This window comes from Condylostylus longicornis, unplaced genomic scaffold (genome assembly GCF_029603195.1).
Source record: "Condylostylus longicornis isolate FDR11 unplaced genomic scaffold, ASM2960319v2 ptg000037l, whole genome shotgun sequence".
NCBI classification, from domain to species: Eukaryota; Metazoa; Arthropoda; class Insecta; order Diptera; family Dolichopodidae; genus Condylostylus; species Condylostylus longicornis.
In genome coordinates, this window is record NW_026578006.1 from 343379 (window position 1) to 920094 (window position 576716).

At 24.1% G+C, this 576716-nt stretch overlaps 17 protein-coding genes across 40 annotated transcripts in view; 7 read left to right on the forward strand and 10 right to left on the reverse strand.

Annotated features, from left to right (window-relative positions):
- Positions 1–41530: 41530 nt before the first annotated feature.
- On the forward strand, positions 41531–49732 carry LOC129608883 (protein Wnt-4). The gene is made up of 4 exons (XM_055520651.1): positions 41531–41803; positions 45885–46395; positions 48378–48596; positions 49230–49732. The coding sequence occupies exons 1-4, from the start codon at positions 41733–41735 to the stop codon at positions 49464–49466; spliced, it is 1038 nt and encodes a 345-aa protein (XP_055376626.1). The 5' UTR covers positions 41531–41732; the 3' UTR covers positions 49467–49732.
- Positions 49733–77668: 27936 nt separating this feature from the next.
- Positions 77669–205092, forward strand: LOC129608899 (electrogenic sodium bicarbonate cotransporter 1). 15 transcript variants are annotated; one of them, XM_055520671.1, is made up of 15 exons: positions 77669–77679; positions 169908–169999; positions 171720–171854; positions 175554–175628; positions 178073–178555; positions 180504–180635; positions 186190–186348; positions 188813–189044; positions 189134–189947; positions 190608–190745; positions 190819–191318; positions 191502–191814; positions 191886–192137; positions 197537–197823; positions 199935–200278. In XM_055520671.1, the coding sequence occupies exons 2-15, from the start codon at positions 169918–169920 to the stop codon at positions 200101–200103; spliced, it is 3771 nt and encodes a 1256-aa protein (XP_055376646.1). In that variant the 5' UTR covers positions 77669–77679; positions 169908–169917; the 3' UTR covers positions 200104–200278. The 15 variants fall into 15 exon arrangements, with proteins under 15 accessions (XP_055376646.1, XP_055376644.1, XP_055376647.1 ...); XM_055520669.1 differs by lacking the exon at positions 77669–77679 and adding an exon at positions 114706–114725; XM_055520672.1 differs by lacking the exon at positions 77669–77679 and adding an exon at positions 123404–123435.
- Positions 205093–208420: 3328 nt separating this feature from the next.
- On the forward strand, positions 208421–209614 carry LOC129608904 (triosephosphate isomerase). 2 transcript variants are annotated; one of them, XM_055520688.1, is made up of 4 exons: positions 208421–208491; positions 208590–208857; positions 208915–209208; positions 209263–209614. In XM_055520688.1, the coding sequence occupies exons 2-4, from the start codon at positions 208615–208617 to the stop codon at positions 209467–209469; spliced, it is 744 nt and encodes a 247-aa protein (XP_055376663.1). In that variant the 5' UTR covers positions 208421–208491; positions 208590–208614; the 3' UTR covers positions 209470–209614. The 2 variants fall into 2 exon arrangements, with proteins under 2 accessions (XP_055376663.1, XP_055376664.1); XM_055520689.1 differs by having other exon boundaries at positions 208439–208534.
- LOC129608902 (elongation factor G, mitochondrial) lies at positions 209506–212429 on the reverse strand. Its single transcript, XM_055520686.1, has 4 exons — positions 212257–212429; positions 210778–212173; positions 210081–210702; positions 209506–210018 (listed from the first exon to the last, which is right to left on the reverse strand). Exons 1-4 carry the CDS (start codon positions 212323–212325, stop codon positions 209877–209879), a joined length of 2229 nt encoding a protein of 742 aa, XP_055376661.1. The 5' UTR covers positions 212326–212429; the 3' UTR covers positions 209506–209876.
- A 1253-nt stretch (positions 212430–213682) lies between these two features.
- LOC129608905 (translationally-controlled tumor protein homolog) lies at positions 213683–214436 on the reverse strand. Its single transcript, XM_055520690.1, has one exon. The coding sequence runs from the start codon at positions 214333–214335 to the stop codon at positions 213817–213819; it is 519 nt and encodes a 172-aa protein (XP_055376665.1). The 5' UTR covers positions 214336–214436; the 3' UTR covers positions 213683–213816.
- Positions 214437–216668: 2232 nt separating this feature from the next.
- Positions 216669–274185, reverse strand: LOC129608903 (frizzled-4). The gene is made up of 3 exons (XM_055520687.1): positions 273203–274185; positions 226238–226494; positions 216669–217483 (listed from the first exon to the last, which is right to left on the reverse strand). The coding sequence occupies exons 1-3, from the start codon at positions 274054–274056 to the stop codon at positions 216723–216725; spliced, it is 1872 nt and encodes a 623-aa protein (XP_055376662.1). The 5' UTR covers positions 274057–274185; the 3' UTR covers positions 216669–216722.
- Positions 274186–279909: 5724 nt separating this feature from the next.
- Positions 279910–281768, forward strand: LOC129608889 (oocyte zinc finger protein XlCOF6-like). Its single transcript, XM_055520659.1, has 6 exons — positions 279910–280158; positions 280215–280617; positions 280675–280755; positions 280814–281161; positions 281232–281381; positions 281443–281768. The coding sequence occupies exons 1-6, from the start codon at positions 280003–280005 to the stop codon at positions 281646–281648; spliced, it is 1344 nt and encodes a 447-aa protein (XP_055376634.1). The 5' UTR covers positions 279910–280002; the 3' UTR covers positions 281649–281768.
- Positions 281769–281894: 126 nt separating this feature from the next.
- Positions 281895–282764, reverse strand: LOC129608887 (U1 small nuclear ribonucleoprotein A). Its single transcript, XM_055520657.1, has one exon. The coding sequence runs from the start codon at positions 282608–282610 to the stop codon at positions 281954–281956; it is 657 nt and encodes a 218-aa protein (XP_055376632.1). The 5' UTR covers positions 282611–282764; the 3' UTR covers positions 281895–281953.
- A 1166-nt stretch (positions 282765–283930) lies between these two features.
- Positions 283931–285022, forward strand: LOC129608863 (replication termination factor 2). Its single transcript, XM_055520621.1, has 2 exons — positions 283931–284163; positions 284222–285022. The coding sequence occupies exons 1-2, from the start codon at positions 284095–284097 to the stop codon at positions 285020–285022; spliced, it is 870 nt and encodes a 289-aa protein (XP_055376596.1). The 5' UTR covers positions 283931–284094.
- A 47-nt stretch (positions 285023–285069) lies between these two features.
- Positions 285070–285856, reverse strand: LOC129608864 (uncharacterized). The gene is made up of 2 exons (XM_055520622.1): positions 285683–285856; positions 285070–285620 (listed from the first exon to the last, which is right to left on the reverse strand). Exons 1-2 carry the CDS (start codon positions 285711–285713, stop codon positions 285070–285072), a joined length of 582 nt encoding a protein of 193 aa, XP_055376597.1. The 5' UTR covers positions 285714–285856.
- Positions 285857–287201: 1345 nt separating this feature from the next.
- Positions 287202–288493, forward strand: LOC129608891 (F-box/LRR-repeat protein 15). Its single transcript, XM_055520662.1, has 4 exons — positions 287202–287406; positions 287478–287732; positions 287801–288106; positions 288171–288493. Exons 1-4 carry the CDS (start codon positions 287285–287287, stop codon positions 288337–288339), a joined length of 852 nt encoding a protein of 283 aa, XP_055376637.1. The 5' UTR covers positions 287202–287284; the 3' UTR covers positions 288340–288493.
- A 1654-nt stretch (positions 288494–290147) lies between these two features.
- Positions 290148–297295, reverse strand: LOC129608848 (mitochondrial carrier protein Rim2). The gene is made up of 7 exons (XM_055520602.1): positions 296478–297295; positions 291733–291934; positions 291604–291671; positions 291361–291492; positions 290957–291230; positions 290676–290893; positions 290148–290621 (listed from the first exon to the last, which is right to left on the reverse strand). The coding sequence occupies exons 1-7, from the start codon at positions 296522–296524 to the stop codon at positions 290501–290503; spliced, it is 1062 nt and encodes a 353-aa protein (XP_055376577.1). The 5' UTR covers positions 296525–297295; the 3' UTR covers positions 290148–290500.
- Positions 297296–303536: 6241 nt separating this feature from the next.
- Positions 303537–408058, reverse strand: LOC129608829 (rho GTPase-activating protein gacF). Of its 5 annotated transcripts, XR_008696915.1 has the most exons (13): positions 332316–332379; positions 330820–330896; positions 321513–322018; positions 320792–320905; positions 320294–320467; positions 312373–312580; positions 312075–312305; positions 311432–311613; positions 311045–311246; positions 309561–309686; positions 309266–309420; positions 308741–308858; positions 306794–306922 (listed from the first exon to the last, which is right to left on the reverse strand). XR_008696915.1 is itself a non-coding variant. In XM_055520569.1 (12 exons), the coding sequence occupies exons 2-12, from the start codon at positions 330823–330825 to the stop codon at positions 305029–305031; spliced, it is 3798 nt and encodes a 1265-aa protein (XP_055376544.1). In that variant the 5' UTR covers positions 330826–330896; positions 332316–332379; the 3' UTR covers positions 303537–305028. The 5 variants fall into 5 exon arrangements, 4 of the variants coding, with proteins under 4 accessions (XP_055376544.1, XP_055376545.1, XP_055376547.1 ...); XM_055520569.1 differs by lacking the exon at positions 308741–308858 and having other exon boundaries at positions 303537–306922; XM_055520570.1 differs by lacking the exons at positions 308741–308858; positions 320294–320467 and having other exon boundaries at positions 303537–306922.
- Positions 408059–425214: 17156 nt separating this feature from the next.
- Positions 425215–448258, reverse strand: LOC129608901 (bone morphogenetic protein receptor type-1B). Of its 2 annotated transcripts, none has more exons than XM_055520684.1 (4): positions 448047–448258; positions 427073–427257; positions 425932–426682; positions 425215–425865 (listed from the first exon to the last, which is right to left on the reverse strand). In XM_055520684.1, exons 1-4 carry the CDS (start codon positions 448078–448080, stop codon positions 425306–425308), a joined length of 1530 nt encoding a protein of 509 aa, XP_055376659.1. In that variant the 5' UTR covers positions 448081–448258; the 3' UTR covers positions 425215–425305. The 2 variants fall into 2 exon arrangements, with proteins under 2 accessions (XP_055376659.1, XP_055376658.1); XM_055520683.1 differs by having other exon boundaries at positions 427064–427257.
- Positions 448259–549685: 101427 nt separating this feature from the next.
- LOC129608854 (intraflagellar transport protein 57 homolog) lies at positions 549686–551215 on the reverse strand. The gene is made up of 5 exons (XM_055520609.1): positions 550883–551215; positions 550714–550818; positions 550282–550653; positions 549923–550202; positions 549686–549849 (listed from the first exon to the last, which is right to left on the reverse strand). The coding sequence occupies exons 1-5, from the start codon at positions 551213–551215 to the stop codon at positions 549686–549688; spliced, it is 1254 nt and encodes a 417-aa protein (XP_055376584.1).
- Positions 551216–557125: 5910 nt separating this feature from the next.
- Positions 557126–558371, reverse strand: LOC129608855 (serine protease inhibitor dipetalogastin-like). The gene is made up of 2 exons (XM_055520610.1): positions 558218–558371; positions 557126–557352 (listed from the first exon to the last, which is right to left on the reverse strand). Exons 1-2 carry the CDS (start codon positions 558369–558371, stop codon positions 557126–557128), a joined length of 381 nt encoding a protein of 126 aa, XP_055376585.1.
- A 2691-nt stretch (positions 558372–561062) lies between these two features.
- The window catches only part of LOC129608849 (uncharacterized), a 16745-nt gene continuing 1091 nt past the window's right edge, over positions 561063–576716 (forward strand). The window contains exons 1-9 of one of the 4 annotated variants that reach the window (XM_055520603.1): positions 567244–567504; positions 567655–567760; positions 573245–573860; positions 574550–574859; positions 575050–575522; positions 575596–575717; positions 575781–575896; positions 575961–576078; positions 576176–576716. The exon at positions 576176–576716 is cut by the window's right edge and continues 1091 nt beyond it. In XM_055520603.1, the coding sequence (XP_055376578.1) occupies positions 573542–573860; positions 574550–574859; positions 575050–575522; positions 575596–575717; positions 575781–575896; positions 575961–576078; positions 576176–576716 (1999 nt within the window). In that variant the 5' untranslated portion in view covers positions 567244–567504; positions 567655–567760; positions 573245–573541. Of the gene's footprint in view, positions 561159–564038; positions 564126–567243; positions 567505–567654; positions 567761–573244; positions 573861–574549; positions 574860–575049; positions 575523–575595; positions 575718–575780; positions 575897–575960; positions 576079–576175 lie in introns of those variants that run through there. The other 3 variants (XM_055520604.1, XM_055520606.1, XM_055520605.1) reach the window with 3 other exon arrangements.

A 576716-nucleotide genomic window follows, 5' to 3' on the forward strand; every position in this document is an offset into this window, starting at 1 on the left:
GAGAAAATTGAAAATTTTCTTAATGTTTGGTCAATTTTTAAAAGCCAGATTAGATAAAAATGAAAAACATAAATATATTAAAATTGAAAAAATTTAAAAATTATGTTAGAGTAAATGAATGAATCTTTGCTAAACACGATTTTTAGATTTTTTTTTTTAGTTGAAATTTGTAAAGAAAAAACATGTTGATTTCGTAAACATATGCAACTCAACGATATAGTATAATAATTTACAAAGTATATCGTATATAATAGAGTGTATATTAACATTTTAATCATATATGAATGTAAGACTATCATACTATAGAGGAGCTTGAATTCAATGGAACGTAATGCTGATATGTATTTGAAATTTATTGATCACATTTTTTCTATTCCATTTGTATATTAAATGTTGTTTGTTTAAATTAAGTTTTATGATTTTGTAATTTGTAAACACAAATGACACCGATGTATGTATGTTGATATGTTCTGATAGATTTTGAAAAAAAAAATATTTTGCCATTTTAATTTCATCAATTGCGCAAGACCTTGAAAATTTTTGGAAAATTTTGCAAACTTTTTCACATGCACTTTAAAATTTTTTAAAAAGATTAATATAATTTAATGTTAAGTACAAATTATAAATTAATAATGAATATTATTACACGAAACTTGATAACGTGGAGTTTCTTTTTAGCATTATTAAAAGAATAAGCTAAAGAATCCCAAATTTATCCAAAATACGTTGAATACGGGCAATTTATTCAAACGTTTTTTAACTTTTTGAAATTGAATGATTTTCTAATTGGATATAAGTGCATAGGTTATGTTAGGTAAGAATGACGCGACTGCCTTAAGGTAGACCTACATCAGATAGGCCCGTTCTGATACCCTTACTATTTTGATGATTTTATAAACTATGATCATTTGAGAACCAAGGCAATAGCATTCATCAAGCCGTAACTCAGAAAAACATATCCGTTTTTAAGGAATAACTTCCTTCTCTTTTCCACAACTGTACATGGATAAGCAGATGAACTATCGTTTCCTCCTCCTACTCCTCCCCAGCTCCTATAAGTATCGCTCACGAGACTGCATGTTTACTAACAAGGCAATTCTCCGTTATAATTGCTTTTACTGTTCTAATGTCTCTATGGTATGGAGATGTCTGATCCCCCGTTGCGACAGACATGTCGTTTCATTTCCTGTTGGTTTGCTTTAATGCCGCATTACATAGAATAACTTATACATGCTCAGACGAAGCTCAAACTACGTTCTTGGTAAGTAATCATTACAAAAATGTGTTGACTCTTAAGCAGCTAAAAGGTGTTTGATCGAATAGTTAAGATTTCCGGTGGAATTTCATAGAAGATATTCAATAAAAAATCATGTTAGAATATCAGCTTTTTTACACGGAGTTTCTGATTGAAAATGAAAATCACTTATAATTTAAAATTGAAACGTTGATGATTACTATTTTCTAATGAATTAAAAAGGAAATATTGTTCTCTTAATTGCGATAATCAAGTTTAAATAAATTCAACATTTTGGTGTTAAAAATTACAAGTTTTATTGAGAAAGAAATAAAATAAATAATAAATTTAAAAACTTTCGATTTAAATAAAAAGCCAGTTCTGGATTTTTTCTTAATTTTTTTTTTTCTGTGCTGAATTTAGTAATTTGTATGGAATTTCCGATAAATATCTATCAAATCTCTGATAATTATAATGGAAGTTTTATTTAGTTGAGATTTTTAAGAATTGATAAATAATTTTTTGAACTTGTTTTTCTTTGTTTTGATATTTATTATGATTTTAATGCGGTCAAATATTATTCATACAAAACATTAAAAGTTAGTGCTTCAAATGTAAATTTTTATCTCTTAAAATTAAATTATAAATTAAATTATGTGGGGCTGTGCAAAACATAGACTACTTAAAACAACGAATTAATGTAAGGTCTTTGATTTAATTACCAGAATAAGAATTAAGTAAGTTAGGCAAATCAACTTATGAAAATAATATATTTGTGTTATTATTTATAAGCTTACGATTGGCCTAATCACATACACTTTAATATCAACATTCAATTAATCCAAATCATTCAATCAATTCAAATAATCTTCAATTCAGAACGTAATCATAAAATTAAATAATTATTCTTATTTCAACTATATTAATAAATAAAAATTTAGGCATTCCAAAATTCAATATCTCTGTTATGACTCGTGGCAACAACATGGTTGTCATATCTTAAAAATTCATGCTTTTAATTCAATTGCTAACAATAATAGTTTTCAAAATGAGAACCTAAAAATTTTGTAATATAATTTATTAACACATAAAATCTTACCGCAGAACAAAAAAACACAAGAAAAATTCGTGAAAATTCCAAAATAAAAAAAGTCAAATTTTTCCCTTCGACAATACCTCTTTTGGATCAATAATGAGGGCGACTGCAAGCATGAGAATTAAAGTACCCACCCTGAAATGGATCGTGGCCGTGCTGGGCTGCCGAAATATTACGGCCAGTGTGGGGTCGCCATGCATGATTGCCCGCAAGGGGGGGTTCTGTCTCCTTTGCGCTGGTGCATGGTGATGGACCGGCTCCTGTAAAGGTATAATGTACAGGGCTACGCTGATGATCTGATCGTTAGTGTGAGGGGCCAGCACAATGACGTCGTAGCCTTGGCATTAACCCGGGAAAAGCAGTTATTGTACCATTTACGAGGCGAAGGAAATTTAGTTTGTACCCGTTACTCCTCGGGGGCAGAAGCATTGGGCCTTCCAAGGAGGTCAAATATCTGGGAGTAATCTTAGATCAACGACTAAACCTCATGTTGATGGAGTCATGGTTAGGGCTGCCCGAGTTCTATGGGCTTCGACGAGGCTATATGGAAAAACGTGGGGTTTTTATACGTAAAATGGTCTACTGGACCTACACTACAATTATTCTACCAATTGTAACTTACTCTTCTCAAATAGTGGCAGAAAGATGAGCAGGCGACGACGCGGGTTGCTCTCACCCGATTGCAGTGCCTCGCATGCCTTGGCATAACGGGTGCCCAACGGCCTCGATGGAGGCTCAATGAGGCTTGGCCCCGCTTCGTATTCACCTAAAGGGAGAGGCTATGAAGGGCCACTGTGGATAAAGCAATACAGGGAGCCAACATGACATGGCGATTCCCTTGGACTTTGGTCTGAGGGGAAAAACATAGTAATGCCATACGTTGTGAATCCAAATGCATTGTCTAAACGCATTGACACCCTGGGCGTCCTGACTAGGCACAACAAATTAACCTTGATGTGGGTGCCAGGCCGCTACTGAGTGGACGGGAATGAAAGAGCTGATGGTCTTGCCAGGGAGGGAGCGGCGGCTCTTTTCATTGGGTCGGAGCTATGCTTTGGGGTGCCCAGGACAACGGTCTTGCGCGCCCTGAATGAATGGGACGAGCGGGCCAAGGTTAAACACTGGAATGGGTGCCTGGGCTTGTCGCACTCTAAGAAATTTGTGCCTCCCCTGAGACTAGCGGGACGGGGTCTGATCAAGTCCAGTCGTCCAAATTTGAGGACATTAGTGGGTGTTCTTACTGGACACTGCCTCTCGGGCGTCCATCTGAAAAGGATGGGCGAGGTGGCGGATGAAGTCTGCCGTTTATGCCTGGAGGAGGACGTAACCATGGAGCACTTACTGTGTGAGTGCGAGGCGGTTGCTCGTCTGTGACTTAGAAGCTTCGGGGGGGGGGGGGTGATCCCGTGGAGGATCTCGCAGCTTGATTTGGCTGCTGTACTGCGGTTTGTCAGGGGCTAGGTATAAAGCTAATGTAAGGGGAGATGGGAATCACAAAAGATCCAATGAGTCGAACGAAAAAGTCAAATTTTAAACTTAATTCTGGGGAATAAAACGAATTCAAACGTTGGTTTGTACCATAGCACTTCATCGTAGCAAAATTTTAATTTTTGTTTTTGATTTTTTGTGAGAAACAAGAGAATGACCATTTTTAGATTTTTTTCAAGATATCCATGATTTACGATTGAAGAAAAAAAAGAACGTAAAAAAAAATTTCACATGCCAATAAAATTGTAAAGAGAACGGCAGCACCTACTTAATACTTATTTTTCGAAACAACAATTTTATTTTTTTCAACAATTTTATTAATTTAAATGAGCCACCTCCATAGTAGGTTGGTTCACTTACATGACTGTCGCACTAACTTAAATGGGGCTCAAATTGCTCTGCAAAATATTTAATCTGGCATATTTCGTATAATTATTTTCTTTGCTTCATTTCCTGCTCGGATATTCGGAAAATAAAACCATTTCTTTAACACCGATAAACATGTGAACGAAAATGGACAATATACTCGTAAACGGGAAAAAGGTTTTATAATATTTTTAAGAATATTACGGAATGTCCGTCTGCGTATAGAATATTTGTGCACAAATAATCAAAAAAAATTTGAGAAGAAATAAAAATTTTGTTAAGAATACGCAAGGAGAATAATCTTTCCGCTTTATATCCGCTTCCCTCTTCAAATGTACATTGTACAATCAGCACCTTGAACATCATTTTAATAACAATATAAACACATACACCTAAGTATTAATATGATACTATCTTAATATATGCGTGCTTATATAAAACAAAATAATATAATGTAAATATATGTATATCTGCACATACATTTATACATTTAAATAATTTTGAAATTTAATACACACTTAAGCAACAGGAGATGACCTCAAGATATTTAGTGAGATATTGAGATTTTTACTAAAACATTTTTATTAGTCTACCGTACGTTCAATTTTTTTTTTGTATTTGTTATTTTTTTATTTTTTTTATTTTTATGTTTAACATAGATACATTTATGTGAGAACAAAATATAGTAAAGCAGTAGAGTTTCGATATTAAGGATAAGAAAATTTTCATCAACTGACATTCTAGTAATTTATGCCAGGTTTTTGAACTATTAATGGTTAAATAATTTATATGAAAAATTCAGGACGACGAACATACTTGATAACACCACTACTTTGTGGAAGAGTTGAGAGAAGAGACTACACACTTTTATTTCGGTGTTGGAAAATTTTAGAACTACTTGCATCACAACCACTCTGGTAATGTCATCTTAGTGTAGAATTTCATATAACACATTAAGTTCAGATTTTTCAGTGAAATGCTCTCAAGAAATATAACTGAAACTAATTTGGGTCTACTCTAGGTTATCTCCCCCCTTAATTAGAATCAGCCCGAGTTCCTCAGAAATCAGCCAAGTTCTCTAGCATTTACATTCATTAGGTCCGTAGTCCGCTGAAAAAAGTAGTGGGGCAGGTGGGTCACTGTTTCCTTCTCTTCCTCCTCACAGCAGCTCCTACAGAGATGGTTTAGTGAGGCGGTCCATCCTCCTGGAATGATCCCCAATCAGACAGTGTCCAGTTAAAACTCCTAGCTTAGGCGACAATTTCCTTCCTGAGGTTAGTAGGTTCCACCGCTGCATTGCCTATCAGCAAAAGAGCGCGGCTTCTATTCTAAAAAGATTTAAAAATATTCATCACAATAACGCATTATACGTATAACTATCATTTACTGTATTTGATGAAAAACAAAAATAAAATTTCTATAGCATATCACTTTTACCTTTATTTTATCGGGACTGCTGTGAGCTACTTCAATCTATTATCAAATAAAGAAAAATAAAAATAAATGTTTTTGTTTTGTCTTCATTCTTCAGTTTTGTTGTCTTTAAGTTGTTTTTTTCCTGTGTTTATTTTTTTCCCTATATATACTCATTAAATTGTAAGAGGCGAATTAATAAGTCGTATCACACACAATGAAATTTTAAAAGATGCCGAACATCATAGCACCCTTTGTCGGTGTGTAATGTCAGTGATGAATCCAGAATGCGTGAGGGTGGTCATTTTATATGTTTTAGATCACTGTTTTTTTTTCTTTTTATTGTTTTTTGTGTCATGTTCTTATTGTTGTTGTTTTTTTATATACAAATGGGTTTAGTCAATACGACTGATTCAATCTGAGAAGAAATTTTCTTTTGTTTTATTAATATTTTTGTTTTTTATTTGTTTCTTTCTTTTTTTAATTTCGTCTGGTATACTTCAGACGATCAACAACTATTTTATTCGTTAATAGAATAATATAGAATTCACAGGTATGAAATCAAGTATTACCAATGTAGAACTAGAATTGAAGGTAGAAAATTGACCAAATAAAAAATTAATTAAATAATGATAATGGATAAATGAATATAAGTAAGTTAATTGTGAGAAATTTAGAGCTTTCAGGTCGACAGTGGATGATTTTATTGTAAACAAGCAAATGATTGTGCAAATAATTTTATTGCACTCAGGTAGTCAGATGCTTATCGAAGACGTAATAACAAAAAATATTTTGCAAAATTTGGTAATTATTTTACAAGATAATAGAATAACGTAAACATAACAAAGAAATATACAATATATAATTTTTATTTGGTAATATGAACCAGTGAGGCCCAAATATTAACTATATATTTTTGATATACTCAAAGATACTTTGTGCTAGTAAGAATCTCAGAATCCAGACTATCCTCGAATACAAAAATTTAAAGTTTAAAATACTTGAAAGATGAAAACTCTTCAGGAAATATTTGTTTCCTGAAGAACTTATATAGATATTGGTTATAAAATAATAGCTTAGTTTTAACTCTCAATTTCATGAGAGTCTATATTGCAGCTGAATAAACTGAATTATTCCACTCAACAATAAAATAGCATAAAAATGGTTGAAAACGAGCTTTAACATTTAATTACATTTTGGGGAGTGTGAGTCAATTTAGCATCTTATTTTCGCAAACCATTCTCTATGATTTAAAAGAGAAGAATTAGTTTTTTCATACTTTAGAGTTCCGATCCGAACGCAACTGAGAGGAAATGAGAACTTGTAATTTTTGTGAGTTATCACGGATGTTTTGATCGAAAATCGAAAATAGCAAATTAATTAATGATTTTTCCTCAACTTTACTAAAATTCGAATTTTTTACATATCTTTTTTTTGTAATCTGGTAAATTTTTAATTTGGTATCTGGTAATACTTTCCAATTGTATTAAAATTTATGCATAAATATTTTTACAGAAAGAACTATTACGACTGTGGGCAATAAAAAACAGTAAGAATAAACAGTTATTGTATTATTAAAGCTACGATTTTACTGGTTCTTTCTACACATAAAACGAATTTTACTTAATTTAATTTCAATAGAAAACCAAATAATAATCACAAAAAAAAAATTTAGATAATCAAATTAAGTCATAAATGATGACAGTTAAAATTATTCGTAAAAATGATGGGATGGGAAATATGTATAGTAATTAAAACCGGATCAAAGAAAGAAAAATTATTTTAAAATTTTTAAAAAGCAAATACAAAAGAGACAAAACAAGTAAAATTGAATTTTGATGGATGGTTGGTTAAAAATTTTAGAGGAGGGAGCTTATCTTATCAGAATTGAATTTAATAGTCCTCGAATGGACTACAATAGAACTTAATTTAAATAATTTTTAATTTTCTTACGAAATATTTCATTAGAACAGTGGCTTTATATATAAATTTTATTATACGAGTACCTATCTTCTATAGCCGTTTTTATATTTAACAAAAGATCCATTTTTTTTTATAAGTTATAAAGCCAAAAAATGATTCATATTTTATGTAAATGAAAATTTAGAATGATTTCAAGGTATAGCTATCATTCTTGTTTTAATTATTTTAATAAATAAAAATGGTAGATAACTATTATTTTCGAAAAAAGAATGGACTACGCTTCTTTGTATTAGGATGAACTTAATGATATTGAACGAATGACTTTGCTCAATGTAGATTAAGTTGAAGTTTAGGTTACTGTAATTTTAACTTAAAAATATATGTATTATTGTGCAGATAATTGAGTTTTTAAATATGTAAGATCTTGTAGTTTCACAAACATTTTGCAACTTTTGCATTTATTTTATATAATTTTAACCCGAGACCGTTCTGTTAAAAGACCAGCGCAATAACCATTGCACCATTGGTCAGGTCTTGATCAGGTCATTACATTTGTTTCTTTAATAAAAACAAATGTACTTAACTATTAATTGCCTGGTTTGTGGAGTCTCTAAGAACACACATTAGTTCAACTAACTATAAAATTACAATAAGTTCCAAAAAAACAGTAATCTAATACTTGGAATTCGCGTAAACACACTTTAAGAAGAAAAGAGAAGCCGGACATTAAAGAAATCTCTTGGTTGTTAAAATATTTTTATGTTTACATTTTTTCCTACCTCTCTAATAATTTTAATATCTTTTAATATCCGGCAACTTGGTGAAGAGTATGAAAATTTTATTTGAATAGCTGCACTGGCTCGGGTAGCTGTCATACAACTCCAAAACCTAGTTTTAAATATTTAGCAAAATAATAAAGTTAGATTCATGAAACTTGGCAGTCAAGTATCCAATTTCAGGTCACATATATTCATGAAATTTTGATGGAATGGCTTAACAGGTTTGGTTAGTTGCCACAGATTGCTAAAGCTAATCTCAAAATTTGGAAGAATAATAAAGTTAGGTTCATGAAACTTGGCAGTCATGTGTCCAATTTCACGTCAGACATATCTATGTAGTTCGTATAAAGTGGTTTGACACGGTCAAGTAATTGGCATACAATAATGAAAGCTAATTCTAAATATTTGAAAAACAAGTTTTTATACTAAGATTGTCAGTGTACAGGGTACAATTCAGTCAGTTTACGAAAATTAAACGGAATTCAAATCAAACTCGTTGAATTGAGTTGAAATATGTCATTTTATATCCTTAACCTCACTAAATTATATTTGACTTTATCCTATAATGTAATAAATGTAAATAGGTGTAAATAGGTGTAATGTACATCTTGAAGTCTGTTCAAGTTCCAATAAATATTTACTTAATTTAAATTTTATATTTCATAATCAATATACGTATAGACAGACCACTATAATTATTTTATCACCTATAAATATACCCTTCTAAAAATCCATTTAAAACAAAATTACAAAGAAAACTGCAAATTCAAATCAAGATTTTTATATTGTGCCGGTGTGTATGTTCAATTTAGTATAATTTAAATGAAAAAATGCATATTTCAAAAGAATTTAAAAATGGGAACTAAGCGAAACTAAAAAATTCTTTAAGTATATTATTAAAATTCAAATTATATTCAATCGAAGTCAGTTTTAATGTACATCAACCACGTTTCTATACAATATGAACAAATTATCAATATTTATATTTTAAAATATTTTGTTTAAAATTTTTGTGAAATATGCAAATATATAGATTTTACCCGACTGTTTGGCAAAACACACTATTTAAAACATATTTTCATGTCACTCAGATTCGCTTTATGTTTATTATTAACGCCCTCGGTATTATGCCGATACCCGCGACATTATCAGTATCATTCTACATAATATTGCTCCAAAATGTATGCAATTTTTATTTCAATCCATTATTTTTAAAAAATTACTAAATAAACCAATTTTCTAAAGAAATTACAATAAAATCTAAAGATACTTTTATTCTATAACGACATAGCCATATATGGACATAGATTTCAATATGGGAAATGTGCTTATTTATTAACTTGTCCTAAAATTTGTTATTACATGTAATTTTTCCTATATGTATTCCATTTATATATATATTAATTTTAGATGAGTATTGGCAGCGACACGGATCAGTATCCTCGTCTTTCTTAAAAATATAAAATCGAATTTTCAAGGGTCATAAGATTAAATGATCAGATAAGACATTTTCAGATTTTTTCCTTTATTTTTTACATTTTAGGTAACATTGATAATTTTTATTGAGTTCCTTTTATATATGTGCCCCATTCGAATTCTTTTAAATTATAATAAAATGTAATGAACAATCGAAATCACAAAAAAAAAAACAAAAACGAAGGAATATGTTTCTTTTGTTTTTTTTTTATAAAATTCCAGCAACATGAATAACTCTCTAAAATCTGTTAAATCTGTTAAAAAAAAAAGAAACAGAATTAAAAGTAGGAAAAAAAAGTCCCTATCAAAATAAATTTTGATCATTGCGTTCATTCAGTTCAGCTCCTTTTTTATGCGCTTGTTGTTGTTACTTTTACGAAACCTTTTCTTGTTTTAAGCGCCATATAATTTTTTAATGTACTATTCTTTTTCCTCTCTTCTTTATATGAGACATAAGTAAAATCTCATATGTTCACCATCCAAAATCCATTCAATTTTAACCATTTAGTGAAGAAATGTTCATTATTAAAATATTCGGTGGGAAATTATAATACGAAGTTAAGTGTCTGTATGAAAATATATAACCATATATGATCAACATGATCATGTTATTCAAAGTGGCAGTAATTTTGTGCTCAATGAAATTAAAAACACAAAAGTGAAAGAAGAAAAAAAAAATCGAAAAAAGCCTTAAAATAATTTTTGATCTCTAATGATTACAAACGATACAAAATGTATACATTTTTAGTGGCTACACATACAAATGTATAAAAAATATAATAATCCTAAATGTATGGGTAGAAAATAAAACTGTTATTAATAAAGGTAACAAATTCCTTTTTTTATAACTTGTATAGAAAATAACATTGAATAAGAAAAAGACAAAAAAAAAAAGGATTTCAGTTTATAAAACACTTAATTACTATGTTGTTCCAGGCTCAATTATATTAGATCAAATACTAATGGTATAACACTTTATCAGCTCAGGTGATCTTTTACATATGTCTACATAATGTATGCATTACTCGTATATACCAAATTTTATATTTTTTCTTTCGTTTAAGAAAAAAATAGTTTTCTCGATTTTAATGAATTATGTATTTTACAAAAATTGTATAAAGCATTCATGGAATATAAAAAACTGTTATATTAGGATTTTACTTTTGATAAATAAATACTTTAGAGTATTTGGGAGTGGTTTGCGCAATATATAAGAAATACTGCTATTGCATTTAGCGGTAACTTTAAAATTTATAATTGAAAATGTCATTTATATTATTATTTAAAGCAGGTAAAGAAGAGAGTATTAATATTATTTAGAGTATATGGCTCTATTATAGTCTGGCTATATATAAACTCTTTTTGTCAATTGAAAATGCTAAGCCAATTCCTGGGATAAATTCGCCTTCCTTCTTTGTTTCCAATTATTTCTTTATAAAGACTGATAAAGTTAAGAATAATATAGTTAACGACTGACATCTTAAGTGCTATTAACCCAAAATGTCTAACACCTAAATTGTTATACACCTAAAGTTTTATAAATATAAACTGTTATACAACTAAACTGTTATACAACTGAACTGTTATACAGGAGAAGTGTTATACACGTAAAGTTTCATGAAAATAAAAAGTTTTACACCTACAGTGTTATACAATCGCTTTTAGAGTTATATACTCGTAAATAAAGCAGTAAAACTAATATAAATAGTATGATAACTGAAATGGTACTCGTATAACACAAAGAGAGATATTTGTGCGCAAACATCTAACTTAAACTGTTATTCTACGCCATAAAAAGTAATTTAAAATAAAACAAAGAATCAAAAAAAAGGTGCCAATTAAATACAGTATAAAGCTTTTACTAAAAATCAAAAGAAAATAAAAATTTTTAGTGATTTTAGTCAAGAAAATTACTACCTTTTAAAAAAAAATATGGGCGCAGGTATAGAAATTATAATTTTTTTTCTTTTTATTTTATGCAGTAGACAATGATGTACTACGATATCATATGTACATAAGTGTGTGTGTGTGTGTGTGTAAAGGTACATTCATTTATGTGTAAGATGTTAATTATTAATAGCTCGCATTTAAAAGTAAATATATAAGAATAATGGAATTTTTTTTCGGGTTGCGGTAATATTAATTTGTCTAAAATTAAATTATTAAAAAGTAAAATTAAGAAGAACTTAAAAAATTCTTAGGTGTAGGTTATAAAATGTTAAATATAAATGAAAGAACAGGTATATAGGCGTATATAGGCATTTGAAATTGCTTCTTCAATATTTTTATGTTGAAGGCGTTAAAATTTTCACTTCATTTTTATGGTTTTATCGTTCTTCCTCGTTTTCTTTTTTTTTTTTTTTTTTGAACTAAATTATTCCATTAATGCACCTTAATTGTATTCTTGGATATATAATTAAATTAATTGGTATACTAAAGAATATTCATTTAATTAAAAATAATTGTTCATAAATTTAAAAATATTTTAATTCTTATATTTCATTGAAATAATTTCATTTTAGATGATATTGGTAACGAAAAATGAAAATAAAAGTTGAATGGTTTAAATTGTTATTAATAGGCTATTTTGTTAGATCAAAAATTGTTTGAATAATAGAAGTGGTACAGAATTGTAAATTCAATAAACAATAAAATTGGGAAATGTACTTTGCATGATAAAAAGAAAACAGTAGGAGGGTTTTAATTGAAATATGTCTTAATTTCATAACAAATGCAGTTTCAACCCCATATACTAATAATATTAATAATAATAATAATAATATAAAAGAAGCTATTTGAAATACATCTTTAAATTAAAATAATTCATGAAAAATTAAAGTATACTTAATAAATAAAACTGTACTCAAAGTGGTACATCTTAATAGGATATTCAATTAAATACTAAGATGTAGAGAGAGGGTACTTAATTTGTGTTATAATCAAGTGACAATATTTTGTGACAAATTTTAATTTTCTTACGGTTATAGAATTGAGCATAAAGAATATATCTTCTGATTCATCTCGTAAAGCTTCCAAATTCATAGGTTAATAATTAAAAATACCATTTTTGTGCCATATACGGTTTCCAATTCAATTTGTAACTTCAATTACTTTTGCACTTTATTCATTTACAAATTTTTGAACCATGAATTTTATTCATTCAATGTAAAATAAATATTCTTATGATCTATTGCTATTCTATTATTAAAATTAAATTAATCTTCTTCTAATACATAATCAATGTCGTATTCATTTTTACAGAATTATTCAGTCCCCTTCTTATACATAGTCTTGAATATAAGAAGAAATATAGAAAACTAAAAGGTTATTTCCATTGTTTTCACAATATTTTTTTTGAAAATTAAGCATTTGACAAAATATTTTTCGAATTAAAACAAATACAAGTACTTTAATGTATGTATAATAGTTTATAATAGTTTTACATAAGTAATCTTATCTTTTTAAAACGGAGATCTAGTCTTTTAAGATAAAAAAATTTGAAAAGGTTTTTTTTCTTTGAAAATTAGAACAAAACACAAGAAAGGTAATAATTTTCTAATCGGGTGCTCTTTACAATATTATGTTAAGTTAATCACTGGAAAATGTTTATTTTTTAAATTCTGTTTGAAAATAGATACAATTTACAATTTTAATACTAAAAAACAGAAAGCAAATAAAAAAAAAAGGATAATAAAATCCTGTTAATAGTTTTTATTCTATTGTTTCTTGTGATTTTACATTTTATACTTTTTACTTATTTTTTTTCTATAGATCACTATTTATTTAATTTTTTCTTCTGTAATACCTTCTCAAAGATTCCATCAAATATTTCTTTTATGAAAGATTGAAAATTTTAAGAAACTCTAATAGTTTTCAAAATAATTCAAATATTTTTTTTTTTGCATGAATGAATTTCGTCTTACTATTTAGAAATAATTGTTAACAAATTAAATTAAACTACATAGCTATATTTTGGAATGATTTCGATCATTTAAAGAAATGGAAAGGTAATGGAGGGAATGTTAATTTTAAATAATCTCGACCAAGAATGTCAAAGAGAATACAATTTTTTCTTAAATATTTTACAATAGGTAAATATAATTTTGTGTTCACCAGTTGCATTCCTATATTCTAAAACATTTTCTATATTATATGTTTATGATTTTTCGTGCAAAAAGATTTCAAATAAATGATATGAAAATTTTTTGACATGAGTTTATTCATCACCTTTTTCATATTCTATTATGATTTAATATTATATAATTAAAAAGGATCATAATCCCATTTAATAATATTAAATTTCAAAGAGGGCGAAATTTTTATTAAGTGAAAATATCTAAATTATATTTGTATTTTAATTAAATAATCAGAAAGGAAACAACATTAAAAAAACAAAAGAAATCTAAAACATTTCAAAATTTAAGATGAAGGCAAAGTATGTTTTTTTTTATTTAGTAATGTGAAGTCCTTTATATTGTGTTTTGGATGAAAATAGGAAAAAAGTGAACAATTTAGTTATATTTGAAATATTTAGGTAAAATGAGGAAATTTCAAATTAAAATGAACATTTAATAATTTTAATAATTAAAAAATTGTTCAAATAAATTGATTTCTAAAGGGACAAATTTTCATATTTCAACGATTTCTCAAATAAAAAATCACGTTCCGAAAAGGTTTCGTTTCATATTTTAGCTAAATTTTTAATAAACTGCATTCCAGACAGACATTTCATCATATATCTTTCTAAATAAATTCAATGATTTTTTTCACAAAAAAATTATGCTTCAGAAACACAGAAATTTTAATAATTTAACAAGTCTCCAAAGAATTTAAGGAATTTAATTATTTATAATTGTATAAATTAAATTCTAAAATAGAAATAAAAAGAAAACTATAGAATTTTCGAAAATTTATTAAGTACGTATTTTAAAATAAACAGAATCGATTTTCTTTCGAGAATTATAAATGAATTGTTTTACAACAATTATTATTAGTGTAAACAGTGTGTAGGTACAAATTGTTTATACTCTTTCTCAATACAGTTTAATATTTTTTGTATATTTTTCTCTTCTTCATACTCGTATACCCATAACTGTAATGCATTATGTATTTTATATGATTTTATATAATTTATATTCATAAATATGTCTTTATTAAAATATTTATGTACATACATAAAATTCCAATTTATTAAAAAAAAAATTCTAAAACACCTGTCTAACCTAATAGTCGCCATATTAATTAAATACTTAATTACTTAGTCATATATTTATTCTAATAATTATTATGATATTATGTGAATTTTAAAATATTCTTACAAAATTTCTAAACATAATAATTATGTATATATATATAATATATTAAAACTATTTCCACATACCTTTTACAGTCTGTATAGATTACAATTTTTTCATAATAACATTATCAATAATTGACTATATATACGAGTACAAAAGCAGAGACTATAAAATGACATAGAAAGTAAAATTAGTAATTTGAATGTATACACATATACATATATACATGTACGAAGTTATTTCAATTCAAATTACATAAAAATATTTATAAACAAGAAGAGTTTTCCCCCAAATAACTAAAGAATTTATTATATGGAATTTCAATCCTTTGTAAAGAGAAAATGTTGAAATTTTAATACCAAAATTTTGTCTAACACAATCTATACAAATAAAGTGATTAGTGTTGTCATATTTTAAAAAGTAAATCTAAACAATATATGAATTTTTTCAATATGATTTTAGTAATCATAAAATTTTATTTTTATGAATTTTTAGAATATAAAAATCTTGTACCTTACATCCAAATTTATATTAATAAACATTATATTTTAAGCCATTTTATATGTATTTTATAATATTTTCGAAAATAGACCTATTTAATTATTATATCGTATAATTATACGATATATTTTAATGGGTTTGAAATTTTTTATAAATTATTTAAGTTTAAGTGTTATGGATAATTTCAAAAATTAATAGGTTTTCAAAAAAAATTACTCTATATATCGTATATAATTGCCTAAAGAATTGCAATCGTTTCGAAATCGCATAAATTTTTATATTATTATTATAATTTCATTTTATGCAAATTGATTTAATTTTATATTAAAAAATTTTTATTATTCTTAATTATAGTGTCTAAAACTTGTAATTATTTCATAGTAAGAAAGTACACAATATATTTATTAAAATCAAAATTGTTTATGTGTATAATGAAATTCTTTTGTAATTTTTTCATTAAAATGGAATTTTTGAGCCCTCCATTAGCATAATATTTGCAGCTAAATCCAAGTTTAAAAATCAGGCATATACAACCCATACAAGTCAATTAGAAAGTGCAAAGAATGTATTGACCGGGGTACACTAAAATATATTATAAAACTTCCTAGTTATTTAATAAAAAAGAAATAATGGTACCTTAAAGGCTAGTGCTTCCCTTCTGCCACATAGCTCTTGTTAATTTACAAGTTTGCACGCCATCCAAAATCAAGTCGTTCTAATTTTAATTTCCACATCTATAGTGTTTCCCAACTCCCAGAAGTCCTTTGTCATAATGTCGGCCAACCTCCTTCCTACCTTTCCAGTTCGTTGACCTTTTCATTTACTCTGACGTTGCTGTGCTGCGGAACCCGGCATAAAATTACCCTTTATGTTGTTCGCTATAAAATTCGGCCGCTTAAGTTTAAATATCTGCAATCCTATACCAATCTATATTCCTATTTCTACTATAAATGTAATCCTTAGTCTTCAGAATGAAGTCCACACCGCATGAGATTTTAGACCAACTATCGATAAAATTAATATAAAGTAGACCGTTCGGTTTCGTGACCGAACATCGATCAGCCGAAAAATTTTTTTAAGATTTTTAAAGTGACTAATATTGTGATTTATTTATCTTTAGATCAAAAATATACACAACTCTTCGATTGGTAAGAAACAAAAAGAAAAATAATTTTGGCCTTATTACGCTAAACAAACACATGTAACTACATGGTATACTAACGGATAAAGAGTATCTTACAGGATTGGAGTATTTGAACTATGCAACAAGTATTTCAAAACTGTCGTAGATGCATTGAATTAAGTGAAGATGTGATACCTATGCCACGAAGAAGATAGAACTTAACAAGGAGACGATTTACTGCGAATGTGATAAAGTACAGTCGTGCTCTAATAAAAAGTTTAAACTAGTATCAAATCTCTTTTCCACTCGTATGGGACTGTTTTCGTGGATTCAACCGAAAGGGTCAAAATAGCAAAACCATATAGGACTGATTGCTAGCATACCTGAAAAAAAGTAAAAAATTTCGCTTGCACATCGTTTTCTTGAAGAAGATTAAGAATTATTTGTTTCTTTACTAGTGTTTTGAAAAGGATCTTAAAACTAATATTCCAGATTCGATGATATTTTTTTGAAAAATTTTCGTGAATAATTTGGTTGTGCATATCTGGTCTACATATTAGATACTTTCATTATAATATTAAATGAAGTACCTATTACGTGTACCTTATTTACCTTTATGATGTAGATATTACATTATGTGATAGGCTATTAACAAAAATGTCATGCCACCATGATGCACACTATCTACTTATATCTATGAAAAAATTATATTAATTTTTCTCTTATTCTTATTATTCTAATTGATAATTTACTATATTAACGTAACAATTTCATTTCTCCTTCTTTTCCATTTTAATCATAACTTTAAAATTTGTCATTCTGTATTTATTATGAATGAATGGGAAGCACACGCATATAAACGCATATATTAAATTAAGAATACCTCCATATTTAAACATATTTAACCCCTAATGGACTTATATGATAAAAGAAAATTGATATCACCACATAACCAAGTTCATATTACAAAATACGGTAGGTACACCTGCTTCATTCTTATCGAAATTACTATATAAAAAGCAAAATCAAACAAAAACAGAATGACACAAAAATGAAAAACATACTCGTAAAGGAATTTGGACATTAAACAAAAAATTTACGATATAAATACATAGAATGTTTATGTACGCAAACATGTAAATATTCGAATGGACCGTAAGAAACAACCAAATTCCATTTCATTTCAAATTTTTACATTATAGTGCATATACTCTTATGTACAATGTAAGAAGTTTTGGTTATGAAATAATTTGAATTTTAAAAAGTGTGTGAAATTTACAAAAAAGGGGCGCTTATTTTTTTGTGGAACGTAAATAATGTGAAAAAAGTAAATTTGGTGTCAGTGATATAGTTTCACTCGAAGAAATCATAATAACATAGGATGATGATATCAATTGGAATAGAGAAATTATAAAGGAGTACATGTAAGATCAAGGAGAGACGTAAATTCTAAGAAAACGTAATATTCTACGAATTCTTTAATGTTCTTGTGTGAAAGCTACTATGGTTAGAATCTAAAAATTAAGATTAACTTCTGTGAACAAAACCTTAAAGGAATTCAGTAAAATCCCATTGGAGACTAATTTGATGTTAACATAAACTACGCTTTCTCGAATATTTTATACAATTACGGCGCGTATGTATAATATGTTTGTATAGTGTGTAATTTTACGAAATTTTAGATCAAAATTAGATCAATGAATTTTTGTCATTCATATTTAGAGAAATTAGAGAGTTTTTTTGGGTTACTTGCTACAGAAACTAAAACAAATCCTTAAGACTGGAGCAGAATCATTTTTGAATTCCAAATAAAAGTGATAAGGCGCCTTACGTAATTAAATGTATACCCACACACAATTTCACAAATTGATAAAAAAGAACTTTTAAATTTTTTTTTGTATTTACAAAATTCAATCTGGAACAAATGAAAGTAATAGAAATCAGAATAAAAATAATAAAAATTATAATCTCTTAAAATAATAAAAATTTTATAAGATATTGAATTAAAAAATTCACCATTATATTTAACATTAATATACTTAAAACTTGATGATGAAGCGGCAACATTGAATATAAGAGTTTTTCTTTTTTTCCATATAGCAGTAGCCAAACAACTTCTTTTTAATTTCTTGAAAAGATTACAAAATTAATAATCTTATTGAATCATTAAATGACATTTAAGCATGAGACCTTTATGTATCATATGCAAGACTATACATTGCTAACACCGATGCAGTTAAAATAAATAAAGTAGAACAAAAAAAAACACTTAAGGAAATTTAAGGAAATGAAATTTTTAATTTTTCCTTTACATTTATTTTGACGTTATGAAAAAATTTATTTCCGTAGCAGAAAACTTTTACGCATCTCGCCCCTCTAAAAGTTATAGCCTCCCAAAAACCTAAAAATGCCAATTTTTGACAATTTATTGTAACGACACCACACTTATTTTTTAAATGCTGCAAACGCAGAAAGGTATTGTCTAGATTCTTCACATAGAATATTTGTTCTTTAAAAAATCTAAAAATCGGTTCTAAACGACAACATGTAGAAGCCTGAAATTTCAGCACATTTTAGATATTAGTAAATAGATTAAAATTGCCTCTCGAAATTGTAAAATTTAAATGTTCGACATCTTATATTTCCGAAACTGCAAGCTTTTTCAAGTTTTTATAAATGCAGAATGCATTTCCGAGAAATTCTGTACTATCAAAAATATAATTATTTTTCTAAATTCATGTAATTAGCCTTTAAATTCGAGCTTTCAAATTTAATCTTACCTTATCCTAAATGTATGCAATTTTTGATATATTATGGTATATGAATGAAGGTAATTTTAATAAAATAGATTGTTTTTAAATGCAATATTTTCAATTGCTGAAAAGAAAAGTGCTGCTTTACAAACAATTCGTTTGATTCAACAACTTTATTATGTATGTATAGAATTCATAATTTTTTCTCTAAGAAATTCTACACTTTTTATATAGCTAAAAGCTTTATATTACAAGGATTAATTCATTATTTTCGTAATAACTATTCAAAGCCTCTAAAAAGCAGTGTCGTGCCGCCGATATTGGTCAATTAGTGAATTTCGAACTGATGACATTTTATCATTCACTTGCTTAATATACCATCTTTTGCTTGTTGAAATTCTACAGCATGTGTTGATTAGTACTCGTATTTTTATTTTACCTACCACCCATTCCAATTCTAATTCAATAATTACTTTAAAACCGAATATTCTGTCAACCACGCTGTAATTGAATTTTTAGTACATTTTCCATTTCTGAATTTTAACTATATGTCTGCATGATCTCCAGGTATTTGTTTTAAATTATCGATAAGGCAAATGCAATTCAGTTCTAATTAATCTCTCAAACAGCAGCTTTCCCAAATCTGGTATGCAATGGGAATTATTTAACACATTTTTCTTCAATATTTCGGGATTACACTTTAGTATCCATCACGAATTTCAAATTAATATTACAAAAATGGCATGATTCCATAATACTTTTACAAATTTGAAGATGATAAGAAAAATCCAATCGTATATGATATAAATTGAATTGCAGAAACGAAAGAAAAATATAAGATGAAAATAAATTAATTACTTAAATTGAATCAGAGAAGATCACCTTTTATTGATGCTCGCTAAGTGTTTCAAAGTGTAGGCGAGTGCTGATAGCTGAATTTCTCATCTGAAATACTAAACTTTTTAATTTAAATAAAATTTCATTTAATTTTTGATTTTTTCTTTTAATATGACTGTAATATTTATATGATTTGTTTGATAATAATTTTAAGAAAATTTTAATTAACGGTGGAATGAGTTGTATTGGATACAATGTAAGTATATTTACACATGTAATTATTATAATCATTTATTTCCTTTTTTTTATGTATAGAAGTGCTCTTTATTTACGATATTGGATTTATTAAAGGAGGTATTGTTTTAATATTAAAACTTGTCGTATCTTAATAGATGTCGAGATCTTAATAAATTTCATATAGCATTTTAGGTGTCAGTATAAGCTCAGAAAACAAAGAATTAATAAAAATCTTTCTAGTAACAAATTTCTTATTTTACAGTTTGCCGCACTAAAATCTACGAAAACGGCTACTTTGAATGCGTTTAGTCTGATTGGGTTCTGAAATTATTATTAATTACTGTTTTGAATATTATAAGATTCGATCGATCATGTGTTGTTCATATCAAATTTTTATAATACATTTTTTATTCAATTATATATTACCATTTAATTGCATACCACTTAAAAGGAAAAAATTTGAGATTCAAAATATTTTCTTATTACTTTTTTATTATACTCGTACGAACGTATGTTCAAAGGGTATACTAAATTTGCCTTACCGTTTGTAACGCTAAGAAATAATGCTCTGAGATATAGGCTCAAGTGTATGTTTTTAATCAGCGTCAAATTCTGAGTCGATTTAGCTTTGTCTGTTTGTCCGTCCGTTCGTTCGTCACAACGATAACTAAAAGACTAATTGAACTAAGTACACCAAATTTTCACAAATCATTTATTATAGTAAATGCCACAACCCTATTTAAATTGGTTATGATCGAGGTTCTGGTTCGAGTAGCTGTCATACAACTTCCAAATTTATTTAGCTATATGAAATTTCACACAAGCAAATATATTAGTAAGGCCAATGTGTCAATGGCAGCTGAAATACAACTTGAAAAGTTATTTGTCATTATCTCAGAAATTATTAGGATTATAATATAGATATTTCGTAAAAACAAGTGCATTATATTGTTGAAATTTCTTGACTCCTTGTGGTAGCTGCCATACAACTTCAACAGTAATTTACAATCTCTACAATTGTATTTAAATTTACCGATTAATTTGCAAGATGATCATTTTTATGTGCCTTCAGGAAAAACTTCACAACCTAATTATTTCTTCCTGGATTATCTTTTAGAGATTAATCCTGTCTTCGAAATATATTATCAAATTATAATATAAGTTTAGGAACTGAATTGCCCCTATATAAGAGATGAAATTTTTAAAATTATTTAATAATGAAATTAATGGTAAAAAATTAATAAACGTTAGTCAAATTTAATTACGATAAAATTTAATAATAAATTCATTAAAACAGTATTTTTCTCTTTTTGTTCATCTTAAGGTTATTTGAATTGTAAAAACAAGACGTGTAGGAATTTTTAGAAAGGTGTTTTCCAGCTGAGAAAAATTGAATACAAATGCAATTTTTTCTTTATTTTATTCAAAATCATATTGTACAATATTACGTAAATATCTTAATTAAAAGAAATGAATTAATTTTAAGATTAAAAATATTTTATAAATTAACTAGGTTAGTGAAACAAAAACAAAATCTGTAATGATTTTTTTATAAAATTTTACATTTATGGTTAAGAATTTGCACACTTTTTTGTTTGGAAAACGTGCAGAACCAATACAATATTTTCAAGTTTGAATGATTTGTTCATACAACCCTGCATATGGTAATGTAAGACCTTCAACAATAACCAAATTTTATATATACCTGCATGTCTATATTTATATCCGTACAAACGTATGGTCGAAGGGTATACTATTTTTGCCCTACCGTTTGTAACGCTAAAAAATGAAGGTCTGAAATATAAACTAATGCTTAAGTTTTTGATTATAGTCGAATTCTGAATCGATTTAGCTTTGTCTGTCCGCCCGACCGTCCTTGTGCCCGTCCGTCCGTCAATCCGTCCACCGTCCCAACGATAACTCAAAAATGCCCATAGTCCGTTATGGCATATTTACTTACACAAATAACATAAAATTTGTACAGCTATCACAGACTTAACGTGGTCAACTCTATTTTTTCTCGTTTTTGACTTTAAATACATTTGGATTTCTATGTCTTCAAACATCATTCAGTCTTCATTGAAACAAAAATTTGCTGTGTAACGAAACCCAAAGAATTCACCGCAGTCTCTTTTCTTCCCATAGTCCCATTATGGGAAGCCCATATGTTCTACAATTTGAAGAACCAAAACGCAAAAAATTAGAGTTTACAAGACGGAATATTATTGTTTAAGTATCTAACATTTACTTTAATGTATAAATATCAATTTATTGCTCAAAAATCAGGTTTCTATAAAACTTAAATTAAGTATTATTTTATTAAACACTTTTATAAATATTATAATTTAGTATAATAAAGTGTTCACTACTTATTTGTTTTCATAAGGAATTCAGTATTGGTAAAATTTATTTAACTTTAATTCTATAGCCCAAATATGACTAATTTTTAATATTTCACATAACTTATACTCTGATAATTTAAATTTTAATTCAATTATACAATCAGTCTTATAAGGATTCTTAAAATACCAAAGCGGATACGCGATAACTTATCACCTTTATACCAAAAATAGAAGTTAACCACAGAAAAAAAACAAACAAAATTAATTAATTCTCTTAATAAATATTTACTTTTCTTATATTTTATTTTTAAAATATAAAATTTTAAAAATTTAATAATATAAATATAAAATGAAAAGATAAAAATAATTTAGATAAAATTTTTGCAAATACGAGTGTATATAAACAGGTAAAATTGATTTACATAATGGCACTATGAATATTCATAGTTTTATACCCACATCAATTGGACCACCCCAAAATCGAATATAAAATTAAGATATATTAACTATTCATATCTATTTAATTAAATTATATTATTATATTTTTATTTGTATGAAATATAATCTTGACCTTTATTAACTTGACTTATAAATTTTAAATTAGCAAAAACGCATAATCAGTAAAACCTCAAGTCAATAATGTTGCCTATATACAATCCATACACTTATAATACCAACAGCCTCAAACACCTCATTCTATTAAATCTACATAATTACATATATTTTATGCATATACACATAAAATTTCGTATTAAGAGTTGATGGAATGCTTAAACTAAAATACCTAAAATCGATATAATATTATATACAACTATAATCTAGCTAGACTTAGAAAATTATAATATTCGATCAAAATGAAGATAAAATAAAAAAAAAGGAGAAGAAGAAGAAGAAAAAAATGGGAAAAATGGTTTTTATCTATTATAGCAAAAATTATCACATCTTATAATGTTAATAACTTAACCAAACAAAAGTATGACCAATGGAGAATCACTCGACTGCCATCTAATTTACCACAAAAATCAAGAAAAAATTAAAAATTGAAATTTAAAATTTATTGAATAATTAGTAATAAGCCACATTCCTCTCAGAAAACCATTTTTTTTTATTTTTGTTTTGCATAAAGCTTTAGTAATGAATTTGTCAATCGATAATTAATAGACCACCAAAGTTGTTCTAATTTTAAAAAATATATGAAAATTATTTTTTCAAAAAAATTTTTTGCGCTTTTGTAATTGTCAAATTTTAAAGAAAAAATCTACTTTGACACTCTGTAATTATTTATCAAGAGCCGTGTAAAATGATTATTAAGGTTGAGGGCTGAGGCAGACATGCAATATTTAGTTTTGCAACTATTTTATTGCTTATTTGTATTCCAAAGATTTTTATTCAAGTGCGCATACATGCAACTGTATGATCACATGCAATTAAGCAATCAAACAGTAATTTTTAAAAAACAGATTGCAATTTTTAGCTAGCACACTTAATTTAAATTGACGGAATACTTTAGTTGCTAAGATATGTACGCAACGATTTTGCAATCAAGAAGTAATTGCAGAACTAAAATTGCATGTCTTCCTCATACTTTATAAAACTTTTAAATCAAACATGTTCGAAACTAATTTATGAATTATTTATTTAGCAACCTAACATATATTGTAATAATTTTCTCTAGTTTGTATGAGCAAAAGTTAGCTAATTATAAAGATAGACAAATATTTTAAAATAAGTAGATTCGAAATAAAAAAAAACTTAAAAAAGAAGAAAATATTAATGAGAATACCAAAAAATATTTTTAATAATTTTATCAATATGGAATTTAATTTTTAATGCTACCTAAAACAAATATTAAAAACAAAACGAATATTAAAACAAAAATTTAACAGTCTTTATTATAACAGTATTTAGCATAATTTGGTGATTCAATTTTTGATTTAATTAATTACGAAATTTTTATATTAAAAAGAAAAAAAAACTCCCGGTAACTAAAAAATCTTACGAAAAAGAAAATCTAAAAAGTAAAATGAATAAAAAATAAAAGTTGATGATAAAATTTTCTAATTTGCATCATTAGGTTGGAAATATACATATGTATGCATACATGTTTGATTTATTCTATATATATTAATGACAGAAACTGAACCGGAACAGTCATTGTAAGATTGGTTGTTTTATCTATTAATGTTATTGTATAAAATTAGCAGAGAATTCTTGTTAGTGGCAATTAATTTTCATATTGTGGATTTTTTGGAGAAGTAATCTTGCATCGAAACCCATATATTTCAAATGCTTCAGAAATCAGAAATTTTTCATAACAAATTGAAATTCATAAAAAAATCTTAGAAAAATTTCAATATGAATTTTAATGACCACAGAATTTCATTCTTATTATGGTAATTGCATTACTTGATGGGGTGTTTTTTGATTTTGTATAACATTTTGTCAGCAAATTTTGACTATTAGAAGCGCAATTGATACATTTAAAATTTTTTATCTTGTAATAAATTTTAAAAACTTTTCTAATCTGGATGAGCTTATGAAATCAAAAGCTAATAAAATTATAAGCTATTAAAATAAAATTAAACAATAACAAGTTAGAACTCACTTTACACGACTACACTAATTTAACCTACACTTGGTCTATTTTTATCCCCGTCTTACACTTTAACACCTTGAACACTTTTTAATGGCTGGGATGGATAGACAGTATCATCCCAAATATGGTATAAAAAATCAGGTTCTGTGGCTCTAAAAAGCTTTTAAAATCTGTCTAACGTTGGGCTATGTATCTGAGTCTCGTAGGCGTGTTGTAGTCATGTTCATCCCAAAAATGGGGAAAAAAAGTCATGAAATCCCAAAGACTTCAATCGTATTGGTCTACTGACTTCTTTTGTATTGAAAACGCTTGAGCGTGTCATTGAGTTGAGACTGTGGAATGGGTTGGAAAGCGGTCGTAGTTCAATTTCCCAGCATGCCTACAGCAAAACACATCTACCAAATTCGTACTACAAGATGTGCTGCATATCACACCATTTCATAACAATAACATATTGAAAATTACATAAAAATAATATATTATGAAAGCTGCTTTGGTGCGTACATTCACTTGGTCAGTCGAATCTTAATTGAAACAAATATCTACTAGGGAACTTTTTTTTATTCTAATATTCAAAAAAATTTACTTAACACAGCAAACCATGACCCTTGGTCCATACCTTTTTTCATACACGTGATTTTAAGATTGATATGTCAACACGTAACATAATAGTAAATTAAAGTCAATAAAATGGCATATCCCAACCGAGACTAAATCAATATCATTGTGTATCCAATTACCTTTTAACTACCCATCCAATAATTGACTTAACATTACAATAACAGTTTCATATAGCTACTCATTTTAATAGATTATTAAGTTCAAATGTCTTGATTTTCCAACTTTCCTATATATAAATGCATACATACATATAGGAGGTGTATAGAAATAGATAGATGCCTGTCACATATTAATCGTAAAAGCCAACTAAACTTGAAGTAATTTTCAAATTTAATTATTTATTTTCTATTTTTTCGTTTTTCTTCTTCTTTTCAAGCAATCCATCATTTTCACATCATTCCACCAATTTTATTTGATTATATAAGTATATTGTGCGTATGTCATATATGTTGATATATCAGTAATCACCTGTTGCTATTTATTACCTTCTTCTTTTCTTTTATTTCACCAATATATTCTAGAAGGCATAAAAGCAGGTGATTTTTAAATATACAAATCTGTTAATGTTTTTATTCTTCTTCTGTTCCTTTAATTTTTTTTTTCGTTTTTCTTTTATTTTTAATGCTCACAACAAGAGTGTTTTAATTTACTCTAGGATGCCGATTTGTTTACACATAAATTGTTAATCTTTTTCAGTTTTTTTTTTTTTTTTGGTTTTTAAGATATCGCGTTAATAGTTAAATATGCCGGTAAAAGCGCAGTTAAGACAAAAATAAAATCAAAGAAAAAGTATTATAAAATACAAATAAGAGGAACAAAAAGCGAATGAAAGATGCATGGAATTCAAAGCAAATTTAAACATTACAAAGTGCGTCCAAATTTTTTGTTTTCTTCTTTACTTCTATTCCTTTTTTTTTATTTGCTTTTTTTTTAATTTGATATTCGCTTATGGTGTGATTGAGTAAAATGTTGTCTAAATTTTGGAATGACGATTGGAATAAGAATTCAAAAACAAATGTCAAAAAATCTTCGATTAACTTCATACGAGTAGAAGTAAACTAAAAAGCAAACCTTCTTAAACAATAAGACAAAGTTTAGTAAAATTGTTCTGTTCCTGTTACTCAATGAAACAATAAAACACTAAAATATACCGAAGCTCCCACACTTGATATAAGTATAAATGAAAAACTATTCTGTAGTACGGCTCTGGTATTTGAGTTTCCGTTTTAAACCTAAATTCATTTAACCAGCATTGTTGATGTAATGATTCTTCAATGTTCGTAGCATTCGCCTAACAGTTATAAAAACTAGGGCAATCGTAATTACGACTCATTACCATTTACTAAAATAGTAAAATATTTATATATCAAATTTTCAAGCTAACTTTAATTTCTTTAGACTACTATTCCAAAAATTTGCGATTAGATGTAAAAATTAATAAAATTGCATACTATTAATTTGGCTTTAAATCATTTTAGTAATTTTAAAGAACTTTCACCTTTTCTAACAACAAAGGCCCATGACACACAATTTTTATGAAAAAAACTTTTTAAATTATAAAAAAATCTACCCTATAGTTAACATGGAAATTTTTATATTTTTATTTACTTAAGAATGCTTTTGCTTAAATTTAAACATTGGCTGACTCACAGATATCCCACATAACTTACAAGAATTTTATATTCTATATAAATGTAGGTACATACATACGTACTTATATGTAAAAAATATAAAAGGATGGGAGGGAATCATGAATTGATATTGAAATTGTGTTTAATATTTATGAAGAATGTAGGGAGATTCTTTTAGTCTTTTATAAAAATAAATAATAATATTCAATATTATACTCATATATTTTGTCTTTTAATATAAAAATGTCATTTTTATGTGAGAATTAATTTGAAGTTCCCACGAATGTTTTAATTTTCAAAAAGCAAATATAAAATACCATTTAAAATGAAAAAAAAAAAAAAACAAAAAACGTAAAAATTTTTAATTTTTATTCTTGTTGTTTACACAAATCATTTCATAGATGGATTCATCGAAGCATTTTATTCCTGTGTTCCATGCATTTAATGCAACAAATTCATGATAAATTTGTAAGAAAGAGACCGATAATATTGATATAGAAAATATTGAGTCAGGTTCTTGCTTTTGTGTTATCAGTTGCGCGGTGAATCTTTGAGAAAATGGAATTTTTTTTTGGTTTCCATTCTTTATATTTAACTTTTCTATTTGATTTCTAAGAAAAATTGAATAAAAAGAATAGTTTAAATAATCCATTAGACACTTAACTTTAATGTGTTATAAGAGAAGGTTATTGTTGTATATTGGTAGCATGTGACAAAACGTTTGCCTATATTATAATTAGATAGGCAAATGTATCGTGTTTTATATTTAATTTATTGTTTTTTTTTTTGTAAATATTTAAATACCTATATACATATATATTTTTTTTAAATAATAGTTGTATATATGCGTAATATTTAAAAGTGGTTAAGAATCTTATGATTGTCTTCAATTGTATTGTTGTGTAATATCGTTGATTACTCTACACATATTATGTCAATTGGTGAATATTGTGATGAAAGGTCGTTTTTTGGATAAGATGAGAAAAAATTGGGTGTTTATTATGAATTTACCCAATACAACATGTAGTTTATTGGATGTTTGTCCCTTTGGCGCCTGACAATGCTGTCGACAAAAATATTGTGTCTGTTCAGTAATTAAACTGCGCTCTGTAGAAGTTTTCCTTGCTCATAACGAATGAAAAATTCAAAGCGCATATTAAAACGTTCCCTTCGGAGGTTTGAATATGCGGTTTATGTTTAATGCATGCATGTACGTATATGTACATAAAAATTGGAAAATTAAAAATTTTATTACTTTTTCAAATGAAAGATCAATAGAAGTCTTAGAGTCACGAATCAAATTCACCTAGCAGCTTTAATTAACACTTATTTTGTTATAATTTCGCAGATTTATAATTTTAATTAACACATTGGAAGTTTAATACCTAATTTGATTTCTTCTTATAAAATTTATTCATTGTCTCTCTTTGATAATAAAAATTTAAGTATGCCTTCTTTTATTTTCAATTTTTTCGATTCCATCACATGTTTTCTTTAAAGGCAGAGTTCTACTTATTAAATACCAGTTTAGAGACTACAGACACATGCATTGAATATAAAAAACTTCAATATTCAATTGGAAAATACACGCGTTCCATTTATGTTAACGATTAACGACCAATTACTTATATAAAAGCAATTAAAAATTTTAAAATTTATGTTATGAGTGCCAAAAAATATGTTATATAATTTTTTAATATTATATACAACGCAGATATGCAAATTTAATGCAATATAAAATGAAAATTACTACTTAAATTTGTAAAATTTTTCGTCATAATCGTAAATATTCTAATTAAAAAATAATTTCAATAAAATTTACAAATGTGTAACTGTTCATTTCAATCTTTGATAATTTTTGCTTCCGGATCAGAATAACATTAAAAATCATAAAAACGACTCAAAGGGGAAAAAAGTAACAAAACATTTCCATTGCACATTTCAAAATTTCTTTATTAAAAATCAAATGTGCTTATGTGAAAATTTTTCATTCAATTGGAAAAGGTACAAAAGCTTATAATGAAAAAAGGTAAACTGTGAATTTTTTTTTTTAAGCGCTAAAAAGTAGCACATAAGTAGCAAATAAAATAAAAAAATTCTGTAAAAAAAAAAAACTTCCAAATTACCAAATAAAAATTTTTTTACAGCTGTATCACTGGTGTATGCTTTTATGTACATGGATCTACCACATCATTGTAAAGTATGGTACATTTGACATAATGTTTAGAAGGGTGAAAATGTTTCCAACAATAATTTATAATAACTTGTGGAATTCGATTATGTTAAACTGGGAATGAGGTAAATTTGCACGGTAATCCATATTAAGCTAATGGTCTCCCCCGTCTAAGTGCAACACATAATCTATAGCACTCTTTCGACATGCATCATCCTAATCAACTCGAGCAGTTTGTAGTCTTTTCCCATCTCCCTCCTTCTTTTGGCTCAAATCAAGGCTACAGACTTACAAAGAAGGTTTACCGTGGTTTTCTGCACCTCCCCATAGAAGCTACAAGCGCTGTTGTCCTCTATATTTAAGGAATTAACTGGGTGTAATATTATGGAAAGTCATATGCAAGAATCGAATTCTAAAATAATTCAACAATAATTTTAACTAACGATAATTTTCTCAATATTAAGGGAGTATACATATTACAGAACAAACAATAATGCTGACCTGTTGGTATGGTTAATGTTTAACAATTTGCCTGATTCAGCCTTACTGCACAAATTTATCCGAGAAAACGTCTGAACAAACTTTGTTCTCTTTCTTTTTCCTCTCCTTTTGATTGTGAATTAATTTCTTTTTTGTAAATATTTATTGAAATAAAAAAAAAATAAATAAAGAAAACAGAGTCACAAATGGCCTATGCAAATTAGTTGTTGTCATTAACGTTTAATCCGCGGATAATTTAATCGATTAAAAATAAAGAAAAAAAAATAAATAAATAAAAAATAAAGCTCTTTAACTTCTGATCTTATATTTTGTATTTTTTATTTTTTTTTTTTTTGCTTCGATATTTCGTTAGTTTATTTTTTAATGTGCTGACTAAAGGCACATACACAAACCGGTTCAATATATATACATAACATATTGGCCGGTTTAAATTCCATTGATTTTACCAAATGGTGGCCTACAATCACTAACATAAGATTAGGTTCATGAAATTTCAAGAAGAAAAAGAACGAGCAATAAAACACCCACAAATTTCTTAGCAAATTCTGAAAATTTAGAAAGAATTATTTATATATCCAATAGTTAAATGTTAATATAGTTTTACAAAAATTTTTAGGATTAAACGCTGTCTTCCTTGTTATTTTACTTTCTGGCGAACAATCGAAGAAGTAGAACGAAACAAAGCTTTATGAAATAAAACAAAATAAGTTTTCAAAATGCACATTTTTCACAAACAATTTAAATAGTTAAAATTAAGTTTTCTTATTGCATACATTTAGGGGCATAATGATATCGTCTATGAGTTCGTTATGGTTCAAAATATCGACCAGTTTCAAAAAATTGTTTTATCGATGAATATGCTTATCTTTGATTACAAGAAAAAAGCCGTTTTCTGGCGCTTTTGGAATTGAAAACTTCCGCATGATTTTGACTCTTCAAGTTGTCCGAAAACCGTTATGTTTAAGAATTTCATCGATTATAATGTCATGAGTAAAAATTATGCTAGTATAATGTCAAAAAATACTGCCGTTCAGACTAGTGTCTTCTTGTTACAATTTTTTCCTAGTTGCAAAGTGATTGAGCTTCGTTCAGCCGTATATAGTGTTGGTGATCCTATTCAAATGCATAAAATTAACAATGAATTTCCTATATACTTTTATAAGATTAGACTGTGTATTTGGTTTGTTGCTTTCTTTTTTTTTTGATATTCATTTACATGGTGGTCATATTATGTTATCGACAAGAAAACTCTCTATTAAAGTTGCTAACCTGATAATTTATTTTATTAACATTTAACAAAAAAAAAAAAACAATAACAACAAGAATAACAAAATCTTTTTTAATTTCTTTATTAACTTGACTCTTATTTTATTTTGTTGTATACATTTTTTGTTAACATTTTATAAACACACATGTCTTTGTTTGTATGTATATGAATATTCGTATATGAGTGAATAAATTTTAATTGAGTATTTTGAAAGCTTATAATATTTCTCCAAGAGTAGTGTTTACCTTTTACTCAGGTAGACTGTAGGTCGACATCGCTAATAATTCATATTTTTATGTTTTTATTTAATTTTTATTTTTCTTATATGATTTTATTTTGTAATTTTAATAGTGTTTTTTGTTATCTTTTCTACTCGTTGTTGTGGTTATTCTTTTTATTATTATTTACAATGAACGAACATATTGTGGGCGGAAAACCTGGTATAGAAAATTTTCACAAATATATTTAAAAAAATAATTTCCTTTTTTAAAATATTTTATAGAAAATTCATTGTAGGTCTTATAATAAAAAAAAAAAATTTAATTAAGAAAATTTATTATAGCAAAAAAAGAAAAATAGAAAGAATTTCAGGAAGAAAATTCCTGATAATAAGTTTCGCAACGAAAATAACGAAAATTGACACAAAGACGTATGCAATTTTAATTAAAATTAAGAAAGAAAGGAAGAAAGAAAAAACAAATCTTGTATACACATACTTGCTATTAAATTTAATTCCAATTTGAAACATGAAATTTTCTTATTAAAACATTACCAAAGAGAATTTTTATGCCAAAACCAATTATCCAGGCTGTATAATAATTGTTCGCTCAATTAACTCAAGATTATTAACTATTGATTTTGTTGTAAAAGAATTGTGCCACCCATATTAAAATTTTTAAATGATAACGGTATATTTAAAAAATATCTTTTTCTCATTAATTTTATCTATTTTTAGTTTGCTAAAAAATTTTTACCCAATTAATCGCAGTTGATTTTTTTAGAATTTGAAATTCTTTTAATTTATTGATTTTTTTTAGTATTGTGAGTTATTTCGTCTGGAAACTTGACAAGCATTTTAATAATGACTTTTATCTCGGTTCAATTTTTAAGTAATACAGTAATGGCTATTACTCAGTTGTTATGTTCAAGACGTCAAATATTCCTGGTGTATCAGCATAAACCAATGAATTACTTTATTATTTAGAGAAAATAAAATAATTGAAACTTCTCATATTGTACATGATACTCATATTGTACTCTAAATTACCGGTTGCGGTTGTCTTAAGTCACGCAACATCACTAGTGCAATCACATTCATATACAGCACGTAGTATATGAGCTACAGCAATAAGGTTCGATATGGCTTTGTTAGCATGAAAATTTAATAAAATAGTAGCACTTTTACGAATGTAATAACGATAATATAACACAAGCGAATCAGCGACAAATATTTTATATAATTAATTTTGAAAACTTGAGTTGCATTTTATGAACATAATGGCTTATTGTAAAAAAATGAAGTAATTGCTCAATTGTTAAAAAATGGCAGCTCATTTAACATAGTCGAAAAATGTGTCATATTTCTAAGTTTCGAAACTAATTTTTAGGAGTGAATTATTCAGACTTGCTGTCTAAACTAATATTATTATGAATTGAACAATAGCTTTAATTTTGCATAAGGATTTAAAGGACTTATATTATACGTACAAAAATCCTGAAATTTAATTTTAAATTTTTATTTTTAAAAAACAAAAAAAATATTCTTGGCCCTCACCAAAAATTATTTGATTCCTCTTATATTTCCATATCCATATAATATTTTCATGGTGACCTCCAACAATAACATTAAATGTAGAAATTCCGTATAAACCATCTACAATATTATAAATTATTATTAAGTAATGGACAACATTTTATGACTGCTTACTACACTTTCATATGTCTACCACTACGTTTTTTTCCCAAAATTCAATTAAATTTAGAATAAGAATAGCAAAAATATTTTTTTGAATTTTCAATATAAAAAATTATTTTTTCTATTCTGACCAAATAACCTTCTTTTATGACATTCACTTTTATAATATTTATGATTGTGTGGGTGGGGGCATTAACCATACACATTCATATAAACATATTTTAATATTTTTTTATCCAAAAATGCAAGTATTTATTTTTTTTTTTTTCTATTTATACCAATAAAATTTCATAGTAACTCTCTAAGGACATCTTTGAAAAATTATATATAATTTAACAACGTCAGCTTTTATTATGGTTGCTTATATGTTCTTTTTGGATTTTTTTGATTTTTTTGTTATGACTATATAAGTTGTCATCAACATCGCTAACATCAGTGTTGCAGTAATAAAATATTTTATTATTTTTACTTACAATTTTTTTGCTTTTTGTGTTTTTGATTATCCTAGCATAAATATAAAAATTCTCCCCTTTTGTTTTTTTACTTTGTGATAACAATAATATGCTACGTTAGCAGCTATCGAGAGAGAAGCCTTTTATTTCAATAAATTTTTATACTAACATATGTATAGAAAAGAGAAGAAACAAAATAAGAAAAGAAAACCATTTAATTGAATAGGTTGTAAAGTTGACTCTAGATTTTCGTGTTATTGATCTCATTTCTAACATTTTATTACACAAATATTATATATATGTATATAGATTCTTAACTTATTAAAGCTTATAATCTATGGAATTCACTCATACCTTTAAATTATAATGCACTCTTTCTTGTATGTAAAAAATATTTAATTTTGTTTTTGTTTTTTTTTTATTACATAAACACGTGTCAAAAAATATGTTTTGTTACTCAACTGAATTTTTTATATATTTAAGTTTATTTTGTTCTTTGGTTTTTGGTTAAGTCTAATTGAATTAGCATTTAGTATGTAGAGAGAGAGAGAGACATTGAAATTCAATTTGGCTTCTTACCTATAATATATATGAATAAAATTTGTCAAAATAATGACTGTTTTCAATGCAATAAATAATGCTTGACTTATGTAAAATGATAGATTTTTGTAATTTTTAAAAATGAAAGTGGCCTTAATTAAAACCACAATGACACAAAATAATAAATTGTTATTTACTTATACAAATTAAATTACAAAATAATATTTTATAAATATATTTTTAATTAAATTATTAAAATAGAATTGCTTTAGACCAGAGTGTAAATTGTTCAATAACCACTTCCCTGTTTAAGAGTTTAAGGGAGCATGTAGAAAGTGTAAACGTCTTAGCGATTAAATTTTTAATTCACTAACATGTTTGAATAGTGGAGAAACAGTAAAGTCTGAGAAAATTGAACGCTTGTAAATTGAAATTTGAAATCATGCTGTAGTATTTTTTCAAATTTTAAATGTGACTAATTGGGGTTTTGCGATAGTTAATCAACACTATTGAAGTTACCCCACTGAGTTTATAAAAACAATATACTTTAATTTCGAATCATGTAACTTAATTAAGAATTATAAAATCTTAATATTTTAATATTGCCAAAAATTTCCCCTACATATACCCTCTCTCGCAGTGTCAACTAATACTTATACATGTACATATATGTATACTTACAAAAAAATATTAAATTATCAACATAAATTTAATCATAATTTTTATGACTTTCATAAAATTGTATGAAAAATAAATTCAGATTAAATATTAAATATATAATGTAATTATTATTATATACTTGTATATATTATGTACATATATTTCTTATATGAAATTAAGTTAAGGATAAAGGAATATAAAATTGAATGAAATTTAATTATAGACATTAAAAATTGATAATAATGCACTCACTCATACAAACAATACACACATAATTTAACAATGTTTGTATTATAAAATTTAACCATTAATTTTTATGATCTCATATATATTATATAATCGTATCAAATACCGTAAAAGATCTAAATATAGAATATTTGAAAATATTATTTTTAAATTAAAGAGAAAAAGAAAAAAAACAGTGTGTTGGACATATTAGATATATAAAATATATTTAATGTGCATTAACAATAGAAGAAAATATTAATAAAAATTAAATTTCAACTTTTTACTACATTGAACACAATAAATACATATATGCAACATATTGAATAGAAACGCGCCATCATATATAAATTTGTTATATAAATACGTTAAAATTAATGTGTTATATCTATTAAAAAAATAAGAAAATCGCATTTAATATAACTTAGTGGATCTCATTCAATTTATCAGTTGCTCTTTATTTCACCTCCTTTCAGTCATATATTAAATTTTTTGCATTTAAAATTTAACAATCAATGAAAATTTTTATCCTTTTTACAATAAAAACAACAATATAATTTGCTTTCATTCAAGTTTAAGAGTATGTGTACGTGAATACATATCTATATATATACATAAATGTAAGTATATAATAGATGTAATTTCTTACAGTTTGAATTATTTTTATGAGAAATTTTTGTTTTGTTTGATTTTTTGAAACATAAAAATTTATAAATATACACATATATATATTTTTAATATATGCATATGTATATACATAGAATAATCCTTTTTATAATATTATGCATTAAAATTTTTACTTAAAATAAAAATTATATAACAAAAATGTCATTAAAACACGCAATAAAATTTAATTACTTTATGTACAGAAGCTTTTATATAACTGAACAGTTTTTATCTACTAATTTTTACTCATTTATTTTTTTGTTTTTTTTTTGAGTATATTGAAATGATTTTATTTGATTGAGGGAGAGAGAGAGAGAGTGGATTAATTTCTTTGTGCAAATAGAAATTATTTTTATGTTTTAAATTTTTCTTCGTATTTGTATAAAAGTAAATGAATGGGGCAAATTGCAACTCTGGGCATTTTCTCTTAAAATTTTCAAATCTTAGAAATTCCTTTTCGGTTTTTCTGTTTTTTTTTTTTTTTTTGAAAATATATAAACAAAAATATGCAAAGAAAAACATTCCTCTATCAACAAAATATGATAAAATTAAAAATGCATTAACAAAGAAAAGTAAAGATGTATTCAAAAAGCAAAGAAAAAAAATTAAAACAAAAAGAAAATAAATTCCAGTGTCTCTTAAACTTCCTCTAGAAATTAAAGAAAAATTAATTAGAATTTTTTTAATTAGAATGAAATTAAAAATTTTACACAGATAGAAAAATTATGTTTGTTTCATATAAAAAATTCAATAACAAAAATTTCGTATTGGAATTTTCATTTATGACAAATGTTTTAATTTCTCCATTTCAAGTTCCAATAGGAAATTTATTTAGAATCCAGTTGGAAGTTAGTAGTACGTAAATTGGAATTACCATAGTTGATTTGATTCCTAGGTAGTAAAAATAATATGATTTAGGTAAGTTCATAAAATTTCTAAACTGAGACCAAACGGATTCTAAACAATTTTATCTGATGTAATTAAAAACTGAATTTACTGACTGACCGGCTCTAAATGTGCATCTTTTGTGTAATCGAATTTCAATTCAATGTCCTGTTCATTTATTACCTTTGAGTCTATATAATGACTAAGACAATATTGTTGTTGATGTTAATTCCTGATATTTCAGATCTAAGTATTTCATTTTCATTTCTTAAAACAATATTTTCATATATCCTTTTATAGGACAACTTATTTTCAATGATGCTTAATTTTTTTTAGATCTGAAAATTTGCTTGCGTGGAATGCACGTTACAAAATAATTTTATCCAACTTATATGGGAGAAGTGACTATTATTTTCATCTATTTCTGAAGTACTGATCACAGGTAAGCTCAGTGTCGAATGTAGTCCGATCGATTTGTTTTTCTGGTGCTTTTTATGATACAGATTACAAAACCAAAATTTGTCCACAGTTTCTTGAATTCATAGAATTCTTCAATGGATGTACCGCCGCATATGTAATGAAACCATTTCTGACAATCACTATCACATTTTATTATTTTATATTTTATTTGTATTCAAAAATTTTATTATATTTTCCAAAAATTTATTTTATTAGCCCCTTTGACAATTACGAGGGCTGTCCCAGAATTAAGTAACCTAACCAAAGAAAACACAAAAATTTTGAAAAAAAAATAAGCCTGGCAGAAAGCTCTATCATTTTAAGGATTAACTGTCACACTTTTACTTTTTTTTTTTCTTTTCAGATTACCGACTATTAATAGTGAAGCTTTTCAGTAAATTTTTAATAAGGATGAAATTGGCTATCGTTATGTCATTCAATATTTTTATTTGAAAGGTCTTAGTCCAGCCGGTATCAAAAGTTAACTAGATTCTACACTAGAGGAGTTTACTCCCTCATATGCAATGATTAAAAATTGGGTACCGCAGTTTAAACGTGGCCGTACGAGCTGTGAAGATGAACATTGCACTGGTCGACCAAATGAGGTCACCACGCCAGAATCGGTTAAAAAAATCCACAAAATTATACTAGACGACGGTCGATTAAAAGTGCGTCAGTTAGCTGATATAGTAGGCTTATTAAAAAGTTCTGTGCATCATATATTGACTCGTACCTATATTACTCAATAAAATTGTTATACAATTAATACATTTTATAAAAAAAATCATAAAATTCCCAAATATAATTTAGTTTAATAATTTTATAAATATTGCATACTTTTAGGGTACTGATAAAATATATCTAATACAAAGCGTAGAATTAATAGAAAATAGCTTATAAATAGTATCCATATAGGAAGAAAATAAGAATTAATACTTAAAAAATGTTTTCTAATAAGCCTCAACTTCAATATTTATATTTCTATTCTGCTTAATTTAAGATGAAAATGAGAGAGTAAATTCTCATTATTTAATTTGAAATTAATCCGTTCTATGTCCAGGAATGATAGTAATTATTTACTACTAATATCGAAATCTGAAATATTATAATATTCAAAATTTCGTGTAATTTTCGAAAATTGCTCTTTAGTTAACACTACACTATTCAAAAAAAAGATTGGGAATATCTTCTTTAAAAACTTAATTGTAAAAATATTATTGTTTTACTTCAAAGAAAAATTCCTTATAATTTATAACATTTACATTAAATATATATTTAGCATATTATAAATGAAATATATATTTTATATAAATTTAAATTTACAATTATGCTTACATACATATACATTATATTATAAAAGGTGTATTGATTTCTTTTGAAGTTTTAATTGTAAATATCAAAGTAACAAATAAGAAATACGTGAAATAATTTCTCTTATTCTGTGCACTTATAAATTAAAATTTATCCATTTTTTTTCATCATTACACTTGTAAATGGGCAAATTTGAATGGAAATTGTATAGAAAAACAAAATCAAAAATTGCCATTTACAGAATAATATTAATGTTATACTAGTACTCGTAGTAAATTTATACTAACTGTTTCCAAATATTTACTACTATCGCTCAAAAAGCGCAATCTAACAATCTAAAATCAAGTAAATTTTACGTATATACGGATATTTACAACATATTCAGATATTAATGGTAATGGAATCTGTAAGTTTTAGCTAGTTTTTTGAGACAATACACAACTAGGTGTGCAAGAATTAATATCATCTAAGGGAGGGAATATGTACAAGGACGCAATGGAAAAATCCATGTCCAGTTAAATTTTCCAATTTTCATTCATCTTTTAAAGTTGCTTTATTATTTTATAGTTTCTCTGGGTCGATTTTAGCACCTTGCTTCCTAAATATTATTGAGTCTAAGATATCCTGTAAATAGATTCAATTGCAATTCATATTCCTACCTTAATATTTAATCATTATTTAGTATAATTTTTTTCTTTATTATTTTAGGAGTGTACATTACATCCATTTACTTTAATATTACATTTTTAAGGAATAACAACAAGAATAAAAGAGAAAATAATCAAAATAAATAATCTTATATGCAGCAATAGACTAACTTTGGTAAATTAAAGGCGCACCCCTTATGAACCAAACATAACAAACCAATAAAGTAAAAAGAACCAAAACTCAATTCAATTTTTTTACCTTTTAAAGTAAAACATGTGTAAATATATTTTTGTATTTAAGTAATGTACATACATATATGTATATTTTAGTTGATTTTTTAAGTTTCGAGCAAAAGGGCTATAAACCACAAATATTCCAACTTTTTTTTTTTTGTTTTTTTTTTTTGTAAATTCTTCTTCTTTGGTTTTGTTTTTTTCTTTTACTTTTTTTAATATGTTTTGATTTTTCATACATAATATTACCATTTATATCCCATCCATCCATCCATCCATCCATCTATTTAACCATCATCATACTCACCATACTATGTACATATAAAATATCGTGTATAAAAATATAATAATAAGAACAAAAAAAAAAAAAAATATTATGACTAAAATAAAATCCGAATAAAAGGCGAACTGAACTGATACATCAAGAATGCACACACATAAAAATAACAACAACAACAATAAAAAAAATAATAGTAATAATAATAGTACCTATAATAACTAAGTATTATATGGACCCCAAGTTAAAATTGTTAAAACATACCATTGCATATATACAAGATACTCAGAATGAGTTTATACGTGTGTGCATTGTACTCGTATATATATGTATATACTATAAGCAACAATGTATACATTTTACAAATATTTAAGTTAAAAAAAAAATATTGAAATTGGTAATCATTATATGCATATGTACAATATTAACATATATATATATATGTATATGTAATTGTATACTAGACATTTTTGTTTACATTTACGACTATCATAAAGTTCGCATTAGGTTTATGTCATTTTATACTTGAATCAACGAAACAAACATAATATTATACAAAAAACAAAAAAAAAAATAATAAGAAAAATCAAAAATAATAAAACAAAAATATATATTACATATATGTATGTAACGACATATTTAAGTATATATAGATGTATGTACATATAGATATATTAAAACAAATATGTAATAATAACGATAATAACAACAACAAATATCACAACAACAACAGCCATGAAAAAAATATTCATTGGGTTTTACAGTTTCAATTTTCTTTTTGTTACTGTTAGTTCGACACAAAACTCCGTTACGAATAGTCCATGCATTTTTATTTTTGTTTTTGTAATTATTGTTGTTCTTGTGCTTTTTATTTCATTTAACAAATTGCGATTAACACGAAAATATTAACAAAACAATTTTTCATAAATTACATTTATTTTACAAAATTAAAATACAAAAAAAAAAATTAAAATTAATTTAATAATATTTTAATGAATAAAGAAGAGAAAGAGTACGGAAACAAAATTGTAAAGAGAATCGGAAAAAGAGAAAAAATAAAAATTTTCCGGCTTTTCACCATTCATTTATTATTCATTTTTTTTTTTTTATTTCTTCTCTTATTTTTAATATTTTCACATTATTTTTGTGTTTAACAATTTATAGAGTGAAAAACAAAAATTTCTTAACAATTTTTTGCCACAAGTTTTTTACGTGCCCAAATTTTAATCAAAAGTGCAAAACAGTTTTAGAATAAACCTAGTAAATCTCGCACATTTTGCAAAAACAAAAAATTAATAATTAATACAGAAGTGCAATACCAAAATAAATAAATAGAAAAAAAAATTACTAAGCAAAATCTAGTAAACAAAATGAAAATTTTCAATTTGAAAAAATAAAAAAATTGGTTCATTAACTTAGAAAAATAAATAAACAAAATACTTAAAGAATCGTCAAAAAAAATAAAAACAAAAATATACCCTTTCGGTTTTTACCGTAACAAATTGAATAAAATAAATATTTACACAAAATATAAAAGCACATAAAGGAAAATAAAAAAAATTAAATATATAAAGCTAAGCTTTATAAGCTAAGCTCATAATTGGATTTTGTTTATATACATACATACAAACATATTATACACATGCATACACGTATAGAATAGAAGAAAAGCAGCAGTAGTAGTATAAGAAAAATTTGCAAAAAAAAAAAAATATAAAACAAAACATAGGAAAAACTATCAGAGAATAAAGAAAATAAAGATAAAGGCAGAATACAAAATAGAGAAAAAAAAAAATAAAAATTAAAAATGTATTTGTGGATGTTTTATATTGCAAGTATAACATTAAGTTCAATTGTATGTGATGACGTCACAAATGGGTAAGAATTTATCAATTTTAATTTTCTTTAATGAGATAAATTAAATAAAATTAATTTGATTCTATTAAACAGTAGAACTTTAATAATTCGAATCATTCTAAATATTAGAAACTATTTTTGAATATCAGAAAGAAAGTCAATTATTTGAGATTAATGTTATGAACGTTTAACTAAAAAATCAATTAAAATTCTTGTTGTAAAATTGGATGTCAAATTTTCTGTACTGTTTCTTTGATACAGAACATTCTGTCTGCGCTTAATTCCTTGTTGACGAAGGATTTCTAGAGTTTTTTTTAGAATTAATATTAAAAATCCTTAATACCATGTTAAGGACCAATTTCACCTAAAAACATATGCCTATTAATAAAATTCCAAAATGGTTCAATAATGATCGCAATTGCAATGCATAGCAAAATAATCTACTAATAATTTCTTTTTTCGTTTATAGAAACTTGGCTGGTAGAGGATTTGTCTAGAAAACGGTCACTGGTTTCCATTCAATTCGAGAAGAAAAGTAATTTAATTTTTCTCTCATAACTTCCATTAAATCATGTCATCCTTTTGTTTTGCAGTTGAATGAAGGAAGTTTTATTGTTTAGTTCTTAAAAATCTTATAAAACATGACTTTTTTTTAAATTATTTAAATTACAAAATTTCTATTATAAATTATACATGTAGTTAGTATGAAAAATAAGGGAATAAATAAAAATTAGCAATAAAAATACTCAATATAAAATTGAATAATAAATTACAAACTGCAGCTGTTATGAACATAGGTCCTTAATTAGCATTCTAGAAAAAAATTTTTGTTTAATTAATACCAAGTACCAATCGCCTCCAAAAATGAAATTGCGACAATATCTTCAATTGGTCTAATAAAATGCAAGAATTTTAAATCAATCAATCAAGAACAGCTAATTTTCGTTCAAATGTGTGTGTAGATATCAGAGAAAGCCGAATTCAAATACAGAAATAATATTTGAAGCATTTAATTGTAAGTATTCGGAGCGAATCTCAATATTTTATACGTGTAATTGGTTACAATCCATTATCACGATAATCGAAACTTAAACCATTCAAATTAGTGATCCTTTAACGACAAACAATCGTCAATAGTATTTCTCAATTTCCTTTTATATTTACTCTGCATACATTTTCCATATACTTGCTATTTAATCCTTATATGCAACCAGAACAATTTTTGTTCATTTGAAAACTCTCTTATTCACTTTTGCAAATTTCAAATCCCATTGAAAATTAGTATATTTTACTTAAAATATTAGGCACTTCATTTAAAATTTTCAAAGCAACTCCAACTTTTTTCCGTTTCTTCTTCTTAATTAAATTAAAATTTTTTAAAAAATAAATAGTTTCGACCTCATAATTGTATAATGATAAACAAGTGCGATAGTAAAAAAAAATTTTTTTGGGTCTTTTACACCTCTAAAAACAAACAAAAATATTTAATTATTTAATTTATTATTTTTTATTTTCAATTGTTTAAAATATTTATGAAAAATTTTCTCATCTTTGAAATTTTCCTTCATATTCCTTCAAATTTTAATTTTTATATCTTTTTCTTTTTTGTTTTATTGTGAAATTTTATTGACAAAAAAAAAAAGATATGAAATTATGATAACTAAAATGTAATCTGGAAAAAGTAAACATAAATTTTTGTATACATAACCTTCCCTTCTTGAAAAGTATTTTAGGAGTGGTTTTTGTTTTTTAAATAAAAGTAAATTTTAAAATGGTATAAAAAAATTATCAGCCATGTAGGCCTAACTATGATATTTAAAGCATGGGAAAATAATGAAAATTTTAATAGATTTCCAAAATTAATTTTGAAATTTAGAGTTAAGCGTGAATAAATGCTTGTACTATAATATTTCATATCGTAGAGATGTTTGCATTCTTAAATTAATGGATCGTTTAAAATGGTTATTCAGAAGTTTACAACAGCAAATATTAAATTTAATTAGGATTTAGTTGGGCAGAGGCAAAATTCAAATAAGTTTACTGCAATGTGCCGTAACATTATATAATTTATAAAGCCTTCATCAGATCAACATTTCTAACAAGTCGATAGATCTGTCCAAACATCAATTACCCAAGTCCGAAACCAAATTCCAAATCCAAATTTCCGTCTAAGCTATTGTTTCAAATTTTTGTTCTACTTGTAATTTCTAGTAAAAATACTAGCTACAATTTCGAACTTCCCGCTATAACACGGTATCCATCTTTTTGTAAGAACGACGGAAAGTGAAAAATCATATTTGCTGCAAATTTAGCCCACGCATTAACATAGCATCCTTAATATTATTAATTTCCTCTTTCTTAAATATCTTTCGGGAATTTACATCATTTTGCCTTCTCCGTTCTAATTGAGGGCGGACGAACAAGTACAGATTCAATATCAATTTTACCAATGTTCAGTAATTGTATTTTACTGTATTACTGTATAATCAAGTATGTCATAGGTCTAAGGTATGTGCTGATTGACAAACTTTGGGTAACTTGAGTTTGATAAATTTTATAACAATTACTTTGCAAAGATTTATTGTTGTTTTCAAATTTTCCATCACTTTTAGTTTTTTGTCATGATTGTATTTGAAGTTTTGAAATGCCTAAATATTTTAGAATTAATATCCTTTCCTTTGCTGGACGATGAAGTGCGTATAAAATAAAGAAGATAACATTTTTTTAAAAAATTTTAATTTGGAAATTTATAAATAGAAACAAAAATATTTTATGTCAAAAAACGTTCTGAAGAATTATTGCATATGGTGCGCACCTACTCACATACTTATGCATTCTTTATTCTTCTCTTTTTTTTTTCAAATTGTTGTTTTCAAACTAAACGACTTTTTATAATTTACCGTTATAGCTTTTTACACATGCATACAATCATTAATATTAATTAACTATTATTATAGCTGACCAACATATTTTTTCAACATAACTACTGAAGCGCTATATCGGTATTTTTTGTAAACACCACACAATATAATGTGATTAAACTGCAATGTTATTCATACGTCCTAATCATATTGATTATAAAAGATTTCTGTTTAAATTTTTTGAGAACAATTTTCATATTATAATTAGTATGAAGCGTGAAAATTAAAGTTCAAATACTGAAATTTTTTACAATTATTGCTTTAATTAATCACAACTGCAAAACATTTCTTAAACTTTTTAAACAACAATGTGCACAACAAATGAATATTAGTCAAACCATAGTAATAAAATTAGACATTTAATTTCGTCAGCACCACCTATGGGAATTTATTATAAAATATAATTAAATTATTAATATTTTAATTTCGCACGGTTTGAGTCTCTGATTGCGTTTTTTAAATTCACCATTAATATTTAGTACATAAAAGTATCGTACTAATACAAAATTTAAGTTTTCCACCATTAATAATGTCATGTTTGATTTAGGCACGTTAAATTAAAATTTAAATAGAATTAAAATAGCTTCAAAGCGTTAATTCAAATTGAGTTTTCATGAGAAACAAATTTATTTTATCAATATATTTTTGAGTATTACCGACAAATTTGTAAAAAATGGTTATACTCGTAAGTATAAAATTTGGTATAAAAATGTGTATAATATTTCACAAATGTGATTGGATGAGATGATTGAATTAGCGAAAACATGAAGGTCATTTGAACCTTTATTTTGCCACAAATATGAAAATCCCATGAATTTAATCAAAAATAAAAATGTTTTTCAAATAAAACATTTTGTAGAGAAAAGAATGAGCCATATTTTTGTGAACTTACATACTGTTGATTATACACATAAGAACGTATGTTCTAAGGGGTATCTTTAAATAACTTCGTGTTATTTGGCTAGATCTCGAAAAATATAGAATCTACAGGATTTAAATTTCCCAAAATCAAATATTTTATTTAGAATCTTATGTTTGTTAAAACTAGTTGAAATTGCTTGAATTGTGATGGTAGCTGTTGACAAGGTCATTTCTACATATTCTCGTTTTACTTAAAAGAAACCATTTTTCATTTCATTTTGTGCCATATACTTTAACATTTTATCATATTTCTTTTATAGCGAACAATATATATCAAAGCATACTGTGATGGCTGTATTTAGTCCAATGATACGTAGCCCTGGCCCATGTAAATATTTTCCAGCAACAAGAAAACAAAAACATCAATGTGGAAAAGATTATTTTTTAGCTGAAGCTATTAAAGAGGCAAGAACATTAGCTGTAACACATTGTGAACAACAATTTGCTTATGATCGTTGGAATTGTTCAATTGAAACAAGAGGAAAACGAAATATTTTTAAAAAATTATATAGAGAAACAGCATTTGTACATGCATTAACAGCAGCTGCAATGACATATTCAATATCAAGAGCATGTGCTGAAGGTCGAATGTTACGATGTAAATGTGGTGGTGATTCATTAAGAGCACCAATGAATTCGGTTCAAAATAATTTTCGTTATGGTGGTTGCAATGATAATATAAAACATGGTAAAAGAGCAACAAGAGCATTTCTAGAATTAAAAAAATCTGATGGAGATGAAGTATCAGAATTGTTAAGGCATGATTCTGAGGTAATTTTTTTTTTTGTAAAGTATTTAAATAAACTATTTTGAATATTTTCAATTGCTATTCAAGTGTAGTCCAAAAATTAGGTACAGCAAAATTTTAAATTTAAGTATTAGCTGGAAAATGCAATGTTACACTATATTTTCGTAATTTCCATAATACGAGTAACAAATTTAAAAGGAAATTTCCGACACTAATGTTTAAATTTGCAATCGAAATCAAATTTGCATTTAATATTTTTTTTCTTTTACGAACAATTTAAGAAATTCAATAAATTTTCATTTCTATTGACAATGCAATTTATTAGAAAATTACAGTAAAATTGTTAAGTGCGCTACTATATAAATGAAATTATGTGTACACAATATTATAATCCCGTAAAATCAATAACGCCTCATTGCATTGTTCCATTCATCATATTTTGCGCGGAAAACACGTTTATTTGTATTTATTTAAGTAGTTAGAAAACTACTTCTTAGGTGACAGCTTTTTTAACTATAATATAAATGATATTGTAAATATTTATTTAAATTATTTAAAAATAAATATAAACAAAAAATGAAAATTAAATAGAAAATTAAAATTAAAAATCGTAATATTTAAGGTTTTCTAGTATCTACAATATTTGTTAGCATTTCTAATATTTATATGAAAATTTAACATATTGCTACTTTTACGGAAGCTGTTGAGAAAATTAATATTGTGAATAAATTAAAAAATAAAATCAGTAAATCAATTAATTAAAAACAAATACCATTTTCTCTTAAATACTTCAAATAAATCAAAAAAATTCTTCCCGCTCGCTTAAATCGCTAATTTTTAATTTTTAATTTTTTTTAAATATTTTAAATTTTATTGAAAAATTCCAATGCCTCTTAACTTATTTAAGGACTCTATATTATACGACATAAATATTTTTATTAATATTAATTTGTGTTTTCTAAAATTTTAATTGTAATTTAATTATATTAAACGCTTTAAGAAAAATAATTTAATTTCCATAGTCCTTTTCTTCTTTTAATAAAAGTAAATTTTCCGGATTTTTATTAAAAGAATAAAAACCATAGTAAGAAAAGAAAATTCAATTTAGCATTTTTCTTCCATTCAAAATCTCATTCCTATATTTAAATTTGTACATAGTATGTGTATTATTAATAATATTGTAAGTACCAAGTGTAACGTAATAAAATACTTTAATAAAAACAAGAGATGGAATTGAAGGCTATAAATATATGAACTACATATATTTGATAAAATAACAGCTTTTATACTAGTAATACTAGAATACATACTTTTATATAAGTAATCATTCTCAAGCGTTTCTCAGAATTATTCATTCTCAATCCTCAGAAATATTGTAAAAATGAATAAAACTATTACAAAAATAATCAAAAGAAACTCTACTATAAAGTATTGTACTGTAACAAGCTGATTAAATTTGACCCCTATCTGTGCAGAATCTGCAAGGTAGTTACGAGATTCCAATACAAATTTTGTTTAACATTTCGGTATTGCGTTTTGAAAAACAGGCTAGCAAAAAATTTCAAATTTTTGAATTAAAATCTTAACTTACCACATGAACAGCAAAAATATAGCAAAAATCTGCTTGTATGGAGTCCGTATCCTATTCGAAATGTATATTGGCTCATCAACAACACATCCAATACCATATTTTTAAATGTCTTCTGGTTTTGTTGCATAATTTTACAATTAAGATCTCGATTTTCTTCTATCCATATTTCCATAATGCTATTTATTCTATAATAGAACAACTTGTACAATATATAACATAATTTCTGTTACTTTTACACTTTCTAAGAATCACCATTATTATCATCATTATATTTTATATACGTTCAACAATATTTTCTTTATATTTTTTAACTAAATTATAAATTCTTTCTCTATTATATAGTTTCTTCTTTGTATATATTTGAATATTTTCTAGTAAAAGATAATTTAAAAGAAAAACTTTCATTTTATGTAGGTGGGTATTGAAGTTGTTGCATCTACAATGAAAGAGAAATGTAAATGTCATGGTGTATCAGGTTCCTGTTCAATGAAAACATGTTGGAAAAAACTTTCTGATTTCAATACAACAGCTGTCATATTAAGACAAAAATATCATGAAGCAATACGTAAACCACCATCAAATAGAGCATCTAGACGTGAAGCACCACTAATAAAACGACCTAAAAGAAAAAAGGTTATTTTTTTTTTAAATTGTAATATTTACATATAACAAATGCATAGCTTTATGTATAAAGTTTTAATATAAGATGTTTGACAATTTTTTTAATAGTGACTTTAAATATTAAAATTAAAATTCAAAAAGTTAAAAAGGATAAAAATTATTTCTGTGTTGGAATAAGCTATCAATGCTTGATTAGGAGATAAACTTATATTTGGGGTCGTTATTCGTGTTGCGTTTTTATTTGGAAAAAATAGGAAAATTTTTTGATATTGGTTATACGTAGCAATAGATTTTAGTGGGAGTAGGTCTGTGGAAAGATTAGGTAGTAAGAGTAGGTCTGTGAGCTTCTAATTTAACTGCTTTCCTTATTTTACGCGTACAACTTTAAAACCTTAGATTGCATTAGTAGTATAATGTTTGTAATCTTAAATTATAATTTATTTTAAGATTTTCCTAAATCTAGATTAAAAACCCATACCTGTGACAGTCAATTATTCTAACAGAAAGATTATTTCATTATCTTAAAATTTTATTTTTAATGCTTTGCTGCATTTATAGCTAGAAATTAAATTAATCTAAACAATCGTCTGACATCTTTTAAATCAATTTTTTAGCATAATTATAAATTTTTTATTGTTTTTTTAGGAAAATGAATATTCTACATTATATTATATGGAGACATCACCAACATTTTGTGCAGTAACACGTGGTAGACGTTGTTTACATCCTGAAAATTGTTCAACATTATGCTGTGGTCGAGGTTATGAAACAATGGTAGTTAAACAAATAGAAAAATGTAAATGTAGATTTAAAGATGGACGTTGCTGTCAAGTGATATGCGACTATTGTCTTCGATATGAGGATAGATATTTTTGTAAATAAATTGATATTGATAAATAATTTTAGAAATGTGGAAAGGAAAGATTTAATTGAACTTAATGAAGAAAGAAGAAAAAAATTCAAAAATTTCATTTTAAATGTATTTAATAATATTTTTTAATTAAATTTAATTATTATAATAACTAAATGTAGATATATGTGTATGAATACTTTATGTAAAACAAATTTTAAATGGAGAATTATTCAAAAGTTTCAGAACTTTTTTAATATTTTAAACTGGAAACTAATGATATTAATAGGGATGTGGAATCCAGTTACTTTGTGGCATTCATGAATACTCGTTGATTCACTCATTAATACCCGTTACTTTTTACTCGTTACTAAAGTACTTCAAAAAATTTTTTTAAGGCTCTGTAATAAGACTTTGTTTCATGTGAACTAGAAACCAGACATGATTTTAAAAACTTATTCCTGGCTATTGATAAAAAACATCAATTTGCGAAGAATTAAAGCAGCTCGACTTTTCCTAAAAAATATAGTCCAAAAAAAATTGTGCCACTTTTGGGACTATTTTAATTTTTTGTCGTTTTTGTAGCTTCTATTACAGGATCGGGAAGTACCTTTTTTGAATTAATCCTTGAGTTTAATTGATCTATGGTTCCCAAGATTTCAGAACTTTTTTAATAAGAGCATATTGAAGTTCTTTATCAAAATCGAGTAATAGGTTTGGTGAATCATATTTATATATATATTTACACTTGCATTTATATACATTAATAATTGAATTCGAAAAAAATCCGTAAATTCTCTCCACTTATACATAAGTACAATATTTTAATGTAATTAACATCACACTGTAATAACCGCATCTATACAACAACAACAACCACACATGAATCAATCCAAATACGAATCTGATACATTCTGATTATCCCATTAACTATATCAAAAATATAATCAAAAAAATACTGTGATTATGTGCGAATATTGAGTAATGAGTATTCTTGATCTATGCGGAACCACTTACTTGGAATTCTGGAAGTAACGAGTATTAAAATAAAGTGTAGTTAGTATTTGCACGCCACTAAATATTAAATGTAATTGAAGGTTCATAAATCAAATCGAGAATCAATTTTTTTTTCTTTAAAATAATTTTAATTAACATTGAACGCTTATTTGTATTTAACTATTTAAATACAATAATAAATTTAAAAAATAATACAATTAATAAATAAATTCTGAAACTTTTGAATAAAAATCGTATAAGTCCAATGTTGCAAAATTTTTCATTTAGCTCAATATAAGCCAATTAACCAACTAACAAAAGTTATTCTTACTTTTACAGATATTTTGAATTTAATGAACACTCCATGCATCAATTCCATTAAAATTTTTGTAAAAATCCTACATGAAATATCAATTTTATTGAATTATCAGATTATTGACTGCAATAAAATATACATACTAGCTATATATATACTCGTATATATACTTTTTTTGTACATATTCATATTTAAATAATATAAAAATAAAATGAAGCCATTAGAGACCCGAAAAAAAAAACGAAATTTATTAAATTAAAAATTTATAAGCAAATAACTTGTATTAAGATCCATTTAATTTTTTTTCTACCATTTAATTTTTTTGTTAAATTTTTTCTTTGTCATACAAAAATATTGTCCTATATTTATATTTTATTGAAATCCTCTTAATCATTTATTCCGTTTTATAATAAGTTGTTTTACACATGTATACATATAAAAAAATATTTTAATATACAAAACTGTAAACCATACATCATATATTTATGTATGTGTGACATAATTCAGTGTATTAAAATTAGTTGAGATTTTCCGGAAAAAAAATTTGAGTTGCTTATTAATAATTGTAACCAAAACAAAAAAAATTTTCATTAATTTTAAAAATATTTTTCAAAATTACTTAAAGCTACATAGCCCTATAATTAAAAATGTTTTATTCAATACCAAATCTCAATAGAGTAAACACATAGGAAAATAATAATGTCTATTTAGCCATAACACAAACCCATCAGTATATGACATTAATTAATCTCCGTAATTATAATTTTGCAGGCAAGTTCGGGTAATTTTCCTATAAAAAAAATTTTGAATATCAAAGCCGAATTTTGAATATAAATGCAGATATTGAAAAAAAATTTGAACATGCTTCAGGAATTTACTCAAGCCAACATTTTTGCTCTTTCATCAATGTTATATATATATATATATATATCACTATAATATATATATATACACTTTATATGTCATTATAACTTAATTTTAAGATTATTTTTAAGTCAATGTATTATTATTAATTAAGTTATTCTATATATATATACACAAAAAATATATAAATTTAATATTGTAATAAAATGTTATACTTGTATTTATTTAAAAAAAATTATAATAACAAACGATATACATAATACATACATACATATATGTAAGGATGTAAATTTACATATTTTAAAATTTTATATTTAATAATAAGTAATATTATATTAAATTTCCTTTCAAATATCCTATATCATAATATCATATAATATGACGGATTATATTACTGTCTAAATAAAATGGTGTTTAATACACACATATATATACAAAAATATCCTTTTTATGTCAAAATGCATAATACCGAACATTCAGTTTGCATATACAAAAAAAAAAAAATTTAAAATTATTGATTTCATTTGCATTTTTTACAAGAATTTTATTCAATTTAAAATTTTATGTACACGTATTTGAGGTAAGAGAAGAAATAAAATATAATTTAATAGTTTTTTATTATAAATAATAGAGGGAACTTTAGAAAAATAAGTAAATTCAATACAAAATGAGAACTGGATGAGTTAAGGGTTCAAAATCAGATGAAATTTTTCTTGAAGTTTCAATGACAATTTCAAGAAAACGGTAGTTCTAATATTATATTTGTTGACAAGATATTTCAGTAGATATTCTAAGTTCAACCATTTCTGAGTTACTGTCAAATTACTTTTATAATTTCGTAGAAGCTATCATTAAAGAAATTTGAGCAATATAATTATTAAACTTTGTTTATCATAAATTTGAGACGCATGACAGAAGTCGCGTCAATTCGGGGACAGTCCTAATAGACTGCCATAGTCGGAAATATTGAAATTTCCTAAAATTAACAATTATTCTCACTCTCGTAAGACTGGTTTTTGTTAATCATTTCCTATAATTTTTTCTACAAATAATCCACAGTATTTTGTTTAAAAATTATTCAAAGTGCTAACTCATCTCTTAACTTTTCTTATTACAACAATTTTAAATCTCTTTACATATAATTAATATTTTATATTCTCACTTTCATACATAGAAATCACGTCAAATGATTTAGAAAAAGGGTTAATTTATTCTTAAAATACGTGTAAGAAATCCTTTTATATTTCATATAATTTATAAGATGCTCTAACGATTTCTAGATAATTAAACTTACATTACTTATATTTATTCTCTTGATGAAAATCCAATGATCAACTCAAAAATATGAAATATCCTTGTACGAAATCTTAGAAAATAGGATCCAAAAACAAAAATTTACAAAATAGCCGTAATTTTTTTAAGTAAATCAATACTCTCATACCTAACAAATACAAGCACATAATAAAAAATATTTCTCATTATTTTATAGAAAAAAAGAGAAAAAATTTGTCATGCACAAAAAAAAAAATGGTTTTTTTTTTGATGTACTTGAAAAATATTTGACTAGTTCAAGTTTATCTTTAAAATAAACTCAAGGATTAAATGGTTTGTTAAGATGAAAAATAAGAAAGATGGAATAAAATTTTTTTATTCAGCAACAAAAAATTATCCTTTCTCACAATAGATAAAAAAAAGTTCGTATCCTTTAGAAAAACAAAAAAAAAAAAGAATAAAGCGAAAATCTTAAATTTCATATTTCATACTCTTAATAATAATTACATAGGATCACAACAAGTTAAATTAGGTCAAAAGTCAGCAATAAATCAATTAACCGGCTTGTCAAGCTATACAAAACATGATACTCAAATTTCACTGATTTCAATTTCTGTTAAGGTTATTAGTATAGAATGCTCTCATTTTTTTCTAAGAATTCTGAAGAAAAGTAAAAATGTGAAATAGTGAAAAGGGAAAATGTCATGTTTATTTAGGTATTAAAACCTTATCGCAATTCTTTTAGTTTCAGAACTAACACAGAATAATTTCTACATCTGTCAGTTTATTAAATTCAAGCTTTTTTTTCTCCAAAATTTTAACTTGTTGACAGACATCCCGGATTTTCCCACAATAAATTATTTTTCATTTTTTAATTTGAAAAGTCAATTTAATTTACTAATCGACTTACGTACAGAATTTTAATTTCATAAACTTAATAGCTATTTTAAATGATGGAACGTCATTACGATTCCGAAGTTTCAAGCACTTGAAATGGCTTGTGTCAAGCTTTTTAATTTAAGAAATTTTACTTCTTATTTAAATTATTGGACTTTAACTATAGTTTCTTATTAATTCAATTTAATTTGGTTGTAAAGGAAAATTTCTGAAATATTCTGACTAGCCAAAGTAAGAATACTGATTTTTTGAATAGATACACCAAATAAAACTGTGATTCATTACAACTCTTCCATTATACGCAGTCAGAGCCTCTATATTAACAGAGGCCTCCTCTCTCTATATTAAGATAGGAAATTTTTGTGTTTAGATAATCTTATACTATATTACCTAACAAAAACGAAAGTCATACTTACATAAAATGTTTAGGAACATCGAATATTAACAAGCAGATGTGGGTTGACATAAACATATATGTACAGTATATACACATGTACATAAATGAATATAGATCCTTGAAAATCTCAAATATCCTTCTTTATTTTCATCTTCTTTTTTTTTTCCTATTGAAAAATTTTTACAATAAGAAAAACTTAAATTATTTGCCCTTTCAAACCAACAAACAACAAATTTTTCATGTAATAGAAGTTATCATTTCTTCATACATATAAACACATAGAACATGTTCTGGCAAACAAATAACAAATTAAGGCAAAAAACAAAACAAAAGAGAAGGGAAATATTTTTGTCAATATTTTGTAAAAAGAGCCACAAATACCATACATAATTATTCACAACTCATTTAAATTGTTATTGGGTAGCTAATAAAGTCTACAAGTATATACATAGGTACTACATGGATTCGCATTCCAATATATGGCATTGTGTTACATGTTGTATGTTGTGCGTTTTTGCATTATTTTTTTGTATTCTGAACACTTGAAAATTCCTAAAAGTCTATTCATATTAGTTAGACAAAAGAATTGCATAAGATTGTAAAAATACCTTGGATATTTTCTTGGCTCCGATTTTCCTGGAAAGTTTTTTTTTCACCAAACGGGACCCGAATATTTTAATTGTTTTAAATTTAAAAAATTTGTTGTTTAATATCTTGGATATTGTCAAATATGTAAAATAGCCGCATTTCAAATATATTAATCAATTATAATCGAAATCTCGAACGCAAACTAAAATATGTATATTAACTTAAATTAAATCAGCCGAAATATAGAAGACCTAGGGTACAAAATAAACCGACAAATCTATATCTGATTGAGAAAATTTTATTTATGTCTAAAATGGTATAAGAAAATTACGGTACGATCACAAAATCTCCCTTATTTCTTAAAATTTAAATGCATAATACACCCAATTTTATGCCACCCTATCGTGAGAGTAGTTGAAAGGAGTGATTACGCAAATGTATTCTAGCTAGGGGCTTGAAATTTTTATGTTGTAAATAAACGTCAAATACTTAGTATTTAAATTAATAATTTAGTTTTCACGACTATACTACATGATTTCAATAAAAAATAGTTTTCTATTCGCAAACTATTTTCGGGAGCTTCTGGACAATATTATATTCCTTTAAGAGTCACGTAAGAATTGTGACAGCCTTCTCATTATTGAAAACATAAATATGAATATTTCGCGCTGTTATTGTGACGATCTTTTTTCAGGTTACAAATTTAGAATTTATTTGATTTTCCATTTCTAAATTTCATATACGAATTAAAAGTGTCAAAGTTGAAGATTAATTATTTAATTCTCCATTTCATAATACTCGTAAATCCTTTTTGAATAGTTGACATAAAAATTTTCATTTCATTTTAACGTAGTTGTAGCAACGTTGAATTATTTTTTAAATTGTTATAATGGAATACTATACTAAAGTACTAAATTGAATAAATTTCAAACATTAATTATAAAAAATGTAGGCGTTAAAGAACACATAAAACTGAGAGAAAAGTTAAAAATTAGTTTTACTTTTTAAAATATTTTCAGATGTTCATTAAAAATTTTTCGCATTGAATTTTTTTTTTTATTATGATTATTATGTTTTTATAACAAGAATAAGCAGTTCTTTATTTTTATTATTACTGAATATTTTATAATAAATAAATTTACATAATTTATTGCATATTTTAATAATTAAATAATTACAAAGAATCCAATATTATACAGACAGACATTACAATGTTAATGAGGCTGTTTAACATTTCATATTTTGATTTTCATAATTATAATTAAAACAAAAACAAAAGTATTTAAATTATTGTTTTCCTTATACAAATGAATATACATATCTACATATAGATTATTATTAATTCAACGAAATTAAATTTGTATTTAGGTAAAGGATTCTTATGTAAATTGGCGTTTATTATTTGTATTCTACGAAGAAATCAGTGAGTATATGGTTCATGAAATTTTAAGTGATATGGCATTGAAACCGTTCTGGCATAATTTTATATTTTGAACTAATACATACACATACATACATGTGTATATACAAGAATAATATTAATCGAATTTGCATATTGACATTTTTAATTAATTTAAAAACAATTTTTGTTAGTGCAAACATTTCGATGTCATATCAAATTGGGAATCGTGAAATTAACGGAACTCACTATTAATAATTCAAATGATCAAATGGAAATATACTCCCATTTGATTCCAAAACCTACGGCCATCAAACTTCGGCGTATATAAAACCAAAAACAATTTAGATTTTATTCTATTTAGAAATTATTATATTATGTGAAGTACGGCTCACTTGAATTCTTTTGTTTTTAAAAATTTTTATTACAAATTTAAAAAAAAAAAAATATTTTATTAAGAATAATTTAAAAGAAAGCACAGTCGTCTACATACTTACATCTTATAATAAAAATATGTATAAAAAGTTAAGTATGTTATAATTACAATGACATTTTCATCATAAGCTTTTTAATTTCCTCTTCAACAACAGCAAAATTATAATTAAACAATCAACAACGAGCTTATTAAAATAATATTTCACTTATTTTTATTCCACACCCCTTATTTTTTCCCCCATAATATTAATTATTTTTTGCAATCTTTATTTGAAACTTGAACCTTGGAATTAAGAAAATTTGTACAAGAGTTTATTGAAAAAAAAAAGTTATAATTATTCAGTCACGTTTGGAAAACAAAAATCATAAACTATTTCATAAAAGTTATTTGAGTGTCAGAATTTCAATTGACACGTTTACAATATTTTGTTATATTAATGGAACAATAAGAATTAATAAGAATTAAAATTATAATGCAACAGATCACATAAACTTATAACTGGAATTTAATACTTTTGATCAGAGTTGCCACTTATGTAAATGCATACAACATTTCACAGCTCTTAATTATTATATTTTTTTATTTATGAATCAATTAATTAAATTTTAGCAGAATGAGCCTGACATTGGCTTTGGCTATAATAATTATAATTTGACTATTATGAAATCATATGAACTCACCAAGTATTTATTAATTAGATCTAATCAATGAAATAATTAACTAATATTAATAATAAATTTCTTTTAGTTGCAATAATTTTATAATAAATTAATATTATTTATGTATGTGCTAAATCGTCGTCACTTCTTTAATTATTATGTCATACAAAATGTACTTAATAACTAAATTATCATACAAATAAAATTTATGTGTGTACTCACACAAGCTTACAAATATATATACAGCGTTATTGTAATACAACAAATATTTTTATTATAATTCTTTGTTAAAATATTTAAAGTACCGTTATAATGACAATATATTAGTATTTTCATTTGACAAATATACATATAATACGTATATAATTTATTAAATGTAAATAAATTTGGTATTATAAACATTGTAAGAATACAGGATGATTACGAATTTTTATTTCCTAAAACATTCATAAATATTTTATTATTAAGTGATATTTCACTTTTAAGGTACAATCGTGGATCCTGCTAATTTACTCACCAAATGAGAAGAAGCTGAATGACTGTCATGTTAGTATATTTAATAGAATTTTGAAATGGGAAAATTTTTTCCGTATTGTGTATCTTATTTTTTCTAAAATTTATATGAAATTTAATTATTATTTTTATTCACTTTGTTTTTGAAGATTTTGAGTGATATAACCTACTAATTAATTTACATACAGCTTTTTTTGTGTATATACTCGTAAGAGAGAATGATACTTGGTGTAAATGTTGAAGTGATTTGTGTTATTACGCATATTACTATCGCATTTCTTACGGCTACTTCCGTAATACCACGTTTCATATCAGTAATTTAAGTTTCAATAACTATTTCCATTCTAAATTATACGTGGAGTAATTTATAATGACATTATAATGAATGTGCTCAAAAATTTACAATAACTTCAAAAATTTTTGTTTAAAAAATATTCAAATTACCCTGTACTATTTTCGATTAATTGAATTTTTTGGGGGTAAAAATCTCTTTTTTAATATTGTAATAATATTAGGTTAAGTTATATACAAGTAGTTATGTATATTTATATGTATGCATGTTTTAATATATAACATATGGAAATGTTAAATACGAACAAAATGCACATAAGTACATAATATGCCCAATATACGCATAAGTGTTTAAGCATATTAATAATTTTTACGATGAATAAATATTTGAATACATACATACATAAATAATTGTACATACACATAAATTATCAAGAATAATAAACAGAGTAATTTAAAAATAATAGTTAGTATTAAGAAACCAGAAAATTTAATATTATTAAATGAGATAAATTATTAATATTATTATGTAATATTGGTTCCAGCAACAATATTTGTATAAATTATATTGTTATATGTATGTATTTGTAATATGGAATTCTTTTCCGCCAAATAATTTTACTTATTTTAACTTAAAACACAATATGATATGTATATGTATGTATATATGTACAAATATTAAGTGAGGAATAATTTTATTATATAATCATACAATGTAAATTTAAATTTATATTTTAATTATTTTCTCATTTTATATAACATTTTTTTTATATTACAAATATAATCTTACGAAATTTGTAGATCAGTGTCCAAAATAAATACAAACTGAAAATTTATTATCTCTTCCTTTTAACAAATTTTTACTCAAATATACATAACTTTATTATATATGCATGTAAATGTATGTACATGCTATATATACATATGTAGGTTCAAATAACGGGAATAAAAAATAAAGAATAATTTTATTAAGGTATTCATAAACCTCACCTAAACTAAAAATATATTGTATTTATGTATTTTAAAATTCGTGTGTTTTATGGATTAAGAAATGAAATATTCCAAATTAATGGAGTCCTACTTACAGTTTACAAAATAGTTTAATGCGTGAATTCGCTCTGTTAAGCTTATTAGCATTAACGTTAGAGTTGTCTATTTGTTCTCTCTTCCATATTATTCAAATGAGTATTTTTATTAGTATAAAACTTGATTGTGGGATTGTTTATCATGAAAAAAATTTTAAGTATAAGTTATTATATAGTTGAACTTTCAATTGCATTAAATATAAAAATACGCATTATTAAAGCTTTGTAGCTGAACAAGTTTAGAATTTTCCGTATCAATCCAAGGCGCAACTAATATCATTGCCAAACGATCCAATATATACATATGTAGCTTCTACCTACCAAGAAATTTATTCAAAGTCCTAAGCAAATTTCATTGAGGTTTCACATTTACCATGATATTAGTTAACATTGAAAATTTCTCACGGAAGTCAATTCAAATGTATACCCTAATTTTTGCGTTAACTTTAAAATTAATTTTTTCCATGTATATTAAATGCACTAGTAAATTATTGTTCACGAGGAAACTATATTCAGACTTTTCTGAAAATTCTTTAATTCTCTTTCTGAAAATTCAAATAACATTAGGCACTTAATTAAAATTCCAAAGTTTTTGTATGAATGTTAACACAATAACAGTTTAGTTGCTTGTATTTTCTTGTTCAAACTCTGTAAAATGAAACCAACTAATAAATTAATTTTAATAAATTTTAAATTTAAGAGCATTCTAATATAACTATTCTTATATTCCATAAGTACCACATATGTACGTAGAAACAAATATATTCACATGAATTGATAATTATTTATTTAAAAAATTTTATGTTTCATAAATTCCCATCGAAATCTAAAAAAAGGCGAAAACGAAAAATTATCTTTAATAAACAAATAAAACAAAACAATAAAAGAAAAAGGATGCTGATGAAACTGCTGAAAGGCTACTAAAATTAATCACATAGTATTAAAATAAGCTTTTCTCTGTATAATATAGCATTTTCTTTTTTTTTATGGAATTTTCTTCCGGCATGAAAATGGAAAACTTTTAAAACAAAAAACAAGCAACCAAAAATAAAATAAAAGTTCTCTCTCTGGAAATAAATGAAAATTTTCACGGCGAATTCAAAAGCACTGAATCCATTATAAAAAATACTCATATTTTTTTCTATAAAAATTTTCTCTCTATATTTAAATTTGGAATTCGCTTTGGTAATTGACTGTCATCAGAATAATATTGACAACCGGTAAGTATGTATATTAAATATTCATGCATGTATCAATTTACAGATAGTACCAACATACATAATATTATCATGTATATTTTTGACTTTATAATATAAGGTTATAACGTTTTTATTTTTTATAGTATTAGAAGTAGACGTTGTTGACCCACAAAATAAGTAAAAATAAATTTTTATTGAAATATTTTGAATTGAATGGAATTCAGTGTTGAGGTAAAAATCTATTGATTTTGATAAAGGTAAATTATGTTTTATTGTTGACTATTTTATATATAATATTTCTTAGAATTATTGATTTTAACTCTTCTTTTTATTTACCATATAAATTTAATTATTTAAATATCATTTCATAATTATTTGAGCGATTATTATTTGAGTCTCCAAGGATGCTGAGCATAGCACGAGCTCTACGAAACATTTTCAATTTGCCCTCTGGTAATACATTGGAACTTAACATGGTCAAAATAATTATAGATCTAAATATATCTGTGATTTCCAAGAAAATATGAGATTTAAGATATGAGTTCATTAATATCTAAATTTATAATTTAAAGAAAACATTATTAAACTCAAGTCAGGAAATATTGTTATTGACAGCCAAAGAATTATTTTAGAAAATTTAAGATCAACAATAGAGAACTAAATTTTTTTTTCGAATCTGTTCAACTACATAATTTTTCTAGTTATATTACATACATACATGCTATGTAATAAATACATATATTATTTTTGGCACATGTTATTGAGTTATTACAAACATACAACTTATGTAGCATTGCGTCTTACATTTTTCACTTTGTCAATTAAGTATGACTACCGATCTAACAATTTTAATTTCAGATTTTAACAACAATTACTAACCAAATTTTCTAGTCGCATATTTTATTGTTTACATCAACTTCCATTACTAAAACTTGACATATGTATGTATATATAATAAGGAAAAAAATAAACCAAAATATCAAATTGAAATACATCAAATTTTATATACACATACATACATACATGTGCATAAATCAGTTTTAGTTTATATACATACATATGTACAAGCATTTCGTGCACAATTATTTTTCCCTTATTATCACAATTAAAAATAAATAGGTAAAAAAAAAACTGCAAAATACAATAAAAAAAACAGAAAAAAAATGTTATTTATTTGTTACACATGCACCTTTAATTAAATATTTATACATACACACAAATATACTTATGTATGTATATGCTAATAATATATAAAACTCATATATTTTGATTATTATTGTTATTATAAGTTTGTGTGCAATATTATATTCGATAATGTAGGTTTATGAATACAACAATATACTCAATATTATAATATTATGAAAACATGTGGGTTATACGCATAAATGAGTATGTCAAGTGTTTCCAGCGCACTCAGTGAGTGAATCTTAAAAAATTTTCATTTAATTTTACCTACCATAAACAATAATATACATATATTTATCATTATATCTGTGTGTATGTATATTCTATGTATAATAAATTGATAAAATTCGCCGAAATTTCTTTTTTTTGTTATGCCTATACTTTTTGAAATACAATCATATTTTACCGTTATTTCTATTTATAAAATATTCACATATAAAGCGAAAAAATTTTAATTATTATATATGTGTGCATAATACTCGTATGTACATATGTGATGTGAATCTTCTTAATAAAAAATTTTTCCAAAAAAATTCTTATTGTATATAATGAATATTATATATGTACATACATATATATATATTTTATACACGAACAATATATTTTAAGAATAATACATAATTATATTTTAACAAACCGAAAAAAGGAGGCTAGAATATTGAGGAAAATAATAAAAACAAATAAGTTTTGCTTTTTCATTTTAAGCTACAATTTTAAATATACATGCATCCATATTTATTTTTATATACATATATACATATTTAAATAATACTCATATAATTGTGTTCTGTTCTACTGTGCTGTGTATAACATCTAAATGGAGTGAGCGTATGAGCGAATTGAAATTCTCATTTCTACTTTCAGTCCAGTTTCAGCTTTCTAGCAATCTGCTTTACAATAAATATTGAATTTTTTTTTTGTTTTAATTTTTCATAAAATTTAAAATAGACAAAAATAAAATTTATAAAGGGAAAAATAAAATTTTATTTCGATTTTTCCCTTTTGTTGTTGTTATTGTTATTATTAGTGTTGTATTTTTTCTATATACACAAAACATACAAGTGATTTTGCGTTTTTTTTCCCTCGATAATTTAAGTGTTATTTTTGTTTTATTTTTTTGTTCGTCTTCACGTTATCAGCGTTTTTTTTTTTCTTTCCTTTTAATCGATAAAAATTTTCTTGAGGAAAAACTTTAAAAATTTCCCTAAAAAAAGAAAAAGTTTTTAAAAAGTGCAATTTTTTTTTTTCACGTCCAAAATTTTGAATCGGACCGAATTTAAATTTTTAAAAGGAAAGTGATTTAAAAAAATAATTAATTTTTATGAACACTACCCTAACAATTTTATAAGAAAATAAAAATATTTTTTTGTGTAAAATGTTGTCAAAGTTAAAAATTTTATTATTGAGAGAAGAGAAGTGTTCTGTTACAAAAGAATAATTAAAAGAAAAAAAAAGAAGGAAACAAAAAGGTTCTGTTTAAATTTTTATTGTTGATTTTTTTTTTTTTTGCGTTGACCCAATTAAATTCAGAATAAGTGTTATTATTTAATTTAGAATCAGAGAAAGAAAGAGGAAATTTTATAATTTGTTTTTAATTGTTTTTTGGAATTCTTTGCTCCACTAGCATTTACATTTGATATTGATAATAGAAAAAAAAAATTTCAAAAAAAAAAAATATTTTATTAAAAAGAGTTAAAATTTTTTTTTTACCTGAACCTTATTTCAATAAACAAAAGAAAAGGAAATTTTATTTATTTTAAATTGTTGTTTAAAAATAAAGTATTCTTTATTTAAAATATACAGTTATACATAACATTATTATCTATATACATATTTAATAATATATATAAAAAATATTTTTTGTTATTGAAATTTACTACAGCACTATAGAGTGAAAAATATTTTAAGTTTTTTCTACATACATATACATATACATACCTACAATCAGTATTATTGGAAATTTGTGTGTTTGACAAGGTCATATTAAGGAAATTTTGTTAATAATAAAAATTGTGTTAATAAGCCAAAAACTAATAATAGTAAAAATATTTAAAGTAATAATAAGATGAAGAAATTATTATAATTATATTATAAATTATAATAATTTATAAATAAATTTCATTTATTGAATATATTGGCGGAAAATCATTAATTTTATAATTCAAATAAAATTGTGTGTTAGTATATCGAATTTATATATATAACCGCATTTAAAAAATGCATTTAAGATACATAATTATTATCTACATAAATATTATGTGCATATGGGATTCGAATTAATAATGAAATATTTAATTTGAACTGAAAAATTGCAAAATAAATAATTAACAATAATTCCCATAATAAATAATTATTCCAATTTATACTATTCACAATAAGGAAATTTTTGATTTATTAATAATAGTTATTATACCCGTACGAACGTATGTTCGAAGGGTATACTAAATTTGCCTTACCGTTTGTAACGCTAAGAAATAACGGTGTTAGATATAGACTCAAGTGTATGTTTTTGATCAGCGTCAAATTCTGAGTTGATTTAGCTTTGTCTGTCCGTCCGTCCGTCCGTCCGTCCGTCCGTCCGTCCGTCCGTCCGTCCGTCCGTCCGTCCGTCCGTCCGTCCGTCCGTCCGTCCGTCCGTCCGTCCGTCCGTCCGAACGATAACTCAAAAACAAATTGAGCTAAATTCACCAAATTTTCACAAATGATTTATTGTAGTAAGTGCCAGAACCCTATTTAAATTGGACGTGATCGGGGCACCGGTTCGGGTAGCTGCCATGCAACTTCAAAATTTATTTGGCTATATCTCAGAAACTATAAAAGTTATGGTATTGAAATTTCACACAAACGAATATATTAATAGGGCCAATGTGTATCATAAAAGTCGTTGAAATTACTCGGCTCCTTCTGGTACCTGCCATACAACTTCAAAAGTTATTTGACTATATTTTAGAAACTATTAAAGCTATGGTATTGAAATTTCACACGAACGAACATATTAGTAGGGCCAATGTGTGTAATAAAAGTCGTTGAAATTACTTGGCTCCTTCTGATACCTGCCATACAACTTCAAAAGTTATTTGACTATATTTCAGAAACTATTAAAGCTAGGGTATTGAAATTTCACAAAAACGAATATGTTAGTAGGGCCAATGTATCTCATAAAAATCGTTGAAATTACTTGGCTCCTTCTGGTACCTGCCATACAACTTCAAAAGTTATTTGACTATATTTCAGAAACTATTAAAATTATGGTATTGAAATTTCACACGAACGAATATATTAGTAGGGCCAATGTGTCTCATAAAAGTTGTTGAAATTACTTGGCTCCTTCTGGTACCTGCCATACAACTTCAAAAGTTATTTGGCTATATCTCAGAAACTATAAAAGCTGTGATATTGAGATTTCACACAAGTGAATATATTAGTAGGGCCGATGTGCTTGATAAAATTCGCTAAAATTTCTTGGCTCTTTCTGGTAGCTGCCATACAACTTCAATAGTAGTTTGGCACAACCAGTATTTTGAAAAACACATAGTACTGAAATTTTGCATAAATTAATATGGTAATACGGCAATTTAAAGTCATAGTCTGCCCCATAGTTAGTTATGGCACATTAGTTATTCGCACATAGGACAACAAATTCGTGCGGGTATCACAGAGTTGACAAAGTCAACTCTACTTTTTTTCACCTTTTTAATAATAATTTTAATAATAATTATAAATTTATATTAAATTATTTATATATAAATAAATAATTATTTTTGTTTCATTAATAAAATTTAAAATCCTGTATGCTTTATGATTAATAATATTTTCTGTATGATTATTAATTTTTAAATTTTTTTTAAAATATTCATTTTAAATAATAAAATTATTTTACATTTTAATTAAATTTAATTTTTAATCTTTTAATAATTTAATTAATTGTTTTAAATATTTATTTCTAAAAAAGTTTTCTAAAAATATAATTAAATAACTTTTAATTAATTAATATAATATTTTGAAAAATTAAAATGTAAAAATTATAAAAGCAAACAAATATTATAAAATTAAAATCAATATTATTAAATAATATTGAAAAATATAAAAAGAAATGGAATAAATTTAAATGTTCAACCTTTATAGAAAAGAAAAATGCAAAATACTTATATATAAATATAATACATATTATATTATGTATATGTTATATTGATATACTTGTATATTTTTATATTATCACTCTTCTATTTAAAATGAAGAAAATAAACTATAATAATTGTATTTTTTTATTTTATTTATAATTGACATGTTTTTTATTTTAAATACTATTGTATATTGTTTATAATGCGCTCAGGGCCGGGAATAACGAGGCCTGAAAGGGTTAACTAAGAAATTACTGTTATAGATTAGGGACTTCATTAAACTATGCCGGTTGTTACGGAAAAATTGTTCTTATATTTATTAGTTTACGTTTTATATTATTTCTTATTACGTTTCGAATGAAAAAAATCCAAAATTTTTTAAACTCAATTGCGTATAGAGCTTTATTATTAAATATTTTATTATCTTTAACTTTGATAAAACCCTAGAGTGACTAATTTCAAGAGTAACTTTTGATTATTCTCAGCAAAAGCTAATCTTAAATTTTCTTTTTACGAATATATTATTATTAATTTGCTTATTAAATTGCAAACAATTCAATTATCAATTCAATACAATTTTGTATATTCACTTTAACCTCATATTATTATACTAATGTTTTACTTTTAAAAGAATCTATTGAATTATTTTGAAAACATAAGAGCTTCCCCTTCTGGAGCCGACCCCGTACAAACCAACTATATGTGTCATTTATATTTATTTGACACTTTCTTTTTTCCATTCTATTAAATACCAATACATATACAATCTAACACTATATGCATTAAATAAGAGATATTTTTTTATATTATTTTATAAATTTATCTTTATTTCATTTATATTATTCAACAATTCTTTTTAACCTGTAATTAAACTAGCATATATGTATGTATAAGTACTTAACTCAGTTAATAATACCAAAAACAAAATAAAAATTAAAGTGAAAATAAATTAAATCTTTTCTGTAACTACCATTAAAACACCTAATCAAATATTTTGTGTCACGATATATGACAATTTTTCCACATGTTACCCTATTTAATTTCTATATGCTTCTTATTTTCTTTATATACCTGATACATGCGACATGTTTTTCTTTTATTTTTTTAAATTTATTCAGAAAAATAAATGAAACATACAAAAAAAAATCATTTTATTTATTTATTTACAAAAACAATAGAAATAGGTATTAAAAGTACAAAATTAATAAAAATAAACTAAAAACCAATAAAAACTAGAAAACAAGAGAGAAAAAAGTAATAAGAAAAAAAATTCTCATATATTTTAAAAATTTCTTGCCATTCACCATCACCACCAAAATATTTTTCTCCACTGCCAACTTGCAACCACTTTAAAAAATTAATTACCAAAAAAAAATAATAACTTCAAAAGGAATAAAATTCTGAAATTAAAGGCAAGAAACGAAATTTTAAAAAAGGATAAAGGATGCATGGAAATAATTGGTTAAAATTAAAAAAAAATTGAAAGCGCTATTAGTTTGCAGTGAAAGAACGTTAGAAATATTTCAAAGATCTTTAACAGAAGGAATTATAAATTATATCCAGAAACTATTTAAATATTCTTCTTTTCAACCCATTTGAAGGGAGCGAAAAAAACCGAATTATCAGTTTAATTACTTGATCCGATCACATAAAATCATTATTTCCCTATAACGAAAAATCGAATACTGGTAAGTAATTTTTTATATTTAAAATCATATTAATATATTTATCTATTTTACTTATTCCCCTAGTAATTTGAACAAATTTTTAACACATTTATTCTAGGTGAATAAAAGTGCCAAAGAAAATGTGCGAAAAGAAAACCAGCCTTTTTCCTTAAAGGAGGGTAACACTTTTTTGTCCTCATCTTTTATAATGTATGTAAAATACTACTTTATTTCAAAAATGTAAAATCAGTTTTAAGTAAAGGTCCGTCTATTGAGTAAACCTACCCTATCCTAAAAATTGATCGAGTCGCATGGCCAAAATAAAATTAGATACAAATTTTCAACAAAAACCGTTCAATCGAAATTTAAATTCATACACGAACATTGACAAAACGGACAGAACGACATCTCTCTAAAAATAGTATTTTTACGCTTCTCTAGCATGAAGAATTGCATTTCCGTCAAAAACTCGATATTTTTAACTCAACATTTTATGATTGTTATACATACGTGCTTCTGTATTTCGTATATAGCATACTTTAGTTCTGAATTAATTTTGTATATTTTTACATTGACATCGAATTCCAATTTTCATATTTTTTTCAATTTTTCATATTTTTTTCAATACATACTCGTAAATGTGTATACGAGTATATGTATAACAAATTTAATCATAGGTCATTTGCTTATGTAGGTACGTAGTATAGGTCAGTGTTTTGCTTGCAAAATTAAAAATCCTTATAATACTTCTAACTACTTTTTCACTTTATAGATTTCAATTAAAACATTAGAATTCTTTGTAAATTAGATTATAATCTGTCAGAATTAATAATTATAAAACTTTTTTTGTAAAATTTTTGCGCATATAGAAGGCATATTTTGTATAAATATTTAAATTTTCTATATAAAATTTTTATCTTTTTTTTTTGTATGTAGAACAAAAGTGTTTTGGTTGAACACTTATCTGATTATGTCAGGAGATAAAAAGAGAAAAACTTATTTGTTGTTTTTGTTGTATTAATTCAAAAAATATGGAATATAATATAGTGCTCTTGTTTCAGTTTTTAAAATATTTTCAAGAGTTTTAAGAGATTTATTTATAATAAACGAAGACAATATGATGTTAAAAGAACACAGCGCTTGTATGTTTGCACAAAGAAAACGAATTTTAAAATTAAATTAGCTCTTGAAATCAATTGTTGTAAAAAATATTGCGTTCTGGTAGACATACTGTACATTTTAGATATAGAGATAACATGGCTTTTCAAGCTGAAAAAATTCATTTAATTCGACAAATTTTTATACTGACATTTTTAGACTTTGTTTAATCTTAAACATCCCTTCAAACTATGCAAATTTCTTCACAATTTCATCTTTAATTTTTTCAAATTGAATTTTTCATTTGAATGGAATCTAGTAGATAATGATAACATTGAAGCTAAGGCAAATCTTAGAATTTTATAATCTATAACTATGAGCAATAACTGCCGAAATCTAGTTAAGTAGTGCTTTATCTTACAATTAATTTCAATTTCTAATAATTTAATTCAAATTCTATCCAATTTTGATTAGAGTACCTCACATTAGAACAGATTTTTAATTTTTTGTAAATTAAGTAAGGATTTTAAAATTTTTAAAGCTTGCCATTTTTTCCGTCAAGTTTATACTATATATAGCGTTGTACATAAATCAGGATTTTTATTTAGGTACTTATGTGTAAATGTATGTATACAAGGATGACAGTTGCTTATGTATGGTATAGAAGGAACAGTCTACATTTCATATAGATTTTGTATATCATTTTGATATACAAATTCTAGAATGAATTTGAATTGTAGGTTTAGAAGATAAAAAGTGTATAAGAAAGTAGTGTAAACCAGGAAGTTTTTTTTTTTCATTTTATTTTTTATTTTAAATTATTTTCAATGTGTTTTAATTTTTCTTCCAAATCATATCGATTTTTTTGCTTTTCATTTCGTACACAATATTCATTAGAAGTCTACGTATATATTTTTTCGCTCATATATTATATATGTAGATATATAGAGGGATACAATTCCAATGGTATCCAATAAGGTTTGTCTTAACCGAATCACTTTTTTTTTAATTTCCTTATATTGTTGACGTTGTTTTATTGAACATTATGTACAAATATATAATATTATATTATATACAATAAATAGGCAAATTTTATGCTTATACAGTGTGAATATTTACATACATTTATATATATATACGTTTTACAATTGACATTTTTGTAGGTAACCTAGATTATGTAAAGATTTTTTTCATAAAATTAAATTATTTTGTATTCCGGTATTTAATAAAAACGTACAGAGAACACAAATTATATTTATATAAAAATAAGAAACTATTATAATATTATAACAGTTTTCTAATATATTCGAGGTGAAACTAAATTTCAATTCTAAATTAAATTTTCTTTTTTTTTGAAACATTATATTTAAAGGATTACAATAACGATAGAAAGGAAATGAAAATAATTTATTTTGGAATTGATTATATATATACATATATATATATAATATATTCATGTTAATTAGTTTTAATGTTGTGCGCATTTATTTATATATGTAAAACTGTATAAATTTTATTTCTAAATTTAAACTTAATTGAAATTTTCTTATTTGAAAAGTAATTGAAATTTGCATGTAATACAAAATGCGGTTCTATTCCCACAATACTTCCTGGATAGTACAATATAGCTTTCAGACTTGAATCATTTTTAGGGATGAAAAATTTGCAAGTTTGCATAAATTTTAAGAGTACCTGTAGGGTAAATAATAATTTTAAAATTGTACTAATATAAGTATTCTACAATATTAGCAAAATTTTAAGATTCAGTCCTATAAATGGTTAATTCGCCTCTTATATATAATTTACATACATAAGTGTGTATAAATTACCATAATCCATACAATAATACTTCTATAACAATTCATCTTCCTGTCAAAAAATTTTTCTCATTTTTATGGTTTTCGTTCATCTAAGATTCGATTATAATAATTTATTCATTCTATGCATTCAAGAAATTAAATTCCACTGAAAATTAATTCTGTTCCCATTTTCAGAGTTTCCCATTTTTCTAGTATGGTTATTATTAAAAATTATGATGCCAAAACATTCATATTTTACTAATAGTCTTACATATTTGCTTTATGTATTTACAATTATCAACTTTCTCAATATTAAATCAAAAAAATTTTCATTTAAATAATAACAAAATACAAATTTAAATTATTCCGAAAATTGTCATTATATCTTATTATCGTATTAACCAAAAATTTTTGCTAATAAAGTACTTTTAAGATATTATTAAAGATGCCGAAGAGTTTTTGTATATATATATGTATATACTTATAAATTAATTTACACCACACATGTTAATGGCAATTTATTAATGATAATTAACTATAGAATTAATTGAATTATTCAATTACATATTCACAACAATAAAATTCAATTTATTTTCCAAGTAAAATAATAAAATAGATGAATGTTTAATTATAATACAAAATGTATAAAATTTAATGATTTGTATATTATAATATAGGGTGATTTTTTTGCTGCTAGTAACTTCATCAAACAGACGTCAAATCGACTCAGTTTAATTTTACTAGATCACAATTGAACGAATTTAACAAATACAAATTATTAAAATGGCTTTGTTGCGAACTACCGAAATCTTATGATTCAAACCAGCTCCATTTCCTTGTTATATCGAACATCTAGCTCGATATATGACACTTCGAATAATCGACCATAATTAGCACAAGCTTTTCGAATTAAAAATCAGTGTAAGAATAATTAATAAATTTTATAATGAATTAGAATAAGTTTTTGAACCACTCTGTTCTCCTATACAATTTGTTTTGTTATAACAATGTATATATAAAAAAATTACATTTACATACACTAGATATATTCCCATTTAATTCAAACCATACATTTTCTTTCATTATAATTAGAAAATTATTCAGATAAATTAATAATTCCAGAACATTTATTTAACATAAATTACCAACATACAAGAGTGTATTGTGGGGGTTTCAGAACTAAATGTACTTGAACAATTTACAAGCATATAATACATATGTATATATATGTATGAATGTACGTACATTTTAGAAATTCATAAAATCTATTTAAAAATGTTTTTATTTTACATAAATTTAATGAAAAATTTCATTATTTTTACGATCAGTTTTTCTTAAAGAATGAAGATTAAAAAATAAAAAATACAAAACAAAGAAAACCAATAACAATTTCAACATGGAAATTTCAAGAATTTTATAATTAAGAAATATTTTCTAAAATCTTTGACAAGCAGATTAAAATCTCCTTTTGTATCCCTTTTGTATACATATAAAAAATTTTATGCGAATATTTTTAAAATAAACTTTAAATTAATAATTAAAAAAAAAATTTTTTTTTAAACAAAAACACCGGAAGCTAATTTTATGTCAATTTCAAGAAAATGACAAAAAACAATTAATTTTTCCGGTTTCCAATTTTTTTTTTTAATAAAATTAACAATACTATGATTTAATTAAATATGGACCCATTCTTATTCCACGGATTAGCAATTTTAATTTAAATTGACTGAATAAAAGGACGACAAACGAATGGATGACTGGTGGCTTTCATTAGCAGATTCGTAATTTAGATTTTTCATCACGGGTTCTAATTTATAAATGGTATCAAACTTTTCCAGTTGAAATTTAATATTTATTCCAGTTATTAATAATTACTGATTTTTGATCGGTCGAACTACATAATTATTTAAATGTAGAGCTTGTAGTTAAAGGTTAAATCGGTGCAGAAATACATAATAATAATTAAGTACAATTCAATGAAAAAACACTTTATATTTAAATTTCCTATTAGTTATATTTGAAATTTTGTTGTAAACCTCTTCAATGATGCACTATATAAAATGTATAAATCCAAGCAAATTAAATTTTATTTAAAAAAATTCCTTTAAATACATTATGTATTTATTTTATTGATAGCATCTTTAATAACGTGTTAAATTAATTATACGAAAATATACTATAATAAGAATTTTTTTTCACCTTTAAATATACATTTTTAATATACATTTAAGTTGAGTCAAACCAATGATTTGTAGTGTAGCACTTTTCTCTTCAACAAGTAAAAATACAAGGATTACATTCATTTCGAATGAACGCGATTTATTCCGTCTTTAAAATAAAGAAAATATAAATGTAAACAAGTGTTAACATAATGCTGAATTTTAAGGGTTGATTTCGTGAGATAAGAAAAATAATTATTCTTTTTAATGGCATGATATTTACTGTTAGGGGAAGGTAGGTAAAAATTTTCATTTACGGAAATGAGTTTCTAGTAAGGATCAATGTACACAAAAAATTTCAACTTTCTATCTTCAAGAATGTAGAAGTTTTGTATGCGTGTCCACGGACGAACAGAGTGAGGCTAACAAGCATTTTTTTCAAAAATTTGTTTGGAAAAGTACTAAAAATTAAATCAGTTTATATCTTATATAATATTTCGCGGGAAATATTAAATGAAAACCCAAATATATATATACACACATTATACTCTCACGTACATCTCCTTGATACATAATATATATGTAAGTATTAAATTTATAGTTAAGTATTTATTAAATTTACAGTATATACCATTAAAATAAAGATAAACTTTTGTTTTTTTTTTTGTAAGAAACTTTATTATTATTCTGAACATCTGTACCATAAATATTTGTTGAAAATGATATGGTCTTATAATGAAGTAGATGAAAATTTATATGTACGTAAAATGTACATATATAATATTATCTGCAAGAATAAATTAAAATTTTATAAAAACGATATACCAATGTACGATTTTTATTATTCTCTATATGAGAATTTCACATTTTACATTTAAAATTATCGTTTCTTTTATATATACACTATATTATATACGTACATGAATAAATTATTAAGAAGCGCATAAATAAATATACAAGTATGTACTTTAGAAAAGCCAAATCCATAAAAATATAAAATTTTACTAAAAAATCGGTTTAAATTTTAATGAAAATTTTAGTTTTCCTTTAAATAAAAAATTAAATCAATAATTTTAAAATATTCTTATATTTTCTGTGGCAATAAGGCAAAGTAATTCAAGTCTACTTAGAACAAAATTGCATTCAATTGAATGCTATCTATATATACAAAAAAATTTCGCCAAATCTGGAATTTTAATGATTTTCGACATTTCAATATCTTCATTTAACTTTTAAAGCTTTAAAATTTAAAACTGAAATGTTGTAGACACTTTTATATGGTATTCGAAAATAAGAGTTACTAACAGATTTCTTATTACCCGAGTTAGAGGAATTAACAGAATTTTTTACAAATTCTGTTTTAATTCGACTTCTTCAACTTTTTTTCAAAAATGACTTTAAATATTTGAATTGGGTTAATTTGAGGCTAATAGTTTTATCTTAGGTAGTTTTGCCTTATTACCACCGACTTTATTTCTAATACTATTCCACTTTCAAATTTAAATTTATATATATATATATAGGTATATCACAATATAAGTACGTCATAATTAAATTTTAAAATAAATTTTAAAATTTAAAGAAATTGCATTTAAAATTCACTGTCATTTTTAATGCAAAATTTTTTTTTTATTGCACGCAAAAAAATTTTTATGCTTTATGATTTATTAATGAATAATATTTTACACATACTTGGGCTTGTACTGCTGTACTAAATATAGAACTCGTAATTGATATAGGTAAATTATTTGATTGAGAATGATTTTAGGATTACTGTTACATACAACATAATAATTCAAAATGCAGTAAAGCATTAATTTATCCTGCAATACAAGACTTTACTGCAGTAAACCTGTTGTGAGGTTTACCCGAAAAACTTTCCATTAATAAAGCATAGAGATAACAGTGCTGCATGTGTTTGAGAATTCAATTTCAATATTTTCAAAAGATATAGCCCGAAAAATTACTGCTATATCGCCAATAGGACTTTTTTACAAATCCCAATTCTAATAAACCCCACTCTCAAAATTGATAAAATAAAATTTTTTGTTTATTTTTTTTCCTTCCGGTATTATAAAACTTTTTATCCAATTTTCTTCCATGTGAAAACTTAAAAACATTATTTTGTCATATGAGCAAACAATTGTCATAATTTCACTTCTGATCTACAATATCAAGATTTAATGACTTATTATATTTCATATTTTTATTGCTTTTTTATTGCTTTTATTAAAATAATTTTCAACTTTTCTCAAAAATTAATATTTATGGGAATTAAACATAAATCATGATGATACCATTTGAGAATGCTCATTTGAAATATTTAATGCATTTAATATGCAAAAATTTTTTTTTGCATTTTTGGACTATTGAATCCTATTGCATCAATTGCATCGTTAGAAGTCATATAGGAAAAAAAACTATTTTTTAAAGTGTTTTTTCATTAACTAATCAATTCCACATGACTTTTGTCATTTTGATTTATGAATTTTAATAATCATTCAGATTCATATTAGATGAATCATTAAAATGAAAATGGTTCAGGAAAAGTTAACACTTAATAAAAATTCAAACTAATTTTAAAGACATTAAAAAATTTATTTCATATCGAGCCATAAAATAAATGTTTTTATTAAAAAAGTTACAATATATAAGACCATTATTGTAACCTATGGATGTGAGTCCTGGACACTTACTATAAAAGACGAAAATAACTTACGTATATTTGAAAGAGAAATACTCAGCAAAATATTTGGTGCAAAAAGACTAGATGATGGCGAATACCAAAGAAGAACAAATGAAGAATTACATAATACAATGAAAAACGAAGATATCGTAAGATTTATAAAAGCACAACGATTAAGATGGGCAGGTCATCTAATACTCGTACATATGAATGAAAATCGAGCGCAAATTAAAATATTCAACGGGAAACCATTATATAGCCGAGCTAAAGATAGACCGAGAGTAAGGTGGAAAGACAATATTGAGGATGACACCAGAAAAATTGCTATACAAAATTGGCAACATTGCCTTTGCACAATGTTCGAATTGTCTGTAGAAATATTGTGAAGAAGGCTAAAGCTCACCCCGAGCTGTAAAAAAATTTCGAATTTTATAAAAAACTCATTTGCACCGGAAACGTCTTTCTGTAAAACCCTTTTTCGGGACCTGGGACCTCACAGCATTTAAAACATTTAACATTTTTATATTGAAAAATTCTTCAAAAATTTGTTATGAAACAATTTCTCTTAAAAACTTTTCTTATTATAGCGCTTTTAATTAATTCCATAGCAATCATTTAAACTAATTTGGAAGTGTTCAAAAAATTTTATTTAAAAATTAATATTTTTCATTATGGCACCTTTTTAACATGTCGGTATTTTTAGTTTTGAATTTTTTCATAATTAATAATTTAAAAGGGAAAAACATTCGTTCGTTTTTTTATCACCTCTAAGAAGAAATTTATTTTAATATTTTACAATAATTTTAAATGAAAATGCATATATATATACATATATAGTAAAAGGAAATCATACAGAATGTTTCGGAACAAAGGGCCTTATATTAGGCTTGTTTGTATGAAATTCAAATAATACAGTTTGAACGAGTTTCGAATGTGCTTTAGATTTGGATTTGAGTTGATTTCAACAATCATCTTAAGATCACGCAACCTTTTTTCTTCAAATAAACATGTCTTTCAACTAGGTCTTGTTATCAAATCTTTTTATGCAAAATTTAATTACCGATTAAATACTGGGCCTGAGTTGCTGTGAATAGACATGCATTTCTATAAAAACCCATGTCTCTAATTCGTAACGTCTCGTTAAAGGATTGGTAAATTTAAAATATCCTTTCCTTAATTTAATATATCATTTTTAAAACGATTTTGGTATTCAAGGGCCCAAATGTGACTGCCTTAAATTTATTAATGTAGTGTTTGAACGATATTGTGCTTAACTATTAATCATAATGTTCAAATACATCAAACAATGAAATTTCAATCTTGAATCAATTCAAGGTTTCCTTTTAGATTAATTTTTTTCCAGAAAAACTTTTCTTTATTTATTTAAAAAAAACACCTTGAAAAGAAAATTATGATTAAATGAAAATCAAATTTAATATTTAGATTTTAATGAAATTATATTATATAGTATGGAATCCACTGTTGCATGTGAAGTTTTCCCCAACTAATTTGCTGGAAAATAGAAATCCTTATAAGAAATTTTCAATGGCAAGATATAAGTAAATGTTATTTTTGAATTCAAGGCAATATTGATTTTTTCATTTTATTGTTAAACATAATTTCAATTTGCTACTTAAGTTACAATATAAGCGGTTTATAAAAGTCTTTAATATTTTACTTTAATATTTACAAAGATCATATAACAGCTAATTTCTTCGAAATACAACATTTTCCATTATAATGTAAAATAAATACATAATAATCCATAAATCTACAATAATATCCTAGGAAACTTGACCTCATCCTTATCAAAATATTTATAAGCTTTAGTACATAAATGTTGGGATATCTTGTATTTACTTAAAGTACAAAAAATATTTTGTACATTAGTTTTATTTTTTTCATTGAAGTTTTCCTTTTTATAAAAAAAAAAAATATTTTTTTAAGGTACCTTTAATATTTTTCAGGTTGCATCATTTGGGTGGGATTTCGTAATATCAATTCGAATGTCGACCCTTAAAAATTTGTGCATTTTATGAATAATTTTGTTATATCATTGGATTGCTGAATTTTTGGGGGTACAGTGTTTTATATATATTTTCTGCTGAATAATCGATTATTGTCATGCTTATTTTCTTCAGAACCAAATTTGGTGTTATAAATAACAATTTTAGGACACAGATGGCAGGAAAATGTTTTCAGAGCTTGTCTATTGGTGATGATTTAAAATAAGGAGTAATTTATCGGATCTTGCGATAAATTTCAGTAGGTTGAATATAGGTTTTACAAATTTACAAATCTAAAAAATTGAAAACTCAATTCTTTGGGAAAATCAAAAAATAAATTTTTTCACCGAAATAGTCAATAATATTTTTGAGGAAATCGCCTTGAAAGGAGTCTGAAAACAAAATTGTCAAATTTCTTTTTGGTTTTCTTTCAAAAATTTAATGTGTTTTTCATATATTTTCTAAATTATTAACACGTCTCAAACGTAGAATATTAAAACGTAATCAGAAATCTTTGGAACACCCGGTAAAAAGCATAAAGATAGCGCATATATAAGCAATTCAAAATATTATAGGTGGCCTACTGTATTTGAGGAAAATAACAAATCAAAAGTAAAATTTTTAACATTTATTTTTATCCTTATTAACAAAATATGAAAATTATTTTATAAGTTTTTTATTCTTCCTCTTTAATAAAAGTTTATGAATTAAATTATGAAAGTGTAGTTAAATTTTCCTTAAAATATAAAAAATAACATTTTATTAATCTATATATAAGAATTTTATTTTAATATAAGAATTAAACTATATTTAATTGTCTTCAATACCGTTGTGAATAAAAATGCACTAAAAAAATTATTTCCATTATTAAATTCCTTTATCATCAATCATCATTAAGTTGTTCTAATGAATTTTAATTGTAGTTTGGCGTAAAATAATTGAAAAATTGCTGAAAGGAAAAAATCTATTGAAAATTAGCTTGAAATTAAGTCGTGAGAAAACAAGATATGGGCTCCAAACCTTAGAAAATTCGTTCAAATTTTTAATATTCTCATATTTCTTCAAATTTGAAAATTTTATATTTTAATACAATTGAGGTTTATAAATTTTTTCTAAACTTAACTTAATTAACGATAATTTTTTTATATAGATTTTCCATTAGATTTCAAATTTATCTTGAATTTTTCGGAATATACGTGATTAATTTCAATATTATTTTAGTATAGATTCCTTAAAAATATGATATGTATATAAATTTTTAATTTTTTACCAAAGAATATCATCGAATGTCTAACAGAAATGCTAACAAAAATTTTACAAATTTGCAATTCTAAAATTTTTATTGAACTTTAAAAAAAACTCACTTTAAATAAAAGAAAAGTTTTTATTAGAAAAATATAAAATATGCCTACCTAATATAAAGATGATATTAATTTTATAACAAAATGGAGGCAAAAAAAAAACACCCACATTATATTCTATACAAATAATTCAAATTTCAAGTTTCTCAATAAAAACCAAATGAAAATATTTTAAGAATTGAATAAATAAGGAGTCCAATTTAAAATATTATTAAAAAAATTGAAAGAAATTATAAAATAATAGAAATTTTGTATTTCTTTATTTTTTTATAAATTTTAAGAAATACTCAAATGAATTATTTTTCAAAATAAAAGACTAAAATTAATATAGAAAATGAGAATTGCTGAACCGAAAATATAAAAAATGTTGGGGTTATTGTATGTATAAGTAAAAATAATTTCTCATTTAAATATTTTGTGTATTTTTTTAAAGGTTATGTTAGGATAAATATAAAAAGAAATAACAAAATGCCTACAGTAAAAATAAAAATCTGATGTGATCAGCACATAACCGACCGCAATGTGTATTGCCTAGTTTAGTGACAGTGTTACAGAAGATTACGAAAATGCCTTTTTAACATTTCGTTTTACTTTTAAGGAAGTTACCAAGCTAACATACCTAGAAATTTGGCTGTTAGTAGAATTTCGTTTTATGCCATCCGAATTAACTGAAAAGTTCACCAGTTAGTATCTTTAACAACCACAACTCAAATATCAAATTTCAAAAAAAATCCATCAATCCGTTCGGTAGATGTGGTAAAAAATATAAAATCGGCACACAAAAAAGTCCAGTTCTCGGGTTTAATAAATACCAAATGTTGATCAACCCGTATCACAGCCAAAATAAACTTACATATAAAATTTTATCAAAATCGATTTAGCCGAACCTCAGATATACCCGTGCACATACAGACCGACAGATCGGTTTAAGTAAAAAGTATTTTATTTACGCTTCTCTATTGTGGAGAAGTGCGTTCCCACCGACATCTAAAATTTGATGCCATCACATAACCTACCTTATTTTATACAATGCTGTCGGTAAAAAGGTTATCTTTATGAGCAAAAAGTTGATGATGTTTTTTCTTACAGATCATTTCATTCTCCTGTATACGAAAAGAAAAACAAGATAAAATAAGATTTCGAACATCAACGTATAGTGATTTTAATATTATGGTTTGGAGTCTTTTGTTCTAAAAGCGAAAATTAAACTTGGAATCATTTGTTCTTTAGAAACAGTTAGAGCAATTTCATGTTAATTATATAGCAATATTCATTAAAGTTGATTTGACTATATTTCGCCGTATTTGAGCCCTAATATTTTGAATTGATTTTCTCTCAATCATTTCGTCCGAAATCGTTTAATTTCTGACGAAGTTTAGTTCTGCATCTTTTAAAGAAAATAATTTAGAAATTGGTGTTTAATACACATGTGAATGTGGCCGGGATTTGTAATTATATTGGCCGTTTGACGTTAATACAAAATCGAATCCCCTATTTCTTTTTAAAGATTTTGATTATTATAACAAATTTTTTTGCAACATCGAAGTAGTAAGCCTTCAAAGAAAATGTATTTTGAATTTTAATTTAATAAATTTTGATAAAAGCCAATATTCGAATCAAGAGGATTTTCATTTAAAAAAAATTTTTGAACACGTCCCATAAAAACGAATAAGAAAATTTGAAAAAAATTCTAACAATAAACAAAAAAACCAACCAAATTCAATACCTTAACCTTATAAGCTACACGTTTTTCTCATGAACATTATAAAAAAAAATTTTCCATAAATATTTTTACACCTTTTTTTTTCCTGTATTAAATTTTTTTTTATATTTTATTTACTATTTTACCATTTTATGTAATACTACATTATATTTTACATATTATACTTATTTTACATGAAACCTACTAGAAATTTTCTTTATGAAATTGTTTATGAAATATTGTAAATTTTGAAACAAAGTATAAAATACTTATTGAATATGAAAAATTGATTTTGAATGACTACGCAAATTAGCAAAAATCGATATGATATTGTTGGCCTACATACATAAGTTGTGGAATGGATTTAAGATTTATGAAAGAAATTATTGCAATTAAGTGTTAAATTTACTACTACTTTAATTAGAAAATGAAATTTTTCAGAATAGAAATTTAAGCGTATAGAGATTGTGTTCCGCCTATTTATCAACACGGAATTCTTGTACGGCTTGTTAAATCATTAGGAGTCAAATTTTTTGTTAAACATTATTTCAAAGTTTAAATTTTAATAAACTGAAATTGCATGAACTTCGTGCGAACGTATGTGCTCCACGAGTAATTACTATAGCGGTAAATAATTTTATATTATTTTACTTAAAATTTTCTTAAGAATTTTTAAAAGTGTCAATTTAAGAATATTTTTTCATTTATGCAATAAGTTTAATTTTAAAAATTTTTCATGTGTATGAATAAACTTTCAAATTTCCAATACTTATTGATATTCCAAAATTTTTAATTATTAAATTTGCAAGAACAGCATGATTTGTTAAAAATTCTAAGTATATATAACAAATTATAATTTATAATTTTTATATACTTAGCCTATTTACAAGCAGATTGTATAAAACTGGATAATATAACCGAAACAGAGTAAAAAACAATCAAAGGTTTAAAACCTAGTTTATAATTTAAGTTTTTGCAAACTGGAGAGCTGTATGTCAGCTGCAGGAACCTGTCCAACAAAGCAGTCCAACGGACAGTCCGTCTGACATATCTAAACCAGCGTAGAATTTCACTCTGAACAAGAATGAATGTATACGTTTATAAGAGGGGCGATCTTTTCAAATGATTACATGCTTCATACCAAAGTTAATACCACCTTCAGCGTATAATAATAGCGGATATTTTTTTTCGCTTTTTTATATAAAATATTCGATCTCAAGGGTGGGCTTTATGAAAAGCATCGTTTTTAACATTAAATCTCGTTGATATGTTTTTGAAATGAAAATTTTCAATTGGCTCTTAAGCCGATTCTTAAATCGGCTCTATTTATTATGTTTTATAAACAAAATGTAGACAAAAGAAGATATAGACTTTCAGAAAAACAAACTTAGGGCGCGAAACAAACTTTTTCTTTACCTTCACAAAGAAAGGCAGAAAGTGAAAATTATCTTCCATTATTTTTTGTTCATCTGAGTACGTCCTTAATATTATCCTACCTCAAGAATACAATTTAACCAGGAGCACTTTATGTAAAAAATGATTTGCATTAAATTTCGGAAAATTTAAAAATTGCACTCCCACAATTGCATTATTACAAACACTCAACCTTATATGTACTGAATATTCACGTAAATCTAAAAAATGTTATAGATGAAAAAACTATGTACATCTCAATAAGAAAATTTTTTAACTCATCAACCATCATAACACTAATAAAAATATTGTAATTTCAATTTCTAAGTAGAAAAAAAAGGTAAGTACTAAGAAAAAAAAAATTCAATTGAAACAGGAAACATGTGTGCTTTAAATATAAAAATTTTCTATATAAAAACTTTTTTTTTATTGCTTATTGCAAATGGAGTTTTAATGCAAATATTTTCTCTATAATAGAAGAAAGTTTCCTTCCATCCAAGAGAGTGTTGCTGGTTTTCTATCTTTTCCATTTTTAAACCGATTATACTTATACAAATATCTTATATCTGTTATACATTGTTGTAAACTCTAGTGTATACAAAAATTAAAAAGGATTTTTTTTTATATTGAAATCTCTAAGATAGTTTTTATACTTAAATTATTATTCTGTCATGTAACATGTTGCCATGTATAGAAGTCTAGCTCTATGGGAATAATTTATTATTAATGTTTATTCCCAGCTGTTTCGTGACTATTCTAGTATTATACTTTTCAGATTTTTTAGAGTTCGTAAAACTTAATATACATATATATTATGTTATGTATGTTTACATATAAAAATATTTTATTAATTTTTATTATGATTATAAGTAGAAAATAATGGTTTAAAAGAATGAAAATTTTAAAATGTAACATTTAAAAATATTACAATAATACAAAGTTACTTAATTATGTATATACACATTACAGATATACTTACATACGTGTGTGATATAGAGTTTAACATTATACAACTTATTCAATTTATGTTCCCTTGGAATAATATTTAATCGATCTCCTATCAAATATTTAAAATCACTTTCTTTGTAAGAAATACCAATGTTATTAGCATAAAAATTTTGAAAATTTATAAGAGATCTCTGTTATGCAAATAGTTTTAATTTACACGTCCATTTTGAATAATTGAAGGCAAACCAATGGTTCGTAAATTAGCAAGTCAAAATACTGCTTTTAAAAACAAACTGTGTATACTACACTATTAAGATTAGTAATTCGAATTGAAGGATTTATAGAAATTTGGAAAAGCCTGCACTTTCGGAAATATGAGACGTCAAATATTTAAATTTTACAAATTTCGAGAAGTAATAACTTGAGAAAGGGTGAACTTCTCAAGTTATTACTTCTCTTAAAAATTTTCGTTTAACATAATGAACTATTTATTACTAATTTATCTAAATTTATCTAAAAGCAGCTAAAATTTCGGACTCCTATAAGCTGTGGTCTTGAAGAAAAACGATATCAAATATTTGGGAAAAACGGATTTCACATAGCAATAAATTTTAACGGCTATTTTGTTTTTTTAAAATTCAAGTATGGCATGTCGCAGTGGGAGAAGCCAGTAACTGCTGTTCTACTTTTGCAAAATTTGAAAAACACTTAAAGTTTCGCTGCAATAAATAGTTAAAAAATAACACATTTTCTTCTACGGAAATAAGTTTCTAGTAACGATCTATATAATCAAATTTCAGCTTTCTATCTTCAAGTATGCAGAAGTTTTGCAAACATGTCCATGGAGAGATAAACGGACGGGCGGGGCAGAGTGAAATTAATAATTTTTCCAAAAATCTTTGTGAAAAAAGTGCCAAAAATGGAGGTATCGATTTGTGTTTTCATCTGAAGTGACGTGTACCCCGTGTGAATTAAATATACCTAATCTAAATTTATTAACATATTGTAAAAATAATAAAAGTTTTAAAGCAGCCCTTTATAACTTGTTTTATAAATTCTTTATCTTACTGCTAATTCAAAATAAAAAAATAAAGTGTTTTTCTCCGATTTGTTCGCGTACATGAAATCTTGACTCAAAAAAATATTAAAACCTTAAATACAAAATAAAAAATACTTTTTCAAATTTTCAAATTCGTAAAGCCGCAGGAATTTTTCTTAAAATTTTTCATAAAATGCATATTTATTATACAATAAAGGAATATTAAGTACACACACATTACTCATTTCTCATTATCAATTTATTATTCACGTACATCGTATTCTTTACTGATTATATTTTTCCTGTTTTCCATAAATTATATAACATAACTTATTTATTATAATGTATATGAGCTTGTGTGTTTCACTTCCTAAACATAAAAATTCATAAAAATTATAACGTGTAATGGTTTTATTTAGTGGTCGAAAATATTTTATTAACTTAAAATCTTATATAAATCTTAACAATAAAATTTAAAAGAATGCCTCTGTTTCGGTATTATTTTTATGTACCTAGATAACATATGAATATTTCTAAATTCTGATTTTTAAGTTCAAATTGCACGTTAATATTAGAAAAAAAAATAATTTATTGTATATGAAAAGAATTTAATATTAAATTATTTAAACCTTGAAGGCTAATCACATTTCAAATTTTGACAAATTTGCGAAAACCATTATTCAACTATTATTTTCTATTCATTATGCTATAATGCTTTGTTAAATTAATTTATTTAAATTTTTGAACAATATAGATTTTACAAAAAAAAATTATGCTATTATATAAAATTTAAATTATTTCAAGTTCAAGCGGTCGTATATATTATTGCATTGTGCTCACATAATTGCAACAATGTGGGAATTTCAAATAGAAATTATTAAATGTTTTATATCCATTATAAGTGCGATGAATACCTTAGAAATCTTGAAGGACATAAAATTGCAATTTATTTAACTTCAAGAAAGTTATTAAACAATTTATCTTCATTTGATTACAAGAACATTAACCGTTAATCCATATTTATAATAACCAACCAAACCTTATGTCCGAATACCGAATATACATTATACCGAATGCCATATTTCATTATATAACCTGAACTTGTTCTAAAAATGTTTATTGTGTCATTTATTAAGTTAACTATTGCACTATTAAATTTTTACCAACCAAATTTAATATAATATTGACGACCTGTATTAATGCGAGATTCGACTGACATGTATACTTTTCGAGAAAATCGGGAAGTAAATATTATGTTGCCAAAAAATTTCATCTTTGAATTCGGTTTGGCAAAATAAATTAACGAATATATAAATTTTCCAAGAAAACCGGATTCCGGAAGTAAACCTGTAGATTTCTGAAGGAGATGTGAATAACAGGAATATATTCCATTCAACCACCGCAGACTGGAATGGCTTTTTGTAGTTTTCCTACAACCCTATCTTTGCTTCCTCGATCCCGAGGAAGTACCTGAAAATATCCTCAAAGATAATGTTACGTTTGCCTCAATAGTAAAAAAGGTCCACACAAACCATCAATGCCTCCTGGCGACTGGAGCAGAATAGCCAAACAATTTATTTATGAGGGTTTTTTATACTGTCTTCTAAAAGCACGAAACTCATTTCGATTCATCCCATTCGAATGATTGCAGTCTCTAGTGAAGGTTCGATTCCCTCCCACACAGAATATCAAATCAAACCTGCAGAATGATTATGCAGAACAGCAAAAATAGAGTTTCAAACCTGTTTTACACTGACACAGCAGTTATTTTTTTGCCCCTATGCCTACTATGTCCCGGAACCATATTAAGCATCACTCTGTTTACTGATACAATTTCAACCAGTGTAAGTACACAGATCCACTCCATCTTAATATAGGTAAAATTGTTTTTTTTGGTTTGAGTATCAACTTAAACCGATTAGAGTATCAAGAAAATTGTCCTTCTTTCGATATCACATACATGACACAATTTCTATAATAATTTTCTAAAGTTCGAGACCTGTACTAGGAACAAATTCACATTGCAACACATATTTACTTGAAATTTTAACTTTCCTAAATTTATGAAATAGTTATAGCTATAGCCAGAGTGTATTTTCCCAATCCTGTACACCCTTATGCCGATGACATCGTCTTAGTTTTTTAAATAATAATTATATGCGAACTAATTTATTCAGTTCTAATTTGATTTTAATCCTTACACATACATTTTCTTGATATTTTACTAAATGTCAAACATGTTTGCCAAATCCCCCATTTCATTCATATGTTGTATTTAAAACAAAAAAAAAATACAAAACATAAATCAGACCTTATCAATTTTATTTATCAAAAGTACTTATCAGTAAAAATTAAGTTTTATTGTCCTTCTTTCGTATTAAGCTGTTATGAAAAATACATTAGATATTTAATCTAATTGTCAGTTGTTCCGTTTTCAGTTTAATGTTCATCAGTTAGTAGTTCTGCACTCTCTATGTTCAAAGATATGTAATAAAATTCTCTATCTTATCTAATTGATCAATTAATATTTTAATTTGATTTTTATATATACATTGAACTTAATATTGACAAAAATGTCAATTCATAATCGAAGACAATTTTATTAAACTCATCAATACCCAACACATACATATATATACAAGTACTTTGAATTTAAAATTTTTTTAAAAATATTAAGAAACAAAAAAATAAATAAATTGTCATCCTAAGCCCTGGAATTATACAAAAACAAAAATTATTCAGCTTTACATTATCAACTGCCTACAAAAAATTCACATACTTGTAAAATTTTTATTATATTCAATAAAAAAAAAACACACACAGGAAATAAAAATGAAAAATTCAATATTTTTAGCGGAAAACAACAAAAAAATATTATTGTGTCCTTGTGACATACAGAATAACAAAACAGTAAAAAAAAAAATTCTTATGTTATAATTTTATCACATCACAACTATAAATCATTTGGGATTTGAATAATTTCACTTTATATATGTATACATACACATATATAATCCCCTATAAATATGCAATACAAAATAATATTCTTGTTTTTCATTTTTTCTCTTTTGTTGCTTGTCTTCATTTCAATAATTTTTTCTTTGTATAATTTATACTACGCAAAATTTCAATATATTTTTATTATTGGGCACTCTGTACAAAATATTATTGATTTTTGTACATTGATATTTCGAAAAATTTTTGATATATAGAAGCAACAATATAACAATAGCCCAATAGCACTACGAAAAAAAAAATAGGAACAAAAAATTTCTTACATATTTCTTAAATGAAGCGAAACAAAAAAAAAACAAATACCATGCTATCATTTCATCTCTATCCTCCCATATTCTTTTATTCAGATTTTATAAAATGTGTTATATAACACTCTCATTTCACTTTTGCCATCATATTTGTAATACATTTAATATATAAATTATATTTTTTATATGTGTGTGCGTGTGAGAGAGTATTTTATACGCTTCTATTGTGATATTGTTATGTTTTTGTTTCATTAAAGGAAAACAAAGTTCTAGATAAAAGTTTTAAGATTATTATTTTTCTGTCTCTTCTTATCTCTCCTTCTCTTTTGCTTCCTCTCTCTGTCTTTATTTGTATTTTATTAATCCTTGGCAAAAAAAAAATTCAAATATTACATTTTTCTCTAATTTGATATTTTGATAGAATTTTTTTTTGTTCTTTTTTTTTACGAGGATGTTAAGGTAAAAATAAGAAAATTGGATATTTTTATTATCTTATATAATATGGAAAATGGCATTACCTGAAAATTAGTTGCCAAGAGTTGTGAAAAGTAATCAATTTATTTATATAAATAGCTATGTATGTTCATCATTCTTTTTTATACAAATTAATTTATAATACACTAGTCTACCGCACCACAAATAGCGCAAATTTCTGCCCCACGGCCAGTGTCCCGTGTAGACTAGCCTCATGAGACATCGTCAAGAGCCCGTACGATTTCTTAAAGTCTTAAAGTTGACAAATTTTTTTTGCTGTCCAGATGGTGACCGACGCGCTATAGATAATACCTATATATATTAATTTCAACTGTGTTGATGGGAACTAAAACCCGTTCCGCCCCGGAAATGTTCATAACTGAGCCACTGGCTGTTGATCACTGTTGCGACATTAACAGCCACAACAGGTTGAGCTCCAGAATCTCTTATGATTTCAGTATGGCGAATGTTTCAGCCTGAAAGACACTCGAATCGTTAGGAAACCTATATAATTCAGATACTCTATGTGCACTCTATTCAGAACTATAATTCGGCAAAGCAGTTTATAATTCGGATGAATCCAGTGTAATTTTTAAGATTTTTGGTTTCAACTTCTGAATCCGTATACAACAGTCTTATTCCGTATCTACCACTGTTTTTAATTTATGATAAAAGGTATTGTTGAGATTTTTTTCAATCACCTCATAGGATTATGTCACTTTTCGTAAATTTATTAACTTTTATTTTTGGTAAAAGCACATGTTATGTTTAGATTTTTGGAAAAAATTATTTTAAAAAATAATTTCCCAAAACATGGGCGTTATTTTATTTTTATTAAGTTTGTTCATATTCTTTTTTTTGCAATAATTAAATTTTTTACTTATTTTCGATTCAAGAAACTTTGAATATTGTTCATGCATAAAATTAAAGTTCAACTCTGTAAAGCACAAAAATTAAAACTTATGCCTGAAATCTTATGTAATAATACTCAATATTTCATACTTTTATTAATTGTTATACCTTTTTTACATATACATACATTCTATATTTTTTACATATACATCCACATTCTAAATAATATTTACTAAAAAAGATTTTTACACATTGTTAGAAAGAAATTTAACCTACATATTTTGTGTTTAAAAGGATTCTGAATTTTCACTAACAAGAATAAAAACACAAAATATTTGTTGTTGCTTTTATATTGGACAAGTATTACATTTTTCAATTGAATATCAAGAATTCTTCGAACCTACTTGTTTGGTACTTAGTCTTTTTTATATAATACACAATATGTATCAAATTTCTAAAGATAATTAATTAGGTTTTCAATACATGAAAGTAATTAATATCAAATCAATTAGATTTTTTTCTTTAGAAAACTAATAATGTAAATTTTCAAATTGATTTTAATTGGAAACCTATTAAATTTAGTTTTATATTAAAAAATTTTTGCATATATTCATTTAATTTTAATGAAATTTCATCTTTCTTCTGCTAAAATAAACAAAAATCTTTCAGTCAGGTTGAGGTAAGAGTAAGGGTTGGAGTAGGACTTGAAGTACGGAGGGATTAAATTTTATATCGAGTTTGAACCAAGACTTAAGCTGGAGTTCGACTTTTATATCGAGTCGAGATCGGGGTTCATGCCCCTGAAACCAAATTTGAAATTAGAATTAGATAAAAATTAAATTAAACTATTGAAAATATAATTAACCTTCTATTTAATTTTTCAATCGACTTTGTATTCTCAATTGTATCGTATGTCAAAGAAGTTTTTATGTATACAGTTTTTATTTTATGAAATTTCATAATATTTGCTACGTTAAAAAACTTGAACAATTATCAAAATATTGTTATTCAATTAAAGAAGTTGTTTAGCTTTTCATGCTGCGAACAATTTCGTTGAATAATCTTTCACAGAATGATTTTCACCATTCATACAAGAATTTTCATAATATTTATCCGAGACAGAGACAGAAACAGAGTTTTTCCATTAAATTTCCATTAACATGCTATTTAAAAATATTATTTAAAGCTAAATAGTATAATATTATTTTACTTTAGCTAATCATTTTACAGCAAGAGTTTTATATCCTGATAATCTTCTAATTTGTTCATCAAATTTTATTTTAATCACACATTACAGATTTCTCATAGCTGCTCATTTAATAAAAATGTATTTTAGTAGGATTAAAACTCATTTGAATTAAATTTGACTCCGCTTTTCAATATGTATAACACAAAAATAATCATCTTAAATTGAGTACAATAAAATATATAAAATATTTGATATATTCTAATATTTTCTTTAAATAAAAATTTATATAAGAGAATCAAAATCCTTACCAAAATTAATATGGGATTTGAATGTAAAAATCAATAAAAAATAAAAATTTAAAATCTCTTGTCGCTCGCATCCTCTCTATATTCTCGGATTATAAAAAAATATATGTCGCAATAAAAATTATAAATAAGTTCCTTTTCACATCGCACATACACATAATGTTACGTTGTATATTTCATTTGAAGGAAATCCTTTGACCCGAAAAATAGGATCTTTTATTTTTATAAACAAAAAAATATTTTTAAAAATAAAATTTCAGCAATTTTTTTTTTCTAGCTAAATATAGAATTTATATTTTAATTTTAAAATATTTCCTATTATGTCCGTTATGTCAAATTAATCAAAAATCTAAAATGTTGATATTTCTAAATTTTTAATAATGATACTTATGTACATCCATACAACGCAACATACTTTGTTTAATAATAAAACTTTTTGTTTACATTATTTGTGAGCAATATTTCTGACTCTATGTGCATATATAAACATACCTATTCATAATATACCTATATAGTGTATAGGTATACATATGTATATTCACATGCACATGTTCGTGCCTAATATTAATTTCCAATTGAATGCTTTTCGCATTCTTAAAAAATTCATTGTATGTGTGTATATTCGGTCGCTTGAATATGTTCCGAAAGAGTTATTAATAAATATTTTTGAAAATTACAGGGAAAAGATGTGTAAATCGTGTTATTTTTGAAGTATGTTTCATAAAACTGTAATTTAGAATTCTTGTTTTCACAATATGTAAGAATATAAGAATATTAACTGAACTTGTTACCTGCTAAAACAGACCAACTAAAATTTGCATACTTCGGCCAATATTTTTGAAGAAAATTCATAAAATTCTTTGAATTTAAGAAATACCGAATGGTTACCAATTTTGATTCCTTAGTTACATAAGACCGTCATTTAATAATTGAAGACTATAATTTATTGAACAAGACTATCGATGTTTTCCTTATTTAATAGAAATAGAAAATTTGTGCTTTATATTAGGTGTTATACGAATTTCTAATTTTTAGAAATCAAGATTTAATTATTAAGAAATCAAGATTAAAATATTTAATATATTCAAAATTGAACTTGTTTTAATTTAAATTTAACATGAGTATTAAATGAGAGTCGCAGTGCTTCAAAATAAAGCTATAAGTGTTCGATATGCAAACAAATGAATATTTTTAAATTGACTAGTAAATCAAATATTTACACTTACAATTTCGTTGAACGTACAAAATTAATTTCTAAGCTTATAATGACATTATATTAAATAAAAAAAATTATGGCTTCTATTCCCAAAACCAATGCAAACAAAAAAAGAGGGAAAAAAAACGGTAAATAAAAATTATGTAACTTATTTGTATTTTAAATTCTTTTTGTATCCTGAAAGATCCTTAATAAAATAATGTTATACACATTACATAATGCGAAATACAACAATTTGTGCATAGGTGTGTGTAACTAAACAAAAATTATGTAATAAATTTATTTTCATGGTTAAATTTTTCATAATATAAAATTAAATAAGTTAATGAGTATTTGTGCTTTTCTTTTTTTTTTATTAAAATGAGAAAGGATAAATAGGCATCCTGAGATTATCCTTTTTTGATATATTTAATCTTTACATGCGCCCCGCCCCACCTGTATCTTAGATCTGATACTTTTTATATTTTATGGTTTGCACTTTTAACACAATGGGTATGAAATTAAATATTTCTTTATTAAAACTGTTTTTTTTAAGGGAAGAAGTAATTTCAGCATAATGAACAATATTATATTATATGATCGTGGGCAGATATTCTTCTATTTGTTAAGTATAAAATGACTGATTATATGTGAGTATCCTACGCAAATCAAAAAAAAAAAAACACGAAAATATTTCATGTTTTCATTTAATTTTAAATTAAGACTTTGTTCTAGCTTGTAAAGAGGAATAAATACACGAATAATGTATAGCAAGCTTGTATGCCATCTGTTATTCAAAATGATCCTAATGCATATTTAAATAATAAGAAAAAATTATATTGGATTTTTTATTACAGCACCTCAGTTATCGAATTGAACCGAATACTTTATCATATTCCACTACAATACATTAAGAATCATGCCTTAAGAACCTTGAAATTCAACTCTTTCTTCATTAAGCTCAAAAACAAAATTATCGCAAAATTTTAACATTTCTAATTTTTTTATTTAAAATTCTATAGTACAAGATTAATTAGATAGCATTTCTGAAGGTTGAAAAATTTGAAATAAAATAAAAGAAAAATAAATAAAAAAATAATTTCTTAAAGTTACTTTGCCTTAATGAAATTTCTTAAAAAAGAATAAACAAGAGAAAAAAAAGAAAAATGAAAACAATTTTCCACTTTCAAATTTTGAACTTTTAATAAAAAATTATTTGTTTTTAGAACAATTGTCTAAAATTCTTTTAAATGAAGGAGAGAAAAATTTTTTACATTCCACGCAACTTGGTTTGAAGTTAACATGTTGAATTCTTTTATGCTACTTTTTTTTTAATATTTCACATTTTTACTACACAAATTATATAATATGTATATTAATTGCTTTTATTAAAATTGAGAGCAATCCTACATCGAAATTTTTGTACATTTCTAGCGAGAAAATTGGTCTTCAAAATAAAAAAAAAAATAAAATTTTAATTTTGTTGACTGTTTGGCAGAATACCAGCCTCAAGACTTAAAAGCACAAAAATTCAAGACTTTTTTTACACTGTCATGAAATCAATTTGTGACGAATAAGTTCCAGTCAGCTTATCTAGCTCAATTACAGTGACTAATTTCATGCATATATGACAACATAATTTTTTGTCGGATAAATGTTTGAAAACAGACAATTATTCTGTCATATATTCTGTTATACATTCTGTTATACATACTGTTATACAAACTGTTATACAAACTGTTATTCGAAATTAAATCAAAATAATATTGTTTGATTATATACTCTTTATATTTCAAAAATTTACTACTTAACATCTACTAAAAAATATTGTTTTAGAAATTCAAAAAAGAAGCTGTTTCTCCTTACATCAATTACTTTGAACAATCATTTTATCAACTAGACTTATTAACAATATTTAAGTAAATTTTAAAAGTTACAACTCTCATTTGCAATTTAATTTTAAGAAAAATATAAACTAAAAACTTCCACAAATTCATAATATTTTATACGAAGCAGTTAAAAATCGTAGGAGGTGAAAAGTTTCTAGGAGGTCCCGAAATTATTAAAAACTTCACATACAGCAACCATATAAATTTGGACAAAATTATTTTTTCTGCCCTTCTGTTATTATTTTCATATAATAAATTCTTATTCGCATTCATATTTTATATTAAAATAATAAATTGTAATATAAACATAATTTTCCGGCATTTTAATAAAAGGAGAGTTTCATTATTTAAGATTCTTCTTATATATATATGAGTAAGAAAAAAAATTTTTTTCACATACGTTGTGCTTGTTTGCGTATATTTTTGTTTTCTCCTTTTCTTCTGTTTGCTGCAACATAAAAATTATTATTTTCTTTTCAAAAATAAATAATATTATAAAACCGAATATTTTTCATATTTTATTAGATAATTGGGGGTTTACAAGAATGAGTGTTGCAAACAAAAAACGAAAAAAATAAGAAAAACTTTTGTATATTTTTTTCATTTCATTTTACGAATGCTATTTTGTTGAAAATTTGGTTTTCTTTGTATGAAATTCAAATTTTTTATGCTTATTGCAATTTAGACAAAATATTTCAATTTTCATTTATGTTAAATACTTAAATATTTTGAATACAAAGAATTTTTTGCATATTAAAATTTTAAATGATTCCAAAAACATTCTCAAGATATAGTTTTGATAGAACAATTTTTAAAAAAATTTTAGAATGTTTGGAAGAAATAGCAAAAAGAAAGATAATGGCACTAAAATGCAAGTTATTTACGATTTTTAATATTACATACTTATATTGTTAAAACCACAACTTGAGGCAAGTCTCCACTCTTCAAAAATAATTTTTCTATTAAGAAAGAAAGAAAATCAAAGTTTATTTTTCTCTTGTAATATTTTTTATACAAACAAAAATTATTATAATGTATTCAAGTGGACAACAAAATTTTGTTTTATGTCGAATGAGAGCTACAGTACTGCCGCTTTCACATATTTTATACATACAATGCTGCTCTCACGTGTTATTATTTCGTTCTCAGGACCTCGCTCTGACAAATTTGCAGAGTTAGTTATTTTCATTTTCATTAGAAAAGGTTTACCTCGTTGCTTGGTAACAGAACGAGTTGGGATCCCGGATTTTTGAGTTACCTGGTGGAGTCTCACACGATCAGGTGGTACTGTCTTGTGAAACTCAATGAATTGGGTACGCACAACCGGGTCACTTTATGCTGGGTGCCAGGCCATGTGGGAGGAAATAAAAAGCATATGCGCTAACGAGGAGGGGGGCTAACACACCTCTCCTAGGGCCGGAGCCCTTATGCGTCATCCGACAACATACTATTCGTTGAGAACTAAGAAAGGAATCAAAGAGGAGGCGGTCGGAACGCTGGATAAATCTTCCGTACTTTAATTAATTACGATCTCCCTTTTAAATACTATTGAAAAATTACAATTACTATAAAACATCTTCTAACATGCATTTAAAATTTAAAATATTTGAATTAATTCCTCAAATTTAAAAAATCAGTATTTCCCACAAAAGAAAATGTAAAATTGTAAAATTGATTATGCAAAAGCATTATTATATATATATTTACAACCTATCATACAACAGTAGTTTAAATTATAAATTTAATTATTTATTGATTAATTTATTGAAAAATTTAATAAAAAAATAAAACGTTCCCTAAAAAACTAATATTAATCTCATAATACCAAATTATAAATACAATAATTAATTTACTACATAGCCACAATCAATATATATTTTTACATATATTTTTACATATTAAACAGGTAATTAATATTTATATATTATTTAATAACAAAAAAACATACATGTTTAGCTAAATACTTCACGATTTCATGGCAAATAAAATATTCGTTTAAAGAACATTGTAATTAAATATTTTATTTATTCAATCATAATACTTTGTAATTTAATTCAACTGATTTATATTTGAATATCGCATTTAATTATAATAAAGAAATTAATTATAGTAAATGAAAAATTTATTAATTTTCGCAATTAGCATCACATTGTAAAGTTAAAAACCCGTGATATACAATGTATAAATTTAAATTTATTGCATTAAATTCTTAATAATTAAATAGATCGTGATTTGATTTTTCAATACGTGCATATGTTGAAAATAATAACAGGTTTTTTAAGTAGAAAATAATTTAAATTTTCAAGTAATTACCAAACTTTAATTAAAAAAATATTAAAGTAAATACTTTGGAAATTTTAAATTTCTTTCAAAATTTCATTAAATTAATTTATTAAACTACAACCGGAAACAAAACCATATTCAATGCTCCTGTACCTTGCTCCTTATATTAAATAAGATATTAAAAAAAAATGTCACAATGCCACATTGAGATTTATTCCATTTCGAGAAGAGACTGAGAAAAAGTGGTCTGAAATGAGAACATACTCTAATTGTCCTTTCTCGAAATTGTAAACTAATTCGTCTGCTCGTCCGACCTACAGATAACAGCAAAATTATTATTAAATGACAATTTCACTTCTTTCTGAAAACAATATTAATTAAGCTTTAATTTATCAAATTTCCACAATTGAATTATCAAATTAAATGCCAAAACCATATTTGGTTTAAAATCGAAACAAGAAAATGATCTAAGTGGCTGTCGCATAAACGCCATTTTAATTTCAAATACAACCTTGAGATTAATTAAAATTTTATATAAAGAGTCTGGTTTAGTGCAAATCTGGTGAAATAAACCAAAATTTAGTAATCATCCGTTCGTTTTTGTTTCAAAATGTAATTTATTGAACTATAACATTAAATTCGTAATATTTTTTTAAAAAATTTAATTTTAATCCAATTTTTTTTTTCTTTCGCAATTTGAATTAGTTGGGAGAGGAAATGACATACTTAAAATTATATTTAGTAATCTAGTAAAATTATTTTTAAAATTTTTAATTCATCTTTTCAATGGGAAAAATTTCAGAAATATTGATTGAAATAGTGTGGAATTGTACAATATTATAATTAGATTAGAAATTTGATCGTTTTTCAATTCAATATCATAGCGTGGTGATATTGTCTTCATCCAACCTCCCACACTTTTAATATTTTATTATACATACAATATAAATAAGAATATATGCGTATCTATACTTTTTTTCTAAATAAACATCTTTATAAAATTATATTTTTATTTTTTTCATCGCTATAAACATAATAGCTATTACACTTTTTTTCGTAATAAGAAAAATAAACAATTTGTTAGTTTATACTTAATATATAATCTTGTATATTTTTAGTATATAAAAATATGTACACATTGTAGTGGCATTATGTTTACAGAAAACATTAATTTCCTGGATGTCGCGCGCTTCAATTATATTATATTATTTTATTTCAATAGCGAGCATTCAATGTACAATATATACAATTTAAATAAAGAGCTCTATAAGTATAAGTTAATTTCATTGCTTCAATAAAAAAATATATACGTACCTAGATAAATGTATATTTCATTAAAATATACTCATTCAAATATACGTGTAAGTCGCATAAGAAGAATAATAATAATGATATGAAGATCATTACAATAATTATATTATTATATCACTTCTTCATTCTTGAATTATATACTACACAATTCCTTCCATAAATTAGAGAAATAAAATATTTCATGAGATTTATGACACAATAATGTAGATATGGACGATATTCTTATAAAAAGACTTTAAATTATAACAGTAAAACAGAATATCTCACACTCTTTTATACAATTACATATACATATATCTATATATATATATAGGATAGGTAATTGAATTTTCACTTTTCATTTTTATATAAGTACGTATTCTTTTCAAAATGCAAAAAAAAATTTTATAAAAAGTGTGTACGCATGAAAATGTAAAACATTTATAGTTAAGAAAGTAATTGTAGGATACTTTGTAGAAAAAACAGAAACTTGAATATTGGTAAACTATTTTATAAAAATATATACAATTTCATTTAGACTTTGATAATTTGAATCAAAAACTAAGATTTCTAGTAAAGATTTCTAAGGGTAACAAAAATAGAGTAACCGAGAGGTAAGCGAAATTCCCGAAAAGTCTGAATAAATTTTGGGCCTAATCGTCTATTTCGCTGTTTTACTCGGAAAGTGAGAAGAAAGTGAGTAATTATTATTTATATACTTGTGTAATGTATTTATTGAGTGAGAAGAATTATTTGGTATTTGGTAACACTTTGTTTTTGAAAGTTGATTTAGTTGATTCAGTTGATAATTTAAAAAAAAATGCAAAAATCCAATTGAAAAAATAAGTAATCTTATTGGAAAAGTGAAAGGTCCATTCGAAAATACTGAGAGTTCTGATTTGAAAGTGAATAAACGGTGAATAAAAAAGCGAGATACACAATCCTGCGCTTAACATTTTTATAAAATATTCATTTTTCCAAATTGGTTTTGGGAAGAAAAGCACAGTGGTTTTGAAAACAAAAGCACAGAAGAATGAATACAGGGATGAACAGGCCAACAGGCGCAAAATTATTGATTTTTTAAATTTTGACAATTTTAGATAAGCGACTGATATACTGAGTGTACATACAACTATTTTTATATGTATATTATTATAAATAATTCTACTTTTCATTGATTTTCAACAACAATTCGCAATTTTACTAAAATTTCGACCTTTAGACGGAATTTTTAAAAATTTTTTTAGAACTTTTTAAAAATTTCATAATAAAGTTAATCGATACAAAATTTGTAATAAATTACATTATAAATAATCCGTTTATATTTAACATTTATTCACCGAAATTTTCACTTATATAATTTTTATTTGCAATCTAAAATTTAATGATTCGTATAACATAAAGCCGTGAAATTCTCACATAATTGCGACATTACAAGGATTATAAAAAAAAATTATAAAATTTAATTTTATTGCATTTTATTTTTTTTTATTAACACCTATAAATCCAGGAAACCAATTTTAAAATAATAAAAAAATGCATATGTGATTGATATGTGATTCTTTTTTATTAAATAATACAACACTAATAAATTAACAAGCTACAAATTGTAAGAGATATTCTCGGAGTTCAAAACGGACATACAAATTTATTATAGTTTTAAATTTTAAATTTTTATGAGAGTATAAAAATAATAAGGCTACAATGATTCATACTTGAAAAGAAAATAAAAGTTACACTATTTCTATTAATGTGTGTAAATGTTAGTGAACGTATTTAAATTTTAAGCTATCCAAACAGCAATAATTGAATGAATAAATAAGTGAATTAAATGGAATCTTTGGAGACTTTAATATGACTTTTATCACTGCTATTTTTTGTGAGTTTTTTGAAAATGTTATTTATATAAATATAATTCAATTAAGTTATTATTAAAGTCAAATATCATTAAATTTTTTCTATATTCTATTCCTTATGGAATTTGACAGTGCGATGAAACAGTCTAATACTTAGCGACGTCATAGTTAAAGAATTATTTTTCATTTCAAATGAATATGGTATAATTAAATTCAAAAGTAGATTTTAGAAGGTATTGTTGTCCCGCTTTCAGAAAAATGAAGGATCAGGATAAACGTTCGCACACTTGCTCTCTAGCTATAACTTTGTTTCGTTTGGCTCGCTGTTTAGAAACACTCCTATGATAACTAGATGACATACGATTCCACAAACAAATTCAATCTCTTACATATATTTTTTGATTTTATCCTACAATCCATTGACTAATCAGTACATGATAATAACAATCACCAAATATTTTATAATTTTTTATTAAATTTCTTAAAATTTTAAATAATAACTTAATGTTATCCACTTTCATCTACTTTTAATACTATAATTAGCTACCAACAACAACGAAAAGCAAAAAAAATTTCACTATGAAACAAAAACCTTCAACCATGAAATTAAAAATAAAATTTCATTCATTTTTTGATGGCAATTTGTCCCTTAAGTAACCTTGATAATATGCTTGCATACTGACATCTCATTAATTTTATATACTTATGTACTTATATTATATAGTTACTCCCATGTTTTCATAATGTTGGACATTAAAAATAAAATGAATAATTTAATTATAAAAGAAAGTGTAAAGAAATTTCGAAAAAAAGACGATTACAAAATTAAACAAAGAAAGAAGAATTTTATTAAAATTTTTTTTTTATGTTTTAATTTAGTTTTAGTGCTCTTATATCTTATATCATTAAGGGAAGGCAAAATTAAGGACACTCTTTAAATAATTAGCACTTTTCCAAAAAATTTTTTGAAAAAAGTGCTTATTAGTTTCACTCTGTCCGTCCGTCCGTCCGTCCGTCCGTCCGTCCGTCCGTCCGTCCGTGGACACTTTTTTTGTTTACAAAACTTCTACACCCTTGAAGATAGAAAGCTGAAATTTTATATGTACATAGATCTTTACTAGAAACTTACTTCCGTAGAACAAAATTTTTACCTATCTCCCCCCCTCTAGAAGTTATACCCCCCCAAAACCTTAAAAATGGCCTTTTTTAACTTTTTGTTGCAATGAAACCATAAGCATTTTTGAAATTTTGCAAACGCAGAAAGGCAGTGGCTTGCTTCCCCTAGCGCGGTATGCTATAGTCAAAATTTAGAAAAACAAAATGGCCGTTCAAATTTACCGTTATCTAAAGTCCTTTTTTTCCAAATTTTTGATGTCATTTTTCTTCTAGACCCCAGCCTGTAGAAGCTTGAAATTTTAGTGGCTTATAGACATTTAAAAATAATTTATTTCGTTAGAAGAAAATTTTTTTCCATCTCCACTCCCTTTCAAGTTATCGCCCCTTGAAATTTGTAAAATTTGAATTTTTGACACCTTATATTTCCGAAATCGTACGTTTTTTCAAATTTCTATAAACGCAAAAAGCTAACGGTAAATTCCATGACATTAAAAAATATAATTATTTTCCTTAACTCACACAATTAACCCTTAAAATCGAGCATTATGTTAACCCCTGTTTATATTAATTTTTGCTTTATTTCAAAGACTGCATAAATGGTTCATCCTAAATATATGCAATGCTAGAAATAGTTTCGTTTATAAATGAAAATAATTTTAATAGTGTGGTGGATATACATAGACTGTATTTAAAAGCAGAATTTTCACTTGTTGAAGGGAAAAGTGCTACAATACAAACCATTGGTTTGACCCAACTTTTTTTGAAATCGAAACAATCTTGTACTTGCATAATTCTTACTACATATTAAATGCACACAATTTGTATATAAAATATTGGAATGGTTCGTGACCAGAATATTATAACAGTTTTAATTAAAATTTAATAATTTTTATTAAAATAGTTTTTTGAATAAACATGAAAAAATCATAGATAATAATAAAAATAATAAATAGCATAGATAATAAATTCAGACTAAACAAAATGGGGTTTTATTGCATACGTCAAGGAGAACAACTTAACGTTAAATTAATAAAGTTGGGTCAAACCAATGGTTTGTATTGTAGCACTTTTCCCTTCAGCAAGTGAAAATTCTGCTTTTAAATACAGTCTATGTATACCTATTACACATTCTAAAAATTATTTTCATTCATTTACAAAACTTTTTCTAGGATTGCATATATTTAGGATCAACGATTTATGCAGTCTTTGAAATAAAGCAAAAATTAATATAAAGTGGGGTTAACATAATGCTCGATTTTAAGATTTAATTATGCGAGTTAAGAAAAATAATTATATTTTTTAATGTCATGGAATTTACCGTTAGCTTTTCGTGTTTATAGAAATTTGAAAAAGCTTGCGGTTTCGGAAATATAAGGTGTCAAAAATTCAAATTTCACAAATTTCAAGAGGCAATAACTTGAGAGGGGAAGGAGATGGAAAAAAATTTTCTTCCAACGAAATGAACTATTTGTTAATGTCTAAAAGCCCATAAAATTTCAAGCCTCTACAGGTTGGGGTCTAGAAAATAAACGACATCAAAAATTTGGAAAAAACGGACTTTAGATAACGGTAAATTTGAGCGGCCATTTTGTTTTTCTAAAGTTAACCTTTAATATACCCCGCTAGGGGAAGCAAGCCACTGCCTTTCGGCGTTTGCAAAATATCAAAAATGCTTATGGTCTAGAGGGGGGGAGATAGGTAAAAATTTTGTTCTACGAAAATAAGTTTCTAGTAAAGATCTATGTACGTATTAAATTTCAGCTTTCTATCTTCAAAGGTGTAGAAGTTTTGTAAACAAAAAAGTGTCCACGGACGGACGGACGGACGGACGGACGGACAGAGTGAAACTAATAAGCACTTTTTTTCAAATTTTTTTTGGAAAAGTGCTAAAAATTAACGGTATAATGGAATTTTAGTGATTAACTAGAACGTTTTAAAAATATTATAGAATTCGCTAATAAAAAGAAATTTATAATCACTTCTTTGCACTTATAAAAAATTTTTGTTCAATCCCGAAATGCTACCGAATTTTGTGTCGCACTATATAAGTTTTCTTTAAATGCACATACACACAAAAATAAATAAAAACTAAAAGATTTTTAAACTTTTAACTTTTATGCTTTATGCACTCCAAAAATTTCTTTAATTAAAAAATATTTTCAACTTTTCACTAATTGTTTTTCCACGCACAACATTTAGTGCAAAATTAAAATGAGAAAATCGCATGAAACAAAGAAAATTCTTTAAAAGCTTTTTTTGTTAATTGAAAATTTAACAAAAAAAACTAAATGTTCCAAGTTGTCTGAATATATGCAGTGAAACTTTTTAACAAAGTTAAATTTAAACATGAAATTACAAAAAAAATAACACTTATTTATTTCAATATTTAAAAAATTTTATAACAAGGATCAAAAAAAATTTTATGTATAGCTTTTAAATGAACATCTGAAAATTTTTTAAGAAAAAAACGAAAATGTCAGCTTAATAAGATTCTTTTGAATTTCAATCCGCCTGTTCCGTATGACTTATTCTGATCCTTTTTTAAATTTTTTTTTTTCTTCGTTATAAATCAAAAAAATCACATACACGAATAGAGAGAAAAAAATGCTATCCTTTTTAAAAAATTATTTTATCACCATATCTGACTTTTAAATGTTATTTACGATATAAACGTTATACTTTTTATTTCGATCTTTAATTAAAAGAATTTTTAAAAAAGTTGGGTCAAACCAATCCAGCACTTTTCCTTTTAATAATTGAAAATACTGGTTTTAAATAAATCTAGCGCTATGGAATATATTTAAAAAATTACATACATTTGGGATGAACAATGTATGCAATCTTTGAAAAAAAAACGATAACTTGAGTGGGGGGTGAAGATGGGAAAAAAATTTTTTCCAACAAAATAAACCATTTATTAGTTTCTAAAAGCCGATAAAATTCAAGGCCTAAGTTCTAGAAGAAATACGAAATCAGAAATTTGGACAAAACAGATAACGATCAATTTTAACGGCTTTTTTTTTTTAAAGTTCAAATATGGTATGTCTCAGTAGAAGATAGCCATAGCGACTAGCTTTTCTGCAAAAATTTGAAAAATGCTTTTTATCTTCAAAGGTGTAGAAGTCTTATAAATACGTCCATCGACGGACGGACAAAATGAAACTAATGAGAACTTTTTTTCAAAATTTTTTTTGAAAAAAGTGCTAAAAACGAAAAATTTAAAAAGGAAAACCATTCGTGTAAGTCACTGGAATAATAGAAGGGGATAGGTACATAATAAGTACTATAGAGAAGTGAAATGAGTAAGTTGATTTTACTGAATCCTCTTTGAATTAAAAATAAATTTGTTAAAATAAAGGCTAAACCCAAAAATTAAGGACAGCTTACATTTTCTTTTCTTCTTTTTTTTTTTCAATTTTCTTTCCCCATTTTTTGCTTACTAATTTAATTTGTTTTTTTTATTTATATTTTCCTTGGAATTATGAAATGGTACCAACTAAAATGAGAAAAAAAAAGTTAAATTTAGCTTAGATTTTTAAATTTTTTATATTTTTCAATTTTAATAATTAATAATAATGAAAAAAAGGTCTAATATTGGTATAAAAATGAAATAATTTTTTTTTCAGTGTAGAGGCATTCAAAAAAAACATTTCGTTTAACTGAGTAAATTTAAAATTAATAAATTACAGTTTATTCTTGTTACGAACCATTTTAGTCGCTTAATAATATCAATTTACTTCAACTTTTTTAAAATTTACGAAATTTGATGTAGGAATTGCACCTGATCATATAAATATAATTTAAATATTTCTCAACTTCTCAAATTTTCTGAGTACAAATTGAAAAAGTTTTAAATTCGAACCGACTGGACAGACCATTTTAAATAGATCGAGTATATTGGTCTAAGCGAAATGTGAAAAAACATGCCCGTTTTTAATATATGTAAAGGCATAGTACATAATTTTCGGGATTCTAAAATTTTAAGCAAATAGAAGAAAACCGAGAAAAAATAGAGTTTACCGCATAAACTCTGTGATACTCGTACGAATTTATTGTGCTATATGCGAATTTGTTATGCTATAGCTGACTATGGGACAGACTACGACTTTAAGTTGTCCATAATAATTAATGCAAAATTTCAGCACTGTGTTTTCAATATTTTCTTAAATATGGCCAAACTACTATTGAAGTTGTATGGCTGACTACCATAACGAGTCAAGACATTTATCAAACACATTGGCCCTACTTATTAATTTACTTGTGCGAAATTTTTAATATCATAGCGTTTACAGCCAAATAAATTTTGAAGTTGTATGGCAAGTACCCGAACCAGTACCCCGATCATACCCAATTTAAATAGGGTTCTCGCATTTACTATAATAAATCATTTGTCAAAATTTGATGATCATTCCTTTACATTTCTCTATAATCCTCTCTCAATAAACATAAACATTATTTTTAACAAAATTAATTTTTTTCATAATTTATCACTATTTTTCTCTCATAATTATTTTCTTTATAAAATTAATTTTAAATTTTAATTTTAGAAAAGCTTTTCAAAAAATATAAAATATAAAATTTAAATTTCTTCCATTATAAGCCATAGAAGCAATTTTAAAAGTGTTATATTTTCTAATTATAAAGTTACTGTTGTAAAATATTCTAATGCAATAGAATTGTTTGAAAAATTCTTAAAGAATTGCATCAGCAAACAGGAAACATTTTGTATACATTAACCGGCGTGTGTCTATTGCAACAAATACATGTATTATGTGTGAAAACAATAAACAATGTACGCAAAATTATTTCATTGTATAGCTCTAACTAAAATTGAGGAAAAAAATTGAAAACTAAATTTAGTCGCCATGTTATTTTTCATTCTAAAACAATCTAACTATTTAATTGTCACTCTGTTTATTCCAATTAGATATGTTTTTTAAAGTTTTTATATTGCACTGAGCGTATGGGAAAATTACAAATATCAGTGATATTCAAAATAAATCCCGTATATTTCACTATGGGTAGCAGACTTTGTAAACACATGACGAATGCGATAGTAAAATATAACAGTAAATTATTAAATCAAAATTTCAATAATTGAGCTTAAATATGCATATATTGTGTAAATTATAAACACTTGTTAACAAAAAACAAATTGGAAGCACTGCAATAATTATATTTTTCCACTAAATAATGGGTGCGTTCTTATTATAAACATTTTTATATATTTTTATATAATTACAAATTTAGTATTTTAAACTACTTTCACACTAATTGGGAATAAATGGTATACATTAAAAGTTCCTTATCGAACTCCATATGACATTTCATTGTTTAACAAGTATTTTTCGCACAAAAAAATTTAAAGGCATCTACAGGAATAAATCTGCAGTATTATACAGTATTTTTAATGATCATCTTAACCCTCCTTAACTAATCTGGTGCAGTTGGGAGGACATTATGCTTGAATTGTTATACTATTGAATTCTTAAATATTATGACCCCGAATGGAACACAGATGTAAATAATAAATTGGATAATTTAAAAAAAGACTTATGGCTACAAACGTATTACTGTTGAACACCGCTGGTATATTGTATGAAATATGTGATTGTGCAGTAACTATAAAGTGTTTAAAGTATACAAAATTTAGAAGAAAAAAAAATAGCTTGTCACTTGATTATTATCTTTATTTTAGCATGGGTTCAAAATGTTTATAATTGACATGATCAGCTGTTTTAATTAAATTTTTATTACCTTGACTTATAATTTATATTGCATATGACATTTAATTACGCAGCAGTATAGTATACTTACTGTAAAAAAATTTTTAATATTGTACTTTTCTATACCTTTTAAAAACTGGTTTTAAAATAATAAAATAGAATTTGAAAGAAAAAATTGTAAAATAAAAATATTTGCATTGATTTATTTTATTTCCTTTTCTGCTTTTCTTTTTTGTTTTGTATATTTTCACCAATTATTTTAGTGTTAATGCTAAGTACCTGACCAGGGATAGGAAATGTAATACTTTTGTATCATTAATAATATGTATGTAATTGAAAAATAATTTTGAAGCTGAGGCAACCCTGAACAATTTTGCAGCTTAAGATTTTTGACATTTTTCATATTGAAGTCACTTGCTACCATTTTTATTCGTCTAAATAAATTATATAACCTGTTTTAAAACTGACATTGAGTTGTGAACACATTGCACACTTATATATGAATATCATTGAAATAATATAGTGAATTGAAAAAGCAAAACACTCCATGTATCACACTAAAAATTTTTGAATTTCCACCACTATTGTATAATAAAATTGTGAGAATTTTCAATGGAATGTGATTGTAAATATAAATATTAAACGTTTTTAATACTTTCTCATAAAATAATTATTGCATTTTTTACACTTTACCGTGTAGTAATTGTTATTAATTAAATTTTATGAATAAACATTTTGCATGAAATTTGTTCATAATATTATTGAAGATTAAGAATGATATGTTTAATTATATTATATTGTGGCAGATCAAGTTTTAATTCTATTTACAATACCTTTAAGTCTTCTAAAAATTCCAATTTCAAATTCGTAAACTAAATTCGAAAAAATTACATATCCAAACTTCCATATTTTAAGTGGACAAATTGTTTTATGAAATTCATTAACTTCAGATATTCCATAATCGGCACAGCATCCCCAGCTCAAAATACATTAGAAAAAATTCTTATTATACCTTATAATGAACAGTAAATCTTTTATATGCAATCTTTGCAATGGCATTACCATTTAACGATAATATGCAGTAAATATTTTTTCTGGCAATAAAGGTGTCATAAAAGATTTTTTTTGTTTTTCTGCATAACTAACGAAACAAAAAAAAAAAATCATAAGATTTTTCAATAATGTTGCTTGTGAAAAATCTAGTCAATTACACTGGATATTTTTATCTTAACTATAATATAAGTTGACATTCAATAAGCTACTTGTTGTTGTTAAATAAAAAAGAAATGATTATAAAGTGTGTAGGGAAGAAAATTGTTTTTTTTTTCTTCTGTTTCTGTTTAATGTGTAAAACTACTTAAATGCTCATGTGATAAATAGAAAAAATCAAGGTTAAAAAACTGTTTACAGCTATTCAAAAAATACTTTCTTAAACACTATAACTGCATACATAATATGTACATATGTATATACAAATAAAATTTGTTCACATAACATGTATATTAAAAATTCTTTTGTAAATGTTCCCAGTTGGCAAAAATTCAAACAAAATATTAATCACAATGAATTTTAATATTGATAAATTGGCATTGAAAGTTCACTCCGGTATAACCAATGTGTAAATTTGAAATTTTGACCCAGTCTTTATACTATGTATAAATATTTAAAGCTCTTACATGAATTAATCCTCAGCATTTAGTAATAATTTGTTAAGTTTTTGAGATAGATTTTGTTTTATTTTTTTCTTGTGTTTTGGCCTTCCTGGGAGCTTTTAAGAAAATTATTTTATAGTTGTGTGTTCCTATATTTAGTGTATCTTAAAAATTTTTATATCGTATTTTTTATGTATGCACAATGTGTGCGTTGTATATATCAGTTTTAAATTTATTTACTTTTAACCCAGTGACAGCATTGATACTTAATATGCTCACTTATATTTCATATTGAAGGTGTATCCTACTTTTTACGACACAAGACGCGATGATTGTACAACTTGCAGGAGCTTTATTCAGATTTACGAGTATACGCCAAGAGGCAAGAATTTCAGTCCAATGAAGTTAATTATAATTTATCGCAGAATAAATTGATCTGAAACCATAAATTATTGGTAAATTCACAAATTATTGCCATTGTTATATTTTAAAAATATTTCTAAAGAATTTTTTAACTAAAAATCTTATCCAACGAAAACGAACATTTATTTTAAAAATAATATCATTTTTATATTTTAGCGCTGAATGGGTTAAACGAACTCTCTTTATTAGTATATATACATTGATTTATAAAAAACAACCACGTTGTTCCTAAAATTATAACACGATTTCATACACAGCATGACAACATATTTTCCCCTTCTGTATATATTACGATATAGGCAACCAATAAAAGCAAAACAAACGAAAATAAAAAAGTTACTGCTTTATGTGGATAATTCAAACATTTAAGTTCTAATATTAGCCAGTCAGTTTTTATACACTGAAATGTTGTACAAAAAACTTATTTAAGAGTTTTTATTTATGAACAGTACACTATAGGTATAGATACTCGTATATTGGTATATACAGCACTGTGTACAGTATATCTCAGTAGCAATGATATAAACTGTAGAATGTAGAATGTAGTGTAGAATGTTTAACTTAAAAAAATGCCTTTAAAGCTTTGCTACCCCGTTGGGTCTCATTATAATTTTTTTTTTCTATTTCATTCCCTTCAATACTGTGTCTATTGTATATATTTTGATCTATGTAACTGTATATATTCTTAAAATAAAGCAAAAGAGAAAAGTAAAATAGGAAAATTGCTTAGAAAAATTGTGTACACGTACATTAAGATTTTATCATAAAATATCTAAAACATTAGCCATGATTTTTCAATTCCTACTGAATAAAAAAAAAACAAATTTTGTATTTTTTTTTTTTCAAAATATAACTATGTACATGAATATTCATTAAGATACAAACAATATGCAGCACATAATACAAATCATTCGCGAGAATGGCGCCTATTTTTCATATTTTCAAGGAAAAATTGGAAAAACTTGCACTTAATTTAAAAAAAAAAAATTAATATGCAAGTATTAAACATAAAGCAGACATACCATAAAATTTAAATAATGACAGTAATAAAAATTAAATTTACATTTTAACTGTAAGGTATGGAAATTTCGAATAATAAAAATCTAAGTTAGTAATTTTAATAAATGATTTACAAGAATAAATTATTTGTTTTTCCAAAACTTTGATATGCTGGAAAATTTTAAAAATTCTTTGAAAAAGTAGAAAAAAAAACTAATTGAAATGTCCTTTAAATTGACTGTAAAATATTGCAGATAACAAGGATATAAAAGAAACATTGAAAAAATGATCACCGGCCCAAATAAATGATGAAATTGTTAGCCGATCTTTACAATCTGGGTCAATTATAAACATAATTAAATCCATAGAGCTAAAGTTTAAAAAAAAAATTAGAGAAAAATTTTTATTGAAACTAAACATGTAAAAAGTACCACATATAGCTGAGGAAAAAATTGTAATGCCTATGTACTTAAATTTAAGTCCTTTCAAAATTCTAATAAATTTGTATATGGAAGTGATTCTTAAAATTCATATACATGATCTAGAATTCAACTGGAGTACTCTTAAAAATAATAAAAATGTCAAAAAGTCCTTCATTACAAAATATTAAAAAACAATTTTTTTTCTTTCATCAATTCTCAAATAAACAGAATTTCATATTCTAAAAATTTTTCAATTAAAATTATCAAATCATACGCAAATAAGTGTAAAATTGAAATAAAATCATTTTCAATAAATTCAAGTTAATCAATAAACACACATATGAATATAAATAAATTGAAATATATATATAGACTATATGCTTTACATGAATACCACATGAACATTGTATTGACAGGAGTAAATGGGAGAACTTGTAATCTCATGATATAGAAAAACATTCTAATCAAAATATTTTCAATTTTGAATTTAATTTCAAATTTACATCAAGTAAAGCAAGCATTATATCAATACAACATCCTTTGTATTCATAGACAAGTTTTTTTTGGATACATCGAACTAATTAACGATGCTGTTATAATTTACGTATATATATCTAACATAAACTGATAGATTTAACTTTGTGTACAGTGTCAAACCAAAAGAAGCAGTAAAATATCTAAGGACAAACTATAGATACAGAATTTACATAATGAAAGCATCTCCAGTAAGCGATTAATAAAGTCACAGGAGTCAAGAACAGTTAACTAAATAAACTAATATCTGCGGCGCTGCTTTTTCTAAGACATGGGTAAAAATGGTACCAGATACATTCAGAACGAAATATTGCAAGAAATGCTTAGTATTTGTTCAATTTGCAGGATCTTTCACATACTAAAAATTAGATTGTATTCAAAACATTTTTCCGAATAATTAAATACTTCATTTAAAATCCGATACAATTTTCTAGGTGAATTGAAATTTAACCTTGTTTTTCATTGGTATTTAATTTACACTTATTAATATATACAATATATATATGTATATGTACATATGTATATTTAATTTTTTTTGTTAAATTTTAGAGATGATTTTTAAAATTTTCCATATAATATGTAAAGTGGGATTTGGCCTAATATCACATTTTATCAAACCAAGTATTACGAATATCCTTTTGAACTCGTATCAAATTTTATGAATATATTTTTATATTTCTTATAAATATCCTTGACATTTTCTACACAATAAAATAAAAATTTTTTTTTTTTTAGAAACAGAAACGACATTGAGATCAATTATATTATACCATGTTGTTGTACAACACAAGAACATACACATATATTATATACAAATACTCATAAATATAAGTATTAAGTTGCATACATACATATTTTATGTAGACCTATAATTACAATATTTTTATATATTTTAGAGAATTGCTACCGTTTTATTAAAAATAAAAAAGTGTTCTAAAAATCAATATGAGAAAAATAAAAAAAAAAAGTTACTAAAGTTCATGAGTAATTTTCAGCCTATATGTATACAGAAATGTATTAAACAAGTATAGTTATACACTGCAAACCCTACTATACACATTCTTATTATTCACTGGTATGAGCCTTGGCAGTGAACTTTTACTAAATTACTATACTTTTAATAATAAATTACCACAATAAAGTTAAAATTAAATATAGGCATTGCAGCATTTCTTTATTTTTATTTTCGATATTTAAACTTTCAAATACACATCGCTAAAATATACGATATGAAACATACGATATTTAATAATGTACAAATAATCAAGAATTTTTAATTACAAACTCGCTAGAATTGTAAAACTCGTAAAATTGTAGTAAAAACAAAAAACTTTTTTTTTATTTTAATGAAGAATTTTTCAGATATATAGATCAGATATGTAGTTTTTAGAATTAAATAATTTCACGCCAATATTTAAACTGGAAAGAAATTACGTTTTTATTTAAATAAATCTTCATACGATTTGTGATGTAGTTGACATTATAAGTGGCATACATTTCCGAACAACGAAAATTAATTGCTCCTTTAGAAGACGATGAATAAACATCAAAGTAACGTAAAAAAATTATCTACCAAACTTCGTTTCTTTATTTCTAATACTCATTTGCTAGGTATCTTGTCTTCTGAAACACAAAATGTATTGGACTGAACTATATAACTAATGTCAGAATTTGTGGAGCGGCAGATTATTACTCTCTTTTCTTATGTCATTCCCTACTTTTTTCAATTGAGATTTTGCCATCAAAAACAATAAGCTGTTGTTATTTAGTCAAATAATAGATGGACTTACGGTTTACAACTATAGGGTTGTGCCAAGCAAACACACATCAAACAAAATCAAACCTTCCAGAATAAGGGCCTTCGTAACATGGTGGATTTTGGTGTTTCCCAGAAATAAGTTAAGAAATAAGGAACTGTGCCATGAAATATTAGACACGTTTGGAATAACATATAAAAATTAATTCTTTATGTAGACACAAAAACACTATCGAGTATAATATAGTCTCTTTGACCAGTTTTAGGAGTTTATGACTATCCAGGTGCGTTTTAGGTTGGCAGCCTTATTCTCAACCAAATAAGTTTATTTCGTCTTTTCAATACACATTGTGTGTATTACTGAACCCATTTTTGAATTTAAACAAGATCGAAATACATCCTATTCTAAGGGAACTTTCTTAATTACATAAAACTTAATTACGGTCAAGGTCGGAAAATGACAGAATTTTTAAATATATTAAATTTAAACTTTTCTAATTTTTTATGCCTACATCACACCAAAATGAAGGAATTGTTTTAAAAATCTTCTTAGAAAAAATTTCTTTCACTCCTGAAAATATGCAAAGTTTAATTTCACTTATAAATTTTTGTGTAAATTGGAAAGTTTTTTAAATATTTTATTTTTTAAGTTTTCTCTTATTTTTTATTGATTAATTTTGTTTACTTTTAATAATTTAACTATCTGACTGACTTTTTTAGAAGAAATGAAAAATATGTATATGAATGTAAGAACAATGAAATAAATTTTTAAGATTATTCATAAAGACAAAAAGGGTTTTACTTAATTTATATTTTTTGTCTTTGTGAAGTAATTTAGTATTAAGTAGATGGTATTGAAACGAATGTTTTAGTAAAATTCAATATTATTGAATTTCATATATGCAAAATACTTGTAAAACAATCTAAAGTCTAGACTAGACATTTATAAACTAAAAAAAAAATAGTACCCATAAAATTAGAAAAATATAAATTTCTTTATATTTAGGAAATATTTATATAAATTCATTTTAATTTTTCAAATTTATTCTATACAAGACGATTTTAAAAACAAAAATGTTGTAGAATTTTTAGATTCCTGCTCCACCCCTCCAAAACTATAGTTTTAATAACTTTATTTAACAACAAATTTATTGCTCGGCATTCTGCATTTATTAATGAATAAATTTATTAAATTGTTTTTATTTAATTTATCATAAAATATGACTTTAAAACTAGATCGTCACAGTTCTTCAAAAGATATTAAAAACTAAAGAATAATTATGGGAAATTAATCAGATTTTAAAAATTTCACATCATTTACATTTCTTATTAAAATGTATTGAAAAAATTATTTGTACTTTCTCTTTATTCCATCCTAACATTCGATTACATAAAAATATATTGAATATAGCTATCGAGAAGGCAAGCAAACCCATAATTACAAAATAATATATTACATATTGTGTGGGATTAACAATATACCTGCGAATTAACTCACAATATATGCACTAATAGAATAATATTTTGCAAATTTGTATACTAATAATAAACACTTTTTGGTAAATATATACATACATAAGATAAAAATATTAAATATATATGTATGTATGGATTTGCAAACAAAAAAAAAACATTTCTAAAATTTTATAAACTTTATTGTGTACACAAAATTTGAAAATAACCTTCGGAAAATTCAATTTTTAAGAATGATTTATTTAATGACGCAGGTATTTAAATATTTAATGACATACATATACATAAATAGGTAAAAATACATAAAAAATTAAAATTTATTGGTAAATTTATTTTCATTTGTTTTTTGTTTTCATTTTTGTTATGGTGCACAATAAGCACAAAAAAATTCATATTGTAAATTCGTATATGCTCACCTGAGCTGAAATCCGGTCAATCAATTTTCCGATTGTTTTTGATCTCTATTATTTGTTTTTCTCTTTTTTTCTATCGGTAAACACAAATATTTTTACAAATATTCTAAGCTTCGTTTTTTTTCATAGAATTTTTTTGTTTAACAATAGTTATAGAACTGTCACTATAAATTCATTTAAAATCCCATTAACTTTTGTTCCTCATAAATAATAAAAGTATTCACACCTATTCAAAAATGACATTCCATCATATTTTTAATTTATTACCAAGAATTTTGTGTTTTTATTTTTTTTTTCCTCTGAAATCATTACGTATAATTTTAATTATATTTGTAGATTCTAATTGTGTAGCTTTAAAAAAATAAAGAGACTTTTAAATTTAAAAAAGTCAAAATTTTATTTAAAAATGCCTCATTTGTTTGTGCCAATTTGAAGGTGGTTCACCTTATTAAATGTTATAAAATTGAAAGTAGACATCTTTTCTTATTAGTTATATGCGATTTTTGGAAATTAAGAATTTTATGATGCAGAACAAGATTTTATAAAAATAAATCCAAAATTAATTTAAATTATCACCGGCACTCCCAAAATTTTTATTGTATTAATTTATATTATTTTAATTATAAAAATATCCCATCATTTTTTTTTATTTTTCAATAAAATTTATAAATTATTAATTATAAAATAAAATTTTATTAAAAGCTATTAAAAATTATTACTTAAATTTGAGTTTCTATATGAAATCGTTATAACAAAATTAATTTTAATATTTAAATTTGTAGAACTTTATTCGAATCAGTTATTGTCAACCTATATAATAATTTATTATATACAATATTTTAACCCTTTATGTCCTTAAATTTTGAAAAAATTAGAGAACGAATTTTTAAAATTCTCTTTTACCAAATGCAACTCCCGACTTACAATATAAGAATATACGTGCGCGTTAGACCTCAATGACAATAGATTAAGTTGAGACGTGTAAGGTTAAAATTCATAATTTTTAAAATTAAACTTGCAATATACTTATTTTAGGAAAGAAAAAATGTAAGGCCAATATGCAAGACTCCAGTTGTATATATACTATAGATTGTAGATTTTTAAGGGAACTGAGTGTAACAGTGGTATCCTCCGGGCCACCGCAGTCGCAGTCAATCGCGACTTATTGTAGCCTCCCCATGCCCCCAGCTACAATATCTCCGTTCCAAGTATGAAACTGGAGTTGTAAATATACTACTATAATAGTAGTTATAACTATAAATTGTGATTCATTTTACGGTATATGTTACGGCAATAAAATTATTACGAAATTTTTGAATATCAATCGATTTTGACTAAAACTAATTAAGTATTTGTAAAATTTAAATTTCAATAGAACCTAAAAGAAAATAAAATAAACAAAATTAAAATGTTTTAAAATTTTAGAACAATATTAATAATAAGATCATAAACAACAATTCACATAAAATTAAATGAATAATCCTAATCCATCAAAAATTTTAACCTTGAAATCAAAAATGCTTTCAAATGCAACCACCACCGCATAACTTTAATTAATCAAAATAATTTAAACATGATATTTTTGCCTTAAAATTCTCAACAAAATTCCACTCCATTAAATGAATTTTACTGTTTTTTTTTTTGGTTCATTTTATTTTCCAATTACATAACATTTGGTGATTGTTAGTACACGTACTTATGTATATAACATTTATTCGCTTATATAAATTATATAATAATAAAATTTAATTAAAATTGGTTCATACTTTCCTTAACATTAACCCAATAATTAATTTTTTTTTTCAGTTGATTTCGAGAAAATTAAAAGTAAAATAATAAAATATAAAAATTAATTGTACAGCCAACAGTTTTTAATATTAATCAAAATATATGTATATACTCGTATATATAATATAGTATACCTTAAGTATTAAAATCACCTAAGTCACCTATACCAATTATTTACATCACTATTGTTATTATTATTTGTGTGTAGTAAATAAATTCACAGAGCATAAAAGCACGCCAAAAAACAAACAAGAAGTAAAACAAAATTTCGCAATTCTCATAAAAATCTCAACAAAAGTAAGTTGAAAAAAAAATTTTTTTTTTTATCATTTTAACAATAAAAGTTATCATTCATTTATCTTTCCACTTGAACAGCGTAGAAATATAAAAACTAAAAACGCTGAAGTATAGAAAAAAAAATTGCGAAAAAAAAAGAGTGCGGTCTTACACAAACACTTTATGCGATTTCCAATTTTAGTGGTTTCTTTTTTGTTTTCAATTTAATTCAATTCTGAATGATATTTATTTTTTTTTTTGTCGCGTTTCTTCTTTTAGGTGCGATTACCAAATTGCCAAAACAGGTATCAAAAATTTACCTACGTAAATTATGTTCATTGTTAATCTGTTTTGTCTCATTTCAATAAAAAAAAAATTTTTTTTTGTTAAAATTTTTTTTTAACATTAAGTAAATTGATTTAGGCTACATATTGAAACTAATGGTATTTATTCCCCAAATTTTCTAAAAAAAAAAAACAAAAAAAAAATAATTTCCCACAAAGTACAAAAAAAAATATTTTTGCCAAATTCAGTGTTGCCTTAATTTAAAAATATTTTCTCAAAAATTGCAATTTGAACTTGAATATTATTGTGAATAATTTATAAATTTGGTTTTCCGCTAAAGTGTGCGTAATATACTCAAATTATACACTAATTTATTACACAATTCAAAAAATTTTTATATTTGCCTAAATTTTCCTTTAATCAATAAATTTTTTGAGTATATTTACAAAAATAACTGGTGATTTTGACATTTCACGTACAATTCGTATTAAAGCTTTAAACGTCAATTCAAACGATTTTGGTAATTTAGAACATATACGCTTTATAAGTATAACTCTTCTAAATTATTAATATCGAACAAATACTAAGTGGGAAAATGTTTAGGTCATTCATTTTACATTTTAAACCTGTATTAATGGTTCGCCCAGTTCATATGATTTAACGCCTCTAAGTACTTCTTTTCTAAATACCGTTTTTGGTATACATAAAATCTCTTGTTATATCAAACAATACTATAAACTTGCGGTTTAAATAACAATAACACATGAATTACAAATTTTTCTGTGTTTTTCTGTAAACTTAAAAATCGAATACTTAAAAAAATCAACAGATTTTTTGTGGGAATTGATTAAACCGCTGCTTATTATCAAATTACTATATAATTATGCAATATACACCCTGATTTAAAATTTTAAGTTTTGTTTAAAAAATTCTTCTTCTTTCGATTCATGGTTGCTAAAACCAAAATTTACATATTTTACCTACAACGTACAATTTTAGTAGTTAATTAAGTAATAATATTATTATATAAGATTTTGTAATCAATTTTTATTTGACCTTAAATTTAAAATTTTTACCAATTTTATAAGATTCAATTAAATTTTATTGATTTTATTAAATTTTGAGTATACAATTAAATCAAAATAAAATATACATATAATATGTAGTACGTCATAACAAATAAAATATTATATCAGAATTGAATAATATTGGCCATTAAACCAACTGGAAAATATTATATTAGTAAATGTGCAGATTAATTGAATATATTTTCGATCAGTACGGATTGTGTTGACTATCAGCATCGAAGACGAGTTTTTCAATAAAATTATCGAGTGACGAATGAATAATTAAATTATTTTAATATTTTTGGAATTAACTTTTAACCCAAGAAAATTATACCAAAACTTATTTCGGTTTATCCTATTTGAAAAGAATCATAAATATTCGCCAACAATAGCCTCTGTTAGCTTACAACGCAAAATAAAATTAAATGAAGATGGAAATTTTTCAAAAACTCAAAAACTTACACTATGTCCTATACATATAGCTATAAATTTTGAATTATACTCACAAAAACAAAAGGTCATTTGAACTTTATGAAATGTCAACAACCAAATATCGTGTATCAAATTAATAATATAATAAAAAATATTAACATGTAAATTATTTAATTATACCAAAACTTATCATTAAAATTTCTCAAAAAAAAAAATTTTTAAATTTATTTTCCAATTCTCTAATTTTGGCATAATAGACAATTATTATCTGTTAAATTTATGATTATGGGAATATAAGTATATGATGGTTTTTGCTAAATTTTAAAGTTAATTTCAGGTTTCAAAGTTAAATTTATTCGAACGTTTCATGTCCTCAATGACATGTTCAGGTTTCATGTTCAAATTAGTATAGTCTACGGTATTTATGGCCAATATATTTAATAAAAACTGTATCTCAAAAATTTTTAGTTAGTTTAACCCTTAAATAAATAAATTTAAGTTAATTTAACCCTTAACTGAATAGCTTTTTGTTAAGGGTTAAATTATCTAACATTCTAAATTTTATTTAATATAAACCATATAGCAGAAAATTATTAGGTATATTTCCAATAAAAAAAAATTTTCAAAGTCAATTTCATCATATTTTTTTCCAACAGCCATTTATTTAATATATAGGTAATAATTTTATAGAATAATATTATAGAAATTAAAAATGACAAAGAAATCTATTAAATATTATTTAATGTCATCGTATTTTGGTGAAAAAATTAATAAGTTGTTGGTTTTATTAAGAAGTAATAAAACCAACAAATTATCGTAAAAATATGCTTATTAGTTTAATTTTGTTTGTCTGTTTTTTAATTGGTTTGGTTAAAAACAGCAGGATTCAAAAATAATTAAATTACAATAGCAAATTTTTTACATATACCGTTCACATATATCCAGTTTCAGTTAAAATTCCAGTTTTTGACAACAAACTCACAAAATAAATTGATGCTCTAAATCAAAAATGATTACTTTAAGTATTCTACCTAAAAGTATGCAACTATACGCTATATTAATTGAAAATAATTTTAATAATATATTGTTCAAGATCGTAACTTATTAAGTTAATTTTTTTTCCTTCTTCACTCCTAGTACGAGTATAAGGCTAGTGAATGACACCAAAGATTGTTATGTCCCAGTTTTATTGTATCATATAGTTTTAACTAGGTCGGGGACTGGAGTGTCGTAGCTTTTTTTTTTAATTTAAACATTTAAGGTTTTAATATTTATTGTTAATTTTTCTTAGTTTGAATCCGACGCACTTCGATTAAAAGACCACTGCACCAATGGTCAGGCAACTTATCAAGTACGTGCCCTTAATTTATTTAACTGAAATGTGCTATTTTACAAAACACAACTATAATCAACAGCATTTTTGAAATTCAATATACATTTTTGTATCTTGTGTAGAAATACGAGTATATAGGTATGCATAACAATATAGATATTAAAATTATTTATTGATACATAATCAAATTTTGTTACCTTATTATTATATTTCTTAGAAATATACCATTAAAATTATTTATTTTAGTTAAAAAATACTTTAATTATTCATAAAACGATTTAGAATATCCGTCTCCAAAATGGTAAATATTTTTTCTTTTTATTTGCGATTAACTAATCGTATAATAGATTTTTAAGAGAGGGAAACAGATGTAGTAAATACACAAAAAAATTTTTGATTATCATTTAGCCACTTAGAAATTTAGTCACATCTTGAATACTAAAATAAGGATTATATTTAATATCGAGTTTATTTTAACCTAAAGCTGATTAAAATCAATAATCAGCTAATTTATATTTGATATGACATAAAGTAGTTGAACATGATTTTACTTCTTTTGAATAAGATTTTATAAGAAAAACTTGATCTTTATTTATGGGTGTATAACAATATGTATAATACATATGGTTGACCTTACTTAATAAATTTTGAAATATTGACATTAAATGATTGTGCAAATGCTAAGTACTTAAACAATGTAAATAGAAAATTAATTTTAATTATATAAGTAAGTATATCCAGTTACATATACAGATATAATATTTTTTCGCGATGTCCGAAACCTAATGGTGGTCCTTGAGCAAAAGTAATAAACCTGTATTAAGACAAAATGATGTAGTGTGGAACTTTCTTCGAGAACCTACTTCCTGAAAATTGTCTGCAATAATTTTTCTCCTAATATACCATATAAACAACTCCTTCGAGAAAATAAGAGCCCGAATACCTGTCAAAATCGTTACCCACATCAAAAGCAAATAATCGTTTACTCAATAAATTCAAACTGAATTTATCGTTGATCTCGTGTTGATAACTTAATTTATCCACTCGAACTGGATAAAACCGAACGTGTATAACCGAATGTGTATAAAAGTAAATTAACCAATAAATTATTTACTAAATATTTTTATTATATTGTTATACAACTAAAAACAGATCATTTTAATTTAATAAAAAAATCTAATTTAATTCAATTCGATACACAATCGCACGCATTAAAGCCTTAAAAGTCAATTTAATCTACTAAATGAGTGAGGAAGACAGAACCCAATAAAATCTCAAATCGCTACAAAAGTAAAACAAATACCTATACAACATTAATTTTGCAAAATTTTGCCATATCTAAATAAATAATGATTGTTCATTCCATATTTGTACAAGTCAGAAGTGTTGGATTTATTTCTTAACCTAGGTAGCTACCTTGAATTTCTTTTTCACAAATCATTTTTCATTAATTTAAAACTTTATTTGTTTATTCATTTTTTTTTCTTATTTTTGTTGTATTGAACATCAAAGAAAAACAAAGTTTCTATACCTATCTTCTACCCACATAATTATGTTTTTGGTTTGATACTTCAAACATTTAAATTATTTTCGATATAAAATTTTCACTTCAGTCTTTAAACTTTCTCTGAAATCCAACAAAATCAACAACAAAATATAGAATAAGAAAAGAGAAATAAAGAAACTAAAATACCGCAAATAACGTAAATAATACAAAATATGACATTATATTATGCGGTTACACACATTTACAAATACATAATATGAAAAAAATCAAAAGAATACATCATTCTTTTATGTGAAATTTTACTGTACTTTGCAGCATGGAACCATGATTCATATAATAATAATAAAATTTCTGCCAGTTCTGAAATGAAATGTTGTATGCAGTCGTATGACTTTTGATTTGTATGATTGCATATCGATTGTACTTGTATGATTTAAAAAAAATACTGTGATTTTTTACGATTTATATTCTTGTTTTATACAAATTGTAGTTGGAATTGTGAAAGGCATTTATACTCGACTTAATTAAAATTTGTATAATGCAGTAATCTTAAAGGACTTTTACCTCTTTGTTGTTCACAAACTTTTAAAAGTAATTGTTATTGCTAATTATAACTTTTTTAAACAAAAATTTTTAGAAAATTATTCTTATAAGTAATCATTCGTAAAGATTGATTAATATTGCCTGTGTTGGACCCTTAAATATAGAATATAATTTGGTTGGGGTGCTGGTGTGAAAAAAAATAGAAATCAGCATATTCCCGAATCTGCAAGCTCTAGTGGAGTTTTAAGAAGATTAAACTTACCCTATCATGAAGACCCCATTGTTCTTCTTATGATATATGGCAACTTGGACTGCTATATACATAAACTAGGGTTGGCAGCGAACTATTTGTGTATCCTACACTTCATTAAGGCCGAAAGTATAGCTTTCAAATCTTTCATATGGGGTGACTTCGATATACATATCTTCAATATACCTATACATATATGAAAGAGAAAGTTTTGTTAAGAGTTGGATGCTTACTACAAGCTTTTATGGTTGGATTCGACTGCTATTAAAGCTTGCTATATTTGAGTTTGGTCAAAATATTAATATTATGGGTACACGGTGCTATTTATGAACAAAATTATTAAAAATTATCATTTAAATTTACTCAAAATATTTTTCATATTAAATTTTACAACCGTTCAAACATAATCTAACATTTTTCTTTCTTTTTTTTTCAGGTAAGTTCGACAAGAGGATATATTTATAACTTGTGGAATAAGTAAATTAGAATTAATCAATTGAAGTTAGTATGAATTTATGATATTATAAAAAATTTTCTTTAGTCCGATTAAATTTTAGCCTAGAGTTATCAAAAATTCTGAAAACACAGTGTGTATCTCATCCAAAGTATGAAAAATAGAAATTTTGTTTTTAGCTTCTCTTAACAATCTGACTGAACACTTGCATTGGAAAACTATATAATTATTAAAAGTTTCGAATATTAATCGACAAATACGTAACATTAAATGGCAAAAAAGTGACGAACATTCTGTTGAAAATAAAAAAAATTGTGTTAATGTTGACGCAGCGTCTTAAATTGTTTAAGTGCATAAAGTATAAAGAACTAATTAAAAAATATTCGCTTAAATGATTTTTTAATAAAAATTTAACATTACTTACATACTTTTAATTATCTTTATTTGTATCCTTTTTGATAAAAAAAATTTGATATAATATCCATGCATATATGTATAATTAGTATATGTAATGCTATTGTTTGTAAAAGGATGCCTTGCATTTTGTATTCTATTTACGCTCTTTAAAATTGAACATTGTTTGAAATGTTCACATATCGCTAAAGAGAAACTTATCAATCAATACTGGTAGTTTTACGTAAATAATTTTTAATTTAATACATAGATCGTCTATATATACAAAATTTACTTTTATATCAAAAATTCTAATTACATACGTATACGAAAGGTAAAACATTGTAATTAAAAATAGATTTAAATGAATGCTTCCTTTATAAAGAATACCTTTATAAAAAAGAATATAAATTTTTTTTTACGTATATATAAGCTATCCCAAATTTATTGTCATACGAATTATTAATTCAATGAGACTCGTGAAAACAACCACTTGAATTTTATTATTTACACTGTTTTCTAAAATTGTGACCTTGTTTATATAGTAACAGTTGCTGTTAAAATAATTTTTAGCAAGTATATTCAAACAACTGTTTCGATTGCATCCAAATCAAGTAAAATCTAAGAATTTACTTTTTTAAACCGTACTAGTATTTGAAAAAAATTTATTGAGCAAAGCTCAATTAGTTGTTAAGCAGTTCAATTAATTGTTGAGCAGCTCAATTATTTGTTGAGCAACTAAATTATTTGTTGAGCAGCTCAATTAGTTGTCAAGCTATCTCTAAACTGAATCGTAAACATAATTAAATCGTTTATAAATTTGACATTAACGAACGTAGTTAATACGAGTATACTACGTAATTTTTTTTTATTTTATTGGAAATTCTAGGAGTAATAAATATATACCTTTAAATAAATAATAATATACACTAGGCATGATATGTGTATGTACATGGTTTAACGAATCGAAAAAATTACAAAAATTCCAAAGTATTATTTTTTTTTGTTAGAAAATTTTATTTTGCTTATTCATATATTTTCCCTGCAAGGGTTATTTTTCCTAATCATCCATCCCTATTCTAACAATTATTGAAACAATACCCACATATTTCAAATTGTTTTTAAAATTCTATTTTCAATTTCTTTGTTTCTTTATTTATACATACATATACACATACTTAATTTTGCTGATATCCTCAAAGTATTTGTCATACAATATATTTTATTGCTGTAGACAAAGTACCGTACTACTATCATAGTACACATATTTGTATTAGACAAAAGTAATAAAAAGAAAAGGAATTTTAACATTCGATATGCTGGACATTGAATAAAATCTATAGTAAATTTTGATTTTTGTTGCATTTGCTTACAACTTCATCGAACAAATTTGAAACGAACAAACTGTCCATATTATAATAATAATTTATTGCTGTAGATAAAAGAAGTGAAAAAGTTGAATAGGAAAAAACAAAAAGAACAAAAAAAAAAATGCCGTTTTTATTTTTCTTTTATTGTTTCTCTTTTTTTTCATTATGCTTTCTTTGCAGTGTTCATAATAAATTTTAGTCTACCACGCGATATTCTTGTGATAACATCGTTCGTGTTCAAATTTAAAAGTTTTACTGTTATCACACAGTATTAAATTTTTCGACTTCTTTTATTTTTTTTTCTATTTTTTTTTATTTTCCTCTTTATAATTTTTTTGTGTTTTTTTCATAATATACAAGTAATTCTGTAAATTGTTTGTGCTTTTTATAAAAAAAAAAAACCGTTTATTTTTTGTATACATTTTTTGTTTTCCTATAACAAAGAAATGGATTAATTAAGAGAAAAAAAAAAGTGAAAAGAAAAAAATAGAACAAAACAAATGTAGCAAATCGATTAAAAATTAGTCATAGTAATTAAAAATTTTAGCGATATGCTTAATTTTACCTACTATACTTAAATGTTTAATAAAAATTTTGTTATATGAATGTATAAAATAAATCCAAAAATGATTATTTAAAATATAATTTTAATGTGTGTTAAAAAATATGAGATAAGAAAATCGTGAAACCACAGCAAAAAAAAAATTATTAAAATCATTTAAAAAAGTGAAAACAAAAAATAAATTTATTTTATTAAATAAGATTATTATATATTTCCTTTTGAGATTAATTTACACACCATAAGTAATTTATATATAAATGTGTAAATAATTGTAGTAAAAAATTTAAAAAAAAATTTAATATTTTTTGTATACTTACCACCATTGATTAGTTATTCTGTTTTCGTCTTCAGACTCTGTAGTACACAAAATGTATGTGTATATAAATGTGTATAAATATAATCAACATCCTAGCATATTATTATAATCGCTTAGATATGTAAACAAAATCTGGTCGTCATATGAAAAATATAAAAGTAAATCTACTTAGGAAATAATTTAAAAACAACAAATAAATAATTTATACTTATATTATATGTAGGTATAAAAGAAAATTTATATGGAATTTTTAAAAAAAAAAAATATTCATTATATTTTGTGACAAAAATACAAATGATGTATATTCATACATAGTATAATATACATACATACATATACATACATACATACTTAATCTATCGAAAAATCTTTTGTTGTCTACAAAATAAAATGTGAACTAAAATGATTTTAGAAAAAAAATTTAATATAATCTTTTATTTCGGATTATTTAAAGAGGCTCATTCTAAATAATGTATATATACACAATAATAGTATTCAACAAAATGAAATTAATAAATAAAAAATTATAATACAAATTTATTAATTAAAATTTAATATTTTTAAAATTAAAAAAAAAAAATTTAAATTCTTTAAAAAAATATAATGAATGAAATCTAAAAACGATTTACAAAAAAGAAGTAAATAATGCTTTAATAGTAATTAAAATAATTAATATAACAGTTAATATTTTAATAAGTATATTTTGTACCCTATTCGATTTACATATATACACACATATTCACAATAATAAACAGAATTTTGTTATAAATTATAGAACTATAGGTAGTACACTTGAATCCAGTTGCAGGAGAATAAATGTTTTTGTAATTAGAAATTCGTTTTGTTGTTTACCCCACTCATATGTTCTGTAACTGCGTAAAGGGTTAGTCTTTGTCTATTTCTAATATAGCCAAAAGATCCTAAATAGCAACAAAAAAAAATAATATGTATAAGAAATTTTACAAAAAGTTTAATAATAAAAAAATATAAAGCAAATTGAAATAAAAAGTAAATATGCAGAGAAATGTATATACATTAATGTGTAATAACAAAATCATATGTATATAAATTCAGTGTTACCAAATAAAAAATGAGGATTAAACCCCATTAGAGATCAAGTTTTATTTTTCATGAAAAATGTATATTAATATACATTTATTAGCTATTAAAATAGTTTTAGAAATTTGATTTTTACTATATGGTAATACTATTTCAATGATTATTTAACTTAAATTTTTAGTGCATTTGTAAATTACAGATTTACACTTTTCGTTCAAAAATTTAATTAAAAATGATATCCAAAATTCTAATTTAGATACTTAATTTAAGAATTCATAAAATTTACACGCAATAATATAAAAATTTTATTTATTAAAAATATTCAAATGTTATACCTACATAAGTATACAAATATAAACTGTGAGAAACGTACCCACATACATATATGTACGTATATATCATGAATATGAATTTGAAATTATATTCTTAATTAAATGAGTTTAATAGCAGAAACACTCCTGTTTTTACATACTTTCCATACTTTCATATAGGCTTATGAATGAATACGTTCTGTACATATTTAAAAATTTAAAATTTCTGTAAAATAAAATGAATTTTATTTAATTGGATTGCTAATGAAACAATATTTTTAGTACTTACCTATATAATATTATATAATATCTGTTTTGACATCATTTTAGATATGCATTATTATATGTATGTACACATATTTATAGATACATACATATATATAATAAGAATATATACTTACTTGTATCCATTTTAATTCTTTAATAACTCAATAGGAAATGAAAATTTGTATTTGTCAACACAATTTTTTAATATTAATAATAATGCCTATATTATTTTGCCTGTATACATATTGTACTTACATATGTATATGTATGTATGTATAATAAAATATATATGTACATAAAATTTTTTAAATATATATAGGTATACAAATAAGTATAATGTAGAAAATAATATTGATGAAAATAATATACTAAGTATGTACAACAAAATAAAATAAAAAAAAAACAAAATTTTATTTTACTTGTTTACAGTTTTTTTGAAGAATTAAAAGAAAAAAATTTAAAACAATAAAAATTTTAATTTTCTATTTTTTTATTTTTTGTATTTAATTTCTAAAAAAGCACATTTTATAATATTAATATCTTTCAATATTATACTACATGCACATAAATATAAAGCAAAAAAAAAATGGAGCAAAAATAAAAATAATAAAAATTCTAAATAAAAATAAAATAACAGAAAAAAAAATAATAAGAAAAAGAACAACATCATAACAAATATTATCTTTGTTATGGGTCAATAACATTACAGAGTCGCGCACAGTTGCCACAGTACAGTAATATTAATATTTATCATCTGGTTTAGCTGGCTGAACGTTTAAAAAACTGAAAATAAGAAGAGTACTATATAAGACCAGAATGTATAAAAGAGCAATCAGTAATCACTCAAAATAAAGTAATATAAACACAGAAGAAAAATAAAATTTTAAAATGAGGAGCAGAGCAACAGAAAGCAAAAAAAAAAAACAGATTAAACAAGCAAAAATAAAGAAACACTCTACATTTCTTCTCTCTCTCTCTTCATACTCCTCTGTTGTCTGTTATCATAAAACATACAGACTTTATTCATAATATACAGTTGTTCTACTCTAAAATCTACTCCATATTATTCATATTGTTCATATTTTCAAATTGAATGTAGTGTGTTCGTATGTTTTTTAATTCTTTCAATTTTTTTCTTTTTTTTTTCTTCTCATTTTTATTTTTGCTATATAAGTACATTATAGTTACATACATATTAAATGTATATGTACATATATATATATATTATAATTGAATATGCATTTAAAAACGACTATAAATATTAGTAATAAGAAAAAAATGAAAACAAACGAAGAAAAAGGGAGGTCAACAGAACAGCAATAGCGAAAATTTCAATCCTACGGGATAAAAACAAAAATATATGTATGTATATATGAGTATAACTATGTATATGGTGTGCGTGTATAAATGTTCAATGTATGTTGATATGTTTATTCTTCTGACAATTTTAATTTCTGTTTTATGTTATATTTCTTGTGGTAAGAGTTGCCAAATGTCCTTGAACTACAAAATAAACATAAATGTGTCTTATTAATATTATTTTTTTTTCCGTTCTTTTTTTTTTGTTTTATTATGATCTAATATGTTTGACCTCTGAAAAATATTAAAAAAGAGAATAAAAACTTTCTAAATTTTTATAAATGTTAAATGGAACGAAAAAAAATTTTTTTTTTAATTTTCATGAGAATTTTTTTATGTACAAACATACTCAAAAACATTATAGCCTAATTTGTACAACATTTAAATAATAAAAGAAAATTATCATTACATACATATGTGTGTTTAACCAGACAAAAAAAAATTTAATAAATATTTATTTAAAATTGAGACAATATAAAAAGTTTGATCAATTACCTTACTTAAATTTTAATTTTTTACAAGGATGTACACATATTATAACTAAATAAAAACCAATTATTAAAACCTTAATTAAATATTAATGAAAATTATTGAAAAAAATTATCTTACAAATAATTTCAGGTGAATTAATTAAGTATTATAAAAAATATTGTAACTTTTCATTATTTAAATTGAAAATGTTGTCGGTCAAACCCATGCTTTATAAATTTGCACTTTCTCTTTAATGTCTAATTTTAACAATGTCAATTTATGTTTTTTAGAGTTTGTTCTGTTTTTTGAAATAATTTTCTCATATATTACAACAGAAATTTACAAAAATTTAGGAGTAGCATTAAAGCAATTATTTTCGACAATTTGTACAATTATTGCTGATTGGATTATAGTTAATTTGAGGGATTAATTTGATAGCCCGATATTTTCTTATAATATTTTACAACAGAAGAAATAAATTCGTACGTTTTTGTGTTTTTGAAAATTTATTAATTTTTCTGATTTACTTTCACATAACTGTAAACTGAAATCATACAATTGATTTTGCTTAACATTGTAAACTAGTATAATGTAAATGTCGTCAGTTCACTTCAGTTTACCTGCGGTATCGATGTTTATATTTTAAAGTTATGATCTAAAAATATTTTATATTAATAATGTTAAATTATAATTATTTATTAATATATTGGTTGTATAAAAGTTTTCTTGAAAACAAACTTACGTAGCGGCAGCGGCTGTATTTGTAAGTTATTCTTAATTACACCTTTTACACCAAATTGTTATTCTGTTAAGAAAATCCTAAAAACAAAAATGGTTTATTTACTTATACAAATATAGTCCTAAATTTTTTTATAAATTCGAATTCTCCATAGTTCTATCAAAATTCTGTCGAAATGCTGCAAAGAATAACAAATTGTATAGTATATAAGAATATCTTAATATTATATTTTGATGTAGTAATAAACAAAGAATACTTCGAAATAATAGACATTCGGCTCTCTTATTATTATATGCAGCAAATATAGGAGCCCATTTTTACTGCTTCTTTCATCAAAAGTTAATTTTATGATTCTTCTTTTCTTCACATACCCACACGCACATTATGTGTGCACACTTTATTTTTACTTGCTTAAAAAATTTAAATAGAAAACTCCTTCTTTCTCTTTTTTGTGCAGATCCAGAAAATATAATGAAAGTTTAAGAACATTTTCTTTTTTATGGTTTTTCTTTTCTATTTATAACTTTCTTTCTTTCTTTCTTTCTTGCTTATATAATTTTCTTAATATTCCTTTTATTCTTCATCTTCTTGAGTTTAAAATGCATAATAATTATGTTATATATGGAGGTACTTTTTAAATTATTTTGCTTTAATAAGCACAAATTTTGGTCCCGCAAAAAGCATATTTTCTTTTGATCAATGTAATATTAAAAATGGTTCATATATATAAATACTATGTACATATGTATGGATGTATAAAATTTAAAAAGCTATGTTTCTATCCTAAAACAAAGTTCTTAAGACCAAATACATTCATACATACGTTTGTAGGTACATACAAGTATAAAAACAGGTGAAAACTGTTACAAATGGCATGTTAGTTGATGTTTTTGTATTAGGTGAAGAATATTATAAAGTAAACGTTTTGACAGATGATATAATGTTGAAATATAACGGTTTTACATCTATATAGACGAGTATATTTTTGTATACATAATACACATGGAAGCAAAGTATTCAAAATGATAGAAATATTCCATAAAAATTAAAAGCGCATGCGTTATAAAACGTGCAGAGCACTGCTGTTTCGTTGATTTAGTTTATTGTTTTTGTTTTTATTTTGATTTACGATTTTTTTGTTTTATTTTCATTTTTGATATTTCAATTTTCCTATAATGTACTCCGGGATTTTGTTTCATTTTGATTGAAATTTCAATCCGTTTACCATTTTTAATAATCATATGGTTTTTCCCAATTCTGTTTTCTTTTTAATGTTTTCTACTGAAATCAAACAGTATGAAAGCTCATATATTTAAATGTAACATATGTATGTATATTATCATAAATATACGCACGGCTTTAGTTAATAATTCATTTTAGGAAAAAAAAATTAATCTGTGAACTCAGAAATGATAGATTTCCTAAAGAAATGTACGATATGTAGTCGTCTATATAAGAGTAACACTGTTTATATAATTCTCTTATATTGAAAAGTACTGCTGAGCTAAGTGATAGTTGCTATAAACATTTAGGCTGTGAACATCACGGCATATTTACATATACATAAATTTTATATTTCCATTTCCTATGAAGATATGCCATATGCAAATAAATATATGGGTTACTGTTAGTAGCTTTAGTGTTTAGTATGTACAAATGCAAAAACAAGAAAAAAAACTAATTTAAAATAATTTAATTAGTGATTTTCCGGCATTGTTTTATTTATTTGCTTTTTATTTTCTTTTTGAAAACGTTCAGTACATTATAAAGAATTGAAATCATATGGTAAATTATTGTCGACATATTCGTATACGTAAAGTATTGCGATATCTACGTATCACGTAAAACTAGCTTTTCAAAATATAATTAGATCTGGCCAAAAGATATTTTCCGGTAAATCAAAATGGTTTAATAAATCCACTAGGAGTATAATATTTAATTTTCTCGAATACTCAATATTTTAAAGAGTTAGTAAAGTAACTGTATTTTACGAAAACAATATTCTTGGGACTTCATTTATATATCTAAACTCTAAATTGTACTTGATAAGAACTTACCAAATCTAAAACAAACGTATTCAAAATTAGATTTAATCTTTGAGTACTTTTCTGCTTAATCATATGAGTATGTTCAAAAATTCAGAGTTACAAACATAAATCCGGAATTCAAACATTAACTTTTACGATAAAACTGATTAATTTAAAACGTAAATACCAAACTAACAGCAAGTTATTATCATTATGTCAAAATGCTTTGAGCTACTTTTTTTAGTATTACTTATATAACAATTACAAAAAAGAAAATTTTACTTAATGGACTAATCTGTGAATCACGTGATTATCATTATTCAAAATTCTTGTTGTTTTTATAAAACACAAAAAAAAAAACTGGTCAAAAATATTCGAATTTTCTAAATCACGTTCTCAAAAATCATATTTTGAATCAGAGGCTTTTAAATATATACAACACAATAATACACAACAATATAATACATAATTTTCAAATTTATTTAGATTATCTTAAGAAGTAAGTTTTGTAAATCTTGAGTATTTAAGATACTTGATTACTTGAGTGTCTCAGATTTGATATTTTAAAAATTGTACTACATAAGTAGTTCTTAGTTGAATATCGATTTCAGTACTAAACGATGTTCATATTGTGGAAATTTTATTTTCAATATATATATAAACTTTTACAATAAGGTGCTACAAAATTTATTGTGGAAGGTCAATCATAAGAATAATTTTTTGAGATGATAACTATAAACTAAAAGTTCCTTTCTTTGATATTAAAATTGATTTCTTTGATTTAATTCAAATTCTTTTATAATTTTCATTATTCAAAAATTATTCATATAATTTTATTAAAGTGATCAATAAAACTTATTATAGAACACCGATTTTGATCATACACTAAGTTGGAAATTGTTTGACTCAAACCCAGACTTTTAAAATTGTACTTTTAACTATAGTGTATAAACTTGTAATTTAAGTGTAGAATTTGTATAACTTTAGAATTCAGAGGCTTAAATTTATAAAAATGTTCAATTGAAATAATTTTGTTATCAGAAAATTTTGCATAAAACTTGGAATAATCTCAAATAATTAAAAAAAAAATCTAATACCTACTAGCATACTAGATCAAAATACATATAGTGCTAATTGAATAATTTAAGAGATGTCGGTATAATGTTAGATATGAGTAGGATTACTGCCGCTTCTTGTTTTTATAAAACTTGTTCTGTGGATCGTAATGTCGTGGGGACATAGAGGACCAAAAATTTTCAAAATTTTAGTTCAATTCGGGTTGACGCATTAAAAAAAAAAAATAATTTCAAATATTTGCCTGCAAAATTTTAGTTTTCTATTACAGACCATATTACATGTTTTACTAATAGTTAGAGAAGGAAAATAATTTTTAACCTCAGTTTTTTGTGGTTTTCTAAATAAGTAAATAAATTTTAAAACATGTCAAATTTATTATTCGCTTTTTATCAAATTTTTTGCACTATGCATGTAATCTTTTCAACCAAATAATTCCCGTTCTCATTATGAAGGAAAAGATGGAAATTAAAATTCTTAACACCTTCTTGTCAATATTTTTATTGCACTTACTTTTATTGTCAGCTATATCCATAAAAATACTTAAGTATTTGCTTATAACAATATCATAATACAATATTGGCCAATTTAAAACCAAAAAAAAAACAAAATGATAAGACGTCTATGAAAAGATATTAAACTCCTTAAGAATAAAAAAAAAAATTATATTTTCAATTGTTGATAAAAAAAAAATAAATAAATAAATTAATGATTAAAATGAAAGCATAATTATAAAAGCAAAACCTTCAAAAATCTGTCATATTATCGGTTATTTATACATACATACACAATATTTATTTATTCAGCATTTTATTAACAGAAAAAGAGACAATAAAATCCCAAATAAAAAAAAAAGAGAAAAAAAAACAAAAACAATAAAAAAAACGAAAAAATTTCTTACAATATACAAAAAGAAAAAAAAACAAAACTTTTGAACTGTTTTGATAAGAGTTGAAAACCATCATAAAACTTTTTTTTTTGTTCTTGTGCTCACTTGCTCACTTACTTACTTACTTACTAAGTTTATAGTCAGTCATCAGTGTTGTTAATTAAGAACAAGAAATTCTATATTTTTTTTTAAATTATTATTAAAATATTAAAAAAAAAATAGTTAATATCATTTTAACTGTCGTCCGTTTCGGTTTAATTACACATTTAAAAAATATTTAAAAAAAAAGTTTTATTATAATTTTGCAAAAATTAATTTTATTTTTTTTTTTTTTTAATTTTTCAAAATTTTAATATTATAAGTTGATGTTTTTTTTTTCATTTTATCACAATTTTATATAAATAATTTTTTTTCTTAAATATGTAAATTTAATTATTTAAATATATTCAATAAACAAGTTTTTCAAAACACACAGAAAAAAAAAAATAAATCAATTAAGTGTAATTAAAGTATATAAGTTTCAAGAAAATATAAAAATAATAAAACAATAATTGAACTATAATACTAAAATATTAATTTTACATTGATTTTTGTTTTTATAATAAATTCAAATAATTTTATAAAATGAGGTGTTCATATTCATATTCGTATATGCCACTGTAAGTTATAATCTAAATTAATAATATAGTAATAATGATAATAATAATTGTTATTATGCTTAATATGACATACTTGCTTTTACATTGTATATAAGTAATTTAAATTATTCAAGTATTTTTAAATTAAAGTGTCGTAATTAAAGATTTATTAGTTTAAAATTTTTTTAAATTTTTATTATAATAAATGAGTAATTGTTAATTGATATTAATATTTAAAAATTGATAATCTATATTTTATGTGTATATATATATGTATAAGGTTATAATAATAGCAATTATAATAATAATTTGATTGGATAAGCACTTTTTAAGAGGATCATAAAATTTTATAATATTTTTACTTATAATGTTTTATTTTAAAGTTTATAAAAAAAAATTCATATACTTACTTATATTTTTGTTTTATGATATACATATGTATATATGTATGTATGTAAAGTTATAATTCTTATAAAAAATAATTAAATTTTTTTATGATGTTTTTTTCTTTTATTTTAGGATGCTTTTTATTTGAAAGCAATTTTTGTGACCAAAAAATTTTTTTAATATTTCGAAATTATACACGTTCTATACTTTACTTTTAATAAAAATTAAAATATGATAAATTTGATATATATGTATAATAAACTGTACGATCTATTCCAAATTCTATAATATTTTTGAAAGTTGAAAACTGGGAATAATTTTTAATAAACTATACCATGGATAATATTATATGTATATGTATATTCCTTTCAATCTTTTTTTTAAATAATAAGTTCATATAAAATCGAAAACGTGATATCATTAAATTTTTACCAATTTTATAAATTTATATAAGTAATATATTAGTGAAAATCAGATAAAAAAAAATATAAGTTTAATATATTTTATAAAATTTTATAGCTCTCAGCCATCTTCTTTAAGAGTTACTTATACATATACATACCTATATAATGTACATATATATGTATGTAATTTTGAAATTCATTCTGGAAAAAAAAAATTATTATTTGCGATTTGTATTCAGAGACATTTTAAATGAGACAACTTTTATATTAATAATTTTTTAATATTTTATTTATATTATAAACAAACTGTCATGCATATTAAACGTGAACAAAGCAAAATCTTATATTTGCGTATTTTGAAAAATAAGGGTTTTACTCTTCTAAAATGAGTATATATATATATTTATAGGAATCACGACAACGCTACAGGAACAATTTTATATATATATATATATATATATATATATATAAGAATATATTAAGTAACTTTGGCTGATATACTTAACGTGAAATTTTAGGACAGATTATTTTCTTTCATATATATAACCATCCAGCAATGAATGATGAAATTTTTAGCAGAACAGTTGAGCGGATTATAGTTACGAACCCTTATTCCGATAGGTATCTCTGTACTTTTATACTAGTAATACTAGAAAGTAAACACAAAAAATAATGTCTATAGTGACATGCTATGAAACACAAAAAATATGATTTTATATGATTTTTTTACAACACAAATTTGGTTTTTCAGTGGCAATTCTATAATATTTTATAGAAGATTATTTGACTGACAGACAATTGTCTATAAGACAATTGTCTGTCAGTCAAATAAAAACATAAGTCAATGTTTTTATTTAAATATGCTCATATAAATATAAGCTTTTTTTTTTATAACCGGACAGAATTTCCTATTCATTCTGATTAGATAATATTATATTATTTTTTGAAAATTTTGAAATTTTTTGTTTCTGGTTTAAAACCGAAAATACTAAAATATACTTGTAAAAACTACTTTGTATATATTATATATAAATATATACTTAATTATTATAATAATTAAGAACTTAATTAAAAACTTAAATAGACAATTCGTTTTAAGCTCTAGGTATACCAGTTTTAACAATAATTAAAGAGACCAATATAATAATCTTCAAATTTTTAATGTCACAAAGTCACATTATTATGTTATCTGACCTATTTTATTATAATACTCGTATACTTTAAATTTATTAAAAACTTGTTTCAATAAACATATAGTTCAATAACATCAATATCTAGATTTTTTTTATGAAAATTCTTAATTGATAATATGAGACTGATAAAACAGACGAAAAAAAAGGCATGACAATAACCTTCTTAAATTTCAAAATAAACACAAATCATAAGTATGTTCATATATGTTATGTTTACTTGTATGGTTAAAGAAATATGGTAACCTTGAAATATTTAAAAAGTTGTAAGACAAAATAAATAAAGCTATCATAAACTTATAAGTTGATATGTGTGTGTATGTACATAAACTTTCTTAACCTTCATTCCGTTCAAGTATTTTGTATATTATTAATTAAAAATCTTAAAAAGTCTTTTCTTGATAACAACTTGTTATACAACCTTTTTGAAGTATCTATGTAATGTTAATAGTAATGTCGACCTATATAGTTATGATATTGACCTTATAATATGAAATAAAACTTCAATATTCTAATAATATTACTAAATAAGTGCTTATAAATTCTGGAAGCCAGAGGCCAAAAAATTCTAAAATTTAGCTTAAGGATTTCATATCAAGAAACTTGTTTTTAACTGTAAGAACTGAAAAATTCTTCTTAATTATAAAAACAAAACAAACTAATATTAAGAGTAATTCGAAAATTTCAGATCTCTAGAAAATTTCGGAATTTTGTTAAAATCCTAATTTAACAACATAAGAACTAACCTATATTTTAATTTCACACTCTTCCAAATAGTTAATTTAACAACTCTTAAATATTACAAAAAAATTTGAATTTTAGAACAAAATCAAATACATATTTAAACAATATGTGTACCTAAAGCATAGTACATACTGACATAGCGTAATCTATACATATATGTATGCATTATGTGCACGAGTAGAAAGAACGTATACGGGAAATAATAAAACCAATTTAATTTTATTGTGAAATTTTCATTTTTTTTTTTAAAGTAAAAATTTTAAATTAATTTTAACTATACAACAGCACAATATGCATTTCAAGTTCTAGATCATGTCTGGTTCTTTTTATTTTTATAATAATAATGATTGAAAAGCATTGACCGAGGTAATGGAATATGCAAATTAATTGAAATGACCATATACTTATATTATAAATATAAAATACAACATAAATATTAAACTGTAAAACTTTTGAAAAGGGGACAAAATAAATTATTTCGTAATCAACCTTTTTATTGAAACCGTATTAAAAAAGAGTGCATTTTTATTTAAATCAGAACTATTTTATTGTACGTGTATGAAAACTGGTATAATTATGTACAAAATAAGTGATGGGAGTTTTCTCCTTCTTATTTGCTTTCCTTATTTTTTATTTAATACTACGGTGGTGGAATTTGATATTTTTCAACATGATTAATTCGTTAATGTCAGAACTATTTTGGACAGTTTTTTTCTGACAGATGTCAATTTTATTTGAAAAATTCAAGTACCAATCTTTTTTTAATTTCATGCTTTCTAATCATACTTCCCTTCGCCTTGCATTTCCCAAAATGTGTTGTTTAATATTTAGTAGAATGAACTTTTGACATATTATGGTGCATTGGGAAGGTAAAATCGTCGTTCCAGTTCTAAAAGGTGCCATACTTATATAATTATAGTTTCTGGTCTCACTTGTTACTCCTGACACTGTCGTCAGAATCAAAATGACCCACATTCCCCTATTTTGAAAGCTTTCTAAATCTTTGCAGGAAGTGTTGATGTTACTTTCATAGATTGATCCAATTGCTAAATATGGAGACTTGTACATGCAGATGTTATTGTTTCCTCAATTTTATAATAATTTTTTATATTGTACCTATACTACATTAAGTTTAACAACAAAACAGAATCAGGAAGTTTGACAAATAACCTTGAATATATAAAACACCTTTAGTTTTTTTCTAAATCTGGTGTTATTTATTTGAACATTACGTTAAGATAATCGCCCATATACAAAATCAAAATATGTCAGAAATCATAAAAATTATTTCGGAAAAAGATATTAACGCGCATATACTCGTAGAACAAAGAATTCATTTGTAGATCCTAACCAGACAGTAAAATTATGAAATTTTTTTATAACAAAATTTTTACAGTATATAAGAATTTTTAAGTGTGAAAAACATATGTGCAAAATAAATAAGCATTCCGTTTTTTTGATGTTTGCTTTTTTCTTTTTTTTAATTTTAATGTTTACTTCACAATCAGAGCATAGTTCATGACTTATTCATTCTTTTTTAACATTAGTTCATTCTGACGTAGCGTATAGCTAATACGAAAAAAAAAGAAAAAAATTTTTATCAATTTTTATTTCTGTTCGATGAATAAAGAAAAACAAAGCACAAGGGCAACAACATTTTATCCAACAAAGTCACCCAAATAAACGGCACGATTAATATTTACAAATATTTTCTTATCTTAGTGATAAATAAATAACTCGTTATGTACTTTAATATTAATATTTTATTATAAATAAATTGATATACAGAAGTTTACATAAATCAGAAAGCATGTTCAGTACGAATGGTTTACGTACACATAACATCAGGATGACAAGATAATAATATTCTAATTTTATATTAACATATGTATATATTTATATTATAAAATATTCAGATCTATACATTGAGAACATATGAAAAACATTATTCTATATAAAATTTATTCAGTGAAGTTTTACTTTAAATTTTATTTCTTTAGTTTACTGTACTTTTCGAAGGCAATGGCAGAGTAACCGCCTTATTATAACAACTTACCCGCCTAGTGACAACATGTAAACCGAAAGAATTAAAAATATTGGCAGAAGAAATTAAAAACAAAATCATATCCGTTATTATGTGGGTTTTTGAAAATCGAGAACTATACATTGACAGTTCTTAGTTCGAACTAAGAAATGTAAGACTGAAGTAATCAAAAAAAAAAAACAAAGACCAAAATTTATTTTAAATATTTATAACCAATTTTGTAAATATTTATTAAATTTAATACTTTTTGTATTTAGTCAAAAAGTAAACTCTACACCCACTTGTGTATTAAATAATCAATACGGGCCAAGTGAAAAATTTACTCTTTAAATCGACTAATAAAATATTATCGTAATGCACGCAACTAACGTACTTAACATTATTTATAATTTAAAAGATATTAGTGAATTAAGAGATTTTATTAAATTTTGAAAAATATTATTTAGCTATTATTGAACTATTATAATAGGTTTGAAATAGTTGTTACTTTATGAAATACAAAAAATAAGTTACAATATACTAAAAACAGAGCTACATATTATATGAGCTGTATCTAGTAGAATTAAATATAAAATAACATAATTTTATTTTCACAATTTTAGTGTTAAACATAATTTTACTTTATCAAGTGTTCAATGAATATAAGTGTTATACTTTAGTAACTATTAAATAGAATCGATATGAAACCTTACCTGAATATAAACTTCACTTCATCGCCGGCACATTTTATTTTTTATTTTAATCGTATCACAGTATACTATTTCTATACACACACTATATTTTTTCAATTTCCAATGAACTTATTTGCAAAAATTTTGATTCATATGTGTATGTACTCTACACATATTAGATATATTCTTATAGAAAGATAACATAAATGCAATTTTTCCACATATAAGTTGATCATATAAATTCCACTTGCATTATCAGAATATTTGTCCCTTCTAGATAATTATGAATTCTTAAAAAATAAATACAGTTTTTAATAATTTATAAAAAAATAAACAAGAAAAAAAAGAAATTGTAAATAAATTTTATCAAACTTATAACAAATATGTAACTACTAAAGCAAAAGATACAAATGAGTATATGTACTCGAGTACTAGTATATGTAAGGCGCTACTATGTTATATTCAGATACTTATGTATGTTACGTATCAACTTAACCAATAAAAATGTGCGTAAATAAGCCAGATGAAGTTATGAAATATTTAGTTAATATTTTAGTTTCTTCCTCTTGTATAACACTACCTCTATGTATTTCACTATTACATTTGGCTTATTCTGATTACCTCTCACATCTTCTGACGAAGTGTGTTTTTGTATACTAGTAGTGGTAGTTAGAGAAAGGGCCCGCCTGGGACAACACTCAAATTAAAACACCACAACCCCAACGCAATAAAAACGCATAAAAAAACATATATCAGAGCCAATTAAACTCGTTGCTGAATCACAAAAGTTGAACCAAATACTCCACTGACAGGTTCTCCAGGCAATTACAAAAGAAAGCCCCCAGGATATGCTTCCTCTTTCACATCAGAGACGGACAGACACAAAGAACCCCATATCCCCCTTAATAATATGTACAAGACAGACCATATAGTCATACTTTCCACATGTTAATTAAGAATTTTTTATTTTACATGAAATTTAAATTGAGACATTTCAATCAAATCGCAAAAAAGAAAATATTTTTTATAATTTCCTTGTCACTTTTGTTATTGTCTGCAGTGTTAAAAATCGATTAATAATCGAAAATGTTTTTTTTTTCGATTTTATTTTTAACTTAATTCAAGAATTCTATTGTGAACTTTCTACAATATCCCCTTAGCTTTATTGTCAGTTTCATTTAGTTTAATATAATTTTTTATATATACATGTGTATATAAAACAAAATGGATCCGATAAAATTAAAAGCTGTTGGAGCGCAATTTATTTTCATTAATATTAAATTTATTTAAGAATCAAATTCTAATTTATGCCCGAAACCATTACAAAACTCAAAAATAAATAATCGAAATTTAAATAATCTTCTTATTTGTTTTCTCTTTCTTTTTTCATATTTTATTTTTTAGTTTAAATGAATATTTTCTTTTTGCTTATATTTTTTTATATACTTGTATTTATGTATACGTACACATTTCAACTTAACACTATTACATGCTTAGTTTATATAGAATAATAAAAGAATCCAATTGCTAACAGTATTAATAAAGAAAAATGGAAGTAAACATGAAAAAGGATCAAAATAAAGAAAATAAAATTGACACAAAAGTAAATGTCTTTTTTTGCGACATTTTTCCCAATTTAATTTTTCAGTTTTCCTTTTTTGATTTCCGAAAAAAAAAATTTGCAATAATTCAATTCGTCTGTCCTGAAACTTAATAAAAAGCTAAAACTTTAGCTTTTACGAGTGTATTGATTTAGAAAATCCCTAGCATGAATTCTATCATAACTTCGGGTATCGATCGATGTGTTTTAAGAAAACTCCCTCAGGGATACATAGAAGTTGTGATAACGCAGTCAGAATGGGGCTGCTATAACGAAGAGAAGAAGGAAACGGTACCTGATCTCCAATGCTTATGGACCGATCCGGCAAAGGCGGGAATTCCTTTGATCACTATAATTGCTTATTTTCATAAAATTACTTCCAAACGTATGCAATAAATGTGTCACAAGTTTTCAATCAAATCACGCAAATGAAACGTGCTATTTTATAAACTATAATTGAATCCACAATTCTTTACTTTTCATTATCCTTTTTTTCATTTCCACTTAGTATTTTATGGTTTTTCATTTGATGAAAAACAGATTAAGGATAAAATATATATAAAGAAAAAGTAAGAAACCAAATTTAAATTTTTTTGTTGTAAAATAAAAAACAGAAAATAGCCCTTAATATAATATGAGAACTTTTGATTTTCCTTAAATTAACTCATTTTAAGTATTTTTATAACCTTGAATAAAATATTTCCTTAAGGCTATGAATACAAAATTAAAAACCTCTTTTTTGCATACTCATTGCATATCATTTTGATTTTCAATAAACTGATCCTATTTAAATTGATGAACTATTCACAATACAATTATTTAGATTTATCGAAAAATAAGGATCATTTTGTGTTCCTATAAGAAATAATACCACATTCTTCTAAGTAAATAGTTACTTATGGGAAAATTTAAAATTCTTTGATAATTTTTAAAATTAAAAGAAAAAATTTGGTGGGTCCACCTATGTACATATATATACATATACCAAATTCTGTATACTACTGTTAGTTTTCTTCTATATTGTTTTACATATTTACTTTGAAAGCATATCTTTTTGGGTTGCAATTCGGAAATTATAACATTCTATAAAACATATTCACATAGGCGAATCCTCGTTCTACTCCGTTCAAAATCTCAAATCTTCCTTATGTTATACATAATCATTTGCACTTCACCCTGTGTATGTAGTATAGAATCAGAATAGAATTAAAAAAAAAAATCAACTACAAAAGCATATCAAAAATTAGTTTTAATTGTTCACTAAAGATTATAATTATAAGCTGTATACAATTGACTTGATCAATAAATCAGTTATTGTTCTGAATGTACATGTATAGGCACATATATGATGATTGCTGATAATACACTTGAAAATAGATTAAAATTTTTATTATTAAGTGAGCAAAAAAACCATTTGTGACCCACTTGATCTATTTTAATTCCTTATATTTAGCATATGACACAAATTTTAATAATGATATCAGATCATAAGAAAATATTTCGCCATTAAAATTTAAGTAGTACAATTTTATTAGCAAAAATTTTTAGAATTAAAGTATAAAATTCGTTTTTTATTATAGAAAAAATAATGTTTAAATTTTTTATTATTTCTATGGCTATCTTTTGCATAAGTAGTGAAGAACTTTTGGGAATTTTCATTTTTTTTTTAATATTTAGCGTATTGGGTTATATATGAGTACTTCTTATGATAGTTAACGCAAAAAAATTTAATGAACAAAACACATAGCTAACAACACATTGAAAGTATGATTTACAATTCAAGTTTAATAAGTTTCATCATAAGAACATCTGAATTTTATATTGAACATATTAAGAATTCGAGCGCAAATTTCAATTCATTATACTAATACCTACATTTATTAATGTTATAAAATTACCAATTCTTAAAAGACATTTGTTCTACAATTATCAAATTATAAATTGTGAACACATATTTACTCAATTAAATGTTCTTCAATAAAAACATTTAAAAGTATGCATATAATTATCATTTTAAAAATCACCTAACAAAAGTTTTTCGAAAATTTATAAGCAGTTGGTTACCAAGAATATCTTAAATTCTACGCGATTCTTAATGGGATACGGATTTGTACGATGTATGGATTCAAATGAGTATACAATAATTTCGATTAATTCAATTAATTAAATATTCTTATCAAAAAACCAGAAAAGCAATTTTTTTTGTAAAACATTTTATAGTCATTACGAAAATTGCATAAATTTTATCAGTCAGATATAAAAATTTTTAAATAAAATTAGAAACTATTTAAAGACATAAGAGGATATATTCTATAATATTGCCGTATTTCAAAATAAGATGAGAACGCAAACATAATTTTCAGTTGTCATAATTTTCAAGGCGAAATTAATTAAAAATTATCCTAAATCGATTTTCTTCCGCTCTATTTAAGAAATTTTGGAGGTAGTAACGATATAATAGCAAATAGAATTAGTAATCGGTAATATACGATAAAATTCTGTAATGTAAAATGCTACATATTAAATTTATAATTTCTTCTCTACAAACAAAATTTAATACTTACTATACGCTAGAGCACCAGTAATAAATAAAATACAGATTTCAAATTTGAATTGATTGATTCTTATAGTTAAAATTCAATTGTTTCCTCTTAAGAAACCAAAAAGCTTATTATTACCTATTCGCTTACTTCTACCAATGACTTATTGGTTATTTCGTATAAGTCGAATCGTTAGTTTCAAATTCAAACCATATACGAATTTTGTGTATGTAAGAAAGACAAAATAATATAATATTTCAGAAAGTATGCAATTGTATTATAAATTGCATACTTTTTGGAAAATTAATTTTGAAAAGTTGAAAAATTTTTCTTTTACTTATTTAACCTAATTTCTAAAAATTTCACATTAAAAATTCACATATGTATTACTCAACCTGTTTCCCTTTTTTTCTGAAATTGATAATAATTTCGAAAAATATTTTATCAGCATGAAATTTTGTTGCATTAAATAAGTAATTACGAGTATACCGGAAATAAAAATAAAAAAGCACAAGTTTTAAAGATAACCCATCTTCTTTCAATTGAATCGTTTTCATTTACAATTCGCTTATTTTCATTCAAATAATATAAAGTCAATAAAAATTTAAAATTGTTTTTAAATCTATCTATCAAATGCTAACTGAATATTTAATTATTTTTAAATTTATAAAAAAAAATCCAACAAATATAAAAATAAAATTTATAGGTATTTAAATATAAAAATTCACATATATTTTATTGTGCAAAGAAATGAGTATGTTAATGAAATTCGTGTCATCATCTCCCGATTTCATTTCATTTGCTTATGGTTTAGCCTCTATTATTATAATAAAAAAAAAGTAAATCAAGAAAATAAAATAATCGCAACCCAAAATTGTAAGGAAAAGAAATTGATATTATAAATTTTTATGCCACTTTCTTTTAAATTTATTCTTTTGTTTATTTGCTTTTCTTTTTTTTATTTTTAGTTAATTTTGCATTTGTTGTATTATCAATTCAATAGGCAATCATTATCATAAAATAGACGTCAACTAAATTCGTGGGCTAATAAATGAATGATTACAACAGACAAAAAGAAAAAAAAAACAAATGAAATGTTTTCATTAATTTTGCGGCTCACCAAAACACAATAAAAAAGAGTAAAATATGCGACAACAAAAAAAAAACACAAATCTTTTGACAAGCTTCAATTTATTTTTTCACTTCTCTTTTACAATATACATAGATATGTACATATTTTATTGGCTGGAAAAGATGGATTATGTGACGTCAACAGTTAAGTCATTTCCAAACTTCCTCTTATTTTCTAGAGTTCATAAATTTTAATCATAAATTTTGATGTAAAGAATTTATAATTTTCACTTTAAAATGTAAAAAAAAAAGGTGGCTGTTAATTTCACTCTGTTCGTCTAATAGATTCATTAAGCTGTTCGTCTAACTTTAAAATTTATAAAACATTTTTATATGATTCAAATGTGAACAGCATTCAAGCATATCACATTGCTTAAGGTGTCAATACACGCGGTCATAAATGGAATTAATCGGCCGATACTTTAGCGGTTTAAGGAGCTGCTCACTCGCAAACGATTCGAAGAAAATTGAAGAAGATATTAGACAGAGCGCGCTTGCACCGCTGTAGTGACGAAACTTCATCATACCTCCTGTGTAATTGTGGAGTAGTGAGATATGTACTAAGGAATAACAGACTCACGAGAGCAAAACAACGATCTGCTAAATAATTCTATTATTTAATCCCAACAGTTTTTTTAATTTAAGACTCATCCTAAAAGTAGGCAATAACACGAAAATTTGGAATGTCAACCCAATAATATTAATAGAACATCGTTTGAAAAAATAAAAACGTTATTTCCACGTGTTTGAGGGAAATGTGCTTCTTTAAACGGCATTGAGTTGTTTCAAATTTATTTACATTTCACAAGCATATGTATATATTTTAGAAAATATTAAACTTAAAATATAACATATAATTATTGTGTTATATATACTTTGATACATACATCTGTAATATCCACGTGTGTATCTGAATGATATACATTTTATATTGTTTAAATAAATTATGAAACTTTTACTTTCCCGACACTTGAGTCGTCAAGTCTAAGGTAATTTACTTTTTTCTATGTTACTTAATTCAAGTTCACTACAACACTGGGTGTAGCACTGTTGAAAACTATTTTTCTACATTACTATTATTATTTTTATAGTCGTTGCTGTTTCCGTTACCTTCCTGTTGCTGTTGGCTCAACTTTTGTCGTCAAATGTTGTAAGACATAATTTTAAACGAAGCAAAGTAAATTCAAGTACTAAACGGCCGAGAAAATTACGTAATTCATTTTTTTTTTCATATACTTGTTTTTATGAATAACTATAATGATTTAGCGTCTGCTAGACTACAAAATATCAAAATAATATAAAATACATATACGTATTCGAATAATATTTTGTCGCTTCAATATTATAATTTATATTTTTGTTAGATGATAACTATGATTAATAAAATAATGTCAATATTCGGTTCAAAATCGACCTTCAGACTTTTTGAATTTTATTTTTTTAGTAAGTAATAAAAAACATTCATTTTGTATAAACTTATACATATATAAAATATTTAATAATATGGTTTTTGAATAAATCAGATTTCTACTTAAGTTACATAAAAATATTAAAATGCTAATAGTATTTTCGTACATTGGAAATTTAGAATTTTTATAAGCTTTATTTATAATAAATAAACAGACGTACTAAATATTAATATTAAAAGTGTAACGTACTTGTTTCGGTACTACAAAAAATAACAATAATTCTCAAAAATTGTATTCAAATATAAAAGTGTATAAAAGCGAGAAAATTTTTTCACTAACTACGGCAACATTATTTGTTTAAAGATTCAAATTTTAATTTGCAACTTACCATATAAGTATTGGATTACAAACAATTGATCTACTTCTTCATAATTTTTAATTGTTTCAAAAAATCACGAACTGTATAACAATTTTTATTTTAAGAATTTTATTTATTTGCTTGCGTATAAACCAAAACGAATAACAAATTTGAATCAACAGAAGCGTTTATTTCATAACATTAAAATTTTTCAAATTTAATTCTTAAAAAACACACAAAGCAAGTACATACATATATACATATAGCTAATTGAATTAAAGATTTATGAATTTTGATACAGTGCAGGATTGTGTGTTAAGGATTTTGTGCTTTATTTTTAACAACCGCCAATATTAATTCAAGTTAGTTTGGTTTACAATTTCATTATATAGTGTGACTAGCGCCCGGCCAATATTTTTAAGTTAATAATATTTAGCAAATACTTATTACCGAGTCGACTTATACTAATTTTATTTTTTAATTTTTGTTTCACAGTCATTGAAAATTAGGAATCATTTATTTTGCAACTGCTTTTAGCCTTTATTTGAATAACATTTATAAATTTTATCTATAAATTTAATATGTGTACCCGAAACAGCATTAACAGAGTTTCCATTTTTTAAATATTGTATATCACAATAAAATAACGGCAAATTTCTAAAATAAGTGTTAATTCAATTGAAATAAAAAATAGAGCTATTAAACAAAACGACTATTATCTGACATTTATAATCTATATTTTCTCAATTTTTATTAACTTAATCAAAAATAAAAACAATATACTCAGCGCCAATATGATAGACCTTGATCTCATCCCTTGGTATCGATCTTTAATATAATAAATTTTTTTATTTATTAACTAACAAAAGTATAAAAATAAAAACAAAATTTGAGTTCTTTTTCTATAGACTTTCCAAAATAACAATAAAAAAAAAAATAGGACAAATATTATAAAAATTTTAAATTGATTTTCTGAAATAAGCAAAAAATAATGAAATCAGAATGAAAAATGACTGAAAACAATTCATTCAGTAAATAAAAGGGAGGACCACAAAAGCTATGCTGCTATATAGTAACAAAGAGAAAAATAATTTAAAATATTTTAAAACCCAATAAGTATAAAGACATAATTTTTTATTAATTAAATATACACAAAAAAATGAAAATATTGTATTGCAAATATAATTTTATAAATGTAGTAAAATCACTACAATAATTGTGGAATCGAAATTCATATAAAACTATCAAAAAAAATTTGTTTAAGAAAATTTTTCGTTATAGGGACACAAACTTTGTTTTCCAAATTCCACAACAAATAAAGTTAATGAAGTGAGTGGTAAAAAAGTAATTTTGCATCTTCGGTTACTAATTAAGAATTTCAACTGCTTACTTTATTAACACTTGGGTATTCTTGAGAAAAATTTCTCAGAAATATACTGTGCGTTTGATGATAACAACTTTATGCTAATTCTATTAATTACCATTCATGATTATACTACATAATAAAATTTATTAACGTCAATACTGTGAAGTAATCGGCTTTATAAACGTAAAATACAAAGAAAATAATTAAAATCGTTTTGAGGCAGCATAAAGAGGGCAGCGAATTTTTTTTTTCACCAAAAATTTATGTGATTTATTCAGTTTACTTAAAATTGTCGTCATTCTAAATATTTTTTGCTTTTTTTTAGAAAATTAAATATTCGTTTTATGATAATTGAATGATCTTAAATATATGGAAAAAGAAAAATATTTTATTAGATTTAAAAGAAATCCAATTAAAAATTAAATTTTTGGAAAGAAATCGAAATCGCTTACGTCTACTCTTTTTGTAAGGAAATTTTTGTGATATTTCTTTATACATATATTAAATATAAAATTTAAATTTTATATTTTTATATATTTATGATATGTAGTACTTTAAAAAAGTATGTTAAATTTTTCTGCATCTGTTCTAAGTCTGGTTTCTCTTACAATGAGACCGATCGTGAAATATTTCATTACTATATAGTGACTTTAAAGTTTAACTAGAACTAGTGTGGAACTATCTTTCAGCCCAACATATACACCAAATAGAAATTTCTATTCCGTCTATTAAGTACTATATTCCTAATTTAGAATTTTTAGATTATAACTTTTCTTTTTTTTCAAATTCTAAGAAACAAATTGAAATTACCAATTCATAACAAGCTTAAATCTAAAAAATCGGCAATTCTCAACTTTTATTATTGATTTTATTTTATTTTTCTAAACCTCACACATACACACTTACTTAAATCAATTGAAATTTTATAACATATGTACACATATACTTATTAAATATTTCCAAGAAAAATTTAATCTCTTCACTTCAAAAATTATACATTTATGAACTTATAACATAAGACTTTTAACATTGACATCTTTTACTCCTCAAGAGGCCACATTTATAATATGTATATAATATATTAAATTATCAAGTGACTTTATTGATGCCTTGAAGATAAATTTAAACTGTTGTGTTCTTAATGATCATAAAATTATATCCTCTGTTAAGCATGTGTTTTAGTATGAAAAGTACACAGAATGTACATATTTATATATAATAATATCTTCATTTTATCAGCATGTAAAAATTTTTTGTTAAGTACTAATTTATTCTTATAGTTTTATTATATCTGACACATTTTAACATTTTTAATCGATTTTAAGAGATTTAAACTTTATACGCGAAATATTAATTCTAATCACTCTAAATCTAACCAATTTCGGCATTTCTCAGCCGAAAGAATGTCGGTTTTTAACCTCGGTCAAATCACTAACATTGTTACCGAAAATCTGAAAAATTTAATGGAATGTAGAGCTTGCAGAGATAAAAAGTACTAAATTATCAAAAAATTTATAAATCAGCTGACAGATGACGTCTCTCAACAAATATCAAACATCCACGTAGGATTCGAGACTACGTAGACTTACAAATCGTGTGATAAAAATTTTTTTGAATTACCCATCTTCAGGCGCTAAGACCACACCAACAGCAAACATAAATTCCTTTAACGACATAGGTATGTTGTTTTTACTATAAAAGTTGTTAGTAATAGTTACGGTATACCATCATCTCTAATTTCAATAACACATAATATTAGGCTATGCAACTGCTATATGTATTCTTATTAGCGGTAGAGAAGATAAAAACAAAAATACAAATCAATACTTTAATATTAACTTGTGATTCAGAAAAAACTGCAAAAAATCGTAAAAAATCATAACAAAAACCGCAACATATTTCATTCATTCATCCATATTTTGACATCGAACTAAAAATCAATTTTGTTTAAAGTTATTTTGAAAGCTTTTATTCTTTATTACAATTTATATTGAATAATTTTTAGTATTTATTTCTATAATAACACAGTTTATGATTTTTTTTACCAACTATAGAATATTAATGGTTATTCCACAATTAAATTCAAAATAATTCCCGTATAGATTATTATTACTTACATAATACATGGTTTCCATTGTTTAAGAACGCAACTTTTAATAATAAATTTTCATTTTTGGTGGGCTTTCTGTGTCCAGTCAACAACAACTAACATTCAACAGTAAATTAATTAACCTAAATTATTATCAGTAACATTGCATATATATATGCAATGTTATATGTCTGATATATATATGCAAGGGGTATTCATTTTAGTGAATTAAAATTTTTTATTCCCCATTTCTTTATTCAGTTAATTTTGTGTATATAATTTATAGTCATATGTATCCCACAATATTTTTAAAATTATATTTATAAAATTATACACAAATTATAAAAATTTTTAACAAATTAAAATTCTTCAAATTTCAAAATTCATAATGTCTTATGATAAAATATGTATGACAAAAAATTATTAAATATATTTTCAGCTTAAGGCTAAATAAGTAAATATAAACATAAACCTAAACCTAAAAAACAAAACAAACAAAAGAAGAAAATACTAAAAAAGAATCCCCTACTTCACTTCAATATTAAGAATATCCCGTTTTTGTTAGTATAATATTCTGCCTTTTCTATGTACTTAATATTATATTCAAAAACTATATTGAAATAATTTCTTTCGGACACAAAATTCTCAATCTTTTCTAAAATTCCAAATAAAATCTATAAGAAATGTATATTATATATATGTATACATATGTGTATAAAATTTTGTCATATATATAAATTTATATATTTATACATACTTACATTTCATAAAATATATTTTTTCTACAAAAACCTTCTATATACTTATTTTATAAATGACCCTTATCAAAATTTTATGCCATAAATGAAAATTTGCAGTTCAAATTTATATAAATTTTGAATGATTCTATATAAGATCAGACTAAACAACAGAAACATCCCATACAACAAAAACGTTCCATATACTTACATACATTATACAAAATGTATGTAATATATATGTATGTATGTATATTGATCCAAATTCTTTTTATTAAATTTATTAAATTTCAAATTTAAAAGAATATTGAACCTCAATTATATTTTCTAATGCAATACGAATATATAGTAAAATCAATACAATATAATGTACAGAACGTTATACCGTTATATATATACATAACGTGTGTATATACATATAAATTTTGTTAAAATATTAAAATGGATTAAGAAACTTTTAGATAATATAAATTTAATATTTTGTATGGGTGTCAATGTAATTTTATTGGATTAAAAAATTTTTCAATACCCACAGGTAAAAAATATTGCATGTAGTTTCAATAGAAATATTGTATATCAACACATACATTATAAAACGGTTTAAATATGGTTTGAAAATTATGATATTAAGTTAAATATATTAAATATCAATTAAAATATCTTGAAATGAGGTAAAATATAGAGCTAACTGTGTCAACTTTTATGTTTGCGCAAATATTTTGTAAATTAAAGAACTATACTTGAGTCTCTGTATCGTTTGAATGTAAATAACCCCGGCTGTTCCTGATTTCTAATTTTCACCAAATTTATTTTTGAGCTATCGCTGAAACTGTCTGATGGAGAGGTATTTTAAAGTCAACGCAGAATTAAATATGACAATTAACAATGCCAAATTATTATGGTAAAAAATATTCCCATTCATTTTACATAACATGCTTACTTAAAAATGAACAGTTCCATAAACCGTTAAAACTGAAACTAGCAAGAATATAGACAAAAAAATATATTCATATTTAGTCCGATTTGATAGCCACAAAACAAAAAAAAATTGAAAATTTTGATATCCTGTAATACATTTATTAACATTGTTACTTTTTATACGAGTATAAAGTATGTGTGTAAATATGAATGGACAAAAATCAATAAGAAATTTATACTATTACACATGTATAGTTTAAATACCTTAAATTCTCAATTCTATACAATAATAGAAAATAAAATCCCCTACAGTGAATTACCATTTCCTTTGATTTCTTATTGGATATCAGATTTTAGACTACAAAGTAATTTGAACCATTAAATTTAATTGAATCAGAATTCCTAGGGGATTCTTAAAATCCTAAGTTTTTTCATTTACCATTCAAAAGGTATGAACTTAAATTTAAGTTTTACTTATTTTTGCTTCGTTTTTCTCTCGCTCCCTCAATATCTCATTCTTTCTTTTCTTTATGTCTTTCTTTCTCTTCTTATATTTATTTTTATCTTTTCTTTTTTAATATACTTTAAAATTTTATTTATTTTAGTTTTTTTTTCTTTATTTATTTTTATTATTTTTTTTTCATTTTCATTTGACTTTAAGTATCCTTTTGAAATTCTGAGGTTTTTGAAAATTTCATGGATACCTAATGCTGTGAGCACTCATCATTTTCATTTCCATTTTCTTCTTCAAACACTCTATATAGAAAAACGCGGAGACCGAAATAGAGATATATAACTTGATTTTAATTTTACTTATAAACATATAGCTATTTAGAAAATAATTTTTAATAAATTTCCTGAAAATTAAAAATAAAATGATATTATGATAAAAAAAAATAAGGCAAAATAATTTCTTTATAGGTTTAATTAGATGCGAATCACGTTATTTATAGTATACACTTTAAAAGTACTTGTTTATAAAATTATAAACAGATAATATTAATTGAGTAATTCAATAAATTAAAAAATATAAATTAAAAATTTATTATTATTTGAAATTACGGGCCAAATATTTCAATTGTAATTTTGAATTGATCATGTAAATAACATAATTAATAATTTTATTTTCAAAAATTTTTAAAATTCTTATGTATTTGTGGGAATTTTGAATGAGAATTTTCAATAATTAAAATGAAAGTTTTTAAATTCGAAAATATACGCAAAAAGTAAAATTTTAATGCTTGTAAGTAAATAATTTCAAAAAAATTAAGGAGTCAAACGCATTATACAAAATCCCCTACCATAAATCTACATTTGATTTTGGAAAATACACCATAAGTCTCAGCAAAAAACAGTGCCTTCTCATAAATTGAATAACAAGAATAGGACAGAAACTTGCAGGGGAACATATTCTTGACAAAAATTTTGTTTATATACACAAAACCCAATTTAACTTGGCCGTAAATTTACTTAACCATATACTGAATTTTGATCAATTTTGGATCTATGAAATCATTAAATAAAAAATTTAAATTTAAAACCACAATCTTCCTTACAAATTCTTTAAAAAAATTTAGTTGATTGTAATATTTTACATACTATCATATCTAACTTTTCATTGTAATAAAAAATTTTTACAGTACATAAATGTTGTCATAAGCCCTCATAAGTTGATCTTAAGGCATCACATAGAAACGATATCTTTTTTCTAAAAAAAAGTTCTTATTAAAAACTTTATTTTATTATAGTTCAATATTCGATTCTCTTATATGACAAAGTTTTACAAATTATATCTCAAAAAAAAACTTTAAATTAGTTTTAGAAAACCTTTGTCTCTTATAATATTGAAAATTTTTTCCTTTAAATCTTTATCATCTTGAACATATATGTATATAAGTATATTGCACTTATAAATGCATAACAAGGCAAATATTTTGTACAAAAAAGGAGCTATTTTAAATTTTAAAAAAGAATGTCAAAGGTTTATTATTCAGTTAAAGTTGAAATTGTATTTTATAAAATGCACTCTTCTAATAATTTGAAAAATGAAATAAATTTAACTAAGTTTATGTCGAGTTATGTCGAGACCTTCTACTTTATTAGTCTTAAATTTCTTTGGAGAATCTATGTTTGCTGTGAAACAATTTCTATTTGAGAGCCGATTTCTACAAAGTGTTCTCTCAGGTGTTCGTTGCAGTTGTTCAGATATGGAAGTCGATAAGCTACCATTTTTGTCTTTAATCGCCGCTCATTTTTGATGTTGTTCTTGTCGAGCTTTTTTATTTTATTATAGAAGGCGTGCATTTTATTTTGTTCGGCTGCTGCTTAGGCTTTAGAGGCAATGTTGTTGTAGTATTTGCGTTTGTCTTGTCTGACAGACTTCTTAACTTCTTTCGCAATGGTGTTGTATTGTGCTTTTAATGCGGGTGTGGGACGTGTTAGTACTTCAATTTTGAGTTCACTACGTCGCTTAAATTTTATCCATGTATCATTAGAGATTCAAACTTTTCTTTCAGGTTCCAGGGTTCCTAACAATTTTTCACCTATTTGTTTTATACATGATTGAATATTTTCTAGGTTTGTTGTCCCTCGAAGTCCTGGATTTTCCATGGAAATTCCTGTTTTGTAGGTTCCAATCTTAGTGCCTTATATTAGAAAACTCAGTCTTAATCTTAAGTCTGCTATTGTGATTATGTAGTCGCTCTGTATTCCTGCTTCTCACCGGGTTTGTAAATCTAATAGCCATTTGATGCCAATGTATTTATTGTCTGGAGACTTCCAATCCATTCAACCTTAAAATCTAATTTTAAATATGATTATAATTAGATTTTCAAGGTGCAGGGTATAATTCAGTTTAATAACAAATTTTACAAAGTGTACTCTATATATTCTTGTTTAATATAGAAAATGATATAACCCGAAAATAACATTTTTTTAATTACAACAGAAAACAATAGAAATGCAAAAAATACACTTCGAATTTCAATTTTTTTCATTGAAAATCTACACTTAACTTATTATATTTTATTCAATTTAGTTTCTAACAAAAATTATCAAAATTCCATTAAAATGTCAAATTTCAGCATATCAATGTACTAAGTTTCCTTTATAAACATTATTAATATTTAAGAAAATTTTATGACTCATAACTTTGTAGAAAAAATTTTATATGACTTCTTGGGACTTTTTTTTTAATAATTATGTTTGTCACAAAATGACACCATTTCATACAAAATTATACACAGATACATTCATTACAAAAAATTACATTTTTTCCTTTCAAGGTTCCGACATTGGAAAATATCAAGTTTTTCACCACAAAGAAAATGTAAAAAACTCATAACGTAGAATAATTCTCAAAATAATTTCATTTTGGTTTTTCCCACTTTTTAAAAATAAGTAAATGTTTAACGATTTAAAGCAAGTGTTTGTAACATGCATATTATATGTATAACAAGTTAATACAAGTGATGAAAAAAATAGAGTAAATTGTAGCCTACAATCATGAAAGAATTCTATTTAAATTTCTTAAATTTCAAATAATTTTTCAAGGTCAAAAAACTTAAATTTCGAATTTATTACACTACCAGTCGAATCTCTAAGTAATACTTAACGAACATTCTTTCTATTTCATTAACATTTTTTATTTTAAAAACTGTTAATTTTTATTACGAAATCTTAGAACAGTTTTTGATATATTCATGGATACATTCATGATATATTCATGATACAAAAAATCCTTGTGATTAAAATATTAAAAGCAATAATTTAATCTTCAAATATCTCATACTTCTTCAAATAATTTGTTCAAATTGTAACAATTTCAATTGGGCGTAAGAAATTTTTAAACGTATATTGAGAAAGCAAACTATTAAATCCGATTTAATAGTTAGATAAATAAGTTAACAGTAAAATAAGTATACAGGCTGGTTTAGTGGCATCATCTAATGGCAGTGGCATATAAAATGGAATTTTAATTTTTTTTTTAATTTTCATTTTAAAGCTGCTATAAATAAAATTATTCCAGAATTAGTCTTGTTTCAAATTCTTACATATTTCCTCTTTTTAAAGCTTTCATCTTCACTAAATTTTACAAATTTCCACGAATCATATTTTGTATGTTATATAGTCACGGTAACTTTTCTTGTTTGGAAAATTGTTTTGAAAAATTCATTATAAAAATATAATATTACAATTGATATTTTATTTAATCCTCAACAACTTGTAATTTAATAAAATTATATAAAATATTAAATTTTTTTTTTCTTTGCAATTGAAACGTCTCCTCGTTCTATATAATATAATTGATATATTATTATATAAGTTTTATGGAAATTTTTTCACAATACAACTTGTTGATATATAAGAAAAATTTTCTGTTTTCATATAAAATTTTTAATAAACTGAATATAAATTTAAGAGATTAATAAAATTTTATAAATTTTTTACTTAATTTCAACAAATTTAACTATTTTATTAAATATTTAATTTATTTTGAGTTGTTAATAAATTGTTTTTGAACCAGAATTTTAAATAATTCGATTTCAACAAATTGCAGTGCACAATCAATTCTGATATTTCTGATTATCTGAGACAAACAAAAATATTTAATCAAAACTTTCTTAACTGCTCGACACTCTGACACAAAAGAGACCAACACTCCACATGCTCAACTAACAACTACATAACACAAGTTTCAACAATTAAACACACTAATTTTTTCTAATTCCGAAAATATCTATGAAAAAATATATTGTTTTCTTTTTCTAAAGAAATTTTTATATAAAAAGTTTTCATGATCTCAACAAAATCAATCAACATAAAAAAGGTTTTATGAGCTCAACTTCCAAAAAACAAAATTTATATAATTTACATGATTTTGTAATAATTACAATAACAATCTAAAGCAATCATCAATAAAATAAAAAATTTTAAGCAATACGGCATAAAAAAATAATTTTTAAGTACATATTTTTTAAAATGACTTCCAGTGAATTGTTTTTCACATATATATATACAAAAGAACCTTATAAAATATATATATATTTTCGTTTTTAACCTTAAAAATGTTACATTTATATTATGTATTTTGCATTTATTACAATATCTTATACAATATCATGTCCTGTAGGTAAATTATAATGAAAATTTTTCTCAAAAAATAAATCTTCTTTTAAGAACAACAAATATAGTAACACAAAAGAATAATATGTATATGGAGTTCTTATACATATACATATTTATTTGTTTGTATAATATTTGAATGAGTTTTAGAACTTTTTCTCCAAAAAATTTTAAATATAATGTTAAAATGTATTATTTATATAATCGCAGTACCCCTAAACATATTTTCAAGTAATTTATATTTTCAAGTAATCCATTTTTATTTTTAGATTTTTTAACAAAAAGTAATCCTTGTATCCTTGTAATAAATATGCATTATACATGTACTTATACATATATATTATGCTAATTTCAAAGTTAAGTTGATAACATGTGCATACATAACAAAATGCATTTTAGTTACTACCAGATTTCCAATGAATTTGAGGAAAAAACGAGAAAGAATAGAGTTGACCTTGTCAACTCTGTGATACCCGTATGAATTTGTTATCCTTTGTGCGAATAAATATGCCATAACTGACTATGGGACAGACTATGACTTTAAGTTGCAGTATTACCATATTAATTTATACAAAACTTCAGTACTGTATTTTTCAAAATACTGTGTGTGCCAAACTACTATTGAAGTTGTATGGCAGCTACCACAAAGAGCCAAGAAATTTTAACGACTTTTATCAGACACATTGGCCCTACTAATATATTCGTTTGTGGGAAATTTCAATATCACAGCTTTTATAGTTTCTGAGATATAGCCAAATAAATTTTGAAGTTGTATGGTAGCTACCCGAACCGGTACCCCCGATTATGCCCAATTTAAATAGGGTTCTGGTACTTACTACAATAAATCATTTGTGAAAATTTGGTGAACTTAGCTCAATTAGTTTTTGAGTTATCGTTTGGACGAACAGACAAAGCTAAATCAACTCAGAATTTGACGCTGATCAAACACATACACTTGAATCTATAGCTAATACCGTTATTTCTTAGCGTTACAAACGGTAAGGCAAATTTAAAATACCCTTCGAACATACGTTCGCACAGGTATAAAAATAGCATATTAGTGTAATTCTGTCCGTTCTCTAAGTTCGTTGTGTGCTTGCAAAACAATTCGTTCATTCAAAACCAACATTCAATCATTTAATCTCATAATAAAAATTTTGGAAATTTTTTTAACCAACAATACTTAACAACTGTTTTCCGCCCTCACCTAATTTTCAATCATTATTCTCATTAAAATATCATTATATAGATGTTTTTGAAAGGAAACCACAAATAACAATCAAGCTGCTTCTTCTATCGAGAAATAGCAAAAGCAAGCCTCTCTATGACAATATACCTGCTAGAAATTTTAAGAATTTGTAGTCATTCAAACATTTTAATTTACTGCAAATGAATAAAATCTTGCCCTAAAAGTATGCAATATTAACACATTTTACAATCGCAATAAAACATAAAATGGCTGTTCTTGTTATTTTCCACTTTATTAAAATTCGGGCAACAAGATACATATACATACTAATAGCAATACTTTTTCCAAAATTCAAATTGTCTGTTATACATACATACATACAAATTTTATACCTGAAAGTATAAAAAGCAAAAGGTCTTTAGATAAAAAATTTTATTCTTTTTCAAAAATTAGTTTACAAAAAATATGCCAAAATTGAAAATGATTGAAGTCTGTCAAATTATTTAAATGATTTTATTATTCAATTTTAAAATATTTTCAAAAATTAAATTTTAAGTTTTTTTTTTATTTTGAAGTAGATTTATTATTTATGTTTATTTCTCACCAAAACTGTATGAGTAATAATATTAAATGTGTGCATACAAAATGAACCAAATAACATTGACGTATTCTAAAGATTTCAAACACGAAAATTTGAAATATTTAAATTAAAATTGTAATTAAAATGCTACGTTCTCTATTTCACGTGTAAAATATATTTTGCAAAATTTTTATGGCCTTCAACAATTTGATCTAGAATCCAAATTTTTCAAAAAAAATTTTATATCCATGGTATTTTTTCCTATAAATGTTCCCAAGGTTGCAGGGCTTGGTTAATTCGAGAAAATGTAATATTGTTTAAAATATTTTCCACAGTTTTCCGGCATTTGAAATAATTGATCTTCAAGCGGGCTATTTACGAATCACTAAAACTGTTAATACAATTTGAAGCAGAAATTTGAAAATTTTAATCAAATTTTCTAAAAATATGACTAAATAGAAAATTTTAAATATCAGAATAGAACTTTAAATATTATTTTATGAAAATAATTTATTTAACCAGATAAAACATGCAAACATCATCTGTAAATGACAATTTCCACTTTAATCATTTCTGTCATAATGACCTCTTTAGCCAATTTAAAACTTTCTCATTATTATGCATTTTTTTTCTATTATTTACTAATCCACCTACATTTATGTCAAAATTCTATTTCAAACATATTATATTTGTGACATAAACGTCTTCATTGAATTTTAAAAAAATTAACATCATTATACAAAAATTTGCTGTAAAAATAGCACACTATAAAAGATAATTAATTCAATGTTAAAGTTGTTTTATGTATATTGAATATATGCAATATACGAGTACTTATATAGAAAACTAAACATTCGAAAATTAAAAATATAATTAGTTCGGTATTTCTCTCCAATTCCTAAATTAAAGTACTCGTATGTACTCCTAAAGTACTGATAAGCACATTTAGTGGGCATTCAGTAGTCAATTTATAAAAATTTAAAAAAAAATTGTTGCGAATTGAAAGCAATTGTGTCAATAGTTTTGTGGCAACAAAAAGAATATGCAACTTCTTACGATAAATATCACTATAACAACTCACTTTTCCAGAATAAACCATATTGACAACAAATTTTGTTAAAGTGATATCTAGTGTAAAATGATAATGAATTTATCTTCGTACTAAAGTTTTTCCGAATCAGGTGCACGAAAATTTTAAGTTCATCGCTGGCAGGACAAGAGAATATTGTACTAAATACGTTAAGTAATATACGGTAAAAAATATCACTCATATTATATCAGTCAAAATCAAGAAAATATAGTATATTTATACATTGTTGTCATATTGTCAATGTTAAATATATAGATAATTTCAAAATTTTAATTACATTGGGTAACAATATTGCCAACTATAAATAATATTATAAAATATTTTTCATAAAAAATGCATTAGAAAAGTACAATATTATATTTTTAATTGAAAATTCAAATGGCATACTGGAAATTTTCCATTTACAAATTATGTATATACACATAAATATATAATTTACATAGGTAATTGATGGTTACACTTCTGCATAAGAGAGATAATATATGCATCCAGTGCCGGATCTACCATATACGAAAAGTAAACATTTGAGCGCCGAAAAATTTGGGGCGCCATTCAAAAACTTAGTTTTGATAAATAAAATTTTTTTCCAGTTTCAGTATGTGTTTTTCAAAAATTGTATATTGTTCACTGCTTTGAAATGCGGAAGAGGCGTGGATCGGGGGGCGCTGGCACGACTTTTCGAAATCATGTAGGGCGTCGAACAATTTAGAACCTGGCCTGCACGTACTGATATATATATATATATATATACATAGGTGTAAAATTTATATTATTATAATTGGATGCAGTAAATATGAGGCATGCAACACGGTAATTGAAATTTATTTGCTGAAATTATGACGAAGAAAATTTCATGCTCTCAAATAGCTCATTAGGATTTTTATTTTTTTTTTTGCTTTTTATTCTTCTACTATTTATATCGTGACATTGCTTTAGTATTATTAAGATAAATGATCATTGATGCTTTTATCATAATATCCGAAAAGCGACTTTTTTGCAATTAGAATATAAGTTGTTTTTTTTTTTCCTTTTTTTTTTAGTAAAATCATTATAATAAGGTTGAAATAGAAATGAATTCTAACTATATCTACATTCATATATAGAAACGAATGTATTTTATATAAAATGCAAATTAATTTTAATTTTTATGTGAATTTAATGAAATATGTCATTATTTTAAATTAAAGGGTTGTTATTTGTCAATGAAAATTTGAAGGATAACATACTACAAACATGCATATATATAACATAATACATACTTAGAAATATGATAATCAAAGCATTATTGGAATTAAATCTAGGTCGCAATATTTATTGGGGGATTTACTATCTTTAAATTTAGTGTGAATGCACGCAATCTTCTTATCTAACAAGAGCGAGGATGATTCAACAAAATCTTTGGTTATTATTTTGAATAATAAAAAATATTCATTTGCAAAGTTAACTGGGATTCAGAATAGATAGTGAATATATCATATATTCTATGATAGTGGCAGGTAAAATTGTTTTTCTTGCAGAAATTCACTTTACTATGGCTTTTATATAGATCTGCATATATGAAAGTGATTTAGATTGAAATTGACAGCGCACCACTCAGCCAAGTTGACATGGGTTATCGGAAACCGCGTTATCGGAATTTATTAGGTTCTATGTCTATATTACTTTTATCATTATGCGAGCTATTATTCTTTTTCTCCTTCAGATTAATCCATTTATCTTTTTCAGTGAGCTATTTCTCATTTGGAGAAAATTAAAATATAAAAATAAATATTTTATCTTTTAATTTTCAGAATTTCTATTGAAAGAAATTAAAAATAGAAAATATAAATTTACCTTTACTTTTACGTTTTGTTTTCTTTACTGATTTAATTTATTTTTAATAAATTGTGTATATATAAAGAACAGGGGTTAAGAACTAAATGCTCAATAGCTGAGAACTTTTAATATATTACTGATTTTATAATGAATTTTTAATAAACCTTTAAACGATTTCTACGTATAATGCAGCAGAGACTTTTCTCTAAATACTTGTGGTTATATAAGCACATATACTTGCACTATTGTCAGCAATCCTTCTTTCATAAGACTTTTAATATCTGGTTTTTGATTGTCTCATCAGAATTATTTCCACTTAGAATTTTATTATTTAATTTTTAATCTGTTGTGATTCCACTTTGAAGTTTATTTTTCGTTGTATTTGCATAATAAATTCTTAAGAAAATTATACGTATTAAATTCAATGATCATTCGCCTTAAAATATCCCCATTTTGTAATTTAATCATATACTGTTACAAAAATCAGTATTATTAATTTAAATATTATAGTTTTTATAAAATGTTATGTATGTCCTTGAAAATAAAGAAACGGCATCTGAAGGATATTCACAACGTATATAAATATACACTGCCGCATATATGAAATATAAAGTAAAAATTAAAATTCATTTATGCAGTAACGTGCATATTTTACTTATATTCAAAATTCTGTTATACTTTCTTATTGTTCTTTGTTTAAAAATATCATGACGTAATAATTTTTATATTATATTCGTATATTTAAATTTTATAAAGTAATAAAAGTCTGAAATGAGAAACGTGCCTAATATACTTGCTTTAATTTGGCACGTTACTGAAATTTTTCTTATGCTTTAACTATTAATAAAGAAGATATAAAAAGTCTTACTTTATGATTTACATAATGTATACATGTACGTTATTATATAAAGAATATTTTTACGCATTTATATTTATATGAATAATTTATTCAATAAACTTAACTTTATTTACAAGAACAATTAATAAAACAGTTATGTTAGTATACTAAATTTATTAAATTTAAAAATTTTTTTAGCAATTTCATATACAGACTATTTTTAAGCATGATCGTATGAAATATCAGAATTATTGTATTATAAATATTTTTTTGATTAAATTAGGGATATTTAACTATTGCAATAATTCACTATTATTATAAAAATTACTTTTAAGTTAAATTTATATTTAATATTTACTCTACAACGGCGTAACATTTTTGTCCTTTTCAAATTTTAAATTAATCCGTATAAACTTTATTTTAATTAAAAATTTGTAGTTTTGATATTCTTTAAAATAAATTCCCTAGAACATTCACTGAAAAATAATTTCTCTTTAATTTTAATTTTAGTCAAAAAAAAATTATTCTGGGAAAAATAATAATTGAATAAACAGAATCATGTCGGCAATGGTATAGTGGCAATGGAATATTTTTCTATAAATTCTCTTGAATAAAGGATAACGCTCACAAATAGAAGTAATTCTATAACACGGACAAAGGGATTTTTTTAATTTTGAATGTTTTTTAAAACTACCTTCATTTTCAATATTATTGTTCATTGCAAGCAAAGATTTGCTTACTAATAAAATATTTGCAACTGGTGTCACGCATGTTTCATTCAGCGGTATTGCCATATTTTATTTTATAGCGGTATTGCATGTTATATTCACCGATATTGTCATTACATTGACATTATCCTGTTTATAGATTAACTTTATGAATTTTAAACTTTATGACTTCTTGGAACTTAAATAATTTCCGATGGCACATTTACAAGAAATTGTAAACTGTAGTTCAAATAAAAAAAAAAATAATTTGTTAACATCAAAATCAATGATCAACAAGTTATTCAATTATTAATTAGATTTAGAAAATATTTAGAATATTTGCTATTAATTTTTCGAGCGGCCACCGATCTCCATTAATTTAATTTTTATTAATGAGAATAATATGAATTAAATTGAAATTATGCAAATGTTTTCACACATTTAATTGTCAATTTAGGTGTTGAACTGTGAAATAAATTATTCTACTTTCAAAAATACTTATAAAAAAAAACAAAATATTTCTAAGTTCTTTATTCGTTGTGTTCATTCCCAAACAATACAACAAACAAACCAAAATAATTATACAAAAAAAAAAAGATTTTCCAAATTTCTCCACAGATTCATGAAATTGCTTTTAATTTTTCTCTTAATAAATTTAAATTTAGAAAAAAAATTCTCTTCATTATATTGACATTGACATTTGAAAAATGAAAATAGTTAATCTCAATGTCACATTACAAGGTCACATCACATTACTTTTTTTTTCTGTTATATATGTAAAATAAATTTTTCAATTTTAAAAAAAGCAAGGCTCATTGTATTACACAAATTGTACATGTATTGCAATTTTCTGATTACATTTTCCAATTTTTTTTCTTTTTATCCTCAATTTCATATCTAAATACTGAGAAAAAAAAGAAAATTGTGAGCATATGTAAGTATATTCAATTATTCTTATAAATTTACGTATAACAATTAAAATATGCATGTAGGAAGTCAAATGCTAACAGAATAGCATGGGAGCACAATCATGTCGTGAATGCAAATTGAAGAAATAGTTTTAAATAAAATGTCATAGTTATAAATAAGTACGACCAAAAAAACAATGTAGAAAAATACAATGCTTTATACCTGTCATCATTTTCAAACACACAATTGAACATTTTAATTTGTAAAACCAACAATAAATTTCTGTTTTTGTTGCAAAACAAAAACAACAAATAGCCGTGCATTGTCAGATTTCTTATTATTTTCATTTAATTGTACTGTAAATATACAAGAATTTGTAGTGCAATGCATTGTTAAATTGTTAAAAAAATATAACAGAATATTATGATCAAATTGCGTTATAATTTTATATAGTGACGAAATTGCAATCTGTCTGTCCGAAACGAAATTTTGGGGAATAAAGATGTACTCTGAAATATTTTTTGCTAGAGATTTTTATTATTTTTATCACTGAAACCTTATGAGCGATTCATGAGGTCAGAGGTTATATAATTTCACGTTTCTAAACCATTTTCTTTGCTGTGGAAGGGAGGCGGGGTACGCCAAATCTTTTTACTAGACCAATCAACATCTAACGTAGCTTTAGATGGAATATCGGCTGTAGTATCGAATGAAATTTTGGAATAGACGGATTATCCAAAATGATCTATAATCAAAATATTTGCCTATAAATATGCAAATCGTCTTATAAGTTCACGTTGTGTACCTAAATTGTACAATATAAAAGCAATCAATTATACGAAATGTATTGAAAAAGGATAAAATATATTTTTAATTAATTTTTTCCAAAAAGGAAATTAAAAATATTAGAATTACCGGAACAAGGAGATTAATTGTAGCAATTGAATTTCAATCAAATATTCTCTATAACGAATAAAGAGCACATATTTAATTTACGAACACCTGTTACAAATTAATGTGAACAATTAAGAATGCAATGAAATGTCATATAAATTACAAAATACTTAAATGTTCACCATTCGCTTTTTTTTTATACTATATAGCATAGTAATTCTTAATTTATATTGCTAGTAATTATAGGTAATTCGTATTACAACGTCGTTCCTTTCCCTTTCACTGAATTCATTCAAAAGAAAAGTTCAGAAAATCAGAATTACGCTACAAAAAAAATAATTTTTAATATAATATTTTTCTTTGATCAACGACTACTTAAAAAAACCAATGTGTGCTTTATTATTTTTTTAATTATTTTAAAAGAAAGTGAATTTTTTTATGTGCATATATAAAAATTAATTGCACAAGAAAATATAATTGCATAAGGAACAGATACGAATATTATTTAAAAATTTTCATATTTCATCAAAGTAATAAAATAAAGGTAAAACATGCTTGGAATAAATTTAAAATTTTTGTTCTATATTTGAAATTATGAATTAAATTGTGTATATATTTTTCACGTGTTATAAGTATAATTTAAATTTGTGTTTGAATGGGTTGCTGTTTTTAATTTATAGAAGATATTATTTAAATATTAACTATTTTTTCAATGAATGAAAATAACCCGTTAATGAAAATAAGCTGTCGAAGATTTCTTTATCTTTTGTTGTACATCAGATCACTTTCACCTTCTTGCTTTACGATTTCCCTCCGGATTCTATCTGGTACTTGCTGCGTTATTTTAATTTGTAGTCTTCTTAAACCAGTATTCTGTGAGGAGATGGGGTTGAAGCTATCTGTTAGGCTGCCGGATTACAGTAGCGTATTTCAGGCTGAAGTGCGGTGGCGAACGGTGTAATTGGGGCGCTGAGTTCTTGCACTGTCAAATCTAAATTGGTGCGGAGGTGAGGGGTCTTATGCGGGCTATGTAGGGTGACCTTGTGCTGGGATCCGAGACATAGTGGTGTCGAAGGGAATGAGGTGGTCGACGAGTTGGCCAGATCGGGGCGGCGGCCGACACTGTGGCAATGGACTAGTAGGTGATTCCGCTCTTAGGGAGTTGAAGAACAGTATAGATGACGAAACTAGAAGGAGGAGAGACTTGCTTTGGTGTAGATCTTGCCCCAAGATGTTGGGGTGATGGAGAATGTGCATCATGTTCTGTGCGAGTGCCCCTCTTTATTCGGAGGAGGGATCGCTTTTTGGGAGGATATCGGTTCGATTGTTGGAGGAGCTCTCGGAGGTGTCTCTGAGTGATCTGCTTGGCTTTTTCAAGAGAATTCAATGGATGCCGATGGCCTTTTGCTGGCCTAGTGCTGGGGCTGCCACCTTCCCTCTCTAAACTAAACTGAGCCAGCTAAAATTTTTGCTTCCAATTAGTATCGTCACGAGTTCTTTAGTTATAAGTTGTAAATACAATAACTGCTCTTCAGTAACAATAACACATACTTTTGTTACAATTAATGACTAGAATATCCTGCATATTTTCCAACCAGACACTTAAATTCCCTTATATATAAGGTTTATTTGAATCTTGTTCACATTTTCCTGTCGTCAAAATTTTTTAACTCTAAATAAGTCAGCTCTCTGATGATCTAGAAAGCTGGTAAACAGCAAATTAGAAAGGTCTCTCATTTATTAATCCCCGAAGCGAGTGAACTAATACATACATATAAAATGCCTTTCAATAATATAAATATACACATAAAGGTAAACTTATATTCAGAAAGTGAACAACTTTAACATCACTTTGAAACAATTTTACATTTTTTCGTTTCTTTATATCTGCATCATTTGATCTTTTAATTATTATTTACGGAAATACTTAAAATAATTGAGTTTGAATTCGAACATTAAAAGTGAATATAATCAAAATTTAGATTTGTATGTTTTTAATTATTTTCGTTAATTAAAATATTCCCAACAGTACAATGCCATTGCCATTCAAAAAAAAAATTTTTTTTGTTTGAATTAAAATTGAGCAAAAATTCTCAGGAACACTATTATAAGGTTAATTATAATAACAAAATGCACAAAATAATTAATAGTTACATAATGTTTGTTTTAAATAAAGTTTCTGTAGAAGAAAAGCAAGAAAATTTTTTTTTAAAGTCGACAATATTTAATTTTTTCATTATTTATTTTCCTTATTAATAAAAACACATAAATTAAGATGTGTCAATTAAGATCATACATCATAATTCACAAACGTAAATTATCAACAGGAAATTTTATTAAATTGGTAAAATCACGAAATTTTATAAAATTTTTAAACTACTTTATGAAAAATTATACATATTCATATAACATATATACATATATACATATGGGTATATGTAATAATTATAAGAATATGTTACAAATTTTTATTCATTTTCTTTGCAGTTTGTAAATATACAATTAGTTTTCCGGTCGAAAATATTTTAAGATTTAATGTTTGTTTAGCCTTAAATGTGTGATACCTTAATGTATTCAAACATGCACGCAATAATTACAATTAATTTTTATTTTTTCACACACATATATATAGTAACATCAAGGAAATACAAGATCATAACATTAAACAATACTGAATTAATAATAGAATTATACAATATTGTTTAAAACATTATTTGTTAGCAAGGCACATACGTGTACAAGTGAACTTCCTTTATTTCTAAGTACTTTTAACTAAGTGGTTCCCTTAGGTATTGACTAAGTGAAAACATGAAAAATTGTAAGTCTAATATTCGTTGCGAATTGTGCCGAAATACAACGTAATGACGTTTAAAAAAATCCATTCTTGCAACATTTACTGCAGTCAATATGAGTTTTCTAATTCTAATATTTTCCAACACAGTTATGGTAAACTAAAACATCTAAAATCCAAAATTGAATTTGTTTTTCAAAATAACTCTTACGTAATCCTTACAACAAAATTTTTTTGTATCACAACAAAATAATCTTAAGAACTTCCTCTTATTTTTTCTATATAAATTCACTGCATTACAAAAAAATACAATATAAAAATTTAATTAAATTTCAATATTAATATTAAATTTACATATAATAAAAATTTAATTCACATAAATAGAACAATTAATATCGAAAGCATACAATTTAAAAAAAATATTATGTTATTAAATATTTAAAATATTCTTTTTAATATTGTATGTGTATGAGGTGCATAATATACTATAGTACTTATAACAAATTTGATACATACAATTAGTATAACAAGGAAATAATGAGAATTCAAATAATGATTATGTGACCATATAATTATACAATTATTTTAATAACAGTATTTTATTGTGTATATAAATTTTTAAAGAGCCCCTTTTAATTATATTCCAAATAATAATTAACAATAAAGTCATTAATATTACTGATTTTATAAAAAAAAAATTAAAGTAAATAACAAAAAAAAATAAATTCACATAATATTGAAATTATTGCGAATTACGAATTTTATTTTTAGGTTTATTCAAATTGGATTTTATAAATTGGATTTTTCAGAAATTGCAAAATAAAAACGAAATCAGTTTATTTACGAAATTTGTGGACTTTGTAGGAATGGTTTACAAAAATCAATTAATTTTATAATATTATAATTAAAAAAAATATATAAATTTAAAATTGAATATAAATGAAAATTTTTAAAGAGTGCCTAAAACAATGAGTTGATAACTATAATTAACAAAATGCCATAAATAATTTAAACAATTTTTAAATTTATAAAAAAAAAACACGTGCAATATCTTATTTGAAATTATTTAGTAAAATTTAAAATAAAAAAAAAAGTTTTAAATAAAATATTAAAAAAAAATATTTTAATTAAAAATCATTTAATTATGAAAATTCGAACAAATTATAATTAAAAATAAATAAAAAAAATTATTTAAAAAAAAATTTAATTTAATTAATGTTTTTGTTTTATTTTAAAAATAAATATTTTATTTTATTTTGTGATATTTTCTAAAAAGAAAAAATGTGTTCTATTCAATAAGTATATAAGTTAATAAGCATATAACATAATAATATTAATTTCTCTTATATATATGAAATTCAACATTAGTTCCTTTTTGTTATATAAAATTAATTCAATATTTAACAAAGTATACATTCATATTGTGAACTTAAAACGCTCTATATAAATTTATTGTTTCCGTTTTGTATTAAAAATACTCTGAGATATTCAGTTACATACCAACATAAATACATATATATCCAAAATACACATACTTAATATATAAAATTTATTAAGTTTTTTCTATAATATGCTAGTTATTATTTAAATTGGAATAATTTCTAATTAAATAAGAAGAGCAAATAAGACAGAGAACAAAGTTTATAGTGAAGATCATTGTGAATTAAAATAATAAATTAAGAACAAGAATAGAAAAACAAAAAAACAAAAAAAAAACGAAAAATTAGGAAAATATAAAAAATGGAGTCTAAGTATGTTTTTAATTATTTGTAAAATTTTATATAGAGTATGATTGAATATAAAATATTATTGTCTATAAATGTGCATGTGTTACAAGTAGTTTACAATTCTTCTATAAATTAACTCTTTCTAATTTAAAGTATTTACTAAAAAAAATTACAAATTGTGACAAACATTCAAAGACATTGTGTATTCAAAAAATTTTTTTTTCAATGGTTAATAATTTTTCCGAAATATAATTGTTTTTTTTTTTATTGGTGTGAGAAGAAAACTTCTTTTTATTCGGAATAAAATACTTTTTATTTTTCGCTAATATATTTCGTGCGCTACATACGCACTTTATCAAAGCTGATTTTCTTCTAATTAAGACAACAAACAATAAAAATTGAAATCTATTAAAATTAGGAATATTATACCTGACTTAATCTAGAATTTGATTATTTATTTATTTATTTTTTTTTTTTTGTTATTATTTACAAACTAAATTTATACCTGTTTTAAACCTTAAAACTGGTCAAATAATTAATTTAAAGAGCCAAGTAGCCGCGTTACCTTCGTCCGTGTTTAGTAGGCAGTCCTTGTTTGATTTGTATATCTGCATGCTTTCATGAACTTCTCTCCTGTGTTTTCCTTTTACCTCTTTTAATACCTTTAAGTTATCTTCCGTGATTGTGTGATCCGTTTCATAAATGTGTTTTGCAACCATAGAATCGCAAATCCGGTTAAATCCTACTCTCCTTGCACGTTTTATTTCACTTAAATGTTCCTGCTTGCATAAACATTGTGTATGTTTACGTATAGAACAGACTACAAGACCTTGCGTATTTTAGTAGAAAAACTGATTTGTAAGATTTTCATTAATTATACGTTACCTATAAATTGGTAGCTATAAATTAAAATATAAATTGAGAAAATTTTGCTTCATAAAGCATAACAATTAATATGTTAATATTTTAAAATAACGACCTTTATCATTTAAATTAATTTGTTGACTGTATAAAACTACAAAATATTACAACATACCATATTTTAGAACTTTAAAGTCCTATAGGAAAATTCAGACAAAAAAATTTCACAATCTATCAATTTTTATAGATTTTTAAATAGATTAAATTATGGCAAATAGAAACTAATCTGCAAAAACTGCAACTATTCGTATTTTATTCTGGCCCTTTTTAGAACTAAGAAAGTCAAATAACAGTTCCTCAATACCGAATAAATTTTATTCAAAATATTAGACAGTTACAAAAGATATATTATAGGAGTTCGGTCATTACATTCATACGAAATTCAAACAATAGGAATCAAAGAAAAATGAGAACTCGATATCTACCCAACACAAACATTTTCAAAGAGAATTTCCATAAGTATAGAAAATATAATAGTATATGTCGACGCCGTTCCATATCTCACCTGTAAATGTCGGAAGGAATGAAGAAAATGCGCTTAATAACCTTCACGTTAGCTCATAAATTATTGCTTTGTACCCAAATCGATTGTGAACAGTCACTCAAATGAACGTACATAACTTGAATTTAACTTGTGCCGACCACTGTACCGAAAAAGCACTTTCAAAAGGTATAGCGTCTACACCACCTCTGTAGTGTTATCGTTTGTATGATGGTCAAAAATATTATAACCTAAGTACGAGTCAGATTCCAATGCAGGATTTGACGGACATCATGTATTACTGAATCGTAAACTGTACCCGATTTCGTTTTGAACCTACAAGTGCAACTAAATCAGAATAGGGAAACTTTATTTAATTTCTAATTAATTACATACATATATGCAAACTTTTCATATTGGTTCATCTATATATAATAGATAACCGCATTATGTCAGTCTATCAATCAAGTATAATTTATACAGATTTTTAAAATTTACCTCGTAATAAATAAAACACTACTTAATATTGAACAACCTGCTCCTCACTCATAATTCTATGACAGAAATTAAAAAAATCAAATGCATGTGTTTGAAATGAAAAGTTAAATATTACCAATTCAAAAGGAAGTCTATTTTCTTTTTTTTTTTGCTTAATGTACATAACAATAAATCACTTAAATCTATTACATCATAAGTCATATTATTTTTCAAAGACTGATCACTCGGAATTTTTTCTATATTTTTCATATTATCTTTAAAAATAATCTTGATTTTCTTTAAAATCTTATTACAGTCAATTACTCTTAAACAATAACAGTGTGTATAATTTATTTAAAAACAATTTTTTTAATAACAAATATTTTACAAAATGTTTTAATTCATGAATCGTAGAAAATTATAATTAAGATAATTTACATAAAAATATAACTATTAAGAATAAAATTAATTTGTTTTCAAAATTATTTGTGAGAATATAAGAATAAAGATTCAAAACAATAGGTATGCAAGTTCTTCCCCTTTTCTTACAAAACTATTACAGATTGTAACATTTTACATAAATTATATACTTAATTAGAAAAAAACAGGAAATATAAAGTAGAGAATTACTTTTCCTATTTTAAATTAAAATTTAATTAATAACTTAATAAATAATAATATGAGCTAATTATTTACTTGTTTTGTTTTTTTCTTAATTTTTTCTAGACCGTGGACAATGCATTCACATTCAACAGACGATGAGGCCCCCAAAGATCCGGGGAAATATCTTCCAGGTTTTACGGAACAAGATATTGAAGGTAAGATATCAGCCTGTAAAGGTTTAACAGTGAATATAAATGAGATAAATTTTAGTCAGCAATTTGTAATTAATGATAATGTTTGAGTTCTAAAAATATTCTCCTTAAAACAACAAAAACTTTAGACCTAATCCCAATGTTCTGAATTCTGGACAATTAAGTGTTCTTTAGGAAAATTCAAGATTTATTATTTTTATGAATTTGTTAAAAAAATAAGAATACAATTCTTGAAGTCAGCAAAAAAATCGTCAATTTTCCCGCAACAAAATTAAAGCATAACCTTGAATTTAAGTACACAAATTTGTTAAATTGTTAAAATCAGATAAACTGCTAAATATCACCAAGTTACCGGCTATACGCTATTTAACAAAGGCATAAAGAACCAAAATTACAAAATAACAATAAAAAATAACCAATTTCCTAAGTAAATTTTATTCTTATATTATGTCATGAATTTTAGTAGCTGGCACGTTTTTTTCCCAATCTACTATTTATACTTTTTTATCCTACCAAAATTAACTCTGTTTTAAACCTGTATAAGTATATCATATACTTATGTATGAATTATTTGCGTGTGCTATCAAAATAAAATGCCAAGAGAAAAGAAGTCAAAAATAAAATTAAAGGACATTTTGAAGGACAATTGCTGAAAATATTCAGTTTTTTTTAAATATAACAATTTATGACCTATATTAATTATTTACTTCGTGCTAATCGACTTATTAATTTCACTCTTCTTTTATTATTTACGTAGCAAAGAATATTCCGGATAGTATGTTTTTTTGTAGACGTACTTAGTTCTATGCATAAAAATACTAAATGGTCTCATTTAATAACAATTTTTAAAAACAAGTATCTGACAACCAACTGTACAACTATAAAAAACATACAATTTTTATAGTGAATCCGAAATAGTGATTAATAGGAAATCTTATCGACAAAAGGGCCCAATCGCTCCAAAGTATGTAAACACTTACATTCCTATCTTCATACACTCTCTCTTATGCTTATTAAAGTGTTAAGAAGACACTTTCAAATGTTAGCGTATTTAAGGCTAACTTATATTCACTGCCCCCAAGAACATCTTACAATCCAATCTATTGCGAAATCTATAAAGCAAATCCTATTGTTTAAGGTAAGAGGGTTTTCATAGTTTTAAAAACTTTCAACACCACCCAGCATTTAGAAGATGAAACCAAAGCAATCCTTTGTTGGCAGTTATCTCGAAGTACCATAGAACTCTTCTCAATAAATCCGCACAGAATATTCTAAAATTTTAATTATTTCACTCGCTTATTATAAATTATGGGATATGAGCTTGACTCATTTTATTTGGTTTAACAAATATTTTCAATTATATAAAATCATACAAAAGATCAAAAAAGATATAATGTCCTTTAAAAAAGGAAGTATAAAAAGAGATCCCCTTTTAATTTTTTTTAATTTCATTTTGTTATGTGTTTTTTCTTTGTTAATTTCAATTTGACATGGAAACAAGTCTTAAAATTTTTAATTATAAAAATTGTGGGAGTATTTTTTTGTTTAAACTCTTTTGTATATAATTTTTTTTTTTCATTTTAATTGCATTTTTTATTTATTTTCTACAAATATATAAAAAAAATTAATAATAATATGTGTATGTTTTTGTTTTTATTCTATTACCTTCTTGAAATTCAATATTTAAATTTAATTTAAAAAAAAATATTATTTCCAATTTAAGGACATCGAGCACATACAGTATTCGTAGGAGTTCACATTCCAGGTAGCAGAAGACATTCACATAGACGGCATAAATCACATCAGGCACGTAATGGAGAAGGTGGTGATAAAAACCTACCGGAAACAGAAAGACCAAGTAAATATTTTTTTTTATTAATTTTTAAATATATTTCTTAAAGAGATTTTTTTTACTGTAATATGGTATAGAAATTATGGGTCAATCCTTCAACCCCTTAAAGCCTGCCAAACCTGTTGAAATTAAAAGAAGAAAAACGTTGTTCTTTACCGGGAAATCCGGAAACATTTAATATGATTAATGATATTCAAAGTTGCAAGTTTTTATCCTTCTGTTATTATTTTCGACCCCTCATTAAGATAAATTAGACCAAATTCGGCAGAAAACAAATTATATATAAAGACTTCAAATTTTTTATAAAGTTAAACAAAAATATAAATTTGACCTATAGGCATAAATAACGTATAAAACAGAACATTTTCAAAAATTTTCGACAAGTTTTTCCTATACAAATAAATGTTAATCAAAATAAAATCCTTTTAATATTACCCTATAATTCTATTAAAACCTTTCTGGAAAATCATCAAATTGGCATACATACATACTAATTTCCAGCACCCTTTCAAAATTTATAACCAATTTCTCATATTTGATTTTCGCATTTCATATTCAAATTTTCAATTTAATTAGTTTTTGAATTTTTAATTTTTTTATAATTAAATTAAACTTATATAGTTTATAATGAACTTTATCTACAAAAAAATTAATTTAAAAGTAAAGCAAACCTGAATTACGTATGGACATAAGCATATGTTCATTATATTCACAAAATAATTACATACATATTATGTAAATTGGGGTAGTTATAGAAATTTTCAAATAAATATTATGTAAATTTGAAAAATTATTTTGTTCATGATTTATAAAGAATTTGTTTCCACACATACATACATATTATGTAGTTAAAAAATATAAAAATAAAAAAATTCTCATAATTAGTTTTTCTCAGTAGTTCTCTGATATCCCACTGTTTTATAAAATAAACTATTTATTCTTGGTTTATTTAAGAAGACAAAAAAAAATTTTACTTTTTAGTCATAAGCGAATACATTTTGAACTATGTATATAATTTTCTATATAGTGTTCTATAGTTAAATATGTAGTGTAAATGAGAATTAAAGACAATTTATTCCACTTTTCAAAGTTTCAAAAATTTGTGAGAGTTCAGATTTTTTCATCATAATGAAGTTCAGCTTTTCTCTTATGGAAAATTTACGGAGCGATTTAATTACATGTTTTCAAAACAAAATTATACCGTTGCCCAAAAACAAATTCTCTATGTACACAAAAAAATTTTGAGTCTTTTTGCCTGAGAGCTGTATATAGATCTGAATAGATATTTCATTGCAATATAAGTACCTACTTCTAGAATCTAGAGTATAGAGCTGAAAAATCAAGAATTCAAATTTTTTACAGATTTTTCTTCTCATTTGCCCAAAAACTCTTTCAACAATTGTTTAATTTTGTTATTAACAGATTTGTTTGACTTTGATTTTCATTTATACACTTACGAGTATTTGTATATATAATATAAATATATAGAAATGTGGCATATTGTAAAATAAATTTTCCATTTTATATATTTTCATCTTTTCATTATTAAATAAACATAATATACTTTATATAATATTATTTAAAATTGAATCTTGTCATATACATATGTATAAATACATAAAATTTAGATTTCATTCTTCCAAAATCTTATTTAATAGCTTTAAAGCAGAAAATATAATTAGTGTCACATAAAATTCACGAAAAAAAAAATTTCGTGTATTTATTTGTAAAATAAGGACTTCTCCTTGTAGAGAAAATTCTATAATTTCATAAATTTTATATATAAAAGAAAAATAGTTAAAAATTAGATCATTGAGCATTTTCTGACCATTTTGAAAAAATTCCATAGAAAATTATTTGACAATGAACTTAAACTTGATTAGACGCACTAATTAGTTTATTTTGAGAAAATTTATTTGCGATTATAAGAAATAGAAAAATTAGAATGCAATTTATTTACTTTAATCTTATCATTAACTATAAATTAAGATTATAGTTTTCGATATACATAGAATTTGACGGGTCACGCAATATATCTACTAAATTAGTTTGTATATATATTTTAGAAATATCATCATTAACCGAAAATTATACGTATACACTTTAAGTAAATTTCTTATGATTAAAAATTCAAAATATTCATACTTATGTGTATTAAAAAATGTCTAGACAATATAAAAAAAAAAATTTCATAAAAACATTTTTTTTTTCAAACTTTTCTAATTTCTTTAACTTATAATTTTAATTCAATAAATTTAGTTTAAAGAAAATTAAATAGAATACCATTTATTCCAATAAAATAGTTAAAGAAAATTAATTTTTCCTAACTATCTCCAATGTTTGATCTCTAATAAATCGGATTAGTTTTATTACTATTAGTCTTATTGATATTGTACTTTTATTATAGTGAAGAGCAGACAGATAAAATTTTTATTGTATTTACAAAGTAAAATATATAATTTGATTGGGATGAATTAAAAAATAAAATTAAAAACAAAGTTAATAATATTATCCCTTCAAAATATTTTTAATTGAAGTTCTATTGTAAAAGTATATTTGCACATAAAATTGTAATACTTAAAAAGTTATTCTTGCAAATAAAAAAATTTTAATTATTATAATTAGTTTTACTTGGAGAATTTCTTAAGAAGATTAAATTTAATTGTTTTCCGAATTCACAAGTTGTTTATAAATAAATCAAAAGATGAAGATTGTGTTAATAATTTTTAATAAAATACTTTTAAAATTTAAAAGAGAACGAATAATTTAAAATTAACAATAATAACGAATCAGAAAATATGTAGTGCAGATAGCTTCTGATATAAGATCCATTTTCGATCGCCATACTGCATTCAACGTGTTTTTTCGAGAATTTTTGACGGTTTTTAATTATTTAATAACTGCAATAATGTGAACTTTTGCAGCATCCATGATATTCAAATTTTTTTCTAGCAGTCTTCCTCTTATAATACGTGCATTCATATTCAAATTTAATTTAGGTTTTATTAAGGGATGACTCAACGATAAAATGAAACGATTTTTGTGTTCTTTTTAGCGCCTTATATCCCATCCCTTCTGTTCCTTATCCAACTGCATTAAATTTAGGTCCTTTAATTATTTTTTTTCTAATATTTCTTTGAAATTCATCTTTATTTTGGAATGTTAATACCTTTGTTCCCTATTTTGTTGTATAATGAGTAACTAGTCCATTCCGAATCGATATTTCACATAAAACTTAAAATAAAATTTTGAAAAATAAACTCAAAAAATATTTTAATAAACTCAACCGAAAATTTTCTTCACTCGATATTTTTAATATTTAACACATTGGTTTTATTTTACAGACCACTAAAAATATTAATTTTATGTAATAAAATAATACTTATCTTCAATACATAAAGTGCAAATAGTGTTTTTTCCCCAAAATTATTTATGATACCATATTAATTACTCTTACTTTTTGGGAACAATAGTGATGCCTACATGCTATTAAAAATAAGTTGCGTGAACAAATATAATATGAAGGTAGGTGACTATATTTCTATGGCCACCACTGTATATATATAGATTTTTTCATATTTAAGAAATAATTGAAACACAATACTATTTTCTATATAATTTAATATTTGTACATACATATATATACAAATATTATGCATATATATCAAAAAATTATTAAAAAAAAAATTGTTTTTAATTTCACTGGTATTGAAATTAAAGGGCCACCACCCATTATATCAAGACGACGCATTAGTTTAGCACCTGATGATGGGGACAATTGTAAGCACACATTTTGTAATATTATAAATTATTAGTTTATTTTCTATTTTGCGTAGATTTTTTTATCACCTATATAAAATAGTTTTAAAAAGTAGTTTAGTTTAAACTTTGTTCCATAAATTTTATTTATTACAAATATATAATTAAAATTATTGCCAAAGCGTCTTATAAATAATTTTATTTAATTGAATTATACTTTTTACACTTTTGAATGATTCATTATAAATATTTTACATATTGGTACTTCTCTTAATAATCAAATTGCAAATAATATATTAAACACGGAGTAAATCGAAATTTATAATTGGTTTAGCAACATGTTGCTAACAAAAAATTTTGCGTCAATTTTGCCCAAATTGTGAATAAAAATTTTGACAATTTAGAGAAGTACCATTATTTATTATTGAAAAGTATTTTTAAATAAAATTAAAGCTGACAAATAAATTAAAAATTTAATACCGAATTGCATGTTTTAAGCGTAAAAAAATTTATTAAAAATTGGTTATTAAACTTTGTAATTTTGAAAAACATAATTTTTTATTAAATTTTTTACTACTCGTATGTAAGGCTAGCGTTACTCAAAAAGCGAATTATTATTTCAAAACTGCTTGGCATTGTTAATATAATTTAAAAAAAACATACACCTAGTTTTTATTTTAGAAAACAATAATTGGTTTTTGTCAAATCAACCAAATGTAATTCATGTAAACTGCAAATTTAGCAGTAAAATTTTAATGCTTTTTCATTTATTTAAACTTAAAATACCACAATTTTAATATTTTTTTTTGTTTTGTATATAAGTTAATGCAATTTGCTTAAAATTTCTATTTTTATAAAATTCAAACAATTTTTTTATACAAAAAAAAATTTTATTTTTAAAACGCCAATATCATTATTTTCAAAACATATTAATGTAAAATTAACATACATGCATATACACATATATACATATTATTTTGCAAAAATTTTGTTTGTATATATAGATACACATACATACATACAACACACTGTTTAACATAAACACATTAAAAAAATAATATAAACCCACTTAGGAAATTAAGTGAAAATTATATTTGGATTTTTAACCTTGAAGAACACACCACCGTTTTTGTGGCTCTCCTTATATATTTATTTATTTATTTATTAATTATGTAGAAGTTCATTGAATTTATTTGTGTATTATAATACACGCACATCTATACTTTTTGTTTAAATATTTTGCAAAGCATCTCTTACAGAAAAGTAAACAAATAAAAAATTCATTAATTGTACAAAAAAAAAAAAAAAAATTATAAATAATTATTAATTATATGAAAATATTTAGGAGGAAAAAAGAAAAATAACAAGATACTCAAGACTAAATAATGAAAATTTTTAAAATAATATAGAATGACATTGAATTTAATTTTTTTTTTTCGAAAAGTATTTTTAGGTTTTAAAAATTTGTTATAAGACAATATTTATTTAAATAAACTTCCGCTATAATGAGCCGTAACTTTCCTATTAAATCAGTAATAAACGTAACATTTATATTTACAAACTATGGCTATTTGAGCCACATATAAAATTGATGATTGAGCAAATATTTAAAAAACCAGCAGTCTCATATAAGTTCGCGATTTCTCATGCGGAAAACATGACATTTTGAATTTTAGAATTTTCTTATGCTGCTAAGCAAATTTTAAGATTTTATCCCCTAAAAGGATATCGTCATACGAAACCCCTTAACGCTCGCACAAGTTCTAGAATACAATTTCCTTAATTTTTTAGGAAGTTAAATTCCACACCCATAAAAATGTAAATTTAATGACAGTATAGCGAAAAGGTAATTTGGTAACGGTAAATCATTTTAAGGATGACATAGGAATAATATGTCATACCTTCAGTCAATAAAATTAATAAATTAACGATATACAAATTATAAAATTTAATATTTTTATATTAACATATTATACATTTTGAATGCAATAAATTTTTTTTAAACTACACTTAATAGTTTGCATTTATTTATTTGTTTTCGAATTATTCTTGAAATGCATGTTCGTTTTAAATTGGAAATTAAACTCCAAAACAATATGCATTAATATAAATTATAAAAAAACAACTATAATAAACAAATTGGCTTGAGACAGTTGATAATATTTATTTTATAAAATGATTTTTCTTAATTTAAAAAGTAATATAATTTATTCTTTAAATATTATGCTAAGAACTGTGGAATTTAATATTATAAAAAATTATTCAAAATTTTATATTACAGGGAATCTGTAATTTGTGACGTACATATGTCTAAAAAAAAAAAATATTAAATTTTCACAGACTACAAATTTTTTAATTCAATTTTGTTGTCATTTTATAGAAATTAAATAATTTTATTATTTATGCAAAATCGATATTCAATACAATTTTAAATATTTTAATTTTCTTATTTATAAAAATTAAAGTTACCCCACCGGCTCAACGAGTTCAATTTATACTTGGAGAAGATATTGATGATAGACAACATGAATCCCATCCATTATTTTCTGAAATGGAAACACTTGTTAAAGAAGGTGATGAACTTGAATGGAAAGAAACAGCACGTTGGATTAAATTTGAAGAAGATGTTGAAGAAGGTGGTAATCGTTGGTCAAAACCACATGTAGCAACATTATCATTACATTCATTATTCGAATTACGTAGTTTAATATTGAATGGTTCTGTAATATTAGATATGGAAGCAAATACAATTGAAACATTAGCTGATTTAGTATGTGAAAATATGGTCAATTCTGGTACATTACCAAGGGAATCACGTGATAAAGTACGTGAAGCATTATTAAGACGTCATCGACATCAAAATGAAAATCATTTAAAAAAAAATATGAGTATGCTTCCAATAATTAGATCATTAGCTGAAATTGGTAGAAATCATTCATCGAATAAAAGTGAGTATACACGTACATACATATACATATATATAAAAATTTTAAATTTAATTAATTTTAAAAATCAAATTATTTTAATATTGTTAAACATTTGAAATGAAAAAAAAAGCATAGGTAAAAGAATAACGTTCAATTTACTCTAAAATGAAATATAAATTTTTTTTTTAATATTTTCATTTCCTTAATTTTTTTTTTTTAATATTTTTGTATTAATTTTTTTTGTGTAAAAAAAAATGTTTTTTTTTTTTTTTAAATTTTAAAAGCAAATTTATATAATGAAATCATTAAGTTTTGTGGTTGTGGATCAAAAATACAATATTCATTTTGTACTCTTATATTAAATATCTACGTCATCATTATTTATTTTTATAAATAGAAAAAATTCATTATAAAATTGGGACTTTATATTTAAATGTGTCAAAAATAAGTTACAAAACAACAAAAAAAAAAACAAAAGAAAGTTTCCAGAAAATTAGGAAATTGTTAAAATTTAAATATTATAAAATTTATTACGAATTACTGAAATGCTTAATCTTGAATTCTTTACTCAATTTCACCTTGTTTTGAGTTCCAACAAAATTTAATGTATGTATATGTATATAAGTTATATATGTTTTGCATATCTAGCATAATGATATTTTAACAGAATATAAAGCACATTTTTGTATTCTTTGTAATGTAATGACAAAAAATCATTGAAATATTTTATATTTACCCAATCCGTATGTATACACTAGTCCTCGTCTTCTTTTATTTCTTGAATTGTCACACTACGTTTCGTTTCTCTTTCCAAATATACTAAATTTGTAGTTTTGTAGTTATGCAATTTCTATCTTCTTTTTTGAATCCAAAATTTCTTGAGGAACATTTGAATCTACTCAAACAGATTCAAAAATAAAAATTTTGTTTGGTCTCAGTCAATAAATTTCACTCAATTTACTGCTATTTAAACTAACGATTACAAATTAATAAATTATTTTTTTTGTATTTAAAAACAATATTAAAAATTTTAACAAGGTTTTCCAAAATAAATCTAACTGTATTTTTTAAAAAAAATCTCAATATTTTTAAATTTACAATTTTTTCACGTTTTTGTCCATAATTGCGGAACATATACATAGTCCGAACTGAACAACTGAACAACATTAATCGAATTTAATTTAAAATACAATTAAAAATTTTAAAATTTATCTTTATATTTATAAAAATAACTCCATTTAATATTTTTATTCAAAATAGAATTTCGATTAGAACATTTCAGTAATTTACCAAAAACTCAAGCGTAATTCGTTTTCTACAATTAGGCAAATTTTAAAAAATTTTTAAATTTTCTTTTTTACAATATTGTTATTTATTTTTAATTTATTTTTGTTTTCTTTATATTAATGGTTATTTCAAAAATTCCCCATTATAATGTAAATTCACAAGTAAATCGTATATATATACATTTAAATATATATATATATATATGTATATTTATAATAATATGTTTCACATCGAACATCGATTATAAAAAAAATAATCCGCATTATCACTTTTTGTGTCAATCGAATTACATAATAAAAGAATATATAATATCATATATCCCCATACATCATATTATATTATATATATATACATATACATTTGAAAAAAATATAAGTGTCCTATAAAAGTTGTGTTTTTTTTTTAATATTCAATGTATTTTTTTTTCTATGTCTTTTATTATTAAATTTTAATTAAGCATAATACAATTTTTATATCAATTGTGAATTAAGTTATAAAATACTTGTTTATAATATATATATATATACCATATTTTTCAATTTTTTCTATACATATATATTATATGTAATATATAAATATGAATTTACCGGCAAAATCAAAAATGAAAATAAAAAATAAAAAAATATAAACAATATGTATATATATATATACATATATATATATAAAATAACTAAATAAATAGATTTACACCACCAAGCACGTGCGACTTCAACACATTCATTGCATGGATTCGATGATAGATATTCACCTCAACTTTCTTATTATAGTCAATCTTATCCAGAACAACATGGTTTTCTTTCGGTACCAAAACCAGGTATTTTTAATTGTGTGATTCCATAAATAATATGTATATATATATATATATATACAAAAGAAATGAATATTACAATTACAATTGAAAGTAACAAGTTCAAAAAAAATCATTTAACAATATTTTGTTACATTTTCGAGAAAAAGAAAAGTGTATATGAATAGCAAAATACATACATATATTCTAGATAAACATACATAGTATATTTAGAATAATATTCTTACTGGATTGTAGTACACATATTATACATTTTATCATTGTATAATATTTAGAAAATTTAGTGACTTTTATGCTAAACATTACGTGTGTTTCATATATCACAGCTGGTTTTCTAATAATATATCATCTACATCTTTGAATCCAAATCTGCATTTGCATATTATGTAATCTTAAAAAATGAGAATAAAAATAAAATATGAATAATTTTTTGACTGCTATTTTAATTCATAAAAATTGTTAAAGAAATTATTTTTTTTTTGCATAAAATTGTGATATAGGTTAGGTTAGGCCGACGCGGCTACCCGAAGGTACACATAGACCAGTAAGGCTTATTGTGATACCAATTGTGATATATGGACAACATATAATCTCATTTAAAATACGATTCTCCATATACATAAAGATATTTCAATGCGATAATAATGAAAGCTACGTGTTTTGCAATCCGTTAATTCCAGTTTTTTTCGATGTGAATTTGAACAAGAGCTGTATGTAATATATTACTGGAATCCGAAACTTATGTCCTCTAAAAATGTTCACAAAAATATAAAATTTAAATAACTTTAGAAAAATAAGCTCAGAAATTTTCAGAATCATAGAATGGAATTTTACAACATAAAATATTTAATTTAGATTAGAATATAAAATTTCGCATCATTGAATTATTTAAGAAGAAATGCAGAAAATAGTCGAACAATATGAAAATATTAAATATATATATAATTTAGTTAATCAAGTGGAAAAATTATTTTAATATATGTTATAAAATGGAAAATATAACAAATATAATCACTATTCAATGTTAACAAAAATATAAAATTGAAATTCTTAACCACAATTATTATTCAAGCGATTAACTTTTTATGGATATGACAATATGTGTGGGGAATGGTGCTTTTAAATAATAATTTCAATTATCGAAATATAAAATGGATTTTTCTTTTTAGAAGAAATAAATAATAATAATAAAATATAATTGATATAACCAAGATATTTTAAAAACGATATAATTTTCAAAATCTAGATAGAATATTCAAAATGTTAAATGGCTTCTTTTCAAAACAAGGACAAGACAAGAACATTTAATGATCCGACATTTTTAATGCATACTGTAATAATATTAATAATAATAATAATTATGTTTCATATACCTTCTCTATTATATCAAGGTAGTTTCAAATTATTTGAAAAATTCTTTTGAAAACTAGAATTTAAGAATTTCAGTTTGGTCCCGAGATAATGTTCTATAAATTACAAAGTTCAAATCAAGAATAACACAATTAATAAGAAAAATTAATATTTCATAAAATACTATACATAATTTAATTGAAAACTTTACTTTTCGAACAATATAACAATTAAAATTGTAATTAAATTCTTTAAAATAAATGAAAATAAAATATTTGATACGAGTACATAAACTTTTTAAAGCATCTGTTTCAAGGGAAAATAATAGGAAATTATTAAAAATTAATACGAAATGGAATTCGTATACTTGGCATACTACATTTCATAAATTGATTTGAGTAAATGTTAACTTTAAAATTTCTTTTATTGTTAAAACATATTTATTGGATCTTATTTCAGGTCTCTGAAGTCATCAAAGTGTATAAAAGACATAATAAAAGCCTAATTGATATCAAACAGTCCACAACCACTTTTTTTTTTTAAATATAATCCTCTTTAGATTTTTGCTTCTTCTATTATTAAATTTCTTTTCATTCAAACACTATTTATTTTTTATTATAAATATTAATTTCATTTCTACAATTTCTAATTTCTACAATTTCCTTTGTTCTTTTTCTCACAACAAATTTTTCGTCAATTTCATCAAAAAATTTTTTTTAAATTGAATAGTTTTCATTAACTTGCAAATTAAATTCTAAATTTAATCAAATACAAATGACCCAATATAGAAACTAATTTTGATGAAATTGGAACACACTTTCTCTTTTTCTGTTCTCTTTTTTATTTTTGTACTATCTTTAAATTTTGAACTTCTAAATAGACTTTATTTTTTTATATAATTATTATAGTACCAAAAATACAGTGTTAAATGAAATTAATTATTAGTTTTACAAAGCTATTCGGGCGTTGTTCTTACGATTGACTGCAAAAATCAAAAACTGCACACCGGAAATCTTCCATTAATATTAAACAAATGGTGTGGAATAATTTTAATAATTTTAAAACAAGTGCCCTGTGGTTAACAGAATACTTTTAAATCATTATTATTTAATATTACATGTAAATATTAAAAAAGGTTCGGGTTTATTTCGGAAGAATTCAGTCTAGAATATTTCTTCTACTTGTGCTCAGCTTGTAGACTCGTAAACTTAAGTTTTAAATTACTCATAATTCGTATAAAAATTTTTTAAATTAGCCCATATACGAATTTCGTGATTGGTTTGATTGTGCTTTATTGCAGAAGCTTTTCTTTCTTTTATTTGCTGATATCTACATACGTCTAATCAATGCCAATTTACAACCCTGCTTTTTGATTAGTATTTAGTTGCGTGTTACAGATATTAAATTTTTTTTTTTTATATAACATAAGCACATTTGTATGTATAGTCAACGACTGTAAAAAAACTAAACATTTTTTTTGTCACTTATAGTTTTCATTTCATTAAGCAAGTAAGGTCTGCCAAGAAAAGGATACTAAGGCATTAAGTGTTGATGTTTAGACAGAAATTTTTTAACTTTTATAATTCTTTAAAATTTGTTTTAATTATTCTACTTCAATTAAAAAGTAAATCAAAGTATATTAAATTTCCCCAAGCTCCAAAATTTTTGAAATTTTGTGCTGTACTAAATGTTCGATTATAGACATTTTGTTCATAAAGTTTTTATATCGTATAAAAACATTGTAAAATAAAAATTCTTAAAATAATTTTATACATTTTTGTCACTCTATCTTTATTTTATATTACAAAAAAAAAAATAAATCAGCAAATTTATCAAAATTTATAGATGAAGATTTATCGTCTGGTACAACATCGACATCACATATTGGTGGAATCGGCGTAACAACATGGTTTCATGCAGGAGCTCCATCGTGTAATATACCTTGTAGCTCCTCTTCAGCTCCAGTTAAAGGTTTTTTTACCTTATGAACTATGAAAAATAACAAATTATATTTTGGAAAAATTAACAAAATTTATTAAGAAGAAAAAGAATAACAATATCGTTTTCCTTATAAATGTGTTTTCTTTTTTTCTTTGACTTTTTGGTGTTTTTTTTTTCTCGTATTTTTGCTCTATGTTTCAAATCACAAAATTTTTTTGTTTTATTGTGTATTACGCCCATTAATGATACAAGCTTTATAAAAATATTTTCTCTGCGAATTCCACAAAAAATTGCATATTTTTAGGTTATAAAATGCAAAGTGAAAAATTTCCAAAAAATTACATATGTACACTTCTTCGATTAATTTTAAATATTTCTTTGATTATATTTTTTAATATTTTAAATTTTCTATCTATCTTAAAAAACTATGAATTTTTAGAAAATTTTACTCCTTCCCTATTTTTATTCAAAAAATTAAATACACCCTTCATTCAATGTACATTCATTGTACATATTATAATATAAACTCTTAATAAATGTTTCTTATATACTTTTAAACGACTAGCAAAATATGTTTGCATTTTTTTTAAAAATAAAAAAAATTTTTAAATTACTCTTCTAAACACGCAATTCTTCATTATAAAATTTTAATTTTTGATGATTTTATAAAAGCTTTATTTGGTAAATATTTTCAATTTTTAATATTTCAATAACTTCTTCTCTATCTAATTATTATTATTGCTATTTGTTGTACCAAAAAAAAAAAAAAAAAAAAAACAATTTGTTTTTATTTTATTTCTTATATTAATGTATATTTTAATAAAAATTAAATTATTTCATTTAAAATGAACATTTAAATTTAAATTGAAAATTAAATTTAATTTTAAAAGTATATTATATAAAATAAATAAAAATTATAATACTGATTGATAAAAACAAACACTTATATAAAAAATTAAAAAAAAAAATTCTGGTATTTTCAAAAAAAAAATATGCTGGACTTAGCTTGCTTTGATACTCCCTGGTAATATTAATCCTAAAGACCACACGAATCAAATGATTGATATTATTTATGATTTATCTCTCATTATGTCAATTAAATTAATTTATAAACGAATCTTATCCTCTCCAGAATCTAAAACATTGGTCTTAAATTATAATTCCAGTATTTTATAAAAAGCAAAAATTGTTTGTCCAATCAGTTGAATTAAAACGTTTTAACATTTTCTAACTCGGATCGTGTAATTTTAACTTAACATTTGTCTAATGGCCTTGCAATAAAATTTAACTCTAAATTCTTAGCGATATAATCATTACATACGGTTAATTGTAAGAGAGAGAGAAGTTATATAATTTCCCTATTTATCACATTTTTATTGATAAAGTAAAGCAAAAAGTATCGACTAATTGCAAAAACATTAAAAAACTTTATTTAATACTATATTTAAACGCATAAATATTGTCGAGTTTCACTTAAATTTATCTTTTAATTAACCCAAATTTTATTGAATTCAAATTCTCTTGTTTTCAAATATAAAAATCTTTGATTTTGTTTCATAATTTATTTAAATAAGTAATTATTTAAATAAGTAAAAAAAACCTCCATTTCAAATTTATTTATCACATTCAGAAGGATGAAAGCTGTTAATATCGAGTTATCGAATTCCACCATTATTGAATTCCACCATTCTTATACATATTATATATTGTTGTACAGAAAATTTAATTTTTTTTTAGATAATTTTCTTAAATTTAAGAAATAAGTTATGTAAAAGGTGAAATCAAAATAATAAGACAAAAATATTTAATATAAAATAAATTTAAAATAAAAAACCTACTTAAAATTAAATAATGAAAACAAAAAATCATAAAATGATGAAAAAAACCAAAATATTCAAAATCTGGATTCATTTTAAGAATTTCTTTAAAAAAATATTTATTGCACTCATTTTAATAAATTTCAAAAAAAAAAAATTCACCACAACACAATCACAATTTTTATCGATAGTACAAGAATTTTGAGTTTTTCATGTTTTCATTAAATGAAAACTTTTTCTGTTTTTTTGTTTTTTGTTTTGTTATTAGATTTTCATTTTACATAAAATTTTTGTATTTAAATGTTTTTTTTTTTTGTTTATTTTGCATTTGTTTTATTTTTGTTTTCTTTTTCATTTTTTTGTTTTCTCTTTTTATTTTTTTTTTTTCTTCATAAACCAAAAAAAAAAAAAAACAAAACAAAAAAATATTCTTCTAATAATAAAAATTGCAGTGGATGATCATTCAGCAAGTACACCTGGCTTAACCCCATCATCATTTGCATTATCCAGTAGTATCAATAAATCATCCGGAAATAATGACAATGGCAATGGAAAATTTTTAACAGTGCCTGGAAAAATTACTACTTCGTCATTAGTACCAAATCCTTCTGGTAAAATTGATTTCATTCACATACAAAATACAAAACAAAAACTAAAAATTAAAAAAAAAAAATTATCCTTTCCTGAGCAAATAGAAATTTCTTTTTTTTTTTTGGTTTAACAAAAAAAAAAATATTTTTTTTTGAAATTTTCTTTTTAAAATATTTTTATCAAGAAGTAAATTATTTAATTTTCATAGTTTTTATTTTACAAATATTTTGAAGTCTTTATACAAGCTCATATAAAACTTTTAAATTTATGAAAATCTTCGTTATACAAAACTGTAAACCACTTAAGTCCCTTTTCTTAAATACGAAAAAATTATGGTTTTTTGAAAATGAAAATAAATTTGTATTCAATTTAATTTAATATTTTTCCTTAAAAAAAAAATTAATTATGTATAAATTAAAAAAAAAACTTTAATAATTTTTTTTTATAAAAAAAAAAAATCAAATAAAATTGCTGCGTTAAACGTTCCGAATATTAAATGCAATAATTCTCTTGTAATATTTCTGTTTCTTTTTTTTTAACATTATAAATCTACTTAATTATTGCATACAGCATGTTTTAAAAATTTCAATTCATTAAAATTTCATTTTGTATGTTCTTTTTATATATACATATATATTATAGTTAATGCTTTATTATTTATGTCATAAAATTATATTGTCTATATAAACATTTATACATTATATATATGAAATATGTACAAAAAAAAAACATAATATACGTTTTATGTATAGCACACGTCTTTTTTTTGTTTTGTAGTAAAATAAAATATAATGTGTAAAAAATCAATGAAATCAAATAAACATACACATTAATATTAAATCATTTCATATGATATACATAGTATATAAAGAGGTATAAATACATGTATATATAAACAGTATTATATTATTAATAATTATTATTAAAAATGTGTTGAGAATGCAATTTACAAAGAAAAACAAAATATACACATATTGTAAAAATAAAACAAAAATGATTCTCAATACTTCATTTTAAAAGCCAGAATATAAAAATCTATATTTAATAGACTAAAAAAGAGTAAAATGTTTTTCGTCATTTACATAATATTATTGTCCTGTTCGAACAAAAACAAAAAAAAAAATAAATTAATGCATGTTTATATAGCTATACATAATATTTGTATATTTTTAATTATATAATAATAATAATTTAACGTTTGTTTGTAAATAATATTGTATTTTTTTCTCATTTTATATATTTTTGTTTTTTTTTTTTTTAAATATCTTTAATTATAGAAACAATATTGAATAAGAAACTTTTAATTAGCATGTACAATATTTACAACAAAATTTAGTTTTATTAATTTTTTATGTAAATGCACCTTTAAAAAAAAACTAATATGATGTAAAATATTAAGTTCAAATACACTAACATTATATTGGCGTTCCTTTATACTTTGAGAATGTCAATATAAAACTTTAAACCTCATATCACACTCTTAAGCTGATATATAGAGAAGTGCCTGAAACGAGTATACAAACTACACGGATATATATTTTTTCCAGTATATTTCTTATTAATTTGAAAATTAGCAGATTAATTTTTACTTCTGTATAAATTCTGTTATACAGAAGTATAACAGAATTTGTCTGTACAAATTTTGACCCGTATGTACTTCTGTATAAATTTTGACCCGATATTTCACTATAACAGTACTTATGTATAACAAAATTTATGGATATTAAAATTTTCGTATAACAGAATTTTCATGCATTAGAATTTTCGTATAACAGAAAAATGTATGAATATTTGGTAGTGTTATATACAAAGATAATACAAACTTTGAAACAAAGCTATTACTTACATAAATAGTATAACAGTCCATTCTTAAGTAGTTTGTTCACATTTATCCTTCTTTTTAGAAATTTAAAATTATTTACCTAAATAAACCAAATAAAAAATTAATTAAAAAAAGAAAAAAATTTACCAAAATAAATGTACTAACTTCACGTCTCAACTTCTCTTTGTCTGAGTCGACGTTACTGGGAGAGTTATTCATATGGTGTATTCTACGTTTAAAATGTTACATACACTTTAGGAAAAGTTGTTTCGTAAATACAACAGCACTAATGTAGACTCTACTTGGAATAAATTGACCTGATGTTTTGACCGTTTTCTATGATTCCATGTTTTTTCCTATTCCGGATCTTTATTTTTACAAGAAGTGTAAAAGATTTCTATTAAGAAATTATCTATTTTTTGATTAAATAATGAGTTGATGTCATTCATAATCCATTAAAGTCAAACTTTTGATCAATATACTAAACCAAAAAAAATTTTATAAAAAAGAGCAAATTTTTTTAAAGGTGTATTTACAAATATATAACAAATTTTTGATTTTTTTTTTTGTTTTTGAGTGTAGCTAATTAAGTTTTTTTATTATTTAAAAATTTATTTTATTTTTCTATTTTATTAAAAATTACTTATTTATTTTATATAAAGAAAAAATGATAAGCAGTCCCAGTTCACAATCAATGCATAGAAATACCAGTGACAGTAATTTAAATGATCAAAAACATAATTTAAATTTTATGCGTAAAATACCACCTGGTGCGGAAGCAAGCAATATTTTAGTTGGTGAAGTTGATTTTCTTGAAAAGACATTATCTGCATTTATTCGCTTAAGACAAGCTACAGTAATGGGAAATTTAACCGAAGTTCCAGTTCCGACAAGGTAAATAATATCAAATTAGTGCAATTTTTTTTTTCAAAAATTTTGAAGTATTTGTATACTAAAACTGACTTTTGTTTTTGTTATTTAAGGTTTCTTTTCATTTTACTTGGACCACCTGGTAGTCATACAAGTTTTCATGAAATAGGTCGAGCAATGGCAACACTTATGTCCGATGAAATATTTCATGAAGTTGCATATCGTGCAAAACGTCGTGATCATTTATTAGCTGGTATTGATGAATTTCTTGATGCTGTAACAGTATTACCACCCGGTGAATGGGATCCTACAATAAGAATTGAACCACCTGCAGCAATACCATCACAAGAGGTACGTAAACGTCCACCAGAAAAACCAAAAAAAGAAGAAGAAGATGAAGAGGAAGAAGAACAGAGATTACGTGAAGAATCTGGTTTATCAAGAACTGGTCGTTTATTTGGTGGTTTAATTAACGATGTTAAACGTAAAGCGCCATGGTATTTTAGTGATTTTAAAGATGCATTAGCATTACAATGTATTGCTTCGTGGATATTTTTATATTTTGCTTGTTTATCACCAATTATTACTTTTGGGGGTTTGCTAAGTTCAGCAACTGGTAAAAATATGGCTGCTATGGAGTCACTTGTTTCAGGATTTGTTTGTGGTATTGGTTATGGATTTTTTTCTGGTCAACCATTAACGATACTGGGTTCAACCGGACCTGTTTTAGTTTTTGAAACAATAGTTTTTGAATTTTGTAAAGGACAAGGTCTAGATTATATGTCATTTAGATTTTGGATTGGAACATGGATTGCAATTATTTTATTAATATTGGTAGCAATTGACGCTAGCGCATTGGTTTGTTATATAACACGATTTACGGAAGAAAATTTTGCGACATTAATTGCTTTCATTTTTATATATAAGGTAATTTGATTTATTTCGCATAATATTTACAACTTATTTATAGTTACATCTTACATTAACCATTTTTTGCAATAGATTTCTATAATTTTCTTAAATAAATCTTAATATTATAAAAAAATTTAGCCTATATAATATTACAAATTCATAATAATCAAAATCTAATAAAATTCATTCATACACCCCCATGTATATGCAAAGTTTTTGACCTACAAAATCAGATATTTTAAGATCCCTCAGAAATTAAAATATAACTATACATACAATACTCTTTGATTAATATATTGAAGGTCTTCTTAACCTCAATTCTAAAAAAAAAAATACCAAAAAGGAAAAATTTTATATTTTTAAATCCTTTTGTTCTCTTTACACCTTTGACTTTTTCTATTCTTATTGATATTTTACAATGCCCTAGAATCCTAGATAAAAGATTTTAAACACCCTTTAAAATTTCAAATTTGTCTACAATAAAATATTGATTTTAGAAAATTGTTGTCAATGGAGAAATAAAAAAATAATTTTATTCGATGTATTTTCAAATTTAGCATTTATTTTTAAGTAAAACAGTAGTTTAAGTTTATTTTTATGTAATACACAAGAGTTTAAAGTTTTGATATTTATTTTATTGTTAAAATTTAGTTTTTAAAAATATCTAAATTATAGGCTGTAGAAAACGTTTTGGAAATTGGTAAAACAGCGCCTATACATCCTAAACAAGTTTATGACTGTTTATGTACACCGCCTCACAATGGTAATGGCACCGAACTAGATTGGGCAAAATATAACAAAGAACAATGCTTGGTAAGGATTTTGTTAAAAACATAAACAAAATAAAAAAAAATTATTTAATAATAAAACAATTTTTTTTTTGTAGTTTTATAATGGTACTTTAGTTGGAAAAGATTGCCATTTACCATTAAGCGCAAATGTATTTCTTATGTCTATAATATTATTTTTGGGAACATTTGTAACGTCAATTATATTAAAAGATTTTAAAAACGCATTATTTTTTCCATCAGCTGTACGACAATTTATAAGTGATTTTTCTGTAATAATTGCTATACTTAGTATGACAGTACTTGATTTTACGATTGATGTAGCTACACCAAAATTAGAAGTTCCAAGTAAATTTCAACCAACATTAGAAACACGTACGTGGATAATACCACCATTTAATGGAAATCCATTTTATACATGTATAATAGCTGTTTTCCCGGCATTATTAGGAACAATATTAATATTTATGGATCAACAAATAACAGCTGTAATTATTAATCGTAAAGAGAATAAATTGAAAAAAGGATGCGGTTATCATTTGGATTTATTCATTTTAGCAATATTAATACAAATTTGTTCAATTATGGGTTTACCATGGTAAAAAAATTAATATATTAACAATTATGTTGTAACATAAATTAAAATCAATAATCTAAATATAATCAGTATTCATTATAAATAAATTATTTAATATTTTTCAATAATTTATATATGAATTCGATAAAAACTAATTAAATATTCTTTCTTTATCTCTTACATATGCATTATATATATATACAGGTTTGTTGCTGCAACAGTTTTAAGTATTAATCATGTGAATTCATTAAAAGTTGAATCTGAATGTGCTGCTCCAGGTGAAAAACCACAATTTTTAGGTGTTAGAGAACAAAGAGTTACACATATTCTTATATTCTTAATGATTGGTTTATCTGTTTTATTAACACCATTATTATGTCATATTCCTATGCCAGTACTATATGGCGTTTTCTTATATATGGGAGTCTCTTCTTTAAAGGGTCTTCAATTTTTTGATAGAATTTTAATAATGTTTATGCCAATAAAATATCAACCAGATTATATGTTTTTAAGACAAGTAAGTAAAAAAATTTTTATTTAATTTCGTATATATTTCTAATTTTGTTTTTTTTTTTTCTAATTTAATAGGTTCCAATTAAACGTGTGCATTTATTTACAATAATACAATTGGCATGTTTAGCTGTATTATGGATAATAAAATCATTTAAACAGACATCAATATTATTTCCATTAATGTTAGTTGTTATGATTGGTATAAGGAAAGCATTAGATTTTGTATTTACAAGACGTGAATTAAAAATACTTGATGATATTATGCCAGAAATAATAAAACGTCAGCAACATGATGATTTACATCGTTTAGAGGATGGTACAACTGAGGTGGGATTTTACAACAGATTTTACAACAGATTTATCGCTTGTTGCATTGGCGGAAAACAGAATCGTTTTGAGAAAAAAGTAGTTGCAAATTAAATTGGTTTTTATTATTTTGATTTTTTTCTTTTTAATTATTTTTATTTAAGTTTTCTTTTCTTATTTTTTATTTACTTATCTATATTTTCTATACTTTATTTTTTATCATTTCAATAATGTATATTTTAATTTTTAATTTATTATTTGAATTAGATTTTTTTAATTTTAATTTTACCATTATTTTTAAAATTTAATTTTATAAAATGATACTTTATTTAAGCTCTTCCTTTTTTCATACTCTTTAAATTATAATTTTGCTTTATATTTTATGTAAAATAATAACTTTCATTTCTATATATTTATTAATTTTAATTATGAGATTTTTTTTATATTTATTTATATAAAAAATAACATTTTAATTTTTAACATTATAATATAATTTTCTTTTTTTTAGTTTATATCATAATTAAATACATTTCAATATTAATATCATGGTGTCTAGTTTACTATTTTTATTATAATTATGTTAAAAGTTCGATCAACATGTATGTATTTATCAGTATTTTTGACTAACATGTTTTTATGTTTTTTTTTTGTTTTGTTATTGAATGATTTTCAAAAAAAAAATTATTTTTTAAAACTTATATTATCATAACATATTCTTTTATATTATCAATCATTTACAATAAATTTGAAAATAAAAACAATTCACATAGCAAAATTATTTAAAAAATGTTATCTAATATAATATAACAAATATCCTTTTGTATCCTTTTTATATTTAAATGTATAATAAACTTATAATTCAGTAAAAGATTATTATTACAAAATGATATTGTATTATTTTATCGTATTTTATTAATCGCATGGTGTGGGTTCATAATATTATTATATACCTTTAAAGAAAAAAATAACATAAGAAGTAAAAAGAAAAAACACACACGCTATATACCTACTTTTATTGTTTTTTCCTGTAAAATACACAATTTATAACAAAAAAAACAAACATGCACTTATTGAATTAAATTATATTATATAATTTATATTATATTTTTATTTTAAGAAAAGTTGTAAAACAAAAAAAAATTTTTTTAAGTTAGAATTCTGTTTTAAAGAAAAAAAATTAAACTATTTTTATTTGTTTTAATTTTAAATTTACTAATTTACCCTTAAATTTTTATTTTAAAGTATTAATTAGTTTAATATTGGAAAAAAAATTAAAAATAAATTTAATTTTTAAACATTAAAAATTTATTTTACTTTTATATGTGAATTATTTTTAGTTTTGTACATTTTATGTTATATACGTGAATAAAAATTCACATATATAACATAAAAAATGTTATATGTGAATAAAAATTCATATTATATGTATAAAAATTTAGTTAAATTTATATTATGTGTATTCTAGTTAAATATAATATTATATTTAATAAAATATAATATTATATACAAAACAATTCATCATCTCTTTTTAATTAACAATATTATAGTATATACATAATAAATATATTATGTATATAAAATATACTTTTTTTAAAATTTATTTACAAAACTGTTAATAATTTAAAATAATTATTATTTTTTTAGTTGAATATACAAAATTGAGCGCACATCTTATATTATATAATTAGAAAAAAAAAAACTCCACCATAAGTTATTATAAATTTTGTGTCAAAATATATTAATAACATTTTATTATTATTATTAATTTTCATTTACATACATAATATTAATAATTTTCAAAATAAAATAATAATTATATTAATTACTATTATTTTATTGTAAAAATTAAATGTATATATAATATAATAGTTATTTAATAGAAGTTGTAATTTAAATCGACGCCAATAAAAATAAATATAATATTATATGCTTACTCAAATAAACAATACCCCAACGAAATTTCTTATTATAATTAAAAAAATATATAATTTTTTATATTATGTACAATATTCACTTTGAATTATAATAAAATAGATTTTATTTCAAATTTTCACCAATATTAAAATATAAAATCATTTAATAAAATATGATTTCATATATTAATTAATTATTTTGCTATTTAAACAAAAATATTAAAATTATTTTAATAATATTATTTTGAAATCATAAATATTGCATTAAAAATATTAATGATATTCCTATATCTAAATATAATAATAATTATAAAATATTGTAAATATACTGGAAAATTGAAACTAAATACCTACCAACAAAAAATAAATAAATTTTATTTTTGAAATATGAAAAAATTAAAATTTTAGAACATAAATTTATATATTTGGGCGAAAGGAGTCGTAAAAAACTCAAATTTACTTAGTTAAAAAAAATATGTTGTATATATATATATATATATATTGATACATAATTATAATATTGGAAATTATTAATATTAATTAAAAATAAACGCATACATATATAGCAAATGTATATTCATATTAAAATTGCATAGAAAAAAAATTTTATCTTATAAACGAAATATTAATTGAAAATTAATAAAAATAATTTTTGGTGTAAAAAATTTTTTTATATTAAAAATGAGAAAATGTATAGCGAACTTTGTGTTGTAATTTATAAACACCCTGAGATATTTTAAATATCATCACAATTATGTTAAAATACAAAAATTAAATACTTTTAATCAATTGTCAATAATTACATAATTAAACAATACAGAAATTAATGTATTATAAATCAAAATAAAATTTTTAATTTTGTAATCCAAAAATTAAATATTAATGTCGAAATTTTTAAATAATCATCATGGTTTCATAAACTCTTAAAACATCTGTACTTCAAAACATTCAATATCAATAATCAATACTGGTTTCATGCGTCTTAATAAATTCATGTACACTTTTTCAATTCTAATAATTATTCAAATAAATTTAGATGAAATTCTAAAATTTAATTTTGCATGCAGAATGAATTTAATTTCAATAAATATACATAAATTATGATATGCACATTATAATAAAAATTTCGAAACCAAACCTTTAACATTCTTGTGCCTTCAATTATATTTCCAAAATATTTATATTAATAAAGTGTTAAGAAAATATATAAATACAACACAAAATTCACTAATTTTTGATTCTTTATTCTATAAAAATTTAATTTTTTTTTGAAAAAGTTTAATACCAGGGGTGTTGGTAAACAAATTCACTTCATAAATTTTTTTTTATTACATAACACTGAATTAAAATCTGCAAAACTGTTTTATAGTGTTAAAAATTTTATTTAATTGAATTAATAATTTTAATTTACTTTTTTCTATTTTTACTTTCCCATAGAAAAATTTTGCTCATAAATAATAATAATAATTAAAGATTAGAAAATACAAAAGATTAAAAAAAATTGTATTAATTTAATTAAATAAACAATAAATATAGAATTGGCTTTTATATGTTACTATATTTGAATAAACAAACAAAACGTAGAATATAAGAATAGAAAAACAGAAATAGATAATATAATTATTTACATAAGTAAAAAAAATAAATACCCAAAATAAGGAACATCATTCCATAACAATTAAAAACAAAATTTAAGAGAAAAATAATTTAAATAAAGAAAAAAATAATTTTTTGTAAATTTAATCTAGAAAAATAGTAATCAAATAATTGCAATGAAAATATAATATATATACATTAAGTTTCGATTTAGTTTTGTTTCATTTTCGATACATACTTGATTTTTCGATATATATTTTTTTCTTAGAACAAATCGCATTTAAATTTCAGAGCACTATATGAAAAAAAAAAATCGATAAATTTCGTTCAATAGAAAACTATTAATTAACGCTAGATGGCAATTATGTACAATTTTATGACAATTATAATGGTGACATTTTTGGCAAGATTTTTTTTTTAAATATTTTTATAAATCATGTTCGCAGCTTTATTGTTTTATTTTAATATTTTCTTTTAAAATTTCATACTTTAAAAAAATTTTAATATTATTTATTAAATTTTTATTTAATACTTTTTTTTTTCAATTTATAAATTTTGTATATATAGTTTATTTATTTTTTTATTTTAGAAAAATTTGACTCAAAATTTTTTATGAATAAAATTTACAATACAATGCAAAACTAACTTTTTTCTTGAACTAAAAAAAAAAAAGAAAAAAAAAAAGGATTTCCAAAGAGAAGGAAATTTGCAAAATTTATTTATATTACAAAACATTTTATTTTTTCAGAAAATTATTTATTATATATTATGTACAAATTTTTATCAGCACTTTAAATAGGTTTATAGGGTATTTTTTTTTTTGAATAAATTTTACACTTAAGCTTAATAATCAAAGTCTGAAAGTATTTTTTGAATTGCACAAAGGGAAAGGTTTTTACTTTGATTTTTTTCTCGTTTTCTATAATTTTGGAAAAGGAGAATTTTTACCCGAAATTATACATATACTCGTATAATATACAGCTTTATAAAAGCATTGATAGTGTATATATTTTTTATGTGGCACTATGGGAGGAAATGGAATATTTGTAGAAATACAATCTGTAATTGATTCAAGCAACTTCGTGTAATATAATTATTTAATAAATAATATTTATTAAATTCAAATTTTGTTCAATTAAATTAACAAAAAATTATGTGGGTCATAAGAAACGAAAATATTCTGAAATGAATTGACTAAAAGTATATATACAAGTAGTAATATAAATTATGTTGGTCGGGTTAAAATTGTTCAATAAATATGAATTGAACGAGAAATGTACAAGCAAAGAAGTGGAAAGTAACAAACTTTATATTGAGCTCTAACCAAAAGTATTACTAATTTAATACCACAAAAAATTGTTAAGGGATTTCGTCTGATGAAATTCGGGTAGTGTTCTATTACTTTTTTCACAATATTCTTAATGTGCAAACCAAAACTAAAGGTCATTTAATTCTTGACTCCAATACTTATACTATTTATTGTCTAACATGCAAAAAGACGTTTACTATTACATTTTCACTTAAAGAAAAAAGAACACAGTATGAATGTTAATTGTCAGCAATGAACCTCTTACATAAAAATTTAATTACTTAACAACTATATCAATTACAGAAATATTTAATTTTTTCTGGTATATTAATATACTAACATTATTAACATTTCAAATTAATAAAAATTTTAATAAATTCTTAATCTACTTCTAAATATTTCTTTTTTATTTCCTTTCTTCTTTCTATATCTTCTCCTTTTTTTTATTATTTAAATAATCTTTACTTGAAAATCGTAAACTGAAATACTATATTACTATCATTATTATATTGTCTCTATTATACTTAAATCAAAAACAAACAAAAATTAAAAAAAAAAACAAAATTATTATGAAAAAATTTCAATTCGGAAACATTCAAAAGGATAATGGACATCATGTGAATAATGCGTATCTGGCATCAAATAGTAATATTCATATTGCTGTAACATTAGCTAATGGTGCAATAACACAAACTCCTATTAACATATCTGAAGAAGTTAATAAAACAACAATATGGAAACAAGTGAATAAAGATAATCAAAAAGCACAGTATAAATTAAGTAACGATTATGCTGGAGAATCAGGAAATAAAACGGTAACGTCATCATCATCAACATTGGCAACAACTGCAACGGAAACTATTTCAGTTCCAAGCTCTATGAAAGTTCAGTAAGTGAAAGCAATTCAAAAATAAGAAAAAAAAACCAATTTTAAATTATTTTAAATTTTGAGGAAATGAAATTATGCCCGCAATTTAAATTTTATCTTTTAAAAAATGCTATTGTTCATTTTATCTTATTTCGAATTTTTAAAAGAAAATCACAATATTTTAATACTTAATATTATTTTTGTTTTTAACTTAAGGTTCAATATTTTATAAAATGCTTTGCTTTACTTTTTAAAAAAATAATTATAATTATAAATTTTTTTTGATTTTTTTTTTTGAATTTAAGAAATTTATATTTGACAATTCAGTATCACAAATCCTTACACAATATATCCTTTATATACAAGTTTTTATTAAAAAAAAAATGACTTCAGTAAGCATATAAATTCATAAAACTTGCTACATGGTTTATAATTTATCCCACAATCATCATTTGAAACACATGCATCGCTGTATAGTTTTGCCTAAACAACAAAAATTGTTTCGCGTAAAAAACAATTTTTCCTTAGTGGCTACCTCATTTAATAGCTGTTTCTATATCTGCTTGGCGTTATTTGTAATGACATACGATTACTCCCCCGTATCACTTTTGAATACCTAAAATAAATATAAAATTATTTATCATATATTAAAATTTTAAGTCATTTAAAAAATTTTGAATGAAATTGCAGCATGTTTATTATCCAATAGCTAAATCTTAAATGAAAACAAATCAAATTTAATACAAAAAATTAAACAAATCACAAATTGATTTTATGTCCGATTCTATAACATCTATTTCTAAATCTACAATTTACAATTCAACTTCATTTTAACTCATAACGAATTACAATACGACATGATATTAAATTTATATTTACGTATCAAAGAATATCCGTAGATGTGAGATCTCATTAAATTATTTAACTTTAATTTATCAAACCAGAAATTCTTGATACTGAATCACATATTTTATTTTTTTAATTCTATGCATAATTTTAATTATTCGTTTTGCTTTTCTATTGTTATATTTACATTAAAACGTTACATAGTATAGAAACTGTTAAACTTTATATTTAAATAAAATAAAAACCAAATAAGTATTTTTAATAAGTAGATAAATATTTTTGATTGTTAATAATGCTAAATAATTATTGTTTCCATTTAATTAAAATTTAAATTGAAAACTTTTTAAATTATCATGAAATACAAAAAACGATTAATTATTAGAAAGTATATGTAGAATTTTATATTACAATTATGAATTTTTTTTATTGATGATTTTTTTATATATTTATCGCTTAAAAATTTTGTTTATAATTTAGACCAAATTATAAAATTTAATAATTTTATTATTCACAGAATATAATGTTACAAACTTGCTTTGAAAAATGGCTTGTAAAGAAATAAATTTTGTTTTTTAATTAAAACGGTTTACAGTCCATTTAAAAAAGACTCTCTTAGAAACAAATTGCTTGTGAGAACCTAAATCTGGTATATTTTATTTATAATATGTATAACTTAGTTTAAATGATATTGCCGCAGTTCGTTTTGTTTATAAGATTTTGTAATTTTAAATAAATGTAGTACTATAGAACTATAAAAAAATGTAGTACTGTAGAACTATAAAACATCGTGTTTAAAATAGAAAATATTTTTAATATTATTATAAAAATTGGAATTTATATTCCAATTTTTGTTTTTTCAACTAAATATAGTTTCATATTGACCTACAGTAAATGTAAATCCATTTCATGAAGATGTGGTAAATTTTTAGTTTTAACAATTATTTTTTAATAAATTTCAATATTTCTTCAATAATTTAATACAATGAAATTTCAAAATGTATATAATCTATTTATATATATATAACATCTATTTAGTAAAAAATTAGGTCTTATTTTCTACGAAATATGCTTTTATATAAGAAAATGTTTTTTTTTTGACAATAGGTTAAATTTTTTTTGTTATTTTTCTTTTTTTTTTTGGTTATTAAAGTTATTTGTAAAATATAAAAATTAAACTAAAGAAAAAAAAAAAGAATTTACAAAAATGACTATACAACAAAGTCTTACATACCTATATGAAAAAATAATGAAAATATAAAAACAAAAAAACCATAAAATTATTGCAGAAGTTCGAGTGAGTTAAAAAAATCTTCAGAAACAACTGGAACTAGCCAACTCTCGGCAATGACTGAAGAAGACTTTGAAGAATCTTCAAATTTTGAAGATATTGATGAAAATAGCATTACAGATTCTCAACAATATTCAACTAGTAATAATACAGACTTAAATAATTAAAATATATCATTAAGAAAAAAAATAAGCATATAACAAATCTATAAATGTAAAAAAAAAAAATAAATATTATTTTATTAATTTTTGTTATTCCCTTTCTTTTAAATTTGTGATCAAAAATTATAATGTTACAAAATAGAGAAATTTGTACATGAATTTAAATTAGAATTAAAACAAAAAAAAACAATTGTTGTACTTAATAATGTCAAATTAAAACAAATTAAAACAATTTTAAAATTCCAAAAGACAAAATATTAAATAACATTTATATACATAATTAACTAAAAAACAAAAAAATTCCATTTAAAAATGAAAATATAATAGAATATACAAAAATTAATAAGCCATCCAAACTTTACCAGCCAAAATTTAACAAAAAATACTTAAATTACAATTAAAATCAAAATGTTTGTAGTCAATTAAACTGTAAGCGATTTTCTTCTGTAAATGAAAATAAATAAAAAAATTAAAGATAAAAAAAACTGATATTCAAATTTTCTTATAAAATCAAACGAATACCCTAAAATTTATTGATAATTGATGACTAATTCGTTAAGTTTATCTTTTTTTTAAATATATTGATAATCAAAAATATTACAAATTTAAATTGTTAAAAATCTTTTAATACCTATTCTTATTAATTATAAAGATTTTATATAAATTTCTTCTTATTTTTTATTATAATATAGAAAATATTTTACAACTTTTACAAAAAATTTACTTTAATTTAAATATTTGAATAATATTATATCCTAAATGCATATATTTATACACAATTTATATTCGAAGCACTATAATTTTTATTAATAGATTTTTTTTCAAAATTCTGATTTCATTGCAAGATCAAAAACAAATTAATATACCTGACCCTGCATAATTATTTTTCATATTTTTCATGTTCCCAACAAATATTGCTCGATAATCTCTATAGGAACACTTTAAAATATATTCTTGCTAAAACATAAAATTTAAAGATTATTTTTTATTGCAAAAGTTGCCAATTATTGATTATTAATTCTTTTTGAAATTAACAATTTAATAAAGTTAAGACCAATAATCACAGCTTTCTTCACTAAAAAAAAAAACTTTATAATAAATTGATAGCAAATATAAAAACAAAATTTTATTTCCATTACCTTTTCATCAATGCAGCTCATTATTTCACTTATTGAAAAATTTCCTTGATAAAATTAAAAATATTTTAAAAACTTTCATTTATATTGTATTTTTTATGATTCATATTTTATGTTTAATTCATATTTTGTTTGGAGCTGAACATATTTTTCCCAAATATGATATGACATTAATGGCCAGTTACATTTATGGTCACTCGATGCAGTATATTTTTTCAATCAGTCAACTTAATCATCTTTCAATCATTAAAAGCTATTAAAATTTATGATATCTTCAATTCAGGTTATGCTACTTTGCAGTTAACTTATAAATTATATTTTCCAACTATAGGCTAGGAATGTTGTTAATCATATTACATCATTGTTGGTGTATTTTTATTACAATTCCATTTTCAAAATTGAAACATTTGTTTCTTTTCCATACAATGAATTTTTAAGGGTTCGTTATACTATTTAAAATAGAATAATTTAAATTTTTATTCTAGCAACCTTAACTAAAATCTGCATTATAAATTTTTTTGTAAATTCTTCAATTTTTACTCTGCAATTTATTGCATTAACTTTTACGAATTCAAAATATATCCGTGAGATGGTAACATAATAGTTCGGTATCCACCTATTACTAAAAAAAAAAACGAAAAAAAAACCACCTTTTAATTATCTATATTAAATATATAAATTAAATATTTATAAACAATAATAATATACAATATTATATTACTAATTCATCTCTTCAATTTTATAAAATACATTTTTATTTTTGAATATTTTCGAATCATTAAATTCGGTAGTTTCAATAATCAAAATTGTAGCAATTTTTTTTCTAATTTAAACCCATATAATATGTAAATTGTTAATGAAGTTAATTATAATTAATAATTATTTAATTATTATCTTTTTTCAATTTTTATTTTTCAATAATTTAATAAATATACAAACTTATTTTAATATTCAAATAATATTTGATATAATTGTAATACAATTTAATTTTCAAAAACATACATAAATTTATTTTTTTTATAGTTCTTAAGTATAATATAATTAATTATTAAGGCTTATATAGAAAAAGCACTATAGCTAAAAATTTATAATAGATGTATGTATGAAAAATTAATGACATTTAATACAAAAAATACTAAAAATATGAAAATTCTGGTATTTGTTTTAGAATTATTATTTTACCATTATTTAAAATTAAAACACACTTAAAAGTTATTATTATACTTAAAACAGTTTTCTTTCATTTAACCTATTAAATTTAATAATATGAATTTTAAAATTATCTACCAGCTATTCAAAAAATTAAAATAAAATAAAATTTTTTTTTGTTTTCCTATCCAAATTAATAATGATGAATCTATATGAGATAGATGAGTTACAAATTTTTATACATCTGTATAAGAAAAAAAAAGAAACGAATAAGCTTCCATTTATTTAAAAATGTGAAAAACTTTTTTTTGACAAAAAGAGTATACGCAATATGAGCGTTAAATATTAACGTTTTGAACTCTTATATAGTCAATTGAAAATCTAGTATCTGTACTTTTGTATCTAAATTATAAAAAAGAGTATTTTAGTTTCCTATAGTAACCATAATTATTATTTAATTATAGAAATAGTATTTTTCATCATTTTAATATTTTTGAAGTATTATCAAAAACAAAAAATCGTAAAGTAAGCTATAGAGAAACACATTAATCGCAATACATCTCATATCCTCTTTAATTCATAAGATACTACATATTTTGTTTTTTTATTAAATTATAAAATACATTTTTTTTTTATATATTTTTCTTTGTATATTATAATTAATATCACCCTGTACAATTTAATAGGTATATATAATATATTATATTATTATTTTTAACAAAATTATTTTAGAAACTACATCATGCGATGATAGTATATACGCTTGATTTTATACTTATATACATTATTTTAAATTGAATTAAATTTAAATATACAATTGAAGAATATAAATAATATTATTTGTCTTATAAAAATATGTTTTTTTTTATATGTATTCATATTTTATAATTATTTAAACATTAAATAAAATGCATATATATATATATATATATTATACATACATGCAAAAGGAATGAAAAAGGTATATAAAACATAAATATTATTTTAATATGGTAATTAATTTTTTATTAAATTTTTTTTTTCATGTTTTCTGACTGCCAATGCAAACCAAGAACTTATTTAAAATTAAATTATATTATATTGATTTATATATTATGTACATAAATGTATATTTATATTTATGTATGTGTATGTTTTAATTTTTTTTTGGTTTTTTAAAAACACTGTTTTACAATAAATAATAATTACAATAATAATTATTTATTAATACACGATTGTTTTGAATTAATATTAAAACGAAAATGCTTTGCAATTTAAAAAAGAAATTATTTTGGATTTCTATTGAATCTTTGTTCCATTAACAATTAAATTTTTTTGTTTACATATGTAAATCATTTTCAACAAATATTTCGTAAATACTAAAAATATAATAAACGAAATCTAGAAAATTTGTACGTCAATTTGAAATCAATCTTAAAATAATATTATTATATTCGCTTCAATTCATAAACTTCAGAAAATTTTATTTAAAAATTATAAAAATATTTTCTAATTCTTTGATTTTAATTCTATATTGTTAATTACATACTTACATATGTAAACATTGGTAATATGATTAATCAATAAATCAAACAAAAAAAATTTTAAATTTTTGGAAAAAAATCCAAATAATTAAATTTTGCTTTGCATTTATTTGAAGTGTGCGTATAATAATGTAATTTTTAATTAAATTGAAAAATATAAAAGAAAAATGATTATCTACTAAATAATATTTGTTGTATTTTTTTTTCTCATATTTTATATAAAATTAAAATAAAAATTAATATTTATATTTCATTTCAAAAGCACGTATGTATGTATGTTTTTCTTATTCATTAAAATATCAATTTTTAAAATATTTTTCTTTTACATTTTATTTATTTTTTTTTTTATGTAAACTCTTAATGTAAATGAATTACAAAATCATATATGCATAGCATTTAACCTACATACATAAATTTTGTAAATCGAAAGAATAATTAAAAAAAATCTTTTTTTCACAATTAATTGGATGCGATTATCCTGTTGTTTTTTTTTTTACATATACATACATATATACATTTATATGTACAATCTACATGTTTGTATTTTGCTGTTAGAATCAACACCACAATAAAATTTGAAAAAAATTCAAATATCCCTTGTATATGTAGTGCCTTATTGCAATGAAAATCTCTTAGTTAATAATTATATTAATCAAATTAAAACCAAAATATTAATGTATTTAAACAATAACAAAAAAATCGAAAAATTTCTTTTTTGTCAACTATTTCAAAAAAAAAAACTTTCCTAAAAATTTTCAGAAAAAAACAAACAATAGTAAAGCAAAGGAATTCTGGTGTGGATATAACACTAATAAGAAAGGAATTGGACTCTCAAATGAAACAACAGTGTGAATCTCATGAATCTTTAATTTAATTTAAAATTATTCAAAAAATATATAATAAAATTTTTTAATAATTATTTTAAAAATTGTGTAAATTTTCTTTTATTTATTTATTTTAAGATTAGATTATTTATAATACAAATGTACATAATATACACATAGAATATATAATTATTATATTATGTATTTTAATATTTTTTAATAAAATATCAATATTATAATCGGAATCCACAATTATTTATGAAATTAACAAAACAAAAATAAAACAAAACTAAAAATAAACTAAATTCAATTAATTTGATTTTAATTGTCGTAATAATTATTTCAAATACAAATTATATGATATAAAAACAATTAAAAATTACAATTAAATTAATTAATAAATTGTTATAATAATAACAATTCCGTAAGAAATAAATAAAGTTTTTAAAAACGAAATTTTTTTACACAATTAATATGCGAACGTCATAAGTCTGAAAAAATAAAAATTTTAACAAAATAAAACAAATTAAAAATAATAAGAATTTTATTTTACCATATCAAAAACCAAAAAAAAAAAAAATTAAAATTACTAAATAATATAAATAGCACTAAATTTTAAATTAAAATTTCAAATATTTATTTTTTAAAGCAATTCAAATGTGTTTTCTTATGAAAAATACATAAAAGTAATTACATAATATAAATTATATAAATATTTACTATAAAAATTAAATAAAAAAGAAAATGTGTATACGTGTACAATACACGAGCTTGTAGTGCTAATATTTATAAATGTGCATCTATGTATACCTATATATATACATATATTTAATATATGATAATTTATTAAAATTAAAAATATAAAATAATTTTAATAATTATGTAGGTATTCCCATTTAGAACTTTTATAACTTTTCTATATACTTATATATTTTACAGTTTAATATGACAATCATTCATTAAATAATTTAGAAAATTTATACTAAACATGTTTATTTTTTTTAATTATTATACCTAAAATAATTTTCAAAATCATTTCAGATTCAATAATCATATAATTAATATTAAAAAAAAATTAAATATTTATCCTTTTAATTTTAAATACAAAATACTTGTAATAGAAATTTTTGAATGTAGGCTATTAAAGAAAAGTTCCCATTATTCGGAATCGAATATATGATCGAATTTCTGCTAGTAATAAATACTCGATTCCGAATAAAGGATGGTTTTCTTTTAATACATTAAAAAATTTTTACAATTTCGAAAAAATTTTAACTTTTTCAATAAACATTTTTAATAATAGTAGTAAAATTTTTCCAACAGTTTTAGTATTTAAAATATATATTGTTCATAATTAGGTGTTCCGGATTTCAAAAAAAAATTTCCATAGCATGTACCATAACATATTCTTAGGAAACAATAATTTAAATCGCTGTCTTTTGAAATATAATTAATAATAAATATAAATTGCCTAAAATTTCATATTTTCGCTTTTTAAATAATTTCAACCAATTAGAATAGCAATAGAAAAAATAATATAATAACATCATAATATGCACTATTCTGGAAAAATTGAATTTAGATACTTATACTACTTTAAACAAAATTTAAGATTTTAATAGTCTACTAATTGGTAAAATTAATAAAAATTTTTTAAATTTAAATACCTATATAGTTTATAAATTTTATTTTTAACTCGGTTATATTGTTAAAAATAATATAATATAAAAATATTATAAATTGAACAGGGTGATTCATTACTAATAAAAATATGTATTCATTTAGTCATATTACCTATATACAATATTTAATTTTTTAATTTTTAACATTTTTAATATTTTTACCATGATTTAAAATTATTTTTATATTCATTAATAATTCATATGTATATTATAAAGAAGATGCTATTTACATCTAAAGAAGCTTTCTTGCTCAATCCTCATATTAAATAATAATAATAATTACATAATTACTTACATATTGTATAATGAAAATTAGTTGTATTTTATATACAAAATGTTAATCCAAAATAGAACGTCTATTATTAAATTGTAATCTAAAACAAAAAAAAAATACAAAATAAAAATCTAAAAATTTATAAAAGAAGTCATTTAAATATGCATACATACATACCTACTTAATGTAAATGTAAATTATTATTTAAATTTAAATTAATTTATTATCGCTAATTAAATTAGTCAAGGAAAGAAATTAATTTAAAAAAAAAAAATGAAAAGTGTAATAAAAATATAAAAGGTTCTATATTTAATAATGTAATCATTGTAAACTAGTTTTTAATCTATAAATGTGTTTAAATATTAATTGTTATTGACAATGTAATTATAGTTTTATTTTTATTAATGTATAAATTATTATAATTTCAAAAATATTTTTTAAGTAATTCTGTCAATTTTCTTAGTTTTAATCATTTTAATTTTAAGTATAAAAATAGGTACCATATATACAAAAACCGAATAAAAAATATATAAAAATATTACAACAAAACAATGAACAAGACTTTTTATTGAGACTTTAAGTAAATATTTAATTTGACTTAATTGATTTCAGTGAATTCTCTGATCAAAATATTAAATTATTATTTACTTGCAAATGCTGAAAAATTATAAACAACTAATTATTTACCTAGATATTATACCGATTAGTTACTAGTGATTTGACACGAAGTAATAACTACCAAAATAAATGGCAGGCTATACAGGATTTCTCACGTCTCATGTTACGATAATGAAATCATTAAAAAATTTATTTTATCATAATCAACCATAATATTACAAAAGTAATAAAAACGTTTAAGTAAAACTATTTTCTAAAACATAAAAACAAAAAAAAACTGTCAAAACCCGATGACAAGCGGTTTCATATCAAAAGATTTATTCGGACGTCAAAAGCATAAATTCTCCATTTTCGTTATAAGTATATTTGCTGTTAAATTTTTGAATAGCTAAAACGGCTGACAGAAATGATATTTTGTAATGTCAAGAGTCAACTACCAACTGATTTTTATTCCTCTGACATACATATATGTATAATTGAACATGTTTGATAAAAAACGTTATTACAACTCTTGACAAAAAATCTGTGCTTCATCTTATAATCAAAGTATACGATGAAGCACAGATCAATCAAATCGAATCTAACTTTCTAATAAAGTTCATTATTACATTAGCAGCTTAAAACAGAAACATAAGTGAGAAAAACATGAGAAAAATTTTATTCTAAATCGTTAATGATATTTTGAAATTATTATTAAAATCTTATCAAAAAATTCATGACGTGAGCAAAAGAATCGCAGTACTCTTAAAAGAAACTTCAAATGTAATATCTTTATTTTGAAATGTTTAATATTTTCTTTAAGATTTTTTCTGAGTTTGATGGAGTTGTATATGTAAACATTTCTTGACATCAGGCTTTGTTCAGTTATACAACTAGAAAAATAACTTAAAATATTAACAAATCTTTTCGGATCTTTTATTTACAAATAAAACGACATTTATTTACAAAAAAAAATATATTCAGATCATACAAAATTACTGTCAAATTTACAGCGAACTTTCATTTACGAATTGGCTTCATACAAATTGCACTAATTGATAGCAAATTAGCTCGTCATATCAAAAAGAATGAATATGTCAAATAAAACGTCAGCATATGATATCAAATATGTCAAACGAAGGTCATTGAAAGGTGAGTTAAAATTCCTCCGAGAGTCACATCTAAGAGACCATTGATAAGATTATACAAGTAATTTATCACAAAAATTTATTTTTTAAATCTCAGACCATCAGTAAAGTCAGAAATTTTATTTCTGTTAATTTTGTTTTTCATTACTGTTTTTTTAGCTAAACTTCATTAACTACAATAAAAATGGGTCGTAAATTTTGTGTTGGTGGAAACTGGAAAATGAATGGTGACAAGGCCAGTATTACAGAGTTATGTAAAATTTTATCTGCCGGACCATTAGATCCAAATACTGAAGTTGTAGTTGGATGTCCATCATTATACATCACATTTGCCAAACCACTTCTTCCAGCAACTATTGGAGTAGCTGCTCAAAATTGTTATAAAGTACCTAAAGGTGCTTTTACCGGTGAAATTTCACCAGCTATGGTAAACTTGAATTTTTTCATTACAAATACGGTCAAAGAAACCTATTCAATATTTTAGTTAAAAGATGTTGGTGCAGATTGGGTTATTCTTGGCCATTCAGAACGTCGTGCAATTTTCAAAGAAAGCGATGAGTTAGTAGGAGAAAAAGTTGAACATGCTCTTGCTGAAGGTTTGAAGGTAATCGCATGCATTGGCGAAACCTTGGAAGAACGTGAAGCTGGTAAGACTGAAGAAGTTGTATTCAGACAAACTGGTGTGATTGCCAAGTATGTTAAAGATTGGACAAATGTTGTGTTAGCATATGAACCAGTTTGGGCTATTGGTACAGGAAAAACAGCAACACCACAACAGGTAATATTTTAAGCTGTAATACTTTTCGGAAAAATAACTCAATAACAATTTTAGGCACAAGAAGTCCACGCCGCACTCAGAAAATGGTTGGCAGAAAAAGTCTCAAAAGATGTTTCTGATAATTTAAGAATACAATATGGTGGCTCTGTAACAGCTGCCAATTGTAAAGAATTAGCATCTCAACCTGACATTGATGGTTTCTTAGTAGGAGGAGCATCACTAAAACCAGAATTTGTTCAAATTGTTAATGCTAAACAGTAAAAACTTGAACCTTATATGTATTTATTTTTTAAAAAAAAAAATTACTCATAATAATTTTACCTGACCATAAAATGTTTTCGTTAAAATTTAAATTCAGTTTATATTTGGAAAGACTAAATAAAGTGTTATAAAATTTCTAAATTTAGCCACCTTTTTACATGCATGCACATTACATACTCTCAATGCCTTGAATAAAATACATATTTAATTTTGAAAGGCAAAACTAAGATCAACATTTTTGTTTATTTTAAATAAAATAAGTTAAAATAAAAAAAAAATTTAATTTCGATTTGTTTAATTTACTTTTATAGATGTAACTTATTGTTCAAAATTTATCACAGTGGTATAAAACTGATTATAAGAAATTCTAAAATTTAGACTTAAATATTATAATCATAAACTATTTATTAATTTTTCTTTTTCTTCTTTTCTTCCGTCAACCCTTGTGATTCTTGATATTCTCTAATCAAGCGATCTTGAATGTCCGGTAGGCATGGTGAATATCGGCTATATTCCATTGAGAATTCTCCTTTACCTTGCGTACTCGATCTGAAATATAGATAAGTTAAATTGATTTTCCATTTTATTTTTGTTTTACCGAAAGCACCCACCTTAATTCTCCAGCATATCCAAACATGTCGTTCAATGGAACTTCAGCATAAACTGTAAACCAACCATCTGCACCATCGGTTCCAGTAATAATTCCATGCCTTTTATTTAACTGACCAATAACTGTGCCTTGATATTCTTCGGGAGCAGTAACTTCAACAAACATTATTGGTTCCAAAATTTGCCAAGATCCTGCTTGAAAAACTTCTTTTACAGCACCATGTGTAGCTAACATAAAAGCCAGTTCACTGGAATCTACTATGTGATGACCACCATCTTGAAGTCTAAATTTAATTCCTGATAATTTATTTCCAGTCAATAGCCCTTTCTCGGCCATTTCTCGAAAACCCTTCTCAACACCAGGGACGAATTGCTTGGGAACATTAGTTCCCATAGTTTCGTCAGAAAATTCTAGTAAAGTGTTTTTGTTTGGAGGTAGGGGTTCCATAATACCAATAATTCGAGCATATTGCCCCTGACCACCAGATTGTTTCTTGTGCAAGTAATCAAATTCACAAGGAGCAACTAAAGTTTCTCGAAAAGCTACTTTTGGTTTCCCTAAAATAACCGCACATCCATATTCGCGTTCCATACGTTGAGCATAAATTTCTAAATGCAATTCACCTGAAAACGGAAAAATAAGATTTTTCATCATATTTGGCATCATTATTTACATATATTGATTTGCACAACCCTTACCCATTCCGGAAACTAGTGTCTCCTTAATGTCTGGATCATATTCGAATCTAAACGTAGGATCTTCTTTTGTGAAACGAGCAATAGCTTTTGCAAAATTATCACGATCTTTGGAATTACTGGGTTTAATTGACATGGAAACAACTGGTTCAGGTACAAACATTGATTCCATTGTTAATTGTAGTTTAGGATCTGTCACAAATGTATCACCGCTCGCACAATCAACCCCAAAAAGCGCAAATATGTCTCCTGCAAATACTTCATTTACATCTTCCATTTGATTAGAATGTAAACGTACAAGGCGAGCCACTCTCACTTTTTTTAAAGTTCTTGCGTTGTAAATGGTATCTCCCTTTTTGAGCATTCCCTGATAACAACGTAAATAAGTAAGTTGTCCAAACCTGCCAGCTTCCAATTTAAATGCAAGTGACATAAAAGGGCTTTTACCATCTCGTGCTGGATTCAAATTAACTTTCTCTATTTCATCTGCTGTTTTTTCTAATAAACCATAATTAGTTACTTCTCCTGGATTTGGTAAATAATCTAATACGGCGTCCAATAAGGGTTGAACACCCTTATTTTTTAAAGCTGTACCCACTAGCACTGGTGTGAAAGTACGCTTAATGCAGGTTCGCCTAATTGCCGCTTTTATATCGTTTTCTGTTAAACCTTTTTCTTCCAAAAACAATTCTCCAAAAGTTTCATCAACGTTAGATAAATGTTCGATTAGCTCTTGTCGCCGATCTTTTGATTCTGCTTCCATGCCCTTTGGTATTTGGTCATACTTAAGCTCTGTACCTAACATTCCTTCGAAATAAATCGCTTTTTCAGAAATTAAATCTACAATTCCTTTGCAATTGTTTTCTGTTCCTATAGGAATTTGAATGAATGCAGCATTATGATTTAGTTTTGATCTCATTTGGGATAATACGCGGTAAGGATTTGCTCCTTGCCTATCTAATTTATTAATAAAAGCTAAACAAGGTACGCTATAGCGTTTCATTTGTCTATTTACAGTAAGTGTTTGACTTTGAACACCACCGACAGAACACAGTACCAAAATTGCTCCATCTAATACCCGAAGAGCTCTCTCAACCTCTACTGTAAAATCCACATGTCCTGGAGTATCAATAATATTAATATTATGATCTTTCCATATAGTGTATGTTGCAGCCGATTGAATTGTTATACCCCGTTGCCTTTCTAATTCCATCGAATCCATTGTTGCACCAACATTATCTTTACCTTTAACCTCGTGCATTTCTGCAATTCTACCGGTATAAAACAATATACGTTCTGTAAGAGTTGTTTTTCCACTATCGATATGGGCAGATATTCCTATATTTCTTATTTTTTCAATAGGCTTATGTTCCGCAAACTTGGTATGAGATGAGAATGCCTGAAAAGACCAATATACTTTTTATCATCTTAAACATATGTATGTATCTTACATAATGGATTATACTCATCTTAAACACTTACATATTTGATATTTCGTAATGGAATTGAATTGAAAATATTTCTGCCACGGATTATTGAATAAATTGTCATTTTAATAAGTAAATTTTTATTAAGGTACAAGAAAAAAGTGAGAAGAATTTGAATCTAAATTAAACTAAACTTTAGTCAATTAAACTATTTTTGACAGATAGCTGCACGAGGATACCGAGGATTAAGAATTAATCGAAAAATCTAAATGTCAGGGGCTAGAGTATCACAATTTGTCAAACGAGTGTGAAATATTCGATACTCGTTCGTGGCCAAAAATTTATTCTAAATTCCTAATAAGGGAATGTTATGTAGTACGGTATGTATGGTACAGTTCCATGATATTGTTTAATCTTCTTTCCAGATTGATTTTTGAACAACATACATATTAGTGATTTGACTCAACTCCCATAACTCAATTAGGATTTATTTGATGACATATTTTATAAAAATTTTAGATTGCAATGAGCATTCAACAAATCTTTCATTCTACAAAATTCTTTCATTTAACTTTTAATTTTTCTTAGAAATCATAGTATTAATTGACAAGGGTTAAGTTAAAAATCAGGGAAGATGCTTGTTTGGTGTTGTGACACTAAACGTTAAAAGGATTTTAATATTCAAACATGCTGAATAGCATTCAAACATGTTCATTCATAATTGTGTGTGTAGGCCGTAATCTATTTATTATATTTCGCACCTGAAGCAAACACCAAAAGTTTCACTAACAGATTCCCTCATTCCTCATTTTAGTTATCAAATTTTAAGTTGCATAAATTTGTTTTTCTGGTAAAGGTTGCGTAGAGTATTGGAAAGCTTTACGTTATCACAGAAATAAAATCTAGATCATCTAAACTATTGATGCATTAGAATGCAATATGTACGTATGCAAAATTTTCTTTCAGATATACTCGTTTTCACATACTAAACTCACATAAGTATGGAATTATATATGTATGTATGTATATAAACGAGCATTCTCGTAGCAACAGCATCAAATTCAACACATAATTTCATATACTCGTTTTCATGTACATATGTATATGCATTACAAGTACTAAATACTCAAATCGCGTTGGTTAAACAAGAATCTATCCAAACTTAAAAACTAAGCCATTAGAATGGGTAATTATTTTTAATGAATTACAAAGAACCAATTCTACTGCAATATTGACGTAATTTAGATAAAACTGTTTTTATAGGTCAGTGAACTAATTCTTGCAATCTTCTTGCAGTAGGTTAAGGTAAAGATATGTATATACATTTGTGCGGTATGTATGTATGTATATACATGAAATTTTTTCATGAGTCATACACTTTTGTATAAAGATTATTGGGTCATTAAAATCATTACAGTTTCAAAGACAACCAAACCCAACTTCTTCAAAACTAATAAAAATATATTAACAAATAAGACGAATTTGGATACAAAATGAAATGATCGTTTTTAATATAAATTTTTAGAACAAAATATAATATTGGTAAATACAGTATTTTATTTAGACAATTAGTTTACAGCATAAATTATGTGGTGCTTAAATGATTATGTAGCAATTAGCATTTTTCTTCTTCTAAGCCGTGTTTGAAGAACATGAATACAGGTACACTTTTACCATCAATTTCTCTATATTCACACATAGCTACCATTGCGTCGCAGTCCATTGATTCACCAGTAAAAAATTGCAAATCCTTAAATCTGCCAAGAATATCCTTCATTACTTTATTCATGTTAGATTTGAATGAGTCAACTTGGTCTGGAGATTTCTCTTCCAATTTTGAAATTAATTTTTTCATATAATCTTTAAGATAGAGTGTAAATGCTTTTTTATCTCCAAATGCAAACGATTCTTGTAGACGATGATTTAAAACGATATCTACTCCTGATTCTGTTGCCTCATCTGTACCTTCATCCGCTTCTTCAGCAGAGGGGTTTGCCCCAGTTAAGACAATATCGTCCAAACGCCTCGACACTACTCTCCCATATACTTCATAAAGGACATCATCGATCAACTTCATTTTATATGTATCTGAGAACATTTCATCCCCAGAGATAAGATCCTTGTAAATAATCATTTTGAACAAATAATTTCGATATTTGTAGACACCACAAAATTAAAATTGCTAACGCGACGACAATGGCTACCAGAAAGGACACGAGGCGGAAAAGAAGAAAAGAAAATATCTAAAAGAATGACATTTGATTCTGAAATTGACATTCCGTTGACATTAGAGTGACATTCGCTTAATCGAGCCGACTAAGATTAGTTGCAATACAAATATCTAGGGTTGTATAACAAATGGAAAGTACCAATGTTTTCCATCAGAGGTCGCGTTTTACTTAAAAACTTAGTTTAAAATATAAATATTCCAATATATTAAATAAAAACTTAATGATAATCAGTAAAACTGATTGATCACATTGCATATTGTGTGATATCGTTGCATCAAGCATATTAAGATCCTAAACTAAATTTGTAATGTATTTATTATGTATGAACTTAATTAACTTTATATGCTCTGGGTGGATTTTTTAGAAAAAAATATTAGAAATATTTATTATAAACACAAACCTACAAATTGTTGTCCACAATAAAATTTCGAAAATTTTTACGATTTATTAGTTTATCGAATAGACAGGTTCGGAATAATTTTCAATCAAACTATTGTAAACACAAACCACAATCAATATTTAATTTAATAAAAATTGAACAAACAACGCGCCATCTATCCATGAGGAGGAAAAAGTTTTTTTTTCGTAACGCAAAAATATCTTTTAGCCAACAGAGGTCTCTTGAAAATATTAAAACTCTGTTTAAGTTTGTGTTAATGTTGAAAAATATAATAAATTTTTTTTTATAAAATTTTGATTTATTGCTTCTACTTTTCATTAACTAATTTAAAGTATTTAATATGGCTTAAATATGTTAGCATAAATCATTTTAATATTAATATGGTAAAATATGTATTATTATTAAAAAATTTTCAAAAATCTATTGAAACCAATTGTTTCGAAATGGAATTTTTGAATAAGTGCAAAATATAACGCCATCTTCAAGCTAATAGGGGCGAACAAACATATTGTCCTCGTTAAATAATTAAAACCCGTTTGTATTAAATTTTTTTCTTAATTTTGGGATTATTTTCGTTGCAATGAAAGTTGTTTTCAAAAATTATTTAAAAATTAAATATTTTTAAATGGCTTACATTGTTGAGCAAAATAAAAATCAGGCGAAAAGATTATTAATTACGGATATTTTACTATCAGTTTAAGATATATACATACCTAATTTGGAACCTCATTAATAATTGAACAACTATATAAAAAAAAGTTAGGAAAACTCGTAAATTCGAATTTTTTAAATATTCAAAAAAGCGAAAATTCAACCCCAATACAAAATATTTAAATTCTAATATAAAAATACAAGATTCCTTTTTATTTCCTAATATTTTACAATATTTTAAGAAAAATTAAAAAAGTTTTAATTTTTTTTTTTTATTTATTTTTAATTTTATTTCGAATATTAATGTAATATCACAAAATAAAAGTGTATTTTAAAAATTAAATTTACAATTTAAAATTTTTATGCATTTTCTTTTTATAGCAGTATGTATGGTATATGTATATATTAAGTAGTAAACATACAAAATATACGCAGATATACATTAAAATTTGTGTGTGATTGTATGTATGTATATTTATGATACTTTTTTTAATAATTTAATTAATAATTCTGTTAATAAGATAAAAAGTGCGATTGTACTATTTTTACTTAATATATTTTTTTGCAATTTCCAAATTAACAATCATTTATGTAAATTCAAAAAAAAAAATTGTGATTGCCAATAAATTGATATTATTTTTAATTATTATGTAAATACATAAAGTATGTAATATTAACTACAAAATAGATTTAGAAATATTTTTTAGTTGTTCATTAAATGGCACTGGTGCTCTTATTTTTAAATACCTACACACAATTATATTAATTTTTGTTTTTTTGTTTTTAAAGTAAAAGTAATAAATAATTATCCAAAATAAAAAATATTTTTACAACATATATTCATATTTATAAATTTAAAATCACTAGATACTAAAAGGAAATCAATTTAAAATTAAAATCAATTGATAATCTTTACAAGATAACAGTTTTTATGCATAATAGTAAGTTTTAAAAAATTTTTTTATATAAGCTATTTAAATTAACCAATACATACATAATTATATATAATATGATATTTTAATATTACAACATATACAATAAATGCGCTTAAAAGAAATTATCACAAATAACTTAAAATAAAAATTAAGACAATTTTGTAATCTTATTTTATATATTAATCCTGAATAAATTTATATATACATAAATATATAATAAATATGTATGTATAAATTTACACAGTTATGTATAACACGTACATATATATATGTATATATGCTAAAGAAATGTATAACTAGAATTTTACAAAACTGTTTCATTTCCATAATGACTTAAATTTTGTGAAAATTTATAATTTCCATTTGATCTTGTTTTATTACGTGCCGGTGGATGTGGTAATGCCATTTGTGGATATTTTCTTGTTGATGGATATCTAATTGGTATTTTATCAGATGTCATTATTGTTGCCGATTGACATACTGTTTGATATGATGCTGTACTATATGCTGTTGATGATGGATATTTTGATGTTGGTGTCTGTTTATATTTTGGACCAAAACGTGTTTTATATAATGTTGAAATACGTGGACCAAGTACCCATGCTGATGATATAACACCTAATAATAATTCCATAAATGCACGTGTCATAAATGACCACATTGATGCTTTTATTGGTAATGTTGGTTCATTACTTGGTTCTGGTAAATTTAACCATATATCACTATTTGCAAATTCATATATTACTGAAATTAATAATAATGCACTTGGTATACAATAAATAAATAGAAATTGTCCAACACCATTCATATCAATTGCCATACACGATGATGACGATAATGATGATGGTGATGATGATGATGGAACTGATGATGATGATAATGGTAAAATATTTGAATGATTTGTATTTGTTGATGATGTTATTGGACCAGTTAATGTTTTATTACGACGATAAACTAAATAACCAGCAAATAAATTAACAGATCCAAAAATCCAATAACAAAATAATGGTGTCGCAACTAATAATCGTAATGCTTTATCAGATTGATTACCAACATAACAGGTACCTGTAATATAAATATAATAGAAAATATATAAATTATTTTTAAATTAATAATTAAATAACTATGTATATATAATTAATATTGTAAAATTAATAAATTTTTATGAATAGCTGATATGAGAATACAATTTCGAAAATTTTGACCAAAGAAAATATAGGTTGAGAACAAAGAAGAAGAGTGAAATAAATAACGTTATTATAAGTTTAAATTAATGTCAAAGATTCTAAATGTCAATAGTAAATAAAGCGAAAAATCGTTTTACAGTATTGCCAGTTTGTATTAATTGGAAATCAATTGAATTTCAATTTAAAAGCATAATTAATTAATTTATAGATATCGTTGTAGTATAGATGTTATATCATACTATAGAAATAAATAAAGTTGAAGAATTAAGGTAATATTAAAAAATTTTTTTTTTAACATTGAAGTACATACAATTACTCCATACCATCTACATACAATTTTTACAGCATTTATAATGCAATCTAATAAAACAACCTCAATATGTTTTAATTAAAATATTTTTCTTTTTTTAATAAAAGGAATAAAAAAGAGTAATTCTTACACAGTTAATTAAAGTGCGTTATGAATTCTCAATTTAATTAGATTTTTTTTTCTCTTTTAAATCTTGTACTAATTATTAAAATGCGTGTTTTTTTTCACTTCTCATTTTAAAAGGATACCAGTTGAATATAAAAAACTTTTTGTTATTATTCATTCATTCACTACCCTAATTTTACTTTTTAATGCCATAATAATTTCAGAATTCTTACATTTTAAAAATTATTTCCTTTTTTTGATTGGAATGCTTTTTGTATGCTTTTGCACGCATTGATATTATATAAGAATGTTTTTATGTGTACGATTTCATACCTTTCAGAATTATATAATGAATACGATAATATAGGGAGACCACAATGTTAATATGTAAATATAAGTAGGCATATAAATTCCATTAGAATAAGTATACATTACATGTAAATAAGTATATACACACGTTATTATTTAAATGTAAAATATGTAACTCCCATTTGTTACATAACTGTTTGGTATGTATAAGAATATTGTTTTAAATTATGAATGGCACTCTTTATCAAAAGTTCAAGTAGATTCTTTAAAAAAAAAATTGTTTATTTTTTTTTATTTGATGGAATTCATGGTTTGATAATAAAAACGCAAGGAAAATATATTTCTTCAATTATTTTATTCTGTTTACTTTTTGTTTTGTTTTTTTTTGAAATTCTGTTACAAAACATTAAACCAGAAAAGAAAAAAAATTGCATTTCTGAGTTTTGCTCAAGTTGAAATGCAATTATTCGTGGATTTATGTAGGGAGCCCTCTTTCTTTTTTTTTGTTAAGAATATGAATGCATGAATGCAATCCAATGCTTGCTTACACATAAGAAAAAAAAATTTGTGTATGAGTTATTTTCATAAAGGATCCAAAGTTACTGTGGAAATTTATGTATGTTTTATTTATTGTAAATGTGTTGTTTGTGTAAATATTGTAAGAATGAAGTATTTGATTTTCTATCAAAATTCATTTTATTAACCGCGCGCATTATGCGATTATAAAATTTTGTTTCTTAAACTCTATTTTTAATACCACATTGAATTTGTTGGTTTATATGGTAAATTAAAATTTATAAAAAAAAATGACAAAGGCCAAAATATAAAAGTCTTTTTTCATATTAAAAAAAAAAAATAGATTTTTCTTAATAAATATTTGCGAATTTTGTATTTACTTAAATGCATAGTATGTATATGTATGTATCTAGTGTAATAATACACCGATTATTAAAAGATTCTATTAAAATATTTGACGAATGTTTGGTGCCAACATTTTTAAAATAAATATAAATGAGAAGCACAATAGATGGCCCTTAAAATGTTTTTTTTTGCAATAAATGTCAATGTCAAAATTTTGCAACCTTAAAAACTTTGCACTTTCAAAAAAATTTCAACAACCCGTTTTTACACTTTTTACACAACACAGGCAGTATTAACTTAAACTAAGAACCTCAAGGGGTTTTTGATTAATTTTGAAAAATTTAGATTTTTGGAAATAAATTTTCCAAATCAAGTTTTTTTTTTTAAAATCACAAATGCAGTTGTCAAATTTTTTTTTTTAAATTTTTATAAAAAAAAAATTTTATTTTCATTTTGATTTTTAAATAAATTTTATATGACGATGAAATTTAATGAAATATGATATTTTCTTTCAAGTATCTTGTAAGAAAAAAAACCAATTTATTAATGATGGTGAACAATGAACATATGTTGTAATCACATAAATTATAATTATACAAACAAACATACATATATACATAATTTTGATTTTAAAAAAAAATTCTTTAATGATTTTATTAATTCACCCATTTAAAAATTAATCATCAGAGAATGAATTAATTATCAATATGAAAAAAAAATAAGCAAATATATATATATGGAAATACTAAATGAAATATTTAAAAACTAATTTCAAGCTTAATTTAAATACTCCACAAAATCATTAATTTTTAATTAAAAAATTATAAATATTTGGTCTAAGTAATTAAATAAAAATTTCATAAGATTATAAAAAATGTTGTATATCACTTTAATGTATTTATTAAAAGAAATATTATATCCGTTCTCCCCCGTTCATTAATTTCCATTGAAATTTAACAATGTCAATTGAGTACTGAGCTTAAGTTTAAATGTTAAAGTGATTCGGTTTTCAATTTAGTGCTAGTATGGCGGTATGACGCCATGGCAGTCACGTTCACGGCAGTCATACTATACATTATACCATTCAGTTTGTACAAATATTACAGAACTATCGATATATGATATGTTACGATAATTTTGCAACGATATATCGAAAACATTGATCAATAGTTCTCCAACACTAGTCGAAATTCAAAAAACTATAACAAAAAACTACAATATTTGATACGATTATAATTTTCATGAAGCTACCATCAACCTAATTTTCACTACCACTAAAATAAAGTAATAATGTTTATAATTTATGTACAAATGTCAAAAATTGACTCAATTCCCAAACGGACAGTTCTGCTGTTTACTTTTTAACAAATTTTTTAATTAATTTTTCGTTTATATTTTAATAATTAAATTTGATATTAATAAAGTTTTTTTCCTTTTTTTTTAATTTTGAACGTAATTTAATCTTATTTTGAATTTTGAGAATAAAAGGAAAGGATTTTCAAGGAAAAATTTAAACTATATTTTGTTTTTTTTTAAAACAAAAATATCAAATTACTTGAGTTTATACACAAATTTTATAAGGTCCGAAGAACACTTAAAGACAGGAAGAAGACAAATTTGTTTTTTTTTTATGCTTTTTTACGGTAAAAATATAAGATTTAAGTTTATATGGCTGGAAAAGTAAATGAAGCAAAAAACAAAAGAAAAATAGTCGTGTTTGTTTAGGTACATGCTATACACACACAGTGTGCATAAACATATAATTAAACAATTTGCAATCAATTCATAATTACATGTATACTTACTATTATATATGTTTCTTAAACACATATGTATATACGATTTCGAGGTTGGCGTTAATGAAATTAAATATATTTTGTTCAATTAATGTTATACCAAATTGTCCTTGAAGACAATATGTCATTCCGGATTTGTAGAAAATTTGATTCTTTGTAGGTATTTATGTCTTATGTGAATTGAAATAGTTTTAAATTTTTGAAATATTCAAATTTATTTTAAAATGTAATATAGATGTTTTAAAAATTATTACTAAAAATTATTTCAGTTACGTTCAATGTCAACTCAATGTTACATAATTTTGAAGAACTAAAACAATAAATGTATTGGGTTGGAGAGAACAGCACTTGGTATAGATTTTTGGGCGGTTTGAACACTTCGACATCAAGCAATAAGGACGAAAAAGTACTACTTTGAGACTGTAACATAAAGACACAACAAATAATTTGCATTGTCTTTTGAAAAGGTGGCTAGATATCAGCAAAATATACAGGCCCTGAAAGGTAATTGAATATTAAAGAAGAAATGAAAGAGGTATCTGAATGTATTGCCAGAAAAAAAATTGTATATTGAGTGTATAAATATTGTGTATATACATGCCATGGTTCACAATCACATGGAGAAAACGATAATAAAAAGACATGTCCCATTGAAGTAATGTCCAAAACCAGAGAGCTAAATTGGAGTTGAAATTTGAAGTTCTTGATTTTTGTTTTTTAATTATATAACAATATTGTAAATTAATGATTTTTTCATTAATTATACAATTATGAATTTCATTATTATTTTGGCATATAGTCATTGACTTGTGCAGACAAACACTTTTTTTTTGTAAATTGTTAAAAGAATCCTTAAAAAATTTTTTAATTTTTACATAAATACTTTGTTTTTTTCTATGGTGTTATGTTAAGCTTGAGCCAGACGACAATTTTAATCGGATTTTCATTCTTCTATGTTTTTATTCGCAAATATGTACATATGTATATGGTTGGTGTAGGAGTTATTTAAGTTTAATTTTACTTTTTGTATTGTAGTGTTTCATTTCATTTGTAAAGTATTAAGAATTTAAAGTTGTAAAAATTATTCATTTGTTAAATAAATTTATATAGAGTAGATATTATTAAAATATTAATTTTCACATGTGTACTAAATAATCAAAATAGTTACGCATGGAAGTCTTAACATATTCGACAAATGGTTTATCTAGGGAAATTTATAGCGTATATGTGACTTAATAAATAAAATACTCTTATATTTCAATTGCATTATACAATTTCGAGAATGTTTTTTGTAAAAAAATTTAGTTTGAAATTGTTTTAATTCATATTATAGGAATACAATCTATGTATTGTGCTAGGTGTTTCCAAAGTGTTCTAAATGAATTCTGTATATAAACTCTTGATATACATTAATAAATATTAGAGTGGTCTTCTAGGCTCAAGAATACTTTCAAATTCTTATGTCAGCATTTCTTTAACATACGAATTTTAACGCACTTAGGCACTTTTAGTTTCATGTGAAGAAGATATTTTTTTTCTGTTCTAGTTTGCCTAAAACAAATTTTTGGTTGTTATCGTACCAAATAAAATGTCTTGTATTTTATTAAATCTTAGTACTTGAATTTATTCATGTAAACGTAATTTAATATGAAGTCTACGTTTTCATATTGAAATTATTCTTATTTTGTTCGAGAATTACCGAATTTATTCAAATATTTAATTGTAATTTTTTGCAAAAAAAAATCAAATACAAAATGTTTTTGAGCCTTTTATATTATTAGGTTAATTTTCTTAAATAAAAATTTATTCGACTGATTTATGTGTAACATACTGACCTGTTTCTTTTTCTGGTGAATATACATATATGTATGTTTTCACATTTTATTTACTTAATATTCATATTCAAAATACTATACTTTATTTTTTGTAAATAATTTCAATTACTTTCATATATAAGTAAAATTACACTATAAAATTGTACATATATGTATACATATATATTTAATAAATATCTTGGGGTAAATTAATCAAGGGGTTTAAGAATATACAATTTGAAAGTGTTCCTTTCATAATACTATAGAAATAATGTTCCATTTACATGTTATATTTTTGTTGTAAATTGTTATTCTAAATTGTTCCACTTTATTCGATTCCTTAAAAATAAATTTATGCAATTCAACTATAAACTAAAAACAGGATAAAATTATTTATAAGTATACCTAGGCTTACATAAAATATTTAACTTATTCATCAATATCAAGTATAGTAGTAAAATAATAGTAAAATGACGATTATATATAAAATGAAGATCGTGTTTAAGTGTAATTTTCAAAATGAATACATTAAAACATATCAGCAAAATAAAGTACATAGTGGTGGAATTTCTAAACTAAACGGAATTAAGGTGACAATAAAAAACTAATGTGACATCATTTAATCAGTTACATCTACTTACATATATATGCACATTCCTCCTTTACAAATAAATGAATGATATTTGAAAAAAAATAGAGAGTTGCGTTAACAAAACTAATAATCCCGATTTTTTCAAAAAACATTAATTTTTTCATATACTTTACGGTAAAAAAAAAACAGAAAATTGGAAAATTTGGAAAAGGAAAATTCATTTAATAGCAATATATAGTATTTGGTTTTTTGTGTGTAGAAACAGCAGATGGAAAATATGTAAATAAAATAAATAAGATATGGGGGGCTATCAAATATTATTTTTGTCACGGAATTTTGTTTTATTTTTTAAATATATAGGTCAGAAAATAAGATGCATAATATCATTTCCCGTTACTATAACGTTATAAAAAACCACTAATATTTAATGTTAAACAAGATTTTTGAACGATTTTAAATTCTGCCCAAAAATTTGTTAAACAATTTGTAGACATTTTACAATACAAATAATTTGAGTGCACGGTTTAATAGTTTGATTCCTATAAGTATAACTAAAAATTTTGTAATATATAGGTACTCGTATCTATTTTGTAAAAAAAAAAAATTCAAATTTTTAGTATTTTGGTTTACAGGAACTTTATAAAATTTTATTAAACAATTTTTTTAAACATAGCTTTTTAACATAATTTTAAAAACCGTACAAAAATTTTAATTTAAAATTTGTTTGCCAGAACGCAACTTATTCTCTGACCACTTGACTAAGTTCGGAATTTTCTAAAACAATTGAAAACCTAACAACTTAAAGCAAAACTTACTGGAAATTTCATAGAAAATTTCTTGCAAATACAATATATTATTGCTAAAAGTTCTAAGAAATTTCTGTCATAGATTTTATGTATATTTTGGTACTCGTATAACGAAATATTATTGTAATTGAATCAATCAACATTCTCACTAAAACAACAATTTTAAGCCCTTTTTGTCATCAGTCAAAAATACCTGAAAAAATGAACTAAGAAATTGTTTTAAGAAAAAACTTCAACCAGACAAAGAGCTATTCGAAAATTACCGCGTCAGTCATTCTTGGAATGTATACATTTACTATTTTGAGAGACTAACAGTTATTATAGATAAGTCGGGAAAAATTTCGACGGTGAAACGGGATTGTTCTGATTTTTAGAAACCTGTTAAAATGGTACTTGTAAATGTTTTTTGTTATACTAAAAATGGTCGCGGTGGCGGGAACCATTTTAATAACTTTTGTTTTGTCACCATTGTTGACAGTAACGTGTCGGGCCTTTTTTGACTGACATGATGGTGAAAATGTTAAAAATAAAACGACTTCTGAGTCAGAAATTAATTAAAAGTATGTAGTATATGTGTATGTTTACATAAAAATTTTACAATCTCTCTTTCTTCTTCTTATCAACTAAAATAGAGAATTGTTTCCTTCACACAGTTTTTATGCCCTTCACATTCAATTATTATTTTCCTCTCTTTTATAATCTATTAATTTTTATTATTTGTGGAAAAGGATTTGATATTTCATTAGATAAAAAATTTTGTTTTTAATTTATTCATAATTTATATTTAAAATCCAAGTTTATATATACTTATTTTTTTAGAAGACCAACCTTAATATTTTTTTATTACAAAATAGAAAATCAATTAAGGATCGCTCAATATTTTTTAAAGGACATTTTTATGTTATAATATTTTAGATTACGGAAATTTCTGTGTATTGAGAAAATAAAAACAGGAATGGGGATTTCTGACACCAGGGTTACAGTGTAACGCGATCATGTATATGTAAGAATGCCCAAAAAAAATAGCTCGAAGTCCACCCAGCAGTAAAATAAATAGCAGTATATTGTGCCACATAAATACTCAACAGCGGTTTAAAATCATTTTGTTAAACTGCCTTGCTTTCATAGAATTGGCAAACATATTGGCATATCTACCACGTTATTTTTTACCAGTATTGTGTTGATAAAAATCTGTAATATTTCAATCTGTGTGTGAGTGTGGATCTCTTATTTCTGACATTATCCTCGCTACTGTATTACCATAATACTAAATATATTTAGTAATATTAGACATTTACAAGCCTAATTGGGTAATAATACAGTATTACTACTACAATTACCATATTAGTTGCAAGGTAAATTATCTCTTTTAAGAAAATACACTTAAATAAAGAGCAATAATATCCTGCAACAAAATTTTTGTTTACAGAATATTTTTCATAATATAAAACAATTTCTCGCTTTTAACCCTTTAATGTTATTGTTTAATTTAATTTTTTAATTTTTTTTTTATATAATCCAGATAATTTAATTATTTTTGTTTTTTTGACAAAATAAACACAAATCTATAATAATGTTGTTTGCTGCCGTATTTGTATACTTGTTGCAATTAAATTTATTTCAGAAATAATTAATTTTCAAAATGCTTGTTTTTTCTTTAAAATATTTTGAAAAATTATACATACATGCATTTCAAAAGATCAAATATTATTTGCTTATTGCATTATTTGTAATTTTGTTACATTATTCAAAGATCAAGGGATGGGCAACCATTTATATTAAATAAATATTAATTAAATATCTTGTAATACCTCCATAATGTTAAATATAAGAATAAAAAATGTAAATTGAGTTATGTATATGTACATAACATACTATATGTTTATGTTTAAATAATTTAATATACATTATTTTCCTAAAAAATATTTTGTAATCACACAGTAGGATAAAAGGTACCTACATATACCATATGTAGTATAGCTCCAAAATTATGTATGGAATTTTTTTTTTTTGAAAAGAAAATAAAATTATATGCTTACCTAATAATTCATCGGCATCAACTAATCTTGTTACTAAAACAGCTCCAGTTTGTAATGCTGGTAAACCCCATGCAGCCAATTGTGCTAAATTACTAAAAGTTTCCTTATTTCTGATATTTTTCTTATTAGTAATAGTACCATTATTTATTTTATTATTAACATTATTATTTGTATTGGTAGCATTGACTACTGGTTCATTAGAATCTAAACGTGAACTCCGTATACCACGATGCCATTTCAAACATAATATAGACCACCTATAACAAGAGAAAACAAAAACAAAAAAAAATAAATAAATAAACAAGAATCTTATTTAAATTTCTTTTCTAAATTTTATTCTTTTTTTTTTTGAAAAATGTAAACAAAATTATTACTTTTTCTTATTACTATTTTTTTTTACAAGTTCAGTACGAAAACAAAAAATCAATGTTTTTTAAATAATTCATGTACATTTGTACTTATAAGTATGTAATTGCATACATACATTCTCGCATATTGTGTATATTAAAGGGTAAACATACACGCATATTTCAACGAACGTAGTATGATTCCAATTAAGATTTTAAATATTTGAAAATATCACATACATACATACATGTATAACATATATATATATATATGCTTACCTAAGTATATTATGTATATAATATCAAATGTTTCTAATACACGAAAATATGGGGATAAAAAAATAAGATAAAATAAAACGATTAGTTTACTTTAACCAAAATAAGAAAAAGCTAAGAAAATAAGAAAATTTTAAACAAAAATTTAAAATAAATCAACATTAACATAGATCTTAAACACTAATAAAGAAGACAAAAAAAAAAAAACATTAATAAGAAAATAAAATCAACCGCGATATAAAACATATTATAAAAATATATATTTACGTTTACAAAAAAAAAACATACATAGGTTCCTATACGTGTACCCATGAATCATTTTGAATTTGCCATAAATTTCTAAATGGCGGCGCATACCTAACCGAAAACATAAACAGTTTTATCAAATAAAACAAAAATAAAATAAAAATATATTTAAGAGAATTTTACAGTACTATACAAAATTGCAATCAAAAATCTTAGTAAAAATTAATTATGCGCCCGAAAGTATGCAAAAATTATACTGTTTTTCGATATCGTACACTTAAAGTGTGAAAATATTTTGTTTTTAAAAATATTTGAAATAAATTGCTGAAATAACCGCATCATATCAAAAGAACATAAAGAATACGAAAATGGAATTTTTAAATATCGGTAAAAAGTGCATAAATTAGAAAACAAGTAAAGTGCAAATCCATTAAAATCTGATGGTACATTTTCATACCCTGCATCGAGAATTTCAGAAAACCGTATTGGACGGTTCTGTAGAAAAGAAACAAAGAAAAAAGGACGGACCGTATTGTAATTGGACTAATTCGGATAACGGTTTCGGATAACTGCTATGCAACTCAAAAAAAATTTTTTGAATATTTCTAAAACTAGTAAAAATATTTATACGAAATTTTAAAAACATGTGTCTAATTACATTTTACATAATAAATTTCGAAAAATTTTAATGGAATGTTTGTATTGGTTCAGGTAGCTGCCATACGATTTCAAAAGTTAATTTTAAATATTCGGAAAAATAACAAAGCTAGATTTACGAAACTTGGCAGTTGTGTGCCCAATAATAAGTCAAATATGTCCGTGAAGCTTTTATGGCTATACAATAATGAAAGCTAATTCTAAATATTTCAAAAATTTTTTATATTGTCATTATTTTCAGCTCATTATTAAAATGTAAGAAATCAATCCAAAAATTTTTCCACTTCACTGTGTACATATTTAAAATATTTGAAAGTTTGTATAATACACATTTAAGATCATAAGTAAAACTGGTACACAAATAATTATTACCAAATATACAATATGTTATTATGTCGGTAAGTATATTTATGTATATATACATGGATATGTATGTAAAAAAAGCTGTTTGTTGGTTAAATTTGTTTACTCAGAAAATAATGATTTTTGTTTTCTCAAATATACAAATAAATTTTAGTGTAGTAAAACATAAAGTTGCTCATAAACAACAACGAGGTAAAATAAAAAAAAAAACAACACTTTTTTCCTTCCTTTTATGTTTATAGATCTATACAATATGTATGTATGTATTTGTATTATGTTTGTATATAAATATTTTAAATTCAGTACAGCTATTAAAGTTTTCAAAAAACAAAACTCTCGAAAAAATATTAAATGTTGTAATTGATTGAAAAAATTTTGAATAACTTATTAAAATTTGAAAAATTTTGTAACTTATAACTTCCAATAGATTTTTAGCATAAAACTATTTTCAACATAACTCTATTTTTTCAATTAAATAAAATCTACAGACGTTTACTGATTAAATTTCGTTCAAACTTCAATTAGAACAAGTGAAAGCCTATATAAATTTTTAATATGCACATTTATTGCTAAAAAAGATTAGATCACATCTAGATTTAGGCAAATGGAAACTATTTTATAATATTCTTTCGAATGCTAACGTTTTTTAACGTTGATTTAGACAAATTTGGAATTCCTTTAATACTTATTAGTAGTAATATCCAGAAATACCACAAAATACCACAAATCATTTGAATAATATTAAAGTTACATTCAAAATTAATCATTTTTAAATCTAGTTTTGATTCTACAAGAGTACACATGAACTTAATCATTATAACAAAAGCCACAAACATTTTTATATTGCTACTGATGACTGTATTTAAAAACCACATTTGAATAAAAATTATATAGAAAACTTAAATTTTATGAGTTTGTGGTATAAATACAATGTAGCAATTGTTTCTTTTTCTTTGAAATTTCATAAAATTTTAGGATTGCCCCAAAATAATAATTTAATATAATTACAATGTTGAAAAGCAACCTGATAAAAAAAATCACTAATTGAGTATTCACTGCTCAAAATTCATTTTATTACACTAAATTTTTGTTTCTGTACTTCAAATACCACCATAAAAACGCGTACATCTAACAAAATCATAATATTTTGGTTTAAATGGTAATTATTTGCATATCTAAATGCTTTCATATTCCTCGCATATACTTACATGTACAAATATTCAAGAATTATGAGTATAGAATTTTAAATATTTTAAAATCATTAAAATACAAAAAAAAAAGAAAATTAAAATTATTTATTATTTTTCTACAGTCGAAACGATTGAATTTTGATTACGATCTTATTGATTTAAAAAGAAAAAAATTTCGTTGACAACTTGATTGAATTTTTATTTTTTTGTTCACCCCTTTTTTCTTTTTCTTCTTTTTTTTTTTGACAAATACAAATTAAGATACAAGTGATAAAAAAAAAAAGAAATTAAAAATTTTAAACTCGTAATTGAAATTTAATCTGAATTATTTTTGATTTATCGTATTTAATTCATTAAAAAAATTTTAATCACTTAAAATAAAAAAAAAATCAAATTCCAATTATTTTATTTTATTTTTTTAATTATGGTATTATAACTTTTGTATTCAGTTTGTAATTATAGTTTATGTGTTCTTTAAAGAACTAAAATCAATTTATGTCTTATTTGCTGTAACGTAGTCGTGCTTCGTGGCACACAAAATTAAGTATTACTTTTCCAACAAATCAAACTTCATTAATGTATAATGTAATCATAATAACCATTTACTGCCGCAAAATTTAAATTTAATTGTCATGTCAATAAACTGTCAAGTGAAGGTTAATAATTTTATATTTTAATTTTGAATTAATGTCTCAAAATTATGTTTCAACATTGGAAGTTAATATCGTTTCCGTGATTTTGAATTCTTGTTTTGATATTATAAACAAAAGTAATGATAGAACAAAAATATAATTAATTCAAACGAATTTTATGTATATGTAATGTAAAACCAACGCGAGAATAATATCCAATATTTTGCTGACACCATTTAATAACCAATAATATCGAAAAAAGGTTAATATAACCCCACATTTTGGGTATTATTTATCGATCATTTGGTATTATTTATGGAATCGTGTACCCTCAATAAAAGTATCAATAGAATAAAGGATAAAATTCTAGTTTCAGTGTACGAGATTATAAGATTATAAGCAATAAAAAAACTCAGAGAGAAATTGGCGAAAATATCGTAAAAAATATGCAGAATGAAATTTTCTTCAAAAAACTGGATTTTAAAAAATAACAATGATAAATTTATATTCAGAAATGCTGTGCTAAACAAGACCAAAACTAGTATATACATATGGGCTTAAAAACATGAATGGGACTGGATTTAATAATGTAAAACTCAGGACGAGCTAACATATATCAGATACCACAGCACCTTTAAAGAAATTTTTTTTGCAATAAATTAATAAAATATGTAAAACATTTGACTTACAGGGAACAACTTGTATTATTGCGATATTATAAAAATGTAGTTGGATACAAATCGTGTTGAGAAATGCAATCTATTGTAAACAAGATACTTCAACTTATTCTAATTTTAACTTATTATATATATTCAAAATTATATATATGTGATTTCAATTCTCTTTCATAATTTTACTATTTAGTCTATAGTAATTTTATGTTGCCAAACCTTTTAACATATTTCCAAAATATTATGTTGAAAATATAAAAAAAAATTTTTGAAATTTTTCCCATATATGTACATATGCATAAACCATACTATTTAGATTTGCGGTTCAAAATTTAAATTAAATTTAATGAACAATATTCAATACATATATATGTACAAAATATCTCAATTCTACTACTTAAGAAATTTCAAAAGTTCATCCGAATACAATTTTCCATTTGTGATCTTATATAATATCATAATACATATTATGTACAAAATATATTAATGAATAAATTGTATAGATGGCGTATAAAGCATATTTTGAGCAAAACCACTTCTGCAACAAGAAACATTACTCTAATTAAAATATTCAACAATTAGTTTCCGAAATGTGGTTAGGCAATGTTAAATAGATTACTTTTTATGCAACATTTTATTCTGCAAAAAGGAAATTTCAAAGTATGTTTGTATGTGTGTATAAACATTCCATATTATGATTTTGATTAATCATTTTAACATCGGATGATTATTGCTGTTATTAGCATGATGAAAGGATATTGCAATATTTTATATAACATATTCGTATTATGTAAATTACTTAAACGTTATAGCTTACTAATAAATTTTAAATATTAAAAGGAAGAAGAGTCTATACGTTTATCGTAAATGTTTTTTAATACTCTAAAAATATAATCTATATGAATAAGAAATATATTAAAAATTTTTATAGTAAATCAAAATCCAAATTGAAATGATCACGAAGTGTTCAATTTATTCTCGTCACACAATAAAAAAAATAAAAATAGTAAATAAGAAAAAAAAAATTTTTTCTATATATTTAAAAGGCGACTTTAAAATTCATTTCATTTTAGATAAAAATATTTAATATGGGTTTAACATCATAATTTTTTTTTTCTCTATTTAAAAAGAAAAAGTTTATTAACCATTTTTAGAATCATTCATTTAAGACAGTAAGAAATTATGTAAAAGCACGTGCTTCTATGTAAGTATCTACTTATATAAGTGTAGGTATAAATGAAGTGTTTGAAAATCTTGATTTTGATTTTGCGATAACTCGTGAAACGAATATAAAATCGCATTGCTTATTATTAGATTTAAACAATAATAATAATAAGTTTAATTTAAAAAAAAATCAAATCTATAAAAGTACAGCCATATATAGTCTTAATCCCAATAGAAAAACTATGCATATAAGATTTTCGAAGATAATACGAAAAAATATATTAAACTAGAGCTGTTATTGTTATTATTACAAGGTTGAACTACTTATACTGTAACAGGTTGATATGATTTTTCTGTTAAGGAATTCCGACATAGAATTTATTTTCAATAAGGCTTCATTTTCATTTTAATTTAGTTAAGAAAGTCATATTTATTTATTTTTAAAAAATGTTTGCAAAATTTTAATATAATAATAAAAGAACAAGAATGCATTGAAAGAATAAGATATCAAATAATAATATGCAGAAGTCTTAATTCATACTCCTGATTATCATAGTTTGTAGTGAAAGATAACACTATATTGACTTTTATAATATAACACTTATTTTTCTTTTCAAAAATTTAAATTTTTCGATTTTCGAATCGTGCGTCAGTTGATAGACTACGTATATTTGAATCGGATTCAGCTAATCTAATATTATTCAAGCTTTCACTATATTTATTTAAAAATTTTTTTATTTTCGGAATAGAACGTAATTTTCTACAAATAACATTCGAAATTTTTCTGTTTTAATTTTTCAAATATTATAGAAAATAATGAAAATGAAAATCTTCATGTTGACTGGAAAGAAAATTTTATAATATTTTAAAGAAGAGCTCTACTATATTTTCATCCGAATAAATCACATGTACAAGTATAACTACAAAGCAATAGCAGATTATTTTTTCTAACATAATATTTTATTTTATAAAATTTATGACCTTTAAGAAAAAAAATTTGTACTTGTACAATTGCCTATGTACATATATACATATGTATGTAAATAATTAGTTACCATATTTATTTTAACAATTTATAATGAAAGTTTCCGATGTACCATCATCCTCAACTTTTATCCTCAAAACATTAAAAATTTAATAAATGTTTTTGTTTTCGATTCATTACATATTTACATACGCTTATTACATAAAACTTTATGTTATTTTTTTTTGTTTTTGAATTCTTTTAAAAAATTTAAACAAATAAATTCACTTGATTAATTTTTAAAGGAAAGAAAAAAATAAATTAATTATTTCATTATAACATAGTGAAATGTGTACAAATTGATGATCGTAAATAAATATTTTTACTAAAAATGTAAACAATAATTGTAAAAAAAAATCTTGAATAATTTCTAAAATTAAATTTTTTTTTTCCGAAATTAAAAAACAAAAAAAAAATGTACTTATGATATTTGCTTTTGCTCTTGTATTCCAGTCATAAACAAAAACTCAAAGTGTATTAAGAATTTCGATTTCCTTTTACTTTGCGATTCGTTTACGACTGTGTAATTGTATTAATTTACCCCCCATCCCTAATTTTACAAATTCTATATAAAACATTCGAATTCCTAATTTTCTAAGTACAAGTGAAAGTAATTAAATGTTAAGAAAAATATTTTCAACTAGGCCGTTCGAGTTGAGCTTTTTCTTTTGAAAATTTATAAATTTGCGTTTTAAAAGTGCAGATAAAAATTCTTCTAATATTTAACTACCGCCACTATAAATATAATTTAAGATTAAATTTACAACTGAACATAATTGAGTGAAACTAAAATTTTTGATTACTTTTTAAGAATAAATTCAAAAGGAACGGAAGTGATATTAGAATTAATAAATATACTTATATTGAAGACCAGTTATGCACTTTATAGGCTTGAAATAAAGTTATTTCAATAAAAATTGTAAAAATTAAATAGGTAATTTTAAACCTTATCGATATAACAATATGTGCAATATACTGTATTTGTCTATTACAATTAAAAAATATTTTAAATAATAAAATTTCTGTGCTCGAAAATTTATAATAAGAAAGCAGTAAGAGCATGGTATTTTCGATAATTCAATTCTCGTTCGATAAATTAAAATTGCAAAATCTGCAAAATTAGCATATGTCCGAAAATATAGTTGTGATAGTTGCGCTTATTATTATTCTAAAGGAATTTTTAAGTATTTTTTTTATAACTACTGAAAAATATTATAAATTAAAAGAGAATAACTGAAAAATTGTGGATATTGGAAAATTACTCGAGTATGTTACAAATTTACAAAAGTATAAAGTATTCAGTTTTTGCAGGTTTGTAAATGGAAAGACTTTTAAAATTTGATTTAGAACTTTCAGTGCATGTTTGAATTATCGAAAATAAACTATGGTATGCTTATTTCGCCTCATCATTTATAATTGTATAAAAGTTAACTGACTAAAAAAGCTTATACTTAGAAGATCCAGTTACAACTACAATTAGTGCTTCTCATTTTTTGAAATTGGCAAAAAAGGAAAATCAATTAATTGGGCCAATAATAGCCCTATCTAAAAACTGCTCTCATTTCATTTTTTTTTTATTAGAATTTCAAGGAAAAGCATAAAAAATTTTATTGCTAGAGCAGGAAAACAAGCAGAAAAAGCGTAGTTTGGCGGTGAAAGAATTGTTTTTGGATTTTTTGTTTTTTGATTTATTTATTGTTTTTCCCTATAATTTTCTTTAACACTTACAAATAATTAAATGAAGAATTACGCTAAAATCTTCAATATTTGTTTTCCTGTTTTTTATTTAAACAAAATCTCATTTTTTTCTAAAATTTTTAGTTTTTCTTCAAAATAAATACTTGAACAATTTCTTTTGTTTTTTTTTTTGCTTTTTTTTAAAAGTTTTTATCCGACAAATTTTGGATTATTGTCGGATTAGATATTTATTAAAGAGGATCGGATTATAAAATAATTTAGAATTTCATAAAAACAAAAAAAAAATTAACAAAAATAAAAAAATTATAAAAAATTTGTGAAGAAAAGAAAAAGGGCGGCGGTAATTAACAAAGGGAATTAGGTAATAATCTATATTGCGAAATGTATGTATATATATTAGTGAATGTATGTGTACGTGTATGTATATAGAATATGTATAAGAGTAGATAAAATTTTAATGAAATTTTTCTAATGTGGTTTTAAAATTTTTTTGATTAAAAATTTATTTTTAAAACTAAAACAAATAGGAAAAAATTAAAAATTTTTTTTATTTAGATTAAAAATTATTCGTTTGACTGTCTTAGAATTGGAAATCTTTTAATTGAAAATTGAAGGTAATTGAATTTTAATTATGCCATACATAATTTATATAAAAAAATTTAAAACTAAAATTTTATAAAAATTATAGTTAAATAAATACTTTTAAAATTCATTTAAAATAAATAATTTTCAATTTATTTTAGTGGGTTCAAACTATGGTTGCATTCAAAGTTTAATTCAAGACAAACGAAGTTTCAAAAGTTTCAAATATCACTGGCAGTACTATAAGAATCAAATTCAAAGTTTATTGTTTGAATGGTGCGATACTGGTCAGAAATTATATTACGAGTAGCTTGGTGAAAGTGTTGCTATATATTTGTCAAAATGTGATTGGGACTTATTCAGTATTGTGTTGTGTATTCGATTTTTGGGACAAATTCAAATCAAAAATTCGGAATAAAATAAATCGGTATAATAATTAGCAAATTAAGAAGAGAAGGTTTAAAAAATTAAGAAATTTTTTTAAATTTTAAAACCTATATAAATAGTAAATAGGTTAGGGTAGGTTGTTTTAATGGAAACTTGGAATTTCTCTATTATACATCGATTAATCCATGTACGAGTACATGCCGTTAATATTTAGTTAATATGCATCGATACATTCCGAATCTTTGCATATTAGTACAAAAACTGCCGTTTTATTTTACAATTTATTCCTAACTCTCGCAATCAAATTTAATTTCGCAAATTCTTTCTACATAAAAAATTTTTGAACCACAGATCTTTACATTGTACTACATAGTACAGTTATATTTATTCAATTTTATTATAAAGTATTGCAATTAAATTATTTCAAAATAAAATAAAAAAGCACAGAAATACAAGAATTAATTCAATTTTTGCTTTTTCTATTTTAAAATTTACAATCAACTCAAAAAAAAAAAAACATTTTATTATTATTTACTTGCTATAGTTCCATATAAACATGTACATATCTAATATGCTCATAATTTACCTTAATTAAAGTTCTTTAATTAAGAATCAATTGAGTTCAAGAAAAAATACACGAAAATGCAAAAAAATAATAAAAAAGAAAGACATAATAATTTAATTTTTCATGTTTTACATTTAATTTTTTCCATAAAATAATTATTGCATATCTGTATATGTACATATATGTAGATATGTTCTATGTAAGTAAATATTTTGCAGGCGCTCGCAATAAAATATCTAAAATTAAATTTAAAGTCTACATAAGTAATTTGGCGACAATTTTTTTTTGAATATTTTTGTATATATGTACGCATTCTTTACTATGTGTTTATACAAAGAAATTAATATTTGCAGGGCGTTAGAGTCTGTACTCTTATAGTGAGGGGATCGAATGATATTAGACGAGCAAGAACTTTATATACTCATTTTGAAGCTCATAAAACTCTTCTTTACTTCTATAGTTGTCAATCAAAATTTAAAAATTAAACAGTCTTCAGAAATTCCAAACTTTGGTGCAACATAACTTGAGAAATAGGGCCCAAAAAGCAAAGTGTTAGTAAGCGTTTCTTGCTCGTCTAAAGTCATTCAATTTCCCTATTGCGAGAGTACATTTCAGTTTCGGACACCCTGAATTTATGTACATATGTATACATGATCTCATAGTCAAATACTCAAATATATAACAAAATTTCTACTCATTATATATATACCCTATAAAGTGCGGCATAAAAATATTATGTACGTATACATAATTAACGTATATATACCAACATTGAAGATGATTATAATTTTCTATCAAAATAATTGCATATGTTCAAGTTGTTTTCTCTTATACAAGCACTGTATTATGTAGATTATATTTATAATAGCATTTAAATAAATATTATACTGTATAAGTATATTTTTAATGTGTATATATGATGATGTTCATGATCAAATTATATTCAGATATTTTCTTTAAAATTTTGAATTTTTTTTTTTACTCTTAAAATACACTTACATATAGCAAGCTAGCAAGTAAGAGGAAATTGTGATGCAAATTCACTATGTTTAAAATAAATAAATGGACTTGATACAACCTACACATCACGGTTCGTGATCTTTTTATTTTGGTTTTGGAAAAGCAGAAATTTCATCTCTATAATATTCATTATATATTGGTTGTGCTTTGTCTTCAGCTGCTATATAAATACGAGTATATATGTATGTATAGTGATGAAAACGCTTCTGCTATTTTTGCTGTCAACAATAAAGTCAAAGTTACATTTCGTTTTGTATGGTTAGCACTGTCTTATTATGTAAAACTGGGGAATTTTTTTTTGTTTTCTTGCTTTGTTTTTTTTTAATGTTTTTACTTTAGGTGCAATCAATTCTTTTTAGCAATGGTTAGATAGGTACTTGTTATGGCTATTTACATGATTCCTTACATATATAAACTAGAGGTATATTTTTATTTATTTATATTGTATTCACATACACAAGTGAATATATAAAGCATATTTTTTTTTCTAAAGATTGTTTAAGGAAAAATGCAATTTTCTTTAAAGTTTTCATTGCATTTCATTCAATATTGTGTACAATAATTGTTATTATTGTTGCTCTTTTCTTATTTTAAGTTCACGTTATTATGTTTTTTGAAAAATAATTCGATGGTCGGATTGGAGCCGATGAAGGGTACATACAAAAATTTTACCATTTTTCAATTCACATTTTGGGTGATGGTTTTTTTGTTTTTTTTTTCCCCTCTCTTTTTTTTAGTTATGTTTTTTTTATTATGCTTTTGCCGATCTTGTTTTTTATGGATCATTATCCTTTTGCAAAAATTATTTGATATTCAGCTCGTTTGTTAGAGCCATTATCGTTGCCTTGTTTAAAAAATGACCAACAAGTAATATAATGCAGAAAAAAAAAGGAAAAAGAAAAACAAAAGAAAAAAAACAAAGGGAAATAATGAGAATAAAAATGTTGTTAATCGAGTGTTATAAAAACACACGAATAGATTCAAAAAAATACTTTGAACTTATGTGAGCATATTATGGGAATTGCGGGAAATTAAAAATTTTACATATTTATAGGATCATTTTCAAATTGAATTTTTACGCCATTCTTTATTATAAATTTATAATTAACCCTTTCCAGTCTAATGTCGAGTGTCATTCGACACTGATTTTGTTCCACTAGCTCCACTGTCGAGTGATACACGACATGGTGTAATACCTGTCAAATGTAAAAAATTTTATCGATACTACATAATAAAACTAGTTGTTATCGCACCGTTATATGTTCGCAACGTAAACAACTTATCTCTGTGCTTCATCTGTTAGCGTGGAGCAGGTGGAATAAAAACAACAACAGCCTTGCAGTGGAAGGGGTTACATTTTTTTGAGTCATATCAAAATTTTTTTTTCAAATATGTACTTGATTAGATTTGATATATTTAATGCAAATATGTTACAAAAAAATCTTCAAATATTGTCTGGTATAAAAGGGCAAAAAACGGGAACACAGATGAAACCGCATACATATAATCGATTGAATAGTGTTGGGAACAAAAGCAAATTTTGGCGTTCGAAACCCTGAACAGTTTTCAAGGTATTTTATTTAGGCTTGTGAATACTGAAAGAGATTTACAGTGATGTGTCAATGAGACTATTGTCATGGGGCGGTTGACCGTTTTATTAATCACTTTATCTATATATAACAGTAAATATTTCTAAAATCAAAAAAGTTATTAGTTCTTGATAATTTTAAATAAAAGCAGATTTATTTAGAGATTGGTTAGTCCGCTATAGATTTTTAAAATTACGATTAACGGTTTACAATGCAATTGGAAAAACGAAGTACAGAAAGTGTGTATTATACGGAATATGTTTGCTCTTTTTAAAAAATTTATTATTATTGTGATATATTCGGCGTCATGTTATATATAGAATCAAAAAAAGGTAAACATTTTTACTTCCGACCACAACTAAGTTACATTTCAAAACACCCTCTTCAAAAATTTATAACATACATAAATTTTTCTTTAACGTTAAAATGTACAAGAATCAAAAAGCCAAACCTTGCATATTAAAAAAAAAAAAACAATAAAAAACTTAACAGCAATCTATTCTTTTCTTTAACCATTATTATTTTATTTTTTTTTTGTTTTGGTTCTTATTATTTTGCAGCATAATCATTATTATTATTATTTTCATTATTATTATACGTTTTGTTCTTTTATTCTCTTTTAACAATAATAATAGTAAGTTTATAGTGTATAGGCTATGATCAAAACTGATGATTTCTTTCGATATACATAAAAGGAATATGAGAACTAACGAATAAATAATAATAATGTAATTTATTATAAATACATATATAAATATAATATTTATATATAGATATATACGTATATGATTACAAGTGAAGCTGTATATTTTTCTTTGACGCGTTTACATATATATATATATAGTTCAATAAAGTGAGAATCAACAAGTTACACCCATATAAGATATCCAGTTATAATTATCTGAAAAAAAGCGATTAAAAAAACCTAAACAAGATACGTTTTAAAAAAAAAAAATAATTTATATATATATATATGTATATAGGTATGAATACGTAAAATGAGATAAAAATATATAGAGAATAGGATATTGATATATTCAATACACGTATATGTATATGATTGAGTATATATTTATAAATATTTTTAAGTACTTATCAACTTTATCAATTTTAAATATATTAAACAAGATGCATCACTTATTTATAATAGATCTAGTAAAATATTTTAGGATTTTATCCAGGACCTGTTATAACAAGTGATTGAACTAGTATTAAAATTAATTTTATAAAATTTAGTATAGAGAGATCAGATCTTTAATCGCTCAACCGCAATTAAACGCAAATAAAAGGTTTTTAAATTTAAAAACAAAATCAACTGTTTTACTAGAGCTACCCCTTTCAGATTGCAAATTTCTCGTGTCGTAGCCTTCTTCTCGTAAGAAAATAAGCTGCATGTTAATCGAATACTAACATTTTATATTTCACTTGCATTTTGTTTACAGTTGTAAAACTTCAACACTTAAGGTTATTAACATTCGATGTGATCGCATTTGTGATTAAATGTTTACAATACTTAATATTAAAGTACGGTAAGAGGGAAAACTTTACATATGAAATTTAGATTTAGTTTTAAAAAACTTGTCAAACAAATTTATTTGAAAATTTCATATTCAAAAACACTTTTTATTTTTTAAATTTTTTAAAAAGCTTTTTTAAAAAATAGTTATCTCCCATTTTTCGTTAAGGCAAATTTTCCGGAATGTCTCGTTAAACTGACCGCACTGAATTGACCGCACTTTTCTTCTTTGATTATGGCCTTGGCACGTACGAATGCTAGGAAATATAATCGGTTTGTAAAAAGTTTAGGCTAGTTGAGTGAGAACCTAAGCTATAAGTCGAAAGTTATATTTGGTTAATGCATCTTTGGTAATATTTTAATATTTAGGAAGATAATTCGACTAATAATGTTAAGTTTTTTAATATTTAAATTTAATGTTTGGAAAATTTTGAATATTTTGCCTAGTTTTTAATTTATTTGTTTTTCTTTTTTGTAAACTTTTAATAGCTAACATTTTTGGTCAGTTAAATTAAATTGATTTTATTGAATGAAACACCCTATAAAACTATGCTGTCCATTTATATCTACAACAACATGCCATATAAAAACACTTATTTTTTTTTTTTGGTTTTTGAGAAAATTTACAAGTTTCTCCATTATCATTATTAAAAACTATTATTTTTCTCATTATTATGAATCTATGTACATTTTTCTATTTCTTCAAGTTTTTTATTACTTTTCATAAATTTTATTTATATTTTTCATAGGAATGTTGTAATTTTTTTTTTTTATTTTTTTCATTCTATAATTTATTACTATATATTCAACTCTTAGAGCGACTTATAAAGAGTTCCTAACTTATGTTTCTTTTCCAATTACTGTCTATAACTTTTTTTTTGTTTAAGAGAACTTGTTATGTACTTGAAAACATGAAAAAAGAGGCAAAACAAAAACAAAAATAAATAAAACAACATTATAGAAATACCAAATTGGAATTCTATCATTTTAAGAAATCAAAGATTAATCATAAGAAGAAAATCTTAAAAATGAAAATTACATTTTATTTCCTTTTCCTTATTTAACATATGAATTTGAAGAGAACGGCAAAATACAATCAAGAATGTTTGTGTCCAAGTATTTACATGTGTACAAACAAACTTATTTTGTTTTAATAATCTAAAAGCATATAGAAAGGAAATACAATATTAATTTTTTTTTTTTAATTTTTTTTTAATATTATTATTAAAAATATAGATAAAAGTTAATAAACCCTTTATTATTTTGAACAATGCAAAGTACAATGTAAAAATGTACAAGGAGTTAAAAATAAGCTAAAATTCAATAAGTAAGCCAGTAAGTTCCAAATTGCACATTTGCGAAAACAATGACTAAGTAAAAATGCAGAGTCGCAAACTTGCTTTTATTACTATTATACTTTAATATGTAAAGCTTTTCTGTAAAAAATAATATAGAAATATATCAACATTTTTTAACCCTTCGACAGTAATTTACAATCGGCTATAAATACCTTAAATTCCGGAAGTCAAAATTATATATTTGAGTTGTGTTGTTATTCTTACTATGTGCGAAATATTATCAAAGAATGCCCTATGAACCAGAAAAATTATATTGAGTTTTCTTTAAGATACATAATGTTCTCAAGTGAGTACTTTATTAGGGTATCACGTGGATTACATTGAAAAGAACTTTAATCATAGCTGAATTGAAAATTTGAAAGTCAAGTTTGAACCAGCTAGCAGATGAGCTATCCTTAAAGTTAAACCTTTTGTTCCATAAGTTTTACATTTTTTTAATTTCATCCGTAAACCAAAATGCAAATGACAACATGTTGTATTTAAAAATATAAACTTATACATTGAAAACTATTTTTTTTTTATTTTAAACTTAACTCGTCATAATTTCTTTGAAATTTTGCATTTTCTAGTGTTTTTCGCACTCACGTTATTCGACAATAAGAATACTATCTTCCAAACGATGTGACAGCGATAACAATAAATGTCTCATAAGTGACGCGACAATCAGAATAAGGCCCGTTATTCATTATTGCTGTAGCGATGTTAATATTTAAATAAGGCATATTATTTATTTAATTGTACTGTTATTATTATAACAAAATACTTTGCATACCGTTTCAAACTACAATGAAATAATAAGGGTGCTATGTCACTGCCATATATATCCAAAAGAGTTAAAAAAACTCAAACTCATATAAGACTGGACCAAAGTCTTATTATTTTAAGGATACCATCAAACCATTAAAAGAAATACTTGCATACATATATGAAAAAAATTCTAAACCTTAAAATTATAAGAATCAAATTGAAAATATTTATCACGATTCTAAGAAGATGTGCTATACCTGAACATTTGTCTTACCTTATTTTTTTTTTTTGTTGTTCTTATACTAACAATACGCAGCAGGTTTTTGTTTTCCTTAATTTTTTATTCCTTTTACGCATTTTTTATTTTTTTTTTTTAGTATTTTTAAGGTTTTAAAATTGTTTTGAAAATGGAATAATCAATTTCTTTTCAACTTGTTGATAGGACCTTTTGGGCTTCTTTAATATAATTTTGTTTCTCTTTTTTTTTATAAATATACCTTATTTCAATTGTATGTATGATTGTGTATGTGTCATCATCAGAAGATTTCAATGTATGCGTTTATGTAAAAAGATATAAAGATACCGGCAAAAATAAAATAAATGCAAGTTTCGTTTTTTGTTGCCTTTCCTTTTCATTTTCATTTTCTCAATGTTTATGCTAATAAGGTGCGATGCAAAGGTATAAAAGACGGTACTGTCTTTCTACAACAATAATATTGTGCATTAAAATGAATATTATGCGAGTCATAAGACTGCATACGAGTATACTCATAGGTATTTGTATATAAAAACAAATTTGAGATATATGTATTTACGCTGCATGTACCTTCTAGGTCCGTGCTAAAAACAAAAGAATATAATATAAAATCTAAAAAAAAAAATACTCATATAAAATTATAAAAAGGTTATCCTTTTTTTTCTCTCTCCTTTGAACATACTTTTATTCCCAGAAGATTTCTAGTGATGCTTTTAAAATAAACTTTTTGGTTTCAGAAACTTATATAATAAAATATATATATATGGATTTACTTCATATTTTATATGTATATATAAAGCAATGATGCAAAAATTGTTTGAAATATTCTAGCCTGGTTTGCACGGCCTGATATACATTATGGGTATTATGATGATTAAGAATAAAATATAAGAAAGCATGATGCAACTGAAGGCACATAAAATTTAGCCATAAATAACGATTGTAATATGAATTGAGAAGAAAATGAGATAACAAAAAAATACGATAATTTTTTTTTCCCTTATTCAGCCGAATATAGTAGTAAGAATGTGAGTATCAATGTAAAAAAAAAATTATTGAAACCTCTTTAAAATTTACTTTTCTTTGGTTAAGATTTTATTCTCATTATTCTCATCTCATAAAATGAAATTAAACTGAAAATAAAAAAAAACAGATTTTTGAATAAATTGGAAAAGTTGGAACATGGTACGATGTAAAATATTTTACTTTTTTTAAACAAGATGCAGACAAATCTCATTTTTATGATTATTCATTATTTCCTAGAGTGTTTTAAAAAAATAAAAAAAAATTTATAATATAGTTGGGCAACAAAGAAAAATATAGAAAGAACGAATCTCCATACAAATTTTTATTAATTTTGAAAATCAAATCTGAGCATATTAATTGAGCATAATATACTATATAGTTTTGCCAGAAACAGGGTTTTGGATGTTAAGGTTGACAGTGTACGCATCCCAAATACCTGAGAGGAGCAAATCAGAGTCGATCATTGGAACAAATGTCCGGGATTCTCTCAGTTCAAAAAATTAATTCCAAACTCAAGATGCGGGGGCCGGAAACTGATCATGCTGGGTTTTTATTTTTGTGAGTGTTCGCACAAGACATTGTCTGCCGTCTTTGCCTGAAAGAGGACGAGACGGTGAAATATCTATGGCGCGATTGCGAGGCGGTGACTGAGATGTTTCGGCTTTAATTTTTTGTATACTCTAAACTAAGTATGTGGAGTTTTCTAAACCATTTAACATTTTGTAAACAAGCTTGTATTTTTTTTTTCATTTTTGATCATTTTAAAAGACGATTAAAATTATTATTAACAATTTATTTTTTTTCCCTATTTCTAAATATTTGTATATACATATATATATACATAAATATATATATGGGTATATGAAAGTAAAATAAATTGCATCTCTTGATGCACGTAAAATATTATCCAAAGTTCATATGATAATAATAACATGCTGCGATTTTACAGCTTTTTAAAGTTATAACTTCTATCTTTAACTGACATTACACATTTATATTGATAAATTGTTAGTATCAGACAACCTAGAGTAATAATTTTTATTTTTTTTTCTTATTCTACATATTATATTTTATTATATATACCATTTTCTTTTTCTATCTTTTAATTCTTTAATTTTTTTTGTTGTATTGGAAGATATATTTAGATGATTTCAGAAAAAGAAATCTTATTTGTCAGTTTTTGTCCGTCTCATCTAAAAATAGTATATCTTTAACAACACCTTTTATGACATTCCCAATTAGTGGAAAAAAGAAAGGAAAAAGCTGACTAACATCTTGCGCTGTAAGCTCTTTTTCTGAAACGTAAGGAAGATAAGGCCTCCTTTCTTTGAGGATAAGGCCTCCTCTCTTTAAGAGCAGAGTTTGTTTAAAAAAACGAAAAGTTATAAATAATTATGAATTTAATATTTACTTTATTCAAAGCGCACTAAATATTTTAAAGTGCCAGACCAATTATGTAGGGGCATGAAATCTCCAATCTTTAATACATTGGAATATAATTTTAAAGTTGCAATATAACATTTTCTTTGAAACTTTATTGGAAATTTATATTACGATAACATTTTTGGGTTACAAGAACCTTTAATTTCCCCATAAAGAAAAAACCAAGTCTTATACATCAATAAAGCTATAAAAAGAATTTTTATAAATATAACGTTAAAATAAAATAATAAAAAAAAAATTTTTATCTTCGATTTTGATGTTTTACAAGTATGTATATATATTGTACGAGTATGCGAAAAACAGTAGATAAAAAATTGGTGAAAAAGAGTTGTAAAATTATAAATCAAGAAAACATCAAATTATTAACCTTTCCCGAGATTTAAAAAATAAAGAACAGCAACATATACATACAATACAAACGATAAAAACAATTTTCTATGCACACAGCACACCTTACAAAATATGAATGTATATGGATGTATTGTTGAATTTTAATACTAAAAGAATTTGACGCATACTTGTCATAATTAACGATCATCTGTCTTAAGAATTTACTGTGCGGCTTCTGTTAATTGCTCTTTCTATATACATTGTTTTCCTAATACTAAAATTATTTAAATATACAAAGGCAAAATTATATTTAATTTAAATGTTTCGCAAACGAAAAGTATGAAAATTTTCTAAGAAATTTTTGGTAAATAACTTATTCGTATATTAAAATTATACACACACATAAACGTATTTATAATTTGTTTGAAATTAGATTTGAATTATGGAATAAATTTATATGAGAAGTTTTCCTACCTAAAATTTCCTAGAAAAAATATGTGATTTTTAAGAAAATATATGTAAGAATATTTAAAGATTTTTTATGAATGGACTTGTAAATAAATCTACTAATAGTTTTGTGTTTTGCGTCTATTTACTAATATTTACATATTCGATTATCATATAAGAGAAATTCCATTATCATATATATACATAAACCAGCCTTAAGATAATCTAAAACGTGATATTGAAAATCATTAACATAATTTACATAAATAAAAAAGCAACAAAACCATACTTGTAATTTTAAAAATTTTATAAATGCTTATTGAAAATGCTAAACAAAATATTAGCAATAATTGTCGCTAATTTGCGGTATTATTATTTAAAATTTATTTTTAATGAGGTTTTATGGTTTTCTATTTTTCTTATATAATTTGATATGGTATATGAAAATTTTAAATTATTTTTAAAGGAATTTAAAACTGAGTATGGAATAAAATTACTTTACGTCTTTATTTTCTAAGCATATGAATATGTTTAAGAGAAATTTAAAATTTTTTTAACAGGTGGCATATGTTTTAAATAGTATTACATCACTCATCTGTCACAGTATACGATCGCCTTAATTTTTTTACCATAATAACGTAATACATGTCTAACATTTCATTACACAGATATTTAAATTACACAATGTAACAGAATAATAATTAGGTACTGCTTATAAAATGTGATAAGAAAATTTTATTCTGATTTATGAATTAAATTGATATATCAATTAAATATTTAAATTTTATGATTTATTGAGTTATAATATAAAGATATTTCAAAAAAATTAGTATAGAATGGATTTGTGAAAAACATTAACTAATTTTGCGAAAATTAGCCAATTCTTCAAACCAGATTGCCCATTTAAGAATGGCAATAGAATTAGCTAAAAAGGTATGGAAGCGATTTTAGGGCGGAAACAGCACCTTTATTTTTTTTCCAAAGATAACATTTTGGATTTAAATTTGTAGATTTACTAAAAAATGTTTTCTCAAAACGTATACCGCATTTTATAATTCAAATTTTAAGTGAGTTCTAATGAATAAGTAATATTTAAGTAAATTATACACATATTTTAATTCATAAATTCTTAAAGCAAATTACAGAGACTTGAAAAACAAGTCGCTGTATAAAATTCATTTTTTTCTCTATAGAAAGATTCTTTGCATGTTTAATAACAAGAAAATCTAATAAAACAAAATTATATAATAAAAAATTAAATGTTAAAAAAAGAAGAATTAATAAATTTTCAAATTAATTGAATTCAAATATTTTACAAGAGATTCTTTAAAGTACTAACATGCATATATTTACATATTAGAGATGCATGTGTTAAGAATGAAATTGTAATTAGATATCTTTAAAATATTCACGCTATTTAAAAATTTCCTGTACACAACTATATAATTACTTGTACTTAATGTATAAATAAAGAACAGGAAACAATTTAAAATAATTTTCAGTAAAAATTAATCGACGTAAGTATTTTTAATACACACATACATATTATTTTCTATAAAATGTTCTACTTAATATCAAAATTTACATATGAAAATAGAATGCATATAGTTAAAGGTGACTTAAACGATCTTCGGAATATCATGAATGATATTTTAAATAATAACTTATGAAGGTTTCTATACAACAAGAATATTTACTTAATTTAGATAAAAATAAATGTACCTATAATACATAATTTTGAAAAATATCTGAGAATTTATTGCTGGATTTAAAAATAATTTTTAAATATTTAAACATGTCTTAAGCATGCATTGCTCTGAGGTACAACAATATTATTTGCATAAATAATGTACGATAATAATTGAAATTTATGTTGTATATGCAGTAATAACGTGTTTTTTATACATTTATAACTCTTTCTCTTTGCAATTTTTTATTACTTTTGCAAAGAAAAACCCTAATTTCTCGTACTTTGCAATTTAAAAATAAAAAATCGAAACTTTCAATGTTATATAAAAAAATTTTTGCGGCACTTTGACTTTTTAAAAACTTGTTAATTGTAAGAAAAAAAATATTTTTTTAAAAAGCTCTCAGCGTACTGCTTTTATTTGTTGTATAGACCCTTATGAATTTATGGGTAAAACTTTTGTATGGAGTTAAAGTTTGCATATTAATTAGTTCTGAGATACTATTGCTTGGTCAATTTACGTGACTTTAGTTTACGATTGTTAACGAACAAGTCTAATAAATTTGCATCAATCCCGAACCTTTGACGTGATAGTCAATTTGAGAATAATTTGATAAAATATGATGTGTAAATGAAAATATTTCCCTTTTCTTTATTGTAAGAATGACACGGTTTATGCATGACTTCTCCCTTATTCAGAAGTCTAATTTTTAATATATACATATTTACATATATTTGCTATATTAACAAGCAGTCATAAAACAAGTACAATTATATAAAATATTTTCGACAAGAGTTTATTTAAAATTTTTAATACCTATCAATCCAATTAAAAATTTAAATACATATTTCATATTAAAAAACATATGCAAATAATTTTTTTCTTAAAAAATGAAGTTGAAAAATTAACAAACTTGAAAAAATAATTAATATTTTGTGTATCAAAAAAAAAAAAAATTTGGACATGGTTTTTAACAAACATTATCATTACATAATTTGTATATATATATTATACATTGTTATACATTCATACATGTACATTTGTATTGTATACCCATATAAAATATGAATTGTGTTATACTTTAAATACTTCTTATGCGCACATGTATTATACTTTAATTCAAGTGTGCTCATATTTAATAATATTATATACATATATACATACACATTAACATACGTATATAATTACATATTATATTATTATTATATATTTGATCTCGTTTTATTTAAACATAGCATGATAACTTTGCATACCCTTTCAAAACACCTTTATACCAATTAAATTAATTTTTTTGTATTTTTTTCTACTCTTTTTTTTTGGTTCTTGTTCGTGCTTTTTCAATTTTCATTTCTTGTTTGTTCCTTGATATTTACTTTGAATTCTTTTTTTCGAGATAGTTCAGTATGTAAATACAAATATATATATATACTGTATATGATGCATATTTATATATACAAGCATATATTTTGAGCTCGTTAAAGGTATGAAAGATAATCTGCATACTTGTAGATACAAGAGTATTTATTATTGTTATTATTTTACTTCTTATATTTTCCTTATATTCACTTCATAATAAATGCAATTCATTTTAACATTACGTCTACTTATATGTATATAATATTATAATATGTAATTTAACATTAAAAAATGTTTGTATGTATATAATAAAATAAAATAAATATAAGAGAGTCAAAAAAAAAAAAAAGAAAACATTAAAAATTTAAAAAAGGAGAAAACAAGAAGTAAAAACTCGACAATAATTAGTGGTATGTTATCGTCGCCATTCATGTTAACGCATAATATGTGACCAGAGCATATTTTTTTCCCCCCTGTTTTAATGCTGTTATTTATTTTCTTTCATTTATTTAATGAAACAGGCATAACATGAGAATAAAATAAATTTTTTGTATTGAAATTTTTTGAAAGGGTTATGCATACCTATAGGATATTTTTGAATAATGTGTTTTAAATTTTGGGGATATCAAAAATTTTTAATGTAAGAACTCTGAATATAGGTAAAAAGTAATAGACAAAACTAATTTAATTGTGTTAAAAACATAATTATCTTAATTATACGAGCTTTTTAAAATTTAAAAATTAAGAATGATTATTAAAAACATTCACGTTTATTTATAGTATGAAATTGCGATGTTACATGCCTCAAGAGCCTTGGAACATCAAGAATATGTTTCTTTGATATGGAAGAGTGTACGGTCCTGTAATAACCATTACATATTCATGTAATAACCACATATGAATGTTTAATTGAATTTCGAATCTATATAGCAAGGATTACAAGAACATTTTGTGTTCAAAACCAGAATTCTGTATGTATATGAAACTAAAAGCAAATTATATCTTCGTCATTATAGTTAATAATATTGAAATCATCATAATAAAAAAATTTCTATTATAATTTCCAAATCTTTTAATATTCTTATAAAAGTTAAATTCATAATACCAAAATACAAATTCATTTATTCCGAACAAACCTAAAAGCATAGAAGAAAACATAAAATAAATATCAAGAAAATTAATTGCTATCATTCTTTGTGTCCGAATTTGGAATTGAAAATAAACAAAATTTTTGCTTAGCTGTTGTTGTTTTTTTCTTAATGTACGTACAATATAAGATGTGTATACCGTTGTAAATAAATTAAAAAAAAATACAAATTTATATACATAAATTTATACACACATACACACATTTGATTGAAGATAATTATTTTACCTTATATTGGTAGATTTTTTTGTTTTCTTTTTTTTTTGTTAAATATTCCCTTCTAACCAATTTTGATTCTTACATTATTTCTCATTAATTTTGTTTTTTTTTAATTTAAAAATCTTAAAGTTTTTTGAAAAAGGCAAAATTTATAAATTTTCATGTATGTAGGTACCTTAAAAAAAGGAGAAGCAAAAAAAAAAAGCGAAATGCAATTTTTTTTTATTCCTTTTTCATTCGTTTTGAATAATGGACGACTAACGAGCTACAAAATGAAGACCTGTAGAAAGATACTTAACATCTCATATACAATAAATATATTCAACATTCTTAGATACATACATACTTATACGAATCCGCATCGCATTATTATGGAGAATACTTGCAATAAAAAAAAATTTACTGGCATCAATATCGTCATTATCATCTTCATTATTTTAATCAAAATCATCATCATAATCATCAGTTGGTAATATCTTTGATATACGCAATCCAATAGAATGTGTTATGTTTACGTCGGAGCCAAAAAGTTTTTTTTTTTTTTGATAAATAAATTTGAGAACATTTTTTATTCTTTTTAACATTTTTAATTTTTATCTTTTTTGTTTTTTTTTATTTATATTCAACAGATCAGGAGGTGATCAACAGAGGAAATAAATTATGCTTGCAACAGGAAAACATATTTGTAATGCTCTCCAATTTTTGGATATATGAATGTACATGAAAATTAACAGACACACACACATACATATATAATTAATAATTATGTGGCCGCATAAACATTAAAATGTATAACATAGGTGTATCTGTATCTTGTCTTAACAATTTTGAATTGTTTTCTTTAATTTTTACTTTTTCATTTTATACACATTTCATTAGACTAACTGCTGTACTTTTATACATTACATATTTATACATATATATAATTCTTCCATATATGAATAAATATAATATTCAGAAAGTTTAAGATCCGGTAAATATTTTTTTACACACTGTTCCTTTTCAATTCTTTAAAAAAAAAAGAACATTTTGAAAAATAACAAATGAGATATTGAACATCAACAAGAATTTCATTGCATTAGACGTAGGACAGATATAACAAATATTTATGCATAGGCATATATACATACAGCTTGATTCATAAAATAATTACACAAGTATATATTATTATGTTGAATATGTACGCAGAATGTCTAATAATGTTATATTGAATTTTCCGTAGTTTGAACAATTTAAATTTTCAATGCGGGTACTCTACATATTTTCATACTTAAAATACGTATAACAAATATAATATAATTATACTCATAACAATTATTATAGTCATAATCACATACTTATTAAATATTATATATAAATATAATTATAGTTATTACTAATATACTATTGTATATTAAAAAAATTTTTACAAAATTTTTACATAATATTACTATACTCTACTTACTTATATACTCTATGTAATTTGAAATCTTGGTAAATTACATAGATCAACAGTTAACATGCAGTTAACAAGAATTCAACTAGGTACATATAAAATACCTACTATACCTAAGAGACAAAAATGCGATTATATAATAATGTATTTTAGTGTTGCATACATCTAGGAGCAAAACTATAATATGTTTTATATGTACATATTAGCAATACAATGATATTTGAACGCAAAAACGTTAAAAGAAATCAGTTTGACAGCTTAATAATATAATAATTATAATAATAACAATACACAATTGAATTGTGTCCCTATAATGTCATGGTACAACTCTATATTATTCAATGTTTGCTCCTTACATTATAGGTATACACTGCCTCTTTTCTTTCATGTACGTTATTCTTATAGTTACTTACAGTCTACAGATACATGTAATGTTGTTTGTGATGTTCTCTATAAAGAATAGATTGTAAATTTTACAACATTCTTCTTGTTCTTTTTCTCTTATTTATTTTGTTGTTATTTTTTTTTAGTAGGTAATAAATTATTCCGTAAATGTATTGAACGATATTTTTAAAAATCGTTTTCACAACATTATTTCCTACAATTAATAATAATTTTAAAAAAATAAGAAAAATAATAATAAAAAAAAAATAGAAGACTAAACCAGAAAAAAAAATTTCAACTTGCATCATTTGATTGAAATGGTGCTGAAAAATTAATTTTCATTTTTTTGTTTTTATTTTTACAATAATTTCTATAGTGTCATGAAAATAATTTAATAAATAAAAATTTTATTTATATTTCAAATAAATATTGTGTAGAAACTGCATCAGAAAATAAGAAAATATTTAGGAAGAAATTCATCAGAAACAACAGATGGTTCATAAATTATATCAGTAGTCTTGGTTGGATTGGTTGGATCTTATTTAATGTGGCCATACATAAAATATATGTTTATTAGTAAGTAAATTTTATGAACATGTTGTTTTGTACTATGACATATGTGGTTATAAATTTTTCTTTTTTAACTTCTTGCTTTTAATTCAATTAATCATTTTCATTACAGGTTAATGAATTGAGAAAAAGTTTAGAAAAACCTGTATAGTTGTAAATATATATACATGAACATTAATGCTATATAAACAAAAAATATTAAATTATGTTAATGTAAGTTATTTTATTATACTTGTACATGGAGGCTCAATATTTAACATATAAAATTTATTAAATTTCCTATAATAGTTGAATAATTCTTTAAGTTTATAATGGGTTCATTACATATACACTCTACAGAATTTTACAGAATTACAAAATTCACAGTAGTAAGAAGAGAAAATCCTAATTTGCAAGTGTACATGCATACAACAATTTGCAAAAAAACAAATTCAAAAATTATGAAATTGAACTGAATTACCAATTGTATGGCAAAGGGTACATTTTGTTCAAAGCCCTTGACTTTTATTTCATTATTTATCATTATTTAAAGTTTAACTTTAAAACATCATTCCAACTCATTCAATTGACTGAAATCCTATAATATAAAAGTTCGAAACCAATTTCGTTCAATAATTTTGTGAGCTAATATTAAATAAATTAAAGTTTTTTTAAGGTTGTAATATTATAGAGCAACAATAATCATAAAAAGAAGTCATAAAAAGTTTTAGTGTATCATCAAAAAATCTTGTTTATTTACGACCTCATACGTATATCTACATATATTATGTATGTATGTAGTGAGATTGATATAAGTAGAATGCATATTATAGTGATTTGTAATGGACAATATCTTTTCAGGAATTTAATGCATAAATTTTAAAGTAGAACAAGGTTAATTTCAATTTTATTTTAATACTAAATAAAAATAAAAAATTCATTTCCAAAATTTTTTATTTACTTTTTTCGAATATTTTACTTAAATATATATGAAATATAGTGGGTGTTAAAAGATCTTAGTTATATAGCGCATTTAAAGACCTTAATAGATAGGTTAAAAAAAAATAAAATTTTATTTATAATTTTTACTAAAGTAATTTTAAAAAACTATGACATTATGATATACTTTTAAAATTTATGTGTAATTTTATGGAAAAATTGGGTAAGTTAAAAAACCGAATTTCGAGTACACCAAATTTTTTCGAAAATTGCAGTAATAATTTACGTACTGCTTTAAAAATTAAGATAAAAGACATAGTAATTGCTAAACTGTATGCCTATAATAATAAGCACCAGTTGAATTTCAGAGGTTTCATATTTCTTCCCTTATAACTTCTGAACGAGACAATCATATTATTCAAAATATTCAAAATTGATTTAGCACTTCTATTTTACATTTTTGTCTATTACTTCTAAACTAGTTTGAGCTATGTTGCGCAAATTTTAATATTATATAAATTAAGTATGGAACAAAGAATTTAAATTTCCAATCAAATTCATAGCTATCTAAATTCACTTAGTCAGTTTTTGCTTCTTACTCAATTTTTATAATATCGTAACAAAAATATATTGAGTAAAAATTATAATAAATTGCATTTCTAATAATTTTATTGATTTTATTTGAATGAAATACATTAGCATATACGTACATACATGTGTATATATGCATAAAATTTAAAATTTATTATATTGTTAAAGAGTTCAAATTTAAACACTGAAAAAAATATTAAATATTTTGTTCTTAATTAGTTTTGTATTTTCATCTCTTTCTTTTTAATTGCAGACATATTTAAATTTATAAAGAAATGAAAAATAAAAAAAAATAAAAAATTGTTTTTATGGCATTACTAATGAATTTGAAAAATACAAAAGATCAGAATTTTATAACCAATATTTTTAAAATTAAGAATACATTAAAAAAAATTTATATTAAAGACATTTATTTAAAAAAATAAAAAAATTAAATTAAAATTGTGTCTTCGTATTTTTTATTTATTTTATTCAAAACAACTTTCAAAGAAAATTGAATGAAAATAAACTTTAAATAAATTTTGTCTGCCTATTTGATTCCTAAAATGAAAATGCATAAAAAATAAAGCAGACAAAAATCGTTTTAAAAAAATGTTTTCTTTGTGTTCTTGAAAAAATGAGAAAACAACATTAGACTACTTTAACAATTCTACATGCAATATACGCTTCGATATACTCATACCTACATACATACATATACATGCACATGATACCTATCTAACCTACACCATAATACCATCATCATCAAGATCTCATCATGAATTGTTTTTCTCTTTCTTTTTAATTTTTTAATTTTCTTTTTTTTTTTACAAGTCATTTTTTAACTGATTTTATGCTCCAACCTTTGTTAACAATATAGTAAAGAAAAAAAAAAACAAATAAAACTTAAGTATACTGAAAAAATTGGAAGAAAAAAAAATATAAAAACAAGCAACCTTAATTTTTTCTCTGTGTTTTTTATTATTTTTGGTCTTTTTCTTACGTTCTAGAAAAAATTATAAAGGTTGAAAACGAGATTATGGTTAAAAAGTTAGATTGAAATCTGGATGCAACAGAATTAACTATTATAATATTTAAGAAAAAAAAAATCATCTGCAGGTTATAAATATTCACTTTATTTTTATGGAAGCCGATATTATATTTTCGATACTTTGTTAAATATTGCTGAAAAAAAAAGAAATTCACAGAGAAAAATTTTTATCATATAAGCATTTAATTATTATAATATTGTTCTTTATATATGGTGTTAATTGTATTACGAAAAGATTTTATAATAATTTTGAAGAAAATTAAATTGTTATACAATAGGATAATGGTTATTTGGAAATTATATTTGTATAACAGTATATGCAAAGAATGGAGAATATGTAAGGTATAAATACGGTATTTCTATAATGTATAGTTTCCGGTAACGTACTATAACGTTTAACAGTATAACAGTATAAAATAATTTCCCTTTAATAAATTAAATTTAGATATTTTATATTATTAATTAAATGATATTTGTATGCATCCATAGCTTAAGGTTTAAATAATTTAAACTATCCCCACGCATATCGCAATAACTTTTTTATTACATGATAATGTTGCATATATTTAGGAGAAATCTTTTTAAATTTCAATGATACATTTGCATAATTTAAAATTAAAACTATCTGAAAATTGCAATTATTTATATAACAAAAATTATTTTATTTTAATATTTTTTGAATAAAATAATAGAAGTTTGAAATACTTTGCGTCAAATTGCATATTACAATTGTACTGCTTAATATTATTCTAAGCATAATTAACGGATTGTACTAAAAACAAACAGTTCATTGTACTTGAAAAAGCTATACCTGACTATGAAATGGAATTCAAATAATATTTAAGGTTTTTTCTTTTAGTGTATATTTTTAGCTGTTTTAATAAAAAAAAATATGCTTAAGAATACCATATGCATAAATTCAAGGAACGCCGAAAAAGAAAATAAAAACAAAAAAAAACCACATACACAATAACAATAAAAAAAATATTTTTGTTTTCCAACATCTTTTCTTGGTTCTCCGCTGGGATTCAATATTTTTATATGTTCGATTTGAATCTCAAAATGCATACCTATTATTTCCTTTTTCTTCCAATTTTCATGTTCATGTATATTTTATTCCCCAATTTTTTTCTTATTTTATTTCTAAAGAACATTTTTATAACAAAAGCTTCATTAAAAAAAAAAACAAACTAATGCACAGGTTAGCATATTTTTATAGTTTTCGTGTTTTTTTTTTTTATTTTTTTATTTATTGAACATTCGGTGGAGAATGAAAATTTTATTCTTTCGGTTTCCCTAAATTTGTTTCTCCATTGATCGCAGCACCGAGTTACTTTTTTTGATTCCTTCAATACATACACCTTTTTGCTTTTATAATTTTTATAAGAAGAAAGTATAAATTTTAAAATAATTGTCTTATAAAGGTAAGAAAACATGAATTCTGGAACATTCAAAAAGATAAGATTATATTATTATATACTTATTTACCATCAAGGTTATATAATTTTCGATTTAAAGAAAAAGATAATAAATAAAACCAAGAAAAGACTAAAATGAATTTTTTGATTGTGAAGAATATAATAATGTATAAAATTATTATAATTTTAATAAACAAGGCAGAATGTAGCAGTTACAACTTGGCTCCTAGAATGTACATGTCCATGTATTTTTGCAGTTATATTTCTATATATCATAATATAAAGTATGAACCTATAAATAATACTTAAATATGAGTGTTTAAATGGACAATTGACATGTTAATGCTCTTGTCTCTCATTTCTCTTTCTTAATTTTAAAAATTATTAATTATTTTGAATTCACAATTTCTTAACACACCTTTAAATACGCCATTAGGTATATTAAATGTCAAGATAATTTAATGTAGCAAGCTAACTAATGTGAAGTTGGAATAAGCATAAGGTTTCTTGAACCCATTTAAAATGTAAAACACTATAATGTTTCAATATATTGCTATAAAGAAATTTTGTAATTACAAAAAGTTTAAATTTTAATATCACAGTAAAATATTTACTAATAGTGCATATTGCAAATTCTTATAAAAAAATTCTGAAGAACACACTGTATAAACGCGGTTTATAGTTTAGAAATAAAATCAAATTAATGTAAATGTACGATTCTCTTTTTTTATTTTATTAAAATTACATATTATGTACCTATACATTAAATAAATTAAAATTATATTGAAAATCATGATTAACATTTATATGCCCAACTTTAATCAATTCCGATTTCTTGACTTTAAATCGTTTACATTTCATTGCAATAGATAATTTCCATGATGTAGCGAAATCAATTTTTACAATTTTAAAAAAATGCAGGCAAATTTTGTAAATAATTGCCTTTTATCAGCTTTTGTATTTTATTTCTGTATTGAAATCTTTATACATTTGAAAAGTAATTTATTTGATTCTTAATTCAGTTTAATTTAAAAATTTTGCGTATATCCTTCAAGAATAGGATATAAGGTTGTTGTATTCTGCCGACTTTTAATATAGAATGAATTATTTTTAAAACTTTTCTCGCTCAAGTTTTAGGTATGTATAAGATTATAACATGTATATAAGAGAGGTATTTTACAAGGTTTAAATGTTTGGTACGTATGAAAAAATTATTAAGTTAAAATTTTGAGCGCGAAAAATTCAAAATCTTAAGTAACAACGAAAAATCTTATCAAAATTTTCTTATATTGGGTTTTAAGTACATATATACATTAACTTAAAATAATATTCAACTTCAAAAAATACTCTTTCACTTTAAAAATCTAAAAAAAAATTAGTTTCTAATTCGAACCGCGTACGCATTTTTTATTTCCAAATTTAGAAATTCTTAAAGAGAATAATTTTACATTTTACTAATGACACCTCTATATAATTGTTGTCTGTATTAAGAAAAAAAAAAAACTTATCTATGAAATTCTTTGAAATTTTTAATAAACGTGCGATATTTATTGTGCCTAACAATATATTAAAAATAATGATCCATAATAGATCTCAGGTAATATAACAATAATAAACAGCAACACAATGCCGTCTTAAATCAAACAAAAGAATAAATAAAAATCCAAAATATCAAACAAAAAAAAAAGTAACAAAAAAAATTTTTTTTTAGTTATCAAAGTCTGCCATCTTTATCAAAACAAAAAAAAAATATACCGCAAATTTGAAATAAATATTAAGAAAATATTTGAATAGTTGAATCATCTTATATTAGGATATAATATGTTCTATAATCTAATCTGTTTTATGACAAGTGTATTTGTTTCGATTAGCTTTACTAAAAAAAACGAAATCAGATTATAATTTAAGAATTTCGGCTTAAACAAATGACATAATTTTTAACATTATATGATTTAATTCTGTTATATATGTACATAACTAAAGCTTGTTATACGTATATTATAGTTTCGCTTTCTCATAAAACAAAAATTAAAATTATATGGGATCTGTTCTGTAAGAAAGCAATAATTTATATTGGATTCTGTTTCTTTTTGTGCTCGCAATGTGATTATTTTAATGTTTAAAACGAAAAGCCAGTTTTGAAAACCCGTTATTTATTTTATGAATTTTGTTGTATAAAACGTAGCGTCAAGAAATAAATGTTATGAGGCTTACATGTTTCATAAATATTTTTGTTCCTATAACTTGCCAACTCTATTACTTTACATAAATGTTTTTTTACTTTATTTGGATTTTTGACTCTGTTGTTGATGTTTTTTTTTTGGGATGCTTTAAATCACCTCATCAAATGGCTTTGAAATTTCGACTACAAAAGAATGTTTTTTTTCTTATTCTTGCTTTTACTATTTTTTGTTTTCAATTTTAAAATTTTGAAAATAGTGTCGCAAAACATCAAAAACATTTTTTTTTTCCTTTTTATTTGTAAATTAAAACTAATAAAATTTTTTTTATTTAATAATATTAAAAACATAATAATATTTGATATATTTTTATACACATACATTTAATTTAGTAATTCATTATATATACAATATATTATATACACGTAAATGTACATATACCTTTATATATACAAATTCCAAAATTAATATGAAACTAGTTAATATTTATTATTTTAATAAAAAAAAAATGTATTTATGTTTATTAATATAAAAAGCAGTAATAAAATATAAGATTTTTTTCTTTTATACTTTTTTTTATAATAAATTATTAATAAAATAGATTTCACATAATTTTCCCATATTTATCGATTGTTAAGTGCTTTAATATAGTATGCTTATATATAATAGTATGCTTATATACATACATATTATTATACGTGGATTTTAATGTTATACAATATTTATAAAATGTCTAAAACTACAGTATTATATTAAAATTAATCTGACTTTAATTATTATTTATGTAAATTTGCAATTAGGCAAAAAATAAACATTATCTAGCAATTATGATTTCTCTTTCTTATGTAATTTTTTGTCTTATTACATGTATGTATGTCATATTTCTACTTGTTGTATAACATTGAATTTTATAAAAGAAGATAGAGATTAAAGAACTGTGTACATAATATGTACACATATACTACATAATGTGTATATGCCACATTCCATACATTCCTTTAAATACTTCGAAACAAAATAAAAATTTTAATTCAAATTATTATTTTAAAAATCTGAGATTTATAATAATTTATTTGTAATAGAGTAGAATTAAAGAAATTATAGATTCAAACCGATAATCGGGTAAATTTCCGTAATCATTTATCTCCAAATTATTATATCTAAAAATCATTAAAAATTTGTTCATTATATCAATTAACATTTAATCAACTAATATTGTTTTATTTTAAATACTTCTCCTAACGTAATTACTTTTTTTTATAAGTAATGCAGTCTCTGCCGAGGGCTTTTTTTCATTTTGGCCCCAGGTGCCATTTCTTAACTTTTATCTTGTATTTTAAATTATGAAGTAAAATTCTAAAAAGAACTACAAAGGACCTGTAGAACTTATTCTTGAATGTAATCATCATAATCATCTGAAAAATAGTTGTCACTTGATGAGTTAACAGTGTCAAAAAAATCTCCTAAATATTTTTCTTCTGTATCTTGATGGTTACCCATTTTTTTTATCAAAAACTCCATCAATTGAACACGAATAAATTTAATTTGCTTAAATAATATCTCAGTGTACACAAAATTTACAGGAAATTTCTTAAAAATAAACAAAAATAGAAATTCGAGCCTTAAACAAACTTTAATCTCGAAAAACTGAGCACTACTAAATTTTATAAAATTCCATTCCAAAATTGCATAAAATTCCATTCCAGAACAAAATAAATTTTCGGGACTTTCACTTTATGCTTGAACTAAAAAAATTTTCTTTCAAGTAAAATGAACTTATTCCTGTGCCAAAGTACAAAAATAAATTAATTTAGCTGTGCCATATTGATTTTAAGTAGAAGTAACATTCCTGGTTTTAACTACGAGATATCTCGTAGCTGGCAGTGAATGCGTTAAATACAGTCAGAAATGTTATACGGTTGAAAAGTGATTAGTTTTAACTGTTATACATATACACATTCTTGAAATTCAAATTCAATACATATAAAAATTTTAAAAATGAATGTGAAATTTAATTGTTTAAATTTATAAAATAATTAATTTAAATAATAATTAATTTTTATCCATTATCTAAAAAAAACCTACCAAAAATTACTTTTAAATTGTTATCCCTCATTCAAAAATGTGAGGAAACGATATAAAATATGTATACTAAAATATATCAACCCTTTTAAAAGCATACACAAATCTGCATAACTATTAACTACTACTTTTAATTACTTCTTTGAATATGCTGGGGTTGGAGAGAATATTATATGGTGTTATACGTTTACAGTGTTATATGCTTTTAGTATCTTACCCTGTTAACAACCATAATAATTATAGCTGTTATGACCTATGACACAATTTTGAATTTGTATCAAAAGACAAGTGTCGTTCCAATTTTAATATTGTTGAATTTTTAATTTTAAGAAATATTTTAAGGAAAATCAAAACTAGAAAAACAATTTTTATGAAAATCGTTAAACGCGCAATAATTTAATATTAATTTCTAAACAAAAATCAATAAATTTATATATATATATGTATATATACAAAATTATTTTAATTAATTAATATTATATTACTTTAGGGGTCTAAGTTCAACTCAAACTGTCGCAACATTAAAATTTATTATTTTAATTTACTTATAATTTATTTTAATATTTTATTTTTTTTCTTATTTTTTAGTATATCATAAAATTTTCAAAAAAAAAAAAATTTTAGGACACAAAATAACAAATAAAAAAAAAACAAAGGAATAAAATATATGATGAAATAATATAGAGTTGAAATCAAAGAATAGCGAAAAAATTATGGTGACACTTGATACGTGTGTTATATAAACCATGATGTACACAATGCGGCTATAATCAAACTATTATAAATATTTAACAAAAAAAAACTATATTATAAATTTTAAGCAGAAAATTACCAAAAAATTTAAAATATCAATAGAAATAATAATGAAAAATATAAAAATATTTTTATGAGTTTTTAAATTTTTTATTGTATAAAAAAAATTTTTTTTCAATAATTCTAAAAAAAAAAAACAAAAAATGAGCAAAAAAAAAATTAATTTTTATGAGCCATTTTAAAACTAAACTTAATTTTAAAATATTTTTCGAATTTCGATTAAACTATAAATTCATTTTATTTGTGTATGTATAAATGTAAATCGTTAAATAATTTTATTATGTTTTTTCTAAAGCTGTGGTTTTGTATTCCGTCATTTTGTTTGCAATAAAATTTCTTTTATTTAAATATTGTATATACATTAACTAACGCGAAACAAAATTTTGTTGATTCAGAAAGAATGTTGAATTTCATTAATTAAAAAATATTTAATATCCTGCACAATTTTAAAGCCACATATACATATGTAAGGATTAAACATAACATCTTGTATATAATATAGTATCAAAGATTTTGAAAATTTTAGAATATATTAGCTGCTGTATGAAATAATCAGTTTAGCTCATGAAAATTCTATATTGATCGCTTTAGTGGTTAGTGCAAGAGGACGTGTAAAGATGTATTGATATAAGAGCAAACCTTTGCACTACTATATTACTAAGAATTTATATGTAAAAAAAAATTTCGTCAGCGAAAACGTAGCGTATACTATTTTTTCCTAGAATAAAATCATGCACCGGTTGGAGAAATATTATTTTTTTTTCCTTTTTTTTTGTACCTATTTAAACGTCAAAGAATAAATTTTATCAAAAATTTTCATTTTATTTTTTAGAATTTAATTATTTCCTATTTAACCCGGTTGTATAAAATTTCTTTGCAATTCATAAAAAATTTGAAAATTTAAACTTTATATAAAAAATAAGACAATATTATTTTTCTGGTCAAATTGTTATAAAAATAAAAGGTGTTAAATTGGAAAAAAAAGAGTCTTGAGCCCAGTTTTCTATTACAAACAAAAATTTTCTCTCAAAAAAATTTTAGAATTTTTACGGTGTTGACTATTATTAACTAGCGACATATGATCAAAAAAACATAAAAGTGACTATATTTTTTTCGTCGAATTTGTTGATATTAATTTTTTAGAGGGGACCCCTTTTTTTGTCGAAAAAAAAAATTCAAATACTCAAATACCTTATTCAAACTGAGCTGACGATTTTATTACTTTGATGAAGATTAAATCTTATACGATATTTTATACAAGATATAGAATCTATCAAAACGCCATTATAATCTCACCCATGATAATTTATAATCTAATATTAAAAAAAAAAAAAAAGGTAGAAAAAAATGAAAACAAAAACAAATAAATGAAAAATAACTATATTTTTTTTAACCTATACAATAATGAAAGAAAAATCTGAAAGATAAAAAAAAACTTTATTTATGGAATGGAATTTGAATTTTTTTCTTATTTTTTCAGTTTTTTTTTTTAAATATTATAATACAATAAAGCAAAAAATATCCAAAAATATTGCCTACATGTTTTTAGTATTTTTTTCTTCAAAGCTATCAAAATTTTGTAATTTTTCCTTCCCCACGGTTTTTTGTTATTTATTTTATTTTTTTGGGTGATCATAAAATTTTTTTTTGCTTTATGTTCATAGTATTTTTGGGTAATAATGCGATTTGATAACGTTATTTTGGTATTTTTGTTAAAATATTTAAATAAAATTTATTATTTCAAATTGTGAATTTGAAATTACCAAGAATTACATAATATGCATTACAATTATAACTTACAAGCAAATATACTCTACTCTTCAATTCAAATATAAGTTATGTCAATTTACTATACTCTATATATACATTTAAGAATTTTCATATTCGAAAAACTAGTTTTTTCTTAAGAAATTCCATTACGAAAGATCTGATAAATTGACAAAGCTTTTTGTCTAAATTGACATTTAGATATGTAAGTATTGAAATCGTAGTAGACTTAGAAAGTTGCTCTACTCTGCAGTTCTATAGTATGAGATCTATACTATAAACCAAAATTAATTAAGACCCTTTTATTTATTAATTTATTTTCTCAAAAGTTTCCAAAAACTTTCTTCTTTCAATTGTAATAAGGCAAGCCAACAGTTGGAATTACCAAATATTAAGGAAGCAGTAAAAGATATTGAAGCTGACAAAAAAAAAATACTTTTTTTAGAATTCTGAGGAAATTTTTATTATATTTTCCATATTTTTAATTGAAAATTGGTTAAAAATTGTAAAATCTAGTTTTCAATTTCAAATAGATGAAATATAGTTTCTATTTTAAAAACTGTTAATTATACATTCTATAAGTCTAACATTTATAAATTGACTAACCTCAATATAAGATTGCCCACTAAAATTTTGCCTAACCAAATTTTACATTTAAATATAATGAATTTCCTTTCCATTATTTTAAATTATTTGTTTACAAAATAAAAATTGAAAACCAAATTTGCCACTATTACATGTACTAAATACTTATCTTACTACTAAATAATGTGAATCTATATGTATATGTATGAGTGTATATAGAAAAATAAAAATTTTTGAAAAAAAAAAAAAAACAAATTACAAATTGAAAAATAGCAGTATTGTTTGTATTGAGATTTGAGAAGCTTTTTCTTTTAAGCTTCTGTTATTTATCAAAATATTATATATACATATTTGAAATTTTAAATTTTCAAGATGAAAATTTATTTTAAGAAGATTATTAATTTTAAATAATATACAAGTTATGGTATCTATACTACAACACAATGCTATATACGTTAATAACGTGGAGATTGGATAGATGAAAATATTTGCTTCTTATTTTATTTTTTTTTATTTTTTTTTTGGTAATGTGTTTTCTCTTTTATTGAATGAAAATAAAGATGAAAAGATCATAATAAACAATAGAATTTATAGTGAGTTTTATATATATACATAAGTATATAAATACATATGTATGCTGAATTGTAACACCATATGATTAATTTTATATTATAACCATTTAACCTAATTTGAACTGTATATAGGCATATTTTAACATTTCAATAATTTTTATAAATATTTTATTTCCTTAAGAGTTTAATATTATTAAAAATAAGCTTCTGACTGATTTTAAAATAAATTTAAAATTTCTGAAATTATCTTTCAACACAATATCTATGTAAATTCAAGATGATTAGGTATAAACACATAATATAGTAAAAATAAAAAAGCAAAACATTTTTTTAACAAAATTTTGTTTTTTAAGAAAGTAAACAAGTTCTCAATTCATTAAGTAAGCGCAGCTAGTTATTAAAATTTTCAATATTATATCAATTTTACATAATAGCTTCTTCATTTTCCATAATCTTTAATCATTTTCATGAATTGTGGTAAAATTGAATTTTTTCTATTGTTGTTAAATGACTTTGAGATTACATATTTTTTTTTAACCTTTAATTTTTTTTGTATGTCAGATTTAAGAACATTTTATACTAAGAGTTTATAGACTTATAATTGTATAAATTGACAAAACTATGAGAAATTTTCGAAAAATATCCTATTTTTTAAAACAAATTTAAAAAAAATTATTCAAAATTCTCAATTTGAGTAGCTTTTGCTCGAAAACTAAAAGTCAGATATAATTGACTGTAAGTACAAAAATAAAGATATATCAATTATCTTTAAAACAAGTATCTAATGGTTACTTCATGTTGCACGATTCCGATGTTATTAGCATTTATTTATATGAAGGAAAAATTTGAGACCCATTTTTTCAATAGACTGTAGTTTAAAAATGAGTATATCTCCACTCTCCTTTCATGTGGCACAATTTTTTCTATAATTTTAATTCAGTACTGAATATTTAATTCAAATAATATTCTTTATACTTAATAAAAAAATTATACTAATTATCTTTAGTATAAATACTTTTAGCAAAGATAGTGATTTTGGCTAACATAATTTGAAATTTACAAATATACTTCCATATGATAACTTATATCTTGAACAAATATTGGTATACATAATATATAAAAATTTTGATTAAAACCCTATAAATTGCCCAATTTTTAATTTGTTAGAATAATGAAAAAAAAATCATTATAAAGTAATAAAATTGGTATTTGGTGTTATACTTTTTTTTTTTTTACTGAATAATCATAGAAACTCTGAAGTTACTATTGTAATAAAGTAAATAATGTTTTATACATATACATACAAATATAGTTACCATATAATATTAGATAAGTATGCTTTGAATCAATATTTATCTTTTCAATCGCAGAGCTGATAATTAACTAATATTCTTGAATTTTTCAAAATTATCATGTACTGTTACTGTATGTTATCTATACCGTTTCTTTTTTTCATTCTTTGAAAATGTTGTTAATTTGTTATATAATATATATATATATATCTATATACTATAATAAACCTTAACTCTTAACTATTATTCAGGTAATATATGTACAATAAGCTTTATTTTCTTATCAAATTGTTTGCTTTAAATCGATTGAGTTTTTCTTTAATTTATGGCATTTGATATAGTTATATTTGTATATGCAATTTTTTTTTTAATTATAATATATAATAAACATTTAAGATATTAATTTTTTGTCTGTCTCTCTATAGTATTATAAATTGTTTGAAACTTTTCTAAAAAATATTCTTACAATTAAATTTTCGGACAGAATAGTTTACCAAAGCCTATAATCAAAGGGTAATAAAACTTAATAATTTTGTTTAAACAATTAATTTTTTTTTTAAATATTTAATCTTAGTGCATAGCTCTTAACTATATTGTTTAACCAATTAAATAAAATGTATTATGATTAAATTAAAAAAAAAAAAAAATTGCATACTTTTATTGGATACAGTCTTAGTTAATGTTATTAATATTATAATATTAAAAATGTTATCAGAATCCAATAACAAATTAATAAGTGTTTTATTTTAACTTTAAAAACAAAAAAATGGTTTAAACCAACCCACAATTCACAATCAGTCAAATATTTATTAAATATAATATTAAAGATACCAAATATTGAAATGGAATCGAGTTGATACAAGGAGAAACAAAGTTTATGTGAAGAATCAAGTTGGTATAACAGAAGTAAGCAGTTTTTTTTTAAAATAAATGTAATGCAGATTAATGTTTTCGAGCACTTGCCGTCAATCAAATACGTTTTCATTCGAACTTGCTCGCCCTATATAATATTTTGAATATTTAAGTCGCAGTAAGTAGTCCTCAATTTCTTTAATAATAGAAAACTTCAAATCTTAAATTAAAAAAATAATTAGCACATTATTAAAAATTCATTACAGACAATTGATTTTACAATTGATGGTTTTAAATTTTTATAAATTTTTTTTATACAAAATGTATTCTCTTTTTACTTTATTAATAGAAGTCTAAATAAACAAAATTCAGAATTTTATCATCCATTGATAATTATTTATCTATAATTTACCAAATTTTTTAATAATTAGAAAAAAAAAAATATAAAAAATTCAAATAACTGTTTATCTTTTCTTTTTTTCTTTTATATATTTATTTATGTATATATGGAATATCATAAGATACAAGACATTAGGTAACACAATCTCTAATATAAACTATTGAATATATATATATGTAAGTATACTTGATATTTGATGTATAAAATCATGAATAAACAGTCTATAAAGGTGTATAAAAGGTAAAATACAAACTAATAACTTTTGCGATAATATGAAAATTAAATATTTATTAGCTGATTATATGATGAAGGGGGAAAATATAAATTTTCGTTGTTATTTTTCAATAAAATGATAAAAATAATCTGGATTTGCTTAAAAAAAAATTTTTTTTTTTGTTTGTAGGTAATGGGTGGTTTGTTTATTTTGTCGATTTTATACATACAAAGTTATTTGTACATATATATTTTTCTGTTTTTGGTAGCATTAATTTTTTTTTTTATTTAAATCAAATATAAGTTAACAAAAAAAAATATTTTAATTTTAAATTAAATTAGATTTACATAATTTAAGGTTTAAGTTTTGTAATGAGTTTTATTAGTGAAATTAAAAATTATAAATATTTTTTTATATTTCATAAATATGTAGGCCAATTCCATCGTACTTACAATATACTTATATATATCAAACTATTTCGATTATAAGGTTTCGTATTATGACCTATTTTACTTATCTTTTGTATCAGCTATAAAAAATAGATACTAAAACTAATCTATAATTAACTAAATATTAATTATGTTTTATTACCAAATTGCAGAATTTAAAAAATAAGTTAAATAAATTTAAATTACTTAGTGCATAGCATTCACTTGATAAGAAAATTATTGTAATTATTTTAATATCACAAACGTAAAGCTTTCAACCGATCTATGCAATCATCGAAATTCATAATGCGTAAAAATTTTCTTAATTCATAGTGTATAATTACATGTTCGAGAGTTGAAAAGCAATCTGTGCACTTATCGCCAAAGACACAATTGCATAGAATGTGTACACCACCATTTTCTCTTCAACAATTTCGACAACAACAAAAGCTTAGTTGGTACGGAACACAACGATACTTAAATATTACCAATCGAAACTCTTCTCCGCTGAAATAAAAATCATTCAATTTCGGTTCATTTTTCAAAATGATCCCGAGCTCCAACGCATTAGTAAACATGCTTTACGTATATATATACGTCTATAATACTATATAATATAAGAAGTTTTAAAAGGGTGCTTTTGCCCTAATTCCTAAAGAAGTTATTTAAAGAATTATTGTGTGTATATAATATATACACAATGCATATGTCAGCAATATATACTTATAATGCAAAAGTGATGCTTTAAAGCAATTAAAATTAAATAAAAAGCTCACACATATAGAAATTTTATTTTTATATAGATAAAATTGATTGTGAAAATAGAAGCTGTTTTGATATCAATATAGATGTATTATAAATATAACAGAATTATTTGTTCCCCTTAACACCTGCATTTATTTAATACAATATTTTTGTAATACTTATAACAATCGTTCTAAAATGAATAAATTAACTTAACTTTTGTTTTCTCTTATTTAAATTCTTTCACCATATTATTATACACCGTTCTATTAAAATTAAAATGTATTTGAACTGTTATATTTAAAAAATAAAGAAAAAACACACATATGTATACTACATTATTATTTGTTTATTGCACACATTACTTTTAAAACATTACTTCCAGTTTGTTATTTTACCACAAATAGTCTACTATTTATACGTTATACAATATCTATCATTTGTATATTCCTATATATTCCTATATTTAGTTATATTATGTATATTGGTTTCTTTATAATATCAATGTCAAATATAATTGGGGTAACCAATCGTCCGCTCTTAAGAAAAAAAAAACAGATTTTCTACAATAAATTCATATTAAAGCAGATTTTTATGTAACACTGCACTTTTTAGTGTTATGAATTAGATTGACACAAGTGTCATGTAAAATGACTGAAAATTCGACCATGAAAATTATTTAGCTGTGTTATATACCCCAATTTGAGTTGAACCTGGATTTGAATTGAAATATAAGTTTTACTACTTTAACATGCCACATGTCAGTGCTTGCAGCTTGGATTTACAATCTTAAATTAACTAAAAAACTTAAGTGACACAAATATACTTAAGGAATTCAAAACAACTGAACTTAAATATGAGTTAGGCTGTTTTTTCTCTTGTAAATATGGTTTAAATTGGCATCCCCACACATGCCTATACAATGTGCTCATATATATATATATATGTATATCAATTCTTTGATACACAATGATTGTTTGCAAAATATTTACTTTAAAATTGTTTGAGCAGTCGTTTTAAATTTAAATATTATTTATGTATGTTAATAACTTTCTAGAACAATATTATATTTGTATAATATACTATATGTAACTGCAATATGAGTAAATGATCGCCTACTTAAAACACACCTTTAAGGCAATTTAGGCGTATTATTTTTCAATTCTTATGATCAACTACTTAATGTAAAGTATAACATAAACGTATGTATGTATGTATGTATATAAGTTATATATATATGCAATTCTGAAACTGTTAAGATCTTTTGTAAATATACAAGGTATGTGAAGTGTATTGCAAAAACTGAGAATTTTCATTAAGTAAATTAAATAAAAAAAAAATACCACAACAACTATAATAAAAATAAAAATTGTTGTAATATAACAATAACAGTAGTGCTCTCGCAAAATGCACCGGTAATTATACATATTTACAACTGGATACATTAAAATTTATGTACATAATAATTATATGCGTAAATATTTATTCAAATGTTTATTTTAGATGAAGATATTTCTAAAAGAATGTATCTTTGAAGTTGATTATCATATTTTTGAATTGACTTTTCTTTTACACTATTGAAAATTTATTTTTAAATTTTGAAAAAGAATTGAGATTTTTTTATTGTAAGCATATTTATAAATTTAATTAAGAACCCTCTATCTTTTATTCAAGAAATTGAAAACTATTATTAAAGGTTATAAATTATATTTTCTAGTATGTTTGTAGTTAGTTAAATTTTCATATTGCAATAATTATAACATAATTTTAAAATGTAAAAAATTTAGTATCGATATAAGCTCATAGTGTTCGATTCTTAAAATGGCGCTATGAGCAGCACCGATAAATGATTAAGTAGTTTAGTTGGTTTGAATTTTTCTATTTTTCAAAATTAAAATTAGTTCAATAAAATATATAATATTACATTTATGCAGATACATACACTCATATATAAGTTAACACCAAAAATGCAAACATTCCATAACTCACGTTGCACTGCCACATGATCACGCGTAACAAATAAAACATTCCAAAATATTTTCCCACAATAATGTTCACAAGAATGTTGCAATAGGCAAATATGCTTATTTAGCATATTTACGTTATAAATATTAGTACCTAAGATTTAAACATTGTTAATCGTCGGTTAATCGTCAGTTAATCGTAAAGTAATAACAGTTAGCATAACATCTTATTATTCTGTTGTATAGTGTAATTTAAATACAGAAAAAATAAAAATAAATTAGAATTAAAATTAAATTTGTGTTTTTTTTATAAAATAACACAGTAATAATTTTAATTTATATAAGAGTCGAATTTACTTTAAGATCCATATAGATTTTTTTATTCATCGTCCATATAGATTTCAGTCTTAGTCCAATATATAGATTTAGAACATTTGCACAGAGTTCGCAACCATTTCAAAGGTAATACTTTGGGGCATTAAGAACTCAGTTTTATTGAAAATAAAACTAAAAATGAATTTTCGGTATTCAGCGTTATTGTACTGGCGGAAACTTAAGTTGTAGCTTGTTTAACTCACCCTGTTCGTATTTAGATTTAAATATTTAAATGGCAAAATACTGTTACATAAAACTTTATTAAATATTTTCGAAAAAAAAAAAAAATTAATTTTTCCGGTGTAACAATATTCTCAAAATTATTGCATCTAGCCTTAATTATTATTTTTCTTAAAATAGAATTAAATTTTGATTTTTGAATGTCTGAAGTCAAAATAAACATATACTTATATAAAAATTTAGAAAAATCAAATTAAAAACAACGCATGACCACATTCAAGGGAATATTTGTCATTTCAGTTTATAGTTGAATAAGATCTTCGCCGGTTTTCAAAACTGTTTATTTATCGAATTCAAATTTTAGTATATATCATTGCATTAATTTACCTTATTGATCTGAATGTAATCAATATCGTATTTAGTTTGTAACAACTTTCATTAACACAATATATATGTATATTAACTCTAATTAAAATCGCAGCTGCTAGATGATTTTGACATTATATAATACTTGGGATAGCTATCGATAAATTTTTATCGATGCTTTGACAATCACTTTTTTTGTTTTTACTTTACATAGTCTCCACATATTTAATCCAAAATTTGATATAAATATGAAAACAATGCATTTAGGATCAACAAACTGTCTTGGAATTTGATAACATTGTAAATTTTTAATCTAAATCCTGAAGCACTATAAAAATTCATTATTTTTATAAACAATATATGCAATTAGAATGAAGTCTTTAAAAGAGGTGATGTACATATATATATATATGAATATGTGTGTAAATGTGAAGGAACGAAACTAACACTTCATGTACCTCTTTGTAGCGAATTACACACATTTGTTCAATATGCGGAGTGATACAAAAAAAAAAAGACTCAAGAAAAGAAAATGTTGAGATATGACGATTTTGTTGATTTTAAATTTCAAGTAGAGAAAAAAGTAGCTGACTGATTCGAAATTTTAGATTCGAAAAGTTTTAGATAGGAAAAATATACAAACAAAATTTTTAATTCAAGCTCAACTATGAGAAAATATAACAAAAAAAATAGCTACATTGAAATAAATTTGATATTTTGTATTATAATACGAAAATATATGATTATGCAAACAAAAAAATATTATTACTTAGTTAATTGTGCTAAAAATAAATTTAACTCGCATTTTGTTCTATTTCAGGGCACGCGGTAAGTACTCCAAACTACTACAGAGTAATTGAAAATAGTTTGATAAATCTATTACTATTTCGACAATTTACAGGTTACTATTTTGACAAAATTTAGAGGTCGTCAAAAATAATGTGCGAAATTACCGCAAATTTTACTGCTGTAGAGGAAAATGTTATGCTCGTAAAGTGATATATGTTTAAAGTATTACATATTTCCAAATGGAAGGCAAATAGTATTTGTCCATAAAATAAAAAGAATTTTTAAATAATATTTAGATTTAAAGCCAAATTTTTAAACTCTTTTGTAATAAATTCAATTTTGAATTCTCGATTTAATAAAAAGGATGTTACAAACGTTAAAAGATTGCTATACTGAGCATATATACGTTCATATTAAAATCAAATAAATTTATATATAATACAAATACAAATAAGTACATATATTTTACAAAGAATCGATATTAATGAAATTTGATCAAACCAGATGTGGTCGACATTCTGATTTTAATATACTATAATAAACAGTAATATGACACGGCCATCATTATAATAACAATACCAGTATATAACAATAGCAGTTTAGTTCTTTAAAAATTATTTAATTTTTGTTTTAAGTACAGAGGGCTTCTTTCATTTTCTTTAGTGATACCTATATTTAGTTTAAAATACTAAAAAGTAGGGTATATACAGTATGGAACATTGCATTTGGGTAAGGCATACATAGAAAGTAAAAATTCAAAACAATAATATTTCTTTAGAGTTAATAAAATTCAATTTTTTTATAAGTAGAATAATAAAAGTTACAAATTTCGTGTGAAATAACTATGCAAACGTAAGAATTCTCATGCTTCTTATTAATTAGAGAAGAAATTATTAATTTAAAATGCAAATTTTAATTAAATATAAAATAATTTAAATTTGGTATAAACTTGTAATTATTTCCATTAATTAGATAATAATTATATAAGAATCTCAGAATTTATATTAATTGAAAAAATTTCTCAAATATTTTGTAGAATTAAAATTGTAATTTATACAAAACGTTTACTTACCATATTCCAGCTGACATTCCAAAATAATATCGCAATAAAAATGTTGCAGCACATGAAGCATTCGATAATCCATCAATTAATAATAATTGTACTGTTGGTATTTGTGGATCATAACCACATGATGATGCTATTCTACCAACAACAAAACGTACAGTCCATCCAATAGCTACTAAAGTATGACATGCGACTAATGGTGTTAAAATTTTATCCCATTTTGTATCAGTAAATATTAAACATAATATTGCAATTATTGATGTTCCTAAAGTTGCATAACTCCATGCTGTTACCCATATTTCAGCTAAATGTTTTTCACGTTGATCAAATAATATATCAGCTTCACATAGCGGTGCACAACGACCAGAACGATTTAATCTTATATATAAATGACTTTTAGCTAAACCAGAACAGCTTGTTTGATGTATTGAAGTTATTTTTGATATTGGTGTTATAACATTAACACCATTCATAATTGTACCAGTAGAACCAACATTTGTTGATATTCCATTATTATTATTATTATTTATATTACCATTTGGTCCTGAATTTGGTTCACCATAACCTTCCATACACATATGTTCATGATTATTTTCAGCTGGAAAACGATTACAATCCAATGCTGGTGGCCATGGAAAACCAAAACTTTGTAATACTGGTACACAAAGTGTACGAACTGTTTCACATAAACTACGGCATGGTCCAATTGGAACTGATACTTTCGGTGTACACATTGGTACATAAGCTGAACATAAAAAGAAATTTAATTGTGTACTACATCCATATTGAATTAATGGTGCAAATGTTTGTAATGTAAAATCAACATCAGCTTGTACTTCATGTCCTAACATATTCGGCATTGATGTTTCATTATAACCTATACGGCGACATAAATCAATACGTATTGGTTCACATTGTCTTGAATTTGTATTTACTAAATCACAATTTATTAAATTAAATAAATTGAATAGAATTATTAAAGAAATATTATTGATTATTAATTCTATGTAAATCATAATTAATTTTTTTTTTGAAAATTCACTGTCATAAATACTTATTAAATATTAATTATAAAATTTAAGTGATTTCTTAAATTATTAAATGAACTTTTAATTTCATTGTGATTAATATAATTACACAAATAAATTTTATTTGTTTTTATTAATGAATTTCGTTTATTTTAAATTATTAAAAATCAGGTTTTTAATTAAAATTAATTTAATTAATAATCTGTTAATAAACTGAGAATTATATAATTTTTAAAAATTAATTGGTTAATGACATTTATTTGTTTTTTTTTTCTTTTGTTTTATAATGAAATATCAATTTTCACCTTTAATATTTTTAACAACACACAACATATTTAATTATTTACTTATTATTATACTTATATGTGATGATCAAATTGAATAAAAAATTTCTTCAAAAATCTCATCCAATACTCTCATAAATATTTTCATATTACAATCTTGAATTAAAATAAAAAAAAACAGGTATGAAATAATTCAAATATGTTTTCAATTTGTACTTATTTATATTTTATACTCGCGCAAATATTTACACACATTATTATATTATTAAAAATGATTTCGTTCAAAAAAAAAATTTCCGAAAAAAGTAACAAATATCTTAAACAATCCGCGATTGTCTACCTTCTCATTAACCGTCTATTACTATACTGACTGACTTAAGTTTCTTAGTTCAGTTATTTGGCTGTCTGATTCTTCTATCAATGAACATACAAATACAAGAAAAAAATTTAAAATCTCCGAATTGTTGGCTCAAATCGACTATAACGCAAACGCATAGTAAATATAATATAAAATAATCCAAAAATGTATGAATAAATGTATGTAAGCACGTTGTACGATATGCTACCTATGTATGTATATTTTTCTTTTCTTACAATATTTTATTTGTGTTTGTGTTTATTTTTTTCTTTGTTTTTTTTTATATGACTTTTTATTTTAGGTTTTTATCTTTTAATGAAAACACGATTATTTCGTGATAAAATAATGAGAATCTAAAGATATGAGAACCATATGGTATCGGTTCAGTATCCGTATATAAATGAAATGACTATGGGAATGGATTGGATATGCAATACATATGCAAGACAATAATTTTGTATTAAATAAATAATTTATATCCGTTCTATATAGGTATATGGTGATATTTTAAAAATACAAATTGAGTAGTTTCACAGTATAAAAAGAGAAAAATTTGGAAAAACGAGTAGACTTTGGTTTGGGTACAAATGTACAATGTAGTTATGTTAAGACAAAATCCTATTTACTTAAAGAAAAATACTATTATAGAAAATATACATATACAATAATTACTCCAATTAATTATTCTATGGAGAGAAGAGAGAACGTAGAAGAGAGTTACTACATCTCTTCATATAAGCAAAAAACACTTATTTTCAACAAAAACACTGATACAGTTATAGCTTTCTTTGATAAAATAAAATGTTGAATAAACAGAAATTGACAAACACAATTGGATTAGTTTAGGTAATTATCGATAGCTTCGCGTCAGACAAATGCAGAGTTCAAAAGACACTACAGTGATCCGGTGAACGGAACAAAAACTCAGCATCCAATTGTTGAGAATAGACTAACCTACGACTATAAAATTTACCAAAATTCTTCCATGACATAACGCATTTGAAGTAACAATTAAAAATAAAGATAATACGTCCTAGATATAATGAAATTTACTTTTTGGTTCTAAATTTCGTAAAGCACGATCCACTGTAGTGTTAAAAATCAACTGAAACCTTTATAAAAAGTAAGAAAGTAATCATTTTTTTAAGAGTTAACCTATTTATTGTTAATTTTTTCGAGATTTTGAATTTCTTCATTTTGTACACACAATATAATGTAAAGTATTAAATGTAAAAAACCACAGAGAGAGCAAGAGAGTTGAAAATATCTACATATTGTTAATAATTTTGAGATACAATAAGAGAAGAAGTATACATATGTAGAAGCACATATGTTATATACATATAGATTTTTTCCGTGAACGGTAAAAAATCCTTTAGCTTAGAGCAAATGGAAGTGGATATCAAAAAATGAATCTTGTAGTAAAATTAATGAGAATCGTTATGTTAACTTATGCTAAAGAAATGCATTTTCTTTCATTTTCTTGCCTATTCTGATTTTTTTCAGTCTTTTTATTCGTTTTGCTTTTTGTTTTTTTTTGATACAATAATCAAGTTCTCTTAAATATGTACACAAAATATGTACTATAATCACAACACAGACAAATTTTAAAGGAATCTGATGATGGGAGCATATTTAAAAAAAAATTACACTAACTATTTGCTTTTGGAACTGCTTTAAGAGTATATTCGCTATTTTGTTTTCGAATTGATTTTTAAATTATTTAGCTTTTAATTATAAAGATATTAACATCTAATCATCAATATAATGTTCTATTGAAAGAATTATTTTATCAGTATATCACATTGCATATGTTTCGGAGAAGTTGTAAAAAAAAAAATTTTAAATTTTATAAATTTAATTAACATCATGCACATCGAATGAGATTGTTGATTAGCGTAATTGTGCATAAACGTATATTTTGGAATAAGAAGACGTTTACTGTTAATGTTGTTCTTGAGATGTTCGTTAATGCTTGTTGTGTCGAAAAAATGTCTAACCAAAAATTGAAATTTCGCAAGATTTTAGGGTTAATAATTTAAGAGAGGCAAAATGTTAAAAAAAAATTTATTCTTGCAAAAAATTTTTCTTAAGAAAATGTAGTTAATAAAATTTTAAAATTTTAGGCTACTTTGTCATACAAAGTTATCATGATAATAACGTGCATTAACAGAGGGAAAGATAAACTATCAGACAGGAAGAGTAAAACTAAAAAATTTTTGGAATCTTTTGGTAATAAGAAACAAAATATACTATATAGCTACTATACTCAGTGTCTTTAACCACATTGTAAGAACTGTTAAGGTAAATTTACTCTAAATCAAAGAAATTCAAGTTCTTTCTCGCTTTTACATATACATATTAGTATTTAGATTAAATATTAATGGCAGGAATTCTAAGAGCGCAAAGAGTTAATAAGTGTGCTTATTATATGGCAAGTATATGTGTATGTTTGAATGCATACAATATATTATATATATAATACTGCAATACATATAATATTGAACATATTTTATAATATAACGTATAACGTATTATACATATTTTCTTATTTATTAACGAACTAAATAGAAAATAAAAGAACATCATATATGTATGTATATATGTATGTATGTATGTAGTCACCTATGTTTAGTATTGAAACATAATAAAGAACGTTGGGAAAAAACCTGTAATGTTGATGATGATTGTGAATTTTAACTGAAAACAAGACACTTGGCTAACGAGATGATAATATTTGTGTGGCGCATTGCCATAGCATAAAGTAATACATATATGCAGTAAAATGAAGAAAACAAAAGGGAATTTAGAAAAAGGGCTACATGAAGAAATACAATACAATAAAAAACTAAAAAATTCAAAAATAAAAGAAGTAAATCGGTTGTCATTGCATTTTAAAACGATAATGTAGTTTCTAAGAATAATAATAACCGTGGTAGAGTTTCAAAATCTATATAAAACAAACAGTAATTAATTTTTACAGGTTATTAAATACTAAATAGACAAATTAATTGTTATTGTTAACTTCATAAAATGTGTACATAATTCACATTAGTGACAATATGGAATGAATCACGAGAAAAATCATAACTAATCATAACATTTATTTTGTGGAGCAGGAATAAGCGAATTGTCTATACTGCATTTTAAAACATCGACACTAGTGAGTTGATGAATTCCAAATTTTTCTTAATCCTATGATTATTTTACTCTTTTCGAAAGTGGTATAACTTTTGTAAACTTTATTTTAATCCTTTGTGTTATAATGAAAAAATCCTATAAAGTCTTATTTCAAATGCGTGTAATATTAAACCCATATTTTTTTTTTGATATTTAAGAAGTTTCTGTTGTAAAAAGTTAATATTCATATAGTAAGAAGCTAATATTATGTTTTTAATTTTATTTTTTTTGTTGTCTTGTTGAGCTGTCCGCCTCCTCGTACCAATATTGAAATAAAAAATAAAATGACTTTAACACTTAACAAACGCATTAACTCAACGCTGACTTTGGAAATGTATGTATGTAGTTTAACTTTTTATACATCTACCTGTACATAGGTCAACTTTTTAATTATTTAGCAACATTTTTGAATACATAAAAACGTTACCATAAATTTATTAATTATTATAGCGTATAGCGATGCATCTACATTTATAATTTTACATAACCACAAGGATTTCTTTTATACTAAAGGAGGTAGTTGTCCGTGAATGTTGGTAAGTATACAACCAATTCGATTTGTGTTACCTAAACTCTATCCTTAACACTTTCGAACAACTTCTTGTATGTAATTCCCTTTGCTTTAACTTGATGTAGAACAAAACTTTTTTAAATATGTATACATATAAGATTAATTTCATCAGAATCTTAGATTTGTAAACATCATCTGAAAGAAGAAGCGAGAGAATCTGTGACTTCAATAATGCTTTAAAAAAGATTTAAGTACGGTATTAATACGGTTGTAGTACCGTCTCAGAGCTTTCAATACCTTTACATTGTAAAAAAAACTACTAAAGCTTTTCGTACATTTTGGAATACAATTTTTACCATATCAATACAACTTTCACGTTTATTTGAAAATTTCAATTTGAAGTTCGGTTCAAATGTTAATTTTTATAAAACGTTACCACATCATTAAAAACATAGCATTTTTATGCTGCATTTTAGGAAAAAAAAATTGATACAATTGATATTATTGAAGTCATTGAATGTCTGAGAAGTCAAGATTCAAATACATAAATATGTTTATGAATCCACATAATGGAATTTTTCCAAGGTTGCAAGCTTCCTAATCACTCAAAAAACACAGAATAATAAGAACTCATAAATAAATATATAGTTATAAGTAGATTTTTATTGTGTTCTCTTAATACATACGATTATTTTGAAATTTATTTCTTCCCTTCAATAATTATTATTTGGAATTTGGATTTTAACTCTGCGGAAGTTCTTAATTTCGATGAACACGCCACAAACATAATACATTTGTCAAACACGAATTTATTTGCCATTATGCGTTTTGTCCAACAAGGCATAAAACTTTTTGAAAACAAAATGGTATTCCAGATTTATTCGAGATATTGTTGATCTAACAGCCTTGTATTTCCTACATTTTTCAGGATTTAAAAAGCTTTATATAGTCTTATATTTTAAAAGCTTTAACAATCTTACCTAACCTTGCTTTTTGTTAGTTTTGAACAATCTTACTTAGCCTTGTAAAGTCTTAAATACTAACAATTTGTATTCTTACTGCCTCTCATGACCGTAGAATTGAGCATTCCATTGAGTGAACAATGATTTAAAATTATGAAAAATCATTAGTCACTTGGACTATGACCATCATTAGTCACTTGTACATTTAAATGTGATGAAATTTAAAATAGAAAATTTTGAACACGACCTGTCAATCTTTAAAAGCATCGATTCTCTTTTTTTTTTTTAAATAAGTTAAGAAAAACAATAACAATCGATTTATTTGATTCTTATTATTTGACATTGCCATCTTTTATAGACACCTATAAAGCTCAAAATAAAATACAGAAATCAGAATTTCTTTCAACACCTTATAATTTCAAAATTATTGTTTGTGTATAATTAAATATAATATGTAAAATTATTCAAATTCGACTTCAAAATATGTCGTATGATACAACAGCAAAACTATATCTGACTTGTAGGGTTTGCGCAAATTTATTCCGGAATTCTACGCTAGTCCCGCTGTATTTTCCAGTTAATTTAAATGAAGAATTGCCTATTAATATTATTGAAAGATATATTAACGATATATTTCAAGTTGGGTATAAAAAAGGTTTAAAAGATAATTATTATCAATTTAAATTTTATTTTAGATAAGTGAAAATGATAGCCTGCCGCAACAAATTTGTCATGGTTGTTTGAAAAAGTTCGTCATTATTAACAAATTTATAACAAATACCCTTATTGCTCAAGAACGTTTACAAAATTATTTTCATCCAGAAGATTTAAAGGAAACTTTTGGGTCAGAATTATGGGATTCCGAGATAATTCATGAAGACAATCTTATATTACCTGATGAAACAAGGTCAAACGAATCCAGAAACACAGAACGTTCAAGTTACATGTCTTCCGAAGCAGATAATCCAGAAGATTTTAGGTTTGTTTGCCACATATGTAATTTAGAGGTTGGAACTTCGATAAAATTGGATAGACATCTTGCTAAAGATCACAAAATTAAGATAGGCGACTTTATTTTGTGTGAACATTGTGGTGAAAGTAAAATAATTTTTGTTTAAAGCATATGAGAAATTTCAATGTTTTATTATTTTTTAGATATTCCAAAGAAATCTTATGGCCGTCATCAAAAATGTTTAAAAAGTGATAAGTCTTATTATTGCAAATATTGTAGCGAAAGTACATACTCATTGGAAAAATTTCATACTGGAATTAATGATTAACTTGTTATTTTTAGAGTTTTCTACTCGAAGAAACTTATGTCAACACTATAATCAAAAGCATGCGGATGAGGTAAATAAGAAAAAGGAATATTTATATTCCTGTCCTAAATGTAGAAGAAATTTCAAGACTTTAGTTCACTTGCAAAAACATCAAATTACTAGCCACAATCCAAAAAGGGAACAGAATCCAAGGTACAAGCCTCACACTTGTATTCACTGTGGCAGAGTTTACGGAAGATCTGATCATTTGCAAATTCATATTAAACGCGTTCACTTAAGGCAAATGGATTATAAATGCAATTACTGCGGGAAAAGTTACGTACAGCGCTTTCAATTGAATCATCATATAAAAATATCACATAGTAAGATAACATAAAAGAACCAAGGAAAATTTAGATATACACATATATATAACGCTTAATAAAATTATAGGCGAAAAACAAATTTACGCATGCGAACATTGTTCCAAAACGTATATTAATTTTAAGAGATTTAAAGAGCATATATCAGAACATAGCAGCGAACCAAAGTTTGAATGTATTTTATGCGGGTTATTCTTTCAAAAAATACAAGAATTAAAAAGTGGGTTAAAATTACAAGTACATTTTTCTTTCACTCGACTACAAAATTTCTTTGTTTTTAGAGCATGAAGATCATCATAATAGTGAAAGTGAACGTTGCTTAAAGTTGGAAATAGAAGTTGGATATCAGAATGATGTGCCCAATGATATTTCCGACACTCAGAGCGATTTACTTGAAATTATCACAGCACAAGGATCTTATAATTTAAATAACACATTGGAAAATTCTGAAGATGAAATTTCACTAAAAATTAGTGATGCAAATTGATTTAGGCAAAGAAATATAGGTTAATCCGTTTTAGTGCATTATTGTAATTTTGAAACTAAGAACTTATACAAATGTTAAATAATATTTTCATATAAAAAACACATACAGTATTGATTTGAAGTTAAACTTTGATTTTTAAATAATTTATTTCCGATGTATTAAGGTAGTGAGAAGGGTTATGCTGCACATTATCAATTAATATTTATTATATTTAATTTTGACGCAATTCTTTTTAATTATTGTAGATTTTATTAATGTTCTTTTTATTTTCATATAACTAAAATACTTAAATACTCGAAAATTTTTCATTTTTTAGCAAACGTAATTTTCATTGCATGTGACGGTGTTATTTTGAAACCCTGTAAAGCTTCTTTAGCTGCACTACTTTGTAATTCAGTTGAAAATTCCACAAAAGCGATATCATGCCTATTTGGTACCAGTCTGACTTCTTTAAAACCAGGAAATTGATTAAACAACATAGAAAGCATCATTTCGTTTGTCTCTTCAGGTAGATTTGTTAAGAAAAGAATTTGATTCGGTGGTTGTTCAACATTATTGCTGTTATTTGAAACATCAGAATTAGCGCTTTTCTTTTTCTTTTCTTTTTTCTCTTCTGTATTTGGAGCTTTAACCATTTTCGGTTTCTTCGGCCTCTCTTTGAATGTGCCTTTCATCTTAGCAACAACATCACTGTCGGATTTAGCATAAGCAATTTTCATAGGCTTGTCATAGAACGGAAAACCTTGCATTGTTCGTAAGGCATTTGTAGAGCTTGAAATATCTTTAAATATAACGAAAGCCTGACCTCTCATTTTCAGCGTTTTCAACGCAACAATATCTAGAATTTGACCAAATTGGGAAAATATGGCATACAAAGATTTTTTTAACTCATCTTTTTTCACTTTCTCGTTTAAATTATTGATGTATATTGTTTGGTTAGGTCTAATGTCCATTGTTGCCATTGTTTATTTGAATTTTAGAACATCAACTAAATCGCTATAAATTATTCCTTAAATTTAGCTTGTTCTACTTTGAATTTTTAAGGTATGTAGTTGAAACAATTTTATTTCGTTTATCTGAAAAATTTTCGGAAACGCCGCTTTAATACAAAACAGAGTGATTTGACATTTCAGATGACATATTAAACGATTTCATTGCAAACAAAAATTTAACAACACTCAACTTAACTAACAAGAACAGAACTGCCAACAGTTACATTTATATTGGAGTCCAAATAGTTTAGTATGTATTGGGCTAGAATTAAACGTTGTTGGCTTAGTCTGTTAGGGCTTTCACAAACAAGCAATTTCCAGGTTGTAAATTCAGATAAAATATAAAAAACTATATATATTTCCCTTTATTGCAATAAGTACTTTTAACATTTTAATAACTTTACTTTAATTTAAAGAAAATTATAAACGAATTCTAATTCGCTTGGTTAAGTAAAGTAATGATAATTTATGATATAGAACACAATTTCTAATGAAATTGAATTTCGAGATTTAATATAAAGCTAATAAAAGTAACAAATCAAATTTTTGTAAAGTAAATTAAAAGCATATTCAAATTAAAATCAATCTTACGTTGCAAACAGTTTAGAAGAGAAATAGTTTAGAATAAAACATTTTCACAAATAAAATGTTATAAAATTTTAAGAACTTATTAATAATTTTTTTTATGAAGATTCTGCATCAATCAAAAAGCAATTTCATTGTAACTAGGAGGTTTATGATTATGGTCATGACATGTTGACAGATAGCTTGTAAAAGAGGCAGTAAAATTTTTTGAAAAAATTTCGAAAAGCTGCAATATTACATCAACCTGAAAAATACCATTATACAAACTACAGCAGGTTAGATGCCTAAATAACAAAATGAAACCAACCCCCCTAGTTAACAAAATGAAATATGAAGCGGAATGTCTTCCTTATTTTACATATGCTTCGAAGTGATAGTGAAATGAAGAAACTTAACAGAGAGAAAATAGTGATTATATTATATTTTCAAAGAGTTAGAATTTCATTGTACATTTCAATAATATGTAGTTGTCAATATTTATTATTATAATTTATTATGCATAAAACTATAAAACATGACATCATTTATAAGTTTTGTACAAGATTTTTGTTTTAGAAAGCATTTTGTGTTTCCTTGTGTCAAAGTATATTATTTTATTATAAATCAATATTAAACAAATGCACTACAATGTCGTTATTACGGCAATAGTGTTGCTTAAAATTGTTTGTGGTTTGAGCTTTTGACAACGTTTTGACATATAAAGTAATTTATAATTTCATTGTTTAATTGAAAAAATTTTTTGGTAAAGTCATAAATGTAATAAGTCATAATCAAAAATAAAATATATACGAAAATTATTTGCCTGAAAAAGGAACTGTAGAAAATCGCAATTTCATAAATTTTCAAAGAGAGAAAAGAATAAAAACAATATGGGTTGTGACGGTGGAACTATTCCAAGACGTGACGAATTAGTTCGTACTAAAAAGAAACCTGAACAGGTAATTCACTAATTTTTTTTAAGAAAATTGTCATAATTTTAAATTTGGAATTTTGTAGAAAGATAAAGATTCGGAAAGACAATTCCGATGGTTGCATTGTGCTTTGACGCAAGAGCGATTGCAACAACCAATTGTAATGTGCGGTTTGGGGCGATTATATTCAAAGCAAAATATAATAGAAGCGTTGTTGGATAAGGAAAAGATTCCTGAAACCATATCCCACATCAAAAGTTTAAAAGATATTAAAGATCTCAATTTAACTGCAAACCCAGCATATAAAGACAGTGATAAAACTGAGGGTCTTCTGGACCCAAGAAATGCGCCCTTCATATGTAAACTAATAGGAATAGAAATGTCGGGCAAATTTCGATTTATTGCTCTATGGAGTTGTGGCTGTGTGTTTTCTGAAAGAGCTTTCAAACAAATAAAAACAGGAATTTGTGCTCTATGTCAAACAGCATATTCAGAGGAAGATGTTGTAATATTAAATGGAACAGATGAAGAAATTGACCAAATGAGAGAAAAAATGATTTCACGAATTGCTAAAAGAAAAACAAAGAAAAATAAAAAAGCTGTAGACACGACAAAAAGCGAATCTGAGGAATATTCAGAAAAAACCTCCAAACCATCTACCAGTGTCTTGGACAGTAACAAATTATCCAAAAAAATTGAAACTCAAAAAAGAAATGGAGAATTGCTCGATAAAATGGCTGATCCAGAAATGAAAAAACTAAAAACTGAAAGTGTTGCAAAGGATCCTAAAGCTAGCGAAGTGTATAAGTCGTTGTTTACTTCACACCGATCTGAAAAGCAACAAGATCGAGCTCACTGGGTTACATATAATCCATTTTACAATTAAAACAATGTAGTGTTTTGTTGATTAATTTAATATATACATTAAATAGATTAATTAAACATTTCATCAAAAACGTCTGCTATGTCTAAATCTCTTACAGCTGGTATTCTATTTCTATTTTGTAGTGTATTTAAGTGATCAGGGTTTTCCTTTAATAAGCAAACTAGACTTTTTGGACAGTCACAAAATACTTCGGGAGTAAAATTTTGCCTATCTATATTGTGATACTCTGTGTTGTGGTATTTACAGTATTTTTCTGTATTCCAATGTTCATCTCTGCAGTTTTCTATTAAGTTATCACACATTTTTCCTTCTTTATTAATATAATTGCATCGAAAAATTTGATATTTATCTGTGATTGTTTCCAATTGGTCGATTCTTGGGGTCATCATTAAGTTAATAGACGGATATATGAAAAAGGCGAAAAGTGTTAAACATACCAAGAATAAAACTGGAATAATTAAAGCAAAATATTTATCTGGTAAATAGTATAAACCTAATTTGTCTTCTAAAATTGACTTTGGCACATATGCGTAAATCAAATATATAATAAACAACGTATGTGATAATAAAAATAAGGCGAAACCGTAGACAGCCCGCGCTGAAATAAGTAAATTTAAATTTATTTTACAGGATACTCAAACTACTTGCTTTCTTAGTTACCTGGAGTTGGAGCTGGCGAATGTTCCGACATTTTAAGATAAGAATATGGCTAATTGTAATATTTATATTGTTCTTTAGGTTCTCCAAACTCCTTGATTGTTTCACAACACAATAAAAGCGAATCAAAAAAAGATGATACTCCTACACGAACATTTTTAGCCAAATCTCCGGTGAATTCTACTACCAAAATGTTTTCAATTAAATCTAGTTTTTTGGAAATAAAACTTCTTTTTGGTTCAGAATCTATTCGCAAAACATCATACACTAGCCTCGCTATTCTTTCGCTGCTGTATGGAATTTTTACAATGCTGAAAAACAACACAACATTATTAAATATTTTTTACAATATTACAACAACAAAAAACAATGTGATATAAAATATTTTAATTACACTTTATAGGACTTTTTTTCATCATCATTCATCTTGAAAAAACAAACATTTATTGGGAACTTATTTTGTAATCCCGATAATCGTAGAAACTCAAAACACTGAAATTGAAAATTTAAGTACCTATACGCATATAACAAAGCAAAACAAAATAAAATTATTTTGCTCTTTGTTGATTGAACTTAGTATTTTTAAATTTTGAAAATGTTGACTTAAAATTGTTTTGCATGGAACCTAAACCTAACCTATATTGATTATTGATTGTAAAAACTAGTGACGTTTAGTTTAATTAAATTGATGTGCACACGAAATTAAAGTTGTAAACAAAGTTTTTGCGGTCGCGTTTTGCGGTAATATACATCCTACAAAAATATATTTTTGAGGAAATTGTAACGTTTCCCACATAAATCTGCACGTAATAAATCTTAAATTTTATTCTAAACGCCTTAATGTAAAATTAAAATCACAATGTAACAGAAAATAATAATAGGTATTAAAATCACAATGTAAAATAATAATAGGTAATAACAGAAGCAAAGCGGAAAGCGATAGCGGCGGTCGATTTCTGTTGTTAACGCAATACAACAACGGACCGACAAAATCATTTCAGTATTTTCATTCAATGTCACACACACATGGAGGCTTGAGATTTATGAGGTCAAAAAATAGCCAGCAGTAAAATAAAACTTGAAGCTATTTTACCGTTGTCAGTTGAATTCGCGAAAAATCACTCTTGTTTTGTTTTCAACTTCGAATATTTCGAAGTAAGTATTCAAATAACATTTTCGAGTGCTTTTGAGTTTAAATTTATTATATTAAAAAATATGTTATCAAGAATTTTTGGTTTTGGATACGTATGATTATTTTACTGATATAAAAAGTTTAGTAAAATTTTAAAAGGTTTTTTATTTTTGCAACCAAAAAAAATTGATTTTTGACTGAAAACACACCTTTCATATTGTAAATTGTACGATAAGGAGTTTCAGGAAAAATAATCTAGGAATTCTGCTAGAAATGTTGTTTGTTAGGTTACACTTTTGCTTGCAACATTTTACTTTTTTTGTTGCGTTTTTAGTTTAATTTGTTGAACGTCAAGAAACTGTAACAATACAAAACAAAACAAAAAATTACCATTAAACTGCATCTATGTACCTAAATATAAATTTTGATTAGTATTGTAATATAAAATATTATTTATTTAAAATTTTATTGTAATGCAGAAAGAAAGTCGAGCAGAAATAACGCTTTTCCACTTATCGTGGGAAGATATTTTATTTGAAAATTTAGTTATATATTTATCATTAAAGGATTTATTTAACTTGCGGGTTTGTTCAAGGTTGGCTTAAAAAGATTTGAAACTTATTGATATTGCGATGCCATGATATATTTTTATATTTTTTCTTTGAGTGTGTGCAAACAATTTGTGGATGAAGAATTTCGCCAGAGAGGTGTTGTTAATTTAGCAGGGAATAACACTAAAGGAATTGAATTAGCTTTTAAGGTTCTCGTACAAACTTGCAGTAGAGTGCATACTCTTAACTTAGCGAACTGTAAATGGTTGAATGACGAACTTCTAGTAAATTTTTTAAAAAATAATGAAAATTTGAAGTATGTAAATTTAAATAATTGTATTGATTTGTCAGCTGCTTCTCTACAATCAATGTAAGTAGAAAACAATAACGTGTAAATTATAAAAGTACTGTAAATTAATTGTATTTATATATTTATAGAATTATTCAATCAAAATTTTTAGAAGTATTAAAATTATCAAAATGTAATTGGTTAACTACTGGAGCCGTAGATGCTTTGACTTTGCATCAAAGTCATCTAACTGAATTTGATATATCTCATTGTTCGGTAATTGGAGAAAGATGTCTGTTAATATTTTTTAGAAAATTGAGTAAACTAGAAACTTTATCTTTGGCTTATTGCCCAAATGTCACAGATAACGTTTTGTGTCAAATATCAAGATTTTGTAAAAAGTTGAAACATTTGAACTTAATTGGATGCACAACTATAACAGATTTTGGCATAACGTAAGTACAATAAAAGAGACTTCGGAAAATTCATAAGCAAATCCTTTATTTAAATTTTTATTAGGAAACTTTCACTGGGGTGTTCAGAATTGGAGGCTTTAATGGTTCGCAACTGTCCAAATATCACAGAGCAGTCATTACATTCACTTCGAAATCGAATACATATTGATCGACCACCAATTTATCATGATGTACCATTTCCACGTCATTTTCATTTAAATCTACAAGTATGATATTTATAGATAGTTTTAAATAAAAAAAGTTTAATTCCATAATTTATTAATACGAAAATTTAGATTTATTTTTATAATGTAAATAGAATTGTTGGCATACCTACATATTTTTAACTGATTTTTATGAAGTTATAAAAATTTTTATGTTTTAACAATGGACAATAAAAAATTCAAAATTTTCTTTATTTTAATTTATTTGTTTCCCTATTAAGGAAAATTTCTACAATGTTGTAAAGAAAACAATACAAGAGTATTAAAAAAATGATGTTTAAAACCGCGGACTATTTAGAATTTTTGTATTTACTTATATTGAATTAATATTGCTGTTTTTTAAAAGATTTATAAAAAAAAATTATTCTTATATGTATTAGCAAAAATCATAACTTACTCTTATATATAATGTGCATATTACGAAAGATGTTTGTATTATTAACAATATTTTTGGTTTGATTACATGCGATTTTTACCTTTCTAAAGTTAGCGCGCAATGGCCATTAATAGCTCTATAAAAATCAAAATATAAATTTTCTCAAATAAAATGAAACAAATTTTATTTTTCATAATAATACCCTTTAATTAAGAATGTAATAAAGGTTTTTAACAAATTTATTTTCTTACAGCTAAGTGTTCTAAAAAAAATTTATATTAATTTACTATACAAACATATCAATTAAAAAATAGCAGCCTTTCGATTTCGTTTTTTAAACATTATTTTCTTTTTTTTTTACTTATTTGTGAAATTCCACATTTTTTTTACATAAATTACAAGTTTTTATCTTTTCTAAATCCAATTTTATCTCAAATTAAATAATGAAAAAAAAATAAATGTGATAGAATCAATCATCCTTCGAGCAAAACAATAAATTGATAATTATTAAAAATTAAAGAGGAAATTAAGACAATATTTTACTCAATATACAAATAATTTGCTTAAATATGTTTTAAATAAGCATAAACCTAAAATAAGTTATAAGAATTATATATAAATACGTAATTCATATGAATAGAGCGATGTAGAAACACTTTTTTTTTTATTAAAGGGAAATCCCTTCATGGAAGAGTTATGCAATAATTGCAAACGAAAAATTGGTGCCTTTTTTATATATGTACGTAAATTTTTTAAATAGTTTTTTTTACGCTTATTCTTACGTTATGTTAATTTTATATGTGATCTTATTTAAGAAGCATCTTTTATTAAAAAGACACGACTATTGCTTTTAATTAAAGGTTAACGATTTTAGCATTGCCTACAAGTGACTTATGTATACATATATCAATTTTAATTTTTAATACAATTGAGCAACTGTAATGCAGTATTTCCTCCACTTAGGGTTTAAATATAATCGAGTGCTTTTGGTGCCATTATGTAAATAGTTATTTTTTACTAAAGTACTTTTATTGAATTATTTCACCTAAGCAATTCTCGTTTTTGACTACAAAATTTAACATCATATACGTTATCTTATATGTATATTCATAATATAATTCATTTATTATTTTGTGATAATAAATCTCGCTCGTTTATATAATTCAATTACTTCAAATGTTATATTTTTTTGAAAAACGAGATTTCACTTAAAATAATATTGAAAATCATTTAATTCAAATCAAAAGCATACTAAATAATATTTAAAATTTAAGTATGTTCTTTTTATAATTATAAATAACTATGTTATAATATTAATATAATTTAAAAATAAAGTATAGCACAGACCTTATAATGATATATAGGTCCAATGATCACAAAATGATCAACTATTTTTAATTTTAAATATAATATTATATTATATAGATACATATAATACTATATATATGTACAGAATTTTCTCCATTAATTTTATATGCTTGTTTTACAGATATACTTAAACTTGTATATTTTTCATTTATAATAGTAGTAACTTTTCAAAAATTAAACATAAATAATTCTTTTTCATATACATAATTACTAGATAAACAGAAAGAATATTTAGAAATAACTTTTGTTGTTATTTTGCTTCCTCTCTTCTTGTTAATAACAATTATTATTCAAGTTTAAAAATTCCTCGATTTTCAAAATTAATAGAAATTTAAAAAATCGAAGACAAAAACTATAAAACTTTAAAAATTTATTTCTATAACGAATAAACAAAAACAATTTCCATTTTTACTTTTTACTTTAATTTTATGAAGTATCATAAAAATCGCTATTAAAATGAGTGGTTAAAACATATACAACAGCCTCATATGTTGCCATCATAATTGCTGTATTTGGTATTTGTCGTACTAATTGAGTGGCTAGTCCCCTACAAAATATTTATATTTTAATATATTCACGTTTCTTGACGAATTATGTTTACCTGTATAAGCCCGCTCGACCTTCTTCCTTCCACACAGTATGTAATGTTTGCCAAAATCTGTTATATTTATTTCCTTCTTCTCTTAGCCTTGTTCGTGCTACTTCATGTGGATAGGCTATGCAAGAAGCACAAGTTTTCGATATAGCACCAGCTAACATAAATTCTAAGAAATCTCGTGACGTTTTTTCGTCAATTGGATGTGCTTGTCTAAGAGTAATCTATACAATAAATTGTTAAAGTTAAATTGTTAACTTAAATTTCTTATTTTCTTTTAATATTACCAATTTCGCTTTCACTGCTTCATATATTACAAAGTGTATTACAGTTTCCGATATTCCAAAGTAACTAGCCGTTATACCCTTATAAAAACCTAAAAATCCGGACGCTTTATATATTTGTTTAATACATTGTCGTACTGTCATTTGATTTTTTGAATTGTAATCTAATTGTAAACGAGTTTTAACAAACCATATTGGATTTGTTGCTGTTGCTGCTGCAAAACCAGCACAAGAAGCACTTAATATATGTACAATAGGAGAATCTGGTGGAAGAGATCTAAAAAATAAAAATACAAAATCATTTCATTTTTATATAATCATTTTGAAAATGGATGAATATTATACACTTTATATCAAATATGTATAGACAGTGTATTTAAATTCATTTATTAATTATAATTGTGTACCCATATCGATTTAAATTTGCTTTGGTTTGAGAATATGTACAAAAATATATTGCTCTAGATGGTGCTACTCCAACTATATTAGGACCTAGACCTTTAAAAAGTGCTCGTGTTCCTTCCGTTTGAACAATATGTCTAAAATAAAAAAATTAAAAATATATCATTCTTGCAAATTGAGTTTTTTTATTGATTATTAAAATTTAATAACTAAACTACATTTAATTATCAATATAAAAATCAATGTACCTTAAACATTGCCAAATACTCATTGATTTAGCTGATGAAGAAATTCCACAATGTGATATTGTTAAAACCTTAAAAATTTAAATTATTTATTATTTATTTAAATTGAAAATAGTTTTATTTATTTTAAACCTGTGGTAATTTCCGTTTTCTCAAAATTGTTGTGCATAATTTACGCCTTTGATCTGGTCTCAATAAAGCATCTGTTGTAGTGCTACCATTTTGTGATGTTTCTGGTATCCTTGGTGGTTGTAAGAATGCAGAAGAACTTTGTAATCGTGTTTTAACCACTTCTAATGGACATGTTACAACTGCTCCAACAGTTCCAGCAGTGCTAAAAAATTAATTAATTAAAAATAATTATTTTTTTTTTTAAATCAATTTGAAAAATAAAAAATAAATTCTTGATAAGAAATTATTTAAAATAACATTTGCTTTTTGATTTTTTTTTTTGTGGAATGAAGCCACCATACATTAGAAAAATTGATAAATGTATACTTAGAAAGGTAATTAATCTATTTTTTTTTTCTTGAATGAAATAATTTTTGAAAGATTAGACCTCACTTTTTAGTTCATTTTTATTTATTTCAACGTAGAAGACTTACTTACATGCAAAAAAAAAATTAATAATTTTCAAACCAAATGGTTGTTGATAATAATATTATTTTAATATTAAATATATATGAACTTAAGAAAAATATTTAATTATTGATAAGAAATTGAACTAGATTTTTTATTTTAATTCTAGTTTTAACCAGTTTTTTTTTTGTAAGATTCAAGATGTTAAGAATATTTTCTTTTATTTATGTAAAAACTTTATTTAAACTTTTTGAAAACAATGATTAATGCCGCATAAATAAACAATTTCTAATTTTATAATGCTTATTAAGTACATATATTTTATAATACAATAAATAAATTTATGTTACAATTTTAAATGTACATATGTATACGTATTGGCAAAAATCATCCTACAAATACTTAATGAATTCTGATGCTGTTATTTAATTTCACTTAAAAATTTTCATATTAAAATTGAATCACATTTTCATAACTAAATTTATTTTTAAAAATTATATTTACTTGCATATACGTACGAGTATATTGAATATTTATAAAAAAGGAATAAAAAAATATATATATTTTTTTAATTTTCATCATAAGAATTACCCCCTAAAACTAAATAATGCGAAGATTTTTTATTTATTTTATTTTGTCGATTTAAAATATAAAATATGCACATGTATAAGAATATATTTAAGAAAATTTATATAATTAATATGGTAAACAACGCTAAAAAGAACCTATACTTAATGTCCTAATACAAAATATTAAAAAAATGTTCATAATAAGTAGGTAATAAAAATAAAAAAAATTGTCAGACTCATATAGTTAAAAACGTATAGTGTAGCTATAAGGGAATTTTTTTAAATCACAAAAAAGTAAAAAAAAAAATAAGGAAATTATTATTTATTTTAATCAAAAAGTGAATAAGTGATAAAGTATTTAAGCTAAGTATATCAATGTAAATATAAAATGTCTGTGTTCGAGATAAAAAAAAAAAATTTGTTTAAAACTTGCGATTATTACTTAGATAAATCTAATTTTAATTTTTGTCTAAGGCCAAATTTTTTTTTTATTTTTAAAGATAATAAATAAGCAGACAGGTACATAGATTCTGCGTAATTATTTTATTTATTTTGTTTTATTTTTTAATAAGAACCATAATTAATTATTTATAGTAAATTATTAAACTTTAATTAATAAACATAGGTATATAGTCATTACACTGTATCTCAATATTTCTTTTATTTTTATTGCTATATAAATATAATAATTTTGTACATAATAATTTAATTATATTAAAAATATAATTGTAACTGTATTACTTACATAAATACAATAAATATGTATATATTTATAAATAAAATGCATTATAAGTACCTAAGTATAATTATGCAAAATAGTTTTGTTGAAATTTGTAAACAAAAAAAAATTAATATTTTAATAAGTACTTAAAATAAATAATTATTTATAATTTGTAAGTATGTTCGCAAGAAAATTAAATGAAATATGTAAACAAAAATTACAGTCAACTCTATGTACTTGAAATAATACTCGTAATAAATAAATAGATAACAAAAAAAATTCTTATCATAAGTATTTCATATTTGAGTATTTAACCACCCTTTCGCTGCCTTCCTTAACTATAACCCCCTTTAATTATCAGAATCAGTCAAAATAGAAAGTTCTCTTAATAGTTATTTTTGATCACACATTTCATTAAAAAAAAATGCTTATTTATTTACGTGTTTAAAACTATATATAATAAGAATATATACAATAAAAATAAGTAAGTAATCTAGGTTAGTCGCAAAATTTAAGTACATGCAGGTATTTTAATCAATTATAATATAAAGATAAGATATTTACTTATAATAAAATTAAAATTTATATTTATATTTTAATTATTTATTTATTTAGATAGATATCTAGCTACTTACGCAAATAAAGAAAAGAGAAACGTTTATTTCACACATTGTGTAAAGTAAATACAAAAAATACTTTTATAAAATAAGTATTTTTCATTTATTTATGTATATTAGAAAAATAGTAAATCCTGAAGTACGTATGGTATAAGAATAATATTTAAAGATAATTGTTCAATTTTTTTTTCTTTGCAATTTAAATAATGAAAGGTAAGTAGTAAAACTCTAGTTCAAATATTTTGCAAGTTCAAGTTTATTAACTCAAAAAAAAAATTAAGTGCAAAATTTAAGGTTGTATACAAGTAGGACCTTAACAATAAACAAAATAAAAAAAAACAAATAAGTATTTTTAATAATGATTTAAATCAATATAACTAACAAAATTATTTATTAATATATTATAGACAACAGCTATGAGTAATAATATTGTATTTAAAGTTTTTGGTGTTTATTTATTTATTTCGTAAAAATTTTAATAAAAAATCGAATTATTAATTTAATAATGAACAGGTCAGGTAAGGAAAATTTCAGTACGTTGTTATATTATTTTAAATAAATACCTACCTAGATAAGTAGACAAAATAATAAATAACAATGTTTATATTTTTATTTAAATACAATAAAAACAAATAAATATGTAGTACATACCTATATATGTATATATTCAATTTTTTATCATGCTTTATTTTGGCTACCAATTTATTTATAGAATATTTTTGTTTACATTTTATTCTTCATTTATAAATAAAAATGCATAGCTACATATATAAAAATTTTTATTGCTACAATTTTTTTTTTTTTGTAAGTATAGGTAGGTATATATGTACCTACCTATCTACCTATTAATCATTCAAACACTCATACTCATTTAATTTAATAAAATTTGTTTACATTTTTTTTCACATTACATATTTAATATGGCTTTTCTAATAAATTTATTCTAATTACAAATAATTTTTCAATTAAATCAAAATTATTATGATTATTTGAATTGCTTACTGTATTTTGTTTAAAGTAACTATCTAAGTACCTAAATAGGTACACAAAATTATTAAAAAAAAAGGTATTCATTACATAAAATTACTAAATTGTTCATAAATTATTGTATTTTAAAAGAGGCATTTTCGCAAATAAAATAAAAACTTTAGAAAATATTAAAGTTTAATATTTTATCCATGCTAAAAGTCACGTAATATGTTGGCTGTTATTTACTAACAATGCCTCAATCTCCTTTTATATTTCATTTTTTGTTTTTTTATTTTCAAAAATTTTTGTAAGAAAATCATTTAGTTGTATTGCGCATTACAGAAGCTAAATGTAAGTTTACATGCATATAAACATAAAAAATAATTTATCAGTTACAACATTATAATTTTGTTAAATAAAGAAGTTTTATTATTACTTGTCTGTCGAGGTTGACAGCAATTTTCGAATTATCTACTTTTTTTTATTACCTCTTTTTTTTTCTTTATTTTGTAGAAAATCAGAAAATCAATAAAAATGTTTTATTTTTTTCTTCTTATTCTGTTCAGTTTTTTCCCCAAGTCAAGCCAAAACTTCAGGATGTTAAAAAAAAACAAACTTGGAAATGAAGTAAAATTTAATTGTGTGCTTTCATGTCAGATGACTTTCTTATCAACAAAATAAACAATTACCCACCTATTACATACTTAATTATTATTAACTAGGTTCCTAAATATAAACTTTGCTATTTAGTGGATTAAACAACCCATTTTTCATTGAAAACAAAAAATATTCAATATCTATTTAAAATTGAACGTACTTAATGAACTACGTACCTTTTTCATACCTATACCTAATTATAAAACCTATATTTTTTTTATAAAATACACATTAAAAATTTTTCGAGTAAATGGAAATATGCTTAAATAACGTGATTTTTTTTTTTTTTTTTTGTATTCATTTTATTATTTATGAAAATTCTTGCTTATACAACTTTAGGTCTAAAATTAGAATCAATATGCTAATAATAATAATAAAGAATAACAAAGTGATCTACAATTATCTGCATATACGTTATTTTATTCTGACGAACTGAAAAATGTTAACGTAGGAGACTTTTTATATATTTTCATTTATTTACAGAGTTCATAGTTCAATAAAAAGCTATATAATTTTTTTATTACTCTATATTTATTTTATATATTATTATAAATAAGTATATAAATAGGCATTATATATATAAAATTTTTATATTATTATCTATTTAAAAAGAACCTACTTGTATGAAGGGACTTTATCTAATAATAAACTTGAGATTTTTTAATAAGTATAAAAAATATAAGTAGATACTGATATATAGATATGGATACATACAAGTACTTAGCTTTTATTATTATTATTATTACAATTATTGATTAAACTTACCCTCCTGCTATTAAATGAATAAGGGTATCACGTTCCCTTTTATTCATTTCGCAGTTTTCTTAAAAAATGTAAATAAAAGTTTAATCCTTCTATTTTTTCTTACTTTTATTTTAAATTTTTCGGTAGGATTATAAAGTAGTTAAACATTAAGAAAAAGAACAATAAAAACAAAAATGATTATACACGCTGTGACCCCGTGTTTACGAAAAATTCACATCAGTTATAAATTTATACAAAAAGTCAATATGAAATTCTTGTTAGCTCTTTTTTATTCAAAATTATTTTCTTTTCAAATAATCCTTTTTCTTTTATTTTATTTAAAATTTTTGATCTCTATTATAAATTTAATTATATTTAATTTGTTATGTAATTTTATCAATTGAAAATATTTATTTGTACGAAAAATATTTATGAAGACACCAAAAATATTTTGTAGTTGTACAAAATGAAAAAACGAATATACGCCTTATTTAGCGCAGCAGTTCATTAAAAATCATGAAAAAAAAAACTTTGCCAGAATATTTAAAACTTTATATAGATAAAAATATACACTTTTTTCTATATATACATGTAATATATAATGTACATATATTATTTACGTTGTTTTTTTTGTTGAATAATTTTGTTTTTTTTTTAATGCAAGTTCTAATAACAAGATTTATAATTTTTTAAAAGTTTTTGAAAACACTTTCTATAAGACCGGCTTTGCTAATAAAATAAAAATTTATTTATTATTTTTTTTTTATTTTTCAGATAAACTTTCCCTATCTTATTTGTTGTTCACAGACTATTATCAAACTACACACCTCAATTCTCTACTGAAAAATTGAAATTGTAAAAAATTTTGATTGATGTCAAAACTTTTGAAACTTCTTCTATTTTGTTTTATATGTCAAAAGTAGTGTTGGCGCTGTATATATTTCTTGAAACATATGAAATTTGTCAAATAAATAAAAATGTCAATAATATATATTTTTAATTTTTGTTTTAAATTTGAATTTTTATTGGGTTTTATAAATTAATTGGGATTCATTTAGGAAGTTTAAATACAGTCAACCAAATACTTATATTTTTATATTAATTTAGTGTTCTTCTAAATATAAAATATTTTTATCATTTTGTTGTCAATTTCGACAATTACTTGTTATTGTTGTGTAAACTGCGTTTTAGTTTTAAAAAATGAAAACAACTACATCAGAACAACGGTTTTCATGGTGCGGTTTATTATTTTCAGACTATTTCCTATGAAGTTATGATAAAAGTCAAATTATAAGACAAGACAAGATGAAGTTCAAAATGATTAAAAATTTTACTTCAAGGACCGTTATTGTGGTTGTTTTGTCATTTTGACATAAAATTGCTTGTAAAATAAAACAAAATTCATTAAATATGAAGCCATTTAAATAACTTTTAATTTGTATTTCGAAATTTAATCACAACTACTACAGTATTTCTCCATAATGAGCGAATTTTCGAAAAAAAAATTTGCCGCAGCTTGTTTAAATAAGAGCTGTCCTAGTTAACATTTTTTGTATATTACATTGTTATGAAGTCAAATTTATCAAGAAATGTTAGGAAAAAACAATATTCAAGAATACTGTCACTGTCATTTCTACCCAATACACATTCACTTTCTATAAAAATGTTGGCAATTTGTGAAAATATTATTAAGGAATAAATGGAATGAAACATTATTTTTTTTTCATTCAATGGATAACAGTTAAGCATTCATTATAGAAAGTAAAAGAAAAAAAACACATCACGAATTTTAATGAAGAAAAAAAATATTGCTCATTTATTTACAGAATAATTTAAAAATTATAAACCATACAATTAAATTTTATTTTAAATTAAAAAATTTTTTAAATGTATTTTATATTTATATCATATATTTTTTGTTTTTATTTATTTAATAAATACATATTCTAATTTTTATATACCTAAATACATAATACATAATATATAATATATACATAAGTATCTTTGTAGATAGAATAATTATATCAATTTTAACAAATTTTTTTCTTACGTCTTAAAATTTAAAAATAATTTTAATATTGTAAGGCAAAGATGTTAAAAACATATAGAATAAATTAAAATTATTAAAATTGATTTATCATTCTTTTATATTGTTTTATTACAAAAAAATTAATGTCCTTAGTTTTCGTGTTTAAAATTTTAATTTAATTTAAAAAAAAAACTTATTTTATTTTTTTCCAACAGATTTATATTTATATATTAAATATTATTTTATTAACTTTATTACCAAACCGGAAGCTAAACAATATACAACAATAATTGTATCTATATTATAATTATAATATATTGAGTTTTTATATAACTTAATTATTCATTTTTATTATATTCCATATTAAAGTCTATATTGTGTTTAGTAGAATTTGGTCCGTATAAATATATTTAATCAATTTTATTAAATACAAAAAGCGGTCATAATGCAATTATAAAATTAATAAAAAATTTACAAAAGAACTTTTCACAAATTTATAATTTGCAAAAAAAAATTAATTTTTTATTTTTACAATAATGATAATTGCGTTACAATAACAATAAGTAATTAAGTTATCATTGGTTTATGAAATATAAATAGATTTACATACACATTTTAAAAAGATGCTATAATTACATGAATTAAATTCTGATTCCATAAAAATTATTTTAAAAACAATTTTAGTGATGTTCAATTAATAAAAAGAAAGTTTAATCGGTTATTAGAGTTAAATCATTAATAGAGTGTGTGTGTGTTTTAACATTTAAAGATGGTTGCCACTCTTGAAAAAATTAATGGGCCAAATTTATATGCATAATTTTAGAAGTAAAACTCTTATTGGTTGTGTTTGTTGGTCTCTTGTATGAAGTTTAAAAATTTTCGGGATATACTCGTATAGAGAATTTGAAATGAAATCTTTAGTAAAACATACTTATTTTACTTTTGAAGAAGAAAAAAATTGAACTTTTCTTCTAGTTTTAGAAAATAGGTCAAACACGACTAATCACATGCCATGGGGTCAAAATGCTTTGAAATATTTGGACCAAAGTGGCAACGCTGTATTTGTAACTGCGAATATAAAAGCGTTTGTAAACTGAGAGTTTTTGATATTTTTTTAATATTTTGGAGTATATTTAAACACAATTTGTTTTAAATTTAGATAAATAATAAATAATTGTTTTGTTAAATAATATGTAATTAGTATTATAAATATTCAGGTAATATATATATATATATATATACTCAGGTAGACAATTAAAAGTAAATATATGATTAATGAAACAATTGAAATTAAATATATATAGGTACATTTTATATTATGTATATAGTACCCATGTGCGTTTTTATATTTATAATTTCGTTATTATTTAAATAACAATATAATTTTTGATTAATTATTTATTTTATTTTTAATCGATTTTATTTTATTTATATTTTACACAATATTATATTTTCAAATATATTGTTGTAAAAGGACGTAAATTTAAATTTTAATTAAATTTTTGAATCTTTTCTTTTTTTGTAATTACTAATATTAATTATTATATTATGATCTTTTTTAATTTTTAATATATATTATATAATCCTATATGTGAAATGCATATTGAGTATTTTTTAAACCAAAATAAACGTATATATGTATATTTAAATTAATAACTCGATATATAAAGGGAGGACGGAACTACAAATTTAAGGGTATTAAATTATAAAGTATATTATTAATTTTAAATTTCATTTTGAAAATATTTTAATTTGTTGCAACCAGTAGATATCATTGCGGCGATTTTAAAAAATCAAACAATTGTAGTAATAATTTTACTTAAATTTTACTCAAATAATACTGAAATATTTTATAAAAAAATGTTCTGCTTTGCTTTAAAAAATAGATGGAAAAAACTTGAATTTATTAAATTAAATGTTCATTTTAAATGTATGTAAATAATTAGGAAATTTTTAATATTTTCAAATGTTATCATTTACATACATATTTAATTTAATTTGGATTTTTAATTAATTATTTAAATTTAAAATATAATTAACTAAATTTTCAATTCATGAATGTTTTGATCGTGTGTTATAAATATAAATGTTACAATGAATATTGATAATTATACATAGAAATTTTATTTACGACAATTTTTGTAAAATTGGCAACGATCTTAAAAATATTATTTTTGTTAACAATTCTTTTTTAATTTTAAAAATTTACTTTTTTAATCGTTTTGTAATAAAATTTTTTTTTATTTTTAGTTATTATTTATATAATAATTAATTATTATACAATATAGGATTATGATATAGCAATTATTTTGAATTTAAAGTTTCGAAATCATAATAAAGTAAAGATTTGGGAAAATAATACTACAATAATGTAAAAAATGAACTCAAAATAAGAGGAGAAGACCACAAAATATTGATTTTATTAAATTAAGGCGCGTGTACAATTTAGTCAAGAGTTCATGACATTTTGTTTTATACATAATTAAGTATATACCTACATATAAATATTATATAAGTATATAATTTTTACATATAATCATAAGAAGTTTTCTTCATTTAATTACAATATAATGAATGTAAGTATTTATTTTGAGCCCATTTTTCACTATTCGTTGTGAAATTTATTCAAATTTGATTCAGAAAATATATGTACTTAATATAATTTCGAGTTAAAAGAGAAAAATAAATATTGTATTATTAAATAAATAAGGTATTAAATTTCAAAATAATAATTTTAATTTTTGATAGTCTTAAAAAATTATTAAATGAATTTTTTATTTAAAATTAATATTTGCTGCAAAACATTTATTTGCAAAAAAAAAATGTTTTAATTAGCTGCCTGTTATTTTATTTATAACTTTTAGGATAAGAAAACTTCATACATATATATAATATATAAGAACGAAAATAATAATAATGGCTTGAAATTCAATTTCTTTAATTTTTATAAATGATGTAAAAGGCACTATAAATTAAATTTTTTATTTTTTTTTCATTTTTTTTTATTTATACAAAAAATATTATGGATTAATTCTTAAATTTTCATTAAACAACGGCAAGAAAAACTTAAATTTAATATAGAACAGAAAAATATATTCAAGACTTTCAATACTTAACTGCATTTCCGAAGCATAGAATGGTAAATTAGTCTTACGAAAACAAAATAAAAAAATTGGACATTTTTATTTTTACGACTTTATTCTTTGAGTTATTGGAGCTCAATATTTTTGCATATAATACAATGAGCTTAGTATAGCTTTTGGTTTGCTCATAACAGCACATTTTTAACGGGTTTAGTAATTTTTTTTTAACTCTTACAGATTTTTCAAATTTTTCTCTTTACAATCATATTATTGTTGATATTTTTATAACAATGGTATCACAACATTAAACTGAATGCCAGAAAAGTAGCTTTTACTTCATATAAGAAATATGATATAACTATTAATATCACCCAATTTTTTATAGATATAAGCAAAATTTTAAAAATTGTTACTGTAAGTTTCGAAATGAGTTTATCAAACTTTACATTCTGAAAATGTGTAAAGACTGAGAGGTACAAATAAAATGTTTCCCATTATTTGTTTTTTACCTATAATTTTTTAGATTCGTTCGTTTTATTGTTTTACTTCTGGAATACTGTAGTGTCTTGAATATGCATAAAATAATTTTCGTGTTATAAATATAATATTATTTATTTTGGGAAAATACATATAAATTTATATATATAAACATATATAGTTAGATAAACATAGTAAAGGGCTCCTCAAATTGTAACTTTATAAAATAAAAACAGTAATATATAAATAATAAATTATATAGATTTTCAAAAATTATTTTTTTTTTATTACATCTACTCTATTTTATATATTATATTATATAAAGTTTAAAATTTTGTTTGGCTAAAAAACTATTATATAATTTTACATTTTCGATTTAATTAAATTTATATGTAATTTTATAATAAAATTATTTTAATAATAACTTTGATTTTAATAAATATATTATTAAATATGCTATTAATAATTTTTATAATAATAATTGTGCTAAGTAAATTTTAATAAATTAAGTTTTTTGTTTTTATTTTTTTTATGCTTTTTTTTATTTATTTATTTATATAAATGTTGAATTGAATCTAAAGAATTTTTTTTATAATACAAATTTAATAATTTTGCATTGCAACTGATGAAGTAAAAATTAATTTTTTCCATTTTTTTTTTCCTTTTCATTTCATTTTTTTTTATTTTCATTCTTATTGCAATATAATTGTTTTTTTTTAATTTAATTTGAATTTATGCTAAATTTATTAAACTTTTAAAAATTTATCTTTATTTCATTTATTACATGTGTAAGAGATTTTTTACAATGTTAAAAATTTACTATTTTTTTTTTTTAAGTTTAATTTTCTTTTCTTTTTATTTTTGCTACTAAAAAACTTTATCCATAAATTTTGAGTATTTTTCGAATGAGAATTCTACATATAAAATTTTAATAATATTTATTATTGCTTAAAAAACCAAGCAGAATTTAAGGTTAGAATATCAAAATTCTAAAATGAAATATGAGCTATTCGTTCTTTTTGAAAATCATACAAATTCGCTTAAAAAAAAAACAATTTTAACGGTAAAAAATTTTAATACTCGTACATATGAAAGAATGATTTTTTATAATTATAGTTTTGAAAAGCAGCTCATATATATACATATGGTTAAAGCTAAGTTTCTATTTAATATAAGTAATAATAATGTAGTGTTAAGTTTAAACTACATTTTCATAAACGCACAGTAAATATAATTTAGATATGAGGAGTCCTTACATATAATAGTATAGAATATATAAATTATATAAATTTATATTCGTTATAATAAGGATATTTAAATTATAATAAAAATATAAACATAATTAAAATTAAAATAAATATTATGATTTACTTATATTAATACTATACAAGGAAAATATAATATTAAATTTGTAAAATATCAAAGATAATTATAGAATTAAATTTGAAATTTTATATACATATAATAATGTATGTAAAATATAAAGATAGAGAAATATTATATAGATTTAAAGATAGTTTTAGTATTAGTTAAACGCATATTATATAATATTCGGTATATATAAATACAATAGACAAGAAAAAAATTTTACTCTTACACTGACTAAATTCAAATATTTATACTTTTATTATGGTATGCCTCTTTTTTATGCAAAATGGAAATTATTGTAATGTTTTTGCAATTAATTGAGAAAGTAAATTATTACATATACATATGTATGAATCCAGTTGTGTTAATATATCCGGACTATATTGCGGATCCCAATTATATGAGCAAATTAATTGAGCTTTAAAATATTTAAGTTTATTTTATAAATTTTTATGAAGAAAAATTAAAAATTCTTAGAGACGATAAATTGGTTTGGCTTCAGCACTACATTTGGAAAAAATATAAAATAAGGTGGTAATATTTTTTTATTTTAATATTTTTCCTTATCATTAAATGAAAGTTATAGTTCTTTTTTTTGTGAAATTAAAATCGAAATTTTATGTAATTAATGCATTTTTATGAATATAACACTTAATTGGAATATTTTTTGTGGCACGAACTATCTGTTATCCTGCTATAAATATAAAACTTTTGACTTTGACATTCATGGTGATAGTCAAATTTGATAAAATAAAATATAAAATTTTTTCTATTTAAAACGAATACGATGTCGTTTGGTTTTTGTAATTACTGAAAGAATTGAGAAATTATAATTGAAAATAGGAAAATTTCAAAAAAAAAATTAAATTTTTTATTTATTTAAATTTTAACTACAATGTAACAAAAAATATTTCTTAAATAAAATTTTCAAAAGGGAAAAGAACGGATCTCTACTATTCATCATGTGGAATTTATCATGTGGAAGGGATTGTTGATAAATAATCAATTATGAAAATTTTACATTTTTAGTATTTAAAACAAGAGTCATGGTTTATTATAAAATTCAACAAAATTAATTGCTACTAATAAAGTTTTTATAATTTTTACTCATTTAAAAATATTATTTAAAACTATAATTATTTATAGTATATATATTTATATTGATATTATACATATACATATATATTGGTAAGTTATAGATTTTGCATATTTAAATTGGAACACATTAAAACAGAATTTATAGAGTAATTTTTAAAATTTGTTTTGGATTTCTATTGTATGTAAGTATATGTATACATTTAAAAGTTGTTAAGAAAATTTATAACTTTTCGAAGTAACAATAACATTTTTTTTATGGATTCTATAATTTTGATCTTTCCTACTTCTAAATCTTTTTCAAAATTGAATAATTTTGCTTGTTTTTACGTTTAAATCATATATTTTTCTTTATACATATTGATGGTGCTTGTGCATTCTAAAATTATTTACAAATAATTGAATTTAATTGAAATCATAATAAAAATATTTTAAAATTGTATATTTTTAATTTCTGTTTAACATTTTTTATTAAATTTCTCTTTTATTTTTTAAATATTTATAATTTTGAATTAAACTATCACATAATAACATTATCGGGTTCATTTGGACTTATTGGAGACATTTCAACGCTATCTAAAAGTGGTGTTTTTTCTTCACTCATACCTCCAATTATTTTACAAACATCTTGATGTAATGAATCATCTTCTGAGCTATCTTGACTTGATTGATGTAATTTATCAGAATTTTTAATTGATGTTGATGAAGACGGTGATGATGATGCAGATGCTGATGATATATTACTACTATTTAATTGTTGATTAATTGAACTCTGACTTGAACTGTTTTTATTGTCATTATTAGAATATTCGTCTTCAGAAACGCAGTCTGTTATTGCGGTTTGTTTTAATTTTGATAAACAGAACGATTGTCTTTCTGATATTAATGATGAAGATGAGCATACGGTTGGTTTTTTATCTATGCTTATATTATCACTTAGTGTAACTAAATCATCACAAATTAATTTTGGTAAAGAGTTTTTATTAATATTACTAGTATTATTAAAGTTTAACGTTTGATGAAGACTTTGATAAGAGCCACCTGCAGTTATACTGCTAGATGCACCGCATTCATTAATACTACTGTTACTACTACAAATACCACCACTACTTGCGCCACTGTTATTACCACCTCCGGCAATAATATTAATTGCCGCTGATGTTGTTGTTGTAATCACATCAGTAACTGATTGCCCACGATTTAATATTCTTTTCTCTTCTTGATTGTCTTTCATAAATTTACGACTTACATGTGGTGAGTCTAATATTGAATCATTTGACTTTGCAATTTTTGTTTTACGATACAATAAACTATCTTTCCACATAGTTGTACGGCATGTATCGCTACCACGAAATGATGAATGCGTTAATTTTTTGTACTTTTCACTATTAACACGATTTTCCGAATTCGTACGATCTTTTATTGGCATAAATGCACTGTCGATTCGACGCTCTTCTTCTAGTGATCTAAATGCCATTTTATTTACTTGTTTTAAATTCTTTCGATTTGGTGACATATCCTCAAATGAACTAACACGATATTTTTGTGAGAAAACTTCTAATGTACCGGACTTTTTCGAAGGTGACGTCGTATAAATTGAATTTTGGTCATTAACTAAAATTTTCGGTGGATCAAATTGTAAATTCGAAATTGAAGAGCTAATTTGTAACGGTTTTCGTTTTGGTGATAACGATAATGAATGTTGTGAACGATTCATATCATCACCTGAATGAACACCCAAATTGGACGACGAATAATCTCGGCTAACTGATGGAGTTGATGTAGCTGAATCACCATTTTGATTTTGCCTAAATAATTCTAAACTTATTTCTTTTCCATTAGTTTCCGTTTGCGTTGTTGTTGCTATAATTATATCTTCAACACCTTCGTCTATAGGTGATGAAATTGATTGAAATGAACTTAAACGAAAACTTGATGCTACCGACAGTTCACCATCTGTTAATGAACCAAATGCCGAATCTTGTGATGGATTACTCCTACCATATTTTAAGCGACCATACTCGAGACGACGACTTTTTGAATTTTTATAATTACAAATATCGGCTGTCAATTGATTACTTGATACTGATACTGTTGTGTTATTAGAATTAATAGCTGATGGTGAAATACTTAATTCAATGGCGGGTGAATATTCATTTTCATCGTTGTTTATTTTAAATGCATTCATTGATGGAGTAGGGGTTGCTGATGCAGTTGCTGATGAGACATTGCCGCTTGTGCAACCAGAAGCACCCGTTATTATACTACTATCATCTGATTGTAAGCTATTATCACAAAAGTGTATTGGCGATTGAAGCGGATCATAATGATGAGAATCGTAGCTACTTGATGTTACGATAACTTCATCTAGTGCACTTTCAGAATCACTTGATATTTCGAAAGAGTCGTTAACCCTTAAATAAAATGGAGGTTTAAGTTTTATTGTTTTTTTGCTCTTTTATTTCAAATATATATTTTATTATTTAAATATATATATACACATTATGTATATACTATGTTAGCATTATATTAGACATGCTTTTATATACATGTATTAGTTGAATATTTACAATTATAATTAATCAAATAATTAAAGCGGGATTAAATCATACATACATATCAAAATTTTTAACAAACATTTTAAACTGCTTCGGTAGCATATTGTGAATAGAACATCAAATCAAGTTTGCGGAAGCATAGCTCTCTTCTCAAAATTTAAAGTGAAAATTTGTAATGCAATGAAAATTTAAGTATAAAAGCAATTTTGTAATTTTGATTGTAAAATTTGGAAAAGGCAGTGTAATTTAAAAAGAAAAAATTAAAATGCAATTAAGATATATCATCGAATATTTGAATTTAATAACAAGGCATTATAGGAACTACGTGAAGAGGATCGATTTTATAAAAAAAGGAAAAAATTATTATTTATATAGTTTGATGAACTTGATTAAATCTCTGAAATAAGCTTATAAATTAATTTAAGATCACAATAATTCAGGAATATTATATTAAATTGATTACAAGGAGGAAGGAAGAAAACACATTTTTTACAATTTGATTTTTCTCTGGAAGAAGCATTGTGGCAACAGACGGCAGTATTTGAAACCACCAACACAGTTTTAAAAAGGAATTTGACAGATATAGCGATACTTTTTTTTGCGTCAATTTTTGTTTTTTTTTAGTGTGATCTATTTCTTTAGGAGAGCTTTTGTTTATTGGTTAAAAAAGCTTTTTAACTAATTTTTGTAATTTGTTTTATTTGTTGCTAACTTGCAATCAAATTTTGTTATTCATTATAGCTTCTACAAATAAAAACTCATGTCACCAATGTTACAAAGATGTCATTCATGAATTTGTATAGTATATTCGTATCCGCCGCATAAGAGTAGCACTCATGGAAGCATTCTTAAATGCAATTTTTTTTATATTATACATGAAAATTTCTTCAGACATTTAATCAATTTAATATCAAGTTTAATAAGAATATTAAAGAGAGATGCCACATTTGAAGTATGTTATTTAAACATTATACTCATTTGAAGATATTTTAAGTTAAAAATATCAATCATCTCTATTTAAAAATAAAACTACATATGACAAGTGATTAATTTAGTGCTTCATGTTTAAATAGAAGATTATATATAAAAATGTTAATATTAATGTTAAAAGTGTGTGCGCTTAAAAATGTGATTGAATTTATTGATTTTGTTCTTGAATTATGATGAAATTATTATATATTTTTATGTAGCAAATAGCTAGTTATTGAATCTGTTGAATAATACAGTCTTTTTTATTCAGTTACTTAGAAAATTTATTTCGGAATGTAATTTATTTTTACTGATTCGCATTTGTAACACGAATCTTAGCAATTGACAACTAAATTTTCCAACTTTATGTGTAACAAATTTATAAGCACTATTAAATACCATAGTAAGGGAATAGCGAATTTTATTCAAACTATACATATACATATATATATAATTATAGGAGTTTTACAATATTTATATTTTATATACGTTAATATAGGATTTCGCAAAAAACAAAATATTTACTTGGTATAGCTTTAAAGGAATATGAAATTTTGAAGCCATTCGAAGTCATTTGCAAATAGAAGTTGGTGTCATTACTTTTGGATATGCGTGTATTTTCAATTAATAATACTTTTCTTTATTATTATTTTTCTTTAATATACATATAAAATATTTTACATTATGACAATGATAATAACTTACCTTGCATTTTATGTAATATTTATTATTTATATCGAATTTTTAATTCCCAATAATGGCGCAATGATGGCGCTATTTAAAATAGGGGTTTATACAAACTTCATATGGTGCGAGAAGGTAACTGATGACGTTTACATAAATAAATTAATTTAAAATAAGAAATATATATTTTTAAATATTGCATGCGTGCCAAAACAGGACTTTTATTAATTTTTTTTTTATAATTTTTATATTAAAAAAATTAATTTTAAAATAATTTAAAACAAAAAATAAAAATTAAAGAAAACAAAAACAAAAAAAAAATACTAGTTAAAAATATGAACAGACTATAATAAACGACAATTATAACACCACAACAATTATTATTACATTATTATTATTATTATTTCAAAAAAAAAGTATTATAGAAGACTATTGAGAGAAAAACAGAAAACCAATACAAACATCACTACTATATTGTTATTATTATTTATTATTACATAATATTCTTTTAAGTTATTTTAATAATCTATCGAAAAATAAACTTACGATTTTGGTCGTTCTGAGAGTTTAGGTGTAGATGGAGGTGTCGTACATGGTGAACAATTTCTTGAATCACTAAATGAGTTCATTGATGCAACTTGTCGTTTTTTAACAGCATGAAATAGACTTAATGTTGATCGACTTAAACTCGGTTTGATTGTCTACATAAAATAATTTTTCTTTAGTTTTGAATTTGAAAAAAGAAAACATATGTCGGACCTTCTATTCTAACATTTTGACTTACGATTTATTAGAATAAATGGTACGATATTCAAGTATATTATGATTTCTTAAAACTTACACTAACGCATGGTCCACGTAATTCTCTTAAATCAATGCTACGGAACCAATCGCATAGAACTAGATCTTCAACTGCTGGCTTAACACCATCTAAGGGATCGAAGATTAATGCTATAATTTCAAAAGCCTGCAATGGAAAAGAAATTCGTCAAATATTTTTTCTAAAACATTTTTTTTCTGCATTTCTATGCATTGAATTACAGTATAATTTTCTAATTTTGTTGAGAAAGGGGAAGAAAATTTTTTAAAAAATAGTGTTTGTAGCGATGCTTGATAAAGCGCTCAGTTGGAATTTTTTTAAACAAGACTTCTTGGCCAAGAAAAATGTTGTTTTTATACTTATCAATAGTTCGGTCAGTAATGAGCCGGTCGTTTGGTGAAGAAAATTCTTTAAAAATGCATTTATGGAATTTAGAAAAACTACACAGACTGAAATTAGGTGGAAGGAAATGTCAGAAGGTGCCGAAATTGAGTAAAATACTAATTGATCAAAAAATAAAATTTGTGCTACTATACAAATTACAATAGTTCTTCAATCAAAGATGTTCTCTCTGTATTTGTGCATTCGAGAGAATGTTCGCAAGGAATGTGTAAATGAAATCTAAATTATATTTTCAAATAGTCAGGCGGAAATTAAACAATTTTACGTATCCCGTCTTTTAAAAGCAAAAGACGTCACAAAAAGAATGGAACTTCTCCGTAAGAATTCGTTAAGCCTGAACTCTTTGTATAGTATAGTCAACAAAATTGCTACACGAAGGCGGTTTAGGAGTATTGGGTTACTGATTTGCTCAACATTACTGGAATCGTTGTAGTACAATTCAATTGGATTAGTTTTTTCGTGCTACTGCGGATCTAACTACGAGTATTATATGTACAATTTGGAACTACTATATGTTTTAGACATGACGAATTGTGTCTTATAATAAATTTATATGTCACATAAGAACCATATGCCAAGGAAACAGCTTATGATTTTATTGAATATTTCAAATTTTTTCCTAAAAGCGCAACCATTGAGCTTACGCCTTGACTCTTGGAATCTAGTTCCATGTCATATACATGAAAACTAAATTTGGAATACAAAAGCTTTTAACTGTAAGATTATTGATAAGGTTATTAATTTTTGTGTCCCTATAAAAAAATAATTCCGTCAAAAGAAAAATTTTATTATTTATGAAATTTTTGACCAAAAATATTTTAGACAAATTTTTTAATATTCCTTTGAAATCGATATGAAATTTATTTTCTTTTTATTCAAATTTGCAAAGTTATAAAAAATATAAGTTATAGTTTTGTAATTTGTGTTTACACAATAATTTTTATTTATTACCGTTAAAAGTTTTGTTTTTTTATTGTTACGTAAATTTACCCCACCATACTAATTAAATTAATTCATGTAATAATCTATGTATTGTGTACATTTGCACAATCATAACATAAAAGAAATTTCTATGTAATATGTATAATTACTTATGTATTTACCTGTGGATGCCTTCTAAAGTCCTCTTCAATTTCTTTAATAATTGGTTTAGATGTTGCTAATTCATATCCCATACACATTTCATAAAGTAAATGACCAAAACAAATTACATCAATATTTTCTATTTCGACAGTTGAACGTGACCACATTACGGCATTAATTCGAGAAGTTAATCCTAAAAGACCGTTCTCTAATCCAGTTAATCTATATTTAAATATATATATAGAAGCAAAAGGAGAAAATGAAAATTAATTTTGTAATGAGTATTTTATGTAACACTTTTCTTATTTATTGTGCAAGAATTTAATTACTTTATGTTTTTTATGCTTTTGTTTTTTTAATTTTTTTTTAATTTAGTTCATTTGTGTTTTTTAAATATTTTATTATACCTTGCAACACCATTTTGAATAATAACATTTCCACTATGTATATGACCATGTAATTGAAAACCTCTATCCTTAAGAAATAATAAAGCTTCTAAAATTTGCCGCCCTAGTCTCTGAACTTGCGAAGCTGGCAAACCAGATGGTTTTTTTGCGTATTTTCGACTATACTGGTCATTCCATTGTGTCTGCATTAATTAAGACAAAAAAATAAAAAAATTTAGTAATAAAATCTTTGTTTTTTTTATGGTTAATAAGTATACATTATTAGATTTGAGGGCACATAAAATAAATGAAATAAATATTTATTTTTTTCACATGTCGTTTTAACGTATATATACATTAAAATAAGCTGTTCTTCAGTTCAAACATTTGAATAAAATTCATTTGCGGATAATGAGGGGGAAATAAATTGCCCCAAAAGGATATTATACTATGGAACTTATATTACTATAAGAAGGTATTCATATAGTACTATAGAAAGAATTCTCTTTTATTCTTATTCACTCTGCAGTTTTGCAGGTAGTAAACATATGCACATGAATTTTCGATTTTCCCTATTTCTCATTTATTTTATGTACTGTTGTGTTATATACTTTTTACATGTTTATTATCAAAAATATATTATATAATTCACACACATACTTACCTTATAAATTAAATCTTTTAGGCTACCACGTGGATTAAATGGCATGACAAGTGAAACATATGATTTTGTTTCATAATGCAAAAATTCTAAATCTAATACTGGATAAATATATGGATGATGTAAAGATCCCAATAATTCTAACCAACTTTGATTTTGATTTTGCGGCAGTTCATCTAAGGCAATACATTCAGGAGGTAAAGGAAGTAAGGTCATTAGGCGTTCAGTTCGAACCTATGTAATAAAAACAAAAATTAACAAGCGAATAAAATTAAAATAAAGTTTTTTTTTTCAAATTTACCGTAGAATCACTTATTAGAAACCAATTCTTATTTGTTCTAGAACCGATTTCATCAAGATGTGCGATAACATTATAACGTCCATTCGAATTTAATGTCCATTCTTGAGCAACACTTAATGCACGTTCTCTTGAAGCACGCTCTTTTGGACCACGTTCTGGTACACTACCACCGCTATCTAATGCTGTATATTGATATTTTAAATTTGGCCTGAACAATGGAGAACATCAAATCAGGAGGAAAAAATATAAAAATTCAAAAAAAAAAAATTATTTATTTTACAATATAAAAAATAGAAATTAAGTAATTAGCTAATATAAGTAAGTTTTGTTATCAATTAGCAAAAGATAAAATAAAAAAATATTTTTTTTTTTTTAAATAGAACTATTATAATTTAATTAAAGTTTTCTAGCATACTTCTTCTATTATAGGAAATTTATTTTTTAATATTTCTAAGCTAAAGTTACTTTTATTTGTTATAATAATGCTTAGCTATTCATTTCAAATTACTAAATTACTGGTTAATAATTAAATATAATATGAGCATGTTAATTACTAAATGTATTGATATTAGAAAATACTAAGTGGTTTATGAGATTATAAGCAAAAATTTCCAGTTTTAATAATATTTTTTAGTTTTTTTTTTTTGAAAATGAATTGGTTTGTCTATAATATTTTGTATAATATTTTTCGTGTTTTGGCAGTAAAATTTTAATTAATTTTTTCAATAAAGTATTTTTTCTCCCTTTTTTAATTAAACTTATTGATATTATTAAGATGAATTTAATATGCTTTATAGAATGTAATTTCCATATTAAGTTTATGTAAGTGATAATGTAATTTGTGAATATATTAAAAAAACCAAGTGCATTTGAAACACAAAAAAAAAATTAGGTGTTTTAAATTCAATAATTCCAAAAATTTTTAAATATTTTTCTATTTGCAATTAAAAACAAATAAAATTCTTTTCCAAAAAAAAAAAAATTGATAAAAATTATTTCTTGCTTTCAGAGTTTAATTGATTAGGTGCTTAAAGTCACTAGTTGAAAAAAAACAGAAATTTCAAATTTACCTAAAACTATTAACTTATTATTAACTTAAACTTGCAAATTATGCATATTATAATATTAAACTTTAATACAAATTCTATTTCCTATAATTGTATAAGAAACATGTTTTATGAACTTGTGCTACATGATCATTACAAGAGTTAAAAAAAATTCTATTTAATTGTGAAAATTAATTAATTTTGACAAAACCTTTACATAAATATTTTAAAATAATGACTGTCACTGTAACACCAATAAATAAATATACAAATTGTAGACAGGTGTTCATATTAGTGTGAATTTGCCATGAAATATTGTTAAAATTATTGTAAAGCGTTATTTTTTAAGTTCGCCCTAATCTGACAATTTTATTCGATGAAATGTCACCGGCATTACCTTTCCATATTACAATATTCGTATGTACAAATATCATTAGAGTTTTAGTTTAATTTGATAGATAAGATTTTTTTTATATTCACATAAGAGTTTTTGCATCACCATATTCATTATACATTAATTAATAGCCAATTAGACCTTTTTTTTTTCTTTTTATATTTTAAATTGAATTCTTAACAATATTTGTAATATATAAATATATAATATAAATAATATTGGGAAATATATAGTACAATACGATTGCATAATTGTCATACACATATTTTTATTATAATAAATTATAAATAATCGATTTGCGTTGAGCATATACTGAAGCGCTTTAACGTATTGCTATAAATATTAATGATGCAAAACTATAGGTTACTGTAACTGTTTTGCATGAACTTTTCAACTCGTATACAAATATGACATTTTTTTAAATGACAATTAACTGACATGTTTATTTTTCATAATATTCGCTTAGTGTCAAATTATGAAAAAATGTCAAAATATAAGCTTTCAGCACAAAGCTTTGAAATAAAAATTATGTTTAGATAAATCGCATAAAAACGATCAAATAATTTTGAAGCGCTTTTATTTTGCCTCAATAGTTTCTTTCATTTTTATAATAAGAAAAAATAAATAATAAATTTTTATGCATAAAGCTAGGTTTATTGACAAAACTCGTCAATATTTGGAGAAGATAACATTATAAGGCTAAAGGGAAAGGGTGGAGAAAGGCTATATTTGAAAATTGATCATATAAAATTCAATATATATAATTATATTTTATTATAAAAACAAAAGAAACTTATGAGTCAATTAATATTATAATTTATTATAAAAAATTTAGTTATATTTAAAAAAAAAAGAATATAAATTGTTTTTTTTTTTTTTTTGATTACATCAAAAGATTATGCATTTGTATAGAATGAAAGGGGAAGAACAACATTGAAATACGACAATCAATAAGGAAACATAAAAAAAAATTACTTTTTTTTTTTACAATTTTTAATCAATATGTAATAGTAATAACAATAATAATAATCAAAGAGTGGTTTTTCAAGATATTCTCAATATTCTTACATAATATTATATTTGTATAGCTATTATATAATACAGTTAAATTCCATTACTCGAATCGAATATTCTATAATATTTGGTTTTTTTTTATTATTTGAACTTTGCATATTTTGAATTTATTTTTGACATTTAGAATGATTCGATTTATGGAAGTTCCACTGTGTATAATATAACAAATAATTTGGAAATAGACGACATTAATATATTATATACGAAACAGTTAGATAATAATATATTTTTAATTTATTGTACTCATACATATACATATATATTTTATTTTTTTATAATATATGTATGCGTATATGTATATACAGTGTATATAACAATACAAATTATGTTATTATCATAAAAAGTTGAGAAAAAAACGTAAATTTCAATACAAATAAAACACTCAAAAAAATTTAGATGATATTTTTTATTTTTGTAATTTTTATTATAGTTGATATAAAATACATAAAATTTAAAATGATTTTTTTTTATAAAAATTACAATTTATATATAAAAAAAAATTGTTTTAATAAAAATTTGTTTTAGTAGTTTGATAAGAAACATGGTAAAATAAAAACATTCCACATAATTTTTGCTATTTTTTGAATTTTTTTAAAGTTATTGGAATTTTGTTATAAGAAATTTATATAATAAAAATGTGAATTTTTATTTTAATTTGTTTTTTTTTTTTTTTCAGCAATGATAACTGTATTTGTTATAACGTTTACATAACGTTTTAATGTACAATATAATATTGATAAGGAATATATAAAATTGGCTTAAAATTTTTACATTAAATTTATTAGAACTTTAAATGCAATTATTTAATAAAAATTATTAAATTGAAAAATTAAAATTGATAAATTGAATAAAATATTTATATAAGAATTGAAATTTCATTTCATAAATAATGTGCTAAAAGAAATATTTCAATTAATTAATTTTTAAGAAAAGTGTACCATTTAGTTGGATATTTTAATGTAACAAGTGAAATTTTTATCATAGACAAAAACCTATGCATTCAAATTTGCGAATTTGTTTTTAATGAAAAATTATTACCATTACCATTAGAGGGACGATTTAAAAAAAATTTTTCATAAAAACTTTTTTAATATGATTTCTTTTTAATAGTGTTAATATTAAATTGATAAAAAATATTATGTATAAAGAATTTCGATAACAGTAAAACCTGTCTAAGATGGAATCTTAAGAAGAAGCAAACTTTTTTATAAAGGAACATTCTTTTCGACATTAAATATTTGAAAAAAAAAAATTCCTGTTAAAATCACACTTGAAGACGGTAGCCTGTCTGAAACGGAAACTGTTATATTTTAGTACAGTTTTGACTAATGTCACCTGCTTAAGGCAGAATTTTTTGTATTTGACTTTTGTGACAACTGTACAAGATTGTAACAATGCGTATGTTTATATTTGCAATATGTAATTTTTCAAATGAAAAATTTTTTAATTGTCAACAATCCGTTAGAGGTCTGTCACAAACTTGTTTAAGATCTAAATCTGTTTTAGACGGGATATTTTGTTTTGACTCTGTGTTATTCCGTCTTATATAGGTTTTACTGTATCTATATTGGGAAATGTAAAATTTAAAATTTATAAATATAAAATTATTAAAATTAAGTTAATTAATAATACGATAAATCCACACGATTTCAAAATTAATTTAAGCCAATATTATATATGTATATTATGTAATAAAATGGTAAGGAGTCTTTGTATAATGAATCAATATAAATATATAATTTTTAAATTATGAAATGAATTAGTATATATTATATTGCTATGGTAGTCCTATGGTAGGTAGGTTTTAAATTTTAAATTATGCGTGGAAAGTTCGGACAGTTTTTTTAATTATACGAAAATTGTTAAAAATAAATTTTTGTATGTACTTAGTGAATTTCTTAACTAATTTTTTTAAAAATTAAATTCGTATAAATGGGACGATCTACAAACAGTAACAATCAAGAAAATTATAAATTTAAATTTATTTAAAAATTAATTATTTGATTGAATTTTTCGGCGTACGTTCAAAAATTTTATAAAATGAATTTTTCTTAAAAATTGTATAAAAACATTCAAAATTTGCTATAAATATTGAAAGATTTAATTATTATTCATATATCACAGATTATATCACAGATTTTTTTTATATGTTTCAAAATTATTACTATATATATATGTATGTTTTATGACACGATATAAATGGATAAATACATGCCAGCATATACAAAATATATACATATACAAACTAACATTATTCTTTTAAAAAAGTTTCATTAAATCATTAAAAATTTTCAAAAATTTATAAGTCATTCTATATAATTTAAAGTAGAAAACATAGAAAAAAAAATTTAACTATATATATTTATATCTACCATAAAGTATATGCAATATTAATAATATTCTGTCATATGATATTTACTGCTTCTAGCTAAACTACTATGTATAGTATTTAATATATAAATATAGTACATAAATATTGATTCATTAAACATAGTTACAACAACTATAAATAATTATATAATTTAAATGTTTTATTATACAATATTAATTATAAAGGAGGATTATAATATATATAAAATATATAAATAGACAATTAAAAATTATTAATAATAATGTAGATAAATAAAAAAAAAGAGAAATTTAATATAATAATTTTGTTAATTAAAAACTAAAAATAACAAATTTTTAAATTAAAGCAAAAAATTAAGTATAAATAATTTTTTAAATATTTAATTTATTATATAAAAAGAGAATTATTGTGATGGAATCAGATATTTAATTTTTTAAAGGTAATGGTATAATACTTTTTAGAGTTAATTGTTTTATAACGTAATTAACATTTGCTACAATAAAAAAAATTTAATTTTAGTAATTTTTTTTTAAATAACTTTGAAGCCTAATGCACAAGTTTGGATTATAATATTTAAAATATTTAAATTAGTTTTTGAAATAAGAAAAAGATTATGGCTCTAAGCAACCATAAAGCTTTAAATTTTATGTAAATACAAAATGGAACTGCAATCTACTTTATTTAATAACTAAAATTATAATATATTGTTAAATATTTCAAATTGAAGATGTTTACAATAAAAATTCTTCTTATATTTTTAATTTTTGTCATATTTCATATACTATCAGTATTGAAACATACTTTTTAAAGAGTAAAAAGTTGTAATATAAGAACACAACACGCATATGATATGATAAGAAATATTAATCATTCATTATATAAAGCAATACTAACACAGTGAAGGCCTAATAAGCGGTATAAGCATTGAGGCTTTAAATTTAAACAAAAAATATGACTTAATTATAAGGCGTAGATATGTACATAATTATATATATATAGAATGCACATTATGCAAGTATGCAAAGCTTTTTTATGACAATATTATTATTTATATATAAGCAAAAGTTAAATTTTCTGTGTTATACTGTTATAATATCATTAGTAAAATATCAGTATTGTTTAGAAAATAACGGTAATTTTTTATTAAAATAACGGTTAGTATTAAATAAATGAATTAATATTTGATTTTGTTAATCTAATGTTAATTTTATATGTTTTTACATATTATTTTTAATAATATGATTTTTCCCTTATTAATTATCAATATTTTATATTGTAAATAAAATTAGTATATTATTAAAGGGTTGCTTTTAAAATAAGAGTAAAGAATATTGTCGAATTATAAAAATTTGTAGAGACTTGTCATACTTCTATAAAAATTTAATATTTAAAAATGAGATTATAATGAACATTTTTCAATTCAATTCAATTGTTATTAAATTTTAGAGTAATGTTATATTGAATATTATTACTTGAAATATATATATATATATATATATTTAGATGATTTAAATATAAGAATAGTAAATTTTTATATTGTAGAAAAAAAGAACAAAAAAATTTAACAAAACTTTCAGGCACTAAAACAACAAAAAAGAAACAATATTTTTTTTTTTACAAAAATATTTCAACAATTTGGTCAAACCGGAAAAGAATAATATTTCTTATTAATTTAAATTGAAAATGAATGCTTTTCCAAATATTTGACTTTTCAATTTAAAACATATAGTTTAGTTTATCCTACCTGTTCTAGATTTGTATAACAAAAATTGAAATTTATTATTATTAATATTTTATAAAAATAGAATATTGGGTTCCTTATAGGAACCCATATTTTTAATACTATATGTAATTAAACTAAATCGCTATATAAAATATTTTTCTATTTGCTAGAAATTTTTAATAAATTTTGAGTTCCAACTAATCTATCTAAAAGTATAATGTTTTATTTTGAGTGAGTGGCGCAATTTCGAAATTTGAGCTTTATTTAGCTAAAAAAATAATTTTTTTTTCGCTTAATTTCCCAACATTTTTCTGTACTGCTCGCCATAAATAAGTAATGATGACATACGTGGTATTGAAATTATTTTTTAGTTTCAGAAACATGTGTGTATAATCAAAGATATTTATTTTTTAAATGAAATTTCTGTAAGTATTATAAAACATTTATATGTTCACAATGAAAATATTGCTCTGAAAATACTTAAAACCTGTAAACATTTAATTAGTTAATAAAATTATATATAGGATTGGGTAATATGTATATTGCAACTGTATTACCGATCTAAAATAATTTTGTTAATGAAGTACTTTAATGCGAAAATTATCAAGATTTTTGAGGACTATACAAGCAGACACATGACTGTTTATAATTATTTTAAGTTCATCACTGAACAGATCTAGTATAGTTTTTTATGACATTTGAGTTCCCTAGTTCCGCGTCTCTGTTAGTGTTATGATTTTGTGTACTATGAAATCCTTTCACACTAAATCCTTTTATTTTTTATATATTCTAATTAAATAAATAAAAAATAAAAAAATAAGTAAAATTAAAATCAAAATGAATTCAATAACAATTTTATTAAAATAAAATTAATTTGATTATGTTTTTTGTTTTCTTATATAATATTTTTTTTTAAATTTATATTATATATTTGATTCCATCGCATAACAAAATAAAATAATTTTAAATAATATATGTATATGAAATTTATTAAAAAAAAAATATTTAAAACATAAAAATTGAATAAAATTTCAAATTCCAGGCATAAAGATAAATTTCAAGTTAAAAATAAATGAAAATAATTTAAATAAATTTTGTAAAAATAAAAAGAAAAACTTAGAGAATAAAAAATTATAAATTGAAAATTTTATAATTTTTTAAGGGGAAAATTATCTATAAAATTAAGACCTTCAACAACAAAACTTATAAAATTCTATTTATTGTATAAAAATAAATTACGAAAACCAACAACAAAAGAAGAACAAATTTTATAGAGAAGATTTTATAATAAGTAAAAATTTTTTTATTTTCTTCTTTTCACATTTAATTTTAACCTTGCTATAATTGGATCTATTGAGTCCCTAGAAGTATTTGATGAAGGATCTGATGGTATAGTTTTACTAAAGAATAATCTCGCCAAAGTATCAATTCTTGCACTAACTAATGGTGATTTTTCCGAATGTTCTGATTGATCGGAATTGTCTTGTTCAGAACTAGCAGATCGATTACTAAAATTAAAACAAAAACAAAAAAATAACAATCGGAAAAAATGAAAAGAAAAAAAAAATTAAAAAACAAATGGAGAAAAAAGACATAAAAAATAAAATAACAGACAAAAAAAAAATTATAAATAAATTTTTTTTTTAATTAATAAAATAAAATTTAAGCTCAAATTTTTAATTTCACATTTAAATATTTTTGTATATATATAAAATATTTTCTATATAATAAAAACAGCATTATTTTTTGTTTTAAATTATTTAAATTTTATAAAGAAAAAATTTTATTATATAAATTTTGTTTTTTTTTTTTTGTAATATTTAAATATATACCGGCTAAAAAGAACTCTTTTGTGAGCTGCAGTCAATGTTTTTGAATCAAATTCATTTGCCGAACTTGTACGTCGTACATGATTTGGATTTTTTTGTCTTTTCCGATTTGATTTGCTATATAAGTTTTTTTTTTTTTTGGTATTATAAACGATCAACAATTGATTGATTAATTTAAAATTAGATTTTTTAACAAATAAAAGAAGGTTTAAAAGGGGTTAGGTCAGGGTAGGGCAGGGCAGGGCAGGGTTAGGTAGGGATTTGGAATATTAAAAAAGATTCAAAACATAGAGAAAAAAAAAACGAAATTAAATTATTATTATTACTTAAATATTTTAGAAACTCATCTTAACTTAAAGATTAAAAAATTATTATTAAAATACAAAGTATCAAGTTCAAGTTCATGCTAAAATTTCGTTAGTATTTTAATATACATTACAACCAGTTCAAAATATATATTTAATAATTTTAAATGTTAATAAAATTCAATTGTACGTGTAATTTATTAATATTTTTTTTATAATTTTAAATTAATATCAAAAAATTTTAATATGAACCCGAGCTTGAAAAAATAATTTTAGTATTTATTTAAAAAAAATATAAAACATAATGTTTTCTTTTTTTTTGTTAGGAAAATAGTTTAAGGTGTACAGTATTTTTTTTTTTAATTTTTTTTTCGTTTTTTTTTTTTTGTAACATATTTCGACATTATTAAAATACTTACGTATTACCGAAAGCACCACGACCAAATCTATCATGACCGGTTGTTGATTCACTACCGCCACGTCTCATATTACCTTGTAGATTAAACATTTTTAATGGTTTTTTCGAACTCGCGACTTCACAAACTCTAACAATTAATTTTCGACTACTTTTAAATACTGTATTAAATGTTTTATAAAATAAAACTGAAACTGATTTATTTTGATTTGAAGACGATGTTGATGATGATTGTTGCTGTTGTTGTTGTTGTTGTAATTGTTGTTGATATTGAATTGAAGATATATTTTGTTGATCGTTTTCAATACTATGTGATAAATTTTGTTCTGATAATTTATGATGTTGTCTTTGTTGAAAATGTTGTTGTTTCTCTTTTGATTTTTGATTATTATATTGTTGTTGTTGTTGTTGTAAATATTGTTTTTCATGTATATTTTCTTGAATTTCTTGTTGATTTTGGTCGTCATTTGATATATTACTATTATTATTGTTTGGTTGTCCGTTGTGGTCCTTTAATATAATTTTTTATAATATTCGTATTTTTGCTTTTATATGTATATGTATAATTATTCGATTAAATACTATTTTTTATATTCTTTTTTAATAAACTATAGTTTATTCTTTCAAAAATTTTATATTTATTTAAGATTTAAGACAGATATTATATACACTTTTATTTGTAGTGTGTGTAGTAAAATAAAAGTGAAATTTACAAAATTATTAATATTTTATAGTATTAATTTCCAACAATAGAGAAGACAATATACTTATTTTTTTTATAAATATTTTTAAATATTCCATATAATTTCACTTTAATATGACTTAAAGTTCAAATTGATTCGGTATGGAAAATGTTTTTGTACCCTTATTATTTAATATTAATTTTGGTTTTTTAATACAAGACAATTAAAAGTACATAAACTGGTCAGTAAAAAGTAAATAAATATAATATAAACTGGTCAAGTAATATTTTATACAAGCATTCTGCTATTTCATATTCTGTCTGCAACTACATTGTGACTGTTCGAAAAAAGCGGAAAGTCTTGCAAGAAGGCAAATATTTTGAAGGGCGGGGCTTTGTAAAAAATTGCCTAATGTTTCAATAAGACTGATAACACGAATACATGATTTTTAGAAAAATCTTAATTTCTTTATTTATTTTAATTCTCGAACTCTATATTTAGATTTTCCTTATTAGTTACGCGCTATACTGACATATGAAATAGGAATGTAAGATAAAAATAAACTGTTTATTAATTTCAGGAGTCTACTTTTCCTATAATGCATGTTGTAGGAAATTTTAAATAATGCATTCAATTAATGAAAGTTGGAATACATAGAATAACTTGAGAGCAAAATCATTTAAATTTCAATTTTTTTAATATTTGAATCTTTTTAATCAAGAAGTTTTCGACTTACTACAGAAAAATTGTTGATATAATCTTGTATCTTTAATCTTTAAAGATCATATTGTAAACTTAATCGTGTATTCAGTATTTAAGAAAATGTTTCATTATTACGTCATTTTATGTACCCAATTTTGCCGATTTCTCAAAATTTTTTTCTAATTTTTTAAAATTTTCTCAATTGTTTTAAAAGTAAATTAAATGTAAGTTTTATTAGACTTAAAAAAATTTTATTAATGGCACCTAAAATTTAATATTTTTCTTGCGGGGTACACCAAAGCCTCATAAATCAAAAATTATTATGTTAATCATTAATCATTCATAATCTTACCTATATACGAGAATTTACATATAAATGAATTTAATCCTTAATAAATTTTTTTGGAAATAGTTTTGTATTTTGTAATTATCCTTGATGATTTTTTTATGTTTTGTTATTTTAAATTGAATCTTTTCTCGAAATTAAAATCTCAATCGAGAAAAAAATTTAAAATTGCTGTTTTTTTCACTCTCTATTTTTTATTTTAAATTCTAAAATATTTTAATTTTAAGCTTAAAGTCAAAACTATGAAAAAAAATTTAAATATTTTCAATTTCATTTATTAAAGATTTTTTATACAAAAGATAATTTCAAACTCAATTAACACATGCGAAAGTCCTTTTTATTATTCTTTTATCTTTCGAAAACAGTTCTTCATTTTTATATTTTTTTTTAAACAGAAAATTTACAATTTCTCATACTAATATAATTATTTTCTAATTTAAATTTTTCATATATGAAATTTCACATCATTCACATTATTTTATAAAACACTGAACACTTTCAGTGATGGATAGGAACTAAGAAATAGTTTTGTTTTTTGGTAAAGTCTTTTTAATAATGCGAAAATTGCGAAAGTAATAAAATTGAAATTTCTATTGTTATTTTGCTTTTAATTTAAATTTTCATTTTCTTTATTGTATATAAATGAAAAATGAAGTCTACTGAAGGTACCTTATTGTTGATTTTATTAATCCAATTATTATTGACATTACTATGTTCTACAAAACATTGTACACAAACATATGTTATGTGTGTTCAAGTATTTTGATAAAATGTATTAGAATATGAATTCGATTTAAAAAAGAATTCTCAAACTTTAAATGCTGGTAATAAAGGTCATACTGCAAATGGAGCAATCAGTTGCAGTAAAAATTTTTTTAATATATAGTGAAATTTTCTAGTTGAAGAAACTTGTATTCTAAAAATTGACATTAGTTCGTACTTTAGCAACACGTAAAACAGCTTGTGGCGGATCTTGAATATATTGAAGATGAGGCAATTTTATTTTGTCAATCGTTGTGTTAAAATAAATAAACAGAATAAAAAAAAAAATTAACAAATAATTGGAAATAAAACATTTCTGAATTATATTCTGTATTCTATAAATGTATTCCAGGGATTTATTATAAGGAGAAAGAGAGTTTGCTGCAAAAATTACTTTGCCCGAGGAGGTTTCGGAAAACCAGTATACATTAAGTAAACGATTTTGAGACGTTCTAAATTAGTGCCGCCCTACATAGATTGGTGATTAGATTTTAATATTGTTGTAGCACGAAATGAAGAATTGTAACATGCGATGGAAGGGTGGCTCGATTGTTCTTGGAGCAGCTGTGATTGCAAATATCGATAAGATTATTCTATGTCTATATAGGATTTATCTTAGGTATCAGGTAACTATTTTCATAAATGGTATAATTAAATTTAATTTTAAAGTTTGAATATTTCTTTAATTTTTTTTTTTCTCATTCGACAATATTCTTGAATTATAATAATATTATCACATTCTATATGAGTTTTCTACTTGCATATGCATATAGAATAAATTGTATGATATTTTACGTCTTGTTTTTTTATTTTACAACGATTTTTTATTTAGTATAAAAGAAAGAAACGTGAAATTATTAAATTTAGTTATGCTTGAAAAAATTTCAAAGGTTTTTGATTTACCTTGATTCAAGGAAATCGGTTTCAATATAATATGTTACACATTTTTTCACACATTCCTTTCATATACATTTTATTAGTTTGTTTCCATTGGTGTTTAAATGTCATACGTTACCAATTGTTACTATGGTATATGAGTAGAAAATAAATATGATATTACACTCGTAATATTGTATATTATAGTTATATATGTAATGTATAATATATAGTTAGAGCTGAAAGAATGTGTGAACAATAACCCTAAAATTTTCAACAAAAAAAAAATATTTTAAATTATTCGCTTTCGTAAATTTTTGAATTGTTTTTTTTTTTTTTTTGGAAATTATCGTATTTTATTTTAAATTTCATAATTAAGGACGATTAAATTCCATTTCAATATTTTAGATATTTTGTCACTGGTCTAAAAATTGTTTATCCAAAATTATATTTTTTTGAAGACAAATACAACTAATGTGCAATTTATTATGAAAAATAAGACTATTTTAGACTGGTGAGCCACAAAACTTCTGTTCAAATATAATAATGGAAGGACCTTCTGTGTAAGAATTTTTAAAGTTTTTTCTTGTAAGAGCCCTATAAATTTTTAATTAATTTTTTATAAAGTTCAATTATTTTGTAATTGCATTTTATTATGAGAATTTTTACTTCAATTTTTTCCTTTTCCTAATATCATCATAGCTATATGCTTGACGTAGAAGCTATTAATTCACATTTACAATTCAAAACAATTTCTCATTAGAATTGCAATCATTAACGGAAAATATAATAGAAAAAAATTTAATTATAGGATCAAAATTTGCTAATAAACCATAAGAATAACAGAAAAGAAGAAAAAAGAAAACCAATAACTGAAAATAATTATTAGATAAATAATTTTTTTTTCTTCTATCTTTTAATTATTTAATTTTCCAATTGGTTCAACTTTTAATTAAAAATAACTGATTTAATGTATTGAAATAGAAATCAATTAATGATTTAATTTCGTTCTTCCTCTGAAAACAACAATTTCTATATTTCATTTTATTTTTTTTTTATTTCTATTCGATTAAAAGTTTTTACCTATTTTTCTAGTGAAATTCTATTTTAGTAATTAAATTTTGATTGTTTTTTGTTTTATTTGTTCTTATTGTATTAAATTATTTCAGTGTTGTAGATTTTCAATAATCCTATAGAGGCAAAGTTAATGCAATATTAATTAATGTTTTTAGGTATTTAAGATGATTATTATATTAAGTAAGGGTTTTTTCTCTCTCCTTACATTAATTACAATAGGTAATTGAATTTTTTTTTTCAAAATGATTGAAAATTTTCTTCTGCGATCAAATTTCTTAATCGAATTGCAATTATATCGGAAATTATTTTTAAGTTTTAATTAGTTTGTCGCAATTATTTATTTTGCATTTTTTATAATTATATATATATATACATTTTTAATTTAAATTGAATAAATTTTTGTACCATCGTTTTGTTTACCACAAACCTCAAACCCCAAACATTTATATTAAATTTTTATAGTTTAAGCAATCGTTTTCATTTAATTTCACAATAAATAATAGTTTAAAATTTTTAAAACAAATAATAAAAATTATTTTTTTAATTAATATTTTTGTGGTATATTTTTTTGTAAATTGTCACACTAATAATTTATTCAAATAAAATTTGTTTATATTCAATAAAATTGTTATAATAGCGTTCAAAATATTTTATTTTAAGGTAATGGAAAATGGTTAATGAGCCCATATGTATACCCACAAAACGTTACTTGTATAGTAATTGAATATTAAAGACAGCAATGAATTAATTTGGTGTGTTATGGATTTCCTTTAGGGTGAATGTTTGATATTTCAGAGTGAATGCCTCCCATATCATTTCTTTAGTTGTTATTTATTAAAAATATAAAAGTACTAATTTTAAAAATATAGCACAGAATAAAATGAATAGGATGAATAACCTACATGATAAATACCGTTGTTTGTATATATGAGAATTTCATTATAATAAATAAAAATTTTTAATACTATATTTTTATTTAATTGACAGGACAGTAATTTGCATAATGTAAAGCATGATATTTAATATTTTCGTTCATTTACATTTAGAGACTTATATGTATATGTGTGTTATGTATGTTTATGTATGTTTATCAAGAAAATTTTAATAATTTATATTATTTATAAGTGAAGAGAATCCTTGTTGCAGAAGATTTCTTAAAGTAGCTAATTTAAGAATAATTTCAAATTTTAAATGAACAATTTTCTTTGCATAACTTTCGGCGCGCGCGATTAAACTAAATTTTTATTTTACCATTACAATACTGCCTTACTGCCTAAATCTTTAAAAGATTTTAATTAATTTCTCTATGAAAATATTTTTTCACAATTGAAATTTAATATTCATTTTACATAGATTAAATTAGATTATTCTTTGAAAATATTGTATTTAATATGAATTTTATTGTGCGAATATTTTTTTTATTAAAATTAAATCAAGAATTTTCAATTGTCTATATTATGAAATTTTTATAATGTAACTGATGACGATTCCAAATTTTGATGTAAATATATTCAATTTTAAAGTATATTTTAATTGAAAATAAATTTTAATTTTTGTTTTATTCATAAATTAAATGAATTTTTTCTCTTTACAATTTAAAATTATAATGTAAATACATTTTAATATTTTCATTTTGTTTTTATAATGAAATATAAATATTTTTTTTTCTTCAACTATATTCTATATTTAACCTACACTTTATTTAAAATTCATATTTCTTTGAATATTTATTTAAAAAATATTTTATTTGCAAATATCGATTCACAAAAAAACAAAACAAAAAAAAATAACAATTTCAAATATTTGCATTTTATGTAAAATTGAATATGCTTTCTGTATAAGGAGTGGATGTTCATACGTACTTATATACATCTATATTTAAGTATATATAGGTATTAATATTAAATAAGTTTAAATATCAAATATTTTTGTATATGGATGTGAATATTTTTAATTTTAAAAAAAAAGTATTATATTTCAGTTTCACAAATCGATTTAATAACCGATGGAAAATTAACAGAATGGAAAATATGAATTCATATATATAAACATACATAATGCTATAATTATGTAAATGTAAATATATACAGGGTGATTCAGTAATTATGACATAATAAATATCATTATTTAGGGAATCAAAAATGAGTAAAATTTTTATTCAAAACTAGGTGTCAAATCTCGATTGTTACCGAAATACAGGGATTTTAAAGAATTTTCATGAAATTTCTACTTGCTCATGCTTTTTTGCTTTTAACTTCCCTTCCGCAAAAGATAGAAGCTTTAGATAAACGATTTTGGAAAGGACTAGTATAGGCCATATACGCATACAGGATGGAATGTATTATGTCACTGATTACAGAGCCACTCTGTATATATAAGTTTGTTAAATAAATAATACATAAATATTTTAAAATATTTCTATATATAAGTACAATAATTTTTAATTTCAATATTGGGTATATTAAAATCTATATAAAATATGGCGTTCAATACTCAATGGTATTCCATTTAAAATAGATTAAATTTTTATTGGTTTTTCATCACGAACTTTTCAAACAAACTGTTTTTTTTAATAGTTATCAACGCATAATTACACATTATTATCATCTCTTGGTTGTTTTATAGAAATGGAAAGTTTTATAATAAATAAATAAATAAATAAATTTAAATAGAAAGCCTCATAATTCGGGAAGAACAGCAAAAAAGAGGAAAATTTCACATGGATCCTTAATTATTTTTTGTTCGTTAGAGCTCATTCTATGGTTTTCGAATCGAGTCTTGCACATCTCGTATACATAAATATGTAACAACCAGCTATATTATTAAGTAATTTTTCTTTATAATTTTTATTTTGAAAAGAATATTTTTATTATTTCATTCCTCTTTTCTTCCTTTTGATAAATATAATGGGTTTTTTTTTCTCTCTGGTTTTTCTGTTAAGGAATTTAATTTGCATTTAAATCGATAACAATCCTTTAACATAAAAGTGCTGCTATTATCATTTTATGGAGAACAGAGATTTTTTTATTTTCTTCAATTACAGCGTTAAACTGCTTAATTCTTATATCAAGGAAGGAGTTAAAAATTATAAAATATTAAAAATGATTTTGGTTTAGCAGATAAAGTTCGTTTATAATTGAATTTTTAATTTATTTTTTTTTGTTTTAATAACAATTTTCAATGTCTTCACAAAAGAATCCAATAAACTTTTAGTTTATATGTGAAAATAAAATCGATTAGAATTTTTTGATTGATTCGTATATAGTATTATAAGGGTATCCAATAATTTTAACACGGTTATAATTCTTAGTATACTAGACCTTTAATGCTCTTGTATTTTACAATTAAAATGTAAAATGTTCAAGAAATACAATAATCTTATTTTATAAGAAAGTTTTTATAAATGTACATACATATCTATACATATATAAGTATAGTTAAATTTTTTATAAATAGGATTGCATAGAAACTATAATTGAATTAAAAATGCTATTCAAAAAAAAAAAAATAGTAAAATTTTCATGAAAATGAAATGAAAATTATTTTAAACTACTTCAATTCGCATATTTTGTAAAATATTTGCTTTTTATTTGTTTTTTTATATTTTCGATAGGCATAGTAATATTATCTAATCATTTGACATATTTTGTAAATGACATGTGACAATTTGTTTCTGACATATATGAAATGACATTTTATGTACATATTTTTTAATGTATGTCATATCTATTTTTGACATATGTCAATAAGAATTGATATTTGTCGCTGTCAGATTATATAACATGTTCTTTTATCAGCAACTTTTTAGTTCTTTTATTGATTAGGAACATTAACATGAAGTAAGAATGTATGTACGTATAAAATCTTGCAGAATAAAATTGGGATAATATGAATAATTTGACGTCTTTATATGGGAAGTGTAAGTTTCCCTATAAAGACTATCTATCTGAGATGACACATCAGATTCGACAACACATCTGGCACTTTCTTACCTAAACCAAAGTTAATATAATAACACAGATTGCATAAAAGATGAAGGTTATGGAAAAAATTGTATTTTAAAATTTCAATGCCATGCAATAGAAAGTTTTATTGTCATTTGTTTGCTATTAGTCTTACTGTCATTGTAATTTTATTTCTGAAAATCTGAAACTGTTTTCATTTTTTATATATTTTCATTTTAACATACACGCATTTGGTTAATTGATAAGAGACACACATACTTTTTTTTAAATAGTGGCAATAACCTGAAAAATTGGAAGGAACATTTACTTTTAATGCTGTAAGAGGTTTTATACAATGATATTTCTTCGTTTGTTCTTAAAATAAAATTTAATATATTGCTTGGTGTATAAGATAGTTAAATAAGTTGATTTGTATATATGCATTTTTATAAAGCGGCGTGCATGTACAGTTCATGCTTGTAATTCAAACAAAGCCAGCGTAAATTGCGTTACTAAATTTATTTATATAATATACAAAAATATTTATCTTACTTTTAGCATTTTCCTATTTTATATAATATATAAATTAATATATAAAAATGTGCTTGTATACAAGACCATACTAAATACAGCTTTCATTCTGCTCAAAAATTCATTTTTATAAATTCTAATACTTTGCCTTAATTTTTTTTAAAACGCTCTACTTTTCCTATGTATTTATTATTTAATATCATTAATAAGGGTTTACAAAAAAAAAATTTTTTTCTTATTTTTAAATTGCATAAAATCAAATTTTTCTTTTAATTTTTTTGCATATTTTCTTTTATTAAATAATACTAAGAACATTTGCTTTCAAAATTAAATTTCCTTTAATTTGACTGTTTTTTTTTTGTATATACCTTTCAATCTTATTATAGTTACCTGCATTTTCGTATCCAATATGAGATTACTGCTATTGCTCCCAATACAATTGCACCAAAGGCACACCAAACAGCAGACTTTATAAAATTATTTTAGAAAAGCAAAAAAAAGAAGAAAAAAAATATAATGCGAAAAAAAAAAATTAATATGGTTATTGCTTATATTTTTATAATCAGTTTAAACGACGTGTAAAACAATTGATTTAGTAACATTTTAATATTTACACAGGAAATTCTATACATGTTTGTGTTTATATCGTGTATATAGTGTATAAGCTAAGCTACGCTAAGTACTGAAACCAGTAAAACGTCTACTAATAATTTATACTCTAATGCGTTTGCTTTTTTTAATACAACAAATTTAATTTTGAATTGAATTTGCCTAAGTTATTAGAAATTTGTTAATTTATTTGTAATGTAGAAAAAAATTATTACATCGAATGAGCAGATATTGGAAATATGTAAGTATGGGAGTATGTGTTTCTTTTGTTACCGCGTAACGTAGTGAGTGTCACACACGTCAATAAAATTTTTTTTGGTGGTTGTTGAAAGGTTTTGATTTCAAGATTGTTAGTTAACAAATTTTTGATCAAATAATTTTGCAAATTTTTCTTTGAAAACCTGCTATCAGTTAAAGATTTACCGGTTAAAATGATGTTGACATTTATGAAAAATGTTGCGCAGCATTGTGTCAATCTTGCGTTTACTCTGATTAAGAGTATTAATTAATAACTTGGTACTAGAAAAAAGAGCAATATTAAATTTTTATTGGTGTCAAAAAAATTTAATTTTTTTTCATGTTTTCTTTTTACAAATAATTTTTGTTTGTGTACAAATGTTAGAGCAAATCGCCGCCAATCAGTTCTAAAATTGGTCAAATGACTTAGAGATGTTAAAAGTTATAGAGTCTTATAATATTTTCATTTTTATAATACTTTATATGGCTTATATGGTTTCATAAAAATATGTTCGATGAATTAGATTAGATTTTTAAAATTTTATATTTTAATTTTTTATATAACAATAAATCGTACGACGTGGTTCTTAAATATTTAATTTAAAACAATTTTAAATTTTTGAAAAATATTATAAAATAAGGAGAAATCATGTTTTCTTGTAAATATTTTAACTTGTATACTTTGTTGCCATAATTTTTATTTATTTTCATATTTAAAATTTTTCCATTAAATGCGAAAACTTATTATTCGTGTTAACTTTAGAAATTTTATTTTTAAGGCTTAAAATAACCTTTATTTTGTAACAAATTTCAATAAAAAATAAAAGTGAAAACCAAACGCAATTACACAATTAATACAAGTTCTTCACCTATTTACATAAAAGTTTTAAAATAATAATTGAATAACAGATTTAGAATTTCTGTATATAATTTTCTATAATCTTTGAAATATGAATGATTTTACATAATGTTATGAGTATTGTGTAATTTAAAATATTATTTAAAATACTATTTTTAAAAAATTTCATTTTTCAACTTACTATCCACCAATTTCTTCCACTATGATTAAAATCAAGTTGCATTGCTCTGCAACAGAAAATGTCACAGGATCGTTCTGAAATTATAATATAGAAATAATTTTGTTTTATAATCGCCATTATAAATAAATATTGTAATAAAAAATTATTTATAACTATATTTTGTAATTATATAGAATGTTGGTCATTAAAATAAAAGTTCATGTAATTTTTTAATACGGCTTTTGCTTTTTCCAACTATCACGAATGATTTTTACTATAAATGTATAGTATATATGAGCTTGTAAACAAATATTTTCTATTAATTTAGAACATGTGTATTCAATTATAATTTCATAATTTATGTTTGTAATTTTAAGTGTCATTAACAAGAGTTAAAGAGCCCGAAATAGCAACGCAATTTTGAATATAAGAACTTATTTTTATTTTTCCTATAATATTTAAAGAGACGATTAAGGTTATGACTTATGCTTACTGAAATTATCACAATATCGATTCTCGATTATATTTTAGTTATATATTTTTCAGGAAGGAGATATCCTAAACGCATTATATCACATTTAAACTGGATTATAGGCCATATTTTAGTTTATAATTATTTGTTAATACACGTACAAGCTACAATATTTTAATAAAACAAGGTTTCAAAACCTTATAATCACGGTCATATTTTTAAAAAAAAAAATAATTTTGGGGATTGAAAACTCTTAAGTGTATGTTTCAAATTTTAAAAATAAATCGATAAATTTAGATTTAATTTTTGAAAAGAGTTCTAAGTTTTCGTCCATAATCGGATTCAACAAGTTTTTAATTAATCGAATTGAAAAAGGGTTGCCATAATTAATACCGACTAAATTATAGAGGATTTAAATTTGTAATGAAACTAGGGCTGTTGAGTTTTGTTTAATTTAAGCAGTCGTTTCTTATTATCCCATGCTAATTGGAATTGAAGTAGTAAAAGGCCCTCAGTAATAAATTCAATTTCTTATAACATAATACAATTCAATGGGTTCAAAGAAGAAAACTAAAGGTGTTTTTCGTTCTCTACATTCAAAATCCACAGTATTATTTTTGAAATTCATTCTGCTTAAAAGTTCTAAAAAAATATTTATAAAACCCAAAGCTAAAATTTTTCAACTCTCATTAACTTTTGATGGTTTTTCTTAAAATATCGATACTCGAATATTGAAAAAAAATTTTAACTTTTAAAGTACTTTTATTGTGCTATTTTCGACATTGAAACTAAAAATTGAATTTTTAAAATGTTTGCAATTCATTGCTTTCAAAATGACGGAAAAAAATTAGCAAAATAAAGAAAATCGTAGAATGTCGAATGTTTAACAAAATTCCAAAATAAAATTTCCGGCATTTCTGTACGATAGCTGAACGTAAAAATAATTAAAAAATTTTTCTCAAACTGATTGAAGAACAACAGATGTTAGAATGAAGTAGGAAGTGCCAAACAAAATGGAACAAAACTTTTTTTTATAAAATTTTTGAAAAAGTTTAAAAAAGGAAAAAACACACTATTTTTTCTCCGTTTTAATTTTATTTTTTTTAAATTTTGATTCGTTTGTTAAGAAAATATTTTGTAAAAAAGTAATGCAAGAAAAAAAAAACTTTTATATTATTATATTTAAAATAGCACCATGTGTTCTACAATTTGTATAATAATATAATTTTCATAAAGAACTAATTAGACAGTGAATTTGTATTGCAATTACAATTTATTATACAAAATTAAGAAAATAAAGAAAATCATCTTTTGTACTGAGATGAATTGGCTAACTTTTAGGGTACTTCGGGTTTTCGGAACTGGACTTTTATTAAAAACTCATTTTTCATTTTTATCTTTATTTTACAAAATAATCTAATTTCAATATAAAATACAATTTATATAAAACATATTTAAAAAAATAATAAAAACAATACTCAAACGACTGTGTTCCTAAACCATAAAATTATTTAGCAACATTTTTCTGCATAATTCTCTAAATACAGTTATGTCATTCGTTCAAAAAGAAAATTTGCAAGTGAGTTTTGATTCCATTCCGTTCCATACTTTCTCTTACAGATGTTATGGTTTGATATGTTTTATAAAGACTACGAGCTTGAGAGACATGAAATTGCTTTATCTAAACGATAAGAACACAAGCCCTGAACTTGAAATTAATGGACAGCAGAACGTTAATAATAAAATAATAAATTAGTAATTTGAAGTCGTTAGTCAGGCACCAATTTTTGCATGATGAAATCGACAGCTATAATGAATCACGTGTGAAGTGTCAAAAATAAAAATATAAGAAGCAAACAACAGAAAAAAATGTTATACGTTTAAAACAAGTTAATCAATTTAATGTAAATTGAAAAGAAAAATATTTTGGTGAATGGGTGGATGGTACTTTATCGTTTTAATACATAACAATTTGGTATGCGTTCATATACATACATTTGTGGTTTTAGATATAAGATGGTGGTATAATATATAATAAAAATAAAAAAAAATAAAACAAAATAAACGTGTTAACATTATTGCAATGCTTGCAATGTGGAAGTTTTCAGTTTTTAATGTTCTCAAGTGTATAATACAAAATTAAGTTTTGCGTTATAAATTCTATTTACTTGCTCCTTTGCACATTTATTTACATTATACATAATATACATATGTAATGTAGTAATATTATTACTACATAAATGTATATATATAGAATATCTTAATATGATTTTATACATTATATAATACGAGTATAATATAAGAAACTTAATTTGGTGTAGAGAAATTTATATTTAAAATACAAACATAAAATACATACCATCAGTATAACAGAAAATGAATTTGGTATATTTGCATATGTCCTTGTTCGTATTAAAAAAAAAATATATATATGTATATTTTTTTTCGCATCAAAGGTTAATGTATTATTTGCTATTTAAGCAAAAAAAGGCACTTTTCGAGAAAAAATAAATTTGTGGAAAGAAATTAAATTGTTCTTATTTGCTGATGCTTTCTCTAATTCTTTAGTATGTATAACATATGCGAGTAGAATAAATAAAACTGAATTTAATTGAAAAATTATTTAAATTTTGCATGTACGTATGATGCATACATTATAAATTATTGTAATTTTAGATCTTTGGAATTTTTGCGTAAAATTTCATCCTAATTTACATATAACACTATGCAGATAAATAAAATGAAAAAGTAAAAATTGAAAATTTTATTTTACTTGAAATGTATGTCAAGGCATTTTTGATATTATGATTATAAAAAGTTGGAAAATTCTATTTTAATGATAATGAGGACACATTTTATGTCATAATGTTATGTCGGAATAAATGCTAGCGAAAATTGTCTAAGAAAATTTGGTAAGTCTAAGTTTTATAGAATTTTTACAGTTTCTTGAAAATTTCAGAAAGCTGGTCACCAAGCTTGTGAACAATTTCAATTTGTTTTTTTAATATTATAGTTAAATTTTAGTAAAATTCAGTTCTGTTAAATTGAACTGGGCTGGACATGAAATGAGAATTGTGTAATATTATATATATAAAAAAATTAACCCGTGTTTCCGAAGCTATATTGCAAACTGTTGCTAATAGATAATGGGCAAGAGACTTTGCTTCTTTTTCTGATCACCATAAACATTTTTGACTTATTGAACTCGCCCATCCCATCTACATTATTTCAATCACAAATTCTTTAAAACAATATTATTAAAATTTATTTGATTAATTGATATTATTAAAAAATCAAAATTAATTAACCAATTTATTAATTAATATTAACATTCAATTAATTCTAATGTAAAATATTGTCCATTTTAAAATTAAAATTAATTGGGAAGGAAAATTATGTTGAAGAATCAAAAATTATAAATTTTCTCATCACAAAAATATTTTCATTTTTATACAATGTTTGATTTTCAATATTACATTGAAACTCATCAAAAATTTTTTCCTTACAAAGTCATTTTTATGTTTAATTTATGTATGTATGTGCATTTATATAAATATAGTATGTATACTTAAGTAAAGAGCTCATACTTTTAAAATTTTTTAATTTTATAACGCTATAAATGTTTTGATTTTCAATAAAAAATTTATTACCTATATAAGCTATATAAGATAATGGTTATGTTAGTATGTGAAAATAGATTGTTACAGAATTGGAAGATAATTTTGAATTTTTATTACATAGTGTGTATATGTAAGTATATGAAGAATAATTTAATAAATAAATGTTTTTAAATATAAAAATTTAAATTTAAATCACGAAAAATTGTTAATTATTTATAATTAGAGTAATTATTATAGTTTAAATTAATTATAGTTTAAAATAATTTGAATAATTTTTTTTGAAAATTTAGAATAATGAGTGTAATGACGTTTTCAGAATATCAAATATTTGTAATGTAGAATAGAATGAATGAAAATATATTCGTTAATAATTTTTGTTGCATAACAGTAATGCCAGTAAATATGAATTTTAGGAATAAATTTTCGAGAATATGAGGAAAAGAAACATAGAAATTTTTCGAAAAAATCTTTTGAATTTATGTTGAGTACAAGATTTTCTATAAAATTGAGAATATTGACTTTATGGTTGGAACTTGGAAGAAGTGAAAATATATGTTTGATTCATTACTAGAAAAATTATTTAAGAGTTTTGGGTATTAAAACTGTGGCACCAAAAATATTTAATAATTATTAATTATTTTTAAATTTTTGAAGGAAATTTGATTATACTCATTATATCATTATGTATAACTCAGGATATAGAATATAATACAGAAAAAAAATATGTACAAAGTACATAGAAAATAAATTGAAATTCTTGCAAAATTTTCAATATTTTTTTATGGATACTCAATTACTATAAAATCTATATACTACAACCTATTCGATTAAATTTCATAAAATTCTTGGGTTTGTGACAAAAAGTTAAGAATCCTTATGATTTTATAATGATCCTTATGTTTTTATAGTCAAACCTTTTTGTTTTCTTATCTGATTTTTATAGTCATTAATCTGTCCAAATATTTTCTTTCTAAATTTAGATTAAATTTAATTTTACAATTTCAAAGTAAACAACTTTTAAATTAAAATCAAAATTAATTTTACATTGATATTCATCAGAGTCCTTTCGAAATTGATAATTCTAAACTTGAAAATAATATGCATACATAAAAAATATGTGTGTGTATATAAAAATGTGTGTGTGTATACAAAAAATTAAAAAACGATCCCATATTTCGATTTATTTAGATTATAATTTAATATTAAATTTTAAGGCAATCAAATCTATTCAAAAAAAAATATTTAGTTTCTTTATCTATAAATATACACTTTAGAGTGTATATATATATATATATGTATATATATTTGTTAATATTTTTGAATAATAATGTTATAAGTTTATTGGACAGGAAATGTCAAAACATTAATTAACTAAATTGTTATAAAATTCTTGATTTGTTACGGAAATGGAATAACAAAATTGCATATATAATTTTTGTTATATACTATTTTATAATAACAAAAATATTAGGGTGACCATATGAATTAATATGATATAAATATAAAAATTTATATTAATACTGCTTTTTAGGTAATTCTACCTCATATATTATCTAATGTCGTAATATGGGTTTGTATAATATAATGTATCTTACTGTCATTACTTACATTTTAGAATTTGAGAAGAATTGTGAGTGTTATTCATTTAAATAATATCTAAATATTGTTATACCATATGTGTTATAGAATATAGAAAAAGTTTTTTATACAAGTACATATAATTAATTTTTAAAACAGATTCTCGAGAAAGAATTTCAAAAACTATTTTCAATATTTAAACAATTAAATTTAATAGAAAATTTTAAATTGAATTGTGTATAGATTTCTTATACTTCCACCAGGCAAAATGGCCGTTTGGTCACCTTAAAAAAACTTGTTATCAAATGGGAGCAAATTAACACTCACACTCTTGAAAAAATTTTTATATATTTACAAAACAATATTGTGTACAAGTTAATTTGAATTTCAAAAAAAAAAAATTTTATTTATTTTTCGGCTTACTCTTTTATGTTAAATTTTTCGATATAATATTGTAATTGTTATATTATACTTGTTAACGCTTATTATAACTCATTTCCCGACTTCTCCTACTCATACACTCTTACTATATACGCTTTTATAAAATGTCCGTGTGTGTATACAAACAATTAAAATAAAACAATAAAAATGAGAATTGCTCTTATAACCAAAATTCAGTTACTCCTGTTATTATGAGTTTATTCGTTTATATGCCGATAAATATATGTATACGTATCAAGTATGTAAATGATAAATATTATTTAAGTTCTATAGAATTTATGCCTATGTATATGTATACATCTACAGGGCAACTAATACTTGATGGTACTGCGAAAGCACGTTTAAGGCATGATATATGGAAAATAGTAAAAAACGTAGTCAAAAATGTTTTAAATATGTGTTTGCTCTCGATGTTATACGTTATTAAGAAAGACACTTTTATTGAGCCTTAAAATTAATTTATCAGTTTAGTAGTACCGAAAGAAAAATAACGGTTCTCAGTAAAACTAATTTGAAGTTCTCTTAATGTTACCTCTTATTGTTTGATCACTTCGGTGCATTGGTAGATTCCAAAAGAACCGCAATCCCTTGGCCATCGCACCCATTCACTCCTGCCTATGATATCCCTTTTCCAATTAGAAAACTGGAGATGTCCCCAAGGGAATTAGACAGCAGCTTTCGAACGTTCAGAAAACTCCCAATCGGTCCATTCTATTCATCGTATCTTAGAGTATCATCGACGGTCGCACACCCTGTACACGACTCATAATTTTGTAATATACAATTGCATGTATACACACAATTCGGTATAACAAAATGTTTATACAATTAGATTTTAATATGAATTTTATATTTTCATATTGGTCAAGCACCACACTTTAATATACATACCTTAATAATATTAATATAGTTGTATTATTGTTTGGTTTTTTTTTTTTTAGGTTTTATGAAAAGTTTTGTCGTAAAAAAACAAGAAGAGAGTGTGAAAAATATAACAGAAAAAAATCATCAGTTGAGAAGAATTTTCACGTTTTTTGGAATAATTTCAATGGGTTCATTTAGATTAAGAGAAAAACAGAAAATAAAAAACAGTACGTACCCCCATATATTCTTTGTTTTTATAAGTAAAGGTAAAAATGAAATTATTATTAGTGTTGTTGTTATATAATACGCTTGAATCTCGTTAGTTTCATATTTTCCATTTCTTTTCATTTCTTATTTCTTTTATAGTATTATTATTATCATTATGATTATTATTATTTCGTTTTAGAAAAAAAAAACAAAATTATAAAAAAAAAATATAAAAATTCGCGTCCTCTGTTCTTTTCTTTAGAAAAAAAATTATTTCTTTTTTTAATGATGATATTAACGTGTTCCTTTTGTTTATAGTGTTTACTTAGTAACGTAGATTTTGTGAGTACAAAATAATAAAATTTTATTTATTTTTTTTTTAATTTTTTTTTGTTTTCTCTCTCATTTTTTTGCTAATTAGAGCAATAAATGTTTATATAAGTGTATAAGTGTTTTACTTTTATACAGAGAAAATTAAAAGGACTTTTTCTGTTAAAATTATAATGGTTTTGATTTAAGTGTAACTTTGCATATAAATAATAATTTTTTTTTTACTTTTATAGATGGTGGTATACGATAATACATTTTTTTAGTTTTTACAAAAAAGAATGAGAAAATATTTTAATCGCACACAAAACTATTATACATATATAATATTAGTTTTATATAGTTCAGGAATTCGAAACCAATGGAAAGTAGTGTAAAGTATTTAAGTACTATTAAATGTAATTAAGATTGCAATTTTGAGGAAGAAATTATTACATAAAATTAATTTGTATTTGAATTCAGAAATTCATGCTGTTTAATCAAATATTTAATATAGAATTTTTATTATAATTTGAGAGTGTAAAAAAATCTAAAATACTTTGATAAATATTACGATACTATTACAAAAATTTTAGATTAAAATCTTAAAATTATTACGTACTTATAAAATAGCAATGAAGTGTAAAATCGTTGATTACAGCAGACATGAATATGAAGTCTCAATTTCACTTGAATTCTGATTTTTTAAGATGATAAGGAAATTTATGAGATTGAATTAAATTGCTTGAAATTTCGAGAAATTTTATACTATCGTATAAAATTTAATTAAGTAAATTCAAACTTACATAATTAGAATTTTGATTTTAATTTATTTAAAATTTTCTTAAACAGATTTATTATTTTATATTTTGAGTGTCGAAATTTTATACTGCATACCTTGCTTTCCGAGCTATCATTTTGCTTTCCGAACGATTTTTTTGTAAGTAATGAAAAATTTATATTACAAAAATATTTTTTAAATTGCGATATCTCGTTCTTTTCCAGAAGGCCAGTTCATGTAGTTAAATGAGAAATCTAGTTGAAGAAATTAAAATTCTAACTTGAAGACAGAGTGGATATAATATGTTAAAAAGTGATATTCAGAAAGAGACTTTTATTTTTAATACGATTTTCTCATAATGCTTACATAATTAAGCTAAAATGCTTTAACAAGTATAGTATAACAGTAGTTATTTTTGAAATACAATACACCTAAAACAGTTTTGATTTACAAAATTTTCACGTGGGCTGTCAGCTGAAATTATTTTTCATATTGACAATTGCAAACTTTCAATTTACAGAAAAATAAAAACTTTTTCATTATTAAATTCAGATCATATAAAATTTATGTATAATTTTCTTTTGTAGAGCATGTAAGTTTACATGATTTCATATATAGAAACTAAATGATTAAACCACAGAAACTTTTATACCATTCACAATTTATAAAAATTTTATCATGTTATACATATGTTGCTTGAGCATATCTTTATACTCTTTTGGTATTGGTATTTTTCCTTTTGTGGTTTTTAATTAGTCAATAATAATTACATGTAATTATATTTGTGGTATTATAAGAAGTAATAACGATTTATTATTATGATTAACCTTATTTTGGTTATATTTGCATTAGAGATTTAATTGATTTTTAAAAAGATATTATTAATGAAATGTTAGTTAACTAATTTCGATATATCTTGCATTTTATTTATGTGGTTTTAATAGAATTACTTCCGCACATTAACAAACATGGTACACTATATGAGGTGTATTAGTCATGTCTTTTTGCAAATGTAGATAAAATTTTCTAAATTTTGAAATTATAAAATTTTATCAAAATTTACTTGAAATTTAAATTAAATTTTTAAAACTAATTGTAAGTTTTTATGCGTATTGTAAGTTTTTATGCCATTACTTTCGACTAAGGCAGTTTTGTAATTTTCATAAGATATTATAGTTATTGCAGGTATAGTGATTTTTTAGGCAGATACTACTCATAAAGTAAAATTTAAAAAATTTTTGTCAAACTTATTATAAGCTCCTTTATTCTTGCTACTCAGAAGAAAACAGTAAGAGTAACTATAATTCTCTTTCTAAATCTATGTACGAAGGATTTTCTTACAGTCGTGATTTACAGTCACGAAGGATTTTCTCATTATACAAGAGTGACAATTGGACGATAATATTCCGTTAAGAAAATTTTCATTTAAAAATTACTTTAAATATTTTCTTTTACCTAAAAGAAGAGTTAAAATAAAAAAAAAAATAAAAAAAATGTGAAATATTCAAATGCTTTCTTTTTATTTTTAAATAGAGACAGAAAAAAAAAATTGAAAATAAAAAAAAAAAGAAAAACAGTTAAGTTGTGATATCTTGCTGTGAGGCAGAAAATAAATAATGATGAAAAAGGAAGAAAGAAAACAAAAGCAAAACAAAAATAACTTAATCAAGGTTATATTTTTAACTCATTACGATATGGCGATATTATAACGTATATATTGCATATATTACGGGGCAATGTAATCTGGTTTTTTTTTTTTTTTGTTTTATTTTTATTATTTTATTGTGCTCACTTTTTTGCTTTTGTGTTTTTTTTTTATAGGTGCAAACATATATCCATACATATTAATTTTAAGTATAATAAATTTATGTCAGGTATAACGAATTACGAGTTTTATGAGCATGGTTAGTTTTATTCATTTCGCTTATTAAATTATTGTTATATTGGTTTTGAAATTAGAAAAAATGCGTATAATTTGTGTCCTTCTCAAACCTCTATTACATTTATGTACATAAACTTGGAGGGAGAGAAATATTTAGATATAAAAAATGCTTGCCTCATCTAGTATAATTTTCAATTTCAGTTTTTGCTCTCTTTATTCTCTTCTGCTACGTTTTGCTGAATTTTTTGTTTTGCGTTTAGATTTTATTTTAATTATATAATAAGTGTGTAAATGAATGTATATGTTGAGTAGAGAGATTAAAATTTTTTTTGCTAATAGTCATAATAATGATGAAATTGATATTATATATGTATACATTATATAAATATGTATAAATGAAAGAGCATGTTATTACAGAGATAAAAAATTGTTTTTTGTTTTTTTTGCGTCTTGTTGTAAGACTATTAATAAATTTCCCCAAGAAATATGTCAGTTAATTTATAAGTTATAATAAAACATATAAAAAAGAAAATATTTTCAGAGCTGTAGTGTGTAGAGAGTAAGAGCTTACATTTTTTTTATTGTATTTTTAGTGCTATACATTATCCTTGTTATTCAAAAGAAACAAATAATTTTTTTTCTTATTTTTAAAGTAATTTTCTCTCTTGTTCATAAGAAACCACATTTAAATAAAAAACTTTTCTCAAGGTTTTTAATTTTTGTAATTTTTGGTTTTTATTTTAATATTTTTTTTTTGTAAGCCTCGAAAAGTAGGTATACTTTATGGGTAAACAGCAAAAAAGAAAGTAATTTAGCTTTTGGATTATTTTCATTTACACGCTTTTTTTTTGTAAATTTCTTACCAAGAAAAGTAAAAAAAATGAAAAATTATAAAGTTTTTTTTTTCTACCAAAAAAACCATTTTTTGTTTTTTAAATTTTTTTTTTGTTTTGTATTTGAAATTATTTTGACAAGTATTTGTGTAGTATACGAAATTATTATGGATTTCTTAAAATTTATCACTTCCCATATTTGCACGTTTACTTAATTTTTAAATTTTAAAATAAAAACTCATTAGATTTTAAGGTTAAACGATATGTAAATTGACATGCCCAAAAAACGAGAATAAATATAGTTAGCCGTATCAACTCCGTTACTCCTGTACGAATGAATGTTTTTAAATGTCGAATACAATTGACATACAGTTTCACACAACTTCTATTCAAAGAGTATGTACGTAATATAAAAAATCTATTGGGCATTTTTTAAATTATTAAATTTCAGAATAAAATTAAAATCAAAAATATAGGCATAATGTAATATTTAATTCACAATAATTGTATAACCATTTACTTTATTAACAAAGTGTTCTTAAATAATTACCATAAAAGGTTTAAAAAGTAAAAAATAAAATTACCGGGAAACTATAAATGAATCCTTAATATAAAAGGTAATTCCATATTTTCACCTATATATTCAAATATGATTACTATATTAAGGTTCATAATTAGTTATTTATAAGAGTATACGGAGTTCTCAATTTTTTTTTTATTATTTCCATTTTCGAAAATTAATTAATTCTTATAAAGGCCCCCAATATACAATAAAAAAGGAAAATTCCCAAAATCTAAAGAAAAAATTTTTATTTTTGTTTCTGGTTTCTTTTGAAAAATTAAAATATCCTTTGATAGGTTTTAGATCCTATTTTCCATTTTGTTCTTTTTGCATTAATAAATAATGAAATTTTATCCTTAAAAATGTAGATCTCCTATATATTGAAAATGATTTTTATTGTATATAAACTTACACAGCCTACAAAATAAAATGGTATAAAGAAGACCATTGGGGTAATTAATGTCCGTACACATCTTAAAATTTGTAATCTGAAGGTATTTTAATTTTATTATATAGAATTACTCATTTGTAAATTTTAGGAGTATAAGTTTGAAAGAAATGATACTTTTGGTAAAATATTAACTACCTCATTCATGACTTTAAGAAATATAACTTGCGAAAGTCGAGTAAATGTGATTCTCTGATGATGATTAAAGGTATTTAAAGTGTTGTATATACGTTTTTATAAAGTTTTAACTGCCCAATGCTGGCCATCAGGCTGGCCAAATTAACTTCACTTTTGGCATCCATCTCCTAGATGATTATCGCTGGGACTATACTTATAACTAGGATAATACAAATAGTGAATGAAGAAGGCTGCAATAAACAATGATTTTTTTCTGTAATTAAAATTCCATTCTAATAACCATTCGCTGGTCTACATTTTTCAATAGGAATCAATGGTATGTAACATTTAAAGAAACGTACTCCTTTAAAAATAATTCATGTAATTGAAAACGACAAAAATTACATTCAAAATCAATTCATTAATATTTTTTTTTTATAAAATAGCTCGTTGTATGTATTCAGCCCATCATTTATAAATTATTCTGCCAATTATATTTAAATATTAAATCATCAAATTCTACACACATAAATAAATCAAAAAAAAAAATATAATTATAGTTTTAATGTGAAACAATTTGGTTTTATTACTTAACCTCAAATAATTGTAGAATTTTTTTTTGTGTATGTTCATGCCCACTTTTTTTGCTATATGTATAACATTTTTCATTTTTTTTTGTTCTGTAACAATTATATTTTCTCTTCATATTGCATGTACACAGTTAATAAAAGTTTAAAATAAAATGAAGTAAAAAAGGATATACAAAATATTTTTTTCAATTAACTTCTGTGTATGCTCTACAGTTAATTTTTATGAAAATTTATGTTCCACCTATCAAACCAAAAAAAAAAATGAAAAAATAAATTGTATTCATATAAATTTCCTGGAATTGAAAAAAAAATATTTTCACTCTATCTATTTAGGTAACATTACAAAATTCTATGAAAAAAAATCTCATTGCGACAAAATCTCTTAAACCAAAAACCCAATTTTTTATAAAATTTTCTATTTGAAATTTCAAAAATTTTTTGATAATTTAATAATTAATATTTGAGTTTTTTTTTTCAGAAAAAAAAAATGTAAAATTATATAATAATAAAGTATTAATTTAATAACAGTAAATTATTAAGAGTAAAATTAAAACTCCAGAAAAGAAATTTAAAGTTCTTAAATACAGATGGCGTCTTGTGTATACAATTACATCTAAATTTTCAGTACAAATTATATTTTTAAGATGTTGCCAGAATTGAAGAATTTAGATGACGTGAAAGTTAAGATGCTATTGTAGTCAAGCTTGCAGAAATGTACAGTAGCAAGGAATGCTATTGTAGTCGGTTGAAGTTTTTAATTTCCAATAATACAGTTAATTACATAATTCTGATATTTATGGCATTTAAACTTTTTATACGATATTAATAGGTTGCATATAAATCCTTTGAAAGTAAAAATGTCGTATTGAATGACAAGAATTAAAATAAATGTCATAATCTTAAATTCTTTTAAAAATTCAATATTCACTTTTAATGAAATTTCAATCATTTTTTTTGTATTTGACATTTATTTTATATAACAATAATTTTTATGTAGAAAAATCAAATACAACCACAGGTGATTTTGATACTTTGACGTCATTTTGCTTTTTATTGAAATGTCATTGAGGATTAAAATTTTCTGAAATAAGACTTAAGAGAAAAGTGTATACTTTAAGAGAGAATACGGTTTTAAATTTGATTTTTGAGAAAATGTACGGAATCCTTTTTAAACTATAAATATTGTTTTTGTTTTTTTTTTTAAAGTAAAATTTTTTGACAGGATTTTTTATCGATTTTTATTTTCTCTTCTTTTATTTTACATTTTATTTATTTCTATCCTGTTTCAATTTATTCAGTTTTTCTCTTTATTTTCATATTTTTTTTAACTTTCATTTTTCATGACATTTTAGACAACTTTTTTTTTTTACCATACATTCGTTTTATTTGAAAGGAAAATTGAACAGAATTTTAGAGAGAGAAAAAAAGAAAAAGAAAAATTGAAAAATAAAGGAAAGGTTTCTAACTATATTTTTAATTTTTCTAATTGCCATAAAGTATTTTGGAGCATATGGGTCTCGGAACAGAATAAACAATATACGGAATGGAATGAAACTAAAATACGAGTAATGTATAGATGGGGTAAAAACAAAATGTCAGTTATTATTGAAAATAGTTTTAAATTATTTTTTTATTGATTTTTTATTTCTCAATTAACTTTTTTTTCTTACTGTTTCTCACTCTTTTTCTCTCTCTCTCTCTCTCTTTTTTTCTCTTGCTATCTTTACTATTCTTTCTGAATTTCTTATTCAATGGTTTTTTGTTATATGTCCCCAATATTATTATATGGGGTGGGTAATTGCAGATGCGTTATAAATTGATGTCAATAGCCTTAACAAGGACAAAATGATCATAAAATGTATAACATGCATGTATACATGAATTTTATGAAATGTCCTTATTTTATTAATTAGAAAATGTGGTAAATTTATTGAAGAAGTTTTCTACTAAAAGTTTTATAATATATTTTATTAAGAGTATCCATCTTTTCAAATTAAAATTTTCAATGTGACGTAAATATTTTTTTCTATTCAGAATATATTATATTTATTATGTATGGTATTATAAAAAATCAATTGTTCAGAAAAAAAAAAACGAAAAATAAGAATAAATAAAATTGAATAGGATTTTAAAACTAATTAGTTTTTAATTAAATATTAGACAAAGATACTATTTTGTATGATGAATTTTTTTTTTATGGAACGGAATAAGATTAAGTATTTTTATATTTAAGTATAATTGGAAATAAAGATTTTGAAAATCTGTGCAAATATTTTTGAATATTAAAAAAGTTCTATTTAATTTTTGTGAAAGTACTTTTCTGCCTATAAAATAATTAAGTACAATTGTATCATTTAATTATTAAAATTAATTATGAAAATTACTCATTTGTGGTTTATTATGGAGCACGTGTTTTTAATTTTGAATATTATTTTTTAATTGAAAGAAATTATGTTACAAAATATTTAAGTATTTTTTTATTCTATACTCGTATGTGTAATAACGCATACCCTCACACTTCTATTTATTTTGAAATTGTACTATATTATGAGTGTTGGATATTTTAATTGAATTTTTATCATTGAACGTTTCTCAAGTATTATAAAAGGAGGTGTGATTATTAACAAATAATTTTATAATTTAAATGATTTTCTAATTAAATTTTCTAAATTGATCTTTTTATATGATACAACTTGCTTAACCTTTTTAATAAAAATTAAAAATAATTTGAGATTTTATTTAAGCAGAAAGGTTTGCTTTTTGTGCTTGATTCACCTTGAAATTGAAATAAGTAATACAAAAAATGAGTTTCAATTAAAGATGGACATAAAAATGTTATTTCGTAAATGATTTTGAATATATCACTTGTCACCACCATGACGATGTTATATAGAAATATCTCACTGTCTATATGAAAAATCCCCAGCATAGAAAAGTGGAAATTTCGAGATGTTTCATGGAACTCTGTATATCACGAATAACACAAACGATGTTAGTATTTTTGTATAACACTGTCGATGTTAGTATTTAGCATATTAAGAAAGCTGACAACCAGAAAAAACTGAGATGTACCATATTATAAAATTAGAGCTCGATTCACATTATTTTTTTCGGAATTAATTTTTTTCTAAATTTTGATAACATAATAACTGAGTGGTATATGTTAATTTTAAATTTTGAACTATTTTATGGCATGAATTGCAACAATGTGGCCGTGTTTTTCAAGTGTGACTTTATTCTTAATAAATTTTTAGAATTGCCATAATATAAGGGCAATATGACAGCTATTTTGACATAGCTAAACGGAAAAATACTCTAAACCTCTTATTTTTTATTTTTTACTAAACATATAGAATAGAAATTATCACACTTCATTATAATTTTACAAACTATGACATTAAAAAATTATAAATTTAGAAATAATTTAATTAAAATAAAAATTTATTCATCTATTAAATTTATAATTAAAAAATAATAATTTATTTTGATAATTTAAGCATAATTTATTTTAATTGTTAGTGGAAATCTACAAGTTCTCTAAATAGATTAGAATTTTAATTTTTTTCATTTTAATATTTTACACATGTGTAAGAAATTATCAAAGGATATTGTCAGACAATTCATTTCTAAGAATAATACAAAAAAAAAAATATTTTCCAAGGTTAAACAATTTGTTATTTTATTTTTAAATGTGAATAGATGCGGAAACTTTAAATCCTCTAATGCTGATAATAAAAAAAAAATACTAATATGAAAATGATTTGCTTTTTCTCTATTATTTGACATTTTATAAGAGTTTATATTAAAATTATAAATATTTAAAATTAAAGGATATTTAATTTTGTTGTTTTAATTTAAAATTAAATTCACTTGAAAAATATCTGCTTATTGTCTTTAAGTTTTATAAATTTAAATTTAAAATATTTTTCAATTTTTTTTTCCAAAAAATGAAAGAGTATAGTTAATTTATCATTTTACAGTGATTATAACATAGTTATATAATTCAATATGATTATGATTTGATTAATGATTATAATTTGGCTTTAAATATAATTTATGTAAAATATGAAAATTCTTTTTTTTTTAAAGATTTTTAAGTAGCAGTATTGAGGTTTTACTAAATATGAATTTTTTAGGAATACATATATATAATGAGAGTAATTTGAACTTTTTCTATAGAATATCACTAAACTATCCGCGATCTTGTATGTTGTTACAGTTTTATATGCTTGCTTCATTCGGTTTATTCAATGCAGAGACGTCCTATACTCCTATAATTTATTTGAATTAAATAGATTTAGTTCATTGTATTCCTGAGTTATCACTCAAATTGACGAATACGTGACCAACCGAAAGAATTCTCTGTTAAATAAATACAAAACTGAGAACTAAAGCAAAACTACTGGAATTTGAGAAAAAACTTTTTGTTGATTTTTGAATTATTACTCAGTAAATTCCAAATTTATTTCTCGAATTACAATTTTTTAAACTATTAGTATGATTTCTTTTTATGAAATGCTATACGAAAATTTTCTAAATTTACTTTTGAATAATATTAAGAAAATTTTTGCTTAAAAAAAATAACTCGCACTCTATAATTAAATAAGGGAAATTAATTAATTATAATAAAATTTCCTAGAACAAAAAATTTAAATTTTTCTACTAAATTGCATTTAACGGAAGTAGAAATTCATTTAAAATAAAAACTTCTAAAAAAAAGTTTTTGAAACTAAAAGTAAAATTAAAATTATACATAAAATTTAATTACGTTTGAAAAATTCATAAATACCAGTTAAAAAAGTAAAATGGTATTTAAATTTAAAAAAAAATTGCATACAGTCAGGCGTAAAATATTTTGATTTTTCACTCATATTCGGTAAATTAATTTTAAAAATTACAGGCGAAAGAAAAAGTTTTAAAAAATTTTTTAAAAGTAATTTTTTATCTAGTAATCAAAAAAATTTTTACAAGTCACGAAATATTATTGAGAACTGCTCTGAATAGAATGAGACTATAAGAAGTAACAAAATTTTTTGCTATTCCTTTTACGATAAAATTTTTTATTTTTAATATTGTTTTTTTTTTCGCACTATTTTTCATTTTGAGAAATTGCCCTAATTTAAAAAACATTTAAATAAACATTTATTTTCTTTCTTTGTATTCTTTTAAAATTATATTTAATTATTTAAATGTAGTATGGTGTAGATGAAGATTAAAAAATTTTATTTTTTCATGTGGAAAATTTCTATGTTATAGAATTATGAATAAATGGGTTAATGGAAAAAGTTTATGGTAATAGAAAATATTATGTATATATATATATGTTGTGTTAATCATTAGGAAAATGAATGAATCAATGATTGAATGGTTTTAAAAAAAAAAAAACATTTATTTTTTTAAAAAGCAACAGGAACCTAAAAAATTTTATTTAAAATTAATGATTTTACTTGAATATGCAATAATTGTAGGCAAATCAATACGGAAATAATAACAAAATATAATTAAAATAAAAGTTTTCTTTACTGTGAAAATTTGGAATTTTTTATTAATCGAAGGAAACCGGAGTTTGTTCTACTTCTTACATTAATTAACAGGATCTTTTATATTTTTCATCTATACAAGAGACATATGCTCAGTATAATTAAGATTTTGAAAAATTACAGTATTGTTAGGTCAAAAAGCCTCTTATTAACCTGAAGTGTGTTGTTTAAACAAACGCAACTAATTATTATTTACAAAAATAATTTTCAATTTTTCACCTTTTTCCAATTTGGCTCGCTTATCAATTTGGTTCACCGTCATTAGCATTGCATTGCTGATTTTGAAGATTTTAAGTATGATGTTAAATAAGTGTATTTTTTTCATATTGGAAAGTCGTACCGGAGAACCGCTACTGATGTCGAAGTTCTTTTTATATATTTGTATGTTTCGGCCCAATCTGCATAAATTGGAATTATATCAATTAATAAAAAACGCCCGACAGGATTTTAAAAATTTTATTAACAACTAATTCGTTGGAAAATGTAAGACCATTATAATGTTCAAATTGTTGGTGTTCCTCATTAATATTTTACTCGAGAATATTCACATTTTTACTATTCTATTTCATATTAAATAAATAACTATGTATATGCACTTGTTCAAAATATGAAAAACCTCAAATATTAATTGGAAAAATGAAAATTTACGGTACATGCTATAAAGAAATTTTCATTTTTGTTTTTTTTTTTACAAGAAATTTCAACAAAATTTTTTTTTCAAAATTAATTAACAATATTTTTTACCATATGGCACTTGAATTTTTCTATATTATTTATTGTATATATATACACGTATGTACGTGTAGATGTTATTATTTAATAAAATGAAATTTTTAAATTAAAATATAAAAAAATTGCAATTTATTTTATTTCTGAAATGAAGTTTGTTTTGTTTTTTTGAATTGAAAATGTTATTTATAATTTATTTAAGTAAAAAATAAACTCAAATATTTTATTATTCAAAAGTTTATTCAATATTTTTTATTATTTATCAAATTCTCAATTGTATACTATTGTATATTTATTAAGCATTCAGTGTTATATACAAAAACAAATTCAATTTAATTTACAAAAATTGCAATTTGTATAGAATTGAAATCAATTTATAAATTTTTTCCAAAAATCATTTTTAAAAAATTTCTGTTTTAAAACTTTGCTTTCTTTGATTTATTGAAATATATTTATGTAGGGCCTATATTATGCAGTAAGAAAATTTTTTTACGAATAGGTTCAACTGGATAAGTGGGAATATTCAGTAGTATGCCTTACCATTAATTAAAAAATTGTTGTAGAGTACAAGTTATAAAAAATTACTACAGAGTATTGGGAAAAATTTTTTCTCGAACATCTTTTTGGTTCTTTTTTTCTAAACCTTCCCTACATATTTTGAAATATCTTGTTTATAAAAAAATATTTTTAAAGTTTAATTTTATAAATAATTTTTCAAAATCTGTTTTTTCTACACCAATACTAATTTCGGTATAGAATTTAGTGATATACGTGAAATAGTCTCCGAGATCGGCGTGGTACAAATATGTTAAGGGCAAACTCGAACTAGTAGAAAAAAGGCTTGGTGCTAGTACATTGATGAAACACAAATATAATAAGCACATCGGTTGGTATATTAACAATTTTAACACTATTATGGTAAGTGCACGACCTTTTGTGTAAAAAATCAAACTTTTTTTAAAAAAAACTTATTTAAAATCAAAAACCTTCTTTAAGGTAGTTTAATTAGAAAAAAAAACAAAGAATAAAAATTTTACTATGCATGGTTATTTTAATTAACTGGCTTCTTTTCATAAATTTTCAATCTTTCAAAACGCTCCCTTGAAAAATTTTTAATTTGCTACTTAGTTTATCTGTGTTAGCTTCACCATCGATATAATAACGAACACGGACGGCGGTATTATATGCATAAATTTGATTTAAAATTTTTTAAAAATTGTGAATGAAAAGAATTTATTACAATGGCGAGAATTCTATCGGGTCTGTTCGAAAATAATTGTAATTGCAAACATATGACGATTAATTTCAATTAGAGATTGTGTGAGTGTGAGAAGAGGCAAGTATAGGGAAATGAAGAAAACAAGTACACCGGAAGTAAGTGCGTTCCAGTAACAGCGGTTCTAAGATAAAGTTATTTTTTCTCCTCGAAATTTTCTATTCTATAAAATATTTAATGAAAATTAAAAATAAAAAATTAATTTTGAAAATTTTTAATTATTTTCATTTACCGAAATTAATATTTTTTTACTGCATCATAAAGTCATTGTGTTACGTAAGTACTACCGCTATAAAAATTTCTCCTTTTTATTAAATTGATTATATAAAAATCACTTCTTTTCCAGTTGATTTGGGTTGATAACCCAAATACAAACCAGTATTATTTTTGTATCTACTTCTTATATACTAAATATAAACTTTATATACGGAGAGTAGGTGTATTAGAACTTGTAAATGACCTAGTTTAACCAACAAGATTTTTTTTTTTGCAATTTCATTCATATTTTTATTCATAAAAAAAATCTAGAAAAGAATAGGTTTTCCATTTTAATGTAGGGGGTGGAATTTACACTATTCTTAACTTTGTTTTGTGTTTTTAGTTTTTTTTTTTTGAGCTTTTCACTTCTTAATGGATTTTCTCTTGAGTTTAAGAGAAATAGCAAGAAAAACAAACAAAAAAAACTTTTTTTTTTGTATTTATAAAAAAATCCATTGTTTTTTTTTTGGAAATTTAAAAGAATAAAACGAAACCAATTGTTAAATATATAGGATGGTTTTAATAATTGAATGTGTTACATTGCACAATTACATATATTTTTTTTAATATGTATGTATAAATACGTATTTGTCACTATGTGGTTTGTTACTGTACATACAGGTAAATGATGTGGTTTAAAATAAAATATGAAATTTGACGTCATTATTGTCTTTATTTTCTAAAAGAATTTTCAATATTGCAACTTGTTTTACTTATTTAAAATTATTAAATTTCAAAATTAATAAATAGATCGTAATTATTGCCATACAAAAACTGTTACAGTAATATTTCATGCTTCTGTATGTCCACAAATGCGACAGGCCCTTTGTACCGAATTTATAAATTTAATTCTTACTGCTGTCATTCCCTCTTTGCAACCACAGTGGGATATAACAACATGAGTGGCATTACTGAATTTCTAATGCAATGTGTAGAATTTCTAATACAACTTTCAATAAGGTGTAAACTAATACGATATTAGTCTTTCTTGTATTTTTGATTTAAATTTAAAAAAAGTTAATAAATTTAATATTTTTAGGAATTTTAAAAGAATCCAATAAAATCTTATAAAGAAGGTTTTAAAATTAAAAATTACACTCTATGAAATTTTAATATTTTAAACAGCTTCGATAAAGAACTCGATTTCCCTTATATATGCATACTTAATACAGGATTTGCTACTTATTAGAGTCAATGTAAGTTTTAACATTTTCCAAGATTTTAATTCTACTAAACTCATATAAAAAAATTATTAAATGAACAGCGAATTCAAAAGGATTTTTAATAAATTTCATTTAACTTCGTTCTTAATTTTCGATTCCCCCATAGTTCGATGAATAAATCCAACTAAGGCTAGTTATTTCAATAATATTGTATAATTGGTAATTGTGTTTCTTTATTTTTTGAATTTTATAAAAGGATTTTTATGTTTTTTCAATTTAATACAGAGTATTAATTTTTTTTCTTTTTTTGGTTGTGGAACTGAAAAATTTTTTAATCAAATAAATGGAAACTTCGTTATAAAAGATATTCGTTGTTTTATAATTTTTAATAAAGTAAATTAATACTCGTTTTTGAGAAAGTGAAGTGGAAAAAATTTATAAATGCACAAAGTAAAATTTCAAAAAAATAAAGTTGAATAAAGAAGCCTTTTTAAATCAAGAAGTTGAGTAAATAAAAGTGAATAATTTTAAAAAATATTGGGAAAAGGAAGTGAAATGGTTGCATTCAATTTGGAAAAAATATTTTAATAAAAGCGATGAATTCAAATCAGTTTTAATAATAAAAATCTTTGATTACCACGACTACTATTTGACTAATTTACTAATTTGACTATTTACGTTATGACAGAAATACCAATTTGCTTATGGAAGATATTTAATTCCTGTACGGAAAACTAAGTTAGCGCAGATGTAATAGTTTGTCTGTAGGACCAGCTTTATCTGTTCAGAGTTTAGGTGATTTTTAATCGTAAGAGTCACACTCCTCCATTATCGGAGGAAGAAGGTAGGTAGTGCCGTCCTTCTTCGCCTTTCGAGATTTTTTCACCTAGTAGAGAGAATTCGCATTTTTCAGTCCTTTGTTACGGTTTACTGACATTGATAAATTCAGCTACGAAAAATGCAAGTTTAAAATTATTGCATTTACGATTAATACTGAGACTATCGGGCTCACCAGCACATTATTATAAGAAAATTTTGTACATAAAAAAATAAATTTCCGTATCAAATTGTTTTGCCATTTTAAACATTATGAAGTTGCATTTTATTCGATTTCGATGGATGGATAAAAATTAATTAAGGATCAAGAAGAAGATTCATCGGGAATATGAAATTCCTCTCACAATTTTAAATATTAATATTTTTTTCTCGGTAGAATAGTGTTCAGTATCCCTGCTATATCAGTATCCCTGTTATTCTCAAGGTGGTTCCAAAAAGAACTTTTAACTTTAAATTCTTCTCTTGTCTACATCCTTTTTTTTAAACATCTTTTATGATAATGATGCGAGCGAATTTCAATTATTGCAATGCACAATTTATAAAAATTTATTTTATAGTTTCAACATTGAAACATTTTCTTGCATTAAAGTTTTTAAATTTTATTTTAGTACCGTAATATATGCATGTACATTAAGTGGATATAAATATATTATAAAAGTTTTAAAACTTTGTATATCTTTAATTTTCTGAAGGATATATTTATGATTTTATATGGTTAAAAGCATATAGGATAAATGTATACACAACAGCCCCATAAATTATTGCCCAAAAGTGATTTGAAATTTTTTTCTTTTATATTGTTTTACGATATAAGTGCTATATAATTTTTTTTTTTTAAATCAAGTATATTGTTTTATTTCTACTATGAATCCACAAGTGTTTTATAAACTGTGATTATTTTTTTTTTCATAATAAATTGTGGAATAAAATTGATCATGCGGTATTTCTTTATAGGATTTGTAAAATGGTATTTACTGCATTTTTTTTCTAAGAAGAGGTTATAAGAAATCGTATAACAAAAACAAGTATTCATTATCGCTATATAGATGGTGTTTATTTAACAATTTTTAAAATTGTGTTAATCGAGAATAAAAGATGAGATATTGTGACAAAATTTTTATGTACTTTTTTGTGCAACTTGAATTTCTTTTGTTAGACTGAGTTATTTTTCATTTAGGGTTCTATCATGGTTTATCACCGGGTATGAAATAACGTGCAGTAATTTGCAGTGAAAGCATATTGTAGATTGTATATTAATGAAGAGTGATATGCTCAATTCCTTACCTCTTATGGCTTATTGTAGTCCCCCCATATCTTACTTATACTGCCCTGGTCCCAAATAAATGATCGTAGATATTTCTCAGTGAGTTGGGTGTAAGCTACCCAACACTGAGAAAGCCCCGCCCAAACAATTTGCACTACTTACCGAATAGAGTAGGGCTGTTACACGGAATTTGTATGGCCGCGTCTTCATTGTTCCGCCAGAATTTACATAAAAGGTTAGTCCGATTTGCTGTAATTAGGGTACAGAAATTCTCCTGTGTTTGAAATTTGAAGCCATAACGGCGCGTATTCAGCATAATATCAAGTAGAAAACTCGAATTTGTTAATAAATTTAAAAAGTAGTAGAAAATTTTCATTTTTGTAATTCGATTACAAAATGGCTTATAATATTAAAATATTATAATTCAACAAAAAAAAATTATTTCAAGAATTCTACTTTACTAGACAAATAGTCTCCTAGAATTTAACATAAACATTTTTTTTTACAATATACTTAAAATAATACATAAATAAAAGAAAAATGTACTGGAAAGAGTAATGTAAAAGTACCTAAATGATTTATGAAAGACAGAAATAATATAATAATTTTTTTTTCTTCCGAAAATTCTTTAAAAATTATCTCAATTAGAGCTTATGTCTTTTAAAGTGTATGTATACACAATTGCGAACTTAATAATTATTTTGTATAATTTTCCACTAAAAATAGGCTTCTAAATTTTTTACTTAAATGAAATTTTGTTATTTTTTGTTATTTTTATCATTTATTAAATCTTTAATATTATTTGAAGTTGATTCAAAATTCTGTAATTTTAAAAATATTAAAAATTCGACTATGTAGATTTGATTAGAGAATAATTTCAAATTGCAACACATTCAAAAATAAATTAAAAATGGGAGAATTTTGTCCAATATTATGTTTTTGCAAGGTTTTATATAGTGCACATAATCACAATACAAGAGCCGCACATGTAGGTGTTTAAGAATGCAGTTATAAGAAATTCTATGTCAAATATTTGAATGCCTCAAACACGGAAATGCTAAAATCTATTCCAAAAAAATTAATTCAAACCACAAATATTAATATCAATGTATACGTAAATTTATTTTATAATACACTCTGTACGAATGAACTCTCTCTTTTTGAGATGAATATATCTTTAAAGAATATTAATTAACTATTTTTAATCAAACCTTCCAAATTTCATTCAAAATTTTTCAACACTTCTTTCAAATAATCTTTAGTACTTAACTCTTATAAAAATTACCTCCATTTAATCACTTTAATTAATTACATTAATTATTTTTATTCGTGCAATTCGCTTCCACTTCTTTACTTAAAAAATTGCATTTTTTATTCACATATCAAATTTTTTTTTCTATATCTACTATATAATTCATATTAAACATGTGTTATTCATATTAAAATATATTTCAAAAAAAAATTAAAAAAAAAATAATTTACAGAAAACAAAACTATTCAAAATTCAAGTTAATTAGAATCTCAATATTAACCCTCTAATAATGTCAAGTATAATTTTTTATAATTGTACAAAAAAAAAACTGTTAATCAAAAGAAACAAAAAAAAAATTAAATCCTCTTATTTATATAAATTATTTACGCATACACACATATTCTATATTATTTTTCCGTATTGAAAAAAATAAAAGATTTTTTTTTTCTATTTCAAGTATATTTTATCGACCTATTTATGGTATAGAAAAGGCAAAAAAGCAAAAACAGCAGCACACCATAAAAGCAACACAAAAAAAATGTTAAAAGAGTAAAAGAATACCTCTTGAAAATAAACAACAACGACGACGAGAAAAATAAGAATAAAAAAATATAAAAGAAAAAAAAAATTCTATCGATTCCTACTTTTCAAATATACAAAAATAGAAAAAGAAAAGAAAAAAAAAATATTTTGACTTTTCTTTGCAATTTTTTATTACATTTTTTGTATTTTCTTTTCTGCATTTCTTTCTCTCTCTCTCTATTGCTCTCTCTGTTTCTATTGTGTTGATATTGAGTTAAAATTAATTGTACTAAAATAGAATCCTAGATTGTACTTTTTGTACTTTGCTAATGAGAATCTTTATTTTCTTTCTAAAAACTTAAAAAATTTTGTATATGAGTATAAGTATATTTTTTTTAATTAGCCGGAAACCTTTCTATTATTACTCTACACTCTTAGATTGAGCAAACAAATATTCTTTGAACGCTTGCAAAGGAATGCGATATGCATAACACTCCTTTTGCGATTCTGCAAATATTTGAGATTCTGCAAATTTTGATCTGCAAATATTTCACCTAAGTCATTTTGTATTATTTTTATTTTTTGTATTTCAATTTTCTTTTGTACTTTCGAAATCTAAAATATACCTAAAAAAGTACAATTGCAGAGTTTTTATTAACCGTGGTGCTCTATACTTATACAAAAAGTATATGAGAAGAGGAAAAGAGCAAAAAGAAGTAGGAAGAAAAAATGAAAAACAAAAAAAGAAAACAAAATCATTTCAATTCATTCATAATAATATTAAGTTGTCCTCAAATATTGATACACACATACACAAAAAATAAACTTATATATAGTAGTATATGTCAACGTCATTTACTCATTTAATATTTGTACATAATATTCATATAATAGTATAATAATATCAACCTCTATTATAATTATTATATAAGTACATTGTACATTTAACAAGTTTTCAATAATAATTTTTTTTTCTCTTCCAAAACTTTTATACAAATAAATTTATGCATTTCTGTATATTGTGTATACAATTATTTTATATATAAAGAGAACAACAAATTCCGAAGAAAAAACGGAAAATTTATAATTCAATTGTATTTAAAACAAGCTTATAGCAAACTGTGAAAAGAAAGAAAAAAAATTTTTTTTTATGATTCAATAAGATGGGGAGCTCTGCTATGTCGTTCGATCCTATACAACACTTATATTTAACTAAATAATGTATGTAAGTGTATGTACTTAAAAACAATGGGAAAACAACTACAAGAAATAAAAGAAATGACTGCGAGAAGCCAAGTGGGGTAATCCTCTGTATAGAGCTTTAATAAACAAAAGAATTAATAGAAACAAAACATTAAAAAAAATTTATTTATAAGTTTGAGTACATTTAAACAGTGTATCTCAAACTACTTCTTATTGCATCTGGTGATTTTTCTTTGAATCCATTCAAAACTTAATGAAAATTCGGAAAACTCTTTTAAAAATTTAATTTCAAATAAAATATTATGGATAATGAATCTATACTACATAAAAATCACGTTTCCGTATTAATCAGTGTATGGGCACATATGTGCAGAACGTTAAAAGATTTAGAAAAAAAGAAAGTTCACATTTACAGCCTTTACGATCTCAGGTCTTATATATAGTGGTTTGATAATGCACTAAAATAGATCTGAGAAAAAATAATATTGCTAAAACAAATGGTTATATCACCCAAAAATGAAGAGTTCAGCGCAAATGAGCAAATGAGGGACAGTTTGAGAATCTTTTATATATATAAACATTTCAATAGTGAATAAGCACATTACTATGTATATATGTATTCTACTTATATGTACTTATATGTCATTTATATTTAAAAATAATACTAATATTTATTTATAATAATATTAAGTAGGCATAATAATAAAAATAATAATAATAGACACTTAGTAATACAAAGTGATTGTGATTTTTTTTTTTGAAATTGCTTCATAGGGTTTTATCAAATAGGAAAATATATAAAATTTAAATATCATAACATAAAGTTGGTGCTTTACAGTTTAATTTTAATTATATCAAAAAATTTTAATAATTTCAATGAATTTTATGTAAAATTTTATTATGATTAAAGTTTAAATTTCATGGTTAATGGATTGAGGTTATTCTGATTCTCATCAAATGAATTTCCAATAACGTCCTAGATAAATTAGAATATTCGAGAAAGTGTATCTGTAGTAAAAATATTGTATTTTGTGAAGTTTTATAATTTCAAAATTTATTAAAATATTTTAACAAAAAGCTTAATTCACTTCTAAAATAAACCCAAATTTGTTGATGCCGAATTAGCCTGTTCAATTAGAAATTTGTAATGTGCTATGCATATTTGATTAAGTTCGAATTTAACAGATTCATCAATTGAGATCGCTCACAAAACAACACGGCTAAAATTTACAATTTTCGGATACTAATATTTATAGTTGCTTGCACAGATAGCAAGGCAAAACTCTTGATTAGGCACCAGATATAAGAACGGAAAACAATAAAAAAAATCTGACTACCTTACCGTATAAAATTCCATTTTCGATTTAAAATATAAAAGAATTTGTGATTTGATTAATCTATAAATTAATAATAATTAGCTGTTCCTCAAATTATATTCGCGCCGCATATACATACATTTGCACATACATATTCACATAATTTTAGGTCATTTTATATAATTTATATGAACATAGAGTTTTCATTTTGTATATTTTATCCTAGAGCATTGTATAATTAGTTATAATTATCTTTTGCATTAATTATGCAATTTCACATTAATTCCTAATTTTTGACATCTAAACTGTAGCTTAATTCACGCCCCATGTTCACTAATAACATATACACATATAGTTATTGTTATATTGACTATTATCTGTTAATATAATTCAAGGTTCCTAAAAACCAATCATTTAAAATTCATTTCATAAATCAATGTTCAATAGTGACTGTTTCTGTCAGTTTTTTCCATGTGGAAAAATGAGGAGGATTGTTAATATTCTAATAAAATATTTCATTGTCGATAAAATCTATTAAAATATTTTCATTCATAATTACTGAAAATATTTTATTATTAAGTATTAACAATAATTTATTAAAATATTATTAGCATAATATTTGCATAAAATATTATAAGAATTTTTTTTTTATAATAAGTGCGTAATTGAAACATGGCCATTTATTAAATTCAAAATTTAAATATTTCTGAAGGTTTTCTCTTCTATAAATTCCTGACTCATTTACGTAGAATTCAATTTTGTATAAGTATCGAAGTTTGTATAACAATGTATCCTTGTTATTTTCGTATTGAAAATTTAATGAAATGAAATTTGCAATATTGTATATGAGATTTTGCGGTGAAGTACAGTTATATTTATAGTATATAAGGTACATATTTGTTTATGTTTGTTTGTGTATAATATTCTACGTAAATTTATATGATATTGCTTGTAAAATCTGTATTAGATTATACTAAATTCTGATGAATAATCATAAAAATAATTCCAATAGGTTGTCAGAAGTACCACTTGAAAAAAAATTATGTATTTTATTAGTTTTTGAAAATTTTGAAATCCCTAAATATATGCAATTTTTAGAATATTTTGTTATACTAACGCTTAGCTATATGAGATATTTTCCAATTAACTTTTTTCAATAAAATTTTACGATTTAACAACAAAAACAAAGTTATAAGAAAAAAAGAAATAAAATTAGCAAAGTATTTTTAAATCAACCTTGAAAATTTCAATTTTTGGTAATCGATATTTTCTGTTATATAATTGTTAATTGAATCGGAAGAAAAAATGTGAGGGAGGTCAATAATAATTTGGACTTACAATAATATTTCGCTGCATATGTATGTATCTCTATGTATATGCACACATATTTTTTTTTCTTAAAGAGCCAGTGAAGAAAAGACAATATGTTATCGTTCTATTACCTATGTTACTATCTATTGTAAAACAATTAAAAAATAAAATAAATTTGTATAAACTTTGAGGTAGTCAGAATCAACGGATTAAGATACATTGAATGAGTTCGAAAACTAAACCAAAACAAAAGTGTTATATAGCCTATGTTGAGTGATAATATGGCTGAAAGTATACTAACATCGCGATCGAAATCTCTTTATTATTAAATCATATCAGGCAGTTACTGTGAGCTTATATTTAAGCCTGTAAGGCACTAACGCGGCTGATCACCCCCTTTCCAATCATTCAGAAAACTAAAACATGATAAAGAACCAATCAAAAACAACAAATCCATAGGGATAGCCAAACAAGATAAGATAGATGAAAGAAAAAGGAAAAATGCTAACAAAAGACGTGAAAAAAAATTTGGGACTAGTATTAGGGTGAGAGTAATAGATTATGAAAATTATACGAAATCACCAGTTATGGGTCGAAACAACCCCTTAAGATGTGAGATTAGTAATACAGTAGTACAACGCTATATGGTTCTACATGAATGGATCGACGCTAAACAATCAAATTCGAAGATTAATCTACTCCAAACAATTTCGCGGGGTTTTGTCTTTAAGGCAAAATTGACCGCTGAGTTAAGGATTTGTGGTGACTCGCAGACAATGTGATATCTTGTAGGTGCATCGGCATTTACACGAAGAACCAGGCATCGACAAGAGCGTTATGAGCAGAGACATCTAATTCCAGAACGTTTTGAGACTGTAAATCATTCTTCAATGAGGTGGCAAGGCAGTTCGAAATTTAAATGATTTATGTTCAGAGACACACCGGAATTCAAGAATACTACAGAGCGGACAAGCTCCCCAGGCATGAGCCGATTGCGCGTTTTATGAGAGTAATATAGGGATCCAGCGTTTTCACAACGGCGCATTTTTCTGACCTCATGGTTAGCTCGTCAAAATAATCTAACCTAGCCTATATGGAATTTCCATATAACAATGCAAACTTAATCAAAACGTTTCGGACTATTGTGTAACAAAATGACTCAGAAACACCCAGAGGAAATTCCATCCAAATAGCTTCATTAATAGTCAATGTGATCATGATATTATTTTTATGTCATTTTGTTAATTTAATTTTTAATAAGCAATGAAAATATGTCATAATTTATATTGAAATCTCTAATAACCACTAGCTCCTATAGTACAAGGGTGGCTAATTAAGTAATATATAATTTTTACATGTACAAACTACATGTATATTAGAGAATCATTGTGTTCTTATAATTTTGTAACTAATTTATTGGTAAATAATGTTGCGATAACCTAATTTTTTAATTTATTTGAAAAATAAAAATAAATAAATAATTTTTTTTTTTCGTTCTTCCAAAGAAAATTTCTTTGATTTTACTTTTTATGTAAATATGTAATTATGTCAAATTTAAAATATTGTATTCCATAAGAATGTATATATGTATGTATCAATTTATCTATAAATATTCAATATTGTTAAAGTCATTATTGTATTGCATGCATCATATGTACATACTGTTGGTAGAGTGAAAGAAAAGAAAAGACAAATGAAAAAACGAAGCAAGTATAAATAAACAATAATAATTTTATATTTATTTATGCCTCTGAATGTATGTGGCATACACCTACAATATTATATTAGTCATACATATATGCAAAATATATTTATTTATATATACATACTTATTTTTTACAGACCACGATTCATACAATAAGAGAGGATATGTGATGACATCAATTTTTACATGTCGAGCTTGTAGCGAAAAAAAAAATTCTGTGTAAGAGAAAAACGTATGTAGATAAAGCACTTTTGGAGATATGTCCGCCTTTAGACATGGGTACCTCGTTTTCGGTTTAGCCGATTTTGCAGAAGTGGCCATGTGACGGATTAGTTAATGAATTAATTAACGGAATTTCTTAAAATTTAATATTTGAAATATGTTTGCTTTCGGAAGTAACTAAGGAATTTTTCAGGGAATTCGTATGGCATATAGTGAACCTATACTAAGAGTAAAATATGCATTTTTCTAGGTAAGAAAGATAAGAAGATTACTAGTTGTCTTAGAGCTACAAATAGATGTTTAAAGGAAATTTTTGTAATCTTGTGCAACATTAATTCTAGTTCATCGATGAACACAACTATTCGATGAACTAGAATTACTATTTTGTAGTAGGTTATGTTCTGACCTCATCAGGTTTTTTTTACTAAGAATAATTTTCCATAGTATAGAGAGAAGAAAAACATAAATTTTTTATTTAATAGTTTAGTGATGGTGATAAGTTTTTTTTTTTGGGTGTATGTTTTGTTGTATTCTGTTATGTTTTTTTTTCTTATACTTTTAGGGTGGCAATCTTATAAAATTTGTGATTGCCCTTAAGGAAAATATACAAAAATATTTTTTTTTTGTTCAAATGTATATGTGAGTTTATGTATAAAAAGTTAAATATAATGAATTTTACCCTCACTGAATAGAACAATGTCCTAGATTTCTCAAGAGTAAATATGGATCGTTTTTTTTTTGTTTCTATTTGTTCTCAGTTTTAGATAAAATTTTGTATCTTATTTTTTCTTGTTTCTTTTTGTATATTTTTATGATATTTTTACATCAAGTCGAAATAAAAAATTCAAGAATAATATACAATTAAGTTTTTCTTTTTATTTAAAATACACACGTTTCTAATGGATGTGTGTAGAGATTGTAAAATAGCAATTGTAAGAGAACTGTTTCTAAATAATAAAAATATAAAACAAAATATTTTTAGGAAAAGGTTACAATTTTATATACGAGCATATAGAAAAACTTTTTGTTATCTTGTTTAATTACACTTTCACATTATACTAGTAATAGAAATTTTTATATATAATTAGAAAATTCTTTAATATTCTTTAACAAAATTTTGAATAAGTGGTAATTCCAAATGGAATAACTTTGACAATAATGTATATCTTAATGTCAAAAAGAATGACAATTTATTTGTGTATGACAGTAAATGAATACAAAATACAAATAAACAATTTTTTCAATACTTAAAATAATTTTCGTTCCAATACCAGTTTATAAAATATTACGAGCATAAGTTTCTTGTAATTTCTAAGTTTAAAATTTAACAAAATGGAAAGCAAACAATAATGATACCTGTAATGTTCTCTAATGTAGAAAGAACAGCTGTCATACTACAGTATAGTAAACAAAAATGCATTATTGAAAATAGTTTGCTACATTTTTGCAGTAATGTTGTGGAAATTGTACGTCAAAATTGTTATATTTGTAATTCAACGAACGAATTTTTTAGATCGGAAAGAAAAAATGTTCAAATCTTTTTGCTTTAGATAAGATTACTGTATATGTGAAAAAATAAGTCAACCTGGCTAGCTTTTCGAAGTCAGCTATACTGTAAGGATTTCTTATCAGTAAAACTAAAAATCTCATAATATTTTTTTGTTAATCTCATTTTCTCTTCTATTTCAGAGTATATATTTTTTTCTTTCAGAAAATTCATACACATGCATAATTTAAGAATATCTACTGTTTATTTTTCTATGTTCAGAAAAAATAACAATTTTTGCCAGTGGTAAATAATTTTTCATAGAAACACAAAATCTATATGTGATAAAATAATCAAAAATTTAAAACCATAGGTCTAAACTACATAATAAAAGTGAGAATATTAAAAAAAAAGTAAAACAAATTTATTTTTCGCAAAATATGCCTCTACTTGGAAGCACGTGCACATATTACGAAATTTTAATACAAAAATCTACATGCATGCATATTAAAAAAAAAAAATTGTTAACATTGCGTGTGGGCTCAAACATGTTTTCCACAATTTCTTCTCAAAATTTAGATCAAAATTTCATAAAACTCGTAAATAACTTTAAGTTTTTATTTTTGTTAATAATTTTTTTTTATTTTGTACCATTTTACCTACATTATTAAATAAATATATATATATATATATATTTATTTAAATAATGTAGGAGACATAATTTTTTATTATTAAAAATTTCCTTAGAAATTTTGTGAAATATTTTTTTTTTTATTTTTACGACAAAGTAATTTTCGGAATACTATCTTGACATTGATATATACTCGTATGTTTGAGTAAGGATAATATAAGATTGTGTATCCTTTTTAATAATAATAGAATAAATTAGATGTTATTAATCCCATAACATTTTTACTAGATGCAGGACTGTTGTTAAATTAAAATCCATGAGATTTTATGACAGTTTTGATTATAGTACCTTTCATTCTTTAAAGAAAATTTTCATTTTATAATTTTAAAACAATTGTATAATATATAGACTTTCGGTAAGCACTTTTCCAGAAAATTTTTTTAAAAAATGTTGTTATTAGTTCCACTCTATGCGTCTATCCATGGACCACTGTCCAAAACTTCTACACTCTTTTAGATAGACAACTGAAATTTTATATTTAAATAGGTCTTTACTAGGAACCTAATTGCGTAGAACAAAAGTTTTACTTATCTCTTCCCTCCTTGGAAATGCCATTTTTTGATTATTTATCGTAACGAAAAGATAAAAATTTTTTAAATTCTGTAAATGCAGGAAAGTAGTTGCTTTTCCCACTGGGACATATCATAGCTGAGCATAAAAAAATCATAATGTCCCTTAAAAATTGACTGTTATCTGAAATCCATTTTTTCAAGCTTTTGATATCGTTTTTCTTCTAGACCATAAGTTGCAGGGGTGTGATATTTCAGAAGCTTTAAGATATTTATAAATAGCTGCTTTCGCTGGAAGAATTTTTTTTCCACCTCTATGCCCTCTCAAATTATCACCACCCGAAATTCATTAAAGTTGAAATTTTGGCAACTTATATTTTCAAGCTTTTCCAAATTTCTATAAATGCAGAAAGCTAGCGGTTAATGACATGTCATCACTAATATAATTATTTATCTTAGCTTTATTTTATTTATAATACACGCATTGAGAGAAAATTGAAAGAAATCATACGCCTTTTGTCAGTTAAAGGAAGTAGCTGCTTAATTTGAATTTTCAAAAACCAATTTGTTTTTAAGAAATATTTTACATAATTAAATTGATAAGAATTTATTAATGAATTGATCAATAATTTATTATTATTAAATTTTTCTTAAAAATTCATTCATTAAAAATATAAAATAAATTGAAATGTTTAACATAAATATTTTTAAAATTAATTGAATTCTCATAATATCTGTCATTAATCAATTTCAAAAACAAATACAAAAACAGAAAAGAGAAAATGACAATATGAAAAATACGTTTGTGTTGATGTATTGATTTTTAAGGCGTCATTAAGATGCTTCTCTCATTTATTGAATAGTAAAATAATTTACTTTTGAGGTATTGAATTTGAGAACCTATTGAGAATGAGAAACATAAATTTATTTTTTAATAAAAATATCAAATTACTATCGTGAATATGTGAAATATTTTGACAGAAGATTGATGAAATTAAAGTAGTGCTTATTATATTGTTTTGATTTCTCTATTTTATTTGAGTAGTAGCGTACATTCAAGTACTATTTTCAAAAGTATAATATATATACATATATATTTTCTCGATATTTACACTTTTTAATATTTTCTATTCAAAATAAACTTATGGACCTGACCTTGTCTACTTTTTAACTTCTAAATGGATTTCGATGTCATGTTTATTGTATACACATTGCTGTCACATCAAGATATTTGAAATTTATATATAGAATCCAGAGAATTATATTCATGTGTAAATAAGTTTGTTTTATAAATAATTTGTACTGTTGTTCTTATTATGCTCTTGGAATATTGTGTGATTCATATTTAAAGAATTTAGATTTGCTACTACAATTTGTGCACATCTGTACCAGAATTTTATTTATTTTGATATTTTTTATTTGAATAATAAATATTTCGTCACAAAGGAAAAAAAAAATATGAAATAAAAACGAAAATAAAGAAAAAGAGGATTTTTTTTTTTTGATTTTTTCCGCTTATTTTTTTTATTTATTTTTTATTTTCTTGTTTCTTAGCTATTCAATTGTCGTGAGAGCTTTTGACATTTGCTTTGATCATATTTTTCTTCTTTTTAATATTATTTTTTTTTGTTAAAATAATTTGTACTTTATATGCGTATAATATTATAATAAATTTAATATGTTTACGAAAATTTTATAAAAGTGAAAAAGAAACATTGAAAATATTTTTCGGAAATCTGGAAATCATAAGATATGCGAAAATATATATGAAAAATAAAAGGTTTTTTTTTAAATTCGATGCAATCCGGCATACATTCCAAAGAGTCTTATGAAAATTTGAAAATTTCGAAAATGTTATTGTGTATATAGAATAAATTTCTTAGAAGATTTGAAAATTTAGATGTGTTGATGTGCGAATTAGCTTATAATTCGAGTAATTTCTGGGGTAATCGAAAATTTTTATGCAAGTATTTTAGTAAAATGTTAAGTTTTAAAAGTATGTAGGCTCCATAATGAATCAAATTATTTTAAAAATTATAACTCAAAATTTAAATTGTTAGTTATAGTAAAGTTTTTTTTTTCGGCTTACTTATTATTGTAATAATTGTAATTAATGATCTTATTATTCATATTAGCTACTAAGCTAAATAAGCACAGAAAAGAGAAATGCAACATGTCTACATATATGGAGTAATAATCGAACCGATATAAGAATTCAGAAAATGCAAATAGCATATTACAAGGAGCATAATTGATTATATTGTCTCCGAACTTATGGGAATTTGTTCAAGAATCTTTCAATCAGATCTTGAAGGAGGTTATCACTGGTGCAATATAAGCATGCATTATAGTCAAAGTCGTAGTTTTGGACAATGGCGTAACTAGGTGGGTTCTAACTTTTCTCTTTATGGAATTCAACAGCCTTAGTCTAGTTCAGATTGGAAATCGAGTCATTTTGTATCTGAAATAAGCATATCTACATTTGAAGGAAGTTAAAGAAGCTAATGGCTAACTATACCGAAATCAATTCGTCTTTCATAACACGTGAACTCTTTTGTGGAATAAGGTTTTAAGGAATATGATTCAGAATTAATTTGCAGAAAAACGAACTTTTTCCAGTGTATAAATCAAAAGGCTATAAACACGGCATCCACGGCTACGAAAATCATTAAGTTTCCGGAAAATTATGACAAAAAATGTACCAGAAAATGAGGCTTAAAAATGTATATTAAATTTGTAACACCTTGGAAAAAAAAACAAGGAAATTTTTTAAAACAATATAAGTAAAAATGAATTTATAACGTATATAGTCCTGAGATTTAAGTAGTACATGGAGAACACTTTTTATCAATTTGTATAAAAAGAAAACAAAAAATAGTGTCTGTTGCTACATTATTGCTCATATCAAATTTCTTTTATACTGCTTTAAATTTCTTTTTATCATAAGGATTGAATATTAAAAAAAACAAAAACAAAATGAAAGACAACAGAAAAATGTCATACTAAGTGTTTCAAGTAGGGGTTGGTATGTTATTGGGGATGTATAAGAAAAGGAGACAACACAAATACAAAAAGCGAATCCTAAGTGATTTTATATTTAAATTGAAAAGTATTTTTTCATGTCTATATTCTTAGCTTGCCATCCATTTATTTTTATATTGTAATTTTAAAAACTTATAAATATTTTAAAAGCTATGTTGAGAGTTCTATAGAGAGCAAATAATGGATTTAATGAAAAAAAAACAAAAACTTTTAAAAAATATTTTATACTATGTGTACGAGAACATTATATTTAATCATTGAACGTAAATTTAAAATATAATGGTTCTTAAAAACAATTCTCTTTTTTTTTTTTGTTATTCTCTTAAGAAAAAACCCTGTTTACGCAATAGAAACTCTTTTATATATCATTTTTATATAATTTCAGTTTATGTTATATTTTATTTTATATTTAGTGAAGGACACGGAATGAGTCGAAAAGTTGGCTTCTTTAAGAACATTAGAAGAAAACTCCGTCCGTTCTTTCATTGCAACCTGATATTGGCAAAACTGAAACTTTCTAAACTTTAATTTTCAAAAGAACAAGATTTTCTTATACTTTATTCTTTTAAAGTAAGATTTTTACATATCCTTTAAAGTTTTCACTCTTTGAAGCCTGGAAAACAAAAGTATCCGAACCATAGTTCGTTTTTTTTTTCAATATTAATCGAAATATCGATATAACGGTATTTGAATATCGTTAAACATTTTATTTTGTTGCAATTAAAATTAACTGTACGTTTTTTGCGACAAGAGTTGTACCTTCTAAAAATTTTAGAAAAATATCAACTTTCGATCATATTATTTCTACGACCCTAAACTCTTAAAATAATAATCTATTGTAATTGGAGCATTAGTATTAGTGCAACTATTTGTTAAAATTTTTTCATTAAAATTACTCCTAAACGTATGCAATATATGATATGGTAATAAGATGGTTTTTTCAATTTAGTATCTTTTTCAATATTATTACACTTTAAAATGTATAAATGTCAGTAAAAGAAAATGTGCTATTTTACAAATCTCTGTGTTAGATCGAATACTTGGTTTTGTCTTCAGTTATATGAGCTTTGAGCTTAGAAATGACGTAAAGTGAAAGTATGACAAATTTTTTTAAATATTTGAAAAAATGATTTCACGTTTTTTTAAGTAATAGGGGAAGAAGTTGGGGAGGGAGGTAAGCGTAATGGTGAATTAATATAATAAAAGTCAATAACCCTCATAGAAAGCTATTTAGCTGAAAATTTTTATAAAAACTGAAAAATATAGATAAAATAAGAAATAAATATCTTAATTGAATATAATTGGAATTTATAAATTTTTCCAATAAAATTCCAAGTTGTTTTTGTTTTTTGTATTCTGCCATTTTGACTTTCGAATATTCAAGTTTAAAAAAACTTTTATACTCTATTGTCATATGCATTAACCTAAACGATTAGAATTGATTTTTATCAAATATTATATAAAAAAAAAAAAAACAAAAAATAAAATAAAATCATCACCTTCATTAATTTTTTAAGTGTGTATATGAGAAGAGGACCGAACAAAAAAAAACTTTTTTTTTTACTAGTGTAACTTGTGAATAAAAAAAAAAAACAACGCATATAAAGAGTTCATAAAATTGATGAACTTTTCCTTTTGTTTTGAAGATCTTTTCCACTTACATAATTTTTTATTATTGTTATTTTTGGGAATTTTTGTCCCAAAGTTTTTTATTTTTTTTTTTTGGCTTTGTTATCTTTTATGAGCATATATTCGGGGTTGGGGGAATGGGGAATAAAAAATGCTACTTTGTTTTTTCTATTTTTTACACATACATCAGGATTATTTATAAGCCTCAATGGAATTTAAGGTGCAGATGTGCTCTATATATAGTCGTCTATAGATTTATGTATATAAATATGAGGTATATACTCTTGTATTATTATATCGTACATAAATTTTACAGTAATAATAGCAAATTTTTTTATATGTTGTGCTGTTTTAAGAATTATTATTGTTTTTTTTTGTTACCGTTATTTAGTATTGGGAAATTTTGGTTTTTTTTTTCCTCTCTTTTTTATATAGTTTTTGTTTCCACTTTTGTTTTTATATCGAAAAATTTGCCTCTTATTGGGAAAACAAAAAAAAAAAAGTCCTTGTTTGGTTGCTGATGGCATTTAAAATTAAGTTGAATATGTCCCGTGCGTATGGATGCCTAGCATATTATGCAAACTTTAATTTCAGTTTTTTTTTTTGTCGTTTTTTTTATTTTATAGATACTTGTGCGGTGTTTACTTGAAATATGCACGTACTTATATTGAAATACTTGTATAATGATATATGAGATGTTTTGTTACAATATTTTTTTTTATATATTATGTTCAGGTCCAAGGTATTATTAAATTGAATTTTAACGTACACACATCCATGCATACATTAGTGAATAAGAATGCTGTTAATGGAGTATATATGTAATGATTTGGTTATATTCAAGACTATATATGCATTTCAAGGTTAAAAAATTATGACGATATGAGGAAAATTATATTATGTTTGATTTTATATCAATTTGAAACTTTTAAATAATCATAAAATTTAAATTGGTTTTAGTGTTATTGTTTTTTCGGGTTTTTTTTTTTATCCTTAAAGTATTTTTTTCCATCATACCAACATTTTTTTGTTTCTTTTTGAAAAATTTTAAATTTTCAGGTAAGGAATGATTATTTTTTTTTCTTGTTTTTTTTTGTTTTTACAAGGTTATTGAATTAAAAAAATACAAAAGGATTTTTTTTTATTATGGTTATGGGTATATGGTACAAAGGAATATTGTTGTTAAACGAATGGAAAAAAAAAATGTTTATTTAATGATAGAATGACCTTGCTCTCAAAAAACAGAAAAAAAAAATTAAAAAAAATTTTCTAAATTGAAAAGAGAATTTTTATTGAAATTAAAAACAATTTATTTTTTAAAATAACAAACAATATCAAAATAATTGCATATATTAAGGAGGAGACCGTTTAAAAAATTCTAAAAGAAGAAACATATTATTTTAAGATGAAGAATTATTTACAATATTATTAATAGGGGGGAAATTATTTATAAAGATCATGAAATAATAAAGAAATCTCACAAAAATTTTTACCGGCCGCTTTATGTACATCATGAAGGAGATATTTTTCAACAATATTTCAAAACATGTAGAATAAGAAGAATTATTTTCAATGAGACGCTGGTCAGTCTCAGCGTCATATGAAGGTATATATGTCAGTTATGAAGGAACATAATTTTATTAATATTTCTAAATTGGTTTAATAAATGAATATACTTAATAATTTATAAATTTTGAATTTATTAGACTTCAGTAACTCGGCTGCTGTAGGAGACGTAAATTTCATATTTTCAAACACAATAATCAATGGATTTTTTAAATTTCTTTTTAATTTCAGTTCTGGCTTCTCAATTAATAAACATCTTTTACACTATACATTGGAAGAAAATAATACCGTATAATATGCTAGAAATAAAGCAGGCCGACAATAAAAGTTAATAACTATATAATTAAGGTAAAATTTTAAGAAAAACAGAAAACATAACATAATTGCTTATGATTTGTTGACATCACTTCTAAAAACTATAACTTGCAAGAAATTTTGCTTTATAGAAATTGGTTTCATTAAGATTTTCACTAAGACTTAACCCTTTTCTATTAAAATTTCAGCTTTCCATTTTAAAGGCGTTAATCTGCGTTTACAATATTAAATGGAAAACATTTCCATATATTTTATTTAATTGATTCTTAATACCTGTTATGGTGCAATTTTTAAAGTATGAAATCTTGTTAAAATTTGCACTAGGTTCCAAACTTCTTTGAAGATTTCATTGTTATTGATGCTCTAAGTAATTATTTCATATACTAATCAAAAATTATTTAATATATAAAATTTCAGAATAATTTATAAATGTGCTGTGAACAATATAATTACAAAATATTTATATAATCACGTATTAAAATTTTTTTGAAACAGAAAATGTATAAAATTTCACACAATTTTAATATTCTAATTTTCATTTAAAATTCATATGAAAGCATTAATAATAAAAATGACAAAAACAAATATAAAGAGAAAAACCTTGCAAAAATCACTCGTGTACATCAAATTCAAAATAATATCATACCTTATTCATAAGTTTATCACTTAATTCATCATATAAGGTTATTTTGCGTACATATAAACTTGTAAACATATACTTAGTTATATACGTACACATACCTTAAAAAGAATACAACAATTGACATTTAAAACATTGTTTATAATTTACCAACATTTTTAAATTAAATGTATAAAATTTAAAAAAATAAAACTAAGCATAACCCAATGGGAGTTTTTTTTTGTTTTTTCGATTTTTTACTTGCTTGTGTTTTCAATTACACGAGCACTTTTTTTTCATTTAAAATTGTTTATATACTCATATTACGAGCATATTTTGCTTATAATTCTGCGATTGAAAGATAAAACAGCCTAAGTCGAATTTAGTAGTTGTTAAGTTTTGGTTTCAAATATTTTATTCAGCAGCTGTGAAGAAAAGTTTAAAGATTTCAAATTTTTTTCTTGGAATTTAAGTAAGACTTTTTCACTTATTTTTAAATATATAAAAAAATTGCATATATTTAGGATGAACAAAAGAAAATATTTTAGTGGGTTAAGATAAATAGTTATTACTTTTTTATTGCATGACAATAACAGTAACCTTTTCGTTTTTATTATAGAAATTTAGAAAATCTTGCAGTTTCGGAAATATACGGTGCCAAAAATTGAAAAGTAACAAATTTCGGGAGACGAGAACTTGGAAGATACAAAAATATTATAGTTGCTACAATTTAAGATTTCTACAAGTTTCTACAAGAGAGATATCGAAAAAAAACATGTTCCAGGTAAAATCTTTAATTTTAGCGGCAATTTTGTCTTTTTAATGTTTTTGCGAAATTTAAAAAATTTTTGTGGTTTCGTAACACTAAATAGTTGGACGAACTAACAAAGAGAAACTAATAAGTACTCTATTTACAATTTTCACAAGTTTGTTTTGCTGAATTCTTATAGTTTTCGCAATTTTTTCTCAAAATACCTTAATTACTTTCGGAATAATGAATTAAAATATAAAGTCCTACAATACTAATTTATAGTCAAAACCACATTTTATTCATATTTTATCAATATAAATCGAATTGTTGGTATCTGTAATTAAAGGAAATGCAATTTTCAATTAAAATAATTAATTTTACTGTTATTATTATTATTTTTTTTTGAATTTACATTAGGGAATAAGGTGATAATTGTTTATTTATTTTGATAGATTTTTAATATGTTGATATTTAGTGTTAGAAATTTAAATATTTACATATAATAAAATCGATAATAAAAGCATTATTTCGAATTTTAATAAATTTTCTAATAATAATAGCCACAGTGTTATATGCTTTCTATTCAAATTTTCATATATATGTACGTATGTATTTGTATATATCTAGATAATAAAACAATATAAAAATTAATGTGAAAATTCCGTTTTCAAAATAAGTATTAGATGTACTTGTTTTTTGTTTTTGTATAAAGATAATTGAAAAATGTAATAAATTATATTTGGAAAATAATTTTAAATTTTGAATAAATATTTAAATTTTAAACAAATAAACATTAATATCATTTTAGAATAAATTGAATTCAGAACAATTAACGTGTCTGTGTAGTGTTAACAGCTTTTTTTTTTGAAAAAAATAGATTTGATTTGTTTTTTTATTTTTTTAAACAAAATTTTTTTCCCATGCTGTTTTCTCTTTTTAAACAATTGTTTTACTAATGTATCCAATGTCCTTAAAAACTGCAGGATTATTTATAATCCCTAATAATTTCACTGATTTAAAAAAAAAATAATATTTGCCATTGCCAATGTTTACCATATGCAATATGAAAATAATTGAATTCAAAACTAAAAATACCAAAATGAGATTTGATAGAACAAATTTTTTTCTCAAAATCGTAAACGTTTTTACAACAAGTTCCCGTTGTGCTATGCACTTACGATATCTTAATTAAAACTTATGCTTTACGAGTTTCTTGCGTCATTGAATTTTAGGCAATCACATGATCTACTTTTATATGATTATATAGTTTATTAGGTTAAAAAAGCATTTGTTCTCATAAAAAATGCCGTCGTGAATTTGCTAAGCCATTTCAGTATTTGAGTTATTCTGACATAGAGTTTGCGATTCATTCAATAATGTGCAGACATATTTAATTTTTTATTTGATAAAGAGATTTATTAATTATATTTGTTAACCATTGATCAAATGAAATTCGTGGACAAAACTTCAAAGAAATTTTTAAATTATTTGTCTAAACAAAGGAATAGTATAGAACAAATTAAAAAAATCCATTAATCATTTGAGAAAATAAATTTTGACTAATATTGGTAATTAAATTTTAATTAGTTAATTAGATGATAGATTAGCGTGAATGATTGTTGATCATTTACATCCCAAATATGTTCCTTATATATTAATAATAATTTAAAATTAACATTTAACATTTATTTTATTTATATATTTAATAAGGTTTTTAAGAATATTAAAAAAATCACAATAATTAACACTCTACATTGTATACATTAAAATATTATAAAGTTCAAGAAAGCAAATTCATTAATAAAAATTCAAGGACTAAAATATTTAACAAATTAATTGAAAAATCTAAATACCATAGGTTAAATAAATAATATAATAAATAAATTACAAAAAGTCAGTGTAGGACCACGTATATAAATATATATACATACTTAATTAAACATGTACAATCTGATATATAAAAATTTTTTCTTTGAAATTTACTTAATAAATAAATTTCAACATATTATACACACCACACCATACTTTCAAGTATTCTAACGATTTCAAGGAATCAATTTCTGAAATTATACCCCCCCCCCCCTCTTATATTCTTATTATGCCGATAGAAGGATGAAGAAATTTTTTAACCATTATTAAATTAAGTTTTTAACATTAAGCGAAAATATATATACGAATTTCCATTTCGATATACATACATACATACAATATATATACAAAATAAGTTCTTAAAGAACCCAACATAAATTTATACAATAAGAAAAAAATGAAAATTTTTTCGAAAATTTCAAAATTTCATAAAAAATGACAATTTACAACATCTTAAAAGATCATTAAATCCACAGCCGTACACTGAATTTTTTTCACATAAATTTTCGAGGTAAGAAAATGAAAACCAACAGAAATGTAAAAAAGCAAGGAAAAAAAATAATGTCAAAAATTTCGAAACATAAGTAAAGCAAACGGAAAAAAAAAACAAAAAAAAGAAAAATAAGAAAAAATTCTTCAAATTCCAATAATTTCCATATTTTTAATATTTATGTGTGTATAAAACAAACTGCGAGAACAAGAAAATATGTTGAAAAAGTTACTAAAGAAATTTTCACGCGAAAAAAAAAAAATGAAATAAATTTGTTTTTTTCTTTTTGTGTTTGCCGCGTGGGTTGTTTTTTTGTTTTTATTGAGCAGCATGGTTCTCGTTATTTTTTTTTTTTGTTTTTCTTCTCCCTTTCTCTTCTTCTTCTTATATTTTTCTAATTGTATACGTCATAAAATAAAAGGAAACCAACACAATGTTACTTTTTTTTTTCTTAAATTTTTCTTTTTTTTTTTTTTTGCGTTTATTTAAGAGATTTTTACTGACTGTTGATGCTTATATTTTGACATCATCGTTATTAGTTTATGTACATACAAAAGTAAATACACATATTTACATAATTACATATATTCCCAAATATTTTTATATGTATGTATGTATAGGTGCAGACAATTGGCATGAAAATTGGAAAATTTTGTATTTTCAGAAATGAAAATGAAAAAAAAAAAACAAAACGTGCAGCAAAAATTATGGAAAATTGTTTGTTTATCGCGCGTTAATCTTTTTTAAAACACAAAAATTTACAAGAAATTTTATAATAAAAATATTAACCAAAAAAATAAACGAAAACAGGAACAATAACAAATAAAAGAAAAAAAAAAATTTTAAATTTTTTGACATTAAAATTTCAAAATAACAAAATTATTTCTTTGAAACTAATTTCTAACAAGAAAATTTTTAGATTCTTGTGTATATACTAGGGAAAACATACGATAAGAAAGAATTTTCTAAAAATGACATATTTTTGTATACAATGTATGTATGTTTCTGTTTTTGTACATAAATTATATTTGTATATATGTATGTCATTATGTTTAGCAAAAATTTTGATTCAATTGTATAATTTTTGGAAAAATTTTTATTTTGTTATGTCATTTCTGAGTCATTCACAATATTTTTCCAGTACTATTGTTCATTCCTATTTAATTTGTACTATATTATTTTAAAACTAACGTAGAATTCCCTGTAATTGTAAGCATGCTTTAACATTAAAATTAAAGGGGCTATTTATTATATATAATTGAAGAACTTAATTAACACTTTAATTTAGAATATTGCATTTTTACCTACCATATTACATACAATAAGCGAGATAATGATATGGAACCAAATTTTGAATATTGAGTATTCGATGGAAGTGTACATCTCCATGATAGAGAAGCGTAAATGAATTGTATTTTAGCGTGATGTCGGTATGTGTATACAAGCGTTTATCTCAAATCCGGCCGAAACGATTGACAAATGTCACAGATTGATTAAATTTTGTGATATTTTAACTTGAAATTTTGTACACTAACTGTGTCAGATGGTACGAGAAACCACATAAAGTTTCAAAGAAATCAAGTGCCAACTCACAGGACTTTTACTATGGGCCAAATTTATACTTTTGTGCATATTTAGGGTGTTGAAACAATGAACTTATAAATTTTTTAGGAAATATTACATGAGCTCCCTTACTACATACAATGCAACTATAGTAAAAATTAATAATTAAAAGTTTTTGAAAAAACACAATATTAAGGGTCTTATATTTTTAACCAATAGTTATTAACATTAAATTTGAATAATATTTTTGTTCCTTAATCAGTACTTAAAACGCACATCCCAGACTATAACTATAACTTACATATGAATTAAATTAAAAATTCTAATAATTAAAATATAATTTGTATAAAACTAAACATAAAGTCAAATGTCACAATAATACTAATTCCGATAGACTAAAAATAAAAAAATTTTTTTTAACATTTAAAATTATAAATGAATGCGGTTATAAATTATACAAGTATGTATATATATTATAGTATTGTACATCTGTGAATGACTGGAAATTCTAAAGATATAGTTGACTAAATATTGTTATTATTAATTGTTTTATTTGTTTTATTTTTTTTTTTTTGAATAAATTCTTAAATCTCTGCTATCGCAATACAAAATCTCCGTTTTATTTGTTGGCAATTTTCCAATATAATATACATACTTATATACTTATATAAAATTATAAAAGAAATTACAAATTTATCATTATACTGCAATAATTTTAGTAAAAAAATGTTTTTTGTATCTAACTTAATATGTTTTTTTTAATTCCTCAGAATCACTTCTGTATATGTTCTAAATATAGTGCTACCGCTATTGTGTCGCAAATATAGCAATTAAATTTTATAAAATTGTATTTATTTTTTTTTTGCTTTATTAGTGTTTGCAATGAAGCGCATTAAAGAAATTTTAAAATATTTAAGATTATAAAGATTTTAAAAATATTTCATAATTATTTTCATTTTAAAAACATAATTGAATTTTTAAATATTTAGTAAATTTGTAAATTATTTTTAATTATTTATTTGAATTTCAAAATATTGTTTAATTACTTTTGCTCGTTACGTAACACGTATATACGTATATTATAAAGTTAGAGAGGATTCATATACTACAGTCGTTTTAATTGCTTTCTATGGTAATACTAATTATCAATACAACGTGTAGTTGTTTATCTGTTATTATTAATTCCTATAAGAATAACTAATAGAAATTCCTTCATACAACTGCAGAACAGATGACTGACGTAATCAAAGGAACGAGTCAAGGCAAAAATATTAAAAAATTTTCCTCCTCGAACTGGACTCAAACCAGTGATCTACTAGACGAACTTTTTAGATGAACGCTCTACTAACTAAGCTACAGAAGTATCAAGATTTTACCAGCAAATTTTTCTTCACTTTACTTTACAATAATCTACAAAATTATTTGTATAAATAAGATTGCTACATACAATCTTCTATTTGAAACTCACAATCACAAGAATATATAGTATAAGTAATATGCCTTTTGCATTATTTACTACTAGAACGTGTATAGTTGTTTATCTTCTATTATTAATTCTTATAAGAATAACTAACGGAAATTGCAATTCCATACAATTTCTCTATGATATTTCAGCAATCAGTCACTATTGTATTCTGTTGCATTAATTTTAGTACCTGATGCACATTTTTGATGGAGTCTGATATACTTGCTGAAGAGTTTATAATGCTAACTTCAAAAATTTTAGACATGGGAAAACTTCATATTTACTCTAACAATCTATGTTTTAATTCACCTTTTCGTAAGTATTTTGCATAAAATTACCTGATAATATACTCAACTACAATAAGGCAAGTATTGGAATTTCCAATTAATTAGATTTTTTTTTTATGAGAAAAAACTTTAAAACTTCATATTGTCAAATTGATTCCTAAATAATCTAATTTAAATTTAAAATAAATTCGAAATTATACAAAAAAAATCTGATGTGGTCAGCACATAACCGACCGCATTGTGTATTGTCTAGTTAAATGAAAGTGTTACAGAATATTATAAAAATGTCTGTTAAACACTTTTTTCCAATTTTTAGGACATTAGTAAGCTTATAGTTAACATACCTAGAAAAATGTAAATTTGGCTCTTAGTAGAGTTTCGCTTTGTGCTACCCGAATTCCTTGAAATGCTCACCAGTTAGTTTCGGTTACAACCAGAACTCAAATATCAAATTTCAAGAAATTCCATCAATTTGTTCTGTGGATATGGTGAAAAATGTAAAATCGGCCCGCAAATCAGTTCTCGAGCCCTGATCTTTCCAAAAAAGTTATATGTTCATTGCTTTAATATGAGGAATTCATATATTAAATTTCAATGAAATCGGTTGATTATTTCTCTTTATACACACAAAAGTGTATATTTGGCCCGTAGTAAACGTCTAGTTGCCGATGCCTGATTTCTTCCAAAACATACGAATTTTTGCGGATGGTCGAGCTGAGGTTATATATAAAATTTCAAGTAAATCGGTTGAATACTTTCTTCAAAATGTTCAAAAATGTAAAACAGGCCCGCTAAAAAGTGTAGTTCCCAAGGCCTGATATACACCAAAAGTTGATCGATCCGTGCCATGGTGGAAACAAACTTACATATAAAATTTCATCAAAATCGGTTCAGCCGAACTTGAGATACACGCGTGCACACACAGACCGACAGACCGACAGACCGACAGACCGACAGACCGACAGACCGACAGACCGACAGGTTGCTAAAAATAGTTTATTTACACTTCCCTACTATGGAGAAGTACGTTCCCACCGAAAACTCGATATGCAAAATTTGTTGCCATCACATAACCTACCTATTGTTTACACAATACGGTCGGTAATTATTTTAAAACTTTAAAAATATTTTTTTTAACAATTCATTCCGATTTTATGAGAGAGAATATATACAGAGAGAATTTCAAAAATGAAATGACAATATTTTATTATTCGAATTTGCCTTCCAACAACTAATTGACACAATTAGACATGACAGCTAAGGAAATTAAAAATCAGACATCAATAAAATCACACCATAAACACTATGCCTATAAAAAAAATAATATGTAAGTGGTATGTATGTTTGTGGATTTATATGAGTTTGTGTTGATATTTGTGAATTTTACGTATTATTTTATCATTTCTTAAGTTGTACAATTTTGTCAAGCTTTTTAATTTATTTTTCTCTTAGCATTCTTTTATTGCGAAAAAAAAATGAAATAACAAAAAAAAAACAAATTATCGAATTTTATATTTTATGTGATTGTCATGTCATTTTTGATTTTGATTAATACCATAATTATTATGAATAAATTTATCACAATAATCACAATAAAAACGCAAAATCAAAAATTATATTTTAAAAATGTTGAAATTAAAAAAAAAACAAAGTAAAAATTCTAATACGAATTAAGAAAAAAAGAAAACAAAAAAAAAAGAGATCGCATTCAATATTCACACAATATCCTTGTGTATCCTTGAACACCTCCGGCTATAAATTTATGTGTGTATAATAAAGTACAATAGAAAAGCGATGATAAAAAAAAAATTGTTGTTAAAGTGGAAAAAATTAAAAAATTTCTCAATTTCGTAGACCATAGAGAATGTTTTTCTCTTCTGCTTTACTCTTACATTTTCCTCTTTCATTATTACTATTTTTACCGATTGCATTGCAAACCATATGGAAGGTACTGTGATGATATCAAAATTTACAAATTTTATGTGTTCGACGAGAATAAGAAAGAAAAATGTAAAAAAAAATGTTATGGCGGCTGTTGAATTTCGAGTAAACAGATTTTAATTAAAATTTTACACCTGCATTTATTTTGACCTTACATTAAACGAATTGTAATATGAATGAGACTCGATTTTATATTTTTGATCATATTTAATAAAATATTAAATAAATTTTCTTAAAACTTTATAATTTCAGTTTGACAATACAACCTGTTGTTTAGCTTTACGCGAGAAATAGAGTGTTAGACCAATTAGACTTTTTTACGACACTAATATTTTATGAAATTAATAAATTACAGAATCTAACCAATATATATGTTAAACAAATAAGTATAATAACGGAAATAGTCTCGCAACACATTCCAGATCTACAATTAAAACAGTATTAGCATCTCAATCGGCATCTTCATCTTCTTCAACTTCGAACGTTTTAACTCTAATTAGAATGTGGACTTGCACAAAATTTTCATACGCATACAATCCGCTGTGGGCTGAAAAATGTAATATTTGTGAATCAGCAAGAAGTCAACCCTCGTTAACGCAACCTAGTTTAATAATTGTTACAAAAGTCCGCACCATTATAGCCCATTCAATTGGTATAACACCGCATATCTATAAATTTAATTTTATATTTAAGGACCCAAATGAAAATGATCATGTTAAAATGTTTTTCCTTATTTTGTCAATTAAAATATTTTTCGTTTAAGAATCTCGAAAAGAACTGAAATGCAGTTCGAAAATGGGTCCGTCTGTCGTTGAAGTGAAATTCTTCCTTTTTCTCATATATATGAAGCAATAATCGGACAACTCCTGAGAAGTTCAATATTTTAACAGGTAAAACATATAATGCGGTCGGTTATGTGCTGACCACATTAGATGTTTTTTATGTGTATATTTTCTCTTCTATGAATAAAATATAATAGCTTCATAATGAAGATATTTTCAATAGATTGAACATTGAAAAAGAAAAAAAAAAATTCAGTATTTTTTTTTTAAAGGAAATTTGTTTACAAGGTTGTCTTCATGTTTTGATTGTTGAAATTGTTGATGGCTAATGTTAGATTAATTAGAGAAGATAGAGAAGGAAAAGAATGTTTGATATATAAATTGTGTTCTATATATACACATATACAATTCTTTGTTGAACATCAGGAAATTTGAATGAATCAAAAGCACAATGCGAAAAATATAATTTATAAAAGTACACTTACAGCTTATGAAATGATTAGTGCATTGTAATACGATAAAAATAAGAACGGCATATTTTTTGTATAACAATAAACTAAATTTTCGAAGAAGAATAAGAAAACCTCAAAGGAATACCATTTAATTAACAATGTAATCACTTTTGTTATTAAATTTTATCAATTTTCTTTTATTCTTTTGCGCCTCAGAAGAATAAAAGCTAAGGTTTTCTGTATATGATGTTATTGATTTTGTTCTATTATTTGTGTTATTTGTGATATTCAAAAAGAATTTTAATATTCGTGAACAATTCTGCGACAACATTTTCTATTGATACGGAACAAGAAATTGTATTATGGTTGGAGCAAGACTAAAACGAGATTGAATGTGAAAAATTGGAGTATGTGATCAATTTCTATAGCCTTCTACTGGAATCATATTGTGTTACACCAAGCTAAAATTTATTCAGCTATGTGTCCGCCAAATTTATTCAGTGGAGCTATGTAGTTGGCAATCTTTTGTATAATAGGAAATAGAAAAAAAAATTACAAGAAAAATATATAGTTTAAACTTTATTCCAAAACTCTAGAATTAATTGAAATACATTAATCAAATTTTGGCATATATGTATAAATAAAGAACTTACTATAATGCTATAAATAAAGAACTACCAAATTCGAGTTAATATTAAAGTTGAATATCTAACGTAAATCGTAGACTTTCATGATTACTAATTAGATTCAGTTAGATTAGGTTGAACTTAAGACACCTGTACCATTGTGGTGCCGCCGGATCTCTCCCCCTTCCTTCATTAGAACCAACCTGAGTTCCTCAGAAATCGGCCCAGGTTCCTAGTATTTACATTCGATAGGTACATAGCACCCCGAAAAAAAGTAGAATTTAAGAAATCTCTGCCTGGAATTAGCTAGCTAACGCAGGACACGAGAAAATCAGATGCGTCACCGTTTCCTTCTCCTTCTCTACATAGCAGCCCCTATAGAGAACGTTTGCGGGGCGGCCCATCCTCCTGGCCTGATCGCCAATCAGACAGTATCCATAAAATTATTTCTAAAGAACTATTTTACATAGAAGAAACTTTTATAATTTAAAGTTATACCATTATAGATAACAAAAACATATACTATTTTTGGAATTTCAAGAATAACTTTATGTTGTTGAGGCACACATACCAAGAAAATTTTTATAAATGGTCTTGTTTAGTTGACCTTTCATAATTTTTTTTTGGGGTTTTTGTTTTCCCAAATTTAATTTTTCTTAATCTTTTTATCATTTTGTAAAAGATGACCATTTTTTTTGCAACAAAATGACTAAAAATAGTTTTCTATGTTTTACACATAAAGGCACAAATACAAATATTTTAACTGGAATACGAAAAAACAGAAATTTTTTAATTTAAATTATAAAATAAAAAAATTCATTTTTATTTTCCCCTGGTAGCCATTATTTTAAGAAAACTTCAAGTCATTACTTGAAGCCAATAAGTATTTTCACAAAATATTTTAAAATATTACTCGTAACTGTACTCATTGTACTTGAAAGAAACTTTTCTCTTTTAAAGAACTCTTTTAAATTAAGGTCAATTTCGAAAAGTTATACAGGGTTTTACTCATAAGTTGGCAAATAATTTCAGGGATAATTCTTTGATAAATTTCCAACAAAAAGTTGTTGTAGGTGGGGGGAGGAGGAGGGTGCAGAAATACTCGTTTTCGAGCTACAGCTAGTTGAAAAAAGAGGTACCGGGCTTTTCCTGCATATAAATAAATGCTTATAACTTCGGAACTATACAACATAGAGTTAACACATTTAACACGTTTTACTAGCAAAACTATGAGAGATAGAGCAAAATGTTATATGGGTTAACTTTTAAATCTCAACGTATCTCGAAAACTATGCTCAGATCAAATTAATTGCAAGACTTGAAAAATAAAGAACAATCAATTATATGTAAAACAAGCTACCAACGATAACTCTATGCTGTATGGTTCCGAAGATGAAGAATCATCCCTGAAATTATTTGCTACCTTATGCAAAATACCTTGTATACAAATACAATTTAACTATACAAAATAAGTATACACAAATTCAAACTCATTCTAGAGAGTTCTAACTTAATTTATTTATAGAAAGTATATAAAGTAAAAAAAATTCCTTCAAAACCTTAATACAAGATTTTTTTTCCAAATTTCATAAAAATTAAATTATTTTTTTTTGTTATACTTTGCGTATTATTTCCCAGAGAGGATGATGACATCATCCCCTACTCACCGTCTTCGTAAAATTCAACAATAAAAATAATTAAGTTTTATTATGTAGTTTCCAAGATAAAAAAGAATTTTTAATTTGTTTAGTGTTTCATAAGAATTGAAAAATTGTGTATTACAAAAAAAAAAAATTATAAAAGGAAAACAAAAAAAACTATTTAATTTTCATTTTTCAATTCCACCTGTTAGTTACAGATAAAATTCTATGAAATTTTTCATTCTCTCTTTCATTACTCTTGATCTCTAACCCAAAAATAATAATGTAATTTTGAAAAAGAAAAAAGAGAGAGAAAGTGAGAGACAGAAAAAATATCAAAAAGAATTTTTCCCTCTTGTAACATTTTTTTCTTATTTTTTTTTTTATAATTAAAAATATTTTTCCATATTATTTATTTCTCATATAAAAGTTATCCTTTGTAGAATAATTTTCCTTTTTCACAAACAACAAATAAAAATAAAAATAATAATAATAATTGTAAAAAAAAAGGATTAAAAGAATAACCTTTGTCAATAATGTTACTTACTGCTATCGGACAAGAACAAAGAAATAATCATCTATACATATAATACTATTTGTTTACATATTATCTACATAATGCATGTATGTATGTATAATTATGTTTAAAAGCAAACTAACTAATATGCAGTCGATGTTTTCCAATTATATGGATATAAGAATTACGGTTCTGTTATCACAATTTCTACATAATATATGTATTTACAAATGAACTAGTTATACTGGGATTATCATTGAATCTGTTATAATTAAAACTACTGCATATACATGCCTTCGTATGTGTATACTAAATAAATAAATATAGGTATATGTGAACAATATACTTTAATCTGTACAGTTCACATAACAATCTTCATAAAATTTTCGTACCATATAACATTAAATCTGGACATGTATTGTGAGTTAAAAAAAATTTTCGAAACATTTTTTAGTTCCAAAATGAGTTGTGGTTTGAAATACGACGAAACAGCAAGAAATTTTCGAAAATTCGCAATTAATATATTCTTACAAAAAATTGAATGCTATTCTAATATTTTGGAATTATGAAAATTGTAATACAGTGATATATTTCATATGTTTAGAGGGCTAGACATGTTTTGATGAAGTTTTCGAAAATTCGAATAAAAACCTCTTATCGTTTATACTTTTGGTCAAAAAACGAGTTTACTGCCATGGATTTTATTAGGCAAAATTTTCCGTTTAAGCAGAAAATGCATTCCAATTGATTTCATGGTTTTAATAATTTTGCATGAATATTTATGGGCCACCACTGTATACATATATATATATATATATATATATATATATATATATATAGGTTCATATTTATTCACTCCATTAAAAAACATGTTTATGAAGTTTATATATGCTAATATAGATTTTCAGTGGGTGTTCTATAACATCAAATTATTATGCTATTTTGAACTTTTCCCTTTTAACTCACATGTTGCTTTTTTTTTCTCTCTATAAAAATTGTTTTGAAATAAAAAAACAAAAAATTCACAATATTTTTACAATATAATGACAAGATTGACCCTTGACATAACAACTACTATAAGTTATTCACAATAATATTTTTTATATCGTATACACACTACAATAAATTTATAATAGCATTATTTTACGATATTAAAGAATATTAAATTTAAAAATCACTTGTATTCTGTTTATAAAATTTAAAAATAAAAAAAATAAATTTAATTTTATTAATTTTAAAATAATTTGAAATTATTTTTGTGAATACGGGAGTAAAAATATTTTTGTTTTATTTCAATATAAAAATCTTATTCAAAATTTTCCGAAAAGTTTACAAAAAGTTGCAAAATAACACAGTGTTCGCAAGAAGGATTTTAAAAGTCGATCATCAGGAAAATAAAACAATTTTCAATGATACTTTGAAAAGTACTTGTGATAATTTTTAATAGTTTATAAACTTGAGCCGTAAGTGTATTTAAAAATTTTTTTCAAAAAGATTTAAAAAAAAATACTCAAAACTTAACAAAATTGTTTTTAATTCAATTGCATCTTTATTGATTTAAAATTTTAAAATAAAATATAAATTTTTTTTTTTTTTGAAAAACCATACTTCAATCCTTGAAAAAGGATATTTTGAGATCAAATTTCGAATTTCCATTAAAAAATATTTACAAAGAATGTTTGAGAGCTAATTATGAAATATTTGAAACAAAGTGTACAGACTCTTTGTTGTTAAAAGTTCAATTCAAAATAAATGTATGTAAAAAATTCTGGGAAAAATTTTATGAAAGATTGGTTTTTAATAAGCAGTCAATATTTTATTTAAGAGGAAAAGGCATTACGTATTTGAAATATTTTTCATTCTATATTTGAAATTCATAAGAATTTTAAAGGTCAAATAGTTATTTTTACCCATTTGTCACATTTGTTTAAATATCAATTATAAAGAAAAAAAATTATAAAATTTTGAAGAGAAAAATTCTATAATTAGTTGTTTATACCATATTTTTAAAATGAACATGAAAAAAAAAGTAAGTATACTGAATGAACTTTTTTTGTGAGGCAGAGTGTTCGAAAATTTTTTATTGACTATTAGTTAAAACAGTTGAAAATAAATCAATTTAAAAATGCATATCGTATAAATGAAAGCAGCAGTCATATAGCCACAATTACTTTCCTTTAATTGAACTTTCTTTATATTCTTCTTTATTGTGATTATGCTAGTTCTATATGCAATTTAAATAAATAATTAATTTCATTGAAAAACTTAACCTAATCAAGCACATTTTGAATACAATAATAATTAGGAAGATATTTTATTTAAGATACGGTGCGGTCAAGTCATAACGAATACCAAAAATTTCATATGTTTTGTTGGTGACATACGGAATTTTCATGATTCAATTAGTCTATAAGACCAACAATATGTAATGAAGACACTTCTAAAAAAATTACTCACGAAAGAGTAATTTTCGGTGTATATGAAGAGTTCGATGTAGAGAGTGAATTCACTTTATACGAAAATTATATTAGTGAAATTTCTATAAAGTGAAAAACTACTCACGCAAATTCTGTTATTGAAAAGTCTATAAAGTGTAAGTTATGCTAATTTTAACTTGTAAATTGTCTCAATTTCTGTTTTATGAAGTTGGAAACTACTGATCAGGGTGTTACTGAGTCTGGTGCATTATTTGATGATTTCAACTTTTCATTTTTGATATTTGGGTATAAAGTATGACATATTAAAAGTTATGACTCTTTTAAAGAACAGTTATGAGGTCTTCTGGTCCTCACGTGTGTTGTAGGGCATGCCCCGCACTCGGATGGGGCGCACAATAGATCCTTACACCTGGTCGCGGTGCATTGTTGCCCCCGTTGTACAAATCTACAAATCTACAATGACATATTAAAATAAATTAAAATAGATAGAAATTTTTGGAGAAATTATTGAATCCATAAATTCTACTAGAATTGCCATTGAAACTGACATTTTTTTTGAGCAATTCAATGGTGTCCAAGGTTTAAAGTTAAATCTTTCTCACAAAAAATTAAAGTCATTCTAACACTTCTAAGAACTTTTTATACACTAAATAGCGTTTGTATTAAAATTTTCTACTCGAAATTGCAGCTTTACGAGTTTTCAATCCAGCTCGTCATCCGCCCGGTAGTCGTATACCGAAGTTATTTAAAATATTTTTTTGGATTATATTGTTTGTAAAATATTTAAGAAGAAATAAGAGAAAAGTATTTTGTGCGTGTCTTACTGAGACACAAAAAAAGGTTTGTGTCTACAATTTCGGTAGATAAATATGTAATTTTAGTGTGTAATATCTATATTGTCTTTTATATAATATTTAACCTGCACGTTGCTCTTTTCTTACAAGTTTTTTTGATATTTGAATAAAATTCATTTTGTAAATATTTTCTTGGTTTATAAAGTTTCAAAAATACGTGCACATTAAAAAAATATTTTATAACGTAAAAGGAAAACAAAAAAAAAAAATTTCCATTTTGTTATTGAAACTACAAAGCACAATTCCGTTTCCTTCATTACCGCAAAATGACACTGTATCAAGAGAAGATCAATATAGTTTGTAAATGTATGAATACTTAGAGTGAATACTTTGCTTGCTATTTTCTACCAAAATTTACCAAGCAGAACGCAGGGTAAACTAGATTGAAATCGGGCAAAGAAGAAAAAAAACAATTTTTTTTCTTGGTTTTTTTTTTCTGCCATTTGTTAAGAATTTGTTGACTGGCACTAAATAAATTTTTTTTCCTTTAAGTTTGCGTGTAATGCATTACTTTAATTTTGTTAACAATATAAAGGGTTTGACATATGGTTACAGCTTATATAACCTAAATAGAAATTAACCAAACCAAATAAAAAACAAAACCAAATAACCAAATAAAAAACAAAACACTTTGTTTCCCTTTGTTTCACTTTTATTCGCCTAATTCTTTTACATATTTCAAATATATAGGCTTTGCTTACATCGTCTAAAATACAAATAAGATTTCCATCTTATGCTAGGGATTTGAAGAATGTAAATTCTCCTGAATTATTACCGAAACTTCATAAACTGAAATTGTTTTCAGAATTCGGAACTTAACGACAAGTAGACGAATCACTTTTAAGCACATTTTCTATACATTGTCAAAAAATCTTCTTATAATTTTTAATCTGTCTTTCCATCTTTACGTTTGCTTACAAAAATTTAACAGAAATCTGTAATTTTATGTACAATTCGATTTTCATGAGATTTTCATTTATGTTTTTAGATAGAAGAAAATTTTTCCACTAATTTTCCTCATCTTAATGTCTTGGTCTCTAAAAATTTCAGTAAAAGTAAACATTTTTGAATTTTTTAAGCTTTTCTATTTTCAAATGTCCACAATAGGCAAAATGGCAAGATTAAATCGACTTAGAATTTGATTTTAAGCAACCATATTATGTACTTAAATTGTAAAGACGAAAATGCTTCACCTATATTCACAATACAATGGTATTGCATACATCCTGGAAAATTACATGTATCTAGCTGCTTGCATAGTAGAGCGGTGCTCGTAGAATGTGGAGCAGCCAATAAAGACGGGTATCAGAAATAATTTTATCGTAAATATTTAGTCATTTTAAATTTTTAAAAATCTTGTCATATTTTCATATTTTAAAGATGTTATAAACGTTCAAACTTATTAATAACAACAATAATTTCTACAATAATAAAAAACTAACAATTTTCCACAATCTATATAATCAGAGATAAGAAAAATGTTTGGAAAACAACAAAAAGAAAAAAAAAAGAGAGAAAAAAGTAACGAGAACAAAAAATATCGTAATGAAGTATTCAAAATAAAAATGTATCCTTGTAGGAAAACAAAAAAACAAAACACAAAAAAAAAACAAAAACCGAACATAAATATTAAAGTCCTTTTGAAAGTTTACCCTATTTTATATGTAAGTATAAAAATTGTAATAGACTACACACACGTACGTGTTTTTTTTTTCCATTATAGTATTCAATATTATAGTATGTGTGTGCATGTGTGTGTACGTGATTATTCTTTTAGTTTTTTTTTGTATTCATGTATTTTCAGTCCATTTGATTTTAGAACAAAGACACAAAGGCATCAGCATAAAAAGAACATTTTAATTTTTATTTTCTGCTTTTGTTTATTTTTATAAACTCTTTTTTTTTGTGAAATATGAAAATTGTTAGATCGAATGAATTTATCCGGCAATAAAAAAAAAACTAATTTTACGTGATATTAGCCGGTCTTTTAGCATTTTAGCATATGTAGGAGAAAAAAAAAAGATTGTATACAAAAATTTTATCTACAGACACGTGTTTATTTATAAATATGCTTTTTATTTTAAGGTACATGAACATTAATATGTATGTATGTGACAAAGTTTTATTTATTGTATATAAGATTTTGTATGCAACCATATTACAAAAACAAAAAAAAACAGCATGCCGTAAATTATAGTTCGGGTATTTTTAAAATAAATTATGAGTAAAGCGTTATATAAGATAGTGTAACTGTAGTACGCGATGTCCTTAAATAAAAATCTATGATACGGACATAAGTCAGGACATGAAATTTACCCTTATTGATTGTTTATTTGCTGTTCTTAAATTTTCTTAATTTTTGCTTTTGGAGTTCAATTTTCTACAGTATATCTGAACAAACGTCTAGAGCTTTACAAAACCCTTTGTTAAATAGCCGCTAAAACGATTTACAATCAATTGTGACGTGAAAAAGATTATGTCGCAAAAATTATAGAAAATTTTAAAATTTAATATTTTGATTTGCCTTATCAAATTATTTTTCATTTATAATTATATGCTCATACTTATAGGGTTACAGAATGGAATAAATTGCATACTTATAGGGGCACACACTGGAATATTGAATTAAATATATTATCTAGCTATAATAAAATAAGTGTAAAAAGTTTCAAATGCAAATAATTTGAATAATAATCGCTAAAAGTAGGAAAATTAAAATCTTTAATTTTATTGAACAAGAGAAAATCAATAAAAGAGCACAAACCTCTAATGGCTTTATTAATTGTAATATTAAGTAGCTATAATTTGATTTACTTAATATTTTAGAAATAATTTTAATAATTAAGGTATTTCATAAATTAAATTAAATTTTTCTCCAAATTTTTAGTATTTTGTAAACTAAAATATTTTAAGGGTTATGTTACTTTAAGTACATTTGAAAAAACAACAAAAATATTTTCAAAAAATATTTTTGAGAAAGGTTTAATACAAAAAAAGTATAATTAACTTTGGTATTTTTATAAATATTCTAATTATTTATAATTTAAAGAAATTTCTATTCGAAATGAAATTACTGTTAAATGAAATTTAATTTAATTATCCCTTTTGCTTTTGTTAGATTTTATTGTGAAAATAAAATGTCAGAACGTGACGACAAAGGATTATCTTTACTTTTAAAATAGCAATAAAATTCAAATAAAATTTCAATCAAATTTTCTATTCAATTTTCTATTCATATAGGAATTTAAATAGTTATTTATTAATGCTAATGTGTTATGTGTTGGTATTTGTTTCAACGCGAATAATAAAAGTTAATTTCATAGAATATTAAAAACCAAGATAAACCGGAATTTTAATTAACATCAGAGAATATTGTGGAAAAAACTTAAGATTTTTAAATTATTCTCTTTTTTATTATTACATAAACTACAAAACTACAATTATTCCATGAAATTAATCTTCCATATCTTCACGTGACCGGTCTGACACCGTTGAGAACTGGTCTCCTTCTTATTCGTTTCCTGACGTTTGCTGTATTAAAGGGTAATCTCAGCCGTATGCAAACTCAATGGCCAATGTCCTGCGTATAATGTCTATATATTTTCATTTTTACTGTGTGTGTTGGTGGGAACAATAAAAATAATTAGGACCAGAATCCGACCCCGCTATCGGTCACTATTGTTATATTACTAACCACAACTAGGAGACCCCGCTTTCCTTGATATCGTATGCTTTCTATATGGCGAGAATTTCCCGAAAGATACATGACTCGTCAGGTAGCTGATATGATTTAGTTACCCCATGTGCCCAGGAGAAATCCTTAGTTATCCTTAGAGATGTCGGAGAATAAAGTTACCTCAAAACCATTCAAAGAATATAACCACTTCCACAGGCCACGAGAGGGAAGCTCGAAACAAAAATTCTTGTAGAAGAAGCGACCCAAGAATACTACCGTGGCCGTAGCTTCTCGGGTTCCAGCATCCAGCAAGCCTGAGTTTGACGGCAAAGCAAGCCGCCAAGGTGGGCCATATGTAATGCCGCGTGAAGCAAATGGATAAGCCTATTCAGAGCAATCCATTCTTAATTAACGCCTCAGTATTACCGCAATACGGTTATGTCGGAATTGGTCGCACAATTGCTAGCGACAGCCACATTAATTAATTAATCCACCAAATTGATCTCTCGAGTATATTTAAAAAGAAAGAATCTAAATTTCAATTCAAATTTACAAAATTACTTAGCTATGTACAAAATTATAATTTATAAGATTTATTTCATCATTTTCTTTTTTGTTTCAACAATAATTCCGGATAAACACGAATTGATGGGATAAAAATCTTTTTTTATGCATACATACATATATATAATAATGATAAATTATTGGTTTGCAGCTTTCATTATAGATTATACCTTTTGGCAATACAAATACAAGAAAAAATAAGAGTCAGGAAAAGTTCAAAAAGAACAAAAAAAGAAGAGAGGAACAGAAAAATAAATAAATTTTCCAATTTTCTTTTTTGAAGATTTTGTTTTTCTTATATGTTTTGTGTAGATACATATAGACAGGGTGTCAACACCCGTTGACGGGTGACAATACAAGTAAAGGTTTGAATCTTTGATTTTTGTTTAGTACAGTATACAGTAATATTATTTTTACAAGAATTGAAAAAATTATTTACATAAATTATCTGTTTGTCTGCGAAACAACACGTATGTCATGAATGTTATGTATAGCAAGGTTATAGTTGACGATGTAGGGCACCGAAAACAAAATAGCGGACTTTTTTAAGATAATTAATATTTTTTGAAAAATTTTCAAATTTTTAACTTAAAAGTTTTTTGTTTAAACGACTATAACTCGAAAACGGTAAGTCTGACACTAACAATATTAGCATATCGTTATGTAAATTTATCAATTGAAAAAAAAGCTTCCGAACAAATGTACTGTTACTGTTGTAGCTTCAACAGCATCGAAACTGGAAAGAATATACGGAAGACAGAATTTTTTCAATTGGAGCCTTTTTTTGACCTTCCAAAAATAAACATCCAAGTCATACGAATTTTTCAGACTTTTCATCTCCCTCATATGATTTTTTTCCTAAAAGAACTCCAAGAAATCCTTTGCCGAATAGATTTACATCTGCAGATCCAGGCCACCCTGTCTGTATATTATGGGATTCTAAAAATAATCCTATAAATGAAAGTTTATTTTCAATACACAATATTTTATAAAGTAAAATATGGTAAGTCCGACTTATATTTTTAGATTTAATTGAATTGTTTTTTTTTTTTTGTTTAAGAAGAAATTTAAGAATTTATTTTAGAATTATTTTCGTATACAAATAAAAAATTAAATTTTGTGAGTATTTTATGATTGAAAACAAAGCGTACTTTCAATTTCAATACAAAGGATTTTTAAAGTAAAAATTTTTTAACAATAAAAACAAAATAAGGACAATGAAAATTTTTTCAAAAAAAAAAAAATTATTGCTGTTTACTATAGGCTTATAATAAGACTTAGAGAAAACAAAAAAAAAAAGTTCGGATGAGCGTAAAAAAGCAAGGATGAAATTTTTGTTGTTTTTTCCTAGTCTTTTAAATTCAATTGACATTTTTCTTTTTTTTTAGTATTTTGAATTTTTGGAAGTAAGGAAAAAGTGTTTAAAGTCCTTATAAATTTTAATGCTTTTGTTATCGTTTATTGATTGTAGTATACGAATAATTCCATAAAGAATAAAAAAATATTAATAAAATAGAAAATTTTTCTTATGTTTTTGGCTTTATTAAGGATCAAAATATTTTTATCAACCCATTAAAAAAGGTTCTCTTTAAGCATTTCTCTCTTTCTTCCAATAGCTTTTGTTTTGTTCTTCTTGTTTTTTTTTCTCTGTTTGGTTTTTATTTATTTTTAGGTTTTTGGTTTTATATTGTGTTTTTTTTTTACCAATTTTATGAGCTTACAAAACCATACTTTAATCAATAAATTGGCTTATATTCGAGGGAAAAAATTGTTTATACATAAATATCCTTTGAAAATAAAGGAGAAAAAAAAATTACAAAAGTTTTGTGTTTTTGTTATTGTAGTCTCCTTTTTTCTTATTTGTATTTCAATTCTAAAATTTTCTACTTATTATCCCTTAAAAAAATAAAAAAATATCACAGAATTCTATATGAAACGGGTTTTTTTTTAATTCGTTGGAAACTATTTAAAAATTTTATAACATTACTTTAGCGCGGTGATATTTTTTTTCGCCTAAAAGTCAGCAATTATTTTATAAAATCCAATTTTTATAACCGTACGAACGTATGTTCGAAGGGTTTACTAAATTTGCCTTACCGTTTGTAACGCTAAGAAATAACGGTGTTAGATATAGACTCAAGTGTATGTTTTTGATCAGCGTCAAGTTCTGAGTTGATTTAGCGTTGTCTGCCCGTCCGTCCGTCCCAACGGTAACTCAAAAACTAATTGAGCTAAGTTCACCAAATTTTCACAAATGATTTATTGTATTAAGTGCCAGAACCTTATTTAAATTGGACATGATCGGGGTACCGGTTCGGGTAGCTGCCATACAACTTCAAAATTTATTTGGCTATATCTTAGAAACTATAAAAGCTGTGATATTGAAATTTCACACAAACGAATATATTAGTAGGGCCGAGGTGCTTGATAAAAGTCGTTCAAATTGCTTGGCTCTTTCTGGTAGCTCTCCGACAACTTCAAAAGTTATTTGGCTATATTTTAGAAACTATAAAACCTGTGGTATTGAAATTTTACACAAGCAAATATATTTGTAGGGCCAATGTGCTTGATAAAATTCATTAAAATTTCTTGGCTCTTTCTGGTAGCTGGCATACAACTTAAATAGAAGTTTGGCACACACAGTATTTTGAAAAACACATGGTACTGAAATTTTGCATAAATTAATATTTTAATACGGCAACTTAAAGTCTGTTCCATAGTCAGTTATGGCATCTTTATTCGCAAATAGGATAACAAATTCGTACGGGTATCACAGAGTTGACAAGGTCAACTCTATTTTTTTCTTGTTTACGTTCAATTTGTTAATTTCTCTTGATCGAAAATCGATCTAAGACTAAATTGATTTTTTTTTATTATACATAATAGGGAAAATTTTAAGTGTAGTGATCTTTGGCTTCTATAACTATCTATGTTTTTAAAATGTGGGGTACATTAATAAGATCAACATTGAATCTTATTAATACATTAATAAGATACAATTAAATTTTCTACTATAATTTTGAAATTAACAAATTTTTTCTAAATTTTATTACATCTCATATTCAGAAGTAGGTTCCGTACATAAGTAGGTGGTTAGAATGAAACCTTTTCAGAATTGAATCAATTTTTAAACTTTTAAAAGTAAAACCAGATTTGCATGTTTTCACAACAAAAAAAAAATTTATTTTTCCCTAATAAAATCCCTACATCTTTACAATAAAAACTTTCAAATATCAAAAAATTATTCCAAAAGCAGCCTACACCTTTTTATTATTTACAATATAAAAGTAAGAATATAAAAGTACACGTGTTCTTCAAAGCAAAAGGATGAAAAAAAATACCCAGAAAAAAAAGAGGAAATTTTTTTTTTATTCCAAATTTCGAAAAAAGAATGAAAAATTTTTTAGTCGAAATTATTAATAATTTTGTTCGTGACACTTTATTCTCATTCGTGCACCTTTCGTATTCAAAAAATAAAAAAAAAAGAGAGAGATAAAAATTAAAGAGAAATAGGAGGATAAGATAAGGTTTTTCTTTTTTTTTTCAAAAATTAAACAAAAGTAAAATAAATGGAGCATTTTAGATCCTTTTGGATTTGTTTTTTGCTGTTTTTTGTTTTCTTTAACATTTCTAGGTCATTTGGACACTTCATTTCTACCTTAAGCGCTTTTTCTCTTCTTATTTTCTTTTTATTTTTTTTTTTGTCTTATTTTATTTTGTTGTGGTTTTATCTTTTCTATACAATTTTATTATCATTCGAATGTAGTTTGATATTAAAAAAAGGAACGACAAAAATTCCAAAAAAAGGAAAGAAAAAACAAAAAAAAAGGACTAATGAGAACACGAAAATTGGGTTGCGAATGTGTGCATTTCGAATATATGTTCGTGTAGTAGGATGTGTGCTGTTGAATGCTTATATGAGTGAGCAGTACATAATATGTGTGTGCCTTTTAAAGCTAAAATTCATTTAATATTAAAAAGAAATTTAAAGTTTTCTATTTATTTATGGTCAGTTTTTGGTATTCTTTTTTTCTTGTTTTTTAACTTAAAACCTAACAAAAATGTCAGTTTATTTAAGTCATTTATATTATGTAGGATGACTTTTATATATTCATGTGTAAGACTAAGTTAGTCTAAATGGATTATAATTTTAAAAAATAAGATGACTATGACTTGAACTCAATTATCTTCTAAATCATTTTGTAAGAAATTTATAATTTTATTTTAATTTATTGTTTTCGGTAATAATTAATATTCATGTGCCTGTGTACAGCAATAATTTCCTGTGTAATATTAGTACAATCTTAAAATATACAAGGGAATTGTATAGTAAACAATTTATTATACGATTTTGTAAACCGCATTTAAGAATTTTCTTGATGACTTTTACAACCTACGATCTGAAAGAAAAATGATGTCATAAATAGTCTAAATTTGAAAAAATTCAACAAAAATCTGTTGAAAATGCGAATTTACTGTATTATATAAAGAGACCCCTTTCAATTTATTCTTATTTGAGTTGGACAAAAATTGTATTATTTTTATTATGGTTGAGTTTTATATAATATTTTGAAAATGCCTTTTAAACACTTTTATTTCAAATTTTGTGAAGACTTTAGAGGAAACATGGTGTGAAAAGATGGGTGGCTTATTTTGTCACATAAGCGGGTTGTATATAAAAATTTATGAAAATCCTGTGATAAATTTCTTTGAAATCGTCAAAAACGTAAAATAAGCAAGTATAGTAAAGGATTAAACAGTTACTTAGGGTTGACATGGCTAAAGCATATTTAAATATAAAATTACATAAAAACTGATTCAATCGAAATTGAGATAAAGGAGAACACAGACGTGAAAGACGTTCTTATCAAAATAGTTAACCTACGCTTCCTTATAGTATGGCGAAATGCATTTTAGCCGAAAATTTCGAAATAATCTATAGCAAAATATAGTATATTTACAACTAACCACCCTTTTTGCATGCAGTAAGAATGGATTTAAGATAACAATTAATTTTAACGGCGATTTTATTAATATTACATTTACCTGCCCTACATATCATTGAATAAAATTGATAATGGCTGTGTGTTCGATAAATTTCACTTTTATATACAATCGAAATGCAAATTTATCTTGGATTTTAAAAGTTAATGTTCAGAATTTGGTAATATATAAATGAATAAACTGAATACTATTAAAAACTCGGTTAAAATTTTCTACATGTTCGTATACATAATTGTGTATAATATTATGCAGTGGATTTTTAGACTCTTATCTCACTCAATTTTCACAAAATTATATAAAACGCCTCCACAAACAAATTTAATCAAGAATAATAAATTTTTAATCATAGTATTCAATTAAGGATTTATTAGCTGTAATTTTTGCTTTACTAGTATTTTTACTGTATGTATGTACACTATGTTATGTTGTATGTAGAACAAACAGTATATATATGGTATGCATCGGAATAAATTTATAATTAATTTGATGATACATATTTAATATATAGAATATAGTGTAATGCTTCTATTTTTAATATTATACAAGTAATTATAATTATAAGAAAAAAGTAATATGGTTTTTGTTGTGGTTGTGGTTGTTGTACTATTTTTAAAATTGTGAGACAAAGTATATTATTATTATTTTCATGTTAATTTATTAGTAATTAATTAATATTGATTATAAAAGAGAACATGGCATATGGCAAAGTTTATTTTTGTATAAAATATATACTGTTATACATAAATAAATTACTTACCAAGTAATTTACTTTGGAATCATAATGAATATGTGGTAAGGTATGCAATTATATAAGAGAGCTTATAAAAATTTTGTTGAAAAAAAATTGGAAATTATTTTTGTTTTTTGTAAAGGTAATATTGGGATTGTGAAAATAAAATTTAAAATTATTAGTGTATTATAAAGGTCGAATGTAGGTCTTAGCAAGCGATAAAAAAAAATTCGAAAATTGTATGTAAAAAAAATTATGTGCATCTAGTTTTTAATTTCGTGTATATTACAGTTGTGTCTCTATGTATCGAACATTTCATATAACAAAGAGTTTAGTAAAATATTCAGTTACGAATTTATTTGACAGTAGCATTTTAATATTTTGTTTTTAATACGGACATATAATGTTATACAAACGATCTATAATAACATTATCGAAATAATGACATAAATTAGTAAAATGTCAATATGCAACAAAAGCTTAATTGGAGTTTAGATTTTAGTTACCGCAATTTGAAACATTCTATAATAGCCTACATCTTTAGTAACATAACAAAAATATTATTTACAATAATAACATAAAAAAAAATAAGCCAACATTGCATACTTTTACTTTTAATTCTTTAAATTGCAATCTTATATAAGTTGCTATTGCAAGTGCTTTCAGTTAAGCAATTATTTTCTTTTATAAGCGTAAATTATCGTAGAGAAACCGCATCTAGTCAGTAATGTGAAGAACTTTATGAAGAATATCATGGTTGCCATGTTTCGATTTCTTCTTATCTCGGCTCAACCGGTTAATGCTTGAGACCAAAAATATATTATACAGTAGAATCTCTATATTACGAACAATTCATATAACAAACAATTTTGTAAACTATTCAGTCACAAATTGTTTCGACAGTAGCATCTATCTTCCGTTTTGAATGCACTGCTAAATTCTGTTATATGAAAAACGCAAAGCTTTTTATTTTGTTATATTCATAAATATTTCACTGTTATTGTCACTTTTTTAACATAATGTAAAATTCTAGCTCAAAAAGTGTTCAGGAAAGAACGGGATGGGGGTTCACATGAATCGAATTTGTTTTTAAGAAATAATATTAATTTTAGTGTCATTAAAAAATTTCCATACAAAAGAAAAACTTCAAAAGCGAATAGATCTACAAATATTTTTCTTTAAAAAAAACAACACGCGAATAATTTCTCTATATTTGTTCCAAATAAATATTGAAAGGTTTTATTGTTAATTTGATGATATTAAAATGATGGTATCAATAAAACTGATTGAATAATTTAAATATTTGTCTATTTTTCAATTAAATGCATAAAAAACTACTTTTTTTTATTTTCTAATTTCTAAAAGGATTTTACATTGAAAACTCATATACATTCACGTGTAACTATGTAATTATTTGGATTTAAATATAAAAGTTCTATTTGTACTATAACAAAGCCTTTGTTTTTTTTATTTGTAAAGCCTTTAATCATTTTTATTTCACTTTGAAATCATTCAATCTACTTGTATTCTTTTACATTATAAACAAATATTTTTATAACCCCTATATTACAATATTTTCATATTATCGTTAACAAAAAAAATCTGTATATATATATGTGTGTGTGTTTAAGATTGATTTAATTGATTTAGAGTTGCCGTCTTCACTGAATTTATAATTTTCATAAAAATTTCAAATTTTTGACCAAAACTTAAATGAATATAGTTGAAGTTTATTTAAGGCGAAAAACTAATAATATAAAAAAAATAAAAATACCAGAAAATATGGCAAAAGTAAACGTAATAAGAAGAATATAATTTTATTAAAAGACAAGTAGATTTGCAGTTTATAATGGTAGGCAATAGAATTCTGAAAACCCGACCAAATCGAAGATTATACACATTAATAATTACTAGAAAAAAGTATTGACTTTTTATGAAAAAAATTGACTGCCGCTCATTTTAGAAAAATAATATTATAACAAAATCTGATATGGTTATAGTATATAACTGACGGCAATGGTTATTGTCAAATTTAGCGAAAGTACATCAAAAGATAAATAAAAAACCTATTAATACGTCCTTCTAATTTAAAGAACGCTAGCAAACTTTTAGTTGATACCTAGAAAATTGTAAATGTGGCACTTAGTACAGTTTCGCTTTGTACCATTAAAATTCCTTGACACATTCGCTAGATAATTTCGGTAATAACAAACACTCAAATATTCAGTTTCAAGGAATTTCATCAATTAAGTTCTTTTAGATATGGTAAAAAATATAAAACCGGTTTCCGAGCCCTGATATTCCCAAAAAAATATACGAATTCGTTATTTTAACACCACAAAATTTAAGTATTAAATTTCAAGGGAGTTGATTTTTTACTTTCTTTTATATGCGCAAAAATTTTAAAATTGGCGCTCGAAAAGTTTCCGTCCAGTCCAGTTTCCGCGGCCTGATATATTCCAAAATTTGATTAATCCGTGACATAAGTTACATATAAAATTTAATCAAAATCGGTTAAGGTCGACAGCCCAATACACCGACATCTCTCTAAAAATAGATTTTTTGCGCTTCGAGAAGCGCGCTTCCACTGGAAACTCGATATTCGAAATTTGGTGCCATCACACAACCTCCCTTATTGAACGCAATGCAGTGGGTAAAAATTAAATCATAATAAATCGTTCATAAAATTTCATATGGAAACTGGGTCTTTGATTCACGGTATAGCTATAGTTAAATTTTAATGCTGGTAATTTTAATAGACTCTTATAATTCTTGAAGATTATTTGCTTGCTAAACAACATAAAAATTATTTTAAAAATCTTCTTTAAAATATCAATTCTTGAAAAACTATAAAAGTTTTTGAGAAATACTTGAAATTTTTTGAATATATTGTAAAATTGCAAGACTAACACTTTATGTCAAAAATATGCCATTACAAATTTTTATATAGAAACTTCAAAGTTTATTTGTTTACTGCGATTTTAAATTGAAATTATTTTTAAAGAAAAACTTTTTACTATTTTAAGAGTGAATAAAAGTTGCTGAAAAAATTTCAATTTTCTATTTGCACAGAACACACACCCAATATAAAAATTACAAATTTTTAAATTTTAATTTATTTACTCAAACTTTTTACTTTTTTGAATATAAAATTCTTTTAGTAGTAGGTACGTCATGTACAAATAGAAAAGAAAAATGAAAACTTTTTTGTAATACTCGTATTCAACAATTTTTGCAATATGAAAATTTTCCATAAGTAATAAGATTTTTATTATTTTTATTGTTGTAAAAATATTTTAGAATTTAAAATTTTAGATTGGTTTCCTTACAGTGGAAATCCTCTCCATTTCGGTTAGGAGGAGCCAAGAATTACTCCTGCTCATTTTGTAGCAGTATGATGTAAACCACAAACTCAGATAAAATAGAGCCACAGAATGGGATCGTAATTGTTCTTCTTCCAAACTATTGTGAATTTCAATTATCATATTTAAAATATTATTTTACTCTAATATTGTCAACTTTGTATATTAGATGTTACCGAAAAGAGAAAGGACAGGAAGATGAAACAATTTTTGAGCAGTTGTGAACTATTAGATCGCAAACAAATTGCAAATCTATAATGCGTCATATCAATTATTATGTCAAGAACTTAAATTATTGCAATTGAATGTAACAAATTCCGAACTGTTTGTGTAAATTTTGTTGTAAGAAACAGATGACGCGAACACAATTTGTGCGCTTATTGATATATTATAATCGGAAAAGAAAGTTGACTAAAGTATCCTTGCTTGTTCTATAATATTGAAACATTACATTAAAGCTTGATAGCCTATAAGTTAACCTATACCTTGAAGTTAAACCAAAACTAAAAATAATTCATATCTCCGCATAAATTCATGAACAATGAAAAATAATGGAAAAAATTACAAACAAAATTAATGAAATTGCAAAAAATTTTTCCCCAAAATAATTCTAACTATGCTTTTAAACTTCTCTAGTGCAGATAAGGAGATGAGCAACAAAATAGCATGTGCGAATTTAATAAAAAAAATTTACAATTAAATTGAAATAAGGACAAAAACTGATTTTTATTCCTACTCGAAATGATGCGTGTGTATATGCGTGTATTAAAATTCATTTAAATTTATGAAAAATTAAAATAAATACCCGAGAATGACTTAAAAAAAAAACACAAAAACAAAAATTCAAATAATATCGTATTTCCAATTAATTTTTTTTTTCTTTTTTTTAAAGTCGAGGTTCAAGTGAACGCCCAATGTTAAAATGAAATTTTTATGAATAATTTTTTTCCTCTGCTGTTTTTTTTTTTATTTTTCTTTTAACCTTTTTAAATTCAAGGACTCGTTCTCTCTCTTTATTTTATTCGAATACAAAAAAAAAATTGTTTATTCTAATAATTTTTTTCTTAAACTTTGTGAAAGCTAAAGTTAATATTCAAATTATTACACAAAATAAAAACAAGGAAAACAAGGAAAACAATTTTTTTTTTACAAAACGAAATTTTTTCATAATCCTTGGCTTTCAGTTTTCTTTTTTTTTTTGCTCTTTGTATCCTAGTCTCAGACTTTGACTAATATTTTATTGGAATACATGCAAATTTATTTTGAACTAAATCAATTTTTTCTACTTTTTCTATTTTTTCTATTGTTTTTATATTCCATAAAATCCATGACGTTATTTAGAATTGAAGGTAAACTTATGAACGTAAGCGAGTTAGAAAAAGTAACAATAAAAAATATGCCTTGTAATTTGATATACCAAATAAATAAATAAAAAACAAACTAGGGAAGCAAAAAAAAAAAAGTATGACTTCAGACCTTAAATAATAATTCTTTCGTGAAAATTTCTAAAAAATAAACAGAATTTTTATTGTTTTTCTTTTTTTTTTTCTCATAATAAAATTTTATATATTCTGCATATTGTATAATTCAGATTGTCTCGTATCTAAGCGGTTTCCTGTATGTCGCCGCATAGGCCTTTATTAGTAGACCAAATTTTTTTTTGTAGACAATGTTCAAGGCTGAACAGGTACAGAATTATAGGGACATAAAGTTAACTGGGACTGATTCATTTACTTTTTGAATAACCCTTAAGAATAAATTTGTGCTTGTAACAGGCAAGCGCATTATTGAATATAATTTTGAAATTTCAAAAAATCTACATTAGTTTTAATCTATTCAGATTTTGGAATAACATGATTTTAAATTTTCCTTTTCAAAAAAAATGGTTGATTTTCTAGAATACTTAACATTATAGATTTTTCTAATTTTCTCACAGCTAGCAACCTTGTTAACTGAATTTCTATTTGGTGTATGAGTAATTTTTTTGCCTGATCTGATTTAGGAGTTCTTGAGATAAATTAAGTAATTATTATAAATGTTTTTTTATACCAAATTTTTACAACACTGTTTAAAATGGTTTCTGATTCTGTCCGGTAATTCAAATATTTAATTTAACAACTTAATTTCCCTTACGTGTGCAAAAATTCATGACCCGAAAAAAATCTGTCGAAGATGATTTTAAGTCTGTCAAAGGATGTTAACATTGTCTTCATACAAAAATTTTGTCTAATCGTACACTGGTATATATATCAGTTCATTAAGACACGAGACAGCTTGTATACAAAGCATTTTTGAAACGAAAATTCTCCCATATTATAATAAGAATAATAAAACAAAAATAAAATATTATTATTGATATAACATTTCACCTTAAATATAATTTCCTTTCAATACCGGAAATGAAATTCTATTTTATAAGATTTTTATCGAGAATACCAAAAAAAAACAAACCAACAACAGAAAAACAAAAAAAATAAAAACCACTTTGCCAAAATCATAAAAATAAATTTCCTGTTTCTTTTCACTTCATCATATTTATATCCCTATAATACCAATTCATTGTATACAAAATACATTCATACCTATATATATTGCATTCGTACTCATACAAGTATATACATATCGTATATATAGTATATATGAAAATGCCAAAAATAGCGGGTGTCAAATAGTTTTCAAAAAAACTATTTTATGAATTTTAATTGGGGTATAACCTTATACTATAAGGATTCAATTGGTATATAAAAAATGATATACTCATAAAATATATAAATATTCTATATATTTGTGTATGTATATATGTGTATTCACATTTTAAATATTTATATTTAATGTATTCTAATCCTCATTCAGAATTCTTTTATATGTTCAGAATATATTTTTGAAATTCAAAGGCAAAAAATGAAATTAATATTCAGATGATATTTGTAAGTTAAAAAAAAACAAGAAAAAAGCAAAAACAACATGACCTTTTTTTACATTTTGATATTATGCATATTGTATATATACATAAAAAATATTCATATGTGTATGTATTTGAGAAATGGGTACATGATAAGCTTACTCGTACCGACATTTTAATATTGTACTACGTAAAATAATTTACAAGTATAATTTAAAAATTATATATATATATATTTATATATATTCCTACTCATATGTACAACAATATTTCCATACATACATATTTCCATATGTTTAATTTAGCATCAACATACATATTATAAGTGTACTATATGTGTACGACCATGCAGAATTACAAAATGTGTTCAACAAACTTTTTATTTTCCCATATAACACACTACAATTTTTTTTAGATTTTTTACTCTTTTTATTATTATTGTGTATTTTGTTGAAATTTACAAAATTTATTTTATTCATATGCATATGTATATGCGAGTATATCTACACAAAATGTGAATAATATTAATCCTTGCATATTTTAGAGTGACCAAATCATACAAAATGAAAAAAAAATTTTATAAGATCATGAAAAATTGTATAGGATGTAGAAAAGAGGCAAGAAAAAATAAATTTTCAGAATATTTTTTATATTTATTTTAAGAGTAAAAACTGTTATACTCGTATATAATAGTTACTGTAATAAGTGTCTAATCCTAAAAAGAACTCTTTAGGATTTATAACAAGAAATATTGAGATTTTAGCTTTTAGATTTGTCCGATAATTCAAAAGAATTTGGATCTTCACAAATTCTAGACCAATTGGTAATTACTTAAAATAAATCATATAATTTTATGTCAATAGATTTTAGTATTGGTTACCTAACATATTTACAAAATTGTAATATCGTAAAATGAGAAAAATATTAATTTTAGGTACAACATTTTGTCACTTTTATTAGACCGGTAAATTTCCTATCGATTTAATGTAAAATATGTTTTTATTATTCGCCAATAAATATGCAAAGAAAATATTTTTTTAAATTTCAAAAATAAAATTTTTAGAATTTTATAATTTGAACAATATTATTAAAGTAAATGAACTTTTTTCGTAATATTAATAAAATTTTAATCTAAATTACCTATATGATTGGGAATAAAATTAAAAAATTATAGTTAAATCTTAAAATTTGATAAGAGCCATCTTAAGCCAAAAAATAAAATTTTAAAAACAATGTATGGGTACAAGTGTACTTACAAATACAATTATTAGGTTTTTCAAAAATATTCTGTACGAATTTTCTGATACCTACTCAAATATGATTTTGATGGCCTTAAAAGACTCATATATGTATGTAATAATGAAAAATTGTAAAATTTTCTTTAATGTTTTTTGATTTCATTCAAATATGAAAATTATCAGTTTCTTGAATATTACCGTTTAAAAGTTATTATAGTAAAATTCTATAATGCTTCTATAATGTTAATGTACAATAAAAGTTAAGATAGAATAATATTTTTCTATTCAATTAAATTAAATTTAAATTTTCAAATTATTACATAATGTATAATTACAGGAAATTTTCTTATAAAAAGATTTTCATATCATAATTACTAATAAAAACTTATTTTATTTTGAAATATTGAAAAAATTACATAACTAATGTGTTCGAATGTAATGTAAATAACTTTAAGTGTACTTAGTATGTAATTTTTGTATGTATATCTAAATTTTCTCAATAATTACATAATTTTGAAATTTTTGCTTTAGAAAGGATAATTGAAATTTATTAAGAATCTTATATAATATGCTCAAAATAATTAAATTTAATATTTTCTCTGCAATTTTCTAATTTCCAATTTCCCATTACTTTTTTTTTTTAAAATATGTGTTAAGAAAATAATCGGATGTAAAAAAGTAAATTTAAGTAATATTTTGAATTATATACTTGTGTATGTATATATATATAAAATATAGTTACAAAGTTGTAATAATTACTTAAATGTAATTATTAATTAATAATATCTGGCATGTCTTATACAAAATTTTAAAATCAATTTTACTTGTATACATACTTCTATACAAATGTACCTATATATATATATATATAATTTTAATATATATGGAACCTATGAGTGTATAAATTTATGCAAAAATAAATTTCACTTTTCTATTTTTGTTGTTGTTTTTTCATACATTTAATATTTAAACAGGTACAATAGAACAACAAGTATGTACAATATAAAAAAAAAATAATAATAAATATTTAAATATTATTATTCATTCACAAAGTTTATGAAATAACAGGATTTGGGTTAAAATGTACAAACATATAATAAGCAATTATGCTCGTATAACACATAAGCTCATATAACACATCAGTAATAAATAAGCAGAAAATTTATATGTTAAGCAGGACCTATATGAAAATCAAATTTAAATTACTAGATTTATTTTATATAATAATAAAAATAATTTTGTATTATTAAAAATATTTATATAATATAATTATTTATTTAAAAATATATATATATAATAAAAATAATAAAAATAATTACTTTATAATTTCTGCCATTAATATTTTAATGTTGATTTAAATTTATCCATCCATGTACTTGTATATTAACGTGTATGTATGTATATATAAGTAAGTACAAAACGTTATAATTTCTGTTATATATATATATATATATGTAGAAGGGCCAAAAGTGGTGAGTTGAACAATAAAAAAAAAGTAGAGTAAAACAAGACAAAAAAAAAAATAAAATAAAAAACAGAAATTAAAATAACAATAAAAATTTAAGGGTTATTTTTCCAGTTAAAATGAAAAACTAAAAAAAAACTATTGTTGTTTTCTTTTTTGTATTTTCACTCGATTTGTTGCTGTGTTTTGTTTTTTTTATTGTTTTCGTTAGCGTTCCTTAACCTCCTTTTTTTTTCATATACAAGAAATTTTGTTTTGTTTTGTTACTTTTCTTTTTTTCTGTTTATTGTTTTTGTTATTTTACGCTTTTGATCTTATTTTCATCCTCGATATTATTTTTTCTTTTTCTACTGATTTTTTGTTCTTTTACTGCTATTGTTCTCTTTTCAATGTACAATACATTGAGAAGACTTTATCTCTTTATTTTCCAATATTTTTTTTTTTTACAATATTTTATCAATAATTTGAAAAAAAAGGGTTATTTTTAAATAAAAAGGAATTTTTTTTTTTTTTCTTTTGTTAAATATTTTCTTTATCATATGGTAAATTAAATATATAACAATAATATTTATTTTTTTATTTCATTGTTATACATATAACTAAATAATTATGTATATATGTTTGGAGTAGAGTGCGTGTATATTTATGAGTTCATCTGTTTGGGAATTACAAGAATACGAAAAATTTCATTTTTCTTTTAAAACACTGAAAAAAAAAATTTTAGTTAAATACCAATATGTTTTTTTTGTTAATAATAAAAATTACAATTTAGTTTATTGTTTTTTAATATTAAATTTAAAAAAAAAAATTTATTTTAATATTTTTGAATATTTAAAAAATTATTCGCGCCGATTACCACACGCGTTTATTAAATTTTTTATTTTTTTTTTTATTTTATCTTTTTTTATTTGTATTTTATTTTAAATATTATTTATAGAAAACATATTTTTATATTTATGTATATAATATTGTGTATAACAGTTTTCTTCTTCTGTATTAAATTTTTGTAAATTTAAATTCAAAAATATTGTTTTTTTTTTTTTTGATTTAATAAAAGAAACTTAAGATTTTAAAAATAAAATTTTTATAAAAAATAAAAATTAAAAATATCTTATACGAATAAGACAAAAAATATTGATTTGATAATGAAACGAAAACAAAATTTTAAAAGTAAAAAAACAAAAAAAAGAGGAAAAGAAAAAAAATTCTTACACTGTAAAAAAATATTTTTTTTTTTAACACTCGAACATATAATTAGTATATATATATATATATATATATATACAATATTTAAGAATTTTTTTCCACAATATGTAAAAAATGTACACTGAATTTTCTTATCTTCAGGAATAATAGAAAAAAATAACAAAAAAAAAAAATTACACAGGAAATATTTTTATTTTCTTCCTTTTTTTTTTAATTATTTTTAAAATGAGTGTATTTTTCTCAATTTTTTTCGCTATTATCAAAAATATTTTACTTTAATTTATTATTGAAAAAAGAACAAACAGACTTTGATTGAAAAAAAAAGAAAACAAAAAAAAAATTATTCAAAAAGCATTTAAAAAATTTAAGAATTTTTTCTCAAAAAAAAAAAACAAAAAGATTTTCTTTTCTTTTAAAAATTTTCTTATTTTTAATTTGGGAAAAAAAAAAATTCAAAACACAGAAATTTTCTATTTTTTTTGCTTTTTTCGACGTCCGATTACGTTATGAACTGGCAGCTCACTGATTTCAATAAAAAGAAAAGAAATATTTTTTCGTTATGGAAAAAAAAAATCTCAATCAAAAACAAGAAACAAAAATCACCAAAACAAAAAAAAATTGTAGAAAACACAAAAAAAAAAAAAACCAAAAAAAAATTTCCTGTATAGCTATTTGATTTTTTCTCTGTGAGAAAGGAAAAATTGAAAGCGATTTCTTGTTTTTGCTTGAAAAGTCAACAAACACACTAACATTTTTATATCATCTGGCACGTACGGAATTTAATTGTGTGTGTGTATCAATTAGAAAGCTTTTCGTTAAGTTTCGTTTTAATAAATTTTCTTCTCTTTTTTTTTTTGTTTTGATTTTGTTTGTTTTGATAATTTTTTTTTACTCCAAAATTGCAACTCTCTTTTTATGTTAAATAGTACTCTTCAGTCTTCTTGATTGTTGCTGTTATAAAATGCTCTTATTATTATTGTTGTTATTGCTGCTACTGTTGCTGTTGCAGTTGTCATTTTTTTTTTGTTTTGTTTTTATTGCGTTATTATTATGTATTATTATTATTATTGTTGCTTTTATTATTACATTCAGCTGTTTGGAAAATTTCTTTTTTTTTCTTGTATTCATCCATTTAAATGTTATTATTTTTCATATATCTAATACATTTCAAAATAATTTTACTAATCTCTTATATTAAGGGTATATATAGGTACTTATATATTAATATATAAGAGAAATTCTGTTTTTTTCCACTATTTTAACTATATAAATACAAGTTTTATTGTAATGTATATAAAGAATTCATTCAGAATTCACAAATGCATGAAAATTTCTTCAAAATTCATCTTCTCCATTTTATTTTATAAATATGTACAATATATATGTATGTATGTATGTATGCATAATAATATTTTCATATTATTTATAGAAATACGTGTGCACATTATTATGGTTGTTCAACTTTAAAACAATTATGGAATTTAAAATTAAATTCTTCACTTAATGTATTCGATAAGAAATTATATATAGAGCATTATATGCAGATACGAGTATATATAGCTATATATAATATACAAGATGTTTTTTTTAAGAATTTAAATGACATTAAGATTTTTGCAATAAAAGCATTTCGCACGTAACAAAATATTTTTTGTAAAATTATAAAATTTCTTTTTACATGAATAACATAATTTAATAGTGAAATTAAGGGCTCACAGAACTTTGGTTATAATGTTTAGTCGTACTATATATTTGAAATTAAATAAACTAGAATTTTCTAAAATTTTATACCCCTAACATATTCTTACCTATCCATGCATGTCTCTTATTACAAATGATTAATTCTATCTCAATTTTGCGTGAATTATTAAAAAACATGACTCTTTTTTCCTAAAAATACTTGTACATACATATTATATTTTTATAAAAATATTAAATTCAAATTATTATAATAATAACCTTCCTTCTATCTATTATAATAATATGCTCCCGAGAATAAAATTGTTAAAAATTTCTATTTTGATTTTACATATTGTGCACAATATTTAAATAATAATAATTGATAATCATTAGAATATAAAAATGAAAATTCTTATGCTAGTTTTTAGCACTTTTCCAAAAAAAAATTTGAATTCTGTCCTTCCGTCCATGGACATGTTTATCAAAACTTCTACACCCTTGAAGATAGAAAAATTATTTGAACATAAATGTTTACTAGAAACTTATTTTCGCAGAAGAAAATTTCTACCTACCTCCCCTCCTCTAAAAGTTATATCCCCCTAAAACCCTAAAAATGTAGCCTAAAAGACACTTTCCCAATTTTGCAACTTCTTTTACCGCAGCCTACTATATTTTAATTTTATGAAAACAAAATGCCTGTTGAAATTTACCGTAATCTCTAATCCGTTTTTCCCAAATTTTTGAACTCGTTTTTCTTCTAGATCCTATGCTGTGAAGGTCTGAAATTTAAACGGCTTTTAAACATAATCACTCACTTTTTCCTCGTTCAGTGATCAAAACATCCGCTCTCAAGTTATCGTCTCTCGCAATTTATAAGATTTGAATTTTTGACGCTTTATATTACCGAAACCGCAAACTTTTTCAAATTTCTATAAACAGAGAAAGCTAACGGTAAGTTTCATGCCATTAAAAAATTTAATTATTTTTCTTAACTCACACAATTAACCTTTTAAATCGAGCATTATGTGAACCCTTCTTTAATTTTATTTATGCTTTACTTCAAAGACTTCATAAATCGTTCATCCTAAATATATGCAATTCTTGAAATATATTCGTATATGAATTAAAGTAATTCTAATAGTGTAGTAGGTATATGTAAATTGTTTTTAAAAACAGTATTTTCACATGTTGGAGGGAAAAGTCCTAAATTACAAAGAATTGGTTTGACCCAACTTTATTTTTACATAATGCTTGTTTTTTATCCATAATGTGCAGATATTTAGGCATATTTTTAAGCGCAAGGATTTATGGAAATATTTTATTTTTAATGAAAATCGTACATAAAAAAAGAAATTTACAATTTCAATTTTGTAATTAAAAAGTAGATTTATCGTACATTTAACACATACACTCATTATACATTTATGAGTGTTTTTTTTCATATTATTTGCATTTCATAAAAAAATATTGTTGCATTGTTGTACTTTATTAAATAGGACGACAATATATTTTAAAAAATGTAAATCATTTGAAATTATGTTGCAATATTTTGCATATAATAATAATAATTAATGCAGACTATAATGCAGTGTTATTTAAAAAAATTATTGGTCTCATATACATAAGTATTGTGTGTATATGTTAGAATGAATATGTGTGTTAAATTTTTTGAAACAGTTCTGTTTTGTATAGATAACATTTAATATGAAAGGTAAATATAACTTAAATCTTTCAATTATATATTCAATTGCTTTCAATGAAAAAAATTTTGCTGAGGTTCGTTCTATATCTCAATGTTTTGATCACCGAATAAGAAGGAAGTGAGTGATTATTTTTTGTTAATATTGGGTAATGCATTAAGTTGTACTGTATCTTAAAATTTTAAGTTTCTTTTGTAAAAACTTTTCTCAATAAAATTTCTCATTTCACGGAAAATTAAAATTCTAAAATAAGATTCAGTATACACTGAATTTTGAATATATTCACAAGTAAAAGTGAGGTATGAATTAAAAAAAGAACTGTCTTGTCAATCTCACTTATATTTTCTCATAAGTAGTAGAGTGAACTGTGAACAGAAAGGAACCTACCCCTATCGTACCCCTACCTCGTCAAAAAATCAACAATTTTCAAAAAATTTTTTGAACGTGCCTCTACCTTGCTAAAAAAGCAAAAATTTATAAAAAATTTTTAAAAATTTCAAACGTACTTCGTCAAAAACTCAAAAATTTTTAAAAAATTTTGAACGTACCGCTTGAACCTTGTAAAAAATTTAAAAAAATTTAAAAATTTTAAACGTACCTTTACTTTGTCAAAAAATGAAAAATTTTGTATGTGCCCCTTGTCAAAAATTCAAAAAATTTGAACGTACCCATACCTTGTCAAAATTCAAAAAATTAGTGAAAAAATTTTGAACTACCCCTACTTTGCCAAAAAATTTAAAAAAATGTTTGCACCTGATTTGAGGCTTTTTGGATCTTTTTTCATTCAGCAGGCTCCAGACTTAATGAATGCAAATGCTGAAGGCAGGTTTCTGAAAAGCTCGAGCTGGTTCTAATGAAGAGAAAAGTTTGAGATCCGACGGTACCACAACGGACCTAAATCACTTATGTCTTTCTTTTGGGAAACTGCGTACACCTAAACGTAAATCTAAAGATGAAAAGGAAAATAAACGAGGCATAACTAAGTTTAGTGAAATTTTAACTAAATAATATTATTAAAAAATATATTTTTGAATAACTTTATTAATTTCGGTTTAAGATGTGCACAGTTACCTTTGATTTTATTGAGTTAAACCTTTTGGGTGATTTCGAAAATTTTAAATTTAATATTCAGATATATAAAAAATATTAAAGTTCTCATCAAAATTTATATACAGTTGTGACTATCTACAAGGATAATTGCTGTTAGTATGCAAGAAATAAGTATACAAAATTCATTTTTGAATTTTTGATTTAATTTTTAATTGCAATTTTAATGGAAATGAGAAAAAATAGAGTTAATCTTGTTAACTCTGTAATTATACTCTGTGCAATTAAATATTCCATAGCTAAGACTTTAAGTTGTTTAAGTATTTTCTAAGATATGGCCAAAGTACCAAATTTAACTAAAACTAAATTTCAATATCGTAGATTGAGCAGTTTTTAAGATATAGCCAAATAACTTTCAAATTATATGGCAGGTACCAGAACCAGTACCTCAATCATAAACAATTTAAATAAGGTTCTGGTATTTACTAAATTAATTCATTTGTCAAAATTTGGTTGACTTAACTAAATGAGTGTTTGAAGAGGGAGAGACGGACGGACGAACAGATGGGTGGAAGGGCGGACAGACGGACAGACAAAGCCAAACCAACTCCGAACTCGACGCTAAACATAAACTTGAGTTTATATCTCAGACGATTATTTCTTAGCGTTACAAATGCAAATTTAGTATACCCTTCAAACATACGTTCGTGCGGGTATAATGAGAGCGCCACCACAACGTTTAACCCAAAAGTTTTTCTTGTTTATGATAAATGAATTTTCAATTAAAATCAATTTTTCATATTTAATTTTTCCCTTTTTTAATGAAATTTTAATATTAAAATACAATATAAATAATTATTCAAATAAATAAAACAAAAAAAAATAAGAAAAAGTTTTAAAAATTGTTTACTTTGAAGGTTATTCTTTTCTTATTGTAATAAAAAATTGAATTTTCTGTTTTACTTTTGGTTTTTTTTTTATATAGGTGAATATAGAATGAATGTAAACTGAAACCATAATATTTATTATTTGATGAGTTCTTCAAATTGCTGGAAAATGAATATAAAATAGAAAATTTTAATAATCTCATGAATCATAATATTTACTTTTTGGTTTTTACATACATACAAACTTTTCCTTCATACGAACTCATATGAAAACTTATTGTTGAAAAAAAAAGGATATGAAGGGGAGGGGGCGAGAAGAATAAATTATGAGACACAATTAAAAATACATTTTGGGCGAACATATGTGACATTCACATGCAAGGATTAAAAATAGTTAGAAAATTATTAAAAAAAAGAAAATTATAAAAAAATTACTTAGTTATTAGGTTTTTCATTTTTATATAGTCTTATTTGCTTTAGGTATATGGTGATTATGAAGTTTTCTTAAGGAATGGAATACTCGTAATTATGGTTTATTAAAAACTAACCTAGCTATGGTAAAAATCAAAATTATTTTTTAATTATTTTAAATTCCGAAAATGATTTTGTATAAATTATTTTAATATCCAAAATTAGTTGTGGTAGTAGTAGTAAGAGAGGTGGGCCCACCCGTTCATCCCCCAAAACCAACCCCTACGAACCCCCATGCAATCCGACTCTCAGACCCCCTATCCAAACTAGCCAACCTCCCTGGCGAAGCCCAAAAGCCGCGCGAAAGACAGGTCTCCCACGTCAACATAAAAATAAGCCCCCAAGACAAAATCTAGAATTAATTTTCTGTTTTATTTTTGGGATTTTAAAAAAAAAAAATTACATATGTACAGATATACATTTATTTACAGAATATTATTACAACTACAACTTATTAAAAGCTTAACACTATTTCGCGTATCATTATGTATATATATTTATCCTTTTTAATATTTGCTTGAAATCAAGATGGTAAGTGCTCAGAATTAAGGACGAAGGATAAAAAAGAGTTGCAAAAGCAACTCGATGACTTGAAAATGAAGCTTTTGAATCTTCGAGTAGCCAAGGTTACGGGAGGTGCTCCATCAAAAATTATCCGAAATACATGTTGTTGGGAAAGCTATTGCTCGTGATGCACCAAAATCAAAAGAATAATTTAAGAAAATTGTAAAAGAGCAAAAAGTTCAAGCCACTTGATTTAAGATAGAACAAAACTCGCCTATGAATTATTTAAACTAAAAATTACTATGTTTTTAATAAGTCAGTATGCAAGAAATCATGCTATTATGAAAGACTTTCACCCACTTTCAAAGCTAACTTCGATTTTGACTAATAGTCATTATGAAATTAATTCGATTTAATGAATAAAATCGATTCTTATTCGCCTTATATAATTTTAGTCCAAAAAGTAATCGCTCAAACAAACATCATTCGTAATCTTTCCAATTATAAAATATTTTTTCTTTTCTTTCCGCAAACAAAAATAATAAATATTTCAATTATAATTATACCGATATGTAAAAAATTATTGATCAGCCACATTGTTCGTTCGTTCATATATTTAATTCTGTAAGTAAAAATGCCAATAGTTCTGAGAAAACATCTGCCTTGCGATTTTAAAAACAATTTGATCATATATCGGAAGCAATAAATGTAATTAGAACATTTTAAAAAATCTTTTGATCATGCTTTTGAAATTATTAATTTTAGTATTCAAAAAGTAAAAGAGTAATACTGGATCACTATTTCAATAAAAATTAATCATAATTCTATAATTTTTAATAACAGCTGCAAAACCAACTTCAAAAATAATTTGATCGTACATCAAAAACTGTGTATTACGAAGGCTATATAATGTTCAAATTTCATTAACACAAATTTGATAACAGGTAAATTTTATTTTTTGCAGAAGCTTTTAGAAAACATTCGTACGTGTATCGTAGAGTTGACAACATCAACTTTATCCTTTGTCATTTTGCCTTTCAAATTTAGTGCAGCGAAAAATAATATTTTTTTTTTTTTAATTTTTTCCTCATTATGCAGCAATATTGAAAACAACAAATTTTCATTTCTCTTTAAAAAAAAAAAAATTTTTCTCAATTTATTTTTTCTCTTATTTCTTTTTTTTTTTCCTTACTTTTACTACAATAATTTCTATTAGATTTCTAATTTCATTGCAATTTCCTTTTCATGAAGAAAAAACATGCAATCAATTTTATTCTCTGTTCCGTTTCTCTTCTATTATTACGATCTTTAAGGGCAGTTTAACTTTAAATTGCTATTTAATTTGCATTTTAATTGAGAAGAGAAGAAAAAAAAAGAAAGCAAATTTAATTCTTTTGTATTCTATACACTGTCACACACACATACGAATATTTCAAAAAGCTAAACTAAAACCCATGTATACACGAATAAAAGAAAACGCAAATGAATGATAGATAGTGAAAGAATTGAAAAAAAAAAATGAAAAAATCATAGAAAAATCTTTTTCTAACATCCTTACAAATTATTACTAGTAAATTGAGATTTTCTATTTGAGTTCTATGAACCTCAATTTCATATAATTATAATGTTTATGTACCTTCATTCTTCTCTATTCTATTCTCTTTACGACCTTCAGTATACACTACGAATTTGTGTATATACCTGTGAATTTTATTAAATATGTAATAATAACAATAACAATAATAATATTCTCTTAAAATCTGAGATTTTAGATCAATTATTTTTTCATTTTATTTGTGGTACACGTGAATTAAATATTTTTATTATATGGAATTTATTTAAAAGTATATAAAGAGATGGATTATCTTTTTTAATATGTGCTGAGAGGAGGCGCATACAATGTAAAGTATGTGAGCATACGTAATATTGACTTAGTTTATGTACATACATAAAATTTCTAAGTAATGAAGTAATAATTTCCATAATTTAAATGATAACTACGAGTATATACATAAATTCTGTATAATGTATTTAAAAAAGCTCATATTATTTAAAGAAAAGCTCTCTAAATGGTGTTTATTTGAATAGAGAGTAAACGTGATACACTAATATTCAAAATATCAGAAATATTTCAATATAAAATTTAAAAAAATTACATATGGCTGGTACAATGATTTAGACTCCTGAAGATGATTGGCGCAGTAATTGAATTTATAAGCATAAAATTTATATTCAACCAAAAATGTACTTCAGCTTCATGGACCATGCATAATTATTCCAAATCTAAAGTATTATTTAGTATTTAATCAGAAAAACATAATTAATTACTTTATTAAATGGTGAGAAAAATGGGAAGGAACGGGTTGTTTAGAGTAGTTATTCTATGATTAAACATTTCATTGTAAAAAAAATTAAATAACAACAATAATTTATTACATTTTTATAAAGTCAAATTAAATTGGTTCAATTTTTATGAGTACACCACAATTTATTAAAAAACAATATGCCAAAAATTAATAATCCGGAAAGGCGTGTTTGGAATTATCTAATATCAACCTACCAAAACCCACATTTATTTTCTAATAAGATACCATTATCAATCAATTTGGGCTCATTAATCATAAGCTATTTATTATAATATTGAATTCCTCTACAAAAAAAATTGCCATTTTTTGACAATTTATTATAATATAGAAGCCATAGAGATTTTTAAAATTTTTAAGAACTTCTCGCCTTCCATAGATCTTAGAAAAGCATTACAATTACAAGATGTTTTAACATTCTTATTCTCTTACACGGTAAATTGCAAGAATTCAAGAAAAAAAATTTATTCCACCTGCTTCCCCTTCCTATTTCACCAAAAGTTACCGTTATATCTCTTCTCGAATTAATTTCCCGCATTTACAAACTAGGAACATTTACATTTCAAATGAAATGTACTACTTTATAAACCCATGATATGACCCAAATTTTTTTAATGAATCTTTTGAAACGTTTTCATAGCTATTTTTGAATCTATTCCCAAATAGTTTTTGGTACGCCTGATTACACCTGACTGTATAACCTGGAGTATTGCGGTTCATGCAATTTTTTTTTACATACATTTTCTTCTGGGTCCTATAATTCCAAAGGTTGAATATATCTGCCTTAGTATGTGATATACAAGCGGATAATATAAAAAAAATATTATTATTGTTACACGTTTTCAATAATTACAATTAATTTTCATCAAATTAAGCAAAACTATAAATTTCTATTTATGATAAAAAAAAAAATTTATTAAATATGAGTGTATTTGTATGTGAAGTCATACAAATACATACTTATTTATATATATATATTGAAATTTTATGTATGTGTATACGAAAATAGATTTATTTACACTTTAAACGAAAAAATATATAGAAATAGTGGGAAAGCTTTTGAAGGATATTTTTTCTCAAATTTCGTTAAAAAAATTCCTTGTATTTTTATTTGTTTTTGATTCAAATTCCTTACATCACATATACATAAACGTACATATTGTGAGAGGCAATATTATTAAATTTTTATCACTCTCTTTCTCTCTCTCTCTCTCTTTGGATTGATTTTGTTTTTGGTTAAAACATGCTGTAATTTTTTTTTTTCTTTTTAGTTTTCAAAAATGATTTATTTTTGATGACGATAAAAATTTCCTTTTATATTTTTCTAATAAAAGATAAAATTATTCGTAAGGAAAGTATATATGTGTATATAATAATGAAAATGGTAAGAGTTTTGACGTAAATCGGTATCAAATACACAAAAAAAATTAAATTTTACATATGATTCTAGTTGGTATACTGCTAAACATAACTTAATGTTGTTGGAATTTTTTTTGACTTACTATAAATATTTTCATTTAATAAACTGCCATAGTATACAAGCTACAGCCATTATATACGTATATTAATAATTGTGGCCGCAAAAAAATTATAGGTAACGAATTTTGTATATGTACACTTAGTTGTAGATAATATATAAATTTAATATGAATTTTTGTTGCATCTCCACCTAACTAACCTGCTATACTAGCAATAACATTTTATTTTATGTTAAATTATAAACTATATATTGACAGTATAATAATTTTTAACTATAATCTTGGGTATGATATTAATGACAGAAAATTATAATAATATTTTATCACATAAATACTAGGTAGCAATAATATTTTTCTGACCCTTTTATTACATATTATGTTATTATGATTGCATATATCAGGGGGAGAATCAAAAACAAAAACAAGAAATATTTTGTAAATACCCATTTCATTATAATTTCATTTTTATTGGTTGGTTTTTCAAAGCATATATGCTAAAATTTTTAGTATATTTACTTTTAACATTGATGATAAGAATATGGGAGCTATGAAATTGTTATAAGGATAACTAAAATAACTAAAAGATTACAAGTGAATATATGGGATAAATATAAAGAATATTGTAAGAACATTATTATTATTATTATTATTAAATTGAATATTTTTATATTCAATTCTTTATATTCATAAAAAAAAAATATTTGTTATCCTTTCAAATGGATTTTATATTCTTCTTCGTTTTATACATACAATAAATTTACATCGTATTATTTTGAATGCATTATAATATTGCATATCTTATGGCGTACATACAAAATGTTGAATAAAAGGTGTTGAATAAAAAATAATAATTTATAAAATTTCATTAATAAAAGATTTGAATAAAATGAAATGTTTATATTACTGTTATATACATTATATTATATGATTATATTTAATATTTTAATATATAAATATAAAATTGTTATACACCACAATATTACTGTTATTTTAATATCTATTTTATATATATTTATTGTAGATATTTGTGTTATCAATAAAATTTTATATTTAGTGTTTATATTGAATATAGATACATACATACATATATTTATGTATTCATAAGAAATTAGACTCATAAGAAAAAAATATATATTGTTTTTTAACTATTGCAATAATAGAAAAAATAATAATAATAATAAGAAAAAAATGAAAAAGATTACATTCACGGTAAAATTGACCTAGATTTTGAGTGTTGAAAGCATGTACCTATTTTTTTATGTATATGTATGTAGGTATTTTTCATGGAATAATAACGATAATTTTTTTTTTCTTTATAATAATTTACATCCGCATATTCACACATTTAAAAAATATGTATATATATATATATGTATCGTTATATGTTAATACATTGAAAAGACTTGAATGTCAGTGGAAATGCAAGAAAATGAAAGCACTTAAATAATTTACCTTTCTTCCTTTATGTATAATGAAAAATATTAAGAGAGAATTTTTCTTTTTCATTTATATTATTGTATATGTATATGTGGAACAGGAAAAATAGGTCAGTTAACTGATTTATTTACAAAAACAAAAGAAAAAATTTCATTTTTTTTTTTTTAAATTTTTGTATTTTGGTTTTTTTTTTGTTTCTTTTTTTGTTTTTAATATATAAATGCATAATGGTGAATATGGAAAAAAATGCATCAGTGGTGAAAATTAATTTAAAAAATTTATAAATAAAAATTTCAAATGCATACGTAAATTTAGTGAATTCTAGTTATGCATAAATAAATATTGACAATATTAATATACCTTATATACATACATTCATACACACAATTTTCATATCGAACAGGAACAACTTTCTCAGAAGCAGTTTATTCAACATTAAATAAACCATTTTAAATTACTTCTTGGGGGCTGAGACATTCAACTTGTTTACAAATTATGTTCTATACTATCGAAAACCTAAAAAAAAGGAAATGTCTGAATAAAGTACTACTTATTTTTTGAGAATTTTCAATTTTAATTTAAAATATAATCAACTTCTATGATTAACAAGAAATCTTGAACTTTATCTAATAAGAGAAATGGCTCTTTAAATAGCTTCCAAATTTGGTACTGTACAAAATTGAACCTCAACAAGAACCCCAAAATTGAACCCCAACAAGAAACTTGAATTTATAAGCAGAATAGGTAAGACAAAATTTAAGTGACATGAATAGTATCTACTTAATGAGAAGCACAATAGATCTTATCTTATTTTGATTTGCGTACATTGCCACCACAATATATTAAATTCTATTTATTTAAAATGCTTCTACAAATAAATAAATTTTTATTCTCTATAAAAGTTATTCACTTTTTTTTTTCCTGGAATATTCTTTTCTTAATTTTTGTCTCCTATTAATTTTTTTTTTTTTGCTGAAACCGTGAAATTATAAAAAGAAAATAATTATAAATGTTTTTGTTTCTTTTTTTTTTTTTTTTTGGAATCATAAAATTTTTTTAACATTAAAATGCATTAAGGGGTATATTAGTGTTTCAATTGTTTATCTTATATTCACTCTAATGACCATGACTATTACGGATGGTTAAATTTACACGAAATTTGAAATATATCCTTATTATTGTATATTTGGCACTAGATCAAGTACAAATTCTTGTGGCATTGTAGTAATGAAATAACAATAATATCTTTCTGACAAGGATTTTGGAAGCAATTCATATAAATATATTTAAGTGAAAATAAAGAATATTATGAGAAGAAAATGTGATAAATAATAATGTAATTTTTGTCAAGGTTTATAGTATTATAAAATTCAGTAACTAAGTGTTACAAACTCTATTATTTTTACTAATGCATATAAAATGTTTAAGTATATATCAATTTCAGTTTATATAAGAAAGCACATTTACTATTAATATAAAGAGCTCACAAAATCTTGATATTTTTAATTATCTTTCGTCTTCATGATTTCAGTTTATTGGCCTCCTTTAATACAAGATAAATGGAGAGAAATGTAAAATAAATAAAAACAATTTTAAATTCAAGGATATATATATATATATATTATATATTTGTATATATAGATTTTCTTTATTAATATAGTAATATTTTTTTTTTTTACTTTATTATTATTTACAGTATTTTATTTTTTATTTATTTATTCAACAAAAATGTTTATACTAACTTTCTATACTTCTTTTATTTTTTTTAACTTAATATACATTCTAAAAATATTAACATACACATAATATATTATAGCACATTGTAAATGGCAAATTTAAAAAGTGTATTTCAAAATTTTAAAAATAAAAATATTGAAAAGGAAAAATAAAGAATACATAAAAGGAAAAAATAAATAGCTAATTTTTAGGCTAAAATTCTTGTCTCAAAAGTTATAGACAAAATTCAAAAATTTTGTTAAAAATGTTTGACTTAGATATTGAAAGTTTATTTTGAGTTATAAAATGTAAAAATATTAAGAGGCACTTTTACAAAAAAAAATTTTATATAAAATTAAGACACTTTAAAAAGTTCATTTTTTTTGTCAATAACTTTGGCAAGATAATAGGCGTTTAAAGGCACAAAATTTAAAGAACACTGTCGTTATGATGACAATAGCATAAAAAAAAATTTAAACGAATAATAAATTTATCCGCATAATAAAGAATAATTTTTAGATTAGTGGTCGAAAAATGGTATTTATGCTTGTATTCACATACCTAACCAGCGAGAAGCAAAGAGGAATTTTCAAAATTTATATCTAACAAAAAAAAATTTTTAAAATAAATTCATTATTTAAAATATAAAATAAATTATATGACATATTTCATGAATTTCGAAATTTTTTTCATTAATTTTTGTGATAAATACAAAAAAATTAAATATAGATTTAAAAATAAAATAATCTTTTTCTATTATATATATATTTAAACATCCACTAATCTAAAAATTAATAATTTTATATGAGTAAATACGATTTTTTTAAAAGAAATTTAAGTTTTTTGGTTACACTATCTCGGTAAAATACCGGTAGGAACTTGAAATATTAGTGTTGCTTGCTTTTACTATAGTTTAAATTTACTGATGTTTAAAAACGTTAATTTGATTTAAGGCACATATGACAATATTCTTTGTATTACAAGAATTATAATATTTTTATGAATAGTAATTGAAAAAAAAACCAAGTTTATTTAAAAAAAATTTAAATAATTATTAATAGTGCATTTATATAATTAGTCAATGTTCTGTTGAATATTGACTTAATAATAAAGTGAGCCTTAAATTTAATAATAGGGATAATTGCATAAATGTAATTTTCATTTTATCTTGAAATGCTTAAAATCATTTAATAAATTCATTAAATATATTTTAGCAACGAAAGATTTAAAAAAAAAAAACATAATATACATAAAATTAAAAGTAAATGATTACGTAACTAATTAGATTACTATTTTACTACAAACTTTGTACAATATTAATAAATTAATTTTATTGAATTCGTTCTTTTTTTTTTTTTATTTTTTTTGTTTTTCTTGAATTAGTTTTTTTTTTATTTTAATTGTATAATTGGAACAATATTTTAAAATTTAATTTTTCTTTTTTAATAAAATGAAGTAATTTTCTTATTAATACTTCATCTTTGCATAATTTTCGCTTTATTTAAATTTATTATAAATTTCAGTCCTATATATGTATATCAATATATATTTTTTTTTGTTTGTTAAAAGAGACTGTACACAATTCCTGTTGAAGAACATTTAAAATTATAAATTATAAAAATTTGAGATATATTTTTGTAAATGTAAGATCTTCTACTGTAAAAAGAAATTTTAAACTAACATCGAATGCAGAATAACATAATAAAAAAAAATTTTTTTAAACAAAGTTTTACATTACGAATATTGGACAATGTTATTAGACTTTACTAAGGTCATACACGTTAATGACTACATAAGAAAATTTATGAAATGGCACAAATTTAAATCAAATTAATTAACAGTGGCCAAATAAACGTCTTATTAATTAATAAATTGTTATTAAATAAACAATTTAATAATCTAATTTGAATGACATTTTACTTCAACATATTATTAAAAATTATGTTAAAGTGTTTATAATAAAATAACAAAAATATTATCCATTTTGTAAAGTACAAATAAAATTTAAATAGTATTTTGGGTTTTTTTTCTAAAAATCATAATTTTTTTGTAATTCTATAATAGGGAAGGAAGTGTGGCTTTTAAGACGTATAGAAATACTTGCTGAATCAATCAAAAACTATTGTAAAAATTTATTGAAACTAAGTACAGTCAATTGAAAACTTTAAAACAATACACATTTAACTCCTTAAGATACATTGCCTTACACTACAAATCTATTACACCGTATTATTTTGTTTATCCAATTAACATTTATCAAATTTTTTTTTTCTAATTTATGCTGAATAAAATAATATTTTTTATATTATTGGTTAATAAAATATTTGAGTTTGTATATTTAGATTTTTGAAATTGTTTTTATCAAGAAAATTCAATATTTCCCATGATTTTTGTAAAGGACTAATTTTATTTATATAGATAATAATATAATACATAAATAATATGTACTTGTAATTTATTATATGTATAGTTAAAGAGAACTTAATAATATTAATAATTAAATAATATCTATTATAATCTTAAATAATATCTTCCTTAAAACGTATATAATTCAATGTTTTTTGTTATTTTTTTCATCTTTTTCCATATTACTTAATTCTTATCAAGTGTTTACTTATACAGTAATTATATATATATAAATATATATATAAATATATATATAAATATATATTATATGTATATTTATGTATGCATGTATTCTTAATAAATATTTTTGTTTCCTTAATTATTGTAATTTCATTTTAAAGATACTACACAATTTTTATTGTACATTCTGTTTCTAATCTACTTAATGTCTTCTTAACGCGTAATGCTGTCAGCCTTACGGTTGGATTTGGATGCCAACATTCTTGAATTATTTTCGATAAAGTTTGTAGTAGTTCATCCTCTTGCCAACGTGATGGTATTTCAGGTCTTATACCCTTAACATTTACTACAGCATGCATATCTTCAAATGTTGGATCTGATGAAACACAATCATAATATGGTAAAGCGTAGTCTTCGCATGTTGTTGTTTTTGTTCCAATTATCGGTGTATAACATCTACGGCACATTTCCCAAAATACTAAACTCACTGAGTACATATCGGCCATTTTGAATGCTTCAAATTGTAAAGGATTTAATGTTTGATTTAAAACTTCTGGTGCCATATAACGACGTGTACCAACGCGTGTATTTTGAGCTATATGAATTTCATCCAATTCACTTATATATTTGACAGCTAAACCAAAATCAGCGATAGCACATTGACCATTTCGTTTAACCAGAATATTCTTGCTTTTAATATCTCGATGTGCAATAGCAGGTTTTCCTAAAAATAAAAAAATATATTTATCGATTACAAATCATTAACTAATTAAAATATACAATAGCTTACCAGGTGTTCCAAATATTTCTGTATGCAAATGTGATAGTCCCGATGCTAAAGAGTAAGCCAACATATGAAGTTTTTGTACTGTTAAAACATTGGTTTGCAAATAATCATGTAAACTTCCCAATTCATGGTAATCAGTTATTAACAACATTTGAGTCCAAGAACCAGTACCTTTAATATCAGCAGCAATAAAACCCAATATATTATCGTGTCGCATCAAAACTGTTTGATAAATTTCAGTTTCTCTAAACCATGATGCTTCTTCAGTTGTAAAGAAAATTTTTACAGCAACTTTTTCATCACGCCATTTAGCTAACCATACTTCACCATAACGACCTTTACCAACAGAACGAACCATTTGTATTTGTTTTGCGATTGTTCTTTGAACTAACAACGGTAATCCGGATCCAGAACCAGAAGTTTGTTCAACCAATTCAGCTAGCGGTGATAATTGACTACCACACATTGAATCCATTAATCTCGGTTGCTTTTTAATTTTTTCACGCCGTCTGAATGTCAAATAAATAACAATTGTAACAACTATAAATGCTGATATACAAATTATCATTGAAGCAACTAATGCAAAATAATGAATTGAAGGTGGATCAACAACTGAATCTTGTGGTTCCAAAGAATTGTCTTCACTAGATGTAGATTTTTTTGGTAACATTGGCAGAGCATCCTTATTACAAAAATCTGTTTGACAGCAAACAATATTTTTTCCATGTAAATGCGGTACTTGTCCAACTTTACACTAAAAAATAAAGGAAAAAGTAAAAACAAAATTAATATGATATTACTTATGAAATTGTTATCATGCATAAAAATATTCTCACAAAAATATACATATATATGAAATGTATGTATGTTTGTATTTACAATATTTCAACAAAAAATGTGATTATTTTTTGATTAATAGCATTATTATTATGAAAGCATAAAATTATAACTATAGCATTCGTTAACTAATTTGCAACTAATTTCAGTAAATTTCATTATTATGCAATTTTATATAATTTTTTTAACAAATTTTTCAAAATTAATTACATATTTGTTTTTTAAATTAAAAAAAAAAAATTTAAAAAATAAAAAGAAATTATTCAATAAACATTTCACAATAATGCTATCATTTCACCTGGTTCACCTGGAATAGTCCACCACTTTCATCTGGAGAAATACAACCAAATGTTCGTTCTTCTTCATATCTTCCATTATATTCATCATAAAATTCATCTACTGAACTAAAACAAAATCCACCAGGTTTTGTTTCACATGTGTCATTTGTATGGCTTGGACAGCTACCATCGCAATAGCAGGTAAGCACTCGCCCTGTAAATAAAAGAAAAATTGATTTTTAATTAATACTTAATTAATAAAATTAAATTTATTGAAAAATTTAAAACAATATGAACAACAAAGCAAACAAGATGCACTTAGACAAAATATCAACAAAATTTATTTATATATTTTCAATGTTTTATACAAAAAGAATAAGGAAAATTACAATATCAAGCCAATTTCAATGATTCACAAGAAGGTAATTTAAATGGAGAGAATAGTGAAAATTAATTTTCATCCCCTGTAATTGACAATATTTTAAGTGTTTTATTATGCATTATGTCATCAGTTCAATAGTGCAAGTGAAACTACACTAGCGCTGTTGAAAAATGATAACTTACTCGTATGCTTACTTATTGTGTATGTACATATAAATGTCAATCTAGACAACTCTTCTCAAATTGTCAATCTAGACAACTCTTCTCTGATTTAAATACATAAGTCCATTGTTGTCTATCAAATTAACCAAAATATTTTTCTTGACATTGCCAACACTAATTTGTAAATATTCGACAACAGTACAACATATAAATTTTAATAGAAATAAAACAGAGTTATCAAAATATTTTTTTTCGAAATTGAAAGCTAATCAAATTATTTGAATAAAAAAATAGTAATGCATTTTTCTTTCAACATACTTACACCAATACTTCAACAATCCCAATAAATACACCCCAATTTAATATCATAATTAAATACATGAAATACGTCAACAAGTGACATTAAAATTAATTAGATAATTTTATAATTACGACACCTTTTTTTATAATTTTTTTTTTAATTTTATATCATCCTACATACAAAGTATAATGAAAATAAAAAACATATTTTCTTTTTTTTAATTTAATAAGCAAGTAAAAGATTTTTTTATTTTAAATTTTATTCATTTTATTTAAAATAATTATTTTTTAAATCGAATTTTCAATTAAGAGCTTTTTTTATTTCATTAAAATTATGAAATTTTATTTCAATTATAAAAGAACGTTTTACGAATCAGTAGATTTTAAATCGAAATAAGAAGTCGATTAATCGATTTTATGAATGATTTTGTATAATGCTCAAAATTAAAATTATATGAACGAAATTGACGAAAACTGAAAATAATTATGTAATTGTAGCACAAATTATGAAATCATCAAACAAAAGTCATTATTATATTTGAAAAATACACCGTCGCCTCATATTTTCAAATATGAAACATATATCTTAATGAAATTGCAATTATATATTCATGTTTTGCACAAATTCATTAATTTATCGAAAATGAGTATTTGTTTATATAATTGAAGGTAGTGTATTCTATTGCGTATGGAATCAGGTATGTCATTTGATGCTTAAAATAGTTTTGACAAATAAATTAATGCTGTAGGCTTACTTTTAAGCTCTATAATAAAATCTCGTTTTAAGAATATGAATTGTTTAAAATCCAATTATTTGTAATATTTTGACTTGTAATTGACAAAATTCAGTTTATAAATAAATTTGTAATAAAGTAAATTTTATTTTTTTCAAAAAAAAAATTTTTTTTGTCAAAAAACTGTCTGAACTAAAAATGTATAAAAAGAAAAGAAGAATAAATTGAAATGTTTTGTACAGGAAATTGGGATTGCCCAAGCTAACAAAACATAGTAAATAATATATGTACATATTCTAATATATATACATACATGCATATGTATATTTTTACATAAGTTTCACATTTTTGTTTTTTTTTAAATTTTGTATTATTTCCGCTAGAGATCTTTTAGTACACCCACATAACGTCATAACTAATACAAAATATAATTATGTAAAAAGTTAAAAAATCATAAATCTATGAAGCATTTATTAAAAAATATATTTATATAAATTGTATATATGTACATATAATATTGAAAATGATTGGAAACACGTTTGCAATACTTATACCATATGAATTCATTCATTTATTCTCAATTCGTTCATTCATAAATTTTCTATATACTTATACTTAATTCTTACATTCACAAGATTTCTTCAATATTTTTCATAATAATTATTAAAAGTAACAGATGAATTTATGTACATGTATATTTGTGTATATGTATATATATGAGTTGCGCTTTACATGCAATTTATATAATATGCAAACTCAATATTCATATTATGTTATTGTTAAAAATAAAATTAAAGGGGCATATTATGGGGAGATTTTCTAAATAATTAAATATTCTACTATATATACATGTATGTATGTATGTAGGTAAGCAAATATAGATTTTATCTGGAGAGAAGTGAAAGAAAAAGAGAACAAAAAAAAAAAAAAAATAAATCAAATTAATTTTTTCCAGTTTTCAAAATGTATTTAAAAATAAGTCATTTGGTTCACAGCATCCCAGAAAAAGATAACAAAAAAAAAAAAAATAACGAGTGAAATAAATACCGCACATATATGAGCATGTACATACATACAAATACGCATAGCATTTACTGTAGGTTGCGGAAATTGCAGATTACATAATGAATACCAGCAGATCTTGAAAAAAAAATCTTTATTTATTGAAAATTTATGGGTTGAAGCTTCTAAATCCCATATAAGATTGAATTTTGCAATTTTTGTTTTTTCTTATTTTATAATTTTTCAATTTAATGTTTAATATTTTATCTAATTATATAAAAAATTGTGTACTATTCTATATTATATAAAGTATGTCGGAATATTTTAGTATACGCTCCATTTTGTTTTGAAAAATCATAATGATTTATTGTGACATAATGAAAAAATTATTATGACAAAATATAATTGGTTATCAATTTTGTTTTATAACTCGAATTCTATATATGTATATACATACATACATATTTATTATAAAAATTCTTATCAATTATAAAATTGAAAATTAAATTAAAAAATAATTATTAATGAAAAATATATTTGATATAATTAGGTTCATAAGCCTGTTTATTAAAAAAAAGTTTTTCAAGTATTCGCATAGGAAACACAATTTGAAACTGGTCTAAAGCGACAAATTAACTGTGTTTGTTGAGGGCAATTTTAAATAAATTGTAAATACGAAAATAGTTTTTGTTTTTTTATTAAAAAGAAGAGAAATGAGTAAAAAATTAATGACTCTTGCTTACAATTTTTACAAAAAATATTTTTCATAAAAATTTAAAAATAAATTATTGCCTCTTATTTTCTATTTTGTGTAATTTGTCTGATTTTTTTAATTTTTTCTCTGCATTAATGGTGAACAGTAAATGTCTGGTTAATCTTGCAATTTTCCCTAAGAAAACCCTTCCAGCAATATTGTTTTTCAATTGAAAGGATGAATTCAAATTTTCGCTGATTTGAGTTGAGTCTAAAAATTTTTTATTTAAATTTTTTTTTTGAAGTAACAAATGAAAATTTTGATCAAAATGTTGAATAATGACATTTTATGAGTTATTTAAATTAAATTTAGTATTAGAAATTTCGAACAACAAAATACCGGGTTTGAAAAATCTGAATTTCATCCATGCAGTAATTCACTAATACTCGTAAAATGTCTCTTTTTATTTGTGCTCTTCATATTAATTATAGTTTTTATATAAAAAAAATGTGAGTACTGCCGTCTTTTAGAAATTTTTCTAAATTAACTGAGAACTTTTAAATTACTATTAATATTTTCTATCTATTGTAACTTTATTTTTTTTCTCATCTACAATAGTATTTATATCCGGTAAAGTATTTTATATAATTTTCAATACAAATAATAAATTTAATAGACAATTTTATATGATCATACATCAAATATTTTCTCAGTCACTTGCTATAATAAAAAAAATTTTTTTTTATTAATTTCAACTGCATATATAAAACATTTCATTTAATGTATTGTATTAAAGTTATGTTTCTACATTTCTTAAATTAAATACCTAATTTTTTATAATTTATAAATGTTATATAAAGAAAATATAATAATGTATATTGTACGAGTATAAACATAGAATATTATTACAAGAATTTTATTTAGAATTCATATCAGAATATCAAAGTTTAATTCATTAATTATTAATTTTAATGTAAATATAATTAATGAATTAAAATCAATAATCTCTATAACCATTTTTATTGGGAACAACAAAAAAAAAAATTACTAATATTAAACAGTTATACAAGTTTTAATTACATTTCAAAAAACAGGAAATAATAGTTAATACGAATTAGAAATTATTTATAACCCTTTAAATAGATTACTATTAAAAAATACTAATTATTTTCTGCTTGACATACGTTAGTATTACGTATTTTTATTTAAAATAATAATTAATTTAAAACAGAGGTAAGTATAACAATTTATAATGAATTTTATAATGAAAGTCACGTTTTACAAAATGATAACGTTATACAGAAGTCAATATAAGTTTAAAATATAAAAATTGTGTTAATTTTAACATTGCGAATTTATTAACTTTTAAAAGTTTAATTTTAAGAATATTAAAGTTATAAATGATTAAAAATGCATTGAATTTTCTTAAACATGAAAAAAAGAGACAAGAATAGGTACTAGTTTTAAGGAAAGTATGTATGTAATCATTAGAAAATTAAATTTTACATGCAGAGCTAAGTTTTTGGCGTAACACCTTAAAATCAAAATTTAATAAGCAAAATGAGGTACTGTATAAAATAAATTTAATTTTAAAAGCCTTTTTAGTCAAAACTCGATGATCATAAAATGCGCCTCTCTTCAGCGCACACAATAACTTTAACATTTATGGACGAAACTAATTAATATAAGAAAATGTGCAAGAATTAATACATGAGAAGAATATAAAACAATTAAAGAAAACATATCAACACTTTCAGGTTTTTATAACAGCTGAATTATTGAATTCTCCGACTGTTTACATTTACATTTAAAAATCAATATTTTTCTTGAAATCCAATATACATTTGATCAAGTCTTAAATAAATATTAGTAATATATTATGTACTTAAAATTCTTCTTAAAAAATATCAAAGAGAAAAAGGAACGAAACATCAATATTTAATTTCAATATTTTTGTGTAAACTAACCTTTATCTAAGGAAATTTAAAATTACAATAATTTAAATAAATTAAAATTCATTTTTATCTTAAATTGTATATATGTATATACATTGTTGTATGTATATATGTTTATGCATATTATATGAGTAAATATTTATTTATATTTATTCAAAATCATTTCTCATATGTTTATAATATAATTATTCTCATACAAACATTAAGAATGTGTATATATATATATATATATATATATATATATATGTTTGTATATATGTGTAATAGGTGTGTATATTTGAATATTTTATACAAAAGATGAAAATCATATGAATTGAGTTTTACATTCATTTAAATCAAAATCAGTATCTATGACATTAAATCGTTTCCATCTTATTGGAATATTTTGGAACTTTAAGAATTTAGATATTGTACAGAGAGTTGCCACTTTTGGTGATTTTGCACCAAAATTGGTTAGTTTATGTTTTGTATGGTTACATAGTTTCTTTTTCTGTATATTGGTTCTTTTTTTCTGTTTTAGTTAAATTGGAACAAATTTCCCTACAGACATCTATTGTTTAATTTTTGCCGCACTTTTTCATACAACATTTTGTTTTTCTATACAATGATTGTTTATACATGTGACAGCTACCATATACATTCATATTATCTCAAAACCTTTAACCAATGATGACCGTATTATCATATTTGTTTATGCTGTAGTTTCAGTACTGTTGTAGTACTGTTCAATTGTTTCTATAAAATATAACTTAATAACTTTTGAAATGTTTTTGTATGGCAGCTACTCAAAATATTGCGTCGGTCACATTCAATTAAAATTTATAATATCATAAAAATATATTATTTGCAAAAATATATTGAATTTAACTTATTAGTTTTTGAATTATCGCTGGAACAGGCAGACGAACACACGTTCATACGGATATAAATATGGTAAAATATATTGAGGCTAACAAACCGATTCCTTTTTTCTTGATTTGATGAGATCTCAGAGATGGTTACAAACTATTCCTGACAATGGTAACCCTAATGGCACATAGAAGAGAAAAAAAATTAAGAACAAGGGAAAGGGTAAAATGAGAAGGAAAAATATTTTTATTTGAAAAATTTTTCATTTCTTTATTTTTATTTATTATATTATTCTATTTCTTTTTTTATCTCTATCTTCAATGATTTTATGAATTGGATAACAATAATACATAAATTTTAAATTGAATAAAATGATTTTAAGATTGAAACTCGACAAGAAGAGGAGAGCATGAGAAGGAGACATAAAAACAAGAAAAAAACATAAAAGAATGAGGAAAAAAAATACAGTCTAAGAAAAGAACGTGTTACGTGATCAAATGAAACGAATAACAAAATAAAAAGAATGGGACTTTGCTCTCTGATTTTCTGCTCTCACTATTTAGTTTTTTTTTTCACAAATCTTGTTTTTACCTTTTTGAATACGTTTGTATATAAGTATAAACATATATGTAGATATGAAAAAAAGTGTAGGTGCACAACATAAATTTTAAGTATAAATGAATGAATATAGATTCGTGTTTAAGTTTGCAGCTATATAAGTTTATGTATAAATTTATATATGTACTCGTACGAGTATGTAAACATACAAATGCAAATGTTACGGTGAAACTTCGTATTAAATAATTAATTCATTTTTTTCCTAGCAGCATATCAAGATAGGCACAACGTTTAATAACATTCAGCGTAACATTTACTACTTATACAAATTTAGTGCATTATTTAGAGTTATATTATATAGCTATACAGAATATACGAAATTTATTCGTACGGGACATTTGCACCTAATACACATATTGCACATATTGTATACACACATGTACAAGAGTATGCATATTTTTGCTGTGTACATATGTAAATGTATTGCGATTTGCATTATGTGTTGTTTTTGTTGTAATTATGATTTTCTTTAAAATTAAATTTTCATGTTATTTATGTAATAAGCATATGTTACATAGAGAAGTAACGTCATGTACCTATTGTAAATGCATTAAAACATATGTTTTTTTTTAAATTTTTAATTCAATTACAGTAGAGTGCTGGCAAATGAGAAAATTAATTGAGATTACTTAATGAAATGACAGTACCTAAGCCTTATTATTGTGAATCATTGTTGTGCTTGTTTTTCACTTCTCTAAAGATTACAAAATTTACATTACAACTATTCCTTTTATAATTTCTTTTTGCCAACAGTATGGAAAGGAAGATTTATTTTCAGCTAAAAAGCTATGTCCAATGAAATTCAAAAGGTGGTTTTGTGATATAACAGTAACATTATAGAAAATTTTATAAAATAAGTGTTTAGATTTCAAATTCGCAGACATAGAACAATACAGCTCGGTTATTATTGTTAAAATGAAGTTTAAGATAACAAAACAGTCAATTATGGTCCAAGCGGGAAATTGGCTAGATGGTTTTTATTAACAATATTGCTGAAATCTATAATTGTGAAGCTCAATTTATGAAACTCAAAAATTCTACCAACCCGACTATTAATTTAATTTCTGCTTCATGATATACCGTTTACTGTAAATGCTTGTAATACAAATATTAGGTATAAATTTGCATATATGCACAATATGTACATGCGCATGTGTGTATATGTATATAACAAAATAACCTGTGTATGTGCATATGAATTTTTTGTTTGATTTTGATTGCCATACATAATTTTCTTATGAACTACTTCATTTTTTATAATAAAACTTGGTGTCTTATAGTATTTATGAACTTTATAATTTTTTTTTAATTTTGATTCGTTGTTTTCTTCTTTTACCTTATAAATATTCGAATATTTTTTATTTTAAACCAATCTATATCTTTGATTTTTTATTATTTTTGGGTGATCATTAAAAAAATTTGAATGAAAATAATTAATAAAAAATATCAATAACAAATAAATGAGAAAACATAGAGCTGCATGTATTTATGAATGTTTGTATGTATATAATTAAGTCAACTTGCGTAAGACTAGTATAATAAAAATTATAATGAATTGTTATTTTATTAAAATGAAAAAAAAAATAATATTCATTAGAAAAAATAGAAAAGAAATATGCAAATTATTTCGAAAAAAAACTGGGGAAAAAATTAATATATGCACGTGACATAATTGAAGTCTATATGTTTTTTTTTATAAATTCATTTACATACATTTTAAATATACATACATTCATATACGCTCATAAATGGTTTTTTTTTTATTTGAAATTTTGCTTAAATTTTCTTCTTCTGAAACCTGACCTTCCGTTATCTTACATTATTAATTTCTTAACTAAAAAAAATATTGTACAACAATGTTGCTCCGCAAATTAATTAATAGTTGCTTAATGTTTTGAACCATTGAGCGACACTGTACTTTGAGGTAAAATGTTTTTATAGTTGCCTAAAAAACCGAAGTATTTAGAGAACGTTGTTTTCAACAAATTATTGTTACAATAGAGCATATGTTTGTAAAATGCCTATTTAATATACGTTTGTATATTAATTTAGGCTGTGAAGAACGAAAACCATCCCATATGAACTATATTTGCACATAAGTCAATTTCATAGAAATAGAAATCATTAACATTTTTGCATTTTATTTAATTTCTCAATAATTTCCAATATTATTCAAGCTTAAACTGAAATCGTGAATTCCAAAACTTTTCCAAATTTAACAAGAAAATACAAAAAAAAGAAAATTAAATAATTTTCTAAGAAAATTTGATAGTACCAACTTAAATTAATTGCACAAATTAATTAAAATGAAAATAAAATGTACAGCTTCAGGAAAATCCAATAAAAATTGGAAAACAAACAAGAATCAAGAAAATAGTAACAACGAAATGATCAACTCTTAGAACAAAGGCATTAATTGTAGAAAACTAAAAATTATAATTTACATGACTTTCAATTTACACCATTTAACCGGATCTTAACGTCAATTTAAGATAAATATTATATTATAAGTAATCATTAGGAAATTGTTTGATTTTTTAATTAGCTTCTACATACTTATAGATACATATGTAGATATTTTTTATCTTGCAAAATGTTTTATTATTCAAATGTACCAAGTTTTATTATTCAAATGTATTAAAAACAAAAGGCAAATATTCGCTTCTTAGAAATAGAAAAGAATGTGTTAAAATAAGAAACTAAGAAAATATTTAAAAATAAAATTAAAATGAAGCTATAAGAAAAATTTAAATGTGCAAAAAAACAAATGAAATTCTTAAAAGACTGCCAATATTCACTGCTTTAATATTAATTTTAGATATACAATATTTGCACAGTATAATAACTTCATTTTTTTAGGAATATTATATATGTGATCTCTAAAAAACAAATCTCTAAATGTTGTTAAAAATCAGAGCAAAAAGCAATGGCGGACAAAATTTTCATTTAAAAATACAAAAAAAAAATACGAGAATAAGTGAATTTTAATTGTTATAGTTTCACTGTGCTCGTCTGTCCGTTCATTATTCCAATTACAAAATTTCGACGCAATTTATGATTTAAAAAAAAATTTTAAATTTTAAATGCAAATGACAATTTGTGAAAAATTCTAATCTCAATAATCCGTGAACCCCCTAAAAATACGCAATTTTTGAGAATTGTTTTGTATAATGACATTCATATAAAATTCTAAAAACCTTAGAAAGATAATTATTTGCTTTTGAGTCTAAAGTAAGTATGAACAAACGTTACCATAATAAAATTATTCTTAAAATTAATTTCCATATTGAGATCAATTCAAAACTTCAATTACTCTTTGCTCTATTCAATACCTTATTAACTTATATTAACAACTCACTTATCTTAACATCTTCTGACATTAATTAGTTCATATAAATACGAATTTACTGTATGTAAAAAGCAATTCCATTTTTAAAAAAATGTTTCGAATTTTTTTATATTCAATTTATGTTTCCTATAGCTTAATATTAACTATTTTGTTTGAAAGTATGTGTTTGTTATATTACTTTAAAAATGATTTTTCAATCTTATAATTACAAATTGTCTAAATAGTAATTAATTATTTAATAAATATTATAAATTATTAATACCAATTAACTAATTGAAGTCAAAGAACAAAAAACTAACAATTTTGAATTCGAATTTAACTTTGAGGTAATCAAAATTTTTTGGATAATTATAAGCTTGTTGAAAAATTTTGATATAATAATGAGCATGTCAAATTAAAACTTAATGGAAAATGAAAATTACTTGAATCAAAAAAATTAAAAATTACAAATTAATTACAGATAAAGTCAATTTAATTTTCAAACATTACTGACTCAATTAGTTGCTAGGAAATATTTATATTTTGGAATTTAGTATAGAGTTCTATAAAATTCAGTGTACAAATTTTCCGAAAATTTTTCTAATAAAAAATTGGTAAAAAATGGATTAAAAATAATTTTACATTTTTATCAAAATAATTTTGTGTGTTAAAATTACAACCATTGCCTTTCATTTCACTAAATTAAAAAGAATAATGTTCAACCTATAAAATGAAATTTGATCTCATATCTTGTTAAGAAGTTTTTTTTTTAACATGTACTAGATTACTTCTAATGTAAACTATAATTAAAAAATTGATATTTATAAGAACAATACTATATTTATTTTTCCATTTAGATTAATTTGTTAACAATTCAGTTAACAATTTAATTGACTATATATGGTGTATAGTGTATAAGGTGAGAGATGATTTTCATATAAACTCACTTACTTTTACCATTGTGTTTTTCATTTTTCAAACATTTTAATTAATTTAATTAAACCATTTATTAAAGATAATAATTTCCTTAATAAAACAAAAAATAAATTTTCATTTAATATTGAATTTAATTGTTCTATAAAAAAAACATAGGAATAGAAAATCATTCATCTATATTTTAAAAAAAAAAAAATGATTTGATAAGTTTTGCGTGTCAACTTTTTAATGTTCCTACACATAGGTAAGGTATCTATGGGTAAAGCTATACAATATCTGTACGATATTTAAAGATTATTTTTTCTTTTATGTGTTTTTGTATTTTTTCATTTTGTTTGATATTAATCACCTGAATTCACCTTAAAACCAATTAATCAATCAATAAACATATACACACCTGTATGAAATATTATAACAGCATATTATGATATGGGGAATAAAATGATTTAATAGATTATTTGATTTTTACAAGGTGACTCAAAAAAAAAAAATAACAAATTTAAACACATAATAAAAATTATTAAAGTAAAAAAAATAGCCTTTTAAATCCTATAGGAATAGGGGCACTTTTCCCTATAACAAGTGAAAATAGTGCTTTTAAAAACAATGGAAAATTTTATATAACAATATTTTTAAATATTGCATACATCTAGGATGAGGTAAGAAAAACTGAAAGACGTGTAAGATTTAAATGATGATGATTTACGATAACTTTCTGCATTCATAGAAATTTGGAAAAGCTTGCAGTTTCGGAAATATAAAGTGACAAAAATTCAAATTATATAAATTTCGAGAAAGGATTACTTGAGAGGCAACAGAGATGTTAAAAAATTTTCTTCTAACAAAATAAGTATTTAAAATCTGCTAAAATTTCAGATTTATGTATATACAAAATGCGGTCTAGAAAAAGACAATATCAAAAATTTGAAAAAAAAAAACATATGAAATTTCAGTTTTCTATCATCAAGGATGTACAAGTTTTGTAAATGGTTTCACGGACGGACGAACAAACCGACAAGGTGACACTACGAAGCACTTTTTTTCAAAAATTTTCTCAAAAATTTTCTCAAAAATTTTTTTGGAAAAGCGCTAAAAATTGAGTTCAGCAAATCTAATAAGGTATTGATTTGCAGTCATGTTCTCAAACATACTGGAATATTTTCGGAAAAGATATCTTCAAAATTGTTTTCGAAATTTTTTGGAGTTCTTTCGTTAAAAGTAGCTTAACTTTTATTGGAAATATAAAAATTTTTAATGTAAAAGCACAAAATTTGTCCAATTTCAAAATTTTAAAATTTCTCATACCTAGACCACTCTGTAAGTTTATTTGTGTATATAATATGTATAATATACAATTTAAAAAAAAATAATAACAAAAGTAACATACATAAATAAATAAAAACAGCGTAGAGAAAAACAAAAACAATAAAATAAGCAACAAAGTCATATTTGCTATAATTATTGGGCTTTATGAAAACAGAAAACAGCGTTAAAAAACAATATAAATAATAAATAAATAAATAAATAAAGTATTGGAAAAAAAAAGATGGAAGAAAAGAAAAAAACAAAAGAGAAAATTAAAATTATCTTTTTTTTTTTTGAATTGATAAAAAAAAACACAAAAATTATAGAAAGAACAAGTATGTATTAAAAAAAAAATAGAAAAAAAAAAAAGCAAAACAACTTTTCTAGAAGGTGAACAACATATTTTTATAATTGATATCAAAGTTTTCATTTTTTATTCAAAAATAAAAATGTTAGTTAACACTTAGCTACTAATAGTTAATCGGTGCTAAAAAAAAAATTTAACTGAACTTCTTAAATGTTAATCTAGCTTTTTATTTTATAAATGAATAAGTGTTATACTTAAAACGTACATATTTGTAGGTATAGGGTTAAAAAGTTTATAGAAGGTGAATTGTAATCGCACATTGTCAAATATCAGGTTAATATTAATTTTATACGTACGTAATCATAAAATTTGAATTACTAAATTAGTTAGAACTTAATTGGAATCGAATCGGAGAAAATTTACCACTTCAACTAAATTCTTAGCTAACAAAAAAAATTACTATCAACCAAAACCAAAAAGTGATTGATAATCATGAAGGCAACAGTTGCCTTCATAATTACTTTACACTTTTTACTGTAAAGTCTTTAACAGTAAAATGTCAGATTTTTATTGAAAATTTTTAAATTTCATATTTAAGGTTTATATTATTAAAATTGAAACATTATTTCCCAAAACTGCTTCAATCCATGCTCCCATTCTAAACCTTATAAAAACGAGTTAAATGAAAAACCTGTAATTAGGGCAAAGTTTATGACGGTAGTCAAATTTGGAAATATAGTTAAAAATTTAACTGATTTCCGAAACCGAAGCTAACCCGAGTTCCTATATATGTAAGTAGATAAAATGGAATAATAAAACGATGTTGCCCAATAAAAGCTTACACCAAATTTGGATTCAAATGGATTTTTACACCTCAAATAGATCACTATTTTACAATTACTTTTTAAATGCACATTATACTTATATATCAATCTTTTAAGTATATAAATGTAATTTAATATAAAACATATTTTTATATATGACAGGTATATGTGCCTACTTGCTTGTCAAATTCGAAAATCAAATAAATCTTCTATATTACGAGTAAATATATTAAGTGTTATAATAAATATGACTACACATAAATATAATTTTTAATGTAAAAACAAATAATTTCAAAATAAATAAATAAATTATAAAAAAAAAATATATTGAATTATTTATAAATTTAAACAAAATGACGTTTTAAATTTATGTTTATTTTAATAGAAAAACGTCCATCATGACCTAATACTAGATTTGATTCTAATCCATCCAATTTTAATCTCTTATTTCTTATTCTCAAATTATAATATTAATCAAAATGTACTTATAATATATTAAAATTTACGTAGGTGCAATTATAAATAAAATAAATATAAATTTTTAATGAATAAATTAATTTCACATTATTACGCATATACTTAGCAAATGTTTTCTTATAAAAATTAAATCTAAAACAGTAAAATCTAACTATAAACTTATCTGTAAAAAAATTATTTTTTTTAATGTAATTAATCTAATTGAAAATAATAATATATCTAATTAAATTAATTATAAATTTTCATTAAATTTTTAAAACAAGACATAAGTAATAATAAATTTAATTCTATGACAACTAAGTATTGTAATTTTTTTTTTTTAATTCATCTACATAAAACAAGTATTATATACATATGTATTTACATATATATGCATATATTAACATAAACTAACACATGTACATATGTAGATATAATAATTATAAGTATATATATACGCATCTAATTACAGTAATCCCTTTTAAGATTTTCAAATCACTTTTATGGCTCTGAAATAATGTTGTTTATTTACGGCATTCATGCTTGTTTTTAACACTTTGATTTGACATTTTAATTATGAATTAATTATTATTATATATTATGAAAATGTGGGGAAAAAATAAAATTTGAAATTATTAATTCTTAAAACTAATTATGAATAATAATTGTTACTTGTCTGTATCTTAATCAGTTTGTTTTCTTTTTGATTTCATTTAGAAGTTGAGTATAGAAAATGGACGAAGAAGTTTGAATGCATGAAGTAGAACTAAACGAAATTAAAATTTTCGATTCCTCTAACCAAAATTTTGATTGAACTCTTTGGAATCAGGTCAAGCTCTTTTCTTGCCTCTGAAATTATATTTTATGGAAGAGAAATTCAAGTGAGAGAAAATGTATTCTTAAATAAAATTATCATTTCTTCAAAAATTTTAAGATAGTTGCAGATTGATTGACATATTAACTATATTAGTGCATTCTTGTGGCTATTAGTTTACTATATCATTTAGATTAATAGTTTAAATTCTAAAAAAATGATTATCATATTTTCTCAATTATATTTTTAGCAAAATTCTGGGAAAAATTTTAAAGTTTTTACTGCAAGTAAATATATTCGATAAAAATAAGAAATAATTTCAAAATTATAATTTCAACATGTTTTCGAAATTTCATGTACACATTTCTTTTTTTTTTTTAGATTTCATAAAGAAAAAAAAATGCTCTTAATTTTTAAGAGCTTAAGCTATTGTTTTATTACTGATAACATTTTTATACTGAAAATATAAAATTATAAAAATTAATAACACTTACTTAACTACACTGATAATATAAACTTAATACAAGTCATATATATGCTTACACGCAATTGAAATTAAGGTATACTTAGTATATACAAGTACACTTATATCTCAGTAATGATTGAATTTAAAATATGTATGGGGTCTACACTATTTTTGTTGGTTAATTCCGGAAACATGTAATTATCAAAATGTTTAAATATAAAAGAAAAATGTTGAGTTACAATATTAAGCATGAATTTATTAATATTTTTACATTAATCAGAAAAATAAAAAAATAAAATCTATTGTATTTTCTGCTATTAGCTTTAAAAATAAAATTAAAAAGTGTAGGTATTTATTAAAATTATGTAATAAAGTGATTTTGTCACGATTTTGTAATAAATAATATATTTTATTTTATTTTTTTTAATTTATGATATCAGATGTGATTCATGAGATTATCGACGGAAATGCAACAATAAGTATATAAGTACATTTCGTTTTACATAATTAAATGTCAATTAAACATATATAATGCACGTGCCTTGCAAATTTTATTGCACAATAAAAATTTCAACTTCAAACATATACCATAAAAGTCTGTATATTGTAATATGTACATTTTATTTGCTATATCACAGGCAACTAGTTAAAAATTCATCCTTAATAATACACTTCGAGAGTGAAGCAATGAAGGTTTCCCTTTATTTGTGAATTAAAATTTCGCACTCTCAAAATTTGAACTGAGAATTCCCCTAAACCCTTATAAAATTTGCAAGCGATGATACTTAGTATATGCCTACTTCCCTGAAATGTTGACTCAGTTACAATTTGCAGTGGTTAGATAAGAATTTCGCAATATAGCAATTTGGAACACAAGGTATGCAAGCATGTTTACGCAATTTTTTTGCTTTAGCACATAAATACATTTTGGAACGATTTCGTAATATACTGCATTATTGTTTTAGCCAGTAATATCAAATAAATTACAGCAATTAAATTAAAAATTTTTGGCATTTAAAGAATTTTGATATTTCATACCGCTAGTACATACCAAAGTTATATAGAATGTCTTAAAATTGTACGGATTTTATTGCATCTAAATAATATTAACATTGACGTTAATGTATTCAAAAATACAAAGTTCATTTAATATGCTTACATACTTATATAAAAATACCATCAAATATGTTATAATACACAAATTTGTAAAGTAAATAAATTTCTATATGTATCAACAAAAACATACTTAATCCATTTTTATCTATAAGACTTGGATTTTAATTTAATAAAAGAAACAAAACGTATAATGTGACACAAGTATTTATTTTTGCATAAATTCCGATAATAATCTACTAAATTCCCTAGATACATAATTTCTTAAACGCATTCAAAAACCAAACCCAATTATTCTAGTTTATTTTTTACTTTTCTTATAAATTCCAATTAATATTTCTACATATATAGTGTTTGCATGTTTGTACTTAAATAGATTATGCTATAATGCAACATTAACAAAAAAAAACAAAAACAATAACATAAAAAATCTGTACTACTTACATACATATTGAGTTCAGTGTAAAAATTGAAAATTTATTGCAAAATTATGCTTTTGTAAAAGAACCTACGAATATAACCGAACATGTATATGAACACTTATAATTTAAACGTATGTACGTATGTATGTACCTATATATATATATGTATTTTCTATGCATAATATAATTGTTATTTATACTAAGTAAAATTGCGCAGTATTAAGAATTATATTGGTTCCTGGAACTTTTAATACCTCGATTTACGATTTACCTTAAAATTTTTATGGAAAATTAAAAGAAAAAAACAACAAAAACTAAAAACGTTTCAGTCAATCTTAACCAACTGAGTTATACCCTACATTTGGATGCCGGGCAATTTGACTGTATACAAAATAGTTTTTAAAATATTTAAAATAATATTTTTGAGTTGAATGGCAGCTATTCGAATCCGTTTTTCGAATGGCTCCAATAACAATAGCTCTCTTGGAAGAAAAGCAACAATTTTTGAAAGTTTGTTAGTGTCGTACCGACGAACATGTCCAAACAAACCCAAAATGTTACGGTAAACAAAAATAAGTATACTTTTATAACTATTCACAGACGACTCCTTTGAATAGTTACAAACTCCATAACAAAGTTAATATACCGATCACTAAGGAATGTAGGGTTTAAGAAACGAAAATTCTTATGATATGACATCGTTTCTTTTTCTTCTTTTTCATATTTAACTTGCACAATACTTGAGTGAATAACCGTATCGAATAATATTGAAAATTAACCTGTGCATTTAATTTTGTTGATAAAAACATACACACATGTGCACAAATTTTTTTTGGTACGGTTGTATCATTTATGTATTTTAAGCGACACCTATATGATTTTCTTATAAGTTATTTTTATTTTTTATCTTCATTACTTTAGAATTGGTAAACATTATCAATAAATCAAGTACGCGCATACATAAAAAAAAAATTAATGATTTGTTTTGTTTATTAAGACTTTTTGATAAGAAAGTTTAAAAAAAAATTAAATTATTAAGAGCATAATGAGTGGAAATTAATTTCAGTAAATAAGTAATGAGTATTATACGAATTTAAAGGTGGTCAGATTCTTCGACAACAAATAATTAATATCGATTTGTTGTTGTCAATCATGTTTTCCAACACAGTCAAACATTTTGTTTGATTTGATGTGCAACCTTTTTGTATGATGAATATGTTCAATGAATAGGATTTTAAATGAAATTTTCGCTTATGTTTGATTGTAAAAATAGAATAAATACCAATTTGTTTGAGTAGTTGATTTTCTAAATATATTTTAAACGTAAGTATATGTAAAATTAATAAAGTCGCATTTAGATTGCGCATGTTCGAAGACTCAAAATGTCAACGAGAGTGGAATTAATATTCATTTATCAAAATATGAGGCAAAATTCAATTCTTTTTAAAAGTTACCTCAAATTTTAATAAATCTAACGTGAAAAAGTGTTAATCTAAGATAAATTCAATATTGTGGAAACATAACAAGAAGGTGTTTAAGGAAATTAACTTGTAATATTCAAAAATTATGACACATTTTAAGATATTTAATAGTTTAAAAATTTAATATGTTGTAAAACATGTTTGAAGAATAATGGACTAAAATTAATTGTCTCGTTAGTGTAATTAATTTGTGCTAATCAAATAAAATCGATCGTTAAATTTTCAATAAAAAGTTTTAAAAAATTGATAATTTGGCAACACTTAACCGATATTTATCTACATAATACATATATGCTTTATATGTGTACATATTTATCAATATATTGATTTAGTGTTTTTATTTACAAAGAAAAATAAAAGGAGGAGGTCATCTTGATGTCATATGACTATTAAGTACACAATGGATATCTCAAATATGAGTTAATGTTTGTAAATAAATGATGAGTGCATACTAGACACTACGGCCCAATTAAAAACTTATAAATGACTTCATTTTCTTCAATTTTTAGTATCAGAAAAAAAATATTACTTTTATTTTAAATATTAAATGCGTCGTAATTCAACTTATTTAGTAATTTTCGTATATGAGGGAAACTCATACATAATCATTCTAAGTAAGAAATTTTAGAATAGCATTTGATAAATTTACAGATTTACTTATTTATCGAAATATTTATTTTTAAAATAATTGAATCAACTTAGTAATGAATCGGTGTTTAGTGCAGTATCAAGTAGAACAGTTGATTTATTTGTAATTATCACCTTAATTTTGTAATCAGAAATTGTAATTCATTAGGAATCAGAATATTTTTTTTGAACATACATAGTTACATATACACATGGCTAAAGATAGAATTAAGTTAATTGGAAAACTCTTCTGAAATGTTAAAATTAATGAATGAATTTTACGATTTAAAACAATTTTTTTGTTGCTAAGTAATAGTTTTAATATGAAATGAATACTTATAAAAACTAAATCATAAAAATTTTAACTTAAATGTGATCACTTTACAAATTCCAAATGAAAAACGCCAGGAAAAAATATGCCTTTTGTTTTTATGAAAACGTACAAACTAGTATGACCCAAATTCGTGCTTTCATTTTCATCCAGTTTTATTTATAGAATTTTAGGTGTAACAAAAATACAAATACTCAAATATTTTTAAAAATTATTAAAATCAAATATTAATTTCCAAAAATATGTTTCAATATACATCTTTGAATATGTATACACACATAATGCACTTCCATTCTTAAGTGGTTTACGTAAAAAAAATACGTAGTGCATTAGATATAAGTGTTTGAAGAAATTTATGATTTTAAAAAAATTTTTTAATAAAAATCCAAAAAAACAAGTTCAAAATACTGAAAATTTTATCAAAAACAAAAAAATTCACGTGTTTCCGTGAACCGATTCCACAATTTGACACTAACAAAAATTCCATGCAGGTGAACTAGTGTTAATATTAATTCAATGTTAATAAAATGTAAGTAATGTAAATTAGTAGCATGGTAATTTTCCTTCATGTAACAATTAGTAATGTTTCATTGAAATTGAAATCAGAATTTTTGAAATATGTACTATTCTATACCCACCCCTGCAAAAACAAAATTAAATAAATTAAATATTAACTAAAGAATATATATTAAGATTAGATTGATTTTTATTGAGATTATAAAAATGGTTCAAAATTTCAAATATATATTCACGTACATACAATCATAAACTCATATTTTATTTTAATTTTGTGGAAAACAAATGAATAATTTTAAAACGTAAAAACACTCAAATTTTTATTTTGAAAATTATTTTTTAATTTTGTATTATATTCGTTTTCAAATTGTTGAAAAACATAAATTTACTTGTAAATTAAAAATACATTTATATATTAATAAAAATACAACAACATAATCTTTTATTTTTGGAAAAATTCACTGGAAATGACAAATTTTCGCTTGTTGTTATTTGTGTTTTTATATGAAGAAACAAATATCAATAATGTTCTGTTATTTAAATTATGATGTTATTATTTTCCAGCATTGACATTTTCAGGGATGTACAGAGTAAATGTTTCAAATAACGAATTTAAATACAATTTGTTTCTCAAACAACAAGAGATTTTACAACATTTCTAATATTTAAATGCAAGAACATTCAAAAAAAATGTCACTTTTTAGACTTAAGTGAAAAAAAAATATTTCACAGCCTCGTTTAATTAATACATTAATTACGAAAAATGTCATTATGTACTTACTTTCTTATGTTATAAGAAATTATAATAAGAATTATTGTACGAGTATATGTGCATCAATATCAAAAAAAATATAACTATGAACATTTAATTAAATATACAATTTTTGAATTTTTCTGGCACCTTTTAATTATATAATTTAAAAAAAAAAATCCATGCATATTATGAAAATTTCATTAAATATTATTTTTGGTTTATTTAATTTAAATTAGATAAAAAAAAATTCAATATCAAAATATTAACGAATATACACACAATTATTATATAAACAAACACATTTTCACAACAACAAGACGGCAAATCAAAATCAATAGAATAAAACAAAAGTGAAAAACAATAAGTTCCAAAATGCAAAAGTAAAGTATATACATATGTATGGCATGGTCGGTGTTCTTTTAAAAAAAAAAAAACAATAATAATAATAATAAGAAGAGGACAGCGACCAACATAACAAACAGAAACAACAAACAATCGCAGTGATAAAAACAACAACCAAAAACACTTTTTATATAAGCAAAAAGAGAAAGAAAATTAATTTAAAAACAAAAAAAAAAAAAACAAGCAATGCAACAAGAATAAAAAGGAAATTTTTATTTGAATTTACCATGTGCTCTTTTTCTCTGTGATCTCGGCGCCATGTCTGAATTTTATATGGGATTTTGTTGGCTTTTTGTTATTTTGTCCAGTAATTTTTAAGAGTTTTCAAAAAGTTGTTCCTTGATTTTAATTTTTATATTTGAATAAAATTCTCTATTATTTTTTTTTTTCTCATTCACTATAATTTTTAAATTCAATATTATTAATTGTTTTTTTTTTTTAGATCCAGCAAATTGAGAAAATTTTACAAAATAAAATTTTTCTGTTGTTGCTCTTTTTATTTTCCTATTACAACATTTTCAATTTAGAATTTTTTTGATTTTATTTTTATATTATTTTTTTATGTAAAATTTTTATTTATTCTTTTTTATTCTTGAAATTTCAAGAAAACAAAAAAAAAAAACCACAATATTTTTAAATTTATTTGAATTGTTTTGATTGTAAGAATCTCTTGTTTTTTTTTTTTTCTAATTTTTTTTTTCTCTTCTCTTATTGTTGTTGATTGATAAGTTTTTAATTAAGAATGAATGAATTATTTCTCTTCAATCATAAAATTAATCTATCACAGATGATTTTATGTCTTTCCTTTTTCCTTATTCGAGTTTTTTATTTATTTTCTTACTTATTTGTTGTTCTTTCAATGTATTCTTTAATTTTATAATTAATTATTTTTTAAATATCACTATTATATTTTGTTTTTAAATGATTAATTAACCATTAATTTTGTTCATTTGTTATAAATATTAGGATTTTTAATTTATTTAATTTTATTCTTTCTTTTGTATTTTATTTTAAATAGAAGCACTTCTAATTATTAATTAAACACCTTTTAATTTTTTGGAGGTAAAGTGTAAAAATTTTTCTTTTCTTTATCGATTTCTGATTTCACTGTAATTTTTTTTTGTTTTAACAACAAGTTTTTTGTTTTAAAAAAAAATGTTCTTGTTTTAACAAAAAAAGTTTTTGATTTAAAAAAAAAATTTTTTTTAATACTTTTAATTTATTTTTATATTTTTTCGTATTTAGGTAATTAGTTCACATATGATAATTTTTTTTCTATAATTTGGAATAAATTTATATTATTGTAGAACACAAATTATTTGTTTTTCAAATTTTTTTTTGTTATTATATTATACTTTAATTTTTTTTGAATTTGTGAAAAAAAATTGATCTGTTTTTTTTTAATTCATTATAATTTTTCACCCAAATTACAAAATTTTTCTTTTATTTATTTGTTTGTTATTTTTTTTTTAATCCTTTGAAATATTAAACCCACTTGTGCTTCAACATTATTACATTATGTATGTATATAAATATGTTTAACACAATATTCTTAGCAGAATGTTTGTACACAGTGAAAAAATATCAGTTCATTAAAATTACAAAAATCACAAAAAAAAAAAACAGAAAAATACCATAATATAACAAGATCAGAAGAGGAGCAGAAGAAAATCAGAAATGAGAAAAAAATTCAACGATTTCCGCTGCAGAATCTTTAAATGTAAGAAAAGAAAAAATATTTTTATTTAAGTATTTTTTTTCTTTTAATTTTTTTTTTCATCATTTTATTTTTATTTTTAAAGCATATATAATTTTTGTATTTAAATATATAAGTGTATAGAGTTTATAATGAATTTATTTTACGCATATATACAAATTTATAAATGTACATACATAAGTACATACATTCAAAAATCTGTTTGTACATAATATTTTGGCATTTAAATTATATTTCGTTAAATATACTTTATAATATATAAAAATACATATATACATATATATATACGTACATAAATATTATTTAATAATAAATTTTCAATTTCATTTGAAATTTATTTTTAACAATGTGTATGTAGGTACATTCATACAAGACTGTATGGCTCATTTATGTGATTAGATGATGTCTAGTCGCGTGATTTATTATTTTATGTAACAGAAATAATGTCAAAAGAGAAAAATAAATATATATATATTTAAAGGAAATTCAAAAAAAAAAAATTCAAATTATAAGTATGTTATATATTTTTATATTATATATGTGCATATATGTATATATTAATCTAATTATGATGTGTGTACTTGCGTATACATTTTATAAAAAATTATACTTTAACAAAATTTTTAATTTTTAAAAAAATCTACATATACAATACACTACACGTGCTAATATCAAAATATTTGTCAAATATATAATGTACATGTATAAATGTATGTACATATTATGTGCACATAATATATACATATATAAAAGTATGATGACAAATTATGTACGTATGTTTTTTAAGGATTTCGAAAGAAATTCTCTTATACAATTTTTGAGTCTTATACAATAATTTAGTCTTTTTTTTGATTTTATATAATTTTCGATATATGTACCTACTCAATTTATTTATATAAGTAGATTATTAATTTTTCATTAAAAAAATTTTGATTTTCAAAATTTGAATATTATAAAAATAATATCTATGTAGTTTCTGAGAAAATTTACTAAAATCAAATTTTAGTAGACAATTTTAATTAATAACGTAAATTTACCCAAAATGAAACATTATGGACGAATTTAGAACCGAATTTTACTTGGTATATACACTCTATTAGTGATTTTAAAGGATTTTTATTACACTTATTTCCTATTTTAAGAATTCCCATCATTATTTATAATCTATATATGATTTACTTAATTAGTTTAAAAAAAAAATTTTTTATTGATTTTCTAGTATTGCTATAACCATAATTTGTAATCATTTTTTTTCTAATTTGGCATAATCATAATTAGTGATTATTAAAAAAATTTTATGACACACTTAATATATTAGGTCATCAATTTTAATAAAAATGTTGAAGAATATATGCATTTAATACATTTGTTTATGTAATACAACAGGTAACTCTAAAATAACATACATATTTGCTAAGTTTTACGTGTTTTATAACAAATGTTAAATAACAGCATAATTACTGTAAATTCAATTAATATACGCTGTGAATAGTACATAATATTATTTACTTTTTTAATATTGTATTAAGAATATTTTGTTTTGTATAAAAATAAAATAAAATTTTGGTATATGTGTTTGTGTGTATTAATGAAATTTTTGTTAATTGATTTTTGGCGCAATTTAATGTTTGCGAAATATGTATATATTTTCTACCAAAAGTTTTTCAAATATTTCCTACAATTCTAAGATTTTATACATTGTATGTCATATACATATATAGATTTGTAAATAAATAATTAAATTTAATACTCAAATCATAAAATTTAGTTACTTTGTAATAAATATTTCAATACTTCAATGAAGATTTTCATTTTACAAATTTCTTGTACATACACAAATATTTTATTCAACATTGAATTTAAATAAAATATTTTTAAAAAAAAAATATGTCAAATTTACAAAAATTATTGAAGGCAAATAAAATATAAATCGGATTTGGATAATTAAGTTTTTAAATTAAATAAAATTAATATTCAGATTAAAATTTACATATGTACATAAATATATAGATAGAGAAAAAATTATTAAATACATAATATATTTTATATATAATTATATAAACAATTTTATCTATATTTATATTTAATTTTAAATAATCGTGTTCAAATGATAATATATTAAATTTTTTCTTTTAATTCAATTTAATTAATACTTTTTGATAATTAACATGATTGTGTTCTTTGATGTATGATAAATAAAAATTTTCCATATAATTAATTGATATAACAAATTATTATATAAGTAATAATTATATTCAAATTACAAAGAAACTTCTTTGCATTCAACAAAAGAAACTTCTTTTAAAAGATTTTAAAATTTTAAAGTTCTATCATTTTGTATATCGAATAAATATTAAGTATGCATCTGAATTTTTATTAAAAAAATAATTATCAACAATACCTATATATTTTATATAACAATTTAATGAAAATAATATTTATAATAATTATTATTCTTAATTTATATTATCGTACATCAGCACATGTAATATAAAAATATATGAATGGGAATTTAATAATTATTTGTATAATAGTTTTTAATTTTTTTTATTATATACTGTTAATTAAATAATTATTTTTGTTGTTTTTATACAATTTAAAACGTGAGAATAAAACGTTTTTATAAAAACTCTCTTCCCTTTATTCACATATAAATCATATAATATAAAAATTTTTTGGAATGAATGAAAAATAGAGGACTTAATTAAAAGTAATAGAATTTTAATAAGATTGAAGTTGATACAATAGAATTATTTTTCAGTAAATAAGTTACAAAATAAAAAAAAGATAAAACGCTACATTTTCTTTTCCTTTATTAAAATTTCTGATAGTTGCTTAAACAGTTTCATGCATTTCGAAATTATAACAAAAATTAAAAATTTTCTATATCATCGATAGGTATTAACATTTTTGAAAAAATTTTCATTATATTTAATAAATCTCCACGGTTTTATTTAAAATTTACATGTTTTAATTAGAATTTTTAGTTATTTGAAATATTTTGTAACAAAAGGAAGACCGTAATTTTGAAGTAGTTTGAAGCTACAAAATTGATTTTTAAATTTAAATTTCTACAATTGAATTATAATACAACTACCTTAGTATGTACTACTCTTTCTTCCCTAATATACCTAACTTTTAGACCCTAAGTATATTGTGTATAAGAAATACACATAATTTCTTAAAATAATTGCGACAAAAACACAAATATACAAAATTGTAAATCTTTAATATCTAGAATGAAAAAAAAATCATAAAAATATATGTATGTACTAAACAAAAAAAAAATTAAGTCTGTACAATAAAAATTTATGGAAAACTAAAAATATACAAATTCTTTAAAAAAAACAAAAGAAAAGAAAATTTTAAAAAGAAACACAGAAAAAAGTCAAAATATTCACTTGAAAACAAGATTTTTATTTTTTCTTTTTAATTTTATTTAAAAAAAAAACATTTTGGATGTTTGAATGTTTTTCGTTTTTTTTTTCTTTTTAGCTGACATACATAATACTTATGTGTATAACCACAATTGGCATCAAGAAGCAACAACAGCCAAACCATTTGTAGACGTCAAATGAAAATTTTATAAATAAAAAAAAAAACAAAAAAAAACTACACATACCTTTATTTATTAAATGTATGTATGTATGTATGTAAACATATGCATTCATTTATGTATATACATACTTATAAAATATGTTTAGGAAGATGTTGGTACATTTGTACATCTGTACCTACATATTTTCCTATATACATTCAAACATATTTTTTTTAAGTATAGACAATATTTTTTTGAAATTCATAATAAATGTAGGTATGTATAATGAAATAAATATACAAACATACTTTTTATATTTGAAAAATTTTCGTAGATATTTTTATTAAAAAGAATTTTTATTAATTTTATTATGATTTTTCATTTTTCTCTTTCTTCTTTTTTCATTTCTAAATTTGAAACAAAAAAAAAAAAACAAGCAAAATGAAAATTTACAAAAATAAAAAAAAATTTATTTTTATTATTTTTCTGTTCTTAATTTGTCACTGCATTTCTCCTTCTTTTTCGTGATTTCTTTGCTTGTCATTATTTTATTTTTATATTTTTTTTTTTGTTTTTGAATACTTTTATTTTTCTTCATTATTATATTATTAATTTTTTTTTGTATATTTTTATTTTTGGCGACAAAAATTGGGGAGATCAGACACCAAACAGTCTAAAATATCATCTCGTTTTTTTTTTAATTTTTATAAAAGGTATGTATGTACGTATGTCTGTAATTTGACTTATAGAGTTGAGTAATAAGATAAAATCGCGCAACAGAATTATTTTTAATCAACAAGAATCAAAAGAAAAATAAAAATGTCATACAAAAATATAAATATTTTTTTTATAGAAACAAATATACGCACACACGCACACATAATATAAAATATGTATAAAATGAAAAATAATTTTAAAATAATGAATTAAATTTTAAAAAAAAAATTATTTAATTTAAAAACTCATGTACATTTATATTTTGTATGTATGCAATGTACATCTTATATCTATGTATCTATGTATATAGAATGATATAGGATATAAAATATTCTTACAATTATTTAAATAAATTCATTAATTTAAAACAATAAACGAAAATAACAAGAGCGATAAATAATTCAGGAGAGAATTTACTCCCAATAAAATAAATTCATTAACTCTTTTTCTTTATAAATCTTATACCGTTTTTTTATTTTTTTGCTCAATTTTATTAAATTTATTAAGAGGAAAATAAATAATTTTAACTTTTTATATTTGCTTTAAAAAAAAATAATGAAAAAATTAATTTATATTATTACATTTTTTTTTTTTTGTTTGTTAAAAATATATAACAGTTATGTTATTGTTGACATTTGAACTTTATAATGTACTTTTTGTTTTCCTTCTATGTTTATTTATTTTTTTTTTTATTTTATTTAATATATTACAGAAAAAAAATTCTGAACACGCGCATTCTAAACACACAAAATTTAATATACGTCACAACACGTTAAAGTCAAATTTCTGACTGATCAAACATCGAAGAGACTATCAGAATAATATCTATGAAAATTAAAAAAAAAAAAAGAAAAACAAAAATACATAAAATCAAAATTAACTGAACAGCATAAAGTTCAGACAGAACAGAGAAAATCATTAAAAAAAAAAAGACAAAACAATAAAAGTAAGGTGAGTGAGAGGAAAATTTAAGAGAGAATAATATCTTAAGTTATTTTTAATAATGCTGATATTGAGATGGAGATACAAATAAAATATGGATAACTCCTTTACGTGCAAATGTAATACTTTACGTACTCATGTATGTACAAGTATATAAGTAACCTGGAGATTTAAAAAAAGTAAAGTTCATCATTAATCATAGTAATATTCTTATACCTAAATTATATAACAATATTATTTGTGTATATGTATGTAGATACATATATATAATCATTTTTTTGAAGTATAATATTATACTCATATGAGATAAAAATTAATATGTACACATATTCATATATATAAATCAATTTACACCTGGTTGAGTTACCATATTATTTACTAAGATTAAATGAGAACAATTATTTTTCACCCTGTGAATAAATATTGCAACATCATCAATAAATATATTGCAGCCCCTATTAGATTATAATAATACAGAGAATAACTAAAATTAGATTATAAAAAATACATGATAAATATGAAAGCATGATGAAAGAGAAATTTGCAAATGTCCAACTAAATTTTAAATCCGTTAAATATTCTAGTAATTTTCTTCCCTTTTTGACATTCCCTTAACATTGTGACCGAAATTTGTTTGTCTTTTATGAGGTAAAATTATAGTTTTCGAAATTTTATTTTCTAGTTTAGTTTGCTTTTACCAATGTTCGCAAAGCATTTCTTAAATTGGCTCTTTAAATGATTTTTTTTTTTAGTGGAAAATAATTTTTGAGTTTGGGAACTACAACATGTTCAACTAGTATTAAGTACTTAATATGCATTAAAAGAAACGATATACTAAAAATTTAAAAAAACAGAATTGGGTTGGTAACTCTTTTTGAATAAAATAAAAGAGAATCAGAAAGAGAACTAACAAAAACTAATATGTATACTTAAAGAGAAAAACTGAATTAAAAGAGAAAAAGTACTTTAGGTTTTTCAAATTGAAAAGGTGAGATCGTAATTTTTTTTTGATTATTTTTTAAACCTGTTGAGCATATAAAAGTTGTTAAATACATCTGTTTATGTTTATCATAGTACATATTGAATTTTTTCTTTTATTTTATTGTAAATCGCTTTTTTTTCAACAAAAATAATAAATACCTTATAAAAAAAAATTTTTTTTTCTTTATATTTTCTCATATTTACGAAAAAGGTAAGGTAGATGATATCAGCGCAAAACATTAAAATTCAAACATAACCAAATATAGTTTAAAATAGGACCAGTAAATATTGTATTATATGGTATGACGCTTCTAAAAACGGGAGAGCACAGGTAAAAGAAAACGGTGTAACTTTTATCATGTATTTAAAGATAAAATTTTAAAGCCTACAACAAAATTGTTTAAGTGTTACCAAATTTTTTTTATCAAAACTTTAAATTAAGGCTTTTTAATATAAAATGCGTTTATATTCTTAAAAGTTTCAATCACCACGTAGGAATTCGAAGGGCGAGTTAGAGTATGAATGGCTTACAAAAAATATATTTATATGCAACCAATCCACATAGTCTTTTGCAGTTTCTATCCCTTGTTACAAGAGTCTTAATATAGCCCTATGATAAAATTCAGGCTACGCTTGTAACAGCAAAAAGTTCGACCTGACGGGAATCAATGCGGTAAGCTCACACAGGATGTGATCAAACATTTGTTTCATAGTTCTCTAAAAAGCCTATAATGACTTCTCTCAATGAAAATGAGCCACACTGTGATCCCAATTCGAATAGGCTCACTTTGGCAGGTCTTCCCCAATATTCATATACAATTTCGATTTTTATAAAGGCCTTGATTTTGAAAAGAAAAAATTTTATGTTAAACTATTATGTCAATATTGGTAACACTATATTTTTATCTAGACTCATTTGAGTAAATTTTCATAGAGAGGAAATCTGACGTACAAAAAGAGTACTAATTCAATAACAACAAAATTGAAGCAAGGTGAATTTATTATCAAAAATAAAGAGAGAAAGAAATACAATTTGAGAATGAATTCTGTGTAGGTAGAATGCTTGTTTAAATGCTTAAACTAACCGGCAAGGCGGACAGGCAATAATACAAAACAAAAGAACATTAAGGTTGTATATATATAGATAGATATATTTTTGTACATATACATAATAAATATGAAAATATATGAGAGAACTCTCATATCATGTATAATATTGGGTACGAATAGTGAAGCGAAACTAATCGAAATTAGAAATTTATATAGTATTTGTACCTTTGGTAAGTTTCTGTCATATTAAGAGTAAAAAAATTCGAAAACATGAAAATAATCGGAACATATGCAATATATACGGTTGTTTGCAACCAACATAATTTCCATAAAAGTGCAATAGCGTATGTGCTTTTATAATTATATACATACAAAAAAATATTTTAATAAATATTATACGTTTGTTGAATAATTTTGAAGACAGGTGATTTTACCTGTAAATTCAAAATATGTATCGTAAAATAATAAAACTATTCAAAGAAGAGTAATTTTTCAATTAAATTTAGACGTCGCATTTTGCTAAACACAAAAACAAATCCAACACTTTAAAAGTTTACCTAGCGCCGACTTGAGGTAAGGAAGAACATATTTATTATAATTATATAGAATCAGATGTGCATTTATGAAACCATTTTAAAGGTAATTTCAATTTTTGTTTTTTTTTTTTATTTGAAAATTTTATTATTCACATCCGGAGTACAGGCTACAACAATCCATTATCTTTAGTCTTTGTTATTGTTTTGTATTAAAAAGTAATAAAATAGTTCCCGCTAAATGAAATAGGTATATAAAAATGTTTGATACCGTATCAAAGGTAAATATTGAAAATAACGCTTGTGAATAAATTGAATATATAATTTCAATATCTTAACAAGAAATTGAAACTTAAATAAAAGGACCTTAAAAAAATGTTCAGAAAAATTTAATTAAGAAATATATGGTCTATTCTTGTTTTAAAGAACGTCTTTCTAGAAATTCGGAGATGTCAAAGTTTCTAAATTTGAAATTTTATACATATGTCAATATGATCGTTCTAAATTTAAATTTTGTGACCGCGGAGTCAATAATTAAAAAATTATTTAAAATATAAGAAATTAAACAACAAAACCGCTTAGACGCCGGATAGTTTAGAATAGTTATTTAGCCATATTGATATTTCTTTAAGCTATTTATAATAGAAGTCACCAAGTTTTCCTAATTCTCAAATTATTCACAATGGTCAAAAATTACATTCAACCTTCACTATTATAACTGTCACATTTTTTTGGTATTTTACTTGACGCGAAACGTGAGGTAACAGAAGAAGCGAGACTCCAAATTTTTTGATGTTAAAAATTTAAAAAATTTGTTTTTTAATAAACTCGTGTTAGAGAAAAGTATAAACAACAAATAGTAAATTAGAGAGAGAAAGATTTCTACAATTTTTTTTTGATTTTTGGATTAAAAGCAGAGGTAATAGTGAAGAAGAAAATTAAGGAAATGAATTTTCCATCAAGTCGATTAAAATTTGAAATTGCTGCCGATTGGTTAATTTTACACTGGTATTAATAAAATTATTCAATCTCCACTTAAAAGCAATTGTGCTATTAAAATATCTAATTATGCTTACACTATCTACAACAAAATATACACGACTATATGTAACAAAAAAATATGACAATTTTCAAAAACTGACGCTTTTTGTGGATAAATAGCGAAAAGCGCGTCTAGTAGAATAGCAAACCTGCCACCTCACACATTTTTATGCGCGCCGCGTCTTGTAGAATAAGACTGATTGTTAGAAATTTGAGAATTAGATGATAAGTTTTCGAAATTTTTTCAATTTTTATTGAAAATGTCACTTGGATTTTGTTGTTTTCGAATTTCCAAATTTTCACTAGTGAACTAAAACAATTTTCATTACAAACAATGATCTTTCATCTAAAAAAAAAATATGGTATAAGCTATAAGGTATTGTATTGTAAGAATATACAATCGTACATAAATTAAAATAAAAGAATAAAAAATAAGAACTACAAAAAAAAAGAAATAAAATCTTTACAAATTTGATTTTACTATAGAAAAAAAATATGGTCGTTTTCTTTCTTTCACATCCACATAACATACGTACAAACGTACATACATACATGCACATTATAGTAAACGTATTGTATTCCTCTTCTATTCTGCTGTGCCTTTATTTTACGGATCATTGCTTTTTTTTTGTATTCCTTTAAAACAAAAATTCGTTTTAGTTATTTTTATTGTTGGATTTGTATCTTCGGACTGAATCTAATAAATTTAATTTTGCTTTTGTACTTTTTTTTTATTTTCGAATTTCTCAGTTCTTTAGAATTTTTTTTTACTTTTATTTTCATTGTTTTTCTGTTTTACGTTCGTAAATAAAGTGAATTTTAAAGCCTGTCTTAAAGGTAAGAAAAAAATCAAAAACAAAAATAAGGTAAGTAAGGTAAGGTAAAAAAAAAAGTATTGTTGAAGAGAGAAAAATTGAAAAAAAAATCAAATAAACAAGAGAAAGAAATGAAGTCTCTGAAGAATTGTTTTGTGGTTAGTTATAAATGATCAGCGCTTTTAATGATCTTTCAAGTCTTTTATTTTATTATTTTTTTTTTGTGGATCTCAAACACATTTTGTGTTTAAAATTCAAAAGAAATCGCACCTTACCACACTTTAAACGGCTTTGGTGATAACAAAACCCGCGTTTAAATGTTTTTTCTTCTTCTTCTTTGTTTTTTACTTTTTTACTTTTTGGGAATCACATATTATATGTGTAAATCTTTTTTACACAATATTGAATCTTGTAAGTATACATGTATATTTAATACATACACATATGCACAAAGTATATATATATAAAATTATGGTATGTGTATAAAATTAACATAAAAATTTTATTATAGAAGTTTAAAGAACCTATATCGTACGTAACTGATTAAAATGAAAAATTTTATAAATACTTAAAAGATTATTTAAAATAAATTTACTAATAAAGAAATTATAATAGTTAATATGAGATTATTAAATACAAAATCTTAAAAACTAAAGATAAATGACGGATTGCAACAAAATATTTTAATCTTAATTTTGTGAAATTTTTTATAGTAGATTCAACTATTTATAAATTTTTTAAAATATATTAATCCGAAGAACCATAAAAATATTCAAGAACGACAATTGCTTAATACCTAATTGCTTAATACCTAATTGCTTAATACAGTTGCTTAATTTCAAAAGTCGTAATCACGAAAATTAATCCCAATAGGATTGGACAACAAAATTCTGTTCAACAAAAATACTAATACTAAGGTAAACCCTTAACGAGTTTATTAATAACTAATATTGCTTTGTGTGGATTGAATTACATGGGTTAACAATGCATCGCGACTCAAGAAGTGGATGTGTTGCGTCACCTTTCCAGCTAACGCACCTAAAGTGCTCGCATGTCACCTTTCATGCTCGAAAATTCAAGCATCTTCTGGGAATCGATTTCTTGCAGCCTTCTTCTGTGACCCAACGCTCCATATTCACCAAGAAGGAGTATAGAAAACCTCTTCAATCTCCCCACAATACCTGCAAGTGTTCTCATCTTCCAGGCCCCACCAGAGATCAAACCATAAAAAAGTTAATAGATTTCTTTAATTTGAAAACTAACATCATTTACATACAGTTTATAAGGTTATTAGAAAAAGTCCTAGGTTAATATGCAGACAATGATCCAAAGGTAAGAATTTCAAAATCACATTGCGATCTCAATTCACGATTTATTAAAAATAATAGTCTTCTTGAATGCCTTTAATTAATTGTTTAAAACGTCCTCCAACAACAATACTCCTGATGATCATGTACCCGAAATTAGACTCACATGATGTATCGATCTTTTGATAAGTATAAAAATTAATTGGAACAAAATTTAATATTTTGTGTTATTATAATTTCAAGTTCTATTTGACTTAAAAACAGCCGATATGCATATTGTATAAGTAAAACCAAAAAACTTAAAAATATTTCAATGAAGAAACAAGAGAGCAAACCATAGTACAGTAAGAGAAATTAAAGGAAATATAAAATTATCTCCAAAAGCAAAACAGATTAGGGAATTGAAGGGCGAGAACCGAAGATATTTTAAAAAGATATTGAAGCAACGAAATAAAGAAACGAAAATAAAAAGAAAAAACAAAAAAAAAACTTCTCAAACGTCATTGAAATAACAGTTCTCTCAAGTGCATGCATATTATTTTAATATGTAGTATATATTCGTATTTATGAGTAGGTATACCCCCTTAATATATTTAAACATGCACATGTATACAATTAATTTAAATATCTATAGAAACTAATGTATACAATAATGTGTATATCAAAATATATAGTGTAATATATTTGAATTATATGCTATTCGAATTAAAATTGATTACTGAGAGTTGATTAGTTTTATTATTAAATTTGTGAGTTGTGATATAAGTATAGTGTGCTGTAGCTTGTAATACTGTTGTTATTGTGTTTTGAACTTTTACGAGTGTAGTGTTTTTTCATTTTCCTTTTTTTATAGCTGTTGTCTGTTGCTAGAAAATATATTATGTTCATGTACATTTATAGTACATACATATCTTTTAGATATGCATCTAAGTTACGAATTTTGTGTCAAAATTCGTTTAAAAAAAATAATTTTATTTCGATTTTAAAATTACTTTTATAATACGTTTTATTTCTTTAAGATTACTTTTACAATACGTTTTATTTCACAACACTAGGTTAAAATTTAATATAACTTTACAATTAAATTTTAAGACTATTCTAAGACTTTAATGCTTAGTTCAATTAATGTCTAAGACTATCTAAGACTAAATTCTTAATCTAAATGTTACCTAATTTATAGTATAAAATTTGCTTATTTAGCAAATTTAATTTTATGTTATTTTCCTAACTAAAAATTTCTCACAGTACAGCGTAGACATGTCGTCAGCACTTTTTGTGGGAACATATTTTTGCGTTAAGAAATTCTCATGCTGAAATATGATGTTTGCTGGAAACGTATTTGAACATGTTTTAATATTAATATTCAGCGTAGAAGAATTCTCACGATGAAATATGTCTGATGAAACATGTTTGAACTTGTTTTAACATGCCCGCTATTTGATCCCTCGTTAACTCTTCCCCCTCTAAAGATCTACGTCCCGTAGATCAACGTTGAGTTTGGTAAGATTAGTAGCTAAGTCCTTAGGGGTGATCTCTGCTACGAATGTCCTTTCTGTTTGTGTCTTTTTCTTCTTGAAAATTATTATCGCTATTATAATTAGAACTACCGCAATGGTGATAACTGAGTTGATTGATGTTGTGATATTGTTTGACGTGGCTAGTTGCTGCACCTTTCTTATATTGTTCTGTTGTAAATCATGAAGATACTCCAAATTGAGTTTCCTATTTGCCTGGGTTAGATTTGTTTGAAGGAACGCTGGTAGTACCTCTGGAGATCTTACTTCGTTGTTGGTGAACGTAAGTCCCTTAATGCGTATAGTATCGTTGGAATATTGTAGGAGAAAACTTCCTGAGAGCTTCCTTGCAGTAGAGGTGGTTATAACATCTCCATGGAAATTGGATAAGAAGATCATATTCTTGGTAATTTCCTCTATTATTTCTTTCCCATTGTATTGAAAATCACATCTTGCATTAAATCCCCTGATGAGTTGCGTTACGCAATGTCCGGGTTGCAACGCTGTCAGTCTGTTTTTCTTGCAAATGGTAACATCATTAAAGTTTTCACACTTGCCTATTACGCCATAGATTTCCTCGTTAACGAGCAGTTCTTCGTACTCTAGATATACCTGACTCTCGTTTCTAATAGTTGGTTTGATCAAAATATGGTCGTATAAACGCTCGTCTGCTTTTGGTAGTGAAATTACGTAAAGGATTGTAAGACCATTAGTTATTACTTTTGGTTCAGCGTATTCGATTGCTTCAATGTCGTTAGAATATGGTAGAGTGTTAACCTCCTTCAGTATGTTAAGAATTTCATCACTACTCAGCAAGTTTGTATTGACGATTTTTTGCTTCGCGAGTTCAATTGCAAGGATGATTTCGTTAATAGCTTCCTTGATGATTACAAGCTTGTTAAATACCATCTGTTCGAATCTATGATCATTGGTATTGCCCAGTTGTTTTAGTATCTTATTGTACCGTTCCATGAGTTTGTTTGTCACTGACATTATTTCACTGTTTATTCTGTACTGTTGGTTGCTATTATAGGTCAGCTGATTCTGGTTTTGGAGTATAGTTTCCCAGTCAGTGGCGTCTGGTGTGCCTGCTAACCATTTCCAGGCTGTTCCAATCCAATTGATGGATCTCCGAGATCTTTTAGTTCCTCGAATTCTGGCTATAGATTCCATTATCTGGTCAACTTGATATTGCAGCTGTGGCTTGATGGTGCTAGAATCATTGACGTTATTCACCAATGGTATTAATTCTCGCAATATTTCATCGTAATTTTTGAGGTTTATTGTGTGGATCAGGTTAAAACTTCCATTTAGTATGCGGGCTTCTCCCAATTTAAGTGTGGCTATTGTGTCTGTAACCTCGAAAATTTTGAGTGAGGCTGCCGTCATATAACATCTGAAATAAAAAAGGTTTTAGTTAGGGGTGTTTTTGATGTGGGATTTATGAATCCGTTTTCCCGATATTGTAGTGATGGTAGCTTTGTTGTTTTTCAACACTGTTTCTTTTCTGTATATAGGTTTATGCTTAGATTTTATCTGTTTATCTTTTACATAGATCATTTGACCCTTTTTGTAGTCAGTGGGTTCATTTCTTTTTTTGTTCTCCCGATTGAGCTTTATTTGCTGCGAGCGTTGGATTTGCTGCGTAAGATCGCTATGTATTTTTTCTCTGATATTGAGTAAATTCTGATAGTTGACGCGAGAAGTTCTTCCGTAGAATATATCGGCAGGTTTCTTCTTTGTTACTGAGTGGTATGTGTTGTTGTATCGATCTACTGCAATTGTAATTAGCTCCTTATGTGACAGTTGGGGATGCTCTTTTCGTAGACACCTAATGATTTCCAAAATCGTTGAGTGAGCTCTTTCAATAGTTCCATTTACTTCACTCTTCTGAGATGGAGTATTGTACATTTTTATTCCTAGTGCCTTGATGTAAGTTGACACAATAGGACTGATTATTCCGCCTTCATTATCTGTGACAATTATTTCCGGTACGGTGAAATAATGAAGTACCTTTGTGAGTTTGTCTCTGAGATGTAATGCTGATTTATCTTTAATTCCAAAGAATTTGACAAACTTGGAGAATTTGTCTATACAAGTGATATACTTTTCACCCTGTATTTCCATTATGTCTAAATGAAGTATCTGCGTAGGATACTCAGGAATGGGCGTGGGTTGAAGCTGTGGGCGGAGTGGATGTCTATCATATTTATTACAGTTGCATATTTCACACACCTTGATATACTCCCTGATGAGTCTGTTCATGGAAGGGAAGTAATATTTTTCCATTATCTGTTCCCGGTTTTCTACAGAACTCCTATGTGCTCTTTTGTGTTCTTTTTCAATTATGTTGAGCTGTCTTTCTTCGTTCGCGACATCTTCTACCATTCTTTGTGTAATTCTAATCTTAAAATTACTGAAGCATTCCTTGTAAATTTCATTAAGCATACTTAGATATTCTTCGGGTATCTTGATCCCATTAATAATGGTAGGATTGAGCCTTTGTTTCAGCGCAGTTATGAGTTCCTGGCGTGTTATGTTTGGCATTCCAATGATGAATCTTCGATATCCTGGATGAGGTTCCTCATAGGCTGTGATATCTTTGCTGCGTTTGATGATTATTTGAGTTTTAAAGACGTTAATCGGAGCTTCGCAATGTGGAATAAGATCACTACTGTCTTCGTCACAACTATGGGCTGTCTCTGTGGAGCTAGTTGATAGTGAATTGATTTCAGTCGGCAGCCTTGATAGAGCGTCGGCCACTACATTGGTCTTACCAGGCCGGTAGACTAGCTCGTGATTATATTCTTCAATTCGAGCTTTCCATCTTTTGAGCTTCGCATTGTAATTGCGGTTGCCTAGAGCAAATGTGAGAGGCTGATGGTCTGTCAGTATTTTGATTTTTCTTGCCCCATACAGATAGTTGCGCAGGTTATCAAGTGCCCATACGATGGCTAGCATCTCCTTCTCATTAGTAGCGTAGCCTTCTTCTGTCTTGTTTAACGATCTAGAGATGTACGTAATAGGCCTATCCTTTCCTATCTCGCCTTGAGATAAGACAGCACCAATCGCTTGATTCGACGCATCTGTGGTCAGTATAAATGTGCTCTCGAAATCCGGAAAGATGAGAACTTCAGATGACATTAGTAGCTTTTTCAAATTATCAAATGCTTTTAGTTCTGCTTGGTTTAGTTTTACTATCACCCGTTTGGACTGATTGGCTTTTATTTGCGCATTGTTACCTCTTGTCAAGTTCGTTAGAGGTTTTGCAATTTTGGCAAAATCTTTGATGAATCGCCTGTAGTAAGATGTTAGTCCTAGGAATGACTTGAGTTCTTTAAGATTTGTTGGTGGTTTAATTTGTCTGATGGCTTCGACCTTTTTGGGATCCGGTTTTATTCCTTCGTGAGTAATCAGGTGTCCCAAAAATTCCACTTCTGTCTTGAAAAAATGGGTTTTTTCCAGGTTAACCCTTAGATTTGCCTTTTCCAATGTAGAGAACACTTCCTCGATATTTGTTAGATGTTGTTCTTCGGTTTCTCCAAAAATGATGACATCGTCTATATAGACGTAGCAGCGCTTTCCTATGTGTTGCTTTAGCACGTCGTCTATCATTCGCTGGAATATGGCCGGTGCATTCCTCAAGCCAAAGGGTAGTCGAGTAAACTCGTACTTCCCATTCATAGTGGAGAATGCTGTTTTGGGTATATCTTTTTCCGACATTTTGATTTGGTGGAACCCGGATGTGAGGTCAATAGTTGTAAAAAACCTAGCTTTTCCCAAACTTGAAAGCGTGTTGGTGATGTCGGGAATCGGGTACGTGTCTGGAATGGTTACAGCATTTAATCTTTTGAAGTCGATCACCATTCGGTATTTCTTAGTTCCTGAGGCATCTGGTTTCTTGGAAACTATCCAAATTGGAGAGTTGTAAGGACTCTTTGATGGTCGGATGATACCATCTTTTAGTAAATTCCCTATTTGCTCTTCGACCTCTCCTCTCATGTTGCTGGGATACGGGTATTGTTTGGTGTAAATTGGTTCTTCATTCGATGTTTTGATCTCTGCCCTTACTTCCGTGTCTATAATTTCGCTATCATTAATTGGCCCAAAAATCTTGCTATACTTGCTGATAATTTCTGAGATTCGTCCCTTTAGTTCTTCAGACAAATGGTCTGCCTTGATTTCAATGTTATTGACTTGAACTGATGTTTTTTCCTTAAGAGGTATAGTAATACCAGGTTTTATCGTAATTAGGTTGTTCTTTCTGTCTATGACGGCTTCCAAGGCTTTCAATGTATCGTCGCCCAAAATACCGTCGAACGATTTTAATCCTGGCAGGACGAAAAATTCCAAGGTACTATTATTACCGATGCATTTGAAGAATTTGGCGTTCATTTTTTCTGTAATTTGAACATCACCTCCCGCAGAACGAATTTTAAATGGTTTGTTGGTTGGTTTTGTGTCGACAGCAAGCTCGGGTCTGATGAAGTTTTTATTGGCTCCCGTATCAACTAGGAACTTTAGGATATCATTGTTCCTGGTATGGTACTCTAGGTAAGGAACGCTAGAGAGGCTCCGCTCGTAAAATTTATCTCTTGCGGATCATCTTCTTTTTCTTCATCAAATTCATATTCCTGATATTCATCTACTTCTGGTGTTTCTTGATTAGAATCGTCATTTTCTTCCTGCTCCAGGTTGAATAGCCGTTGCTTGGATTCAGGCTCGTTGTTTCTTGGCCGGTTTATATAGTTGACTCTCTTGCTATGTAGCGATGGATCAACATCCATCGGTGTAGGTGGTTTCGGATATGTTGGTCTTGGAGGTGCGTAGCGATTATTTTGTTGGTAATTTTGTTGTTGGGGTTGGTTACCACCTATTGGGTGACGTTGTGGGAAACTTTGCTGATACGGATTACGTAAACCATCTTGGTATGGTCTGAACGGCATAGGGGTTCTTGGTTTGCTGCTTATGTTATTGATAGGTACCGAAACTCGATTATTGTTATTTTTTTGGTGCACTGTTATGTTCCTAAGATTTAAATTCTGCATCTCCAGGCAAAACGCATACGCCTCTGGCAGTGTTTGAGGCCTCTGAATCATTAACATTTTTGCTAATTCACCATTTAAACCTCGTATAAAGACGTCCAATGTTTTATTTCTGTATGTCTCGACAAGCACAGCAATTGTTTCAGCATTGTAGGTTTCCGTTTTTAATTTATTCACGATGAGTGAAAATTGATGATTGACGGTAGCGTAAAATGAATCTATGCTAGAGTTGCCTTGTTTAAGCATGAACAGTTGGTGCTCGAGGGTACGCACATCTCTTTTATCGGCGTAATGCATCGACAAGCATTCCTTGATTGTTAACCAGTCTTCGTCATAGATGTTATACGATATCAAGGCCAGATCAGCCTTGCCTCTGATTTTCTGCCTGATGCTTTGTAAAATAGTCCGGTATATGGGTCTTTCTTTAACGATTTCATAATCTTTTAGTATGCTTTCTACGGCGTGCACCCAAGAGATATATTGTACTGGATCACCATCGAAATATTGGAGCTCCTTCACTCTGTCTGGGAGTCTGCTTATTTCTTTGAGTTCGTCAACGGTTTTTGGCGTTGCTAGAATTTGTTGGCTTTGTGTTTGATTACCACTAGATCCAGAAAATTCTAAATGTTGAATCCGTTGCTCCAGCCTTTTCATAAAACCTTCTTGCTCTTGTGTTAAGTCACTACCCGTTGCAGAATGTTCCAGATTTACGATACGTTGTTCTAAACTTTTGATTTGTTCTATTTGCCGGTTCACTATTCCCGTTAAATTATTGATTGCTGTGGTTAGAGCTTCCATTTTATACTCTTATATTTTTTATTTTTAAGCCTTTGAATTTGTAAATTTCTTTATTGAACAATAGTTCGATTTTGATTATTCGTATCAACTCTCGTTCTCCAGTAATAGGGTTTCTATGTTTTACGTGTATTGGTGGTATTGCTACCTTTACTTTTTTCGTTTATTAGTTTTCGTTTTAAATTTTAGTAGTCAAATTAATTTTGATTTCTTAATTTATTTAATTCACCGTTATTTATATTAATTTAATTTTAGTTTAATTTTTGGTTAAGTTTTTTTAATTTAATTTAAATTTTTTTTTTTTTTTTTACTTTTAATTATTAAGTTTAATTCAATTTTTTATTGGTTTTTATATTTAATTAATTTTTATTTAAATTAGAATTGTTAATCGTTTTTCTTTTAAATTGTTTAATTTTCCTTTTTTTAAAAAAATTTTCTTACTTTAGTATTATGAGGACTATTAAAGCGCGGGTTCGCATGTCCTATTGTTCCCGTGTTACTGAAGGTTACTTCAGGAGTCTCAGATGATTGTGTTGTGCTTTGTTCGCAGGTCGCAGATTTCTACTGGAGGCACCGTATTGTTCCTTTTTGGCTGTTAGTGTTCGAGATTTACTATCGGCCTACTGCGGTACGAGTTACGCTCACTTATGACGGGTTATTTAACCTTGTCTTCACTTGTAGAACCCTATTGTTACGACCTGTCCCTGCTCGGGCGCCAGTTACGAATTTTGTGTCAAAATTCGTTTAAAAAAAATAATTTTATTTCGATTTTAAAATTACTTTTATAATACGTTTTATTTCTTTAAGATTACTTTTACAATACGTTTTATTTCACAACACTAGGTTAAAATTTAATATAACTTTACAATTAAATTTTAAGACTATTCTAAGACTTTAATGCTTAGTTCAATTAATGTCTAAGACTATCTAAGACTAAATTCTTAATCTAAATGTTACCTAATTTATAGTATAAAATTTGCTTATTTAGCAAATTTAATTTTATGTTATTTTCCTAACTAAAAATTTCTCACAGTACAGCGTAGACATGTCGTCAGCACTTTTTGTGGGAACATATTTTTGCGTTAAGAAATTCTCATGCTGAAATATGATGTTTGCTGGAAACGTATTTGAACATGTTTTAATATTAATATTCAGCGTAGAAGAATTCTCACGATGAAATATGTCTGATGAAACATGTTTGAACTTGTTTTAACATGCCCGCTATTTGATCCCTCGTTAACTTCTATGGGTAATAAGTTTTGATTACATATTACACACAGTCATTCAAGTAATTGTTTGCAGTTGATGTACATCGATCATGCAAAAAATATTTAATTTATTAGATAATTATTCTCAATAAAGAGTTTTAAAAAGATTCGGTTATGGTTTCAAAAGTTTTTCCGGAATAATATAATGAAGCAATCTCAATAGACTTTCTTTGAATCGAATGGGTCTAAATGTTGGAAGCCTGTTCATATAGGAAATAGAAAATCTGTCGCAACGGGAAATTAGTTCTTGTTACTTAAAGCCTGAATTCTCTTGGACGAAGAAGATATTGTAGAGTGAGCGAGTTCAATACTCAAGAACTGTATAGTATCTTCTATGTAAGGAACTGTTTGGAAAGACTCTCAATAGTCAGTGCGTCGGTATGAGATATTAGCAGAGCATTAGTCAAATTCCTCAAATTCATTAGATTTTCACGTGGAGATGGAGCTTTAGAAAACAATTAAATGAGGAAGAGAAGAGGATGATAGACGTAACTGGTATTGTTTTAGGTAGCGTTTATGACTATTTTTAAAACTTGACAATATTCTGAAAGAACAAGTTTTGTTGTGATCAAATTTTCTTAACTTAAAAAGACCTAATATATGTATGCAATATTTCTGTTCAACGAGTGTGGAGTAACTGTATATAGTTACCCACTATGATATAGAAAACGAATATGTGTGTATACCATTAATCAGAGTCTATTGTATGTTACAAATATAATAAGAAAAAAAATTAAGAATAACAAGCGAAAGAAAACGAAATCTGATTGAATTGATATATTTTGATTAATTGGTCGTAAAAGATTTGTGGGGTTGTTGGATTGCTTCTTTCGATTCACCTAAAGTACAAAAAACACCAAAAAAATCAAATAAAATCAAAACACAGATTCATCATAATAAAAGAGAAAAAAAAAGCAAACAAAATTACTCAAATAAATAAATAAAAACAGGAAAAAGAATTTATTAGAGAATAGAGAGGCATTTAACGATTTAGAAGAGAAATAAGGAAAACAATTTTTTTTATTAAAGAAAAATAAATTTAAAATTTGATTTCCTTTTAAAAAAAAATTCTCAAAAATATTATTTTGCATATTCTTAGAGAGCGGATATACTTCATTAGGAGAAGGAAAATGATTTCTCTTAACTTAAATTAAACGCGGTATACAGTAATACGATATTGAGAGGAATCTTAATTCTATTTAATTCTATTTCAAACCAATTAAAAAAACTTTTTGACAATTTTTGAAGCACTAGAGTAATACGGAAGTCTTAGAAAATACATAAAATACTTCAAGCATTTCAATTACAATTGTACATATGTTTAGGCGATCTAAGAGGACTCAAATTGATTCATTTACTGTTGACTCGGGTGAGAACGAAATAATCTCAGCTCCCGTAATAAGTTATTTTTAATAAATTGCAGTTATAAATTTTGCTAGTGTACTCAATTTACTAAAGTACAAATCTAAAAATATTTTCAACGAATTTTTGTTTTGTGAGCCCTCTTAAATTTAATTACATAAGTTCATCTCAGAAATTAGATTACATATACATACATACATTAATTTAGCAGTAAATTAAATAAATAATTAAAAACTTAATTATATATGATAACAAAATCGCCATTTTTATCCAAAGAAAAAATGTTTTTCAATTTTCAATTTGCTTGTACACAATTTTTTATATAATTTTCTTTGTAATACAATGTTTTATAAATTTTTTTTTTTTTTTATTATAGTACAAATAAAGAACAGAAACCATGTTAAAATAAAAGTTTTTTTTTAATGAATTAAAATCTACAAAAAAAAAATTACTACAAATTGTTTGTCATTTTGTTTTGTGTTTTGTTGTACACAATATGTGTGTATATTTTATGTAAATACATACGTACATACATCGCATCTATAAAATAAAACTAATATATGTCAAATATTTACGATATGAAATTTTTTTTAATTCGAAATTTTGCTGATTGCATTTTTACTATTTTAGAAAATAATTTGAGATGAGCATTTAAAATGTAATTACGGTAATTTGGAATGAAAATAAAGAGCATTTGAAAGCGTTATTTACATGTCATAATTGAAAAGCATTTAATTTTACGGTAATGTTACTTAACTCTTTCAATTATTCCCTTTTTTTCCATATTTCGTATTTGTAACAGTGTTGTTCCATAGGTGCGATTATATTTATTCATTTTATAGCATCAAGTGAGAGAAATGACACTATACAGTCTGACATTTTTTTGTTTTTTGTAATTTATCAAAGTGAATTTAAAGTACTTAATGTTTAATAATGTTTTATTTTTAAAATATCTATTTTAAAATAATATTTTGGCAACAATTTAGTAAAGAAAACATTTTTCTTTTATTACAAATAACTATATGAACAATATGTATGTATGTATATACATATATAAAATGTTTAATTTTATCTAATCAAATTACGTGGTATAACAAAAAAAAATCAAATAAATAAGAGAAATGTTCAGACACATTTTGTTGTCACAATAAAATGTAAAAAAAAAATAAAAAACAAAAATAAATTATAAATAAATAAATAGCAAAAAGATCTACTTAATTTATTTGAAAATGCATGCATATACATACATTTGTACATACAATATTAGAATTCAAACACATGAAACATTTTCAAAAAAAAAAAAAAAAAAAAAAAAAATTGTTAAATTTCTAGACAGCCTGTCAAATTGGATTAAATGTACAATAAAAATAATATTATAAAAATAAAATTTGGAAATTATTTTCACATCTATTGTCACCCTCAACTTTAAACTTTTCAAAAAGTGCAAGGTATTAAAGGTCCATTCAATTCAGTGTTGATCAAAATGATTAAGTAAAAAGATTCCCAAATATGTATTTGTTTTAACAATTAATTTTTGATTTAAATTTTTTTTATCATACTTGCTTTTACACATTCGGTGTAGCCGACAATTTGCGAAATAGTACATTTTGCACAAAATTGAGAATTTGATTTGTTATATTTTCAGTAAGAAGACGAAAGATTCGTTTCCTTTTGACAATGGTAAGAACTGAAGAGCAAAAGAATGAGCAAGTTGACGACTGACTATATAGATAAATGAACAAATGAATGCACTAACGAACGACCGAATGAATAAATGAATATTTATTTAGTTTCGACAGAATAAAGAGGTGATTATTTTTATTTTAAATTGTAACTCCAAATATGATTTTCGGGAATACAAATATGATTTACAGCAGTTCTATAGTATTTAGAATATATAGTATTCTATAGTAGAAGACTAGTAGAGAAGCTGCACAACTCTTATGCACCTAATCTAGTTAAATGTCAAAAAATAATTCTTATTTATCATACAGGAATTAATTTAATTGATAATAAACCGCTGATAAAATAATTTTTTAAAGCAATTATTTGACAAGACGATCACTTTTAATTTTAATTTCTCCCCTTCTCTCTTCCTCTTTTCCCCTCTCTTTCTTTATATTTATATACATAAAATATTTTAATTTAACATAAAAGAAAACTTTTTAATTCTTGTTATTTTTAGCTGTTCTTATTTTTTTGCTTCTTTTTTTTGAATAAATTTTATTTTCTTTCTCATTTTATCAGATTTCAATTGCGCAATCAATGACAGTTGAATGCACTTACAATAATTCGCAATACTATATACAAAACATTAAATTAAGCAAAAATTAAAATAAAGAACAACAAAAATCTATGTACACATGTATACCTCTAAATGTCATAAATTGACATATACATTTGCATTTATACGTAAATCATAAATTGACAAACATTTTGTTATAGTTTTGTGTAAAATTATTGTTGTTTATGCTTGATGAAATGTGAGATTAAGCAAAAAGTACAGTTATTTTTTGTTACATTTGTTGCCATTGTTGATAAAATAATGATTAATTGGTTTTTTTTTTTAATTTTTTTTTTTGAAAGAGTGCATTTTTATATTGTGGGCGGTTTTGAATATTTGCCATGAATTTAATTGATGAAACAACAAAAAAAAAAACCAACAATAAAATTAAATAAAATACAAAACAGCAAAAAAGTACAATAACAATAAATAAGAAAAACGTTAAATTAAGAATCAAAGAAAAAAATGAAAAATTTAAATAAAAATAAAAAATAAGAGCGAAAACAGAACATCGAATTGTGGGAGTTAAATTCAATATTTTTTTATTTTTTTTTTTAATTTACAAGTACACACAAATATAAAAGGAAAATATAGAAATTAAAATAATTAAAAATTATTATTTAAAAAAAAAAATCAACAAAAAAAGTTTATATTGGTCATTCTTTCGGAAACGCGCGCATTTGTTGCATATACAAATTTTATGTTTAACAAAATAAAAACTGACAAATTTCTAAATTTCTCTAATTCATGAAATTCCTTAAGTTTCTCTACCTCAACAACATAGATTATAAAACTACTTATTTTCTACAATTGAAATCATCTCGAAACACTCGAATTTCATGTGTAGCTCTTGTCATTCACGTTTTCACTTCTTGTTTTTTTTTTAAATTTGTTAAAGCCCTCTCAAAATAGCCAGAAAGAGTGCAACTTTTGAAGAAATCTTTAAAATATTATTATTAGAACGAAAAACTCAAATTTTTTATTTGAAAAATTTTTCATTCGTGACAATTTCCAAAGAATAACCCATATATATGCGAGTAGAGTACACTAAATGCAATATGGAACTATGTGTTTTGTAATTAAGTAAATCGACATAATAAAATGCATAAAATTTTCAAAAAGTTTTTAATTGATTTTAAATAAAATGAGGTTTTTTCCTTGATTTTATTAATTAAAAACAAAATTAAAAAACATTTAATTTTTATTCAATTCTATATATTCTTTATTCGATTATTTGATTTATGAATCAATAACAATTAAAATAATAATAATAATTTATTGATTATCGTCATTTAATTTAGACAGAATCGAAAACGATTGCAAAAATAGTAAATTTTTTTTTTCTAAAATTTTATTGCATTTTTAATTATTTTAATTGTAATTGACCTAAATATTGCAGAATTATTCTACGTCGTATACGTATTTATATACATTAAATCGATTGTAATAATTTTCTTTTTAGGCATTATTTGGTCATTTTAGAATTAGTAGAGAAATAAAATGAAAAATAATGCGGACGGAAGCATTTAGATGAATTACTTCATTTTGGAATGGACTGATAATATAAATGTCTGACTCTGTTGTAATATTACATCAATTTTTGCGGATCACTGAACAGATAGCATGCGGCTCGTTCACCTGAAAGTGTAATATGCACTAGAACCTTCGAGCATGTAGCAAAAATCGCTTCGAGAGAAGTGCAGAGTCATTAGAGTTCCAACCATAAATAGCAAGTTTTATAGTCTAAGAAAAGTCACAACAAGTACATATTGATGAAAATCAATTCCATGCCGAAAATTCTATTTTTTTAATAATTCTTTATAAGAATTATTATACTCGTACATATTTCGCCAATACCAATTAGCACATACAAAAATCTTATTGTGATCAAATTTCACACAATAAAAATTTTTTCTTGACAATTTCTTGGGAATTTTTCGTTTATACTATACGAATTGAAAAGGTGAAAAAAATTTCAAATAATGAATATTTCTAAATCTCTACATGGACATACAAATTTAGATAATTTCTTTAAATTTAAATCTATTATCGTAAATAAGGAATTTATTGAATTATAGAATTTGTTTTTTACTATTGTGAATAACTAATAGAAATTGTTTGAAATTAAAGCATTAAATCGGCTTATTTTAAACAATACTTTTATATTTTAAATTGAATAAAATTTAGAAAATTAATTTTTCTTTTGTATTTTCCTTTAAAAAAATTCATTCATTTTCGTTAACAATCAACACACATGTATGTATGTATGTACTTAATACAATGACAATATTATTGAAAAAAAAAATTACATTATTTTTAATTCTAAATTTTTCTTATTTAAATAAATTTAATTGAAAGAAGATTCTTTTTTTTCTCAACAAGCAGAAAATACAAAAAATAAAAAACGAGTATTTACAATTTATATTATCGTTAAAGAAATGTGAGAATATCCCTTTTTTTTTTTTGTTTTTTTTTTTTCTTAGTTATTCGATTTTTAATGATGTTATTATTGTATATGGTACCTCTATTATAAGAAAATTCAATTTAACACTTCGATTTTTGTTTCTTATTCTTTTGGAGAATTCTTAACAAATAAGTACATATATCTAATATTAAATTCACAGACTGGCAGACGCATTAAAATAGAAATTCCACGAATCCAACAAAAATAATAAAAGAAATAAGAATACAAACAAAATTTAAAGAAACTGAAAAAACAAATCAAAAATTTATTTCTTAAAATAAAAATGTTTCTTTTTTACAAATAATGCCTATGTATGGGTGTTGTGTTTTTATACCCTGCACTTCGTGAAGGGTATATTAACTTTGGTATGGAGTTTGTAACTACTTGAAGGAGTCATCTGCGGTATGGACATATATATATATTCTTGCTCAGCGTAAAATTCTGCGTCGATTTAGACATGTCCGTCTGTCCGTCCGTCCGTCCGTCCGTCCGTCCGTCCGTCCGTCCGTCCGTCCGTTCGCACGATAACTCAAAAACGAATAATGCAATCGACACCAAACTTTCACAAGTTTTTTCTTTTGTGCCAAGGACGAGCCCTATTGTTATTGGACTAATTCGGACAACGGGTTCGGGTAGCTGCCATACAACTCAAAGAGTTTATTTTAAATATTTCAAAAACTAATAAAGCTATAAATATAAAACTTTGTATACATGTGTCCAATTATATTCTACACATGCTCTAAAAATTATAATGGGATAGCTGCACCGGTTCGGGTGGCTGCCATACAACTCCAACAGCAAATTTTTTATATTCGGCAAAATAATAAAGTCAGATTCATGAAACTTGGCAGTCATGTGTCCAATTATAGGTCAAATATACTTCTGAAGTTTTAGAGGAATTGCTTTACAGGTTCGGGTACCCGCCATACAACTCCAGAAGCTAATTTTAAATATTTGGAAAAATAATAAAGTCAGATTCATGAAACTTGGCAGTTGGATGTCCGATTATAGATCAGATATATTTGTGAAGTTTTAGAGGAATTGCTTGACAGGTTCGGGTACTTGCCATACAACTCCAGAAGCTAATTTTAAATATTTGGAAAAATAATAAAGTCAGATTGATGAAACTTGGCAGTTGTGTGTCCAATTATAGGTCAGACATATTTCTAAAGTTTTAATGGGATTGCTTGACAGGTTCGAGTAGCTCCCATACAAGTCTTAAAGCTTATTCTTAATATTTGGAAAAATAATAAAGTCAGATCCATGAAACTTGGCAGTTGTGTGTCCGATTATAGATCATATATATTTGTGAAGTTTTAGTGGAATTGCTTGACAGATTCGGGGACTTGCCAAACAACTCCAAAAGCGTATTTTAAATATTTGGAAAAATAATAAAGTCAGATTCATGATACTTGGCAGTTGTGTGTCCGATTGTAGATCAGATATATTTGTGAAGTTTTGATGGAATTGTTTGACAGGTTCAGGTACTTGCCATACAACTCCAAAAGCTAATTTTAAATATTTGGAAAAATTATAAAGTCAGATTCATGAAACTTGGCAGTCGGATGGCCAATTATAGGTCAGACATATCCGTGAAGTTTCTACAGAATGACTTCACAGGTTCGAGTAATTGCTACACAATAACGAAAGGTGCAGGGTATTATTCAATCGGTTTATACCGACTGAAACGTTTTTACTTGTTTTGTTTAGCCTTTAAAGGAGAATAAAAATAATAATAAAAAAAAATGTCTTTTGAATTCAAGTTACAAATGGACACATGTTTTATTCTTTCTGAAATTCTCAAATTTTTTCTAAAAAAAAACAAAAGGATTTTTATTTTATATTTTGTAACAGTCGAGTCTTTCAAATTTTCTAAGAGGGTTTAAATCTAATAATTCTCAATTTGTAAGTCTTTACAAAGTTAATTTTAAAAGAGAAAATTTTTTAATTTTTTATAAGGACAATCGAAACAAAAACTAAAAAGAAAATTAAAGATATAATTATAAAATAAAATAATTATTTAATTAATTAAGAACTTTAAATTTAAGGATAATTTTACTTACATACAAAATAATTTCCCCTAAAAATATGCAATAAAATTTATTTTAACGTTTATAATAATGTTGTCAAAGAAAAGGAAATTTTAATGAAATTATATGAGAATTTTTTATAAATCATAAGAATTTCGCCATTTTAAGACACAATTAACAAGCTAGATTTCAAATTATTAGAATCAAACAAATTACAAGGCAAAATTTATGAGAGCTTTTGTTAACACTCTGTATGGAAATAGTTTTCATCGATGATTTTAAAATCAATTATTGCTAGTGTTGTGTCATGAATAAATGGCATTAAAATCCATGCCATTTTATTTTTACTGCCGAATTTTATGTTGCGTGTTACTAACGTTTCGTGAATTTTTTAAATATTCGTGAAAGTTTTACAATTCTTTGCGGAGAATCTAATTTTAACATTTATATTTTCTTTGAAATTGAGAAATCTAAATATCGCAACACTGTGTTGGTATGATGTGAGGCCTTTTTTAAAATTACAATTATAATGAATTAAAAATTAAATTTTTAATAATTTCTAACGCGTTGTCTACAAAATACATCTTGCCGTAAACAATTTTCGCTATAGAAACATAGAATAATTTTATAGTTGAGTTCTTAGACACAAAAATAAATGAATAAGATTTCCTTTTTGATTAAATAAGGGTAATAAACAGAGAAGTTAATATTTACAATAATTACTTGTTTAATTTTCATTTGAGATTCGACTGTAATGTTATTTTCGTACAATTAAAACGAAAGAATACAAAAAAAGAAAAACTGAATTCTTAAGAGGACATATGGCTTTTTCTCTTTCTTATTTTCGTATTATTATTCAAAATATCAAGTGGTTATACAATTACAAAATATAAGAAAAAAAAATACAAGAAAAACATGAAATTTAAATTCGAGTCCTAAAGATGTTTTTAATGTTTTGAATTCTTTTTTAAGAAAAAAGGTTTAAGAAAAATAACCATTCTCGATTTTTTTTTCGTTCTTTGTATTTTGGTTTTACTGCACTATTACAATACCAAAAAAAAAAATTTTTTTTTGTCATTCCAAATGAGATTTATTATTTTTAAAAATTACAAAAACGTTTACACCCTGATTTCCAATTTTTTTTTTAATTTTTTAAAAATTGGGTTTTTTTTTTCTTTTAGTTTTGCTTTTCTCTTATAAAAACACAGTTATCGGAGAACAAGAAAATAATATAAAAAATTTTTTTAAAGAACAAGAAAATAAAATCTTTTTCTTTATTTTTGTTAAAAAAATTTTTGTGACATACAACAAAAGTTCATTTCAAATTAACAACAACAATAAGAACAAAAAAATGTTGAAAACAATTTCAAGAATCACATTGAATAATTTTGAAACTACGCAAATGGGAATGAAGGAGAACAAAAAAACAAAATTGTCGTATTTACACCTTAACATCATCCTACTTGCAGTAAAACAAATTTCGAATAAAAAATCAAATAATTTGTCTCACAAATTTTTTCTCTTCTTATTTTCTGCTTTCAACTTAAAATTGTCAATAAAATTTAGTTCATTTTATTTTATTTTTTTTATTACTCTATAGGTTACGAACAAATTATAGGTTTTTAATTAATAAAGCACACATAAATGAATGCATACAGAAAGTATATATATAAAATTTATGCTATACGAGTATAACAGCCTATATAGTAATAAATATTATATATATAAAATGTTTATATGTAGGTTGATTATCATCACAAACAGAAATTTTTTACTAGTTGGGAGCGTCAGCGCTAATATAAGAAAATCTTACAAAATGATAAAAAAATGTAGGTAATAGGTACGCAAAGCAAGTATATCTCAAATATACGCATGTATATGTATGTATGCACTAAAGTACATATTACGTACTGTTAAATGAAATTTTAATTTAATTTTAATTTATTTAATATTTTAATTAAATATAATATATATGTAAGTATATGTACATAGATAACAAATTTTTGCAGAAGAGTTGTTCAATTTATATATATCATTTTAACTACGAAGTTCTGATTGTAATTTGCAAAAAAAAAAAAATCCCATTAGTAGATAAAAGATACACTAATGCAGGGCTTAACAACACTACTGTATAGGAAACATAAATTATAAACTTATTCCAATACCTCAAAGAAGACCCAATTTAAATGATATGATTTTTATTAATATGTAAGTTTGTATAGAGATATATATGTAAACATATAATTCAGTTGCTACAAATTTAAAAATTATAGGAAAGTGTAAGTAAACTTTTTTTTTAGAGAGATGTCTGTCTAACTGTTGGCTTACCGGTTCATCTGTTAGTCTTTTAGGGCAAATGTGTATCTCAATATGAAAACTTACATATGAGTTTACTTTGGATATTGCACGAATTGATCAATTTTTGTTATACGTCAGATTTCGGGAACTGGCTCTTCACTACGTACCGATTTTGTGCTTTTTGATCTTTTCCAAGAAAATATTCAACAGAAAATTAGGTGTCGCAACTGGATTTTTGTAGTAAAAAAAGCCAAATTTAATATTTAAATTTAGGCTATCTAATAGTGAGCTCATAAATTTTTTGAGAGTAACATATTAGGGTTTGGAAACCTGTTTAGGGGCAAATTTTAGATTTTTTGCCATATTTAAGATATTTGTGTTTTGTTTGTCAACTAAAAGTAACTTTTCAGGGAATCCGAGTGATATAAAGTAAACCTCCTCTAAATCCCAAAATTATATTTTTTTAGGAATGTAAGTATTTTAATGACATTTTCATATTCTCGTGCAACATTTTCGCTAAAGCAGATAATACACTTCCCGATCGCTTGTGTGCTGACCACATCAGATTTTTTAAATAAAAAATTATAACATTTTTGTGGCAGCAAATTTCATTTAATCACATTTATTTCATTAAGTCTAATTAGAATTTTCAAGTAAGTACATGAAAATTTTTTAAATTATTATAACATTTTCATAATCCTAGTATTGTAATCATCAAGTATAAAAATTTGAATTTAATGATCTAATCAACTTTCAATAACCTCTTTTAATTGTAGAGGTGAAATTAAGAAATAGAAGAATAAAATTAACAATGATAAATTTTATAAATCTTAAAACATTTTATTATTTAACTAGCTAGGCTATTATAGGAAAAAAAAAAAATTAACAAGAAACCTAATCTAAATTAATTTTTCATTATTTTAATTCTATTAATAAAAATTATAATGAATTAATAGTTTTTTTGTCTTTTATATTATTTCTTTGTTTTTCTCGCTTTTAATTTAATTCAAACAAGCAAAAAAAAGAAAAAAAGAAAAATCATCATCATTATCACCTACGTACTACCATTGTATTGTCATACACCCATATTGCACGACACGACATGAATATAACATATAATATTTAGATACATATGTAGTATAAAAGGTGAAAAAACTTGTAAAATTTAGAACAAAAATACAATCAAAATCAAAACAATCGGCAAAATTTCCTTTTTAGCACTTTTCCAAAAAAATTTTTGAAAAAAGTGCTTATTAGTTTCACTCTGTCCGTCCGTCCGTCCGTCCGTCCGTCCGTCCGTCCGTGGACACTTTTTTTGTTTACAAAACTTCTACACCCTTTAAGATAGAAAGCTGAAATTTCATACGTACATAGATCTTTACTAGAAACTTATTTCCGTAGAACAAAATTTTTACCTATCTCCCCCCCTCTAGAAGTTATACCCCCCCAAAACCCTAAAAATGGCCTTTTTTAAATATTTGTTGCAATGAAACCATAAGCATTTTTGAAATTTGGCAAACGCAGAAAGGCAGTGGCTTGCTTCCGCTAGCGCGATATACTATAGTTAAACTTTAGAAAAACAAAATGGCTGTTCAAATTTACCGTTATCTAAAATCCTTTTTTTTCCAAATTTTTGATGTCATTTTTCTCCTATACCCCAGCCTGTAGTAGCTTGAAATTTTAGGAGCTTTTAGACATTAACAAATAGTTCATTTCGTTAGAAGACAATTTTTTTCCATCTCCACCCCCTCTCACGTTATCACCTCTTGAAATTCGTAAAATTTGAATTTTTGACACCTTATATTTCCGAAACCGCAAGCTTTTCCAAATTTTTATAAACGCAAAAAGCTAACGGTAAATTCCATGAAATTAAAAAATATAATTATTTTTCTTAACTCACACAATTAACCCTTAAAATCGAGCATTATGTTAACCCCTTTTTATATTAATTTTTGCTTTATTTCAAACACTGCATATATGCGTCATCCTAAATATATGCAATTCTAGAAATAGTTTTGTATATGAATGAAAATAATTCTTATAGTGTGATAGGTATACATAGACTGTATTTAAAAGCAGAATTTTCACTTGTTGAAGGGAAAAGTGCTACAATACAAACCATTGGTTTGACCCAACTTTATTATTTCTATTCTTATTCTAATTTTTAACAAAAACCGGTATATAATTAACAAAATTATTTTAAATACATACATATGTACAAATTCTAGTCTTGTATATATGTAGGTTTAGATACATATATTATGTTTATTATAATTAATTATAAAAATAAAAACTTGTATTGGTAAAGCTTTTTCTTTTAATTTATAAAATTTTTTGCAAAGACACTAAATTCGATCAAAATGGCAAGTTTCTATGGCAAAAGCAAAAAAGCAGAAACAAAAATTTAAAAACATGAATGATGTAAAAACTTTTGTGTTGAATTTTTAGTTTTGCCATTTTTAAAATTTCGAGGAAGTTAGAATTTGCAAAAGCGATCTATAAATAAGTATGTTGGAAACAAAAAGATTTTTTTTTTATTTTTATTGAAATTATTAAACTTAAAAAATATAAGTGCCTTCTTTTTTGAATTAAGTAATCAAATTTTAACAATAGAAATCCGCTTTTTATTCTATTAATTAAATTCAATTTTTTTTTCATTTCAGCAATTCAAGAAAATTATAATTACAGGAATGAGATAGGAACTATTAAATTCAGGAAAAATTTTGTTAAATATAAAAGTAAAGAATACTTATTTGTTTCTCAGATAAAAAGTCTAAAGAGAGGGTAAAATTTAAAATGAGATTTCGTACTCCGCTTTCGTAACATATGATTACGAATCTATGCGACAAAGATAAACCTGGGGTTGTGGCGACCAAAAAAATAATATCCTAATAAACTGTGTTCCACATTTGTTCATCGACTGCTTATTTCTTATTGAATAAGTAACGCTTCTTGCAGATTACTGATGTGTTGAGAATCACCAAAAAAAAAGAAAAACTAATGTGACCTAAATATAGCCGACATGGTTATCGATTTACTTGTTTAACATTTTTAGACCTTTGAAATTTAATTCCATTAAATTTTAATAAATTTTGTGATCAAAAATTTTGAAATTCCCCTTAAATTATTAGCATAATATGGTAGAACTCTATCTTAAGAAATTAATAAAATCCAATAATTAGGAGCAAAATTATGATGACTAGAAAATTTTTGTATTTAATAAATTTTCTCGCAAATACTTTCATTACAAAAATTGAAATTTTGTAAAATTTCTGTGATTTCTTGTGTCACTAGCAAATTATAAACATGTGAACAAATCAATTGAAAAATATACTTTAAAATTTTCGTAATAAACTGGATATGATAATTAAGGAAATCTATAGTAAAAATTAAGATTTAAATATTAAATCTATATACTCAATTAAATATCGAATAATTATTTTTTATTTAATGTTTATTCATAAGATAAATTAATTTGATGATATGCTAATTTTTTAATATTTTGGTGTATTGTTAAATTTGCGGTTAATTGTGATTGTAAATAAAAATTAAAAAAAAAAAAAAACGTAAAATAAATTTGATATTTATTAATCAAATTAATTAAAATATGAATTGAATAGAAAAATTATAAAAAATTAATGAGTATATACAAACAAGTATTGGCAAATAATTTTTAATATTTAAAATTTTAATAATGAAACCTAGTGTTTTTCTTAAATACGTGCACGCATGTATATCGTGAGTTAAAACAAAAAGCATTGTAGGAAGATATTTTTTATGTGAAAATTGTAATCATTGTTTAAATTTTAAATTTTATCTAATATACTCGTATTATTAAATATTATATTTTCTTACAAATTTACTTTTAGATTTAGAAATCTATCATATCATTTAAATTATTGGTTGGGAGATAAGAAAAACAATGTTGCATAAGAACATAAAGCGATCATGCAACTATTACAGACATCTTGTCGCATTCAAACATGTTGGTCATATATGTAAACTGAATAATCAAATATGTATGAACTGATTTAAAATAACTGAGTAATTAATATTTCTGATTGATACCGTTTAAGTGTATTTAAGTTTTAAATACTAAAAATACTAAACTCTAAGATTTTCTTAGTCTGCTGAAACTTGTTCGATTTTACAAATTTAAAATAGCCCTTCTGAATATAACCGATTTCCTCGAAAACTTGAAAATGCTACTAAGTTTTTAAAAGATTTTGACCTTGCCCTTAAATATCCCTGAAACTAAAAAGAAATCTTCGACACCATTGATATACCGTTAGAAGAGAAATCTAATAAGCTTCAAAATGACTATTCAAACTTGGTTTTACTTTTCATACTCCCCGAGCCATATTATCAATAAAAATGTAAAAATTGGACGGTTTTCAAAAATTTCAACTTTGAGGCCTCACAACTTGAAATAGCAAAATGCTCAAACAACAAAATGTCAGTTGGCATTTTTTTGTTTTGTTTTTTTGTTTTGAGCACACTTAATGTTTGAAACGTGTTATATTTTCCAACTCCATAAAAAAATTATTTTTAAGATTTTGTTTTTTTTTTATTATTTTTGAAATTTCGTTACTATGTACTAGCCCCATTTTGTATTCACAAAACTTAAAAGAATAAATGTGTATATTTTGTTTGTATGAATACACATGTGTACACATAGTACAAATTTGTGGTTAAATGACAATATTAAAATAATAATAAAAAAAAAATAATTTAATTAATCGAAACTGACCGGTTCTTTGATTGTCATTAACAGTTGGACATAATACCTAATAAAAATTGAAACGACAACGTTTTCAAAAATTTCTATATTTTTTGTGCTTTGTATTTTAATTTCCGAAAATGTTTTGTTTTTTTTTTATTTTTCACCTTTTCTTCTTTATTTCACCTTATAATAATCTCATAAAATTTACGAATATTGTTTTTTTGAGGCTTTTCTACATACATACCTACATACTTACGTACAGCCGTAAGTGGATTCAGTTTATTTTTTATAATATTATAATTTTTGACATATTTTTTTTGTTTTTTTTTTTTTAATTTGTATATAAATTGGATTTCCAAGAATATACAAAATGAATAAAATATGCATATATGTACATATGTATGTATGTAATTTGAATATTATAAAATAAAAATAAATGTTATTTTCTATAAATTAAATTTAAGCTTCTTAATACACACGCTTATAAGATGGAAATTACCTCTGATTTTTTATTCAAAATGAATAATAATTTTAAAATTAAAGTTGCTTTTTTTTTGTTAATAAAAGAATATTGCCATTTTTTTTTCTCTTTTATAATTTTATTTGTTTGTAATATTTTTTGGGATTTTAATTTCCATGAAAAATAAATTAATAATGCAATCTTTATTTATCTACTTATATTTGAATTGATTTGAATATTTCATAAAATAATAAAAAAATTAAGCAAAAACTAGAAAAAGTATGTGTATAATTTATTTAATTAACATATATTCAATACATACAGGCATAAGTATACATGCATGTATTTTGTACATATGTTATTGCCTAATTCAAAAATAATCTAAATCCAAATTTTGAGAAAAACTGAAAAAGTACAAAATTTTTAAAACTTATAATGCAAAACTCTGTACCAGGTTTTCATTTTTTCATAAAAATGCTGGTTTAAGGATTCGATTTCGGGGCGTAAAGTGGATTAAATTAAAAAAAAAAATTAACTTCTACCAATTTAATTTAACCTTGCCGCCCTAAAACCGCAAGGAAAAATAGACTTTAAAAAAAATTTAAATTACTCTTCTGAAAATTTTTCAAAATTTGACTTAAGATAATTCAGATTTTAAGTGACAACATATATGTGTGTAAATATATAATGAATAAATTTAAAAATATGAATAATTTATTTATTTATATGAGTAGTTTTTTTTTTAAACTGAATGGAAAGTGAGCTTAAGTTAAGTTTTTACTTCTTAAATTTTTTATATAATTTTTTTAGGAAATTATAAGTTTTTTTTTATATTTATAATTTATGGAATGATTTTTATTGAAATTTAAAATTTATAGTTTATAATTTAAAATATGAAGGTTTTGAGCTCCTTTTCTTTAAAAAAAAAATTAAATAATATTAATTTATAATACTTGTAATTCAAGAAACAATAAATCGAAGATTAAGTCAGAAACACAAAAAGAAAAAGAAATTTTTTTTTCATTTTATGATTCATAAAATATAGTATTATTTTAATATAATTTTAAAATACAAAACTAGATATTCTTATACTAAAATATTATCCTATGTACACAGCTATGATAAATCAATTGAAACTGAAGATCAACTTGAATAAATTAATAAACAAAAGATTCCTTAATTTTTCTGTAATTTATTATAAATTTATTTAAGAGAATTGAAGGAGTATGAAAAGGAGTGAAAGAAATAAATCTCCAATTAAAATTAAAGAGGGAAGACTCTTATGTTTTTTTCTTTAACATGAACAGTAATAAAATACAAGAATGAGTAGTTGTTAATCATGCCAGCTCTTGCAGTTCAACATAACCAGTTTGACAACAACCAGTGGCAACAATGGTTTTAATAGTTACAGATATTGGATTTCAAAAACACCTGTTTATATGTATATTAAAGATAACAAAATAACTAGAATACTAACGATGTATAGAAGCAAAATTGAACAACTGATCACGAAGGGAAACGAACGGGCAGGATTGCCGACATCTTAATTATTGTCCGATCTCTATATATCTAATAGAACGTAAACATGATCGTTCAGTTACTGAAACAAATTTATTGGCCCATTAAAATTTTTATGTCTAATCGAATACAAAAAGTGACATCAATAATAGCAGAAAGGGAAAATTCAGACCCAGTAGACGGCATTTAGAAATTCATTTAGAAGCAGAACACAAGAAAACTTTATGGGAAGCAATAATAGCAGAAATAAGAGACTAAATTTTGTTAAAATTAAAAATACATCAATCAGCCAATCACTACATTAGCACTAATTTCATAAATACAAAATATTAAGTATGAAAAAGTTCATTCATTATTGAAATAGAAAATAAAGCTTTACATTTTTCAAATAGAAATTGAATGGAAATGAAAAATTGAATGAAAACATACATTCATATATAATTAAATTTTATTTTTATCATTATTATTCTTTTTTCCATTAAAACTTCATTCATTGCAAATTAACATATCGGTTGCATTAAATAACAAGCTTTTAACATATGTACTTATATATTTGCAAATATTTTGCATACAATATGTGTGTAATACAGTGTGTATAGTATGTTTAGTAGTTGTAAATTTAATTAAATTACTTTTAAATTCTATAAATCTATTTATTGTGACAGCATCTGATGTAAAATTAGTAATTACTATAAAAAAAAATTTTATTTGTCGAATGTTTTGAGATTTTTTTTTATTTCTTTCTTATATTAAGGTTTTTGTTCATTATATATGCATGTATATATGATTTGGGATATCAAAAAAAAATTAATTACTTGAATTACGTGGGAGATCTTGTTATATAAAAATCAAAAGCAATTAAGCCTGGTTTAATTAATATTCAAATAAATTTTGACAAATTAATGTATGTGCTTAATTATTTTCAAAATAAAACAAAAATGAGAAGAGCTACTAGTTATAAACTTACCTACATATATTTTTATTTAATGAATTTTTAATTCAAAACTTGCTCAATTTTTGCTCATTCACAAATTTCGTTTTTATAAATACAGTAGAACACGCTTAAGTACAACTCAGATGAATGCTCGTGCGTAGAACACACTTAAGTATAACTCAGATAAATGCAAAACTCTCTTAAATAAACAATTTTTTATTATTCTAATGTACCATTCGTATATAATTCATATGAATTATATTTTTAAAAAATTTTCTTCAAAATTGCAATGATTTTTTTTCTTAGTAGGTTTACACACTCTATTTCGCAAATTGTCAAAAAACGGGCATGGAATTGCTGAATGGAATAACTTAAGTTGGAATTCCTTTTCGAACATGCTACGAAAAAATTTCAGAATTTTCTACTTTTCGCAATTTGTTATTGAAATTATATCTTTTGAGCTATCAAATTTTAAAATGCGTTCTGCTGATGCAATTTCGAATACGTCGTTTAACAGTTATACATTCGTTTTTGTAATATGCAATTAATTTTTTCTTTTTATTTTGTTTTTGTTACACTACGTTATATAGGTGATACTTATGTATATATCTACACTTCAGTATGACGTGAATTACAATAAACTTATCCAAATATATAACAGTTTTTTTTAATTTTCTTAATTTACAAATTACATTTACGTATAAGTGCAAATTGCGCTCCCCGAAATATAAATCGGCCCTATGGATATAATTCTGTCCCATGTATATAATTCGGTCCTAGAAATGTAACTCAGGCCTATGGATATAATTTGGAGTATGCACTTATCATTGCTCTACTGTATATATAGATATTGTGATTATCCATCATGTTATTAATTATGTTAGAATTAGTATAATAATTATTTATCAAAATCTGAAACTTTTTTTCCCATAAAATATTTAATAAATACTATTTATTTTAATAATATTCTAATATTATGTTAATAAATTTACGCTAACATCTCTGAAAAGTAAAAATTGAACGAGTTTTAAAAAAAAAAAACTTCTTAGAATAATTTTAGCATTATAAATTATTTTAAATGATTTAACGATTTGATTATAATTATCATAATGATTAAATTTAATTATAAATTCTATTTTAATTCATTATATGTATATATACATATATATGTATATCATAAATAAAAATTTTATTAGATGTTAAAAATAAATTTTTAACGAAATTGCTAAATACTTAAAATAAGAAACAAAATAAAAGCAAAACATTTTAAAAAAGTTTATGTAGAATCACTTTATAACAATATATTAAAATAATTAAGAATTCAACCTTGAATAATAATATCAGATATTTTTTGATTAAATAGAGGGCTGATATACATAATACAAGGGTATTATATATTAATATGTTAATAAAATATTCAAAATTTTTATATTAATAATCTTAACCTTTAATACCGTTATCAAAACTAATATCGTATAATTTCATTTTTCAGTATATGTTGTAACTCAATTTACCGCACTGAACTTAGGAAAACTAATTACGGTATAACAGGAATCTTCGGTAAAATTCTTAAAACATTTTATTTTGAACTTTCTTTTAGAGAAAGAATTGTTCTTGTGGGGGTGGGTATGGAGGATTAGAAGCTATAGCTCTTTCAGTTAGAGAAATATATTGCTTGCAACTTTTTATCATATAATAAACCTGCATAAAGGCAATGTACATATTATATGATTAATGTCAAATTTGTCGTTTTCGAGTAATAATTAAAAATTAAAAATTTTTCAAAAACAGTTTTACATTTTTGATTTCAGGACGAGTTTAAAGAGTAAATTATGATGTATGTGCCCCTAATTGTGAGTTTTGCAATGAATATTTTAGTTTATAACAATTTTTATTAACGTTAACAATTTCCGTGTAAGTATTTGAAATATTTTTATATCAAATTTAATTATTTTAAAATGAAAAAGCTTAGAAATAACAAATAAAAAAAGCAAATAATTTAATCTATAAGTATTTCTAATACAAATAATAAAAAGTAAATTTAAAAAAAAATTAGAAAATAAATAAGAATTAAAACATTAAAATTACGAGTATGTTTGGATAATTTCAAACCACATCTACACTTTAACATACACACTTGAAAATACTCGTAAATTAATTAATTGTTTAAGTTGAAATTAATGTGACTTTTCTATAAAACTATAAATGTAATACAATCAAAATAAATTTTTATTAATAGAATTATAAAAAAAAATAGAACACCACAGTAACCTTATCCAAATAAAAATGTTGATAAATCACTTTAATAGGAACAATATGGCATTTTTTTATGATTTAACCTTATAAAAGAGTTGAAGTATGGCATTACAATGAATTATACACACTTGAGGTATATTTTCGCTCCAATTACTCGCCTAAATTTTTTTTGGAAACGAACAGATTTCATAAGCAGCGCAAGTGCTGTTTTCATACAACTATTCTGTATTGCGAGTAATTCAGATTTGGATTTAATTTTATCAAAAAAACAATATGAAAAGGAAGCGATTTATAAAATTTAATTAGATTTTTATTGCTTATAACAGTGGCGACTGGTGGGCCTAAACTATAAGCGATAGAGCAATCATGAGCGTTATTTTGTGATCACTGAAATTTTGCAAACATTTGTGTTGATAGTTTGAAGTTAACAGCAAAATTAATACTTTAAGAAAAATTTTTAGAAAACCTCTATTCAACAGTGATATTCAAAAGGAAATTTGAAATTAATTTTTCAATTTTTACAAATAAAAAATTAAATTTTTCGTACGTAGGAACAACTTACTCAGTTCTATATACTCTAGTTAATATAAGTTTTTATTTATAAAAATTAGATAAGTTAAGGTAAAAAATTTTAAATTTCCAAGAAAAAAAGTAAATAATAATAATATTATTATTATCAAATAAACTGTTATACTAATAATAATGATAAGATTAAATTACGATTGGCATACAACATATATTTATATAATCATACACATACACATTACGTATACATACATAGATGTATTATGTGCTCATATTTATTTTGGTATACTCATATAAAAATTATAATATGAGAAAGATAAGTTAAAATTTTCAGTGCTGCCACTGCGTCTACAATTTGATTATAAAAGAAATAAATGCCATGTAGTCTATGAATGACACTGAAGATAAAACATTAAATTAATCTGCACACATTAATACATATGTATGTACCTACACAAAATATAAATAGAAATATGTATATTTTGTATATGATGTGAGTACACAACCTACTTTAATTTTTAATTTCTAATGTAATGTAAGTAACCTATTCAAATTGTATGATTTTTTTTACAATCTTAAATTTAATTTTTAAAGCTCATATATTATAATATATTTAATCTAAGTAAAAAGTATAGTTAGTTACATATTATGTACGAATGTATGTAAAAATGTAAAATAGATGTGTAGGAAATTTTATAGTTTTGAAATTATTTATGCACCCCTTTCAATTTACATAATAAGTACATATATCTAGTATATTACGTGTAGGTGTATTACAGTTGGAATTCTCAGGTAAGATAAATTTTAAGTATATTTTTTTTTTTTCATTTTTTAATTTTATTGATAGAAATAATTAATTAATTAGCTACTCGGCCAAGAATTTCTTTCTTGGTTGAGAATCTAATTTTGAATTTGAAATTTATCGAAAGTACACATACTAGGAAAATTAAGTATTTAAATTAAATTTTAATAAAGTTGGGTTGAACCAATTGTAACACTTTCCCCATCAACAAGTGAAAATATTTCAGTAAATAGCGAAAATATTTCAAAAATTGCATACATTTAGGATAAGGCAAAAAAAAAAAAATTAAAGAAACGTTAATTGGGAAAGAGAATTCAAGAGTTAACAAAAATAAATATATTTTTTGTAGGCTTAGTATTTATCGTTACCACTTTTATAGAATTTTAGAAAAGCAAGCAGTTTCGAAAATATAAGGTGCCGAAAATACAAATTTTACAAATTGCGAGAGGCAATAACTTGAGTGCGGGCGGAGATGGAAAAAAATTTTCATTTTGCGAAAATAATCACTCATTAGTGCATCAAAATTGTCTATTAAAATTTCATGCTCCTGCAAGTTACCATCTAAAAGAAAAACGATATTGAAAATTAGGAAAAAAAGATATCTTAGATAACGGTTAATATGACGGTAATTTTGTCTTTTTATTATCGAGGTAGAAGAAGCCAGTCGCTACGTTTTTGCGTTTACAAAATTTGAAAAATGGTTTCTCTAAAATAAATAGTCAAAAAATGATATTTTTAGGTTTTTGAGTGGCTAAAGGATCCCAATTAGTAGGTTGAACAAACTCCTTTAGTTTCCTCCTCAAAGCACTATTTTATTCCTTTAGTAAAATAGTGCTTTGCTATATTTGTACTTGCGTAACTTTCAGAATCTATTAAAATCATTCGTTTACATTGTATACATACGGTATAACATTAAAATTAAAATATCAATTACGTGCTCATACATTTTGTTTGATTTATTTGTAGAAATTATTTTAATTCATTACAGAATTGATAATTTTTAATTACATCACAACAAATAAAAAATAAAAAAGCATCGTAATAATTAATCATTAAAAAAAAACGGAAAAAAAATATTCATTTTAACGTGAACAAAATTTTCATTGAAAAAATGGGGGAGAAGCTTTATATAAAGTGCTTTAATGTAAACATTCTTTACTCTAAATATATTTTTTAAAAAACCTGTATAGCAAAATTACACAGTTCCATCGTATCCATGCCGTTTTCCATTTCGAATTTTTAATAAATGAAGAATTACAAACCTCACCAGGCTATTTGTAAAATCGTGTTAAAAACAAAGATCGTGTACAAAAAACCAAAATTTTTTTTTTCCATTAAATTCGTTTAGATTATAAATAAATGAACATAGATTTATAAAACACATATACATATGTTTATATTTATGTGTGTAAAACCATAAATTATAATATAAATTTTTCTTTTGGTAAATTTTGATTGACGAAAATAATAAACTTTAATTACACAAATCAAAAATAGCAAACATAGAAAATGCATTTTCAATATGATAACATTTAGAATCTTTAAAATAAATATACACAATAAACCCACATTAACAAATAAATATTAAAAAATGCAGTCAATATATTTTATAACTAACTGTATTTTTTATTTAAAAGAAAATAAGAATTTTAGATTCCATTACAATAAACCAATCTTGTTTGATTGACAATGCAACAAGTTTGATTGTAATACAACAGGTTTGATGGGAATGCAACAAGTTCGATGGCAACAAGTTCGATGGTTTGATGGTAATGCAACAAGTTTGAATGCTAATTTGTTGAAATGCAAAATATATGATTTGAAATTCATATATTTCAATATAATTTCAATTTTTAATGCTGTAATAAATAATTGTAGGTAAAATATACCTACAATTATTTATTACTGTAATACATGTAAAACATCTGTATGGTAACCCAAACAATCACTTCAATTTCAACAATAATTTATTAAACGATTTTTGCCCTTATAGGAAAATTTAAGAAACAAATGGGAAAAACTGAATAATAATAATTTTATTATTATTCAGTTTATTTTTATTTATTTTGTCAATATTTACTAAATTCTGTGAACTTCGATTTTTCCGTAACCAGACAATTTCTAACATGTCAAAATCTAGTAAGGCTAGTCTGAAAATTTCCTACTAGAAGCACAAAACGAAACAAATGCTGTAAGTAATAAAACCCCATTCCATAACCTTTCTAACTCACACAATGAAGAAAATTTTAAATTTTTGAAGAAACCTTCTATTTTCGACTTTACCATAATGTTCAAACAAATTATATTCAACTGTATTGTTATGCATTTTACAATATCCTTTACACATTTTAATACTAAATATTATTATTATTCGTAGATACAAATTTTCTTATACCTGTTTTCTTTTCTATTTTGTTTTCATTATAACAGTTCTGATGTACATATATAAATTTATTTTATATACATAAATATTACATCAGTGTTATATCCACATAAATATAAATATACATAATGTTATACAAAATTTGTATGTGATATGTGATCTGTTGAACACGTGTGCCCAGCTTGATATTTGAATAATATGATGTTTGCGTTTTTTGTTTTGCTTGTTTGTTTGTTATCTCTATCTTCTTGCATCTATTCAATTTCATCTAGGTTTCGTCTTCATACACAAACAAAAAATTAACAAAGAAATAAAAAAAAATCACATATTCCTAAAAGTTGATCTTTTTCTTTATAATATGTACGAATAGTTGTTGTTGTTGTAATACTGTTGCAGTATAATTGCAGTATACCATATTCAAAATCTTTAATATCATTTGTATTTATGTTTGTTTTCATATAATTGCATTTGAAAAATTGAATGCATCTATGGGAACATACAAAAATAGAATAAGAGTAGTTCTTTCCTTATATTGTAAAGACGTGTATAAGCATTTTATGTATTGCTTTTGTGAATTCTTAATAAATTGCTTGTTTTTCATTTCGTTAATTTTTTGATTTTTAAAATTTTATTTAGATATTATTCAATCCTTTTATTTGATAATCTTTACGAAGTGCTTAGTATATATCGTGTTTTAAACTTATTCTAAGTCATATATGTCAGTTATAATATTGCTCTAGAGTTACAACTAATTACATATACGGTATGGGAACATTTTGTTAAAATATCAATGCTCGTAATTGAATAAAAAATATTTTAAAAATAAAATTATGGTATAGTAATTTCGAAATTTGTATTGATTTTTAATAGGTTTCAGAAAATCGTAATTCCAAATAACAACATTGTATACGAATTAAATTTTCGCTCTTACGATCAAAATCAACTACAGTAGAAATCAGATCTAGTGAACATCCAAATTTATGAATTTCTCAGACGAGTGAACACACATATTTTAGCATTGATTGCCTTACAGCCAAACATAGCGTACAAATTTGAAAATGCAAATTTAGAAAATCTTCATAAGATTAATGGAAAAGGCGCAAACAATTTTTTCTTAGTTTAATTTATTTAAAATTTAATATTTATAGCGAACTTGTTCAACAGAATGAATAGCTAATATTTTAATTGTGTTCAAGATAGCAGACTTCTACTGTACAAAAACGGTACAAAAAATCTTTATGTTTTTCTCTGAGTACGAAATTTCATAAATTTTTTGCAGAAATTTTTTTTTTTTTTAATTTTTTTCCAAATGTAAATGAACTTATCGCTATATTTTGAATTGCATATCAAAATTTTTCTTTTCCAAATTTCTCATTTATTTTTTCCTCTGAAATTTTCTCTTATATTTTTTCTCTTACTCTATTGATGTACTATTTTAATTCGTTTTATATGAAGTAGTACCTAGCATGCCATAATAGTGAAAAATTTATTTTTCTTGTCATGTCTAATCTGACTGACTTTTTTTCTTGTTTTTTTTTTTCTTTTGTATAATAGAAAATTAAAATAAGATCAGACTTTATTATGCCCGTCGAGTCAAGTCAAGAATTTCACTTTTTTTTCTAAATTCTTGTTCTATTTAAATTCTATTTTTATTAAAAGATCAAAATAATTTCCTAAATTTGAAATAAAATAAAAAATAAATAAAAAATTCTTAAAATATCTAAAATTAAACGATTTTATTAAAAAAAGCACAAAAATTCAGTAGACTTTAAAATTTCGTTCATCATAATGGAAAACAAATAAAAAATGAATGATGTATTAGACTATTACAGAATTAAATGAATTAAAATAGCAAATAAAAAAAAAAAACAAAAAAAAAAATGAATAAAATTTGAAAACCCAACAAGATGATAAAAGAAAAGAAAATATTTATCTTAATTACTTTGCATTATTAGATAAAAAAAAAATCAGAAATTAAAAATTAAAATTTAAAACTATACAAGATCAATAAACTTAAATTTTATTTATTTTCTTTTCCCATTTTATTGATTTTTCTTTAATAATTAAAAAATTTGCATTCAATTTTATCGTTTTTATTGTAATTTAATTTTAAGTTTATTTTTTAAATTTTATTATATTGTAGTTTATATTTTTTAGTAGTAATTTTACTCCGATTTTCGGTATTCGCCGTAAACTATGCTATTATATATTTTGCACAATAAAATACGTGGCAAGATCGCAATGAATAACAAATTTTGAATTTTATCAATGACTAAACTTTAATAAGTTTTGTTTTAAAAATAGGTTAACAAGCAAAGTAGATTAACTAATAATGTTGTCATATTGCAACTCGCTGATGAAATTTACAGATTTTTAAGTGGAATGCAAGCGAATTCGAACACACTGTAATTACAGAGACTATGTAGAGTATATTCGAATTTTTTACAATACAGTTTTATATTATAAAATTTTTATTAAATCTGAATTTTCGAAAATATTCGTGTTCTCTAAAATGAAAAATAGAAAAATTTCCATGTTTTTTTTTACAACACTGGTTACCTCTTTCAAATCAATAAAAATATCATTTTCTTATGAATAAATTTATACTGCATTTCGAATGAAATATATTGACAACACATGCCAAAATCTAGATCAATAAATAATTTAAATAAATGACTAAAAAATAAAAATTATAGAAAAAAAAAAAAATATTAATTTATTCAATTTGTTATTCTATAGAATTTTTATTTAGAATTAAAGACCTACACTAAATCAAACTAAACCAAATAAAAATAAAAAAGAGATGATTTAAAATAATAAAAATAAAGAAAAAGAGCAAAATAAAACGTGGGTGGTCTATAATTATAAAGAAAACTTAAAGAAATCGAGAAATTAATTGGGGAAAATTTACCATTTTTTTTGTATTTGTATTCTAATTTTATTTTTTTCTGAATTTTATTAATTTAAAATTTTTTATATTTTATATCTTAATTTGTTCCAATGAATAACTTCATTCTTCCTAAATCAAAATTTTTGTACTAAATTTAAAACCTTTATTAAAATTCTAGTATAATTTAAATTAACATTTTTTTTATAGGAAAAATTAAAAGTTAACAAAATGTTAAAATTCACACAAATTGCAAGAATTGCAAAATTCGACATTGTACAGACCGTACATTGTACCTTAGGAATATTGTAATTTAAAATTCGAAATATTTAAATATCTCTCATATGCGTAATTCAGGATTAAAATGTAGTAGTGCATTATATCTTTGACTCATATTGTAGAATAAAAAATTTGAATGCACAGTGAAAAAATCGATATAATTTTTTTACTAAATGTTAAAACAGTGTTGCTAAGATTATTGAATTTGACCAAGCCAGACACACTTTTTTGCCAGATTTAACATTTTTATATCTAAACAATATGGTTTTCAAATATTTGGTAACGAAATCCGTTCATTTGACATTAATTTATTTTCAACTGACGATATATAGCGAAACGAAACGTTTGAACTGCTTTGCATTTTTTTATAATGCAGTTGCTTTGCAAGTTTTTTTACGGTATTAATACTGCCATGTAACTGTAGTAAAACTTTTTAGCTACATTTTAGATGTCACCGTATTATATGATCATTTATAGCTTTAATTTTTTGAAATTAAAAAAAATAATTTTATCAAAGCCGACGATATACGAATCAATATTTAAATACACGAATTTATAATTCGAGATCTGTCACATAAATAGTAAATTTTTAATCAAATTGTAGATTAACGTGATTTTATGTACGTAACATGACTGTAGTTTTTCTCACCTTTTTTTTTAATTTTTCATTTTGTTTTTTTTGAAATCTTAAGTTATTTTAAGCTTTTTAAGTGTAAAAATATAATATTAAAATTTCTCACAATATAAAATTTCTAAGAAAACAAAATTTATGCCTCGGTTTGTTTTAATTTTTTTTTTTCTTTTTTTTCTAAACTTACAAAAAGATTGAATAAATTATCAAATTCTAAGAACAAGATGCTTAAATATGTGAAGAAATCCCAAATAAAATTGAGGTTTACAAACAGCAATTCAATATACTTGTCAAATTGTTGCGTTAATAAATAAAATTAAAGGTATATTTTTATTAACCCACACAGATATTATGGAAAGGAAATGAGTACAAAACAAATTCTATTATTATAATTTTTTGATTTTTTGGGATCCTTAAAGAAGAGAATTTTTACTTATTATTTTGTTAATTGTAAAATATTTTATAATTAATTTATTTAGAAAAAATAAAAATTATTTCTTTTTTATAAATTTTAACGTAGGTGGATATAAAATCAAAATTTATAGAATATTTTTTTTAATTTTCTATTCAATTCAGTTCAGTTTTTGTAAAATAAGAAAAAATTTAAAAAAGACCAAGAAAAAAGAGAAAATAACATTAAATTGAATAAGTCAATAGATAAATCTTCTGAATAGCATTCAAAGGCATATATTATAATAAATTGATTTTGAGACAGGATTAAACAGTCGAATCTTGATAGGCATATTTAAGAAATTTTAAAATAGTAGACGATTGTTTATTGTACCTGATGCAACGCCCCCGTATATATTTATTTATTATTTAATATTGCTTAGCTCTGGCTTAATAAATTTATCAAGCCGGCCTTTAAATTTCAAAAAACAAAAAATACGTATATAATTGTATACCGAATCACTAAAAGATAGTGATAATTATCGCAAAAAGTTCGATATTATTATTGCGTACACAAACCAATTCATACATATAAATCGTGTTTAAAACAAAGCTTTTAAAACTTAGTGATTCGATATTTATGATTCGTTCAAAATGCTTCATTCATTTTATATAGAGAGTATAGTATTGAGCAACAATCAAGACGATCGATCGACTGTATTCAATAATATTTAATGATTTTCAAAATTGAAGATCATTTATTTAGATTTAAAGGTGTTATTTTTGTTCTTCAACTCTTTGAAAAAAAAAAAAAATTCTAAAGATTTTTACACGTAGGTTTTTTTCTTTCCTGTTTTTTACTGCTTTTTTTTATTTTACCATTCTTTAGAAGTTTTATTTTTTTTTATTTTTTTTTTATTTAATAAGTTGCAGCCAAAATCAAAACATCTTAAAAATCATACTGACATATTAAGTCTATTTAAAGGCAAAAAAAAAATATTTAAGAAAACTTTAGAAATTTATAAAAATGCATTTATATAAAGTATGTATGCCTTTTGTCCAATTCCTCCGCTTCTCATTAAAGCCTGTCTTTCTTTTTTCACCTCTCATTTATTTTTTATTTGAGTTTCTTCTTATTTTTATTTCTGTTTGTTGTTTTTTTTCTTTATAGTATTCTTATATGATTTTTCAAAATAAAATTTATTGGTTCCTATTGTACAAGTTTAACACTTGGATCCAATAAAAAAAAAAACAAAATCTTTAAGATCTTTTCAATTCTTTTTAAGAAGACCTTAAAAAGAAATCTCTTATATACTTATAAAATACAAAAAAAAAAAACAAAAATGAAAATCAAGTAAAATTGAAGTGAATAATAAAGAAAAAAAATTTATTATGCATATAAGTATAAGAACACAACACAAACAACAAAAAATATAATGAAAACCTGAAAAAATATTGGAAAAAGCAAAAAAAAAAAAAAAGAGAAAAAAAAAATAAAATATCACACCAAAAATTGAATTGAATTCCCAATGAAACATTTCGGACCATTTTTCACACAAAAATCCCGGATTCAATTCGTTTTACAATATTCTTTCTGTTTCTGTACCTTCATCTTTGACTTTAGCTTTCTTTTTAAGTCTTTCTTTACATTTTTTTTTGTTTTTCTTGTTTCTTCTTTTATTTTTATACTTTATTTATAATTTTTGCTCTTTTGTCAAATTCGTCTTGGTGTTTATTTTTTTTTCTTTTTATTTTTTTTTTTTGTAATACCTATTCACTTTTGAATAGCAATAAAAAAATACAGAGAACAGAAAATATTTTAAAAATTTTCAACAAAACACCATTCGAATCCGATCGGAAAAAATTACAAATAAAAATAATAATTTCAAGCTAAAAATAAAACAAAATAAAAGAAGCGTAAAACTGAGCGAAATTACGAACAGTCTTGGTAATAAGAAGGCAAACGGTTGAAGTTTAATCACGTTCTTCCGTTCGCAACAATAAAATTTTTTCCGAAAACAAAATTGAAATGTAAATAAAACTTAGCCCGAACATGGCTTATTCAGAAAATTCGATTCACAGCTTTTTCATTTGATCTTTAATTAACATTGATAACTTAGAGATTATCAAGTGAAGATAATTTACAAAACTTTGTTCTATCATAAACAGAAGTTTCTTAATGGGCCACATGACGTAAGGTCGTTTAGGCCGATATTTTGGCTGTACAAAAATTTTACATTGTTTTCAATTTAATCCTCTAGGGGTGTAGCAGATTTCTTTTTTTTTTAAATTGTTTCATTTACTTTTGAATTTGCCACTAAATTTAATAATAATTTTTTGCTAGGTAATTGATGAGATTAAGATTCAAAAGCTCAATTATTGAGTATAATTTTGTATGATCATACCATAATTTATCACTTAGAACAGCAATATGCATTTATTCTAACTAAAGTTAGGCTTTCTTTAAGTACGAATAAATGCATATTGCTGTAAGAAGGCTTAGTATTTTTTTGTTCTCAAAATAAATTAAAAAAACTGCTTGTACGTTACACATGTTTTAACTTTCCTTCTTAAGATTTTATTCAATATTGCGCCCAAAAATTATTTTAAAATTTAATTTCCATGATAATCAATATTAATTATAATTAATTTGAAAAAAGATTACCCAACCCCGATTAAAAAATTTATACAACAATATTAAAAATGAATTGCAATCTGTTTTTTTTTCTTTCTAATCTTAAATCCTTAAAGGCCTATCCTTGTTCTTTGATTAAATGAAAAATAATGAGAATACAAAAACATCATTATGTATAAGTGTGTATATGAATATGAAAAAAATTCAATTGCACACAATCATTTAAACACATTCAATCTATTCAAAAAATCAACATACTCACAAGCGAACGTATGTATGTATGTAGGCATACATGATTGTTATATGGTGTCATTCTTAACACTTCTCTAAAACGATTCATATACTTGTTAAGTGTGACCATCCGCCGCTATGAAATAATCTGGGCTTGCTATTCAAAGTAAAAGATGGAATTAAAAAAAAAAATCTGATTTTTTTTTACTTTTCCTGTTTTTTTTTTGTTTTTATCTTTCTTTCCTTGACTCTTATACTGTTTTTATTTATGGTGATTTAAATCAAAGGCGATTCTTAATTTTTTTTTTTTATTTATTTTGTATTTTTTATTCCTTTTTCGTACCTGTGTAAAACCTTTCTTCTTTACCAAACCTTATATACACATTTTGTAAAGAGTACAGAGAAATCCGTGCTGGTATACCTTTTTTGGGCATATGGAATTAAAATTGTACATATGTGATTTTTCAGTTGATTTGAGATTAACAAAGAAAAAATTTAGATGTGAACCTCACTTGATCGACTACATACAAACATGAGTTAACAGATCTTTGTTATTTTTTCGGATTATCGGTTAATTTTTTTTTTGTAACATTAAGTTCAACCGCCTAATCCAACTCAAGCAAATCTGTTAATTGTGTTGTATATTGTACAAATGGGGTAATAGTGCACCGCAGCCCGAGTATAAGACCCTATTGTTTTCCCAACTGGGTGAGGAATACGCTCCTACAGCACCAAGACCTAGCCTTCTTAGGTTATTTCTAAGCCTACAATTACCCGTCACGATCGATGCCGGTTAAAATTCTAACCTGGATTCTGCCCAACCCTATGGTATTTCTAAGGCGCTCTTGATCGTAGTCTCCTAGAAGCTTCCTAGTCTGTAGAGATAGTGAGACTCAAATGGAATTTTTATTAATATCAATTGAGAAGAAAGCGAAATACAGAAGATAAACCAACAAACCGATATTACGTTAAAATTAGTTAATGTACAATTCTCTTACATCAAAATGTTTGTTTTAGTTAAAAAATCACAACGCATGAAATTTGGCGAAGTTACAATACCTTTCTTATTGCGCGGAACACAGTCGGTAATAATATAAGAAAAAGAAAACTAAACACATAGAAATTGACGTCAAGGAATAATAGGTATGTGTGTATATGTAAAGGTGAAACAAACAACATATTTCCAATTTTTTATTATTATTATTTTTTTAAACAAAAATATTATATTCAATGCATTTTAAGTGTGACAAAAAAACAAACTTTCTTAAAACTCAGCTTAACGTTTGCAAACAATTTATTATAGACGAAGAAACGATTTTTTAAAGTTAACAAAAAATTCAACGAATACTGAAAAGGAAATCCATAATAAAATTTTAAATATACATATATATATATATATATACATGTGTGTATATCTACAATAAAGAGCATAAAATGTATTACAAGAAAATACTGACAAAAAAACATAAATAATATAGAATGTCAAATAAACTAAGATTTATACTAAGTTTAAACAAAAATAATGAAAAGTTAAAATGAAATTCATGTTAGAAAAGTACACAAAATTTACAATCGTAAAACACAAGTTAGAACTTATTATAACTAATATACACACATTATAAAGATTAAAGAAAGAGAAATGTAAAAATAAAAAAAAAAACAATTTTTTTTTTGTTATTCATTTTATTACAGTATGTAAGGAAATTTGTAAACTACAATTCTGCTCAGAATACATTTTTTTTATGATTTAATTAGCAACAAGAACCCCAGTAAGTCAAAATACAAGAATTAAATTTGGATTACTAAAATCAAATAGTAAGAAACAAAGAAAAGTACAAAGAATAAATATAATTTATTTCAAACTGCCTTATATGCCTAGATGCCTTGGAGGGAATTCACCTTATGCCGTTAGAATTTCCTAAAAAATTCATCAGTTACTTCTGATAGCAAATAAGTTACCTAGATAAGAAATATAAAATGGACCCCCAGCTCAATTTCTAAGCTCTAGTAAACCCAAAACTTTAACAAGTTCGTAAAGTTTGTGACTCCTGAATTTATATTTTAAATTTCAAGAAAATTGGTTGATTATTCCTCTTTATATATTTATTCCTAAAATATCCTAACAGTGGTTCAATCAGTGACACAGCCAAAATAAACTCACCAATAAAATTTTATCAAAATTGATTCAGTCGAATTTGAGATACACGCATGCACACGCAGGTGAACAGACCAAAATCTTGTTTAAAATACTTTATTTACGCTTCCCTGGCATGAAGAAGTTATTTTACACCAAAAACTCTATATGCGAAATTTGTTACCATCACACAAACTCCATTATTGTATGAATACGATCGGTAATAATGTTTGTGCTGGGTTTCTATTTACATAGAATTTTATTTAAAAATATTGTAATACTACACCAAAAAAAAAAACTCTTCCAATTGTAATAGGCTTGAAATTGAATGATGGATTATTACAGACCAGAAAGAAATTTTTAAAAATTTACTCTCAGGTAAAAGCAGTAATTTATACTGGCATGCTCATAGGTACATACATATACATATATACAAAATAAATACGTAAACAAATTTATACAATCCCACTATATATTTATATAAAGTCATCAAAAGTATGAATATATTTATTTAAGAAACAATATGAATGTTAGCTATATTGTACAAATGTTTTTGTTAAAAACTATTAAGGTAAATATTTAGTTATCTTTTTTCGAATTGGATTTTGGTAAATATTTTCTCAGTTTACATGCATAGTTTAAATGCACTTAAATATTTAAGAAAGTTAGAAAACTATACAGCTAGCAATATTATTAAATAAACAATAGTCAAATAGTACTTATACAAAATGCTAATAGAGAATAAAAGAATTGAAAAAGGTAATCAAATGAATTTTGATATTTTAAAATCCCTTTACTAATCACACAATAAATGTATAGTATTTCAAATGGTCGTTAAGTTGGTCAACTAAAAATATCAACAAATATTTTATTTAAAATATATGTAAATAATGTTGAATTCGAATAAATAAACTTGGAGAAAATTGTTGTATTTTTAAAATATTCGAAGTTTGTGTACATGTGTGTATACATAAATACCATATTTATTTACTTATTACTTAAATTTTCATATAATATTCAAAATATAACCTTAAAACAAAAGAATTTATCAAGATATGCGTACGACAATGAGTATATAATTAAATGTATATGTAATTATGTATGGTTATATGTACGAATTATATAAATGTACGTAAAATAATACGATTTTCCGAGACTTTACTTAAGTCTTCCATAACTACAAGCTAACTAAGTAAAATAACGAAGACATAACATAAAATATCGTCAAAATTTTGTCAAAAATATCGTCAAAACGTAATCACAAAACTAAGAACAAAGGACAACAATAGTTTAAAACTTTAAGGCAACAAAAATGTCGACCTAAGCCGTAGCATGCCTCCATAAGGAAATTATTCAAACTCAGCCGAATTCGACCAACGATAAAACAAAACAAAATAATAGTTGCATAGGTGTAGTTGAATGTAATTGCATAATTTAGAACTTCGATTTTGAACACTGGTACATCATTTTACTGGGTTTTACGTCCCCCAATTTGATGTCAGCAGAAAAATTTCAAAATTTGACTCCGTAAAGTAATTTTTCTTATGCAATTAATTAAGCCAGAATACTATTCCATTCTATTTGGTATTTAATAATCATTGTATTAAATATTATTAATTAAGTCATTTAAAAAAAAAAATTGCTTTAAGCTTGACTTATTAGTTCTTTATATGTTTAACCACAATAATTTGCATTTTTTATTTTATTTTTTCTTGTTCATAAATTCGCAGTAAAACCACAATTGGTTTTATAAATTTAGTTAAAATGTTTCAATACATGATCTAGATTACAATAAAATCTTAGAACAATCATTGTATTAGATTGTATGTGGGCACAATTAAATTCTATAATGTATTTTATGACTAAAAATTACATAGTTTAGACACAAACCATAATTAATTGAAAAGGTTAACCAGTTTTGATTGTTTGATTGCTTATTAACAATGTAAATATTCTATTCAAAAAATAATTCGAGTATTTTTGTGAAACGAAATAATAAGAACACATAAAATTTAAGTTTCAACTTTAAAGAGACACACATAACAAAAAGAAACATATTAAGACAAAAATCTCAAAAAATATTTTCCCAAACATTTGAAATTAATTACAAATTTGCATAATTATTATATTTTGTAGCTAAAGCTGCAAGTCAAATTTGAAGAAAACAAATTTATTGTACATAATAGGCAATAGTATTAAAAAAATGTGTAGAAAGTTGAACAAGAGCAGAAGTTTATCTGTGCTATTTGTACATGTTGGCTGTTTTTGGTGTACTGTGATGAGATTGTCTCGCGAAGATTCAAGATACGATCATTTAACGACTGTGTTGGGTTTGTGAACATTACGGGCGTCCAAGGATATGAAATGACATATATGATGTTGACGAGAACAGAAGCCACATTATTGGGTGAAATTGTTTTGCGGAACAAAAGCACATTTTATCGAATATAAACTCTTCTGCAGAACCATGAATCACAAAATGAACTGAAGAAAGAGTTTGTTAAGGCGCAAACGCACCGCTGATGAAATTGTGAAAGTTGTCACACATTCAAATTCATCAAAAAAACTGAGCGTAGTAAGAAACATCAACGCAGAATATTTTCAATTTATTTAAGGCAAAATCTCAGTACAAATTCTACTGATTTAGAGTACGAGGCACAAAAGGGCACACACAAAGGTTAGAGCATTAATTACTTGAATTTATATTCATTATGCGCTATTTATAACCTTCTGAGTCACAAAAAGGAATTATAATTAAACGAAAATATCTCACACAATATTAGAATTATGAGTTAATTAAATTAATATAAATAAAATGTTCTATAATATGCTTGCAATTCATGTGTTCACTTTTACATTCTTATTTTAATAAAAAATCAAAAATATTTACATACATGTAATGCGGTTATAATATTCAAGCTTGATGAAACCTAAAAGAATCATTGTAGTTTTGCGGACAACTTTCAATTAAAAAAAAACACACAAAATTTAAAATGTATAACACATGATTTAATTTAATAAACTAAACTGAAAGGGATTCTCATTTTAATTACTTATTTAATATTTTTTTTCTTTTTGCCTAAAATTACATAATTATCATCCTTCACTTATTTATGTTGATAACAAGTTGTGTTTTATACTTATATTGTATACTTGTTATGTAATTGATCTTTAATACATTCTTGTACACAGATAAAAAATTTTAATTATTACTTAGTTATTTTTCACGAAGATTAAAGACTTTATCAATCCACAAACACATAATAAAATATTTTCTTATTATAATTTTCAATATTAAAATTTTTTAACATTTATGAATCTTATGATTTTGATATCAGTACATATATAAAAAAAATTTGATGTGACCAGCACATAACCGATTGCAATGTATATTGCTTAGTTTAGTGAAAGTGTTACAGAAGATTATAAAAATGCATTTTGGACATTTCTTCCAAAATTAAGGAAGTTGGCAAACTTCTAGCCAACATATTCAGATATTTGATTATTTCCCACACGCAAAAATGTAAAATTGACTCGGAAAAAGGTCGAGTTTTCAAGGTCTGATATATTCCAAAAGTTGATTAATCCGTGCCATAGTCAAAATAAACTCAGTCTCATTCTCGAAGTAAACTCAAATATAAATTTTCGTGTAAATCGGTCCTGCCGACATCTCTCTCAAAAAAAATTTATTTACATTTTCCCACAACGGACAAGTGCGTTCCCACCAAAAACTCGATATCCAAACTTTGGTGCCATAACATAACCTCCCTTATTGTATGCAATGCGGTTGGTAAAAAAAAAAAGTTGATTTTCAGAAAAATAAAAAAACATTGAACATTTTTTTTTTTTGTACTTCTTCTGAATAAATTTTTTAAAGGGCTTCAGTATTAAATTTCAAAGTAATTTTCTTGGTTTTAATTCTTTTACATTTCAACTTTTTTTTTCTTTTGAGTTTTCGATTTTCAATTTTTCATTTTTCATATGTACCTCTACATTCACGCTACATACACATTTTCTTATCTGAATTAAAAATATTGTAAATCAATAGCCGCTATCGCATATTATATATAAAATTTAAGTATAATGTTCGAATCATAAAATTAATGAAGTCATTTTCAAAATGAAGAAAATATCGAAATAACAACAAAAAAAAATCTATAAGTTTATAATAATTAAGATAATAATTAAATGCTAAGTTCTTGAATTTAAATGTAACCCAAGATTTTTCAACAGAATTACAATAAAGTAAGGAACAACTACAACATTAGTTACAATATTCATTATAATATGTACTCGTATGTACCTATATACATACATACATATGTATTAAAAACCATCGCCTAGAATTAATTATAAATGATTGAATTGATTTTAAGAAATTTTATTTGAATTGACAGAAATGAAAATCTATTAACCACAAAAAAAAATAAATAAATAAAAAAATAAATTATTGGTTTTGACATAAATGAAGGCTATTTTCTCTTTTTGTAATATTATGTATTTAATTAAAATTGTTTGATTATTCAGGGAAACATTTTAGAGCGGCTCCAAAGCAAAAGAAAATCAAAGGATTATAATCTTGACCATAATTTCAATTGTACGATTTACATACATACTTAGTCTAAATATTGATATATTTATGTCAATAATTGAAAAAGTTGAAATAAAATTACGAGATTATGACATTCGAGTTTCGTTTAAAATTATCATAACGTAAAATTATTAGGTATTTATAGCATGATCGTAAATTTTTTGCACATGTTCACATTTTCATACGAAGAAATTGTTAGCAGTTTTAAAATTAAAAATATTGTATACTTGACTGAACTTTGGTGACTCACCGCGATTGAATTTTTTCAACATTTCTTTGCTCCAATCGACACGAGCCTTCTTTTGTGCAATCGTCAAATTTTTTGGGATCCATCGACAACACACCTTTTTCACGGCAAGATGTTCATGCAATATCTTATGTACGCTGGTGGAACTAATGCCCAAGGATGCCTCAATCTCACAGTATGTCGCATGCCGGTCCATCATTATCATTTCGCGCACAGCATCGATGGTTTCCGGCAAAACGACCGAAATTGGCCGACCTTCACGAAATTCATCCTGGAGCGAACGGCGTCCGAAACCAAACTCTTGGTACCAGCGATTTACAGTGGTTTTTGATGGTGCTTCATCACCAAAAGTCGAAACAAGTTGATCGAGACACTCTTGTCTCGATAATCCGCGCCGAAAATCGTAAAAAATCATCGCACGAAAATTTTCACGGGACAATTCCATTTTTTGACCGAGATGAATTTTTCAAGTCAATGTAAACAAAACAATTCGCGCTCGAATGACAAAACGTTCTGAGTGAAGTTGTTCTAAAAAATGTCAAACTTTCCAATGGAAGTGTCAGATTGCACCTGGCAGCACTAGTATTGCCAGGACCCGAAATATAAATAGTGACCTACTCATCTGTATATCTAGTGTTGTAATTATGCACTACAGTGCCGTGTCATAAAATGAAGCCCCTTTTTAATGTCATTGTTAATTATTTTATATACATATATGAACAGTTTGTAAAAGTTTGTGTTTCTGGGTTATATTTAATATATTTAAATTATTATATAAATTACTAGTGGGCGGCCGAATATCTAAATTGTACAACTTTTTAATTGTTTTGTCTTGCAATGTTTGTAGTTTATCAATGTTTTGTTGAGACTTTTAACTCCGTAGATCGACAAAACGTATAAAATGTTGCTATTAAACAAATTTGGCGATAGCGTTTTATGTAAATTCCAATTAAGGTCTTTATCTTATAGTATTATAACTAGATGGTAAATAAGAAACTCCAAAAATCTCCAAAAATATTTTTGCTACAGCCTATTATCATATATTGGCAGAATCTGTGGATTCCTAGTGATCACAAAAAACACTTAAAATAGCTCTATCTCTTCTGGTGATAGATATAATAATATCATTCAAACTATGGAAAAAGGAGATGTGTTAGATTAATAATGCAAATCACATACTTTTATAGTTTCACTCATCTTTTTCAAAAGGAAAACTTTTCTATTTATTTCGATTTTTAACCACAAAATATGAAAAAATAAAACCGTGTCAAATCATTTTGAATATTTTTTGACCATCAATAATTTTGTAATTCTCCAAAAACGTGAACGTATTTAACTGAATAATGTTAACATAAGGTTAACATAAGCTTATCGTAATATAGAACATAAGCTCTTTGTAATATAGAATAAATTATACCATTGTACAGACAAAAATTATTGTGGTTGTACAAAAAAATAAAATTAAAAATCATAATATTAAACTCATAAGTTTAAGAAAAAGGTATTAATAATAATAAGCGAAAAAATATTTTTTTTAATATAAAAATTATCTGTGAAATTATTTTCATTTCTTGATTCTTTTTTCTTACAAATTTTTCAAATTATTTCCATATTATTATTATATTTTTTATTACTCGTATAACATATACGCATAGCATAAAGATAAAGTTATACGCAATGAATTCCAATAAAAATTCCAATAAAAAATCCAATAAAAAATCCAATAATTATATATTTTGAAAGTGCAACGAATGAACAATAATTACATTTTAACCATATCCAAAAACGTAAAAAAACATTAAAAATTATTTTATATATAAAATATATAAGAAAAGCGGCAATTAAAATGAGAATCAAACGAGATTTCAAACTGGTTTCTAATTAGAATTTTTTTTTTCGAAAAAAAAAAGTTATAAAGAAAACACCTTTTTATAACTACCTGAATTTATCTTATCATCCCATATTTAACAATACACGGTAGTAAAAGAAAGCAAAAGAACATAAAAAAAAATAAAAATAACTAAAATTGATTCAAAGTGAGAAAGATTTTAAAAAGATGGGAATTTTTGTGTAGTGAATATGGATGAAGGAGGGAAGGAAATAAAAATGAAAAAGGTGTCCTTTACAAAGTGAATCAAACTGCGTATATATATATGTAATTCTTATTAATTTAAGATGTTTATCTTTTGGATGACCTTTTGATAAAAAAACGTGTTTTTAAAATTTTCAAAACTTTATATTATAGCACATCCACACGAACAGCTGTATTATTTGTATGTACGAGTTGATTTAAGAAAATCTTATAATTATTGTCACACGTTTAATTTATTTTTTATTTTCGTTTTTTCTCATTATAATTTAAATTAAAAGTTAAATGTCACGATTTTAAGAGTTTATAAAAATTCAAAGTATTAATTTAATAAAAATAACCATTATTTTTTTTTTTTAATTTGTTTTTCAACTTACAGAGAATTTGATATTTCCATAATGTAAGAAAATGATTTCAACTTACCTGTAAAGAAAATAAAATAGAGAAAAAAAATTTAAATTAATTAAATTTTATAAGATTTTTAAAAAAGGGAAAAATCTAGGAATTTTTAATATATTTTAATATGCATGACATGAAATGTTCTAATTAATCAAAGTATACAAAGCTGACGTTGTAAAGAAGGGTTTACACGTTGTAAAGAAGGATTTAAATAAAATTTTTTATATTATGTACGGCGTATAGGTAAGTCATCGGTTTAATGCTTGTTTCGAAAAAAAAATTCTATTTTTTTTACGTTTAGTATTTTTTTCAGTGTGTTATTGGGATGATCTTTCATAATTCTCTAAAGTGTTTGTTTTATATCTATAGGAGTTGGTCTATGATAATTTCATCACTTTACATATGAAATAATTTTTAAGGAGGAGTTGTCCGAAAAATAAATTTTTAGGAATTGATCGTCTATCTCGCTATTTTACTCGACAAGTGAGAGGAAAGTAATTTTCGAGTCAGAAGAATTATTTGGTATTGCTTATATCGTATTTTTCTAAAATGTATACAAAATTTATTCAAGTTATTTTTGAAAAAATTCAAAAATCCAATTGAAAAAATGAGTAACCTTATTGGAATAATAAAATATTGACTTCTGATTTGAAAGTAAATAATAAGTGAGAAGAAAAAATCGAGACACACGATAAAACTGTTAATTGCAATTTGATGTTAAACAACATCAAACGGATTCAAACAGTCGCAAAGAAAAGAATTAAATACTTTACAAAATCCTACGATAAATACTTTGTAAAATATGCCCTCAAGAGGTCGACATTAATGTATGTCATACCATGCGGCTAAATTCGTAATACTGTACATCCTATATTACAGGAATTTGGAAATTGTATTGAACAATTTTAGGTTGTGTCGGACAAAGTTGACGAAACCCAAAAAGACAACCCTGTTTTCAACAATGGCGGTAGCGAAATGAACCGATAATACTAGTTATTATTTCAAGCTGATGGTGAGCAAATGTTGGAAATGGTGAGCAGTTTAATGCGTTAACCATTTTAACAAACCAAAATTCGTGTTCATAAAAATTAAACAAAATTATATGAAATAAATAATGTTTAAGGACAGTTGAACTTAACCTAATGAAATTCAATTTTTAACAATAATAAAAAATATATGAAACAAAAAAATATGTACAAGAAAGAGAAATATTGAAGTTTATCTAATCTTTTTCAATTAAAAATTTTTTGTAAAACTCAATTCTTTCTCTAAATCATATTTTAAACATACTTAGGTAATTCAGATAAAAAATAATAATTTTCTTTTATTTTACAAGATATTTTTAAATTTTTCTGCCAACCCTTTATTTCTTTATTTACAGATACAGCTACCATTTTATATACGATCTATACAATATAAAAAAAATTAAAGTTTATGTTATTTCCAACAAACGAAAAAAAGAGGAAAACAAAATGATAAAAGAGAAAATTTAAACTCAAAAATCATGTACACCATTTCTCGAAAACAAAAGCCAAAAAAAGAAAAATATTATTTAAAAAAAAAAAACACCAGGAATTTCACTACCGTGACTACGGTAAGTACAATTTAAGTACTTTCTTAAGAGCTCTAATTGATTTAACGTGTAAAACTTGTTATTGATGAGTACCATTCATCTGTAAAATGCCAGTCTAATTACATACATTTTTTTTTTGTTATTTTTCCTTTTTTTTTCTTAAATTTATAATTTCATATTGTTGTTTTCCATAACTGAAATTGTACATTTAAAAATTCTTTAAAATTATTCTAAGTAAATTTTAGTTGTAACTGTCATTCATGAGATGGTCTTGAATGTAAAATTAGGAATTAGTGTAATAATAAAATATGCAAATTTTTCAAAAATTATTGAAAAACCGGTTGTCACTAAAGCTGCCTGCATTCACTATTATGGTATTTTTTCGAATAATTTTTTTTTTTAGAAAAAATTCATTGGTTTTTCAGAAACATTCTTAATTAAATTTTAACCCCTTTTTATATGAATGCCATGTTTCATTTTTTTAAAAACCAAAAACCAAATTATGTATTTTTAATTGAGGATCTAATAAAAATAAAACTGACAACGCACATTCATGAATTGCAAACTTCATGGAATCGAAAAAACGTTGCATTAAATGTACTTAATAATGTTCGCTGTAAAGGAGAGTTAACAGATAGGTCAGTTAAAAAAGTATACGGCCAAATAAATTTTATACAGTTGAATTGAAACGAAGTGAAACAATTCCCATTTCATAGAAAATTTCAATGAATTTTAATTTTTAGAGAATTCTCAAATTAGTGGTTCTAAAAATTTAGTCTCCGATTGCATTCTTAGAAACTAGTAAAAGTAACCTCCCAGTTAGCGAATTCTAATTTAAAAATTTTATTCTAAATTTTTCATTTTTACAAATTCCTATAATTAAATTTTATTTATTTTACCTAGCATTATAAATAGAATTGCAAAATTTTTATATAATTTGAAACTAAAAATTTTTAAGAATGGCAAAAAAAAAATACAAAATATTTATGTTTCGCAATATTTTACTCCATTTTTGCTGTTTTTTTCCTTTTTTTTATAACATATAAGTGAGAGTATGGTTTTTCATGTTTTTACTTTTTTCATTCCATCATTACACTTAACGCACATACTAACATAGGAAACGTATATTATTTTTTTTCCCCGGCTATTTTCGTTCATTTGTTTCGCCAAAAAAGAAATTCCAATTAAATTTTCAAAGTGCATAACAAAAGAATTTATATGAAGAAAAATATTTTTTGAAAGCATCACATAATTCTTACCTATAAGGAAACATTAATCTTCTATTTATGCATGAAAATAATGATTTTAACAAAAAAAAAATTTTCAACTTCATAAGGGAATAAAATGAAATAAATCTTAAAATTAAAAGTAGTCAGTCGGTTTCGAATAGATTCAAGATGAAAATACAAAAAAAAAAATTTCTTACAAAAAGATTGAAGAAAAAAATGAGAAACGAGAAAACACAAATCACAGCCGTCTTTAATCACCTTTAACACTTTAACGTACAAAAAAAAAAAATAAAAAAAAAACAGAAGAAAAAAGAAATATGATTTTTCCTCTTCTACTTTTTCTTTTCTTATTTTTTTGGGTTCTTTATTGGATTTTCATGTTTTCCTTGTATACTTACATATATGCAACAAATTAAAGCATACTATAAGGGAGAGAAAATATTTGTATTTATATTTCAAAAATTTAACGTACATACAATTGTGTACTCCTACTTTAAACTCTATATAATAAATATATGCACAAATATTAACGTATATAATACAAGAATATAACATTGTTGTAATGAAAAAAACAAGTATAAGCAGAAAAAACCAAAATAGAAAATGCCGAAGAACTTATAGCGATCTTAATAATTATGCATTGAACGCGATTTTCTTATTTTGTGACCATACTTGAACATTATGTACAACATCATTGTATTTAGATATAAAAAAAAGAAAAACTGAAAATATAAAAAAATAAAAGAAAATTAAAACCACACTCTGCCTGATGCTGTATACGAAAAAAAAAAATCTTAATACCGTAGCAAATACTTAAATGGTAAAAACGAAACACAAAACAGAGAGCTAGCTAATAAGAGGGAATGAAAAGAGTAAAACGCAACATTAAGAAGAAAAAAAAATGAATTCCAAGCAATTCGTTAAGGTTCTCGGATTCGTTATGGATTTTATCCAAAAAGTTCATCACATCCAAAAGTTATAGTGTATGGTAAACTATATAGCTTTAAATGCTAGTTATATTAAATTTAAAATGGAAAAGAAACACAAATAGAATAGAAAAAAAAACTTATTAGAAACCCGTTGAAAAAATCAGCATTAATTTTCCTAGTATAAAGAAATAAATTTTTTTTCTTTTTTTTTTGCTTTTGGTCTGTAAAAGGGGATACCAAGTTTTCCTTTTGTATTTTTCTTATTGTTTTGTTTCTTTTTTGCATATTGAAATTTGAATTGAAGAAACAAAAAGCAACAACAACAAAAAAAATGCCTATTAAACAAGAAATTTCTTATACGGGAGTGGTTCAGTACAAAATTGAATAATTTCAAAAAAATATATAAAAAAACCTAAAATTGGTAAAATTCAATTTCGTAATTTGTAATTTATTTCCATATTTATAATTTAAGTAAAAAAATAATTATGGGCACTCTAAAATTTGCTTAATTAAAGAAATTTCGTCAGTAATGAGTTTTTTTTTTGTAAATAAGCGAATTTTGCAAATGTTATAGATATCAAGGCATTGAGTCTTACAGCAAAATAAATCTTTATCAGGTAAAAATATTTTGATTTTAAAATTAAAGTTAATTAATTAATTTAAAATTGCATATACAAAATTTTAAAAATAGGAGATTCAAATGTAAATAATTTCTCTTCTTTTTATCGGGAGTCGGAGGAAATCTAGTATTCATACAAAGATGAATCTAGTATATAAAATAAAAAGCACCATATAATGTCAAAGTGAGTGTCAATATCAATATTACTACTAAAAAAATCCGGAATTCTGAACGAGATCAAGCTATCGTCGTATATTCAGAACATCAACGATTTGGCAATCAAATGTCACTATTCTCCGTTGTTTCAAATAATTTTAATTCCTTTCAGAAAATGACAGTCCTAGAATTTTTGAAACATAATGTCTGTACATTACATTGCAGTATTCAAATGCCTAAACCTAAAATAACATTTATACATTAATTTGTTACTATGTCGCAGTGCGATTTTAACATGCATAGCAAGAGGTTCAATTAACACTTTACTAAATTTAAAACAGGAAGTGATCTGTCAATAATTTTTGCAAATCAAGCTTGAAAATTCTAATTACAAGTGAAAACTGACAATAATTAACAAATCTGGGAAAAAAAAAATTTTTAGACCCACACTAATTAAAAATTTTCAATATACTCGTATTCCTCATTCCAATTTTTTATATAATTTATACTATATATAGAGTTGAACATAATATACAAAATTGATCGATATCTTGCAAATCGTTATTTCACACTTGGAGGCATTTTATAATTCTCTTTAATAACTATAACCAAAAAACAAAAACTATATAGAGGGAAAAAAAGTGAAGGAATAAAAAGGGAATATCAAGATTTCAGGTCATAAGTTTAACTCTTGACTTTTCATATGGGTTTATGCATGATCAAAAAGAACAAAGGGATAAAATGATAATAACAACAATAACGTTACTAATATTAATAACAACAGTAGTAACAGGCAAGAAACCAACCAAAAGAAAAAAAAAATTTATTCCTCAGCTGCATTGTTCTTATTATTGAATGTCTTGAATACAAAAATACAAAAGGAAAAAACTTTTATTTAACACGTATGTAAAGATACAAAAATACACCATTTAGATTTGCACTATATATAGAAAAATATCATGCAGCAAAAGATTTTCCTTATAGACAATATCTAAAACAAAAGTAAAACAATACAGAATTTTCGAACTTTAATAATATAATTGCAAAATGGTGTTCATGTGCATTACTTTTTTTTATAGAAAAATCAATGAGAGCATAAATAAAATCAAAAACTATAAGGTATTGATTAAATGAAAACAATAATTATATAGTTTTAACTCACTGATTTCTAACCTATCTTTATGCTTCGAAATATACCATATAAAATCATAAAAAATCTAATATCGTGCAATATTTTACAAGTATAATTAATACATATATTGTTATAAATACACATATTTTATATGCATTAATGTAAGTATAGAGTGTATAAATTTAATGTAGAGCGCATAATACTAGACTTCTAGTCTTAACATAAGTTTCACATTTATTACATTACTCTCAGCTCTTAACTGAAGAGTGTGTACAGTATTGTATTTTGAATATTAGAGAATTAACGCATAGTTATTGCACGAAAAACAAAAATTTAATGTAATCAATTTGAATTTTGTTGGACGCAAAACAAATATATTGAAAATCAATTTCAAACTTAAATAATGATTTTAATATTCTAATAAGAATTGAATAAGATAACATCATAGTCCATAGTATAGATATAGAAAATCGTTTAAGCGTACTCCCTTCAACACTTTTGACAGACATTCCCATAAAGATAAATTCAAAAAAACAATCGATTACAACTTTTTCACTGCGTTTCTTTTCTCTTGGAAATGAGAATTTTCCCTCCAGGTATAGACTTCTTCATTTCTTCAGATTTAGATTAAATTTGCAACTGTGGCGCTTCTGTTCCAAGTTCAAAATTTCATTTTCTTTTTGCCCCAAGAAAAGGCGCCATCACTTCTTTTATTTTTTCGTTGATACTTTTCGAAGTGACATTAAACGATGTTCAACCTTAAATTTTCTGTACACTCTGTACTAAAATTGAAAATTTTGAAATAAAAAAAAAAATTTGATTTTAAATGACTCTCAAGTTTTTGTTTTTTTCCTTTTCATTACGATCATTTATGGTCAACAACAAAGTTGATGTGGCTGGCATAAAATACCTAATCATTAAAAAACGTGGTATATAACGTTAAATTGACGTATATAGAAAATATTGGTATAGAGAGAGAAAAAAAAAGCTGTTAAAACATAAAAAAAAATGCTATTAATTGAATGACGTTCCTTTTATCTCTGCTATACAATATACTTAAAAATAAGGAAAAAAAAAACACAAATTTTTCTCATTCTACAATTTTATGACATTTTAAACATTCATTAAAACTATTTAACGTTAACGCGATTATATTTCACATTTCATTTGATAATAAGAAGAAAAATAAAAATTATAAAATTTTTATTATCGAATTTTGTTCTTCAACTTTAATTTTAGTTATTTTAAAGTTGATTTTTAATCGAAGTTTTAAAAGAAGCCTGATATCTAACTCGATTTTTTTGGTCTGTTTGTTGTGCGAACTTCATTTCAATTTATGTGAAATTTTGTTTGATAAAAAATCTGAAATATCGTAAGAAAATTATGAAAATTAAATTATATTTAAAGAAATTTTTAATTGCAATTTCAATAAATTTATATGATTATGGTAGATTTATTCTATAAAGAATAACTTACAGCTAAAACAGAATTTTCTTAAATATACGATCTCTTACAATATTTTACCTACATAATTTAAATATATATGAATAGAAGCTGCTCCGGAGGTAAATCACGGTCCTGTAAGTAAATTATCTTACTTTTCATTGTGAAATTGTTCCTGGACTCTTAATAACAATAATGTTTCTCAACTTTTTTAATCAACGAATGAGGAAAATTACCACATAAAATTCTCACTAGAATTCTTTCACAAATTCTATTAAATTACTGATTCTATAACAAAAGATATGAAGCGAATTGAAAAGCATCTACATACATTCATTGAAAGCAACGATATGCATATACGTTCAAAAAACAATTTTCCCACTTGAAAATTACTTATTCACCAACTCATTCTCTGATATCTACCGATAACGTCAGTATCTTCACGGTTAGCCAGACCGCGATAAGGGTATTGGAATCTAAGGTCTCTACATCCAGTACGGTCTTAGATAGGACGCCTCTCAATAAGATAGCGAGGCAGTTCGAGATAACTTGGTTTGGGTTCCCGGACACAGTGGTGTTCCGGAGAATTGTAAGGCAGATGAGCTTGTGAGACATGAGACTACCCTCGGGATTCTACATGGAAAGCAGAAACTGGGCTTGCCTCTAAACACCAATAAACTACTGCTACGCAAAGCGGCAGTGGAGCGTACCAATCTCAGATGGGCAAATGGAACAACGTGTAAAGCGACGAGGAAGCTGTGGCCAAAGTTAGACTTTCATCGTATAGGGGACCTGATATCCCTTCGACGGGGGGATATCAATGCTGTGATAGGGGTTCTGACGGGTAATTGTCTGGTTGGCGAACATGCGAGAAGGATTGGCCGCCCCGAAAACGATCTCTGTGGGAGCTGCTCCGACAAAGGAAAAAGAGGAAACGATGACCCACCTCCTGTTCTCATATCCGGCACTGGCGGGATCCAGGCAGAGATTTATTGGGTCTTACTTCTTCGGTTGCGCTGCGGACTTGGCGGATATAAATAGTAGGGATCTTGGCCGATCTGTGAGGAGTTGCGGCTGATTCGAATGAGGGGCGGAAAAGGAGAAACTCAGCGGTGCCCAAACGGGCCTGGATGGGATATGTGTACTCTGCGGTGGGCCACGTTAATCTAACTCATTTCTCAACCAAACGGGAAATTCAAAATATGAGTACAAGTTATTTTTAGTAAATTCGGTTTGTTGTACACGTAAATTTTCACATATATACATATTTATAAGTAGGAGTACAAAATACGCGTATTTATTAACTATATAAGAATATATGAATTTCCATTTTTGAAAACAAATCAAATACTCGTACAATAATTTTTCTTAATGCATATTTAACCCCAAATGAAATTTTCCAAACATATTTTATTTCATTAACTAACAAAAATATAGAGCAATTTTAAAAAAAATATATTTATATATTCCATATTTGTATATTTTATTGTAAAATCACGATTTGCGTACTCTTTTGTGACATGCGAATAACGTTATTTATGTAATTCTTATATACTCTAGGATGCAAAAAATAAATATGCAAATTTTTCTATATAGGAAGTCCAAAAAAAAAATAGAATTTCTTTCCAAATACTCATAACGTTTTTCATATTTTTTTTTTATTCTGAATTAATTAATTGAATAAAATATTAAAAAAAAAAATTAAAAAAAAATTACAAAGAAATTTTTTTTTTTCTGCGTTTTTTGTTAAATATGAAAAAGGACACAATTCATTTCTATTAAAATTTTATTTTCATTTTATTTAAATATTACAAGCTGCCTAAAGAGGTGAGAGGACGTTCACCTTAGAAAGCAAAGGAAAATTAAAAAAAAATTTCTTTATGGATTTCAAAATTTTTGTACAAAACCAAAGAAATGGAAAAAAAAAAACATTGGTGGCGACTTAAAAACTTTGGATTGAAAATTTGTTTTGAAATCTATGAAAATATTTATTTCTTGTTTTTCTTATAAAAAAAAATTTTCTCTCTTTACAAAAAAAAAAAATTCTCATTTATTCTTTATTTTTTTTTTAATTCTATTCAAATTCAGGTTTAAAGAATATTTTTATTTATAAAAATAAAAGCAAAATAACTAAAAAGGAGAAGAAAAAGGTGAATTTTTTTTTTTAAAAAACTTTTTAAACTAAATTTAAATTGTTAAAAGCCCATAAGAACGAATAATTTTTCTAACATACACGTAACAATAAAATATTAGTACATATGTATTTATGTATGTAAGTGTATATATACTTACATTAAAGTTTGAACTAAAACCTGTGAAGAAAAACCAAAGATGACAGTCAATGATATTGGCAAGTTGGGTATTATTTTGGTCGGATTTTATCGTGTTAGCAATATGGCATCAACTAACCACCATAATACACTTTAGAAAAAAAAAACTAATTTTTTTTTATTTTTTCCCTCTTATTCTTCTATAATCCATAAAGGGCTAACATATAGTGTTTATGATGTTAAAGGAAATAAAAATATTCCTTTTTCAAATTTTTTATTTTATTTTTTTTTTTTTTTGCTTTATTTTATTTAATTCAGTTGGTGCACATTTTATAGTTTTAGATTTTTTTCTTGCTTTTTTTCTGTTATTGCAATTTTTAATCAGATAGACCATTTCGATGAAAACCAATATTGAATTGCATGCAGCATGCTGGCTTATTTTATAACTATAATTTTTTTTTTTCGATTTCTACAATATTTAACCAATGTTTCATATTAATTTGGTTTTTAAATAAAAATAAAGTGGTAGAGAAAATTGACTGTCAAAAAGTAGTTAAATTTACAGAGAGTATAGAATATACATGATCATGGAGGCAATAACTTGATTCCACTTTATTTGACATTGACATATACATTGATCGCAATCTACCACTAAAACCGTGATATTGCAATTTACCATTACAATCATTATTTGTCGACCGCATTGCATGCAATAAGGGGGATTATGTGATGGCATTAAATTTTTTATGTCAAATTTTCGATGGAAATGCACTTCTCCATTGTGGGTAAGCGTAATAAAAAACAACATCAGACATCATCGGAAAAGTTATAATTTTTCTTTTAAAAGTAAAGTCTATTCTCTTTCGGCGTGTTCAATTTTTTTTCTTTTAGATCAAAATTGAATGCAACCGAATAATGTGTTTATTTGGATTGTTTCAAATATGTATTTTGTTTGTATTTATAGTACACATTATTTTGAAATTATGAATGAGAAGCGAATAATTTTCATTAAAAATCAAATTTTAGAACCCGATAAGCTGAAGGGCATTTATTTTTAATTTGTTAACAAAATAAAATCAAAATTTCTCAAATTTCTTAATAAATCATTTTAATCTCAATCTCATGTTTTCAAAATGAAACACTGGATTTTAATATTCGTGAATTCAAACACTCATATCGTATTTTTAAGTATTATAAAAATCTTGCAAGGAACCGATTAAATAAAATAAAAGAAAAATAAAAAAAAATTATAAAAAAAATAAGATGAAAATGAAAATAAAATAATCAAAACAAAAATATAAAAATAAAGAAAATAATAACGAAACATAAAAAAAAAATAATAAAAGAATAGCTTTGAAGGTCTACCTATAAAGAATCTAAAATAAAAATCGAACAAATGCACATAAATAAATTTTGAAGAAAAACTGAAAAACAACAAAAAAAAAGAAGAAAAATATTTTCTCTATATTTTTTGTATTTTGATACTTTTTTTTCAATGATTGTAATCTTATTGAATAAACATAAATAATTACACATAAATATACATAAACACATATATATGGAAATATATACAGTAGGATCTCTTCTCAATGCGGTGGATACGCATTAAGAAGAGATCCTACATGCGCATAAAAGAAACTCGAATTAGAAAAGACCTTACTTGCCTTAAAAAATTAGGGATACGTTCCGTAATTTTCGAAAATAAAAGAAACTTTTAACAATAATATTAAAAAACAATATTGTTAATGCTATAAACCTCTTTTTTAAAATATGTTCATTGGGAATTTTCGAATTGGGAAGCTCACTTTAACAACAAATCACTAACATCTCTGAATGTGAAGAGTAAAAGAAAATCTAACTGCCATTCACATCCACAAAGTTTATTTGTCATTGGAACAAATGTAATGAGACACACACCTCCTATACTACCACCTTTATTATGTATGTTTATCTCAGAAATTTGTTGTTTGAAATATAAACCGCATAACTTGAAAATCGCAAAAAAAAGCAGACTTAACTGTATATATATTTTGTGTTTCATATGCAATGCTTGCAAAATAAAACTTCTCAAACATACACACTATATACCCAAACATTGAAATAAACAGAAAAAAAAAGGAATCGAGAAAAATTTTATTTTTCACATTTGGTGTGCTTTACAAACAAAATTCTGTATGCATGAAATGATGAAACTCAAGAAAACGAAGAGAAGAATATAAAAGAAATAAAATGCAACACAAAGCAAAAATGAGAAATCAAAGGTTATAAAAAATCATAAAAGCAAAAAAATTTAAAAAAAAAACTCGCTCAGAAAAACAAAAAAAAAAAATGCAGTGCAATTTTAATATTTTTTTGTTATTTTGGTAAACTTCAATCGGATCCAATTCACAATAATTCGACCATTTATTTCTTTTCCAATTTCAAAATCAATTCAATGACTTTTTTGGAAAGATTATTCTGTGTACAACGTATGTGTTGAATGCATATGTGCAAAATTTATATAGGAATGTAGATGTGCAAGACAAAATACGTGTTAAATTTGCAATTATTTTTCTTTAAAGTTTTCCTTTTTTTTCTCTTCTTATTTTTGCTTTATAAATTCTCTGTTATTTTTATTGCCAGGCTGCACAGTTTATTTTTTATTTTTGTTATTTTTTTACAGATGTGCTAAAGGAGATTATTTGAGAATTTATTGGTTATTATTTTCATAAATTCTTTGTTATTTTTTGTTGTTATTTAACAAAAAAAAAAAATAAAGAAAGAAAAAGTTAAATACCATAAGAAAAGTATTCAATTTCAATTAAATTTGAAAAATAATAATTTATTATGTATGTAGGTTGTATATGTGTATATGTATGTATACATTGACTTAAGCACAATCTGATATTTTGTATTGGATTCATACAAATTTTTTTAATATTTTGTAATTAATATTAAAAATACTATATAAAAGAAATTTGATCCTTTTTAAATATAAAATTAAAAAAAAAAAATTTTTAATTTTATTACAAAACTAATATTTTTCATATTGCTTACATTGTTGAAAATTAAATACAAAATTTATTTATTTAAGAAATTTTTTTATTTATTAAAATTCAGATCTGATAGTATAATTTTCAATCACCTTATACTAAATTGAGGGTGATTTTGTTTTTGATATTTTCTTCTTAGCTCAAGAAAAAGCAAAGAATGCCTTTTGTTCGGTAATTAATTCCAAATTAAAAAAAAAATATATGATCGTAAATTTGTTAAAACAAATGCGTACTTTACACATAATGTTATATTTAATATATAATATTTTTTAATAAATTTTAAATAAATTTTAGTTAATTAATTAAATTTTAGCTCATTTTACAAATTTTAAAATTGAAATTGATTGAAATTATAGTATGAGTGCATCATCAAATTACAATTGAATTAACTATACAGAAATATTAATTTTTTTAATATTATTGGGAGAAAAAAGTTGAATTTCTGGGAAAAAATTGTTGAATGCCACTTTCTGGATTATTCAAAATATAAAATTACATTATTTGAGAAATTCAAAATTTCAGAATCAAAATTAAATATGATGCAGATAATATTAAATAAGCCACAATTTTTGAATTCAAGAAAATCACGAATAGAACGAAAATGTTACATATTATATTTTCTAGAAACTGAACCATTCGAATTCAGATTCGATCAAATCTTTGCTAAAATATTCGATTCGTTATTCTGATTGTAATAGTCAACGTAGACACCTAATACTAATAACATTCATTCAATATCAATATTATTATCAGAAAATTTACATTAATTGATGGAGAAAGGGCGTTTTATCGTATATTTGCTAATTTTTGCACAAAAATACGTACACGATTTCCAGACAAGTTTTTCAATGCATTGCTATTTTTTGATATCAAAAAAAAAACTAATAAAAATTTGGAATTTAGTAAAATTAAAATATTTAAGAAATTTTTAGAAAATTTTACACCTTGTTTTGCGACAAAAATTTGTGTATAAGAATGTATGTATGTACAATATGCGTATACTATAGGCACTTTATTTAGAATAATTAAGGTACCAAACTACAATTTAAAGAAAAACAAAATTCTCAAATAAAAATTTTTGTGTAATTTTTTTTTTATATTTTTATTAATTAAATAAAATTAAACATTTTCGAAGACGTGTGAATCCTTAAAACAAAAAAAAAAAAAAACAAATTTTTTTGAATATTTTAGTCATTAATTTTTTTTTTGTTTTCTTTTTCCCTAATTGGATTTTCAACTTTTATGAAATTTTCATTTCGTTATTAAAAAATTTTTATTTAAAATGAAAAAGGAATTTTTCTCTTAATTTTTTTTTTTGTTTTCATTGCAACGTCAAAACATTTTGTATGTGGTATTTTTTTTTCTCTCTTTCTCTTTTAGTTTTTTTTTTTTTTGTTTTCATATATATTTAAGATACGCTAAGGTGTAATTTTTAATCAAACTGATGAGGTGTTTATTTCGATATCATAAAAACCTTTAATGAAATTTACTTACTGAATTTTTTTATGCTCAAAAAAAAACAAAAAACTAATAATAATAAATGTATATTGTAAATGTGTTTGTGTGAACATGCGTACGTTAAACTTACATTTAAGTATACATTGATATAAATATGGAAATATATATGTACATATATATATATATATATATGAGCAAGAGAATTCGTCAATGTTCACATAATACGAATTTTGACACGACAATCTTTTTTTTCTTTACTTTCTTCTTATACAACCAAACTTTACACCCGCTTTAATCCCCCTCAACCCACAACAGATTTCTGTTTTTTCACGTCATCTTTTTCAAAATGTAGACGAAATAAAAACAAAAAAAAAAAAAGAAAATTACAAAAGTTTTGTTTTTCTTTTTCTTTTCTCTTCATCGAGCAACAACGATCAAGGTAAATTTTTATATCAAAACAAAATATGTGAGTATGTAAGTATAACGAAAATTATATGTACAGGTATGATGTACTTGCATAATAATACAAATGCATATTTAGATTAACACACATCCTTATACATACATAAGAAATATATATAGACATGTATAGAATATTGAACAAAAAATAAAACTAAAGAGAATAAAATGAAAAAAAAAAATAAAAAAGAAAAACAATAACGTAACACTTTTTAAGGAAAGAAACGGAGGCGACAATATGACGCGTTATCTAAATTCAAATCGTTTTTTGTATGGAACGATGACATCTACACATGTAGTGTATCTCCTTTTATCCTCCTTGAATTCAATTCTTTCAATTTTATTCTTCCTCTTTGTTTTTTTTTTATTTTCTCTTTTTTTGTATTTTTTTTTTTTTACTGTCTTTTGAATGCGAAATAATGGAAGGTTCATTAAAAATTTCAAAAGAACATATTTATTTTTATATATATTGTGTACATATGTATATATGTATGTGCGGGAATGTCCATAAAATTGTTTGTGTAAATATGTATTAACAATATGTGTTAACATAATATAAAAATGAGAAAAACAATAAAAAAAAAAAACAAAACATGTAAGTTATTTAACCCAAACTATAGGATTACTGAAAACTTTACTGAATCATGTGGAATATTGTTGGAACGTACAGAACTAACGTACATATACATATGTATACGTGCATTAATAGGGAATATTAATAATAATAACTAAACCTGGAAGTACATACATAATTTATTAAAAATTGCATACTTGTAGGAGATTAACTTTTCAGTTTTTTCTCCAACACAATAAATAAATGCAATCCATATTAACTAAGATCGCTTGGTATATATCTTTATATTCTATAAATAATTCTACAAGTAATTCACATTCAATAGATGAAAATTAATATATTTGAATTATTTACAGAGCTTAGGTTAGGTTAGGTCTTAAATGTATTATCATATGATTTTTTCTTTCGTCCCTTGTGCAATTCTACTGCTCCCCGTAGGCTTCTCATGTTTCAAAATTATTAAACAATTTGAATACTATAGGGTAATTTGAGATAAAGTACACATTCTAAATAAATATAGTATGAGAGTATACTGTCAAAAATAGAAAAATTACTTTCAAAATTCTACTAAATTAATTTAAAAATTACATATAGTTTATATGTACGCATATAAATTGCATAAATATTATGTAGCTGTATTACAAACTTAAAATTTTCTTTTTTATACACAAAATCAAAATATATATAACAAATGTATATATACAAGAATACTTTTATAATTTTTTAATATATGTACATAACTAATAAAATGCTATATACACTGAATTAATAAAATTTAAACCCTTCATTGACTCGCGAACGCGATTTTATCACTTTAAAGTATTAAAACAGTGTGGCAATCTTTAAAAAAAACATACACTCAATAACAAAAAAAAAATACTCATAAAACTTATATAAAATATATTACGAATTCGTACGAAGTATTCCGAACCAGAAAATAGATTCAAAACTCGCTTAACATTTTATACAAAATTTATATTTATTTTAATTTACAAAAAAAATTACATAAAAATAATCACTTTTGAATAAGACATGAAGACCGGCATGCAATTTTTAGTTTTGCAACTGTTTGATTGCTTATTTGTATTCCATAGGTATATTATCAAACGCGCACAATGCAACTGTATGACCTCATACAATTAAGCAATCAAACCGTTTGTAACTTTTTACAAACTGATCGCAATTTTTACTTAGCGCAATAGATTTCAATTCACTCGATAATTTAGTTTCTTAGATGTGTGCGCAACAACTTTACAATCTAGCAGTGATTTCAAAATTAAAAACTGCATGTCTAATCCCTAAATTGTAATCTTAGTGTGTGTGGTTTAATAACGCATTGTAAGTTTAATAATCAATTAATTTAAACCACATTTTATTATCCCAATAATAAATAACTGTTCCATACTTGGGCAATATCTACTTTAAAAACGTCCACATTTATTTTAGGTATCATTAAGACGTCTTAAAACGACATTCAGTTTTTGCTCACTTTTTTCATTTTGTGATCTTCACTGTAGTCTTTGATCATTTGTAAACTACAATAACTACAAAATAATAATAATAATGAAAAAAAAAAATATTTTATTATAAAAACATAAAAAGAACAAGACGACTATCTTAAACTCTGGTAGAATTTGATATAACTGTCATCATTGCATGTGCTCGTTATATAAGGTTGCTTTAACCTTTAATAACAACCAAAAATACAAACGTTAAAATATTCGAATATCACAATATATAATCGTCGACAATTCCATTTTATTACACATGTATATATAAACATTCATACATACATATATAGAATTATATGATTAAATTTAATTTAAACGAAAAAATATAAAACAAGTAAAAACGTTTCAGTCGGTATAAACCGATTGAATTATACCCTGCACCTTTCGTTATTGTGTAGCAATTACTCGAACCTGTGAGATCATTCTATAGAAACTTCACGGACATGTCTGACCTATCATTGGACATCCGACTGCCAAGTTTCATCAATCTGACCTTATAATTTTTCAAAATATTTAAAATTAGCTTTTGGAGTTGTATGGTAAGTACCTAAACCTGTCAAGCAATTTCATCAAAACTTCACAAATATATCTGATCTATAATCGGACACACAACTGCCAAGTTTCATGAATCTGACTTTATTATTTTTCCAAATATTAAGAATAAGCTTTTAGACTTGTATGGGATCTACTCGAACCTGTTAAGCAATTCCACCACAACTTCAGAAATATGTCTGACCCATAATTGGACACATGACTGCCAAGTTTCATGAATCTGACTTTATTATTTTTCCAAATATTAAGAATAAGCTTTTAGACTTGTATGGGAGCTACTCGAACCTGTCAAGCAATCGCATCAAAACTTTAGAAATATGTCTGACCCATAATTGGACACACGACTGCCAAGTCTCATGAATTTGACTTTATTATTTTTCCAAATATTAAGAATAAGCTTTTAGACTTGTATGGGAGCTACTCGAACCTGTCAAGCAATCGCATCAAAACTTTAGAAATATGTCTGACCCATAATTGGACACACGACTGCCAAGTCTCATGAATTTGACTTTATTATTTTTCCAAATATTTAAAATAAGCTTTTGGGGTTGTATGGCAAGTACCCGAACCTGTCAAGCAATTCCACTAAAACTTCACAAATATATCTGATCTATAATCGGACACACAACTGCCAAGTTTCATGAATCTAACTTTATTATTTTTCCAAATATTTAAAATTAGCTTATGGAGTTGTATGGCAGGTACCCGAACCTGTCAAGCAGTTCCTCCAAAACTTCGGAAATATATTTGACCTATAATTGGACACATGACTGCCAAGTTTCATGAATCTGACTTTATTATTTTGCCGAATATAAAAAATTTGCTGTTGGAGTTGTATGGCAGCCACCCGAACCGGTGCGGCTATCCCATTATAATTTTTAGAGCATGTGTAGAATATAATTGGACACATGTATACAAAATTTTATATTTATAGCTTTATTAGTTTTTGAAATATTTAAAATAAACTCTTGGAGTTGTATGGCAGCTACCCGAACCCGTTGTCCGACTTAGTCCAATAACAATAGGGTTCGTCCTTGGCACAAAAGAAAAAACTTGTGAAAGTTTGGTGTCGATTGCATTATTCGTTTTTGAGTTATCGTGCGATCGGACGGACGGACGGACGGACGGACGGATGGACGGACGGACGGACGGACGGACGGACGGACGGACGGACATGTCTAAATCGACACAGAATTTTACGCTGAGCAAGAATATATATATATGTCCATACCGCAGATGACTCCTTCAAGTAGTTACAAACTCCATACCAAAGTTAATATACCCTTCACGAAGTGCAGGGTATAATAAATTAAGGGCTATATATAGTAAGGGCTATAACTCTCTTTTATTGAATCTTTTGGAAAGCAAAAAAAAAAAAAATAAAATTATTCACAATTAAAACGATCCAAAACCAAAACTTTGGTTAAGAGAAAATAAAATTAAAAATAAAGTAAAGTAGGATAATTTTGAGTTGATCAAACTACCTTTAGGATACTATGGTATGATAAAATATTTTATTATTAATTTATTTTTAAGAATTTTAATAAAATAAGCAATTTTCTGAAATATTTTCAAAAAATTTTAAATTGTGCAAGCCGAATAATTGCTTCAACATTTAACACCAACGAACACCAACTCTAATGAACAGTGGGATATAAAAACAAATGCAGCAAATATAATATTCAGTTTCTTATAAGTCATCTTATCGAACACGAATTTTTTTGCTTTAAAAGCAGATCTGCTTCCTTATACGTTAGGGCAGCCACCAGGAATTTTTTTCTTTTTGCAAAACTCTTATAAACATTTAGTAAAATTGCATAATTTTTGGAGTCAAATGTCTATTTTTACATAAAATCAAATAAAACTTTAAGCCTACTTTGTTGTCTCAACTTTCTAAATGGATAATTCAGTTAACAATAAGATTCAAATCAACTAGCCATTGAAGTATAAAATATAAAAACGTTCGACAGGAATGAAAAGATTTCCAAAAATCCTAAAGAATATACCAAATATAAAAAAACCTAAAGGAGTAAAAAAAAAAAAAACTTAAAGGAGCAATGAAAATATCAGATGTCCATTTATTCGATCTTAAAACTTATTCAAGTTTTAAAAGAAAACCATAAAAAAAATCGTTTTTGTTTTTGAAATCTCCAAGGAATGAAGGATATAAATAAAAAAAAAAAACAGAATCACAATAACAAATAATCGACTGCAATCACAAAAATATCAAAAGAGTCCAACACATAAAACTATAAGAGCACATCATGGAAGCTATCCGTTCCTTTACTATTGCGCTCATTTTATTCACTTCTCTTCATTATTATTGTGTTATTACACAAAACTACATTCAATTTAATAAGAAAAAAAAAACAAAAATAAAAAATAATCAGACGCGATTCATAACCTGTACTCGTTACATACGAACATTACTATTCATACGCTCACATAAATACATACTTATATTATGTTCATTTATATTGATACGATGGGAGGCGTGAAATGAAAAACATTTCAGATTTTTTTTTTTTTCATTTAATTTTAATTTTTTTTTTTTTTGAAGTCTGCTATAAATAGTACACGATATTTTGTTGAATTCAGTTTGGTTCTTTACTTGAATATTATGGAACCTATATACTCTAGAGTCTAGATACCAAGGTACGTTCTGTTTTTCTTACTACACTTATATATTATTATATTGTTGATCAATGTTGTATAATGTAAAGAGTTGAAGGGTGGGTAATACAAATGAGAACAAAAGGAAAGAACGGAGAAAAAACGAAAAGGAAGAAAAAATAGAAAGACAAAAATTGATGACGGTTTTTAAGGAACTAAAATTGAATTGCAGTAGCATAAGCACGAGGATTCACTATAAGATAATTAAAATAAAAAAAAAATAAAAGAAAATAATAAACGAATAATTCCATAGAGAAACGAATTTTGAATTTATTTTTGATGTTCAGGTGCAGATTTAGTTATAAGACTGCTGTAATGCCGATTTAAATGCTTTAAGCAATTTTTTTATGTTATTTTAATGTAAAGATTACGATAAATCACAATTTTTAATACACAGTCATGTAAACGTAAGATTTTTCAAAAACTGAATCGACAATCAGCAATTGAATAAACAGCGTCGATGAAAAATTGACATTCTTGTTATGAAGTCTTAAAAAAAAATTGTAATACATCGAATTCGGAAATCAATTGTTACTCTCATAAGCGAACGAATATTTTAGTTTTTCTATGAGAACGTGTTTAGTTGTGAAGATTTAAATATATAAATCGTGTTCGGAACGACTACCAGAATACAAAATTTCACAGAATTGCTACTTTACGTTTGTTTAAAATCTGTCCAAATCCAAAAAAAAAAGTTGCGCAATATTTCCTGGAATTAAATCACGTTGAAATTTAAGAACGAAAATATTGCTCGGTAAGCTGACAGATATAAAATTAAAGAACTTCTTGCCATTTGTTGCGAAAATTTTCGACGTTGGTCGAGTATTTTTTTAAAAAGTTTTAATAACGAATAACAAGCGCTTTTTAATAAAAAAAAACGCTGATTCGCTAACTATCATTTAACTAGAATCAAAACAAGCTATGCCTGACAATATCAAAAAATCCCCTAACCTGATACATCTAAGCCCCGGCTCTGTGTCATAAATAGCGTTAACTTAAAATTTTACGTCATTCTTTATTATTGTTTTTCTATTTCTATCTCTTTTCATCGTTTTGTCTTTTTTATTCTTTTTTTTTTCTTTTAAACATATCAAAAATACATGAAGAACAAAAAATGAACTAAAAGAGTGGAAAAAAAATAGCACATCGGCCAACGCACAGAATCAAATTTCGAAAATATAGGTAGGTATATTATGTATATTCGATCGCAGGTGTAAATAAAAATGAAGAAAAAAAAATACAACAAAATAAAGAAGAAGAAGAAAAAAAAACCTTTTAAAAGGAAGCCGATCGCTAGTCACACTAATTGAGTATGACACCCAAACTTAAAAGAACATTTATGAAGAAAAATTAAAAAAAAATTCAAATAAAAAGCATTTTAAAGAGAAAAGATTAAGAAAAAAAATAATAAAATAAACGTTCTTTTCATTTTATGAGATTCAAAATTTTTTAAACCTTTCGAATTTTTTGATTATTTTTTAGTATTTTTTTTTTTTGCTTTATTCAAGAATTTAATTAAAATAAAACGCTTTAAAAACGTATAAAATTAAATAAAAATTTCAAAGAGAATTGGAAAATTATTAAAATTAGATCTCGCATCACGAACTGTTTAAAATTTAATTAATTCAAATGTAGAATATGTAAAAATTTCTAGCTGCATTGAAACTGACAATAATGCAAGAATGTGTACAAAAAAAATTCATTGTCAAAGCCGGCAATGTTTTCGAAAATCAACTATTCGAATTTCACTAATAAATACTGCACTAAAAATTAATGCAATTTTCATAGCTAGTAACAAATTATGCTTGTATTCATAGCCAGTGTATAACTCGCCCACAGCAATAATTCTGATTGACGGACTTGTAGCATCCCTACTAGGATAGTATAATTAATTTCTCTAAAGAGAAGTTTAATGGATTAGACGCAGAATACAATCTAGCATACAAATACTATAATGAATTACCTACTGATATATAACGGTAAATGTTAGGGATCTTAGCCATTTTGTGAGGACTTACGGCCGGTTCGAAGGAGGGGCGGAAAATGAGAAATTCTGTGATACCACAACGGGCCCAAGTGGCCTATGTTTATTTTTCTGGTAGCTGCTTTAACCTAATCTAACCTTACCTACTGTTATAAAAAATTTGAATAATGTTTAGAAATTTAAAAAACAGATGATTTTTATTTAAATTGTTTAGAGTGTATTGCTATATTTTTTGTTAATTGTTGATTTTTTGTTTTATTTATAATATAAATTTTGTTTTTCATAAATTTTTAATAATTTCATTGTTTTAAAATATATTTTTATTAATTGAATTACTAAACCAATAATAAACTCTGTACTATGTACTCAGGACGACTACGCTTATTTAAAATAAATTTGAAGTAAAATCAAAATTTATCAGCAAGGTTTCTAATTCGAGAATCATAAATTTGCATTTATTTGGAGTTTGAGTCAATTGTGGGTAATAGATTAAATCTGTGCTCCCTAAATTTGCCACACCGCTGATACAGACATATTTCACAACGGACGGACAAAAAATTTAGTTCTTACTAAACATTATTGATATTTTAATAATTAATTTAACACCTTCTTTAAATATGTATCATAAAAAATGACAATTCGTTAGAGTTACGAGAAATTAAAATGCTGTTATAAAATTCGTTTTTTTTTTCTGTTTTAATATACCAGCAATATTTGGGGCTTATAATGAAAAATTTAAATTTAAAAGAACCTATTCCCTTATAGAAGAATAATCTTTGATTTTTTTTCATTCCGTTGCTCGTCTTTGTGCCTAAAAAAATCTAGTAAAATTGTTGTATACTTTAGGATTCCAATAATAAAGAAAAATAAAAGAAAGATTTTTTTATTCTAAAAATAATAAAAAAAAAGGTTCCAGTTCTATTTTAAAATGGGCAACATTAAAATTTTTTTTAAGTATTTTATAAAGCATAATAAATGTGGACTTCGTCTAAATTTAATTTAATAAAAATCTAACGTCTGATCATGATAGCCAACATATTTTACATAAATCTACTCTCTTTACTTATACCCTCTTTTATAAACATGTATTTAAAATGGGTCCAGTGTTACTAACCTTCTATGCATATATGCAACGTAGATTTTTAAAATTTTGTGATTTGAATTTTAAGAGATTTTTAATGAGTTACATTTTAATGTACTTGAAATTTAAATGATTCAAAGAAAAATATTTTTATGAAATCTTCAATAAAAAAAAAATATTAGGAATTTTTTATATAGAAAAGAACAAAAAAAATACTAAATCTGTTTTTAAGGTTAAACAATTATTCCAAATTCATTTAACAATGTTTAATATAGTATTCAAGTCCGTTTTTAAATTCTTTCTGTAAATTTAAAAAAAAAGGTTTAAAGGCAAATAAAAAATTTAAATTTACAACTTGAATTTAAATTACATTATTCTAATTAGAAAAGATGTGATTTTTAGATTTTTTATTGTTCCCTCTCTCAAATTTACAATTAAATACTGAAATACTACGAGTATTAAATAAAATTATAGTGAAATTTTAGTGAATTGTCCATAAAACGTGTTTTAATTAATACAAGTGTTATGTTGCACACTAGCACAAAAAAATTATTTTTCACTTAAAATATTTATAAAATTGGAAAGAATTCGGCACAATATTCTCGAATTTCATTGCTGAGTAAAATTGTACATAATACAGAATTTCTATATATCTTTAACACCTTGCAGAAGTACCTTAAGCTTAAATTGGCTGTATCTTAAGCATTTGAAATAGCCGTATTATAAAATACATTAAGCCAAATTTTTAAAACAATCGAATGGCGAATTAACATCTTTTTTGTGTGCAGTACGGCTGGTAAAAATTATTTCACTTAGCTGGAGTGAGGTCTATTAATAGTTGAAATCAGGTCTGTTTTGTTCTTTTTGAACCATAAATGTTATATTAAAAAATTCAATTCCAATTAAAATAAATCATAAATTAATAATTAAGCAATGTATATATATAAATAATTAAAATGTTCGAATAAAATTCCAAAAATTCATAGAAATTATTTAACGATTATCCATGAAATCAAAAACTAAAATTAAATATATTTGTCATAAAATATTATTATTTAAAATTAATAATATTGCTAATGTTTTACAGCTCTCACCGTGCAAGACACTATTTTGTCATAAATTCAAATTTTTATCGATACTAACAACATAAATTCATCAAAACTTACTTAACAAAGCTGAATAAAGAGAAAACAGAAAATTTACAAATCAACTCAAATGTGAGTTTAGATTACGATAATGAAAATATTATTTATCGTAATTTGCAATAACAAATTTAATATACATTTAATTAAAATTTAAAAAATTAATATTACTCAATTAATTAAAAATTTTCTCATTATTTTGAATTTATTACTCATTTAATACAATGAATTAATAATAATTTTTTTATTTTGAATGAAAAAATTCAAGTGCTTTTAATTGTCATAAAATAATTTAATCGATTAATTGACATTAGAACAAGAAACACTCATTTATTCTAAATAAGAGGAAATAAAATAGAAAAAACAGCAATAATAAATTCCATATAAATTTTTAATTCACTTTATATACACTTACAATTTTCAATATAATTTTGAAAGATAAAATTAACATAAAAAAAAAATATATTAGATAAAACTAAAAATGAATAAAATATAAAAAAATTAATCATTTGAAAAACAATTATATGTAATAATATTTTATGACAAATAAAGTTTTATTTTTAGACTTTAATTCGTCAAATTACTTTGTGTTTTATAGAAAATTTGTTAAAAATTCAAGATAATTACTCATAATTGTATTCGCAATAATCGAGTATCAACAGTAAGTGACACTTGTCATTTAACAAATTTGATTTGGAAAATGTAAATCAATGTAAATTTTAGCAATACCCAAGTCAAAAGGGGAATTTTTTGTAGATATTTTCATTAAACTTGATATACATATGAACATTTTGAAAATATCAGAAACAAAAGCACAATAGGTCCTTTTCCAAGAGTCGTACCGAGTCGTAGTGACGTAACAGTTGTCTTATTCTAGTAGTCAGATATAATGTCACTGTTTTACTCACCACACCTTATAACAAAGAATAACACATTCGTTTTGTTATATAAAAATTTCTATTAAATCTCACCACATATGATAATTAATTAATTCATTAGAACATTAAAATATAAAGTCAATATAGAAGAAATGAATTTCTTGCCATAATTTTAATGAATTTCTAGATGAACCACAATAATAGACGAAGTAAATAAAATCGTTCTGACGATTGAAATTAACTTTGTTAATAATTTCATATTTTTCTCTATTAACTTGCTTCATATTATTAAGCATAAAATGGCCCGATTTTTTGTTTCGTATAGTAATTATATTCATGGAACTCCTATCTTAAAATATTTTAAACATCTTTATATTTTGTAATTTCTCGGAAACTTCTTTTCGTCAATTATCGTGACATGGATTGTGATTCAAAAAATTCTATTTATAAAATAGACCTAAACTAAATATAAGTCCAAAAACAATTGACGTTTATCGATAAGCTACTCGTAAACAACCATTTCAATTTAATGACAAGCATATAGACATACTTTGTATACTTAGCCATTGAATTTCAATTTTATATATGAAACTCAACATATTTCTAAATTTCTTATTTGTAGGAACAGATAAAAAACACACGATTCAGAAAGTGACCATTGAAATACAACAAGCTAGACTTTTAAAATCATTTTACAAATAAAATACGATTTTTGAGTTATGACAATCTTCTTGTAAAACTAGCGATATCTAGATATTTTTTTTTAATAATTTCTAAAACGGTTTAAGAGTTTATAGAATTGGAAAATTAATTACTGTTAAAAAAAATAAAATAAAAAAAAATTAAACTTATATTTATGGTCACTGATTTGTAGGTGAGTTTTTTTTGCTTTTTTTTTATTTTTTCTAAAACAGTCTTCTTTTATTAATTCTACTATAGTCGAAAATTACAAAATTCAATTTTTAATGAGGTAAAAAAATATTTTTTCTCACCAAAAGTTACTTAAAAAAAAAATAAATAAAAATTATTTTGTAATTTTTTTTTATTTATAAAAAGGAAAAATTATATTTTTTTTTTCAATTTAATAAGAAATATAAAAAAAAAAATTCCAAAACAATTTATGCGTGAGATCCATTTTACAAATAAAAAATAAAGCTAACAATGCCACAGATCCAAGATGCAAACCAAAAATTTTTAACAATTTCATATGATCCAATTTGCAAAGTCATAGATGACAAAAAAAAAATGTTCATAACGCAAATAAATTCTTGTGTTTGTATTTAGTTCCCTTCAACTGTCCATGTGTCAAAATTTTTGACAATTTTATTCAAGTCAAAGTTCAATAATAGAATAGAATATCAAATACAAATTAATTATGTCGCAATAATTAATGACGTCTGATAAATGTTCAAAATTATGATCCAAAATGCAATTTGTAAGCAATGAATTATTTTTGCAAAGCAATAAAACTGTTTTATAAGCACTGCGTTTGTAAGTGCTTTATATGTGCAAACTTTGAAATTACGTTAGCAAAATTGATATCACGGTATATGTATTTCAATTTAAATCCAAATTAAAACAAAAATATACATTTAAAATACACACATACATAAAAAAGAATTTTATTAAATAAAAATCCCATTTTCAGATAGTTGAAACAACTTTGTTTTACCATTTTTAATAAAAAAAATCTAAATGAAAAACTTCTTTACTACGATTTAACCATATTAGTAATTTTCCATCTTTGGGCAGAAGTTTGAGAAAAAATGTATTCGATATTTATAGAAGGAGAACAAATTAAAAAAAAAATGACTTTTATACAATTTACTTATATATTTTTCAACTAGTTTGTTTTCTCTCTCTCTCTCTCTCTATCTCTCTTCTTCTCTCCTTCCCTATCTCTCTCTCTCTGTGCCACTCAATTTTAACATTATGTATTTTTGTATTAAAAAAAACAGTAAAAGATGATTATACTATGGAATTCTTTATAAAGAGTTGGAAAATTAAAAAAAAAAAAATAATTTTCTATGTATAAGTAAAGAAAATATTTTGAAAAATTAAAAGAATTTTTCCTTCTTCGAAAATAAAATAAAATGTAATTTAAATTAATTTAATGAAAAATTTTTTTTATACTTCTTTTCATATTTGGAGAAAATTATATTGATAATAAGCACTAGAAAACAAAATAAAAAATACCATTTTTATTTTGAAATTAAATATAGTGAAAAACAAATGAAAATGTATAAAAAAAATTCTAAAAAAAAATGGAATATAAAAAATTTATTCTAACACCATAAATTTTCATATTCCTCTTCTGTAAATGGTAAAGATCTGGTAATTTTTAGGGTAATATACGTAAACAACTAGTTTAAAATTACACAACAAAATATCACATTTATTTTACTATATATCAAACTTGATAATATTCGATGCATAAATTTTAACTAATAGCAATAGGAGAAATATCAAGCAAATTTGAAATGGCAATTGAAGTATTAAAAAGGTAAAAAATATCTGAAGTAAAGTTATCGTGTGAATTTTGTAATACACGTATACCAATTGATATTTATATGTCAAATGTTGAATGAAAAGTATCACAATATGGTGTTAATTAATTTAATATATTAACTCAATATTTGGCTAATATATATGCTGATGCAACTACAGAAATTTTATTAATACACAATTCATAGTTTATAAAGTGATAATTCCTAAGACATTTAGCTTATAAGAACTAAATGAATGATTACTTACTTAAGTAACGTTAAACTATATTCATTTGTGCGAAATTCAACCACAGATGAATATTTTATTGAGAGCAAGGTATAATACCTTATAAACATATTTCGTTCGAATATTAAAAAGTAAAATATCATTTTAATTAATAACAGTTAAAATACCAATTCATTACTGTAAAATAATTATTTTCATATAGAAGAATTGCATAAAAGCTAGATGCTATCAAATTTATAAGCGTTCTTCTAGTTGTCAAAAAAGAGCAAAAAATGTTGTTGCAACTTGAATTTGATATTCCGAATGACGATCGCAGTAACACTTGTCGACAAATGCCGAATAACATGGTTTTCAGCCATATTACAGTGTAGTCGTTCTGATGCAACGTATGGCGTAGTGAAGCTATCTTTTTCGTTGCAAAATATTTAGCAAGTGATAGATACTCCAAAAATGTAAGTTTAAACAAAAAAATTTAATAAAATAATAAGAAATAATAAATTTTAAAAATTAAATATTTATATAATTAAATTTATCATTTTCATGAAAGCGACAAAAGATTTTAAATAGTAAATTCGAAGAGAAAACTATTGGAATCTGATGAATTCGTAAACCAAGATGAAAATGAAGAAATTTTTTATTTTAAAATATAAATAAGTACACTAAAAATTTTTTTTTTATTTTAAACTTAATTCGATATGACAGCGACAACAAAAAATGTTACATAAGTGACGCAACCATAAGAATAAGGAATAAAATTATTCTGCATTTTTAAATCATTTATAGCATAAGTGCCTCCAACATAAAGTTATAAATATAACCGTTCGACCGATTCTTTACAATTAGTTTTCGATTTTCTTAAGGATATCTATCTTAAAGCAATTTTTCATTAATATTCCAACTTAATGTTCACATTTAATTTAAATTTAATTTTACTATAAATAATTAAGTTCATTACATTAAATTCAACTTTAATATTATATTTAAATCATAAATTATTTAAAATCATTCACAATCGCCGCCCCCCCCCCCTCCCCTCTCTTCCTCCTCATAATTTTTCTTGCAAAAATTTAATATAATAATAATAATTCCCCAATGCACATTATCATAATTATTAATCTCAATAAAGAATTTTTATATTAAACCTTTTTCTTGTTATTCCTTCCCAAAACTTTAATAATTTTAAAAAATTTAATAAATCATTTTTATAGCTTCTATATTAAAATAATTAAAGGTTCTATTTTATTATCATTATTATTATTATACTATATTATATAATATAAAATACTTAATATATTGAAATCATATGTAACAGCTAGGATCATAATTTAATTGATCCTTTACTTCATCTATTATAGAGATGTTTATCGGGTATATATCGTGTAAAAATTGATAAAAAATTCTTTATTCCTATATTTTTATTCCTATAGTTATAAAAAAATATTTATAGTCCTTAAGCTAAAATTGTATATTTTAAAACATTAATACGTATATACATATTCATATCTATATACAGATTTAATATACATATATGAAGTGTGTAATTTAAAACTTATTCAAAAAATCAGCTTGCCATATTATAATAATAATGACAAGCAAATTCACTCTTTATACGCGTCGATCTAATAAAACAAGGTTATATTATGAATAATTTTAATATGTAAGAAACGTGTAAAAAAAAAAAAGAGCATAAGCACAAAAATTCATCAGAATTGTCAGATTATACCTGAACCCGTTTATACTTAAGCAAAACAGTTTTGTTTTGTGTTTTTTTTTTGGTGTCTTTTCAGAAAAATGAAGAATTTAAGTAAAAAGAAAAAACAAAGAACCAAAATCATCTCTATAATTTAGTAAGAATTGCTTTAGGACTCGAACATTTTTTGTTTTTTTTTTCAAAAAAAACCTAATCTGATGTTATTTTGAACCACGAAAAATAACACCTTCTCTACCAATATAAAAGAGCAAAAAAAAATCGAAAATATAAAAAAAATAAGAGAACAAATCTTTTAATATTGGGAAAAATATTAAGTTGATTTTTTAACAAAAAAAAAAAGCCGATTCACGAAAAAATTTAGAGTGGATCTGAGATTGCAGAAATATTTAATAAAATAGAAATAAAACATTTAGATATTTGAATCTAAAAATACAGAAATTCCCTTGTAGAATTTGCAACAAGAGAACCACTCTCAAATATGAGTAGAAATTTCTGAATAAATAACGTTATTTATCATTTTGAAAAAAAATTTTGCAAAATTATTTTAAAAGTAAAAGATTCCAAATGGAATGCCGAAATTGAAAAGTCTTAATGAAATCGATTTCACTAAAGATATTTTTTTTTTATTAATGCTTGATCACATTCATATTTTACCAACGATTTACCCTATTTAATATGTTGAATGGTTTACCTTATTCACATATACTCTTTATACCTGAACGAACGTATGTTCGAATTGTATACTAAATTTCCCTTACCGTTTGTAACGCTAAGAAATAATGGTCTAAGATATAGACTCAAGTGTATATTTTTTCTTATAATTTTTCTCTCTTTTCTTTGCACAGCCAAGAAGTTCCTACAGTAGTCGACTACAAAATTTTCATACTGAAATTAATCATTGATCCACCCTAATGAAAAGGATTAATTTATATATTTTTTTTAATTTTATAGGTCTTATAACGTTAAGCGTATATCAAAAAATCTTGAATATTCAAGAATCCCAAATTATAAGACACCAAAATGGCAAACACAAAAAAAAAAATATATGTATGTATGTATGTATGTACGTATTTGGTTTTTCTTTTTTACCAAAACCAAAAGGAAGCACTTGAAAGGTGTTACATTATATTATTATTTTGACGCCTTATTTCGTTACAATATTTTTGAATTGAAAAACAAAAAAAAAAAAAAAAATTTGATTTTATTTTTTTCACATTTTAGAATTTACCACAACCTGTAAATTTGTATCGCGCGATAAAAAATTTATTCATATTTGAAAGAACATTTTTGATAAAAGGAAAACAAGAAGAAAAAAGAAAAACGATGACAATGCTAAAACAAGAAATAACAAATTCAATAACAACAATAACACCAGCAACAAGATTAACAATAAGAAGAAGAAGACGAACGAACATTTAAGGCATAAAGAGTGAGACAATCTTTAATTTTTCAAAAACTTCAAATTGAACTTAATTGAAGAGGGAAGCAGAACGGACCAAATGAAATGGAATCGAATTGAATTGAATATATTGAAGAAGAAGTATAGCACTATAGAATTTTATCTTAAAAACTTCTTTAACGTTAACGAACAAAATTTAATTATAAAAGACCAGACAATACAAAAAAAAAACAAAACAGAAATTTAAACAAGTAAAAACGTTTCAGTCGGTATGAACCGATTGAATTATACCCTGCACCTTTCATTGTTGTATAGCAATTACTCAAACCTGTGAAACCATTCTATAGAAACTTCACGGATATGTCTGATCTATAACTGAACACACAACTACCAAGTTTCGTGAATCTGACTTTATTATTTTTCCAAATATTTAAAATTAGCTTTTGGAGTTGTATGGCAGGTACCCGAACCTGTCAAGCAATTCCACTAAAACTTCGCAGGTATATCTGATCTATAATTGGACACACAACTGCCAAATTTCATGAATCTAACTTTACTACTTTTCCAAATATTTAAAATAAGCTTTTGCACTTGTATGGGAGCCACTCGAACCTGTCAAACAATTCCACCAAAACTTCAGAAATATGTTTGACCTATAATTGGACACACAACTGCCAAGTTTCATGAATCTGTCTTTATTATTTTTCCAAATATTTAAAATTAGCTTTTGGAGTTGTGTGGCAGGTACCCGAACCTGTCAAGCAATTCCACTAAAACTTCGCAAATATATCTGATCTATAATTGGACACACAACTGCCAAGTTTCATGAATTTGACTTTATTATTTTTCCAAATATTTAAAATTAGCTTTTGGACTTGTATGGGAGCTACTGGAACCTGTCAAGCAATTCCACCAAAACTTCAGAAATATCTTTGACCTATAATTGGACACACAACTGCCAAGTTTCATGAATCTGACTTTATTATTTTTCCAAATATTTAAAATAAGCTTTTGGACTTGTATGGGAGCCACTCGAACCTGTCAAGCAATTCCACCAAAACTTCAGAAATATGTTTGACCTATAATTGGACACACGACTGCCAAGTTTCATGAATCTGACTTTATTATTTTGCCGAATATAAAAAATTTGCTTTTGGAGTTGTATGGCAGCCACCCCAACCGGTGCAGCTATCTCATTAAAATTTTTAGAGCATATGTAGAATATAATTGGACACATGTATACAAAATTTTATATTTGTACCTTTATTAGTTTTTGAAATAACCAAAATAAACTCTTTGAGTTGTATGGCAGCTACCCGAACCCGTTGTCCGAATGGGTCCAATAACAATAGGGTTCGTCCTTGGCACAAAAGAAGAAACTTGTGAAAGTTTGGTGTCGATTGCATTATTCGTTTTTGAGTTATCGTGCGATCGGACGGACGGACGGACGGACGGACGGACGGACGGACGGACATGTCTAAATCAACGCAGAATTTTACGCTGAGCAAGAATATATATATATGTCCATACCGCAGATGACTCCTTCAAGTAGTTACAAACTCCATACCAAAGTTAATATACCCTTCACGAAGTGCAGGGTATAAAAAAAGAGAATATTTTCCTATTTTTTTCTCTTTCTCCTCATGTTTATCTCATTATAGTTTTGTTGTAATTTTAAATGAACGTATGTATTTTACGTACGATGTACACTAATTTTAACTACATAAATATTTCATATTATTCTTCTTTTCTTTTTTTCTTTAACTAATTTTTACTTTAATTTTTTTTTTCTCTTTTCTTTATTATTTTAACTCTTTTTCGTTCATTTATTTGTAACTATGTACATTATATTATGTAAGTAACAATCAATTATTATCATTCAATACCATATATACACGTTTTATTGCACATAAAAGACGTGCGATTTTCCCGCAATTTTCTCAGAATTATTATTAAATAAAAAGAGAAAGAATGATTTTATTAAATGTTGAATTTCCACATTTGTAACTACAATTTTATAAATAAAAAGAAGAAACAAAAAAAAAATTATACTAATAAAATCAGGTAAAACAATAAGAAAGAGTAAAGTTATTCAATTCAATTTTAAGATATTTATAAAAATGTCAACACTTACAATTAAGCATTTTCTTAGTCAATTAATTGTAAAAAAAAACAGAACAAAAGCTGAGAACGAATATGGCGGATCATATCCTTTGTTGACACAAAATAAACTTCAAAATCAGCTGCTCAGTATTTTGTATTTAATGTAACACAGATTGTGTAAAAAAAAAAAATTGTCAACAATAAAATAGGATTTTATAACACTTTACCGCCGTCGATTAAATTCGCAGCGACAATATCGCTTCATCTTAGACAATCTCAATTATATATGTATGTACGTATGTGTATTCTGTATGATTTTAAAATTTCGCCGCGAAAAATCACGATATTAATATAATCATGACATAATGACATTATTTGACACGCCAAATTTTATGACACTTAGAAAATAAGAACTATACTTATCGTTGTCCCGAAGTTATACTGTTGTAACTTACAAAATTACAAAGTGGAAAGAGAAATAAAAAAGACCAATTTTTCGCAGTATTTTTTTTTTGCATATACTGTGTTTCTATTTTACTTACATTTGGCTACCTTTTTCGGCTTGATTGTGGAGTTTCATCATTTTGTAAGGAACGACAGTATCAATTTTGTAAGATCACGAAACCAAGTTCGACGACATGTTAAAATTTTAAATAAAAAACGATTTACTTAATCTTATTTAATTAATAAACTTAAATAACAAAAGTTCAGTAAATAATTTTCAATAAGTAATTATTGCTTGATTGTAAAATCATTGCACACACATCTAAACAACTAAACTCAATTGCGTTAATTCAAACGATTGCGTTAACTAAAAATTTGCAATCACTTTGTAAAAACTTACAAAACTGTTTGATTGCTCAATTGCATGCCATCATACAGTTGCATATGTGCGCACTTAAATATAAACCTATGGAATACAAATAAGCAATGAAACAGTTTGAATGTTTGTTGAAAAATTGAAAATTGCATGTCTGCCTGATCGCTTAATATTCACTTTTGCGTAAACAACGACACTATTCACACATATACATACTATTAATTTAATTGCTTACATTATAATCGAAAAAACAATTTCTCAATATTTCGAAGCAGCGAATACACAGGAAAAAAATAAATAAGAAAAAGCGCAAAAAGAAATAATAACAATAAAATATGTCAGGTACTTTTGCTAACCAGTTGAGTGTTTGTTGATTTCCAATCTTAGACAAACTATTTATAAAAAAAAAAACAAAAATAAAAAAGAAATACGTACAATATTCACAATGTAATATAAAAATAATCATAATAACAATTTTTATAATTTTATGAGGAAAAAAACTAGTTAAAAATATTATGATACGATCGATCGGAATTAAAAGTATTGCAAGTTATTTTCCCATAATCTCATCAACAAAGGTAGTGCATAATTGTTTTTTTTTTTCTTTTCTATAGCATTTTTTTTTTATCATATTATTGATTTTGTATGATGCCTATGAAAAATGCGATAATGTGTAGAAAATAAAATAAATTGAAGACCGTTGCGTGAATTGCAAAAAATTCAAAACAATTTAAGAATATCTAAATTTTCAATTAAACAGATTTGATTCATTATTCTGACTTATTAAACAAAAACAAAATTAAAAATTAATCAAAATTTTATTCAAGCCTATAATTAGTAAAATTGCGAAAAAAGCAAATACAATTTCATAAACTGCAAAAAAAATAACCATTTCTTAATATGACAGACAGACAATATATATAATAATATTAAATAGAAAATAAAACATTAAAAATAATAAAATAGAAATCATAGTTTCTAAATAAAAAATTTACAAGAGCTAAGAACTTGTTTTGTTGACCAAATCCAAATAATGAATAGGAGAATGTGAAAAAATGTTTGTTTCTTTGGAAAAATTGTTGAGAAGAAAAATATATTTGTAGCTATCTTAATATAATTGGAAGACGTAATAGGAAATAAAAATTTCCTATAGAGTATAAAAAAAAATTTGAGCTTACAGCACAAAAACTATCAATATACTCGTACATTGTAATCATAAAATAAATATTAAATTATATAACAAAATATGCGTATAATAATATTATTTCTAAACCCCTACAATTACGATAATATCAAAGTATATATTTAAAATCTTATTAAATTTGGGATTTATATCAAAAAAATTAGAACTCTTCTGATAATATTTAAGTAGTTAATTATCTGAATTGTATTTATTTTAAAATAAATTTTATGATCTAACAATTTTTAAGTGAAAAATATAATTTGTTCTGATAAAATTTAGGCTGAAATTAATACCTTTAATTTATATATTCTTGCAAGAAAGTCCGATATCAAAAATCTGATTTTACCAAACGAACGTAAATATTAAACGTACTCGGGATGTAAGACTTTATTTTATCAAGCCCTTAACAAATTTAATTACTTTATTATGTATATATTTTAAGAAATGTTATAAGTACCGACCTATTTCAAAAACAATAAAAGTAACTCAGAAATTGATTGCAATTGAAAGAAAATATTAAAATTCAAATTAATAAAAAATTAAAATCTTTTATACTTGAATAGAATAATTAAAACTTTTACTATTAAATATTACAATTTTTACACAATATACATATATGTATATGAAAATGCAAAAAACAATTTATAAACATATATAACGTATATTGTATTTAATTTAAAAACACAGACGCCTGAATTAATAATTGAAATATGATAGACGAAATAAAAAAACTAAAAATAAAACAAATTAATAAAGACTCTTCTACTATAATAATTAATAAAATGTATACGATTATTGTGGACATTGTGTACAAAAGAAAAGAAATGCGAAACTATTTTGAGAAATTATAAGGTAAAATTTAACAATAAAAATTAGACCTTGTATAAATTTTATCCAAGGTTATATAAAAGAAATGGTTTGAGACGGGTGTGTTCGCATGTTTTAATAATAACAATAATAAGTCTTGAAAATTATCATTAGTTATGATTTTGTTGCGTTCCTTAAGATTTCTGGTAGTATAAAATATTTGTGGTGTGTATTTCTTTTTCTCAAAATGCTCTGCTAATTTAACCAAATTTATAATCTTCTCACAATCACTGATAAAAAGATTATAAAAACAATTATTCATTAAAATCAAATAATCCAATTATATTCTAAATTTTAATTTTATTTGAAATTGTTCTGAAATGTAGACTGATTATTTTAGTTACCGAATTATTTTAAAAACAAAAATTATTCTTAAAAATTTTTATGTTTTGAATTTTTAATATTTAACCTTGTACAATACTACCTACTTTATTTTAGTTATATGCTACCCAGAAGCCACATTATTTGACAGGTTCACAATTTTATTTACACCACAAAATCAAAACACTTCAATTTTTATTTCACCTTCTTTAATACTTAACAACAGTTTTTCATGGATCCATACAGATTATAACTACATTATACTAGTATCTATATAATCCCTATGGCATACAAGGCTCCACAAGTAATTTAAAAAAAAAATTTATAATTTTATACATTCATTATCAATATGCATGTAGAGGTAAGTAGATATACCTATGGTGTTATGTATTATAAACCTCTACATAACATACAACAATATGTATTATACGTTTTATTGGATAATAACACAAAGCTTAACATACTTTTATATTAGTTTTCATTTCTTTTATTATATTTATTTATTTATTTATTTTCCATATTTTACAAAAACTGGGTTTTAACTTTAAATTATTCAGTTTCGTTTCTCTTTTCTATAATAGAAGAAAACTATATACATATATATAGAAATAAATCTATAAAATATTTAATATTTCTCTAGAGAAATATTCTCAGAAAAGTTCATTAAAATTCTAGTATTATATTCACATAAATAAACAGAACGCTAATTGATACACTGAATTGTTTTGTTTTCTCTTATATTTGTAGTTAGAATTTCTTCACAAAATACAAAAATCAAGGAGCAAAATATAAAAATTTATGAGGAGAAAAAATAACATATTATGTGAATTAAATAAAAAAAAAAAACAAAATTCTTCCAAAACTGATTGGAAAATATATTTAAGAAATCAAAAATTGCAAAAACTCCAAAAACTAAATAAAATATTATTAATTATTTTATATGAAATCTTCATTGTAATAATTTAGCCTTTTCTTGTTTTAATATTTGGTTAGGTAGGTAGGTATTATACCCATTCCTTTGATTAGAATTATGAATTCACAATCTTAGGTGGATAAGTGAGTAGAGCGTTACCCGCATACCTACCTATGATTGTGGTTTTATTTCATATTTAGTTTACCCCATAAGCTACTTCATTAACCAACTTATTCAGTATTAAAAAAAAAGAATTATGAGAAGCTTATTTAATAATATTTTGTACAATAATTCTAATTCAATTATTACTAATGCAAAATAAAATCAAATTATATTACTTATTACTTAAAAATTATGTATGTATGTAATTTCTTATTTATTCTAAATTAAAAACTTAATAGAATCATTATTTTAGTTTTGATATTAATTCTAAAGTAATAAAATAAAACCCACCTACTTAAATATTTATGTTCGATTCACGGAACTTTAAATCTTAAAATTGAAATTAAATGAATTGAAACATTAAGTGAATGCAAGATAAACCAGTGGACCTTTTTAATTACAAATTTACAAATCTAAAGTTTTAAAGGTATTACAAATCTAAATTTTTAAACCTATGTTTATAGAATATTTGGGTAGGTAGGTCAATCTAACAATCAAACTCAGATAATTGTAGTACCTACCTAGATGCAATGAGTAATTACGAATTTAATTTAAATAGCCCTATGTTCTCCTATTTGCACATATCTCTACTACCTATATAAAGATTACACAAATTACTAAGTAAGTGCACATGTACTGTATGATTATAGTTATACTCCTTATATTTTAGTGTACACAATAGCAGGGAAAATTTCTCAAAACTATCTAATTAAAATATTCCAATTTTCGACTTTATTTAAAGATTGCATACATTTAGATAAACAATAATTTTAATATTGAATAAAAACATAAAAAATTTTATTTTTCAATACAGAGCCTAACAAAACAAATTAAGCATAAAAATTCTTTAAAAATTTTTTTTTCTTTAGAAACATAAAATTTTAGTTTTGAATAATTTTTTATTTAGTAAAATTCCACTTTTTTAAGAAATATTTATTCATAAATAATTGAAAATTAGTTTTAACACACTTTTAATTTGAAAACAACCATTATTTTTATTAATTATTGAATACTCTTTTTTTTTGTTTATATGGCTTCCAATTCAAATCACCATTTGTCAAAATTTTTCGCTTTCTAGTAGAACATAACAAGTGTTTGTGTTTATTAAATTTTTCACAAAATAATGTATACTTATGAATAATAATAACATTTCTTAATATTTTACTTATTAAATAATTAAATTATAAAAAACTTACCAGTTACTGAACTTTCACAATAACCGAAAAATAATAATAAAATTATTATGTTTGCACAAAACATTTTTTTAAAAAAATTAATTCATCAATAATTGCGTTAGCAACATTTGATATTTATTAGAAATCTAGTTAGCAACTTTTATGAAAACTTCACTCCATTTAAAGTTTTGACAGCAATTTCTTGCACAATTTGACTTTACATTTACAATAGATTTGTTTTTTATAGAATTCACAATAATCAATAACTTTGATTAGAAATTAATATTTTTTTTTAATTTTAAATTTTTCAATGTAATATTTGATAAACTTTCAGTTTAATTTTAGATTTTAATTTTATTTTAGTTTAGTTAGTTAATTTTATTTAGTTTAATTTTAGTTAAAAATTTTTTTATTAAATATTTAAACGGTAAATAAAGTATTTACTTAATTATTATATTATTATTATATTTTTTGTTTAACTGAATCTTATTGAAAATGTGAATTTCTAATATGCATTTGTCATAGATTGTTATTAATGTATTTTCATTATTTCATACTTAGTATATTATGACTGTTAGAATATAACACATTACCAGTGTATTTAAAATCGGGTACGTAAACCATATCTAAAAATTAAAATCTTAAATTTTTTTAAGAATAAGTTAATTCCTTTTTAAGTGCGAAAACCAACAAACTGAATTTTCCACTAAGGTTACCTAATGTTTGCATAACTGACATAAAATTGTATTAAAATTACAAAAAAAATTCATTTATAAGCATTTGAAAAGTTTTATTTTACAAAGTTAATTGAAATATTAAATGTTTAAATCATATTTTAAATTCATTTTTTGTAAATTTAGTAATTTCCTATCAATTCAAAAGTCAATAGAATATCAAACTTACTAAACTATTCGAAATAGTTTTCAACCAAATTTTGAATTTTTCATTGTGAATACTTCATTTTATACATAGAAAATAAAAATTATAAAAACTGGTACTTTTTTCGATTGTAGATTGAAAACTTTTGACAGCCGTGAAATATCGATATTATGGTAGCTTAATATTAGATGTGAACCAGCTATACTATAATATTATTCGGAATATAAACTCAATTTCAATACATACTATGTTTCATAGCCTAATATTCCAATTCACAATAGCAAATTTGGCTGTAAGAGCACTCTGGTGGCAAATATATTAGCAATTTTTTCAATTTAAAATTTTCAAAATTTAATATTTGATACGGAAAAAAAGGTAACAGAGGAAAATTTTGTAATATTTTGAAAATTTAAACAAACAACATTAATAATTTTCTATGCTCCTAGTTTAGTACTATAATATTACATGTCTGTTAGTTGTATTACAATAAATGCTAAAAATGTAAATATACACGTACTTTATCCTATTTTTAGATTATAAATAATTTCTTTTACATGGACTATTGATTCTAAGTAGCATCTAGCAGCAAATAGAAAAAGCTTAGTTTTACACGAGATCTCATGAAATTTATCAAAACTTATATGAACTAGAACTACGCTATGAACATTCAGAAAGTGTAGTACGTACGGTAAATACTTGATCACATAACGGTTGACGCATATAACTACATTTTATTAGGCAAAACTTCAAATATATAGCGGTAAAATACAAAAAATTTAATGTATTGTACTTGGAAAAGTTGACATTACAAAAACTTAAAAAGAAAAGTTATTTGTTTGTTTTTTAACGTTTCTGCTAATTATTTTAGTACCATTTTTATTTATTTAACTAGATAATGTAAAAATAAATAAACTTAACAATTTAAGAAAAGAAGAATGTCGATAATAATGTTTAAAAGTATGACAAAAGCATTATGGTACACAATTAGAATTTTAGATTATATAAAATTTATCGCACTTTATAATATCGAACCTCTGTTTCCATCACTGTAAATTAATTAAAATTATATTCTCAAAATATGTGTGTAAATTAAAAAATTGTCCCAGATTGTACCGCTTCTATTTCATAATATAATAGAGATTGTTTTGCAAAATCTTGATCGATACTATGATTCAATAAACCAACTTCCAAATTAATTTGCTGAATATCTTCTTTTAACTTAGCTATCGATTTTTTCAAATTTATAACCGGACCTAAAAATTTAAATATGATAAAATTTTTGTAACTATTTTTGTAACTAGTAGTAATTGTCAAATAATTTCTTACTTCCATCGGACATGGATTGGCCACGTTGATCCATTAAATTTTTTACAACGTCGTTCTCAGCAATAACTGAATTAAATTCGCTTGTAATATTTTCTTGTTCTGAGTTTATTTCCTTTATTGTTGCTTGGATATTTGAAAGTTCTGTAGATAATTCCTTAAATTTTACAATTAAGGTCTGAAGTTCATTATTTAAGTGTCTTTCTCGACTCTCTACTTTTTCCATTTCATATGTAATGTCACTTTGTAATTTTTTTAACTGATTGTATGTTTCATCACTACACTAAAATATAAAATAATGTTAATACCTATTACAAATTACATAATTAAAAAATTAAACAAAATTTGTATTAAAATTTTACTTCATCTATATTTGCTTTTAAAGTAGTCATTTGCTTTAAATGTGTACGCCAATCCCTTAGATCAGATTTCACCACTATTTTCAGTTGCGGTAAAACTCGTTCCAATTCAAGCCTCCAATTTTCAATTTCATTTAAACTATCTGAAGGTTGAAAATTCAAATTTTTATTTTTTGTGAGTTCCGATGTTCTTTTAGTTTGTGTTGCTGTCCAATTTAATTGTAGTAAATATTGTTCTTCACCGTCATCTGTATCATCACTAAGTAACTCATTTTGCTCTTCTTCAACTCTTTCTAATATAACTTCAGCATCATTTTCAGCATACTCTGGTAAGGTTTCTTCTTCCTCTTTGATATGCAAATGATTCAAAGTAACCTAAATTTTTTAATTTTAACAGTTATATCATGTAATATAATTAGGTTGGAAAGTACCTACCTTAGATATTTTTAAGGCCTGTGTAGCAAGGCAATCTAAAACAAATAAGCATATCGGTCCAGCGCCCTGTATTAACTTGTTTGATGGAAATTCAGTAGGGATTTCCTAAAAAACATTTAATATGAAAACTCCAATCAAAGGATTATTGGTATACCAAAAATTAACTCACAACTTCCTTCAATACATTGATTATATCCGTAATTACAGTGTTAGGGTCATCAAATTCTTCTGGCTGTTTAAAATTTTTACCTAACATACGAATGAGCCAAGCACATATTGATATGAACATAAAAAATTGTTCGCCTGGATTTATTGATTTAATAAAATAGAATTTATGTGGTGCCTTTATCCGCATATCACGTAAAATTTGATTTTCATAATTAAGCAATTTTAATTTCTCCATCAAATCTTCTGATTGAAACGTTAGTACAGACAGTATATTATTCTGTTCTCTTTCCAATGCAGCTTCAAATTCCAATAATAGTTTAGAATTTGTTGACATTTTACAAAAATATAAATTAAAAATGCAATAAGTAGAAATAGTTTATTTATTATTTTTTTTAATTTTAATTTCTGTACTTTCTTAAATACTTGCAAATTACAATTTTATTTTGATTTAACAGTTGCTATTGGTTACCATTGTCATAACAAAACAAAATTTAAAAAAACAGAAATGGAAATTTACATTCCACAATACCACTTGTTGAACGATTTTAATAGTGACATCTATTGTACACTAAATGTAAAATGAATTACCTACACATCGTTCGGGTCAAGCAAAATGCACAATTCGCATTGTATCTTTCTCATTTTAACAGCCATGACCTCCTTCAAAAATGAGAACATTGTCATACAAAAAATAAAGCAAAACTCATGACCTTTTTAAAAATTAAGTACTTAATATACTCTTTTTTTATATTCTTTTCTTAGAAACATTATTATCCTTTTAGCTTTACCTTCTTCTCTATCTAGTTATTTTCCTCTTCCTCTCATTCATTTTATTCTTAGTCATTTATTTTATATTCCTATATGTCAGCTATATAATATTGAAGATGTGTTGATGTCATATTATGTGGAATTACAATAAGAGAACAGTGTTTCATCTCAATCTCAATTATATTTCGAATTTATTATTACAACATTTATATTACTATTAGTTTTTGTGAGTAAAATAAGAATTACATAAACTTGTTTATATAGTTTAAGCTATTTGAAGGGTAAATTAATAATTGAATAATATTATATATTATTATTTACATATATAAGTTATAAATATGTGCCCGGGAAGCTTATTTGTTTTCATGAAAATTATCTTAAATTTAAATTTAAAGTTTAAAGTTCACTAGTTCATCATGTGAGTTTTGAGCTCTTGAACTAAATATTTAAATATTAAATTCAAAATGATTATATTTTATTTATATTAAATACCTTTTATAACAGTTAATCATAATTTTCGATACTAGAAATAAAGCTTAGCACCGATTACATATAAAACATTAGAAAAATATTAATTATAAAAAATTTTATAAGAAAATCATTTCAGTGAACAATAATGGTAAAGGGATGTTTTTGCATAATTGCAAATTGCTGATTACCACCATAACAGTCAACCATGACCAATTCTAGCCACCCCAAATTGTTTTAAAAAATGTGAATTCGTCATAAATGTAATCACTTATTTGAACTTTGAATTTTGTTACTCGTATTTGACTCCTATAAATGATTGTATTCTCTCACAATGTTGTTTGCTATGGTATGAATTAAATATGCTTTCGACGCTTAAAGAGTATGCCATTTGTATGGAAAATTTAATTTAAATTTTTTCACGGGCCATTGTCCGGTGAGGTATCACCTTCATAGGCTGGGGAAATCAGGCTCTGTCCATTGCAGATTTTGCGGGGATAGTGATGAAACTGCAGTTCACATCCTTTGCAGCTGCCCGGTACTGGCTGTCCGGCGGCGCAATTGTTTTGGCGTTCGGGAACTGCTTTCCAACTCTCTTAGATATGTCTCCAGTTTCATACTCGGAACAGGGATATTGTAGACGGGGACATGGGGAAACTACAATAAGTCGCGAATGGCTGCGGTAGCAAGGAGGATACTTCTGCCCCACTCGGTTCCCTTAGAAATCTACAAATCCAATCTCTACCCTCTCCTGTTTTCCAATTTTTCAAATTCTCATTAATACTTTACGTTGTACGCAATATTATTAATTTTACTTTCATTTAAAATTTTTTAGAAAAACTCTTTTATTAATTCAAATTGCTTTAGAAAGAAAATATTTACAGAATATTTTATCGCAGTTTGTCAAGAAGCCAGTCATATCTACTTATACGTATGTATATGTATTAAGCATAAATATAATTATTTGCACTCTTATTTTCTTTTATATTCCTAATGTTATTTTAAATATTCGTGTTCTTATATTTAGAAGAAAACTTGTATATTTACATTTCAATTAGCAAACTAAAAAAAGGAAAAACTTAATGTAATTTTAGAAATTAGTCATATTTAAAAATAAATTCTCTGTATCTTTGATTTATTATTATTAAAATGAACGTATAGAAAAAAAGTTATTTTGCATATACCTACGTTCTATATTGTAAACTTTTATTAACATTACATTCTAGGTATTCTGGCATAACTCAATTACTGCCCATTTATACTTTCTTCTTTCTTAATTAAATACAGATGAATAGAGCGCTAGGTATATTGACAGCTCTCACTTATCTTACTTCAAAGTACAAGATATCTAAGGCGGCAGAAGCTAAAAATAAAATCGCAGGTGACTTTTTGTGTATAAACATTTCCGGAAGAAAAGCAAATCAATTTACCATTTTGTCTGATTTTATGATAGTTCTGTCTGTAACTTATAACTTAACTAACTGGGTAGTATAACATAAATAAACAATATAACAAAATTTTCTGATCTATTATTAATTTCGCTTACTATTACACGAAAAAAACCTCACATAGCTTTCACCAAACTTTTCCGAATAGCCGAAGTTCTACTGTATTGATAACAACTTTTTCACTGTACATTTTATAATATTACAAAATAGAACATTTAAAATAATCTTAGAATATATAATTAGTTAGCAAATAGTTAAGGTCATTTAAATATTTATTTAACATCTAAGCGAAAATTTGAAACTTTTAATCGTACACATTTGTAATAATTTTTCGCTATTTATTTAGCTATACTTATATGTTAATATTTTACTGGAAGATTTTCTTGCGAAACCTGTGTTATTTTTTTTTCGTATTATAAAAATGGGTACTTTTTTTTTAATAAATGTGAATTCTAGGAATGTACCTTCACCGACATAAATAAACTAATCATATCATCATATATTCTATACGGTGTATAGAGGTTATCATAAATATAATTTGAAATTTGTTTTGGACATTAATTCTCAGGAAGTGTATAATGTTCATGTGATTTGATATATTAAGCGGCTTGAAAATAATTCAATTTTGATAAAAATAAAATGATAAATGTAAAAATAATTTTTTAAAATGATCCAAGATTCTTCTTTCGTGTTTTGGAACAACGCTGTGTCCTGCCGTGTTGAATTGAGTCAAATGCCCTTGCCGTATTAACTCATGCTAACTAAATTGTTAATAGTATTACAGTGTTTCATTGACCGCCACATCCATGTCTTCTTCTATAATGAACTTTCTCTTCGCCCAGATTCAGTTTTATTTATTTTTTTCTTACTATTTTGTTTCCCTTATTTGGCAAATTTTTGCCGGACTGAACAAAATTAAAAGTTTTCAAATTAGTTTAAGATATTACAGGTAATTTTCTGATGATTTAGAATGTACTAAACAGCTGTAAACAATTTACAAAATTTTCCACATTACTCGGAGCCCACGGGCAAAAATGGCTGCTTTCATAACAGTGTCTGATACTCCAACATTTTTTCGTTCAAAGGTGCCATAATTTATTTACCATCCTCTCTTATAGAGATTATCTCTTAAAGATATAGCCTTTTATTTATTTATAAGTTTCGATCGTTTGCAGGGAAAAAGTTTCAAATTTTAGAATAATAGTTTTTCAAATCTGTTAGGTAAGTTTTTAAATACTATTGTAGTCTATATGATATATAACGAAGATTTGCCCAAATGTTAAATGGTTTTAATTATATTTACTTATATTCGAGATTCTTCCTTCTAATCATTTTCCAATTAGCACTAATTTGAAATTCTGATTAATTGTATATTAGAAACTGTTTTCAATACATTTATGTATATAAAATTATTGTACAAAATATGTGTCTATATACATTTAATTAATAATATATGCACATACATATTTATGTGAAAAATTCTATTCAAGATAATTTTATACATAATATTTGATAATAATATTATTAGACGATGCGTTACTATCTCTCAACAGCACATATACATATAGAGAATTTACTGAAGTAAAGCTTTATAATGTGGTACAAATAATTTACTTTAAATAGAATTAATTTTAAAATCAAAGTAATCAGACGTCTTCGTTGATACTTTATATTTCAATTTAAATTTATACATTTAATATTCAAAAATGAAATTCATTACAATTATATTCGCTATTATTGCAATTTTCGCAATTTCTTTATCATCAGTTGAAGCCGATGCTGTTGCACCATGTCCAACTCCAATGATTTATGCACCAGTTTGTGGTAGCGATGGAAAAACATACAGCAATAAATATGAAGTTGAATGTCAAAATAAAATTGGCAAATCAATTAAAATTGAAAAAGAAGGAAATTGTTAAAAAATAAAAAATTCAATAAAAAATTCAAATGTTCCATAGTAATTATAAAAGTTATAAGGTGTGATTATTTATAAGATTAATATATAATATAATGTTTTCATGATAAAGCTGCAATAAAAATTTTGAAAAATTACATAACGTAAACTGATTAAATTTTATTTTTTTTTAAGAATATAAGGTTTTACAACTCAAACAATTAAATTAAAAACAAAAGTGAGTTCATGCATAACATTTGTGAGATATGAAAGTGAATTCAAGGTCGAAATATGGCTGTATTTTAATTTCTCTGATTTTAATTTTGCATATAATTGAAAATAGAAAAATTTCGGTAACTGTTTAGGATATGTCTGAATTGCCGCTTCTTCATAAAAAAATTGTCAATAGAAATTTTAGTCAAATATATTAGAGGCAAGATTGTTGGTCGCAAAAGCATATCGGAAAATGATTGGGTTGTCAGTTCAGACTTTTGACGATTTCTGAAGCTGGACGAAATTTAATACAGATCAATTTGACAGGAAGCTTATAGCTAGTGTAAGATAACTGTTGAAGAAAAATAGTCAATCTGATATCAGCGTGCATAAGATATTAAGGTACGGTCCGTGACCCAATCATCTTCAATATGAAGATTTTTTTGGTCATACTTTTTGTGCAAAACTTCAAAATAAGATTTTTAAAAGTTTTAAATTTTTCATACAAAATTATCTTTAAAATTAAGGTTTTTAAATGCTACTAAAGTTTTTCAAAACTGCAATATCTTGCACCTTTATCCATATTTTCTAAAGTTTACCAAAAAAAAATTTTGACCAAAAAGTCAATTTAATAGGTAGGCAACGCATTGTAATGCTACTCGTACTTCCATGACAAAACATTTTTGATATTCTCCGCTTCGTTTGTTTCTATATTAATCGGTTTGGCGCAATAACTAATGCGCATACGACTTATAACATCATATGTCATTGTACATGTCATAAATTTTTCTTTTTGAAAATTTACGAATTTTTGCTTCCTACTTTTTTCAATTTAACTTCAATTGAAGATCTCGTAAGGTTTGTGAAGGTTTTTTTTTTTAATCGAATCTTCAAAATGAAAATTTTATTTTAAAAAAATTAAGATATTTGAGTTAATCTATTTGGCAAAAGAAATTCTTTTTTCCCGTCCCTTCGAACGTCAGTTTATGTCAAGTGAACGTGACCTTACTAGACGATTTATAAAATAAAGATGCGAATAGAATCCTTCAGGTAGGTTACTTGCTTACAATGATGATTAAATTTTAACAGAGTTTTAGTAGTGAAACTGAATAGCCACCCTTATCGCATCAACCCACCGAAAAACCAATAATAAAGCATTTCTTACATATATTTGTACCTCTAGTATAAAACTCCAGAAAAATACGATACTTATGTTTTAAGATTACATTTCGTTTAAAATATTTTTAGATGATTTTATAATCACTTGCTGAGACACCATTTTATATTATAAGAGTTTGTTATTTATTAGTTTGAATAATATGTAATTAAGAATATTTCATCCACTATGAATTACAATTCAACGGAATAGTTTATATATCATTAAACTTATTAATTAAACTTATACAATTATTTTCACTTATATATTTAATTCGAAATCCAATTATTTATAAATTTAAACAAAATATTTCCTATCCTTATCGCATGGACCATCATGAGCCACATAAAGTGTTCCTCCATTTTCTTGTACACAATTAATGTATTCGGGATTTTTATAAGTTTCTCCATCACTTCCACAAACTGCTGGTCCAGGATGAAGTGAAAGTTCAAGAGTACAATCTTTTCCTTGCGAATATATCAATGAAAATTCGGTGGTTAGTACAAATATAATTGTAAATAAAGCTAAGCTTAAATTCATTTTTAAAAATTTTATTCTCTCTCTTTTCTTTGAAACACTTTAAAATTCAAAATAATTCAAAATCAAATTAAATTTTCTTATTTATTAACGTATGTATATAGGAAATTTATTTCATTTTCATGGAAATTACAATAAAAAATACGGCTGAAAGCAAAAAATTTTAATTACCATTAAATAATAAAAAGCTAAATAGCTTATTGCAATTTTCATAATAATCAAAAGACGTGAAGTGTATAAAAATTTTTAGAAAAAAAAAATTTTTACTTGATATTATTTTTAAAACCTTTATTTATTTAAATATTTATTTCATAAAAATATTCAGAAGACGCCAGAACGAGGGATCGCAATACGCAATAAATATTACTGAATTTTTTGAGAAAGCATTTTACGAATACAAACCTTGGTGTTTTCACTTGTAAATCAAGTTTTATAAAATTGATCACCTTAACCAGTTGATTACAGTGAAATTTACTATCAGTACAAAGATTTTTTAACGAGATCTCTGATCTCTTATATAATTGAAATAATTTTTAAATTATCATTTTGTGATTTGTCGTTCTAGTTGGCATACAAATCCGAGTTGGAACGAAATCATACCACAGAGGATTGTTATAATTGTATCATTCATTTGGTTTCCGTTCAATTTTTTCCCCCAAAACTATTCGGAATCGTCACAGATTCACTTTATTGTAATTTTATAAAAAAAAAATGAATAAAACAAATGAGATTGCAAGTCAAAATACATTTATATTTTTATTATTAAATACATAACAAAATTAAATACAATTATATCTTGAACTTTTACATAATTCGGTTCCAAATTTTTTTTTTTGTTTTTAATATTTTAACATGGTCCGTTTCGAACCATTGTCACAGGACTATTTCTAGCATCACAACGTAATTCATCGATATTACTATATGTTTTACCATTACTTCCACAAACTGGAGCATAATTTGCTCTTATAATACAAGGTCCTTGACAATTAACAGCAGCTGGTTGCATTAAAGCAATGACTGTTACTATAATACTTAATAAAATTGTAGTTACTTTCATTTTTTACCAAATTTTTACAAAATAATTTAATCTCTTTAAAAAACTTTTCGTTTCTAATAAACAGATCAAAATTTTAAACCATTTTATAGGGGATTTTTTTTCCATTATTTTTCTACTTTTTTTGTTTTCTTTTGATTTTCTTTTTCGTAAACAAAAAAATCAAGATGACGTATTGTTATTATTTTAGTAATTTAAAGCTTTTCCATTTAATTCAACTGATTTCAGTAATTTTATTAATGAATTTTTAATTATAATAATTATAATTACAACAAAATATTATTTAATACAAAATCTTAATTTATAAATCCTCGTACAAATATTGAGTACAAATGGGATTGAAAGTGCATTTAAATACAAAGTAATTAATTACTGAATTAGAAAAAAAAAGTAAAATTTGCTTATTGTATAGAAATTCAATATCAAAATTCCCGGAATTATAATTCATTAATTATAATTATTGATTATATTTTTGTAATTAATAAAATTCTTAAATTAAATATTGAAAATTTTTTTCAAAAGAATATATTTCATAAATACCTCACATATACATATGTACACATTAACTATATAAAATATAAAATTGAATAGTCTAATCACTTTTTAATTTTTACTATTTAAATGATTCTTCCACATTAATAATGAAGATGCATATACTTTGTGTAATTATTGCAAATACAGTAATTATCAGATATATTGTGATTATCCAAACAAAAAAAAATCATAACCAGCTCCAGGATATCAAGATGAAAAAAATTTAATTTAAACGTCAGCATAAATGGAATTAAAGTAGTCAACTCTTGCTATAATTTTCATAATTTACTTTATTATTTCCAACACATAATAATATTGCATATATTTAGGATAGCCAAAAAATTTTAAAATTGTACTAAAATAATAAAAATATGTAATTGAATTTACATACCAAAAAAAACGTAGCGAAGATCAATAAAGAAAGAAATTGAAGAGATTCACAAATCGTAGTCTGAAATAATGCTACTTGCGCATAAAATGGCCATGGTGAAGAAACATGGTGAAGCTTTATTTTAATTTGTTCTCTCTTTTGAAATTAAATTCGCTATAATTAAAATCTTAATTATTTAATCTTAAATTTTTTTTAATATTCTAAAAATAGTTCTAAATTGATTTTAAAATAATAATTACACACCCTATATAGTTTTGAAATTAAAAATCAATTTATAATTGCAATAATTTTTTCAATTATAATTATAAATAAAATATTAAAGAAGTGTAAATCAAGTTATACGAGAACATTATATACAATTCGATGTATGAAATGAAATCGATTAACAAAATATATACAAACATGTACGAACATACATAAATACAATAGGTACAATGTCAGTGCACAACAGTTTATAAGCATATATATGTTTCTCTTCATATAACTTTACCTGACTTAGAATTTAATTTTTAATATATCATAGTTATATGATGTACATTACCCTTAACGACTATAATATTTAAAAATTAATACACAGTGCATCGCATAATTATTTAGACATTGTATGTCATTAAAATACATTTTGCAATCAAAATATTTAGTGAAAATTAACTTGCAGAACTTGATGGATGACGTAATCCGTTAACTTGATGGAAATTTCTTCATACAACTGCAGAACGGATGGATGACGTAATCCATTCTGCAGTTGTGTGAAGAAATTTCCATTAAGTTAATATTATTAGTGTAATAGGCACACTACTTATTAATTTAACAACTGCACGTTGTATTTGTAAATTTAAATAATTACTGAATTTTTTACGAGTACCAGAAAATTTCTCCATAAAAAGGTTAGAAAATAGCTGTTTAAGGAGCTATATACATAATTTCTTATCGCCTTGTACACAAAAATACATTCTTTTGAAAATTCATCTTAATATATGTTCTAGAATTATAAGAATTGAGGATTATACTTTTAATCTGATTAAATATTTTGAAAATAAAATATGAACTAAATCCACCCGCGCACTACCTATGTACTTTTTATTTCATACAAAATCTTAATTTTTTTTTTAATTGTCTTGATAATATTGTAATCGCACTGTATCATAGCGTACTTATAAATGAACACAAAATATCATGTTACAAACTAGTACAAATTATTAACAACAATGTTAAAAACATTTATAAATTATTACTTTTATATTAACCTATACCTACATTACATATAAAATTTATTGTACTCACATGAAATATTAATTAGTTTCAAATAAAAAAAAAATAAATGAAAAACTGTTCAAATAAAAACTATAGGGTATACAATTACATTAAAAGTTAGAAAGCTTTTATAATTTCATTAAGTAAAAATAAATTTTAAAGTACAATAATTTTCTATTTTCATATTTAATGTGTAAATAACCTCTGTAAGGTATACAACAATAAGAAAATTTCAAAGAAACCTTAAAAAATTTCTAAAAATAACAATTAAATTATTAATTCTAAAATAGATGTATAATTACAGAAAATAATTAAAGCAAAAAATCAAATTTTATACCTTAAGGCGACTCCTAAATGACCTCATCTTTTATAATTCTAAAATTTTATAACTACACATAATAAATATAGAATTTTATTTTTTATATATTTTTAATCAAATTTTCTACAATAATAAATAACATTTAAATTTTTATAAAATAAAAACTTAGAATAACAAGATTATGAGAACGTGACAATTCTAAAATATTTCGGGCAAAATCGAAAAAGTAACAAGTAAATATGTAAGTATATAGAAAATCTAAGTTGGGATATCTGTGTTTGTAAGCATATATGTATGTTGTATGTGTATTGCATGTTTGAATAAAACTTAAACCGATTTAACACTTTTGAATTAGAAAAATATAAGATGTAGAATATATAACTCTTACATATAACTTTTTCACTGATTACAACGCTGAAAATTAGCTGTACAAATAATTTGACTATAAAATAATGTTTTAGCTTCTAATTCTAAAGAAAAATTTCTAACTCTCAAAGCGAAATTAAACCATTTGACAAGGTTTGCCAAGCGTGATATTATTCATGATTATTTTTCAAAGTATGTATATGCTGATTACAAATGTCTAAAATGGAGGCACCATGTATAATTACTCGTATCTATAAAATTTTTTTGCTTTTCCAATTCTATATTTCGTTCAATTAAGTCTACTAAATCAACAATTCAGCAAATGTCAATAATTTATACATGACATAATTTTTCCATCTGCTTATTATCAATTATTTAATAAAATTTTTGAATGAATTGCAATACTCGTATAAACAAGGTTTGATTAAAGCAATTTCCTTATAAAACTCGATTTTCCTTTTAAAGTTTCTGTTGTTTGGTCGTTCTGTAATAGGTGCGCTATAATAAAAATTATATTAATGTATGATGAGTAACGATGAGTGAAACCCATTGGTATGGAATAAACTTTTTGAAGAAAAAGCTCATTTGAAATAATAACGAACAATTAAAGAATTTAATAAATTTAAAATCTTGTAAAGTTTTCACAAGTAGCACATCAATTATTTTAAATTTCTTATCAAAAGCAACATTTTGAGGTAACTGAATTTCACTTACAGTTCGAAGCAAAGCTTTATTCCAAAATGTCAATACAACTCCAATTAGGTTCTTGACTTTACTATTATATAGCAAAAATACACAATATATTATAATTAAATATTTTTTACTCTTATTACATACATTATATACAAAAGAAAGGGTTATTTACCCATGCACAAAATTGTTGATAAAAAATAAAACTAAAATAGAATAAAATATGAAAAATCTTATACAGATAAATATAAAATAACAAAATATAAAACAGCTGTTACCATTAATTTTATAATATGGTACTGCGCAAAAGACCTGCGTTTATCAATGTATTTTAGGAATGTAAAAATTTGTATGTTTGTATGTATAATCAATTCAAATACAAAATTGTATATCTAATGTGTAAAAAGAAGCTTTTCATATACGAATAATGTCTTCATTTTATTCGTATATTATTTTCTATCAGTATATCTAAAATATACTGATAAACTATAACTCAGTAATAGTAACGCTATAGTAATGCATAATAATATGTAATACGGAAAGAAGTATCGACCCTATAATAAATACAAACAATAATCATAATTCGCGTAAACAGTATACAGGTACAAACAATATAATACAAATTTGACCCTCTAAGTTCTCAATATAATTTTATTCAATTTTTATGTTTACAATTTAATTTCACTTATATTTTATTCATTATGGCGTTCCCAAGATTATAAACAAAAACTAATGAAATTGTAACAATTTTAACAAATTAGTACCTATAACAGTTTACAAATTTATGACTTACCTCACTTTTCAATTCTTAATTGAGACTTTAAAACATTTTTTATTTCAAATTTCTACCTTTTCTGGAACAAAAAAAATATAAGTAAAGAAATGTAAGAAAAAATTTTGGGAAATTTTCTTTAAAACGGGAATTTTTTTTTTTGGGAATTTATTTCTTTGGGAAATTTTTGGGATTTTTTTTTTTTAAATTCAATTCTAAAATAAATGTTATTCATTTTAAATTCCCTACACCATTTTCACAATTATATTTAATTATAGATTAATTAAACAGACTTTTTTTATTTAAAAGCAGATCCAAAAGGCATTGATTTTGCAACATCTTTTTATTAAGCAAATAGTTAAAACGCAAAACTTTTTATATCGAATATTCCTTTCGTATTATAATTATTAAAGAGCCGTCTTTTCGCATTCAAATATGAGGGGCTCAGAAGCAGAGTGGCGTAAGCCACAATGTGGGTTATGTCACTTTGCTTTTGAAAAATCCGAAAATTTTTGCAAAATCAGAAAATTTTTACAAAAGCAAAAGTACTTTTGTGAAAAATAAATAGGAAAAAAGCTATTTCAAAACTGGAAACTAATATTACTGATTTAAGAAGGTGTACATAACCCATTGCAGCAAAAAAAAATTTTTTTTTTATTTGTGGCTTACGCCACTCTGCTTCTGATACCCTCATATAAGGTTTTATAATTCTCTCAATTTTACATATTTTTGAATGAAGTTGTAAATCTCTACGAATGACATTTAAATTATTCGCTTCGGGAAAACGAATTTTACATAACCTGATCCACAAAGGGTATAGTAACGGAAACCGGTCAAATTTTCCTATGGAAAACCGAAAAACTACATAAAGCTTAAATATTATTAATATTTATTCTATTTCAAGTTTTCCCAACTCTATTTGACAATTACTATCATCTCTCATATCGTTTTCAGCACATAATCTCAAAATAAACTTATATATAACCGCCGATATTAATTAACATTTTAATACATAACGGTTTCTACTTAACATACACATTTATACAACAAAAAAGAACAAAACAAAACAAAGTTAAAATACGTATAGAAGGTAAAAAATTTTCTTATCATAATTTTACATGCTTTTCATTTTGTTTTCCTTTTTTTCTTTAACTGTACTCTTTATGTGTTTAAGTGGTGTTGTAAGGAATTGTAAGCTTTTTTAAATACAATATTTTTGTATGTGTTGATGTGTTTGTATTAGATTTGTACTACCAGAAACATTTTATTAAATAAAAGTTTTGTGTTTTGTCCCGGCAACCGTAACAACCAGACAGCTTTTCTTCAAAAAAAAAATTTACATTTAAATTAGAAGCGGAAAACAAAAAAAAACAACAAAAAGTAAAAATAAATAAAAAAAAATTTTTCTTTTTATTTTCTTTGATAAAAATTTGAGAGTGGAAAAATAAAATTTTATAAAAATATTTTTTTTTTTAATATTTTAGAAAATTTTTTTAAAAATTTTTCAATTCGTCTTTTGCTTACTGATTGGATGTGAAAGTATTTTAAGTGATTTATGTGGTACATACGCGCAAACATACATACAAAGGATGTGTAAAAATTCGAAATAAATTTTTTACAAATAAATTTAAAAAAAAAAATTCGAAAAATATTTTTGAAATTGAATTTTTAATTAAAAAATCAACTCAATTAATTAATTATTTTAATTTTTGTTTTGTTATAAACTGAAAATAAAATTGTTAATGTGATTGAGCCGGAAAAGAAAATTTAAGAAATTAAAGATTTTTGTTTTTCTTTTAACAAGTGGAAACAACTTGGTTTTTTCCATTTTCCATCTAACTTAAAAAATAAACAAAAAAAAAATTTATGGAGAAGGAAACTCATTTTAGGAGTTTTCATATATAGAGTGCGGTCTTAACCATTTAAATTTAATGTAATTATTTTTTACTCATTTTTCCAAGAAAAAATGAATTTTTTTTTTCTTATTTTTTTCCTGTTATCAGATTATTGTGTATCTATTATAAAATATCCTTTTTATACATTATAATGATGTACACACATTTACACTCAATTATATTAAATTGCGCACACATTCATTCATATACAATGTGTATTTGAAATACGGAACTTTTTCTTTATTATATACGCTTTTTTATGTTTCTGTGATATGCATATATATATATGTGTGTGTAAGTGTAAGTTTATGAACGTACACTTTATAAAGAGTTCATTCATAATTTTTGTGTTTTGATTTTTTTTTTTCATTTTTTAATTCTCATTTTTATCATTCTCATTAAAAAAATTTTTTTACAACAAACATTTTAAATTTAATTATTTTTTTTTGTTGTTTGTTTTGGTATTAAAATTTAATTTATGTGAAATTAAAGAATAAAGGATATTTTATCAGGATATTTAAAAGTTAAAAGAAATTGGATTTTATATATTGAAAAACTTAATAATTATATAAAATATTGTGATGATATATATATATATATATGTATATATATTACGTGTGTGGTGAAAAAGTTTTGATTATATTTAAAGAATTTTAATTTAATTATAATTTGGAAAATATTTAAAATTAGTGATAATAAAATGAGTATAATATGCAGAATATATAAAAATTCTTTGATTTTTTAACAATTTTTAAATAAGTGAATTTTAAAGCATATTTGAATTTTTATATAATTTCGCAGCTTCTTGCCAAAAAATTCAAAGAGAGAAAGAAACAATTTACATATTATGTACAAGAAAACGATTTTAAATGATGTTTCAACACATTGAACAGTTGTAATTATCGGATTTGACATTCTTAACATAATAATTAAATTTTATATTTAATAAGACAGGGTTACAACAGTTTTGAATTATTTATACATACAAGAATTTGACAAGAATTCTGAAAATTATAGTGTATAGATATATTAAATACGATTTAAAAAATCTAAACTATAATTGCTATATAAGATTCTATTATGTCAAATTGTCATATAAGCAATGACAACATTAAATAAAAAAAGAAAGCAAAGATGAAAAATGAAATTCCAAATTTTTTTTTTATGATAAAAATACATTAAATTGATTTAAATATATTTGCTATACATAGGTATTTATTACCTATATAAAGTATGTATTCATTAGTTCTTATATTCTATATAATTTTATATTGTATAAATAAAAAAAAAGCACATGAATAGAATAAGAATAAGTAGAATACTCTTTAATTTTTATATAACTATATATACTGTGCGCACTATATGCGTAAGAATATTTGGTATTGTGTTATATTGCTGTTTTGCTCTCATATACTATGTAAATTCATATGTACATACTCGTATATAAGTATATAAAATGGATAAAAATATGTTTGATTACTAAATTCGTAATGTAATCATTAGAGTATTCGAAAAAAAAACTATCTTTTGAAATAAAAATAGTAAGGTCTGCTTTGCATAGTTATTATAAAGAGTTACGTAATTCAGTCGGTAAGAGAGAAAAGCGGCACCCTAAACGCTGCCATCATGCATTTGGCCAAGAAAAAGCTTGTCGAAATCCTTTTACGAGACATTTTCTCTCCATTAGTTAATAACAAAATGACATGATGTTCTGAGCGCTGCGATTTTCCAATTGGGTAATAAGATGGTAATCGGCATCCTTTCTTTAAGTCCCTTATAGAATTTCGACACATATTCCACGGTCGGCTCTAAGAATTCCTTTAATTGCACAATGCACAATTTTTTTGCCATTTTGCTTAATAAACTGTGTTCCATTAAAATATCAACCGCAGTAATTAAATCTACTCCACTTAATGCCAGCAAACCATATGTTTCGTTTCTCTTCGGCTACAATTATTTGGTCATCAGGCAAGTCTGTGTCCCATCCCCATTCCTATTGATCTTGAACTTTCACAATGGTAGAAACAGTGAATTGTTCAGTCCATTATTGTGATAATGACTTATGACGTTAAAGACAAATTCGTGAGTCAAGTTAACAGAAATTGCTAACATGAATTTATTACATGTAGTCATACAGCTATAAAGCAAGTCATATGAAGTCTCTTCCTTATGGTGACCATTATAACATTTCAATCATTATAATGAAAGATGTAGGAAATTGTGTTACCATATTTGTGTATTTAAATTTATATAAAAAAATCGCATAAAATAATTGTCGGAAATTGATTTAAACCACTTTTCATAGTAACGCTTTAATTTTCATAAATTTTAAAATAATAATACTTTTATATTTAAGTACTATAAATGATTTCTGAAAATGATAGAGTACCAGATTATTTAACAAGACATATCAACTACACCGTATACATTTTATGTGCTTGTTTCAAAAGCTATGATTTAATAACTAAATTGATATATTGCAGAAGAGAAAATCGTTTAAATAAAAATTTAATTCAGTCTTATATCTGATCTTCAAGTGGTCGTGTCTCTTAATTCAAACGTCAAATATAACAACACCATTCTTTATTTATTTTATTATTATTTACGCAGTAATTTAATTCAATGAAAATACATGTACCTTTACATGTATGTTTTAATATTGTGAAAATAAAATTGTAATTTAAGAAAAGGAAATAAAAATAAATTTGTGTCATTAAAAAAAAAAAATATTTTTTCACAAATTTGCAAACTAAAAAACTAAGGATATCAGTTTTATTCTTTAAAAATTTTTGTTTATAAAAAAACTTAATAAAACCGTTAACTAAAAATATGTATATAAGTGTATTATGAAATTATAAATAATTGTAATAAAATTTTAATTATTTATTAATCAAAAAATGTTCAAAACTTTTTGTCTTAAAAAAAAAGAAATCTAAAATTAAAATATTAAAATTCCGTATTACTTGAAAATTCTTCTATTTTTAATTTAATTAATTAATAAATTTTATCCACAGTTTATACCTAATACAATTTGATAAAAAAATAAAATGTAATCAAACATCGCATTATAAATAAGTCGCGCCCCTATCAGGAAAAATAATCAACTTTCTCAGATATAAGGTATGATAGATAGACTTTTAGAAACTGTTTACACATTTGCTACATGTTTTCGAATATTCTGGTTAAATTGTTACACTTTTTTTGAATTTACTTTATGAAACAGAATTAATTTGATTAGTCAAATAGTTTTAAATGTCATTTTATTTCGGTCATTTACGAAAATATTATAAGAATATTAAAAAAAACCCTATATTGAAGTTCCTATATTAAAGTTCTGTTAATAAACACATAAACAATCTACGATATAATGGAGAAATTTCACAAAATGGAGACTAAAATAACAAAATTAAATGGAAAATTCACTATCAAATAAAAAATAATCATTGAAATTTCTATTCTTCAATAAAACAATATTAATACTATTAAGTTAATTTAAAAGAATGCAACATTAAATTAATAAATAATAGCAATTAATTTAAATATTAAAAAAGAAAAAAGACATAAATAATTTTTCTTTCAAATATAAAAATTAAAATTCATAATAAAAATAAAATCAAAATGCAAATTATTTTATTTATACAATGAAAAAATAAAATTAACGTAGAATAGTCACCATCTTTTCCCTTCCTTATATAAGCTCATTATACCTAATTTTGTTATCTATTTTATGTCACAATGTACAAATCAGTTTGTTATTTCTATTCCTTCACAATAGTATTTCAAAAAACCGTTAGATAGCGCAGTTTCCGCAACTAAAAATAACATTATGTTTTTCTTGTTCTATGAGTCTTTCTAATTTATTAAATTTGAAAAAAAAAACGAGAAAAAGTAGAGTTGACCGTGTCAACTCTGTGATACCCGTACGAATTTGTTATTCAATGAACGAATAAATATGCCATAGCTGACTATGAGAAAACTATGACTTTTGAGTTGTCGCATTACCATATCAATTTATGAAAAATTTCAGTGCTACCAGAAAGAGCCAAGCAATTTCAACGACTTTTATCAAACACATTGACCCTACTAAGATATTTGCTTGTGTGAAATTTCAATATCACAGCTTTTATAGTTTTTGAGATATACCCAAAAAATTTTTGAAGTTGTATGGCAGCTACCGGAACCAGCACCCCGATCATATCTAATTTAAATAGAGTTCTGACATTTACTATACTAAATCATTTGTGAAAATTTGGTGAACTTAGCTTAATTAGTTTCTGAGTTGTCGTTGGGACGGACGGACGGACGGACAGACAAAGCCAAATCGATTTAAAATTCGACGCTGATAAGACACATACACTTAAGTTTATATATCAGACCATTATTTTATAGCGTTACAAACGGTAAGGCAAATTTAGTATACCCTTCGAACAGACGTTCGTACGGATATAAAAATTTATACACAAACATGCACGTATAATACATATGAGTATGTTAATGTTTGTATGTAGCTCTTTATTCAAAATTAATTGAAATAGAATAAAATAACTATGAACAAATATATTTTTCTAACTTGTAATCATTGTCATTCGTAACGTAACAGTAATTTACAAAAATCTAAGTATAAAAACAAAATTTCTCTACAAAATTCCTTAATCAATATAATGAATTCAGATAAAACTAACCCTTTTTTTAAAATGAAGAACGTTTTGCTTACAATCTTTGCATAAACCCATATATTTAGATATCTATAGCTTATATATTTTAGTGTTTTGAGGATATAAAAAATCTCTTGCGGATATAAAACAGCCTCAAAGCTATCAGGGATATCTATACAACGTATTTTTTTTACTTTTATAATAAAATAATTTGTTTTTATCTTAATTCGCTCCTAGGCGCTCCATATAGGGCTGGTGCATGATATTGTAGATAACCATGAACCAGTTTCTTACGTCATTGAGTAATACAAATAATTGCCTTTCTAATACCGCAATAATTTAATTGTTTATTGCTATAAAATATCGGAAAATTATATAAGCATTTGCTTACTTACTAGTGACGTATAGCAAACTATTTTCCAAACAAAAATTATTTTTTGGGAATTAATTTTCAAACTTAGTTTTCACTTTTTAGTACATTTAAGAAAAAAATTTTTAACAATTTTGCGGAAATTTTATATTCGATTTTTGACATAATTTAACTGCATACACAAGCTATAATCTTAAAGTTACGTACAGAAAAAAAAAAATAATATTCTTTATCAATTACGTCACATTCCAGAATTTTATACCCTATACTATTAAAAAAAATTATTTGAATTAATTTTACGGAAAAACGGCTGGAACCATTTTTTTTTGTCCGCATGTCAATACTGGGGTGCATCGATACATTGTACTCTTTGTTGTTTAGATATCTATCCGCAGAACATATCACCAAACGGAAAATTTAACCCGGGAGCGTTATTTTCCATATCGGGGTCTTCTGAACATTATACCCAATTCTTTCTGCGCTGCACTGCTAAAATGTATTTCACAAGCATATTACATTTATGCATGTTACCAAAATATATTGTGGTGGCATGGTTTCTTCTTTACTTCGCAATCATTTAGTTTAACTTTACCTAAAAAGCTAAATAATGTGGAAATATAAACTTTTTGTTTCTCTAGAGAATCGGCACCTTTCTCACCACGACTCATGGGATCATTTGTAGTTTTTGGCCCCAACTACGTGAACTCTATTTCTAAGCCCAAGACGGATTTAAGTATCAAACGGATCACCGTCTCACATCCGCATAGTACAAGAGAAAATTAAAATAAAAAAAATAAGTGGTCTGCCGTCTTATTCTTCTGTAGGCGGAGACGGTCCAACCCCTCTCCACCTGTTATTATACTCGGCAAAAATATCAATATTAAAAAGTATTATTAACTCTCGGCCCAAATATCAATGTTAAACAGTCAATTGGGATGAAATAGACAAATGTTTTTAGCAATATAACGTTAAATTTTATAATTTAACTAATTTATGAATTTTCAAGTTAACTTTATATTTATAATGAGTAACGGTATTTACAAAAACTTTTATATCAATAAATTTCATGTAATGTAGGGTATAAATCATAAATGATAAAAACCGACCATAACGTTTTCACTTATTCTTAAATTGAATTTTATTTTTAATTTTCAAAATAAAGACATTACATTCAATTTCTCTTTTTTCTGAATTAATTGAATTTCCTGTATAAAGCTTTGTTCTCTAATAGTATGTTATTTTGATTATTTTATATAGAATGTGTTGCATTTTTGTTCATTTTTTATTATTCTCTGAATGATGGCCGTGTGTGTGTTTATATATAAATTTTATTAAATATAAGAATCAAAGCATATCAAACCACTTGACCACCATTTCAACCCGGCATTTATAGTTTTTCATATTCTTGTTTTTTTTTTTGGTTTTGGTGTTTTTTTTCTCAATTTACTTTTCCTTGTATTAATAAAAAAAATTTAATATTTAGAAAGTTTTACGATTTTTGTTTTTGCTAACTTAAATAAAAAGTGTATCTAAGACCTATTCCAGACATACTAGGAATAGAATAAAGATGAATTTGATTATTAAGTGACATACATACATATTTTATGGTACTGTCAGGTTTTATGACATATTTCTAATAAGAAATAACCCTATTGCATCGTATCCTTAGTTTTCAATTATTTAATATAATAAGTAGGCAAAATTGAGGTATGTTGCCATTGCTTAGAGTTTAGACAGAAAGTTAAGATTGCAGAGCATTTTATTTTGTGCTCGCGTTGTCTATGTGGTCTGCTCAAGATTGAGATACTGCGGAGAAGATCGTTGCTTCTAAGATTCGATCATATTCCATTGAAGATCTAACAAAGCGTTATATTTAGATTCAGGTGGGGTTTGAATAAGCATTTGAATTACGAAGAACCAAACGTTTTTATAACTGTATATTGGACATGAAGGTTATTCACTTAATTTACATTTGAATTCTGCTATGTACGTAAACCTAATATTCTTCACAAATAACTTGTCGAAATAGACGTGTTTATTATATTCTTTAAATTGTAGGTACAGTAATAGAGCTTGTGGTTCGATTCTGCCTGTGAAACCGGCTATCTATAGTAGGAAATTTTAACTGAATGTAAGACGCACGGATGGTCATAAACACCTAAAACTATTCAAAGTGACTAAACATTAGTTTTGCTCTATCGTGCATTTTTGTCTACATTCCGTGAAGGAAGACACGGAAATTCTTTTAGTTTTTTAGGGTAAATCGAGAGCTCTCATCGGCTTCAATCTTTTTGTCCTAATCCTCTCTCCCATAAGTCGAGAGGCTTCAATATTAACATGCTGTTCAAAACATGCCCTATGTTTCATGGCACAGTTCCCTATTTCTTCACTTGTCTAGGGGACACCCAAACCGAAATAAAACTTTCTACTTCAGGATCTAGTTGACCTCTTATTTGCAGTTCAACATTAAAATACATATGTATTCCTAGTGACACCATATTTGAAATCTACCTAATCTGTGGTTCTGTTGACTTAACTGGGTCCTTTCCATTTGTTACCTACTCTCTCACTAAGGGTTAATATGACTGCAGAGTCAAACCTTTTAGATACAAAAAGTTAATAAGACCCAGGTTTTTGTTGTTATCAGTAGATCAATAAGTCGGACTGCGAGTAAAATGATAGTAACATCTCCTGAATAGCTACCTTAAATCCCTACTCCGATTGATATATGTTTTGATAATTTCTAAAAGCCCTTTCAATGAGACGTAATTTACAATCGAATAACTTCAAATGTTCAAAATTAGTTGGGTTATTATATAAATGTGTATGCAAAAGTGCGTTAAAGGTAATTGGGATAACACTATATATGATTTAAAATATGATTATTTTAAAATTATGGGCAGGCACATTTTTTTATTTCTGCTTTACATTTTTTTACAGTTACATTTTTTCTTATTATTTCTCCCAGCTACCTGATAATAGGAATTTTTTTCCAAAAGTAAACTCGATAAAATTTTACTTTTTATAAATCTCTTCATATGGGTTTAGTCTGATTATGTTGGTACCATATAAAAAATATTTTTACACAACTATTGCGTAATCTGTAAATCAAATGATAAAATTTACTACATTTTTTCGTTTACGCAACCCATAATATTACAAAATAAACGTTAGCATTCCATTCCAAATATGTGTGCATTATCAGAATGCATCAATCAACAAGTAATATAGTAGATTGAATCACCATCTATATAATATTATTTACGATTAAAACCACACTCTAGTTATTCACATAAACTTTTAAAACCACTTAAGCTTTAAGTGAGTGTTTTTTTTTTTTAAGAAACGAGTGTTGCTACTCGTATTACGTATGGCTATAACTAACATTTTCATTATAAATATTTTTAACCTTATAAAATAATAAATATTCACCCGCCAAAAGGTGATTCAACATTTCAAAGCTTGCATATATTATTATTGTTATACAATAATTTGTTGCTTTTGTCTATCTATAGCTGTTATATTATTATTATTATTTTAATACAATATTTATATTATTATTATTTTTTCTATTTTTAGTACAATTATTCAGAATAAAGTGTGATGTAAATAAATTATTTACTGAAGGAGGAATACAAAAACAAAACAAAAAAATATCATTACTTTTTAATTGTCTTAAAAAGATTGTCAATTTAATTTAGTGTTAGAAAATCTGAATGAGTTTAAACAGTATAACAATTAAATTAAAATTATACAAAATTTAATTTAAAAAAAAATTTTTTTTGTATGTTGAACTAAAAAATCATAAGAATCTATTATAATTATTGAAATTTAATTTATGAATTTTAATAAAACTGATATAAAAACATTTTAATAATGATTTTATCAAGCCGACGTAAAATGTTTTCAAATAATAGAATGTCATTTTTAATTTTAATGGCATTTTTTATATGTTTACAACTTTCAAACCGCAGACAATTTGTTAGCGGTGATGAAGAAGTTGCTAGTGATTTAAGTGTATTACCAATACAAGTTGATCCGAATTTTAAAAATTTTAAATATATTGGTAATAAAATAATACCAGATGTATCAACTATAATGAAAATAAATGAACCTCATTTAAATTATTTAAAAGAGTTTTTGAAAGGTATCGGTTTAGCTGATTTAGAATATGAAGGATATCAGATTGTCAAAGGTAAGAATTTTTTTATGTTTTAATTAAATTCAAATACTCGTATATACATATGTAAACATAGTTAGCCGGTAGAATTTTAATAATAAACTATTCAAATCATATTAGTTTAATAAACTCTAAGCATGAAATGTAATGGTGATCCTTAGCACGCGATATACTCTATTAGGCAACCAACATATCACGTTAATAAACAGGTGTAGTTTGGGTATGAAGCGACTCTACGATATACGTTAGCTGTTACTTTTGAACGTCTAACGTTTATATAAAATGAAAAAAAATAATGGAATTTTTTTTTAGCTCTAATTACCACAATTTACGCTTGCAGCGCTTTACCGTGCAGTGATTTGGGATTAAACAAGTAAAATATTCGTATGTGTTTATGAATAACTTTTTCTTTTTGACATTTGACAGAATTTTATTTAATACCTAATCGTCCACGACATTCGGTGGAGCCAGTTTTCAACAATTATTTAATTAAACTGCAATAATATTCAAGCTACAGTTTTCAAATTTAATACATACATACATACTTTATAAACAAACCTCTTCTATACTCAACTTCTTCTATAAAAATAATACTAGAGTCGCATTAAAAATAATACTAGATAAGCTATGCATTTAGCAAGTAATTTAAAAATAATTGCAACATTACTATATATTATGTACATGTTTATTTTTTTTTTTTGCAGATGTTCCGTTTACTATAATTGTTCCAAAAATCGATGTCGCAAGTATAGAAAAAACACGATTAAAAGATTTAGCTTTAGAGCATTTAATCCCAGGCATTGCATTTGGTGAATTTAATACGGATGAATTGTATGGTAATATGCATGGACATAAAATTCAATTTAATCATGTCGACTTAAGATGGACACTAAATGGTTTAAAAGTAATACAAAAAATTAAATTTAATGAAAATTTAACAGTAATATTTGTTGATGGAATTCTTGCCGATAAAAAATCAGCATTTTCAAAGAGAAATATTCAAGAACATAATAGGTAAGCTTTCTGCGTATATTTTCTTTGAACAAATTCTATTTCAACATTTTTACATATACTTAAAAAATTTCCAAACTACTATTAGCAAATTCAACAATTTGCTAAAAAATAAAATGCTAAAATATACGTGTTATGTAAAGATTTTTATATAATTAAGATTATTTTTTGTATTTTTCTATAATCAATAAAGCTACAATGAGCCGCAAAGACTAGAAATGAAAAATACAACAACTAAAAATGATGTAGCAACAAATAAAGATTCGACGAAATCAAGTCCACTGATGGCATTTTTATCAAGTATGAAATCAGGAACAAAAGTTTTTCAACATTTTCTTTTAAAAAGTAATTTAACACAAGTAATGGACAATAACCGCTTTACAATATTAATACCAGCTGATAGTGCATTTCAACGATGGCATCCAATAGATTGGGGCTTTTATCCATTTAGTGTACAAGAATTTACAGAAAATATTTTACGAAATCATTTTATACCATCATCAGCAGTAACTCCAACAATACCAATGAAAATTTTAACATCAAGAGAAATAGGATCAGAAACGGAACCTATTTTACATAATCCATTGAAAATGTCGGATATAAAAAATAATGATAAAATTTTATTGAAAACTTTAGGTGGTGAAACCGTTGTATTTAGAAATAATCGTAAGTCTTAGTTGTACTAGTTTGTCATTAAAATTTTAACAAGTAGTAAAACTTGATTTTTCTTTTAATTTAGCATTTCCATCTGTTAATAATGTAACAATACTGAGTGATTACACACTACCTAATGGAAATCAAATATTTATTATATCAGAAGTTTTATTTGTATCCGAAGCTGTAGTCTCTAAACTACATCAGGTACGAACGTTAATAATTAATATATGTATATGAACTTAAATTATTAAATCTATAATATTTTAGATGCATAAAGATAAAGAAACTCCACCATTATTAGCATTTCCATGGTTTGGGGCACAATTCTTATCACATTCATTCTTGGCACTTGAAAGAGATTCAAGATTTACACAAATAACAAGGTATATTACTAGCAATTCCAAAAGTATCTGCGAAAACATCTTTTTAAATTTTTAAAAATTTTAGATATTTAAATAATGCTGAAATAGCACCTTATGTTTCTGGAGCAAATTACACTTTTTTTGTGCCGGAAGATAGAGCTTTTATAAAAAATGGATTCAATAATATACCAGATGAAGTTCTGGTTAGTTTTTAAATTATAAATTTTACCCAATTACAAAATTATTATTATATTATTTTTAATTAAACCTTTTTTTTTTAAATTAAATATGTATTTTTAGGCATCACAAAAAGGTGTAAAAATGCTATTAAATCATTTTATTAAAGGACGTTTATATGAACGTGATTTAAAAGATGATGAAGTATTTGAAACAATCGGTGGTGGTTTAATTAAAGTACAACGAAAAGCTGGAAATAATGTTACTGTTAATATGGCTAAAATTATAGAAAGTGAAGTTTTTGTTTACAATTTAGGTACAATGTTTTACATTGATGACATATTATATGCTGAAATGTTAAGAAATTATGATTCAACAATATCATCTAAAACACCATCAGTATCAACTGTAATTCCATCATTATCATCTCCATCAATATCAACTACAGCATCATCAATAATAAATAATAATAAAGATGGTACAAATAGTGTTACATCAAATAATTTTAATATATTCTCACCAACAAATATACCAACAACATCAGCTGAAGTTGAAATAGTACCAAGTGAACTTATAACAGAAAATACTGCAACTGAAAGTGATATATTATTAAATAATGGTAAAGGACGTATTCCAATTGATCCCATATCAATAGAAGATGAAT

Excerpts from the sequence above, each read along its gene's own strand:
- LOC129608883 (XM_055520651.1), top strand. The coding sequence starts at position 41,733 with ATGTATTTGTGGATGTTTTATATTGCAAGTATAACATTAAGTTCAATT. Across the intron at positions 41,804-45,884 it reads TGTGATGACGTCACAAATGG|CGAACAATATATATCAAAGC; the intron begins GTAAGAATTTAT and ends TTTCTTTTATAG. Across the intron at positions 48,597-49,229 it reads AACGACCTAAAAGAAAAAAG|GAAAATGAATATTCTACATT; the intron begins GTTATTTTTTTT and ends TTGTTTTTTTAG.
- LOC129608899 (XM_055520667.1), top strand. Across the intron at positions 170,000-171,719 it reads TACGGAACAAGATATTGAAG|GACATCGAGCACATACAGTA; the intron begins GTAAGATATCAG and ends TTCCAATTTAAG. Across the intron at positions 197,824-199,934 it reads CCAAGCTCTATGAAAGTTCA|AAGTTCGAGTGAGTTAAAAA; the intron begins GTAAGTGAAAGC and ends AAATTATTGCAG.
- LOC129608904 (XM_055520688.1), top strand. The coding sequence starts at position 208,615 with ATGGGTCGTAAATTTTGTGTTGGTGGAAACTGGAAAATGAATGGTGAC. Across the intron at positions 208,858-208,914 it reads GTGAAATTTCACCAGCTATG|TTAAAAGATGTTGGTGCAGA; the intron begins GTAAACTTGAAT and ends TCAATATTTTAG. Across the intron at positions 209,209-209,262 it reads AAACAGCAACACCACAACAG|GCACAAGAAGTCCACGCCGC; the intron begins GTAATATTTTAA and ends TAACAATTTTAG.
- LOC129608902 (XM_055520686.1), bottom strand. The coding sequence starts at position 212,325 with ATGACAATTTATTCAATAATCCGTGGCAGAAATATTTTCAATTCAATT. Across the intron at positions 210,703-210,777 it reads GACACTAGTTTCCGGAATGG|GTGAATTGCATTTAGAAATT; the intron begins GTAAGGGTTGTG and ends TTCCGTTTTCAG. Across the intron at positions 210,019-210,080 it reads GGATATGCTGGAGAATTAAG|ATCGAGTACGCAAGGTAAAG; the intron begins GTGGGTGCTTTC and ends TCTATATTTCAG.
- LOC129608905 (XM_055520690.1), bottom strand. The coding sequence starts at position 214,335 with ATGATTATTTACAAGGATCTTATCTCTGGGGATGAAATGTTCTCAGAT.
- LOC129608903 (XM_055520687.1), bottom strand. The coding sequence starts at position 274,056 with ATGCCGAATATGTTAGGACATGAAGTACAAGCTGATGTTGATTTTACA. Across the intron at positions 226,495-273,202 it reads GGAATGTCAGCTGGAATATG|GTGGTCTATATTATGTTTGA; the intron begins GTAAGTAAACGT and ends CTCTTGTTATAG. Across the intron at positions 217,484-226,237 it reads TGATGCCGATGAATTATTAG|GTACCTGTTATGTTGGTAAT; the intron begins GTAAGCATATAA and ends TTTATATTACAG.
- LOC129608889 (XM_055520659.1), top strand. The coding sequence starts at position 280,003 with ATGTCGTATGATACAACAGCAAAACTATATCTGACTTGTAGGGTTTGC. Across the intron at positions 280,159-280,214 it reads ATATTAACGATATATTTCAA|ATAAGTGAAAATGATAGCCT; the intron begins GTTGGGTATAAA and ends ATTTTATTTTAG. Across the intron at positions 281,382-281,442 it reads AAAAATACAAGAATTAAAAA|AGCATGAAGATCATCATAAT; the intron begins GTGGGTTAAAAT and ends CTTTGTTTTTAG.
- LOC129608887 (XM_055520657.1), bottom strand. The coding sequence starts at position 282,610 with ATGGCAACAATGGACATTAGACCTAACCAAACAATATACATCAATAAT.
- LOC129608863 (XM_055520621.1), top strand. The coding sequence starts at position 284,095 with ATGGGTTGTGACGGTGGAACTATTCCAAGACGTGACGAATTAGTTCGT. Across the intron at positions 284,164-284,221 it reads CTAAAAAGAAACCTGAACAG|AAAGATAAAGATTCGGAAAG; the intron begins GTAATTCACTAA and ends GGAATTTTGTAG.
- LOC129608864 (XM_055520622.1), bottom strand. The coding sequence starts at position 285,713 with ATGTCGGAACATTCGCCAGCTCCAACTCCAG. Across the intron at positions 285,621-285,682 it reads TTCGCCAGCTCCAACTCCAG|CGCGGGCTGTCTACGGTTTC; the intron begins GTAACTAAGAAA and ends TACTTATTTCAG.
- LOC129608891 (XM_055520662.1), top strand. The coding sequence starts at position 287,285 with ATGCAGAAAGAAAGTCGAGCAGAAATAACGCTTTTCCACTTATCGTGG. Across the intron at positions 287,407-287,477 it reads AACTTGCGGGTTTGTTCAAG|TGTGTGCAAACAATTTGTGG; the intron begins GTTGGCTTAAAA and ends TTTTTCTTTGAG. Across the intron at positions 288,107-288,170 it reads ATAACAGATTTTGGCATAAC|GAAACTTTCACTGGGGTGTT; the intron begins GTAAGTACAATA and ends AATTTTTATTAG.
- LOC129608848 (XM_055520602.1), bottom strand. The coding sequence starts at position 296,524 with ATGAATAAAAGGGAACGTGATACCCTTATTCATTTAATAGCAGGAGG. Across the intron at positions 291,935-296,477 it reads ATTCATTTAATAGCAGGAGG|CACTGCTGGAACTGTTGGAG; the intron begins GTAAGTTTAATC and ends TTAATTTTTTAG. Across the intron at positions 290,622-290,675 it reads GGTCGAGCGGGCTTATACAG|GGGACTAGCCACTCAATTAG; the intron begins GTAAACATAATT and ends AATATTTTGTAG.
- LOC129608829 (XM_055520569.1), bottom strand. Across the intron at positions 312,581-320,293 it reads ATAGATCCAATTATAGCAAG|GCCAAATTTAAAATATCAAT; the intron begins GTTAAAATTAAA and ends TCCATTGTTCAG. Across the intron at positions 312,306-312,372 it reads TTCTAATAAGTGATTCTACG|GTTCGAACTGAACGCCTAAT; the intron begins GTAAATTTGAAA and ends TTTATTACATAG.
- LOC129608901 (XM_055520683.1), bottom strand. The coding sequence starts at position 448,080 with ATGGCGCCGAGATCACAGAGAAAAAGAGCACATG. Across the intron at positions 427,258-448,046 it reads ACAGAGAAAAAGAGCACATG|GGCGAGTGCTTACCTGCTAT; the intron begins GTAAATTCAAAT and ends TTTTATTTACAG. Across the intron at positions 425,866-425,931 it reads AGAAATATTTGGAACACCTG|GAAAACCTGCTATTGCACAT; the intron begins GTAAGCTATTGT and ends TTTTATTTTTAG.
- LOC129608854 (XM_055520609.1), bottom strand. The coding sequence starts at position 551,215 with ATGTCAACAAATTCTAAACTATTATTGGAATTTGAAGCTGCATTGGAA. Across the intron at positions 550,819-550,882 it reads TCAATGTATTGAAGGAAGTT|GAAATCCCTACTGAATTTCC; the intron begins GTGAGTTAATTT and ends AATGTTTTTTAG. Across the intron at positions 550,654-550,713 it reads AGGCCTTAAAAATATCTAAG|GTTACTTTGAATCATTTGCA; the intron begins GTAGGTACTTTC and ends TAAAAAATTTAG.
- LOC129608855 (XM_055520610.1), bottom strand. The coding sequence starts at position 558,371 with ATGCAACCAGCTGCTGTTAATTGTCAAGGACCTTGTATTATAAGAGCA. Across the intron at positions 557,353-558,217 it reads AATGGTTCGAAACGGACCAT|CTTTATTTACAATTATATTT; the intron begins GTTAAAATATTA and ends ATTTAAGCTTAG.